Below are 531805 nucleotides of genomic sequence, written 5' to 3'. Positions count from 1 at the left end.
CTGTGTGTTTCAGCTCTCAGGTGTGGAGGACATCATCAAGAACCTGGACAAAGCAGACATCAGGACCAATGAAGGTAAGACTGAGATCAAAAGGTGGGAAACACACATTTATTTTACTGTAACCTGCAGTTCAGGTTTTCTCATGTTTTGGATGGGAAGTTTTGTTTCCTTCTGTAGTTTTGTTGTTTCTTTCATCAGTTTTTATATTGTAATTTTAAGGCTCAGATTAGAATTAAAGCAACACACACGTTCACCTCTGGACCCTGACAAGAGGATCAACACGTCCCTAAAAAGATTCAAACTTATGTTTCTTCATTAAAGTCAAAGTTTTAAAGAGATTACAGAGAAACATAATGAAACGTAGAAAATGCAAGTTTACTAAGTTTTTCTTTTTTCACTTTAACTTTTTTGTTTATTTTTTAAATTTTGAAACATTTGAATGTGATTGTCTGAAACTTTCATTGTGCCAAAAACCAACACAGACTTCAGCTAAACAAAGACAACAAAACTCAAGAAGGACAAACAAGCACAGATGCAGTAATTTTGTCCAGACAAGTTGATTAATTTGGTTAAAAATGTAAATTAGCAGCAGCAGCAGGACAAACAGACATTTAGCGTCTGTCTGTCTGCAGGGTTGTGGTCTGGTTGACAAATGGATGTTTGTTCTCCTCTGAGCTGCTTCACCTGTGCAGGTTGTGACTGTTTTCTGTTGTTTTCTGCTCCACAGAGAAGAACATGACTGTCATCATCGCGGTTGTTGTGGTGGTTCTCGCTCTCGTCCTCATCGCTGCTGCTGTTGTTGTATTCGTGGTTCGCAAAAAGAAGGAAGGTGAGAGACCCGAACAGAATGATTGTCTCTTTTGTCTCTGGTTTGATTTCAGACTTTGAGTTGATGCTTTCATCCAAAGTGAAGCAAACTTTGATTTGCCAGCACATGGAGATGAGTTTGAAACAGCAGTAAAGTGTGTGAGGCTCAGGCTCACAGTGTCAGTATGATACGAGCACAGAAGACAAACTCAGCTTTTCTTTTTGCCTTCATCTTGAAGAGGAGTCGCAGTGAGCTGCTCAGGATCAGAAACACGTGTTCAGGTTTACACTGTGGAGCTGCTTTTGGATCCTACAGTGAATATAATATGATGACGTTAGAGAGACGAGATCGGAGGAGGAGTCGCATGAAAACACAAACGCAGAGATTTATTTATCAGTCTGAGTGAGCACAAACTGTGAGAAGTAAAATGACTCGTCTTTGCTTTGCCTTTCAGCCAAATGTCCTCCATCTGACAACAGCTCTGAGCTCTCTGAGAAACTGAATCCTCAGCCCTGAATAACAAACACAGCAGCTGAACACAGTGAGTGGCTTCATATGAGACATGAACACAAACTGTGTGTCAAAGAACCTTCTGGATTGTTTCTGTAGTCAAACTTCTGTGACGCTTTGTGAAGAAAATCTTGCAGCTGATTGGACAAAGAAACTCTTAAGTGTTATGAAATTCAAATTATTATTAAATGTTAACTCTTAAATTAGTGAATCCTGAATATTTTAGATAAAACGATTCTTTAAATGTGTGGCTTTGTTTAACTGAACTCAAACGTGCAGTAAATTATTTTACTCTGTTTAATGTGATGTTTTTCTCTTGTTTCTTTAGGTTTACGGATAAAATTTGCACTGGATCAGCGAACGTCACCACAACATCCTCATCCGTAAACTGGAAATTCACTGTTCAGCCATCATCATACCTGATCGAACCAATCAGGGCTCAGAGTCTTGTAGTCGATGCTTATGGATTAGAGAAAACAAATTTGAAAAATGAGTTGACAGACATTATCACACATAAGTGGTGACATTAAATTATTCTGATAAGTTGAAACGTCACTCAATCTAATGAGGATCAATCAGATTTTGTTTGTACCCACAGAGAAGTAAAACACGACGTTCAGCACAGTGAAAGCATCACAGCATCACAGCTCTCTTCATACAGAAGTGATTCAAGGATTTGTGTGTTCATCTATAAAGAAATCTGTCTTAGATTAAAGCTTCAGGTGTTGGGTTTAAATAAATTAATTATGATTCTACAAATGTAAATACACGCACACACATCATTTAATCTCTTGAAAAAGTACATCATGATAAACATAACATGAAATCACATCAACAGTTTGCTTGTATGTTTCTTTAAAAGTGATTCAATTCAGGCTGAAGCAAATAACTTATATTTCTGAGGTATTTCTGAATTAATCAGCGTGTTGTTTTTTTGTTTGTTTTATATCTATTTTATGATCATTTTAATTTTAGTTGATAGAAAATATTTTCTTCTGTTTGAGATGTTTCTTCGTACCTTTTAAAGATGAGAAGAAGTCAAATTTTAATGCACAAAACTGTTTCTTGTGTTGGTGGATGATAATCAAAGAGTTGCATTGCTGTTTCATTCGTTTTTTACTGTCATTTTGCTTTTCAATAAATTCCCCAATACTCCAAAGTTTTGTGTCTTTGTGTGATTCCAGTTTGTGCTCACAGATGTGCCAAAGTGCCAACAGTTATGTGATTATTAGTCATCAGTCTGACCTGCAGACAGCAAACTGTGTGTTAAATTATGTGTACAAACGTTATTCTTTAAACGTTATTGAAGGGCACATTCTTTAAACTCACTGATGACATTTTTGTGAAACAGTTTGCATTATCGTGTGGTTTGCTGCTGTCTCTCAAGTCTTAAAGACAAATTGAAAAATGTTCCTCATTGAAGGCTTGTGAATGAAAAATAAGAAAATATGTAAAGCTACTGGTTCATTTATTTTTGCATTTCTCATGTATTTGTTTGTTTTTCCTTCTCTCACGGTATGATAGAGATGTCTACAGTTCCTGCACATGTTCAGTCTCAGTGTGGTGATTTGGTTTTCCTCTCAACAACCTGCTGCACTGAAATCTGCCTGGCAACTGATGATGTCACTGTCATGAAATTCTCCAGTTCTGTTAGTGTGTATCCAACTCTTCATTATCCAGCACGATGTTTAGATGTTAGAGACACACTTACTGTCCAGCCTGTTGTTACTGTGGATCAGATAACAGTTTGTGTATAATTTGTAAGTCAAGTGTTTTAATTTGGTTTTCAGTTTATTCTTAAAGTCACAGAAGTTCGACCTCTTCGAACCAACTGACAGATCTTCACAGAACTGACGGACTTACCTGCCTCCACCATGAAGACCCAACACCTCCGTGTGTGAAACCTGTGTGGCTGAGATCTGCATGGAAACAGCTGACATCACAGCTGGAGTTTCATTTTCACCGTGTGACAAAACTTTGTGTTGTCGTTGCTTTGCTAACCTGTACGATATTTTAAACAATTACATACAGAATAAACCACACAGATACAAGCACAGTTTATATGAAGAGCTGTAACCAAGTCTCTCAGTATTAATATGACACATTAGTGAGATGTCACTGATGCGTCTTACTGATGCATCTGGAGAGATTTGGCTCAGCGAGTATGTTGAGAGTCACAAACCAAATGAACAAATAAATCAAATTCTTCCTGTTTTCCGTGACTTTCACTGTCATGAATTTTGTGCCTGACACTTCATATCACAAAGCAACTCACTGCATCAGTTCAGGTTAATCAGTACAGGACGCAGCAGCGAGAGGAACAACAGTCTTTATTTCAGATCACCACACTGAACTGTCGGGCTGCCAACATCACACAACACAAAGAATCTTAACAATTTAATGACAACAGTTTTTTCCTGGGACTGAGAGTCAGGAATGGATTTCTGAATTCAGATGTCAGCTGTTTTAAATATACTTTTGAGAAAATATATTGTAATAGTGACACCGTTTCAAACAGAAACTGATTCAGAGGGCTGAGGTCGATCTGTAGGCTCAGAACATCCCCTTCCTGTAGCGGTGGATTAACTCTGACACGTCCTCCTGACACACCTTAATCCAGCCGTCCTCCCGCATGTGGTACACTGGACAGACACACAAACATGAAGACTAAATTGACAATTTGTCCTCCTCACGATCTCATGGTTTTACACATTTCAGGATCACACAGCATTCAGTCTGCCATGTTGAGTGTTTATTTGATAACATGAACAAATTTCCCCGACTGGACATGAAGCTCGCTGTGGTTTGACCCTTTGGCCAGTTTCTTATTTTACTGTAGTTTATAAATACATGCAGTACTTTGACATCATGTTATTTTGTCTGACAGTCTTTGTTTATTTCAGCTGTCGTTTAGTGTGTGTGGTTTGGGCTTGTGAAAGATGTGTGTGTGGATGTGTGTGTTCTGTTGATGCTGATGGTTTAGTGTTGATTGGAAAACACTGAAAACAAGATGGTCCATCTCAAAGAGTTGATCCTCAAATTAAAGCTATAATGAATCATTTCGGCTGAACTCATAAGCCATTAGAGGATCACAAAGAGCTTATAATTGACTCTGAGCAGGACACGAGTCTCTGAAACAAATTTCAGGGATAATTCATCCAAAAGCTGAGATATTTCACTAAAAAAACTAAATGTTAGCCTCTTGTCAGGAGATCAAAGAAATCAACAGAGGCCGTCTTACAGGAACTCTGAACGTCTGCGCAAGACTTTATGATCAGCTTGTCCAACAACCACACTGTGAGTGATTAGTCACGTCTTAAACAGAGACACAAGATGTACTTCTAAAGCAGCGTTTCAGATCATTCTCAGTGGATACGCACTGTTGACCACTCCCCCAGAGTAGGCGTCCCTGTGTGTGGCATGGGTGATGCCTCGACGGCCCAGTTCGTACGCCTCCTCCACCGTCATGTCCTCCCGGTAACCGCTGTCCACCACACCGTAGGCGTAGCCGTTACCACAGCCGGTGGAGAACATGCGGCCAGACAGGCGCGTCCCGTTATCGTCCACGTAGTACAGACCAGGACCCTGTAGAGACCACAGTCATTACTGCTTTACACAGGCCTGTTTAGGAATCCAACAGCACCTCCAAATGCAGAAGTGACAAACACAACGTTCATGAGCTGATCCAGCAGTGATTTGTGCACTTACAGAAATTATACTTCAATGTGTAAGTTATGAGACAGAAGTCAGCTGGTGGTTTCTGAGACCACACGGTACCTTTCATCTGCCGTGCTGTCATGAAGTCAATGCTGAAGTTTTATATGCTTGTTCCACAACATTTTAAAAAATCTTTTCCCTGTTTTGATTGGCTGACTGGTTGCAACATAATGTTCTGTTCTGTTTAACCGATGGACGTGTTTCTGTGTTCAGTCTTCGAGTGGTGCAGCCTGCAGGACTGAGCTCACCTCTTTGTCCCACCCACAGATCATGCTCCCCATTGACAGGCCCATGCCCCTGTAGCCCAGCATCATGTTCGACAGCAGCTTGGAGGCAGCAGCCACAGAGATCCTGTGGTTGTTCCTCAGCCTGTACAACCTGGACCAAATAACAATAAAAGAAGGTACCAATCAGCTTATCAATCTGCTGTGCATTCAGTCCAGGTTGGCCTTAACCTGAGGTCTTCCAACAGTGACAAAAGACGCTGATGATTCTTACACGGGTGAAAACAGGACAAACTAAACCAGAAAGCTCTGATTGATCAGGTGTTTCTCAACTGCGTTTCTGACAGTCGAAACAGGGATCAAGTAACATGTTTAAGCATTTTAACTTAGCATGCCTTCAAATGCAATACACCACTGGATCTGCAGATCACATGGGAAAGTTAAATGACTGACAGACAAAGAAACCCACATTCAACACACTGCATGACAGACCTGCACTCTTTGGCCAGGAGTCTCTCCCAGTACTGACAGTCTGCAGCGCTGCCCGACATGGTGCCCAGCAGGTAGGGGTTGATCTCTATGACCTTGTTGACAGCGTTGGATGCTGCAGGGCCCGGACACAAGTGGGAAAAGGAGGCGTTTAGTGACATGAATTACAGGTTGAAGCATCTGTAAGGGGGGCCTAGAGGCCTAGAGGCCTAGAGGTTGGAGAAGCAGCTTGTGACCAGAGGGTCGCCGGTTCAAGTCCCCGGACTGGCAGGAAAAAAAATTGGGTGTGGTGATTAATTTATTAGTGGTGGGAGTGATTAATTAACCCCCCACATTAGCCGGCAGATGTGCCCTTGAGCAAGGTACATAACCCCCCCAAATTGCTCCCCAGACACCTGACATGGCAGATCACTGCTCCTGTGTGTTTCACTGCATGTTGCATGTGTGTGCTCAATCAGTGATGGGTCAAATGCAGAGAAGAATATTAGTGTATGTAAAAATATACTGACATTAAATGTTTGAAGTTTTTTTCTATAAGGCAGGCACCTTTTAGTTCACAGTCGTAAAGGTTTATATTTCAGATCTCCATACTTTGCATGACCCCAGAGTTTGATATGATGTACAGGGTATTGATGATGGGTCATTATGAGTGACCAGGTCATGTCTCTGACTCCTTCTCTGTTTAAGAGCAGCTAACAGGCCTCAGGTTTTGTGGATCCCCAGGGCCTTTTCCAAACTTTTCCAGGTCTGGAAGAGATGTACACGTTCCATACCTTTCGAGACATGCGTACTTACCTAAGTACCGTCCGGCTGAGGCTCTGGAGTCCACAGCCACGATGACTCCATGTCTGAACTTGAAGGCCAAGGTGGTCGTGCCGTGTTCCATCTCTATGCACACACCTCCGTCATGGTTACAGGATCTGAGAAACCTCGAGGGCTGTGCAAGAGAACATGAGAGTGAAATATCCATCATAACCCAATATTCTTTGACAATAACTGCTGAAAGTTAATGTAAGTTCATGATATGATATTTCATTACACGCGAGCACTGAAAACCACAGACGCGTAAAATAACCTGATCCGCACGGCGTCTGACGCTTCGCGTTGGCATCAGGTTTACCGGACAGGATTCAGTTTATTAAAAAGCTCACGATACTCACGTCTACACCCAGAGGGACAGCAAATTCTTGAGTTTTAGTGCCGAAACTGAAGTGGTTGGTTCGGTCGGCGAGATGCGTCCGACCTGCTGGAAGAATCTGCCCGCGGAGTTCAGAATAAGACTTAAAACCACTAACGTCGAGCAGAGCCATGTCAGAGTGGACAAAACTAGATATTAATGTTCTGTAGTTTAGGTTATAAAGTCTAAAATGACGAGGTGATTGGCAACGCAGGGATCCCAAAGATCATTTCCTTGTGCGTGACAAAGAATTCGAAAGTGAAACAACCTAACAAACTGTTCTGTATTTACAGAAAAACAAGCCGGAATAAGAAACGGAGGACCCGCAACTATTAATTTAGCCAACCCCGACTGCTTTCTCATAAACAAAACACTTATTTTTTGAGAAATTATCCAAAAAATTAAGTTATATTCTCAAATAAAAAAGATGGTTTGAAATCACATGAACCAATAGGAGAGCAGCATGTTTGACTCGTCATCAGTCTCTAAGCGGAAGTGCAACTCTCAGGTTTGCAGGTGTGTGTTTTCATAGTTCGCAGTTAGAAAAACACACTCTGAAATGCATTGAGGTTAACGACATGTTAGCAGCTATGTAGTGTGATGTTTAGTGTGTAGTTATAACATACAGCAGCCTGCAGGCCTTGTTTTAACTCAGTCTGTTATCATAAGCACACGGCTGCTGCTCAGGGCTGAAACATTTTCATTCAGTCAGAAATTACAAATCATGAATAGAAATTAGACAACATGAGTCAACATGAATTTTATCCAGTGATTTTTATTTATTATCCCATATTGTGAAAACATGTTGCAGTCTATTCCACATCACTGTGAGGCGTAGCAGCAGAGCAGAAACCATCCAACAGCCATCAGATCAATGACAGGTAATGAAGTTATGGACTCTTTTTCACTGCTAAATGTTGTGCCGTGGTTGTGCCGTGGTTGTGGTGTGGTTGTGCGCCGTGGCTCAGGCTGTATCCATCTGCTGCACGTTCTCCTCTACAACCTCCACCTTTAACGGCACTACTTTCTCTGTCAGAACTGGTGTTGTGCCCGGGCGATATTTGTATTTCATTTTCCTGTGAGAGATGAAGAGACGGATGGATGGATGGATGGATTAAAGTGATAAGTTACTCATTAATTAAAAAGCTAAAGGCTTAGGTCACAATTCATCACTTAAAAAAGTTAATTCATAATCACACGGACGACAGATGAAAGATTCACTGCTCACTGAGAAGGAAATCTGATTTGCACACGTGGTTCAACACAAAAACTCAACAAAGTCCCCTCAAATAAAATCTCTTCTTATAAGAATCTGTGGAGAGAGCAGGTGTGAAATGAGGTCATACTGGCCCACCTGCTGTCTCTGTACTCGGACTCCTGGTAGGGTCTGATGTAGTCCACTCCTTGTCTGGTGACGACACAGATATCGATGTTGTTGCCTGAGCCGAGGTCGCTCATGATGCCCGCGTGGATGGCAACACGCACCAGCTCCTTCGCTTCCTCCAGCTGAAAGAGTGAAGAGGCGTCAGGGAAGAGAAGGACGAAAACATGAAGGACAACACAGACGCCTTCGTCAGTTTTAAAATCCACCTTTCAGCTTCTTGATTTACCAACAGACACGACTCAACGGGGAGGAGGATGATGGTTTACTCAGCTGTGCCACAATTTAAATAAAGATGCCCAAAAGTAAGTGAAATACTTTTGTGATTGAGTCTAAATCGACTAATCACAATATGAGATAAATCCCAACATATAACAACCTAACAGCTGGTGGCAGGGTGACGCACCTCCATGTCAGGTTTGAACCTGTCCTCTAGAATCCCAAGAGCCGCCAGATCACCAGATCCTGCACAGACACAAATCGAAGTCGATCTCAAAGTCAGTAAAATGCAGCAAATTAAAACGGATAACCCAATCTGCTGGAATTTAACTTGTGGAATGGAAAAGTCAAGCAATTTCATATGAAACAGAAAGAAGAAAATCACAGAAACTCAAAGTCCACCAACAAAGAGTCTAAGAAAAAGATTTTAAAGTGACAGTACCGGCTCACGTACCCATTGCAAGGTAAGGCACCTTGGTTACGCTCCCGTATGGCCCCACTGTGTACAGGTGGCTCCCAGAACAATCTACTCCCCCCAGTATGAGGTTGGCCCCGATCTGGCCGTGATACCTGAGGGCCACAGAGATCGAAGCACAGGAAGCCTGGTGAACAACTCATTTCTCTCATGTTCACCTCATTAACACGTCTACACGCGTGCAGCACAGACCTGTACAGCATGTCCTGTAGTATGTTGACGGCCATGACGACACGCGGGTTCCTCCCGCTGTTCAGGGAGAAGATGGTCAGGTTGGAGGAGAGAAGCTCTGTGGTCTTCTCTGTGTCTGCTGCCGTACCTGCACCGCAACAACTGGACAGAGAGAAGAGAGGAGGAATGAGCGAAAGAAGAGATGAGGGAAGAGAAGAAGGAGAGAAACTGGGAAAGATCACTGCAGGCCATTCTGAGGGGTGCAGAGCAGCATGGGTAAAGGAGACTGACTTTAAAATGTGCACTGAACCAAACACCTGAGGGAGTCATAACGCTGAGAGTATCTGGAGGCAGATTTCTCCCATCGTGCTGTGTTCAGTGTACAACACTTACTATATATTTGGAGCAATGTAATGGATCTTAGCACACATCTTGTCAGCCACCACTTCACTGGAGGTCGCTCTTGTGTCGGCGCCCAGCACCACCCCATCCTGCACCAGCACAGACGAATTGGGATACTAGTGACCAACTTTATTATGCACATTACATTGACTGACATGCATTACAACAACAGCTCCATGTTATCCTAATATAAGCCCCATATGTGACCCGGTGGAGCTGCCCAGTTCACTGACAGCTCAGTTCATGGGCGAGTCTCGTGTGGAACTGTGTGCAACTGCATGAATGACTGACATACTGTGTTGCTGAGAGACATAAGACACAAACACGCCACCCCTGGAGAGTTTATGTTATTATCAATTCAACGTACTGTGGAAGTGCAGGTGATTATAACATGCATTTCTTTGTCTCATTACTTATGTATTCTGTGAAACTACAATAAATTTGAATCTCCTCTGAAAGAAACCTTTAGTTCATTGAAACTCCTGCTCATGAAATTGATGAGTTGCTGCTAAAAAAGCAACAGTTTACAACAAGAAACACCAAATACTCTGAACGTGTTTTTATCACGTCCATGTTGGTTTACTGTTTGTCTCCTGGACTTCATAACATAATTGGACTGCTGTTTGCAGGACTGAGGACGTGTCTTCACCTCTGCAGAACCACGCAAAATAAGGAACTTTGATTTAAAAGACAACATATTTATATATTCTAAAAAAGATTTTACTTTGTCAGTGGAAAACAATGGGTGCCTGGAAGGTGAATAACCAGTTTGGTCTGCTTCAGACAGCAGTGCAAAGAATCCAACTTAGAGTTCATAGACTGAAATATAAAAAGTCACCGTTTACGTCTTCAGTTTTCACAGCTTTGTATACTCGCCTTGAACACAACTCCTGCTATCGTGGTGCCAGTTTTCAGAGGCTTTGGCGTCTGTGCTCCGTCAAACAGGCCCTCTAACGCAGCATTCCTGGGGTGAAGGGGGGAGGAAGAGTGGGAAACGCAGGGTCAACTGAATGTATGCTTATAATACCCGTGAACACACCATCGCCATATTGTTTCATTGATTTAACTGATAAACAGTAAAAAAGTTACTTTCACTTTTGATCCCGAGGAGGCTCAGTGTAACCGATAGTTTCATCTAATGTTCTGTCTTTATCGACACCGTTCGCTGCTCACAAGATATAAAAGTAAACTCATACCTCGCTGCGTTGTCGAAATTGAAGCCAGCTGCAGGAGTTTGGAGGATATTTGATAGCGCCATACTGGCTGGACTGCGGCTCCTCTGCGCGTCGCGCTGCGCCTGAGGTCGCTGTTCTCAGCCTCGCCGCTCCTTCCTCTCTTTCGATTTCGGACTGAAAATGGAGACGCACTACACGGACTCACAAGTCAAAGGAGTCAGCACAGGGGTGAGTAAATCCGGACCGGTTCACTTCTGCCTTCACCCAACGCGTCCTGCTACAGTGCCGATGCTTATTACGCGTGAAATGATTGATTACGATTGCTCGGAGGAGCAGGTGATGCTTTACCTGAGCAGAAAGCAACACACAGTGAAGTTGGTTACATCGACGCGTAATTCCACGTGGTTTATTATCAGAAGCATCTAAACGTTAGCCCTGACTGAGTTCATCACATTTCCACAAAACACACGACTCGCTACGCTTTCATTTTCTGTTAAGATCCCCTTAAAAAACATTCATTCGCAGGACTCAAAATCCCAGGATTCATAGCAGCGCTCAGTCTGCTTGAATGAACACGGAGCCGTGAGAGCGAAGTGTCTGTGATGCTGGTTAACACAGTGTTGTATTTCTGTCATACAGGGCTAAGTACACTTGTGACATGATGGTGAATGAACTCTCCCCCCTCTCCCCCCTCTCCTTCTCCCCCTTCCTCTCTCCTCCATCAGACCACCATCCTGGCCGCCACTTTTGATGGAGGGGTCGTGATTGGGTCTGATTCCAGGGCTTCTATGGGAGGGTGAGGATGTTGACACGACACAGAAACAAAACTCCACACATAAGAAGTTTTTCTGTGTGGCTCGTTAAGCTTTGGCTGAATGTGACTGTGCAGAATTACAAATCTGATCTGCTTTACTTGAGCATTTTGGTTTCATTCTACTTCACGCTTATACTCAGCAGTTTAGTGGGCGACGTTTCACTCTTTGTTTTACATAATTTATTTGACAACTTCTTACAAGTTAAGATTTTACATACAAAAATATAATGTGTTCATAAAACATACAACATATAAACCAGATAAAATGAGCTCCAGCATAACACATAACTCATTTTTTCATATTGAAAACTTTTAGGTTTGAAACTCTGCTGATGTCACTTATTTTTACTTATGCAACCGTATCACAGGTTTTAGATAAGATAAGATAAGATAATCCTTTATTAGTCCCATAACTGGGAAATGACAGTGTTACAGCAGCAAACAGGATATAGAGGGTGCAAAGCATGCAGGGATAAGGGAAGGAAGAGCATTCAAAAAAGAATAAATACACAGGAAACGAGTACCTGCAGCTGTACACAGTACAGAAAAGAAAAAGACTATTTACACTAGAGTCCCTCGGTTATGGTTAGTTTTACTTTAGAGAGTGTTGTGTGATATCAGACTGAAAGGTGAGCAGAGCACAGCTGCATTGCTGGACTTCTTTCCTTACTGGCCCGATGAGAACACCTCTACAGCCTCTCTTATACCTGCTCCAAGTGTGTATGTAGTCGGCCTGAGGGGTCTCTCCTTCGTCCATCCTCTCTTTGTCTCCGTCTTCAGAGAATATGTGTCCTGTAAGACCATCAACAAGGTGATTCAGGTTCACGACCGGATCTTCTGCTGCATGGCTGGATCACTGGCAGACGCACAGGCCGTCACAAAGGCTGCAAAGTTCCACCTGTCCTTCCACAGGTACCGCACACACACACATGCACATGAAAACATTTGCACAGGTATGCACAAATACAGATAAAGCCTGTTTTCACATCACATTTCACATTGAAATAATGCTCCAACTGTCTCACACAATAATCCAGAAAATCCAAGAAATTCAAAGTATTTTCTGTTTCAGCACAAACCTTAAAATTTGACTCTTAATGATCACTAATCTGCAGCATCCAGATGGAGACTCCACCTCTGGTGATATCAGCAGCGTCGGTGCTGAAAGAACTGTGTTACAAAAACAAAGAGGAGCTGCAGGCCGGCTTCATCACAGCAGGCTGGGACAGGAAGAAAGGACCACAGGTAGGACGAACATCAGGGAAGCAGTGATGAGGACAGCACACGGTGATGCACACGGCTGCTGGGCTGATGTTCTCCATCCTCCTGCAGGTGTACGTCGTGTCTCTGGGCGGCATGTTGATCAGTCAGCCTGTTACCATCGGGGGCTCGGGCAGCACTTTCATCTACGGCTACGTGGACGCCAAATACAAACCCAACATGAGCAGAGACGAATGCTTACAGTTTGCCACGAACGGTACTCTTGTGTTACTCCACTTGTGTACCCAAACAGAATTAAGTTTGTACCTGTTTTGTCGGGAAGTTTATGTCAGGATTTGAGGCGTTTTTATGAAAATATGTTATGAGTGAACGGTGCAACAGAAGTGGGGATTCTTGCCCCGCAGCTGTTTAATGGTTATGTAATAATTAAAATATATATATAAAATAAGAGACTTACATAAAAATCAAAAGTTTTCAGCCACATCTCACAGTCTTCAGCACATACAGAGTTTGCTCAGTTGTCATGGAGCAAACCTGATGAGACCAAAGTATGGAAATTTAACCCAGAATGAGAGGTTGGGTTAAGCTCAGACTTACAGAAGGTTTATGTTCTTACATGCTCAGTGTTCAAGGATCTGCAGATCTTGCACGAATTACAATTAACATAAAGAGTTAACTGAAATCAATTGTTAGTTGCAGACAGGATGAGCTGTATGAATATTACAAACTGCATGTGTTGACCTAAATTTCTCCCGCTGCTTGTTCCTGTCTGTCTGCCTGTCCCGTCTCCTCCTTCCTGTGCAGCTCTTGCTCTGGCTATGGGCAGAGACAACGTCAGCGGGGGCGTGGCTCACCTGGTGGTAATCACGGAAAAGGGGGTGGAGCATGTGGTGGTACCTGGTGACAAGCTGCCCAAGTTCCACGATGAGTGACACCTGTGAAGAACCAATGAAATTTAGATTTATTTTTTTCCATGATGGAGTAATTGTTTGTTGTCCCTCAGCCACAATTTCACTGATGATTTCCTGTCAGACTGCTTCTCAGCCATGAAAAAATAATAATAAAACACATCAGGCTAGTTTATACAAAACGATCATCATTCCACTATTAAAAACAGAATAACTTCATCATAAAATAGGATTTTTCTCTGTCTTTTTTAATGTGTGGAAACACATTTTGGAGAGAGTGCAGTGCAGTGGGTGATGACCTGATTGAGAATGATTGAAATGTTAAACATAATAAAAATGTCTTCCCTCACAGTTGTTACTCTCATTTATTTGACTTCTGCGCCTCCATTGCTGTTGTTCCATGATTTAAGGTTAACATTTAGTGTGCAAATACAGAATGTATAGCACTTAACGTTAACCCACGCTGTACTAAACGAGCTGTGCGTGTGTTCGGTTCACGGCTCGTTGCAGAGGAGGGACAATTTAACTTTCAATTTCGATTCAGTTGAGGAAAACATGGAGTCCGTCTGAGGACTGATTGTAGAATCAGTTTTGGTAAACAGTAACAGGTAACAGTTTTAGAGCTCTGTAGTCGGTCTCCGACAGCCAGAAAACAACATTAAAGCGGGACTGAACGTTTCGGTTTGCGTCGGGTGTCCCCTTCACTTCCCTGTTGGACAGACTGCGTCGTTGTTCTGATCGGAGTCTCTGCAGTGCGTCGACATGTTGGAAGAACCGGGACCTGCGTGGTTGTCTGAGGAGGTGAAAACCGGAGTAAGTATGAGGTTTTTATCACCTCAGAGAGTCTTGGTGGCCTGTTGATGTGCATCTTGGTCCTGGTCGTGGCCCAATGCGGGATTACGTGTGTGTAGACTGAATTAGAAATCAGCCCATTTATTGATTTTACTCTGTTTGCAGACCACCATCATCGCCATCGAGTTTGATGGAGGGGTCGTGCTGGGGTCCGACTCCCGAGTGTCTGCAGGGTAAGTCAGCGCGCGCGTCATGTCTGCGCGCACGTGTTTGCACGCACTGCGTCCAGTTTTGACTGCAAGACACAGTCTTTAATAAGACACCAAAACTCCCCTTTAGCTCGCCCTTTCTAACTGTACACCTTTGTTCCTTTGCATGCTGTGTGTCCTCCTCGTCCTCGTCTTCATCACCCTGTCCACTCCACAATCACATGCTCTGCCTCTTCATCCGTCCATCCAGGGAGTCCGTGGTGAACCGGGTGATGAACAAGCTGTCTCCACTCCATGACAGGATCTACTGCGCTCTGTCAGGCTCTGCAGCAGACGCTCAGACCATCGCTGAGATGGTCAACTACCAGCTGGATGTTCACAGGTGAATGTGGGCCAGCGACTGACTGGACAGACAGACTGACAGACAGCTGACAACATGAGGGAGGACTTTTTCACACCTGTATTTAATTATGATGAAATGACAAGCCACCGTCTCCTGAACCAATTACTAAGATTTGTTTTTCATTCTTGGCAAATAAATCAGCAAATCACGTGCATGTAAATAATAGATCTGAATAATCTGAGTATCAGAAGGTAAATATAAAGCGTGTCAACATGTTATGGTGTCCTTAAACTTTGATATTTCTAGACATCTCAGTTGCCACCACAGACAACCACACATAACCTAGCAAGTCTTTTTTGATTTCTTCAGCTAAGAGTGTGACTACAAAATACACACCTGTTACATTCTGCTAGCTTGAATATTTACATCAGACAGAAAGGAGTTAGTTTTTGACATAGTGTGTGTGTATACTGTCAAACATGTCAGTGTTAACACACTGCAGTCTGTCACCTCAGTGTCGGCTCAGTTTGCACCTGAAGCCAACTGCACTGCACTCTTCCTCAAATCATTATAAAACCTCTTAATGTCCTTCCGTTTTAAGGAAATTACATGTTTGGCTTGTTACAGACCGAATTGAATTAGTGTTTCTCACATTTACTAGAAAATCTTCAGGGTGTAATAAACGTGTTTTATCTGTTTCTTCTCACATCAGTATGGAGATAGGCGAGGACCCTCAGGTTCGCTCAGCCGCCACTCTGGTCAGGAACATCTCGTACAAGTACAAGGAGGAGCTGTCAGCACATCTCATCGTGGCCGGCTGGGACAGAAGAGAAGGAGGACAGGTCAGTAAAGGCTGCAGTCTGAGCGGAAGAGAACCAAGCTGCAAAACACAAACGTTAAAAATCAACGTTTCTGTGACTTCTGTTCTGCTGGACGCTTTGAGCAAAAGGTCTTAACCAGCCGACACACTTGACGTCATGACATTACGATCTGTCTTGTCCACACCTCCAGGTGTTTGCAACCCTGAATGGCCTCCTGACAAGACAACCTTTTGCAGTCGGTGGCTCAGGCAGTTCTTATGTGTATGGGTTTGTTGATGCCGAGTATCGCAGAGCAATGAACAAACAGGAGTGCCAGCAGTTTGTCGTCAACAGTAAGTTTATTTTCCACAGAAAACTTTGGCTTTTTTGTCAGTCAGTGTGTTGGATGGTGAAACAGAAAACACACATTTATTAGTTCATTTTGTGTTGTAAAAACTACAACCTCTCCTCACCTGTCTCACCCCCTTCTGCCACCTGTCGTTCTCTCTCCTGTAGCTCTTTCTCTGGCGATGTCCCGCGATGGCTCCAGTGGTGGCGTCGCCTATCTTGTCACCATTGATGAACACAGCACAGAGGAGAAAGTCATTCTGGGAAATGACTTACCCACCTTCTATGATCAGTGATCAATGTGTACTTTTTCATCTCTGGTCTGCCAAAACACTGTTGTGCAGGATGCAGTTAGGCATTTGTTTCAATCACAATAGCTAATAAATATTGGACAAGAACACTTTTACTCTTAATTGTAATAAATGGAAATAAAACATTGCATTTCTCTATAATTTCCCAAACTATTTCAAGTGTAAGAAAAAGGTAAAAGCTGCTGGCAGGGATGCCAGGGATGATGGTGGATATTTTGTGAGCTCCGTTCTGTGACCCGGTTCAGGACAGGGTGCATACAAGTTGTCACCGTGCTTATCAAATGTGCTGTTTCTCATGTAACTGGGTCACCTGAGGCCACTTCCTGTTAAAGTTGGTTCACTCAGGTCTGCTGTTTAAATGACCACGAGTGGCAGTGGTGGTGAATAAATGTACTTTCATTTGTCAAAGCCAGCAGAGCCACTGATATTCTTCCAGAAACACTTGAACACTCGGTGCATGAGCAGTGGCCTGTCGGGTATTCAGCCTGAAACACAAATCGCCACAAAGTGAAAGTCAGACGTTGCAGGATTATATCACCATTTGTCATCCCAGTGACAAAACGAGATTAAGATGGCTGCCTCAACGTGATTTAGACCAGACACACTCACAATTAGAGCCACACACGCTTTAAAGTCTAATGTGTGAAAATTAAATTCAAATAAAAGACCATCGTTGAGAGGTTTACTCACTGATTTTTTATTTACAATGTTTTGTTCTAAGGAAGGAGTCTACCTGAGACACTGGGTTTCGTCTGGGTTAATGATGGTGGTTAATTAGGGATAATTCAATGAATTAATCAATAATTAACGTGCATAACCACGGTAATTATTCCTGTAACCGGTCTTGTCCTGCTTTAAATTTACCATTTGCCCTCTGTACTTGGGTTTAAGGGAAACCCCTTCTGCACTGCCAGTAAAACGAAACCGAAAGTATAAGTTTTAGTACCGCGGCACAGTCGGTCATACGAGGACAACCGTGAGCGGAAAATGGCAGGCAACACAGCAACAACAATCCACAAAGTCGTTGCTTTGGCTTCAGCCGTTTGCGTCGACCTTTGCTTGTTTTACGCATCGGCTTTGGCAGCGACTCGCAGCGTCTTCGGGCACCTGGCGGCTCTTTGGGTCTCCGCGGCTCTTCGCTGTTTGGCGCTAACTGTGGTCACTCTGTTCAGCCTTGGAGACGTCAAGCCGCTGCTGATTCGATTCATTACGGTGCACAGCGTGCTGCCCGCCGTGTTTGAGACCGGCACCAAAGTGCTGTATCATGAGGAGACCCCGTGTGGCCTTTTGGCGGACCTCCGCTGCTGGCTGATGTGCACCGGAGCGTCGCTGGCTGCTGCGCTGTTCTGGGAAATCACCATCCCGGACACCGACGGTGCTGCCGCCGGTGAAGAGACGCAGCAGAAAGCCAGAAAGCTGTTCATGAGAGTCCTGTACATGTACAAACCCTACTATCGCCTGCTGCTCGGGGGGCTCGTGTTCCTGACGCTGGCTGTCGTCTGTAAGTACAGCTGAGGATGATGATGATGATGATGATGATGATGATGAGAGAGAGCAAAATGGGCCAAAGTGGCATTATTATCATGTGTTTTTGAGTGCCTTGTGGGATTAGAAACAGTAGCCTAGGAAGAGCTGGTGTTTATTTGCTCTTGGGACACTCAGTATTCCAGTGATGATGATGATGATCTAATGTTGATGTGTATGGCTGATGTATCTGCAGGTGAGATGTTCATCCCCTTCTACACTGGGAGAATCATTGACATCCTTGGCAGTCAGTACCAGGCGAATGAGTTCATATCTGCAGTCCTCTTCATGGGCCTGTACTCTGTGGGAAGGTATGGGACAACGCACACACATGCACACACACACACACACTGGTCCATGTCTGTGGCTCATGCATGTCACTGACCTTCTCTTTGGTTTGATTAGCTCTGTGTGTGCAGGCTGCAGAGGGGGTCTCCTGCTTTGTGCCATCAGTGTGTTCACATGCAGAGTGAAAGTCATGCTGTTTGGGGCTTTGACCAAGCAGGAAGTTGGATTCTTTGAGACTATAAAAACAGGTAAGGCACTTATGATATATGAATAATATTTCAGCACACATAAAGGCTACAACATGTTGGATCACTACATAAAAACAATATGGGACATTTCAAGATGACTAGACACATAACACAACACAATTAAAGACAGAGGACAGACCAGAGCGGCACACAAGATCATTGCTAATCATTTTCTGTGTAGGTGAGATTACATCCAGGTTGTCAAAAGACACCACCTTGATGGGAAGAACAGTGTGCCTGAATGTCAATGTGCTGCTGAGGACCTTCATCAAGACTCTGGGCATGATCTACTTTATGATGAATCTGTCATGGAAGCTGACGTTCCTCGTGTTGCTGGAGACACCTGTCACTGGGCTCATTCAGAACATCTACGACACACACTACCAGGTAAAAGCTGGTTAATAAGAGAAGCTGAAGAGGTGTTTATAACATCCATTACAAAGAAACTATCCCGAGGCATTTTAACTGATCAGAAGTCCTTTATTTTCAATCCGCCCTCAGAGGCTGTCCCTCGCAGTGCAGGACTCCATGGCTCTGGCCAGTGAGGTGGCGAATGAGGCAGTGTCCGGTATTCGTGTGATACGGAGCTTTAACACAGAAAAACACGAGGCCCGTCGCTATGACGACCGCTTGATGGCCATTCACAAACTCAAGACCCAGCGAGACACAGTCAGGGCTGTTTACCTGCTCGCACGCAGGGTGAGCAATGTGGAATTTCTTTTATTAAACTGTGAAGCATCATTGCAGATCACCTCATTTCATTTTGTTCCTGTGTGTGTGTGTGTGTGTGTGTGTGTCTACAGTTGACAGGGTTGGGCATGCAGGTCTTCATGTTGTACTACGGCAGGCTGTTCATCCAGAGGGGACAGATGACGACTGGCAAACTGGTTTCCTTCATCCTCTACCAGTCAGACCTTGGAGACAGCATCAGGGTATCCCATAACGCTCTGTGGCTCATTGTCAGTCGTAACTTTTAACGGTGGGCTCAGCCATTTCTGTCAAACTGTGACTGTGAATATGAACAGTCTTTCTGCTGAATGGCTCACCCCACCTTTAAGTTAGTTAACAGCGAGCAGATAGGGAAAACAAACTGTATTTATAAACCATATTTCTTACACAAGAGAAAAGTCTCCATCATTTTTAGTATTAAGCAGTTAAAAAAGACACTTCGCAAACTTCTTTCTTTGTCTCATAGCCTGTGTAACCAGACATACTGTGTCCGTCCTACACACTCCTAAAGTAGATGCTTGTATTTAACAAACTGCAAATCTGACTCATTTTAAATGTAAACGCGTGCTATAAAGTGATCAGTTTTATGACTTCCTCCAGACTCTCACGTACATCTTCAGCGACATGCTGAACTCAGTGGGGGCTGCTGGGAAAGTGTTTGAGTACCTGGACAGGAAACCTCAGGTCAGCACCGACGGGAAGCTCAAACCTGATCAGCTGACAGGACACATCGACTTCCGCCGTCTGAACTTTGCCTATCCTCTGTACCCCAACAAAATAGTGCTGCAGGTGAGGCCTGACCGGCAGGTGGCCAATCGGGCGCTCTTTGACAATCATGAAATCAATAGTAGAAAAAAAACAAGATGACTAAGATGAGGTCACAATTTCTGGATACTGTAGAGAGACACAAAGTCAAAATCAGTCTGAGAGATTAAGATTTTAGACCTGTGACTGACAGCTGTTGTTTTCTCCTTGCTTCAGGACTTTTCTTTGGAGCTGAAGTCCGGTCAGATGACGGCACTGGTGGGTCCGTCTGGACAAGGAAAAAGCACCTGTGTGAGTCTGCTGGAGCGCTTCTATGAGCCGCAGGATGGAGAAATCCTACTGGACAATGAACCGCTGAAATCCTACGACCACCGTTTCCTCCACCAGAAGGTGCCTGACATGCACACCGTTCTTTGTAGAGAGCTCCTGTAGTCGAGAACTTCTGTCTTCAACAACATTATATATATAAAACATTCAACAATCTTGCAGCAAGAGAAATGATAACAGCTCTTTAGATGATGCTGCATGTTTAGTAATGGGCCTGATGATTGGCCTCGTCTCCTTCTAGCTCACTGCTGAGCCGAAGGGACATTTTCAGATTTTGCTGGTGCTCTTACAAAATACTGAGGAAACAAAATGCTGAAAAACATGTCAGTTCTGAGACTGACGGATCCAAAATAATCTGAGTGTGAATTTTGTGTGTGTTCAACAGATTGCAGTGGTGAACCAGGAACCTGTGCTCTTCTCGGGCTCCATCAGAGATAACATCGCCTACGGGCTTCCTGACTGCTCACTGGATGAGGTCCAAGAAGCAGCACGTAAAGCCAACGCCCACAGCTTCATCATGCAGTTGGACAAAGGCTACGATGCAGGTAAACTTTTCTAAGATGGAAGAAAAGGACGAAAATAACATCTGCAGAGCAAGATTGTGATTCATTTATCTGAAACATTTATGCAGATTCAGTTTGTGCCAGTGGGGGCAAGTGCTGACCCTGCCTCTGTTGTATGAGTTTTCAAATCCTCATGTAGTTTACACCTTGAACCCCAATCTGTTATGACTTTATCATGTGGTCCACTTCTCAGAGGTGGGTGAGGGTGGCAGCCAGTTGTCCAAGAGCGAGAGGCAGCGGATCTGCATCGCTCGAGCTCTGGTCAGACAGCCTCAGGTCCTCATTCTGGATGAAATCACCAGCTCTCTGGACGCTGAGTCTGAAAGGAAGGTATGTACTTCTAACACAGTGGGCCAGAAGCACCAAGGTTTGTATTTCAGACAAGTCATGAGAAATGTGTAGATGAAGACTTGAAGACACTTAATCTATGAGTGTTTGTCTGCTCGTGTTCACTGGTGGCCCTGCAGCAGATGGTCAGTTCGGATTAAAAACACGCTGGCAGTATTTAATAGAGGAAGGGCTCCATTAGTGTAACAATGAGCTCGCACATAATTGCTCAGTTTGTCAATAAGAACTGCCGTAATAAAAGCCAAGAACCGTTTTGTCTAAATTAAATATTCATACATATTTTTAGAGCTCAAAGCTCTAAAAGAATAAAACACATAAACTCAAAATACATCTGAACAGATTCATGTGCAGTGCTCCCCTTCAGTGTGTTTACTGTGTCCACAGAGCTTTGTTTAGATGTTGACATTGACACTGGGAGATGCAGGTCTTAATGTAAAAGGGAAAATAACTGAATTTTTAATGTGACCCAGTCCAATCATATTCATCCTCAGTGAATGTGTTGTGCACTTTGAACACTGCACTTTGAATGTTTCCTGTTGCAACCGTTAGCTCTCCTTCCACCAACAATAGAGCTAGCTGGTGGACTGTGAGGAAGAAGATAATAAAGATTTCTGTCCCTGACTGCACAGGTTCAACAGGCCCTGGCTGGTTGTCCCAACCAGACGCTGCTGGTGGTCGCTCACAGGCTGAAGACCATCGAGAGGGCGGATCAGATCGTCGTGGTCGGTGACGGCCGAGTTCAGGAGCGAGGAACTCACCAGGAATTGATGGACAGCCGAGGCAGCTACTACAGACTGAGAGAGAAGCTCTTCGCTGAGGGAAGCTCAGCACGGACACAAACTGACGCTTCGTCCTGATGTGCACCGTGACAGAACTGTTCTGTGTGACTGTGATGCATGACAGCAGGCCCAACAGCAGCCAACACGACAGGATATATGAGAGAACAAGCTGGAGTTTATGTAAATATTTTGTGCAAATAGTGAAAATGAAAAAATGTTGATCAATTTGTATGTTTTTTCAGAAATGTCTGCATTTCTAAACATGGTCTAATAAGCACCTTCACGACGATAAAAGTATACATCTGTTCTTATTTATTTTGCAGTTTGTTGAAATTAATGTTGACACTGTAAATTAATCAAATTAAATTTCTAAGTGATGTTTAGGATGGATATTTCACCAATGTATTATTTTTCTGTTTCATGTCGTGGTGTTTTCTAAAGATGAATAAAGGTACCATAAAATGTAAGATTTCAGGCTGGTCAAAGGTTTTTTCATGTTCCAAATAAAACACAAATCAGAGTCAGTGGCTGCCACAACATCAGTAAAACATATCTGAAAGGACTGTATTATCTTAAGTCATAAAATCTAATAAAACAAAAGAACAAAGGTTTGATCCAACATTTGTGCAGATTTGTTTCACACCAAATAAAAAAGTCAATTAGATGGTCTGGAGGGAAAGTATTTTGTAAATGCCACCACTAAGGATGAAGTGATAACAGAATGAAAGAGGAGAGAGAAAACACCACTTGAAATGATATTAAATCAAGTATTTATGAGCATGGAAATCACAAATTTGTTAAGTAGTCTTCTGAGGGTTTTGTAATCACATATTGTCACCTGTTACGTCTGTTGTATTTCTACTTTTAAAAGATTTTGCAGTGCAGAACGTTTGAGACGGAGTTTTATTGCTTGAGCTGACTTTGGAAAGTCCCCAACAATCTGTGTGGTTTATGTTGTTATTGCTTGGGCCGTGAGGTTTTTTGAAAGCTTCCCTGGTTGTATGACATAATCACCAAAGGTGGAGTAAAATGATACGCAGTTTGTCAAAACACCAACCCCCTCTATCGACAACGAGGTAACATGTCAGGTAAAGTCAGGTATGCCATGTCAGGCAACATGTCACCATTTTGTCAGGATGTCTGAGCCATCGCAAAATGGCAACTGTCACGCACCTCTCACAGGTCGGGCGGTTGTTTCTCCAGGATTTTAAATTAATTTGTAAAGCCTGATGAACTCAGATTCTATTTTAAATTCAGCACAGGAATACCAGAGCTGGAGACTTAAAATCTGAAGTGTGAACTGCTCTGAGAGCACACGTACAGCACAAGAGTGATTTATAGAAATGTGGATGTATGACATGCAGACATAAACTGCAGGAGACTGTCTAAGGATGTTACACAACAGCTGATTGTGTGTACAGCACTGTAACTGTGAATTTACAGGAGGCAGAGCGGGTGAAAGCAAGCAATAGCTTATTTGGTAAGAGTCTGAACCTGCTGTGGCTGGGAGGAAACAGAAACAACAGAATATAAGACTGAGTGGTGCATCAGATGATCTGATGTTAATGTAGAGAACAGTGGCAGTCATTCTAATGCAATGCAACATAACTTTTCCTTAGAAGGCCGATGATATTGCACTCTACACGTTGCTATTATTATGCTGAACTCTGAATGTTAACTGAATGCTCCCCTGGGGGGTCCACACTGGCCTGGTGTTGTTGTTGCTTATGGAGACACAGTTTACAGCTGGCACAGTGACTCATCAGTACGACTTGGCTGCTTCCCATTAGCGATTATGTGCCGGCTGCGGGTTACAAAGGCACGAGCGCAAAGTCTTTGCAAAGAAGCTGCCGCCATCTTGGGGTGAGACCATAAGCAAACCTAAGCACAAAATGGCCGACGAAAGGCAAGTAAAAGATGAAATGGCGACAGTAGCTATCCTGCGTGTGTGGCTTTGGGTGTGCGCATGTGCTGAGAGGCTTTTGCCTAACCAGGCCTGCACCATACGCCTTCCACACTGCCAGGCTGGAAAGTCCCTTCTCTTCTTTCTTTCACTTTCTTCTTTGTGTTGTGCACTCATCGGCTGTTTGACTCAGCCAAAGTGCAGCCAAGCCTGTGTGACCGAAGCTTCTGACATTTTCGGTATGCAGCTTGGATTGTTTTCTTTTTGTCCAGCAGTTGTCACGGTGATCAATTTGATATGACACAACAGATCTGCATGTCAACCAAATGTTTCTTAATGTAATACCTACATTAATGTTTAGGCATTTCTCAATTCATCGTCTGGTTTTGAGTGACAAGCGGCTGTTAATGGAGATACATTGACTTTAGTACAGTATTACAGGATATTACAGGATGTCATTTTCTTTTCCCACCAAACCTCACAGGAATACTTCAGATCAGGTTTTATTGGTAGCAAACAGCCTGCTATCCTGCAATACAACATTACAATTAAATGTATAGAAGTATTACCAACAAAATGTACTTGAACTTAGTTAAAAGTAGAGTAAAAGTAAAATAAAAGTAGTTTGTCATGTGACTGTTATGTTACTCCGTAGGACATTGTTATGTAATTAATTCTGATGCATTAATATGTAATTAGAATTTGACTGCTAGTTGATCTGTTTTAGTTTAGGTAGTTTAACCATCTCAAATCTGTAACAATATTTTGTATTTTGTAAAATGATGTATAGATTTTTATGCCAAATCTTAATCTGTAAACTACTGGTGCAGATATTTACTGCAGGTCTGCTATCCTTCAGCTGCTTCATTCAACAAGTCACAAAAACATCCTCCATTAATTAGGTCAGGTGAGCAACACAATCAAAATAATAACCTTTAAAAAATGTTGAGCCTAATGTGGATTTTGGGTTGTATTTTCTGCCTCTGAAACACTTTGGCTTGGAATAACATTCAACGACCACAAAGACGAACTAAACAGCAAATTAAAAGTGAAACATTTCAGGAACAAAAGGAGTCACCTGACGGATCAGCTCGCTTCTCTTCTTCTCCTCTTCAAACCAAAAGCAATAAAAGAACCGAAGCACATAAAAGCACAACAGAAATGACACCAATGTAGCTTCTCTTCCACACGTCATCTCATTTGGTTTCACATCTGTTTGACAAAGGGGCTTTGAACAGAAATACAAAAGAATATATTAGAATAGAACAGACAGGGCAAAATACTACAAAGTCTGATTATAGACGATGGAGAGTAAAGCGATTCGGCTATGTCACATACATGTGTGACATAGCTGAATCATGATCAATCATAATCTGGATATAATGTTTTTCTTGAAGGAAAACGTAACCACACATCTTCTCTATGCAGTCATTTATTAACTGAAGCAGTGAAAGTGTCTGAATTGTTCCGAGGTCAGGTGAAGCCCCGCTGTCTTTGAGTGAATCCCCTAACGTCCCCTGGGCTTACAGTAGTTTGTCAGTTTGAAAAACACCCGATCAAACACCACATGATGTGAACCAAAGTCACACAGAAACGCTGATCTGAAGTCTGTTTTTGACCTGAAGGAGCTAAACTGGGCGAACAGAAACTGATCCTCAGTCAGCTAACAAACAAAACCCATCACACTGTAGAGCAGTGCCACAGCGCCCCGATAAGGTGCTTTTCTACCAGCCTACCAAACCATGTGATTTCTTGGAAAATGTTGGCCTGGCACAATGATAAGGGGACTCCCAGCATGAAGTGGAATCATTGCACTCGTCTGCCACCTAGTGAGCAACGTAGACAGAAGTGCAAATGAAACTCAGGCACAAACCACAGTGGTTTAAGAAAAGCCATCAGTGGGGCCATTGTCATGTAATACTGCTTTCATGCGGCAGCTATCGTGGTGTGTGCAGATCCACAGGAAACCATATGTTTGTAAGTACATCTGAAGCCACATCAGTGGTGCCAAAGAGACAAATTGGTCTCAGTGAAGGATCAATATTGTTTGCAGAAGGTTTAAAACCGGGACAGGAAACTAGCAGGATGAGGGGCCTGAAGCGGATGAATGCCAGTTACAGGTCTTGAAATGGATCATTTAAGAGTGCTTCAGAGGTTTAAGCTGAGACCAGGACAGTCACATGGCCAAGATATCAGGGCTCCACTGCAGTTTGGCAGGAGGATGACATCACACAGCACACACAAGTTTTTACTTCAGGCAATTTCACCGCACCACCAGGCAGCCATGTGATTTCCTGTAACTCCTCAGTTTGGACAACCAGCAGCTCTAGGCTGGGTTAACATGTGATGCAAATGGTAGATCTCGAGTGCCCCCAAGTGGGGTACGACGAGAAATGAAATAAGATGTGCTGATAGTATTAAAAAACACAACATAACACAACAACATAAGAGTGCAGTGCTTTCATAAAAACATATCTGCCTCTTCAAACATGCTGCATTCTGCAGATTTACTCTGACAAACTTTATTACAAGCTCATTTTTGCCAAGGAAAGCGTCGTTCAAACTCACTTGTATCATAAATGCCAGCCAGTCGGCCAAAATACTGAAGCCATCTTCTCCTGTTCACATGAGGGCCCTTAAGCAACACACTGAACTGTTTTACATGCTGTTATGTGTGTGTGTGTGTGAGTGTGTGTGAGTTAACAAGAGGCAAACTGTAAAGCACTTTGGGTAAACATGGCATACACATGAAGTCCATATAATGTATAAATGCAAATGAAATGATGCATCAGACAGCTAAACTATGTTTATTTCAGGTAATGTGTGGAACTCATATAATCAGGTATTTAACTTAAATGCTGGAACAAGCAGATGCACAATACTACATTTTGGTATTGTCAAAATTTTGGTATTGCGTCATGTGACCTATCTGGTGCGGTTTTGTTGTGTAAATTGTCTTCCCATTTCAAACATGTTTTGCCTGTCCTTGTTCTCTGTGTAAATAAAGTATTCTATTAAATTCAGAAGCTAATAAGTCAGCAGTCTGATTTAATCAGATAAAGTTGGCATCTTCCAAAGTTACGGTAATACAACATAATAGAATGTTGCAGTATTTCATATGGAAATGACATTCATCATTTTTTATTACACTTTATATAATTTTGAGCTGTAATTGGGCTGAGGGTAAGATGTCATGGTTTAATTAATTTTGAAGTGGTCACATAATAACAATAACCCGTTCAACTAATGAAGCCTTAATTTAAAAAAGCACCGCTGTAAGACTGCGATAGTTTGTTCAGTATTTGACAGAATTAAACTCTGAGGTCGTGTCAAACTGTGGCCTACAGGCAGGCTTTCAGCCATTCAGGCATGTTGGACGACATGACTCAACTGACAATAAAACTACAAGCGTGTTTACCGTAAAACATCAGCTGGTTTCTTACTGACCACTAGGTGGAGACATCACACAACATATCTCAGTAACCTGAACTGTAGTAACCTGGAGCGGTCAGCAGATGGCGCATTAAAACAGTCACAGACGAGTATTCTTACAGGAGCCTGTTGTGCTGTGGGTTGAAGTTAGCCCCAGTCTACCTGGGCAGATGTTCTCTCCTCATGCTGTTACTAATTAGGACTAATCCCCAGTCACAAGATCATCCTTAATTAAAAGCAATCTTATCTCCAGGACACGGTTTCAGATAATCTCTTTTCCCTGAAGCCGGGTTTGACAATGTCTGCCAAGTCCTGATCCAATCAGCAGCTAAGACAGTGTGGTTAGTGCACCTGGCTCATATTTTGTCCCACTGACTTTTATTCCAAACAAAGACAACTGCATCGGGTACAGTGACTAAGTTCATCCAGGCTAACACTGACTTGTAATTTAATTTAATTTTATATTATTAAGGGAAGTACAGAAGTAAAATCTCAAATCACCATGAAACACAACATATCAAATACAAAATCTTCTCAGTTATGCTGAGGACAGTTATGCATTTATATTAAAACTTTAACTATCATTCAATATATATACTTAATTTATTTTCATTCAGCTTTTATTTCTGACATGTTTGAGGCATTTTAAACTGTGCACAATAAGTACATGACTTTGAATAAAAGATCTTTGAGCTTAAATTCTAAAGTTATTCTTCTTTTTTGTAATGTTAATTTTCTAACCCTGACAACACTCATAGTGGAAAGCAAAGGGAGAACTTGTTTCTCTCCTGAGCATGTGACAACAAACACTTTGAATCTTTGAAGTGAATGGACTGAATTAAAAGTGAAGCTTTAGTTCAGAAGGATTTGTGGAAAGATCTGATTTCTCTTCTGTTTCAAGTGATTAAACAAACAAAAAAATAAATAAAAATCCAGACCTTAAAGGAAGTCAGTGGCTTTCCTTAAATTTAATGTAAAAAAGAAAAGATTGCTGAATTTATCTGTATATTGAGAAAATATGAAGCTGTTTTGTTTCAAATGTTTACAAAAGGAAATGAGGTTAATACGTGTAAAGAGCAGTTTCTCACTATCATTATCTTTGCTCTGGCGTCTTTCCAGCTGTAGGAAAGACTAAAGCAGAACCAGTTACAGCAGCTGGAGGCTCTGAAAGTCCTTCTCCTCCAGTGTTGTTTTGCACATCACTCTGTGAAAGAGATAAACAGGCGTGGAGGGGAGGCACAACGCGATGACGAGGCAGACTTTCACACCTGAGCCCGGCTGTTTGTCTCACACACACACACACACACACACACACACAGAAGATTCTCCTGCTCTCCCGTCACTGTCTTGCCCTCACTTGTGTCTTTCTTTCTTTTGATGCCGTTGTGGATGTTGTTGGAATAATATTTGAGCATACGTCTTACACATGCAGTATTTTGACCCAAACAGTAAACAACAACAGTACAGGTACAACTCCTCTAACGAAATGTAAGGCTCGGAGACATATGTTACTGAGGAGATTACACATGTGAGATTAGGAAGCGTGTTAATCTTAATCTCGTTTCATGTCAGTGATCATCTTTGTTGATTTTTATCTGCCTTTTCAGCAGTTCCTTTCCTGTCGTCGGTCGTCGAAGGCTGCTGTCCAAACGCAGACATGCTAGAAATGTCCATACACACATGAAACGTTGGTCAAAGGATGGATAACTTTTTCATTTCTCAGACTTTCTCTCTCTCTCTCACCACCAGCCTTCTGGTCCACATCCATTCAGATGGAAATCACTCACCTTGTAGTCTCTGCTTCCTTTTCTCAGAGAATAATGAAGAGTCCCTGCTCAGGTTCACACATTTACAACTCATTTTGCATGACTGCATAATTAAACGGCTGCTGTTTTCACAGACTTGAACGGCCACCTTCTCGGAGCTGCGCTGCCCGTGAGCTTCACTTCATCTCTACTCTTTATCTCAACATCGCCTGAAGAAAAGCATCCGTTTGAAATGAAATAAATAATATGATGCATTGCAGGCCTTTTCTGGCAAATTCACTGTGTCTTGCAGTAACATGAAAAGAGTCAACCTCATCAATCCATGTTATACGTCAGACAGAAACAGCTCAAAGTGAATCTGTTCTTGTCTTGGGGGGAATCATTATTAGGCTCCTTGTGGGACGTAATTTTCAATTCTTGATTTCTGGCACAACACAGGAAGTGGACACCGTCTTGCATGCAATGATGTCCACTTTATAAAAGAAGGCAATTTGTTGTCCAACCTCTTCTTAAACACAAACACCAAAGTACCCTATTATTATCTATTTCCATGTTGTTATACAATAAAAAGGCATCTAATAAAGTAACCATTGCAAACTGATATTATGAGACGTCACGTGTAATAAATGCACAGTTCTACTTATTTGGTCCCTCGGGCTGCTCCTGCCACAAAGGCACTCAAGCTGTTGTGATGATCATGATCAACAAATACAGTTTATGTATATAACTGCTCTAAATGGAGACACTTTCAGAAAAGTAAGAGCTTTTTGGGAAAAGGCTCAAGCAAAAGAATAGGAAGCAGAGACATTTGCGGTAACAGCAGAACAACAGGTGTGTGTTTGAATACAGGCTTTGTAAAGCAAACAACAACACATCGGGATGCAAATAAAAATAATGCAGAGCTGATGCGAATAGCACTGCTGGTAAACAGCAGTAAATGTGGTGAATGTGTGTGGGAATGTGAAGTCAAGCTGGTAACAATGCAACAGCACCACTGAAAGGGAAAAGTACGAGCTGTCGTTAGCTGCTCCTCCCCAGCAGGGCAGCAGTATTGATCCACTGATACTCCTGTGGCTGTCATGCTGTGAATGAGAGCCTCTGGTTCATCATATCCATACAAACATTTTCAACCTCTGCAGTGTCAAAACTAGCCTTGTGATTTGTGTTTCTTCCTATCAAACTTGACCTTTCTCCTGTTTGTCACACCCGCCTTGTATCTGAGGTGGAGCTAAAGCTCAACATACTGAAACAACTGTCCCTCTGGTGTATGCAGTACATACAGATTCTTCATCATTTTCCCACACACTGATACACTGGAGTCTCTATCCTGCAAATTGTTTTCATATGCAGAGTTCTCCTCCGTCTGAAAACTGCTGCCTGCATCGGTTGTCGAAGGGATTGTTGTTGCTCAGGAAGGCTTGCCAGCAGTAGGGAGAGAAAGTGGACTGAGGCAGGGTCCAGCATTTACAGAGCTGTGCAAGCACGATAACCACACAAAATCAGAAGCACTAAGAATACTTTTTTTTTTTTCTTCCTGTAAGCAATTTGGGATGGATGTGGTTTGGCTGCCAGTACCAAATCAGGATACCGTAGACTAGTAAATCATTGGCAACCTGTGACTCAGGACTGAGGTGCTGTGAGGGAGAGAACTTCCTCTGTAACCATTTTTGTCTGATTGTCATTATGTGACAAGCTGATGCAGCCAAGTGTTGAAAATAAAGGACACACAGGAAGAGAGAGAGAGAGAATGTGAAAGAGAAAGATCACTGCTGATGAGTCAGAGGAGGCTGATTCTGATGTAATCCACCAGCTCCTCCCTCCTCCCGGTTATCCCCTGCCAACACGGCTCTTTCTGGATATTTATTTTGGAACTCGTTCCCCCCACCAAATATACAAACACAACACAGCATATGGGGGATTTTATATAGTCACAGGGTTGGCACCCCCATGCTTTTGTTTTCCATGCCAAAGCTTTCAGTCATCCCTTTTTGGGAGGAAAGACAAATCCCCTTCATGCTTTTATTATATAGTTCTTCATATGTTCAGCAGGTGAGAGGAGTGATGAAAGAAATTGCTCAAACAGAACAGTGAAATGTGCATTTTTGTATTTCATAATTAAACATCATAATACATCATAGAAATACACCTAAGCAGACCTGGGCAGTATGGCTGAAACCAACCTTGTAAACCTCATGGTCGGCAACAATCGCGCATGGCAAATGCTTAATCATGTGTGGTATACTCAAAAAGGGGGAAAAAAGTGCCCTTTCATTTTAAATCAGTATACTGGGGATTGCAAAAGAAAACAGGATCAGACATCTAATGGTAACTTTGGTCATTTATCATTTGATTTATGCAGTTTGGGTCTCAATCTGCATACTGCAGAATATCTGTGGGGCGAGCTGTTCAGCCATCAGTCACATTTCCAGGCTGAGCTGTTAGCAGACGGGTGAAATATTTAAGAATTTAAGAGTATTGGCAGTCACATTTAAGACACTGAATGAGATCACTTTCTGAGATTATATTCACATAAATTTCTTCAAATCTTTAATTAGCCTAATTAAAAGCAGGAATAAAACACGAAAGAACAATATCCAAAATTGCTGGTTTTAAATACACTTTGCAGAGGAGTTATACACTTTTCTTCAAAAATCTGATTTTACTGCCTTTTGTCAGCTGTTCTTGTTTTGCTCCTTGGCTTTTGTATGTTCACCAATGTCCCTATTTGTGTTTCTGAAAATCCTCTTAAATTCAAAAGCACAACTCTCGGTGCCTAAACGTTTCTCTCCTTCCTCCTGCTTTAATGTGAAAAGGAACTCTTGTCAATTTGCCTGCATCTGAATCCCACCTCCTTTCCAAAAACCTGCGAAATCGCCGCAGTTGGCGTGTGAAGGAAAACCAAACTGGTCTTAGGTCAGTCTCTAGAATCCTCATTGGCAAAGCGTGTTCATGGCAGAGACGCATGCGCAATGCTTCGTGTTGCAACACAGACGGGGACCGACACTAACAGTCATCTGCAGAAAAAACAGACATTTCTAACCCTTTTGAGCCTAACTTGGGAGCTACGCGTGGGCTGTGAAGGATTATTGCGACCATAAAAGGATTACCCTGGAGGAAGTTTGGGAAATAGCGTAATCATTAGCCTAGTGCTAAAAATCATGTTCATCACGTGGTCAAATATGACCAATCGGAGCGAGCCAAAGCCAACGGAAAGTATGCTCTTTGTTCGGATATTTTGCCAACTTTAATCTCAATTTGAGCCTTATATTCTGTATAAGTCACAGGACGTGGAATGGATTGGACGCTTTTGCGAGAAAGGATATGCTGTGGATGCGTTTTATTGCAGTTTCGGGGAATGCCACGTGTTCAACTTTTGATAAACAGCACGCTCAGGCTTATTTCATCACATGACCCCCCTCCCCCACCCAGTGCGGGGCATGGGGAAGAAGGCGGACATGTTTGAGGGAAATGTGTTGGTTAAAAAGTATCGAGGTGGAAGACAAGAAGATTATTTGAAGAAAGGTTTCGCATTACTTGGGATTTACTTGTCAACATTTCCATTTATTTTAAGTTCAAGGTTTTTTATCATACTTTGAAAGTATTTGTTTTTTATTAATTTAATTTTAACCCATTTAAATGTATACTTTGTGATTTTATATCGTTAACTTATCAAAACTTCAGTAATATTTCGTTTCGTGAGGATTTACTTTTATTTTCCATCGTTTATTTGAGTGACATTGTAGGGAATTTGTAACCTTGGTGTGGGGGATGGGCGCATGGGGTTAGGTAACCATTTTGTGTAGTTGTCGACTATTTGAATTGTCGGTCCCTTTTAGAGATAAGATTCCTCGTAGGTATTTACTCAATTGGTAATTTTTGGTACTGTATGTTTTTAAAAACAGTTTTAGCCTAATCTTTTGAGAACTCTCAAAGGTCAGGCGTGGTACTTGCATTTTCAAAGCCACGTAAGAGCTTTTTTGGGTGATTTACTACAGTTTTGTTGTAACGGTAATGTATATGCCAGAGTGAATTCTCTAAGGAGTTTGGTTGGGAAAGAGCATCTGTTAGTTTGATCAAATATCGTTTGAGGTCATTGAGGAAAACTGCTGTGTCATTCAGGGCTATGTGGTTATTCTTGAACGCTGTTAGGTGTGGTCGTTTTTTTTGTTTCGTTAAATTAATAGGACTCACAGCTTCGCTGTTACACATTCAATAGGAATGCTACGTTTGGATTTGATCCTAAGAACACTTGGGAGTTTGTGAGCCATGGAGGCCTTGTTTGGCTGTTGTTCATAAGGGGTGGCCTTAATTTGCAGCTGATGGACACTGTTGCTTTTCCTGGTTTTTGTAAACGAAATGTGTGTTGTTTTTCTATTTATTGTTTACGTTTTATGTTTCTTATTGCGAATAAGTGTATTATAATACTCGATGTCACGGTACTTAAAGATGGCGGATGTGCGCCTCTTTGGAAAGACAGAAATGCGGATATTCTAACAACTAGAGAGCCTGTGGGGAGAGGCTGCTGGGGGACACGCGTGACCCGGTGGAACAACCAATAGGCATCTTGGTATTTGCTCTGGAAGCCCGCGTTTCAACCGTATTGACCAATCCTCATCTTCGCTTTGCACACGTTGACGTAATGTAATGTGATAAGGGGAAGGACGACAACGGTGCCTCAGAATTTTGTACAGGGTAATATGGAGGAACCAGTTACAGACCGCACTTCTGTAACACTCAATAGGCTGGACCAATAGTATTGTGCAATTCAATTGATGGACAGCAAAAAATTGCGAATAGGTTGGGCCGAAAGATTTGCAGTGAGCCCACAGTAACAAGGGGTGTGGTGACTTAGACAGACATCGTAAGCAGCGAATAGAAACTTCGAGGGCGTGGGCAAGTTGAGGCAGTTCATCCAATAGGCTCGATGGTTGGTCTTTAAAAGACCGGGTATAGTCGCATCGTCGCCATTTCAACGAAGCAGACGGAAGGTGTTCACCGTGGCGGTCAGCGGAGAAAACTGACGAACAGAGACGGATCCAGGTCTGAGTCTAGCTAATAAACAGAATCCGGATCCATCCTGATGGATATGGCTGTGAACCCGCTTCTTGACAGGTATCCACCGGTAAAATTGACTCTCAACTTTGCATCAGACGGAATATTATAAACATTTCTCGTGATTTTTTTTTTTCAAAATACGGTTGCTGGCAGCCTGTGTTTGCCGTAATACGTGTGGAGGAGAGAAATGGACACTGAATGTGCCGCAGGAAGAAGTTTGTCGCAGTGTTGAAGGGATTAGAAACGAAATTCATGTTGAGGAAATAAAATTTGTTTATCGGTTGTAACTGTTATAAGAAGCTGCGACTGTTGTTCGCACTACGCCGGCGCCATCTTCGGAGTGATACTGCCGTTGGCCGCTCTCAGCAGCTTGGCAGTTGCTGCTAGCATTGCTAGCATTAGCTTCACAGAGTCAAATTTTCTCATGTAAGCCAGTGGTTCGACACACTGTTTGTTACCCAAATTGGCGCCCCTTGTTTGTACAGTGTTAATTTGTGCTCTTGTCCAAATGGCTACGCACAAGGCACATTAACAAAGCTCCTAGCTTTTATTAACGTTATCGTCTGGCGCTCGAGCAGGCAACGATTAGTTGATTGGTGTTAAAATCGTTGTAGATTACGCTTAATGGACAAAAGAGTGCAGTTGCACCGGCAGTGGTGTTTGTCTCGTCAGGTTGTTATTGTAGCCATGTGACAGTCAAAAGGGTGTTGTGATCACCGGTACGACGGCATCGTAACGTTAACGCACGGGCTAACGCAGCCATCCATGCGTGTTGGGTGTTTCGTGGTTGCCTGGTTACATCGCTCAATGTCACTCAACCTAAGATCGATGATAACTTTGTAGTAACTGTAGTACGTTACAATCATCAGTATTGTTGTGTTGTTTTTTTTTTCTTTCCAAGGTATGAGTGCGCTTTTTACTCATTTGTTAATCCTATTTATAGCCGACATGTTTTTGTTTAGTGTTGTTATGTTATGTATATGATTACTTCCTTATTTGATAATAAAGTACACTAACTGTCAAATGTGTTTCCAAAAGTTGTATCATTCAACATGGATTGATTTAACATAAGCTATTTGCTAATATTTATTTATGTTTGTAGCCTCACAAAAGTGCATTTGCAGCTAAGGTTACCCTTCACTGTGTAGTTTTGTTCAATATGCAGGAGTAGGTTGGACTAGTTTAAACATTCTGTGTGTAAGCACACCTGCCCCATGAGTCCTGCCATTTATGATGTGCCTAACTCATCTGTAGCTGCAAGACCACTGAAAACCTCTTAATGTGTGGACAAAGCTGTCAGTGTAACCATTTTTAGGGGATACACAGCAGTGACAATGCAAATAAATGGACAACAGATGTTAGTTTCCAGCAGATGACCCCAAAAGCCCCAGCATGCTCTTGCATTCAGTTTTTGTTTTTAGTGTCAGTAGGCCAGCAGAGATAGGACATGGTGAGTTCATTCTGATAAAGATTGGCCCTGGCATGACATCAGCAGTTTCCAGTGTTATAAGGGTTATGACTGGGGGCTATATCAAATTTAGTATATGTAGTATTGCAGAAATTCTAGTATTACAAGTCATTGGGGTGTGGTATTTTGATACATACTGAGAGTTAAATTGTATCTTCTTTTTGCTTTGTTTAACAGCAGCACTAAGCTCACAGTGGTGTGTCTCTGTATCCTAGGAAGTATAGCACACCGATCTCGTATGTGACTTCCTATACATGGCTTGATGACTGTCCCACTTGTTTAACGATTGAACCAACCCATCAGTCACTGCCACAGGTTCACTACGTTTGTAAAGTTACGTTTTGTATTTACACACAAGGTGTCGCCAACAGAATAACATTCGGCTCCATGTAAAAGAATGGCATGTCAGTTCAGCCTCTGTTTTGCAAAGACAGCCTTCCTCTGTATCAAGAGAGGTGTTTTAATTCATGTGTTTACCCCTTACTTGTTTTTATTAGCATTGTTACGGGGGTGTTATGGTACTCCCTTCTGCTAGTGTGGACACTTCAGCATATGGAACATTTTTAAAGGCCAACTGGCCCTGACTCATTCTGTATGAACCAGTCTTGCTATCCGGATGGAAACTACCTATTAACTTGACAAGTTGCAATGGCAACAGAGCCTCAGTTCTGCTGATAATGTGACAAGTGGAAGAGTACAGCACTGCAGGGTGTTTACTGTAGAGATCATTAGCGTGGCACTGTGGCAGATAGTAAAACTGTTTCAAACAATGCGATGTAAATGTCTGTGGGTAGTTCAGTTGGAAAACTCTAGAATAGAGCAGCGATTACAGTGACATGTTAGCTGAAACTCCACCCATAACCATTTGGGAGACTTTTTTTCTGCAGGGAGATGTGGGTGGAGTTTCTGTCTGTGTAATGGGTGAGATTGACACTGAGAAGAGGAAGTGGTAGCCATGCTTGTTGTCCTGGAACCAGGACTGCTGATTTGGCAGGAGCATATTCCAAGTGAGACTCATGGAGGCTTGCTGAGTAATGGTTAGAATCTGTTACTGACTACATGCCCCGGGAAAGGGATTTACTCTATGCTATGTGCTTGTGAGTGTGCAGTGGGGTAATCAGGATTAACTGAGTGTGTTAGAATAAAATACAGTGTATGTCAACAAAAGAACATAACAGGACGACACAATAAGACAATTAGTAAATTAATAGTCAAGTTTTGTTTAATATTGCTGATAGTTATGTATGCATATTCCAAAATCGATGAGTTGTTGCAAATACTGTTCTTGCAAATACATCTTCATTGGAGTTGTTTCCAGTACAGGCAGTGTGCCTTCACGTCATTATTTACAGTACAATTTATATCAAACTAATAGGCTGTTAATGTCAACAATTTGATGATTTTATTGAGATGAAGAGCAAACCTTATTCAGCATGGGACATTAGTAAATATTTGTTTTCTTATTGTATGGAAGAAAACCTACTTAACAGTTGGTCTTTGGTCTTTGAACTGCTCTCTACAGCTCCCATGTCGGGGTTGAGGCTGGCATAATGGGAGTCACAACGATGGACCAGGGTTCTGGCACAGCTGGAAAACGCATCCGAAAACCTTCACTGCTCTATGAGGGATTTGAGAGTCCTGGGATGCCCCCTGTCAATCAGATGGCCCATTTGGGACCCCCACAGCCGCCGGTGAAAGACCCCAGCCGACAGGGGAGGATGACCAACCAACTTCAGTTCTTACAGAAAGTCCTGCTCAAGTCTTTGTGGAGGCACCATTTTGCCTGGCCTTTCCATGAACCTGTAGATGCAGTCAAGCTCAGTCTGCCTGTAAGTTTGAGCGTTTCTTATGGGAAGGAACATTTTTACTTTTAAAACCTCGCTTCACTACAAAATGCTGCATAAACATAATTTAAAGAATTTCCCTTTGGGGATAAATAAAGAAATTCTGATTCTGATAACTTAAATAATGTGGTCAGAGTCAGTGGGGAAGATGGAAGCTATATCCGACTAACAACAGGTTTTCATTATACACTTCTTGTTAGATTAACCATTTCCAGACACTGTTGAAAAAAAGTCATCTACAACCCAGTTATTCACCATCACTGTAAGCTGTACTGTTAGCCCAGCTTCAGGTGATAGTAGAGCTAATCATACTATTTGTTTTCCCTTAGCTAAGTCACCATTTTGTCTTTTGAGATCTTTTCCAGTTGTGTTGTCTTTGGTGTGTCAGAAAGTAACTTTAGGATGTAGTGGTCACTGTTGAGTCCTGACAGCGTCTCTGTCTCCTTCCAGGACTACCATAAGATCATCAAAACTCCCATGGACATGGGCACTATCAAGAAGAGACTAGAACATAACTACTACCGCAGTGCCAGCGAGTGCATGCAGGACTTCAACACCATGTTCACCAACTGCTACATTTATAACAAGGTAAGACATTGTGTGTGCCTGAGGGTAGTGTAGGCCTGAGACTTCCTCACTGGATGTTGTTTCATGCCGTTTGGGGAAACTTAACATTTTCACATTTTATATTATTGTGTGTAGCACAGTATGTTTTTGACTTGGACCATAAAAAAGTAAAATCAAATTTCCTCTTCCGTAGCCCACAGATGACATAGTTCTGATGGCTCAGTCTCTGGAGAAGGCATTCCTGCAGAAAGTGGCTCAGATGCCCCAGGAGGAGCTAGAGCTTCCTCCTCCCCCTCCACGGAGCAAACCAGGCAAGCCTGGCAGAAAAGGCAGAGGTAAGGCTAGTAGAAGTGTGTGGTGTCCAACCATCACATATACATCTTTTTATTTCTGCATATTTCAACTTCATGAGAACTGTGTTTTCTGAATGTGCTTTAATACTGTTCTCGTGTCCTCACCTTCTCTCCCAGTCTCTGGAGGTGTGACGACAGCTCATCAGGTCCCAGCTGTCTCCCAGTCAGTGTACTCGCCTCCCACCCCGGAAACCCCTGACTCCATCCTCTCCACCCCACCACAGACTCTTTTGACCAAGAGCCTGCCCCCTTCCCTTCCACATGAGCAAAGCATCCCCACCATTACCAGTCTGCCTCCCACACAGCCCACAGCAAAGGTAACATTTGACACTTTGTTAGTCTGCAGTCAGAATTCAACACAGGTTTGAATAGAGTTAACGACCGCCGAACAGCATTCCTCCAAGACTCACCCTTTTCTCGTTATCTTTTTCTCAACCGCAGAAAAAAGGTGTAAAGAGGAAAGCTGACACCACCACCCCCACCACTGTAGCCATGCCCATCATGAGCACCATGGGCGTCAGCGGCATCAGCCTGGGGTTGGGCAGTGGGCACAATTCCCCGCTCACCCTCACCTCTCTGGGAGTGGACCACAACTCCAGCCTGGGGATGAGCCAAGGCCTCGTCCAAGGCATGGGGATGGGCATGGGGATGGGCTGTGGACCAGTGATGATGGGTACTAAAACAGCTGGAGGGGCCAGAAGAGGAGTGAGTGGACGACCCATCAAACCCCCCAAGAAGGATTTACCAGACTCCATGGTTCCACCGCCAGTGCGTCGCAGTAAGCTTAACCCCCAGCTGCGCTACTGCAATGGGGTCCTGAAAGAGCTGCTGTCAAAGAAGCATGCGGCATACGCCTGGCCCTTCTACAAGCCTGTCGATGCCTCGTCTCTCGGTCTTCACGACTACCACGACATCATTAAGCAGCCCATGGACCTCAGCACCATCAAGGTACTTTTCCAGGAATACACAGGCAGCTGTGAACATTTGAGAGAGCAGAGGAGCTTGGTGTTTGCTGTTCTTTAATGCAGTATTTGGCTGAAATCTCTTGTTCACTCTTGTCTTCAGCGTAAGATGGACAGCAGAGAGTATCACGACTCGCAGCAGTTCTCTGCTGATGTTAGACTGATGTTCTCAAACTGCTACAAGTACAACCCCCCTGATCATGATGTGGTGGCAATGGCCAGAAAACTTCAGGTAATGTACTCGTTCCAGTACAATTTGTGATTATTATAGAGATAAAGCTAATTCATGAACATAATTCAGTTCTTCTAGCTTCTCTTTACCCCACTGTCATGTCAGATCATCAGTGGTTTCTGGTGAACGAGTTCACTTACGTGCCGTTTTGTTTTTTCAGGATGTCTTTGAATTTTGCTTTGCTAAGATGCCAGATGAACCGCCAGCACCCCCCAGCTCCTCATCTTCCTCCTCCTCCTCTTCATCATCATCCGAGAGTGAGCTCAGCAGTGAAAGTGAGGAGAGTGAGAGCAGTCCCAGCTCAGACTCCGAGGAGGAGCGAGCAAACCGGCTCGCAGAGCTGCAGGAGCAGGTTAGATGAGATTGAAGATGTTTAATGTGGTGTAGCTTTGCTGTGTCCGTTCCACTCTTTTGACTAATCTGTCTTTTCTCTGTCACTCCAGCTGAAAGCTGTGCACGAGCAGCTCACTGCACTCTCACAGGGGCCCATTGTCAAACCCAAGAAGAAGAAAGAGAAGAAGGACAAGAAGAAGAAGAAAAAGGTGGAAAAAGAGAAGCATCGGAGGATAGAAGAAGAGCCCCCACTTGTTAAACCGGCCAAGGCCCCCAAAATCACCAAGACTCCAAAAACCAAGAGCAACCGAGCACCCGGGTGTCCTGTGGTGCCGATTAAGAAGGCACCGAGCAAGAAAAACAACAAGAGCAAGTGAGTACTGACACCTACTGGACATTGTTGGAATTGAAAGTATGAGCTTGGTGTTGTGTTTGCTGGGGACTCGGAAATTTAGCTAAGAAGTCCCAAAAAAATTAAGATTTCTCGAAAAATAATATGTGTCATTTAAAATAAGTTTAAATGAATGAATAATGAATAAATGAAAAAAAAATCAGTTTCAATTTTATAACAGTCTCTTCATCCATCTGCTCTCTGGTCTTCCATCAGATCCAAAAAGGCCGGCATGACGTTTAGCGTGCCTCCAACGGTGCACGATCCCATAGTGAGTCACTTTGACTCTGATGAGGAGGAAGAGACGGCGCCCATGTCCTACGATGAGAAACGCCAGCTCAGCCTGGACATCAACAAGCTGCCCGGTGAGAAGCTGGGCCGCGTCGTTTACATCATCCAGTCCCGCGAGCCCTCGCTTCGCGACACCAACCCGGAAGAGATCGAGATAGACTTCGAGACGCTGAAGCCATCGACGCTGCGGGAGCTTGAGAGATACGTCATGACGTGTCTGAGGAAGAAACCTCGAAAGCCATACGGTTCGTAAAATCATGAACTCCTTTCTGTTTTTGGTCCACAATCCAGGAGAGCTCGTTTTGAGCCTGTTTTTGCTCACTGTTTGGTTCAAAAACTAGTAATTCTTCAAATGTAAAACAGAATGTAAGGACATAAACTTGTAGTTTGGGGGCCAACAGCTGACCAGTAGCTGTAGCCTAACAGCCTAACTTCTACTCCATTATCCGTTATCTGTACTAGTACTGAACCCCCATCTCATTGGTGCTGTTACTTTTCCTTTTGCATGTAGCAAGTAAAAACAACGTGGCTGGCAAGTCCCGGGAAGAACTCGCTCTGGAGAAACAAATGGAGCTGGAGAGAAGGCTGATGGACGTCAGCGGTCAACTCAACTCTGGAAAAAAGCCTCCAAAGACCAAACGTAAGTCCGCCTACTGCTGCCTTAAAGTTTGTCACTTCATCCATGTCCACCCTGTGGTCTTAAATTATGTGCGTTTTCTTTTCTCCAGCAGAGAAACCTGCAACGGAGCAGCACACCCAGCCGTCACGTCTCAGTGCCAGCAGCTCCTCCTCGGACTCGTCTTCGTCCTCCTCTTCCTCCTCATCCTCAGACACAAGTGACTCGGACTCTGGCTGAGAGGGTTACCATATGAAAGGCTCATGTGAGGAACCCCGGGCGTTTGGCTTCCCACTGAGTGAACTGAACTGCAGTTGAGCTGCTGACGATGGAGCCGCAGGACGGATCAGACGAGACCAGCACCAGGCAGAACCGGTCTGACTTGACAAGCGTCAAACCAACAAAGACAGAAAGAGAGAGATGGGTCTTTCCCTGCGCTCAGCTCAGTCATCCAAACCCGTCCTGAACACAGACAGGCTGAGGACGGACAGATGGAGAGCAGGACACTCGGCATGAGGACGTTCTCTGGAGAACCGGCCTTGTTGGGCCGAGCGAGGGATGTTCCATCTCCTGCATTAAAAAGAGAGAAGAGCGAAGCATGTGTTGGAGGGATAAGGGTGCTACAGCCAGAATCTGTCTTATTTCTGGAGATAATTTCCCTTCTTCCTGTGCTCTCTGTCTTTATGCTGTATAGATAAGGTGTACAGTTATATAAATATCTATTTTTCTTTTATAAAGAAGCATTTTATGGAGCTAATTTATTCCCTCATTCTGGGAAAGACGAACTGGTGTGGGCGGAGACGTGTTTTAGTTTTTGTTTAGATTTTTTTTTTTCCTTGAGTGACAGAAGGTATTGGGAAAACATGTGAGAGTGTGTGTGTGTGTGTGTGTGTGTGTGTATGTGTGTATGAATGAATGCGTCACGTGTGTGTGTGTGTGTGTGTGTGTGGGATCCGGCACCACAAGTGCAGCCTGGTGAAGTTCCTCATAGTTTTGACGCAGGCGTTGAAAATCAGTCTGCACGCAGAAGCACCTTTGGTTCAGTACAAAACAGATTGCATGCAATACAGAGGAGCTGACAGACACCTGCATACTCATGTACTACTTTACTGCATCATTGTGTACTCATGTACTTGTTTGAAAGGGTCGGCCACTGTACAGAAATGTTACACGTCAGTTTATGCATAAATATTTCTGTTCCCATGTGTGCTGTCTTTTTTCCCTCATCTGTTTCTCTGTAAACATGTTTTTTTTCTTCTTCTTGTGACCAATCTGCTAATAAATTGTGAGGACGTGTCTTGTCCGCTCACCTGTGCCCGAATAACATCCTGGTTCTTTTTTCTTTTGGTGTTTGGGTCTTTGCTTTAAGACACAAAACATCTGGGTAAACCTTTTAAAGTGGAAGGTTCTGCTGGTTCTTACATTTAAATATTAAATATATTTAAGTGTAAGTGAAGCTCTCTTGTTTTTTCTCCCATCACTTAAAAACACCATCGTGTCACAAAAGCAAAACTGCTTTGTCTTTTAAAAACAATTTGGCCTTTTGAGATGTGCGGCAGCTGATGGTTTTATTTTGTTTTAGCTGAGATTTGTTGCAGAGTAGGTTAACTTATTTTTGTGATTAAAAACATTAGTTAACACCAGGTTTCTTCCTCTTGGGGTTGTGGATGCTGAAACTTCATTCGGCCTGTTTGGCTGGTGGAAAACATGAAAATGGCTTTTTAAAATGTTGAATCCAGCAGCCCGTTAAACAGGACGAAAACAAAGATGGTTTCATGTTGTGGGTGATGATGCACTGTTTGTTTGGTGGTACTGCTAAACAAGTTTGTGATTTAGTTAAAGGTGTGTTTTATTTTTGTTCTTTTTAAAAATTGCCTGTTGTTACTTCAGGTTGGAGTATTGTATGTTCTGAAATTATTTATTTAGAAGGAATTTGAATGGAAAAGTTTTTTCATAATACTGAAACTAATCAAACGCTTTTAAGGCAAAGTCTATGAGATATGCACAGATTTAACTTGTCAGGATTGTAGGAGTGTACATATTTTACAGTCTCAACCTCAGCATGTTTTTGTTTCTTCTTCAGTGACTTAGTCGAGCTTTTTTCAGTCCAAATTTTTTTGTGTTTTTTTTTCTTTTTCTTTTTGCCAGGCTTCTGTTCAAAAACAAAATACTCCAGAGTTGTCAGTCTTACTCTAAAAGCCTCTCTGTACTTGACTCCATCGTTTCATCTGAACATCTGTACATAAATAAACTGAGACGTTCACTTTTCACTGACTGGGGGAGATTTTCTTTACAGATGATGCGATTTTAGGGCCCTGCATCGCAAAAGATAAATAAGGAGTCTCTTATTTTGAAATAATAAACTCCGCGCACACACGTCACCAGTTTGAACTGAATTGTGCAGGTGCTGCATGTGTAATATGACTTCTGTCTGCACAACTTTCAGCACAGCGTGTCATGTCTCGTATCACATTAATTTGCAGCATTTTCATCACACTTTCCATAAACTCCTCCTGCAGGTGTAACGCGGAGTTGGGCGGAAGCTTAGCCGCGGATGCTAGTAGCATAGCTCCAACATACATAAAGTTGCTGGACGTTTATTCACAGGTGAGGACCATATAAAGCCAGGCCTCACAGCGTATTCTGTAACACTCGATAAAATAATAAAAAACAATAAAACGTTCGTGGCCTGTAGTCTTCACCGGCGTCCACATTACTGAAGTTGAGGAAATCAAAAAAGAGAGATGCAAGAGTGCAGTACTAAGCGGTAAAACAAAGGGAGGCGCCACCTTGTGGCGTAGACTGGTATTGCTCGGTGTGATTCTCTGGCTGTTACACAGGACAAAACTGAAAATCAGATGAAGGAAATTCAGAAGTTACTAAGCAACTGGTTCAGTTTTTGGCAGACACAGCAGAGCCCCTTCAGTTCGCTTCTGTGCTGCAGAAAAATAGCAGCAACTCGGCCAAATTTCTGCTCCATGTAACTCATGAATGAAAGGACTGTAGAAATACAAAATAAAATGAAGAAAATTATAAATGAAAGCTAAAGTTCAAAAACCCCTGTCATTATGACAGATTTGATTATGTTAAATATCGAACATTTATGGGAAAAAAATTTAAAAAACAACTTTTATTAGTAGTAAATTTAATGAGCAGCAAAATTTACATAGCAATGCATTCAGTGTTCAATTACATTTATTTACTATTTTAATTTTATATTCAGCGTCAGTCGGTGTAGCCAAGTTTTGTTGAAGTGTATTTTTGACGATATGTATGTATATATAATAACGCACAAAACGGCCGAGCTTGAAAATTTAGTAACTTCCGGTAGGCACTTTCAAAATCAAAACTTTTACGGCGTCTATGACATGAGAAATTTGTTGAAGTATATTTTTACTGCTCCTTCAAGGCTAATAAGCTAAGTTTTAGGTTAGGCTTTTGCTATTGGCTGTTGCCTCGGGTGGTGCTCATTAACCAAACAGACAGTAAAGTACATATCTAAGTACACAGTACCTGTCTTTCTGGCGTCTAAGATGCATTCAGGAACACACATACTGTTCGTGGTCACTTGTCACACTCTAGCGGACAAACAGAAAACTACTACAACACGGTTTAGCCAGAAACATCATGGCGGCTCCCACAAGGCTCGTGTCAAGGTTGACGCTGGTCACTGGTAAGTTTTTATTTTACTATGTATCATTCAGTGTTTATAGTTACATAAATACGGAAACCGACGGGATGTTGCCACCTCCTTTTTCAGAATATTTTCGTTAACGTTTGTCGTCTATTTGTCGCTTTTCCCTCTTAAGCCAACTAGCTAACGCTAAGTAGCCTACAGCTGATAAACGCTAACTCCTCAGCGAACTTGTGCGTGTTTGGCAAATTAAGGGCAAATTAAGTTGGGCTCATGTTTTCCTGTTAATTCAAGACTACTTGGCGAGCAAGTTAAATCGTAACGCTGACATTCACAGAGGAGGACATTAAGTCATAAAGTCAGCAGGCTGACTAACGTTACGAGGACTCATGTAACATTTATTTGAAATGCAACGATTATCTTTGTTATCCATCGACATTTCGACCTTTCTGTGGTTTAATCGTCTTGCTGATTTTTTTAATATGTGCAATGTCCCAGAGTCCAGATCTGTACAGGTTTTATTTTATACAACTAACAACGCCGAAATGTTCACTTTACGGTCATTAAACAGAGAAATGCTGCAGCCAGTGACCGTCAGGATGTAACATGATTAATCAGTTGCAGAAATAGTTGGTAACTAAAATCACTTCAGTTGGTAACTAAAATCACTTCAGCTCTGAAATTTCCAGCACCAAACTGTGGAGGCTAATGTTATTTGGGATAGAAAAGATTCTTTCACTTGAGTGTTGATTTGCAGTCGAGTACAAACACACAAAACAGATCAGCATAGTGAAAATAATAAATGTTGGATATGCAGGACTTAACAAGAAGAACGACTGAAGCCAAGAGACGTGTTTGCATCCTGGAGTTAGAAGCCATAGAGGGACTCTGGAGGGGGTCTGCCTCTGGACCCAGGAACCCTCTGAGATTCATGAGACAGTCTGCAGTGTGTTGGTGGACACCTGCTCAGGTGTCTGTCTGACTGCTCTCTCCCCAGGAGGAGGCAGCGGGATCGGACGGGCCGTGTGTCAGCGCTTCGCCTCTGAGGGCGCCTCTGTGGTGGTCGCTGACATCAGCGAGGAGATGGCCAACGAGACCCTGGGGAACCTGCAGACCGACCTCAGAGGACAGGCTCACATGGCGGCTGTGGTGGACGTGTCGTCCAAAGAGAGCGTCAAGAAGCTGGTCACAAGCATACAGGTGTGTGTCGGAGACAGGTTTTCAGAGAGGTTTGCTCTGCAGGGACCTTCTTCCTCTCCGTCTGTCCTCTGTTGACAGCGTGTGTCCTCCTCCTCTCCCTCTGCAGACTCGGTACTTTCAGCCTCCCTCGGTGTGTGTGAACGCAGCAGGCATCACGCAGGACGACTTCCTGCTCAACATGGAGGAGGATCAGTTTGACAGAGTCATCCAGGTGAACCTGAAGGTACGCAGCCGTCACACCTGAGGCCTGCAGCACCGAGACACTTCAGTGGGACAGTTTGCTTAATTCTGCAGAGATTTTAAAATGTTTTTAAATGATTCACACCCTCATTTATCTTGATTTTTTGCTGTCTTTGAGTATGAACCAAACTGCAGCTGAATCCTGACTGTAAATCTTTAACAAAATAAAAGTCACATTAGCTTACAGATGAAACCTTCCTGTCACATCACATCAAGCTGACAGCCCTGCGTCAGTCTGCGTCTCTCATCAAGTCATTTTTCTTCCTGCGTGTCTTCCAGGGTTCGTTCTTGGTCACTCAGGCTGTCGCTCAGGCCCTGGCGGCCTGTGGAGCGTCCAAAGGCTCCATCATTACTGTGGGCAGCATTGTGGGAAAGGTGAGTTACCTGCAGGCCAGGCAGGCGCGTCTTGCTCTGTGGTGTCAGCTGGTCTTTCAGTTCCCTGAGGAGCTTCTTCAGGCCAGACGAGCCAAATAAAAGGACTCAAATCCAATAAGAGATGGAAATACAGTGAAATACTCTGGTAATTTAAAATGTGTTGCAAAATAAATTGTAAAGGAAAGTATTTTTTTATTTTGCTGATCAACATTTTTCAAAGCACAAGACACTTACATGAATTCATCAGGAGCGAGTCTGTTGTTCGGTTTTCTGTGGAAGCACCTGCTGGTTTTGACCTTGACTGACAGCACTGTTTCTTTGTGTCCGTGTGGTTTATGTTTGCAGGTGGGAAACATCGGACAGGTGAATTACGCCGCCTCTAAAGCTGGAGTGGAGGGTTTAACCAGGACTGCTGCCAAAGAGCTCAGCCGGTGAGAGCAGCTGACGAGATGTAAAGTGTGCAGAATAAAAACAAAGCAAATTCGGCCTTTCATTCTGCTGTCCTCCAGCTTCGGGATCAGGTGTAACTGTGTGCTGCCAGGGTTCATATCCACTCCGATGACAGATAAAGTCCCAGAAAAGGTTATTAGTAAGGTACGACACAATTAAAGCCAAGATAAAATGTTATTTTTTTAATTCTCCCAAGCTACAGTTAAACCATTTTTTTGTTTGTATTTTACATTGAAATTCAGTCACTCTTACCTGCTCGTGAATTTTTTAATGAAACTTTGTCCAGCTTAAATGAGCTGCCGTTACTTTGGAGTGCCTTTAGCGCCTTCAGCGTGACTAAATATCACCTGGTGTGTTTTTGGGATGATGTGGGATTTGGTTGAACTGACCCTTTATGAAAACCTTCACTCAGGTTAAATGTTGTCTTGTTTCAGATGAAGTCCCTGGTGCCGCTGGGCAGGATGGGCGAGCCTGCAGGTCAGTTGAGGTGCATGTTTAATTTCCACTGCAGATCCTCACGCCGACTGAAATAAGTCTGGAATGTTATTTGAACGGGCAGCACGGTGGTTCGAATCCCGGTCTGGGCCCTTCTATGTGGATGTTGCATGTTCTCCCTGTGCCTGCGTGGGTTTTCTCCAGGTTCTCTGGCTTCCTCCCACATTACCAAAAACATCCATCCATCCATTTTCTATACCGCTTATCCGTCAGGGTCGCGGGGAAGCTGGAGCCTATCCCAGCTGACTACGGGCGAGAGGCGGGGTACACCCTGGACTGGACACCTGTCAATCACAGGGCCAACACACAAAGACAGACAACCACACACTCTCACACTCACACCTAGGGGCAATTTAGAGTAGCCAATTAACCTAATGTGCATGTTTTTGGTATTGTGGGAGGAAGCCGGAGAACCCGGAGAAAACCCACGCAGGCACAGAGAGAACAGACCGGGATTCGAATCTGGAACCCTCTTGCTATGAGGCGACAGTGCTAACCACTGCACCACTGTGCCACCCCAAAAACATGCACATTAGGTTAATTGGCTACTCTAAATTGCCCCTAGGTGTGAGTGTGAGAGTGTGTGGTTGTTTGTCTTTGTGTGTTGGCCCTGTGATTGACAGGTGTCCAGTCCAGGGTGAACCCCGCCTCTTGCCTGTAGTCAGCTGGGATAGGCTCCAGCTCCCCCGCGACCCTGACGGACAAGCGGTATAGAAAATGGATGGATGTTATTTGAACGTTATAAAAAACACTCCTTCCTCTCTTCTTTACGCCGCTGATCCTTGTTGTGTCCCTTCGGTTCTTGTCCTGTCGGGTAGAGTTCAGGGGAGACGATGTGGGCTGAGTCTAATGTGTCTCTGATGCACTCAAGACCTTCATCACTCTTGTTCTTCTCTTTCTGTCCTCTTGCTGTGAACCTCCAGAAGTGGCTGACGTCTGCGCCTTCCTGGCTTCAGACGACTCTCGATACGTCACGGGAGCCAGCGTTGAAGTGACGGGTACAGTGTGATGCGCTTCTCTGACACTTTTTTCTGCTGCTTGTAAAAGTGACACACGTCCTCGAGCTAAACGTTCGATGTTTTAATATCCTACATTTTAAATGTTAAACCTAACTTCTGGGTCCTTCTTTTTGACAGGTGGGCTTTTCATTGGCTAACACAGCTGTCTGTCATGCTGATGACGACCAATGGGAGATCAGTTCCTCCACAGTTAATTTAGCTGCTGAAATGATTCTACATTTATCAGCTCTTTAGTCACGATTATTGTTGATTGTACTTTATAAATCAGATTGTAAACATGTACTGTTTAAAACCACTTTTTGTGCCAATAAACGCCAGTTTGTAATATTTATCTACAAAAGGTTGTATTTTATTTTGAAAGCTTAAACTTTAAACTGTTTTGCTTAACCGTTCAGATGTCTGTAAAGCTCACCTTGTTTGGAATTGCCCTCATTAGATACATAAACCTTTTTGGGATTCACGTTGACACTGTCTCACCACTGGAGCCTCCATGTGGTTATTGGTTCGCTGGCGGCCTTTTCAGTTCCACAGGAAGTTGGCTTGTTGGAAGTTAAATATCTGAAGAGGATTTGGACGACTGAACTCCTCATCTTCAGATCATGCAGATGAGCCCTGAACACACCGAGCCACTAAGCTTGCCTGCCTTTTGCCACGTCTGACAAACCTTTCAATCATTTCCGGGCTTTTAAGCTCAGTTTCGAAGTGAAAAGGGTGTAACAAATCATGCAGGCTCTGCTCAGATTTCATGGTCTCACTTTGTTGCTGCCGATGCTTCTTTATAAAACTCAAATCAGATTTTAATATCCTGACAACAGAATTAACCATATGTGACAATTTTACAACTACTGTAAAAAGGAAAACTAGCATCTAACTGGTACCTCTTGTTTAAGGTTCGGAAGTAATTTAACATAACAGAACTTGTGGTGCACAAAGTCCGCGCTGGTTCTGGTTGACTTTGACTCCTTTAAACGCCTGCGTTAAATGGATGAGAATTCAGCTGAATGAACACTACGTGACCACAAGATGGCGCTGTTTGCCGTGTAGCGGCAATAAGCAAATGTTTGCCTCTCAGATGAACACATGACAACATACAAACAATAAGAAATAACTGAAAGACGGATACATGAAACTAAACTGTTCAGGTTTAATCGTAAAACAACTTGTTCCGAGACAAGAATTAATCTGTAACGTGTCCAATCGAATCAATTACGTCCTGCGCACAAATCAACAGAGCAAACAGAGCAGAAACACTTCGTTCATCATAACATGTTTAACTTACGGGCGATAAAAACAGAACTTTGTCCTGAACAGGCAAAATCCGCAGCCACACACTCGTGTTTAACTCCAAAACCGACACAAAACATCTTCACAAATCCACTTCGCTAGCATGCGGGCAATGAGACGGCTGAAGCTAGCAAGCTAACAGCTAACACCGCCGGTGCTCCCGTCTAAGTGAGCTAACACCGCCGGTGCTCCCGTCTAAGTGAGCTAACACCGCCGGTGCTCCCGTCTAAGTGAGCTAACACCGCCGGTGCTCCCGTCTAAGTGACCGGGCAGATACAACAAGTTGCACCTTTGGTTCCTGCTGTCACAACGTCAGGCTTATCGAGAAGATCAGTTACTAAGTGATGGAAACCAATTACCAAAATACCAGCAAATTTAAAACAGACTTCCCGGCTCGGTAGAAGCAGTAGTCTTTTAAAAAAAGAAGCAGGATTCACGAAGGAAACAATATCGTCTGCGTTTATATTGAATTGAAACAAACATACAAGAACATAAGAGGTGCGTACTGTTTGTCTTTTCCCAAGGTGACAAACAAAAACCCTACAGCCAACAAACTTCCTGTAGAAATGAGAAACAGGCAAAGAGAGCTAACTGATGACAGGGATTAGGAAGAAAAACAAGAGTCAAGCAGCTCTTTTTAAAAAGATTATATATTACAGAAACAAGAATTTAAAAAATTACTTACACACATTATAAAATAACACCTTTTTTCTCTTTTCAGCACCATATTTTTATGTTGAATTGTTCATCTTCAACACAATGAAAACAGACAAATATTTGAGGTCATTCTCTCTGGAGAATCTCAAGGTCAGATTTCTTTTAGGTTTTGGTCATCCCGCCCCCATTTCCTTGCTAAATAGAAATGTTTTAACAAATAAAAAACAAACAAATAAAACAAAACCCGAGCATGATATCCCCCCTTAGCCACCCACAGTCCCCCCTCACAGCCTTTCTCCTGCCCGCCGTGGTCTCACACTGAAATGTAAAAGATCAGCGACTGTGTGTCAGTGACTCACTGAAGTGAGCTTCCATGATGCGTTTCAGAGCCCCGTGAAGCAGCAACCCGAGCCAGAAACCAGCGCTCGCCAACTCAAACAACAGCAACGACAAGGACATATGACAGAACTGGAGAGTCACCATTTAATCATTACAGTGGAGGCAAAATTTAACAGCACAGTACAGTCGATGAAAACACTAAAAAAAAGGGGTATTACAATAAAATATGGCCACAGATCGTTTGGTTTCTACAAAAGGAGTTTGGACAGGGTGTGAACAGAAGCACCATAACTCAGGCTGGCAGCGAGTTGCACTTGACCTTCAAGCATCAGCTATAGGAAATAAATACAAATGAAATATACCACATTTGACTGGAATATTTGGTGGTCGTTGTTTTTTTTTAATCTCAAAGCACCCTGTTTGTTTTAAATAAATACAATAGAATATCACTATCTCTGTACAAATGGAATGTAATGCACATTTTTCCCAGTAAAAAAGCTTCATGAAATTGTAAAAGAGACTAAAGAAAATGCAGGACTCAAAGTAAATACTATAACTTTTATGCTTTGGTATAATTAGCACCTTGCCACACAGTTTTCTTTCAGTAAAGAATGCATTTTATTCAACGCTGAGAAAAGAAGGAGGGAACTTTGAATCTCATATACACATTTAAACCCTGATGATGTTCTGTGTGTTCTGGATGGAAAAGAATCGGCAACACAAAAGCGACATGACAAATACTGGACTGGTGTGTGTGTGTGTGCTGGTGACCCTGGTTTAAACTGGTTTAAACAAGACGAATCAGCCCTCGACATGCAAGCACAATCGCATCACACTTCAGCACAGATTACAAAAAACAACGGCTTCCAAATTCACTCTCGCTGGTGTCCAACGCTAACAAAATGAACCACCCAAAGAGGGTTTGTGCTGCTGTCAGGGCTGAAGGTCCCACTGGACTCCATTAACCTCACAGCATCGACACCACAGAGGCTTCTCAACCATCACTTTGAGCTGTGAATCACATTTTCAGACAGTTTAAACAACACTGCAGGATGTCGCGAACAGGAAATCACAGAAACACACCATCGCTGTCACCTGGTGAGCTCCCCCTTTTCAAATTCAGGGTGGAAGCTGGTGGCTTTTTAATTCTTTGGTTCCTTTTGATGTAAGAGCTCAGAGTTACTGTGTGTTTTTCACTGTGAGCAACACGACTGACGAGTCACTTGAGCGTTCATTCATTTCCTACAGGACCAGACGACAAACGGACCAAAGCTTCCACAGCTCGACGTTCGGCCCTCACAGTTTGGGGTCTACAGATGTGATTTTGGTTCTCCAACGTGTTGATTCACAAGCTTTCAACTTCTCATTTGACTGACTGACTGACTGACTGACTGGACAACAAAGTCCAAAGCTGTGATTCAAAACACACACGAGTTAACTGATGAAACTGTGTGAAACATCTCGCGTGCGGGCAGCTCGAGTGACCGTCAGCCATGATGCTTACGGCGTAACAACATGGAAACAACGTCTGAGTGTGACCCTTTAAGAGAGGAGGAAGGGGGGGAGGTAGAGCAGGTGAGATGAGTGGAAAACGAGGGAGACAGCGGGGAGGAGAGAGGGGTGAGAGGGGGATCGGAGACCGAGGGGGGGGGGTCGAGTCGCCGGCTTGCTCTCGTTGTCAGGCCGACCCCTTTGGCTGCTGGTACAGAAAACAGTTTTATTTTCTGAAGAACGCTCTCTCCTGGTTTTTCTTCCTGTCTCGCGGTTTGTGCGCCTGAACGCCGGCCTCCTCTCCGCGAGCTGTTTGTTTTTTTGTTTTTGTTTTTGTTTTTAATTTCTCTCCTCTTTTTGTTGACGTCCATTATTTGTTGGGAGGTTGTTGCATTCCCGAGGCAGGTACTTGAGTGTGTGTTTGTCTCACAACAGCATCTGCGTGTGTAAGTGTGTGTGTGTGTGTCTGTGGGTTTGTGTGTGTAAGTGTGTGTGTTTCATATCATTTACAAGTTAATTTACAAATTACTGGGCATGTGTGTTTGATATTTAAGTGTGTCTCTAAGTGCGTGTGTGTGTGTGTGTGTGTGTGTGTGTGTGTGTGTTTTTAGCCTTGGAAACACACAGGTCCCACTTCAAAGCCAAACTGCTGGTTGCTCTCCCCAAAGTCTGACACCTTGATATCCAGCAGAGGAAGATGCTCCACCTGCGGCGTGTTGATCTCCAGGACTGTCCTGTCAAAGCCCTTACGATACTGCAGACACACACACACACAGAGCGAGACGTGTGAGAAATCAGAAACAAAATGAGTGTGTGTCATAATTCTTGCTAAAAACTCAGCGACTTGTGCGTGGACTCACAGAGCAGCCGTCGACCAGGGCTTTGATGTAAGGGTTGGTCTCGTAGCTCAGCTCCTCCTCGTTGGCGGCCCTGAGGTGCAGCGCCCTGTCGTAGCTGTTCTTGGCGCTCCGGTCGGCCCAGGCCACCGAGCGGTGGCAGTGGTAGGTGAGGTTCTGGCGGGCCTGGACGCTCAGGAGACGCAGGAAGCCCAGCTGGACCACGCCGATGGGCTCGCCGTTAGTGTCCACGTAGGAGAACTGGGTGGAGGAGGAGTGTGAAGACGAGGTGACGGGATGGGATTTGGAGGAAGAGTAAAATCATGAGGAGCGAAAGGGCGGGATGCACATAAAGAGGACGAGATGATGACAAAACTAAAGCTAAACATAAACTAAAAACTGTGACGTGAGACGTTTTTGTGAGTCCTCAGAGGACTACTAACCTTACTACCCGTGGCAAAGTGACTGTACCAGGATCCTGGGGTCTCTTTGTTCCAGGAGCTCATCTTCACCTGCCAGCAGAATCGTTCACATCGCGTATTACAGTCAACACATTTAGTCTCAAATGTTATGTCAAATAAGTAAATACAGACATAAAACATCTTGTGTCAAGAAAATGACTTTTTGACTCTTTTTACACCAACCTGGACAAAGTCGTTCTTAACTGTTATGGCACTGAGATCTTATTAGTTTGATTAGAAATGTGAGAAAATAATCTCTGCATTTGGGATATTAGTTTCTAAAAATGTGAACAATCAGAGACTGCAGACCTTTGCCAACAATGATTGGTGCTGCCACCTTTTTACACAACCAAATGCATCGTCCTATGGGATTTATATTCATGGATGTCTTGCGTGCACACAGGAAGTCAGTGTTGAGGGATTTTGTTTAACAGGATTTAAGGAGATTTGTCAGTGAGTTGGTGGACTGACCGTGTTGATGCTCTTGCTGGGGTACAGACACGTCTCTGCTCCGTTAGTGAAATTACAGAAGACCTTGAAGGAGTCTCTGGAGCAGCCCTGGTTGGGGTCAATCCAGTACTCTCCTGCAGAGGGCGACAGAGAGACAAAACAAGGTAGGAAAAAACCAAAACATAAAACCTGTGGGACTCTGCTCGTGCTTTACAAAGACACGTCTGTGGTTTCATTTTCTTTTATTTAAACACTTCAGTTATCACAGTCGTTATATTGGCGAGGGGATGTGTTTAGTTTGCACAGATCAGTTACTGCATTTCGTTGCATTGTACTTGTACACGAGTAATGACAATAAAGTTGAATCTAATCTAATTTCATTAAAGAAATGCATTGTTCAGCATCATCCACATGCTGAGACGACAAGGATGACAGCAACATCTGGACCAGGACCCGGCAGAGGGCTCATGACCCTGAGCAGCAGGCACGTTAATTTTTGGGTTAATTTCCTCACCGTCTTTGAGGTCTGGCTGGCTGAGGTGCAGGTCTTGGCAGGTGCGGGCGGGGCTGTCTTGGGTGCCCAGAGGGAAACGCATGGTCTCGATCTCCTGTCGAAGTGAGTTGAGAGAGCCGAAGATTTCTTCCATGCCTTCACTGCCCATCAGGAACTCAGTGCCGGCGGCGTCGGATGCAGGCATGTCAGGGTCGCTCTCGGGGAGCAGCTGGCTGGCGTCGATGGAGCGTTTGGACTTGGGACTCCTCTGGATGGGCAGGGGCTGAATGACCTCGCCCGGTGGACCCTGGCAAGCACATTTGGATCAGTTAACTGACAATCACCAGTGAGGTGCATAGAGTGAGCAGAGAAAGATGAGATACTTACAGGAGGCCCAGGAAGTCCTTGTACACCCTTTTCTCCCTTTGGACCAGCTCCTCCCTAATCGCAGCAGGGAAAGATTCAAGAAGCATTACTGGGTCAGATCCGAGTGAAAGCCTTTTTCATGAACAATTTCATTTGGTTTTTAGTGGTTCAAACACTCTCAAAGTGTACTCACAGAAGAACCCTTAGCTCCTTTGATACCTTGAGGACCCTGTAAGAGACATGAGGCTTTAGTTTAAAGATGGCGTCCATCCTTCAGCTGCTGTCACTAATTTCTGAGGTGCTCAGAAATTGGCAAACTGAGCCAAGAGGAAGAAGAAAGTGAGATGGTGTGCTGATAAGGTACTCACAGGCAGACCAGGAGGACCAGCAGGGCCAAGGGGTCCGGTGCCTCCAGACATTCCCTTTAAGAAAACACAAAACACGTTTAACGTGAGAACAGTTCTCACACATCCTGGTTGAGCGGTCTCTCTCCAGCACATGTGAAAGAGCTCAGTCTTACAGTCTCTCCTTTTGAGCCAGGGGATCCCTGAGGCCCGGGCAGACCTCTGTCTCCCTTCTCTCCCTGCTCTCCTGGGGGTCCAATGAGACCGATAAGACCTGGGTGTCCCTTCTCTCCCTTGGCACCGGGGTCTCCACGCAGACCAGGCAAACCAGCAGGTCCCTGCCGGGTTAGAAGAAGCAAAAGGAGAGGAGGACGACAGTGAGGAGGTGCAGGAGGAGACATGGACCATGAAAAACAGAAGGTGGAAGAGAGGAGAGGAGAACATATGAGGACTAGAAGAAAAGGAAAAAACTGTGCAGCACACAGCAGATGTATAACTGAAACTCAAAGGCAGTGTGGTCTTACGATAGGTCCAGGTGGTCCTTTCTGTCCTGCAGCTCCTGGAGATCCTTGCTCACCCTGAAACACAGTTAGAAACACATTCAGCAGGAGGTGGTCGTCCAACACGCCACACAACAAATCACATAAATAAATCTCATGTCACTCATCTTTACTGACCACTGATCCCGGGAGTCCTCTGAGACCTTCTGTTCCTGGTTTTCCTGGGGGACCCTGAGGGCCCACAGGGCCAGTTTTTCCTGGAGGGCCGACAGCACCTGGGTCTCCCTGTGAGGGATAACGATGAGAATCATGATTAAAAATGTTTTTAACAGTCATGTAGCAGTACGAATTGTGCCATTTGCTTGCTTAACATTCTCAGTTTTCCAAAGTTTTTCAGAATAAAAGTATGGATCATTAGGCTTAACATTATCTATGCACAACCACAGGGAGTTGAAAAATGTACCGACGAGCTCTGGACTCACCTTAGTTCCCTTCTCCCCCTGACGTCCCTCTGGTCCTCTGGTTCCGGCGGGGCCCTGGCAGATAACAGCACATTAACAAACACAAAATATAATATATCCTGTAATTTCATCAAGTCTATAGCATGAAAGACAGTCACTAGATTATGTCATTGACCCGTACATCCGATGAAGCTCACTCTCTGACACTGAAGAATTTATTTGTTATTGGAGTCTGGCTGGTCCTGCACTTCTCCTTATGACTGGATGACTTAGTGAAACCGGTTTTATGCTACGACCTCTAACCTTTATTTACCTTTAGCTCTTGTCCACTGCTTCACAACACAAAAATCGCATTAGCCAGTGAAATTGGAGAAGAGAAACAGAAAGGATGCATGATTCATGACTGCCACCATGCTGTCGATGTTCAGGAATAAGACCCCCTGATATGACCAAGTGCCTGTCCAATGAGGACGGAGACCTTACCCTCTTTCCTAGGGGGCCAGGAGGTCCGTTCTCTCCAGGAGGTCCAGGGGAGCCCTGCAGTAAGAGGACAAGGGAGAAGACTGAGGACACGGCAGTATTTTTCTAACACTTCACATATCTGCATTGTTGCATCTTTTGACTTACAGATTCTCCTGGTTCGCCATCTTCTCCTCTCTCTCCCTTGGCGCCATCTTGACCCTGAAGCAAAGCAGATCAGGGCTAGTGGCAGTTCAAGGCAACATTTGAAAAGCTGACAGTGAAGTGCTGGCAGGGACCTCCAACACGGCTTTGAAATCTGACACAATACATGACTGATATGGTGTCTAAAAATGGATACTCACTCTGGGTCCAACCTCACCAGGGGGACCAGGATCACCAGGGAAACCAACAGGACCCTGAAGTTGGTGACAGAAAAAAAATCATCTTAATCATCGTAATTCATGGCAATAAATATAAGAGAAATGCTTGTGAGCGTTGCATTTCGGGTGTCATACAGGGTTTCCTTTGGGTCCATCATCTCCAGGTCCTCCTCGTCCTCCAGGAGGTCCAGAAGTTCCAGGTTGTCCAGCCTCTCCCTTCTCTCCACGCTCTCCACGAGGACCCTGTTAACACGAGTGCAGATTTAACTCATGGATGTTGTGAAGCGGTCAGCAAAGGAAACCTGCAAGGTGTTCGGGTCAGGCGCTCACCTTCTTTCCGGGCTCCCCTCCGATTCCAGGTGGTCCGGGCTCCCCGGGCTCTCCCTGTGGAGAAGATCAGTATCGCTTTTAGTCCCCAAGTTAAAGGTAAGATTAATTCTGTCAAGTTTGTGAGAGAAATATTGCTTCAATCTCTGCACCTTCTCTCCAAGAGGTCCAGGATTACCCAAACCACCGGGAGGACCTTGAGGACCCTAAAAAACACAACAAAACAATTCAAACAAACTTTTCAAATTCATGGTTATTATCAGCAAATGCTGTAAAAATTAATTTTCCTTTTTACTCACCTACCTGACAATAACTTGTTAAATCACACTTTCAGCCTATTAAATGTCTCTCGATAGAATCTTTTTGAACAACATTCCTAACAAACAAACCGCAGCAGTGTGGTGACATGAAACCACTGACAGTCAGAGCGGGAACAGCACAGTAACTGCTCTACAACAGCTCCCGTAGATGACATATCGTCGCTTTATAAATAAGAGCTGTGAACACTCACGTCAGCACCGTTGGGTCCAGCAGGGCCACGAGGTCCTGGAGGGCCTGGAGGACCCTGGAAACACAAAGAGGCTCACACTTTAATCAGTACTTATGGTTCGATTATGATAAAATCAGTCACTTATGCAGTCATGACGATTAATATTTCTGAAGCTCACCAGAGGTCCAACGTCTCCCGTCTCTCCCTTCTCACCTGGTGGTCCTGGCAACCCCTGCAGGTCGGAGGTGAAGAATTTAAGTTTAACTCAGCAACTCAGCACACGAGCGTGACTAAAAACATCATCTAAATATTTGTATCGAAGTATAAAATAGAAATTTAATAAAAATTTGAGCGGATTTGCCTCTCAAGTAGTTTTTATTTTACCTGCAGTCCGATGGGTCCCGGGGCTCCTGGGAATCCTCTGGTTCCTTCATCACCTTTAGCTCCAAAAGGCCCCTGCTGACCTCTCGGTCCGAGCTCTCCATCAGCACCCTGCACCACAGAGGACCAGAAACCAGAAACCAAAGTCAGGAGAGAAAAGAAGATGGCTGATAACACTGACCTCATTTAACTGAATGTTTTCAACAGTGACTGAATAACCACGACCACAATTGTTAGAATAACAATATAACAAAATTTAAATTTACAGTCCTTGTTACTTAAGTATAACACAACACAACAACAGCTTTCCTGTGAAAATTCTCAGCCTGTTAGTCATTTTAGATTCTGGCTGGAATGAACAAAGTGAGTTTGAGTGTGTCTGAGACGCCACCTGGAAACTCAACTAGAACCAAGTTCACACAGTCAGGAACAAGTTCAACCAAACAGAGGTGAAAACTGTCTCATTTCGTCTTCAGAGAGTGAAAGTTTGCACTTACAGCAGCACCAGGTTGACCAACGGGACCCATTGGCCCAGGAGGACCAGGAGGACCCTACCAGCAAAAAGAAAAGACGAGGACACAAACAAGGAGCAAAACAAGAAAACATCAGTGATGAACAGAGAAACGGCATCGTGGGACAGTTTTAAGTGACGTGAGCTGAGGCGAGTTAGCGTCACCCACTTGCTCTCCTTTGGCTCCTTTGCCTCCCTTCTGACCGTGTTCTCCAACCTCTCCCTGCATTGACAAACAAACATCACGTTAAGGCGAATTAACTTCAAGACGAAGCTCTGAAAAGGATAATGAGACACTTAAAAGGACATGTCGGTATGAGGACTGTTGCTTAGTGCTACTGGCCTTGTCTCCGTCCTCTCCAGGCACTCCGGCTGGGCCAGCAGGGCCAGGCAGACCCACAGGACCCTGCACGCCATCGCGACCTGCCGGGCCAATCGGGCCTTTCTCACCCTTGACAGGATAAAAAAAACAAGATTAGAATCAATAGCTCTTCTTTGTCTCCATGGACATTATCGTTAGACACTTCAGGGACTAAATTCTCCTCAACACTCACAGGAACTCCCTTCTCTCCAGCAGGTCCAGGAGGCCCCTGAGGACCTGGTCTGCCAGGGGGTCCAACAGGCCCAGCAGTACCAGATTGTCCCCTCTCACCAGGAGACCCCTAGAAAGGCACAATACCATAGACAGCACGGATTACAGCAGATTCATTCAGACCCACAATATGAATTCCAGCCAATAACAAATACAAATGATGTATTTAGAACTTAAGGCCTTTGTTAAACTGAGACGGCTAACTAGACGAGACTACTAGTACTACTTTTTCCTCAATCTTAAGCTGGAATTTGGTTTGAAAATGAACTTTTCATATTGTTTGAGACATACAGCAGGTCCAGGAGGTCCGGCAGGTCCTTCACTTCCCTTCAGTCCTCCACCACCCTGAAAGAAAAGGCAAGAAGGGATTAGCTGGTTGATTTTTCCACCTCACCTCTGCTTTACACATTCATGCCGAGGTAAACATACTGCTGTCAGTATAAGATCAAAAACAACTGGCAGCTCGATCTGTGCAGTATTTCTTTTGGTTATACTCACAGGGGTTCCAGGCAGTCCTCTCTCACCAGGGAAGCCTCTCAGTCCTGGGGGTCCGTCTTTACCAGGGCCTCCAGGGGGTCCAGGGTCTCCTTTGGTACCCTCCTTTCCTGAGGGACCAGAAAGTCCCTGCTCTCCAGGTGGACCTGGAGGGCCGGGGTGGCCGCGCTCGCCCATGGGGCCGGTCTCTCCTGATGGGCCCTGGGAGGAGGGAGACGGACAGGAAATAAAGCGCAAATGCAAAGAAGGTGAGAATGGAGTGATGGGGAAACAATAATGAAAGATAAGGAGGTTGTGTTGTGAAAAATGATGTGATGTGCTGCATCAATAATGAGAAAACTCTGCACCAGGATCTGGAAAACTCACTTGAGGTCCAACGACTCCAGGAGGCCCAGGTGGACCCATTTTACCTTGGAACCCCTGGAGGAGAGAGATTCAGTGAACACAAAATAAACAAACCTTCTTCAGCCTCGTTTCTACTGTTAAGATGCATCACAATGTGTGTAATGAATGACTCAGCTGTTTGCATTACATTCGTCACAATCCGAACAAATCATCACAACTTACAACTTCTCCTCTCTGTCCAGGGTGTCCTGGCAGTCCATCCTTTCCTGGTGGTCCCTGTGAGGATCATATATGAATTAAGAAAGCTGTGCCTACAAGCAAGAGGGTCCATGAAAGCCAAGACTGCGCTGGATTAAAGCACCAAAATTTACAATCTACAATTACAAGTTTGTGAAAAACTGGTATGGAAGCATTTTCTTACAGGAGGTCCCTTTGGTCCGGGGAAACCATTGGCTCCCTGAGGTCCGGGCAATCCCTGTTGAGACAAGATAATGTGATATAATAAGAACATATAAGAATACCCAAAGGACACATTCAGTGTCTTGAAAGTCAGCTCTGACAATGTGCCACCCAGCAGGACTTGTACACGAAGCACTCACCCTCTCTCCAGGTGGACCAGAAGGGCCGTCGCTTCCTGAAGTTCCCTAAAGGGCAGCACAGCACATTTCAATAAATCCAGTTTCACAAACTTTTGTTCTTTAATATAATATAATGAATTGTTTGCTGAAGTATTTTGTCTGAACTGAGAAAACGCTGTGTCATGCCTTTATTTAAACTGCTGGATGTCAAATTCAAAATGTGAGCTTGTTTGAGTTCCTCAGCTTCGAAGTTTCTTTTCCATCAGTGTGAATGTGTAATAATCAATACGTAGGTGATCATCAGTAATCGTCCTAACAGCACACGTGTGGACGCACTTCGTCCATAAGCTTTGGCTAAATTCCCTGTGTGGACAAACCTTCGCTCCTGGTTTCCCAGTGGCCCCTCTCGGTCCTCTCTGTCCTCTGGGGCCCTGATGGACACAAACAGTGAACGTAATCAGTGAAAAGCCCTCATCAGTCGCAGACTCTGCAACAGGAATGCTATTTGATGTTAAACTGATCATTTAAAGGAAGTCGTATGAAATCATCACTGCTGGGTGATGAATGGGCGTTTAAAGGTGCAGCAAAGCACATGTGTGACCACACCCAAACACACCCAGCAGTGACACCTGTCGCAGGTCAACCCGACTGTGAGCAAACAAAAAAGTGACAGTTTTTTGTCCGTTTGTGCTCAACAGCTTTCACAAACTGACTGGAAGAATCAGTGACTGAATGTGAAACGGTACCGTTGGTCCTCTTTGTCCTCTTGGTCCTGATTTGCCTGTAAGACCCTGAAAAACAAACAAACAAATCAGTCAGAAAGAAATTAACTAATTAACTGTTCTTTATTGACTAAATCACTGACTGTGAAACAATCTACAGGATCCAACAGTCTGGCTTTTCTGTGTGTGAATAATATTCAAAAACATCTTTTGACAAAGTCGATCTCACGTGATCACGGCTCTGATCACTAATCGTTTAAAGCCTTGAGGAGCTGAAGTGAGCCGTCCACTCACCCTTGTTCCCTTCTCGCCGTTTGCACCAGGGAATCCTGGGAATCCGAGAGATCCCTAAAAAGCAAATCATCACCTCAGCATCAGCAGTGTTTCTCACCAAACTCAGGCCAGGATGAACAAATGAGGCAGCGATGACGTGTTCTCTTACCTTGGGTCCTTGTCTTCCAGGATATCCAGGAAGTCCAGGTACACCAAGTTTACCCTGAAATCACACGACAACATTGCTAATCGTCATTAAACAGGTCATAACATCCGTAATTATGTTTAAATATTATTAGCTTGTTACAATTCATATTGTGATGATGATTTGTTTAAACTCTGAAACACATGCCAGAGGATGAAGAGCAAGTGAGAACAGTTAACATGAACATCTCATAAAATTAAAGGCAAAATATCTTGCAAAAACTCTACCCCAGAAATTTCTGGATAAAAACAAACACAAAAATACAACAGAAAATTAGAATGTTTGTGTGAAAATTAAAACAATTCAAATATACCTGGAATATAATTTTAAAATATTATGATTCCACTACAAATGTTTAAATGTCATTTTCCATTCAAGTGCATATACATGTATAACCACAAGAGGGCAGCACAACACACTGTCAAACAGGAAGCATTACTCTAAGAAAATGGGAAACAGCTCATTAAATTTGTGTGAATGTGTGAATTATATGGAAAAGCTTGAAATCCTGCGTCAGCTGACTTTCACTGTGATGAGTAACACACAAATCTGAAAATGATACCAGAATATCAGTAACCAGCTCATGCTACTAAGAGCCAATCATGTCGCGTTGATCTGATTAAACAGGATGTACCTTCTCTCCAACAAGTCCAATTGGTCCAACCTCACCAGGGGGTCCGACACGACCTTTAGGCCCCTCTGGACCATCCTCTCCTCTGGGTCCTGATACTCCAATCTCACCCTGTGAGGAGGACACAAGGCGAAAGGACCAATCAGTGCATCAATACGAACAGATCAATAACTCAGAGAACATACGATTGAGAGGATTATTGAAGTGATCTTACCCTCTCTCCCTTGACACCAAAATCTCCCTTAATTCCAGGGAAACCATCTTCACCCTAGAAACAAAAACAACATCTTTATTTTATTTTAAATCCTTTTAGACTGAGGCCTGTTTTTGTTCATTTTGCTGGTGGGAGCTGTTACTGACTGAACTGAAAATGAACACGTTTTCACCAAGTGGTTTAAGAGACAGTGTTTCCTGAGTCATGTAAAATTTGGAAATATCAAAACTGTAAAAAAATCACTCACCTTCTCTCCCTTGTGGCCCTTCAGTCCGCGAATTCCCTGACCTCCCTGCAATCAAAGATGACACACACACACATTGATGTGCTGAGGATTTTTTATCTATTGAGTCTTGCGTTAGTCAGAAAATGGCCTCACAATCAATAAACTGACTTCTAAAGGCCGACTGTACTGACCTTGATGCCACGAGGGCCAGGATAGCCAATAGCTCCCTGGGGACCGCTGGGACCCTGGACAGGGTCAAAGAAAGAAGGACGAGTTTACAACACACACTCAGTAACTTACAGTTAAGTTTCTCTTGTTAGGAGTCACATTTAATTGGTGGAGTGAGATGGAGGTGCTGTGGGGGGCTGAGGGGGGCTGACACCCACCTGGTTTCCTTTGGTGCCAGAAGGCCCCTCCTTTCCTGGGTGACCCTGAGAAAGGAAGACAGAGAGTTTAAGAACATCCAGTGTTGGGTGGACTCAACTTAATTCAGTTTTAATGGTAAAAAAAAGAAAATAATTAAGAGACAAACATACAGGAGGACCGTCTGCTCCAGGCATTCCTGGCAGTCCTGGTTTTCCTGTGGGACCCTGATGGGGAAGACAAAGTGGTGATGAGTGAGAGTCCACAGGCTGCTGGTAATACACCTCAAACTTATGGCTGACTGCCATAAGAAGAATAACTTATGTTAAAAACTGTGTGACTACTGAGCTGACACGCACTTTTTGACCAACACAAACACATGAATCACACGGATGAAGTAAATCTCTGCTAAATGCTTTCAATCCTGCTTTTTATACAAGAAATAAAACAAACTGAGGATGCATCTACATGTCCTCTTCATTTATTTAATGAGTAAAATCAACAAGTTTATCCAGGCCTGAATCTGTGCTTTGAATGCAGAGGAACTTTTTCTTACTTTCTCTCCTGGGGGTCCAAGAGCTCCCTGAGGTCCTGGCATTCCCTGAAATAAATAAAAACAACATATTTTCAACGTACAGAATGAGTATACACTCTCAACATCACTCTTTGCATTTGCTTTCGTTCTGCAGCACACAATCACTGAGTGAGAGTTAATGTTCGTGACACCGGCCACCTGTCCGCCGTCTCACCTGAGTACCCGGGATTCCCTGCTGACCTGGAGGTCCTGGCTCTCCTTGGGGACCCTTAGAGACAGAAACAGGAGATAACGTGATGTTGAATGCAAAGCAAACGGCAGAACAGATGAGGAAGATCATATCATAGACTTTTGGGCTACTTAGTGACACTCACCAAGTTTCCTTTGGGCCCGTGAGGTCCGTCATTTCCTCGCACACCCTGAGGAGAAAGAGAGGATGAACAGATGAATGGAATTCTGAACAAAACTGATGTCCACCCTTCACACAGTGAATAACAACTCAAAACTAATCATTTATTCACTGAGGTGAAGGCTGCTCACTACTCACTACATATTATATAATATTTGGATTTGTGTGAACGAGCAGGCACTGCAGCTTAAAGGGGAGTTCCACCAATATTGCACACAAATATCTTGAGGGAAAACAGTTGTATAAAGCCCTTTGGGGCCACAGGTGGCGCTCTGGTTGGGTGTGTGGGTGAAAAGTTTGAAAATGAAAAGATGTGGGGGTGAAGAGCCAGAAACACCTGAGCTAACCACACCTGTGCAGCATGCTTCTCACTTCTGCTTGAGGCTACTAGCATAACACATGCGAATCTCTGACTGAACTGCTGGTGCATTATGGGTAATACAGGTGACACTGAGAGTCAGGCAGCGTTACAGTGCAGCACTAAACCAGCACAGTCCTTTTTGAGGCAAAACAACTGGAGTACATATAAACATACGAGTGTCAAATGGATGCATGGAACTTGGCTGCCTGAATCCTGGTCTTGGTTTTGTTTTGAGGTGACTGTGGGAGTATTACACGTTCAATTTTAGACGACTGGATCTCTCCGTCTTTATATCAAGTCACAGGGTGTTGTCTCAGGAGGTGCTGTGGGCGTTCAGTGTGGTCACGGAGGGACAAAACAACGCAGCCACAATAACAGCAGCACAATGTGTTGTGAAGTTGTGTTTACTCACAGGAGGTCCAGGGATTCCAGGAGGACCTTTAGGTCCGAGCAAACCACGAGGTCCCTACACACACACACACACACACACACACACACAAGCCAAGATCAGTAAGTAACTGTACAGGTATATCTAATAAAGTGGCTACTTGAGTGCGTGTTGTATTGTTTTATTAACTAAATCAAATCTAGTAAGTCACTCACAACTTTTGCAACCGAATGTTTAGTTTACATCCTGAACATCCTGTTAATACACCTGTGTGCTAACAACACCTGTCTGCATGTCCTGCCTCACCATCACTGCACTACAGCGCAGTGATGGTGAGAGCAGTGCAACAGGTGCACACACAGGTGTATGTCAGGGATGTCGTTCATGACAGACATGAGGTGGGTGGCGGGGTGTAAGTGACACAGGAACAGAGAAGAAGAAGAGATTTAAAATCAGCTGCGTTGTCATGGAAACACTCACTGGTTCACCTGGGAGTCCCCTGGGTCCAACGTCTCCGTCGTCTCCCTGCAGAGACACACAGAGAGAAACAGCAAGGATGGAAAGATGCTGACTATTGGCAGTAAAGGAAGCGACACAGTGATGGATGTCTTGACTAGCGTCTGGAATTATTTCATATTCTCTTCTCAGGTCTTCGTACCCTCTCTCCGTCCTCCCCTTGAGATCCTGGGGGTCCCATGATTCCTGTGTCACCCTGGGGGGGAGAAAGGAAAAGAGAGGAGTGAGGGACCAGAAAAAACTACTTGAACTACTAAAGTTCTTGTGCGTATTCAAAATCAATGCATGTTTGTGCTGCCACTGTGTGAAGTGTCCGCAACATTTTGATCGTGATTGTGCTTTTTGTCTCACCCTGTGTCCTTTGTCACCGGGCAAACCAGGAAGTCCGTCAAAGCCACGGTCGCCCTGAGAGGGACACACAGATAAGGTATTGTCTTTTTACTGCATTCAAGTCCAAGTAAAAGCTGCCAAACACAAGAATGGAACTACAAGCATCTCAAGACTTCAGAGGAGACATCACAGTTCAGGTCTGTTTGAAATGCATATAAGGTGAGCTGTTGTCTGCCAGGTTCAGCTACAAACAGCAGATACCCATAAGCCAACAGAGTTTATTTTGACACAAGTTTTCATGAAGGGGAGAGGATACCTTGGGTCCCGACTCTCCTGGCATTCCCCGGGCACCATCAGCTCCAGCACGGCCCTGTTAGGACACAAGCAGAGGACGAGCATGTTTTAAAGTGTCACTGAATATGAGACAACACTCATGTGCTGTCTGGACCAAACCAGCCATAAACAAATGAAAAGGCGGTCAAAAGATAAGCCAACTGTTATTTTATACTCACTCTTCTTCCTGCTTTGCCTGGAGGTCCCATCACACCCTGGGCTCCCCTGATGCCCTGAAAAATCAATTAGATGTCTGTGAATAACGTGATAAGTTATGTAATGATGTGAGTTCAGTTCTGACTGTATTATTAAATACATCACATAGTTTGAAAAAGTACTGAAATGATTTGATTTTGATTTGAGGTCAGAGTTCAGGTATGACCCACAAAATGTCTTTACCTGAGGGCCGGGGTCTCCGTGCTCTCCCTTCAGACCAGGACTTCCTGGATTTCCCTGAAACAGACAGAATGATCATCACCATCATCACCCAAACTAGCTGTCCTTTTGCTTCCCTCAACAAACAAAAGCTTAAAGGATTATTATAAGAACAAAATCAACAACTCTTGAACATGTAAGAGTCCAAATCACAGATAGCCTACCAGGGGTCCAGGGCGTCCAGTGAATCCCATTGGTCCAGGAGGTCCTTTCAGAGCCATCTGGAGACAACAACGTCACAAAATCAGTGATGATGGAGGCACACGGCTGCTTGTGTTGCTTGTGATGTTGGTGTAGTAAAAAAATCTGTGTGTCCTTTTTGTTGTGTGTCATATGTTGCTCAACATTCTGTTCTAATGTCAGAAAAGATGCAAAGAAAGGCTCATGTACACCAAATCATACATGTTACTATACATCAACGACACAAGTCAGTCATGATGTTGGTAAACGTCGAGACTCCATGTGATCCTAAGACAAACAGGTAGAAATGTGAAGTAAAAGTGATGACTGACTCTGGCCTGAGACAAGATGGCCGCCGCCTGGGCTTCCTGTGCAGAAACTACTGGACCCTTATCGCCTCCACTCTGACCAAAACGGAACTGCCAAGAGAAAAGAAACAAGTATTCAGACGGTGCCTAATGAACGACAGGCCACTGTAGCATCAACTGAACACGTTACTGAACTAATAAAAACACACCAACAAACAAATCAAAAACACGGTGGCAGGTTTATTGTTTGTAGATGCGATCAGTGAGGAACCTCCAACTCAAAAGTGTTAAAGAGAGCATCCATTTCTAATAAAGCATCAAACGTTAAGGGTGACTCACAGGCAGCATGACTGAGGTTCCAGGAGGTCCTGGGATGCCATCAGCTCCAGGAAGACCAGGCTTACCAGGGGGGCCCTGCAGGACGGACAGACAGATGGCTGAGCTGGCAGGTTCAAGCAGAGTGAACTCAAAGGACATCTGCAATGACCAATAATGTCCCTGCAAAGCTGCACCTGTGGGGATGAAGTGAAACACTCACCCTCTCACCAGGGTCACCGACAGAGCCAGGAGGTCCAGAGGAGCCAGGGGGGCCAGTAGGACCCTGAAGGAAGAGGAAGGTAACATCAGATTACAGACTCAGTGAGCTCTTCATTGTCCCAGTCAGGTGCAGTTTGATTACTGCATCAGAACATCCCAAACATGACGTTCAATAAATGATGTTACTAATCAGTGCAACAGAGAGGTGTGACGGGCTGTAAATTAGTTAGAGGTAAATAAAATCGTTGTTTACTCACAGCAGGTCCCTCAGGTCCTGGGGGCCCTTCAATCAGCATGCCCTGCAAAAGCCAAAATAAAGTCAAAAATGATATGCAGGAAGACAAAACGTGAGAAAATGAGTTTCCTCAAACTGATGTGATAAATCTACCCTGACTTTGGATTCAGTACATGAACGATGAAAAGCTGCCTTCAGCACAGAACAGTGACATTATGACTAGAAAGTTGCTGACACAAACCCCTGGAGCTTCTGGAAAATGTGATACGGGGAAGCTTTCCCGCTCTGTCACGGAGCAGGCAACTTTCATTTAAATACACCTGCTCAGGTAAAGCTGCTTAAAGACAATCAGCAACTCACAGGCTCCAGGACAGCAGGTTCTCCTTTCTCCCCTTTCTGGCCTCTGACAGCAGCCTGAGGAAAACACACATGTAGCCAACAAGACAGCGTAGTCAGTATGGAGGTACTCACACACACACACACAGTGAAGAAAACACACACACTCGGCCTGTGACAGACCGCTGGGCTTTGGCTGGATGCATTCAGACAACAGGATGCACACTCACACAAAGACACCCACGTTGGTTTATATCAGACACTTCTACAGAGCGATAAAATGGAAACCTGTTTTGCTTGTGATTAAGTACTGATGTTTCAGTGGCCCTCCAAACTGTCGGTCCATTACGCGGGTACAGAGGACCCTCTGGGCTTAGCGGCACTAACTGAAGTCATACACTGACATAAAGGGCATTCAGAAATGAAAAGATGCACCAGTTTGGTTGCTGCTGCACTTTCAAATGCCTCTTTATGCAGTGTGTGTTGTACTCCAAGTTACTGCACGTTGCTTCTTACCACAGTAACAGCTACTGTTCCTGGGTTCCTCAGTTGCTCATTAATAAAACCCATTTCAACCACTGATGTGGGGTCCTTACAGTATTTGAAGTGATTTCAAATACAGGTTTCTCTTTGACTGAATGAGCTTGCGTGGCATAAAACTTATCACCCTAAACTAAAGCAGGTGTTAATAGCCAGTACCTAAAATGAATCTAAAGAGTGACGTTTCATTTTTAAGGTCAATTCTGAAAGGTTAACTGTGGTCAAAGTAGCAGCATTTGTGTTACACATCTGTGTTAAAGTGAAGGTAACTCCATCCCAGTCTTCCAGGCAGTGTTTTCTACAATCCCACGTGTGTTCAAAGCTGCCACCACAAACAAGAAGGTCACAAGCTCCCCAAGTGATAAAAACAAACACCCCAAAATAACTGACGTCCCTCCATAATGACCTTTGAGAGGCGGCACAGCAAGCTCAATCAAGTCATTTGAGAAGACACTGAAAACAATTTGATTAAGACGAGCACTCAGAGTTGGTTGAAACTGATTTCTTTTTGCCTGTGAAGCAAAGCGACTTACGCCTCCCTCGTCTGTCACAGCGGACAGGGCAGGGCCCATGTTGGCATCGACCTCTCCAGTCTCATGTAATGGCTCACTGTAGTCCCTGTAGGAATAGTCGTATTCCTTAAGGCCCACGTCCCCAGTCACATACTCCTCAGTGAAGACCTCCTCGCCCTCACCGCCTGCCTTGGTGGCATCTACCTCCTCTCCCACCAGCACTGGCTCCACCTGGGGCTGGATTGGGTTTATCAGAGCCACGATGGGATAGACGGAGAGGAAGAGTGAAGCAAAGGAAAGTAAAGATACAAGAGAAAGAAGGAACAGTGAAAGGAGAAGAGAGAGGTATGTGCGATGGGGGAAATGTTAGTTAAGAGAAAGAGAAATATGGAATGAAACAACAGGGTGGGGGGGGTGTATATTGAAAGAAGTGAGTCTTACCTCGTGGAAATAAACACTGACATGGACAGAAAACAAAAACAGCTGGCAGACTGTGAGGACTCTATTAGTCCATCAGGAGGGGTTTTTCTTTAGGTGAACTGTGGATTAGCAGGTTCATCCTGTTCAGCTTATAACAGTACGTGTTTCCACTAAAGCGTATCCCCATCAGTTCCCGTGTGATGACCTGTAACCAAATGACGTCTCCTGCCATCGTCTAAATATATTAACTGACACTGTAAGCTTGGGACAAAATGAGAGAAGACAAGACTTTTGATATCAAAGTCACGCTTCTATTGTCTCTAAACACACAGAACTGATACGAAGCACTTTGTGGAAACAAGCTGCTGCTATGTGCTGTGCTATGCAAAGCAGAAACTATGCTATTTTCTATTTTACTTACCATGTGAGTTTTAAAAACATATGAATCCAGTGGGATTATGTTGTACCGTTATATTAAAAATCAGTCACTGAAAAAGCAAATACACATGAAGCTCTACCATACAATTTGTGAATTATGAACACATGTTCCTAAAATATACTTGACACATTCCTCATCGAAACAGAGAACAACAAAAATATTTTTAGCATCAAAATCAGAAAACAAAGTCAACAAAGGCAGCTAATACAGATAAATTGTAATGACGACACTATGGATTACTGAGACATGAGAAATAGATCAGAATGACGAGAATCTCATTCTCTGATTCTGATAGTTTGGGGCTGTACATTAAGCCACAGCACAACTGCTGTATTCTTTAGTTCTGTTAGATTTTTCTCTCAGACAAGAATGCATTATATTCACCTTCCCTCGGTTAAAATTGTATATCAAATATTCCTGTGTAGATCCCTTTTTCACAAGACTTTTGCTCTTATGTCAAGATCACAATCTGATCAATCAAGGACCTTGAGATGAGAACAAAAAAATGAATCTTGTTGTTAGGGAAAAGGGGAGCCACATAAAAATGTCTGATGATACGAGCAGATAAATATGGTGCATTCTCTTTGCAAAAAGCGTTTCTTTTATGTCTTGTCACGTGGCGTCGGCGCCAACAAAACATCGACGTGTGGTTAGAGGAAGAAAGAAACAGAGCTGTGACTACTTGGTTAAACTACAAAGACTGGGCTCACCACCACACAGGTGTTACGCTGTCTCCTTCCTTTGGTGATGGGAGTCTGCTGTCTAACCCGTAACTTTTGAGCAAAAATCAAGCAAATCTATTTCGAGATCTAAAGTTGAATTCAAATGTGTGTTGTCTTTGAGGCTAATCTATTCCATTGGTCCTCTTTGACTGATCCTCTTGATCTGTGTCATTGATCGGTGTGCAGTTTTCTTTTTACCTGTAAAGGGGTCTCTTCTTGTCCAATCACCTCACCGTCTGGCACTGGGACCTCCTCATAGTAATAGTCAGTCTCTGTAGGGGTGTGGCCAGCCTCGGAATATTCAGTGTCTACATCCTGATTGGTCAAGTTGACAGGAATTGGGGGAGCAGGGAGGAGGTAAGCAGATTTGATCGGAAGAGCGTCGGTTAGTTCAAAGTCTGCTTGTAAGTGATGATGAGTTAAGAGAAGAAAATGGAACAATGTCATAAAATTGTGGTTGCCAAAGGCAAAGGAAATTTTATTGGCAACTCTAATTTTAAAAAAGAGATTTCAGCTAGTTTCAGAATCTCAGTAACTATAAATGTTGCCATATGCAAGATTTAGGGAGTCATTGAGACTACTTTGCTGAAATTTCTTTTTATTGTCTTGTCAAACAATTTTTTTGCTTTTTCAAGCTCACAAAGCCAAGACTCATGAAAGGGTTAAGTCTGCTCTTACTGGAAGCAGGACTCAGAGTGTCTATCCATCCCTGAAACTGAAAACATCACGACTTGATGCTTTGGGATGTCTAGTGCCACCCAAGACCAGAAAACAGAGAGACAACCCCAATCAACAGCCTCACAGAAACATAACTCAGCTACATCAACATAACGGTCATGAAATTTCCCGAACACATTAGTGTCCGTGAACCTCGTGAACGTCTCGTGAACGTCTCTACTTTGAAGCACGTCAGCTTCACAGTGGACTTTACATTGCGTTAAAATGAAATGTCTAATGTCGAATGTCTAATGAAAGCACACTTAAACTTAGCTTTTTAGTTTCTGTGAGGCTGCTTCATTCATATTTGATACAAAATAAATCCACAGACAGGGAAACAGGTGTCAGAGAGAAAACACAGGTACTTAAAGGACAAAAGAGAGAAAGAATATCGGGGTGACAGGGGAGTTTTGTTGTGTGGTTCGTGTACAGAATGTGATAGTATTTGTGTTTTCTCAGGTTTAGTTTTGTGTGCCATAGCAACCCATGCTCATTCATTTGACCGGTACGTTAATGGTGCCCCTCGAAAAGAAAGAGAGTGCTGGAGTGTATTCAGGTTCTGAGATCCAGTTTCAGCAGCTTGAGGGCAGGAGTATGAAGTAAAGTAAAGAACAATGAAACTGTACGATTAGCCATGCTGCAATGTGCACCGCTGTATCATATCATATGGAGAAGTTGGGGTGATCATGAAGATCATATGATATATGAACAGGGGCGAAGGCGCTCAGTGTGGTATGAACCGACTTCCAGTCTGAAGACCAGACTGACCACCATCAAGGATTTACCTCAAAATTTTACTGCCACTCGTCTGCTGAGCGATTAAACTATTCATGAAGGAGAATCAAAAACTGTAAAACATTTGTTGCAGACCCTGGATGGTGGAAAGACCTGACAGCCAGTTGGGACAGACGGGACATACCACTCTGGCCTTTCCGACCCGAACATGGGCCCTCCTGTTGTACCTGTTGATAACCGTTGGTAATTTTCTTCGCTGGCAGGGCAGTTCCACTCAGCGCAGTCTTGCCAAAGGGTGGGAAAGGTTTGTGATGGGATTTGATATTAATGTCCACCACTGTCTTGGATTTCGTGGGTCGGGGTGGAGTGGGCCGCACAGGGGAAGATGTTGAAGATGCTTTCTTCAGGATGGAAACATTTTCGACGACATTTTTCACGACTTTGCTCACTGTTGATTTGACCAGAGGGATTTTGGTGACCACAGTTTTGACTTTGGTGACTTGTATTTTCTCTGCTGCAGCTTTGGTGGCCACAGCCTTTGCCGCTTTTGTAGGTTCAGGTTTTGATGCTTTTGTGGGTTTAGGTGCCTTGGCAGCTTCTACTTTGGCAGCTGCTTTAGCTGCAGTGACCACAGTCTTTTCTACTTTAACAACTTTGTCAGTCTTTGATTTTGTAGTGGTTTCAATTCTCGCCTGATTTGCAGCTCCATTAGTGATGACTTTCTTTTCTACCACAGTAATAACTTTGCCATTGCCATTAGCCTTAGCTTCACCATTGACTTTATTCTCAGCTTTGCCGTTAACTTTGACTTTAACCTCTTTAATCTCAATGGTGGTTTTGCTATTTCCATTGGCTTTCTTCTCTGCTGAAGTTTTGCCATTTCCATTGACCTTAGACACAATAGTGACTTGTCCAGCTCCACTGATTTTCTTCTCAACTACAACCTTGCCGTTGCCATTTCCATTCACTTTGGCCTGAGCTGTAGGCTTGGCATCAGCTTTGCCATTGCCATTTGTTTTTGTCACAACTACTTTCCCATTGCCATTGTTGTTGGCTTTCTTCTGTGCAGCTGAATTACCGTTGCCGTTCTTAGCTGAGGAAACTGTGAGCTTAGACTTAGCTGCTGCTGTCGGTTTGATCTTAGACAAAAAGATCTCGACTGCAGTGGGCTTGGCTTTGGATAGCTTGACTGTGGAAGATTTTGCTGCTTTGGTGGGAAGAGGCGGCTTCACTACAAGTTTGTATGACCCAGTCTTGGCTGGCTTAGCTGGTGTGGGTTTTGCTTTGACATGGGTAGATTTAGTGGGGGTTGATTTTCCATTGACGGCCTTCTTCTAATATCCGTGATTATTGTTTGGTTGAGATGTTTGGTATGTAAAAGTGCATATTGACAAAGACAGGGAGATAAAGTGGAGGAAGACAGTGATAATGGAAGGGTTGGGAGGGGGATGAAAAACACAAACAAGGGATGGACAGAAGGAGAGAGAAAGACAAGAGTGGATGTTTTGAGAAACAATGACATAAAGATGGCCAAGGCTTGGATGATTTACTGAGACTGTACAGGCATTACTGGATACAGCAGAGGATTAATGCACCATGCTTTAAAACAGTAAAAATATCAGTACATAAACAACTTCAAAATCCACATTTTCAGAAATTTTATATTAAGTGATTTTATTTTATTTTATTTTTGCTGGTCTCTCCAGTAATGCCATTCCCAATATTAAATGACAAAGCAGCATCTTTGTACTAATATTAACTGGAGCCTGTGGTTTGGCAGAGGCACTGAGGGTACTGGTCAGGTAAAGCTGGTGCTGAACACACACACTGTACAGACACACACACACACACATACACACACACACATACTCATCACTGATGCACTGAACTGCTGTGCTCACACACAGAGAAGGTTACTGCTGTTAAAGCCATGCAAAAGAAGGAGCACGAATGCCAGGCCAGCATACAAAAGCATGTTAGTCACATTAAACCACAAAATGCAAACAACAGGACATAATTAATTCTGACTTCTCATGCTGCTATAGTGAAAATACATGCAACTTAACACTGTAAATAAACTGACAAAGTTTCACCCAAATATAGTGTGAAGGGACAAACAGGCCGTCATCGCGAATACAAATTCCTCATATATGCAACACAGAACACAAACAGACCTAAAGGAGACAGACTGTGGCATACATGTGAGTCATGTATGGCATACAAAGGTCAGAGGTACAACCACGGATGCAAATATCAAGAAAAAAATTCATGTGCATTGATATTCCCATGTTAACAGGAAAACAAACTGGTATGAAGACTGATGAAGTGCAGTAGGTGCATGCGGTGACATCCTCCAAGACAAATAAGAAATCATGCAAGTAACAAGACAATACAGACGCATGCCCTGGTCACACAGTGCTGCAAATCAAATCAATTGTGAAACCGAATGGGTGGGGTTTATCACAAACGACTGTGCAAGGAGTGGCAGAAAACGAAAACACTCACAGGAACGCATTTGAAAGTTAGTTTAATTATGATATTCTGTGATTAGAAACTTGTCTGTCTTGACTGTTTTGATCGAGATGAGTTTAAGAAAAGGTGTTTCCTGTGCCAACTCGTCTTTTGCACATGCTCAGTTTGTTATCAGAGACAAAGCAACAACAGTCATCATGTAGTCCGTTAGTTTGATGGTCAGCAGATCCATAAATCAGTAATAATATTGCTTTCAGAGGGCTACAGTCACAGGCTGTTTACCTTGTGATAAAACTTTCATGTTTGTCCTTACACAGTGTATTATGTCCTGAGAACACGAACCACATGAACCTGCTCTCTTTAAATTCTCAAAAGGTCCTCACTCTATTTCGGTTCAGTTTTTGCTTGAACAGGATGTGTGAAGAAGGTAAATCGTGCATGTGTGAATAACAACACAGCTGCAGCTACACCACCCTAGTGCCCCCACTTGGTCACCTCTGAACACACACGCACACGTGCACACACACACACACACACACATATATATATGACAACATGTATGTGACATGAGGACAAAACAAAAAAGAAAAAATAATGACACGAAGCAAAGGTCTTCCTGTGTGACGGAGATGGTGTGAGTCGATGTAAAAGAAAAAGTGAAATGTGAATTAAACAAAGGAGTATGGTGGTACGGAGTGATGAGGGATGAGAGAGGCATATAGGAAATGTAAACATTTTAGAAAATGTAAATTTAATGGACGCTCATATATTCGGCGAGCTAAACCTAGATTATGAATTCAGCCATTTCTGCTTTAATACCTCTCTCTCTCATTCTCCTTCCCTTCCACAAACCCTGCTTGTGTTTCCCGTCTCTCTCGCACCCTCTTTACCTGTCGGCTGGGGGCCCCAGGTTGGGCAGAGGGGGACGCAGAGGAGGAGGGGACGCCTGTTGTTTCCTCATAATAATAGGGGTATTCATGGTCATCCTGCTCCTCATCAAAGTACTGAGAGAGGTGGGGGGGGAGTGGATTGGCAGAGGGGAGGAAGGTGCATGAAAGCAAGAGGAATGCATGACGAGGGGGTGGAGTGGATTTCCAAAGGGAGGCGAACACGGGTCACAGAGGACACGGAGGGATAAACAAAAGGTGAGGAAGAAAACGGGTGAATGTGGGGTGACGCAGCAAGAGGGGAAAGACAGCGAGAGACAGCAGAGGAGATAAAAACAAAACGCAAATGTTTTATTTTTGCATTCATCAGAAGGAGTCTGCGTCGCTGGTTAAATGATATCAATGCTGACAAATCAAAACACAGACGACCTTGATGAATGAGAAAACAGCGAAAAAATAAAATCAATAAAGCAACGGGTGAAGCCAATGAATAAAACCGCAGTGATTTCTATTCATTCAGAAAGCAGTCATTTCAACAGCATCAACATGACAGGGTTTGGGACGCAAAGTGTTGGAGCTCCGCACAGTGACTGACACAATGTGTACCGACTGATCCGACATGCAGGCTTATAAAACACACGTCATGTACTTTGGATGGATGAATGCAGATGAAAATCACTCACTACTTAGGCTCTGTGACGCAGCTGGTGTCGAGGAGCCGTCAGCTCCCAAATGTCAGGGTAAGAAAAACAATGAGGGAGAGCTTGCAAAGCTTAGAATGAACCAGTCTCAGTAAGCAAAGAGGCTCCACCTTAAGCCATCTTCATGCCAGATCCTTTCATCTCTCTGTAATTTAACCATAGAACCAATCAGAATTGGACTTTATCTTCTGAACAAGTTCTCTTTCTTTCGATCCACGGGGAAAAAAGCGGGTAAAGACGCCGATGTTGCCTTGTATCATCCTCTTTCCCCTACCTTTCTGTGTTCCACTGCAGCAGAGCAGAAAGAAGTGACAACTAATCCACTGCTGTGACAAGTGAAGCTCACGTTTGTCCAACACAAAGGGGATGAAACGACGGAAATGTGCCCACTCTCAGACGTGTGCTTATGGAAAAGGTACGACAACGCCTCTGCTTTGCTACACAGACCGAGCAGGTGAGGAGGAAAGTGGATGGATACAGACTGCTGCTGATGATGACGAGGATGAGGATGCGCGAGGAAGACAGAAGGGAAGAGCAGCACTTTGATGACTTTATCAGATGACCCAAACTGAACCCGAGGGCTGTCCTCATGTACTGCAGCTTTCCTAACACCAATCACATTTCAACACACTGATTTTCTTCAGCCTTTGCATTTTTTTTTAATTTCATAGGAAGAAGGTGAAGCAAACGTGGAAAGAAGGTGCCAAACTTCAGGCAGAATAAATTTTTAAGGACCTTTTTTGCAGTGCACATGACCACATCTTTTAGAAAAGCAAAGCCGGGAATTTGGCATTCTCATATTGAACCTTTAAGGATCGTGGCTGCCTTGTATGTCTCGTTCATTTCTGTGTGTGATGTCAGGGTGTTTCTGATTCATTTCAAGGAAAAACAACAGCTGCAAAAAGAAATCTTGGACTAATCAGATCCAGTGAATATCTTAATAGTTTTCTCCCTTGAAGTAAATCGTCTTACAGAAAGGAAAACAAAGTCCACGGGTTCAGTTTGGGCCTGCTTTATCGGAGCCACAGATGAGCCTTATGAACGAGTGGTATGAACACAGTGCTGACAGTGTGGGGTTAGACGCTCAGTAATGGATGACACTCAGAAGTCTCCTAAGTGCTGAACGATTTGTGTGTGTGCATTTACTTTGTGTGAGTAACTGAGACGTCATCCTGCAGGTAGCCTTTCTACGAAGTGAGTGAGTGAAATATAAAGGCTGGTTCCTGGACCCTGTGTGACGGTTTTCTGAGAAAGTGTTGGATTAAAGTTTGATTTCATACACGTGTGCATGAACTCGTGTTGCTCTGGTGTTACTCACGTATGTGTTGGGGTCCTGAGCCTGGGTCTTGGGCAGTGGGGAGTCACAGTCAGGGCTGTAGTGTTCACAGAAGTCATAGGCAGCCTGGGGATTGGAGGCGATCAGCAGTTGCTGGATGTCTCCCTGTGAAAAAGAGAAAAGCAGATTTATTTATTATTACTGCGACAGCAGATGTCACCCACAGTCATCAGCCAATCACTGCACAGTTTGCTTATCAGGGCCCTCACCTGGAAAACCTCCTCATCGAGCAGACGAGCTCCGAACACCGTGATGCCGTTGGTGTCGACCTCTGCGTTGTTGCCGCGGGGCAGAGGACGCGTCATCTTCTTCTTGCAGTCCAGCAGCAGAGTCACGTTCTTCTTTGAAACGGAGAAAGCGATGCGGTGCCACCTAGAGACAAAAAGGAGGAACCGAAGGCGAATAAATGTGCGCTGTGACCGAAAGGCCCGCTTAAAAAGGACATTAAACAAATCACATTTATTCCAGTCAACACTGACACACACACTAAGCACAACCACTCATCAACTGTGTCATCTCAGCCAGTCACAAACTGGTCGTTGCTGGTTACTGACTTGCCATCAGCCAGGTTGACGCCTCTGAACAGTGGGTAGTCCTCAGGGGCTGGCTTGCCGTTCTGGTCCTCGTACAGGAAAACAGGGGAGCGTCCCATTTCAATGCCCAGCTGCTGGATGCCCTGCTCGCTGTAGATCGAGAGGAGGAAGGCCTGGAGTCCAGCCTGAGCCTTGACCAGAGCCATGATGGAGAAGTTCTCTGGGAATCGACCTAATGACGAGGGAATGGATGAACGGATGGAGTGAGGCAATGAAATAACAAAAGGCTTATGTCATGAACACAGCTAAGAAAGAAAGGGCGAAAGGAGTGTAGACTGAGCTGGCAGGAAGGAGAGGAAGCAAAAGAAATCAAAAGCAAAGGGAATACGTTTCAAGCAGGACAGACGAACAAGTGGCAGCTTGGGGAAGCAACAGACAAGAATGGAGATGAAATTGTGAAAATAACACCAATGATGAGCTTTAATTGATTGAAATCTTGTGTCAGGCTCAAGTGATTACAGAATATCAGAATATATCCCACATGTGAAGTTGACACAGATAACGAGGAGACGTAATAACAGGCGGGCAGAGCTGCAGAAGGAAGACTAAACCCCAGAAAATGAGTCGAAAATCAGCTTCAACTTTTGAGGATTCCTTTATAACCACATAAGTGCTGCTTTCTCTTTTCTCTCCTCACTCCAGGGTGTCAGACGGTATACTAAAGTTAATTTGTTATGGCTCTCCCACACAGTTTAAATGAGCTCCTGCACTGCAACACATAATTATACTTTATTTCCACGAGCAATCCAGCATAAGACATGAGAGCCTCACTTCACTCCACAGGCTGAAATACATGCACACGTACAGCAACCTGTGGCTCTGATTATGGCTTTCTGCACACTGGAAATCACTGCAAATATGTTAAATGTGAGGCTCATCCTGAAGAGTGTGGTAGTACTGCTGTACTGCACAGGAATGCAGGTTCATTTCTTCAGATTTTTGTTTTCTCTCTCCTGAACAAACTGTCTATAAAACACACAACATAAAACTTAACGCAGCACATTTACACTCACCCAGGAGGTAATAAGTATCAGACTGTGCAGTCTGAAAATACATCTACATTTTGTATTGATATCAACGTACTAAAATACAAATTTGAGACGTGCTGCTTATACTCGGGAAACACTGATGTTGATGATCACAGAACGTGGCAGCCAGCGCTTACATTTCAGTAATGTAAGCAAACAAAACGTACGTACACATTTATACTGTACATCTTGTACCACCTGCTTTGGCCATGTTGAACCTGATCAGGTTGTGCCAAGCCAGTGAAGCAACATTTGAATTCACAGAAAAAGAGAAAACAAAAATGAGAAACAACCAAATGAAAGCTGCGGTTGTTCAATCAGTTGCTTTGCTGTAAAAGAGTCCTGTAAGGCCAAATCGCTCAGACTTTGGTTAAAATGATTATTAAGTGAGTGAGAAAATAACCCTGATGCTGTCAGAGCCACCTCACTTCTCTTAGAAATCCTCCAACATTATGAAAGTGCACTAACACATCACCAGATGGTGGTAAGTTTACTCCAGACTTCTGCAGGGTGGGGGCCTACCTGAGAAGAGCTGCTTGGTGGGGGCGGAGATCTGGGCCTTCTTGGTGATGCGGTAAGCATGGTCGGGGCTGCTGGAGCGGCGGGACGTGCAGAAGCCGGGGACTTTCTTCACGCCTTCGGGGAGAGAGGGAACCTGCAGAGCCCGCAACACGTCCACTGGGTCTGAGGAAGACCAGCAAGGAGAAAATAAAAACGTCAGTACATTTTTGTAACACGGCAGCTCAATTCAATAAGCAAACAAATGAAATGTCAGCGCTGAAACTCTAATTCCCAGCCGTCCTCTAATGATGGCTCAGTAAGTGACACACCCTCATCAGTAATCCACCTCGTCTGTGATGCTGCACAACAGAAACCAAAGACACAACACCTGACGGAGTCTGCTTTCTCCGGGCAGAGCTTCACTCTCTTTGCTTTTCACTTGTCACTTTGTGTGGATGTACTGGCACACATTCAGCCAATCTGCGATCTACACTGATGGAAATAAATGCTTGTTGCAGCTCTACTTTCTGAGTTACAGACAAAAAGAAGATTATTTATTAATTACACTGCAGCAGGTGTTTTCTCTGACAGGTTCTGAGGTGGCCCATCGTCCCACAGGCTGTACAGAAAAGACTCTAAAGGTCAGGGTCCTTAAAAGCTGCACAGAGGACTGTTTTATGTTTGACTGCAGCCACCCTTTGCAGCTGCACAGACCTCAGTCTGCCCAGAGGATAAAAAAATCATATCGAAAGTAATCTGAAATGTTCTTGCAGCACTACTGAGGACATGCACACTGGCTACCACTGTACATTTAGGTAAAATGTAAGAAAGGAAGCTCTGTGTCGACACAGCACAAAATGGGCCACAGTCCAAGCCACATATATGAAGGAGTGCGGTGCAGGTACAGTAAAGCTCAGTGTGAATCGCAGTGGAGACTGTGGCCTCCGTTCTGCTCACATTTATCAGGCAGCTCAAACAAGTGGCTGTTGATGCGATAGTGCTGAGTCAAGTGAATATTTGAGGATACACAAGCATTTCACAGTTTCACCTGACGCACACACACACACACACACACTCCAGATGTACAGTATGCCCCCTAACAAAACACAAACCCTGCACCAACCAGCCTCACATCCTGTCTCCACTTTCACACACTGAGGCCAACCAGTCTGCCTCTGCACCTTCAGCCTGCACTGTGGTTTCTCACGTTGCTCAGAGGCACTGCGTCAGCCTGCAGAGCACGGCTCCGACTTCAGGAGCTCAGGGTTCGATTCTCCTTATGGCCACCCATGCAACAATAAATACTGCACAGTTACACAACTGATGAAAGCAACCACATTTCTTATGTTGAAACTGGAGGTGGATGTGGAAAGTGGAGATATCACAGAGGCGGAAAGAAAGCATAAGTCACAGTCACACTGTATGCATGTTTCTATTTTGGAGAAAAGTGCTTCCTGCTGCTCATTACTCAACCTTTCCTCCACGTCCTCTGAAGTTTTACACTTTGGATGCAAACATCCTGAACAAACAGGTAATTTTAACCATAATTTATTATTAGTTTGACATGTCAGCACTCAATTCAGTTGGCTAAATCTTGTATGCGCATCTTTAATCTCCCACATTTATTGACTTGTACTGTCCCATTACAGAAACAGCAGTCTGGTAAATGCGGTGAACAGGAGAATGAATTCCTGCCGCATGCTGTTTACTCCTACAGGAACACTATCTGAGGCAGAGGTCAAAGGTTAGGCCCAGTCTTACTGTATGTTACTGTACACATATCGTACTTGCTAATGGACTGTAATGGATCTACAAAACTGAAATTTCTCCCAAGGTACCGACGCTGTCGAATTCAGGATTGAATGACAAAACTGAAGGCTGTCATACAGAATATTTGGCAGTCTGAAAACCAAAATCAAAAGTAATTATAAAATCTTTGAAGACAGACAGACCGTCCTGATGGACATTTTCCTGAACCCAGTTATCGTCCTTTCCTGTGTTTGAGGTCCACCAAAGGTTGAAGTTAGTGTTCAGGGCCAATTAAATGTGCCTGCAGCCGCCCCTCTTCGGCATTTCTCACAGTAAACTTAAGGTGGCAGTGATGCATTGCCCGTGTAAAAACTAGATAAGCACTGAGCCCTCCTGTCGCTGAGGTCACACGTTTGTTTTCACTTCTCACTCAACGGCCGCATTAACAAACTGTAATTTCCAGGTGCTTAAAACCTCATCCCAGCGTGTTTGAAAAGCACTGCTAACTGTGTGACCTGCTGGTCACTTCAGGACATAAGCTCCACTTCTCTCTAACGCTAGTGTGTCGGCAATACGCCAGGCAAAGCGACTGTTTGACCGTAACTCTGCATTATAAAGCCATCTTAACGTTTAGCTACTTACGATGCTTTTCCTTGACCTCTGATGTGAACTTTCTTTGTGCTCTTCTTGCAGTCACACTGATGCCATCAGTGCTGCTGGTGTTTAGGTGACACCCAGAGTCTCACCCAGTTAACAGTGAGCCCAACAGCCCCGCAGATGGTAATATTTATTCAGACAGAGCAAATGGTGCGTTAATATTGCCTCTGGGTGTCTAGACCGCAGTCCATAAACGTCACTCCACACCAGGGAGAGAAAGGGGAAGGGGGGGGGAGAAGGATGTATCAGCAAGAGTTAGATTGAGTTGTACTGTGATGCTACATTAACCATCCACAACAGACGCTTCCCTCAAGCCAGCTGTGTGAGGGCGGAAATGAACAGAAGGGAGATTAGTTAGTCAAAGTGGAAACAAGAGGAGGATAAAAAGAGAGAGAGGGAAGACGCAGTTCATAGCATTTTTCCAGAAGCCAATATGTTGACTGCACAGATTTTCATTGGCAGTTTTTAGTGCACATACAGTTGATATTATTAGCTTCAGTTTCCAGACTTTCAAAACTTTCCAGCACCTGAGAGGAATTTTCGTCAAGACTTTTGCAGATCTGTGCAGGAATGCTGGGAATGAGAAAGAGGCAGAGGGAGGAAAAGAGGGAGGGCAATGAGAGGATGAAGGAGGCAGTGAGAGGTTCAGGCAGAGGTGGACTCTGTGTGTGTGTGTGTGTGTGTGTGTGTGTGTGTGTGTGTGTGTGTGTTTTGGGGGGTCAGGCAGTGACAGTAGACAGCGTGGTCCTGTCATGGCAGGATACTGGATCAGATTGCAGCCCGAGCTCCCCCAGTACACCCAGTACAATGTGTCGCTCTGTTCCCTGCCGCCTGCCCAGCTCACATCTGCAGCCGGGGCCCTTCCTGCCTGGAGGACCACAATCACGACGAAAACACACCCACAGAAATAACACACAGGGCCACAGAGGTGCACACTCACACAGCCTGGCCAGGGAAAACTGCCTCACGAGATGAGGGGGGGCAAATATGAAACTGGACAGGGTAGGAAAACAGAAAGCCAGGAGGCACAAACTCCCTCTCTTTGCTTTCTTTCTTCTCCTTCGGCCTTTCTTAACCACAAGCGCTCACAGATGGCTGCAGCTCTTTAATGTGAACTCGAGCCAACTACACTGCTGTCATTAAGGCAGGAAACAGGCCTCCCAGGCACGTGAGGGCAGTTACAGCCAGCGCTGCAGGATTACAGTAGGCTGTACAGTTATTCCTACTGACAGCCACGCTGGCCACTTTCTGACACTGATAGCTACATGAACACAGACTCTTAATGACTACAACTCTTCTACCCGAGTCAGTCTAATACTGGTGAGAGTCTTGTATAATCCTACTGGTCTTTATTTAAGGTTTTATATTTTGACAGCCCAAACTGAACTTTTTCAGTAACACAGACTGAGCAGCACAGACAGTCTGTTGTCATTCTGATCAGCCCAGGTGTAAAATGTAACACTGAAACTGACATGCTGATCAGTGTGTAACAGAGCAACAGTCCTGTCACTGTTGCACTCCACAGCCACACATCCACCACTCATTACATCCTGATGGAAAACGTATGTGATGCCCAAGTTGGCAGGCTGCTCAAACTGCAATGTCTCTCAGCGGTTTGTACTGCTGTAGTTCCCCTCAGCCGCCACTAGATGGAGCTAAAACAGGCTTAATGAACTTTGTGATGGGCTCCACTGTTCACAGTACAGTGTGATTAAGAGCTGGAGCCACACGATGCTACACACACACGCACAGGAGAGAGTGTGTGAGACAGCGTTAGCATAAACAATGCTAATGCTTGTTTTACAGGTAACTATTAAGCAGAGTCTGTACAATCTGTCAGCTAACAGGGTAAACGACTTGACTAACAGAACACACACACACACCACATCTGCTGGACACACAGATTAGACCCTGCGTGCACACATCAGAACCAAAGGCCGAGGACTCCAATGGGGATGACATACAATTATCATATTCCACTCACATCCCATCTGTCCATCCCTTTTCTGTACCCACTTGTGCTCCTGCTTCTCAGCTGGAACATGAGTGTGCTGCATGCAGACACGCAGTCAGCCGTCAGCCCTCTGAGTCCTGGTCCCGCAACCACAGCAGACAGTGTGAGGTGACAGCTGTGTGATCCTCAGTTCACTTCAGAGCAAAACCTGCATTTCCTCTCCTGTGTTTTCTGCCCTCGAAGCTCCGTGCAGCAGTTTCTGTGTGTGTGTGCGTGTGTGTGTGTGCGTGCACTTTCCTCTTTTGATACAGCTGTGCCAAATACCAGACACACACTCCAGCTGACATGTTGACCCCTCACCTCCCACCTTTACACAACGACCACATTGCTAGACATACAGAGCAGGAGGGGTGTGAAATACTGGCCACAGATTAACACACACACACACACAGATGTGAGAAAAAAATGAACATATAATGCAAAAAATAAATATAAAACTAAATTCCAAACTAAAATCCTAAATCGCCAGCTGGGTCTTCATCCACCCGGCTGACCACGAGGAAAAGCCTGAAGGCCTGCGAGCTGCGGCAGGTTATAATTTTCAACATGCTGCTCTATAGTTATGATTTATTTATAATGCCTTGTGTATACAGACAGAAAATCCATTATGAGCACCCATGCTGTAAAAAGGGGGTTATTAGACTTTACATTGTTTATACGGTTTGAAATGAGGGTTTGGTTTGTTAGTGGGACGTTAATTATCACGCAGATGTCACATGATGTGACGGCGTCTGGCTGGCTGCTCCAACAGGGGAAAAGACCCATACAGAACCGTCCCGACGGTAACACCAGAGGACTCAAAACAAAGATGAGCAGGTTTACACAGAACTTTAAGGATTTGTAGAACAAGAAGATAAATAATTTTGGAAGCACAAAAACGTGAGTCTCGACGACGGCAGCAGATCAGCGACAGGAGACACAAGCTGCAAACAGTCTCTTCCTGAACAAATAAGGCACACAGGGGCTTATCAGTTTCTGAATGTTTAAGAGCCCGTCTGCAGACCTCTGATGGTTACAACATGTTTAGGACGAAGTAGATTTAGAAATGCTGGCGAGTTCATTTCAGTTGAAAAACTCAAACATTCATTTCTGAATAAAATCTAACAACATTTCTGTCGTCCCCACATCACGCTGCAGAGCGAGTTTGTTTCACTGCGCTGTGAAAGCTTTCAGAGAGGACACAACTGAAGGGGTGAAGTAGGACTTCAGTAATCTCAGGGTGAAACGAGTATATAAACACAAAAGGTGATACGATGAGTGCAAATATTTTAGCAACACCGACTGATTATATCCAGATGCATTTCCTGAACTGGACTGCAAACCTTCACCGTGTGGTCTCACAGCTGCCACTAACAAGACAGCCTGAGCTTTTTCAAATCATGTGATTTTATCTTTTTACACCTGCTCCTATCAGCAACACTTTAACACATCAGTGTTGATGAATCCCACAGTCGGTGTGGTTTAACCGTCACTACAGGCCAGCGCCAACATTCACTGTATCGCAGCCTTATGTGGTTTGGTCATTCCCTCCATTGAGGAGCTGCTGCCAACACATGTCCAAGTCCTCTACGGTCCCCTGTGTGCCATTACGTGGTCTGTGCCAGTCTGTGTGCGCTGCCCTCATGCTGCCAACGTGTATCGTGCTGCAGTCTCGTGTGGTTTCAGGGCCGGTGGCCACAGTCTTAGTTTGGATCTGAGGGTGGATACTGACACCACAAGGTCCTGACCAGGAGACAGCCAGCGGTTCACTGTAAAACACTATCACATGGGACAGACAGCCAGCAAGGGAACAAATTAGACATCAGCCTTGTAGGCTCACTCATGTGTCAGCTCTGACTGCACTCAGCCGACAAAAGCTCACAGTCCACGACTTTAAAGAAGAGCGCTTGTTTTACGCTAAACTATTTCACTGTAACTTCACTTGCGTTCAGCTGATATTACATTTTACTGCTGACCATACAGTTGATTTAAAACTGCAAAATTGCGTGAAACTGGACCATTTTAACAGCCGATGGTGATAATATTCTCAAAAAAGGTTTCTGGTATGTTTTATAAACCCTAAAGGTGTTGATCCTCGGTCTACACGTCACCGACCTGTTGGCCTAATCCTAACAGTGAAACAAACTTACATTTGTAGCAGCGGGAGGTACTGACAATATATTTATGTTTAATCAGTCACAGTGATTTGTGATACCTGAATACCTACAACATTCACAGAGTCGAGCAAGAGGGGACTAGTCAGGCTTATACTAAAGACCAGAGTAACAGCAGTGAAACAGCGCTGCATTATAATTATCGGCACTGTTCCTAGCAACACGCCATGTCAATGTGGAAATCCCCGCGTCAGGAATAGATTCTGGGGATCTTTATAGGTGGAAAAACAAGCAAGAGGAGATGGTGGATAAATCGCAGATGCTAATTATCACAAGTATTTTGTTTTTTTTTAATGCTGCCGACGCAAATTCATTTATGCAATTGGTAGATTTTGTAGATTCGTCTGAATGTTAATAAGGCGCTTAGTCAGGTCAGCATTACTCATCTCGCAGGACGCAATGATTTTACACTTTTCCTCTTTAGCCATACGTTATCTCCACAGGGCGTTTCTCGCCTTCCTCCCAGTGCATGCTGGGATAGACTCCAATCCACTCGTGTGCCTAATCAGATATAATCGTGTTTGCAGAAAGAATAAAGGAATCTTGTATGCTACTTATACTATTAGATAACTGGGGATTACTGCATTAGGCCACTTCAGATAGTGCCAGGGGGGCTGTGAAATTACAGGGAGAGTCAAGTGCTTTCCTTTCTGGCACGTTTCATATACTTTAAACCCTACGCTGTCTGTTCATCCCAGTCAGAAAACAACCAGCTTACACCAGCATTTAAAACTATTTTCAAATGGCTGGATGGCTGGAAAGAAAGAAAGGGAGGGCAGAAAGAAATGTACATTAACATTACATGTAAAAACATACAGCTGGTCTCCACACCCTCCTACACTGACTTCCTAGAAGCAGCAAAATAACAGTGACTAGGAATAGCATCCAATGCAGACAGTCTGTCATTATAAAGTTGGCACGCTCTCCTGCCATCGTCGTACATCTTCTGTTGAAACAGAACGCCTTGGAGGAATGATGCTTAACTATCCACACACACAAACCACAACATCATCCGCCATCGAGCCGAGGAAGGAGAAAACTGTCTTCCTCTCACTACGTTCCTTCAAGTCTGCAGCGCTAACGTGGTTTTGTCTGAGAAAGGCTTTTCCAAGTTCACAGTCTGAGGACATGCCATGGCTTAGAACTGAGGCCTCAGAAGCTTTAATGTGCATCTCATGCTGATTTCTTTGACTTCTGTGTGTTTTTCAGCCACAGTCTGGCTTTCATCTGTCCATGCAAATGATGTGATTTTGTGTCTGTGGCTACTGAGAGACTGATGGTGTTGGGGAAGCAAACAGTCAGCTTTTCAGGGACAAAAAGACACCTGAGCATCTCAACAATCCTGATTAGTGGCTCTGAGAAGGAGAGAGGCGCTGAACATGAAAAGGAAATCCTTCACTAGTTTAAGAGATGTAAAGTTCTGTTCAAACTCATCGATTTGAAAACCATTTGTAAACTGAGCCTAAATCTGTAACAGTGTTAGCTGTGCCACTGTTAACAGCCTGTAAGCTGGTGGACATTTGTAACATGTTAACACTTTGAGAAGAGGAGCGTTTTTGCCCTGAATTGGGTGTCTCAGTCAGCCTGTCCTCCTGGGTTGGGTTCCACTACCAGCACAGCAGTCTTACATGCCACATAGTTTAGCTTATGGTTTAGCTATGGTGAGTTTGTCAGTCTTCAATGCAGAATGAAAGTAAGGTCAGCCTGCAAGACTCAGCTCAGGGCAAAGAAAGTGTCATCAGCTTCTGACAGCCTGTGTGCTTCAGTTCAACCAAAGGAGTCATTCTGATGGCTGCTGTTAAACATGTGCAACACACAGAGCTGAAACAACAACTACAAAAATATGAGAAAAGAGAGCAGGAGAGAGTTTGGATGCGGATCCATGGAGTCAGGAGGGCTCATGGGAAAATGATGACAAAGCAGAGGAAAATCGGAGTCAGATCAGAAAGTCAAACCTGACAGACTTAGTCACACGTGATCAACAGAAGCCTGAAATACCACACACTTCCAGCCACAGCAATGGACTGTCAAAACCCTGCTGTGCCACAACATACAGGAGCTCTATTCACCACCAGAGAGAGAGAGAGAGAGAGAGAGAGAGAGAGAGAGAGAGTGTGTGTGTGTGTGTGTGTGTGTGTGTGTGTGAGAGAGAGCGCGCGCAGGGTTAAGTTATGTTTAGCCAAGGCTGAGACAGACTGCCCTTTGAGGAGCTCTCTGCTTTGAAATGAGGCTGAGGAACATCCATGTCAAGAAAATATTGCCTTCTGATTTTCTCCTCCTCTGAACAAAACTCGGCTTTCATGCCTTTCTGGGCCCGCTGCACTCTGGGTAATGACTGTGCCTCATCCGTCCCTCCTCCCTTTTTTTCCTAGTGTTCATTCTCCCAGGGAAAAGAGAAAGATTCTGACCACTTTCTTCTCTAAATCGGTCTTTCACAGCTTGGGTGGGGCGCTGTTATAGTTTACACTCAACATCTGCGCTGCTGCACCACACTGCGCGCACAGGAACGCGCGCACAGACGCACCGTGCGCGCAGTGGCTCCGCGCGTCTGGCCAACGATGCGCAAATCCGGTGTGAGCGCGCAAGGGAAGCTGCACGCACGCGCACGTAGGTGACCAGGCGCGCGCTTACAGGTGAAAGGAATGTTTAGTTTGCGTCACTCTGACATTATCACAAGGTCAGAAGACTTAAGTTTTTCTTTCTACAAGCAAACGAACACCTCCGTGCGCACAGCCTGCCCGAGGTGCCGCACACAGAGGCACATTCACGCACTGCATACATTTCCACACCCCGAACTGGGAAAAAAACATCCATAGCTTACAGACGCATATGCACAAACAGAAGCGTACAGAGCGCACACAGACACTGAGACACTGAACGCTTTCACTCCCAAACCCCTGCGACCGAGGTGCTCCGCCGCATAATAACCTATTCATAAAAAGCAAAAATGTCTCAGGCTTCCGCCTCCAAAATACACACGGGAGACGACGGGAAGGTGCAATCGCCTCTCGCAATCTGAAATTGGAAACCGGGCCAAAGAATACACTGGAGGAGGGCAATTTATGTTACAAAAGCCCTCTTGGTCAGCAAGCTGTCCCCGCAAGTTATCCAAACGAAGAATAAAGAGCCTTTGAGCCATCTGTCAGCTGAAACTTCTCAAGTCATTTCTCCAGAAACGTTTAAGTAAACTAAACCTGGTTTGGTGTTTCTGTTCAAAGTGTGCACGATATGTGCCTCAGACCAAGAAGTCAAACCTCGCATCTATTTTGATATCAATCAACAATATCAGAAGATAAAAGAAAAATGCTTCCCAGGCTGTACTGTAGCGGAACGACAGCCCCACGTGCATCATTCACCTCAAAGGTGAACTGAAACCTCCCAAAATATCACATTCACACACCACAGCTGAAAGTCGTGCTGCTGCACTTTGTTCAAATGATTTTTATCTTCATTATTGTTCATTCTTTTCGTGGCCTGCCGCGTGCCATTCCGCATCAAAGGTCTTCAGTCAGATTTGAACTGATGTGGACTCAGGTGAATCAATGGATTCTCTGTGTCAAAAATAACTCAAGACGACTAGCGGCGTGTCGGGGAGCTGCAGCGCACGCACGTCGCTCCTATCAGGCGAGCTGATCTGCAGCCGTGGAGACTGAGGGGACAGGACGGGAGACACACGACTTTACAACAATGTAAACCTGGAAGTTAAACAGCCGCCGACTGGGGGACATGTCCCAGATCTTCTAAACCCTGACGTCTGAACGCTTCTTCTCAATACGCATTTCTTTATTACTGCTAAAACTAACACAAACACAGCTCGGTGCTCCACACTGGGATAAAAACTTTAACACCCTTCACAGCTTTTCCGGGCTTCAACATCCTGCAGCCCTGATGCTGAAACCCCTCCTCCCCGGACGGGCAGTGATGGACAGCCTGGCGCACAGGCTGAGCTGGTAAACACAGTGTGTGTCCACAGGCCAGTTTGCTCACAGGCTAACATTCAGTTTAGTGCAGAAAAAAAACACATTTTGGAAAACTGAACGTTCAAACGACGAACCTCTGACTGCAGCAGCTCTTTGCACCGTCAGAGCCCGTGGCCCCCTGCGGGTGGGGGCCGCACAAGTGCCTAAAATGAGTGCCGTCTTGTCAGGACTGCTTGGGTTCTTAGCAGTGAAATTACACATAAAGAAGGAAAATAACAGAAAGTCAACATCAGATGAAGCGTTCAAAGTGACAAAAAGCAACTGAGAGCGGAAATAAGAGCAGCGCTGGGTGAGAAGACACCTGACAGCAGGCTGCGACAGAGGAAAGACTTTCAGAGAAGCACAACTAAAACTTTATTCACAACATTATAACGCGTCTGTGTGTTTTCTGCAGCAAAGGGCGATTAAAATGTCATGGGGATTTTAGTTTCCCGATGAGGAAAAGATTTTTAACAGAATCACAAATAAAGTGAAAACCCGCACTCGTGTCGTTCTCTTCTTCGTCTGTTTAAAGTGATGGACTTTGACAGACGCAGCATCTAAAATCTCCATGAGCAGTAACTCAATTCACTTAATACTGTTTTCCAACTAACTTCTGTCAACTTCAAGGCCTTTAAGAACCAGGAAGAAAACTCAAGTCGTCCTGGTGCTGCTTGAGGAGTTCGACTGTGCACAGAGCAGATATAAAACCTCCTCTAGATGTGCACATAGCGATGCCACCTGAAACACTTTCACACATTTGGATACCTTTGTGTGATTACTTTTCGGTCACTGCTGAGCACATTTCTGGAGGAAAATGTTAAGAAGGACGTTAGGTGCGTAAGTGTCCTCATAATGGCTGAGGTGCACACTCATTACGCACAGTGAATCCCAGTAGACAGAGTGAGAATGAACACATGTGGAAACAAAAAGAAAAACACTAAAAGTGGATAAATAATTAGAGCAGGTCTCTTTAAAACGCACAGTGAATAAGAGTCAGCATCTTACCTGCCCGAACCACGGTCGTTTGGCACACGGCGAGCGCCACGGTTACCAAGGCGAAGGATGAGAAGTCCATGCGCCATGGTCTCCGTTTCTTCCGGAAGGGACAAGCTCCAGTATCCATAGTGTTGCAGTAGTTCGCCGGCCTGGTTGAGCTGTAAATGTAGGATGTGGTGGAAGTTATCCTCTCACAGAAAGCCAGCCGACGTGAGGGACCCGACTGAACCTTCTGCGAGGCAACAGACAGAAAGGCACGCCTCTGGAGACGTCTCTACCTCTCGCCCGGAGACGTTCCTTAATGAGTTACCAATGTCTGTCTCTCTTAATGCACAAAACCTAAACACTAAAGGGGGTTTGGGGTGAATAAATATCTTTTATTTTAACGTTTAACCCCTTAGTGCTGAAGCCCCATTGAGTGAGACTGGGTACGAGTACCCAAAGTGGAGAGAGCAGCAGAGAGAGACCTGGAATCACGCTCTCTTTCTCTCCCTTCTCCCTCTTTCCCTCTCCCCTTCTTTACTTGCACACTTACTCCCACGAAGAGTGAGAGCGTGTGTATGTGTGTGTGGATGGAGAGAGCGAGAGAGAGAGAGAGAGAGAGAGAGAGAGAGAATGGCAGAGAGAGGGTGTGCGTAAACGCGCCCTCAGCTCACGCAGATCTACGTGTACGGAGACGCGTCTGAGCGCGCGGACTGAACGTTTTTGATGATAGCTTTACACAAATATGTTAGCCCACATACACAACAATGGCGCCTCTCGTTTTAACTGTGAGTTAGTGGTTGAATGTTGCTTACTGGACTCACGGCAGTCAGTCAGGACCTTTTTCTGGTCTGTCTCTGATTCTCTCTAAAACGTATTGACAAGGGCAGGCAGGGTATTTTACTTTACTTTTTCCACTTCCCACTTTCTCGTCTTTGTTTCTGTGGCATGAAAATTCTCGCTTTACAAACCAAGAAGAGCCGCTCAGGTAAAACAAACGGCTGCACGACCACACGCACCGCGTTAATCCAGCAGAGGGGACCGAGCTCCCGGACAGCCAATCAGACTTCTGTCCGCTCTACTCACCACGCCCCTTTCACTCGGTCCATGGAACTCTCCTCTCGTTCTGATTGGTCAGTCCCACGTGGCCTTGTTTTGCAGCATCAGCTCAGGTGAGCAGACAGAAGAGAGAAAGAGAAAGAGGGGGAGTGAAGGGAAGGTAAACAGACACGAGGAGAAATCATCTGTAAACAACTCGCGTGGTGCGTAATGAACTTGTGCCCCCGAGTCCAAGTCAACTTCTGCAAGTCATCTGTAGCTCCGATTGTCTCACAGTTTGGATGCAGTTCTACCAGGCAAAACGAGTTGTTAGAAGAGTCTGTGGTCACACGTGACTGTGTTCTGTGATGGTCAAACAGTTTGGGCTCGAGCCTACAACTGATCCAAACAATTAGCGACAAAATGTATTTTCATAACATTTTTAAGTCTGAATGTTCTCATGACAACAATCACCAAGTGCATGAACACATAGTGGGAATATGATCCCTACTGTCAGCAGTCTGAGGGAGTCAGAGAGAACATGTGAGATAAATGAACATATTTTACCCGTCAAAGTAGAAAATGGCCAACAGTCTTCGTCTCTACGCTGCATGACAACACGATGAAGTCGGCTTCAACAGCATCACAAACTGCAATCTCAGAGAAGACAGAAACAGAACATCACAAGCTTCACAGGAGAGGAATTCACTGTATTCCTGCTGTAAAAAACACTTTGTGACTTTCCACCATCTCACTGGTGCTTTTGTCACACCTGTAAGAGAATACCTGACAGCCCATAACAACACGTGTGTGAACCGAAATGTGTATTCAGTCTGTGTTGTTTCTTACTTATTTAGGTTGCAGTAACTGGCACACGAGTGTGGATCCATTCACATTATTTACCTGTTGACTCGCGTGGCAGACAAAGAAGGTGAGTTGGGCTGTGATATTCTCTCTTGACGGTCATGTTGCATCTTGCTTTAATTGTTGCCCAAAAACGACTGTTTGTCAGTATTTTTATTTTAAACAAACAGAATAAAACACTTCTGGACCTCAGTATGAATACGTCACAGTTAGAAGCACATTTATCTGTTTTTGTCGTTACCACATTCTTTGCCAAGTAAAGTTTAGTTTGAGAAGATCTCAAATCACTGGCACATAAGCTTCAAACCAGCGTTGGCAGTAATCTCACAGAGACATTCCTTTCATAACTTCAAAGTGACTTTCATATCCCTACCTGTCATAAACACTCAGCAGCATCTTCCCTGTGCCCAGCCGTCTGCCTCGTAAACCTTCCTGCAGTCGCACAGGCCGTGTTTAGTCACTTTCTTTGACTGCAGAAAGCAGTAATTAACTGTAATTATCCCTTGATGCTCTATACCACTCACTCCTTCTCACTCCCTGATTCTCTGAGGGGACAAGGAGGGGCGTGTGTTTGCATTCTGTGGGGTTTCCATGATAAACTCTCCTCGCTATCGTTCAGTCTTTGAGCAAAACAGTTAACGCTCAGTGGTTTCCTTTTGCCTTACATTAAATAAAACAAAACACCACGTTCTAATGGCAGATACGCGATTACTTCTGGAATACTTTAGAGCGGAAAGCAACAAACTCTGATTTTTTTTCCCCCAACACGACAAGGTAGCAAAATGCAAAACAACTCCATAAAAATAAAGGAATTATTTTACCTACTTTGGTGATCCCTGGTTTGGATTTTAAAACGACTTGCATAACATTTCTGAAAAATGAAAAAAAAAAAAAACAGACTTGCAACATGATCATCTAAACGTACAGTCATGTGTGTCGTGGGTCACACACTTAACTTATTCTGTAGAAATGAAACGAAAAGCAAGTAACGTTCCTTTTGCAACCTGTCGAACGTCTCTTTTAACTTATCCTCACCTGCAGGGGTTCACAGGTTTTAGTGTCCTGCCCAACATGAGGACTGAAGGACTGCAACAGGACACACAACCCTCACAGGGATCAGATTTTTCTATGTCGTGCTGCTGTCTCCAAACACAAGGCGATCATCACAACAACCTCGTCAATCACAACATCAAAACTAAAATTTCAAAGGTTGAAAGTAAATTTAATAAATGAGAACTGTGGTTAAAAAAAAATACAATTTTGAATATCTGAAATAATCGCTTGACTCTAACAGCGTTTTATCCAAGCACATTACATGTTAAATTCCTTTCAAATGCATCAAGAGATCATCAGTGCGGCACAGTAAACCCACGAGGAGAAAACCCAGAAGAAGACCTCACTTTGCAGTGTAGGTATGAGGTAAACTATGGCAGCAGACTAAACAGAAACATGCTACAAGTTTACGTTAAACTAAACATTTGTGTCACTGAAGCTGTGAAATAAAAGTGGATGTTGTTCAAATTTCTGAGTGAACCCCGGGAATAAACGTCTTCTGGAAACCCAAATCCCGACAAAAAGTAAAGACTCCCGCTTAAGCGAGAAGGCCGTGTTTTAGCTTCACTTCAGCTGTGGCGTTCTGTCTTTGGGTCTGCATTCAGGTCTGCCAAAAGAAGAAAACTGTACTGCCTTGTCATAAGAAACTACAGGGGCGAGCTTTGATGTTACGTCGAATGAGAAGGAGCGGCCGCCGTGTGATCTTCCCCTGAAACCATCAACCAGGCTGCCGCATCCAGCAATTATCCATTAGGAATCATAAGGAAAGCAGGGCCGTTTTTAGGCCTATACATGACATATATATATAGCATTTGTTCTGACATGTAAAGAAAAAACCCACAAAATATTTCTTTGATGGAATTGAAAAAATATATCAGAGCAGTTAATGTTAACAACATGAAGCCAGAGTTTGTGATTTACCTGCATGTGTAGCTGGGCCTTATTTTCACTCTGCTGTTGTTTTCACTGCTGTGTTTTTCATACTAAATCAAAAAGTGCAGGAAACGCTCTGCGGCAGCTCTGGGTTTTTATTTTGGCTTCCCAGACACAGTGGATCGAGTGTTTTTAGACTGTTTGGTTCTGGCCTCTTTGGGTTCTGAAAGCAGATGCCACAAGTGGTAAAAAGAGACACCCCAAGAGACATCTGTGGTATGTGTTTGTGCTAGACTTTGCATGTGCATATGTACAATATTTATCCACTTTGACTCCAGGACTCATATTCAAGGCATTTCATCACAGACACGACAGAAAGTTGCGCTCTTGTCTGTTGTTTGTTTGTTAATTAGATGAAGGTCAAAGATAAATATTGTGGATTATAATCACCTCTTAGTTTCCGTTCGCTGTCTGGGCGTATGTGTGTGTGTTTGTGTTCAGGTTTATGGACCCATTTCACATATCAATCTGATCCAGCTATTTCAGGATTCATTTATGAGAATTAATTTTTAATTTCAAAGTGATGATGTAAATCTATCCACACATTCGTGTTTCAGGTTTTGAATCATTTTATTTTGGTTGCATTTTCTAAATTCTTGTATCCTATCTTAATGGATTTATCCTTGTTTTACTTTTATTGAACCGCAGTAATAAAGTTCACTTTTGTTGTTAAATTGGACCACAGAATAAAAATCAAAAAGCAGGTGTGGTGAATCTTTCTGCTTCTAGGACTTGATGGCGTTTAAAGTGTTTTTATGTAGAGGAGAACAATACTTTTCATGTCCGCGAGGGTCCAAGTGGTGAACGAGCAGGCCCCGAGCAGGTCCTCATCAGGTCCTCAGCGGGTCCTGAGCAGGTCCTCAGTAGGTCCTCATCAGGTTCTCAGCAGGTCCTCAGCGGGCCCCGAGCAGGTCCTCAGTAGGTCCTCATCAGGTCCTCAGCAGGTCCTCATCAGGTCCTCAGCGGGCCCCGAGCAGGTCCTCAGCAGGTTCTCAGGCCTGCTTCTATTAGCTTTTGCTGCCATTTTGTGACCCTGTAGGTGATGGGACCTGATGAAGATTCAGTCTGGAAGAGGTCTGGAGAGAGCCAGAGGAAATACAGAAACACAGACAGCAGAAACTGGTTAATAAAGACGTACCGTAATGCTCTTAGAGACAGTGCAGCTGTGGTTCTGCTTCGTTTTTCTCTGCAGCTCTACATGTTTTTACAAAGTCAGTAAAGCCAGACCCTGGAACCGTGATGGGAGAAAGAGTGTTTGTTGGACATTTTAAACACAGATCATCACAGAACAGAGCTGCTGAGTAGTTTAGTGTGAACTACAGGGCGACAGTGAGGCTTGTATCCACAGACATTCAGTCACCTACAAATGTTGCCTGGGTGGCGTCAGATGCTGCCTGGCCTTGTAACATGCCTTTAATGGCACAATGGATAGCTGATTTAGATCCCGGCTATCTGTAATTCTACTTGCCAAGTAAAATTAAAGAAGCTGTATATTAAAGGGACAGTTCAGGTTTTTTGATGTGGGATAGTATGAGGTACTTATCCATGGCCCCTGTATTACTTACACTAGGATGGTGGTTGGCATGTCATCAGTTTGGAGGAGCAGCAGGAGAACAGGCAGGGGAGCTGACAGATGTGCTGCTGTGGACGGGGTCATAGTTAATGTATTTTCACTGTGTTATCATGCTGTTTCCAATGGGAAACGTTTGCCTTTATATCCATCTGCACTCTCTTCAAAGCCACACGACTTCTTTGACCGAAACAGCTTCGGTTTCTCGTCAGAAAACTTTTTGTCTATCGTGGTGATAATATTTGAAATAAAAGCGTACACGTGAACTGATTTTTTTCTGAGGTAGGCCTTTTTAGGTGGCTAAAATACATTTAGCTGTGGGAGCACCAGCCGGCATCCACTGTAGCCAACACACCGGCAGACAAGAACCTCATAAAAGCCCACATCAAGAAAACTGCACTATCCATTTAAATCTGACACGAACAGTTTTACATGGAAGGATGTTAGAATTTAAAAGTGCACGTACATTCATGCACAGATTTAGATTTTGTTGTGATAGCATCTTCTCTGGTGCAGTTTTAGCATCCAGTCTGTCTCATCCGGTGCTTCCACACCCTGAACCAAATGTAGCATAAAGCAACCCTGCTTTAGCAACAGCACAGAACACACAATTTGCTGAACATCCACATTATGGAGGTGCCACAAATTCCACAGCACAAGAATTGCATGTATGTCCCCATCAGCAGCATGACTTCATCATCCTGACACGGACTCATGGCACATCACAGGGACTGATTTATCAAGAGCTGAGGCTGCTAAAACGTTACGACTGGTTAAAACACCCTGACACCAAAAGGCAGGTGTCTCCACTTCACTGGTCCAGAACAAATTTGTGCATCAGGTGTGTGAACCCTTCCATTACACAATTAAGTTCCAATGTCAAGCTTACTTGAATTAATAAAGCCTTATAATTTGCTGGGCAGTAATTTAAGGGTTACAAGAACCATGAGACCACAAGGTTTCCCTAAAGGGAAGCTCCATCAGACGTGGCCACCCACCATTTCTGACACTCCATCGACTCAGATGGCACTGGAATCTGAACTGTGTGTAATGTCAAAGTGCTTCTTGTATCCAGCTGATAGAACTGCCTGGTGTGGCAACATCTGGGTCAACACTTCAAGAGATGGACGAGACGGAGACAAGGGCGTCTGCAGGAGGACAGCGAGAGATGGCATCAGCTCCGAGAGACGGACTCAGCAAGTGCCTTGTGGGCAGCTCTCTCTGTGCGCTATTTCCAAAAGGAGAACCTTGTAATTACAATAAAGCGGCCATATTATATTGCTGACTTCCTTGAAAAGTCTGTATTTTACTGGGCAGGGCTGCAAACGCACACACACACCCTGCTAGCCACAAAACACAGAAATAGATCAGAGTGGGGGCTCGCCTGGGAGGAAACGGGAATGGACTGATACCCTCAGCGCTAACAGCTGGGTCAAAGAGAGTGTGTGTCCGTGTGTGTGATGAATACACACTCTGCTCGGCCTGGTGAAGCTGCTGGAGGTGTGCGGAGTCAGGTAGAAAAGGGAACTTATACAGAGAATGGGTCAGTGATTTTGAATCTGGCCACCGAACACACCCAGCTAACCACATACCTCGAAATAGGCAGCAGAGAGGGAGGAGGAGGAGGAGGAGGAGGAGGACAAGGGGTGACGAAGGGGCAGAGCAAGGGAGGGGGGAGGTACAGCAAGGGTACACCTAAGTGGGTGTGTTTTTCTAGGTGGGGTGAGTGTTCCCGAGCTCTGAAGTTTGCATGCCAACTGGTGTATAACAGTGTGTGGCTGTGAGAGAGAGTTTACATATGAGCACACAGTATATTTTGCCAAAGTGTGCGAGTCTTTTGAAACCTGATGAACTGAACTGAAGTTAGAAAATGTGTGTGTGTGTGTGTGTGTGTGTGTGTGTGTTCCCGTCCCTCTCATTCTCAGTATTTCTCTTGCGTACGTGTTTAATTGTGGCTTCCAACTCTCAGTTCTTTTCTGGGGATTCTGAGGGCAGCTTCCTTATCATTTTCTGTTAAATATAGCAATAGGTGAACTCAACTGTCGCTCAATTTAGCACAATTACTCACTGTTAGAAGGTAATTTGCCCAGATGGCGCATAATGGCTTCACTAATAAAAGGCAATTAGAAGGACTGGGGATATTACATGAACCCAAAAGAGAAAAATATGCAATGCTGAGCCAAGTAGATGATTTCAGCTTATATGTGACGAGCGAGTTTCATGTACAGTACGTTAATTTGTCAAAATCGTAAATTCATCGCACTAAAAGCCACACTGTGCAACACAGAAGCAGCAGTACTAAAGATCCATATCAAACAAACACTGAAATACAGCAAATTGTAAGAAGTGCGCCCACAAGAACTGGCAAGTCATTATTTTTCTCATAAATGTTAAGCCTGAAATAACCTCATCTAAATCTGCATCTAAATACCAAAAATCCCTCAAATGAAGATGAAGGAGAGAGATAGGACTCGAAGGAAGGTTTGAGGAAACTGCTGCGTGGGAGGGACGTCAGAGCCGTGGAAAGATACAGGCAGGAAAAATCACAGGAATGAAAAGAGAGAGAGAGGGGGAGGGAAGGGGGGAGGAGAGGTGAGTAGAGAGCTGGTGGTGGTAGGGGGCACACAGGCATGCAGAGGGTGAGAGGGAATGAATGAGGGCCATTGATAAAGAAGGAGAGAGGACAGAGGTGAGGAAAGGTGGGGTGGAGTGGGGGGGAGCAAAAGGGAGGGAGGAAGGATCAAACAGTATTTACACATGGAGATTCCAGAAAGAAACTGAGGCGGGGAGGGAAAAGGTGGATGCATGGAGGTGGATGCGTCGCTCTCTGCACTGACCCACTGACAAAAAGACAGGGTGGGACCTCGGCGTCTCTGACACAGCAACATATTTGTCAAAGTCGCAGGTTTTTCCACTAATGAAGTCACCTAAACAGAGAGGGCCAAAGTGCAGTTTGCAGAAAGAAAAGCTTGAATCCATGGTTATATCATATTTTTGTGTATGTTTCTCTTCTTTTACTGTACATTCTGATGACACAGCTGGAGCGTGTGATGTGGTCCCTCATGTTGGGACTCTGTGATCCAGCATCTGCTGACTCTACAGCTTTCAGCTCTCCTGATGCACCATAACCTAACTTTTACATTAATGACACATGTTGTTGGGCTAATTACAACAAATCTCCAATCATCAAGCTGAATTGAACATCTTGGTCAGATCAATCCATAAAAACTAAAAAAAAATCAAAATCAATAATAAAAACGCAAAAACTAGCCCAATCTGAAACATTTCCAGTGTTTCAACTTCCTACAGCCATTTGTATGTGAAAACAACAATGTAGAAACCAAAGCTTAAATCAGTCACGAAGAACTCAGTGAGGTTTGACTCTTCCCCATTACAAGCTGTGGTTGTATGTAAAAATAACTTGTATTGTTTGGGTGAAGAAAGTGCTCCTCAGCGACTCAGCTCAGGGAGAGCCCGTTTTAGAAAGAGAAGCCTGACTGAAAACAAGCCTGTCTTGTGGAGTTTCTGCATGAAAGGGATGAAAGAGGAGAAGCAGCAAATATGTGAAGCATTAAAAGCATTCGGCTGGTTGACTGGTGAAAGGACGGAGGGCAGCGAAGCCCGGCTGGGTCCCAGACTAGTCAGCTGGACACTGCGAAGGTCGACGCAAAGGTCAGGTGGGTCGTTTTGCCGTCAGAGTGACACCTTACGATACCTGGCCCAGCTGATCAGTACAAAGAGTCTGAGCAGCAACCGGGAGCTCAGAGGCCTTTTTCACACCAGCTGCTCAACTGGGCTCTTCCATTCTGAGGTGACCCGAGGTATTAGTACTGCATTTGTCCTTCGATCATGAAGCACTGGCTATAAAACAACATCACAGATAAGGAGAAGCATTTCATTCCAAAATGAGATGCCCTCAGTCAGGAGGAGGAGGAGGAGGAGGAGGACGGGGTGGTGGGAGCTGCAGCAGCATGTGGCGGGAGGGTGACAGGACTGTTAAAGTGTCACATTATAATGGATCTGTGTATAATGGACCTGATGCAAGCATCAATACTCCACCTGAAAGGACAAAACGCTCCATTTAAATTTATTCTAGCACCTTTACAAAGAGGAAAGTATTTTAATCTGACCAATAGTCTACATAATAAACTATAACCTGTTTTATACCACTTCAGATTTAACATTCATTGGGTATAACTTGAGCTGAACTGGAACAGAGTGGGTTGGGTACAGAAAAATAAAGGTGGGAAATCAACTACATATCTATCAATACATGAACCACACAGTTTGGGTCTCAAAATCTCCATGTCAGAACAGAATTTACATACAGTTTATATGTTCAGAGTGGTGGCTGTGGTTGATTTTGTGTTGTGTTATTGTCTACCTTCAGCCCTTTGAGTCTTCTTCTCCACCGCGACATCAGCCGGAACAGGAAGAAGTTCAGCACACTTCGCTCATGCAAACACAAAGAAAACAGGCCTACAACACAACACATCGCCTTCCTTACAGTATCGCAGTATGTTGCAATATTCTGAATCGTAACCGTTGTATGACACGTATCGTATCGCCAGATTCTCGCCTACACACACTTCCAAAGCAAAGCATTCGTTTCTGATTGGCTTGCAGGTCAAACCCTCATCTCACAACACCCCAAACTGAGGCCTGCCAAAGAGTTTTAACTGCCATCAGTTATGTTACTCTCGCATGCCACAATACCAATAACAATAATGTTTCTTTATGCTACGTTGCCATTTAGCCCTCACTGATGAAACATCATCTGGTAAGCGGTCGCGTCATGGGAATGAAAATGCACTCAGAAAATAAAGAATTTGGTGTAGGAGAGCTTCACTTTGTTCAGACCGAATGACTTGATGCTGTTCTGTTGCACGCATAGCTCACTAAGCTGAGCTCCACGCAGTCTGTTCTGTGGCAAGAAAGTTAACTCAAGACATATTTAAAAGCCACACTCTCTGGGCTGATTTGTCCTGAACTGAAACTGCTAAAAACTGCTTCCACAGATCAGGTAAGTCTCAGTCCCGGTCTCACAGACCCCGCTGACAGAGGGACTCCTCAGCCGGCCGAGGTCAATGAGGAATGCACCAGGGGAGAGGGAGGGAATGTACCACAGGGGTGTTGAGGAAGGGGGTAGGGTGGCAGCGGAGGAAACACAGAGGGGGGAAACAGAGGGGTCTTTTGTGAGACAGGAAGCTGCTTAGACCAGGGCTCTCTCTCTCTCTCTGGGTACAGTAGTGGAGCAGAGAGAACCCTGGGATACGAGAAAGATGTGACTGAGAGGATGAAGACGCAGTTCACCGAGGGAGTGAAGCACATGAAGAAGAGCCCTGGGAGGTGGTAGAACGTGGGCTGAGTGAGGGGAACAAGACACAAGATGGAAGATATGAACAAACACGGTGCAGAAGTGCAAAGGGTTAGACCGAGTGCCAGGAAGTTAACATTGGACGTGTTTTTCCTACAGACACTGTTAGATGACGTGTTGTGTTTGAGCGTTTGGAAATTTATCCCAGTAGAACTACTGCTGCAACAACCCTGTTAAAGACTTCAGTGAAATAAGGCAAACAGTAACAACTTCAGAAATACAGTCAAACCACACAAACATCTGCAATAAAACAAAGTCAAGTCACAAAGCTTCACTTTTCATTACCTATGTACACTATAGTGTTGTGGGTAGGTTGAACTTAACCTGCTGGATAAACTCAGTGATGTGGACTGGATTTTAAATGAAATTTGGATCAGTTGTGTGACTATGCCGTGGTGTTCATCATCAAATCATGAAAATGTGGCCTTTTTACGTGCACATTTTAACGCTAACTCGCAGAGTGGGGCACCTTAAACCCAGCAGGTCCACCGAGGGCTTTCGTCTGTTTAACGTGACCGATACGGTTATGGAAGTGGGCATGTGGCTGGAAAGCTGCCAGTGTAATCCCAGCACTCACGGTGGAAAAAGAAAGTGCAAGATCAGCGACTGCCATCAAAAACACAACTGAGGTGCCCTTGAGCAAGGTCCCGAACCGCCAGCTGCAGCCGCTCAGCGACCAACAAGTGTGAGTGCGGCTGCACTGGGCAGCTTCCATGTGTGAATGTGTTGAACTGTGTCTGCGTGAACTGGACGATGCTGAGACCTCCCTGGACAAGTTAGAGAGAAATATGAAGAAGTAAGAAACATAAAACAGACGGTTTCTGCGGGTTTCAACAAGTTAAATCAAAGGCTTCTAAGAGCATTATGAATACAATTTAAGACTGATTTCACAAACAATGAAAACCATTCAAGAGCAACGGAGAAGATCCAAGAGATGAAAGTGGAAGGAGTGAGGGTGGAGGAGGATGGGAACTGAATCGGGACAAAAGCACAAAAGATCAAAGGAAACATAAATGATTGATTTCCAAAACAAGAGGCTGAGCATGCAGCCCTACAGTATTTGTACACAGACACAGCAGCCGCTTAATGAGGTCAGGGAAAACCAGCAATGAAAACAATCCGAGCTGTTATGGCCTTGAGTTCATTCCAGTCTGTCTGTCCTCTGACAAGCCATCAAAGAGCTTTTCATCTCAGCCTTCAGCTCAGTCCCATCCGGGCCATTACTGCACCATCAAAACACGCCAAGGCGGCGGGATAAATAACTGTGATGCTGCAGGATGAAAATACTACCCTCCCTCTTCCTTTTTCTGTCTTCTTCCGCCCCCCTCTTCCTCTCCATCTAACGGTTTCCCCTCACAGACAGATTTCAGGCCTATCACGTTCGCTCCTGGCTCACAGACAGAAACTCGTTAATCCTCCGACACACAGTCCTGCCCAGTCGCTCTTGTCAGGACAGTGGAATTAAGAGGCGGCACTTGGAAATCCCTCCAGTTAAAATACTTCTCACCTTCTGTGTGCACAGCTCGTGCACTAAAGATACAAGATTAAATTCAGTACTTGTTGATCTTCAGACCTTCTCTTGATTAAATGTGAACATTCTGAGAAACCATGAAACCAGAAACACCATGCAGACTTTCTGAATGGAGAACTGCTCACACGTTTCAGCTCAACAGGCTCTTCTGTAAGTCTTCCAGACTTGTGTCACCACAACTTGTCCACACGGTTCACAGTGTAATACTATGGAGATTCTTCATCTCTTTGGTGTTTGGGTGTCACCACACTGCCGGTGCCAGACTCCGCCTAACTCTTCAAAAAATGCGCAAAGAGGTGGAGCGCAGACTTGTTGGATGGTCTGTTAGTGTGATTAACTGCAGGGCAAGCCAAAAGGCAACATGGCCGACAGGTCGAGAGCAGTGAGTTGAATTAGCTGAGATGACGCCTCGCTGACCGCTGTGGTAACGCACTTCATTATGCGTAACTTTAAGGGTACAGTTGTCGTGAAGGGTGAATTTAGCTTTAGGAAGCAAACCATTTTTGTACTAATGTGTAAACATGTTTATTGGGTATTTGAACATGGGGGTCTATGAGAAATGACTCGCTTTTGGAGCCAGCCTTACGTGGCCATTTGATGAACTGCATTTTTTGGCATTTCTGCACTGCCTTAATTTTTCAGGCCCAGAATCTGCTGCTTGGCTTTCATATTTGGAGCAACATGCAGCCTTCACCACAATGCAGGTACATTTTAGATGTTCTGGAACTGACTTCATGTCCAGCTGCGAGAGCCACCACGATGATGTTTTTCTGAGGGATCCTCTCTGTCTGACATATTTTATCTGGCATGAAAGCAAGACCAACCGCCCTAAAATGCAGAATTATATACTTTATGTGGGACCCATTCTCAGTTTCACCCAGATTTAGCTCTGCTCAGGAGGCCCTCTCAGTCATCTAAGTGTATGCTGGCTCAGAGCTGGTCTGTGTATACCCAAAGCCCAGCATGTCATTACAGCTGAAAGAACACGGGGACCGTGGCTGACCAGTAATTTGGCTTTGCTAAATGTTGTCACTAGTCATTCCAAAGTTTCTTACCATCCCGACAGTCTGGACTTTGCAGAGACAACAAGCTGCACAACAGAGTGGGCAGTTTGCTTGTGTATCGCATTAAACAAGTTTAATAAATCATAGAGTCGTGAAGTTTGCACAAATCTGATTCTACACTAACAACTGTTTTCATTATTTACTGTGACGCGACAGACATGACACTTTGATCCGATATGCATGTAAACATGGATATGTTGTCTTTAATTTATTGCAATTAACACGCAGAGTTGCTGACAGTGGATGGTTTTAATCAGCAAGCTAAATGTTTTTTTACTTAAATTGTCTCTGACTGCATCTTTAATTCAGCTTATGTTAGCAGACGTTGTTTACAACTCATTATGTCTTTATAAAGCATTAAAAATATGTTTTGCCGGTCAAAAATTGCAGCTGCAGCACGAAAGGAGAAAAATTTGAAAAATGGACTTTTAAAACTGATTTGTTTGGGGTCAGGTTTAAACGTACAGTCGAGGAAATTTATGCTCAGAAGTTCAGTAATTATTGCACTGCGTGAGAACAGAAAATAACGGTGAGCAGCAAACACACCTGACATCTTATGCTGTTGTTTGGTGTTTGCCCTGAGCACACAGGCTCAATACAGCTCTGTCTTCCTCAGGTGTGTGTGCTTGTGTGTGGGGGGGGTGCATATGCTGGCAATGTGTGGGGTATTTCTACCACACAGGATCCATCAAAGCGCTGCTGGCAAGTGGCTTCAAACACGACTCGTTCATCTGGTGCACAGCAATAACATTCCCCTGGAGAAAAAAAAAAGACATTTGTGAAGCAGAAATTAGGAGGGATTTAACCCTCGGTATAAAAGGTGTCTTTCTGCAGTGCTCAGGGAGGAGGGAGGGACAAACAGGAGGGCAGGGAGAGGAAGGGTTAGAGCCCGAAGGAGACATGGGAGAGAGGAGGGCAGGAAAGACATTCAGAGAGATTTACAGGCGGGATGGAGGGAGTCGAACTGAGAGAGGATGGAAAGCAAAGGAGAAAGGGGTTACAGACAAACCTGTGATGAGGGAAACATAGAGGCAGGAAATGAAAGATGTAGAGGTAGAAAGATGAGGGGAAAAAAAAGAGGGGACGCAAGCTGGCAAGATGGTGAAGAGCCTGAGAAAGGCTAAGAGGCATGACATGGTGCTCAAAACAAACCACAAGGTGGCCCACATAAAAAAAGAAGCTGTAAGCTAAAATTAACTGGTTAGATTTTAAATCACTAAATGCCACACCGCTGCATTTAATTATCCTGCGCTCAGTATTAAAAACAAAAACAACTTTATGTGGAGTAATAACATCTTTGAGCTGGTGGAAATCTTATTCTGAAATGCAACATTTTCTTCACTGAGCTAAATTACACACTCATCATAGAACTTACTGTCTAGCACCTCAAGCTGTGAAGTTATAGATCTTCCCTAAAAGGGATGCTGATGACAAGCCGGCAATGTGCTGAACAGAAAACTCTTTGTGCCTGCTCCTCCTGCTGGCAGCTGCTGGTACGACGGGAGCAACTTCCACAGTGGCACACTTGGCTCAGACATCTGCAACATGGAAAGGATGCTTAACCTCCAGCTCATTTGTCTTAGTCTACTTATTCAAGTCAGGGTAACCACACTGGTTTTATAGACTATTTACCACTGCTCTGCACTAGTGTACTGGAGAAATAGTTCTCAAGATCCAAACTCAGTAGATTTGGCCTGCTGAGTGAAAGACAAAAATAAAAAGAGGTCAAAGGAGTCTGGGGGACCCATTACTAAGCCAAAATCACATCAACCACAGAGGAAAAACATAAAAATATTGTTCTATGTTTGCATGAGGTTTGTACCCAAACTGGATCTAGGAAAATCATACAGGGATAGTTTAAAGCCAGAAATGTTGACATAAATTGCCAATGACTCGCTGCTTGGCATTTTTAAACTTACCAAAAACAGGCCGACTGTCAATTTTGTGGCCTAAAACCAACGTTCAATAAATGTTGGTGTACAATGAAAGCTGCATAGATCACAAGGGATCTGAGCATCTGTCATTACTGTCTGTAAAACGGCCTGCGTGAACACGTCGAGGGTCTGCCTGAGTGTACAGAACTGCAGTTAAATACTTTAAATATTCTGGCTTAGCTGATTTCTAAAAACCAGCTTGAAGAGCTTTAAATATGGCATGAAATAAATCTGAGTTAACAGACTTTAAGTGACAGTGATTTAAAGAATTCTTTTGGAACTTAAGTCCTGCACACCAACGCGGGCCTTGATTGGCGAACTTAACAGAGAAAAGGCTTCATCGTCTGGCTCCTGTGAAGAGCTCTGGACCGTGATCTGGACAGACCGTCAGAGACGAGGGAGGAGACAATCTGAAGCAGGAGGAGGGAGGAGAGACGGAGAAATACAGAGCGCAGCCACAGCCTACATGGCTACACAGGTACAAACTCATGTCCACATTCCAAACTTTCTTAACTTTTAAATATGTGGCAGGGGGAACAGAGCCTCCACTACAGGGAGAAATGCACCTATGCTGGTGAAATGCTGCTTCCTTATTGGCCAAAGGTGGAGCTGGGAGGCATTACAGGACAATTTCACCACCCAGCAGCCCCAGTCGAGGGACGAGGAGGGCGTAGGCGGAGCAACAGGAGACCGCGGTCGTTGAAACTTGGACAGGACAAGAGGTTGGTGCTCCCTCTAGAGGCTGTCAGATGGAAATGCGGTGGCAGTGGCCACCCGGGGCCCTGGGGTCCTGCTGGACTGAGGAGCGTCCCATCACTTCCTCCAGGACACAGTGGTGGCCGAGTTCCAACAGTGAGCGGGTGTTTCCTGTGGAGCCTGAATGAAATGAATGCACTGTGGTAATTTCAAACCAATACAAAAAAAGTGTTAAATACTGTAATTAATTTTCATTTACAATTTGCAATATTTCAAACTATTTGGACAGCAACAATTTTGTTTAATGACAAAGTGCTTTGCGGTGTTTCAAAAGTGCGTTTTGCTCAGTAATAAATGAAAAACACTTTATGTACAGTATTAAAACCTTTACTCAGACATGATACAACAAACAGAAACAAGATTCAGAATTAATGACTGAAAAAATTATTCATATTTTTTTTTCTTCTTTCAATCCCCGAAGCACACAATAGTCAATCAGCTCCACATGTACGATGGAACAGGATACAAACAGGACAAAGAACAGACACAAGAGAAGGAGAGAAAAATTAAAATCAAGAGTGACAGATTCCATTCTGATTTTACAGTTCTTGTATTTGTTTAATACTTTGTAATAAACAAAAGATGAAGAGCACAGTCGAAGAAGATGGAGACAGGAAACCAGACAAAGAAACAACGTGTGAATTTCTTTATGGTGAAGAGTAAACAATTAAGGAAGATTCTAGATCTAGTGGAAAATAGATTTTCTGTTTTTCTTCTCGATCGACAGATGAACACCTGATCAGAGTTCTTCAAGTCCCTGCCCTTCTCTCTCCGACTGACCCTTCACGATTCCTCCAATCTCAGAACACCAACAACCATCTCCTCCTGACAGAGAGCAAATCATTCTGAATTGATTCCTCCTGTCAAGTTCGCTCAATGTAACCACATCCTGCTCAGAGGCGTCTCCTGCAAACCAGACCTGTGGATTCTGGTGGCCTTTGCGCTGTGCATCTACGATTAGAGCCACAGTTTCTCCCTCATGATCTGAAGTGGACTCTGATGGGTTTGTCTTATTGCTGGTAGTACTAAGCTACAGCCACGTGTGACTCCAACACAGTAAAAACACAACAGGTTGCAGGGGACCCAGTTGCAGAAAAAACCCAACAAAATGCAAGTGAAGAAGAGCAGGTCCAGGGCCAGGCTAGCCCTGTTAAATCATTCCTTATTTGCATTTCACTCATATTCATTTTCCCTGTGTTTTAAACCAAAGCAGATGTTTTCAGGCTGGGGGAACCCCATAAAAAGCACCAATGCACAGCCTGAGCACCCAGAGGGGACCACACACTGGTCTACTTCTCCTGGGACCAGTCCTCCCCTCCACACACGAGCTGTCATGCTGTTCCTATTAGGGCCCCTCTTTAGTATGCACTACACAGGCCAAGGTTAGCGCACACTCTTTAGTGTGCCACACAATAATCACAACATACATGAAAATTAAGCACAGGGGACTGAGTGGCCCTGCATTTAAAACGGCCACATCCGCATACAGCTTGGCAGTGATAAATAAACCAGTGAGGGTGGTGGTTTCAAGGCTGCATAGCACACACTGCCTCATTGATCATAATGGGATGGGCCTTGGCTCCAGGGGGCCTGTGTCAATAGGCTAAAACACCACCCTGACATCTTAGCTATATACGATGATCAATTCTTCAGTCACAGCCTGTGATCTATTTCAAACAAAAGCATATTTATTCTATGTCCTTACTTTCAAAAAAGCGAGTAATTTCAAAATGTAACAAAAGTGGCGACAACAATACTGCTACACAGTCAAAAGGTCACAGCATGCGTCTGCCTTGAGTGCACACGGTCGCAACGACAAACATCTGTGGGCAGTGCGGTGCGATCCAGCAGATCGCCGCTGCTCTGCCGTCAAGTAAAGTAAGCAAAGAGGGACACACAGCACCGAATCCCTTCCTTACAGCTCTCCAATGCTTATTCCACGAGAAGCTTCACATCCTTTTCAAACAGTCCAAAAATCGTAGGTTTATTTTACAAGTCCATTCCAACGCAAAGCCCAGTAATTTTCAGCCCACGCAGGCGAGTATGAATAAGCATCTGTTAAGTTTAAAGTAAAGCAGTGGAGACAGGGCAAAGTGAGGGAAGGGAGGAGGCTGGGGTGTGTTGATGAAGCATCAGCTCAACAAGCCAGTTTATCACCCCTCCGGCCGGGTTCCTCTTTTCCTCTCTGCATCCTCTCATTATTTTGTATATGTATATCAATTTAACAGCACATCACAGCCAAAGCTATAGGATCTGCCAGTCAAAAGGCGTAGCTGCAGACAGATTCCACACACATGTGCATAAAAGCATACACATGTGGCCACATGTACCCTATAACAAATACAAAAAAAACAACAACCGACATACCCAACCACCAGCTCTCGCTAAATCAGTCAGCAAAGCTTAAAGTGGCTTAGCATACAGAAGCTCCACTGACTGCATAGCTCTTTTCATTTGTTTACTGTATCTGCTTATCATCCTCTAAATGACCTAAGCTCATGTCAAAATGCAAAGAAATACAGAAATGACAGCAAAAATCTGATTCTTTGCTGTTATATAAAGGATGGGAATTCTAATTGATTTCAATGCCAATTAACATTACGGTAACTTATGTAACAGACTAAGCTAAAACTGACAAATGCCAGAAACACTGATACCACGGCAACTGATACCGTAATATTAATACATATGTTACATATTTTGATTTTTCCACAAATCATCAGCTAATACTGGCGTGTGTGACTGGTATTTTTTAATTATTATTAAACTTGTCTGGTTGTGTAATCATTCCCATCCCCAGCAATGAACACGATGCCGTGATAGCAGGCTTTAACATTCAAGGAAGGAGGAAGCTCCAAAAGCAAAATCCTGCAGATAAAGTTGCCGAGATGTCGGCCTAACACAGGATGGGATCATTCACAAAAGCCCTAAAGTCAGTCTACTCTTTGAGGGACAAAGGGAGAAAAGCACTTATTTTGAGTTGCACTCACAAACTTCATTCCAGTCCCAAACTGTTTCAGGAAAGCTGAGCTCTAATCCAGTTCAAAGATCTCAAAGCCCAGTGGCCACAAAATCCGTTTCACTCAAGTCTCCAAACTCTGGTAGTATTAGCTCATCTGAACCAACTCACTGTCACATACTGCAGCATATTGAATTCAAGAATGCTGGCAGATGTTGGTGCTGGTCACCACTTTGTCCACCTTCTCCAACAGAGATGCTGCGCACGAGGGGCTGACTTTTCTCTGCATGTACGAAACGAATGGATCTCTGGAGGCCACTTTGTCGAGTTGGCCATCTGTACGCATGGATGGAGAAAAACTGAAACAACACCTAACTCTTAGGATTAGACCAACTTACTGACATGTTAAACAAAACCACCTGTCTTACAGGCCATCGAACTGCCAGCCTCCAAGTCCACATCACATGGGGGAGGCCCAGGATCCACTCTGAAAAGTATTCGGACTATCTGCAGGGCAGGAAGCTCACTGACTCATTCTGGTCTAAGTAGCTGGTGGAGCCCAAAAGTTAACAGCTGCTTTCATTGTGTCCACCAGCCTAACTGCTTTCTAACATACAAAAGACACAGGCTGAGTCCAGCAGGGCACAGCCACAGCCCATAGCTGGGAGTCTGTGGTTACGCTGGGGGTCATAAAATACCAAAAAGAAACAACCCTAAGATGGAAATCTACATTTCAAGCAGACCTGTTCAAGAGTGGAAAATGGCTTTCTGATTTGTCTGTGTACTTGCATACTGTGTTTGCATTGATGAAAATGTGCACGTCTTAAACTAAAAGACCATGTTAGTTGTTTAGCACCTGGTAGAGGACAGCTGTACCTCTTCCCTGTAGAATGATACTGCAAAATGCACGTTTCTAATTTCTATTAAATTTGGCGACTCGCGTAGAGGCTAAATATACCTCTGAACGCCAACACTCGTTTAAATAATTTACCAACTAAAATGGTCAGAAATCTTAATGTGTACCCCAGTATTGCTCACCTTTGAGCATGTTGTAGACGGCTTAGTTTGCTGTATATCTCCTGATCACGCGTTAGCTGCATTTGACTTTTCACTGCAACTTTCAGATTCAGTTGCCCACAAATTTCAATCACAGTAAATGTCAAGTGCTTTTGTCAATGAAATCCAGCCAATCAATTGCCAAGAACAACAAGAATCATTGGCAGCAGTTGGTGCAAAAGCAGCAGTGAGGTGTGGTTTGGCCCTGGGCTCGGTAACAATTTCACGGTGATGGCTAATGTTGAATCCACAGAAAAATAATAGAGCTTTAAAATTTGTTTTTCGGAGCCACATATTTCACGTTCACTTGAGTGTGAACAGGCCTTTGTTTCTGCATGACTCTCATGGTGTTGATTTTTTTTTTAATTATTTACATCTACTGTACAAAAGAGGCAAGCATTGAGTCAATACACACTGAATAAAGTTTCCAAAGCAGCAGGTAGTAAGTGTAGGATTTCCATGATGCAACACTAACTTATTTCATTATTGCATTATAATTTTTAATTCAGACACGGGTGCATTGTTTCCCGGTCTATATTTTATCCACAGGGATCTAAAAGTATCGCAGATAACGATAAAGTTGATACTGACTGACTATCAATTAAATCTTGGATTACTGACTTTGTCAAACTATTTGAGCCATTTATTTATTTATTTTGCTGGTTTTTTTTCTTTTTTTGTTTTGCACCTTGTTTTACAGCAGGGACAGAGTGCAGCATCTTCAGTACAAAACACTGAATCATCTTGCACAAGGACACTCCAATAGCTGCTGGGTTGAGAGGTCTAACGTCAAACTCTTTTATTAACTCAATAGTCTCACTGCACAGTAGGACACACATCTCAGACAGAGGCTGACCAATTATATGCAGAGTTGTTCAAAGAATTTCAACTCAAAGAACAGCGATTTGTTCTTCTCCTCCAGACTTTTGAGACTTTTGGAATAAAAGTGTCCTAAAAATAACAGATGGACACTTTCAGCCTTTCAACTGGCGGTTAGAGCTAATGCCCAAACCTGCTTGTCATATGTACATGCCAATCATTCAGCAAGTTCTATAACAAATCATCATCAGACATGAAAATGATGCAATAATGAGAAAACCCTACACATAGTACCTTCAAGGTCATCTTAGGTCTCTGAGAACAGATGGTCATTTCTAGGAAACAGGAACATTTACACAGTTACAACTCACAAAAGTGCATAAATGACCACCAGCAAAGGGAGGGTTTGGGGTAACGGGAGCTAAAAGGCTAACAAATACAATTTTGTATTGCGTGAAGCCGTACTTCCTGTGAGCCTCAAGCTGTTTAAAATGCCAACCAACTGCCAAAATAGAGAAAAGGATAAAATCAAAACTAGGAAAAAAAAATTCAAGTCATTCTTCTTGTCTTACAAAGCCCGCTGTGCGCATCAGGGTGGGAGGGACAAAGTTTCAACAAAGTGCTCCCACCCCCCTTTTCCTGGATTTCAATGCCTTGGAAAAAGCTCTCATTTCATGAGTACAGTACTTCAAAATAGAAACTCAAACAAGTTTCAGCATGAATATTCAAAAAAAAAAAAAAAAAAAAAAAAAAAAAAAACAAAGCATAAAATATCAATGTTTACGAGACTTGATGAACTCACTGGGAGGGGGTGTCTGTTTGTCCATCATAGGACAATCCTGACCAATAAGAAGTGATTTTGTTTGATGGTGGACAGCTGATTGAAATGCTACGCACCTGAATTTAAGCTAAAATCATACATGAATAACTAACCGGCTAGTGATGGATATAATATACAGAGGTGCAGCTAGCAGTGTAACTAAGTAATCCAAGTAAAAACAGGGGAAGGATACCAGTTACGCAGAAGCAAAAACCCACTGTGAGATGAAGTTGTGAAATTGAAGGCTAACGTAAAATTAAGACGTTTACTGTACAGTATTTGTGATGAAAAGGGGATATATTCCTTGAGTTGTAAACCCCTATGGTGGAAAACTGAATATGGGAAAATATGGTGAAAATGTGTGTGTGTGTGTGTGTGTGCGTGTGTCCATTAGCATACGGTTAATTCAGAGCCATATTTTCTGTGTATTAGTTGCGCTGTATGTCAAGTCATGTATGCAAGTTAAAATCTGCATGTGCATGTGTCAAGATAATTAGGTCAGTGACAGGGACTGTGTGTGTGTGTGTGTGTGTGTGTGTGTGTGTGTGTAGCCGGTACATTAAAACCAGCAGGTGCTGCAGTTAAGTGAGGCCCAACAAGAGGAGCCAACGACCCAAGGCGGGGGTGACGTGTCGGTAATCCTGGCGTACATCAGATCCTGACTGGACCGAACCTGGCTCCTCTAGGTCAGCTGGTGAGGCGCTTCAAGCATCTCCATCAGGAAGGTGTCAATGGGCGTGTCACCAATCAGTTTAAAGAAGAACAGGTGCTCCAGGCACTTTAGACCAATGGAGCGCAGTGCTGGCAGCCGGAGGAGGAGCTTTGCAAACCTGGACGGTGGAGGTAAACACGAGAAGGACAGCAGAGTGAGAAATGAACACGGATCTATCAATCACCTCAAGTGAAAACAGAAATGTATAAGACGTATGAAGCAAGAAAAATATGTGAAAATACAAACTGTAGCCAGGGGACGTTTCGGGGAATGTATAAATTTAAGCTAAAAGAGGAGAACTTATTGCAGCAGGTTGTGGAGTCAAGTGGGATGAGATACAACAGAAAAAGCTCTCCTAAACGTCACAAGATCCAGCAGTATCGAGCTGGTGAGTTCCGTTATGTCACACTTTGTCCTGCATTTATTCCTCAAAATAAGACAACATAATGAAAGGGACATTTAAATCGGTGTGGATATGTCTTGCCAGATGAACGGCAGTATTGTTTTTTACTTCTTTTGTCAAGCTTTGTTCACGAAAATGGTTGCAGCCTACCTGCCCTGCTGATCGGGGTATTTCTGCTTGCAGTAGGACTCCAGAGACGCGTACACCCTCTCTCTCAGGAGCTCCACTTCACTCGGGTTGGACAAACCCTTGGCATCTTCAGGTGAAATCAGACAACACATTCATTATCTCTGCGTGTCAGTGAAACAAAATTTACGTTTCCTATTTCAAACTTCTTTCAGTCTTCCATAAACATATTCGTCCACTTTCATTCTGTGTTCCCAGTAACATCTGCTATACGATTTTCAACCTTCCACCTGCCTCTGTACCTGGGTTGAAGAGGATGATGGCTCGAAGACAGCCAAGCTCTGTCTTATCCATCTGCATGTCTCTCATCTTACTGACAAGCTCTGTCAAAACCCTGCAGGGAGGAGAAGGGACGAGAGATGAGGAGGGGAGAGCAGGGGAGGGGAGAGGAGGGGAGGGGAGAGAAGAGGAGGGGAGGGTGAGAAAAGGAGAGGAGAGGAGGGGAGGAGAGGAGAGGAGAGGAGAGGAGAGGAGGGGAGGGGAGAGATGAGCAGAGAAGAGGAGAGGAGCGGGGAGGAGAGGTGGAGGGTGAGAAAAGGAGAGGAGAGGAGAGAAGAAGAGAGGAGAGGAGAGGAGCAAGGGAATGAGGAGAGAGGAGAGGAGGGGAGAAAAGAAGGGAGATGAGGAAAGCAGGGGAGGAGAGGAGAGGAGGGGAGGAGAGGAGAAGAGGGGAGGGGAGAGATGAGAAGAGGAGGGGAGAGGAGGAAAGAGGAGAGGAGAGAAAGGTGAGAAAAGGAGAGGAGAGGAGAGGAGAGGAGAGGAGAGAATAGGGGAGATGAGGAGAGCAGGGGAGGAGAGGAGAGAGGAGAGAAGAGGAGGGGAGAATGCAGGGGGAAATCACAAGACAGAAGAAAAAGGCCAGATTATGAGAAAAAAGAAGCAAAGAATAGGAAGAGAGAAAAAGTTAAGAAGAGTGGAAAAGTGATAAAAACAAGAGAAAGAAGGGATAAGAGAGTAAGAACAACAGAGAGTGACCAGACTCAGTAATTACATTGTTATTATGGTTTCTTGTCAGTGTCATGGATTTAGGTTCAAACTACTGAATGAATGGCTGAACTGCTGGTTCTGCAGGGCAGAGGGGACAAAAAAAGAAAAACTGGTTAAAACCTGCCAAAGTGGCAAACTGCTGCCACCAAATGGTGATAAGTGCTGGCTGTGGCTGATTGTAGGTTTTGTTTTTCCTACTTAATAATTCAGTTGTTAAATCTGCTAAACGTTGAGTCTGCCGTGGCTGGAGACGTTACAGTTTCCTGGTTATAGTTTCAGATTTCCCACTCGTTGTCTTGCCCTCAACTGGCAGCTCGAGGGAGGTTGGAACATACGGCAGCTGGGGTGGCTAAACACACACTCACGTTTGAGACGCATGTTCTCACAGAGAAAAAGTATTGACTCTTGGTCATATCTAATGCCTTTTAGGTTGGGCCACAGGTTTGGTGAAAATCCTCAATTTTAAAACTGAAGCCTTTTTACTTGAGATGTGTTGGGTTAAGGACCAAAACGAGGGTGCGATGATGATTTTGGGTGCTATTCTTTATACTGAATGTCGTATCCTTATTCATAAAAATGCTTCACAAATCTTAACCTACAGAAATATGATAAGTGACCTGTCATTCAAGAACGATGCATGCAACCCCGTGGAGACAACAAAAAAGCACAGTAATGCACAATGTCAGCTTAGATTTAATTATGTAACAGATTCAATAAATTAAGTTGAGAAACTTATTGTTGGTGGAGGACCCAGAGTGTTTGTCATTAACGTTATTAAACAGGCTCCTCCCACAACAGAAGGAGCATCACTGAGGAGGGCCAACAACACTTTGAAAAGGCTCAACAGTAAATCAGGCCATCCAAAAACAAACAGTGTAAAAGAGTGTTGTGAACTGCAGTAAAACAGTATTCCTTCAGGCATCCTCATCTGCTGTACTGCTTCTGGTCATCATTAAAACCACTTCCCCGTGTAGTTCACCGAGTGATCGGGTCAAACGAGGGTCACTGACCGCCTGGCTACTGCAAAGCTGCACAAATCATCAACCTTTTAGCTTTGGTTCTTTTTGCTGCCTAAAGAGGAGGGGTTTAAGAAAAGTGTTTGTGTAGTGGCGTAATTACCTGTCAAATATGGCCCCAACCTCAGCATTGTGCGCCCTGTGTATTCAATCACAATGTGTTATTACAATATCATTACACAGTTACACTTTTATAGCAGAATTCTGACTGTTTTCCGAGTCCCGTACGGCTGTACAGACAGTCAGTGCTTACATATGATTTACAAAATATTTTCTGATACGTTTAAAGCTGTTGTTTAATAGTGTGAATGGGATTTGTTGACATTTTTTTGTATCTGTTTTATTTTGCACCCAGACATTAGTCTAATACATTCACATGTGTTAAAATAAGGGGGGTTTCTAAATTCTATGAGCCAAAGGAATAACAGCAGAAAGCCATTATTATACATAAAACTGATACAAGTGAAAAACTGTGAGCCCTCAACCTTTAACAGGTGCTCCTCACTAAACTTTAACGCGTCATGAAAAGTACATTAAAGTCCAACTGAAATTAAACTGCACGTTTTGACTGCTAAAGCAAACACATCTGCTCTGTAAAATATTTGCTTTGCGTTCTGGTTAGAGAAAAAAGCATCAGAAATCAACAGAGAAAAATTATATATCATGTACTGTATATTCTTTTGGTGTCACGGTGGCGTCCCCAGATTCTGCATCAATCTGAGGTACCTTTAAGGTATCGGGCTACCTGGATGGAGCCTTGATTTCAATACAGCCAGTCAAACAGTGTTTAATGCAGAAATGTCAGTGCTCTTTCACAGGCAAAGCAGACAGCCACACAAAGCCAGACTGCAGCCTGCACACAACACAAGAGCCACTTTGAACCTCAGCTTTTCCTCCTTCTCATCTAACTTATGAGCACACTTAATCTAACATGAGCACACATCTTGTTTAAGGAGCGACCAAACAAACATTAACCCGGAGAAAAGTGGGTTGCTGACGTCAGTTTGCAAGCCGGAGAGCTAATTAGCCACTCAGCTGCAGCACATTAAAGGGCATGGAAACGTTTCTGCAAAGGGCACTTGTGTCCAGTTAGATTCTGCTGTGGGTCTCCCTGCCCTGTTCAATACCACTAACAGCACACTGTCTGCCCATAACATGTCGGGCTGAAGTCTGAGATCTCATTTAGTTTGTCTGTCATTTCCCACAATGCAGCATCAACGCTCTGACCACCAGCCGCTGTCAAGCAATCAAAAAAAATATTTCCACAAGTATATTTATTGTATTTATTAAAAATAAGGTATTGACAATAGATTTAAGCACAACACAAAACATATGACTGAATGACTGAATGTGATTTCAGTTGGACTTTAAGCAGGTTTCACTGGCCTGAGCCTGGTTTGGGGAAAAAAAGGCTTGAAGTGCAAAATACATCATTTAAGAAAACAAATTAACACGACCAAAAACAAACTAACAAAACAGAAAATACATTTCATAATCAGAATCAGAATTCCTTTATTTATCCCCGAGGGGAAACTCTTTAAAATACAGCAAATCCCGTCATTCTCGTACTGACTGGATCAGACGTATGGAGACAAAAAGGCAAGCTATGCTGTTTCCTTTTCTGTGCGCACCTGTTACAGGTTGTCACACTTCGTTCACTCGAGGTTTTGAGCATTTCAAAAGACATAACAGTAGGCAGCATCCCCTTCCAGTTAGCTGACTTCTCCGATATTTTGTGCTCTCATTTTGTCCGTTTGTGTTGCGAAACGTCATGTTTTCCTGTTGTGCAGTTATGTTTTCGGCCACAGTTGTTGTGTTTTTCTTGCTTTATTCTGTGAAAGTTTGTTGTGTTTTGCACTTCAGGTCCAATCTAGTAAGAAGTCCAGCTTAAGTGATGCGTGACCAAGAACTCAAACTGTGATATTTTGTTATTTACATCCTTCAAACAGATGCTGGTGCAAAGCTGAAACAAAAGCCTGCTGCTAGAAGGGAGCAGTGCTAAGAGAAAATTAAGAAGATGAAAATGATGGAGCCATTTCCCATGAGCTCAGTTAGCTTGCTTTAGAACTGACTGGATTCCTAGGCGAGATCCATTTCTATCCTTTATACCTAAAAATTGTTCAATTAACAGTGACCTGACACGTTCTGATACGGTTGGGTTGCATAGAAGTCGCTGAAATATTCGATTAGAAGATTGGCAATGATTGTGTTATGTCTGCTAGTCCTGTGCATTTGGACTGAATGATCAATAACGTTTATGTAAAGATTGTAATTATTTTACGACTGCGAGACAACAAAGGTCTTTATGTCGAGATGAGATAACAAAATAGCTATTCTGTGGTCAGAAGAAAATATAACACCAAAATTTATACCTATGGCCTCTATAAAGTTAAAAAGAATATAAAGAATTTTAAATTTTAATTAACAATGTGCACACAGAAAAAAGGCTCACATATATAAACACATTTGTGATTGTTATTATCAATGCAGCCTTGAATATGTTGAAAATCTGATTGTAAGAACGTGCTTATCAAAACTATCAAATTTGGGTATTGTGTATTTTGAACACGTACTGAAAAAGTACTGAAGTATTCTGACAGCCTTAAACCTACGACTTTAACGTATTTTGAAGTATCCTATCATATATTCACATGTTAGTATTGTACATTAGCCAGCCATTATCACGTCATGAAATGCTGAAGTAAGTGCCACTGAGTGTGTGTGCGCATGCATGTCTATGGGTAAGCATTAGTCGCCAGCCTCCCCGGCATGCTCTGTCACCCTACTGGCAGGACTAAAGGAGCAAAGTCTCTCAGCCAATCACAGCCAGCGCAGAACACAGCAGCTGCAGTCAACCAAAGATGAAGACACCGCTTCTTAAATTCTTACCCACAGCTAAACCAGAATGAAATGTCTGCTTAGAATACAAAAAACAGTGAGTGTGAAACCATCAGGGCCACTTAAATTCAAGAGGATAAATGAAAGCAAGTCTTCTTTCTTTCTTAATCTTGCTTTCAGGACTGATATGGATTTACCAAGTGAATTCAAGAGGGGACTCTAGATTTTACCTGGTTAATCAGAGAAGGTCTATTTTAGGCTAAGAGTAGGAGGTCCTAAGACTGTGGCAGTCTTAGCAGATCTATTCTAAGAGGGGATCCTACACAGTTTGGATTTCACACTGGAACAGAAAGGCCTGTGAAACAGGACTCAACTCACATAATGCTAAAGCCCTTCAGTGCGAAAACAATATTTTTCATGGCCTGTCCAGTTGGGTCAGCCACACAAACTTCTGAATACTGCAGTTAATGCGGTGTGTCTGTGAGTGATGCTGTCTGTGCATACGTGCGACTGTGTATTACCTGTCAAAGATGGCTCCAACACCCGCACTGTGAGCGCTGTTCCTGTGGACATGCAGGCCGGTTGCCAGTAAAATCCCGTCCTTCACCGAGATGGAGCGATGGGAGAACGACGCGATCAGGAGCTCATTCCAGCCTGTTGGTGTTAGTTAGTGTCTCAGCATTTCTAGTGAATCGAAAAGTTTAAATGTTATACTAAAACTGATACTGTGTTCTTTCTCTTACCTGCACGTAGCAGGATGACCTGGTCGTCCAGGGGAAGCTCAGAGAAGTGAGGGATCCTCTTGGCCCACTCCACCAGGGTGAAGAGCTGCTTATCTGCTGCCTGACAGATGTTGGTGACAGGGTCGTTGGGCTGAAGAAAGCAGATTTGCAGGATTATTTCATCAAATGCCTTGACTAAGAGACAACATGTTATATTTCATTTACTCATACCAACAGCTAAATCTGCAGCCGTTGAACAAATATAAACAGTTGTTAATAATTTTGAATGTTACACAAAGCACCATAAAGGAACCCAGCTTGTGGCTAATTTCCACTGTGCGGCCTACTCACAGAGCTGCCGCCTGAACTTCCATCTGCGTGAAGCTCCGTCTTCTGCTCCACAGCCATCTCTGCCTCCAAAATCTTCTCCACTGGCATCTCCTCGTTCACCGCGCTGGTCGATTCGACATCGCTCTCTCGTTCCTTGTTCCTCTGCCGCTCCTCTTGGACAGCTGCAGGACGGGGTGTTGGGGTGGACAGGAGGGAGCACAGAAAAACAAAACATGAAGGACAAGACAGGGGAGGAAGGGGAGAGAGGAGAAGGTGTCGGGTGAGAAGGATGGATGAAACAGGGCCAATAAGAAAGGACAAAGCAGCAGAGAAGGTGGAAGAGCAAAAGAATAGACCAGCATGGAGAAGCACAGGGTTTTGGCAGGCAGGCAAAGGTAGAGAACATGACATAATTACAGACAACAAGAACACAGCAAAAGAAAAGAATGAAAGGTAGTGCAAAGAAATGGCAGACGGGTATGCCACCAGGCGACAGAATGGATAAAGTGAGAGGAGCAGAATCAGTGATTGGCAGGAAATGTGTGGACAGTGAAAAAGAGAAATGACAGAAAAAGATTTTTGTGGAAAGAGATTGGTGCACAATAAAGAAGCAAAAAGAACAGGGAAAGATACAAGAGCACAGAAAGAGCAAATAAACATGAAAGATGTGCGTAAGAGTGAGGCAGAAAAAAAACACACAGATATGTACAATTCATAAATTCAAAGTCTCTCATACTGTCTTTCATCCTTCCTTCAGGCTCTCTAGCAAAGCAGAAACAGACTGTATAAATCATACACAACATAAAGTATGACTGATCCTATTAACTAATAGTTTTTAAGTAACATTCAGGAGGAAATTACAGTGAATTGTAACAGTGGTATGCTGAAAGGACACATTTTGTCTGGATTTCATTTTTCATTGTCAGGAAATCCTTTGCTGCAGTAACAAGGTTTCCATTAATCCCTTGCCCAGACAACTATGTCTTGCTCTCATAAAGTTCAAGAAATGAGGTTATTGCACAAAGGCAACAGCAGGCAGGTTTATTTGACTGCATGTGAATCCAATGAACACAACTGTACAATCACACTGCATTTTCCCTTTTGTTGAGGCTTTCGAGAAGCTGTCATGTAACAATATATGGATGTGTACTAAGGCTAACGGCACATATGTGAAAACCGACAAGGGAATAAACCCGATTCTGATGACGCGTTGTTTTATCATCTTCAGGTGAACTGTGTGAGCTTTTTTATACACAACACTCCAATTTCAGGGGTCTAAAAGTAACTGGACAAATTGAACAGACAGCATTAAGGCCATTATATTTAATATTTTCTTGTAAATCCTTTGCAGTCAAAGACTGTCGCCCAAAGACACAAGTAATCACAGACTGAAGTTCTGTGACTGGCTTGGTCCGTCACTAACATCCCACCGTATGGCCCCCACGGCTGCTTTGGTTGCATATTTAGATCTACTGACTTGCTCTATTGTCGTAAAATTGGGAGGATCTGCAGAAAAAAGGCTAAAAGTTCAACACTGTTCACCAAAAATGAATGTGAACACCCTTAAACTGTCATGATGATAATCTACTTGATAATACAGCTGATCTGCATTATTCACTCTCTGCATTTGATGCAGAAGAATGAAAAGGTGTCCCAGTGGCTGGTGACAAAAAGCAGCCACTTTGGAAGCCAAGATTGGTTTGGAAGACCTCAGTGGGAAACTGAAGGAACATCTACACTTCTTCTAAGACAAGCATGAGAACATTGTTAAAGGCATATTTCACAGGATATGTCAGCTGCTTTTCAAGAACACACCAGTAAGCGTTTCCCAACAAAGATGGTTCATTTTAATTTGTTCATCTCATTCTTATCTTCAAACAGCTACTGACCCAATATGTCGCTTTACGTTTCTCCAGAAACGTCCTAAACATAGCAAGATAATAGGAAAGGGTGTAGGGTGCCTGCAGATCCAGAGACTGCCACACACTTTTAGTCTGTCGCAGTGATGACTGCGATAAATTATTCTCATATTAGTCTCTACACTGTTTTTGGTTTTTTTTGCATTTTTTTTTTTTTTTAGAAAAAGTACAAGGAAATGAGTATTCCTGAACAGATGTGGACCTGCTCTGCAGTAAATTATGGAAAAACATTTTAAAGTAGCTCCTTCTCACAGATATGCAAAGTGATAACTCTCTGCTCCTCTCCCATTCACACAGACACAGACACACACCCCTCCCTCCCTCTTCTCCTTACATCTGTCGTTCATCTTGGCCACTACAGAAGGAGGGAGGGGGGGGAGAGAGAGAACGAGAGGAAACAAAAGAGGAAGAGAGGGGGAAAGGGGGTTAGTGTTTACAAGGCTTACCCACCCCATCTCCCCCTCTACCACACTGTACTCGTTCTTTCTATCCCCCATTGTACAAATATCACTGAAGCTCTCTTAGCGGAAAAGCACAGGAAAAATGAACACTGATACCATCATGTAGTGACGCATTTACTACTAACTGTAAAACAGGTATGAGATCTTATTCAAATGAGGCTCAGGATTTATTGTTTAGGGCACACTGTAGCAGAAAGCAGCTTGGATCTTCCTTTGATGAGGAGCTCATGAATGCAGTGATCAGCATCGTAACAACGGTGACCACACGCCTCGGCAACTTTAACATAAACTGAGCCATGATTAAACTATGATAAAAGCATGTAAGGTAAGAAAGCACAGACTGCGGTACAGTCGGCTCTTACCTACACTGTTCAACTCTAAGACAGCAGCAGAAAATCTCAGACTGGATCTGACATGTTTTTCAGTGTTAACACACTTGGATTGTATCCGAATACAGATCTGCAGCAGTTTGTAAACATGTCAAATTAAGTATAAAAATGAGCTGCATGAGCTAATCAGCTGTATGAATAACGGACTGTGAAATATGATAATGGATGATGAAATTATGGACTGGTTAACTCAGGCAATTCCGTGATAGTGACAGGAGTTTTGAATTTTCATTTGGGCTGAACCAGAAAAAAAACAACTTCTTTTGAGGTTTTCAAAAGAAGCCTTCGAAATGTCAGTCATCATTTTTTAAATGGAAAGAAAAACAAAATTCCACAAACAAAATCTCATTTTGAATATCATCTTAAATTAAGAGCTGAGATGAGTAGCGGTGGCTCCTTTAAAGAACAGGGCAGTCTGTGATGTGTGTGGTTAAGCGACAGAGAATGAGTGGCAAAGCACTGCCAGTGATTCATTCCTGGCAATTAATGGTACAGACAACACAAACTTCACGGGCGATAAACGGCCATAACTGTGGGTATTAGTGAGGTTTGCAGGCCCTCGTGGGGGTGAGAGTCTGTTTTTCTCATGCAGGCATGATAGCGGAGGTGAACAGAGTGGACGTGGAGGAAAAAGTAAGCAGCGAGTTGTCAGTTTAGCAGCAACTGCACAGTGCAGATTACATCTTGTCAGTAAGTAACATCTGCTGCTTCTCAACACCAAAGTCATGTTTCTGTGTGTTGTTTTCCAGTTGCTGGAAAGGTGAAGGATGTACACTCGACGAAGTGCAGGAGGCTGTTGTTAGACCTTCCTGTTACCATCACAGTGTGACCCCTCATGTATGCAGCAAGCAGGAGAGCAAAAAGATGTGATGGATGTGAAAAGGTTGAAAAGACTGGGAGAATAAATACCAACAAATATAAACTGAAGCAGGTTATTTTTTTAATATGCGAGGAAATGGATTTTTTTAAATAAACTGTGACTTTAAGATTCCATGATGCTCTTGAGTTATTGGAAATGTTATCTATGATAATGCTAAACAAAAAAGAAAAAGAAAAAAGTTGAGCAGCAGTCAACTGGTGATTTGCGATTTAAATGTAAATGTTAAAAACAAGGCCTCAAATATGTGGTACAGCCGTCAATTTAATGTTACACTACAAGTAGTAAGTTGATACTTCCAGACTATGAGTTCACAAGGACTTCCTCATAGACAGGATTGCACAGCCTACAAAAAGCGCTGAACGCTCTTGTACTTTTTCACAGTTCATTGGTTTATAACACTGAATCCCTGCAGATGCTCTGAAGATTTTCAGTACTGATCAAAAGCATAAAAAAACCTTAAATGTATGCAAAGGTATGCAGTATTTAGTTGTGCCTTCCAGTTTTGGCCAAAAGAAGGCTGCAACGTCTCACACACATCTGGAGCGACCTTTGGAAAGAGAGAGTCTTAATGATGTGTCGAGCTTTAAAATGTTAAGTTTGAACGAGGCAGCTGTGGAGCTGGGAAACAGCCAGCGTGTTTGTGGGAGCTCGTCAGCCAGAGGAGAAGTTGAACTTCAGTTAATATGAGAAATGAGCTCTTTACTAGTTACAGCCCAACACACCAAATATGCCACTTTTAAAGGAGACGAATATCTTCCTGCTCCCGCAACACAGAACTAAGCTGATCAATGGGTTTCATCACCGATGAGTCTTACTTCTGCTGGGTGCTCTTGAAAAACAGATCTGGAGCGGACATCTTGTGATTTGTGTTTCTCCAAGGCTTAGTCAATAAATATTCTATCCTTAACAAACATACCACAGCAAGTTTCAATTCTACTTGGTAATGGGTTATTTCAGGTGATACCATAAAGGTGTTGAGCACCGACACCCAGCCCTTGGTATCGGTCTGATACTGTGCTTGTGCAGTTGTGCCCGTAATCCGTAACATTAAACTCCTGCACGTTGAGCTGAGCAGCAGTTTGGGAATGTTTTAAAATAAGCAATGATGACTGTAAACTAAACTTCTGTTAAACTATCAAGACTCCAGCAAGGCGTACAGACCTGGTCAAACAGCATGTACTGCATGATGCAGTCTCTCATCGTGCAGATGAGGGCTCTGGGAATATCTGGGTCTGAAAATGAGCTCCATGACAATCTCGGCACGCAGCAGTGGTGTTTAACTTTAACCTAACGAATTTATTATGTTCAGTGATGGTGAAAATACTTATATTGGCACTTGGTGCAGTAGAGGAGGCTGAGTACCAGCCAAGTGCAGGGTGTGCTGAAGCGCCCCTGCTCGCTCACCTTCTCTTTTCATGCCCATGGCCAGGCACTTCTGGTAGCGGCAGTACTGGCAGCGGTTCCTCTGTCTCTTATCCACCATACAGTCTTTGTTGTCCCGACAGGTGTAGGTCAGGTCTTTGCGCACTGTCCGCTTGAAGAAGCCTTTACAGCCCTCACAGCTGTAGACACCATAGTGTTTACCTGCAGGCCGTGGGAAGAAAAAAGGAAACCAGCCAAAGAATAAGACAAAAGGGGCACGATTTGTTTCAAGTCTGACATTTTAAAGGCTCTCAGAGCCTCTGAATCATTTACACTGAAAATTAAAATTGTATTGAAGGTGTCTTGTCACCAGAGGATCTGTCTCCACAGATGGAACAAAGGCGTTTCTGGGAGAGCATCGGCCCTGGGCTGTGGGACGACAGCTGCTTCAAGCCCAACGGAGGTTTCACATCATCGGAGCTGCTCACTGCATGGAGCCCTGACATAGACACTGTTGAGTTGATCTGAAAGAAGAAGAAGATGAACACAAATGAAGGCAAGGAATTTTTTGTTTTTTAGGTGAATTTCTTGATTCTCTTTCAACTTCTGTAAGAGTGCTGAGAGCATGATTAGCACCATCACCAAGCCCATACAGCTGTACAGGTTCTTTGCCCTAAAAATATTTAAAATTGAGAAAAGAAAACACAGCAAAGAAAGGAAATATGAATCTAAGACACCCCAGGAACAATAATATACGTTCAAATAATATCCCTTAAGTACAACAGTCTTGTCAACTTGCCTGCGGACTGCTAATTGGGCCGTATCCCACTGACGGTGTGCCAGGCAGGCACGGTGAGCCTAGTGAGGAACTGATGACGGAAAAGGGAGAACCAATGCTACTGATGGGGCTGTTGACCCCGGTGGTGGTGATGGGAGGCAGGGAGGTCATGGAAGCTGCGGCTGAGGGAACCAACGGAGGTGAGCGTTGTCCCGATGGAGGGGAGGACACAGACGAACTGTCTGGGCTGCGGGAATCTGATGAGAGACAGCACAAAGGAGTATATGCAAACAGATAAAGGTACCATTAATAAATAATAATGCAGTACAAAACAGGCAAAGCTTATTAACAGAGGCAATACAAGCTGCTGTTTTTACCAAGTGGGACCATTTTAAAATGGTGATGACTTTATGAACTCTCCATCATCCTTCCACATTGAGATGTCACTGTGTATTAAATAAATACAGAACTGTGGTGTTGCACATTATCAAGGAGGTGGGGTTTCTAAATGTACTACAGTATGTGTTGTGTACTGCCATACACCTGTCACTCTGAAAAGAGACAGTGACCAGACACGGCAGAGAATACATTTCAGGACATCAAAACTATACTGAAATTCACTTTGCTTTAGAGAATTTGTGGTGTGGTAATCTGAGCGTCTGATCATTTCAAATGCTTGTATGTTATACATGAGCTGTAACGTGTTTTACAGAGCTCCAGTACGCTGTCATGTCATGAAGCATTTGTCTCATCATAACCCAAGTCTTTCACAGGCCTGAATTTACAACAGCCATGACAAAAGTCTCAGCCTCATTTTTAAAGTTGTAACTAACATACATGTTAGTTTCCAGATGCAGTGTTTGTCAGACTCTCACGTCGTCGCACTGCTGTTAACAAAGTGCGTGGAGTTATTTTCTCACCTCTGCTGTCTCCCATGATGGTGGCTGGTGCTGAGGGGGCTGGCTGGCAGCTACTCACCGACGTGCTTCCGTCTCAAACAGCCCGCTATCAAACTCTAGACCGCGGACTGAGGCCCGGGCCGGAGCTGTTTTGGGAAACCAAAAACGGGTCTGAAATTCCAACACAAGAAAAGAGGTCCGCATAAGAACATAGTGTGGCACATATAATGCCCATTTGATCGTGCAAATGTAAAACAACGAGCATCACTCAGGCTATGACAAGGTTTAAAGCTGTATGTATGCGTGTTAATAGAAATGTGTATGTATTTGATGTATTTTGGGAATTTTATGTAACACTACAGCAGGACGCAGGAGGCTGCCAGCTGCTTAGCTGATGCCAGGACGGTCTCGTCTTGCTACAGTTCAGGGCCAAGACTCGAGCGTGGTTAATCAATAAGAAATATTATACTGATACCAAATACTGGCGATGTTATCTTGGTTCCACGCAGCTGGGAAAGCGTCCCATTCCACTATATAGATAAAGCCCAGACAGATGGCAACAAACCACTGTTCTTGCTAGCATCTGTTAGCCATCGCGTAGCTCGTAAATTAGCTAGCGAACACTAAAATGTCTGTGCCTGTCGTAAAGCGGAGCAGCTTCTGTAACCCACCATTCTTAAATATAAATAAAATCGCCATTTCATGTCCCAACAAGACGTTTAAAGCAAACAGTCATTTCACGCTACATTTTGTTCAAATCCCACTATGTCTGGCGTTAAGTTGGCAAAACAAGCTAAGCGCTAAGCTAACTACGTTTAGCCACCTCACTTAGCTAGCAAGCTAGTTAGCCGGAATGCATCGCAGGAGAGCTTTAGAACAAAACCAAAATTGTTCGGCAGCAGTTGTTCATTCCCCTAATCATAACTCAGCGCTATGCTGCAAATGTATATTAAGTGCAAATAAATGCGGATTACTGACGGTTTAGCGGCACAGCTTCTTCGCATGAAAGATGTGGCGACTAGGCCCCGTGTGTGTCTGTTTCTCCCCCCACTTTGCCTCGTAGTCAACCCTCCCTCCCCCTGCAAGGATGAAAACATGATCATGGTGGAGGATTTGGCTTAGTGCTCCCTTGCAATTGAACATTGGCTCAGAGTCGCTGCAAAACACTGCAGCCCGACTTCTTCAGGCAGGAGGAGGATTGTGTGGTCATGTTGCGCCTCACATGTCACGGAGTGAGAGAGACACATCCAGTGCAGGAGGTCAAGAGGTCAAGACAAGTTCAGCTCAGTGTGGCAGTTGCTGAAGAGGTTATTGGCGGCCACCGGCTCTTTGTGAACCTGCTGCGCTGCCAAACCAGCCAGTCGTGCAAATATTTTTGGATGTTTGGAGGAACGCAGACATGTTTAGTCCAGACTCCTTTGTGACTGACAAGGTTTTATTTTATTTGTTATTTTATTATACTTTTTTAATCCAAAGCTGGGGAATTCTTTCTCTGCATTTGAGCCATCACTGATTGAAACACACACACATGCAACATGCAGTGAAACACACAGGAGCAGTGGGCTGCCATGTCAGGTGTGGGGCAAACTGGGGGTTAAGTGCCTTGCTCAAGGGCACATCAGCCAGTCAGTCTGTCTGTTGTTAGGAATATAGAAATTTACATTGGCCTTGCAACTTAAAGCAAGGACAAAAACAGTGTTTTGTCTTATGTCCAGGAGAAGTCACTGTGATCATTATTACTGATGTATATATACATTACATATATTGTGGCAATATACATATATATGTTTACATCGGTATATAAATTCAGTCTGATTATTTCCAGTCCAACGGTCAGATCTTTTCTATTACACTGTTTTGTTTCTCACAGCATCTCCCTGAAAGTGTCTACACTTTAGACAAGAAAAACAAAAACAGGCAGTGAAGCATAAAATATTCAGCTGACCAGAAAATCACATTCATATTCACTGTTTGCTGTGAGAGAAATTATAAAATAAAAGATAAGTGTCCCTTATAACCCTGTTTATCTAAAACAGTTATATAATTATTGCCATTATTCTGCTGCTTTGCTGCTCTGGTCCTGGGGTACGCAAAAGTAAATAATGTGTGTGCTACGTTGAGTCAAGTGTTAAAATCCATATGGATTTGCTTCACTTGGTTGACACAGTGACAGTGTTGTGTGTGACACACAGCGGAGTGTATTGGAATATGAGAGAAGCTACGCTCTCCATGTTTCAGTCTTAAACAAGATCTCAGACAGCCAACTCCTGAAACAACACACACAAAGTACAAAACGCTGTGGTAAGTCATTCTTCAGGCCAACATTATGAAATTTCTCACGTGAGTTTGTTCTCGGAGCTTATTAGAACAGAAGGACAAGCCAGTTTCACTCTGAGGGGACGACGATGACGATGATGATGATGATGATGGTGATGATGATGGCAGTGCTTTGAGAGGCTGGTAAATGATGCCAGGTCCTCTGTAGGGTGTCCAGCCATAACAAACCAAATGGCTCTTTATTTTTCACTTGTCCTTTATTTCATGCCACATGATCAACACGTGTTTGTTCTTCCACATGATTATGGATTCTGAAACCATGTAAAAAATACAAAGTAAATACATGATGCATGTCAAATGATAGCTGCTAGCATATGAGCTAACCCCAGGACACAGATCAGGTAAGGAGTTAAATACTGTCATACTGCCATCTACTGGCAGAGAGGGGGAACATCAGCTTGAACTCCCATCACTGTGTTCACTCAAGCGATGGCAGCAACCAGAAATATCAGTGCTAACAGTAACAGCTCTGCACACTCAGTAATTATTTAGGTTAAATTGTATTACGAACTGACTTACACCAAACAATGCAATTATAATCATAATCAAACAAACAAATAAAAAAAATGTTACTTTACGTTTAGGCTAGTGGTGGTTTTGATCGCTTTATCACCCTCTAGTGGCACAAAATGGCCTTACACATCAAATACTGACATTTTTGTTTGTTTAGTATATATGCACAACTTTATCTGCATAACCACGTATGATTTATAAAAGATATTTATGTTCCCACTACTTCTACTAATAAACTTTTGTATAGACTTATTATTATTATTATTATTATTATTATTATTATTATTCTAGGCAGCCATTATTGTCTATTTATTTCCCTACAGAATAAAAGAATTCTGGCAGAGTCAGGTAATCAATCACATCCACTTTTATTTTTATTTTGTCAAAGTTACATTATTCTTGAAGGTGACTCATATGTCCATTAACAAACAGGCAAAACAATGAATACTTACTGAGTAAAAGCTGAAACTTACAGGTTGAATTAATAACTGTATCAGTTAAAATAAACCATTGATGCATTTATGTCCTCAGAACCTTTCAGGAATAAGTTTTACTTATTTGCTCAAAGAAGACTTAAATGTCTTGTTAAAAATAGAGCAGGATTCACATGTTTCAGCTTTTTCATTTTTAACAATCCAAAACTGGTTTTGAAAGTTTACTTTTATTACTTGAATTCTGAATTATTTCTTACCTGTTATATGACAATATTAGTGAGGACACACACACACACATTACAGCGTGATAAGCACAGGAGACACATAAAAGCCTGCATCAGTGAATTCAGTGTCTGATTTAAAATTTCATTTCACCTTTGCCTTTGTTTTCTTCCTCGTGTGTCTCAGTATCTGGACAGTGACACTCCTGATGTATGATGTAAAATATGATGTGTTGTGCATCCGTGTCAAACTATCCGCCTTATTTTTCTTGTCCTTCTCAAACTTTTGGGGGAGCAGAATAACTGTAAACGTTGTGTGAACCTAAAATATTTAATATTGTCATTAAACATTCTTTCTTTACTTTTTTTAGTTGGGGATCAATTTCCTGCTGCAGTGTGTAAAATAAATACATAAATAAAAAAAAGAATGGATTTATTTAAAGAAAGCGATACGAGTCTTAATTTGTTAATCACCCAAAATAAACATAAACATCTGCGAGTTAAACCTGAAAGGCCTCACACTCAGTGTTTCAATTCAAATCCGCTGTGCTGGAATACGGAGACAAAGCCATGCAAATATGTCACTGTCCAAATATTTTAACCTGCAGTGTGTGTGCGTGTGTGTGCGTGTGTGTGTGTGTGTGTGAGGGATTAGCCTCAGTGTGTGTCCACCAGTGATTAGCCTGGTCAGTGGGCCTGTTGTGCATTCACTCAGGCCATTAGCATATTAATGCAGCTTCGCTCTTGATCTCCCCCCTCACACCCTCCCTCTCCCTCGCTCTCCCTCGCTCTCCCTCGCTCTTTCTCTTTCTCTATACGTGTTTCCCAGACTGAGTTGTCGCTTCCTGCAGCTTCAATCTATAAATATCACCAATTTACGCCACTCGTGCTGTGAAGCAGCGGACTATTTCGCCACACAAATGTGAAGCAGCCTGGTTGTCTTTTCCCTCCAAAAAATGCCCCCCCCCCCCGTCCTCTGTCAGATGTTTGCCTTCTTCTTCTTCATCCCACTCACCGTCTCACTCCCTCTCTCTCCACCTCATTCAAATCCTTTACTTTCTCCCATCCATTTTCCCTTTTCTTTTCTCCAAGTCTGGCCCCCTGAACTTTGTCAAACACAGCAAAAAACACACAGAGGCAAATTCACAGGAGCAAACACAGAGAGGGTAAGTGCACACACACACACACACACACACACACACACACACACACACACCTCCCTCCCCACATTCACTCTCCTTTTCTGTCACTCTGACCCCTTCCCACTGAAATTTAGCAAGACCCTCTCTAGACGCCGGAGCTGAAGTGCGAACCGGACACATTCAACTGTACTTAACATGGTGAGAGCTATTCAGCCCTTTCTGCTCCACAGACAGGCTCTAACCCCCTGATCTGCAGTGCCGGGCTTGTATGAGTCCTGGGCTTTGCACCTGAACAGGAGAAATGTAGAAATAAATGGCACTGGAAGCATTTTTTTTCTTTTTCTGTCCCAAGCATCAAATCCGTCTCAAAACCTGTTGAAACTCACAACTTCCCTTAGGTGTGTGTGAGAGAGAGTTTACATTATATTTTGCATTTTGGAAACTGATTGATTTGCCGTGACATATGTGAAGGGTTCTGCTTCGGAATTTGACAAAGAGGAATTTGTGTTGTATGAATTGCCAAATGAATTAATTGACTTCCTCTTCACTTCACATTTGGCTGCTGTCCACCTGCTGTCTCTGGTGCCATTACTTTTCAAACCAGCAATGATATTAATTATTCACCACCTTGGCCTGGAAAAGTAAAATTCCACTAAGATTTTCACTGCCCACCCGAGTTGACCCGAGGAGCAGAAATGTTAATTTCATATTTCTCTTTTCTGTTGAAACTAAAACAAAATTGAAGAGGAACCTTTTACAGGCCCGACTTGAAATTATTCTGATTTTGTTTGGAAAAAAGTTAAGCTGACCTCGAGAAATGTGGAGAGAGATTCGTACAGGCCTTACATTTACATAAACACACACTCTGCCTTATTCAGTGTCTCCTTTCAGCGTGTCCCGCTCCTCCACCCACAAAGCCGCAGAGTTTTATCCCGTCCATGGCGCTCGGTCCCTTGCTGATTGTCAGAGGTCAGGGGCGTGATGTCCATCCACAACTCCTGGTTTCACAAAGGCAGACGCAAGAATTGCGTTTGGACAATCAGCTCCGGGCCTCCGTCAGGTCATCCATACCTTCACATACTCACACACACTTGGATGGTCGGGTGGATGTCTGTGGTTCGCCAGCCGGAGGTCTGGCTTCAAATCAGAGAGCGAATGGTGCAGTTCCATCCAACTATCCTCCTTGTTTCATAATAGTGTTTGACCCCCACCCAGCCTGCCTCAGGTCAGCGTCTGTGGACGGACGAGAAGGGAAGGACGGTCAGACCAGAACGGAGGAATGAGCGGGAAGACTGGGAGAAGAGAAAAGAGAAAAGAGAAAGAGAGAGAGAGGGAGAAAGCTCTAACTCATGCTTGTCCTCTGTGTGGGTGACACCATGATGAACGGAGGGGTCACCACCCGGGGGCAGGCCCGTCCAAAAGAAGCCGGCGATGTGACCCCGTACAAAAGAAGAAGTGGGTCCCCCCAACGGTCACACGGATCAAAGAAGACAAAAGGCTGAGATGATAACTCAGCACAGCGGTAGAGCGCATTATTATGAGACGCATGAGCAGCAGCGGTAGTAAATTTAACTGAGTTGGAGGTAGGAGGGTGTAGAGGGTGGGTGGGGACAAGGGGGTGTGTGTGGGGGGGTGAAAACTAAAAAAGTAAAGCTCTGACTTGCTCTAATCTGATTTGCCGTACGCAACATTTTATCTTTATCTGATTCGCTCCGTGAGGTGTTTTCTCTTTCTGTGGGAGCCCGTCTTTATCCAAATGATGTGGTCTTTGGTGAGGCCTGGTCTATTCATGGGAACCCCATGTGCTGTGTGCCCACCATTGAGGTGCAGAGCAGCATGGCCACAAAGGATGGCAGCGTTTCAGAGAGTCCTTTCCGTCACTTAAAGTCTCTGTTCAGAACAAAGTTTAAATCACGGAGAATCCACCGCATGGCCTAAAAAGTCAAAAGAAAAACCTCTAAATTTATTCTAATAATCAGTAAACTGGAAAACATTTGACTTTGCTTCTCTTCAGACTCTCTAAAGTAAATTTTTCTCTGTCACGAATGTCAATTGGGTAAAACTTTTTTTCCCACTAACAGATGAAACTTTGCAGTAAAGTTAGCTAGCCCTCTTTAGTGCACGTACTGTAAGCATGTGTATCTTGTATTATTATCCATTTCAAACTAACATGACAAGCTCCATTTTCCTGACAGAAACTCCATAGCAGATTCCTTTTCACCTCAACAGGCTGTGATCATGCTGCTCTTCAAAGGGGCCTACAGGCCTGAACTTGGTTCTGCTACAACGCAGGCTACTGGACCCCGTCTCAAAAAGACTTGTCCTGTTGAAAAGTGAAAAAAAGTGTAACATCTACATTTACATCAGTTAACATGAGCTCAAAGCAAAAAAAAGAAAAAGACAAGAAAGAAAAAGGAGAAAAAGACAAGGAGACAAAAGCGCAGTAGTGCCGAGTGTTTGGACCCTTTGGGGCCTAAAAATCTGTACCAAGAATTACTGCAAAAAACCACGTGACAAAGTCCCTCTGAGCCACAGAGGATTCATCCTTACATGTGCGACAGTCATCCTCGCCTCTCAGTCTTCCTCCCTCAGTTGTGGGTCAAGTTTTTGGCTGCATCGATGTCGACGTCTGGCCGCACTTGTCCTACTTCTCCATCTTTCTCTCACTCCGCCTCTGCCGCCTCTGATCCTGCGTCCTTCTCCCTCTCCTTCTTCAACCCTTTCTGTCCGGCCCTCCCTCCGCCTTTACATTTCCTTCACCCTCTCCCTCTCTCTCTCTCTCTCTCTCCCTCGATTTCCCCGCCCTCTCTCCCTCTCTCTCTCTCTCTTTCTCTCATTCCCTGTCTCTCTCGCTCTCTTCCTCTCCTCATTTCATGCAGCGCTGGGGTTACCTAAGAGACTGGGCCTCAATGGAGAAAATCTCCTTTGGTACAATGAACTGGGCGAGCGGCAGAGGGGAGGGGGGGCAGAGAAAAGGGGGGGGGTAGGATGAGGAGGTGTTGGACACAGGGGGGTGGGGTGGGGTGGAGGGGCTGTGAAACCAGAGGGAAAGATAGTGGGATGCAGATGCATGCAGGGATGGAAGGGGGACACGAAATCCCAAAAATTGAATAAGTGGCTTCGCTTGTGTGATTTCGCCTCAATGGTCAGTCTTTTGGCGGTTTCTCGTGGTAGCCCCCCACCTGCTCCCCAGTCAGCCCAGTTGGTCTAATTAAAACATACACACGCGCGCACACACACACACACACACACAGACTCGAGGAACTTAACGCTAAACATTTCATGAAACCCCAGTAAACCTCAAGAAGATAAAACGGTCTTTTTAATCACTGATGGAAAGTTTCACACCATTTTTTTATTGCACAACTGCTTGAGTTGAATCCTGATCACCATGAGATGGGAGACCTCGATGGTGTCAGTGGTCGCCATTTTGTTTGTTTACGTGTTTGTTTTCTCTCTGCGGGGAGTGCGAGATGAGACCCGGAGGATCAGAGCTCCCTTTACAAAGACAAGTGTGTTTCGACACTTCCTCTGCACGGTGCAGACCCCATTCAGCTCAAGTAATTACACTATCCCCCCTTTAATCTATTCACAGGGTCTGTGTGAGAGGTGTTCCCCACAGAAGGGCACAAAACACACGCAACCTTGTTTAGAGGTTAGTTACTGATTAGCACCAAAACTGCTGCAGTTCATTTTCCTGCTGCACCTTATTGAGCTCCTCAGCGATGCTATTCAGTTCGCCGCTTGTCTCCAAGTTAGCAAACAGATCCCCCGCTGCTCAGCTCTGTGTCTTTACAACTGTCCCCCCAGCCCCTTTTCTCATCAGAGGATGTGTGAAAACAATAGGGCTAATAAAAGAAGCAGAGAGATAATTACAACACGGCGATGAAGTTAGTGCTCCTACGCCCCCGAACCATAAATACCAGCGGTGTGAAATGGGATATGTGGGTGACTTTGGGATGTCTTTTTATGCGCTTTTCTGTTTCAATAACAGCAACTTATTCTTATTCCCATGTATGTCCTGTGTACATGCCAGGGTGAATCTGGGATCTCTGTGTTAATGACTCTATCAGGCCTTGATACCCAGAGGCCCCCGCTGAGGAAGTGGATCCAAGGGGACTGGGGTGTTACAACGTGGCACAGGAGGTGTCAAAGTCGGGATGGGGCACTGTGTATGTGTGTGTGTGTATGTCCAGCTATGCCTATGTGTGTGAGACAAGGAAATGGGGGGGGGGGGGTCAGGGCAGATTGTCCATGGTGCTCACCCCTCCGGGCGGGGCTGAATGAAGTTATTGCCAGGCCCCTGTCCATCTGTTACCGTGGCAGCAGCAGTGACCAAGGTGTTGCCATGGCGAGGTGGACACAAAAAGGCGTGGCGTGGGAACGGGTCCAGGGGTCAGGAGTGAGGGTCAGGGGGTCAAGGGCCACAGCCAGCTGGACAGCACACAAGAGGAGGCCTGGGTGAGAAAAGAAGGAGGGAAGGTTTGGTTTTCTTCAGCCTTTCTTCTCCGGGGTTTTGCTCGGGAGGGAGACGTCCGACAAGTGGACACCACTGGACGTTAACATTGACACTGGGGCGGTGAGATGAAAAAGGGATGGGGGGGTTGTTGAGGGTGAAGGGGAGTGACAAGGGGCTGTGGGGTTCACAGAATGGGGCCCCCACAAAGTCCAGGCTTTGGGTGGTGGGGGCTCGTCTGCATTAGACCCTCATACCTAAACGAGTCTAATCGCGCGTAGCATTTGACAGCCAATTGACTGGTCAATGTGCACGCAAATGCGACCATTGAGAGGATGTGGACGGCCGCATGTGCGTGTGCGTCCGTCTGTGTGGCCGCGGCCTGCAGTTTAGGCCGATAAGTGATACCCAGAGGAAACAAAAGGCCGTTGGACAACATTTCACTCTGGTCGTTTTGAGCTCAAAACTGCTCACACACAATAAGACAAAGCGAAAGCAGCCGATGAATGAACGTTTCGCTCAGCATGGGAAAACGTTTTCTAACTCTTAGCGCACCTTGCGTCTCCATCAATAACTTCTCTGTCGTGCATGTTGTTTGATGTTGATATTTGATTATTGTGGAGTTTGACAAACTGATTAAAGTTGGTCAGTATCACATTAAGGTCAGTTCTTCTGTCAGTTAAACCACAACCTGCTGGAGTTTGTTCTACACACCAAACTACTGACATTCAAACTCACACTTTCTGTTTGAACTGCTAACATCATCCTCTTAGCTCATACTTTTGTTGAAGTTTTTACATGGAGGTGTCAGAAATTTAACGATGAGTTGATTCTGGAGGGAATCAACACTGAATCGAATTCTCCAGTTAAGAACAAATATTAAAGTGCAGATGGATGAAAGTCCAGTTCAAAATGTGAAAAGACAGAAACGGAGAGGATGAGGTTGTTTTGTCACTTAAGCGACATGCATTCACAGACTTATGACAGTATTTAACTTTCCACTGTGGCATTCGTGAACACTAATGAACCTTTTCTCCTCAGTATCACAAGTTTGACTCGGACGGTGAAGACGATTACCTTCCTGGGTCCACTGACTGAATCTTTAATGAGGTGCCAAGCTGTAAAGATAAACAAAAGTTCAAGATCTGACTTCATACTTAACAGTGGTGTCTCTAGCCACTACATTTTCAAAAAGACGAGCCTCCTTGAAGAAAGGCCTGATGAAGTTGTGATGTGAGTTTTGTATGATCTGAAACAACACGATCTGCTGAACTACGGCTGAATCCAGTGCAGTTTGACCTGAACTCCTCAGAAGCCAGCAGAGTCCACTGACGTCTGCTTATTGTACTTATTTACCGTTTTATTCCTGTGAGACTTTCCAGCCGTACATATAAACTAAATCCCACGATCGAACACAGATTTAAAGATCTAAAGGTGAAGCTTCACCACCGACAGGTCAAACGGCTAAAGCTGTGCTGAACGACGGCAGCAGCGACGAGCGAGTGATTAAAATGTCCACCTGCGCTGTGGAAAACTGAGAAAGACGGCAAACCTCGAGCCACATCAGTGGATAACACGTTATGACAACGTGGATAAGAAGTCGCTTACAATGCAATTACACACACAGGAACACACACACAGACACACACATGCAGACTAAACACACAGGGCCCCCTTGGACTTTAATAGTTGCTGGGATGAAGGGAGTGGAGGATCCATACTCCTCCACAGCCCACAGTAATAGGATTAGGAGCAGCCTCAGGACGACATGGCAGGCCAAGTCCAACGCTCCGTTTGACACCTTTTGTCCACGAGCCCTGAGACGCAGATCACAGCAATAGGATGAGGGACAAAAGCTTTTGAACATTGTGTTGTAGCTACAAATATACCCTGATGGGAGAACGCTGGGCCCACGGCAGAGTTTGACAACTCAATCAGTTTTTAAGATGGTTCGATGGTTCGAGTCAGTAAAATGTTGTCTCGTCCCTTAACCGGCGAAGACAAAACCCTGTGTTTACCTTTAGAATTTTATATTTATATGATTATAAGATTTCACTGAAAAAGGTAACGTTATGACACAGCAGGTGCCAAGTAACTTTTCACAAGTCAGTTTAAGACTTTGACATGTTATATTGAGCATACTGATACGTGTAAAGTTTTTAATTCACTTGCACAAAATGTGTTCTTAAGTTTCTCTTAACTTTTTCTGATTTACATAAAATTAAGAACAAAATCTTAGTTAAATCCCTGTGCCTGAACTGATTTGCCACTAATCGTTACAGTAATAAACTATCATTTCAGCTTTTGGTTTTGGCAGGCGCCGATCTTTTCTTCTTTTCTTCTCCCTCTTTGTTAGTCTGATGGCTTGTGTTGCTCTTTACTACCTGAGCCCAATCTGTTTATTCCAAATAAGCCAGAAACATAAACAGCATCACTTCCTGAGCACCTGAGGATTTTTTCAAGGAAAGTAAAAAGACAACATAATTATTAGCTGTCTGTAAGTTGCAGCACAAGTGTGTGATGTTATCTGTTGAAAAGTAGGAACTAATGTGAAAGGTTTTATACTCCATCTCTTTACTAACAACAGTTTGGTTTTCACCTTTTATTTTCCTCAGGAGACAAGTTAGGATTTCCTTTACAAAACAAATGCTTTTGGTTTTGAACATCAACGCAAAGCTGGAGCAGTTGGGTCTGAGATGGAAAACAGCACTAAGAAGTGCTGAGAGTCTGTCTTACTCGGCAGATATTCCTCAGACACCAGGAGTTTCTATCGTGAATTATGTCTTCAAATCATTTTAAGTCAAATGAAGTCAGTTTAGGATTTAATTAAGAACCATTTTGGGATTAAACCCTTGTACGCTCATAGTCATAAACATGCCTGCCTACAGATGACAAAACTTGAATTTAATTGCATGTTAATTTATCTTTAATTGATATTCGGGTGGTTGTGCTGCACTGAGAGCAGGCAGCAGCTCGTCCTCGGTTTTTATTGACATTCCCAACGATGTCCTCACATCCCGTGCCACGGCGAGGTGACACAGAGATTCTCTGTCCTCTCCCTTCCCACTGCACTCTGGGAGAGCAACCAAAAGCAGTTTTACGACCAAGAGCTGCCGACGCTCACTTCCTGCCAAGAATCAGAAAGACGAGGTTCAAAGTGATCGGCGGCACACATACCAACACACACGTGCGATGGGGAACACACACGTCTGAGGGTTCAGTCCTGAATGCGTTCAGACTGTCAGACTTCATGCTTCAACCTGAACTGCTGGACATTTTTGAGTGTGAAAAAATCCTTAAGCTTAACTCCCATTTGTAACCTACACACCTGTGAGGAAGCCTGCTAAAATGAGGGTTTGGTCAGGAGCAGCCAAGGACCAAACGAGAAAAACACATGCAAATACACCCAATACAACCAAATACAAGAACGCACTGCAAGAGCAACACGAGACGTTACAGAAATGTGCAGAAACGTTAGCAGAAGACACTCGTGCTGACTGGGACTTGGACCTGCTTGCTGCAGTCACATGATGTCAGTCTACAACATGTCCACACACAAACGTTGCACTGAGACTTTCACTGAGGTGGAGGATGTGAGATCTTCTGCCATCACTGCACACAGAACGGCAGCATGACGATGACGGCCGTGAGTGTTTGTGAGCGACTGAAACACAGAAACTTAATCACTGAAGACACAAACGTGTTGCCTCAGTGCATCTTCATCTGATCTCACCACTGTGACCCACACCTACTGTGTGATGAACCCTCTCAGATGTCTCTTTTTGTTGAGCCTGGTTGTCATACTGAGCCAGTGAGTGACACTGCGGTGGTTGCTGGGAGATTCGTGTTGCACCTGCAAAACTTTGATTGTCTCTGGTGGATTACGTGCGATGCACAGAGTGACGCTGGCTTGTAGGACGTATCTGAGCACTCAGTACTGACATGAGGCTGCATGGACCGGGTCTGGGTCTCACTCCTGTTTCTGATGAGCACAGGTGTGGCATGTTCAGACTGATTAGAAAACACCTGATTTGAAATGGAGGCGACCATTGCAGTTCTCCTTTGTAACCACAGCCATTTAATGCACGTTAGAAAAGAGTGACTTTGCTGCCTTTCTTTGCTTATCCTTTATCCTTTATATTACTTTTAGATGATATTTGTTGATTCAAATGAAATAAATCAAACCTTGTCAGTCCTCCCTGATTTTCTTTTCTTTTCCCACTGTGAAGCTCATACCTTCTTGGCATCACCTCAGCTCTGAGTGAGCCTCAAAGCAGAGGGAAAGGTTAGCAGTGGAGATGTCCGTTGAACAGTAAATGTCCAGCTTAGATTACAGTTTGTCCACAGCTCAGCTCAATTCTGCCTACGTTCAGAGGACCTGGTGCAAAAAGAAGATTCAGGTCCAACTGGACTCAGAAGTGGAAAAATGACTAAAATGCTTTGTAGACATCATTGACATCTTTTACTGTCATCAGACGGGCTCCAGACCAGACCAGAACCAGAACACGGAGCCCACTGCATAGACGTGAGCCTTGCTTTTATGCATAGAAGTTTTTAAAGTTATATTAAATGGTTACATGATTACATTACACTGCATTTTGAGCTATTATTACAGGTTATTTGAACACTATCATGCAGTATCACTTCATGACTCGAGAGCTGCCAGCTAGAACTCAGCCTACAGGTTTCTGTAAGAACAATAAAAGTGGATAAATGAGTTTATTTAGCTGACTTTGAAAAATCTTTTGAAGGTATTTTGAGGTTGTGTTCACATGTGAAAACATTTTCAGATAAGTACTTCGTTAACCCTCACATACACTTTATTACAGCCAGTAATGTGAACATTTTTAGATGTTTTATGTCCAAGACAGAATGGGAATAACTTACATAACAAAAAATTAAACTTGAAGTATAAAAGCATTTCCACCAGCATGTGCACTGGGCATCACGTCACAGCTTTGCTTTGTGTGTGGTAAGGCTCAACATGTTGCTTTAAACTTCTCGACATGCTCACTCTCTTTTCCCAGAGCTGAAAGAGCTTCTGATGAATCAATAAGAGCCAAGAAAAAAAGGAGGGAAACGATCTGAGTGGCAGAGATGTCTGAATAAGAGCCGGCGGACAGAACTGATTACAATGGAAAAGCAACGGAGAAAGGAAAGCCAAAGTCATGTCTTCTCAAAACAGTCTGCATGTGTGTGTGTGTGTGAGAAAGTATGAAAAAAAGAGCGGTGCATGTGATTATCGGACAGGGGCCGGACAGGGGCCGGGCAGGGGCCAGGCAGGGGCCAGGCAGGGGCCAGGCAGGGCAGCCTGCAGACAGACGCAGAGAAAAGGACATTTACCTTGAACTCCAATCGTCCCGTCTGTGGGGCGGGGTCAGGTATTGTAGCTGGGTCTGACAGGGTCAGGAGGGGACAAGAGGGGGAGACAGGGTGAGGCGGGCGGGGAACAGGGACTGAGGCCGCCCCTGAGGTCGTGGGGTGTTGCCCCCCATGTGGGGGCCAGAAAATGAGGGGGCAGTTGGGGGAGGGAGGGAAGGTATTGGCAGATTTTCATGGGCTGCAGATGCTCAATATGCAGATGTCTAATCGAATTGTGCGACGATGAATTGGTTCCCCATCCTGATTTGCATCAGGACAATCCCTGGCAGTGGCTCAGGGGTCAGCGGAGTTCCCCCGGACAAAATGAGCAGCCGGCTGCAGACGGCGCTGAGAACGTGTGAACTTGAAGTAGACTTTATTCAATGACAGGGATACTGATTGATTCAGATTTCTGTCTGTCTGTCTGGGAGTGCCTGACATCTGTCATTCCAGTGAAGAAGTCGTTTCTCAAAGTCTAAAATGGAAAAAACATTATTGTTTTTTGGTGTTTTGGCCTGCACTTTGGAGCCACTAACAGGTTCAGCATTTCGCTCCAAAAACCTGAACAGGACACTCGTGTTCTGTCACCTTTGCTGTGTTGACTGACATTATTTACAAATAAATAATTCACCTCACAGTATAAAAGCACAATAAACTGCTTCGAAGCTCAGACCTCAACTGACGAATCTACCAGAGCGAGTGTAAACTTTCAGATTCAGGTCTTTCACACCAACTTGAACCAACACTTGAAAGCCAGGACAGAGCAAACATGATCTTAAAGACGATCTTTGGCAGTGGGAGTTTTTGTCTTCAATGCCCTGTTATCTATTTAATTAACAATTTAATCTGTAGTGGATTATAACAATCAGCTGCAGTCCACAGATTAAGATGCAGATAAAATGGAACATAACTTGATGTCCACCAGCGTCACGAAAAGGTGTGCAGTTCAGGATTCAGATTCAGTTGGATATGGAGAATGTGTAGCGGTGCACATCCAGCACAAAACCTGAATTCTTTGGTCTACGTTCTGATCGACGCGTTACAAAAACAGGCGTCGATCCGACCAAAAAGCTGCCAGCGTGAATGAAGATGCTGGAAAACCTCAGTCAGAAAAGAGGAGCCCGTAAAGAAGAAGCTTCTTCATCATGAAGCGAATGAACTTTTGTCTGAGGCTGAGACAGGCCTCCTTTTCATTTAGTCAGTGTTCAAGTTTGCTTTTTCTCCTCAGTATTTTTATTTTTACCTGAATCTGTCAGCAGGTTTAATTCATCTCGTCTCTCTCAGCGCTTAACAGTCACTATGTTGTAGTTCAGTTTAACTGCAATCCATAAACCAGACACTGAAGACTTAAACGTATCATATGTAGCATTTTCACATTAAAATGTTCTAAAACCGACTTAACCTTCATTGCATTTTGTTGGGTATTTTAGTTTGTACCCAGAGAATTCTATTCCACATAATGCCTTTCATCTGGTCACCTGCTGCTAACTCCCAGGGGAGTCAGGTGAGGAAGGAAGTCGACCAGCACGTTTAAACTTAAGGTGAATAAAACTCTAAAATATTATTGTCTGAGTCACATCAGATAGATTTACACCATCAGTTGTGCTTGTTTGACAGTAAGGACAACAACTCCCATGATCCCACACTGCTTACGTCTCACTGAGAGACCCCAATCAGCAGAAATGACCCGCTGTGCCTTTAAGAGGAAACTGAAAGGTCTTGCTGCCTCTCACAGTACTTTTTCAATAAATTGATAACATTATCATATTATCAACAGTTATACGGGGTGTTACAGTTTAATATTACTTTAAACCTTTTAAATTGTACAGAGTGAAAATCGTCTGGCAGCTTGTCGTCTCTGTGGTGACAGCTGAGGGATTTCAGACGCTTGTTGCCCTCTAGTGGTCACATCGGGAAAGACAGTCTGAGCCCCAAGGTGCAGCACTGAACCACTGAACAGATCGAAGGTTGTGGTGGACATATTTAACCTCACACATTCATCTTTGTATGTCACTGTAATTGTCATTTCTTACTGTTTTTCTTTTAATTTAGTATCTGCTGTGGGAACAACATGTGGTGACACTCCAGCTTTTCAGGCTGAGGGCAAGAAGGCAAATGAGGGCTGTGAGTGAAACATCCTCATGTTTATCTGTTAAATTTGCAACCTCCTGTCTCCCAGTTGTTGTTGCTGTGATCCTCCATATTTGGTTTTGTCCACCACTGCTGATGACTGATGAAGAATGATGTAGCAGCGATGTGAGCATGCTCAGTGGAAGAATAAAACCACACAGACTCTGATTGGACTGTTCACACACATATCCATCAGGACAACATATCAAAGTGGCCCAATTCAGAATTGAAAAGATCAGATGTCGTGCGACTTGTGCTGCTCACACAGGTCCGAGTCGTCCAGTTGTTATCAGATGTGCGATACAACTAAAAAAAACGTGTTATGAGGATTCTGGTGTTGATTGTGCCAAAGGAGGCCCTTAAATCTAAAACAAATAACACTGAGCAGTCATTTCTGTCAGCAGCCAGCAGTCTGTTGTATCAATTCAGATGAAATTGCTTCCTCCAGAACTTTAAATAAAAACACATTTTGGGTGTTGGTCCATAATACAGCTGTGACTGAAGTCACAGATGAGTGTGTGAACAAAAGGAGATGAATGTTTGAAAGTTGAGGACTTTATTGAAAAACAAAACATCAGTACAAAAACAGTAAACTTGATGCTGACACTCATTTGTAGAGATACAAAATGGTAATAACGGACAGGATGTGTCAAAATGAATCATCTCACATACTTTTGTTCATCTTACTCTACGTTTTCCTAGTAGTGTTTATATACCTTCAGGTGTTTAAGGCAGATCCTTGATCATCTAGGATTATTTTCAGTGTTTGACCAGTACCCTACTTGTGTATCTAATCACTTTATCCTACTTTTATACTTTTCACCTTTCTTGGTCGGGAATACTGCAAGTGTAATGTCTGTAAGAATAAGAATTTCCCTTCAGGCATAAATAAAGGAATTCTGATTCTGATTCTGTCCACCACCTTCACCTCCCGACAGTCATCACATTATCATGACATAAAAGCTGCGAGTCTTAAAATGTTAGCTGCACGAAATGTTTCAAGTTTGAAACACGTTTGATGAAAGCACCAACTCAAAGACTAAACTCAAAGTCCTGACGTCTTTATATTCTTCATCTCCTCCTCCAGTAAACGATCAATCCAGCTGCAGCGATGGCAGCAGGAACAAACACAGCAGCAAAGATGAAGATGATCATGTGACTTGACCCCTCAGCTTAAATGTGTTTCTGTAACCCAAACCCTAAAAAATACCCAAGAAACTTGTTTTGTAGTTTTCTTCAGTTTATCAAAAAACAGTTGATCTGAAAATTGGCCAAAACGTACAGCAGTTTGATTACACTGTCTAATTGGTTTATTATCAATACTTTTTTGGAAAACATTAATTTCCAGCTGCAGTGGAAGCAAACAGCTAAAACGCTCCACAAACCACAGACATTCACTTCAGTCTCCTCTAATCTCAGTCTTACCCCAGTTGGTCCTGATGTCTGCTTTGTCCAGTTTGGTGACGATGCTTAAAACCTCTGGATCAAGTGTGTGTTTTTTAAGGAGAGGTTTGACTACAGCTACTTTAAAGGACTGGGGTACATAGCCTGTTATCAGGGACAGATTGATCAGGTCTAATAGACAGGTGCTAAGTAAGGGTAAAGCTTCTTTGAGAAGGTTAGTAGGGATGGGGTCTAAGAGGCATGTTGTTGGCTTGGATGAATATACGAGTGAGTATAGCTGATGGGGATCAATAGGTGAGTCAAGATGATTATCTGTTTCTACTGTTGGTTCTAAGACACTAGTGTTTGATGTTAGATCAGTATCAGCTGAGGTCAGTAGGTGCTGAATTTTGTCTCTAATGTTTAAGATCTTGTCGTTAAAAAAGGTTATAAAGTCATTGCTGCTGAGGGTCACACGGATACAAGGCTCGATAGCACTGTGGCTCTCTGTCAGCCTGGCTACAGTGCTGAAGAGAAACCTGGGATTATGCTTGTTATCCTCAATTAATTTTGACTAATAGGCTGTTCTGGCAGTCCGTAGGGCCTTCCTATATAATCTAAGATTGTCTTGCCAGATTGAGCGAGATTCAGTAAGTTTGGAGGAACACCATTTCCTCTCAAGTTTTTGCACATTTTGCTTTAATTTGCGAACCTGTGTATTATACCAGGGTGCAAGTCTCTTTTGCTTTGAGTTTCTTTTTTAGCGGAGCAACAGAGTCTAAAGTCGTCCTTAGTAAACTTGCAGCACTGACCACCAAATGGTCGATTTAAGAGGGTTTATTGTATTGTTCACTCATATGGGGACATGATACTGAAGTTAAAGACAATAGAACTGTTTCTTTAAATTTAGCCACAGCATTATCAGACAGGTATCTAGTGTAGGAGGTTTTTCTTGGTGGTATGAAGTCAAATAGTATAAACTCAAAAGTTATTAAACAATGGTCAGACAGAAGAGGATTTTGTTCAGAGACAGTTAAATGTTCTACATCTATACCATATGTCAGAACAAGGTCAAGAGTGTGATTGAAGCAGCGAGTGGGTTCATGTACACACTGACAGAAGCCAATTGAATCTAAGAGAGAGATAAATGCTGCGCGAAGGCTATCATTACTATCATCCACGTGGATGTTGAAATTACCCATAATAATAACTTTATTAGTTTTAAGGACCAGACTCGATAGGAACTCTGGAAATTCCAGTAAAAATTCAGAGTATGGGCCAGGAGCGCGGTACACTACAACAATAAAAATTCTTTGTACTGTTTTCCAGGTAGGGTGTGAGAGAGTAAGAATAAGGCTTTCAAATGAATGGTAGTTGACTTTGGGCTTTGGACTAAACGATAGGTTTGGGTCAAAAATGGCGGCAACTCCACCTCCTCGGCCGGTGTCTCGAGGAATGTGAGTATTAATATGACTTTGGGGAGTGGATTCCTTTAAACTGGTATATTCTTCTGGCTGAAGCCAGGTTTCAGTTAAACAGAATAAATCTATATTATTGTCCAAGATTAACTCATTCACTAGTACAGCTTTAGATGAGAGAGATCTAATATTTAACAGTCCACATTTAATTCTCCTTTTTGTTGTAGCTGTGGAGGTGTTGGTGTTGATCTTTATTAGATTTTTATGTATAACTCCTCTTTTTGAATTTGGTTCAATTAATTTAAGTGGTCGGGGGACGGACACAGTCTCTATGGGATATTGGGTGGGTAACTGTAATGGAAGCGCAGAGAGGCGTGTAGGACTGCAACTCTGCCTGCTGGTCTCAACTCTGGGTTGTCAGGGTTTTGGTTTAATCAGAAAGTCAGTCAGATTTCTAGATATGAGAGCTGCTCCATCCAAAGTGGGATGAACGCCGTCTCTCCTGATGAGACCAGGTCTTCCCCAAAATGTCTGCCAATTATCTATATTGTTTGCTGGACACCACCTCGACAGCCAGCGATTGAATGATGACATGCGGCTAAACATATCATCACTGGTCAGATTGGGTAGGGGTCCAGAGAAAACTACGGAGTCCGACATAGTTTTTGCGAATGTACAAACTGATTCTACATTAATTTTAGTGACCTCCGACTGGCGCAGTCGAGTGTCATTACCGCCGACATGTATTACTATTTTACTGTATTTACGCTTATCCTTAGTCAGCAGTTTTAGATAGGATTCAACGTCGCCCGCTCTGGCCCCAGGAATGCATTTGACTATGGTCGCTGGTGTCGCTAACTTCACGTTTCTGACTACAGAGCTGCCAATCACCAGAGTTGGTTTCTCAGCGGGTGTGTCGCTGAGTGGGGAGAACTTGTTGGAAACGTGAAGAGGTTGGGGGTGAACCGTGGGCTTGTGCTTAGGACTATGCTTCCTCCGTACAGTCACCCAGCCTCCCTGGTTTCCCGGCTGCTCTGGAACTACCGGGGGCAGGCTACGAGCTACACTAGATTGGTCCGCACTGGCTAATGGGGGCTGACTAACAACAGTAGCTAAAGACTTTGTTTCCATGGTGCGGAGCCGTGCTTCTAATTCACTAAGCCTCGCCTCCAGCGCTACAAGTAAACTACATTTATTACATTTACCACTTTCACTAAAGGAGGCAGAGGAATAACTAAACATTTGACACACCAAGCAGGAGAGAGCAGGAGAGAGAGAGGGAGACAGAGAAGCCATTGCTAATGAACAGGCTAAGCTAGCTTAGCGGAATTTAACAAATGCTAATCGATTATAAGATTAGCGTCAAATTACTAAAGTGGGTGATGAAGTCTATGACTAGAACAGACGTTCAAGGTAACAGTATGAAATTACTCGCTACAGCGAATAGTACAACAACTTAAGTGATCTTTAATTAAAGCGCAGACGGAGCTGCTTGTAACACCAGTAACACACAACAACAGGAAATGACGTATTGACGTATCGTATGACGCTTACCGCAACAGGAAGTCCAGGTTCAGACAAGCTAAACAAGTAGCTTGTCTGAACCTTGAAATATCCAGCATTCACTCATTTAAGTGTTAATACTTAATAATAATTGAAGTCCAGTTTGTTTTTCATTTGATTCAACACCAGTTTAATAAACTGCTGTCACTGTTTTACTAAAGCTTGGACTGAAAAATCTAAAAATCACCTGCAGGTGAAAGCTTTTCTTCACAAAGCGTCACAGAAGTTTGACTACAGAAACAATCCAGAAGGTTCTTTGACACACAGTTTGTGTTCATGTCTCATATGAAGCCACTCACTGTGTTCAGCTGCTGTGTTTGTTATTCAGGGCTGAGGATTCAGTCTCTCAGAGAGCTCACAGCTGTTGTCAGATGGAGGACATTTGGCTGAAAGGCAAAGCAAAGATGAGTCATTTTACTTGAAAATCAATGAAATCAAACCAGAGACAAAAGAGACAATCATTCTGTTCGGGTCTCTCACCTTCCTTCTTTTTGCGAACCACGAATACAACAGCAGCAGCAGCGATGAGGACGAGAGCGAGAACCACCACAACAACCGCGATGATGACAGTCATGTTCTTCTCTGTGGAGCAGAAAACAACAGAAAACAGTCACAACCTGCACAGGTGAAGCAGCTCAGAGGAGAACAAACATCCATTTGTCAACCAGACCACAACCCTGCAGACAGACAGACGCTAAATGTCTGTTTGTCCTGCTGCTGCTGCTGCTAATTTACATTTTTAATCAAATTAATCTACTTGTCTGGACAAAATTACTGCATCTGTGCTCGTTTGTCCTTCTTGAGTTTTGTTGTCTTTGTTTAGCTGAAGTCTGTGTTGGTTTTTGGCACAACGAAATCACAATCACATTCAAATTCTTTAAGAATTTTAACAGTAAACAAAAGAAATGAAAGTAAAAAAAAAAAAGATAAGCATTAAAAACTGTATACAAAATGAAAACAAAAAACTTAACTTGCATTTTCTAAGTTTCATTACGTTTGTCTGTAATCTCTTTAAAACTTTGACTTTAATGAAGAAACATAAGTTTGAATCTTTTTAGGGACGTGTTGATCCTCTTGTCAGGGTCCAGAGGTGAACGTGTGTGTTGCTTTAATTCTAATCTGAGCCTTAAAATTACAATATAAAAACTGATGAAAGAAACAACAAAACTACAGAAGGAAACAAAACTTCCCACCCAACACATGAGAAAACCTGAACTGCAGGTTACAGTAAAATAAATGTGTGTTTCCCACCTTTTGATCTCAGTCTTACCTTCATTGGTCCTGATGTCTGCTTTGTCCAGTTTGGTGACGATGTCCTCCTCCACACCTGAGAGCTGAAACACACAGGTGTACCTGCTCCAGTCTTCAGGTGTGACTGATGAAAGCTTCAGCTCAGCACTCATCTGGAAGGTTCCATCGTGGTTGGGGAGGATCTCTCCGAGCTCCACGTCCTCATGAAGCTCCACTCCATCTTTCCTCCAGCTGAGTGTGGCTCTCTCAGGGTAGAAACCTGTAGCGTGGCAGCTGACTGGAGAGGAGGGAGTCTTCTGGAGGAGAGACACTGAGGGACGCTCTGGACAGGCAGAGACAAAGACAGTTTATAGGTTCTTTATTAGGATCTACTGGAGATCAATATTATCACTCCTGTTTGATGTATTTTGAATATTTCAGCAACACATGCTGTGTATACATGTATGCAGTGCAAATAAAGATCACTGAAGTGTAACTGAGAAAAGAAGGGAGGGACAGAGGGGACAAACAGGTGAACAGAGGTGAGGGGGTGAGACAGACTAGAAAGGGAGGAGGAGGACAGTGAGAGACAGACAGAGTGAGAGACAGAGACAGAAAGTGAGACAGACTGAAACACAGCAGAGAGAACATGAAAGAGAGACGTGTGGACACTGAGACAAAGTGAGTCTCTGTATGTTGGTTCATATTTATCAGAATCAGAATCAGAATTGACTTTATTGCCATGTAAGTGAAGAGGTTTCACATTACTAGGAATTTGTCTTGGTGATTGGTGCATACATAGAATGTAATGAGTAACATATAATAGAAGAATAAAATAAAATAGAATAGAATAAGGTGAAACAAAATAAAATAAGTAAAATAAATATGGTTCTGGAGGTAGTACAAAAGTGAGGTAGTACAGAGTGGAAGTAGTGCAAGTAGGTGAGGTAAACAGTGCAAATGAACAGCAGGTGGATAATGACATGAGCAGAAATCAGTGCCTGTAATGAAGTAACTAAAGTGCAGAGCAGCATGTTGGTCAGCTGGTGTTCAACAGTCCAACAGCACAGGGGAAGAAACGTGAGGTTGGCGTGAGGTTTAGGTCCGAATGGACGGTAACCTCCTGCCTGAAGGGAGTTTTTCAAAGAGTCCATGTCCAGGGTGAGAAGGGTCAGCTGTGATCCGACCTGCACGCCTCAGAGTCCTGGAGGTGTACAGGTCTCTGAGAGGTGGAAGGCTGCAGTCGATCACCTTCTCAGCGGAGAGCACAGCACGCTGCAGTCTGAGCTTGTCCCTGGCAGTGGCCCCAGCGTACCACACGGTGATGGAGGAGGTGAGGATGGACTCAATGATGGCCGTGTAGAACTGAACCATCATCTTGGTTGGCACCTTGAGTTTCCTCAGCTGTCGCAGGAAGAACATCCTCTGCTGGGCCCTTTTGATGAGGGAGCTGATGGTCAGCTCCCACTTGAGGTCCCGGTGATGGTGGTACCCAGGAAGTGGAAGGAGTCCACCATGGAGATGGGGGTGTCTGTCAGGGTGAGGGGGAGAGATGGAGCTGGCACTTTCCAAAAGTCAATGATCATCTCCACCGTCTTCTGGGCGTTCAGCTCCAGATTGTTGTTGCCGCACCAGGACACCAGATGGTCCACCTCCCTCCTGTAGGCAGACTCATCCCCGTCCGAGATGAGACCGATGAGGGTGGTGTCGTCTGCAAACTTAATCAGCTTGACGGACTGGTGGCCGGAGGTGCAGCAGTTGGTGTAGATGGAGAAGAGCAGAGGGGAAAGTACACAGCCTTGGGGGGTACCGGTGCTGATGGTGCGGGTGTCCGAGACATTCTTCCCCAGCCTCACATGCTGTTTCCTGTCTGTCAGGAAGTCAGTGATCCACCGGCAGATGGGGTCACGTTCAGCAGGGACAGCTTGTCCTGGAGGAGAGCTGGGCGGATCGTATTGAAGGCAGAGCTGAAGTCCACAAACAAGATCCTAATGTAGGTTCTCGGGGAGTCCAGATGCCGCAGGATGAAGTGTACAGTCAGGTTCATTGCATCGTCTACAGACCTGTTGGCTCTGTAGGCAAACTGCAGGGGGTCCAGGAGGGAGGTTGTGATGGACTTGAGGTGGGACAGAACCAGGCGCTCAAATGACTTCATGACTATTATTTAAATGTTACTGCTGGTGAGAAACAGAAGACAGACATGAAGACTGTTGTATCCATTAAACTCCCTCAGGTCATGTGATCCTACCTGTTGTCAGCAGAGAGCTCCTCCCATAGTCCACATACTTCTTCAGCCAGTCACGACAAATCTGGGTGAGGTAGTTCTTATACAACGCTGACTGAGCTTTGTCGTTATCCAACTTGTGTTTGGTGATGACAGCTTGTGGTTTAGGAGCGATCCAAGTCAGCGTCTGCAGGTCAAATGCTATGAAGTCTTCTCCATCATAACCATCTTGAAAATAACCGTTGACCTCATTGGTCTCATCGTTCCACTCACAGCCGCACATCTGCTGGAAAATGTGGACACCTGAGAGACAGAGACAGAGACTACAGTGAAGCAGAGTGAGCTCACAGCCCAGTCATCCATCATCAGCTGATATCACATCTTCACCACAGAGACACACTGATCCACACACACCAACACAGAGGATCTACAGCACCTGCTGTGATTGGCTCCATGAGAGACACTCACAGCCAATCAGCATCTGGACACAGTGGACGTCTTACAGAGAGACAGAGACTGCTGGGAAACAGACTGAGATCCTAACACAGTTCATGTCCTCTTTGTTTTAACCACAGAGACACACTGAGTCCACTGAGACCAACAGTTTGTCTCCACTGACTCCTGACTAGCAGACACAGATTAAACCTGGTCCTGGACTGGACATTACACCCATTGAGACCCTGCAGCCAGTGGATCAGTCCAACAACATCCGCTTCCTGTGACAAACTACAGACTGGACTGTCCTGAAGCTGCTCTACAAGCTTCCACTGAAGGACACTTTCAGACCATCAGGACCTTCATGGAGACTGGGAGGCAGTCTGAGTGTCCTGATTGGTCCATCCATCAGTCAGTCATGTGACACAACCAGCAGCTGTTTTCCAGCTGCAGATGTTGGCTTGATGCTGCTGATGGGACGGACCAACTCACTGTGGGCAGCTCGCCACAGTTAATCTGATCTAATCTAGTGGAGATGAAGTGTTGATCATCTCTGCTGGTTATTATGGGATGGACAGAAACACTGAATCAGTGCAGCACAGCAGCAGCCAAGTGGTCTCAGTGTCAGTCATGTTTCTGTGGAGTCTGACTGAGTTTCAGCCAAGAAAAGTCCACAGATGAAGAGTGTGTGTGTGTGTGTGTGTGTGTGTGTGTGTGTGTGTGTGTGTGTGTGTGTGTGTGTGTGTGTGTGTGAGGTAACATCTGTTTAAGAAAATACAGGATGAAAATGTTAACAAAATTTTATCAGCAGAAAGTGAAACAGAAACAAACCTCCAGTTTGGTTGAAGCGCTGCTTCAGAGTTTCGATGTTGGCTTTGAAGGCCTGCTGTTGACCAACTAACTTCCCAGTGTTTCTGTCCAGGTACTGTGGATCATCTGCTGTGACTTTCTTCATCCAGTCCTGTTTGGGTTCTTCTCTCCTGGTGTTGCTGTCATAGTGAACCATCTCAACATCATCAACCAACCCAACAGTCACAAACTCTGGGAAGTTTGGGAGTCCAGAGGACGCAGTGTAGAAATACTTCAGAGAGTGAGTCACTGTGAGAAAAAGTTTGTGTCATGATTCCAGTTTTTACATCACAGTTTGATAAATCACACTATAAAGTTATTTTACTGCACACAGAATCAAAGAGAAGTGCAGCACATTCAAGACATCCTAATAATCTCTGCTGTTCAGTCAGCAAATGCAAACATTTACACATAAACATTTTGCTCCATAAACTCTTTACTTTCAGGATTTTGTGTTTATTCAGAAACAACATTTTAAACGAGTCAAATATTGGCTTCATGCAGTTACGTCTCTTATGGTCTCTACTTTATACTTTGAACTGTGACCAAATTAAACTGTGAACTCTTTGAGTTTGTTGAAGCTAAAACTTCTCTTTGTTCTCTTTTCTGTTGCTGTTGTCAATTTATGATATTCAAGTCATCACTGACTTCATTTTCAATATTTGGGAGTGTTTTGGTGACTCTGACACACACTGAGCAGCACATTTCACAGGCAGAAAATAAACTCGTTAGTGCCCTCTGGTGGACAAACTGAGTAATGAGACGCTGTTTCTGAACAGTTTGGTGTTACAGACACCAACATGTCTGTGATCAGCTAACATCTACAGACAAATCTGTGGCTGATTTATCATCCACAGATTAATAACTGGAATAACTGCAAGTGTGATGTGATCAGACCCAAACATCAAACTGCTACATTAAAGAAGATGTTTAGTCCAGGGTCAAAAACCGGACAGGAAGCATCACTGCAGACCCGTCACACCCTGCACACAAACTGTTTGACCTGCTTCCCTCTGGTAGGCGTTACAGAGCTCTGTATGCCAACACTACCAGACACAAAAACAGTTTCTTCCTCCAGACTCCCTGATCCACCTGCCATTGCATGAACCATCACACTGTTTGCACTACATGTACATATATTTATATTGTTTTTTTCTTCTTCTTGTAGATACTTTATTTTTATTATTATTATTTGTTATTTTGTATGGTGCACAGGAGAGAGAATAAATCCAGAGTCAAATTCCTGTATGGTCACACGTACTCGGCAAATAAAGCTGATTCTGATTCTGATTTATTTCTGCATGTGGAGTCAGATTGTGTCATTCTCTTGTTAATGGATTAAATATTGTTAAATATTACATGGTTTAATCTTTCATGATAATCACGATAAATCAGGAATCTAATCTAATTTAATATTAGCCCACCATGTATTTTTCACAGTTTTTTTTTATATCTTTTTATAATTTCTTGTATTTTTGCACTGTCTTGTCCTGTTACATTTTCCCACGGGAATCAATAAAATCTTATCTTATCTCTCTCCCTCTTGTTTTTTTAATAAAAATATGCTGTTCAAACAGTACGAGGATATGAACTTCATCTTTATGTTCAGTGTTCATGGATGATGTCCCGTGTTGACATTGTTTACTGTCAACATTTCAGATTAAATGAGTGATAAAATGATAAATGATAAATTTTGGAAACTGTGAAAATGTCAATATTAATAAAATGTTAATATTTCGATATATTCTAAACTTTATTACTTTATTACAGCATTAACTTTTTAAGTAAAACAGTAACTTAAAGACTGAAAATGGCGCTCGTACTTGCATTTTACGTTTCTTTTGGCGGTAAATTTATCGCTTGGCCGACACTGTTCACCGTTAAGGTTAAGACTGCGGTTTGGTTAGTTTTTAAAACATTTCTATCATCTGTAAGTCCTGGAACTGAACGTCAAAGTCAACCAAGCGAACCTTCAGTACGTGTAAACAAAGTGTAGGAAGTTACAGGAGGAAACGAAGCGTTTTGTCTTTAACGGTCAAACAGTTAAAGTGAACTCACCTGCAGCCACATGTAGACCTGCACCCAGGAGGACCAGGAGGACCCATTTGTTCATACTAAGACATTAACAGACTTCTTGTTAAATTCCCATTTTCATTCTTATTTACTCTTCTTATTATTTATTCCGTTACGGATGCACTTTGCTTCTTTGTCGAACACGACTCGAGGACTGAAACTGCTGAATGAAGTGAGGAACCAACGTGCATATCGATCTGAACCAATGAAGGGGGGGTTGGCGTGTTGCAACCAACTTGAAAGGTGCATATCGCCACCTGCTGTACTGGAGTGTGTAACGCAGGATGACTTGTTCTTTAGGTTACAATCTAAATTAACACAGTTAACCAAAGAGACAGCCAAACTAGGAAAAAAAGAAATAAATAAAAACAATCATATCCTTTTCCACAGTCCTGTTACTTTTAAAAAGTTTAAGAGAGCCTTACAGCAGTCTCTCATTTCATCGCTTTTGCCTAAGATCCCTTTCAAACTCCATGGGCGTTGTAATTCATATATTCTGTTTTTAAGATCCTTTCTTTCCCTTTCATACTTTTTACATTTGCTCAACATCTTCACTGACCTTGCATTCTTCACGTTTGTCCGTCACACATTTACCCATCAAGCTGAGAGTTGCTTTCAATCCTGTGCGTCCTAATCGTAGCCTTGATATCCTGACCTGCTCTCTTCTGCATTTCCCTTTAAAATCTGTAGCTGCTGAGTCTGAGCAAATCACTGCTCGCTCTGGTCTCACCTCTTCTATCCACTGTAAGCCAAGAATTATGGCAGTGAGCTCTGCTGTGAACACAGATACTTTATTATTCAGTCTTTTGCATATTGATATGTCAAATTCTGGTATGAACACTGCTGCTCCTACATGCTCGCTTTCCAGCTCTTTCGATCCATCTGTATAAATCAGAGTATATTTATGAAAATGATTCCTTAAATATTCTTTTACCAGCTGTCCAATGTTCTCCATCCCTTTTTCCATCCAGAGAATTCAGCTGGAACGTCAGCGTGTCACTTGTAACTGGGTAAAACTGCTGAAAACGTGACGTTCTTCCGTCAGCTAACATAACGTGTATAAAACCCTTCCGGAGCAGCTGTGTCAGAGTCAGTCTGTAGCAGAGGAGCCTCAACTCAAGGACTCAAGGAGCTTTATTGTCATTTCACACATGGAGACACATGAGCTGGAACGAAATTAGTTTCCCTGGTCCCGGTAGAAGCCCAATAACCAATACTGACTCCTATAAATATAAAACAGCACTATATAAATATAAGAACTACGGGAATAAAAACATGTAAACCATGTCAGGGATGACAACAATATTTACAGCAGTATTGTGCAAACGAAAAAGAGGAGTGCAAAGTTCTTGTGCAAGATGGCTGCATTGTGCAATGTTCTGTGGGTGGGTGTCAGGAAGGAGTGTGTGTGTGTGTGTGTGTGTGTGTGTGTGTGGTGGGGATGGGGAAGCAGCAGGGGGCTACAGAGGTCCTCCAGAGTTCAACAGTCTCACAGCTTCAAATCCACTGTGGGCCAAATCTTAAAAAATGCTGAAAGTCGAGGGCCCGACTGGTTCAGTGTTTATTGAAAACAAACTGAAATGACTTTATTGATTGAACCTGAATTCTGCACAGAAGTTATTTCCTATAGAACAACATCAATCATGAAATAAATGTAAACTTGATGCATTCATTTCTTATGGCTCTTTATGCAGTGTTTCCACAGTAATTTTACGTTAACACATTTTCTTCTGATCCCCAAAGCTCCTCTGTTACGCACAGACAGAGGGCCTTTGATTGACGCGCTGAGCAGTGCATTGTGGGACTTGCAGTTCTAATGGTGTGGACAACGTACCGGCTGGCCAGGTCTAATAATAATTAGAAATTATCATGTGGGCCAAAGGTAATCCACTGCGGGCCGGTCCTGGCTCGCGGGCCTTGAGTTTGACACACATGGTCTGGAGGGAAACGAGACGCACCGAGTCCTCATTGCTTCTCTTTTACCTGTGTGGTGTCTGCAGGTCAGCATGGCGAGAGAGGGGTCTTAGGTTCAGGGGTCTTAGGTTCAGGGGTCTTAGGTTCAAGGGTCTATGCGACATGGGAAGAAGGTCCATTTCCCCCTCTTTCTGAAGCAACATAACCTTGAGGTCATTGATGATTCACAGACGTTTTATCTCTTATTCACGTAAACAACCAACCGATATGAGCAGAAGGTTGGAGATGATTCGGCAGTGGAATTCTATTGGCCTGGATCCACTCACGTGCATGTAACTGATGCTGGGTTGCTTTGTAATAAACCTTTTTATGCAAGCAAGACGGTGTCAGCGGAGATCTGTTTCAGCACCTTCACATCATCCAACACCAGCATCAGCACCACCATCCACGTCCAGCATACAACACCTGCTTTACACAGGAAACATATTTGTGACTGCAGCCTCCATCGCTGGGACCCATAAGAAAGATCTAACAAACTTCCATGACTTTGTCCAGAGACAGATTCACTTTGCTTCTTCCTCAAGGCCACATTCCCATTGACTGCTGAGCCAGTGGGAATTCAGCCTGAGCAACACGTCACTTATAATTCTGTAAAAGTGACCCACTGAGGTTATTTATGAAAGTCAAAGTAAAATCAGCTCATCTTTAAGAAGACAGTGAGACATGTGGGGCTTTATTTTACTGTTTTATTTTGTTTACATACAAAATTTAACTTTTAATCACTCAGTAGTGTGTGTCTGTGCACATTCAGTTTAACATTCAATCATGTAACAAAAGCTTAACATAGAAAAGTGCTGTGAATTTATTCAAAATCACATTATGTACTAATTAATAAACTTGGCTCAAACACCTCATTTTATACCAACCTGTTAAATAAAAATGAACATCCAAAGCCCTTTGCCCCGTAAATACTTTATATACACTCAAACTGCCCCTGAAGAATAAAGAATAAAAAGAATAAAGCTTTAACATTACATGAGGAAGAGTGATGATGTAATGAGAATAAAGTTAGTTTATCATAAGAAAAAGGTTGTGTGGAGAATTGGACTGGGATGATGGCATAACACGGGCCTGAGTGTCCATATTTACTCAACAGACACTAAATATTTGATAGGAAAAACTTTTTTCTCCTAAATTTTCCACTTAATTCTTAAAAATTTTAATCTTTGTCCTCAGAATGTTGTAATATTTTCCTCACAATATTTCAATTTCATTCTCAGTAATGAAAAATATTAATTTAAATGGACTTGATTCTGATGATTCTGATTCTTTATTAGGGCTGCTGCTAAAGATTATTTTCATTATTGATTAATCTCTCAATCAGTTCATTGTTTTTGTCTGTAAACAGAAGGAAATAGTGAAATATATTCATTTCAGTTTCTAAGACGTCAAGGTGAGATGTTTAAATTCCTCAACAGTTCAACAAACAAAGATAATTCATTTAAAATGATATAAAAGATATTGATTTGGTGTTCTTATGTATCTTGAGTCAACTCTCACTGCAGATTTCTACAGACTGTCTGTTCTCTTCATCATCATCATCTTCATCAGCAGTGGACTCTTCCTTCTTTGTGCTTCTGATCTGCAGAAATTCATGATGCTGTGAAAAAGAAAAATGAAACAGGATCCGTTTTGACGTGTATTCAACAGGAAACAGAACACTGACAACACACTTCATGTTTTATCATTTTGTCTGGAAACCAACACACACTAACACACTCACAACCAACGGAGAGACGGACGTTTTCATCACAAACCCTGATTTGGTCTGAATGAGGCCCAAAGCAGATGGAACAAAGACATGAGTTACCTGTGACCAGTGGTGTGTCGCTGCCTACACTACTGATAGAAGAACCAGTAGAAGAAGTCTCTGACTCTGAAGGAAACAAAATACAAAACAGTTTGAACAATGCAGACAGACAGACAAACAGACAGACAGATCAATAAACAGACAGCCAGACAAACCTGATGTTCTCGTCAATCTTTCTCGAGCAGACGTGTCGACTGGAGTCTTCTTGTCTACAAAAACAGGACAAACGAATGAACACGAGGCAACACGAGTTCAGCCACACCAGCTGATCTTCTCTGGGTTGACTTCCTGATACTGAAAGCTTTGAGCCGTGACTTTCTCTGATTCTCCGGTGATGAATTTGGGCAGCTCGTCAGCACTAAAGCTGACCTGGTAAACCACCTGGCAGAGCTGCTACATGACCAGACGCTGCAGGTGAGAGACTAAACCAGCAGAGGACTCTGAGGTCCTGAGCCCGACACCCACACTGCTGCCTGCTTTACACTTTGTTCAGTTAAGCATAAAACCCTGATCAGCTCAAAATATTAAATATTAAATAGAGTAAAAACATGTTGTACTTACTAGGCTGACTCCATTGTGCTGAAAAAAGAAAAGACAGATTGTTTCAGCTGTCAAAGCTACCAATGCAAGATACTGATCCTCTCTGACTCACATAAACTGGTTTAAAACCACTTCAGTCTTCCTGTTTACATTTCAATTGATCATTTTATCAGTTCTCTCTTATGTTACGATGGAACTGGAAAAGTAGCTTTGAGTTTTACACTTCTGGCTTCAAGCACCTGAAGTTTCATTTCGCAGTCTGGATAAGCATCGACTCAGAGACTGAAAATCAAAGGAGAGCTGAAAACATCAAGTTCAGAAATCTTTGGTTCTCTTACTGTTCCTCATTTTGTAAGCCACAACTCCAATGGCAGCGATGAGGACGAGAAGAAGAACGACCACAGAAACGATGATGATGATGATGATGCTGATGCTGAGTGTCGTGTCAGTGAGCTTCACTGCATAAGAACAAAGCAAAAAGAAAAGAAAATCACACAACGTGCAGATGAAGGACAGCAAATGACTTTGGATTTTATCTTAAAAATGTGTCGGATATACAAGAATCTCTCGTTGATTTCTTTCAACTGCTGGAATGATAATTAAAATTTTAAATTTATGATAAAGTGGTTTATTTAATTTTGTTTTTGAAAACAGCAATGAAAAAACAACTCGAAACCAACTTTGTTCAGAACTAATAAAACTGAGGTCGTCTTGAGTTTAGCAAAGCAGAAACTATGAAATAAAATCTTGTTCTGCTCCACTCGAGTGACAAAGTTTCTTTTACAAAATGTTACCAAAGAGTGAAAAGAATAATTTCACAGCACAGAGCTTCAAGTCCTGCTGTTGGAGATCAGCAAACCAGTCTAACACGGTCAGTATAGTGGTGTTAGAAACAGAAACGGAGGAGTTTTACACCAGAGAACATCACAAACAGCAGCTGATGTTATAATGAGAATCAAACTGAACAGCAGCCTGTTGGAGAGAGAGAATCTTACTAACAACAACTGAACTGGATGACTTATTAATAAACTGGTGCTTTGTTAGTATTGATTACACAGGACAAATCACATCTGGGTTTACCTTCATTGGTCCTGATGTCTGCTTTGTCCAGTTTGGTGACGATCTCCTCCTTCACACCTGAGAGCTGAAACACACAGGTGTACCTGCTCCAGTCTTCAGGTGTGACTGATGAAAGCTTCAGCTCAGCACTCATCTGGAAGGTTCCATCGTGGTTGGGGAGGATCTCTCCGAGCTCCACGTCCTCATGAAGCTCCTCTCCATCTTTCCTCCAGCTGAGTGTGGCTCTCTCAGGGTAGAAACCTGTAGCGTGGCAGCTGACTGGAGAGGAGGGAGTCTTCTGGAGGAGAGACACTGAGGGAAGATCTGCAGAGAGAGAAAGTGTGACCCTAAAGGTCGATCAACAGTAGGAGTGGTGAAATTCATCCACCATAAATAAGCAAGTACACACAACAGTAAGACTACAAACTTACAGTCTAACATTTGCATGCTAATATTTAAAAAATACAGCCGAGGCTGATGTGAATGTGGTGCGTTTTGCAGGTATAAACACCAGTAATCTGTATCATAATGGCACCAGATTAAATATTATGAACAATATAAATAATATAAAATTCAATCACAGTGTCAGAGTTCAGTGGAAATATTTCTATTTGCAAACACTGAAACTGTGCAAGTTTACTTCATTTATACTGTCTGTGCACTGGTTTATACAGTCTCAGTGTTTTGACAGAAGAAGCACGTAATATCAGACTGATCAGAGTGACAACACAGTGACAGTTCAGTCTGAGCAGGTTATATGAACATTATTGTGTCCATTAAACCACATCAGGTCATGTGACTCTACCTGTTCTCAGCAGAGAGCTGTTGCCATAAGCCAAATACGTCTTCAACCACTGAGGGCACATCTGAGTGAGGCGTATCTCAATGTTTTTTATTCTTGCTTTATCAGCATCCCAGCTCAGTTTGATGATGACAGCTTGTGGTTTTAGAGCGACCCACGTCAACGTCTTCAGGTCAAATGATATCAAGTCTTCTCCATCATGAGCAAACTGGTCAAATCCATTAATCTCTCCAGTCTCATCATCCCACTCACAGCCACTCATGACCTGTAAAACATGGACACCTGAGAGAGAGAGTATAAACATGTTAATTAACATGAATATCATGAAGTTCACAGTCAGCCATTTTATTACTCGCAGACCTTTTTATTATTGTTATTATCCATCCTCCAACTTCTGACTTATGTTTGGCTGAGATCAGTGGACACACTGCATGGATTTCATGAAGAGCTTTGCTTGTTTCTTTATCTTCATGTCATAACTTAAATCACAGCTTAACATATCAATTTATTCTGCTTGTTATGCTGTGTAAACATTACTTAACCAGAACTGGTGATTAATCAATGCTCTTTGTGCCCCTTATTGTAAAGTGGAAAACATGGATCCCTTAAGCAGCACTTCATAAATGCATAAAGCTTCAGAACAGCATTACTGAACCATAATTAACCCTTTAACAATGGTGTGCTTTCTGCACAGCTGGACACAAAGGAGACTGAATGTAACTTTAAAATACATTTTTAAACATATTGTTGCAACAAAAAGTGAAATCTATCACACAGAAACACTTTACCTCCACTTTGGTTGAAGCGCTGCGTCAACGTATGAAACGTGGCTTTAAAGAAGTTGGGCATATTTATCAAACAGTCCTGGTTGTACATCTCAAAATGGTGAGGATCAATTTGGAATAACTGTTTCATCCAGTCCTGTTTTGCTTCTGGTGTCGTTCTGTCGGAGTCACAGGAAGCCATCAGAACATCATCAACAGAACCGACGGCCACAAACTCCGGGAAGTTTGGGAGTCCAGAAGACACAGTGTAGAAATACTTCAGGGAGTGTTTGACTGCAGGACGAACAGGTTTATACATTCAGTATGAATATAAAATGAATATAACACATACAAATAAAATATACAGACATAAACATGACGTATTCAATAGGATTCAGTGAAAGTAAAGTGCGTCCCTGAGGCAGGCAGGATGAAAATTCAAAGAGCTTAACGTAAATATTTAAAGGGTTTTGTTACCTGCTGATGAAACGTGACATAAGAGAAGAAACAAAAATAAATGTTTCATCTTGTCTCGATGAAAACGTGTGGGTAAAGGACCGAGTAGGTCGAGAGGACTGAAGGTGGGAGCCGCAGTAACTACTGACAGAGTTTCCAACCTTACAAATTGATAATTTCTATTTCTATTCTCTGCAAGTCCTGTGATTAATCATCACGTACTCTGTACAGGTGAGCCGATGACTCCGACGCCACGGTTTGTTTCAGTCCGCCGCAGCTCGTATCAGGTAACAAGCACCACGTCACTGATGACGTTCATCAGACACAAGAGGATCGTTTTAGTCTTCATGTTTTTCAGACAATAAAAGCCTGAGAAGAGTCAGTTGTTTGGTGCTTTTGTTTTGATGTTTCCTGGTTGTGTTTATGTTCTCTGAATGTTTGAGACGTGTTGCCTCATCTGTTACCAGTACAAATTCACTTTAACTGACACATTTTTTATTATGCGTGTGTTTTCTCCACAGTGTGTTCATTTTGTGTGTGTGTTTCCTTGTTCTAACTTGTGTCTCTTTCCTTTTCCATCTGTGTGTGCTGCTGTTAGATAAGAACAAATAGTTTAAACACGAGCCAAAAGTGTTTCAGGTGTGGTGACATTTTTTGGCCCTGATGTTGCTTCACTTTCTGAACCTGACGACACTGATGACCAGTTTGTTCCATAGACATCATGATGGAGGGACTGTGGTGTGAACTCTGACTCTGTGCACACTTTTTAGCACTTTGTAATATCCACTGTATGTGAGATTTCACCAAAGCTGCCTTCAAGATGCTGCCTGATGATGGGAAAACTGAATGCTTGTGTGTTCTGCTTTTATTTGTTCCTTTTTTTTACTTTCGTTTCATTTTTGTCTTTACATTCTGTGGAATTGAGTCATTTTCTGAGTTCTGATGTATTTCCAACACAATGTGTTGTCTGCACAAACTGCAGAAGTTTTGGCCAAACGTCCCATGTGAGTCAGACTCCTCATCACAGGAACAAACCTGCCTTGAACTTCGTCTTGTGTCTTTCACTGTAGGAGTAATTTCCAAAAAACAAGTTAAAAAAAGTCGTCTTGTGGCTGACGCGTGTTCCAGGATCCAAAAAAGAAATCTTGCACTTGAATCACGTTTTGCATTTTTATTTAACAAACTAAACATATACACAAAATAAATTCCACTGCAAATATATTACTATGGGTACCAAATGATCTGACTCGTGCACACACACGTCTAAAAGCTGACAGGACAGAACACGACGCGACACGGTCAGAGAACCATGAGACTCCTCGCTCCTCAGGCACCCATGTGCTTAAAGGGGCAGCACCTATTTTACAGTGTTTCACAATTATTAAAACACATTTTTTGAAACCTCCTGTCCTTTTCTCAGAATTCTAAACACAAAACTTTTTTCTCAAACTACATTCACAAAACCTCTGATTCTTTTTGCAAAACACACATCATCACCTAAAAGTAGCTTTACATGTGCTCAAAACCGAACAATGTTATCAGATCTTGCACAAATCGGACAAAATAGAAAAACTTCTGAGCAGTCATTAAACACCACACCAAAAAAAAAAAAAAAAAAAAAAAAGAAGACACAGTGGTCAAATGAAATGAAATGTTTGTTGGTCACAATAAAGTATAGCAGATGCATTTTGTATCTCCAAAAGTAAAGACAAAAAAGATTTCACAACTCAGTGGATTTAAACATTTACATTTAGCATATGTTGCATTCAAACATAAACTGTAGTATAATAGGTAAAAACATCACCCTGAAATTGACAAATACAAATGAAAGTGTACAGCCTATAATGTACTGTAAAAGGTTAAAAAAAACCCCCAAACAAACAAGAAAAGGTCAATCGACGATCATTGAGCTTCATTGAGCATCATCCTGTCTTTGGGCTGGGTCAGGCCACAGCACTTCATCCACATCACACTCTATATTTGCCCTTGCCAGGCAACAGGAGAAAAAAACCCCCTAGTGTGCCGTACCCAGTCCTGACACATCTCCTCGCCAATGTCATCACAGGCTAGTTCCATGGCCTCGAGAAGATTAAGCCTGGTGTAGGGCTGTCGCTCGTACACCTTCCATCTCCAAGTGAAGAAAAACTCCTCTGTTGCATTGAGAAAGGGAGAGTACAGTGGCAAGTATAGGTTAATGAAATTCTGATTCATATTGAACTGTTTTCTGACAGCACGGTGAAAACTAAAACTAACATTGTCCCAAACTATAACATAAATAGGTCGCTCAATCATCTCCTGTTCCTGCTGTTCACTTACAGACAACATATTTCTAAGACCACCAAGAAAGGTGAGACGGTGCAGGGTGTTATATGGCCCCAGAGTGGCATGATGGTGAAGAACACCCCGGTTGCTTATAGCAGCACACAGTGTTACATTACCACCACGCTGGCCAGGGACTTCAACAGTGGCTCGTTGGCTCGTTACTTTAAATTTCCGATGATAAAAGTACAGTACAGTAAAGTAGACTGTACCTGTTCACATGTCTGAATCTTCAGATTATGGTGGACACAGAGAATCGGCTGATGTTTGGCTGGACTCTTTGGCCTGCCTCCCTCGTGGTCATGCCATGCACCAGTACATGGTCTATGACTGTAGCCCGAATTTCATCAGAAATTGGCACTCTTCCTCTTCCTCTTTCTCTCCCTCTTCTTCCTCTTCCTCTACCTCCTCTTACATGCACTCGTCCTCTGTGTCTCTGTCTCCCATTGCTGTCATGAACTTGCAGGACCAACCTGCTTGCACTCCAAACTGGCTTATATTGGTTGTCATGTTGTCATGACATGATGAGAAATAAGTGTGATCAATTTTGAATCGTTGTGTTCAATGAATGACACGTTTTATTTGTGTTCATATTTTGCCACTTGTTGTTACTGTTATGCGTCACAAGTGCATCACAGATCTGGCCTGCATTCACTTTCCTGCCTTGAACTTCGTCTTGTCTTTCACTTTCCTGACTTGTTCCTGTCAGAGTTCACATTTGTTGTTGTCTTTGAGTGGAAAGTTACTGAGACACACAAGTTTACTTGGTGTGAAATGTCTATAATATTTTGTAATATGTTGAACTCCTGTGTGAGCTCCTTTAGTCCGTCTGTGTGTGAGGTGTGCAAAGTGCTCAGGATGTGACAAAAACAAACAAACAAACAAAAACATCCTGCATAAGAAAAGCCTTGTTGTGTTCTTCTTGGATTTTTGGTGATGTACATGTGATTTTGATTGATTCATATATTATTATCATTTATTTTAATCCTTTATTCAAACAGATCTTTTTTCTGTTCCTGCCTGCTCTTGTCTGCCAGCCAAAGTCCAACACACAAGCTGACACATCAGGCAGCAGCTGCAAAGGAAAAAGAAATATTATCACTGTGCCTTTGAATAATCTGTTTTCACTCCTGGAATTAAAACCTGCTCGTGTTTTGGTTGAGTTTTCCTTTTGCTTCATACATTAGACGTGGGGAGTCCTGCTGTGCATTGAGCCTTGTAGGATTATTAACACTCAGGTAACATTCATAACACTGCAAAAGAACAACTGATGTGTACCAAAGGAAGGTGAGCCTTTTTATGAAAGAGCAGCATTAAATCCATCCATCAAATCATATAAATCACAACTATTCATTCAGTTACGTAACAGCAAGCAAATATTCGTCTCATTTAGTTTGTCGTGTTGTACAGTGTGATACGTGTCACATGAGGGAACTCAGTGAGGACGACTGACAATCAGGTCTTGGATTCAGGATCTCAGAGGCCTCAGAGTCTTCATCAGGAGCTGTGAGGTCAGAAACAAACTGAAACTGCATCAAGTCCACTTTAACAAACAGTAAATCCAAAAAACAGTCCAGAAAAAGACTTTTAATCTACAGTGGAAAGTTTGTGTCAGATCAGCAGACAAACTAAAGATTAATGAACTCAAAACTCAAAACGAGGAGCAGGTTGTCTGGATTGATTTCTCGCTCTGCCACAAGGTGGAGCCACAATGTTGTCCACATTAACTTTTCTCCCTGAAGTAAAAACTGACAGCTAAACCAGGCAGCTGTGAACAGCATAAACACACACAGGATCTGTTTCAATCTGAAGGCCTGTCAACACAACAAACATTAAACCACACGCAAAGTAACACTTTGTAGGGTCTAAAAAGCTTACAGACTAAGTAAGAGTGTGACCATGCAACAAACTGAGAAACGAAATATAAAAAGTACAAGCACACCGACTGCAGTAACATCAGTACAGGCTGGACACACGTAAAGCTAAAACTGCAGACTCTCAAATGTCCTCAAGTGAGATTAATTAGCGTAACCAGGAAATAATAACCACATTCAGAGGCAATGAAATATGTGTAAAACCATATTAATTAGTGACTCATAATACTCACAGTTCAACGGATGCACAGAAGTACCAAACAAATGTAGTAACACCAGTTTTCAGGGTTTAATTATCTTAATGACTCTAAGAGGGGAGAGTGGAACATACCACTCTCAGACAGGGAGGGGGAATTATCTAAGTGGTGTTGGCCTTTTTAACAAACAGGAAGCCTTCTGTCACCTGACAGGTTCTTTGACTTCACATCTCAGTGTTAAATATAAACACACTTGGATTAAAAATAACAAACTCAAAGTCCATTTAGGCTCAAGTAATAACAGTTTTGATCCACAGTAACATCACTGAAGTCCTCCTCCAATCTTCACTGAAGCCTGTCAAGACAGATCAATACATGAAGAATTAGATCAGTGATCAGGTACTGATTAGAGTTCATACTGGACATTATTAACATTCATTATGTCAGTGAATTAATCTGTTTCCATCAGTGCTGGAAAGTAAATGATGACATTGACTCAAACACTGTGCTGAGCAGCAGTTCTTAGAGAAATGTACGTCACCAGAGTAGTTTAAGCCAGATGTTCCCAGCAGACTCTCACTGTTGGTTTAGGTCTGGCAGGTCTATTCAGCTTCCTCCCCCACCACCTTATCCAACTCACTGGTCCAGTCTTCCACGATCAGGACGACTAACGTATTGTTCGCCTTGGATCTGAGTTTCAAGTAATGGACGGATTCTCCTTTCCAGCACCCTGGCGTAGACTTTCCCAGGGAGGTTTGTGATCCCTCTATAGCTGGAGCACACCCTCTTTTCAAAAAGGGGGGCCACCACCCCAGTTTGCAACTCTACTTGTACAGCCCCTGTTGACCGCGCAATGTTGCAGAGGTGTGTCAACCTTGACAGCCCCACAACATCCAGAGCTTTAAGGTACTCTGGACAAATCTCATGCAACCCCTGGGGCACCGCCACTGTGGAGTTGTTTAACTACCTCAGTTGTTTCCTCCAAGGAATGCATGTCAGTGGAATTAAAGAGATCCTCGAAGTATTCCTTCCACTGCCTGACAACATCCTCAGTCGAAGTCAGCAGCACTGTTCCGTGACTGCCCGAGCCTGTAGCCAGTACAGGACAGGGTCCTCAGCCAGACGTTCCCAGCAGACCCTCACCATTGGTTTAGGTCTGCCAGGTCTAGTCGGCTTCCTACCCCGTCGCCTGATCCAACTCACGGTTGGTAGTGATCAGTTGACAGCTCCACTCCTCTCTTCACCCGAGTGTCCAGAACATATGGCCGTACACCTGCTGATACATTACAAAGTCGATTTATCGACCTGCGATCTAGGGTGTCCTGGTGCCGGGTGCAATTGTGCACACCCTTATGTTCAAACATGGTGCCAGTTATGGCCAAACTGTGACTGGCACAGAAATCCAATAACTGAACACCCCTCGGATTCAGATCAGGCCCAGTCATACCCCCTCTCAGGTCATACTGTTGTTGCCCACGTGGAATTCCCAGTCAGGGTTTCTTCCAGCACCCATCCCAGGGACCAAAAAGGGTGGGTACTCTGAACTGTCATTTGGTGCATAAGCACAAACAACAGTCATGACCGGTTCCCTGACCTGAAGACCCCAACATACAGGCAGTGGAGTGATAAGTAAGTCAGATACTGACTACAAAGCAATGCGTTGTCTGCAATAATGGGTAAAAAGTAGTGTAACATGCTAACACTACTGAAAATTTGGTAATGAAACGTAATTCCCTTTTCAATTCGGCGTAACATTAGCCTACTTTCCCCAGGGACAGATTTGACAGCGACACCGCCTTGTCAGCTGCAGCTAGTCAAGGGCTCTCATTCCACATGGTACATGACAGAGGCTGGTAGAATGAAGAGCACAAGAAGCAGCAAAAAGCAGCCAACGATAACTTTTGAGGGATGGAGGTATTCGACTTACTTCAAACTCGTTGAAACTAAGTGGAGGAATGTGAGTGAAGGTGTACACTGTGCTCTGGCCAGAAACATTTGTCAACTCAACTGCCAACCTCACCAAGCATTTGAAAGGAAAACATGCTAACATGAAGCTTGTAGCTCAAGATCCCCAGGGAAATTATATGTCAAGTCCAAGCCCAAATAAGGAGCGAAAACTTTTCACCAGGTAATTAAACTAGAGTTGGCCAAACTTGTGTCAATCATTGTTGGAAAAATGTTGCCCATCAATGATGAGGTATAATCACACATTTTGTGCTGATGTGGAACAGGTTGCCTGCCACCTGATCCATAGACATAACTCAAACCTATGTCTGACATCCTCTTTTCTATCTGCCATCATACTGTGAAGAAGTGCCAGCATATTCAGTTAACATAGCCTTTTTTAATTCTGAGGTTAGTCATGCTTTCAGTTGTGCTTAATGTTATTTTGGCTAAAATGTCTTTGGCTCCAAGCTGTATTTTGCCATTTTATTTTATCTACACAAGCCATCAACATCAAGCCATTTTGAAGTTATTCTTTTTCCTGTCGGACTTAGATGAGGCATGTTTTATTTTGAGACATATGAGCCATTTTATGGTTTTCATCATGTTGTTCCTAAGCAGCCTATTGATACGATTTGCACCAGCTTTACACCAATTTAAGGGAAAGCCTGTTTAATAAAACAGTATAAAGTTATTAAAAAAAGCCCTTATGTATTTTGTGTTCACCTATATGGCCATAAGATGTATCGAGGCTATGTTATTTGATATTGTTTCATAAGGCTTTACTGGTGGTGTTGAAGCCTATAACAGCCCAGTATTTTCTTGTCAAATGCTCTGTTTGCGGCATTAAAAACATTAATAAAGAGCACAAGAGAAACACCTGTTACATCCTCCATAAGACACAGTAACCAAGTAAAGTAACCAATTACTTTTTAAAGTAGTAACGAGCAATGAGGAAACACTACTGTTTAAAAGTAACTTCCCCAACACTGGATACTGACAAAAAACAAATATTGTGCATCCATACCTACAGTGTATACTTACACTAACATACAGAACATCTGCTGAGGACCTCTGAGCTCCTCTGAACATCAGCCAGCTCAACCAATCCAACAGTGGAGTAACGATGGCTTCACTCACCAGTTCTGTTCCTTCTCCACATGAGGAGTCCACAGATGCAGAGTGTCAGCAGCAGAAGTCCTACAACAACTCCAACAACTGCACCAGTAGGAAACTCTGAGGGAGGAACTGGAACCAACACAGAACATTCACACTTTGTCTCCACCACTGGAAGGAACAAACAACAAATGATCTCAGTCTTACCTTCATTGGTCCTGATGTCTGCTTTGTCCAGTTTGGTGACGATCTCCTCCTTCACACCTGAGAGCTGAAACACACAGGTGTACCTGCTCCAGTCCTCAGGTGTGACTGATGAAAGATTCAGCTCAGCACTCATCTGGAAGGTTCCATCGTGGTTGGGGAGGATCTCTCCGAGCTCCACGTCCTCATGAAGCTCCTCTCCATCTTTCCTCCAGCTGAGTGTGGCTCTCTCAGGGTAGAAACCTGTAGCGTGGCAGCTGACTGGAGAGGAGGGAGTCTTCTGGAGGAGAGACACTGAGGGAAGATCTGCAGAGAGAGAAAGTGTGACAAAGAGAAGGAAAGAGACAACAAAGAGAGAAGGAGTGAGAGAGGGAGAGGGGGCAGAGAAACATAAAAGAAAGAGTGGAAAAGAAAGGAAAAAAATAGGAAAAAAGATGAATAAATTCACTTTAAAGCCTTCATCTGCAGATACGATGACATGCTGATATTATCGTGCATCCCTATGAGATAACAGTGGCTGAATAACCCTAAAGGTCCATCAACAGTAGGAGTGGTGAAATTCATCCACCATAAATAAGCAAGTACACACAACAGTAAGACTAAAAACTTACAGTCTAACATTTGCATGCTAATATTTAAAAAATACAGCCGAGGCTGATGTGAATGTGGTGCGTTTTGCAGGTATAAACACCAGTAATCTGTGTCATAATGGCACCAGATTAAATATTATGAACAATATAAATAATATAAAATTCAATCACAGTGTCAGAGTTCAGTGGAAATATTTCTATTTGCAAACACTGAAACTGTGCAAGTTTACTTCATTTATACTGTCTGTGCACTGGTTTATACAGTCTCAGTGTTTTGACAGAAGAAGCACGTAATATCAGACTGATCAGAGTGACAACACAGTGACAGTTCAGTCTGAGCAGGTTATATGAACATTATTGTGTCCATTAAACCACATCAGGTCATGTGACTCTACCTGTTCTCAGCAGAGAGCTCTCGCCATAAGCCAAAAACGTCTTCAACCACTGAGGGTAAATCTGAGTGAGGCGTATCTCAATGTTTTTTATTCTTGCTTTGTCGGCATCCCAGTTCAGTTTGATGCTGACAGCCTGTGGTTTTGGTGTGATCCATGTCAACGTCTTCAGGTCAAATGATATCAAATCTACTCCATCATAACCGTACTGTACAAGTCCATCAATCTCTCCAGTCTCATCATCCCACTCACAGCCACTCATGACCTGTAAAACATGGACACCTGAGAGAGAGAGTATAAACATGTTAATTAACATGAATATCATGAAGTTCACAGTCAGCCATTTTATTACTCGCAGACCTTTTTATTATTGTTATTATCCATCCTCCAACTTCTGACTTATGTTTGGCTGAGATCAGTGGACACACTGCATGGATTTCATGAAGAGCTTTGCTTGTTTATTTATCTTCATGTCATAACTTAAATCACAGCTTAACATATCAATTTATTCTGCTTGTTATGCTGTGTAAACATTACTTAACCAGAACTGGTGATTAATCAATGCTCTTTGTGCCCCTTATTGTAAAGTGGAAAACATGGATCCCTTAAGCAGCACTTCATAAATGCATAAGGCTTCAGAACAGCATTACTGAACCATAATTAACCCTTTAACAATGGTGTACTATTGTTTGTGCATACTGTTCCAACAAAAAGTGAAATCTATCACACAGAAACACTCTACCTCAACTTTATTTTGCACTACATTACACTGTTTACTGTTGTATATATACTTTTTATATATTGGCTTGTATATATATTTTACATATGCCACTTTTGTTTAGCTTGTTGTGTGTATTGCTGCTGCTGCACTGCAATTTCCCAGCCTGGGATCAATAAAGTATATCTATCTGTCTATCCATCTATCTTTACCTCCACTCTGGTTGAAGCGCTGCGTCAACGTATGAATCGTGGCTTTAAAGAAGTTGGGCAGAATTTTCAAACACTGTTGGTTGTACAACTCAAATTGCTGAAGATCGGATTGCAACTGCTTTTCCACACAGTCCTGTTTGGCTTCTGGTGTCTTTTTGTCGGAGTCGCAGGAACCCAAAAGAACATCATCAACAGAACCGACGGCCACAAACTCCGGGATGTTTGGGAGTCCAGAAGACACAGTGTAGAAATACTTCAGGGAGTGTTTGACTGCAGGACGAACAGGTTTATACATTCAGTATGAATATAAAATGAATATAACACATACAAATAAAATATACAGACATAAACATGACGTATTCAATAGGATTCAGTGAAAGTAAAGTGCGTCCCTGAGGCAGGCAGGATGAAAATTCAAAGAGCTTAACGTAAATATTTAAAGGGTTTTGTTACCTGCTGATGAAACGTGACATAAGAGAAGAAACAAAAATAAATGTTTCATCTTGTCTCGATGAAAACGTGTGGGTAAAGGACCGAGTAGGTCGAGAGGACTGAAGGTGGGAGCCGCAGTAACTACTGACAGAGTTTCCAACCTTCAACTTTAAGATCAGTGTTTTGTCACGTTTTATAAACAATCTTCTTCTTCATTTCTACATTTATCATTTCTATTTGTCTTCTCTGCAAGTCCTGTGATTAATCATCAAAGACAATCAAACGCACCTTCAGTTCGTGTGTGCAGAGCGGACTGAGTTATATGAGGAAACGACGCGTTTTGTCTTTTAACATCAAACTTAAAATAAAGTGAACTGACCTGCCACCGCCACATGTAGACCTGTTCCCAGGAGGGCCACGAAGACCAGGGTCTTCATTTTCACACTACGATGCACTTACACGTTATTTTTTTAATCCGGTGACAGGCTCATTTTGCTTCTTTGTCGAACACGACAGGTGAAGTGAGGACTTCAGGTGCGCGTCCGTCTGAGCCAATGAGAACTCAGCTCGAGCCCAACGTCGCGCATACCTCGGTAAAACAGACCCATTGCGGTTATAAATCGGAAACGAAAGCAGAATCAGCTCGTCTCCAGATGGTTGATGGTCTGCATTTCTCACTAGATTTGTATTGTGTTGACCAATTAAACCACAGGTGTGCCGTACATTTATCATAATTCTCATTATGAGCTAATATGAATAAACATAGCAGAAACACCCCATATTGTACCAACCTGTTGAATAAAAATGCAACAAACGTTTACACTAAACAACACAAAAGACAGAAATGTTGCTTTGACTTCAGACAAACACACAGGAAACTGTGTGGAAACCAAATGGTCAGCAGTTTCCACAGTTTCCCAACATGTCATCAAAGTATTTACAAACCTTCAAAATAAATCTGAGACTGATAATGTGAACAAGTCATCCTGAATGTGCTGAGCATGAGACATGTGGAGGGAGATTTCTTCACACACATTTCTGTTTACAGCCATCATCTTCATCAGCAGCACACTCTTCCCTCCTTGTACAACTTCAGTCCTGCAAGAAATGATGATGCTGTGAATAACTTGAATAAAATAGGATCCATTTGGACAAATATTCAATAGAAAACAGCACAATGACAACATACTTCATGTTTCATCTCATCAGCTTCATAGATGTTTATTCTGAATCTGATGTGTGTAACATGTCAGCCTCCTTTAATGTCACACTGTTTGATAGTTTAGCAAAGTGAATTTTGGTTTTCTTTGTGCATAAGAGATGAAGACTGAGATAATACATGTACTCCTATGATCTTAGAAGGCTTTACAACACACACATTTCCCTGTCTTACCTTGAGCTGCTGTGGTCTTCATGCTGATCCAACATGTCCAATGAGTTAAAAGACTTTTATGCTCGTTTTGACAGGGACAACACTGAAACGGCCACCAACACCAGACTCTCAGCAGACCACCAGCCCCTCACCCTCACCTCCACAGACGTCTGCGCCGCACTGAGTAGGACCAACGCACACACGGCTGCCGGCCCAGACGGCATCGCTGGTCGTGTGCTAAAAGCATGCGCGGAGCAGCTCGCCGGGGTCTTTACGGACATCTTCAACCTGTCCCTTGCCCAAGCAGCTGTGCCAACATGCCTCAAAACCACCTCCATTGTACAAGTCTCAAAACACTCCAGCCCAACATGCCTGAATGACTACCGCCCAGTTGCACTCACACCCATTGTCATGAAGTGCTTCGAGCGGCTAGTTCTGTCACACCTGAAGAGCTACCTCCCACCCACACTGGACCCACATCAGTTTGCCTACCGCAGCAATAGGAGTACAGAGGATGCAATTTCCACAGCACTGCACTCTGTGCTCACACACCTGGACAATAACAACACATATGCACGGATGCTGTTGGTGGACTTCAGCTCAGCATTCAACGCTGTCAGACCGTCCAAGTTAATCAACAAACTTGGAGATCGGAGCATCAACACCTCCCTCTGCTACTGGATCAGAGACTTCTTGACCAACAGACCTCAGCATGTTAGGTCAGGCAACATCTGTTCCTCCACCATCACACTCAACACAGGTGTACCACAGGGCTGTGTGCTGAGCCCATTCCTCTTTTCCCTCTTCACCCATGACTGTAGGCCTGCACATGGATCCAATTCCATCATCAAATTTGCTGATGACGCCACAGTTATTGGCCTCATCACCAACGGCGATGAGACAGCCTACAGGGAGGAGGTACAGCACCTGGCCACATGGTGTGCAGACAACAACCTGCTCCTTAACACCAGCAAGACAAAGGAGCTCATTGTGGACTTCAGGAGGGAGAGAGGAGGCACGCATGCCCCCATACACATCAACGGGATGACGGTTGAACATGTCTCCAGCTTCAAGTTCCTGGGGACCTGCATCTCAGAGGACCTGACCTGGACCACCAACACCTCCAGCTTTGTGAAGAAGGTTCACCAGCACCTCTTTTTCCTGAGGACACTGAAGAAACACCATCTGTCTTCAGCCATCCTGGTGAACTTTTACCGCTGTGCAATTGAAAGTATCCTGACCAGCTGTGTCACAGTATGGTATGGGAACTGCTCGGCTGGAGACCGCAAGGCGCTACAGCGAGTGGTGAAAACCGCCCAGCGCGTCACAGGGACTCCACTTCCAGCCCTTGAAGACATCCAGAGGAAACGCTGTCTGCGTCGAGCTCGCAACATCCTCAAGGACTGTGTTATAGTTTCCGCCTACACTGGATGCACATTAAAGCACATATCCATCTGTATAGGATGTTCATAGTACTTAAAAACCCTGTATATTATGACAACTACCTGTATATCATGTTTATAGTATATCTGTAGCATAGACACCTGTACATACCCTGTACATACTGTAAATTACTGTATACCTGGCACTTACTGCTTATTGCACTTCTGGTTAGATGCCAAACTGCGTTTCGTTGCATTGTACTTGTACATGTGTAATGACAATAAAGTTGAATCTAATCTAATCTAATCTAATTAATGAAAACACAGCGCTGTTCAGCTTCTGGACTTCACCTCCTCCGGACCAGGTCAGGTGTGCAGCACCAGTTACCATGGTGATCTAACCAGGTTCAACATCCCGTGCTAACACATTAATCTGGTTTCATGGTGAAACCCTCGGGATGAATCTCCTGTTTCATTTCATATAAAAGCAGCAAGACCATCCAGCAAAGATGAATGTCGCCATTTTGTAATTAGTGCGGCCTTAAGATTGTTCTGAAGCCAATCTGAAATGTTTTAAGGTTTCATGGGGAAGGTTTGAGACTGGCCCGTAGTTAATGATCACACATGGATCTACAACACTGCAGGTCATCTGTAGTCAGTGACAGTGAGATAACAGCACACTGAAGAAAGTGTCAGGTGTGCCGCCATGACGAGACATCAAACTGCTGCTAACATTCACATGACTGCAACTACAGTCACAGGTGAACATGTGGACTTAAGGAAAGAGACAAACATTTGAAAGTTGTGGACTTTATTGAAAAGTGAACTACAAATGAAAAGAGCAACACATTCAATTTTCTCATCCATTTATGCTCATCAATACTCAGTAACAAGTTGGACACTTTGTGCCAAACGTTGGCTGTGCGTTGCCATGGAAGCCCAGTATTCATGTTAATGATGTTTTGAACACAACACCAACCTGACGTGTCCTCAAGCTGCCTTTAAGTCCTTCACTCACCAGAGCAAACAGCAGACGCTCTGTGGTCTTATATCTACATTGTATCTGCTCAGGCTAAACTACACTGACTGACTTGATAGGAAACTTCATGTGAAAGCTTTGACTCGCTCAGTCCAACCACCATCACCGTCTATCAGGTTCAACCAGCCTCACCAACAGCCTCCAGTTGGCGACTCAGGTGGTTTGACAACATAAAGATAAAGATTTTACAACTGATTTTAAAGATCAAATAGAAATGGATAAAGTGACATAAAACTATGACTTCTATCATTTACGCATTAGGCAAATGAATTATAAGTACTATGACACTTTCATTGCAGGAAGTCATCTTTCAGTCTCTTTTACTTCTGTGAAGCTGCATAATGTGATACAAGTCACATGCAGGAACTCATCCAGTGCGTTTGTCAACAGGTCTTGGATAGACAGCTGATGCCAACAGGCTCGATAAGCTCATCAGGAGAGCTGGCTCTGTCCTGGGAGTGGAACTGCAGTCTCTGGCAGAGGTGTCTGAGCAGAGGATGCTGAGGAAACTGCTCAACATCCTCAACAACAAGTCACACCCCCTGCAGGCCACGCTGGAATCCTACCGCAGCACCTTCAGTCGTAGACTGAGACCACCGAGGTGCTCCACAGAACGCCACAGGAAGTCCTTCCTCCCTGTGGCTATCAGACTCTTCAACTCATCCCCTTTCTCCACATAGGACAAAACAATTTATCCTGCACTACAATTAACACTTTAAGATTGTATCCGCACCTTATCTGCCATTATCTATATCTCATGTATATACGCTGTTATTTTTATTGTACTCTGTTATTTCGTTTTATATATTATTATATTTTGTGGGGAAATTACTTTCTACTTTTGTAGGCTTCTTTGTGTTGCAACCCTGGCACAACAACTTCCTGTGGGATCAATAAAGTTCTTATGTTATCTCATTCAGGTTCTCAGAGGCCTCAGAGTCGTCGTCAGGAGCTGTGAGGTCAGAAACAAACTGTGTTTCAGCAAAACAGTCTTGACAAAGTTCATCTGCACAATAATGTGAAACCCTTTTCAATCTACAGCATAAAGTTTGTGTCAGATCAGTTGAAACAGAAGAAAAGTACGTTTTACTCACCAGGTGGAGGTTGGGCTGAAATTAACAAAAGACAAACAAACGTCAGAAACAAACTGTGAAACTGCATCAAGTCCACTTTTATAAACAGGAAGTTTGTCTTTTAATCTACAGCATAAAGTTTGTGTCAGATTAGCAGACACAAAGTAAAGATTGATGAACTGAAAAATGAACAAACAATAAACATCTCATCTATTAATGAATGACACAAATTTTCACAAAAGCAAACTTACTCTCTGCTGGTCTGAATCCTGAAACACAGATGAGAGGTTACAGAGTTAAAAGTTCAATCTGAATTTAAGAAAGAAAACAAAAACCACAGACTTGTGCTTTGAGTATAAAGGCAGAACTGCAGCTTTAACATGTTATTCATATAAAATCTTTAAAATCCTTAAAGACTTTAAACTGAAATATCAGCATCAGATGAACATCTCAATAAGAGCTGACATGATAATAATATTTTAACTCCTCCACAGCAGAGCCGATCAGCATATCAGATACTGACAAACACCAAATGCTGCGCATCCATACCTACAGTGTGTACTTATACTAACACATACAGAACATCTGCTGAGGACCTCTGAGCTCCTCTGAACATCAGCCAGCTCAACCAATCCAACAGTGGAGTAACGATGGCTTCACTCACCAGTTCTGTTCCTTCTCCACATGAGGAGTCCACAGATGCAGAGTGTCAGCAGCAGAAGTCCTACAACAACTCCAACAACTGCACCAGTAGGAAACTCTGAGGGAGGAACTGGAACCAACACAGAACATTCACACTTTGTCTCCACCACTGGAAGGAACAAACAACAAATGATCTCAGTCTTACCCCAGTTGGTCCTGATGTCTGCTTTGTCCAGTTTGGTGACGATCTCCTCCTTCACACCTGAGAGCTGAAACACACAGGTGTACCTGCTCCAGTCCTCAGGTGTGACTGATGAAAGATTCAGCTCAGCACTCATCTGGAAGGTTCCATCGTGGTTGGGGAGGATCTCTCCGAGCTCCAAGTCCTCATGAAGCTCCTCTCCATCTTTCCTCCAGCTGAGTGTGGCTCTCTCAGGGTAGAAACCTGTAGCGTGGCAGCTGACTGGAGAGGAGGGAGTCTTCTGGAGGAGAGACACTGAGGGAAGATCTGCAGAGAGAGAAAGTGTGACAAAGAGAAGGAAAGAGACAACAAAGAGAGAAGGAGTGAGAGAGGGAGAGGGGGCAGAGAAACATAAAAGAAAGAGTGAAAAAGAAAACAGGAGAAAAGATGAATAAATTCACTTTAAAGCCTTCATCTGCAGATACGATGACATGCTGATATTATCGTGCATCCCTATGAGATAACAGTGGCTGAATAACCCTAAAGGTCCATCAACAGTAGGAGTGGTGAAATTCATCCACCATAAATAAGCAAGTACACACAACAGTAAGACTACAAACTTACAGTCTAACATTTGCATGCTAATATTTAAAAAAATACAGCCGAGGCTGATGTGAATGTGGTGCGTTTTGCAGGTATAAACACCAGTAATCTGTGTCATAAACTGAAGTATTGGATAAACAGAAATGTTGAGCTGATGATGGCACCAGATGAAAGTTTTTACAGTTCACTCTCTGAGTATCTAACTTCATGGCAATCCGTTCCATTGGTGCAAAGAGTTTCAGTCTGGACCAGAATTTGGACTCAGACAGAAGGGAACGACACAACCACTAAAGAAACTTTCTCCAGTCAGATAAGATCTGACAGCTTTTACACTTTACAGCAAATTCAATCACAGTGTCAGAGTTCAGTGGAAATATTTCTATTTGCAAACACTGAAACTGTGCAAGTTTACTTCATTTATACTGTCTGTGCACTGGTTTATACAGTCTCAGTGTTTTGACAGAAGAAGCACGTAATATCAGACTGATCAGAGTGACAACACAGTGACAGTTCAGTCTGAGCAGGTTATATGAACATTATTGTGTCCATTAAACCACATCAGGTCATGTGACTCTACCTGTTCTCAGCAGAGAGCTGTTGCCATAAGCCAAATACGTCTTCAACCACTGAGGGTAAATCTGAGTGAGGTCATTCTCAATGCGTTTTGTTCTTGCTTTGTCAGCATCCCAGCTCAGTTTGATGATGACAGCTTGCGGTTTTAGAGCGACCCATGTCAACGTCTTCAGGTCAAATGATATCAAGTCTTCTCCATCATAACCGTACTGGTCAAATCCATTAACTTCTCCAGTCTCATCATCCCACTCACAGCCTTCCATCCTCTGTAAAACATGGACACCTGAGAGAGAGACAGAAACCAATGAGACCAGTGATGAACAGATGAAAACTCCAGTGGAAAGACGATCTTTAAAATCCTGTTCACTGCATGATGCTGTTCTCTCTTCTCTATCTTTGAATGATCAAACCCAACTTCTACTTCACAAGCTACAAGCTACAACAGTATCCGTCGATCCGGAGCGGAGCTGGACGGGCCTGAACCGCCTTCCAGTGATGCTCGTTCCTGTGTGCCTGAGTATAAACATGTTAATTAACATGAATATCATGAGGTTCACAGTCAGCCATTTTATTACTCGCAGACCTTTTTATTATTGTTATTATCCATCCTCCAACTTCTGACTTATGTTTGGCTGAGATCAGTGGACACACTGCATGGATTTCATGAAGAGCTTTGCTTGTTTATTTATCTTCATGTCATAACTTAAATCACAGCTTAACATATCAATTTATTCTGCTTGTTATGCTGTGTAAACATTACTTAACCAGAACTGGTGATTAATCAATGCTCTTTGTGCCCCTTATTGTAAAGTGGAAAACATGGATCCCTTAAGCAGCACTTCATAAATGCATAAGGCTTCAGAACAGCATTACTGAACCATAATTAACCCTTTAACAATGCTGTGCTTTCTGCACAGCTGGACACAAAGGAGACTGAATGTAACTTTAAAATAATTCTGTTATTCCTTTTCTTTTGTTTCTGGAAATGCAGAAACACAAACATAACATGTCCACATACTGCAGGCTGAGTCTACTGAATAACTGCCACTATAAACATTATTATTATTATTACTGACAACTGTTAACTAAGTGTTAGTTAATGCTTATCATTAAACTAACAAATGTTAATTAGTGTACCCTCATTGTAAAATGTTATTAGCGTGTCAAACTGTTCACTGGGGCTTCATAAAACATAAGAAATTCACACACAAATCCAAACTAAAGAACCAAAAACAAAGCTGAAAATTTGAGTGCATCCATCCATTTTCTTCCACTTTGTCCGTCAGGGTCGCGGGGGGCTGGAGCCAATCACAGCTGACTATGGGCAAGAGGACTGGTCCTCAGGTCCACCCTGGACTGGTCAGTCAATAGGACTGACACACAGACGACCACACACGCTCACACGTAGGGACGTTGTAGCCAGTTAACCTCTTGTGCATGTTGTTGGGACTGCGGGAGGAAGCCGGAGTACCGGGACAAAACCCACGCAGGGACAGGGAGGCTACAATGCTAACCACTGCACCACTGTGCCGCCCTGTTTGACTGCATACAGTTTAGTTTAGAATTTGATGATATACATTTTACCTCCACTTTGGTTGAAGCGCCGCGTCAACGTATGAATCGTGGCTTTAAAGGAGTTGGGCAGAATTATCAAACACTGTTGGTGGTACCACTCAAACTGCTGAGGATCATTTTGGAAAAACTTTTTCATCCAGTCCTGTTTGGCTTCTGGTGTCTTTTTGTTGGAGTCGCAGGAACCCGCCAGAACATCATCAACAGAACCGACGCCCACAAACTCCGGGAAGTTTGAGATGTTTGGGAGTCCAGAAGACGCAGTGTAGAAAAACTTCAGGGAGTGTTTGACTGCAGGACGAACAGGTTTATACATTCAGTATGAATATAAAATGAATATAACACATACAAATAAAATATACAGACATAAACATGACGTATTCAATAGGATTCAGTGAAAGTAAAGTGCGTCCCTGAGGCAGGCAGGATGAAAATTCAAAGAGCTTAACGTAAATATTTAAAGGGTTTTGTTACCTGCTGATGAAACGTGACATAAGAGAAGAAACAAAAATAAATGTTTCATCTTGTTTTGGTGAAGATGTGTGAGTAAAAGTTCAGCTGGTTTGTCTTCTGTAATTTTTTTTTTTATTCTTTAAGCCGGAAGTTAGCGGTGTTTCCGGATATCGCGCTCCAAAGAGGACAAAAGTCCAGCCAAGAATACGAGAAGAACCGAAGACACACGACAGAGACCGAGTTGTGTGTAGTGTGCGACATAAACCGAGTTAGACACACAAAAACCCACAAACTGCATTTACAGACCTGCTTTAGACGGATAATATGAACTGAATTGAAACAAAAACAAATAAATAAATAAAATAATTATAATAATTAAAAATAATTAAAAGCAAAACTCTTACTGACTAAAAATTTTTGAAGTAGACCTTCATCACGTCACAAAGTAGAGTCTGACTTTCACTATTAAAGATAATCTATAATCAACATTCAATATAGAGTCATTTGTTTTGTTTTCTACTTTGAATAGGACGTCATATACAACAAAATTATGAGCTCATATTTAAATTCACTTTTATTCTGACGTTGTGGCTCAGGGGTCCTCAACCCCCGGGTCGCGGCCCGCTACCAGTCCATGGGTCATTTGGTACCGGGTCGCACAGAAAGAATAAGTAACTTACATTATTTCTGTTTTATTAATTATCTGATTCTGAACGATAAATGAAAAGTAACAGAAAAAATGACAGTTCGTCCCTTGCTTACTTCTTTTATAAATAGAAGATACCACATGGTGTCAGCAGTGCTATGCTGCTGACACAGAAGGCACGGAACGGTCCACATCAACGAGAAAGAAAGGAGTGAAATTTGGTGGAGGATAACATGTGAAGTAACGATGAGAGTGAAGATGTGCAGAGGAGGGTAGGAGTTAGCATGTCGGCTGGCACACTTACTGCTACGTTTAACATCCAGCCACCTGAGCCTTTCAGTTTCTCCAAGCAGCTCGAATGGACAAAGTGGATCCGGAGATTCAAGAGATTTCGACAAGCGAGCAACTTGTCTGCAAGCTCCAAAGAGAATCAGGTTAACACTTTAATATATTGTACGGCGGATGAAGCGGATGATGTTTTGAGAGGGTTAAAGCTCAGCGAGGATGATCAAAAAAAACACCCGAAGGTGGAAGACGGCTTCCACAATTTCTTTGTAGTAAGAAAGAACGTTGTCTGTGAACGTGCGCGATTTAACTTGCATAAACAAGAAGCTAATGAGACTGTTGATGCATTCGTCACCGCTTACATGCATTAGCAGAGCGTTGTAATTATGGACCATTGCATGATGAACTGATCAGAGACAGGATCGTGGTGGGGCTTGCAGACACAAAACTTTCCAAATGCATGCAGATGGAGAAAGATCTGGATTTGGAAGAAGCTACCGATATGGCAAGACAGTTGTGGATCAGCGGTTAGGGTGTCGGACCCGTAACCGGTGGATCGCTGGTTCGATTCCCCGTCCCGGTGTCCATGGCTGAGGTACCCTTGAGCAAGGTACCTAACCCCCACTGCTCCCCGGGCGCTGCACGCGGTCGCCCACTGCCCCGGGTTTGCTGTGTGTGTGTGCACGTCACTTGGGTGGGTTAAATGCAGAGAACAAATTTCGTTGGAGTGAGTTCCCTCCAATGACAAAATATGTCACTTTAATCTTTTTAAACAAAAAAAAAAAAAATTTTTCGGACAATCAGGTCTGCAGAAAAAATCATCGGGGCCGACCTGCCCTCCATCCAGGACTTATACCAGTCCAGGGTCAAAAAACGGGCAGGAAGCATCACTGCAGACCCCTCACACCCTGCACACAAACTGTTTGATCTGCTTCCCTCTGGTAGGCGTTACAGAGCTCTGTATGCCAAGACCACCAGACACAAAAACAGTTTCTTCCCCCAGGCTGTCTCCCTGATCTCCCCATAAACCACCTGCCATTGTGTGAACCATCACACTGTTTGCACTACCTCATTCCACTGGTTGCACTACATGTATATATATATATATATATTTTTTTTTTTCTTCTTGTAAATATTTTATTCTTCTTTTTATTATTATTATTGCTTTTTTGTATTTTGTATGGTGCACAGGACAGAGAAAAATCCGGAGTCAAATTCCTTGTATGGTCACACATACTTGGCAAATAAAGCTGATTCTGATTCTGATTCTGATTCTGAAAAGATATAAAGACAACAGAACACTTTTAGTGTTCAAGGATTCAAGGAACTTTATTGTCATACCAGCTCACATTCACATGTTTATGGTACGAAATTAGGACTCAGGTCCCGGGAGCAGTAAGTGGACTGTAAAATATAAAAATATAAAAATATAAAAACATAAAAATATAAAGTACGACTGAAGCCAGTAGTGTAATGCAGATGGATGCAAGCTATGTAGACAGTCTGGTAAAGAAAAGACAGAAAAATGAAAAGCACAGATACACTAATCAAAAAAACAAAACAAAACAGTGGAGCAAAGCCACGCCAGCGTATGCAAAACAAAGGTAAAGACACTCGTAGCTCACAGTGCTACAAATCTGGAGGGCCTTCTCACCCCAAACACGAATGTCCTGCTAATGATGCAAAGTGCCTCACCTGTGGAAAAAAACGTCCCTATCAGCGCGTCTGTAGGACAGTGGCGGTCCTAGCCTGAATGGTGTCCGGGGCGAACAGCCCGTGTGGTGCCCCCGCCCCCCACCAACCCAAAGAGAATGTCGGAATAGAGAGAGATAAGATAATTAGAGATAAAGTAAAACAAACTAAACATTAAACAACCAATTTAAAGTGCACAACCAAAAATATATAAATATTTATATAATAATATATTAATATATTAAGAAAATACACATTTCACATCACAAGCATAGAAAAGCACAACAAAGAAATAAGAATAATTGAATATAAATAACAACAATAAAAATACAAGTCAAAATACACAAATCCTTCACACACACAGAACTAAAACCTGACCCTTCTGGTGACAACATCTCCCATTAGGGAAAAGAAATCTGATGCCACCTAACTTGGCCCTCTGCGTACCAACTCGGTCCTGATGCTGTCTGTCAGAGGTGATGGCCAGTCTGCAGGGTCTGTTGAAAGAGGCTCTTCTCCAGTGGAAGATGAACTTTGTGGGGGTTCAGGCATTTCTGTAGAACAGCACATTTGATTTGGCACATTATTCAAAGCACACAGCAGTGGAACAAAACATGGTTTTAAGAAATAGCAAAACTGGATTAATCACAACTAACAGGAAAAAATGTGTACAGGCAGGTAAAATTCACAGATAAAACACACTGCTACTTCTATCTTCACACACACACAAACATACACACACACAAATGACAGCAAAGCACCATCCACCTATAGGCTCCTGCTGAGGAGAAGCAGCAGCAAACTCCTCATGGCCTTCCTGAGACATGGCAGGAGATGCCATAGAAGCCATAGCAGCCGTAGAGGTGGATGGGATCTCCTGATCCTCTGCTCCAGATGAGGCCTCTGTTGCTGGAGACTCATCCTGGGCAGGAGGCTCCAAAATATTTTAGCAGTGCTGCTGGAAGTGCATTAATGTAAACATGCATGAAAGGCACACTTAAATACATTAGCTATCACTTAATGTTATTACGCCTATTACATGCTATTAACCTACAGATTAACCACCGGGGAGAAATGCTTCACTGCCCAAATTCTATTAACGTTATACTGAGACAGAAAATATAGAGTGAAATGTGGGCAACGTCCGTCTTTTTAAGGCTAAATACAGTACGCAGCGATAACCAAATGGTCACAAAGCAATGACAGCAAAGGAGCTGATGGCTTAAGTGTAGACACAGTTATTGGTATGTATGTTAACTCAGATAATGTTCAGGTTAACTATAACCAGCACACAAAACAGCAAACAAGCTAATGACCGCTAAACAATTAACGTTAGCTCCTTTTCATAACGTAATTACAGTCGTACGCTGCAGAGGGAACATTAGCTACATACCTTTGTCTTTGGACCGCTTCTCCTCTTCTTCTTTCCTTTTCTTTCTCAAATAAGCACCTCTGGCCTTTTTATACCCATTATGATTATTACCTGAATCGGAGTCGCCTCGGGAGTCAACAGGTTACACTGATGCCAATGGCCTCTGACGTGACGGACAGCAGGGGTCAAGACTAAACCAACACATTGGTGGTGTACAGATTGTACAGATACATTTTTGTATAGTGAGGCTGTATTATTGGCCTTCGCACAACCCTAACAGTCGAAAAACAAGACTGTATGGAATTTGAAATGGGCCTACAGCAGGCAACTGGTGTTATGAATGAAATTTACTTTATTAAATATAAATTTATGGACATCCTCCTTATTCCAGTGGTGTGACCTCAGTGAGTGACCCTACCTCCACCCCCACCCCCATCTTGCAGAGTTGCAGACAGAAACAAACAGACAGAAGGGAACTACACAACCACTAAAGAAACTTTCTCCAGTCAGATAAGATCTGACAGGTTTTCTAATTTAATGCAAACTCAATCACACTGTCAGAGTTCAGTGGAGCTCCAGGACTTTTATCTTGAAACACTGAAACAGTTTCTAAATTTACTTCACTCATGCAAACTCTGGCTTTTACAGTCTCAGTTTTGATTTAAATTTACTTTAGAGCCAGAGCAGGTTATATGAATATTATTGTGTCCATGAAACCACATCAGTGTCACAAACGGACGTCGAACAAACTTCGATGCAGAGTTTGACAAGGCTGAGGTCTGAGCAAAAAGGTTTTTTAAAGAGGCAAAAACTCAAAGAAAGCACACTTGCTGTGGCACAGGATCTAAGAAAACTGTGGCAAAAAACTCCTGGCAATACATGGCAAGACAAAAGATTTCTTGGCAAGAACACACAGACAAACACTCTGACAAAGGTGACTGGGAAGGACTAAATAGACAAGACAACGAGACACAGGTGACACACATTAGGAGGGAGAAAGCAATCAGGAAAACCAAAAGCAAAGCTACATGAAAACAGGACACACAGGGGAAGTGACGCTTTCAAAATAAAACAGGACATGACAAAAACCTTGAACATAAAACATGGAAACACATGACAAGACAAGCATGAAACATGGCACATGTTTGTTTTATCTTTGGAAAGTGTGCTTGAGTTTAAAATAAATAGATAAAATCTGTTATTATTAATAACACGAGGACACCTGAGAGAAGGACAGAAACAAAGAGACAAACAGATGAAACCTGCAGAGCAAAGAGGATCTGACAAATCCTGTTCACTGCATGATGTGGTGCTGTTCTCTCAGTCCTGTCGTGTGTTCGTGATTCAACAGCAGACACTCAGTGCACTTTTTTCTCTTTGACTGATCAAACCCAACTTCTGCTTCAACACCAGCTGTTGTTCATTAAATTCAGATTTACACCCTCATGGTGTTACGCCTCCGTGCATCAGTCAAGTTACACTTTCCATCCGTGTCTGCAGTGACTGACAGGGAGCTTCGTCACAGGTGACGTTCACCTGAAGCTCAGTTTCACCAACACCAGTGGATGTGACAAAAACAAACAAACAAACAAAAACATCCTGCATAAGAAAAGCCTTGTTGTGTTCTTCTTGGATTTTTGGTGATGTACATGTGATTTTGATTGATTCATATATTATTATCATTTATTTTAATCCTTTATTCAAAGAGATCTTTTTTCTGTTCCTGCCTGCTCTTGTCTGCCAGCTAAAGTCCAACACACAAGCTGACACATCAGGCAGCAGCTGCAAAGGAAAAAGAAATATTATCACTGTTCCTTTGAATAATCTGTTTTCACTCCTGGAATTAAAACCTGCTCGTGTTTTGGTTGAGTTTTCCTTTTGCTTCATACATTAGACGTGGGGAGTCCTGCTGTGCATTGAGCCTTGTAGGATTATTAACACTCAGGTAACATTCATAACACTGCAAAAGAACAACTGATGTGTACCAAAGGAAGGTGAGCCTTTTTATGAAAGTGCAGCATTAAATCCATCCATCAAATCATATAAATCACAACTATTCATTCAGTTACGTAACAGCAAGCAAATTTTCGTCTCATTTAGTTTGTCGTGTTGTACAGTGTGATACGTGTCACATGAGGGAACTCAGTGAGGACGACCGACAATCAGGTCTTGGATTCAGGTTCTCAGAGGCCTCAGAGTCTTCATCAGGAGCTGTGAGGTCAGAAACAAACTGTGAAACTGCATCAAGTCCACTTTAACAAACAGTAAATCCAAAAAACAGTCCAGAAAAAGACTTTTAATCTACAGTGGAAAGTTTGTGTCAGATCAGCAGACACAAACCAAAGATTAATGAACTCAAAACTGAATAAACATCTCATCTTTTAGTTTGTGAAGCACCGTAAGTCATATCTGTGTTAACAGGCCTGATGCAAAACACAACCTGTCACACACAGACACACACTTTAAGGGCTTGGAGTGAGTTTGTCTCCCATAACTGGACTTGGTCAGAATCATCAGAGACAAATGACAGCCTCACAATATAAACTCAATGAGACATCGTCCTTGTTTTTCTTTAATGTCCAATAAGGTGCAGAAACAGTAGAAAAAGCTGGACAGCAACATCAGTTCTCACCACTGAAGTGATCGATCACATCACTAACAGTCCAATAAAGTTTATTGACAGGTGGCTTGAAAAGGTGCACAGGACTGCCTCTGCTGGTTGTTTAGGCCTGTAGGTGTGTGTTTGTGTGTGTGGTTTCTGAAACCAGAACAATACAACACGATAAGAAACATAACACAAACTTTCAGCTCGGTCATCATATTGAACCAAACGATGAGCAGGTTGTCTGGATTGATTTCTCGCTCTGCCACAAGGTGGAGCCACAATGTTGTCCACATTAACTTTTCTCCCTGAAGTAAAAACTGACAGCTAAACCAGGCAGCTGTGAACAGCATAAACACACACAGGATCTGTTTCAATCTGAAGGCCTGTCAACACAACAAACATTAAACTACACGCAAAGTAACACTTTGTAGGGTCTAAAAAGCTTACAGACTAAGTAAGAGTGTGACCATGCAACAAACTGAGAAACGAAATATAAAAAGTACAAGTACACCGACTGCAGTAACATCAGTACAGGCTGGACACACGTAAAGCTAAAACTGCAGACTCTCAATTGTCCTCAAGTGAGATTAATTAGCGTAACCAGGAAATAATAACCACATTCAGAGGCAATGAAATATGTGTAAAATTATATTAATTAGTGACTCATAATACTCACAGTTCAGCGGATGCACAGAAGAACCAAACAAATGTAGTAACACCAGTTTTCAGGGTTTAATTATCTTAATGACTCTAAGAGGGGAGAGTGGAACATACCACTCTCAGACAGGGAGGGGGAATTATCTAAGTGGTGTTGGCCTTTTTAACAAACAGGAAGCCTTCTGTCACCTGACAGGTTCTTTGACTTCATATCTCAGTGTTAAATATAAACACACTTGGATTAAAAATAACAAACTCAAAGTCGGTTTAGGCTCAAGTAATAACAGTTTTGATCCACAGTAACATCACTGAAGTCCTCCAATCTTCACTGAAGCCTGTCAAGACAGATCAATACATGAAGAATTAGATAACTGATCAGGTACTGATTAGAGTTCATACTGGACATAATTAACATTCATTATGTCAGTGAATTAATCTGTTTCCATCAGTGCTGGAAAATAAATGATGACATTGACTCAAACACTGTGCTGAGCAGCAGTTTTTAGAGAAATGTACGTCACCAGAGTAGTTTAATGTTAATCTCTTTCATACTGTTATAACACGAGGTTTCAGAGGGGAAAAGTGTGCTGTTTACTTCATTATGTGTAAACTACAGGTACTTCACAGATTAAAATTCTACTTTAAAGACATAACTGACCCAAAAAGTCAAAATATCCTAAATTTTCTGTATTTCTCACAAAGACGCAGAGTTTAAAGGTATAATTTGCAGGAACTTCCAGAAGACAACAACGTTAAAGACTCATACAATAATAATCCCTCTAATCACCTTAAACGCCCTCTGGAAGTGTGTGTGTCTGTGCAGAAACTCTCTGCCTGCATTTTCTTATTTTCTCAATATTTGTGCTGTGTGCAGGATGTTTCTGAGCTGCAACGATTCAGAAGAAAGATTCTGTGAGGACTGGACGACCTGGAAATGAGACTCAGCAGTAAACTAACTTTCTGCTGAGTCACTTCATGGTGTGTTTACAAACAACAACCAACAACTGCTGCATCATATGTCTTCAGATAATTAACTTGACGTTTTTATTCTTTAATACTCTGAAGGCCCCAAAGTGAGGAACCACTGGACCAAAATCTGACCGACTAAACCCTGTGATATTATGTCAAACAATGACGTACTCACTGTGATCAGGCAGGAGCTGAATTTTTATCTGATTATGAGTCTGAAGCTGAAAGCAGAAAATTAAGTTAAAGAAGTTCATTTAACATGACAGAATGAAATATATGAGAGACAGGAATGAAAATGAATGACTGAACAAAAATATTTGATTTTTCATTAAAGGGAAACTTACTTTCTGCTGGTCTGAAACCTGAAACAGATGAGAGGTCACAGTATTAAAAGTTCAATCTGAATTCATGCAAAGACACAAAAGAAAACAAAAGGCCAAAGACTTCTGCTCTGAATATAAAGTCAGGACTACAGCTTTAACATGTTATTATTTAATGTTATTCATATAAAATCTGAAAGTCATTTGTCTCGTGTTGTCTCGTCTTCCTCTGCTTATCTGAATCCAGGTGGGGGCAGCAGCCTCTGCAGGGAAGTCCAGACTGTCCTCTCCCCAGCCGCCTCCACCAGCTCGTCTGGGGGGATACCAAGGGTCCAAAAAGGACCAAAAAGGGTGGGTACTCTGAACTGTCATTTGGTGCATCAGCACAAACAACAGTTATGACCCATTCCCCGACCTGAAGACCCCAACAAACAGGCAGAGAGCTGTGAGGCTATCAGTAAGCCCACTCCTGCCCTCCACCTCTCACCCAAGGCAACTTCTGAGAAGAGAAGAGTCCAACCCCTCTCAAGGAGACTGGTTCCAGAGTCCAGGCTGTACTTAGAGGTGAGCCGGTCTCTCTCAAGGTCTCACACAAGCTCAGGCTCTGTCCCAACCAGTGAGGTGATATTCCATGTCCCAACAGCAAGCTTCACCAACCAGGTGTATCCACTGACAATAACAAAATACTGTGCATCCATACCTACAGTGTGTACTTATACTAACACATACAGAACATCTGCTGAGGACCTCTGAGCTCCTCTGAACATCAGCCAGCTCAACTAAACCAACAGTGGAGCAATGATGGCTTCACTCACCAGTTCTGTTCCTTCTCCACATGAGGAGTCCACAGATGCAGAGTGTCAGCAGCAGAAGTCCTACAACAACTCCAACAACTGCACCAGTAGGAAACTCTGAGGGAGGAACTGGAACCTCAGTCTTATTCCAGTTGGCCCTGATGTCTGCTTTGTCCAGTTTGGTGACGATCTCCTCCTTCACACCTGAGAGCTGAAACACACAGGTGTACCTGCTCCAGTCTTCAGGTGTGACTGATGAAAGATTCAGCTCAGCACTCATCTGGAAGGTTCCATCGTGGTTGGGGAGGATCTCTCCGAGCTCCACGTCCTCATGAAGCTCCTCTCCATCTTTCCTCCAGCTGAGTGTGGCTCTCTCAGGGTAGAAACCTGTAGCGTGGCAGCTGACTGGAGAGGAGGGAGTCTTCTGGAGGAAAGACACTGAGGGAAGATCTGACGAAAGAAGGATGGAGAGGAGGCAGAGAAATAAACAAGAAAGAGTGAAAAAGAAAGGAAAACAGGAAAAAAGATGAATAAATTCACTTTAAAGCCTTCATCTGCAGATACGATGACATCCTGATATTATCGTGCATCCCTATGAGATAACAGTGGCTGAATAACCCTAAAGGTCCATCAACAGTAGGAGTGGTGAAATTCATCCACCATAAATAAGCAAGTACACACAACAGTAAGACTACAAACTTACAGTCTAACATTTGCATGCTAATATTTAAAAAATACAGCCGAGGCTGATGTGAATGTGGTGCGTTTTGCAGGTATAAACACCAGTAATCTGTGTCATAAACTGAAGTATTGGATAAACAGAAATGTTGAGCTGATGATGGCACCAGATTAAATATTATGAACAATATAAATAATATAAAATTCAATCACAGTGTCAGAGTTCAGTGGAAATATTTCTATTTGCAATCACTGAAACTGTGCAAGTTTACTTCATTTATACTGTCTGTGCACTGGTTTATACAGTCTCAGTGTTTTGACAGAAGAAGCACATAATATCAGACTGATCAGAGTGACAACACAGTGACAGTTCAGTCTGAGCAGGTTATATGAACATTATTGTGTCCATTAAACCACATCAGGTCATGTGACTCTACCTGTTCTCAGCAGAGAGCTCTTGCCATAAGCCAAACACGTCTTCAACCACTGAGGGCACATCTGAGTGAGGTACATCTCATTGCTTTTTATTGCTGCTTTGTCAGCATCCCAGTTCAGTTTGATGCTGACAGCTTGTGGTTTTAGAGCGACCCACGTCAACGTCTTCAGGTCAAATGATATGAAGTCTTCTCCATCATAACCATACTGGTCAAATCCATTAATCTCTCCAGTCTCATCATCCCACTCACAGCCACTCATATCCTGCAAAACATGAACACCTGAGAGAGAGAGTATAAACATGTTAATTAACATGAATATCATGAAGTTCACAGTCAGCCATTTTATTACTCGCAGACCTTTTTATTATTGTTATTATCCATCCTCCAACTTCTGACTTATGTTTGGCTGAGATCAGTGGACACACTGCATATTTTTTTTTGAACATAGATTAACAAAAAAAGAAAAAGAAGAAGAAAAACAATGAAACAAGACTTAACACTTATTTATCTTCAAAAGGAGTGGGAAGAAGCCAAAGCTTACTCAATCTCACCCCTTCTCCCTAATTACTTCAATATATACTATAATAATTTACAGAATAGCGATATATATATATCTATATATATATATATATATACATAGATATCTATATATATCTATATATATACACACACACATATATACATCAATACCTTCATCATACAATAATGAATAATTTATAAGCATGCATACATACACAGATACACACACACATATGTATATGTATATATATATAATGTATGTAGACATACATTAACACATGCACATACATACCACAATACAGAGAAGAAATAAATAAAGAAATAAATAGATTAACTTAACAAGTACAGCCATATTTCTTGAGAACACCTAATTGTTAAAGCCCTTCTTCCAGCCTGTGGCTGTCGTCGGTTGCCTGGGTGGCATGAGTGGTATTTCCAATGTGTGGATTGGTATGGTTGTTTCATTTGTTTGTTGTGAGCATGGGTTTCATGGTGCGCAGTGTTTTTTTTTTGTGTTGTGTTGGGGTGGAGCCTTCTGTTCCGTTTCCTGGGGGACGTGATTTGGGGACGTACAGGAGGGGGATGTCTTGAGGAGCGGCGGTAGTCCAGTTTTCGTCTACCAGGACCAAAGAAGAAATGTTATGAAGAATGGTGGGCCTTTGTGTGCAACGAACCTAGCTCCTTTGGTGACAAGCTGCCAGCGAGGTGGGCTTGTGTCTCTCGGTGTTGTGGAGCTACGTGGTCGTCTTCTAGGTTGTTGATATTGACTTTGTTTTGTCTGATATGATTCATATGGATTTGTTTGTTGTTTGTTGTTGTCAGTTTTCACGGGACGAAGCTGAATAAAGTACGCCCTGTAGTTTAAAAGAAAACTCCGTTTCCTCGTGTTACTGTGGGAGCTACAGTAAAAACTCGATGTCAAGACCCAAGGCGTGTGGAGAAGCAAGCGGCAAGTCATTGCCATCGCATCGCATTCCTCAGCGCTTCTTCTGAGATGAGACGCACGAGAGCTACTTTGCAGTCCACAGTACGGTGCAGGTGCCATTGTTTTGCTAGCGTAGGCTCAACATTTTGAACGGACATTTCAGAGACTTCGGTTTGAGCTCTATAGGAACTCATTTGAATGGTGTTTGCCTACAACAAGAGACTCTTGGTTTGGATTTCAATTTAAATGTGACCGTGTTCATATCTAGGTCAATCTGTGTTTTCTTTGTTGGCTAATAACTCTTGGTTTGATGATGGTCCATTTAGGCTTAGGCAAGTTCAATACCATAATGGCAGGTTGTAGCCATTATGCATGATCATATGCATGTGTGTGACTAACATAACAGTTATTTCAAATGCTCTTTTAAATAGAGAATGTTTATAGTTGAATAAGCTTAATGTAAAGTTTACTCTTATTTAGTTTAAACTATAATTACTAAAACCTGACTAGGTAAGCTGAATTTATGATAATATTTTTTTTGTTTTAGTTCCAATCTTTTGACAACCTAACTTTAAGTTAACAAGGTGTTACTTTTGATAAATATTGCAGTCCTGTTGCATTTAAGCAGAAAGTGAGACATAAAACGGGAATAACTTACTTCCTTTCCCTAACTTAAAGGTAATTTGAATTCATTAAGAGAGAGACGGTCCATTAAAATGTCGGAGGCAGGTAGTCTAGTTGAGAATGACAGAGAAAGTGTAAAACAGACCGTACAGACACCCACCAAAGAAGATGCTGGCAAGGAACAAGATGAAATATTAGACGAGTCAGAGCATTCATGTGTGATTAAAATTGCGGCATCCAGTCTCAACTGCTCACAAGAAGTACCGCAAGGCCGAAGAGTCCGTAAGTTGACAGAGAAGGGCCAAGAACTGCAGGAAGAGCAAATAAAAAGACTGGAACGCAGGTTCAATTCGAACTATGAAAAGTGGAAGGCACTCGTTAAAGATGCCAAACAATCTTCTAAGACCTGTAATTCGAAAGCTATGCTACAGGAACATGCAGCTAAGATAAGAAAAGCCTCAACTGAGTTGGAGCAGATTTATGAAGACATACGTCGTGTTCAAACACCACACCAAGACATGCGTCGTAGAATAGACACTTGTGAAGAAGTAACCAAGGAAATCGTTGAAGCTGCAAATGGCTGTCTAGCTAGCAATGAGCAAGAAGATTTCAAAAGTGCAAGGTCTCTAAAGCTAAGGCCTGATACACAGAGCATCATCTCTAGTCACTCAAGATCTGTGCATCGCTCCCTCGTTAGTTCAGCAATTAGCTCAAGATCCTCAAGCCTGTCATCACTGAAGAGACAAGATGCAGCAGCCGAAGCTGCTGCTAATGAAGCTACGCTAGAAGTCCTTCACGAGCAAGAGCAGCATTTTAAAGAATTGCAAAGACTTGAAGCTGAAGATAAGAGACTTCAAGCAGAACAAGAGGCTGCTGCTGCTCAGTTACGTGTGAAACAAGAAGTTGAAAATGAGAAGAGAAGGCAGATGTTAGAAGCCAAGCGCAGAGAGATAGAACGATTGGAGACAGTCAAGAAACTAAAGGCTGCCAAGGCACGGCAGGAAGTGTATGCACAGAGTATATGCTCAGACGAAGAGATAAGAGAGCTTCTGCACGGCTGTGGTTCTGTGAGAGCAAAGAAAGAAGCTACAACCCAGAATGCTACAACCCAGCATCATTCAGACACTCCACAAGCTGTAACCCACTCCACAAACTGCAATGTCAAGCAAGAAGACGAGACCACTGCTCTAATAAGAGCGCTTGCAGAATCAGTAGCGGCAAATCGACTCCCTGTACCTGAGCCAGTAGTATTCCTTGGTGATCCTCTTCGGTATAATGACTGGAAAATCTCATTTCAAACTCTCATTGATAGGAAGAACATACCAGGTGAAGAGAAGATCTACTATTTGCGAAAGTACATTGGTGGGCCTGCTAAGAAAGCAGTTGAGAGCTTCTTTATGCTAGGTACAGAGGCAGCTTACCTTTCTGCATGGACCATCTTAGAAGAAAGATACGGAAATCCATTCCTTATTGCCAAGGCTTTCAGAGACCGGCTAGCTACATGGCCTAAACTAAATCCCAAGAATAGCCTGGAGCTACAAGAATTTGTGGACTTTCTGCGAAGCTGTGAAGCAGCCATGTCACAGATCAAAGGGCTTGATGTGCTCAATGACTGCAATGAAAATCAGAAGTTGCTCACCAAACTTCCAGACTGGTTGACCTCAAGATGGAATAGAAAGGTAATGCAAGTGGAGGAAGAAAGCCAAACATTCCCAACTTTCAGCCAATTTGTAGCATTTCTAACACGTGAAGCCAAGATTGCATGCAACCCTGTGACTTCTTTACATGCTCTAAAACCAAGTGACGGTGAGAGGACCAGAGTCCAGAGAAACAGAAGCCCTGGGAGAAAGGCATTAGCCACCAATTCGGATGAGAAAGCTGTCCCAGCCAGCTGTATCCTCTGTGAAAAGGCCAACCACAGTTTAGACAATTGTCGTAAATTCATGGAAAGAGAGGTTTCTGAACGACATAAGTTTATACAAGAAAATAGATTGTGCTTTGGTTGCTTGAAACCAGGGCATCGCTCAAAGGAATGTGAAAAGAGAAAGACCTGTGAAAAATGTAACAAAAGGCACCCCACGTGTCTTCATGAAAATCGTAGCAGTGATGCACGGCCCTCGTCAAGAGGTGGCACCGTAATGGTAGAGAGAGAAGACAGCAACCAGGATAAAGCAGACAGTGCATCAAGCAGAGCAACGTCAAACAGAATTATGCAAAGTGTCAGGGGCACTCATACCTCCACAGTGATACCAGTGTGGGTGTCAACAGCTCATGAACCAGATCACGAGGTTCTTGTATATGCACTTCTCGACACACAAAGTGATACGACATTCATTCTTAAAGAAACTGCTGAAGCCCTTCATGCTAAGAGTGAGGCAGTCCAGCTAAAGCTGTCAACAATGGCTTCAAAGGACACTAGAATATCATGTCAAAAACTAACGGGTCTACAAGTGAGGGGGTTCCACTCAAACAAAACAATTCCCCTACCAGCAACATACTCCAGAGACTTCATCCCAGGAAACCGAGATCATATCCCTACACCGAAAACTGCAAAAGCTTGGCCTCACCTTGAACACCTATCGGATGAAATTGCTCCCCTGCAAAGTTGTGATATTGGCCTGCTTATTGGATATAATTGTCCACAGGCTCTTGTTCCAAGACAGGTAGTGTCAGGAAGAGAACACCAACCCTTTGCAATAAAGACCGATTTAGGTTGGAGTGTGATTGGCTATGGTGACCCTCATGTCGACTGTGGAGATTTGATTGGAGCTAGTCATCATGTCATTGTGAAGCAGGTGACGCCATGCCAACCCTTGTCGGATCTCGCATGCGAAGTTCATTTTGCCCACAGAACGCAAATCAAAGAAGTTGTGTCACCTTCAGAGATCATGAACATTCTTGAATCTGACTTTATTGAGAGAACCACAGAGGATGGGCAAATATCTCAAGAAGATCTCAGATTTCTGGCCAAGATGACGGATGGCATCAGATTAAAGACTGATGGGCATTATGAAATGCCACTACCATTCAAGCTAGAAAGACCTAACTTACCTGACAATAAGTCCTGTGCCATGCATCGTCTGAGGTGTCTGGAAAGAAAACTGAAAAGGAATCAGCAGTACTACAAGGATTACACAACTTTCATGAATGAGACAATTGAGAGTGGCGATGCAGAAAAGATCATGGAGCAAGACCTGTGCAAAACCCCAGTTTGGTACATCCCACACCATGGGGTGTACCATCCACAGAAGCCGGGTAAGATACGTGTTGTTTTTGATTGTGCTGCAAAGTTTCAACAGACTTCTCTGAACGACCATCTTTTGACTGGTCCTGACTTGACCAATACATTAGTGGGAGTACTGTGCCGTTTCCGCAAAGGACCGGTGGCACTTATGTGTGACATTGAACGCATGTTCCACCAGTTTCATGTAAAGAAAGAAGACCAAGACTATTTGAGATTTCTCTGGTGGGATGGTGGCAACCTGGAGGCACAGCCTTCCATCTACCGCATGAAAGTTCATCTGTTTGGCGCAGCATCCTCACCAGGCTGTGCCAACTTTGGACTTAAGCACATTGCTGCCAGGGGACGCAGTTTGGTCAGTGATGATACTGTCAAGTTCATTCAGAGGAACTTTTATGTCGACGACGGTTTAACGAGCACAGAAACAAAGGACCAGGCAATCCAATTAGTCAAGGAAGCAAGAGACCTCTGCAATATGGGAAAACTCCATCTCCACAAGTTTGTCTCAAACTGCAAGGACGTACTGGACACAATCCCTGAAAAGGAACGTGCAGAAGGCACCAAAGACCTGAATCTTGCATTTGGAGGGCCTCAAGTAGAGCGAGACCTTGGGGTTCAGTGGTGCGTGGCTTCTGATCAATTCCAATTCAAGGTTGCTGTGAAAGACAATCCGCTTACCAGAAGAGGGGTCTTGTCCACAGTTGCCTCACTGTATGACCCACTTGGCTTTGTGGCCCCGTACATCTTGATAGGAAAACAGATCCTGCAGCAAATGTGTCGAGGCAAGCTTGATTGGGATGACGCCTTACCCGAAGACCTCAAGCCGTTGTGGGAATCCTGGCTAATGGACTTAAAACATTTGGCAGACATATCGATCTCAAGGTGCTATACTCCCAAAGGTTTCACTGTCAAGCATTATGAGCTCCATCATTTCTCGGACGCCAGTACATCAGGCTATGGAGTGTGCTCATATCTTAGAGCAGTGAGCACAACAGGAAAGGTTCACTGCTCTTTGGTCATGGCGAAGGCAAGAGTTGCACCTACCAAGGTCACTACTATACCAAGACTGGAGTTTTCAGCAGCAGTCACAGCTGTTCGCATCAGTGACTTGCTGAAAAAGGAACTTGAAATTGACTCCCTACATGAATTTTTTTGGACTGATTCTAAGGTAGTCATAGGATATATCAACAATGACGCCAGAAGGTTTCATGTCTTTGTGGCTAACCGGGTGCAGCGCATCAAACAAAGCACAGAACCTGATCAATGGCGATATGTGGCTTCTGAAGACAACCCTGCGGACTATGCATCTAGGGGTCTCGCAGCACAGCAACTTAAGGTCTCCAACTGGTTCACAGGCCCAGCATTTTTGTGGCAGAAAGAGCTGCCTGCTGAAGATGCCATGGTGGGAGAAATTTCAAGTGCTGATCCTGAAGTCAAAGAGGCTTATGTTCATGACATTCAAGTCCACGAAGATGTTCCACTTCTGGATCGTATGCACAAGTTCTCAGACTGGTCAAGACTAGTCAGGGCTGTAGCTAGACTGACACGCAGAGTAAAGCAAGCCAAGGGACTACAGCGAAAGTCAAGTGAATCCACAACTTTGGAGGAAAGAAGAGAAGCAGAATCAATGCTTATAAGGATGGTACAAAAAGATAGCTTTGCTCAAGAAATGCAGCACTTGAGACATGGCAACGGTGAGCGCACTGAAGTAATGAACAAGCTGCAGAAACTGAGTCCATTTCTGGACAAGGAAGGTGTCCTCAGAGTAGGTGGGCGCTTGACTCATGCAGCCCTCCATCCACATGTGAAGCATCCCGCGATCCTTCCTCGAGACAGCTACTTGTCATCACTCTTTATAAAACATTATCACGAGAGAGTGTACCATCAAGGACGTGCTTTGACTATGAACGAGCTCCGTGCTAATGGGATATGGATCCTTGGGTGCAGCAAGTCTGTGTCATCATACATCTACAAGTGCACCAGATGCAGGAAATTAAGAAGGTCCCCAGAACAACAAAAAATGGCAGATCTTCCTGTTGAGCGCACAGAAGAGGCCCCTCCCTTCACCTATTGTGGGATGGATTGTTTCGGGCCATTTTATGTCAGGGAAGGAAGAAAAGAGCTCAAGCGCTATGGACTTCTACTTACCTGTATGGCTTCTAGAGCAGTGCACATTGAAATGCTCGATGATCTGTCTACTGACTCCTTCATTAATGCACTTCGTGCTGCCATTTCTATTCGCGGGCCAATTCGTCAGTTAAGATGTGATCAGGGTACAAACTTTGTTGGTGCCAGGAGAGAGTTTGCTGAGGCATTAACTGAAATGAAAGAAGAGAAGTTCAAAGCAGAAGGATGCGAGTTTATCATGAATACACCAGCTTCAAGTCATATGGGCGGAGTTTGGGAAAGGCAAATCCGCACCATCAGAAGTGTCTTAACATCAATCCTGGAGCAGTCATCCAAACAACTTGACTGTTCTTCTCTTAGGACATTTTTGTATGAAGTCATGGCTGTGATCAACAGTAGGCCTTTAACCACTGATTACCTCTGTGATGCTTCTTGCCCCGAGCCCCTGACACCTAATCACATTTTGACCATGAAGTCTACAGTAATCGCTCCACCTCCTGGACGATTTGTTAGAGAGGATCTTTATCTTCGTAAAAGATGGCGTCGGGTTCAGTTCCTGGCCAACAGTTTCTGGTTGCGATGGAAGAGAGAATATCTCTTGAATCTTCAGCATCGACAGAAGTGGACCAAGGAACAAAGAAACGCAAAGGTTAACGACATTGTTCTTCTGCTGGATGACATGACCCCACGGAGTCAATGGAAGTTGGCCAAAGTCACTGAAGTGCTACCAGGAAAGGATGAAAGAGTGAGAAAGGTAAAGCTCTTGGTCAGTGATCCTACTCTTGATTCCAAGGGTAGACGTACTTCCAAACATACTTACCTTGAACGCCCTGTCCAGAAGACTGTTACACTACTGGAAGCAGATTAAAGGCCTGAGTTTACACTTTCATCCTGTCATTATAAGTTTATAAGCTGTAGTTGAATCTTAAAGTTAGTAAATAAAGGGTTATAAATAAGTTCATCACAAGTTCATATAGCTTCACATTAGGAATAAAGAAATTAAAATAAAATCACAGAAGATTTTGGTGGGAGTGTGGCTGTCGTCGGTTGCCTGGGTGGCATGAGTGGTATTTCCAATGTGTGGATTGGTATGGTTTTTTCATTTGTTTGTTGTGAGCATGGGTTTCATGGTGCGCAGTGGTTTTTTTTGTGTTGTGTTGGGGTGGAGCCTTCTGTTCCGTTTCCTGGGGGACGTGATTTGGGGACGTACAGGAGGGGGATGTCTTGAGGAGCGGCGGTAGTCCAGTTTTCGTCTACCAGGACCAAAGAAGAAATGTTATGAAGAATGGTGGGCCTTTGTGTGCAACGAACCTAGCTCCTTTGGTGACAAGCTGCCAGCGAGGTGGGCTTGTGTCTCTCGGTGTTGTGGAGCTACGTGGTCGTCTTCTAGGTTGTTGATATTGACTTTGTTTTGTCTGATATGATTCATATGGATTTGTTTGTTGTTTGTTGTTGTCAGTTTTCACGGGACGAAGCTGAATAAAGTACGCCCTGTAGTTTAAAAGAAAACTCCGTTTCCTCGTGTTACTGTGGGAGCTACACAGCCTATACCCTGTGAGAACCACGTTTGTACCTCTTCTTAAACTGGGTCATGCTTGGACATTGCTTTAACTCCACACCCAATCTGTTCCACAACCTCATCCATTATTACCCCAAGAAATTTGTTATTATGTACTTTTTCGATAGTCACCCCATCTACTTGTATTTGTACTTGTGTATTTTTGTTGCAGTTACTGAATAACATGAATTTTGGTTTTACCTCGGTTTAATGATAATTTGTTCCTGTCAAACCACCTTTTCAGTTTGCACATTTCAATAGTGACCCTCCCCAGATGTTCTTGTAAATCCCCCCCAGAACAAAAAATACTAGTATCATCTGCAAATAATACAAGTTTTAAAACATTTGACACTTTACATATGTCATTTATGTAAAGTATAAACAGCTTCGGACCTAATACTGACCCCTGGGGGACACCACAAACAATGTCCAAGCATGACGAGGAATATTCCCCCAACTTCACAAACTGTTTTCTGTTGCTTAAATAACTTTTCACCCACTGCAAAACTAAACCCCTGATCCCATACTGTTCAAGTTTATCGATTAATATTTTATGATTGATTGTATCAAATGCTTTTGTGAGGTCTATGAATATTCCTACTGAATGCAGTTTTTGATCCAAAGCGTTAGTGATCTCCTCAATTGATTCTATCAGTGCCAGTGATGTTGAACTATTGGCTCTAAATCCATATTGACTATCAGAAAGTAATTTATGTTTTTTTATGAATTTGTCTAATCTGTTATTGAATAATTTTTCTACAATTTTGGAAAACTGTGGGAGTAGGGAAACAGGCCTGTAATTTGTGAAGTCATGTCTATCCCCAGTTTTATACAGAGGCACAACTTTTCTATTCTAACACTAACTCTTCTATTTTCTTTGCTATTTTCATTTTGTTCGGAAATTTACCAGTTTGGAATGATAAATTACAGGTGTATGTTAATGGTTTTGAAATCCCCTCAATGACCCTTTTAACAACTTTCATGTCGATTTCATTTGAATCAGTAGATACTTTGTTTTTACATTTATTTACAATATCTACTATTTCTTTTTCTTCTACTGCTGTGAGGAACATTGAACTGGGATTTCTCATTATGAGGTTATCATCCCAATCAGGAATTTTTCCCGCCAAGTTTGGTCCAACATTTACAAAAAAAATTGTTAAAGCTGTTGACCACATGATACATATTGTCATTTTTAATATTGTTCTAATAAAATACTGTGAGTAACTCTGTTGTTTAGCGTCTTTTTTTATTAATACTATTTAATGTCCCATATTTACTATTGTTTTTGTTATTGTATAATATTTTACTATAGTATACCTTCCTACATTCCCTGATAATATTAGTTAACTTATTTTTATATTTTTTTATACTTATTTTCTGCCTCTTTAGTCCTTTGTTTTATAAATTCTCTGTATAGTGCATTTTTCTTTTTACAGGCATTTCGGAATCCTTTTGTGAGCCATGGTTGGTCTTTACATTTTTGTTTCTCATAGCGTTGTTTCGATTGGACAATGTTGATCATATAATGATGTAAATATACTTAAAAAGGTTTTGTATGCACTATCGATGTCACTTTCATCGTATACCTTTCCCAATTTTGTGCCAGTAATTCATTCTTTAATGTGTTCATAGTTTCCTCTGTCCTTACCCGTCTGTATTTCACTTTTTTCTCCGGCTGTTTTTTCTGGTGATTACTGTCATAAACTGTGAAAACTGGTAGGTGATCACTGATGCCATTAATTAATAGTCCGCTCACTGTATTATTCTCAATATCATTGGTGAATATGTTGTCGATTAAAGTAGCACAATGTGACGTAATTCTACTAGGTTTAGTGATTTTGGGGTATAAACCCATACTGTACATCATATAAATCCATCAATAATTTTATGGTTATTTGGATTGAGCAGGTCAATATTTAAGTCACCACAAATAAAAACAACTTTTTGATTCGTTTTTGAAAACATTTCCCCAGTCCAGTCCTTAAATGCCCCTTATTGTAAAGTGGAAAACATGGATCCCTTAAGCAGCACTTCATAAATGCATAAGGCTTCAGAACAGCATTACTGAACCATAATTAACCCTTTAACAATGGTGTGCTTTCTGCACAGCTGGACACAAAGGAGACTGAATGTAAGTTGAATGTTATTCCTTTTCTTTTGTTTCTCTCGCTATGAGGCTACAATGCTAACCACTGCACCACTGTGCCGCCCTGTTTGACTGCATACAGTTTAGTTTAGAATTTGATGATATATACTTTACCTCCACTTTGGTTGAAGCGCTGCGTCAACGTATGAATCGTGGCTTTAAAGAAGTTGGGCTGAGTTATCAAACACGCTTGGTTGTATAACTCAAATAGCTGAGGATCATTTTGGAATAACTTTTTCATCCAGTCCTGTTTGACTTCTGTTGTCTTTTTGTCGGAGTCACAGGAAAGAATCACAACATCATCAACAAAACCGACGCCAACAAACTCCGGGATGTTTGGGAGTCCAGAAGACGCAGTCATGAAAAACTTCAGGGAGTGTTTGACTGCAGGACGAACAAGTTTATACATTCAGTATGAATATAAAATGAATATAACACATACAAATAAAATATACAGACATAAACATGACGTATTCAATAGGATTCAGTGAAAGTAAAGTGCGTCCCTGAGGCAGGCAGGATGAAAATTCAAAGAGCTTAACGTAAATATTTAAAGGGTTTTGTTACCTGCTGATGAAACGTGACATAAGAGAAGAAACAAAAATAAATGTTTCATCTTGTCTCGATGAAAACGTGTGGGTAAAGGACCGAGTAGGTCGAGAGGACTGAAGGTGGGAGCCGCAGTAACTACTGACAGAGTTTCCAACCTTCAACTTTAAGATCAGTGTTTTGTCACGTTTTATAAACAATCTTCTTCTTCATTTCTACATTTATCATTTCTATTTGTCTTCTCTGCAAGTCCTGTGATTAATCATCAAAGACAATCAAACGCACCTTCAGTTCGTGTGTGCAGAGCGGACTGAGTTATATGAGGAAACGACGCGTTTTGTCTTTTAACATCAAACTTAAAATAAAGTGAACTGACCTGCCACCGCCACATGTAGACCTGTTCCCAGGAGGACCACGAAGACCAGGGTCTTCATTTTCACACTACGATGAACTTACACTTTATTTTTAATCCAGTCAAGGACTCACTTTGTTTCTTTGTCGAACAAGACAGGTGAAGTGAGGACTTCAGGTGCGCGTCGATGTGAGCCAATGAGAATTCAGCTCGAGTCCAACGTCACTTATACATCGGTAAAACAGACCCATTGCGGTTATTAATCGGAAACGAAAGCAGAATCAGCTCGTCTCCAGATGGTTGATGGTCTGCATTTCTCACTAGATTTGTATTGTGTTGACCAATTAAGCCACAGGTGTGTCGTACATTTATCACAATTCTCATTATGAGCTAATATGAACAAAAATAGCAGAAACACCCCATATTGTACCAACCTGTTGAATAAAAATGCAACAAACGTTTACACTAAACAACACAAAAGACAGAAATGTTGCTTTGACTTCAGACAAACACACAGGAAACTGTGTGGAAACCAAATGGTCAGCAGTTTCCACAGTTTCCCAACATGTCATCAAAGTATTTACAAACCTTCAAAATAAATCTGAGACTGATAATGTGAACAAGTCATCCTGAATGTGCTGAGCATGAGACATGTGGAGGGAGATTTCTTCACACACATTTCTGTTTACAGCCATCATCTTCATCAGCAGCACACTCTTCCCTCCTTGTACAACTTCAGTCCTGCAAGAAATGATGATGCTGTGAATAACTTGAATAAAATAGGATCCATTTGGACAAATATTCAATAGAAAACAGCACAATGACAACATACTTCATGCTTCATCTCATCAGCTTCATAGATGTTTATTCTGAATCTGATGTGTGTAACATGTCAGCCTCCTTTAATGTCACACTGTTTGATAGTTTAGCAAAGTGAATTTTGATTTTCTTTGTGCATAAGAGATGAAGACTGAGATAATACATGTACTCCTATGATCTTAGAAGGCTTTACAACACACACATTTCCCTGTCTTACCTTGAGCTGCTGTGGTCTTCATGCTGATCCAACATGTTGTGATTCAGAGGTGTTGACCATAACAGTCAGACTTAACAAATGAAACACTGACAGGGTTAACACACACACATGATAATATTGGATAAACAATCTGACGTCAGGCCTTGTGGATCTTTTCACAGCTCACCTGAGTTAGACACACAACAAGCCACAAAGTGGATTTACTGACACCTGCTTTGGACGGATGATATGAGCTAAATGAGACTTTTTATGGGATGTTGTTGCGGTCAGCAGTGGTGACGTTTGGCCCTGAGTTTCTGCTGTCATGTTGTGTGAAGTCAGTGATAACTGATGTTATGGGGAAAAGGCTTTTGTGCATCTCGTGCTGTAATTACAGGCTTTGGTCTCGTCATGGACTGTATGATATTTGTTTGGGTGGGGAGCGGGACGAATCTCCGGTTTCATATTCAATAAAAGGGGCAAAACAGTAGCAGAAATGACCTGCTGCGGCTTTAAGAGGAAACTGAAAGGTTGAAAGATTTGATTACAAACTGCCACACAGATGGAAGTTTCAGCAGTTTTCAGGGTGTTACAGTTTAATGTTTCTCTTCACTTTTTAAACAGGAGTCTTAACTTAAAGTAACTTAACTTAAACTTAAAGTTGGAGACTCCAGAAGAACCAGTTATAAAATACTTCAGGGAGTGTTTGACTGCAGGACAAACATTCAAAGTAAACATAAAACATGTAAATAAAATGTGTTTAGTCAGGGATCACACAGAAGAGGTCTGCTTTATCAAAGTCCTGCTGTGCATTGAGCCTTGTAGGATTATTAACACTCAGGTAACATTCATAACACTGCAAACAGTCACAGTTCAGTGTGTGGACTCACAAAAAGGAGCCAAACTTTTGAGAACAGGAGATTTTAATGAAAAGGCAAACAGCAGCACTAAAAGAAAACAACACATTTGATTCTGACATTCATTTATGGTCGTCAGTGCATTCATTTAAAATGTGTCTTTACCTTTTGACAAACCTTGGCATGAGATAAAGACATGCGGGTAACAGACTAAACAAGTTTAACTGGTTTGTCCTCATTTTTTCAGCCGTGGAGGAAACTGGCAGTGATTCTGGTTCCGGCGCAACAAAGGGGACAAAATCCAATCTGTTTGAAAGGGATACAAATGGCCGTCCTTTAACAGATGGCCTGCTGTCCATGTCAGCTGGCAGACTCCTTATTCTCCCTGGCTCCCAAGCTGACCCTGCTGATCCTAACATCTGCACTGATGTGTGATGTTCATACTGTGGATCACGTCAATTTATGATATGCTCAGGTTTCCCAGAGGCTGGAGCACAACAATATTCAATCAGGTCTGAGCAGATAATCTTTACACTTTTCTCTCTAACCTTTCTTCCCTCTGTCAAAAGCTTTTATTGTATTTTTATCTAATTTTAGCAAAAATGGTATCAAAATGGTATTAAAAAGTTGCCATTTCATGCAATGTGAGTCGTCCACATGCAGCAGTTCATCTTCATATCATTAAGATCACCAAGTCCACAGCACAAAAGGCAGTAAAAATACACATATATTCATGTACGTGTACAGCAGAGGAATCACAGACTCAAAGAGCACTGAGGACTTTAATGAAAAGCAAAAGTACAAAAGGAATGAAATCAATTCAGTTTGACGTTCATCTCCTTCACCCAACACAAAAAGTCATTTTGAACTTTGCTGTACAACTTCTGAGAAAACATCAGCAGCAGATTTTACAAGATTGTGCTGAGAAGCTTCAAACACAAACCTTCAAGGACCTCAGCTGAAATTCAAACATGATCATGTTTAAACATTATTAGTATTTCAAACATTAAAAACTATTGAAAATGTAAAAGAAAGAAAAACAAACAGTAACAGACGGCTCATTAATTCACACACACCTTTATTACATATGTACATAAGTAAACAATAATTTACAGAATATACATAACAACAATACTTCAGTACTGCTGAAAACAAAATGAGGTCTTTTTCCAGTTTTATTCACACAACTGGAACATTTTCTACTGATGCTGATATTCTGCTGTTTGCTGATAACCAGATGGGAATATTTGTCAAATTAGTTACATACAAACCAAGACAATTCAGCAGTGTGATACAAAACCCCACGAGTCCACTTCCTGTCCTGCTCAGCCTGAGCTGAACAGGACTGCAGTCAAACCCAGTGTGCAGTGGACGACAGGTGGAGGACATTTTATCACCAGGACCAACACAGACAGACAACCGCAGTCTGGATTGTTGCAGCGCAAAGTTTATCCAAAAACCAAATGAGACCAAAAGAAAAACTAAATAATTCACCATAAACGTTTGGAGAGTTCAGCCACACATTTACAGAATCATTTAGATCTGAAATATCCAGCACTCACTCATTTAAGTGTTAATATTTAATAATAATTGAAGTCCAGTTTGTTTTTCATTTGCTTCAACACCAGTTTAATAAACTGCTGTCACTGTTTTACTAAAGCTTGGACTGAAAAATCTAAAAATCACCTGCAGGTGAAAGATTTTCTTCACAAAGCGTCACAGAAGTTTGACTGCAGAAACAATCCAGAAGGTTCTTTGACACACAGTTTGTGTTCATGTCTCATATGAAGCCACTCACTGTGTTCAGCTGCTGTGTTTGTTATTCAGGCTGATGGTTCAGTGTCTCAGAGAGCTCATAGCTGTCAGATGGAGGACATTTGGCTGAAAGGCAAAGCAAAGACGAGTCATTTTACTTGAAAATCAATGAAATCAAACCAGAGACAAAAGAGACAATCATTCTGTTCGGGTATCTCACCTTCCTTCTTTTTGCAAACCAGGAACCACACAGCAACAGCAGCAGCGATGAGGACGAGAGCGAGAACCACCACAACAACCGCGATGATGACAGTCGTGTTAATGGGCTCCTCTGTTGAGCTGAAGTCTGTTGGTTTTTGGCACAATGAAAGCTTCAGACAATCACATTCAAATGTTTCAAAAAGGTAAAGTGAAAAAAGATAAACTTAGTAAACTTGCATTTTCTACGTTTCATTATGTTTCTCTGTAATCTCTTTAAAACTTTGACTTTAATGAAGAAACATAAGTTTGAATCTTTTTAGGGACGTGTTGATCCTCTTGTCAGGGTCCAGAGGTGAACGTGTGTGTTGCTTTAATTCTAATCTGAGCCTTAAAATTACAATATAAAAACTGATGAAAGAAACAACAAAACTACAGAAGGAAACAAAACTTCCCATCCAACACATGAGAAAACCTGAACTGCAGGTTACAGTAAAATAAATGTGTGTTTCCCACCTTTTGATCTCAGTCTTACCTTCATTGGTCCTGATGTCTGCTTTGTCCAGTTTGGTGACGATCTTCTCCTTCACACCTGAGAGCTGAAACACACAGGTGTACCTGCTCCAGTCTTCAGGTGTGACTGATGAAAGCTTCAGCTCAGCACTCATCTGGAAGGTTCCATCGTGGTTGGGGAGGATCTCTCCGAGCTCCACGTCCTCATGAAGCTCCTCTCCATCTTTCCTCCAGCTGAGTGTGGCTCTCTCAGGGTAGAAACCTGTAGCGTGGCAGCTGACTGGAGAGGAGGGAGTCTTCTGGAGGAGAGACACTGAGGGAAGATCTGCAGAGAGAGAAAGTGTGACAAAGAGAAGGAAAGAGACAACAAAGAGAGAAGGAGTGAGAGAGGGAGAGGGGGCAGAGAAACATAAAATTAAATAAAATTTGGACTCAGACAGAAGGGAACGACACAACCACTAAAGAAACTTTCTCCAGTCAGATAAGATCTGACAGCTTTTACACTTTACAGCAAATTCAATCACAGTGTCAGAGTTCAGTGGAAATATTTCTATTTGCAAACACTGAAACTGTGCAAGTTTACTTCATTTATACTGTCTGTGCACTGGTTTATACAGTCTCAGTGTTTTGACAGAAGAAGCACGTAATATCAGACTGATCAGAGTGACAACACAGTGACAGTTCAGTCTGAGCAGGTTATATGAACATTATTGTGTCCATTAAACCACATCAGGTCATGTGACTCTACCTGTTCTCAGCAGAGAGCTGTTGCCATAAGTCAAATACGTCTTCAACCACTGAGGGTAATTCTGAGTGAGGTCATTCTCAAGGCGTTTTATTCTTGCTTTATCAGCATCCCAGTTCAGTTTGATGCTGACAGCTTGTGGTTTTAGAGCGACCCATGTCAACGTCTTCAGGTCAAATGATATCAAGTCTTCTCCATCATAACCGTACTGGTCAAATCCATTAACTTCTCCAGTCTCATCATCCCACTCACAGCCACTCATGACCTGTAAAACATGGACACCTGAGAGAGAGAGTATAAACATGTTAATTAACATGAATATCATGAAGTTCACAGTCAGCCATTTTATTACTCGCAGACCTTTTTATTATTGTTATTATCCATCCTCCAACTTCTGACTTATGTTTGGCTGAGATCAGTGGACACACTGCATGGATTTCATGAAGAGCTTTGCTTGTTTATTTATCTTCATGTCATAACTTAAATCACAGCTTAACATATCAATTTATTCTGCTTGTTATGCTGTGTAAACATTACTTAACCAGAACTGGTGATTAATCAATGCTCTTTGTGCCCCTTATTGTAAAGTGGAAAACATGGATCCCTTAAAGTTTAAGGGATCCATGTTTTCCATATGGGCGAACTGGGCACTTTGCAGGGGGCGGCATGTGAAGACCTCCGCCCCGCCCACCGAAAAATAAGATAAAAAATACTTAAATAATTAATTAATAATTGGCGCCCCCTGGCGTTGTAATTACGCTCCCCGAGAGCGCCGCTGCAGTCACTGCAACTCTGCAAGAGGGAGGTGGAGGTAGGGTCACTCACCGAGGTCAAACCACTGGAATAAGGAGGAGGGGGAACGGGGATCCTCCTAATTGTTCCACAGTTATGGAATCAAAAAACACTCAAGGTAAATTTCATTCATAACACCAGTTGCCTACTGTAGGCCTGTTTCAAATTCCATACACTCTTGTTTATCGTCTGTGGGTTGTGTGAAGGCCAATAATACAGTCTTACTATTCAAAATGAGTCTGTTGGTTTAGTCTTGACCCCTGCTGTCCGTCACGTCAGAGGCCATTGGCATCAGCGTAACCTGTTGATTCCCGAGGCGACTCCGGTTCAGGTAATAATCATAATGGGTATAAAAAGGCCAAAGCTATCGGGTGCTTATTTCAGAAAGAAAAGGAAAGAAGAAGAGGAGAAACGGTCCAAAAACAAAGGTATGTAGCTAATGTTCCCTCTGTAGCGTACGACTGTAATTACGTTATGAAAAGGGGCTAACGTTAATTGTTTAGCGGTCATTAGCTTGTTTGCTGTTTTGTGTGCTGGTTATAGTTAACCTGAACATTATCTGAGTTAACATACATACATACCAATAACTGTGTCTACACTTAAGCCATCAGCTCCTTTGCTGTCATTGCTTTGTGACCATTTGGTTATCGCTGCGTACTGTATTTGGCGGTCGGGATTTTCCGTGCAGTAAGCTAGCCTTAAAAAGACGGACGTTGCCCACATTTCGTCCATTATTTTCTGTCTCAGTATAACGTTAAGAGAGTTTGGGCAGTGAAGCATTTCTCCTCGTTGGTTAATCTGTAGGTTAATAGCATGTAATAGGCGTAATGACCTTAAGTGATAGCTAATGTATTTAAATGTGCCGTTCATGCATGTTTACAGTGATGCACTTTTCCAGCAACACTGCTAAAATATTTTGGAGCCTCCTGCCCAGGATGAGTCTCCAGCAACAGAGGCCTCATCTGTAGCAGAGGATCAGGAGATCCCATCCACCTCTACGGCTGCTATGGCTTCTATGGCATCTCCTGCCATGTCTCAGGAAGGCCATGAGGAGTTTGCTGCTGCTTCTCCTCAGCAGGAGCCTATAGGTGGATGGTGCTTTGCTGTCATTTGTGTGTGTGTGTGTTTGTGTGTGTGTGAAGATAGTAGTAGCAGTGTGTTTTATCTGTGAATTTTACCTGCCTGTACACATTTTTTCCTGTTAGTTGTGATTAATCCAGTTTTGCTATTTCTTAAAACCATGTTTTGTTCCACTGCTGTGTGCTTTGAATAATGTGCCAAATCAAATGTGCTGTTCTACAGAAATGCCTGAACCCCCACAAAGTTCATCTTCCACTGGAGAAGAGCCTCTTTCAACAGACCCTGCAGACTGGCCATCACCTCTGACAGACAGCATCAGGACCGAGTTGGTACGCAGAGGGCCAAGTTAGGTGGCATCAGAGTTCTTTTTTCCTAATGGGAGATGTTGTCACCAGAAGGGTCAGGTTTTAGTTCTGTGTGTGTGAAGGATTTGTGTATTTTGACTTGTATTTTTATTGTTGTTATTTATATTCAATTATTCTTATTTCTTTGTCGTGCTTTTCTATGCTTGTGATATGAAATGTGTATTTTCTTTCAATTCAATTCAGCTTTATTTATAAAGCACTTTAAAAACAATATATATCTTGCATATATTTATGGTTTTGCACTTTAAATTGGTTGTTTAATGTTTAGTTTGTTTTATTGTATTTCTATCTTAATAAAGTTTATACATATACTTTTCACCCAATGTTCTCTTTGGGTTGGTGGGGGCGTGACCGCAGGGGCTGTTCGCCCAGGGCGCCATTCAGGCTAGGACCGCCACTGATCCCTTAAGCAGCACTTCATAAATGCATAAGGCTTCAGAACAGCATTACTGAACCATAATTAACCCTTTAACAATGGTGTGCTTTCTGCACAGCTGGACACAAAGGAGACTGAATGTAACTTTAAAATAATTCTGTTACTCCTTCTGTTTTGTTTCTCTCGCTATGAGGCTACAATGCTAACCACTGCACCACTGTGCTGCCCTGTTTGACTGCATACAGTTTAGTTTAGAATTTGATGATATATACTTTACCTCCACTTTGGTTGAAGCGCTGCGTCAATGTATGAATCGTGGCTTTAAAGAAGTTGGGCAGAGTTACCAAACACACTTGGTTGTAGAACTCAAAATACTGAGGATTGTTGAGGAATAACTTTATCACCCAGTCCTGTCTGGCAACTAGGCTCTTTCTGTCGGAGTCACAGGAACCCACCACAACATCATCCAGAAAACCGACGGCAACAAACTCCGGGATGTTTGGGAGTCCAGAAGACGCAGTGTAGAAATACTTCAGGGAGTGTTTGACTGCAGGACGAACAGGTTTATACATTCAGTATGAATATAAAATGAATATAACACATACAAATAAAATATACAGACATAAACATGACGTATTCAATAGGATTCAGTGAAAGTAAAGTGCGTCCCTGAGGCAGGCAGGATGAAAATTCAAAGAGCTTAACGTAAATATTTAAAGGGTTTTGTTACCTGCTGATGAAACGTGACATAAGAGAAGAAACAAAAATAAATGTTTCATCTTGTCTCGATGAAAACGTGTGGGTAAAGGACCGAGTAGGTCGAGAGGACTGAAGGTGGGAGCCGCAGTAACTACTGACAGAGTTTCCAACCTTCAACTTTAAGATCAGTGTTTTGTCACGTTTTATAAACAATCTTCTTCTTCATTTCTACATTTATCATTTCTATTTGTCTTCTCTGCAAGTCCTGTGATTAATCATCAAAGACAATCAAACGCACCTTCAGTTCGTGTGTGCAGAGCGGACTGAGTTATATGAGGAAACGACGCGTTTTGTCTTTTAACATCAAACTTAAAATAAAGTGAACTGACCTGCCACCGCCACATGTAGACCTGTTCCCAGGAGGACCACGAAGACCAGGGTCTTCATTTTCACACTACGATGGACTTACACGTTATTTTTTTAATCCGGTGACAGGCTCATTTTGCTTCTTTGTCGAACACGACAGGTGAAGTGAGGACTTCAGGTGCGCGTCCGTCTGAGCCAATGAGAATTCAGCTCGAGCCCAACGTCACGCATACCTCGATAAAACAGACCCATTGCGGTTATTAATCGGAAACGAAAGCAGAATCAGCTCGTCTCCAGATGGTTGTTGGTCTGCATTTCTCACTAGATCTGTATTGTGTTGACCAGTTAAACCACAGGTGTGCCGTACATTTATCATAATTCTCATTATGAGCTAATATGAATAAAAATAGCAGAAACACCCCATATTGTACCAACCTGTTGAATAAAAATGCAACAAACGTTTACACTAAACAACACAAAAGACAGAAATGTTGCTTTGACTTCAGACAAACACACAGGAAACTGTGTGGAAACCAAATGGTCAGCAGTTTCCACAGTTTCCCAACATGTCATCAAAGTATTTACAAACCTTCAAAATAAATCTGAGACTGTGAACAAGTCATCCTGAATGTGCTGAGCAGGAGACATGTGAACACAAAGTTGTTTGAGGCTCCGAGCAACAAATTACAATTCAGAGCAAGTTGTAAACGGCTTCAGCAGCAAAACCGTCAGCAGGTCTGACCTCTGGGTGATGTGATGCTGCATCTGCCAAACTGAGTGCAGCTTTAAGTTACAGCAGCACGACGCGACAGAAACAAGTTTTCAGATGGAGCCGTGATCTCGTTCTGACTCAAACATTATTGACTTTTGTAGACGGATATCAGGACATCCTGTGGACGAGGCAGAGACAGGAGACGTGAGGATGAGGGAGGTAAGATCTGACTGTAGTTGGTGATAAACAAGCCAGCTGGCAAACATAACATCACAAACAAGCAGGAGGGAAGCGTGAGGTTTAAAACTGGGGAACAAACATGAATTTGTCCATTTTTCAATTCAACAGCAATTTTCTTTTGAATGAAATTTCTTATTACTTCAGTGACTTTATTTGCTTTTGTTTTGGACATCATAGATACCAAGGATCCTCCTCTTCCTGTAGTTCCCATCTGCTTCTTGCTCTGACACTAACATGTTCTCGTAGGAAGACATCATACTCGGACATGGACACCATCCACAGGAAAACACAGAGTCGTCTGTATTTCCTGAGGAGACTGGGGTCCTTTAACATCTGCAAAACACTGCTGCTGATGTTCTACCAAACTGTGGTGGCCAGAGTCCTCTTCTATGCTGTGGTGTGCTGGAGAGGCAGCATCAAGAAGAGGGACGCAACACGGCTGGACAGACTGGTGCGGAGGCCAGGACCTGTGGTGGGCACAGAGCTGGACTCTGTAGTGTCAGTAGCAGAAGAACGGACCCTGGATATGATCCTGTCCATACTGGACCACGTCTCCCACCCTCTGCACAGGACTCAGATCAGTCAGAGGAGTGTGTTCAGCACCAGGCTGCTGTCTCTGACCTGCTCCACATCTCTGGGTACTCGGGGCTCACAATCCCAGCGTCAGTCTGTGTCTGAGTCACATCAGGCGTAAAAATCACATTTATTTATTGGATATTTATTCCACTATGCACCTTATACTGTTTGGCACAATTAACCTGCACTTTATAACTCATTTCTGAGTAGCAATCTGTTTACATATGTTTACACTGTGGCTCTTTAGTCTCTTGTTTTATACACACAGTCAATCTGATCGACCTGCTTTCTCTGCACTCTGTTGTACTTTATGTAGCAGATGTTAGTTTATTTAGTATATTTAATCTATTTCTCCTAATAACAGTTAGGCCTTGTTTGGTTGTTTGTTTGCTTACTTTTGACTAACCTACACTGCTGTTATGGGCTACTGGATACTTGAATTTCCCTCAGGATCAATAAAGTATCTATCTGTCTATCTGTCTACTTGCTCAGCAACAATGTGAACTCAAGAAAGTTGCCATGATTGACAGCCATGTTCTCAAAGTCCTGTGCAGCTTCATGGCTGCGCCCTCTGCAGCTCAGCCCACATTTAGCAATAACTTTCACTGCATCAGTCACATGTTCCATGACCTGCCTCCTCTTTCTGATTGGATGAACAAACACCTGCTCATCAGTCAGAAGGTTATGGATGTCTGCTTTGCTGGCTCTGAGAAAAAAGGCTTCTGCACTGTCACTGTCTGAGAGACAGTGTGGTCATTACAGAGGTATTACAGTGTTATGTGTTGACAAGAGAATTGTGTTGAATTCATGATTTTAGTTTTTCTTTAAAAAAATGATTTCATGTTTGTGCTTTTGTGATGTACTTTTAAAAAACTGTGCCTTTTCTGTATTAAGAGTTGGTTGTGTGTGGGTCACATAGAGGTCATGACCAGAGGATTATGGGTAAAGTGCCAACAGAGATGAAAACCTGTTTCGGACTCATGACGGTTCAAAGAAAGATGGACTCTTCATTAGGTTTACGGCGCTAATGTTGTCACTGTGTTTATCAGAGACAGAGTTTAAGAAAATAAAATGTGGAAAAGAACCAGAAAGCTTTGACTGAAGTCACAGATGAGTGTGTGGACAAAAGGAGCTGAATGCTTGAAATTTGAGGACTTTATTGAAAAGCAAAACATCAGCACAAAAATCAATAAAACAAAAAGAATTGATTTGATTTGATTTTGTGTTGATCAATGAACAGTAAAGTGGACATAACATCAACACTGTTTCTTCACATTCTGTTAATAATGTTAGATACATTTTTGAGCAGTAAGTAAGTAGTTCAACCAGCCACACTACAAAAACATGATGATTAAATCAGCCAGCAGGTTGGAAAAAATAAACTTAAATAATCTTAAACATCCACACCACTAAAGTGCAACACACACGTAAATGCAGCAGTAACATTAATCCAAAAACATCAGAAATAAAACACGACTGAACATTTTATTGCATGAAGAGAACTTCTTAGGTTTCTCAATTTAAATACTTTTTACTGGCAGTGTTTAAATAGCTTAAGGTTTTGTGTGCAGTACTTTTACTTGTTTGGAGTATTTTCAGTGTTGTACAACATGGATGAAAGCATCAACTCAAAGACTAAACTCAAAGTCCTGACATCTTCATATTCCTCTCCTGCTCCTCCTCCAGTAAACGATCAATCCAGCTGCAGCGATGGCAGCAGGAACAAACACAGCAGCAAAGATGAAGACGATCATGTGACTGGACTCCTCAGCTGGGAAGAAAAGTCAGTACAGACAAAGCAGGTGAGAACAGGTGATATCATCCATCCAAAGATTTATTCTTACTCACTTGTGGGTGTTATGATCTGCTGTCTCTAAGTCACTGGCTTTTCTGTTTTTCCCCTGAACGCCTCATCCTTCAGACCATTATCACCTCAATCAGCCTCACCTTGATGACCCTGCCTGTTTCTGTGTTTGCCTCCTGCCTTCTCCTCTGGTAAAGTAGACTGGTTTTTTCCCTTCATTTTTGAAGAAGGAGTTTTTTGTTGTGAACTTTTGCTGAAGAGATTTAAGTTATTTTGAAAGAATAATATTATATATAATTATAATATATAGAATAATATTTTTGTTATTGATCCTTTTAGTAGACTCCTCTGACTTGCCCCATTCCCTGGTGGATGTTTTACTGCCTCAGCAACACTTCCTTCATCTGATTAATAAAGGTTTTTTGCTCCTTACTGACTTTGTCCTGTGTGTTGCATTTGGGTCCATTAACTCCCTGGTTTCAGTGGGTTTGTCTGTATGATCTTAAATGTGTTTCTGTAACCCAAACCCTAAAACAAAACAGAAACTTTAAAAAATCAAAGTTTTCATCAGATCATCAAAGTGCAGTTGATCTGACAATTGATCCTGACGTCATAAACGTACAGCGGTTTGATTACACTAATTGGTTTATAATCATTACTTCTTATTAAAAGATGAATTTCTAGCTGCAGTGGAAGCAAACAGCTAAAACGCTCCACAAACCACAGACATTCACTTCAGTCTCCTCTAATCTCAGTCTTACCCCAGTTGGTCCTGATGTCTGCTTTGTCCAGTTTGGTGACGATCTTCTCCTTCACACCTGAGAACTGAAACACACAGGTGTACCTGCTCCAGTCTTCAGGTGTGACTGATGAAAGCTTCAGCTCAGCACTCATCTGGAAGGTTCCATCGTGGTTGGGGAGGATCTCTCCGAGCTCCACGTCCTCATGAAGCTCCTCTCCATCTTTCCTCCAGCTGAGTGTGGCTCTCTCAGGGTAGAAACCTGTAGCGTGGCAGCTGACTGGAGAGGAGGGAGTCTTCTGGAGGAGAGACACTGAGGGAAGATCTGCAGAGAGAGAAAGTGTGACAAAGAGAAGGAAAGAGACAACAAAGAGAGAAGGAGTGAGAGAGGGAGGGGGGCAGAGAGGCATGATAAAGGGTGAACAAGACAGATTATAATGGCAAAAAACCATGAATTAAGTCAACTGGAAAAATCAAGACAAGAAAATTCTTCAGTGTTGTGTGCAAACAGACAGAAGGGAACAACACAACCACTAAAGAAACTTTCTCCAGTCAGATAAGATCTGACAGTTTTTACATCTTTTTTTTTTTTGTTATTAAAGTTTTTATTTATTTATCCACACATAAACAATCAAACTCAAAAACTAACATTGACACCAATAACAGACAGTATATCCAGCATACGACCACATATACAAAGGCCTCCTGTACATCAACATTTCCCTTTCTTTCAAGACCACCAGGATATACGTTCATCAGCACCATGTCTACAGTTTTCCCCTTACAGTTTTTACAGTTTTCCCTATGCCCTGCCTACAAAAAAAAAAAAAAACGTTCCCAAGCCCTCTTAAAATGTTCCTCTTCGTTATTAATTCTAGCCAACATGCATTCTTATGATGCAGCTTCTGACATCATTTCCATCCATTTTTTAACGTCTGGGGCAACTATACTCTTCCATACTCTAAGAATTGTTCGAGCAGCTGTGACCATCCCCACTTTTAAAACCCCTCGTTCATATTTAGATATGTTTGGCATTTCGGTTTGGTCCCCTAACAAACACAGTCTCGGTGATACAGGTACTGCCACAACCAACCATATACTCACATGTTCCAGTACTTTCTCCCAGAACGGGTACACCAACTTACATCCCCAAATCACATGTAAAAACGTCCCTGTTTCACTCTGACATTTCCAACACAAATTATTTCCCAATAAGCCCATTCTATGTAGTTTTGAAGGGGTAAAATAAAATCTATGAATTATCTTGTACTGAATAAATTTCCCCTTCGCCTCTCTTATGTGTTTCCCTGTATTTGATAAAACATTTAACCAGTCAGTTTTTACATCTTAAAGCAAAGTAGTCAATCACAGAGTCAGTGTTCATTGGACCTGTTTCTGTTCTGAAGCTGTAAATTTACTTCTCTCATGCTAACTGTGTGCTGGCTTTTACACTCTCAGTTTTGATAGAAATTAACCTCACAGCACCTAAAAATGTCATTCATTCATCAACCAAACCCGGAGTGATAAACTCAATTCAGTCTGAGCAGGTTATATGAACATTATTGTGTCCATTAAACCACATCAGGTCATGTGACTCTACCTGTTCTCAGCAGAGAGCTGTTGCCATAAGCCACATACATCTTCAGCCACTGAGGGAACAGCTTTGTGAGGTATATCTCAATGGTTTTTAATCTTGCTTTGTCAGCATCCCAGCTCAGTTTGGTGTTGACAGCCTGTGGTGTTAGAGCGACCCACGTCAACGTCTTCAGGTCAAATGATATGAAGTCTTCTCCATCATAACCGTACTTTATAAAATCATTCATCTCTCCAGTCTCATCATCCCACTCACAGCCACTCAATCTCTGTAAAACATGGACACCTGAGAGAAAGAGACACTGTGATTAACAATGATGAATCCATGAAACATCCACTGGAAAGATGATCTTGAAAATATTTTCAATTTGATCATGCAGACTGTTGAGAATATGATCTCTTTTTCCAAGAGAGAACTGAGAACAAAAAAATCAAAACATGTAGAGGACCACAATCAGCAAGCACAGATCAGTTTGCACCTCGTTCCATTTAAAAGGTGCATCATACCTGATTTGAGATCAAATTCAAACAACGCCTCGTAAGTCATGCTGCCCATGATGGTGTCCTTGTTTTGATAATGAACCCGTCATTTAATGACATATTTAACATACAATCTTTTACCTGAATGCTGTCAGGAGGCTAATTGTTTATCAGCTGTTTGTCCATCACAGTGCACGTGTGCATTCAGGTGCAGACCAACCTGCTCTCATTCTGTGCAGATTTGCTGCATTACTGCACAACCATGTTTGCATTGCAGCTAACAAATTTTACTGTTGCACACCAGGTTACCACAGTATTATATGTTTTTCTGAAATTTTATATTATGCTATTGCCATATTTTAGCTGCTCTATGCTAAATATGTGTAAATATGTGTTCCAATGACCTGATGTTTCTTTGGGTCTTTATATTTTTGTACATATTTTATCAGTGTTGAATGGAACCTGACATTCATTCTTGTGCAGTAAATTCTCAGGACATCTGGACTTGTTCGGGTTCTTGAAGACGTTTCGCCTCTCATCCAAGAAGCTTCTTCAGTTCTTCAGAACTTCTTCAAGAACTGAAGAAGCTTCTTGGACCCTAACAAGTTCAGATGCCCTAAGAATTTACTAACCAGACCATGACCTGGATGACCGAGAACCTTCACAACATTCATTCTTCACTGTAACTGTTTTATGTACGACAATAAAGAACATGAACTGGTGGATTACTTTACTAAACTAAGATGCAAAACATTTTAGCAGTAAAAAGTGAAAAACATCACACAGAAATACTTTACCTCCACTTTGGTTGAATTGCTGCGTCAAATTATAAATCTTGACTTTAAAGGAGTTGAGCAGAATTTCTGAACACTGTTGGTTGTAAAACTCAGATTGCTGAGTATTGTTTTTGAATATTTCTTTCATCCAGTCCTGTTTTATGTCCAGTATCTTTTGGTCAGCATCGCAGGAAAACAACAGAACATCATCAAGAACTGCAGCTGCCACAAAGTCCGGCAAGTTTGGGACTCCAGAAGTTGCAGTTACAAAATACTTCAGGGAGTGTTTGACTGCAGGACAAACAAGGTTTATACATTCAGTATGAATATAAAATGAAAATAAATTATACAAATAAATTATACAAATATAAACATGATGTTAGAAAAGAGATGAGACTTTATTGACTGCATGATTCAATAGAAGTTTAGGAGCATGAAATCAAATTAGTTAGTGTGAAATTGAGACGGGTAAGAGTGAAATTAAAAAAGCTTAAAGTGAACATATAAAATATGTTGTTACCTGGTGATGAAATGTGACAAAAGAGAATCAACAGCAGTAAGGGTCTCATCTTATTTCCATGAAGACGTATGAGTGAAGGACCGAGCGGCTTCAGCTATTTTGACTTCTGTGTAATTTTATTGATTCCTTGTGGAGGAAGTTGGCAGTGTTTACGGTTATGACGCACCAAAAGGGACAAAAGCCAAGTAAGGAATGCAGAAGGAAACAGCGACAGGTGACAGAGCCCGTGTTGTGCATTGGGCAGCTGAACTGGGTGTTTACCCAAATTCCCCCACGGATCAGTAAAGTATTTCTGATTCTGATTCTGATTCTGATAGCACGATACTTTGCGTGAGTTATACACACATCAAGCCACAAACTGTTTCACTGAGATCTGGTTTTCATGGATCATCTGTTGCATTGTTATTTTATAATCGTTGTTGTCGCGGTGTTTAGTCTTAATGTCTAAATAAGACACAAACAAGCTGCACTCACACTGGCACTAAGTCTGAGACAAATGACTGGAAATGTAATCCAGCTGACAAACTGACTGACTACAAAAAGGTAGAGTCTGTCTGACTCTCACTGTTAAAGATGATCAACAATTGACATTCAGTATACGTGCTTTTATTCCCTTCATTTTAAACATTGCATCTTACACAATGAATTTCAACATCTACAATTTTTAAATTAACCGTACTCTCACCTTGTGGCTCATATATTTATATTAACATAATTTTAGTAAATTCAAATCACCCTTACTTATCTTTATTGTTATAGACATATGAGTTATGTTACATAACTCTAAGATACAGAGTTGAACACGTGAGACGTGAGGCAGCAGCTACAAAGGAAAAAGAAATATTATTACTGAGCCTTTGAATAATCTGTTTTCAGTCCAGGAATTAAAACCTGCTTCTGTTGTTATCATCATGTGACTTTCACCAAAGTTTGACTCACGGGGTTTAAAATCTTCTGTTTCAGAAATGGTTGTGACACTGACCTCATCTGTGTTATTACACAGCAGAGGAGAGTTTAGTCAGGGATCACACAGAAGAGGTCTGGTTTGTCAGTCCTGCTGTGCATCGAGCCTTCTAGTGTTATTAATGCCTAACGTTCCTTTGTCAGCAAACATTTCATCCTGGCTAAAAAAAGCTTCTCAGGTTCTGGAATTTACAGACGCAATCTGTGCTGTCCAACCATGATAAACCAGCTGAACTCGTATCTTTAAAATTTAAGATTCTCAGTCATCCACTTCAAAGTCAGGTTTTCCGTTTCCAGGTGCCTAATGGAAAACTTCAGCCTTGAGATGAACTCGATGCTGCTTATCTCGCACTGATTGATGACCTCATTCTGAGATCAGCAGGAACGTCTTTTGTCGGCATCACAAGGCTTTTCCAGCAAGGAGGCTCTAGACATTTTCCTATCCAATATCCAGTTAAACTGGACAGTTTTGGACACAGAAACTTTCTTCATGTTTGTTGGGGGTTCCTAAGCAGTTTCGTGTTCCACCTGTGGTAATCTCGGTCACGCTGAGTCCCTCTGCCCTCAGTTTGCTTTTCAGTGCCTCTTCAAAACCTCTCTATGACTGACAGTTGTTGCAGAAAGGTTGAGTTGTGCAGTAACATGCCCATATGCAACAAAAAAGTGTGTACTTACCCAGGCTGCATCTTCCTTCACATCTGCAGTCTCTGTAAGGGTGCCCATCTGAGGTCAGTGTGCCCAGGCTGGGTAATCCCTCACTCATTCTTTCATATGAGTTCAAAAAAACATATTGAATGTGAAATGAACTTCATCCTGTCCACTCTGTTAAATATCATAAAATTAAAATGAAAAAATGGTTGTAACTTGGATGTCTCCACACTGTTTGTCACTGACTTTGTTGAGATTCACCATAAGTTTCAGAGCTGCAGTGAATCGCAGAGGCCGTTTCATCGTCAGGATATCAGGAGTTAATAACGTTAGCATGTTGTGCTAGAGGAAAATGCACTTTATATCCACCTGTAATTTTATCAGACGACTAGCAAGGTGTACGTATGAATGGAGCTGCATGCGCTTCTTTTGCATAGCCTCAGAGCAAACTGAGTGTAACACAGCTAAAGCAAAACAATCACTAATTTATTTAGGATGCAGCCCAGGCAGCATCTGGCCGCCTGGTAAACTGTAAGTGCAGATGAGGTTTCTGGACTGGAAAGATCAGCCATTAGCAGTTCGCTCCCAAGCTGCTGTGTGATTAGTATCATCAGTGTCGTTTTTCCCTCTTCTGTAACAAGAGGACTATTGCTCCCAGCTTGTGTTGAGGTGGGGATTTTTAACCTAACACAGACGTAGAGTGAAGCTGTCCAGAGTCGAAGCACGCTGCTACCCGAACCCCCAAGGTGAAGGTGAAGGTTAAGAAGCCTTTTGGATGAGGGGTGAAATGTATTTAACAACCTAAACCTTCTTGCACTTTAGCTCCATGACCCGCCTGACTGAGAACCTACACAGACGTACGTCCAGGATGAAACAACAAAGATCCAGCAGAACATCAGGAAGGTGGCCCTCAAACTTGACATCTTAAGTCAGTACCTCAGGCAGCAGAAACCTGAAGATGATGATGAGGAGGAGGATGAACCATCATGGAGGGACGAGCCCTCGCACAGCATGCACCATCGACAAATAGTGACTGATTTGATTAAGTCCTATCAATAGCTGGAAAATGCTGCATTGAAGGACAGCAAAGAAGCGCTAATCATGTCTGCACAAGAACGAGTATGAGATCAATAGAGGCTGGAGTCTATCAAACCTGGCAGGTTAACCACAGAACAAACAAGGTTCACACATTCAGTATGGATATAAAATGTACAAGCAAAATATGCAAATATAAATACGATGTACTGAGTGTAATTCAATTAAAGGTGAAGTTGAAACTAAATTATTGTGTTAATTTGGCCGGAACGAGCAAAATCCAAACGTCTCAAAGTGCACAGACCTGTTGACAACGTGATGTTATGGAGCGAGTTCAGCTGGTTTGGCTCATTTTATTCCTCGCTGGGGAAGTTGGTGTTTCTGCTTATGACACAGCAGAAGTAAACAATGTAGAAGGAAATGGTGACACAAGAGAAACCAAGTTGTCAGCACTTTAATTGACATTTAGTGCACAGTGCTGTGGGAGAGAAACTGGATTATACACACAACAAGCCACGTTACTTTGCCTTTTAGTCTGTTTATAAAGTTCACTCAGTGGCTTAACTTTCTTTTCTAACATAACTCTGTGGAAGGCACAGGATTTATTTGACGCATCAGACGTGAGGCAGCAGCTGCAAAGGAAAAAGAAATAATCTGTTTTCAGTCCTGTGATTAAAACCTGCTTGTGTTTTTGGTTGAGTTTTCCTTTTGCTTCACACATCAGAGGTGGGGATTGTGTTGAAAGATGAGAAAGTTATCATCGTGTGACTTTCACTTTGACACTTTGATTAATGGAGTTTAAAATCTTTTGGTTCAGAAATGGTTGTGACACTGACTCTCACTGCCTGACATCATCTGTGTTATTCCACACCACAGGAGAGTCAGGGATCACACAGAAGACCAAAGTCCTGCTGTGCATCGAGCCTTCTGGTGTTATTAACACTCAGGTAACATTCATAACACTGCAGACAGTCACAGGTGATTATGTGGACTGAGGAAAACAGCCAGACTTTTGAGAGCAGGACACTTTAACGAAAAGCAAAACAGCACTAAAAGAACGAACAGCACATTTGATATTCTCACATTTATTTGTTCATCTTCATCAGTGAGCAGTAAAACATATCATGAACATTCTGAAGGAGGCTTATTAAAGTGATAGAAAAATATAAATAATAACTTTGTAGGAGGGTATTTTTACTCTCATCTAGTTTGTCGTGTGGTACAGTGTGAGACGAGTCACATGAGAGCTGAACTCAGTGAGGGCGACTGACAATCAGGTTGCAGGATTCAGTCTCTCAGAGAGCTCAGCGTCGTCACCAGGAGCTGGAAGATCAGAAACAAACTGTGTGAAACTCAAATCCACTTTCATAAACAGCAAACACAGGACAACAGTCATCTGTTCAAAAGCTCATCTGCACAATAATGTGAAGCGTTTGTTGTCCCACATCATCACGGTGTCATCATGTCATCCTGACTCACAGGCTCTGAGCCTTGCAGCGTTTACTGCTGGCTGCTTCAAACTGCTGAGTGCAGGAAACTGAGGCTTAAAATCTGAAGCATCAACTCAAAGGCTAAAATCAAAGTACTGAAAATGTCAGCATTTTTCTCTCTCACCTTTCCTCCTTTTGTAAACGATGAATCCAGTGGCAACGATGAGGAGGAGGAGAGCAAAAACCCCCACTGAGGAGATTGTGGGGATGGACTCCTCACTAGACTCCTCTGCTGAACAAAACAAGAAACCCAAGGCATCAAACTCCTGCTGCCTGTCAGATAATGGCCATGCCAATAAAGCATAATGCACGTTTCTGCCATTTTGATCATTTCAACAATATAATCACGCTACTTTCTGTTCTTCTACACACAAAAAGTGCTAACAGAGTGCAGCGGCTGCATCTGAAGTAACTTTGGTGCTCAAAATGACTGACTTTATCACAACCATGGATCTATTAAGAGAAAATGTGGACACAGCATTATGTGAGGCCTGCTCACTGGTATCAACATGTAGCTTTTCCATTTTGTGGCCCACAGATCGAGTTCACCCGAGTCGCCAACTTCAGATTTTGCCCTCAGCTAATTTAAATGATGATAAAAACATTCAATCGTGCAACTCTTCTTCTAGACTTTTGGATGTTACTGGACAATATGGGCCGATTTCTGCAGATTTCCACGGAGCTTGTGTGCTGTCACCACTTCCACATAGTAAGCTTATGGGAAAAAGTCTTTTTGGGCCACTGTGCATCACATGATGTTGTCATTACAGCATTTGGCCACCATGTTAAACTGGCTTGGTTGCTTAGTCATAACACAATGAAGAGAAAGTGAAATTTGAACACAAAGGTAAAGTTCTCTTCAGTTTGACAAAGTAGGAAAAATGTGATTAAAACATATTTTGTGGGTTCAAGTTGGCCTTGTTCTTAATCTGAGCTGAGGAAAGAGTGGACAGCAGCACAAACCTCATTTGTGAGCGAACACAATGTGGTCTGCACAATTTCTATGGCTTTAAGAAAGTGACCTTCTGATAATCACTTTACGCTCACGTGATTGTGGTGCGAGTAATGTGCACTTATTTTAATTAAATAATTATTATTATTTTTATGAAAATTATTATTATTACAACTTCTTTGATGAATTCTGAACTGAATGGGAACCACAGACATTCAGTGTCCTCAAATTCTTACCCCAGTTGGTCCTGATGTCTGCTTTGTCCAGTTTGGTGACGATGTCCTCCTTCACACCTGAGAGCTGAAACACACAGGTGTACCTGCTCCAGTCTTCAGGTGTGACTGATGAAAGCTTCAGCTCAGCACTCATCTGGAAGGTTCCATCGTGGTTGGGGAGGATCTCTCCGAGCTCCACGTCCTCATGAAGCTCCTCTCCATCTTTCCTCCAGCTGAGTGTGGCTCTCTCAGGGTAGAAACCTGTAGCGTGGCAGCTGACTGGAGAGGAGGGAGTCTTCTGGAGGAGAGACACTGAGGGAAGATCTGCAGAGAGAGAAAGTGTGACAAAGAGAAGGAAAGAGACAACAAAGAGAGAAGGAGTGAGAGAGGGAGAGGGGGCAGAGAAACATAAAAGAAAGAGTGAAAAAGAAAGGAAAAGAAAACAGGAAAAAGAGCCATTACAGACTGTGTTACACATCATAGTTGTATGTTCAGTGAGCTTCATTGTTGGTTCATGTTAATGAACAACTGGGATAAGATTTTAGGGTTTTTCACCTGATTGGTGCACATATTGAGTCTCTTCTGTAGTGGAATTAACAGCTTATTATAATGCCTGCTGTTATTGAGATGACCCTGTGATGCAGACATGCAGTGCTTTTCAAAATGTTCAAATTTACTGGGCAAAATAATAAAACTTCTCGCCAACAGTTGGCTCCACTTACACGTGATCTTACCCATCTGTCGGCAGAAATGTTCATTTGAGACTGAGACTGACATTTCATTTTAAAGCCTTTATTGGCTGACTAAGTGACATGCGTGGCTGGTCAACCCAAGGGGAGGTCAGTCAGCAGTAGGTGTTGTGAAATACACTGCAAAGTAAGTAAGTACACACAACAATAAGGCTAAGAGTCTACAGCCATGACAGCAGCAGTGAGGCTTTGCTGAGCTACAGCTGTGCTTTAAGGGAAATGCGAATGTCAGCATGATATTAACAGTAATACTAAACATGCTGATGTTCGACAGGCAAAATAGCAGCTAATTAACTTAAATTACAGGTGAATCTCACATGAATGTCCCGCATTTTGCAGGTATAAAACCCAATAATCTGTAACATAAACTTAAGTATTGGATAAACCTTGACCTGATGGTGGCACCACATGAAAGTTTTTATGGAGCCAAATCAAATCAGCCTGCAGGGATGATTTCACATCAGTCTGAGTAGGACATTTGAACGTTACTGTGTCCATGAACCCACATCAGGTCATGTGACTCTACCTGTTCTCAGCAGAGAGCTGTTGCCATGGGCCACATACACCTTCAGCCACTGAGGGAACATCTGAGTGAAGTACATCTCAATGGTTTTTAATCTTGCTTTCTCAGCATCCCATCTCAGTTTGGTGATGACAGCTTGTGGTTTTGAAGCGATGAATGTCAGTGTCTTCAGGTCAAATAATAGAAAGTCTTCTCCGTCGTATCCGTACTGCATAAAAGCATTAACCTCTCCAGTCTGATCATCCCACTCACAACCACTTATCCTCTGTAAAACATGGACACCTGAGAGAGAGACAGACAGACAGACAGACAGACAGACAGAGACACGGGCTGTGATGAAAGGTGATCCTGAAAATGCTGTGAATTGTGCGATGCACTGAGGACGAAAGAGTCGGATGGTCGGGTCTTCTACCATCTCAGATGTTCCCAGGACCGGACCCTTCTGGACAGAGACCACCGATGTTGGACCTGGAACATGTCTGGGGGCCACAGCCTCCAGTGCCCCGATCACCATTGGCCCCACTGTTGCTTAAACTGAGTAAAATTTTACTCCCCACATTTTGCTATTTTCTGGTGTTCCTTCTTCTCGATGTTGCTGTCGGTTGGGATCACTACATCCATCACCACTGCCCTCTTCTGCTGTTTGTCGACCACCACAATGTTACTCGGTTACGGTGTTCAATGTACGCTGTTCCTGCCATCGTCTTACACCCTGATGTTATGTGCAGAATCAGGGGCCTCAGGGGCCTGCACCTGGGGTCCTGTCTGGTATGGTAGACCTCAGCCTCAGCTGATCTTGTACAAAGTTCCTGTTCTTGTGCTGCCATGATTAGCGCTTCTGTGCTGTCCTTTAGTCCAGCTTTCTCTTTTGCCATTGGTCAGCTTTCTTGATATTAGAAACTTATTTCCATGCGTCCGTGGTACATGCCGTGCAAAGGCTTGTCCATCATTAGACTCGCAAGCATATTAGCATTAGCACATTAACATCACACAGTTCACGCAAGCAATAAAGTACACATAAGCAATAAAGTACAATTACTGTGTATGCCTGCCGAACCACATGTGGATTTATTTATTTATTTTAATTTACTTTATTAATCCCAAACTGGGAAATTACTTCTCTGCATTTAACCCATCACCAACTGAAACACACACACACACACAACATGCAGTGAGACACACAGGAGCAGTGGGCTGCAACAAGCGCCTGAGGAGCAAATTGGGGGTTAAGTGCCTTGCTCAAGGGCACATCAGCCGGCTAATGGGGGAGTGGGGACATTCACTCCATCACACTCAAATTCTCCCTGCCCGTCCAGTGGGGGAATCAAACCGACGACCTTGAGATTACCAGCCGCTTCTCCAACCTCTAGGCCACAGATTAGGGCTGTTTTCACAGCACATGTCCATGCCAGTTGACCCATAAGGCCCCGGTCGTAACTCAATGCCGGTCACATGACCTTTGCACTTTTCATCAAAATAAAACTTTCAAAAAATACAGAAACAATTACAGGCACTTGTCCCTTTAAAAGTAATGTACATTTTTAACCAAGAGTCCTATTAATTACAGCGCAACTTATTTATGTTCCAGTTTTCACATTTTACTGTTACATGCCTGGTGACCACATTATTATATTTTATCTGCAATTTTGTTTCATATTATGTACTATTGATATATTTAGCTCCACTATTTTAAATATGTGTAAGATTCTCATTTGATTTGTTCCAGTGACGTGATGTTTCTTTATATTTTCATACATATTTTATCAGTGTTGAACGGAGCCTGACATTCACTCTTCACTCTAACTGTTTAATGTACGACAGTAAAGAACTGCAGCTGTTGGATTACTTTACTAAACTAAGATGCAAAACCTTTTAGCAGTAAAAAGTGAAAAACATCACACAGAAATACTTTACCTCCACTTTGGTTGAAGCGTCGAGCCAAACCGTAAATCGTGACTTTGAAGAGGTTCGGCTGAAATTCCGAACACTGTTGGATGTACCACTCAAAGTGCTCAGGATTGTTTCTGAATACTTCTTTCGACCAGTCCAGTTTAACGGCTGGTATTTTGTTGTTGCTGTCGCAGGACAACATCAGAACATCATCAACAACTGCAGCGCCCACGAACTCTGGCAAGTTTGGGACTCCAGAAGATCCAATTATGAAATACTTCAGGGAGTGTTTGACTGCAGGACGAACATTCAGAGGAACAATAACGTGAATAGAAAGCATATTTAAAATATAAATACGATGTGCTCAGTAGGATTTATTGAAAGCTGGAGTAAAAGTGAATCTAAATCAACTTATCTCTCAGGTGTGGAGGAGCAAAACATTTAAAAGGTGTTTTTACCTGCTGATGAAACGTGACATAAGAGAAGAAACAAAAATAACTTCGTCATCTTGTTGTTGGACCGAACAAGTTGAAGCTGCTTTGTTGTTCCTTGTGGAAAAAGCAGCAGACGAGTGAAGAACGAGATGAAACGAAGATCCACGACAGAGACCGAGTTGTGTGGGAGCGGCTGAGTGGGCGTTTAGAGCGCGAGACCGTGGGACACAAACTGAGAGACACACAACAAGCCACAAAGTGGATTTACTGACACCTGCTTTGGACGGATGATATGAGCTAAATGAGACTTTTTATGGGATGTTGTTGCGGTCAGCAGTGGTGACGTTTGGCCCTGAGTTTCTGCTGTCATGTTGTGTGAAGTCAGTGATAACTGATGTTATGGGGAAAAGAATCTCCGGTTTCATATTCAATAAAAGGGGCAAAACAGTAGCAGAAATGACCATAAAGCTTGAAAGATTTGATTACAAACTGCCACACAGATGGAAGTTTCAGCAGTTTTCAGGGTGTTACAGTTTAATGTTACTCTTCACTTTTTAAACAGGACTTAACGCTGCTGACCTGAGCTGCCACAGAGAACAGACCAATGCTGTTATAGCACGTGAACAGTGGAAATGAGGACACACCTGTGAAAATCGTCTGGCAGCTTGTTGTCTCTGTGGTGACAGCTGAGGGATTTCAGGCGCTTGTTGCCCTCTAGTGGTCACATCGGGAAAGACAGTCTGAGCCCCAAGGTGCAGCACTGAACCACTGAAGCCACTTTGGTCTGCCTGCTGTTGTTAAACTCTTCTTTCCTCATTCTTTCCTGACTTGTTACACAGCTAAAAACAAATGAAAACTATGTGACTGATTATATCAAAGGTGACCTTTAAATCTAAAACAAATGAAACTGATCAGTCGGTTCTGTCTGCAGCCAACAGTCGGTCATATCAATTCTGATGAAATCACTTCAATAAAAAGACATTTTGGATGTTGCTTCATGATATGGAAAAGAACCAGAAAGCTTTGACTGAAGTCACAGATGAGTGTGTGGACAAAAGGAGCTGAATGCTTGGAAGCTGAGGACTTTAATCAAGTCCACTTTTTTAATCAAGAATAGATTTGATTTGGACATTTGTGTTGATCAGTGAGCAGTAAAGTGGACATAACATCAACACCGTTTCTTCACATTCTGTTAATAATGTATTAATGTTAGATACATTTTTAAAATTTTACCTTAAAAACAAAATTCTGGCCATATCTTATTGCACCTTTAAGCTCAACCTAACATGTCTTTACATCCTTCTAAATGATTTGTTTCCCTTTTTCCCTAACAAAACAACATGGTTTCATCAGTCACTATGGAATCATTTTGAGCAGTAAAACATGATGATTAAATCAGCCAGCAGGTCGGAAAAATAAGCTTAAATAATCTTAAACATCCACACCACTAAAGTGCGACACACACGTAAATGCAGCAGTAACATTAATCCAAAAACATCAGAAATAAAACACGACTGAACATTTTACTGCATGAAGAGAACTTCTTAGGTTTCTTAATTTAAATACTTTTTACTGGTAGTGTTTAAATAGCTTAAGGTTTTGTGTGCAGTACTTTTACTTGTTTGGAGTATTTTCAGTGTTGTACTGACTGAAGTATCTGATTCCTGTTTCACCACCTTCAACACTTCATCATCATGTCATCATGACTTAAAGGCTTCGAGTGAAACTGATGCACATTTGGATTTTACAACATGGATGAAAGCAACAACTCAAGGACTAAACTCAAAGTCCTGACATCTTCATATTCCTCTCCTCCTCCTCCTCCTCCTCCAGTAAACGATCAATCCAACTGCAGCCATGGCAGCAGGAACAAACACAGCAGCAAAGATGAAGACGATCATGTGACTGGACTCCTCAGCTGGGAAGAAAAGTCAGTACAGACAAAGCAGGTGAGAACAGGTGATATCATCCATCCAAAGATTTATTCTGACTCACTTGTGGGTTTGTTTGTATGATCTTAAATGTGTTTCTGTAACCCAAACCCTAAAAAGTTCAGCAAAGTACAGTTGATCTGATCTCTTGATTACACTGTCTCATTGGTTTATTATCAATACTTTTTTTGGAAAACATTAATTTCCAGCTGCAGTGGAAGCAAACAGCTAAAACGCTCCACAAACCACAGACATTCACTTCAGTCTCCTCTAATCTCAGTCTGACCCCAGTTGGTCCTGATGTCTGCTTTGTCCAGTTTGGTGACGATGCTTAAAACCTCTGGATCAAGTGTGTGTTTTTAAGGAGAGGTTTGACTACAGCTACTTTAAAGGACTGGGGTACATAGCCTGTTATCAGGGACAGACTGATCAGGTCTAACAGACAGGTGCTAAGTAAGGGTAAAGCTTCTTTGAGAAGGTTAGTAGGGATGGGGTCTAAGAGGCATGTTGTTGGCTTGGATGAATATACGAGTGAGTATAGCTGATGGGGATCAATAGGTGAGAAGCAGTCAAGATGATTATCTGTTTCTACTGTTGGTTCTAAGACACTAGTGTTTGATGTTACATCAGTACCATCAGAACCTCTGTATTATACCAGGGTGCAAGTTTCTTTTGCTTTATGAGTTTCTTTCTTAGCGGAGCAACAGAGTCTAAAGTCGTCCTTAGTAAACTTGCAGCACTGTTCACGAAATGGTCGATTTGAGAGGGATTATTGTATTGTTCACTCGTATGGGGACATGATACTGAAGTTAATGACAATAGAACTGTTTCTTTAAATTTAGCCACAGCACTATCAGACAGGTATCTAGTGTAGGAGGTTTTTCTTGGTGGTATGAAGTCAAATAGTATAAACTCAAAAGTTATTAAACAATGGTCAGACAGAAGAGGATTTTGTTCAGAGACAGTTAAATGTTCTACATCAATGCCATATGTCAGAACAAGGTCAAGAGTGTGATTGAAGCAGTGAGTGGGTTCATGTACACACTGACAGAAGCCGATTGAATCTAAGAGAGAGATAAATGCTGTGCGAAGGCTATCATTACTATCATCCACGTGGATGTTGAAATCACCCATAATAATAACTTTATTAGTTTTACTGACCAGACTCGATAGGAATTCTGGAAATTCCAGTAAAAATTCAGAGTATGGGCCAGGAGCGCGGTACACTACAACAATAAAAATTGGTTGTATTGTTTTCCAGGTAGGGTGTGAGAGAGTAAGAATAAGGCTTTCGAATGAATGGTGGTTGACTTTGGGCTTTGGACTAAACGATAGGTTTGGGTCAAAAATGGTGGCAACTCCACCTCCTCGGCCGGTGTCTCGAGGAATCTGAGTATTAATATGACTTTGGGGAGTGGATTCATTTAAGCTGACATATTCTTCTGGTCGAAGCCAGGTTTCAGTTAAACAGAATAAATCTATATTATTGTCCAAGATTAACTCATTCACTAGTACAGCTTTAGATGAGAGAGATCTAATATTTAACAGTCCACATTTAATTCTCCTATTTGTTGTAGCTGTGGAGGTGTTGGTGTTGATCTTTATTAGATTTGTATGTATAACTCCTCTTTTTGAATTTGGTTCAATTAATTTAAGTGGTCGGGGGACAGACACAGTCTCTATGGGATATTGGGTGGGTAACTGTAATGGAAGCGCAGAGAGGCGTGTAGGACTGCAACTCTGCCTCCTGGTCTCAACTCTGGGTTGTCAGGGTTTTGGTTTAATCAGAAAGTCAGTCAGATTTCTACATATGAGAGCTTCTCCATCCAAAGTGGGATGAATCCCTCTCCTAATGAGACCAGGTCTTCCCCAAAAGGTCTGCCAATTATCTACAAAGCCCACATTGTTTGCTGGACACCACCTCGACAGCCAGCGACTGAATGATGACATGCGGCTAAACATCACTGGTCAGATTGGGTAGGGGTCCAGAGAAAACTACGGAGTCCGACATAGTTTTTGCGAATGTACAAACTGATTCAACATTAATTTTAGTGACCTCAGACTGGCGCAGTCGGGTGTCATTACCGCCGACATGTATTACTATTTTACCAGTTTAATAAACTGCTGTCACTGTTTTACTAAAGCTTGGACTGAAAAATCTAAAAATCACCTGCAGGTGAAAGATTTTCTTCACAAAGCGTCACAGAAAGTTCTTTGACACACAGTTTGTGTTCATGTCTCATATGAAGCCACTCACTGTGTTCAGCTGCTGTGTTTGTTATTCAGGGCTGAGGATTCAGTCTCTCAGAGAGCTCAGAGCTGTTGTCAGATGGAGGACATTTGGCTGAAAGGCAAAGCAAAGACGAGTCATTTTACTTCTCTCAGTTTGTGCTCACTCAGACTGATAAATAAATCTCTGCGTTTGTGTTTTCATGCGACTCCTCCTCCGATCTCGTCTCTCTAACGTCATCATATTATATTCACTGTAGGATCCAAAAGCAGCTCCACAGTGTAAACCTGAACACGTGTTTCTGATCCTGAGCAGCTCACTGCGACTCCTCTTCAAGATGAAGGCAAAAAGAAAAGCTGAGTTTGTCTTCTGTGCTCGTATCATACTGACACTGTGAGCCTGAGCCTCACACACTTTACTGCTGTTTCAAACTCATCTCCATGTGCTGGCAAATCAAAGTTTGCTTCACTTTGGATAAAAGCATCAACTCAAAGTCTGAAATCAAACCAGAGACAAAAGAGACAATCATTCTGTTCGGGTCTCTCACCTTCCTTCTTTTTGCAAACCAGGAACCATACAGCAACAGCAGCAGCGATGAGGATGAGAGCGAGAACCACCACAACAACCGCGATGATGACAGTCATGTTCTTCTCTGTGGAGCAGAAAACAACAGAAAACAGTCACAACCTGCACAGGTGAAGCAGCTCAGAGGAGAACAAACATCCATTTGTCAACCAGACCACAACCCTGCAGACAGACAGACACTAAATGTCTGTTTGTCCTGCTGCTGCTGCTAATTTACATTTTTAACCAAATTAATCAACTTGTCGGGACAAAATTACTGCATCTGTGCTTGTTTGTCCTTCTTGAGTTTTGTTGACTTTGTTTAGCTGAAGTCTGTGTTGGTTTTTGGCACAACGAAAACTTCAGACAATCACATTCAAATTCTTTAAGAATTTTAACAGTAAACAAAAGAAATTAAAGTTAAACAAAAGATAAACATGCTTAAAAACTGCATACAGAAATGAAAACAAACAACTTAACTTGCATTTTCTAAGTTTCACTATGTTTCTCTGTAATCTCTTTAAAACTTTGACTTTAATGAAGAAACATAAGTTTGAATCTTTTTAGGGACGTGTTGATCCTCTTGTCAGGGTCCAGAGGTGAACGTGTGTGTTGCTTTAAATCTAATCTGAGCCTTAAAATTACAATATAAAAACTGATGAAAGAAACAACAAAACTACAGAAGGAAACAAAACTTCCCATCCAACACATGAGAAAACCTGAACTGCAGGTTACAGTAAAATAAATGTGTGTTTCCCACCTTTTGATCTCAGTCTTACCTTCATTGGTCCTGATGTCTGCTTTGTCCAGTTTGGTGACGATCTCCTCCTTCACACCTGAGAGCTGAAACACACAGGTGTACCTGCTCCAGTCTTCAGGTGTGACTGATGAAAGCTTCAGCTCAGCACTCATCTGGAAGGTTCCATCGTGGTTGGGGAGGATCTCTCCGAGCTCCACGTCCTCATGAAGCTCCTCTCCATCTTTCCTCCAGCTGAGTGTGGCTCTCTCAGGGTAGAAACCTGTAGCGTGGCAGCTGACTGGAGAGGAGGGAGTCTTCTGGAGGAGAGACACTGAGGGAAGATCTGCAGAGAGAGAAAGTGTGACAAAGAGAAGGAAAGAGACAACAAAGAGAGAAGGAAACTTTCTCCAGTCAGCTATGATCTGACAGCTTTTACACTTTACAGCAAATTCAGTCACAGTGTCAGAGTTCAGTGGAAATATTTCTATTTGCAAACACTGAAACTGTGCAAGTTTACTTCATTTATACTGTCTGTGCACTGGTTTATACAGTCTCAGTGTTTTGACAGAAGAAGCACGTAATATCAGACTGATCAGAGTGACAACACAGTGACAGTTCAGTCTGAGCAGGTTATATGAACATTATTGTGTCCATTAAACCACATCAGGTCATGTGACTCTACCTGTTCTCAGCAGAGAGCTGTTGCCATAAGCCAAATACGTCTTCAACCTCTGAGGGTAAATCTCAGTGAGGCGTATCTCATTGTTTATTGTTCTTGCTTTGTCAGCATCCCAGCTCAGTTTGGTGCTGAAAGCCTGTGGTGTTGGAGCGACCCACGTCAACGTCTTCAGGTCAAATGATATCAAGTCTTCTCCATCATAACCGTACTGGTCAAATCCATTAACTTCTCCAGTCTCATCATCCCACTCACAGCCACTCATCCTCTGCAAAACATGGACACCTGAGAGAGAGAGTATAAACATGTTAATTAACATGAATATCATGAAGTTCACAGTCAGCCATTTTATTACTCGCAGACCTTTTTATTATTGTTATTATCCATCCTCCAACTTCTGACTTATGTTTGGCTGAGATCAGTGGACACACTGCATGGATTTCATGAAGAGCTTTGCTTGTTTATTTATCTTCATGTCATAACTTAAATCACAGCTTAACATATCAATTTATTCTGCTTGTTATGCTGTGTAAACATTACTTAACCAGAACTGGTGATTAATCAATGCTCTTTGTGCCCCTTATTGTAAAGTGGAAAACATGGATCCCTTAAGCAGCACTTCATAAATGCATAAGGCTTCAGAACAGCATTACTGAACCATAATTAACCCTTTAACAATGGTGTGCTTTCTGCACAGCTGGACACAAAGGAGACTGAATGTAACTTGAATGTTATTCCTTTTCTTTTGTTTCTCTCGCTATGAGGCTACAATGCTAACCACTGCACCACTGTGCCGCCCTGTTTGACTGCACAGTTTAGTTTAGAATTTGATGACATGTTTTCTCCTTCTCAGCAGTAACTGTTACAGATTACACGTGTTTCCTCAACATTGTCACTGGGCTTTATGAGCTGTTTATCCATCACTGTGTACTTATTGATTTAGATGCAGACCAACCTGCTCTCATTATGTGCAGATTTACTACATTATTGTACAACCTGTTTACATTTTACTGTTACACACCTGGTTACCACAGGATTATATTTTATCTTAAATAAATACTATTGCTATATTGTAGCTGCTCTGTGCTAAATATGTCAAAGATTCTAATTTGGTATCGTTCCTCTGACGTCATGTTTCTTTGGGCCTTTATATTTTTAAACATCTTTTTGCAATAAAAAGTGAAATCTATCACACAGAAACATTTTACCTCCACTTTGGTTGAAGCGCTGCGTCAACGTATGAATCGTGGCTTTAAAGTAGTTGGGCAGAGTTATCGAACACGCTTGGTTGTAGAACTCAAACTGCTGAAGATCATTTTGGAATAACTTTTTCGACCAGTCCTGTTTGGCTTCTGGTGTCTTTTTGTTGGAGTCGCAGGAACCCGCCAGAACATCATCGACAAAACCGACGCCAACAAACTCCGGGAAGTTTGGCAGGCCAGAAGACGCAATGTAGAAATACTTCAGGGAGTGTTTGACTGCAGGACGAACAGGTTTATACATTCAGTATGAATATAAAATGAATATAACACATACAAATAAAATATACAGACATAAACATGACGTATTCAATAGGATTCAGTGAAAGTAAAGTGCGTCCCTGAGGCAGGCAGGATGAAAATTCAAAGAGCTTAACGTAAATATTTAAAGGGTTTTGTTACCTGCTGATGAAACGTGACATAAGAGAAGAAACAAAAATAAATGTTTCATCTTGTCTCGATGAAAACGTGTGGGTAAAGGACCGAGTAGGTCGAGAGGACTGAAGGTGGGAGCCGCAGTAACTACTGACAGAGTTTCCAACCTTCAACTTTAAGATCAGTGTTTTCTCACGTTTTATAAACAATCTTCTTCTTCATTTCTACATTTATCATTTCTATTTGTCTTCTCTGCAAGTCCTGTGATTAATCATCAAAGACAATCAAACGCACCTTCAGTTCGTGTGTGCAGAGCGGACTGAGTTATATGAGGAAACGACGCGTTTTGTCTTTTAACATCAAACTTAAAATAAAGTGAACTGACCTGCCACCGCCACATGTAGACCTGTTCCCAGGAGGACCACGAAGACCAGGGTCTTCATTTTGCAGATTTTCCAGGGTGAAATGTTTTGACCCACAGACAACCTCGCTTTGCTGCTTCGTCGAGAGCGAAAGATGAAGTGAGGACTTCAGGGGCGCGTCCGTGTGAGCCAATGAGAATTCAGCTCGAGCCCAACGTCACTTATAACTCGGTAAAACAGACCCATTGAGGTTACTAAACGAAAGTGAAAGTCAAAACGGAATTGTGATGGTCTGAATATCTCATTAAATTTGTTGTAAGGTTTTTTTTTTCAAACAAATAAAGTCTCTGGCCAAATGTGTGTGTGTGTGTGTTTGCGTGTGTGTGTGACGATTGTTTTGACCAGTCAAAGCACAGGTGTGACATGAAAGATGAAAGATGAAAGTGACATATTTTGTCATTGACATACATTTATTATAAATCGCATTATGAGCTAATATGAATAAAAATAGCAGAAACACCCCATATTGTACCAACCTGTTGAATAAAAATGCAACAAACGTTTACACTAAACAACACAAAAGACAGAAATGTTGCTTTGACTTCAGACAAACACACAGGAAACTGTGTGGAAACCAAATGGTCAGCAGTTTCCACAGTTTCCCAACATGTCATCAAAGTATTTACAAACCTTCCAAATAAATCTGAGACTGATAATGTGAACAAGTCATCCTGAATGTGCTGAGCATGAGACATGTGGAGGGAGATTTCTTCACACACATTTCTGTTTACAGCCATCATCTTCATCAGCAGCACACTCTTCCCTCCTTGTACAACTTCAGTCCTGCAAGAAATGATGATGCTGTGAATAACTTGAATAAAATAGGATCCATTTGGACAAATATTCAATAGAAAACAGCACAATGACAACATACTTCATGTTTCATCTCATCAGCTTCATAGATGTTTATTCTGAATCTGATGTGTGTAACATGTCAGCCTCCTTTAATGTCACACTGTTTGATAGTTTAGCAAAGTGAATTTTGATTTTCTTTGTGCATAAGAGATGAAGACTGAGATAATACATGTACTCCTATGATCTTAGAAGGCTTTACAACACACACATTTCCCTGTCTTACCTTGAGCTGCTGTGGTCTTCATGCTGATCCAACATGTCCAATGAGTTAATGACTTTTATGCTCGTTTTGACAGGGACAACACTGAAACGGCCACCAACACCAGACTCTCAGCAGACCACCAGCCCCTCACCCTCACCTCCACAGACATCTGCGCTGCACTGAGTAGGACCAACGCACACACAGCTGCCGGCCCAGACGGCATCGCTGGTCGTGTGCTAAAAGCATGCGCGGAGCAGCTCGCCGGGGTCTTTACGGACATCTTCAACCTGTCCCTTGCCCAAGCAGCTGTGGCAACATGCCTCAAAACCACCTCCATTGTACCAGTCCCAAAACACTCCAGCCCAACATGCCTGAATGACTACCGCCCAGTTGCACTCACACCCATTGTCATGAAGTGCTTCGAGCGGCTAGTTCTGTCACACCTGAAGAGCTACCTCCCACCCACACTGGACCCACATCAGTTTGCCTACCGCAGCAATAGGAGTACAGAGGATGCAATTTCCACAGCACTGCACTCTGTGCTCACACACCTGGACAATAACAACACATGAGCACGGATGCTGTTGATGGACTTCAGCTCAGCATTCAACGCCGTCAGACCGTCCAAGTTAATCAACAAACTTGGAGATCAGGGCATCAACACCTCCCTCTGCTACTGGATCAGAGACTTCTTGACCAACAGACCTCAGCATGTTAGGTCAGGCAACATCTGTTCCTCCACCATCACACTCAACACAGGCGTACCACAGGGCTGTGTGCTGAGCCCATTCCTCTTTTCCCTCTTCACCCATGACTGTAGGCCTGCACATGGATCCAATTCCATCATCAAATTTGCTGATGACACCACAGTTATTGGCCTCATCACCAACGGCGATGAGACAGCCTACAGGGAGGAGGTACAGCACCTGGCCACATGGTGTGCAGACAACAACCTGCTCCTTAACACCAGCAAGACAAAGGAGCTCATTGTGGACTTCAGGAGGGAGAGAGGAGGCACGCATACCCCATACACATCAACGGGATGACGGCTGAACATGTCTCCAGCTTCAAGTTCCTGGGGACCTACATCTCAGAGGACCTGACCTGGACCACCAACACCTCCAGCTTTGTGAAAAAGGTTCACCAGCACCTCTTTTTCCTGAGGACACTGAAGAAACACCATCTGTCTTCAGCCATCCTGGTGAACTTTTACCGCTGTGCAATTGAAAGTATCCTGACCAGCTGTGTCACAGTATGGTATGGGAACTGCTCGGTTGCAGACCGCAAGGCGCTACAGCGAGTGGTGAAAACCGCCCAACGCATCACAGGGACTCCACTTCCAGGCCTTGAAGACATCCAGAGGAAACGCTGTCTGCGTCGAGCTCGCAGCATCCTCAAGGACTCCTCCCACCCTGCTCGTGGTCTGTTTGCACTCTTGCCGTCTGGCAGGCGCTTCAGGAGCCTCAAGACCAGGACCAGCAGGCTGAGCAACAGCTTCTTCCCCAGGGCTGTCTCCTTACTGAACTCAGCCCCCCACTAACACCCTCACCCTACACCACACTCCACTACACCACCCTATCCTAACTGAGTACTGAGTGTTGCACTAGTTCCTCTACCTCACTGTTAATATAGTTAGCCTACTGCCTATCGCTGTACACACCATATTGTCAATGCACTAGTGATTTATAGCTTAATATAACATCTGTAAATATCAGTTGTAAATTGTGTTACAGTTTCCGCCTACACTGGATGCACATTAAAGCACATATCCATCTGTATAGTATGTTCATAGTACTTAGAAACCCTGTATATTATGACAACTACCTGTATATCATGTTTATAGTATATCTGTAGCATAGACACCTGTACATACCCTGTACATACTGTAAATTACTGTATACCTGGCACTTACTGCTTATTGCACTTCTGGTTAGATGCCAAACTGCGTTTCGTTGCATTGTACTTGTACATGTGTAATGACAATAAAGTTGAATCTAATCTAATCTAATTAGTGAAAACACAGCGCTGTTCAGCTTCTGGACTTCACCTCCTCCGGACCAGGTCAGGTGTGCAGCACCAGTTACCATGGTGATCTAACCAGGTTCAACATCCCGTGCTAACCCATTAATCTGGTTTCATGGTGAAACCCTCGGGATGAATCTCCTGTTTCATTTCATATAAAAGCAGCAAGACCATCCAGCAAAGATGAACGTCGCCATTTTGTAATTAGTGCGGCCTTAAGATTGTTCTGAAGCCAATCTGAAATGTTTTAAGGTTTCATGGGGAAGGTTTGAGACTGGCCCGTAGTTAATGATCACACATGGATCTACAACACTGCAGGTCATCTGTAGTCAGTGACAGTGAGATAACAGCACACTGAAGAAAGTGTCAGGTGTGCCGCCATGACGAGACATCAAACTGCTGCTAACATTCACATGACTGCAACTACAGTCACAGGTGAACATGTGGACTTAAGGAAAGAGACAAACATTTGAAAGTTGTGGACTTTATTGAAAAGTGAAGTACAAATGAAAAGAGCAACACATTCAATTTTCTCATCCATTTATGCTCATCAATACTCAGTAACAAGTTGGACACTTTGTGCCAAACGTTGGCTGTGCGTTGCCATGGAAGCCCAGTATTCATGTTAATGATGTTTTGAACACAACACCAACCTGACGTGTCCTCAAGCTGCCTTTAAGTCCTTCACTCACCAGAGCAAACAGCAGACGCTCTGTGGTCTTATATCTACATTGTATCTGCTCAGGCTAAACTACACTGACTGACTTGATAGGAAACTTCATGTGAAAGCTTTGACTCGCTCAGTCCAACCACCATCACCGTCTATCAGGTTCAACCAGCCTCACCAACAGCCTCCAGTTGGCGACTCAGGTGGTTTGACAACATAAAGATTCATGAAAATGTTGGACACAGTTTTTACAACTGATTTTAAATGTCAAATAGAAATGGATAAAGTGACATAAAACTATGACTTGTATCATTTACGCATTAGGCAAATGAATTATAAGTACTATGACACTTTCATTGCAGGAAGTCATCTTTCAGTCTCTTTTACTTCTGTGAAGCTGCATAATGTGATACAAGTCACATGCAGGAACTCATCCAGTGCGTTTGTCAGTCAGGTCTTGGATTCAGGTTCTCAGAGGCCTCAGAGTCGTCGTCAGGAGCTGTGTGGTCAGAAACAAACTGTGAAACTGCATCAAGTCCACTTTTATAAACAGGAAAAACAGGAAACAAACTAGAACAAGTTTGTCTTTTAATCTACAGCATAAAGTTTGTGTCAGATTAGCAGACACAAAGTAAAGATTGATGAACTGAAAAATGAACAAACAATAAACATCTCATCTATTAATGAATGACACGAATTTTCACAAAAGCAAACTTACTCTCTGCTGGTCTGAATCCTGAAACACAGATGAGAGGTTACAGAGTTAAAAGTTCAATCTGAATTTAAGAAAGAAAACAAAAACCACAGACTTGTGCTTTGAGTATAAAGGCAGAACTGCAGCTTTAACATGTTATTCATATAAAATCCTTAAAGACTTTAAACTGAAATATCAGCATCAGATGAACATCTCAATAAGAGCAGACATGATAATAATATTTTAACTCCTCCACAGCAGAGCCGATCAGCATATCAGATACTGACAAACACCAAATACTGCGCATCCATACCTACAGTGTGTACTTATACTAATGTACGGGGGGTAATAAGTCCTTTATTTATTTTGATTCCACTTGCCAGTGAGTTGTCATTATTTTCTGTATATTGTATTGGTTATATAGTTCCCCTACGGGACAGTGTAATTTAGCTCCACCTAGAGAGCCCCTGTAGACCTGGTAAGGGTGACCCACTCTTGTCTCCAGTCTACTACATGCTGTCCACGTGGTAAGTCAGGGTCGAATGAGCTCTGCCGGACTTTAACTTTATTGTTTTACTGTTAAAAGTTCACATTCTGGTATTGTGGCTTGATAGACGTTATCAGGAGCAAAACTCTAATCACTGCTAGCTTAAATGTAGCAGCAGAGCCGCCCTGTGGTACTGTGACAGATGCTAATTTTGGTTTAATATTTCAGTGTGCTTTTCACTGCGGCTCTCATTAGCACTCTGGCTGTGAGACGCTGTCTTCCTGTGTTCCAGGTACATATTAATAAATGGCGAGCTGAGCCGAGAAGAAGCTTTCTTTGATTGACAACGCAGAAGACAGTACACACTAACACATACAGAACATCTGCTGAGGACCTCTGAGCTCCTCTGAACATCAGCCAGCTCAACCAAACCAACAGTGGAGTAACGATGGCTTCACTCACCAGTTCTGTTCCTTCTCCACATGAGGAGTCCACAGATGCAGAGTGTCAGCAGCAGAAGTCCTACAACAACTCCAACAACTGCACCAGTAGGAAACTCTGAGGGAGGAACTGGAACCAACACAGAACATTCACACTTTGTCTCCACCACTGGAAGGAACAAACAGAAAATGATCTCAGTCTTACCCCAGTTGGTCCTGATGTCTGCTTTGTCCAGTTTGGTGACGATCCCCTCCTTCACACCTGAGAGCTGAAACACACAGGTGTACCTGCTCCAGTCTTCAGGTGTGACTGATGAAAGCTTCAGCTCAGCACTCATCTGGAAGGTTCCATCGTGGTTGGGGAGGATCTCTCCGAGCTCCACGTCCTCATGAAGCTCCTCTTCATCTTTCCTCCAGCTGAGTGCGGCTCTCTCAGGGTAGAAACCTGTAGCGTGGCAGCTGACTGGAGAGGAGGGAGTCTTCTGGAGGAAAGACACTGAGGGAAGATCTGCAGAGAGAGAAAGTGTGACAAAGAGAAGGAAAGAGACAACAAAGAGAGAAGGAGTGAGAGAGGGAGAGGGGGCAGAGAAACATAAAAGAAAATAAAATTTGGACTCAGACAGAAGGGAACGACACAACCACTAAAGAAACTTTCTCCAGTCAGATAAGATCTGACAGCTTTTACACTTTACAGCAAATTCAATCACAGTGTCAGAGTTCAGTGGAAATATTTCTATTTGCAAACACTGAAACTGTGCAAGTTTACTTCATTTATACTGTCTGTGCACTGGTTTATACAGTCTCAGTGTTTTGACAGAAGAAGCACGTAATATCAGACTGATCGGAGTGACAACACAGTGACAGTTCAGTCTGAGCAGGTTATATGAACATTATTGTGTCCATTAAACCACATCAGGTCATGTGACTCTACCTGTTCTCAGCAGAGAGCTGTTGCCATAAGCCAAAAATGTCTTCAACCACTGAGGGTAAATCTGAGTGAGGCGTATCTCAATGTATTTTATTCTTGCTTTGTCAGCATCCCAGTTCAGTTTGATGCTGACAGCTTGTGGTTTTAGAGCGTCCCATGTCAACGACTTCAGGTCAAATGACATGAAGTCTTCTCCATCATAACCGTACTGGTTAAATCCATTAATCTCTCCAGTCTCATCATCCCACTCACAGCCAGTTGTGAGCTGTAAAACATGGACACCTGAGAGAGAGAGTATAAACATGTTAATTAACATGAATATCATGAAGTTCACAGTCAGCCATTTTATTACTCGCAGACCTTTTTATTATTGTTATTATCCATCCTCCAACTTCTGACTTATGTTTGGCTGAGATCAGTGGACACACTGCATGGATTTCATGAAGAGCTTTGCTTGTTTATTTATCTTCATGTCATAACTTAAATCACAGCTTAACATATCAATTTATTCTGCTTGTTATGCTGTGTAAACATTACTTAACCAGAACTGGTGATTAATCAATGCTCTTTGTGCCCCTTATTGTAAAGTGGAAAACATGGATCCCTTAAGCAGCACTTCATAAATGCATAAGGCTTCAGAACAGCATTACTGAACCATAATTAACCCTTTAACAATGGTGTGCTTTCTGCACAGCTGGACACAAAGGAGACTGAATGTAACTTTAAAATAATTCTGTTATTCCTTTTCTTTTGTTTCTGGAAATGCAGAAACACAAACATAACATGTCCACATAGTGCAGGCTGAGTCTACTGAATAACTGCTACTATAAATATTATTATTATTATTACTGACAACTGTTAACTAACTGTTAGTTAATGCTTATCATTATTCTAACAAATGTTAATTATTGTACCCTCATTGTAAAATGTTATTAGCGTGTCAAACTGTTCACTGGGGCTTCATAAAACATAAGAAATTCACACACAAATCCAAATTAAAGAACCAAAAACAAAGCTGAAAATTTGAGTGCATCCATCCATTTTCTTCCACTTTGTCCGTCAGGGTCGCGGGGGGCTGGAGCCAATCACAGCTGACTATGGGCAAGAGGACTGGTCCTCAGGCCCACCCTGGACTGGTCAGTCAATAGGACTGACACACAGACGACCACACACGCTCACACGTAGGGACGTTGTAGCCAGTTAACCTCTTGTGCATGTTGTTGGGACTGCGGGAGGAAGCCGGAGTACCGGGACAAAACCCACGCAGGGACAGGGAGGCTACAATGCTAACCACTGCACCACTGTGCCGCCCTGTTTGACTGCATACAGTTTAGTTTAGAATTTGATGACATGTTTTCTCCTTCTCAGCAGTAACTGTTACAGATTACATGTGTTTCCTCAACATTGTCACTGGGCTTTATGAGCTGTTTATCCATCACTGTGTACTTATTGATTTAGATGCAGACCAACCTGCTCTCATTATGTGCAGATTTACTACATTATTGTACAACCTGTTTACATTTTACTGTTACACACCTGGTTACCACAGGATTATATTTTATCTTAAATAAATACTGTTGTTATATTGTAGCTGCTCTGTGCTAAATATGTCAAAGATTACAATTTGATTTCGTTCCTCTGACGTCATGTTTCTTTATATTGTTAAACATTTTGTTGCAATGAAAAGTGAAAACTATCACACAGAAACACTTTACCTCCACTTTGGTTGAAGCGCTGCGTCAACGTATGAATCGTGGCTTTAAAGAAGTTGGGATATGTTATCGAACACATTCGGTTGTACACCTCAAACTGCTGAGGATTGTTCTGGAATAACTTTTCCACCCAGTCCTGTTTGGCTTCTGGTGTCGTTTTGTCGGAGTCGCAGGAATCCACCACAACATCATCAACAAAACCGACGCCCACAAACTCCGGGAAGTTCGGGAGTCCAGAAGACACAGTGTAGAAATACTTCAGGGAGTGTTTGACTGCAGGACGAACAGGTTTATACATTCAGTATGAATATAAAATGAATATAACACATACAAATAAAATATACAGACATAAACATGACGTATTCAATAGGATTCAGTGAAAGTAAAGTGCGTCCCTGAGGCAGGCAGGATGAAAATTCAAAGAGCTTAACGTAAATATTTAAAGGGTTTTGTTACCTGCTGATGAAACGTGACATAAGAGAAGAAACAAAAATAAGCGTCTCATCTTGTTTTGGTGAAGATGTGTGAGTTAAAGTTCAGCTGGTTTGTCTTCTGGAAGTTCCGGAAGTTAGCGGTGTTTCCGGTTATCGCGCTCCAAAGAGGACAAAAGTCCAGCCAAGAATACGAGAAGAACCGAAGACACACAACAGAGACCGAGTTGTGTGTAGTGTGCGACATAAACCGAGTTAGCCACACAAAAACCCACAAACTGCATTTACAGACCTGCTTTAGACGGATAATATGAACTGAATTGAAACAAAAATAAATAAAATAATAATAATAATTAAAAATAATAAAAAGCAAAACTCTTACTGACTAAAAATGTTTGAAGTAGACCTTCATCATGTCACAAAGTAGAGTCTGACTTTCACTATTAAAGATAATCTATAATCAACATTCAATATAGAGTCATTTGTTTTGTTTTCTACTTTGAATAGGACGTCATATACAACAAAATTATGAGCTCATATTTAAATTCACTTTTATTCTGACGTTGTGGCTCAGGGGTCCTCAACCCCCGGGCCGCGGCCCGCTACCAGTCCGTGGGTCATTTGGTACCGGGTCGCACAGAAAGAATAAGTAACTTACATTATTTCCGTTTTATTCATTATCTGAGTCAAATAGAAGATATCACATGGTGTCAGCAGTGCTATGCTGCTGACACAAAAGGCACGGAACGGTCCACATCGACGAGAAAGAAAGGAGTGAAATTTGGTGGAGGATAACATGTGAAGTAACGATGAGAGTGAAGATGTGCAGAGGAGGGTAGGAGTTAGCATGTCGGCTGGCGCACTTACTGCTACGTTTAACATCCAGCCACCTGAGCCTTTCAGTTTCTCCAAGCAGCTCGAATGGACAAAGTGGATCCGGAGATTCAAGAGATTTCGACAAGCGAGCAACTTGTCTGCAAGCTCCAAAGAGAATCAGGTTAACACTTTAATATATTGTATGGCGGATGATGTTTTGAGAGGGTTAAAGCTCAGCGAGGATGATCAAAAAAAACACCCGAAGGTGGAAGACGGCTTCCACAATTTCTTTGTAGTGAGAAAGAACGTTGTCTGTGAACGTGCGCAATTTAACTTGCATAAACAAGAAGCTAATGAGACTGTTGATGCATTCGTCACCGCTTACATGCATTAGCAGAGCGTTGTAATTATGGACCATTGCATGATGAACTGATCAGAGACAGGATCGTGGTGGGGCTTGCAGACACAAAACTTTCCAAACGCTTGCAGATGGAGAAAGATCTGGATTTGGAAGAAGCTATCGATATGGCAAGACAGTCGGAAAAGATATAAAGACAACAGAACACTTTTAGGATTCAAGGATTCAAGGAACTTTATTGTCATACCAGCTCACATTCACATGTTTATGGTACGAAATTTGGACTCAGGTCCCGGGAGCAGTAAGTGGACTGTAAAATATAAAAATATAAAAACATAAAAATATAAAGTACGACCGAAGCCAGTAGTGTAATGCAGATGGATGCAAGCTACGTAGACAGACTGGTAAAGAAAAGACAGAAAAATGAAAAGCACAGATACACTAATCAAAAAAACAAAACAAAACAGTGGAGCAAAGCCACGCCAGCGTATGCAAAACAAAGGTAAAGACACTCGTAGCTCACAGTGCTACAAATCTGGAGGGCCTTCTCACCCCAAACACGAATGTCCTGCTAATGATGCAAAGTGCCTCGTCTGTGGGAAAAAAACGTCCCTATCAGCGCGTCTGTAGGACAGTGGCGGTCCTAGCCTGAATGGTGTCCGGGGCGAACAGCCCGTGTGGTGCCCCCGCCCCCCACCAACCCAAAGAGAATGTCGGAATAGAGAGAGATAAGATAATTAGAGATAAAGTAAAACAAACTAAACATTAAACAACCAATTTAAAGTGCACAACCAAAAATATATAAATATTTATATAATAATATATTAATATATGCAAGAAAATACACATTTCACATCACAAGCATAGAAAAGCACAACAAAGAAATAAGAATAATTGAATATAAATAACAACAATAAAAATACAAGTCAAAATACACAAATCCTTCACACACACAGAACTAAAACCTGACCCTTCTGGTGACAACATCTCCCATTAGGAAAAAAGAAATCTGATGCCACCTAACTTGGCCCTCTGCGTACCAACTCGGTCCTGATGCTGTCTGTCAGAGGTGATGGCCAGTCTGCAGGGTCTGTTGAAAGAGGCTCTTCTCCAGTGGAAGATGAACTTTGTGGGGGTTCAGGCATTTCTGTAGAACAGCACATTTGATTTGGCACATTATTCAAAGCACACAGCAGTGGAACAAAACATGGTTTTAAGAAATAGCAAAACTGGATTAATCACAACTAACAGGAAAAGAAATGTGTACAGGCAGGTAAAATCCACAGATAAAACACACTGCTACTTCTATCTTCACACACACACACACACACACACACACACACACACACACACACAAATGAGAGCAAAGCACCATCCACCTATAGGCTCCTGCTGAGGAGAAGCAGCAGCAAACTCCTCATGGCCTTCCTGAGACATGGCAGGAGATGCCATAGAAGCCATAGCAGCCGTAGAGGTGGATGGGATCTCCTGATCCTCTGCTCCAGATGAGGCCTCTGTTGCTGGAGACTCATCCTGGGCAGGAGGCTCCAAAATATTTTAGCAGTGCTGCTGGAAGTGCATTAATGTAAACATGCATGAACGGCACACTTAAATACATTAGCTATCACTTAATGTTATTACGCCTATTACATGCTATTAACCTACAGATTAACCAACGGGGAGAAATGCTTCACTGCCCAAACTCTATTAACGTTATACTGAGACAGAAAATAATGGACGAAATGTGGGCAACGTCCGTCTTTTTAAGGCTAGCTTACTGCACGGAAAATCCCGACGGCCAAATACAGTACGCAGCGATAACCAAATGGTCACAAAGCAATGACAGCAAAGGTGCTGATGGCTTAAGTGTAGACACAGTTATTGGTATGTATGAATGTTAACTCAGATAATGTTCAGGTTAACTATAACCAGCACACAAAACAGCAAACAAGCTAATGACCGCTAAACAATTAACGTTAGCCCCTTTTCATAACGTAATTACAGTCGTACGCTGCAGAGGGAACATTAGCTACATACCTTTGTTTTTGGACCGCTTCTCCTCTTCTTCTTTCCTTTTCTTTCTCAAATAAGCACCTCTGGCCTTCTTATACCCATTATGATTATTACCTGAATCGGAGTCGCCTCGGGAGTCAACAGGTTACGCTGATGCCAATGGCCTCTGACGTGACGGACAGCAGGGGTCAAGACTAAACCAACACATTGGTGGTGTACAGATTGTACAGACACATTTTTGTATAGTGAGGCTGTATTATTGGCCTTCGTACAACCCTAACAGTCGAAAAACAAGAGTGTATGGAATTTGAAATGGGCCTACAGCAGGCAACTGGTGTTATGAATGAAATTTACTTTATTAAATATAAATTTATGGACATCCTCCTTATTCCAGTGGTGTGACCTCAGTGAGTGACCCTTCCTCCACCCCCACCCCCATCCCCATCTTGCAGAGTTGCAGACAGAAACAAACAGACAGAAGGGAACTACACAACCACTAAAGAAACTTTCTCCAGTCAGATAAGATCTGACAGGTTTTCTAATTTAATGCAAACTCAATCACACTGTCAGAGTTCAGTGGAGCTCCAGGACTTTTACCTTCAAACACTGAAACTGTTTCTAAATTTACTTCACTCATACAAACTCTGGCTTTTACAGTCTCAGTTTTGATTTAAATTTACTTTAGAGCCAGAGCAGGTTATATGAATATTATTGTGTCCATGAAACCACATCAGTGTCACAAACGGACGTCGAACAAACTTCGATGCAGAGTTTGACAAGGCTGAGGTCTGAGCAAAAAGGTTTTTTAAAGAGGCGAAAACTCAAAGAAAGCACACTTGCTGTAGCACAGGATCTAAGAAAACTGTGGCAAAAAAACTCCTGGCAATACATGGCAAGACAAAAGATTTCTTGGCAAGAACACACAGACAAACACTCTGATAAGGTGACTGGGAAGGACTAAATAGACAAGACAACGAGACACAGGTGACACACATTAGGAGGGAGAAAGCAATCAGGAAAACCAAAAGCAAAGCTACATGAAAACAGGACACACAGGGGAAGAGACGCTTTCAAAATAAAACAGGACATGACAAAAACCTTGAACATAAAACATGGAAACACATGACAAGACAAGCATGAAACATGGCACATGTTTGTTTTATCTTTGGAAAGTGTGCTTGAGTTTAAAATAAATAAAATAAATTAATAAAATCTGTTATAATTAATAACACGAGGACACCTGAGAGAGGGACAGAAACAAAGAGACAAACAGATGAAATCTGCAGAGCAAAGAGGATCTGACAAATCCTGTTCACTGCATGATGTGGTGCTGTTCTCTCAGTCCTGTCGTGTGTTCGTGATTCAACAGCAGACACTCAGTGCACTTTTTTCTCTTTGATGGATCAAACCCAACTTCTGCTTCAACACCAGCTGTTGTTCATTAAATTCAGATTTACACCCTCATGGTGTTACGCCTCCGTGCATCAGTCAAGTTACACTTTCCATCCGTGTCTGCAGTGACTGACAGGGAGCTTCGTCACAGGTGACATTCACCTGAAGCTCAGTTTCACCAACACCAGTGAGTTTGGGGTGCAGTGCAAAGCAGTTCAAACCGGTTCAGTATGTGACCACATGTGAAACCTGGTCACAGTCTGCTCTTCAGTTCCTGACTTCTGCTGTTGAATGATGGACAGAAAACATCATGTTGTCACAGTGAAGTTGACCTTTGACCTTTGGCAGTGAAAATGTCATCATGTTTTGTGAGGTCACAGTGAGCTTTTGTCACCAAACTCTAATCAGGTCATCATCATGTCCAAGTGGACGGGTGTGCCACACCTTAATACAACAGCAGACCACAACAGACCATCTGAAGACACAATCGCCTGTCGCAGTCAGTGCTGACAGGGAAACATGAGAGAGAAGCCACAAAATGCCCCACATGAGACACCTGGATCAGTCGAGCAGCTCACCTGCTTTGTGCTGAGGGAGGTGAGAGTGTTTCTGTACTCTGTACAGGTGAGCCGATGACTCCGACGCCACGGTTTGTTTCAGTCCGCCGCAGCTCGTATCAGGTAACAAGCACCACGTCACTGATGACGTTCATCAGACACAAGAGGATCGTTTTAGTCTTCATGTTTTTCAGACAATAAAAACCTGAGAAGGGTCAGTTGTTTGGTGCTTTTGTTTTGATGTTTCCTGGTTGTGTTTATGTTCTCTGAATGTTTGAGACGTGTTGCCTCATCTGTTACCAGTACAAATTCACTTTAACTGCCACATTTTTTATTATGCGTGTGTTTTCTCCACAGTGTGTTCATTTTGTGTGTGTGTTTCCTTATTCTAACTTGTGTCTCCTCCCTTTTCCATCTGTGTGTGCTGCGGTTAGATAAGAACAAATAGTTTAAATACGAGCCAAAAGTGTTTCGGGTGTGGTGACATTTTTTGGCCCTGATGTTGCTTCACTTTCTGAACCTGACGACACTGATGACCAGTTTGTTCCATAGACATCATGATGGAGGGACTGTGGTGTGAACTCTGACTCTGTGCACACTTTTTAGCACTTTGTAATATCCACTGTATGTGAGATTTCACCAAAGCTGCCTTCAAGATGCTGCCTGATGATGGGAGAACTGAATGCTTGTGTGTTCTGCTTTTATTTGTTCCTTTTTTTACTTTCGTTCCATTTTTGTCTTTACATTCTGTGGAATTGAGTCATTTTCTGAGTTCTGATGTATTTCCAACACAATGTGTTGTCTGCACAAACTGCAGAAGTTTTGGCTGGACGTCCCATGTGAGTCAGACTCCTCATCACAGGAACAAACCTGCCTTGAACTTCGTCTTGTGTCTTTCACTTTCCTGACTTGTTCCTGTCCGAGTTCACATTTGTTGTTGTCTTTGAGTGGAAAGTTACTGAGACACACAAGTTTACTTGGTGTGAAATGTCTATAATATTTTGTAATTGTATTTTGTTTCAAGAATTTCCCTCCAGGGATTAATAAAGGAATTCTGATTCTGATTCTGATTAATATGTTGAACTCGTGTGTGAGCTCCTGTAGTCCGTCTGTGTGTGAGGTGTGCAAAGTGCTCAGGATGTGACAAAAACAAACAAACAAACAAAAACATCCTGCATAAGAAAAGCCTTGTTGTGTTCTTCTTGGATTTTTGGTGATGTACATGTGATTTTGATTGATTCATATTTTATTATCATTTATTTTAATCCTTTATTCAAAGAGATCTTTTTTCTGTTCCTGCCTGCTCTTGTCTGCCAGCTAAAGTCCAACACACAAGCTGACACATCAGGCAGCAGCTGCAAAGGAAAAAGAAATATTATCACTGTGCCTTTGAATAATCTGTTTTCACTCCTGGAATTAAAACCTGCTCGTGTTTTGGTTGAGTTTTCCTTTTGCTTCATACATTAGACGTGGGGAGTCCTGCTGTGCATTGAGCCTTGTAGGATTATTAACACTCAGGTAACATTCATAACACTGCAAAAGAACAACTGATGTGTACCAAAGGAAGGTGAACCTTTTTATGAAAGTGCAGCATTAAATCCATCCATCAAATCATATAAATCACAACTATTCATTCAGTTACGTAACAGCAAGCAAATTTTCGTCTCATTTAGTTTGTCGTGTTGTACAGTGTGATACGTGTCACATGAGGGAACTCAGTGAGGACGACCGACAATCAGGTCTTGGATTCAGGTTCTCAGAGGCCTCAGAGTCTTCATCAGGAGCTGTGAGGTCAGAAACAAACTGAAACTGCATCAAGTCCACTTTAACAAACAGTAAATCCAAAAAACAGTCCAGAAAAAGACTTTTAATCTACAGTGGAAAGTTTGTGTCAGATCAGCAGACACAAACTAAAGATTAATGAACTCAAAACTCAAAACGATGAGCAGGTTGTCTGGATTGATTTCTCGCTCTGCCACAAGGTGGAGCCACAATGTTGTCCACATTAACTTTTCTCCCTGAAGTAAAAACTGACAGCTAAACCAGGCAGCATAAACACACACAGGATCTGTTTCAATCTGAAGGCCTGTCAACACAACAAACAAACTACACGCAAAGTAACACTTTGTAGGGTCTAAAAAGCTTACAGACAGAACAGTGTGACCACGCAACAAACTGAGAAACGAAATATAAAAAGTACAAGCACACCGACTGCAGTAACATCAGTACAGGCTGGACACACGTAAAGCTAAAACTGCAGACTCTCAATTGTCCTCAAGTGAGATTAATTAGCGTAACCAGGAAATAATAACCACATTCAGAGGCAATGAAATATGTGTAAAATTATATTAATTAGTGACTCATAATACTCACAGTTCAACGGATGCACAGAAGAACCAAACAAATGTAGTAACACCAGTTTTCAGGGTTTAATTATCTTAATGACTCTAAGAGGGGAGAGTGGAACATACCACTCTCAGACAGGGAGGGGGAATTATCTAAGTGGTGTTGGCCTTTTTAACAAACAGGAAGCCTTCTGTCACCTGACAGGTTCTTTGACTTCACATCTCAGTGTTACATATAAACACACTTGGATTAAAAATAACAAACTCAAAGTCCATTTAGGCTCAAGTAATAACAGTTTTGATCCACAGTAACATCACTGAAGTCCTCCTCCAATCTTCACTGAAGCCTGTCAAGACAGATCAATACATGAAGAATTAGATAACTGATCAGGTACTGATTAGAGTTCATACTGGACATTATTAACATTCATTATGTCAGTGAATTAATCTGTTTCCATCAGTGCTGGAAAGTAAATGATGACATTGACTCAAACACTGTGCTGAGCAGCAGTTCTTAGAGAAATGTACGTCACCAGAGTAGTTTAAGCCAGATGTTCCCAGCAGACTCTCACTGTTGGTTTAGGTCTGGCAGGTCTATTCAGCTTCCTCCCCCACCACCTTATCCAACTCACTGGTCCAGTCTTCCACGATCAGGACGACTAACGTATTGTTCGCCTTGGATCTGAGTTTCAAGTAATGGACGGATTCTCCTTTCCAGCACCCTGGCGTAGACATTCCCAGGGAGGTTTGTGATCCCTCTATAGCTGGAGCACACCCTCTTTTCAAAAAGGGGGACCACCACCCCAGTTTGCAACTCTACTTGTACAGCCCCTGTTGACCGCGCAATGTTGCAGAGGTGTGTCAACCTTGACAGCCCCACAACATCCAGAGCCTTAAGGTACTCTGGACAAATCTCATGCAACCCCTGGGGCACCGCCACTGTGGAGTTGTTTAACTACCTCAGTTGTTTCCTCCAAGGAATGCATGTCAGTGGAATTAAAGAGATCCTCGAAGTATTCCTTCCACTGCCTGACAACATCCTCAGTCGAAGTCAGCAGCACTGTTCCGTGACTGCCCGAGCCTGTAGCCAGTACAGGACAGGGTCCTCAGCCAGACGTTCCCAGCAGACCCTCACCATTGGTTTAGGTCTGCCAGGTCTAGTCGGCTTCCTACCCCGTCGCCTGATCCAACTCACGGTTGGTAGTGATCAGTTGACAGCTCCACTCCTCTCTTCACCCGAGTGTCCAGAACATATGGCCGTACACCTGCTGATACATTACAAAGTCGATTTATCGACCTGCGATCTAGGGTGTCCTGGTGCCGGGTGCAATTGTGCACACCCTTATGTTCAAACATGGTGCCAGTTATGGCCAAACTGTGACTGGCACAGAAATCCAATAACTGAACACCCCTCGGATTCAGATCAGGCAGGCCGTTCCCAGTCATACCCCCTCTCAGGTCATACTGTTGTTGCCCACGTGGAATTCCCAGTCAGGGTTTCTTCCAGCACCCATCCCAGGGACCAAAAAGGGTGGGTACTCTGAACTGTCATTTGGTGCATAAGCACAAACAACAGTCATGACCGGGTCCCCGACCTGAAGACCCCAACATGCAGGCAGTGGAGTGATAAGTAAGTCAGATACTGACTACAAAGTAATGCGTTGTCTGCAATAATGGGTAAAAAGTAGTGTAACACGCTAACACTACTGAAAATTTGGTAATGAAACGTAATTCCCTTTTCAATTCGGCGTAACATTAGCCTACTTTCCCCAGGGACAGATTTGACAGCGACACCGCCTTGTCAGCTGCACGCTTGCGCAATAGTCAAGGGCTCTCATTCCACATGGTACATGACAGAGGCTGGTAGAATGAAGAGCACAAGAAGCAGCAAAAAGCAGCCAACGATAACTTTTGAGGGATGGAGGTATTCGACTTACTTCAAACTCGTTGAAACTAAGTGGAGGAATGTGAGTGAAGGTGTACACTGTGCTCTGGCCAGAAACATTTGTCAACTCAACTGCCAACCTCACCAAGCATTTGAAAGGAAAACATGCTAACATGAAGCTTGTAGCTCAAGATCCCCAGGGAAATTATATGTCAAGTCCAAGCCCAAATAAGCAGCGAAAACTTTTCACCAGGTAATTAAACTAGAGTTGGCCAAACTTGTGTCAATCATTGTTGGAAAAATGTTGCCCATCAATGATGAGGTATAATCACACATTTTGTGCTGATGTGGAACAGGTTGCCTGCCACCTGATCCATAGACATAACTCAAACCTATGTCTGACATCCTCTTTTCTATCTGCCATCATACTGTGAAGAAGTGCCAGCATATTCAGTTAACATAGCCTTTTTTAATTCTGAGGTTAGTCATGCTTTCAGTTGTGCTTAATGTTATTTTGGCTAAAGTGTCTTTGGCTCCAAGCTGTATTTTGCCATTTTATTTTATCTACACAAGCCATCAACATCAAGCCATTTTGAAGTTATTCTTTTTCCTGTCGGACTTAGATGAGGCATGTTTTATTTTGAGACATATTAAACCATTTTATGGTTTTCATCATGTTGTTCCTAAGCAGCCTATTGATACGATTTGCACCAGCTTTACACCAATTTAAGGGAAAGCCTGTTTAATAAAACAGTATAAAGTTATTAAAAAAAGCCCTTATGTATTTTGTGTTCACCTATATGGCCATAAGATGTATCGAGGCTATGTTATTTGATATTGTTTCATAAGGCTTTACTGGTGGTGTTGAAGCCTATAACAGCCCAGTATTTTCTTGTCAAATGCTCTGTTTGCGGCATTAAAAACATTAATAAAGAGCACAAGAGAAACACCTGTTACATCCTCCATAAGACACAGTAACCAAGTAAAGTAACCAATTACTTTTTAAAGTAGTAACGAGCAATGAGGAAACACTACTTTTTAAAAGTAACTTCCCCAACACTGGATACTGACAAAAAACAAATATTGTGCATCCATACCTACAGTGTGTACTTATACTAACATACAGAACATCTGCTGAGGACCTCTGAGCTCCTCTGAACATCAGCCAGCTCAACCAATCCAACAGTGGAGTAACGATGGCTTCACTCACCAGTTCTGTTCCTTCTCCACATGAGGAGTCCACAGATGCAGAGTGTCAGCAGAAGTCCTACAACAACTCCAACAACTGCACCAGTAGGAAACTCTGAGGGAGGAACTGGAACCAACACAGAACATTCACACTTTGTCTCCACCACTGGAAGGAACAAACAACAAATGATCTCAGTCTTACCTTCATTGGTCCTGATGTCTGCTTTGTCCAGTTTGGTGACGATCTCCTCCTTCACACCTGAGAGCTCAAACACACAGGTGTACCTACTCCAGTCTTCAGGTGTGACTGATGAAAGCTTCAGCTCAGCACTCATCTGGAAGGTTCCATCGTGGTTGGGGAGGATCTCTCCGAGCTCCACGTCCTCATGAAGCTCCTCTCCATCTTTCCTCCAGCTGAGTGTGGCTCTCTCAGGGTAGAAACCTGTAGCGTGGCAGCTGACTGGAGAGGAGGGAGTCTTCTGGAGGAGAGACACTGAGGGAAGATCTGCAGAGAGAGAAAGTGTGACAAAGAGAAGGAAAGAGACAACAAAGAGAGAAGGAGTGAGAGAGGGAGAGGGGGCAGAGAAACATAAAAGAAAGAGTGGAAAAGAAAGGAAAAGAAAACAGGAAAAAAGATGAATAAATTCACTTTAAAGCCTTCATCTGCAGATACGATGACATCCTGATATTATCGTGCATCCCTATGAGATAACAGTGGCTGAATAACCCTAAAGGTCCATCAACAGTAGGAGTGGTGAAATTCATCCACCATAAATAAGCAAGTACACACAACAGTAAGACTACAAACTTACAGTCTAACATTTGCATGCTAATATTTAAAAAATACAGCCGAGGCTGATGTGAATGTGGTGCGTTTTGCAGGTATAAACACCAGTAATCTGTGTCATAATGGCACCAGATTAAATATTATGAACAATATAAATAATATAAAATTCAATCACAGTGTCAGAGTTCAGTGGAAATATTTCTATTTGCAAACACTGAAACTGTGCAAGTTTACTTCATTTATACTGTCTGTGCACTGGTTTATACAGTCTCAGTGTTTTGACAGAAGAAGCACGTAATATCAGACTGATCAGAGTGACAACACAGTGACAGTTCAGTCTGAGCAGGTTATATGAACATTATTGTGTCCATTAAACCACATCAGGTCATGTGACTCTACCTGTTCTCAGCAGAGAGCTGTTGCCATAAGCCAAATATGTCTTCAACCACTGAGGGTAAATCTGAGTGAGGCGTATCTCAATGTTTTTTATTCTTGCTTTGTCGGCATCCCAGTTCAGTTTGATGCTGACAGCTTGTGGTTTTGGTGTGATCCATGTCAACGTCTTCAGGTCAAATGATATCAAATCTTCTCCATCATAACCGTACTGTACAAGTCCATCAATCTCTCCAGTCTCATCATCCCACTCACAGCCACTCATGACCTGCAAAACATGGACACCTGAGAGAGAGAGTATAAACATGTTAATTAACATGAATATCACGAAGTTCACAGTCAGCCATTTTATTACTCGCAGACCTTTTTATTATTGTTATTATCCATCCTCCAACTTCTGACTTATGTTTGGCTGAGATCAGTGGACACACTGCATGGATTTCATGAAGAGCTTTGCTTGTTTATTTATCTTCATGTCATAACTTAAATCACAGCTTAACATATCAATTTATTCTGCTTGTTATGCTGTGTAAACATTACTTAACCAGAACTGGTGATTAATCAATGCTCTTTGTGCCCCTTATTGTAAAGTGGAAAACATGGATCCCTTAAGCAGCACTTCATAAATGCATAAGGCTTCAGAACAGCATTACTGAACCATAATTAACCCTTTAACAATGGTGTACTATTGTTTGTGCATACTGTTCCAACAAAAAGTGAAATCTATCACACAGAAACACTCTACCTCAACTTTATTTTGCACTACATTACACTGTTTACTGTTGTATATATACTTTTTATATATTGGCTTGTATATATATTTTACATATGCCACTTTTTATTTTGCTATTTTTAACTTTTGTTTAGCTTGTTGTGTGTATTGCTGCTGCTGCACTGCAATTTCCCAGCCTGGGATCAATAAAGTATATCTATCTGTCTATCCATCTATCTTTACCTCCACTCTGGTTGAAGCGCTGCGTCAACGTATGAATCGTGGCTTTAAAGAAGTTGGGCAGAATTTTCAAACACTGTTGGTTGTACAACTCAAATTGCTGAAGATCGGATTGCAACTGCTTTTCCACACAGTCCTGTTTGGCTTCTGGTGTCTTTTTGTCGGAGTCGCAGGAACCCAAAAGAACATCATCAACAGAACCGACGCCAACAAACTCCGGGATGTTTGGGAGTCCAGAAGACACAGTGTAGAAATACTTCAGGGAGTGTTTGACTGCAGGACGAACAGGTTTATACATTCAGTATGAATATAAAATGAATATAACACATACAAATAAAATATACAGACATAAACATGACGTATTCAATAGGATTCAGTGAAAGTAAAGTGCGTCCCTGAGGCAGGCAGGATGAAAATTCAAAGAGCTTAACGTAAATATTTAAAGGGTTTTGTTACCTGCTGATGAAACGTGACATAAGAGAAGAAACAAAAATAAATGTTTCATCTTGTCTCGATGAAAACGTGTGGGTAAAGGACCGAGTAGGTCGAGAGGACTGAAGGTGGGAGCCGCAGTAACTACTGACAGAGTTTCCAACCTTCAACTTTAAGATCAGTGTTTTGTCACGTTTTATAAACAATCTTCTTCTTCATTTCTACATTTATCATTGTTGAGATATGTTCATTGTGTCCTCAGCTGTGTGTGTCATGTACTGTTCTGTACTATGTATATATATGTTCATGCCACAGGGAGGCGCTAAGGTGCGTGTTATAGAGAGCGCATCTGCGTCGTTATGTTGTTGTTCCGGTTGATTTACTGCAGCTGTACAAGAGAATGAACTGTCTGACCGTGAGACTGATGTGTCCGCAGTTTAGCAATAAACGTGCCAAGAACGACTAAAGATGATTCATCTCCACCGTTCAATGCAACGTTAGCTGTAATAACAGCATACCACAACTTAACAATCATTTCTATTTGTCTTCTCTGCAAGTCCTGTGATTAATCATCAAAGACAATCAAACGCACCTTCAGTTCGTGTGTGCAGAGCGGACTGAGTTATATGAGGAAACGACGCGTTTTGTCTTTTAACATCAAACTTAAAATAAAGTGAATTGACCTGCCACCGCCACATGTGGACCTGTTCCCAGGAGGACCACGAAGACCAGGGTCTCCATTTTGCAGATTTTCTAAAGTGAAATGTTTTGACCCACAGACAGCCTCGCTTTGCTGCTTCGTCGAGAGCGAAAGATGAAGTGAGGACTTCAGGGGCGCGTCCGTGTGAGCCAATGAGAATTCAGCTCGAGCCCAACGTCACTTATAACTTGGTAAAACAGACCCATTGCGGTTATTAATCATAATTCTCATTATGAGCTAATATGAATAAAAATAGCAGAAACACCCCATATTGTACCAACCTGTTGAATAAAAATGCAACAAACGTCCAGAGGAAACGCTGTCTGCGTCGAGCTCGCAGCATCCTCAAGGACTGTGTTATAGTTTCCGCCTACACTGGATGCACATTAAAGCACATATCCATCTGTATAGGATGTTCATAGTACTTAGAAACCCTGTATATTATGACAACTACCTGTATACCATGTTTATAGTATATCTGTAGCATAGACACCTGTACATACCCTGTACATACTGTAAATTACTGTATACCTGGCACTTACTGCTTATTGCACTTCTGGTTAGATGCCAAACTGCCTTTCGTTGCATTGTACTTGTACATGTGTAATGACAATAAAGTTGAATCTAATCTAATATATTTTTACATACACACACTGAATTTGTCTTTTGCATTTGACCCATCCTTAGTTGAACACACATGCAACACCCGGCAAATTACATGCAGTGAAACACACACAGGAGCAGTGGACTTCATCAAGCGCCCGGGGAGCAAATTGGGGGTTAAGTGCCTTGCTCAAGGGCACATCAGCCGGCTAATGGAGGGGGGAACATTTGTCGCATTAATCACTCCACCACACCCAAATTTCTCCTCCCCGTCCGGTGGGGGAATCGAACCGAAGCAGCTTCTCCAACCTCCAGGCCACGGCTGCCCCAGAGGGCCCCTGGATAAAGGAAAGTGACACTTCAACATCTGTGTTTAAAGACGCTCCAGCTTCTGTCACCGAAGAACCAGCTTTCAAATACTTTGTCCTTCTCAGAGCTGAGGTTTAATGTACAGCTCTGTTTTTTATGTTAGATAGTTATGTTTATTATGTTACAGCAAGGATGAAATTCAGTCCAACTTTGTTTCTAATTGTCTTGCATTAATGACAGAAACTCAACCAATTCCCTGACACATCTTTTGACAAAGGTCCATATCTATATATCCAAACTAAATCAGTCAAAGTCAAAGACTGAAACCTTTCTTTGAATGCTTAACATGAATGCTGGTAACAAATAAATTAATACACCTTTCATTTTGGAAAATTATACAATATATGTCTTTTTGTGGTTTTGTTTTGTTTTGTTTTGTTCAATTAAAAAGCTGTAAATTTCGATTTAATATGTATGTAATATTATTTTCATTATTGTCAGGGTTCCGTTTCAGACATGTCGAATTATGGTTGCTAAGCAACAGATAGCTTGGTTGGGGGAGGGGCTTCCCGAGCGCTTGTGTGTATGTGTTGCTTTGAAACTGTCGTGATGTCACAGATGAAAGCCAATGTGATTCCTTTGATTCAAAGCCAACTTGCTGTCTGAGCAAGGCTATAAATAAGCCCGTATCGAGCCTTTGCATCAGTTCCGATTTTTCAGAACACGTTCATTGCGTTCCCAGCAGACAAACACAGCGACTACAGTCAACGCCATGTTTTCATCAAAGAGGAAAGACAGGATGGATCTGACCCTTCCACTGACCACAAAGGAGAGTCTTCTCCCGCCCGTTCAGCTCTGCCTGGACAAGCTGACGGAGGCTCAGTGGGTCAAGCTGCAATCAGGGTCGACTGACAAGGCAACAGAAGATAACATAGCTAACGTGTTTGTGGATATAATTGACATCATATCCACAAACATTTATGAGGCCATCAAAAAGAACCTATCAGAGGGGCGTCCTGGATTTGTTGCATCACAGAACAGCATCAACATATCCAACAAGCAAGTCCAGGACTCCCTGGGTGATGTTGTTTCCCAAACTATTGGGGCAGCGATGGGTTTTCCAGAGGACTTCCACTGCATTTCCACAGTGGAGATCACCAGCCTCATGTCCAAGGAAATTAAGGAAAGGGTGAACTCAGAGCTCTCCGATAGCAGCGGAAATAGTGGAAGCAGCAAGACCTCCAACTCTCAGTCTTCCAAAAAGAGAGTGAAGAAAATTGTTAAGCACATGGTGAAAGTGCTTCAAAGATTTGCGGCAAAGATGTCATGCACGTCCAAGAAAGGTCAGCAGAGTCAAAAAACGGAAGCCGCTGAACCCAAGACACCCGAGGCAACACTGACAGAGGAGCCGGTTGAAAGTGAGGTGTCATTTTTGACCCCCGTAACTCCTTTGCATGAGGATGGACCAGAAGACTTTCCTTCTGGAGGACGCTTCTCTGAAATCAAGAAAGCCATCGAGGAGATCCTGGATGAGCAGTTAAATTACATCAGTGGCATCAACACCGAAGACATTTCAGAGGAAGAACGTCGGCAGTTTGTGTCCAGCACTGCCCAGGATACAGAGAAGGCAGCCTCTGAAATTTTGAAAGACATAATTGAAGAATTCCAGTTAGACGGCACACCAAGGAGGGTGTCTGAATCTGAGACCAAGACATCTTTCTGGAAGAAAGTGGACAATAAAATCAAGGCCTTTTTTGTCTACAGATTTGCCAAGGAGACAATGCTTACATTTGTAGCAAGACTGAGGAGAAAATTGAACTCCCCGGAAACTGGAGAGAAAGTAGTGCCGCAACTACTTGATGGGTTGGAATATGTTTTGGAGAACATGATGCCATCAGAGGAAAACCAGGACACAAAAGAGGCCAAAGATCAGGTGTGCCTCTACAAACACATTGCTGTTGGTATTTCCAGTGGCCAACACAAACTCAGCGTCAAGCATCTGGGTGAGATGGTGTACCACCATCTAAAACCCACAGGAAAGAAGCTACAAGTCATGGGCGAGATTCGGACGGAAGTGGACATGTTCATGAAAATGATGTGGAACTGGCTGAACCAGCAGGTACAAGAGCATGAGAGAAAGAAGGACCGTGCAAGTGCTGCTCTGAGCAAGATCAAGAGAGTGGTGGGAAATCTGCCAGCACTCACAAAGCGTCCCTGGATAAAGGAAAGTGACACTTCAACATCTGTGTTTAAAGGCGCATCAGCTTCTGTCACCGAAGAACCAGCTGTCAGTGATAACCTACCAGCTTCTGTCACTGAAGAACCAGCTGTCAGTGAAAAGGTATCAGCTGCGGTCACTGAAGAATCAGCTGCCCTTGATAAATCAGATGAAGCTTCAAGAGGGACCACAGTACGCTCAGTTGAAAGGTGGGAAAAAATGTGCCTTTTCTTGGTGACAGGACTGGTTAACCAAATTCTAGGTGCAGACGTGTGGAGTCATCTGTCCCAAGATGTCATCAACACCGTCATTGTGACACTAAAAAAGATGTTCTCTGCAGAGATGGCAGGCTCCGTCCTTCTAGACATAAAAGGCCACGACATTAAAAAGATCGTCAAGGCGGTGCAGAAGGACTTGTGCAAGAAGTTGGGCACCAAAACAACGGTCCAAATGCACCTGCTGTTAAAGGAAGAGTTTATTTACAAAGAAATAGTTGATTCTCTGAAAAAATATCTGATGAAACAACAAAAGAAGAGCTGCTGTGAAGGGTTCTTTCGAACTCTTTACAGGGTCATGGCTAAGCCATACAACACCTGCTTCTGAAGTCACACCAAAGAGCAGCCTAATCATCGGTGGTCTCAGAGCAGGTGGATAGAACAGGCCTTTTCCACAGCAGACATTTTGGACGGAAAAGCACACATGTAAGGTACTTAGGTGGAACATTCCATTTCTAGGTTTCTGCTTTTGTACTTGCTGACAAGTCAAAATGTCTGCTGTGAAAAATGTCTATTGGGACCTGAGATCCCGTCTCATGTCCAGGTGCAAACTCTGTGCTATCAGCTTCATTTCAACTGGTAGCACAAAGCGCTCAACCTGGATATGACGCAGGACATCACGTCTCAGGGCTGCACAGGTGCCTCAGTGTAAAACACTGTGGCCTCGCAGCAACGAGGTCAGCGCTCGATTCCGGGCCCTGACCTCCTTGCTGCGAGAAGGTACGACTACGGGTTTCCTCCGAGTGCTTCGGTTTCTTCCCATATTCAAATTAATTGGATATAAAAAATGAAATGAAACGAGAATTATTCGATTGAATAAAAATTGAGATCAATTCCAGTTAGACGGCACACCAAAGAGGCAGTCTGAATCGGAGACCAAGACATCTTTCTGGAAGAAAGTGGGCATAAAATCAAGACCTTTCTTCTCTGCAGATTTGCCAAGGAGACAATGCTTACATTTGTAGCAAGACCGAGGAGAAAATTTAACTCCTCGGCAACTGGAGAAAAAGTAGTGCCGCAGCTACTTGGTGGGTGGGAATACGTTTTGGAGAACATGATGCCATCAGAAGAAAACCAGGACACAAAAGAGGCCATAGATCAGGTGTGCCTCTACAAACACGTTGCCGCTGGTATTTCCAGTGGCCAACACAAACTCAGCGTCAAGCATCTGGGTGAGATGGTGTACCACCATCTAAAACCCACAGGAAAGAAGCTACAAGTCATGGGCGAGATTCGGACGGAAGTGGACATGTTCATGAAAATGATGTGGAAGTGGCTGAACCAGCAGGTACAAGAGCATGAGAGAAAGAAGGACCGTGCAAGTGCCGCTCTGAGGAAGATCGTGATTTAAAGAATGTCCCATCGGGGATAAATAAAGGAATTCTGATTCTGAGAGAGTGGTGGGAAATCTACCAGCACTCACATAGGACCCTGGATAAAGGAAAGTGACACTTCAACATCTGTGTTTAAAGACGCTTCCAGATATAAAAGACCACATCATTGAAAAGATCAAGGCGCTGCAGAAGGACTTGTGCAAGAAGATGAGCACCAAAACAATACGACTAATACGACTGCGGGTTTACTCCGAGTGCTTCGGTTTCTTCCCACATTTAAATTAGTCGGATAAACAAATGAAATGAAATGAAAAGTATTTTATTCAGTAAAAGTGTAGCAAATAGAAATAAATATATAAATAAAAAGTATATAAAAGTGAATTATATTTCTATTTTAAAATGTGTGAGTTTCCGTAGTGTAGTGGTTATCACGTTCGCCTCACACGCGAAAGGTCCCCGGTTCGAATCCGGGCGGAAACAGTATTCTTCCGTCTCACCAGACGGGCAGGAAAAATTTGGGTGTGGTGGAGTGATTAATGCGAAAAAATGCCTCCCCCCCCCTCCTTTAGCCGGCTGATGTGCCCTTGAGCAAGGCACTTAACCCCCCAATATGCTCCCCGGGCGCTTGATGCTGCCCACTGCTCCTGTGTGTGTTTCACTGCATGTAATTTGCTGGGTGTTGCATGTGTGTGTTCAACTAAGGATGGGTCAAATGCAGTAATCAAATTCAGTGTGTGTATGTAAAAATATATATACTGTCAATAAAAAGCTGATTCTTCTTCTTCTTTTCTCATGATTTCTTGCATGGATGCAGATGACTCCAGACTCTTCTAACTGGGATCATGATGAATAAAAAAAACAAAACTCGTGATTGTCAGTGCTGTGAATGAAGATTTGTTTGGTCAAGTTTTAACTGACTGGTGACTTCAGCTAAGTGAGATAAGTTTTCATTTTTTCAAATACTGTCGGTGAATGTAAAATACTGTATAATGCTTCGTTGTCCATGCAGTAGGTCTCGTCTGTGTTTTCTACCAGCTGGTGGACTGACAGTGTGGCGTTGTGCGGCTCGACAACCGTGTCTGATACCTGAAGACAAACAACAGCAACAGTTGTGGCTGCATTCAAACAACTAAAAGAGAAAGAAAACACTGCTACTTTACACTTTGTCACCATAAGGAAGCTGTTAATGCTTCACATTGATGACAAGTTACCTGAAATGTGGTGGTACATGAACACTTTGATGTTATTATTATTTCATTGTACGCTATGGGACAGCATTTCATGTGTTACCTTAGGAGAGGGCACCACACTGAAGGTGTTCATGATGCGGTCGGGGTATTCCTCTCTGATCTTGCTGATGAGCAGGGTGCCCATGCCTGAACCGGTTCCTCCTCCCAGGGAGCGTGTGAGCTGGAATCCCTGCAGACACTCGCAGCTCTTGGCCTCTTTTCTCACCACATCCAGGACCGAATCCACCAGCTCTGTCCTCTCTGTGTAGTGACCTTTGGCCCAGTTGTTTCCTGCTCCACTTTGACCTGGGGAATATAAAAAAAATTGTGAAAAAAAAAACAAACTATCATTTCTTCCCTGTCATTCGCTCAACAACCAGAAGACTTCAGTCACTGGTTTTGCATGCACAAAATATTCCGTTTTTTGTCCTTAAAGACAATAAAACTCGGTGTGTTGAGATGGTGTACCACCATCTAAAACCCACAGGAAAGAAGCTCCACCTCATGGGCGAGATTTGGACGGAAGTGGACATCCATCCATCCATCCATCCATTTTCTATACCGCTTATCCGTCAGAGTCGCGGGGGAGCTGGAGCCTATCCCAGCTGACTACAGGCGAGAGGCGGGTTACACCCTGGACCGTGCAAGTGTCGCTCTGAGGAAGATCGAGAGAGTGGTGGGAAATCTGCCAGCACTCACAGAGAAGAAGAATCAGCTTTTCTTGGCAATATATATATATATATGTATATACTTATATATACTCATATATATATATATACTCATATATATTTGAAGGCTCACCAGCGTCTCTTTTTCCTGAGGACACTGAAGAAACACCATCTGTCTTCAGCCATGCTGGTGAACTTTTACCGCTGTGCAATTGAAAGTATCCTGACCAGCTGTGTCACAGTATGGTATGGGAACTGCTCGGTTGCAGACCGCAAGGCGCTACAGCGAGTGGTGAAAACCGCCCAGCGCGTCACAGGGACTCCACTTCCAGGCCTTGAAGACATCCAGAGGAAACGCTGTCTGCGTCGAGCTCGCAGCATCCTCAAGGACTGTGTTATAGTTTCTGCCTACACTGGATGCACATTAAAGCACATATCCATCTGTATAGTATGTTCATAGTACTTAGAAACCCTGTATATTATGACAACTACCTGTATATCATGTTTATAGTATATCTGTAGCATAGACACCTGTACATACCCTGTACATACTGTAAATTACTGTATACCTGGCACTTACTGCTTATTGCACTTCTGGTTAGATGCCAAACTGCCTTTCGTTGCATTGTACTTGTACATGTGTAATGACAATAAAGCTGAATCTAATCTAATCTAATTAGTGAAAACACAGCGCTGTTCAGCTTCTGGACTTCACCTCCTCCGGACCAGGTCAGGTGTGCAGCACCAGTTACCATGGTGATCTAACCAGGTTCAACATCCCGTGCTAACACATTAATCTGGTTTCATGGTGAAACCCTCGGGATGAATCTCCTGTTTCATTTCATATAAAAGCAGCAAGACCATCCAGCAAAGATGAATGTCCCCATTTTGTAATTAGTGCGGCCTTAAGATTGTTCTGAAGCCAATCTGAAATGTTTTAAGGTTTCATGGGGAAGGTTTGAGACTGGCCCGTAGTTAATGATCACACATGGATCTACAACACTGCAGGTCATCTGTAGTCAGTGACAGTGAGATAACAGCACACTGAAGAAAGTGTCAGGTGTGCCGCCATGACGAGACATCAAACTGCTGACATTCACATGACTGCAACTACAGTCACAGGTGAACATGTGGACTTAAGGAAAGAGACAAACATTTGAAAGTTGTGGACTTTATTGAAAAGTGAAGTACAAATGAAAAGAGCAACACATTCAATTTTCTCATCCATTTATGCTCATCAATACTCAGTAACAAGTTGGACACTTTGTGCCAAACGTTGGCTGTGCGTTGCCATGGAAGCCCAGTATTCATGTTAGTGATGTTTTGAACACAACACCAACCTGACGTGTCCTCAAGCTGCCTTTAAGTCCTTCACTCACCAGAGCAAACAGCAGACGCTCTGTAGTCTTATATCTACATTGTATCTGCTCAGGCTAAACTACACTGACTGACTTGACAGGAAACTTCATGTGAAAGCTTTGTCTCGCTCAGTCCAACCACCATCACCGTCTATCAGGTTCAACCAGCCTCACCAACAGCCTCCAGTTGGCGACTCAGGTGGTTTGACAACATAAAGATTCATGAAAACGTTGGACACAGTTTTTACAACTGATTTTAAATGTCAAATAGAAATGGATAAAGTGACATAAAACTATGACTTGTATCATTTACGCATTAGGCAAATGAATTATAAGTACTATGACACTTTCATTGCAGGAAGTCATCTTTCAGTCTCTTTTACTTCTGCGAAGCTGCATAATGTGATACAAGTCACATGCAGGAACTCATCCAGTACGTTTGTCAACAGGTCTTGGATAGACAGCTGATGCCAACAGGCTCGATAAGCTCATCAGGAGAGCTGGCTCTGTCCTGGGAGTGGAACTGCAGTCTCTGGCAGAGGTGTCTGAGCAGAGGATGCTGAGGAAACTGCTCAACATCCTCAACAACAAGTCACACCCCCTGCAGGCCACACTGGAATCCTACCACAGCACCTTCAGTCGTAGACTGAGACCACCGAGGTGCTCCACAGAACGCCACAGGAAGTCCTTCCTCCCTGTGGCTATCAGACTCTTCAACTCATCCCCTTTCTCCACATAGGACAAAACAATTTATCCTGCACTACAATTAACACTTTAAGATTGTATCCGCACCTTATCTGCCATTATCTATATCTCATGTATATACTCTGTTATTTTTATTGTACTCTGGTGGTAGTCTATTGTACTATATTATTGTATTTTGTGGGGAAATTACTTTCTACTTTTGTAGGCTTCTTTGCATTGCAACCCTGGCACAACAATTTCCTGCGGGATCAATAAAGTTCTTATATCTGTGGAGATTCTCAGTCATCCAGGTCATATTACGCAAAGAGTTAAAGCAAGGCGTCTGGACTGTGTAGATAGGCTTGAAGACGTTTTGCTGCTAATCCAAGTAGCTTCATCAGTTCTGAAAACTGACTGGTGAGGAACCAATATATACCCCTCAGTGGGAGTGACTAAGTGAAACTAACTACAACAAAGGATCTGATGGTCCTGCAGATTAGTCTATGTAGTTGGACGGACAATGAATGGCCCCTGTGTCTAACGACTGGCTATCTGGTTCTAACGACTGGCTAATGGCTGTGAGAACGTTAATGAGTTCGGGTATGACCGATTAACGACCTATTGTTGTTATGGCTTTCATGTGAATTGGGGTGAAACTTCCTAGGTATGGATGGGCATCTTTTTACCATCTGTGTGGCTTCTGAGGTGGGGATGCACGTAAACAAAGAGGTGACATCAAAAGAGACCATGGTGTCCTCTGGGTCCATGAAGATTTCCTTGACTTTGCTCACAAAATCCTGGGAGTTGTGGATGTGATGAGGAATGTGTCCCACTAGTGGCGCCAAGATGTTGGCCAGGTGTTTGGCCACCTTGTATGTGACCGAGTTGGTGCTGCTGACACTTGGGTCTGAGGCGGGACTCCTTCTTTGTGTATCTTTGGGAGTCCATACAAACGTGGAGTGGCCTCTCTGGGGTAGAGCTGGAAGTAGAGCTTGCAGTTGATTATTTGATCTTTCTCCAGTTTTTGTAGATAACTAATTAGCTATTGTTTGCATTTGCTGGTGGGATCTCTCCTCAGCTTCTCATATGTGGCTGTGTCGCTGAGGAGGGCGGCGACTTTGGAGTGGTGGTCCTGTGTGTTGAGGATGACCGTGCATTTTCCTTTGTCTGCAGATAAGATCATGATGTCCTGGTCTTTCTGCAACGACATTAATGCTTTGCGTTCCTCTGTGGAAATATTGGATGGGGGTACCTTGGCACTGGAGAGGGTGGTTGTGACCTTCATCCAGAGTTGTTCAGCTTCAGTCTCAGTCAGGTTGTTGTTTTTGATGGCCGACTCAGTGGCTGTTATGAGTTCCACTAAGATAACATAAAGTTCTTATGTTATCTCATTCAGGTTCTCAGAGGCCTCAGAGTCGTCGTCAGGAGCTGTGAGGTCAAAAACAAACTGTGTTTCAGCAAAACAGTCTTGACAAAGTTCATCTGCACAATAATGTGAAACTCTTTTCAATCTACAGCATAAAGTTTGTGTCAGATCAGTTGAAACAGAAGAAAAGTACGTTTTACTCACCAGGTGGAGGTTGGGCTGAAATTAACAAAAGACAAACAAATGTCAGAAACAAACTGTGAAACTGCATCAAGTCCACTTTTATAAACAGGAAAAACAGGAAACAAACTAGAACAAGTTTGTCTTTTAATCTACAGCATAAAGTTTGTGTCAGATTAGCAGACACAAAGTAAAGAAAAATGGACAAACAATAAACATCTCATCTATTAATGAATGACATGAATTTTCACAAAAGCAAACTTACTCTCTGCTGGTCTGAATCCTGAAACACAGATGAGAGGTTACAGAGTTAAAAGTTCAATCTGAATTTAAGAAAGAAAACAAAAACCACAGACTTGTGCTTTGAGTATAAAGGCAGAACTGCAGCTTTAACATGTTATTCATATAAAATCTTTAAAATCCTTAAAGACTTAAAGACTGAAATATCAGCATCAGATGAACATCTCAATAAGAGCAGACATGATAAGAATATTTTAACTCCTCCACAGCAGAGCCGATCAGCATATCAGATACTGACAAACACCAAATGCTGCGCATCCATACCTACAGTGTGTACTTATACTAACACATACAGAACATCTGCTGAGGACCTCTGAGCTCCTCTGAACATCAGCCAGCTCAACCAATCCAACAGTGGAGTAACGATGGCTTCACTCACCAGTTCTGTTCCTTCTCCACATGAGGAGTCCACAGATGCAGAGTGTCAGCAGCAGAAGTCCTACAACAACTCCAACAACTGCACCAGTAGGAAACTCTGAGGGAGGAACTGGAACCAAGACAGAACATTCACACTTTGTCTCCACCACTGGAAGGAACAAACAAAAAATGACCTCAGTCTTACCCCAGTTGGTCCTGATGTCTGCTTTGTCCAGTTTGGTGACGATCTCCTCCTTCACACCTGAGAGCTGAAACACACAGGTGTACCTGCTCCTGTCCTCAGGTGTGACTGATGAAAGCTTCAGCTCAGCACTCATCTGGAAGGTTCCATCGTGGTTGGGGAGGATCTCTCCGAGCTCCACGTCCTCATGAAGCTCCTCTCCATCTTTCCTCCAGCTGAGTGTGGCTCTCTCAGGGTAGAAACCTGTAGCGTGGCAGCTGACTGGAGAGGAGGGAGTCTTCTGGAGGAGAGACACTGAGGGAAGATCTGCAGAGAGAGAAAGTGTGACAAAGAGAAGGAAAGAGACAACAAAGAGAGAAGGAGTGAGAGAGGGAGAGGGGGCAGAGAAACATAAAAGAAAGAGTGGAAAAGAAAGGAAGAGAAAACAGGAAAAAAGATGAATAAATTCACTTTAAAGCCTTCATCTGCAGATACGATGACATGCTGATATTATCGTGCATCCCTATGAGATAACAGTGGCTGAATAACCCTAAAGGTCCATCAACAGTAGGAGTGGTGAAATTCATCCACCATAAATAAGCAAGTACACACAACAGTAAGACTACAAACTTACAGTCTAACATTTGCATGCTAATATTTAAAAAATACAGCCGAGGCTGATGTGAATGTGGTGCGTTTTGCAGGTATAAACACCAGTAATCTGTATCATAATGGCACCAGATTAAATATTATGAACAATATAAATAATATAAAATTCAATCACAGTGTCAGAGTTCAGTGGAAATATTTCTATTTGCAAACACTGAAACTGTGCAAGTTTACTTCATTTATACTGTCTGTGCACTGGTTTATACAGTCTCAGTGTTTTGACAGAAGAAGCACGTAATATCAGACTGATCAGAGTGACAACACAGTGACAGTTCAGTCTGAGCAGGTTATATGAACATTATTGTGTCCATTAAACCACATCAGGTCATGTGACTCTACCTGTTCTCAGCAGAGAGCTCTCGCCATAAGCCAAATACATCCTCAGTCGCTCAGGGAAAATCTGAGTGAAGAATATCTCCATGTATTTTATTTCTGTTTTGTCAGCATCCCAACTCAGTTTGGTGCTGAAAGCCTGTGGTTTTGGTGTGATCCATGTCAACGTCTTCAGGTCAAATGATATGAAGTCTTCTCCATCATAACCGTAATGTCTAAAACCGTTAACTTCTCCAGTCTCATCATCCCACTCACAGCCTTCCATCCTCTGTAAAACATGGACACCTGAGAGAGAGAGTATAAACATGTTAATTAACATGAATACCATGAAGTTCACAGTCAGCCATTTTATTACTCGCAGACCTTTTTATTATTGTTATTATCCATCCTCCAACTTCTGACTTATGTTTGGCTGAGATCAGTGGACACACTGCATGGATTTCATGAAGAGCTTTGCTTGTTTATTTATCTTCATGTCATAACTTAAATCACAGCTTAACATATCAATTTATTCTGCTTGTTATGCTGTGTAAACATTACTTAACCAGAACTGGTGATTAATCAATGCTCTTTGTGCCCCTTATTGTAAAGTGGAAAACATGGATCCCTTAAGCAGCACTTCATAAATGCATAAGGCTTCAGAACAGCATTACTGAACCTTAATTAACCCTTTAACAATGGTGTGCTTTCTGCACAGCTGGACACAAAGGAGACTGAATGTAACTTTAAAACACATTTTTAAACATATTGTTGCAACAAAAAGTGAAATCTATCACACAGAAACACTTTACCTCCACTTTGATTGAAGCGCTGCGTCAACGTATGAATCGTGGCTTTCAAGAAGTTGGGCATATTTATCAAACATTCCTGGTTGTACATCTCAAAATGGTAAGGATCGATTTGGAATAACTTTTTCATCCAGTCCTGTTTGGCTTCTGGTGTCTTTTTGTTGGAGTCGCAGGAACCCAAAAGAACATCATCAACAGAACCGACGGCCACAAACTCCGGGAAGTTTGGGAGTCCAGAAGACGCAATGTAGAAATACTTCAGGGAGTGTTTGACTGCAGGACGAACAGGTTTATACATTCAGTATGAATATAACATGAATATAACACATACAAATAAAATATACAGACATAAACATGACGTATTCAATAGGATTCAGTGAAAGTAAAGTGCGTCCCTGAGGCAGGCAGGATGAAAATTCAAAGAGCTTAACGTAAATATTTAAAGGGTTTTGTTACCTGCTGATGAAACGTGACATAAGAGAAGAAACAAAAATAAATGTTTCATCTTGTCTCGATGAAAACGTGTGGGTAAAGGACCGAGTAGGTCGAGAGGACTGAAGGTGGGAGCCGCAGTAACTACTGACAGAGTTTCCAACCTTCAACTTTAAGATCAGTGTTTTGTCACGTTTTATAAACAATCTTCTTCTTCATTTCTACATTTATCATTGTTGAGATATGTTCATTGTGTCCTCAGCTGTGTGTGTAATGTACTGTTCTGTACTATGTATATATATGTTCATGCCACAGGGAGGCGCTAAGGTGCGTGTTATAGAGAGCGCATCTGCGTCGTTATGTTGTTGTTCCGGTTGATTTACTGCAGCTGTACAAGAGAATGAACTGTCTGACCGTGAGACTGATGTGTCCGCAGTTTCGCAATAAACGTGCCAAGAACGACTAAAGATGATTCATCTCCACCGTTCAATGCAACGTTAGCTGTAATAACAGCATACCACAACTTAACAATCATTTCTATTTGTCTTCTCTGCAAGTCCTGTGATTAATCATCAAAGACAATCAAACGCACCTTCAGTTCGTGTGTGCAGAGCGGACTGAGTTATATGAGGAAACGACGCGTTTTGTCTTTTAACATCAAACTTAAAATAAAGTGAACTGACCTGCCACCGCCACATGTAGACCTGTTCCCAGGAGGACCACGAAGACCAGGGTCTCCATTTTGCAGATTTTCTAAAGTGAAATGTTTTGACCCACAGACAGCCTCGCTTTGCTGCTTCGCTGAGAACGAAAGACAAAGTGAGCCAATGAGAATTCAGCTCGATCGTCAACGTCACTTATAACTCTGTAAAACAGACCCAATGAGGCGATGAAACGAAAGTGAAAGTTAAAACGGAATTTTGATGGTCTGAATATCTCATTAAAATTGTTGTCAGTCGTGTTTGTTTTTTAAATGAATAAAGTCTGTGTGTGTGTGTGTGTGCGATTGTATTGACCAATTAAACCACAGGTGTGCCGTACATTTATTATAAATCACATTATGAGCTAATAAAAATAAAAATAGCAGAAACACCCCATATTGTACCAACCTGTTTAATAAAAATGCAACAAACGTTTACACTAAACAACACAAAAGACAGAAATGTTGCTTTGACTTCAGAGAAAACAAAATGAAACTGATCAGTCGGTTCTGTCTGCAGCCAACAGTCGGTCATGTCAATTCTGATGAAATCACTTCAATAAAAAGACATTTTGGATGTTGCTTCATGATATGGAAAAGAACCAGAAAGCTTTGACAGAAGTCACAGATGAGTGTGTGGACAAAAGGAGCTGAATGCTTGGAAGCTGAGGACTTTATTGAAATCAAGAAGAACAGATTTGATTTGGACATTTGTGTTGATCAGTGAACAGTAAAGTGGACATAACATCAACACCGTTTCTTCACATTCTGTTAATAATGTTAGATACATTTTTAAAATTTTAGCTTTAAAGCAAAATTCTGGCCATATCTTATTGCACCTTTAATCCCAACCTAACATGTTCTTTACATCCTTCTAAATGATTTGTTTCCCTTTTTCCCTAACAAAACAACATGGGTTCATCAGTCACTATAGAATATATTTTGAGCAGTAAAACATGATGATTAAACCAGCCAGCAGGTCAGAAAAATAAACTTAAATAATCTTAAACATCCACACCACTAAAGTGCGACACACACGTAAATGCAGCAGTAACATTAATCCAAAAACATCAGAAATAAAACACGACTGAAATTTTACTGCATGAAGAGAACTTCTTAGGTTTCTTAATTTAAATACTTTTTACTGGTGTTTATATAACTTAAGGTTTTGTGTGCAGTACTTTTACTTGTGAAACTGATGCACATTTGGATTTTACACCATGGATGAAAACATCAACTCAAGGACTAAACTCAAAGTCCTGACATCTTCATATTCCTCTCCTCCTCCTCCTACAGTAAACGATCAATCCAGCTGCAGCGATGGCAGCAGGAACAAACACAGCAGCAAAGATGGAGACGATCATGTGACTGGACTCCTCAGCTGGGAAGAAAAGTCAGTACAGACAAAGCAGGTGAGAACAGGTGATATCATCCATCCAAAGATTTATTCTGACTCACTTGTGGGTTTGTTTGTATGATCTTAAATGTGTTTCTGTAACCCAAACCCTAAATAAAATCTGACAATTGATCCTGATGCCATAAACGTACAGCAGTTTGATTACACTGTCTAACTGGTTTATTATCATTACTTTTTATGAAAAGATGAATTTCCAGCTGCAGTGGAAGCAAACAGCTAAAACGCTCCACAAACCACAGACATTCACTTCAGTCTCCTCTAATCTCAGTCTTACCCCAGTTGGTCCTGATGTCTGCTTTGTCCAGTTTGGTGACGATCTCCTGCTTCACACCTGAGAGCTGAAACACACAGGTGTACCTGCTCCAGTCCTCAGGTGTGACTGATGAAAGCTTCAGCTCAGCACTCATCTGGAAGGTTCCATCGTGGTTGGGGAGGATCTCTCCGAGCTCCACGTCCTCATGAAGCTCCTCTCCATCTTTCCTCCAGCTGAGTGTGGCTCTCTCAGGGTAGAAACCTGTAGCGTGGCAGCTGACTGGAGAGGAGGGAGTCTTCTGGAGGAGAGACACTGAGGGACGCTCTGGACAGGCAGAGAGAGAAGCAAATCTATACAACAGGTATACGCTAAGACATGACGATGGTATGTGTTTGTCATGTAGAACGGTTTATCAGGTCAGGGTCTCCACCTGTTCTCTGCAAAAAGCTCTTCCCATACTCCACATACTTCTTTAGCCAGTCAGGGCATTTTTGGATGTAGTAGTTTTTATTGTATTCTAACCGAGCTTTGTCAGTATCCCATCTGAGTTTGGTCATTACAGCCTGTGGCGTTGGAGCGGTCCATGTCAGCGTCTCCAGGTCCAGTGCTATAAAGTCTTCTCCGTCATAACCGTACTGATTAAAACCAATAACCTCTCCAGTCTCATCATCCCACTCACAGCCGTTCATCCTCTGTAAAATGTGGACACCTGAGACAGAAAGAGAGAGAAGAGTCACATCCCAGCACCCATAGGAGCCATTTACCTCAGGAGATGCACATTTTAGTCTTACTGTTGGACTTAGTTTTGAAGCCTGAGGGTGGGTACCAACAGTTCATAAACTGGAATAAAACTTGGGTCACTGGTTGGATACATTGTCTTTCAGAAGGCCATGTTATCAAAACCCATAATTTAGCACAATCTAAGCTGAGTCTTGAGTGACTTTGTCCTGAGAAACAACGGTCACTGTGGTCACTCTGGAAATGTTATCCTCAGACTAAGCACAAAAGTGAACTAGTTAAGACGTACCAAATATTTATTTTGTATTTTTACTGTATATGTGTATGTTTTGTAACAACAGGAGGTAAGTCTTTGTTAACTGGCCCATCCATCAAGTACATCGTGTCATTAAGAATATAAATTTACTGTACCTCCACTTTGGTTCAGTCGTTGTTTCAAGCTGTCTATGTTGGCTCTGAAGACCTGCTGATTACCAGAACACTTAAGCGCGTACCACTCCAGGTGTTGTGGGTCATGCTTTAGTAATTTCCTCATCCAGTCCTGTTTGGGTTTGGCTGTCTTGATGTTGCTGTCGCAGTAGCCCACCTGAACGTCATCAACCGTCGCAGCACCCACAAACTCTGGAAAGTTTGGGACTCCAGAAGTTGCAGTCAGAAAATATTTCAGGGAGTGTTTGACTGCAGGACAAAGATGGATTTTCAGTTGCATTGGTGAAGAATATGTCACTGTATAAACTCATTCCCATCACCAATAGTTTAAGTTGTGACTTTGTGCATTGAGCGACATCTGATGTAGACCTTTACTGGCCAGTTTACAATAATTTAGAAAATTTATAAGCTACAGCACACACCTCGTGACTGGAGTCTTATTTGAGCTCATGTATTTAAGGCAGAAATTTGTTCTTTATCCATTGTGTACTGATATAATTATTCTTAGGAAAACTAGTCAATGTGCTGCATATAATATCTTATATATATATAGGTATATATATATATATACATATAGGTATATATATAATTATGTGATTGATTTATAACATATCAAAATATAAACAATAATAATGGGTAAAAATACCTCCAGGCTTCCGTCTCCTAGCAACAGTCAAGGCTGGTTTCCTCAACTCAAATGTTTTCTCAACCTCCATTACAACATCAACACCACCTTTAAGTCACCTAAGCTAAAGCCTGTGTGCTGTGATAAACTGCCTCGTCGACAACATTAGACCCAGCATTAATAATAATCTTAGTTACATGTCAGTGTCAAATGAACACATGCAGACTAATGACATTATTGCAAGTTCAGTGCGGCTTGAAAAAGTGAAAGTGAAACTACTGCGTCTCGCTGCACGGGATTGTGGTCAAATCAGACGAGTTACAGCAGCAAAAGTCACAAGAAGTAACAGTGAAACGAGCTGAAGGCGCATTAGTCTGCACTGGACCAACTTTGTCAACTTACCTGTAAATGCAACGGGACAAAAGAGCAGCAACACAAATAAGTTCCTCATCTTACTTTGACAAATAAGCCCCGAGCTCTGCAGTCGGAGTCAGCTGGCGTGAGGTTTGCTGTTGATATCCTGCAGACTGCGGGGCGTGTCCATCCGAGCCATGAGGAAAGCTGTGTGGCCAATGTAATGAACAGCTTTGCCAAAGTCAAGTCAAGTCAAGAGGTTTTTATTGTCAGTTCAGCTGTTTACAGTGACGGTGATCAGTGAAACGAGACAGCCTTCCTCCAGGGATCAGGTGCTACAGGAGAATTTAAATACGACTACAACACTGTACACAGTGCAAGCCGACACAAGACTATACATACTGCACAAAGACAATAGATACAAGGAGCAGCACCCATCAGGACGTGGTCCTGCTATGTACTTCTTTTGCCTACTGTATCTGAATTTGAATCTCAGACTAATCACTTTGATCGAATTAAACATAAATGTGTCCATGTTTGGAGAACAGCGTGACGTCTTTCCTGTCTCTTTCAAACTAGTGGAGGAGTAGAACATCTACCTAAGTACAAATTAAAGGTACTTGTACTTTTCTTGAGTATTTCCATTTTGTGTCACTTTATACTCCTACTCAACTACACCTCTGAGGCATGAAAGGGGTTCTGTCTGAGCAGGTGTCAGGAGAGGACAGAACCGTCTGCCGTGTCTTTGTCCCCAAATCAACCTCAGGATTTTCCCCAACAAACTGTAGTCCATGTGCACTGTAGGCTCCAGCCTGAAGCAGAGAGCTGAACAATGAGTGTGAGGACAGTCCGTCTCTGACAGCCTCCAGGGCAAACTCAGTGTGGGCTGCTTGCAGCTTGTGTGTTAAAGTAGCCATCCTGTGGTGAGGATGAGGCACCGCAGGACTACACTGCTGATCATCTGATTGTTTTTCATGCAGTTCATTTCTGATGTCGAGGAGTCTGCAGCCAGAGCGTTAATTTAAAGCAATTTCACTGGGACTAATTAGTAGGTGTCCATCATCAGGACGTAATGGATAAACTGTAGCAAATCAGAATAAAGTATTCACTCAGATCGTGGTGTAGGGTGTTGTATGTGTCCAGTCAAACACAACACACACATTTATGCAGCAGTGATATTAATCCAAAAAATATCAGATGTGATTGTAAAAGGAGCTTTTACTTAAAGATACTTTCACTTATGTAAAGTTTTGAAGACTTGTGGTGGAGTGTTTTTCTTCCATCACCGGAGAAGGCCATCGACTGATTCCATAAAGTCATCAAACAGTTTAAATATGAAAATCTATAGGCTTTTACATTACAGGTAACTCACAACAAAAGCATCTTTTTCATCCAGGTAATGACGCGTAGTAAAACAGTTTTTTATTTGCACTTATACTGATTTTTCTACAGTTCTACCATATGTATTTATACAAATTGTTATTGCTCCACACCGACAGTTTTAACTACATAATACACGTTTATTTTCTTTATTGGCAGTGGCAGTTGCAGTTTCCGTTGTGACAGACATACGGATCAACATCCTGCTCTCTCCCAGGATGCTCCATCATTTCTACCTATGGTCATAAGTCAAAATACTTGATTAATCTCGCGATATTTCTATTAAGACCTCCTTATCCCTGCCGTGTCTTCTTTACATTTTTGAAAATCACAATTTTACGGTATTTATGTCTGAGAATGTTTCTAGAAATATTCAAAAGTGTGTCTACATACGATTATAAATGCCTTATGAAATAAAACACACTTCAGCACTTCGAAGGAGAGAAGACGAGGGAGCAGCGAAGGAGGCACAGCCGGAATGGAATGCGTACCCGCGAGATTTCGCTGAGTTTACTTGAGTAAATGCCACGTCTTACCAGTAGCATCAACGTAGATAGAAATATTAGCACTTTCCTAAATTTACTGCGCGCAGGATAGAAAGTGTTCCAGCGGCCCGACAGGCAGTGATATCTGACACAACCCGGTAAGAATGATCTTATTGTTTGTTACTTTATGCTACAGTAATGTTGCTCCTGCTGCAGCAACATGTTAGCAAGTTGGTTCTTAGCTAGCTAGCCGGCTAGCGGGCTTTCTCTACAGCTCAGGGAAACCGGCGTTCAGTGGCCATTGTTTGATAACCGGGGCTTTTACTGTTTACTGTGAGATTAAAGCTCACACTTTTCAAGACTAAGAGATTATCCGCTTTACATCCACATCCCATATGTGAAGCCGCTGGCAAATAAACAAACAAACACAAGTCAAGCGTAAATCAGACCCCATGGGGTTAAGTACACACAAGCAGACTTTGTGTTGTATGACCGGTTGAAGTTATTGTTGCAGTGTACGCGGTATTACAACAGTTTCACACGAGGACAAGGCCAAAGCCAATGAATGAATGACTGACTGTAGCATAGCGTGACCCGAGTGAAGCACAGGACAGCCGGATGTGCTGCACAGCCACCGTATCCTCCTGGGACAGATGTGGTACTGAGTGTATCTTTGTCTGTACGAAACAGCCACTAACTCAGCATTTTAACGTGACTATAGCACAACAAACATCCAAAACATGTTTTATTTGCTGATGCCTAACGTGTTACGGAAGGCCTGAAGTCCTGCAATCGCGTCTGTGTGCCTCAGGAAGAAAGATGGATGACAGGATAGTTTAAAACAAGGCCAACATTTTAATAATCAGCTTCATTTGTTCTCTGTCTTACTTTTCTCTCTGCCAAAGGGGATAATATGGGCTGCGTACGTCTGCTGGCACTGACAGTGGTCACATCTGCAGTACTCCTGTTAGTCTCCCGCTCAGCCATCGCTCATAGCCATTCCCATGGCGACCACGGCCACCATCACCATGGCCACCATCACCACGGCCACCATCACCACGGCCACTCCCACGGAGAAGACGATCACTCTCACGGCTCTCAGGTGAAGATGTTCCACGGAGCGAGCAAGTGGAGCGCCGAGGCCAACCTGCCTCCACAGGAAGAGGAGCACCACGGACACGCCCACGATCACGGACACGCACACTCACACGACCACGGACACGCACACTCACACGATCATGGACACGCACATGCCCATGATCATGGACATGCTCATCAGGAGGATGTCGTTCGTGTCCACAAGGAGGACAGTGGACACGGACACTCACACGGAGGGGAGAGGGTGAAGAGGGAGGCGGAGAAGCGGGACGTGGTGGAGCTCTGGATGCAGGTGTGGTCATCGATTAGTGGGGAGTGGGAACAGTGGGTTGCCTGATTGAAATGTGGTCAGCTGTAACTACATTAGAGTTGGGAGGGAGAATCTCAGTATTTTATCTTCCCACAGCAGCTAGAAGGGCTTCCAGGTGTGTTCGCGCTCGATAAGACTGTAGTGAGCAGCCTTCACGTTTAACTGTATGAATGTTTGTTTCCTGCCGTTCGGATTGTCACGCTAAATGAATTCTCCACCTCCAGGCTTCAGCCTCGTGTTTTACAGGCACAGTTCAGAGCAGAATTGTTTTCCAGGAATGTCAGACTGTTCCTGTCACGGCTTTGCAGGCGCCGTCCTTTAGTGAAGTTAACACTTTAGTTTGTAGTGTTGTTTCTTTATCGTATTCTGCTGTGTTCACGTTGTTTTGTCCAGCTGCACACCTTGCAGTCTAACGTAATGCAGTGTGATTGTTCTCCGTCACCCTGCTGTGTGTCGAACTTGTGTGTTGGACTGTAAGTGCTTTCAGTGACTCACTGTCAGTCACTCTTATCCTCCTCCATAAGCCTCTCAGAAACATGTGCATGTCATCGTTTTATTGCTGAGTCAGTAGCGCTGGTCACAAACAGTATCAGATCCAAACGTATTTGCGTTCACAAATCCAAACTCGTAATACGTGTTTTTGAGCGTAGATTCGCCTTCACGCAGATCGCTGTGCCTTTCTTTACTTCCTGTTTCCCCCTCATGCTGTACTGTTTCTGATCCAGACTTCCCTCCATCCTTGTCCGCAGGCTATCGGAGCGACGCTGCTCATCAGTGCGGCTCCTTTCCTCATCCTGTTTCTGATCCCGGTCCAGTCCAACAGCGACCAGCACCAGAACCTGCTCAAGGTGCTGCTCAGCTTCGCCTCAGGTGGGCTGCTGGGTGACGCCTTCCTCCACCTCATTCCCCACGCTCTGGGTAGGTAGTCCACCAATAGAAGCCTGTTTCTTCTCGTTGTCTCTCTGCTGTGATGACTTTTTCCCCCTCATGGCTCACATTAATTTTGCTCACTTTTTAATACAATAATTCTTAATTTATTGTTCTTCTAAATACAGTAAAACATAGCATTTATGTTTGATGAAAGCTCAGAGGTTTCACAGCCTCCGCATTGTGCTGTGACAGTGTGAGGTCACTTAGTGCCGCTGTGTGTTCTCGTGGTGATTATCATGTACGTAATGACGCCTCACATTGAGCTCTCTGGCTCGTGAGTAGCCACATCCGCTTGAATAATACAGATACAAACAATCAAAAAATAGGATTTAACGACATCGACCAACGTCATAGCGGCAGCAGCAGGATCTTCAGTTTGTCCTTTTTGTTGCTTTACTGTTTGTTTCGTGTTTGTTTGCACAGAGCCCCACTCCCACCATGGAGAAGATCACGGACACTCGCACGAAAGCGAAGAGTCACATGACCACGGTCACTCCCACGGTACGCAGTAACGGCCTTTCCTCTTGTTGTCGACAGGAGAAATGCAAAAGCTGCAGAAATCAGCCAGTGTCTGTCTCACACGTGGTGATGTTGCACACCTTTCGGCTGTGCACTGTGATCAACAGGTGTGACTTCAGCGGCCGTGTCAAACAATGTCCTCTCTGTCCTCTACCTGCACAGGAGCTGCCCACGGTCACATGATGTCGGTGGGCCTGTGGGTCCTCGGTGGGATCATCGCCTTCCTGGTTGTGGAGAAATTTGTGCGCCTGCTGAAGGGAGGCCACGGCCACGGACATTCCCACGGCCACGCACACGGTACGCCAGGGAGAACATTTTCACTGTCGGAACCAAAGTGTTCTTACAGTCCCTGAAGCTACAGATGAGCATTCAGTGGGTGTTAATCTGCAGCTGTTTTCATATCACAAATCTACAGTACGCCCAAAGACGCTGATGAATTTTAAAATCTGGCAGCCTCTGCAGTCGCTACTCGTGATCTCAGTAAGTCATCTGCGTCAAATCTGAACTTTTTTCAGATGCCGCCAAGGAAAAGGACAGTGATGGAGAAGAAGAAAAGGAAAAGAAGAAGAAAGAGGGGAAAGGAAGCAAAGATGAGAAGGTGCCAAAGAAAGGGGAGAAGAAGAGCACAGGTGAACAAAGTGTTGATTGTCAGTCCTCCTCTGATTGAAAACGAATGTGGCTGAAGTCAACAGCTCCCTCTGTTGGTCAGTTACTGAACTGCAGCCTGGTCACACGTCAGGTTATGCTGTATTTTATTAAGGCAGCTGCTTGTGTTAAGCTCTTAAACAGTGATGGACAGTATATATAGATAGTCAAACTGATGAATGATGTATGATTTTAATAGAAACCTGGTAGAAAGTTGTTATATTAAAGAATGAGTTTTTGCACATCTGAATTATCAGCAGCATTTCAGTGACTGTGCTGAAATGTGTTGTTGTAAATTGTTGTAAACTCCTCCGTGTACTTGCAGTTTGACACCTCGGTGGTGCTGCAACATGATAACTCATATGTGCCTGAGATCTCAGTTTGGAGTTTAGACCAGAATGCGGCATGTGTAAATTACGTGACAGTTTTATTCAGTGAACGTGGAAGCGGTGTTGGGCGTAGACTCACGTTGTAGGATTTTATAAGGTCAGTAACAGTCGTTTCTGTTAGCACCTTGCTGATCGAGTCCTTCACATGCCTGTCGTGACTGAAGTTCACTGTTGTGCTGTGGGCTGAAATGTGCAGTCGTTTTGGCTTGACTTGAGCGAGTCTCATCAGCACAGGCTTGTCCAGTGTCCCAGATGGAGGCTGGTTAAAAACTCTGTGTTTAATGCCTTTAATTCTCCGTTCTGTCCGCCGACGCAGACATCAAGGTGTCAGGATACCTGAACCTGGCAGCCGACTTCACACATAATTTTACCGACGGCCTGGCAATCGGAGCGTCGTTCCTGGTTGGTCCGACAGTTGGGGCCGTCACCACCCTCACCATTCTGCTGCACGAGGTCCCACATGAGATCGGAGACTTTGCCATCCTCGTCCAGTCCGGCTGCACCAAAAGAAAGGTGGCTGACTACTCGGTCTTGGGTTTATAAGAGTCAAATATAAAATAAACCATCCTAGCAATGTTTAGTGGCGAGTGTGTTGAGTAACTGACTTTAAGCCTGTAGTAATCGTCTTCCTCTTTCCCATCAGGCCATGTGTCTACAGCTGCTGACGGCCCTGGGAGCTCTGGCCGGCACAGCTTGCTCCCTATTGGCCGAGGGCGTGGGCGCCGCGGCGACCGCCTGGATCCTGCCGTTCACCGCCGGCGGTTTTGTTTACATCGCGACAGTGACCGTGCTCCCGGAACTGCTGGCGGGACGCTCCAGTTTCGGCCAGTCTCTGATGGAGATCCTGGCCATGCTGTTCGGGGTCGGCATGATGGTGCTGATCGCTGAGTACGAGTGAGATGCAGCAGAGCGGACACAAGCTCCTTACAGAGTGAGACAGGGAGGGAAAAAGGTCAACGGTTGAGAAAATGTTGGTTTTAAGTTCAGGGGGTGTGTTTTCTTGATTTTTATTGGTTGGGACAAACGCCACCCGCTGAAGGAAAACGGGTGATTTCTGTTGTCATGTGTATTCTAGCAGTTTATGGTCACATTCCTGTTTTGTGTTAACGTTTCTTTTTCGGCTTCCTGAAAAACTGTTCAGCAGGAGAGACTGAGAGCTGGAGGGAAACCACCTGCTGGTGAAATTTTTTGAGGACCGAGGGCCTCCGTCTCTGGAGCCGGTCGGTCCCAGAATTCACTCACCACTTTCACTACACGGCTCGTTCAGCGACGGTTTGACTGCGGCGTAAACTGACAGCCAGTCACCTCCAAAAGTGGCTTAAGGATGATTCATTTTCGAGCCATAAAACCAAACTGTCGTCATTTTTGCAAGTGGCTGGTCCTTAAAACACAAACCTTTGCGGGTTGGATTATGTAAAGAGCAGAGACGGTGACATTCGGGCTCGCTTGAACGCGTTCAGCGTCTGAATGTTGATATTTTTTACATTCCAGAAAATAAAAGTTAATGTTGTGACTTCTAGAGTTGCGCTCAGAATGATGTTATATTTACTCTCAGATTATTAAAACTGTTTTTGGAAGGTTGTTTTAACCATAAACACACAGCACACACTCGCACCCAACTGATAAAATGTGTTGAAATAAAGATCATAAGTTTCAGTGATGGATGCTTTCCAGCATATTCTCTCATTAAAGGCACATTCCTTAAGAGCTCATATGAGCCTGTAAATGGCTGAAGTTCAAGTGGAAACCAACCGACTTGGTTACATCTGCTGTGAACAGACGTGACCACAAGAGGGCGCAACAAGTCAGTCAGTTTGTGTTTGAGGGCCTTAACTGTCCCTGTGAAAGATGTGACTGCACAGTTGGAGCTCCTGACAGCATTTCAGCTGATAGCTTCATGCTCACACCCACTCGGACATCAGTCAGAAAGTTAGAAAATATATTTAAAACAAGAAGAGGATGAGGAAATGGATGGATACTTTATTGATCCCGAGGGAAATTCAAGCGTCCAGTGGCACATTACAGCAGTGTAGGTTAGTCAAAAAGGAAACAAACAAACAAACAAGGCCTAACTGTTAGTAGGAAATAGACAAAACATAATACTAAAACAGCTAAACTAACTACACTAAATAAATACATGCTACATAAAGTGTAGTAGAGTGCAAATAAAGCAGGTTGACCTGATTGACTTTGTGTGTTAAAACTGTTAAAACCTACAGTGTAAACAGATGTAAACACGTTGCTACACAAACAAAGTTATAAATGTGGTTAATCTTGCAAAACATATAAGATAAGGTGCGTAATGGAATAAATGTTCTCAGATTTTCCGCCTGATGTGACTCAGACTGTAATAAGCAACAAGTAGAGAAAAGTCGAGAAAATGAGCCAAAATTGGCAGATTTTTTAAATGTTTCTTGTTATGGCGAGCCGTCATCACATGGTCCACGTTTATACGTTCAGCTCAGTCAAAGCTTTACGGGTTTAATGTCGAGCTGCAACGATTAGTCAAACGAAAGAAGACGACTTGCCAAGTAGTTTGATGATCGACTAATCGTTTCAGTCAAGACGCTTGCTGTTCGCGTCTTTGGGTTTTGGACTGTTGGCTGGACAACAAAACTCAACCTGAAGACGTCACTTTGGACTTTGGGAAACTGACGGCAACTTTGTACATTTTATAGGCTGAACGATTAATCATGAAAATAATCAGCAGATTAAAAAACAACCATTAGTTGCAGCCTTAGCTAAAAGAAGAGAAGTTTTTCACGATTAAAAAATAAACAATAATTTGAGAAAAGGCAGAAAATAAACTACATTTTGTGTTCATGTTTCTCATACATCCCATGTTGATAAGCTTCTCGTGAGCTCTTGGATCAGAAACAGTCTGCTAACCAGGGGGGCCCTGCACGCCCTAAAGAAGGTGGAGGCGACAACAGCAGTGTTTCACCTGTTGGCACAAAAACACAAAAGAGCAGAATTATGTGAGTGGTTTTGTGGTTTCTTTTGTTCATCCTCCCCCTTTGATGCGATTTATTTCCTGGTCCTTCCAGAGGCGAGACTGGTTTGAAGGTGTGGACTCGAGAAGTCGAGTATTTCTGTGGAAGCTCACAAATTCAGACGAGGAAAATGTTGGGCGTTCCTGTAAGTGACACATCAGTTACTCCCACAGCTCAACAATAAAATGATGCGTGCATGATTTTAATAACATTCATGACACAAATATTTTCATTTAGCCTCCTCTCTAAAATCCAAAATGTCACATGCCTTCCTTTTGTGACAAACTGAAAAGATTCTGTTGCTGATTGTGTTCTCGCACCAAACAACTTCACTGATCTGTTTGGTTTTAAAATGATAAAATCTCCCACCACATGGCTTTAAAATGGAGCTCACACACACACACACACACACACACACACGCACGCACACGTTCAAAATCACCCGACTCTAACTAGCGATTGTTTTTATGATACATTAATTTTCTGTTTATTGTCTCCCTTAAAATGACTTTAACATTCATCCAAATTGTTTTCTGTCAGTCGACTTCAGCTACATTTAATCTTGGAAGTTAAATTTATAACAAATTAATGTGTAGCCATTATCTGCAGTATGTCACATAGTTTTACTGCAGTGCACGTACGCAGTTATGAAGTGTTGCTGTTGCGGCACATCAAAGCAGCGCTGACATGTGACCATAACGTGTGACCATAACGTGTGAGTGAAACACGGCAGCAGTGCTTTAATCCAGTCTTTCAGTTTTAAGCATCTTTCATCTCTCTGCCACGTCCTCCATGCAAATACTTGACTTTTTACTCCACTATGTTTGTGTGACACTTGTAGTTACTTATCACTTCCTGTCCAGTGAAAAGCACGGGTCTCCACATGGGTTCATGATGGCCATGCTGTTCGGGAAGAACCGGAATCGCTTTACTTTAACTTTGCCTTAACTTTTCATCATGAAACTTACAGCAGTTTTGGTGCATTTCACTGGAGGACAAACAGACTCTCTGGATAAACAAGATTCTGCTTGTTTGACAAGGTTTAATTCGGATCATAACATTTCGGAGGTTAGCAGTCAAGCTGGAAGCTGAGCTTAAAATGTAGTAAAATAAAAGCCAGCACATCTTCAGCAGAATTCCTGCCACATTAGTTCTGTTAGCTGGAACCTGGCGTTGGAGGTCTTTCCCGCTGAATCACTACATTAAGGAAGAATAAAAACATGTTTTTGCAGTTTGTCGGGTGGTTTGACCGCCTGTGCCTCAGTTAGAGAAACTGTTGAACAGTTTGTAGAGCCTGTAATCGTTCTGTCCGTCTGCTCTCTGCAGGAAACCAAAGTTCAGCTTCTCCATCTTTAATCCTGTCAACGAGTTTGCTCGCATCCTCTGTGGCTTGTGGTCTTTTCAACAAAAATGACCCAACGTGTCCTTTCATTGCCTGAAAGGATTCGTTTGAGCGTTTTAAGGTTTAAGGTCAGGGACTCGTCGTGACTACAGCTGGTTTAACACAGGATTTAGGGTTCTGTTGGTTTGGTCGACTGAAATGACCTGAAACTGCATGCTGTCCCAGTAATTTGAGGAGGTTATTATTAATTAGTTAAGAAACTGAAACTTAATTCATTTTTGCATTTAAAAAAAAAAAATAACTTTAGTTAACTGACTTTTTTTTTAAAGTGGTTATTTTATTTCACTTTAAGACTGTTGTTTTTCTGCCACAGAGTTGAGTTATTGAAACTCATTCAGAAGTTCTGCATGCGGTGTGGGTGACTCAAACTTTTCTTCATGTCATTATCGTGTTGTTGTTGTTTTTACACTGCGGAGCGACTGATTCGTGCTCAGTAAAACACACCCTGCAGTCCTCTGCACACCAGCCGCCGCCATCAGCTGTGCAGACTGAAGGGCACAGAGAAAAGTCACTAATGTCATTTTATTAGATGCAGCAGCATCAAATTTGTAAAAGAAAAAAAAACGACCAAAATCTTCACACCAACAGGAAACACCTTCTAACAGTCACAAGACACGCGTTGCAAGTAGTAAAAATATTCCAAATAAACAAAACACAAGCAAATTAAGAAACACAGTCATCGATTTGACAGACTTGTGGACTTGACAAAAAGGACTGCAAATACAGAAGACACAAGAAAATACAGAAATGCTCCAAGTTGCACACAGACAGAAGTTTAATGCACACTGATGAACATTAGCGCACGATGTTATGTACCAGCATCGACTCTGACGCGTATCACAGGCTGAAGTTACGCACAACAACACTGCAGCTCACATCACGCCATTCGACATGTTTAAAAACGATTTGTGTGTTGCAATTGACATGCGAAGCAATCAAGTATGAGGCGTGACTTGGAATACGACTTGGATCCACAACAACGCACAACTCTTCCTTGTGTGAGAAAACTCAGCAGTGAAGAATGAGTGGTGGTTTTCAAAACTGAGACCACATTTCCTCATAAGCTCCTGGTGCAAAGACGAAACTCAGGTGTTACAGTCTCCCTGAGGTTTACAAGGCAAACGTTACCTGAATCAAAATAAACAAGCAAGAATTCAAAAGAACTTTAGTAAAAACTGGAGAAGAAAAACCGAGAAAACAGAAGAAAGACAGAAAAAGTGTTGGTCGCAGGTCTAATTAAAGCAAAGTAATGTGAGGAGAGAAAGAGCTCAGCTGTGGTTATGAACTACCACTGAATGTGTCACGTAAAGACAAAATGTGTTTTTCAGTTCTTTTATTCCACTCAGTATTTAATTGCAGGGTCTCAGTCTCAGTGTTCGCAGCTTTCCCAACTCGGCAGGTCTTCCAGGTGAACTGCTTTGTTATGAACTTAACAAACTGACTGCAGTTAAACTGTATAATCTCATACGTATGGTGTCTCTCTTACTGTATTCTGTCTTCATATTTTCAGTGAGAAAAACCTTCACGACTTCACGCGTTAACATGTTTTGTGAGGACTTCGAGCGAAGTGCTGCAACTTGTTTTGTGGTTTGTGATATTCTTTCAAAGGTCCTCATTGTGTTCTTCCACGGAACCAGAAAGGTTCTGGGTTTTTATTTTGCTAAGTACGGAACTTTTGTCCTCCACTTAGATTGTTTGTTTGTCTCTTGCTTGTCGTCTTCAGGAGACAACCACCAACATGCACGTCCACAGAGGCACATTTATCGATTGATCAAAGCAGATTGCTGAGATTTAAACGTGATGCCAGGTGTTGCCAAACCATTTTGTTCCACCTGTTTCTCTGTAAAGCTGCCAAACCATGTTGTTATTGATTCTGCAATGAAACCCAAAATATCAAACTTTTTAGAAGACAGACACAGAAGACTTAGACTTGACAACAACAACAAAAAGAAAAACTTAACACCAATGATGTTACACCACACATGGGACTTGAGCCTTATGACTTGAAAATAGTCGATAGCTTCACCCAAACCCGAAGATTAAAAAGTATGTTGTTTCAAAAGTGGATCAGTAGGCCATCAGTCTGTGATGTCACTTCACTTCCTTGATAAAACAAATGTTAACACGTGAGCTCAGCTGTCAATCTGCAAGCCAGCTGGTGTTGTACAATGTTAATTAAGTTGGGTGTGTTGAACAGGAAGAAGAAGGAATGACAAGCAATAAATCACAACAAACCACCACCGACTTCAAAAATCGTCAAGATGTTTCCTTCCTGAGAATCAGGCCAGTCACACTCACACGCTTCACTGGAAGTCGATAACAATCTCTGCATGGGTGTGACTAAAGCTTTATGCATCATCATGCCATCGTTATACTTTTAGGCTCTTTTTACTGTCACTGATTGATTTCTGTTCGTTAATTAAACGTGTGGCATCGACACAGAAAGCACAAGGAAATCCGAAAAACTTTTCCCTCCTGAGAATCAGAGTTTTTCTCATTGACCAGAATACCCTGAACAAGACAAAAAGTCCCACACAGGATCCAAACCAAAAGCGTCTTCTCTTTGATTTCAAGTTTAATCCTGTTCTCCATTTAGGTTTGCTTTCATTATCAAGTCTGAGAACTCAACAAGACTGATATTTAAAATATTTAGCAAAAAGCTTTTCCTTTTTGTTTTGCTGTTGTTTATGTTGTCTGTTCTTGTTGTTGCTATTTCAATCTAAAAGCAAATAACTGAAGCGTTTCATTCAGGCCTTTGCTAAATGATCTCTGAGGAGTTTGTCTTTATGAGACCTCGCTGCAGGCTAAGAGAAAGTCTGACATGAATGACATGGAGGAGGATTACACCTGTGACAACAAGCCATTTGTGTCGTCTGTCAATAACTTTTGACAGACAGCAGGAGTTATATATTCCCACAGGGCTTGTAGACGCTGAATCACATTCAAAACAAAAGTGCGTTTCTGTAGAAAACCATGACCACATGAACAGAGCTGGAACTGGTGGTTGAGGCGATGCTCCCTTCATTCCTGTGGCCTTTTGTCAGTAAAAACTTCCCGGTGCAGAGCGGCGGACTCTGGTTGGCCTGGTGTGCACAGGTGGGTTCCTGCAGAGAGTCCTGCTCTCGGCGAAACACTCCTGAAGTAAAAAAGGTTTCACACAAAAAAAACCTGTCAGATCAGCATCAGTTGTCCTTAGGACTCAGCTGCTTGCCATCAATTTAAATTATGTTTTCAGGATTGACCTACTAATTGGTAAGACTTTTGCAGTTTTGTTTTACTTTCACATGTTTGTGTGACAAAACGGTAGAACACATTAAAGAGCTTTTAAAGAATATCACAAACCACAAAACAAGTTGCACAACATACCACAATGCACAGCACAGAGGACATAAAGTGTATTTGTGTTTGAAAATAGAAATGCACTGAATGGTAAAAGACCTCTGACAAGCCTGCGAAAAGACGCAATCTTATTATCATGTGTCCAAATCAATAACTGGAAAGTTATTCAACAGGCCTTTCAGAGGCAGGAGAGTACGAAGGAACTTTGTGCTTAACTTTGTAAGTTACTGATAACGATGTGATGTGTCATGTTCCTGAGAAGAGTTTTAAAAAGGGAAACAAATGCTGCAGTTTCAGCTGATCTTATCTGAACTGTTTACAGAAACACATCTATTTTAAAAAGACAGGAAGCTTCAGAGGGGATAATTTATTTAATCAATTTCTCATTCTGTTGTCACAAACATTCAAAGATGTCAGTGCTGAAAGTAAACATTCAAACAGCTTGAACGGTAAACAACAGCTCTGATGAATGACTGAGTTATAATCCTCTGACACCTGGATTCTGTGGGCTGTGATCCTATCAGCTTCTGTCAGACCCGATTGTCTCTCCACCAGGACGAATCAGCAACAGAAGTTTTTGTGTTTGTTTTTCTGAGTTTTTTAAGGTGTACTTGGTGTGAATTCAGTTTCTCACAGCTTGTCAAGTTTCCATCGACATTTGGTGAAAATTTTCAGAAAAACAGAAAGTGACAACGCAAACTAACACACATTTTCATCCAACGCAGTTAAAATTACAGCAGCTGCCGGGGCCAGTTCTCCTCTGAGGTGTCTTTCAAGCTCCCGAGAGGATGAATCCTTTCTGAGCGCCGTTTGTTTTTCCTCAGTCGTATCAGACCCAGTTTCCACTCCTCAGCAAGAGATATTACAGTGTATTGTCGTGTAACTGTTCACCGCGAGGCAAAGTCGAGCTCTTCAGAACCATTTCAGCTCTCCCTGAGCTTTGAACTCCATCAAAACAAGTTTGTATTTTAAGACCCACAGCTGTGAAATGATTCTTTCATATGAGGGAGAGTAATGAGCACTGCAGCCTGTAAGGGAGGTTACATTTACTGTTCTCAGCCAGGTTTATTTTTTACAGAACGATTACTGCTGCACGGAGACTCTCAGGTTCGTTATTAGGACAGTGCAGTTCAGTCCTATTTGCATAATTAGCACCAGCACACCTGAACCCATCACTCAGGCCACGGACTCTGCTACACGTGCCTCACGTCTCCTTCCTGGCTCTGCATTGGTGGGGATGTTGTCCCCACCTCGGTCAGACCTGTAGTCGCCACCACGACACACACACACACACGTACGCACCTAATGTTGCATCTTGGGTGGTTGTCCAACAACAATAAATCACTGTATGCGTGGAATGTTACCTGAGCTGTGTTTTCTGATCGCCTGATTTGATTGCTACCTGTTCTAACTCACCTGCTGCTTTGATGAGGTCACAGCAACAAGCCATCGTGATGACTCATGCCGGCGTCTACCTTTTAAAGACAGATGTTCCACCTGAAGGCTCCATTTGCGACGATCACCATGGAGGAAGAGAGAGAGATGCCAAAGTAAGTGTAGACACGTTAATATTAAATATATTTTTTACTTTCCAGTGATAGAAATTTACAGCTAAAAATACATGTAATTGTAATTGAAGTGAAAATGTCAAATATTAGTAAGCCTTTTTATTTTGTAATTGTGCAGTTTTTCTGTAGATAGATAGACAGATAGAAACTTTTTTGATCCCGAGGGAAATTTTATGTGAAGTATACAATTTGAATTAGTTATGCACTCATAAAGCAGAAAATAATTGTTTAGCTCCTCAGGTTTTCATATTTATTTTTTATAAGCCGCATATAAAGACATGGTAATTTATTAATTAATTTAAGATAAGATAATAATAAATCATTTCAAACATGCTGTAATGCAGTCATGGGCAGATCTAATGATAAATGTAACAATTATAAACCTACAATTTATTTAAAAAAATTATTATTACATACAAATTATTATTTCAGTGTCTTCTATAAAAACACAATATTAGAACTGTGTTATTTAATATTTTATGATTACTGGTGTGGAAATTAACATTTTTATGAGTTAACCAATATATATGATGTTTCAGAATACATTATTATGATTTATTTGTTACGGTATATTTATTGTGTGTCTGCGTCCTACCTCATCAGATTTCTACGTAGTTTTTTTAGTCTTCCTTCTTCACACTTTGTCCTTTTGGTGTTTGTCTTCAGGAGGCCGTGGGACAGCGTTCGAGAGGTCCCCACCATTGAAGATGAACAGACGCCATGGAAGATGATCAAACTATTAAAGATCCTGACTCTGTGTGTCATCGGTGTGATGGTGTTTGGATTGGCGCTATGTAGCAAGGTTTGTTATTTTTATACTTTTTCTTTTTTTTAACTTACATGACAATAACTCCTTGAATACAGCCAGACTCTGGAGAAGTGAACCTTGAGCTTGTCATGTCATTGCATAAAGTCTCCACACTCTACTCTGTTGGCCCATTCTAGATAAATTATTATCACATCAAAGTATATTTTGCTCCACTCATGTTATCTTTGCTAGAGTATAAATGTAATTCTGATACGGTAACCCCACTCAGAAGGAGTAACATTAAGTTAGAGACAGTTGCTGTCTCGGGAACAGTGCTGGTCCAACGCTGCACTCATGTCAGCTAACTGATCAAATGATAATTCTTTCTCTTTTTTAAACTCCAGGCTTCCTTCCTCCTCCTCATCACCTTGTCCAACGAGGGCACAAAGTCCCTCCCGGATGACCAGAAACCCGTCGCTCTGCTGTGTATCGGATGCGCTCTCATCACTTCAAGTGTTCTCCTACTTCTCAAAAGCATATGGAAGGCGTGTTACAAAACATCAAAAATACCAAGCAAAACAACTGCTGCGCTGGTAAGACAAAAGTCAACATTATTAACTTTATGTCGTCTTTGACTGATGCCAAAAACTGGCAGGCGTCTTGACTCTTTCTTTGCCGTGCCTCTTCCTCAGGTTCTCTTCTTTGAGCTCATGGTGTCTCTGGGTGCAGCGATCCTCACGATCGTGGCAATGCCACACTTGGACATTGTGACCAACATAACGATACTGAACGCTGTGGCCATCCTCTCTGCGCTCCTGCAGGTGGTCGCTCAGTGCACTGCCAAAGAAAGGAACCGCTTCCTGGTGCCATCCATCACCGCCTTCATCCTCATTTTGATCGGTTACGTGCTGTTCCTCTTCCTATACATCATGAAGGATCCCACTGATACCAAAATGTTAATTTGGGTGGGTCTGGCAGTTGGTGGGTCCTTCTTGGTGTCTTTCAACTGGTGGGAGAGCTACTTCAGACTGATCAGCAAGAACAGCAATTCTGTCTTCCTCAAGAACCTGTGCAAAGACATCAAACAGTGCCAAAACATATTGCACATCTTGTCCAGTCTGCTCAGGATCGCAGTGACCGCCTGTGTGCTCGGAGCCTTCGTCCCTCTGACCGAACTGGACTGGGACGTAGTGACCGCCATCCCGAGTCGTCAGACAAGAATTATAGTCATCATCATTGGGGTCCAGCTGGTCTCCTCTGCCCTCTGCCACTGGTTTGCAGTGGTAGCCTGCAAGATGCACGTCGTGCGGCGATGCTTCATCCTGCCTTTGTACCTGGCCTCTCTGGCTGTTGTGGTTCTCTTCATCGTCCCTGTCATCGTTTACTATCAGGACTACAGAATAAGTCTGAACGGGACAGCAAGCATCAACTTCACAGGCTACTGCAATGTGGTGGTGGATGGAAGAGACCAAAACTTGAACGGCAGTGTGTTCCCACATCTGGTGTTGGATGTTACACACACTCTGTGTTTCCTGGACATGTCCAAGATAACCGACATTGGCATACTGACAGGTACGTAGAAAAAGTTGTAAGCTGTTGTAAAATTTGGTGTGAGAAACAAAGTAGGACGAGAGTGGTTTGGGGCCACCACACCCTGTTCTGAATGCATGTAAGCCCCAGAGCTCAGGCATGAGTCTTTAAAGAAAAAAAATAACATCACAAAATTGAATCGTTTTCTGATAAAAAAAATCCCAAAAATCTTCACACAGTAGAGATTAAGGTACTATGCAGTATCTACAGTTGGGATTGTCATGTTGTCAACCTTCCTTCAGGTTCAGCAGTGGCCTGGTACCTCGGTCTCGTGTTGGCCACCCTCCATCTGTGGTACCTCAATGTGCATCGCATCCAGAGAACCCAAGACCTGTTCATTCGGAGGCTGTATGAAGGAACCTTCATCGAGCAGTCGCTGCTCCTCAACACCCGATTTGATATCCAGACCACAGGGAAGGGGAAGAAGTAAGTGTGTGTGTGTGTGTGTCACACATCACCTAAAGCAAGGTTGTTGATTCAAAGCGCTTTTAGGAATGTTTCTCAAAGTTGCAAAATCTTGTCATGTCAAGGTCCAGGACAATTGATACGGCAATGGTGTATCTGTGTGCGACAATGTGGCATGAGACCTACGATGAGATGATGAACATCATCATCTCAATATTCAGGTGAGTTACAGACTTTTTCTTTTTTTGCAGGCAAATTGTATATTATCTTGCAATTTCTCTGATGCTCTGTTGGTTTCCTCATGTGAATTATTCTTCTCGATCACAGGAAGTTCTAAACATGCAATGCAGTTGAGGAAAATATAAAGGAAATAGTTACGAGAACAGAGTGTGAAGGGAATTTCCCTCTGACCATTCAGTCAGTTAATTTCATAAACTGTCTAACTTTTATTAACAGTCCAGACGGTATTAGTAGTGTATTATTAACAACCCAAATATGTACTCTGGAGTAGAAAATTTTCTCATGGTCCCTCTACATGTTTTTTAAAAACTGCAGACTGGACAAGTACAGACCAAAGACAAATACAAAGTCAAACGATTTCACCTTTGAAGCCCATATCTACTTTGATGACGCATTCGTACCCGTTGAGGGGAGTGACGTGTATCACCTCAACGAATACGCAACAAACCTTGTGGAAATCCTCGCTGAAGTTTATGGGTAAGAATCATGTTTATAGTTACCGTAACAGATTACCATGAAGCCAATTTCTGACCTGACAGTAGCATTTGGCAAAATTACTATCAAAGTGTTCTCTCATTCTTTGTCATCAGCATTTTCACAAGCATCGATGATAAGTTCTTCAAAAAAACGCAGCAGATCCCTGATCAGAAGATCTTAAAGACGCCATACGGAGGTCGTCTTGTGGTCACCATGCCTCATGGGAACAATATTGTTGTTCACTTCAAGAACAAAGACTTCATCCGCCACAAAAAGAGATGGTCTCAGGTATGAAAACAATGACTTTTGGACCCCAGAAGGTAGATATGGTAGATATGATATAGATAGTGCTTGAATCCTGGAGAAATATGAGTTTTGTTACTCATTCATTTTTAATTTTCCAGATCATGTACCTTTACTATCTTCTGGGCTGGAAACTCATGACCAAATATTACATACGCCGGCAGAAGGGAGACAGCGAGAAGGAGCTGCAAGAAGAGGCCAAGGTGAGATAAGAGAAACACAAGATGCTCTTGATGAGCTTGGACACACTTCCTCAGAATTGATAAATGAAAATGTCACCGCAACAAACTGTAACTGTGCCTCCAGAGGGAGAAGCAAAACACCTACCTACTGGCTCTAGACGGAGACACAGACTTCCAGCCAGCCGCTGTGATGCTGCTCATCGATCGTCTGAAAATGTACCCACGTGTCGGGGCAGCATGTGGCAGGATTCACCCCACTGGATCAGGTTGGCAACATTAAACATCTGCCCACTCAGAAATGGCTCAGAGATGATGAAAGAGTTAGCATGGTACAGATATTTGTGTTTAGGTTCACAGTATCCCTGTGTCCCCCCCCGCAGGTCCTGCTGTGTGGTTCCAGAAGTTTGAGTACGCCGTCAGTCACTGGCTCCAGAAGACGGCAGAGCACGTGTTCGGCAGTGTGCTCTGCAGTCCCGGCTGCTTCAGTCTGTTCAGGGCAGAGGCGCTGATGGATGACAACGTGATGAAGAGATACTCCACCAAGTCCATGGAGGCGAGCCACTACATTCAGTACGACCAAGGTAACAGACAGACTTCTTGTTTCGCACTCGGTCTCGGTGATAGCGTTCTCTTCCTTCTTCTCTCATGTGCAAAAACATCTCATGTTCCCTGCAGGCGAGGACCGCTGGCTGTGTACTCTGCTGCTGAAGCAGGGATGGAGAGTGGAGTACAACGCGGCGTCTGATGCTTACACTAACGCACCTGAGGAGTTCAAAGAACTCTACAATCAGGTGAGTGCTGCAGCTGCTCAGAATCTTTCCGCTAATATTATGAAGGCCATGAAATACCAACAAAGATTTGCAAATCTGATATATTTGCTTCCTATATTCAGAATGTGCATATCAGAATCATCTATAAATGTGGATCTCATTGCTTTGAAGTTGGCACTGAGCCATGTTCACTTGAGTCATAATAAAGATTATTTCCCACCTTCAGCGTCGGCGATGGGGACCATCCACAATGGCCAACGTGGTGGATCTGCTGGGCTCCAGCAACATAATTTCCAAGAGGAACCCATCCATGTCCAAACTCTTCATGTTCTACCAGCTGTTTTCCCTCACTTCAGCCATCCTGGCCCCCGCAACCATCTGCCTTTTGCTCGCAGGTTAGTGTCTTCAGTTTCTCTTGACATTATGCTCAATATGTGAAACGTTCAGTCCTGTAAATGTGTCTCCTCTACTGTGGCCTCCAGGTAGTTTCACCTTCCTCACAGACATGAATCCCAGTGGTGCTCTGGTCTTGGCTGTGATACCTCCAGCCATCTATCTGGGACTTTGCTTCAAGCTCAAGTCGGACACTCAGATCACAATCGCAGCGATCTTGAGTGTCATATATGCATTTCTCATGCTGGTGGTGACGATCGCTATCATCGGTGAGTTTTATATTTAAAGTTTATACAGTTGCATGTGCTTTATAAGCTTTATTTGGACTTGTCAAAAAATCTTGTCAGAAGATCTGTTTAAAGCTACTTTAATCCTAACTTTTTTTTTAATCTCACTTCAGGCTCAATGGTGAAGGACCGAACGATCCTGACACCCAGCAGCATCTTTGTCGTCGCCATGGCCATCATTTACATCATCACTGCCATAATGCATCCTCAGGAAATTCAGCTAGTTTTCCATGGCTTTCTCTACATCCTCTGCATCCCCAGTGCCTATCTGCTACTCACCATTTACTCCATGACCAACATGAACAACGTGTCCTGGGGCACCCGAGAGTCGAAACCTGCCGCTGGAGCTGCCACACCAGCAGCCACCACCCCGCAGACAAAGGCCCAGAAAGGTAGGTACCAGGTTGAGGCTTAAAAGAGTTCATGTCATGCCACTCAAAGTGCAACACTGAAGCTGATCTTTACCCTTGCAGCCAAAAGCTCCTTCCACCAACTCTGCTCTTGGTGGAAATGTTGTAAAAAATCGAGCCAGGGATCTACAGAGGAACAGCTCAGTGTCCGCCAGGAGAACCTGATCCCACAGCAGCCTGAACTCCAGCCCCAAAACACTATTGTTGAGGATGCAAGGATCCAGGAGGAGCAACAGAGGTAAATTATTAAGATGGAAAAATCTATGGAAACTTAATGTGTCATTATTCCAATCTTATAATTTTTCTGATTGTGTTTCAGGCAAGTCGAGCCTGTGTTGCTCCTTCCTCCAGGTTGGGTGACACAATTAAAGAATGCGTCCACTGACATGCAGCTGCAGGAGGACTCACTTGACCAGGTGTGTATTTCTGTTTTAATCAGATAAGCATGATTCTCTCTGTGTGAATCACATTCTTACTGCTCCAGTTCAACAAAACAATACTCGCCATGTTCAGTTTCCATTACATGACACTGAAGCATTTGCAGTAGATAGGTTTTCACACTTTCCTCTGTAAAACATGAGCAAATACCGACAGCCCTCATTTTATGATTATTACAAACAGGAAACACATTTAAAGGATAGTTAACCTGTGTTTCTGTTCAGGCGGAGGGGGACTTCTGGAAAGAACTTATAGAGAAGTACCTGCAACCTCTGCCCGACAACAAAGAGAAACAGAAAAAGATTGCCAGTGACCTGCGACAGCTGAGAAACAAGGTGGGTGCTGTGAACTGATCGATATCTGACAAGAAAACCACAGCGCAGTGAATCTCACCAATCCCTCTCACTGCACGCAGATAAACTTCGCCTTCTTCATCTTGAACGGCATGTGGCTGGTGGCGACATTCACCCTCCAGATCTTCGGGCCTCCTTCCCCATCACGTCCCCAAGGTCGACCTCAACCTTCAGTCGACCGGAGAAGTCATAACTATCGATCCCATTGGCTTCATGTTCATTCTGGGATTCGCTCTGTCGGTATAATCCAGTTCTTTGCCATGTTTTACCACAGGTGACCACTTCCATCAAACTACTTTTCTCTTCCAACAAAAATTTGATTTTAAAGATACTCAAATATCTGTTACCCTTTTCTTAAATATAAAATCTAATTTTCTTGTTCTGTGTTCATCCAGAGTCTACACCCTGGCACATTACGTGGCCTTTCTGGAAACGGAGCCCAAAGAGAACAGACCCGAACCAGAGAGACCCCAACAGTCAGCCACGACGGTATTTACTCTGACTCTTGTTACAACTACACCTGCTGTTTCTACTACTGTTGTTGCTGCTTTTATTACACCTGCAGCTACTACTAGTCTACAGTTACTATTAGAACAACTTGCAGCAGCGTACCAAAACTACTGAAAATAACAATTTGTACTAAATAACATGAAAACATTTTTCGAGCTTTTGTGTACTCAAAATGTCTTAAAACAAGGCTTGCAAATAAGGCAGAAGCACTTCAATGAATTCTTCTAAATTATGAAAAATGCATATTGCTGGAGAGAGGTCAGCTATGGAATAAAGTCTACGCTGTACAACCGTCACGATAAAGACCTCCTGCCTTCTTTGCAGATTGTTGTACTTTAGTTTTTCCTACAAAATTCAATACATTGAAAAGCAGTGAAGCCGTCACTTTTAACGGGAAACTTCCTGCGTGTTGATGCTCATAATCGCACCGCAGTTTAAGCAAAATTCTCCACGCAGAACATCTTGAGTAGGACTGAAGTCACTTTGAATATTAAGACTGCACGAGATGATGATTGAAGTGCCCTGCAAATACTTTCCCATGATTACTGTAATTAATTACTGTAATTACGAGTTCAGTCACCTGCCGGCAGTGTTCCAGGTGCCGTGGCCTTTGTGTGCATTGACATTCCTGTAATCTTGTCCCCAGACTGACTCTGTTTCTGAAGCCGACTCCACCTCCATGTCCAGCTTCCCGGACGAGTCTGAACCCGAAGACAGTGAGGACGAGTTTTACTCACACTTGTACTACAGGCGGCATGATGGAGGGACTATGGTGTGAACGCGGACTCTGTGCACCAGCATCACTTTTAAGCACTTTGAAATATTCAACATGAGATTTAAGAGGTTGCCATAAACGCCTTTATTGTGTGGATTATTGATGCTTACATGTTTACATTTAGTTCAGTGTGATTTATTTATTTATGGAAACAAGTGATGTCAGTGAAGTTTAGAAACTGCATAAAAACAATGTGAAATCTAACAGAAATTAATTAAGGTGTTTTAAATAAGGGAATCTAAGTGAAAGACATGAGCTACACTGTGTGAGATGAAGTGCATGAACTATTCTTTTACATGCTGCTGTGTTATTTATATCTCTTTATGCAATAGTTCAGTTAGTGATGATCCTGTTTTGTGTTGTGTTGTATTGTGTTCTCGTTTCTTAATAAAGCACTTTAATTCAATTCAATTCAGTTTATTTATATAGCGCCAATTCACAACAAAAGTTATCTCATGACACTTTCCAATTTGAGCAGGTCCAGACCAAACTCTTTCATTAAATTGTAAATAGATAGAGCCCAACATTCCCTTGAGCAAGCACTTGGCACAGTGGCGAGGAAAAACTGCCTTTTAGAAGGCAGAAACCTCGAAGCAGACCCCGGCTCAAGATGGGCGGCCATCTGCCTTGACGGTTGGGTTGAGAGAGAGAGAGAGAGACACAGACAGGGAGGAGAGAGAGGGAGAGGGGGGTGGGCCGTGAGAGAAGGAGCAGACAAGCAGAGATGCATAGCAGCAGTAATAATACTAGAAATACTGGAACTGTAGAAAACGATAATGAAGTATACAGGAGGTACTACGGTGATTATGATAGCAGTATTAGTAACAGTAATAATGGTAGTAGCTGTACAGAATAGTAACAGAATTAAATAGATTAGGACTAAACAGTAGTGATGTAGTGTAAGTTTCGAGCAGGACCGCAGCAGATCCACGAGAACCTGAGAGACGAGAAAGCACAGGACTCCAGGAAAGAAGTTGAGTTAGTAATATGCATTAATGGGACATGAATGTGTGCAGAAGGAGAGGGAGAGGAAGAAAGAGCTCAGTGCGTCATGGGAGGGCCCCCGGCAGTCTAAGCCTATAGCAGCATAACTAGGGGCCGGCCTAGGCCAGCCCTAACTATAAGCTTTATCAAAGAGGAAAGTTTTTAGTCTACTCTTAAATATAGAGAGGGTGTCCACCTCCCGGACCGAAACCGGAAGATGGTTCCATAGTAGAGGAGCTTGATACTAAAGGCTCTGGTTCCCGATCTACTTTTGAGGACTCTAAGAACCACAAGTATCTCTGCGTTTTGGGAACGCAAAGTTCTGGTGGGATAATAGGGTACTATTAACTCTTTAAGATAGGATGGTGCTTATTTTTAACAAATGAAATGCTGTTCACCTTATTGTAGTGTAAACTACAATGTGATATTAGATGAATAATTATGTTTCTGTATTTGACAAAAAAAAAAAGAGAGAATCAGATCAGGAACACATCACGTCATACTGTGTGGCTGGTAAAGTGCGGTGAAGCAAGTCCTGATGCTGTGGAGTCAAGTTGGTGGTTCCTCTGCGTTTAAGGCCTCTGAGGGCTCGACACACACTCGGTCTAACTCTGTGTGACCTGCACGAGTGGGTGATTCTGGTTAAAATTAGACAGCTTTCAGGTCACACCTCATGACACACATTATCTGTGAGTATCTGAAAATACCAAAGAACAAAGTCTGCCACGGGAGCACAGGTGGAGCACCCGTAGGCTGGGTGCAGGTGGCTACACACCCACAGTGGGTGTGTGTGCTCAGGCCACAGCACGTATAATTAAAATATAATAGTAGTCTCTGAATTATAAATGCGTTTGTGATAAAAATAAATAAATAAATATATTTCACCTGTACAGTCTTGTCTCATTTTTGTGAATTGGATTAAAAGTGTCGTATGCAGTTAATGCTCGTCATATTTAATCAAGTTTTGTCAAATATATGTCATATAAATATATGTCAATAAATATTTGTCAAATACGGAATGTAATTATTGTTCTTGTCACGTCTTGTGTTTAAGTTTTGCTTTGTCTTTTGTTTGTAGTCCATGTGCCATGTGTCATCGTCTTGTCATGTGTTTCCATGTGTTATGTTCCAGGTTTTTGTCATGTCCTGTTTTATTTTGAAAGCGTCACTTCCCTTATGTGTCTGTTTCATGTAGCTTTGCTTTGGTTTATCCTGATTGCTTTCTCCTCCCTTAATGTGTTTCACCTGTCTCTCGTTATGTTGTCTATTTAGTCCTCGTCTTCCCCGTCGTTCTTTGTCAGGTTGTTGTTTTGTCTCCATGTTTTAAGCCAGGGTTTTGCTACAGCTTTTTGTAGTTTTTTGTTGATCCTTTGCCATAGAAGTGTGTGCCTGTTTAGAGCTCTTTGGTTTAAATAAACGAATATTATTTTGGACTTCCTGTCTGCCCTTTGTGACTCTGCATCGGGGTTCAGCTCACTGCGGCTGCGACGCTCCTTTTTAACAGATCTCATCTCATCACACAAACTGCGTTACAACAACGTGAACAGCATTTCATTTGTGTGCAGCACAGGAACACTTAAGAATAAAAAAAAGACGCATTTGACCACTTCATCATAAAGTGCTTTATTTAGAAACGAGAACACAAAAAACTCAACACAAAACAGGATCTAACTCATCACCAACTGAACTTATTGCATAACGAGATAAAATCAACACAGCAGTAACATTAGCATACAGCTAATGCTCGCATATTTAATCGATGTCATTTTAAAGGGTGACTCCGTTAAATGCTTGTTGTCTCACGTGTCTTGCGTGCACGTGCTGTTCATTTTAGTATACTGTCTTTTATCAATTAGCACAGCTGAAACTGACTTTGTGTTCACCAGCCAGTGGGACAAGCAAACAAAAACTTTCATGCTGCGTGTGATTTTGACTCTTAGTAATTTGTTTTTGATAGAATAAAATTAAAGCTGTGTACACTTAAAGGGGTTATTGTTATGGTTTTGGCCTCTAATGATTAAAAATGAGTGAAAGAAACGAGTGGAAAAAAACAGAAACTTTCAGTCTTAAATAACCTTTGTGGCCATTTGAGTATAGATTTCCTGGTTTAAGAAGCGCACTTGAATGCGTCATGAAGGACACTAATGACCTCAGAGACTCTCAGCACACCTTTTCATGACCCATCCAGCTTTTTTATTGGACAAACAAATATTTTCAGCCTGACGATAGCAATAAACGTGTCAATGTTTACGTGTCAGCCGTTTAATCACCAGCACTACAGGAAAAGTCTCGTGATCATCAAACACAGGGGAAATTTCTTCTGGGTATCAAGAGTTTCAGGACCAGCTGTTTTTCCTGTAAAGCCAAAAGGAAATCTAGATGACCCAGTTATAAGAACATCTGTTTGCAAAGTGAAACTGTGATGTCAGAAGGAAGTTAAACTCACAACTGGTTTTATTTACTGACTGCAGTAAATACAAGATTCTTCAGAATTTAAAGGAGTGTTTTCAGAGATGATGTCGATTTGGCAGCTTTGCCTCTCCGGTCATGTTTGGTCTTTGAACTTGACTGATAAATAAATGAAATAATGCACATGCAGTCAATGTATTCATGTGTTTCCCTTGCAGGAAACCTTTTGGAATGTGTTTCCTGTAAGCAGCAGGGACTTTTACTCAGGACTGAAGGAAACAAACAAACAAAGGGGTGGGGACGACCTATTTTCTGTTTCCTCATTGATCTGACATTAATTTAGCTCAAAAAATCATTAGTGAGCAATGCCTTCAGCACAAATTCTGATGGCACATTCCAATGAGGGAAAGAAAGAAGAAGAAGAAGATTTATGATATGCGTCACAGGTAGCTGACACCTCATGAGCTTATATGTTGAAATTAGACAGAAGATGATGGGCGACAAAGTCCCAGAATTCTCACAGGTCACGGAAGGTGGAAGGACTTGACTGGCCCACACAGAGTCCTGACCTCAACCCCATCCGACACCTTCGGGATGAACTGGATCTGCGAGCCAGGCCTTTGTATGTAAACACGTGAAAAGAGGCACCCGCTCTGGTTCGGCTCTTAAACACACAGAGGGACAGCGAAGGCATCACGCGCTACGATAATCACCTGCACACTTACTCCCTCTAAGCCAAATGGACTGATGTTCACCAACGCCATCTTGTGGTTGTGGTGAGCCACTGATTCAGCACACAGTCTCAGTGAGATGGTCTTTCAGAAAAAACAGAAAAAGAGCAAGTTTTCCTTCAGTTTAAAAGAATAGGATCAGAATTCTTGTTTTAGGTAAAACAAAAACAAAAATTTTTGACTTTGATATTTTATTAGCTTTTTCACTTCAACATGAAAACCTACAAAAAAGGAAACTATGAAATGTTTTTCTGTTCTTGTATCTTGTGAGTGCGAGTCTCACAAACAAAAACAGGATCAGTTACTGCAGTATCACTACTGCTGTGCTGCTATGACTTCTGCTGGCATTTCTACTGCTTCTGCTACTGCTGTCAATACTTTTTGCCAAGCGATGCGTGAGCTTCCCTTTAAGTTCTGTCCTGTTCTGGACTGAAGACCAGATTTTAGGTTCTTGTTGTCCATTTTTAATTTTGCACACCTTCATCACTCATCACTGACTCTGAGTGCTCCTTAGAGTCTCATAGCGTGACCCAGGAGGGTTTTGGACTGATCTCAGTGCTGTCTGGTTTAGTTTGATTTATTCACCATGACAATCTATTAACAAACGTAAAATCTAAAAATAAACACACCACACCAGACTCACCAGGCCCTGGTGCTTTTTTACACCTGCATCAGAACAACAGCACCACCCTGCTAATTAGCTAGACTGGAAGATTTGTTGCCAGTCATTAATTAATCTGAATCATCTGAATTCCTTGTGGGTCAAAGATGACGACAGCAACGACTTCACGTTCCAGCGTCTGCTAGGCTGAACCCGCGACCGGAGGACTCTGGTGTGAAAGAGGAACCGAAACACACTGAAACAAACCGCTGTGTGTCATGTGTGACACTTGAAAGTGCTTTCAGTCCTTTGTGTGCTACAGAGAATGAAATCAGCTGGCAGGCATTAAATCAAGTCCTGCTAGTGATGAGACAGATTTTACACTTTAAATCTCAGGGTTTTTATTTATTTTTTACTGCTTTACTGTTTGTTGCATGTTATGTTAATGTGTTTATATCCCTTGTTGTCATTAAAACATTTTGTGATGAACTTGGATCTTGTCTTGACTGTATTTAAATTCCCCTCAGTGTCAGTCCTTTCCAGAATGTGATAGTAATTCTAATCAACTAATTATAATATGACATCTAATATAAGGTCAATATGTTGAGACAGAATCAATCATGTCTTTGAAAGTGTAAGTGTGTTACATAACCTGAACCCACACAAATAATTCCCTTTAACATTCCCACAACAAAAATCTGAAGCTAATTCTGAATAAAATAATTATTGGAAAAATATTATACATAATAATATGCATTTATGAATTGTTTAGAATTGAAAACTTTGTTCTCCACATGTTAACATAATTTAAAACAAACATCTGACAGATGTTTATCCTATCTTTATTAAGTTTATCCTATTTTTTTATACTCTGCACTTTTCTCCTTTCTTGGTCGGGAATACTGCATGTGCAATTGTCTGTAAAAACAAGAATTTCCCTCCAGGGATTAATAAAGGAATTCTGATTCTGATTCTGAATTTGATACGTGTTTTACAACCAGGAAACAAAAACTACAAAAGTCACGTCAGTTAAGCCGCATTTGAAAGATAATCTGAATTATTCTGGTGTTAAATCGCATTTCAGTGACCTGCACAGCTTCAGTGCAGGCTGTCTGTAGTTTATTTAGTTTATTTAAGGTGAGAATTGTCGTGTATGGAAACTGTCATCACATGCAGAGATCACAGTGAGCATCAGACCTTCTGATCACTGACGCTCGACTTGCAGATGTTAAGCAAACGCAGCCACGCTTCTCTTGAATTGTCATTTCTTAATATGTGGCAACTGGTCCATTTACAGAAAGAAAAAGGTCACATCCTCTTTTCTTTTCTTTTTTATTTTATTCCCGTCTTTATCGTCTCATGGCTCAACTTTTCAGAAGAGGAAGTAGAACCAAAACTTGGATGCAGACATTATCAGATGCTAGAGAGATTAGCAATGTAATCAATAATAATAACAATAACCACAATAATAACTTTATCTGTATTGCACCCTTCGTGCAAGGATGCAGCCCAGAGCACTTGACAGGATCTGATAAAAAATAAACAATAAGTTAAAACAAGCAAACACAGCAAAACAAAAAGAGAAAAAACCAAAAACCAGCAGCAAAGTAAAAGTCTGATCGTTAGCCCTGATGCAGCAGTTGTGCCAAATTGAAAGCCAACTTTTTGAAAACTTTTTGAAAATGAAAGTCTTTTGAACGTAACATGTTTTTTATTGGTGACTGCAGATTTTTCTGCTTGTTTTTGTTTCACGTTTCTCTGCAGTCTTACAGCAGTTTTTACAATATTGTGTGTAAATTTACAAGAGCCCTGTGAGTTCACAGCCATAATATTCAATGTGATGCTGCTGAATTACTGCAGAAGCTACACCATGAATAATCTGAGCCTGTTTCAGCTTAAAAATATAAGTTCAACTGCTGCTTCAATATCAGAGATAATTTTACTCAGGTTGAATGATTTATTTTAAGTCTCCAAATTGTTAAGTTCAATTAACTTGGGGTATTAAGTAGAATCCACAACTGTTCAGTCACACGAGCTGGAAACAAACTGATTTCCTCAACAAAATAAAAACTTTTCTCTTTTCAACGAAAGTTTGCTGTACTGCTTCAAGATCAGGTTTTAAAATCCATCTCCATGTGTCCTATAAAGTCATAAAACTCTTCTGTGCTGCGGTTACAGTCACACTCTCAGATGGCGAAACTCTGAGGAGCACTTTAGAAAATAAAACCAAGCAGCAGATTACTCAAAATGTTACTGTGCAGTCTTGATTCATCTTCCTGTTGGTGTGACCCCTGAACAACAGTGACTGAAGTCCTTTCTGACTTTCCTTTAATAGTCTCACTTCCCTTCGTCCTTCCTGTCCCTCATGAGCTCAGATATTTACAACGAACTCTTTATGTATATACATAACACAAATTTATGTGCAAACTTTGTTGTTCTTCCCCACTTACAGTCTGACAATGAAATAATATTTGCATTGATCGAAGCTAAAAAGGAGGATTCTGTCAGTGCTTAAAGGAACAAGTAAAGAGCAAATGTGAGAGCAGATCAGATCAGTGATAAGATTTCTTCCCGAACAGATTTCAGTTGGATTTATGTGAGGTTTCGCTTTTCGAGTGGCATCAAACTCACACATCTGTGATCATACAATTCAGCAGTTTGTTTGTTTGATTTCATGCCGTTTCACGGTCTGATTGCTAACAAACCAAGATCAGCCTTTCGTGGCAATTTTTGTCCTGCATCTGTTATTGTCTTCACATGGACCCCAACAAACCCAACTTTGAGGAGATGCGATCCTGGTTTTAACGGTTCAAAGCAAGCCAGGCATGGAAACACTGTTAGGATAGTGTGTTTGTGTTGACTGCTCTGTTACCTCTTGTTGTATACCAAATATAGTCTGTATGATGTCTGAGTGTTTTCATATCAGTTCGCCTCTCTTTTAACAAAACCGGAGAATGAAGGTGAAGGTGAAGGTGGAGGCTAACAGTTCTCTACAGTTCTTTAACGCTCTATTTGCCCAGTTTTGAGCTGTCCAGTCATGGTATGTGATGGATTTGCTCTAAATCTCACACAGCTAAAGACACACTAACTTCCACTTCACGGTGACTTTGGTGGGTTTAAATATGTGAAACTCTGTGAGAGGCTCAGACTTTAGCTACATCCACTGCTGTCTGACCCCCTGCCACCACAACAGTGCTGTGCCCAGAGCTGTCATCCGGCAAGCGATCATTGGACTGGGTCGTCTGTCCGTCGCCGTCGTCTGCCAGAGCTCGTCTGTACACCTCCGCCAAACTCTGCCTGAACCGCCCCCTCAAGTTCAGCCCCATGCAGAAGTACAAGAGCGGGTTCACGCAGCTGTTAAAGTACGCAATGCCCGACGCCACGGGGTGCCAGAACTTTACCACAACGTTCTTACTGTCCACCATCTTCACCAGTAGGAGGAAGTGGTACGGCGCCCAGCACAGGAAGAATGCAATGACTAATGATGCTAATATGCGAAGGGGTCGGGTCTTCCCTGAGAAGCGGGTTCGTCGGATGCCAATCCCGGCCAGGATGTAACAGATGAGGATGACCATGAAAGGCAGCATGAAACCACACAGGAAGCGGATGGAGTAGAGAGCCAGTTTAGCGCTGTTGTCCCCCTGTGCCGCCTCCTTCACATCCACAGAGCACTTAGTCAGGTTGTTCTTCCCTATGTAGACTTGGCGGTAGACAAAGTACGGGCAGCTGAAGATGATCGCAATGATCCAGACGCAGGCCGCCACCACCCTCGCAGCCAGCATAGTGCGTCGTCGCTTGGTGAAGACGGGCTGCCAGACGCAGAGGACCCGGTCCAAACTGATGACAGCCAACAGAAACACAGAGCAGAACATGTTGGCGTATTTGAAGAAGCCGTTGAACTTGCAGAGGAAGACGCCGAAGGGCCAGTGGTTGAAGAAGAACTTCTTAGTGAGTGAAAAGACTCGTGTGAAGCAGAAGATCAGGTCCGCTATCGCCAGATTCACCAGCCACACGTTGGTAACCGTTGGCTTAGGAGAAAATAGACAAGAACAGAAAAAGAAAAGGAGATCAGACAGAACAGGAAATGGAACAAAACAGACAAAAAGATGCGAGGGGAATTTTTAGTATTTAACATTCCCCTCTCATCACGTAAACAGGAACAATTAAAACAGTAAGAAAACAAAACCAAAAGTGCATCCATCATTTCTCTTAAAGCCTATTGAGCTTCATAATCTGTCAAACTTTGGACGCCTCATGAATGGTGAAGCAGTAGCTGTGGCTTTGATAAGATCTCAAGAGCTTCAAGATTGCTGTCTTTTATTAGCTTACTTTTGTGCCACAGCTTACAAAATATCTGCTCAAACGTAGTCTTGCCGCAGGTCTTCAGATACCACCGCTTTGTCATGTGCCGCTTAACACAAACCTTATCACCTTTCACAATAAGGTTTGCTTGCCAGTCCAGACCCTAAAGTGTACCTTCTGTCTACAAAACTAGACTTGCTGAGGTTGGTATCCAGAATACAGAAATATTTCGCCATTTTTACATTTTGAATATCACTTTAATAAAAAAGAAAAAAAAAGTTTGTTCGAACTTTTTGTGGGCTTCACCTCCTTCCTTGTGTATCACATGTATGGGCCTATTCAGGAAGAGGTAAAGTTCACAATGGTTTGTATAGCTGTTCAGTAATGTCCTATGAAAGTCCTCACTCCTTCACTGTACCTTGAGCTTGAATCCGGCCACAAAGATGACCACGGAGTTCCCCGTGATGCCGAGAACAACTGTCAGTGTGTAGAAGACGATAGAGATTTTGTCCATGATGGCATCGGCATCCATAGTCGTTGCCAGGTCATTTTTGGGGTTGTGAGGAAGCAGCGAGTTATTGTAAGACATTGTGTGGCTGAAAAACAGAGAAAACAATAAAAACTAACATTACTCAGCTTACTTTGGTGTATCGCAAGAAAACAGTTTGAGAGCAGTTTTATTTACCGTATTTTCCGCACTATAAGGCGCACCTAAAAGCCTTAAATTTTCTCAAAAGCCGACAGTGCGCCTTATAATCCGATGCGCCTTATCTATGGATCAATATTGGTCAATCGTGGCTACCGTAGTCAGGGGGCGTGGCCGAAGTAACAGATTTAAGCGCACTGTGGATAAAACGAGAGCAGTACGGTGAATGTTCGCACCACAGGGAATGAGAAGTCGTCCTTCACTGTAGTTCTCGCTTGCCAGGCTAATGGCCAGAAACTACCACCCATGGTTATTTTCAAGAGGAAGACCTTGCCAAAAGACTTTCCAGCCGGCATCATTATCAAGGCTAACTCGAAGGGATGGATGGACGAAGAAGAGATGAGTGAGTGGCTGAGAGAAATTTACGACGTTAACGACGTTAACGAGCCGGGCATGTTGGATGCCGTATTCGCCCAGCTGTTCAATTCGGACACTGAAGAAGAAGAATTCGAGGGATTCGTGGATGAGGAATGAACTGATAAAGTGAGCTTTACGTGTTTCTTTTGTGTGTTCATAACTGAACAAGGTTGGTCATATTGTGAATATGGACAGTAACGTTTGAGCAACATTGAGTTATTGTTAAATGGTTATTGCTTTGCACTATTTCGAGAGTTACTATATTGTTATTGCACTTACGTCTGAGTTACCGTAACGGTATCAGACTCTTTTACGTGTTTACTGAATCGAGGAAAAGTTCCCGTCCACTACGTGATAAAAATGTTGCACTACCTGTTATACCGTGCTGTTGTTAAAAGATAAACTGTGTTGCGAAAATACTACACCGCTGACATTACCTCGGGAAAAATAACACAGCTGTTTATTCATTTTGGGAGTGAACGGGGTTGTTATATTGTTATTACTTTGCACTATATAGAGAGTTACTATATTGTTATTGCACTTACGTTTGAGTTACTGTAACGGTATCAGACTCTTTTACGTGTTTACTGAATCGAGGAAAAGTTCCCGTCCACTACGTGATAAAAATGTTGCACTACCTGTTATACCGTGCTGTTGTTAAAAGATAAACTGTGTCGCGAAAATACTACGTCGCTGACATTACATCGGGAAAAATAATAACACAGCTGTTTATTCATTTTGGGAGTGAACGGAGTTGTCAGAACGCTGGTTTGTATTCTATTAATAAAGTTTGACTGACTTATCTGACTGTTTTGTTGACATTCCCTTTAGCGCAGCTCCATCTAGTGGACGCAAAACGCAACCCGAACCACTGCTGTAGCTTCTATCCTATGCGCCTTATAATGCGGTGCGCCTTATATATGAAAACAGTTTTAAAATAGGCCATTCATTGAAGGTGCGCCTTATAATCCGGTGCGCCTTATAGTGCGGAAAATACGGTATATCTGCAGAGCCTAAAAATGGCAAAATATTTGATTATTTGTGTGCACAATTTAGTCATTTGGCCCCAGTAGGCACAAATTAACAAAAGAGAAGCAATGTTTTTTTTCATGAATAACGTGAATCAAGGCCAAATATAATGTGTTTACAGTCAATAGGGATTACTTCCTGTTTTACTTCCAGAACAACACTGCAGCCAAGTGGTCTCAGTGAAGCATGATGTCCCAATAAAAGAACAAACTAAAAACGAAACTCGGCTGCCTGACAGCTGAGATGAAGGAAAAAACAACATCAGAGGAAAAACAACATAAGAGAGTCAAAAGTGGGTCTCAGTCTCTCTTTGAGTAAATGTGTCTGATCACAAGCCTCAATGTTCATATGATGCTATGAAAATAGACATTATGAATGAACACGTGTGCATGTGTGTGTGGACAAGTCAGGTGTACCAAGCTGAGTCACTTCAGTGTCTGACTGAGTGTGTGTGTGTGTGTGTGTGTGTGTGTGTGTGTGTTATTTCATGTTCACTCCTGCAACCGGCAATCTAAATGAGACTGACAATAGATCAAAAGATTAATATCAGTTTGACTGCATGACTTATGTTATGCAGTGTTTTGTTTTCATTAAAGTATGCAGTGTTATTATTATTATTGATATGTTCAAATAAGGTGAAATTGCCTTGTCAAGTGTTGTTTCTGTGGCCAAGAGTGAATTTATTTACTGAAATTTGCAAGGTAGTTATTCATGTTTCTCTAAAAGTATATAAAAAAAACAAACTGCAAGCTACGGTCCAAAATAGTCAAACATAATCATAAACATTACAAATTGCTCGTACTAGTCCTGGCCCCAATGTTATGGTGTTCTGTTTCTTAGCCAAAACATCTGGATCGCCCACTTGTGGTTGGCTCCAGTACAGATAAAAATTAAATTCCTGCCCCCTTCATGTTAGCAAAGGGGACACTGACCAAACTAAAGAAGAAGCCTACCCCAGGATGAAAGACACATCCGACGTTTCTGCACAGAACTCATTTTATTTCATCTGCTTTCAAGCCTTTATTCGACCAGGAAGTCCCATTGAGATTGAAATCTCTTTTACAAGAAATACTTAGGTGTGGATGCCAAGATAGCAGCCACACCTAACATGCCAGCACCACAAAACAAAAACAAAAACAAAAACAAAAACATCCATTTTAAGTAGCACTGAAAGAAGACAATCACATGTCTCCTTCAACATGTTTCTTACTATTCTCCTAAATTTGTTAAGGGATACAAATCTAATTTTACATCTTTTTGCAGTTTGTTCCATGGCTAAGGTGCATAGTGCAAAAATGCTGTTTTCCTCAAATTTGTCAAAAGTTAAAAAGCAATCATGTGGAGAAGCGTAGTTCATAACTCCCAAAGCTAGTACAGAGAAAGGTGCAGAGGCATGTTGAAAGACTTCCCAGAATGGCTTTATAGATAGAAATACAACAATGCTGTTGTCTGTGAATAGCCGGTGATGTCCAACCAACCAAATTATAGAAACTAAAGAGACTTCGCATTTGTAATAGAACATAAAGCTGCATGGTACACTGAATCAAGGCTTTGCAAAAAGGAAGTGGCTGCATGCATATATGTCATCAGTTACTGGCAGAGGAGTAATGTCCACAAATTTTTCTTGGAACTGAAAGTAAAACATGATTTATTTTCCAAAGAAAAAGAAGAAAAAAACAACCTTTCACTTTCCTAATTATGTTAGTAATATTTAGGCTAATTGAAAGTTTGTCATTTATGCATATACCCAAATACTTGAATGATGGCACTCTTGCAATGGATTTACCATCAGAAGTTAAAATGCTAAATGTCTTTTGAGTATAGACCATAAACTTTGTTGTTTTTTTCAGCGTTTAAAACTAATTTTAAACTCAGCAGAATTTAATGACTGGAATGCAATCTGAAGTTCATTCATTGCCTGTTCTATCTGTGGAGTGTGTAAATGAGAGTGTCATCTGCATAGAACTGTGTGGACGTGAAAAACAGATCAACAGAGTGAATTTTAGTTCACACCGAGATCAGCGGCCACAGACCCGAGATGTATCAGATCTAGTGACACATGTATGTGGACATTTCACACGAAAACATCAGTCTGTTGTGCACAAGACTAACGCAGTGAAGCGGTTGCAGAGAGGAAAGCTTGAGTTGACCAAACGAGATAAAGATCGACTCTGTTCAGGGAGGCTGAAAAAGTGATATTTCAAAAGATAAATGTGACCTTGGTAAATACAGCCAGGCTTGATAACAAGAAAAAGAAAGCAAAAAGTTTTCTGCAAAGGGAAGACTGCTGTCCTCAAAAAGGGAAATGAAGAAGAAAGAAACTGTGCAGCTTTCCTCAGCCTCAAAAGAAGACAGAAAATATGTAACATCACCTGCTGGCATAGCAGCTGAGGTCATTAAAGGCAGCTCTAATGAGCCCAAGAAATCATGTGACCAAAAGAATATAGAAATTATGTGACATATGAAATAAAATGATGATATGTCTAACAAAATAAGCCTCCCACATAAGAGCAAATAAATAACACATAACAGAGCTGAAGGAAACAAGAACATTTTGACCACTTGTTGTCATCATGTTGTTGTGTAATCAGTTATGTTTGGTTTCATCAGCAAAGGAAATAAACTGGTTTTGCAGAAAAACACACATGCATGCAAAGAGAAAGCACTACAGAGCAACTTTAAGTAAAAGTACAGAATATAATATACACCGTTACAAGTAAAACTTTGAAAAAGTGTAGAATTATTATTATCAAAATCATCATTATGCAGCTTGATATGATCTCACGGCTCAGCCAGATGCACGTTGGCCTCAAAACCTTTTTAGCATACCAGTTTAAACAGAAAAATTGGTTTGGTTTGGTGCTGTGGCCTAAAGCAGGTCCACCTAAAAACCTTCCTACTGCATATTTTTATTCAAAACTTTGTTGGTATTGAAATGCAAACCCTTTGCTTTCACACCGCAGAGAACTGAACATTCAACCACAAGCTTGAATTCTCCAAGAAGGTCATCTGACTCAGCTGTCATTTCCTTTACCTTCGATTAGCTGCAGATGAACTTTCTGTAAGCTGTGAGTGAGCTCGACTCAGTTTGTGTATCATCACTCCTGCTGGTTCGGAAACATTTTACTCACCAGCAGCTTTATTCCTGAGACAGATGTCTGACATATTCTGTCCAAACCATTTATTCAGAGGTGAAAGTGAACAGAGAATGCAACAAAAAGTTCATTATAACAATCCACTGTGTAAAATAACTGTATGTTGAATACTTTTTCAAATAAGTCGGTTAAAACTTTGTGTGTGATTGTTGAATTGATGTGACAGGATGTTTTATTAGTCCATTTTATTAATGTGGCCACCTACACTGGCTGTCCTAAATGGTATGCGGCCGTCACTAATGTTGTTAGTTCTACCTGTGGTTTTCCTGTTTTGACAAGTCAAAAGGTCGATTCAGACTTGTGCCAACTTGACTTTTACATAAAAGCGACCAGAGGGGTTAATTTTCCATCAGATGAACGTCTGGGGGATGCTCATCTAAATACCACAGAAGGGATAACGCTTCATTCAAGAGCAGTTTTAGCTCCCGCTTCTGCAACCACAGCAACCGCGGTGTGACCGATTGGTCAAACCTCGCACAGGAAACTGCACTGCAGTAGGAACGAAGGGGGTTTAAAGCTACAATAACTGAAAATCTGAAAGCAGGTCAACTTTGTCACCATTTGGCAACAAGACAACAAAGAGTGAAAAAAATAAGGAAAATTGGTTCACGTTGAAAAAAAATCTACAAAATTATGATTTCAATGACCTGATGAAATTTCAGTATCAGAATTTCAGTAAAACGGTCCAAAACAACAGCAGCTTCAGTCTTTGTGCTGACAGAAAGAGCAGACCGAGTCGAACCAGTCCTGTTCCAGGTCAGAACACATTAACCAGGCGTACTGTGCAGGATGTGGAAAGAAAGTTATTTGATTGCTGAGTGTCATTTCCAGGCGGTTCCACCAACCCAAAACGACTCGACCGTCCACTGATCCCCAGACTCAACACTCAACTCCAACACAGAAAACCAACGAGAAGATCAGAAAACACAGGCCGAGGTTCAGCAGAGAGGGATTGTTCTTGTATTTGTACTTTTTTCACATCGTTTGTCAAGAAAATCCTGCAGAGTGTGGTTTTAATGCGTCCATGTAAAAAACTGGGCTGAATGTCGGCTGGTAAGTCAAAGCTCCTCATGACTTCACTGCCAAGCGGCTGATCACTACACGATGAACATGCAGCTACACAGATGACAGATGATTAGCGCTTACTGGTTCATCGAAAAATAACTGCGTTTATCCAAACCACAGGACTGCTGCGACATTTTAAGGCACAAGGATGAAATACGAGAGAAAACAAGCAAAAAACACTAAAGCGTGAAATTCTGAAAATGTCCACATTTCTTACCTGCAGATGTTGAACTGAACACAACTCTGAAGTCAGCTGCTTGAATCTCAGTTGTCAGAGGCAGAACTCAGCTTCATAAGCCCTGTGTGTGTGTGTGTGTGTGTGTGTGTGTCAGTGCTACTTCAAGAGGTTTTTCACACACACACAGACCCTTCCTCTTTCTTTCTTGTGTCATGTGTGTCTGTCTGTGTCTTCCTGTCTGTGAGCTTCTCTTTTTCTAACACAACCACAGTCACTTTGTCCTTTTTTTAACACACACACACACACACACACACACACACACACACATTAATACACAGCTATATAAACACACAGAGTGCATGTGTTAGTCAGATGGAGTCTCGTCAGCCAATCAGATTCCTCCTAAGAGGAACGTCGACCTTGTGTTAGGACAGCATCTCTTCACACCATCCTCATTTACTCCACATGTTGTCTACTTGAACTGATTTTCACCAAAAAAAAAAAAATAATAATACAAAAAATCACCCATTTTTTGCCCATGAAGATTTTTGATGTTTATTTAAAAGGTCAAAGTTAATTGAACTTGACTGCAACCTCATTTTGTTGTATTGAGTTTATGACAAACTCAGACAAGCTGCAAATGCAACTCATTCCTATCAAGTAATAATCATAAAAACAAATAAATGGCTGGAAGTGTTTTCAGACTGTACTTTTCAACCAATAATCAGCTCTTTGTATTATTCAGCATCAATGAAATGAAATGGAAATGTTCTAGATGTTCCTTTGAAAAATAACACTTTAAAAATGTAAAAGAACGAGCCCCACAGAACACAGTGTGAAGAGAAAACAACAGGAGCCGCCGTGTTGTTCCCCTCCACATCTGTTAAGCACTTCGCTTTGTTTTGTTTCTTCTTTCAAGTCAAGTCCTTCTTTCACTGGCCCCTCAGCCAGTCGAGTGAGCAGAACTGAAATCACTGAAATATCCCCTAAATCAGAAATCAGATTTCATTTGAACAAGAAACCTTTAGTTCTTCATGTTCTTTTTCATTTCCCTTTACCAGCATGAAGACGCAGCAGTTCGTGTCAGATACAAAATGAAACTGTTTGTAAGAAACAGAAAGAAAGAAAGAAAGAATCGCTGCCATCCCTCTGTAGATCAGGTATTCACTGTGTCCAAGAGGAACATCTGACAAAAGGCAGAAGAGTCGGAGGGGAACGTGATTTAACAGAATGTTCTGGACTGGGCCTCACCTGCGTCCTCTCCTCACCTGATGAAAGGAAGTCCTTCATCAAAATCGTCATGAGATTGAAACCAGCAGTCTGTGTGTTTGTGTGTGTTTGTGTGGTGTCTGATTCTCCTGCTTATGCTGCCCCCTGGTGGCAGAAAGAGAAGTTGTCTCTTTGTGATTCGGCACTTTTTGAAAACTTGTTAAATCTTTTTCAGTGTGCAGAGAAAACAAATGTGCAGCTTTGCATCTTTACAGATTAACGGAATTACACTTACAGAGCTTAGATCTACCTCACCTCCACTGAAGTATCTGCCTCGGAAACCTGAGGGTTCTGTGTCTCGGGTTAGTGTCAGGGCCAGCAGAGAAGGCCTTGCTGGCCCTGACGGCCCACCACTGCTAGCTGCCATAACCACAGCTGCTGGAGCGGCCACACGGGCTTTGGCAAGAGGAAGAACAGAATATGAGCCACAGGTTGAGCATCATAACAGACATCTCAGAACATGGCTGTCTGTGACTGTCTATGGCTGTCTATGGCTGTCTGTGGCTGTCTGTGGCTGTCTGTGGCAGTGTAGCTGAAGGACACTTGGAAAATCTGCTTTGATGTTCCTTTGGATGAGCCAACACTTTGACAACATCATCACAGGATTGCAAAAATCTCACAGCTTTGACACAGACAGACACTCCATCACTTCCTCTTTCACACACACACTCAGAAATCTGCTTCGGATGAACCGCTCGTGATCATTTGGCAGGTAGTGATGCAGTGTATGAATGTGTGTATGAACATGTGTGTGTGTGTGTGTTTAAAATGACAGAACAGCATTTATATCAGTTAAAACTGAGAACTGAGATTCTCCAGATTTCAGTTTAGCTGTGACATCTTCTTACTGCTAAACTTTAACGATGATGTGCTTGAACACGAACATGAACTTTCCGTTTTGCATCTCGCTCTTCAAAATGTTCTCGTGTGACTTTTATTTTTTATTTCTTGAAGTGTTTGTTGGCTGTGGGGCAAAAGCAGAGGAGCCGATTGGTCTTTGAGCTGTACTGTCTGACTAAATTAACTGCCATTCTTTCACACGTTTACCTGTTAGTGATCTGATTCTCTAATTTTCTGTCTCTCTCTCTCTCTTGTTGTCGTTGTTTGTTTGTTTAAACGTCCAGTTAGTCATCTTGGATGCAAACTTTAAACTTCGAGATGGGTGTTGGTCTGGCGGCAGTCGCTTTGCTCATCGCTCTGATGCAAGGTCGGTAGTTCCCTTGTTGCTCATGTAACAGATTTTGAAGAGCTGGAGCTTCTTTTTTGTTTGTTCGTTTCCAAATGAAAGCTTTGCTCCTCGTCTGACAGTTAAGCTAATACGCAAAGGAGAAACACTTCTGTGCCTTTGCTTCGTCGCCTCACCTGGATGAATCTGTGCTTGCGTGTTTGCCTCTCCAGGGGTCTTTTGTGCGACCTGGGATGTGATGCTGCCCCAAAGCATCATGGGTATCAGTGGCTCCTGTGTCACAGTCGCATGTCGTTTCGAGGTCCCCAGTAATTATCAAAGGAACATCTGCACAGACGGTGCAGTTTGGAACAAAGGAAGCCTGACCGGACCTTCTGTCTTCAATGCACGCAGTCCCAGCAGTAACGCCATCAAAGTAGGTCGTCTGTCTCTTCGTTTTCATCATCTGGTGATGCAAAACGCATCATTTAAAGAATCAGAATCAGAATTCCTTTATTTACCCCCGAAGGGAAATTCTTTGAAGAATGCAAAGCCGCTGTTTGTAGCTGTTTGGTGAGTCCTGGTATGAAGAAAAACAAAACAGGGACACTGGAGCTTTACAAATGGATAGAAATGTAAAAAGTATAAGACCTGATGAGACAATCAGACATGTTAAAGAACAGAACCAGAACTTTGTGTCCCAGTAGCCCCCTGTGAGCCCAGGGACCCCTGAGCCAAGTCGGGGCCCTGTGGATTTTGGACTAACTGCTCTCAAAACTCTTTTAGGGGCGAATAGTCGGGGACATAGCGAGGAAGAACTGCACCACGATGTTCCACGACCTCCAAGAGAACAACAGCGACTTGTACTTCTTCAGGCTGGACTGTATGGAGACCTTTAAGTTCACTTTCGCTGAAGGGGTCAGAATCGTCATTCAGCCAGGTACGAATGGATGAGGTGACCAAAGGCAGACGTTGTCCTCGTGTTTCAACCTTAACCGTTCCCTAAACGTTGGGGGTGGGTTGTCTGAATGTTTGGTGGCAGGCCCGTCTCCTCCCCTGCTGAGCTCTGTGAGTCAGGCGCCTGAGGGGGCTCAGGTGAGTCTGCGGTGCTCAGTCCCAGCTCCCTGCTCCGTCCTGCCCCCCTCCATCACCTGGCTGCCCCGAGACTCCTCCAGGCAGGAGAAGACTCAGATACACCAGGTGATGCATCACGTCAGAATTTATGTGAAGTATTTGTAATTTACTAAATTTACCCAAATTCATATTAAGTTGTTAAAATGAGCTTCACTGCTGTTTTGTGTGAGTCGTGATGTTAATATGATGTCAATCAAGCACCACAATCTACATAACTCCTAAGTTTATTTTCACATCTTTTATATGTTTTTGGGTTGTAGTACATTTACCTCTGATGCAGTACTTCTACAGTGGGGTATCACAAAGAATCGGAGTACTTCTTGCTTCACTGTTCTTTTACAGCATCTGAATTATCATCCCTTTTTAGATCTAAGATTATTTCGATTTTCACAGTTTAACAGATTGTGACACTCAGTTAGGACGTACTGTGTTTTAGTTCACATTTCAGCTTTATTTTGTTGTTTGTTTGTTTGTTTGTTTTGGTTTCTTCTTTCTCCTTTTGCAAAATCAGGATGAGAACCAACAGATGATCATGACGTCCTCGCTGACCTTCAACGCCTCAGCCGACCATCACAACCAGAACATCACCTGCTCAGTGTCCTACCCGCTGACAAAAGGGGGCAGCACGCAGCCGTCTGCAGCCACTCAGACGCTCAGCGTCCTGTGTGAGACACTCAGTGTTTCTCTGCATTGATACGAGCCACGCAGAGGCGGGGAGAGCCCCACAGCGCCCCCTGCTGACAGCCCTGACACCAGATGAAACAATATTCTTCAGAATATCCTTAAGAGAAAAAAGAAGAAGAGAGAGTTTATGTAAAATGCGACATACACACTGATGCTTTAATATTAAGAATCTAACAATGTAAGACAGAGTAATAGTACATCAGTGACGATGTATTACACACGCTTTTACCTTTGACACTTTAAGTACATTTACAGATAATACTCATGTACTTTTACTTAAGTGGATGTACAGGACGGTTACTTCACCAAGAGCTTTTGTACTTTCACTTCAGTTAGTGTTCTGAAAATCATTACTGGTGATGAGATGATTCAGAAAATAACAAAGACGTACAAAGAACAGTTTATTTCCTTTAAAACGGACACATTTCTCATCAGAAAAATCAGTCTTAGGTTTACACACACATTAAACAAAAGGTAACCCTGAAAAGTTGCTTATTTTGCATCAGAAGTTAAAATATTTTGGTTGTTTTATCTGTGAACAACTGAATGATAAGCAGATATTAAGAACTGATTCTCTCCTTCCCTGCCTCTCGCACTGACTGATTTATTGCCTGTCACACGAGTGTGTTAGACACAGCAGAGCATTTTTGACTTGTTTCAGCATGAAATTCGTCTGAGTGACTGAGGGGGATTTTCTTCTTTCTCTGCTCAGACGGAAGCTTCTCTCTAACCAGTCAGTGTTTGAAGAGCTGAACTTGTTGTAACTGGTGTTGAAGGAAGTACGAACACCTCAAGTGTACTCAAGTACACACGACACAAAGTGCTATTGTTACTGCAGGCAGTGCAGTCTGTCCCCTTGAGTCTACATTCATATTCAAGTCATATAAACCTACAATAATACATCATCATTTATTCGTTGATTGTGATTTATATTACTAATTGCATATCATTGAATACGTGTAGTGGAGTGAAAAGAACAATACCTGCCTCTGAACTGTCGTGGAGTAGAAGGAAAATGGAGCTGAAATGCTGAAAATGCATAAACTGATGTAAAATACTTAAAAATTACACTAAACTCCAGTACTTAAGAGGATTTCAAGACTTGGTGCTTACCTGATTTCACCGTCCGGTTTCCCGCAGACGCTCCCAGATTCACGGTGGCAACGCTCAGCACTTCTGGTCCTGTTCCCGAGGGGCACAGTGTGATCTTTACCTGTTCGAGTGATGCCAACCCCCCTGTGAGCGTCTACACCTGGTACAGAGCCTATGATGGAAAGGTAACACAGAACCTACTGTGCTGTGCTTGGTTTTTTGATTATTTTATTCACTCAGTGTGTCCCTGACTTCGACCCAATCCCACAACTTTGGAAAGGACTGGAATATATTAATCTCATGTTGGATTAACACCAAACACAGTGTAAATAGTGAACTGAGTTTGCATTCTATCTAATGGCCAGCAGGGGGCGACTTCACTGATTTCAAACAGAAGTCTGATTGTATGTGAGTTTATGAGCAAATGAGCCAACGTCCCACTTGATGACTTGATGTATGACCTCAATGAACAGCAAACGCTTTCCTGATGAGTTTATGGCCTCAGTCTCCAGTTTCAAGTCTTCTTTACTACAGCATGATGTTCATTTTGTACGTGATGCACCCATTCAGAGTCAAACAGACCACGACCTTGTGACAAGTCTCGGCCAGGTCCATCAGATAGAGGATAGAGGCTTAGCAATGCTTGTCCTTCCCATCCATCTTGTTGTCCAAATGCGGTTGCTTCTGGCTCCAAAAAACCCCACAGTCAAACTGGAGGCTTCAGAACAGCAGCACACAAACCAGTGGGTGACGTCACAGTGGGTTTCCACTGGATCAGCATGTCCACAGAAGCTTCTTTTGTTCTTTATTTCTCCCTAAAAACTGGCCTCACTTTACTTTAACCTGAGCATTTATCTCCTCTCCTCATCACAGCTGATTAAAAAGGGCGAAGGAGAAACGCTGGTCCTAACGGTCCGTCAGACGGACAGCGGGGTGTATCTGTGCGAGGCTCAGACAAAGAGGGGCTCTCAGAGGTCCAGACCAGTGTCCCTGGAGGTCAATGCCACGACAGGTAAACCTCTAACACAAATGAGCCGTTTGCTCCTGACTCCAATGCGCCGTCACGGCAGAATTACTCCGGTCCTCTGGAACTGCACTGCAAGTCACGACTTATGATTCAGAAGCAGTCAGCAAATACATTTCACTGGATAACGAGTCACCGCCTGCTGATGTTAGGATCCATCTGAGACAAAGTGAATGTAAACAAGGAGGGAAACTACAGTAAAATCCAGCACAACAAGCCACAGAGTCTGTCCTCCTGAGAGCGTTTTTGGTTTAGAGACGAGATGTGACAAGTTGTGACCTAAAGCTGTAAAGTGAACTTTAAGAGCGGAAAGGTAGCATAAAGGTGGAGTGAGATGAGTGGAGTCAAGTGGAGTCACAGATCTTACTTAACGGTGATTAATGATGAGATGATGGTGAGGGGCTGAGGGGCTGCTTAACGACTCAGCATTATGCTTCGCCAGATGTTAAAGTAATTATTAATGAATGAGTCTGAGCTGCTCAGGAGCTGGTTCAGAGTTGATCAGAACCACCACTGATCGATTCACTGCTATAGGATCAATTCCTAATGATTCATTCATCTCCCAGTTTGGTCTCTTGTAACTCATCATTATTTTATTAATTATTGGGGAGATGCTTCATGAGAATTCATCGATTGTCAAGCAATTCCTGATTCCTTCCTCGCTTTTCTTATTTAACTAATCATTAACTAATTATTAGCAATGCTGTAAAATTTGAGTCAGTCATTTATTAACTGTTAACTTGCAGTTCATCTTTGGCATCTCCTTAAAATTTTGTGTACGTTTAAGTTTAATCAGTTTAGAAGTGAAGGAGGGTCAGATGAAGGGAAGTGAGGCAAAGTAAAGCTAGAAAGGAAAGTGGAGCAAAGCGACAAACTGAAAACGTCCACAAGAGACGGAACTCATTTTGAAACCCTCATAAGAATTAATGGACCACAACATAACATACTGGTGATGAGTTATTAAACTGGGCAGACGTACAGAATTTTTATTCGCTGGAAAGAGGAAGGCATTCTGGGAAATTACAGAAATGAAAGCTGAAGAAAAGCAAATGCAGTTTTTTTTAAGAAACTTGAGAAAGTCATTTTAATAATCCAACTGTGTGAGGTCACGTTTGACTTCTGTTTTCCAGGCAGCGGCGATTCACTCGTGCTGATTCCCTACATTATATGTGGAGTGGTGTTGGTCCTCTACTTCCTGACGGTTGTTGTTGACGTGTACAAATACAAAAGGTAAGAATGTGGTCATCCTGACGCTCTCGTTTCCCTCCTCAGTATCTGCTCTGCAGGTGAAAGTGTTGTTTCAGAGGCAACATGTTGCATTCAGGGAAAGTCTGGATTTTCCTAATGTGATGCCAAGATTGTTTGGTTTAATTATTAGTCACGGTTCTTGAAAATGCTGGTGCAATTTATCTACATGGCGGTGCTGGCAATGAATATTTTTCCAAGTAGTTCTGGGTGACATTCTTCATGTGTTTGTTTTTCTTTCTTTTTCTCCTGCCAAGTCTTTCCAGGAGGCTGAAGGTAAGAGGAATTTTTCACTTCAAACAGAGGAATTGACTGACGAGTCAATGTGTGAAATGATCCCCCATACAGCACACATACAGCAGATCAGATAAGGAGCTTTGACATCCTTGGCACGTCACTGTCTGGTCTCGTCTCACAGACATCCTCATCCTCGCTGTTTCGCCGAAGCAGGAAGTCGGGCTGACTAATCTTTAAACATATGATATTTCAGTTTTCATGAGTCTCTACTCGACAGGAAATGTAAACACGCATGACGAAACCACAACCCCGTATCCCAGAAGGGATGTTTACGCACAACAAATAACGTAACAGCTAATAACGTAACGTCACTGCTGCCTGGATGACTAGGTTCAGAGAAGACTTTTATTTAGACGGTTGGCGTGCAAAGTGCAGGACTCCCACACCATTTGTTGGGTGAAGGCCGTGAGAGGCAGCTGAAAATGCTTTGGGCTCAGACTGTTTCGTCACGTTCAAATACTGAATAATATCACAGAATAAAGTCGCTGATTACAGACACATAAACGTGTGAGAAACGTTTCAGTGTTGGAGTCTGTTTACCTGAAGGCGTCTTTCACTAATAATAAAGAGGACCCCAGCAATCCTGTACTTCACTCATTGCATCATTGCAGCTGTAAATCATTGATGTGACCTGACGTAATCTCAGTTTACTTTCCTTTTGCTTCCTCTTTCTGACATTCTTGGCTTGTAATATTTCTCTCTCACATCCTTAAAGACAGAACATGTCCATGTCCATCCACTGCAGTTAACCTTCACTTTGAGAAAAGGTCCAACTAATTGTGTACAACTTTGAAAGAATTCATATCCGCGTCTGTCAGTCGGCTTCAGTTCCCAAACGACTTCAACTGTGTTTGGTTTCGTGAATGTGAAGGAGGGGTTCAGCGTCTTCAAGTGTGTGTGAGTGCTCAGTCTTGGGTTAATAAATAAATGCCTTTGTTTTCTATTTGTAATTTTTCAGAAGATTGAGGTGAAGGGGGAGCACACCTACACCGCTCTGAGGACCCGCAGCGTCACCTCTGACTATGACCAACTCCAGGTATCTCCTAAGGTTATGAGTAACTGCATCTCCCACCTGTGTGACAATCAGAAACACAACATTAACTAACTGTTGTCCTACTGTGCACGTTACGTTTGAAAAGTAGGTTAAATTTTACGGATGGATGAAAAGGAAGCAGGAAGAAGAGGGTGATGTCTTTCATGTTCGGGCTTGTTGGAACATGTTTGAACATGCAGGAGAAGATCAGGTGACGACGAACGGCAGGAGCTTCGGGGTTACTGTGGGGCAGGATGTGACATGACAGGAGAGTTAATGAATGGCAGGGAGGACAAGGCAAACGTGAGGCCAGGAATTGGCTGACGTTTGTGTGATTCCATCCACCTGTTTTGGACATTTTCAATGGAGAAAAATTCTGAAAAATATACAGTGAAAGTCCAAATGTGTTTATGCTTGGCTGACGTGGGCATGTGGGTTTAGTGAAAATGTGACAAAATACAGTGAAATTGAAAGAACTGCTATATTTCTACATAGACTGAAGTATCCACACACACCTCCTCATGGGACTGTGTTCCAGGTTTCTGCTTGGCCCCTCATCTGTGGATATTCTCATTTATGCAGGTCAAAGCTATCTCAAGGAGACTGAATCTAACACAATTGGATTTGGTTAAATGTCACTTCCCATCCAAGAGTCTTCAAGAGGCCTCTCATCCAAGTCATGTTCATCAAGACTGGCCCAGTCTAGCCCATGCAAAGCTCCATAAAGACCTGAATATCACAATACTTGGGCCGAGTCTTTCTATAACACCAAGACCCATTTTGTATCCATCAAACTTTTGGTTTTTCTTTGGTTCACTGCGGTAGTCTAAAGTGTGTGTGTGTTTTCATGTGTGTGTGTCTTGTTTTTTTTCCCATCAGCCTCGGCAGCCTAAACCGATGGTTCCTCCTGAGGTTCCCAGCTACGAGAACCTGCGAAAATCGCCCTGCGAGCCGGTTCCGAAGCTCGGCTGCAGCCAAAGCGGAGCTGAAGGATTGTGTTGAAGCGTTGGTCAAAGTGCTCCAAACGTTCTGTGTTACGGCTTCAAATCTAAATATTTCTCCAATTCATTTCTGGCAATGTCAAGTGTGAGGCCATGTCCTTCTTGTGTTTATTTAAATCTTTATTAATAGAATAGCCCACACGTTTCCTGTTATTTATCACCGTATGTTTGCAAAAATACATTTTATAAAAATAAAGTGTGAATAAGCTGCTTAGCATTCCTTCGTGCTGAGTTTCTGCCAGTGAGTTTATGATGGCAGTAAGTGAAGAATAAAGACTCCTTTACCCTTTATGACTCCACAGCTTTCTCTCCTCACATTAATTCACTTTCATTTTTGGGCAGCTGCCTCTGCACCACACACTCACTGCTGACGCCACTTCTGACCTGTTCATTTCCACCGAAACACAAAATCCTTTGATCTGCAGAGTTACGCACGGCTTTGTGTGATTTACTGGCGCATGTAAACACACACAGCCTTGTGATACTTTGACTTTTCAGCTTGTCAGCAACTCTCCACCAATCAGCAGGAGCTATGCTGATGGTTCGCCAAGATGCCTGAGTTCTGAGTTATTACTCAGTTGTGATACTGATGTTGGATCATAAACATGTACATTTGTAGTTCGATATGAAGGTTCGACTGCCTTTCCTAGAGGCCAGCAGACTACAGGAGTGTCATGTTTTACTCGTCACGTCTTAATGCTTCTTCGTCATCTGTGAAAACGTCAGATTTCCATGCAGTCAGAGAACATGAAAGTTTGCACCACAGGATGAAGAAAGCTGTGCGTTTTCGAGCTGACGGGCAGACGGAAAACATAACATATGTCCGTCTTGGATGGAAAAAAATCACAGCTGCACAACATCACCGTCCATATATGATGATACAAACCTCCTGGAACCTGGAATGGGAGTGAGATCAGAGTTATGCCGGAGGTCTCAGACAGACCCACCAAACTCCCACATCCTCGAGGGATCCTACAGGAAGCACTGACACGCCGGTTACTTCAGTCTTCGCTTTGATTTCACGCTTCAGCTATTGTCAATGGAGAGATCTGTCTGTGGTCTGGCCGCCAAGCCAAATTCCTGCCTAATGTGATGGTTTAAATTGGTGGCAGTTTAGTCTGCAGAGTGTTTGATCCCTAAAAATAGTCCATCTGTGACAGAGCGTCTCAAAATGTGTCTTTTAACGCCTGCGCTGGCTCGCATCATCTCACGCTTTTATTTTCCCAAGCATGCTCTGTTGTTGCCAGTACTGAGTGTTATTAAAGCACCTTCGGCCAGTTCTTCAAACTTTCTGCCTGCTTTCTGTAAGCCCCAAAGAAAAAAAAGAAAAATCTGCACCCGTCAGTCATTTGCATGCTGCCTCCCCCACTTGTCCCATTCACTGCTGCATTCCTCACATTCCTCCATTCAACGGAGGCCAGAAAAGAGAGGGAGAGACAGACAGAGAGAGGAGCAGATCAAAAGTAAAAGATATCCGGAACGTGGGTGGCTGGGGAAATGATTAGTGGGGCCGTGAAAACCGCTATTGAGAACGTACCCCACATGGGTGTCTGTGATGACAAAAGGAGGCAGGACGAGTCAGCATTGCAGCCGTTATGACGTGCTTCCCTCTGTTTCCGTGCATCACTTTCACTGGCACAAAGTTCAGCAGTTCAGCAGTTCAACGTTCGACCATATGCAGGATTGGGTTTGAATGTGTCAGGATGCAGGCCTCGTGTGCGAAATGTTCTTTATCGTGGTGGTCGGACTCTTGTTATCACAAACATTTCGTAAGAAGCAGGAAACCAGTAGCTTCTTGGAAACTGCAGCGTCACCCTTCAGATTCAGTGTTAACCTTCTCAGCTTTGACACAAGCCCAGTGAAGTGTGTGTGTATGTGTATGTGTGTGTGTGTGTGTGTGTGAGGTACCGATGCTGCGTTTACTAACGGCCCAGTTTTTTAGCTGACGCTCTCACCCCAGAGGCACTTGAACCAAGTGAGTCAGGACTGACTTTCTTAAAAGTTGAACCTGCTCACACTGTATCACGTCTCCAAAAATTTCCATTCATACAAATGATGTGCAGTGATGAAACAGTTGGAAGAGTAAGGCTGCCGGCAATGTGGTTTCCATCAAAAGGACCCGTTCACATTAAATGCTGCTGTGAACTGTTGACTGTGAATATGAACTGTTAATGTGTTTAGTTGGCCGACAACATCCACACCTGGCAGCTAAACCATGTTCAGCATGTTTCTGTTTCTGTTCATGGAGTTCAAAGTGCTTGGCTGCCGTCAGAGAAAGATTTATTTTGTGTGTGTTGGTTAATTAGTGTAAAAGTCAACAGCACTGAAGCATGAGGCAATTGGGGCATTCAACATTTAAAGGGACAGTTCATCCCAAATTCAAAGCTCTCATGTGTAAGGCTATTCATCCATCAGCGACGTCTGTCTTCTCTTGAACATGATGGAACTACATGACACTACATTCACTTGTAGAAAAGAACATTTGAAAAACCCAGCAGCAACGTCTCTTTCCAAAAGTCGTGACCCGGTTACTCAAGCATATCCAGAAGGATCAGAAGGAGACGTGCGTCTGCTCGTAGACGAGGCGCTCATCCTCCTCGGCTGACGGCTAAAGTTAGCCAGCCTCTTTAGCTTAGTTAGCTGCTAGCCTCCTGTTCATGAGCGCGTTTCCTTCTGCTCACTGAGCCACAACAAAGTGGCGGTTAACACCAATCAGCAATTCACAACACACCTCCATGTTTTTATGTGCGTTTCAAATTCTTACATAAAAAATATGGAAACTCAACAGTAAGTTCTCAGACGGGACATGAACGCTCGTCTCCCGTCCGGAAAGTCCGATGTTCGTCTGACCCACCAATCCAACCTCCTCCACACGTGGACGTTCTCGCTGTTTGTACGAAGTCACACTGACATTCGCTCCAAAAAGCATGTCCTGAATTGACTTAAGATATTACTTATTCACACACCATTTGGTGACAGCAGCCATGTAGAATTCACTGCTGGACACAACCTGCTTGTGACTGGTTTTCTGGGACAATCACACTGTAGGAAAGACTGGAAATCACACACGATCTGACAAAGAAATTAGAGGGGAAATACTGCAGGATTTCATCATAAGAATTGTTTCCGAAATGCTTCAAACATTGACACCGATGATGACCTGAGGTTCAGGAAGTGAAACCCTGAAATCGATGCTATGAGAGCAGCAGGAGTGAACCGTGTCGTGACTGGACGGCTTAACAAGACGTCGTCCTCGTGTTTGGTACAAGACGCTGACTACAGCAGCTCAGGCTACAGCTTCAGAGGTGGATGGGAAAGCGTGAGTCTTCGTCCTACAGAGATGACTTTCACTGAGGGGAACTGACGTGATCCCAAACATGCATCACACAAAAATCCTTTAAGAGTAAAATCTAAACTCTGCAGAATTTCACAACTGTTTATGACGTTTCCTTTTTTCTGGTTTTGGCAAGCACATCGCTGGGCCAGGAAGTTATAAAATTCAAAAATCACTGCTCTACCAAACTCCAGAAATTCCACAAAAGCAAACATGCAGTAAAAAAAGGGAAGCGAGTGACATGTTTTCAAACCACCAAATTTCCTTCTCGTTCAGGCTCAGTTTTGGTTGTTCAGGTTGCTTTTATTAACTTTACTGCTGGCAGGAAGCCTGGCTGGGAGCTGCCCAGCGTGACCACAGACCACTTGTAAACTGGTGTAACAGCTGGGGTTCAGGAGGCCAGTCATCGCGGCTGAGCGCAGTGACAGGAGGAAGGGGATCTTTGTTTACTTCACTTCATCCTCTTTCATGTGTTCATTATTAACGGATCATCCTGTTGGGATGTCTTCAGTCTGTTTGGGTGTTTAATGTTTTCCTTCCAGTTTCTGAAAAACACACACATATGCAGAAATTTGAGTGCTCAAAACTTTCTTTATCATGTGCTAAATGTCCTCTCATCACTTTTCTTCTTCTTGAGTCTTTCTTCTTTGGCGTTGAGCTCAGTGTGACGTGTGAACAGGAAACAGAAAACTAAATGATGAACCAAATCTTGGAAGGGAAAACAGTAAGGCTGCAGAGGCAGGGAGGGGGAGGGGAAGGAGAATTTAGCTGAATTTGGTGTTTTATCTCTCTGATTAGTCTGTTGTGTTTTATTATAATTGTCTTCATTCAGAAAAACACCTCAGCAAACAAAGAAATGCGAGGCTTTATCAGACGGGGGGGAGGGAGGGGAGGGGGGTGGTGGCTGTCCAGCGTGGGCTGATGACTCAGGTGATGTGTCATACTCAATGCTATAAAAGGGAACTTTTACATTTTGTCCACACACAAACACACACACGTACAGTACACACACTCATTGGACTGGAGAAGGAGGTTTGTTTACTGCAGCGGGAGCAGAAAAGATGAAACGTGAGTTTGTTTATGATACTTTAAGAGCGAAGACGTGTGTGTGTGTCTGTGTGTGTGTGTGTGTGTGGAGGAGGAGGAGGAGGAGGAGGGGGCTTCACTGCACGTGCTCTTCACTTTTACTTGTAGCCTGAGTGAGTTTGAGAGGAAGCCTGTGAGTGAGAAAATGAATGAATGAATGAATGAATGAATGAATGACTGAATGAATGAGGGAGCTGAGTGACATTTGTGTTATATGTAATTCAAACTGTTCAAATGGAATAGAGCTGAATTTTACAAATGAGGCGCCGTGTGGTGGCAGGGTTGGCTGTGATTGGCTGATCCTGTGTGTGTGTGTGTGTGTGTGTGTGTGTTTGTGTGTGCGTGGGTTTGTGTGTGTGTGTTAGGGGTTTCCCCATGTAGTTTGAATTAGTAAGCCATAAAACTCTCAGACATGTTGCAGTTAAGCAGTGCTTGCATATTTACAGATAAATAAGTGTGTCATTGCAGCTTTGTTGTGGTCAGTTTTTTTAATTAAAACTAAAAGTTAACATTGACGTGAGCATGGAAGCCTGAAGGTGCCAGGGACCTGGACTTCCTTGTTCCAGCCTGGAAACCGGTGGCTGTGTATGTAAACAAGGTTTTGTAAATGAAAGAGAAGCTGGAGCCAGTTGAGGTCAGCGGGCAGCGAAGGTTTTTCTCTGTCTTTTCCGTGAAGATGGTGTCATCACGGGGCTGATCTGGGAAGTCAAACGTTAAGTGATCATGAAGGAAACCTGAAACAATCGCAGACGCTGTTAAAAACCGAGCGACTGTTCATCTGAGGGGGCTGAAATGCACGAGTCAGGTGGGCGGGCGGTGATGTCATCATCCCACATCATCAGAGCACTTACTGTAATGTAATCTGCACATTCACTGTAAGGAAGGATCAGGTGTCGAGACGTGGAGTCAGGACTGAGGCCAGTTTGTCATAGTGGAACCGTAAGCCACCCGGCAACACGTGAAACTGCAATACAATAGTAATGATTATGTTTGCGTTGGTGTATAATCACCTGAAACTGAGAATTGTTGTGTGTTTGTAACCTTAAAAGAACCTTTTATATCTAAAGAGGAAGAGGGTCCTGTGGTGGACTCCACCGTGTTTCTACAGTAGCCCAGAACAGACAAACCAGTCACTGTCTCTGCAGGGGACTTCTTGTGTTTGCACCACGGGGACGGGTGAGATGAGGGGTGTTTAGTCGGATGCAGTCTGCAGCCTCAGATGCCACGCAATCCTACAGACTGCACCTTTAATGACCAGCTGTTTGGTCAACCTCCTCAACTTGCAGGTTCCTAAACCTTTAAATGAGTGGAGAGGACAGCGTGAGCTGCCGCCACAGTTAGCATTCGCACGCCACCTTATTAGAAAACACATCTCACAAACTAAATCAGCCGTGAAAACTGTTGCCAACGGTTACGGTCGTCTTTGAACAGTTGGCGACGTCGACAGGAAACTGCTGCATTTTTATGAGATGGTAATTTCATGTGGAGTTATGTAAAATTATATGTAACTGGTGTATTTGCCAACATGCCAAAACATGACTGCGTTAACCCAATGTGATGATTCACAGATGGTTTTTGTTAGCACATTAAAGAAAACTTTTGGCTACGCAGGAGCAGCAGAAACACTGACATGTCATCACCTCACAGAGCGGTTAAGACAAACCTGTTAGCCTACAGCTGCCTTCCTCAGACATCCGCTGCCACTTTAGTGTTTCTGACCACTCGCTGACACCTCTCACATCGCACATCGTCTGATTCTTTCAGCCAGGAGCAGAAACATGGGATGAAAACCGACAGATTCACCCTAAAAGCACATTAAACCCGTGCGTCCTCACCAGCGTGTTTAAAAGCCCAGCATTACGCTTGTGGTTTGCCAGTTCCTTGACAGTTAACAGCTCTTGGTTGGTTTTGTTTTTGGAGGAAGCTGGCTGACAGGGCATGTGCAGGGCACTTCCTGCCAAACTGGAGGCTCTAGAAAGTAGGCCAAAAGGTCCGACTGACGACGTGAGGACTCGCGTCGGACAGGAAGCGCAGCACAGGGGGACGAACCGGAGTGGAAACCGTTGACGTGAGCGAGGCGCTGCGTGCGTGTGTGCATGTTTGGTGCGTGAGTGAGCGCGTGCTGACGACACGACCTGCCGAGTCCATCAAAGGCGGCCGGTTCACTTCTGAAGCAGCTCTGCTCTGAGCTGTAATGCTGTCGCAGCTGTTTGCTCTGCCAAACGCATGACTGTACGCTGCTCCGCCGGGGGATGTTTTTCTAGCGTGACACAGGGATTTTGCTGATGTCTTTCTTCTTCTGTAATTTTCCAATAGCCTGATGAAATGCTGGTGAAAGCTCACATAAAGTCTGTTACTGGATGTGGAGAGACTGTGATGCAATAAGTGTTATTTAATTTGGCAGCAAGCTGGAAGCGAACATCTGTTTGTTGTCATTCAGGGCTCTGAATGTGCTCAGTGTTTGAACGTTTCTCCGCTTCCAGAAATCATCTCACTGCTGCAGTCGAAGCGCAGGTTCTCACGTGATCAGGTGAAGTCCAGGAGAAGCGAAAGGTCTCACGTCCAGGTGTTACCTCACCTGAGCTCACGCTGTCAGGCAGACCAGACTGTTGTGGGCTGGAAGTCTAAACTCACACTGAGACAGTTATGATACACTATTTTATTTTTCTGACATTTCACATCTTGGAATAAGAGTCACATACTTTCACTGAGTGCAGCTGTTCATGTTTCCTGTTTCCCATTACTGAGACAAGAAAAAATCTTCTAAAAAGAGGGAGTGTGGACTCTGGACTGTGTAGGTTGTGTAAACACATCAATGGCCTTTAAACATATTTAGATTCTGTAATTACCTCTTTGTACATTCATTTCAATTGTTAGCTGTTGTGTTTGTTAAAATGTCTCAACAAACAAATGTAACTTAGAACCTAACTTTAAACTTAAATAACCAAGCGATAAATAAAAGCAAGTTAAGTTCAAGGTTTCAGCCAGTCAAAGAAACACCAGAAGAGCAAACTTTGTCCCTATAGAAGAAAAAATAAACTAAAACAAAGAAAAGCTCAAGGGGAAGGTGAAGCTGAAACAATGAGGGGTTGTTGCATAGAAGCAAAATAAATCTCAAGACTTGAGTCATTTGCTAAACTTTGTGGCTCGTGTTACGTCTAATCTCCAAAGTCTCCAGGAGCCGGACTGCCGTCCCCTCACGGTGACCTCTGGCCTGAGGAAAACACCAAGTGGCACCTGCTGTGGGCGTGTGAATGTCAATGATAGTAAAAGTGTTTAGACGGCAGCGTGTCAGACACTCAGAGCAAAGTGGATGTTTTCTCTGTAAAGAGCGCAGCCTGAGGCGTCTGCCGGCTGATGTCACCGCGCCGATGAGCGTGAGTCAGAGGCCTCGGCCAGCTCGCCGTCCTTTTCCAACAGGAGGCCCGGAGCAGGCTGGGAAAAAAAGAAAAACCCACAGCATACCTCTCATTCCTTCACCCTGACCTAACACTAACACACAGCTCACTTCTTTGTCGCTCTGGGTTATGGGATTTTTGAAGTTGCATAAGGCTGTAGATAAATTGAAAAATAATCTTGATTGAAGTGTTATTTGTTTGAACGGAGATCATTGTTGACTGAAGAAAACCGAAGAGGCAAAGACAAAACAAACCACAGAGGCTTTGGGGGAGGATTATTCACTGGCTGATTGATTGAAGGAGTTCTGGATTAAAAGACAATGACAGCTTTATGATTCTTTTACATGCATTTCATTAACACAAGAGGCCCTCTCATTCGAGGCAGGCTGGCTTGTGGATCACCTTTCAACAGCACCTACAACAGTTTCTTTCTCTGACTGAACCCAAATTAAAACAAGTCTTCATACCGAAGCATCAGCACAGGATGTAAGTGACAGCATTCGGCGTTTGGCTCATTTTCTGTCTCCGTAATGCATTTTTTCAAATCTCTAAACTAATACAACAGAGCTGCACTTATTAAAATGTTTTCTGTCAGTGAACGGTGATGAACCCGTACAGAGTTACCACCAGAGTCTTAAGTTCTCAGCAGCTCTATGGTGCTTTCAAGCGTCATTCAGCTTATTGTGTTGCTTTTACAGCCCACAGCTTCTGCTTCATTAACCTCATTCAAGCAGCAGCAACAGGAACGTTTATTCAGTGAAAAAGCTCTAAAAATACCCTGTGAACCAGGAGGGAGGGAGGGAGGGTCCCGTCCAAAACAACGTGGACCTGCTCGCTAAGAGCTGGTGGAAGAATATTACCTCCAAAGATGAGCACTTTCCACGTGGAGCAAAGCGGATCACACATGAACGCGTGGGGTTCACATGTGAAAATGTGTCCTGCGTCGCGGGACCACAAGACGTCTTTTACCAGGAAAACATAAACGCCAGTCTTCAACGGGAACAGAATACACAAAAAGTAGTCGCACAGCTCATGTTTAGACGCACGCAGACAGCAAATCACTGACCTATTAACCTTGTGTGTACATTTCTCAGAAACAAAAGTCATCAGCATGCAGAAATCTGTTTCCTCCCCTCACATTCGCACACGTTCAGCCGCTGAACAGCAAATCAGAGTCTGACCTGTTTTTGGTCTCCTTCTGTCACACCTTCCATCTCAGATCTGAACCGCCGCTTTACTTTGGATCTGTGACGGTGAATTCAGCTCTGCATGACATCTCATTTATTTAGTTTGCTATGATTATGCACAGACTGAGACGTTCACAAGAGCAGAAGACGAGTGCCGCTGCATTAGTCAAGTTTAGTTGGGGAATGAAAACATGTTTCCTTGCTGCCTTGTGGTTTTCTTGCTGATTCACACACACACCAGGTCTGACTTGCTGCAGCCCAGAGACACACACACATGCATCATGCTCTTTGATTTGTCCCACAACAAAAAAAAACATGTTAGAGCTATGGTGGCCAGAAGAGCTCAAAACACTGCAGCCACTGCAGTTAGAGAAATCACAGACTAAATACAGAAACACTCAGTCTTTCATTTTCTTTTGTCTTTTCAGTAATCCACGACTTCACCCCTTGTCTCCTCCACCTGCTGCTGTTGGCCGAGCTGTTTGTCCACTCGTCCTCTCGTCCCACCGGCAGTCCGTCCCTCTGTGGCATGTTCAGATCCATGATCCCTCAGGTGGAGAGGCTGATGATCTTAACCAAAAAGCTGCATGGCTTGGTAAGATTTTACGCCTGCGTGTACACAACGCCACGATGGCTGAAGAGGACTGACTGTAGAAGTAAACTGAAAATGTTTTCACAGGCAGCAACTTTAGCCACCGTGAGGCAAAGAAATCAGCGTTTGAATATCAGTTTTATTAGGATTATTTCTATACACACAACACAAAGCAATCAGACAGACGGATAAACATGAGAAACCAAACAAAGAGTCTCTTTATTAATCTGAATTACTGATTTAAGGTGTTTTTAAAGCAAACTTGACTTCTTCTGTGTTTCCAACAGACAGATGAGGAACTCACAAACTTTAATGACGTGGAAGACAGACTGAATAATCTTCCTCACATTCAACACAATGCTGGATTTTTCAGCTCACGCAAGGTGAAGTTTCAGGATTGGAGATATTCATTTCAGAACTGCAGTAGTATGCACAGTATATTTATTTCCATCTCTCTCTCTCTCTGTCCCCTCAGGTGAACAAATCTCTCTCGGAGCTCTATGTGTTCACTCAGTCCTTCAGTCTGCACGTTGACTGGTTGAAAACAGCCAAAGAAAACATCAGTTTGCCCTCCCAGTCAGCAGAGGACGCCAGCACTCACTTCCGACAGCTTTCCAACCTTCTCACTGCAGCTCTTCAACAGGTGAGCAGACCGGTGTGGTTCGGTTCATTTACATCCATTGTTTGGAAGACAAGTTCACCCCAAGATAAAAACCACACATCCAATGTGGATCATCATGTGGTTCAGTTCACTTCATAGTAAGAAGAATAAAAGAAGGATTTTGTGGAAGTGTTTTATAAATGAGCTCTGACGTGACACTTCCTGTTATCCAGGAGTGAAATCCCCATTCAGTTCAGGTGGAGCGAATTAGTCCATTCAGCGGTTAAAGAACCATATTTGATTTGATTTCCGACTCCTGAATCTCGTCTGTTTTTCGTGTCTCCAGATCAGTGAAGAGGTTCCTCAGCCGCCGCCGCCTCCCGCCCTTCCTGTCATCTCAACCGCCTTTGACGTGCTCCAGTTCTCCGTCGAGATCTCTGGACAGTTGCAAGTCTTTTGCAACTGGTCGAAAAGAGTGTTACGTCATCTGCAGAAACTATCCAGCTGCCCTAGACATTAAACCTCTGCCTTCAGCACATAAGCAGCTGAATAATGTTTTCCCACAAGCCCACTGTTCACTTAAATCATTTTTACCCAGGAAGGCTTTCCAGCCACGCGAGCAGCATGAGCTGAGGGATGCTAATTAGCTAACTGGTAATCGGTCGGTCCGCTGCTTTGGTGCAGACTGAAATATCTCAGACACTCATGGTGGCCCAGGGATGCACCGCAATGACTTTGACGATCCCCTGACTTTTCCTGCAGCGCCACCCACTGGTCAAAGTTTTATTCTGACAAATGTTTCAACACATAGCGGTTCGTTAGGCACAGAATTTGTCACAACAGGCGTTCAAGTTGGTGAATTTTTGGGTGAAATGCCATGAAATTTGGTGCAGACATTGACATTCCTCTAAGATTTATTTCAAAATTCAAAATTCCAATTAGGTCAAGTAGCCTAAACACAAGCTGTCCGAGCTGCTGGCTGCTAACGCGTGGTGACGTGCGGGTTCATCAGCTCATTTGTGTTGCTCGCCACGCGAACATCAGCTCAGCCGTAAAACAGAATGTAAGGTGACCGCATGTGTTTGATGTATTTTATATTTATGTATGTTTTGCATGTAGCTTTTCGGTGCACTGTGCAGAGGTCCTCCCACCTGTTGCCTTCACTCCCTTTCAGACTGTTTACATTCAGTGCCTGCTGTGTGTTGACTCAATGAGCTCAACGACAAGCAAATGTTGTGGAACAATTTCTATTTTTGTAGTGTTTTTGTTTTGTTTTGTTTTTTACTTATTTAGGATGATATTTATGAGCTTTTTATAATGTTTTGTATAGTGTGAGATGCAGGCATCTCTGTTTTTAATGTTATGTATTATTTAATAATAATAATAAAATAATAATGATAATAATAATAATAATAAGGTAATGTCGCCATGACTTTTACAATGCTATTTATACATTTTGTAGGTTTTACTTTTGTATGTTTAACATGAAGTCATTAATAAAGTGTTGAGAACAGATCTGACTGCCGACTGCTTAATATCAACACCGAATCAATGATCTTAAAAGCTGAAAAACTGATTGAAGTCAACCTTTTTCTTTTTTTAAAATCTAGTTAAACGACAGACTTGGTTGGTGTTATGGTTGTATGTGTTTCTTGTGCTGTTTGTCCTCTCCAGCTCTGCCCAGGTGTGCTGCATCCTGATTGCTCAATGAGGTGCACCTGGGAGGAAAGTGTTAAAAAGCCCCTGAGCCTGCAGAGACGCTTCAGCAGTGGAAGCAGACTGCTGGTGTCTTTGTTTGTCTTTGTGTCAGTGAGTCCTGTGGCTTTGGACATTCGAAAGTGTCTGTGGTTGTTTTGGGTCAGTGTCAGCTGGAATCTGACTTGACAGCAAGACTGTTAAGATGCAGACAACTGCAGCCACTTTGCTAAGATGCCAAGCCAACAAAGATTTGTGGGGCAAAAGCAACACAAGAAACTCAAACATTGTTTGAACAAACCACCAAATGGTGGCTTCGGTTCTCAGTCGTTTAGCCCTCACAGCTAAACCAGAGGACACACATCATGAACAGATTAATGCACGAACATTTCAGGGCTTGTAAACGGTTGATTTGTTGCTTTGTGATTTCCTTTCTGTTGAAATTAGAAGTAAATGAAGTTAGCCACTCAAAACCAAACGTTCCCCTCTTTATTTTATTTTTTTTTCTTGTTAGTTTGGGGTTCTAGTTGGAACTGGAATTAAATTCAATAAAACTAACAAAGTTAAAATGAAACTAGAGAAAATGCAGACTTCCGCAGACAATTCTGCATATATGAAGAATCTCCAATAATAAAAGAATGGTGAATGTAGTTTTTATTTGGGTTTAACAGAGCAGTAAAAGCCAGCACACCTCCCTGACTTTGTCTCTGTCATATATTTAGTCCCAAATTACAGGAGATTATTAAGACCTGACGCTTTCTCATCTCTTACTTTTGGCATGAAAAAGCAGCTGACCTGATGACAGGAACACAGCAGCTCTGACAGACGCCACAGGATCATTAAAACGCCACATCTCGTGGAAAAGTTAAAAGTGTCCGCGTGCATGACACACATGGGAGCTCGCAGACCGCGACCGTTCAGCCGTGAATGACACAAAGTTACACCCGGTGACTTGCATAATGTCGGCGTGTTGACATGTGACCTCGGGTGGATGATCTCACGCACAGACCGACTCGGCCTGTAACCCGACGCCAGGCCTCCGGTCAGCGCTGTGCTGTTTGGACTGCGGCCGAGCGCTGCAGCCCCCAGAGGGTTCTGGGTTTTAGATGAAAATCCTTTAGCTGGATAGAGAGGAATACGTGTTTTGTGTGCACAGAGTGAGAGCGACAGGCGATAATTCGCTGACTGACGGATCACAACAGCTTTGTGTCGTCTGGACGTCACGAGAGGAAACGACACGCTTCCCGCGTTTTCCCTCTGCAAAGAGGACCTGATACAACAATAAACCTGTTAAAAACAACAGCAGATTGTAGTTTTATAAAACTGCATACTGAGGTTCATTATTTTAGCTCCTCAATAAATCATAAATTATTTGATGTTGTTCCTCCTGTTGCCAGACCACCCAGCAGCTCAGTAGGTGTATTTGTTTGGAGAACGAATGAGTGAATCTGTGCCACACAGAGCAAATGTATGTCATTTACATGCAACAAAACCACATTTACTCATCAACTTCCTGAACAATCTTTCACTTCTGTCATTCCTGGAGGAACGACGTGCTTCAGCCACTTCAGCCACTTCCCCAAAATGATATGTGTTTGGGGTCAAGTAACAAAACCCAGAAAAAAACCTGACTTTAACTCAAGCTGTCGCTGTTCCTTTCCTGCTTCCTTTTAATCACGACCACAGTCTTTCCACGGCCTCAACAAAGTTCTTATTACTGCAGACAGAACCACAAAGCTCTGCTGACCTTAACGAAGCAGAGTCGTCACTTTAAGCCAAACCACAGCACTCATTTGAACTCAAACCCTGAACCTGAATCAGTGATCTAACCAAGCTGTGCTACTGAAGCCTGATTGTGCTGTTCAGTCCAAACACACACACACACACACACATGTCTGTTCGTACTCAACATGTGCAGAAACCCTGACCTAAACATGCCCTCACACTCATGGAATAAAACTCAAACCGGTCTTCATAAAGATAGAAGTACACACACACACACACACAAGCATGCAGCACATGCAGTCAAAGTAGGAAGGAAGACATTGATGCAGAACTGAGAGATGTAAAATAGGAAGAACACACACTTTCTCTCCTTCACTCTCTCTCTCTCACACACACACACACACACACACACACACACACACACACATACACGGGTGACACTCGACAGGGGGAGGAGTGGTGGTGAGGACGGATCACTTTGGGATAAAAGTTGCAGCAGCAGACGTGAAATCCTCCATCGAGCTCGTCGCTGCTGCAGAGTGTGGCGTTCGGCGCTGAAGGTGGAGAGAAGACGGAGCAGGTGGGGATCCGAGAGGTGTTTCCTGACAGGTGCACCTGCTGAGTGAAGATCAGGACGGAAACTTACATTTACGACAGAGTCTGGAACTGAACTGAACCACAGCTGCAAAATGACAGTAAGTCGAACCCGATTCCCCCACACAAAGACCAGCTTGACTTTTCATACACTAAAGGGTCAGTCCGCTCAGTTTGAGAGCAGGTTCTGAGACGTGTTTCAACTGCTTTCTAATGATAGCATGATGATAATAATCCCAAATAAAACTGTCTGCTGTTATATGTGTACTTTGGATGAACTGACCCTTTAAATAACACTTATTTATCAGATAGAATCAGGTAGAATCTCATGTATGTGGAGTGTAATCAATATTTACATCTTTTTTAATATTTGTTTAAATTCAGGAATTGTGTCTGATGTGGGATTCGACTTGAAGTGCACTGTGATGCACATTTTAAAATACATTTGTTTAAGTGAAATCTTTACGCAAATGACAGAAATTTGAGGTATTTTGTTGGAACATTTTTTAACATTTATTTTACCACTGCAGTCCTGATGGGCTTTTGGCAGCCTGTAAAGTTCAGATTAAATCAAAGTAATTCCTCCCAAAGATAATTTTTGGCATATTGATTACACACAGGTTTTTGCATTGACATTTGCATTAACAGGTTTATTTCTGGATGTGTGCCAGTGCTGACGGAAGTGTGTGTGTCCCAATACACTCTTCATTTTCTCTCTTACACACACACACACACACACACACACACACACACACACACACACAGAACATCCTGTCATTCATCACACTAGTGTTTGTGGTCCACAGATCCATTTCCATGTAGAGGACATCATCGGGACATTTATCCCTCACACACACACACACACACACACTCACACCTTGTCTTACGTAACGCTCAGCCCACAGTCCCAGCTGTTGGACTCGCTCTGTGCTGGCTCAAACTGGTGTCACCTCCTCTTACACTCGTCTAAACCCGAGCAGCTCCGAGCGCGTCGGCTATGCTGCTCACTGAATACCCCCTAAAGACCTGCTGGTCCGCGCCGGGCGCCCGCCGGACGCCATTGCGCACACCATCAGCACAATCTGAATGTTTAACACAGATCTGAGCTGGAATCTGGTACAGATGACAGGCACAGGTACAGGTGCTCACCTGTACGGCATTTATTGCCAAATTTACGTGTACATCGAGTAGTCATTTGACGGCTGTAGGTCTTAAAAATATTTGTTTCAGACTGACACGAACGGCTCAGTGATTAGAGAACCACACAAACACAAACACTCTGAGCTTTAGAGTTCAGCTTCCTCTGAGACCAACAGGTTTTTGTATTGGATCTCATGAAAATAAATTTTACTTCCAAATTAGTCAAACTCTGCATTGAAAACACTCCATGATTGTATGTTTTACATGTTAACTTTTATATTTTAAGCTGAAAAATCTGCACATTTGATGATAAAATCTTTGAGTCCTGGTGTTTTTTGATGTGTGAATGAATGAAGAGTCAGCAGGAATTCACAGTATCTGTAAACCGCACGTTTGCGGCTCTGAGTCGTTCTCTAATGAGCTGTAATGAGCTGCCTCATGCCTGCGTGTACGGTGACACCAAATCCCAGCCAGAGCCCGAGGGGGCCAGCTGTGGTGGAAACAGCAGCGTTCCAGCAGACAAAACAAAAATCACTGTGTGTGTGTGTGTGTGTGTGTGTGTGTGTGTGGTGGGGGTCATGAGGCTATTAACAGACATGTTTATACCCGAGGATCAGCGTTACCAGCATCGCCACGCTGACGATCATCACAGCAACAGTTGTGTCACATTCCACAGAGCTACAAGAAGTTTCACTCTGAAAAGAAGCACTCGAACCACTCGGATGTTGTTTTTATTCATCTTACACGCAGCAGAAACATTCATAGTTATTGAATGATTGTCTGGTGTTTATCTTATTATGGCACCAGCTCACCAAACTCGGTCTTGGACGTAATATCAGAACTGTCTTTTGTTCGCATCCAGCTGATGATCTTAATTGTGTGTATGGGTGCAGGCTGCCACAAAGCTTCTGGATGAGATGTGCCATCTGACGGCTCAGTCTCTGACCTCAATGGACACGTCGGAGCACTTCAAGGTCCTGAAGCTCCTGGGAGAAGGCTCGTACGGCCAAGTCATGCTGGCCGTGCACAGGAAGAGAGGTGAGGAGGTGGACGTTGACGCTTTATTGTCTCGACGCACCACACGTAAAAAGAGCTGCGGGGTCACGTATCCTTCCCTCCTTCGTCCTCCAGGCACTCCGATGGCTCTGAAGTTCTTCCCTCGTGAGTCCACCTCTCTTTTCTCTTTCCTGAGGGAGTATAACCTCTCTCTGTCCTTCTGTACTCACCCGTCCCTGACCAGAGCCCTGGGAATCGCCTACTCCACACCTTCACACTACGTCTTCGCCCAGCAGGCAGGCCTGTTTGGCGACCTCTTCGATGTCATCTTGCCTGAGGTACGCATTTAATGCAACAGAGTAAGTGAGAGAAAGGATACCAGAGGAGACCCAGCCCTTCTCTTCAGGTTCCTTTTTCTCTTAAATACATTTTCTTCCCATCACAGTGTGTCTCACACATCTGTCTCCTTCATCATCCATCAGGTGGGTATGGAGGAGGACTGCTGTCAGCGGGTGGTGTCCCAGCTGTGCGGCGCTCTGTCCCACCTGCACTCTCTTGGTTTTGTCCACAGAGACGTCAAACCGGAGAACGTCTTCCTGTGTGACTCGGCCTGCCGTTGGGTCAAACTGGGAGACTTTGGCATGGTCAGTATGAAACGTATCTGGTAACGTTCTGTCCTCCAAAAACAACGACATTAAGTCATCTGCTCTTTACGCTGAAGTGACCCTGTTGGTTGTAGTAATAATGACAGGGGCCAGAGAGGAAGTCAGTCCACATAGGGAGAGGGTTGTGGTGGGTGGAAGTATTTATTGGAGATATTTGCTGACTTTTTTTATGTTTCTTTGTTTTATAAAATTGACATATAAGTTAATACTCTCCACCAGGTGAAGGCCAGGGGCACCAGGGTCCCGGAGGTCTGGTACAGCTCTCCTTATTGCACCCCTGAGGCCGAGATCGCTCGCGAAAACGAGGACAGCTGGGGTCGTGTGAATGACGCCGTCATGGGGGACGGAGAGAAGAAAAAGAAGTCGAGAGTTTGGGTGTCTGTGGAGCCCAGCACCGACAGCTGGGCGCTGGGGATCCTGACCTACGCCATGCTCACCGGTGGTCATCCATGGGCCGAAACAGCCAGCGACTGCCACGCATACCTGAAATATCAGGAATGGTTTGACAGGACAAAAGGCCCTGACGACGAGCTGGACGTGTGGGCGGCGCCACGGGGCGAGAGCTCACAGGACGCGGTCGATTTGATTGGGGCAGAACTCGGAAAGAAAGGCTGCGCACCCACAGCTCCCCAGTTTGCATGTTTCACACCTCTGGCCTGCTCCTTCTTCCAGTCGCTCCTCGACCCGAGGCCCCAGCTTCGAGGACGACCGGAGGACGGGCTGAGTTTCCTCGGAGGAGACTGGGTGATGGAGAAGGAGAGGGTCCGACTGGAGGAGGTGAGGAAGAAGAGCAGAGGGAAAGGAGCCATCAGGAACATGAAGGAGATGGAGGGGAGAGGAGAGCGATAAGGCAACAATGTGTTTTATCAAGGATATGCGATGATTAGGTTTGATTTATTAAGCCTGACTATTACCATTCTTGGTTATAGTTTGACAAACTTATTTCGTGTGTTGTTGTCGTGATTACTGTATGTGACTTTAAACTGAGTATCTTTAAAATTGGGACTGCTGATCAGACAAAACAAAACATTTGAAGACCCACAGTACACTTTAAACTGCGAGAGGGAATTCAAATGAAGCTGAGGGTTTGAGAGCTGCAGTTGGAAGGTGGTGATGGGGGAAAATCATTTCCCACATCCTCCTCAAGCAGCGAGGGAGGCTGCTGTGAAAAAGTCCCCTTTGTAAAATGAAAACAGCAGGCTTTATGGGAACTCTGGTTTTAATTCTGAGAAATAGTTGGACTGTGGCGGGCCAGTCATGGTCTCGTTTAAGCTTTGGAAATCAATTAATTCCTACTCTTAATCCTTTTTGATGGGTGAAACAGATTTACCGTAATTTCGGGACTATAAGACGCTACTTTTTTCACACGCTTTGAACCCTTGAACAATGATGCGGCTAATTTATGGATTTTTACGCGCTAACGAGCTGCATGTTGCCAATACATTTAGCCTCGTCACATCAGAACAATCAAAGAGAGACTGAGAAAGTGTGTGACAAAGTAATTCAGTTCAATTCCAACACTGAAGAAGACGCTTTTAGTGGTTTTAGTGCGCAGGAGGAAGATGAAGATGCTGTTACTGTGTTACAGGCACTGGCTTATATTCAGGCGCGTTCAAAGTCCAGAAATTACCGTATTTGTATTTTAGCATGTTAGCACTTAAACTGAAGCTGTTCGCTCTCGCTGCAGCACTTTATAAACTCTTTTTATTTTGTATAATAAATGTACACTGTCAAATATATGAAATATAATGCTGTAAATTCAGTATTACATAATATCTTTCATGTACTGCTGACATACATAAAGTATTAAGATATACATATTACAGATATTTGCAGTTCATAAAATATATTCATTTTCAATAAAAGTGTTTATTGAATAACATAAAATGGTTTGATAGCACGATGAATCATTTCATGACTTCACTTTGCATCATAAAGACTAAAATCAGCCCGAGCTCTGCAAATAAACTGATTTTTGAACTGATTTTTAATTATGTTGACCTTACAAAACGATCTGGCTTGCACATATCTCAGTAATGTCTTTGTAAGATTATACTCCAATGCAGATAGATCACACACACACACATGAACAAGCGTGCACAGACACACACAGCGAAGACCATCTGCAGAGCTTCGCCAGATGTTTTCAAAAATAGATCCACGGTCGTAAATTTGACACTACAGCCTTTCAGCACCATGTATGTGCCGGCGGCCCACAGCTCTGACCCGCCAGCCTCGCAGTCCGGCCAAGTCACACACTGTTTCTCATGCCAGTGCAGCTGGACACACACACAGACAGCGAACATGGATCTCTGACACTGACTGCCCTTTGAAAGACGTTGATTCACTGGTCACACAAACAGGCGGGCATTCAGAGCAAAAAATAGCATTTAAAAGCAACTGGGGGCTGCAGAGAAGATTAGAGGGCAGGAAATCCAGTTTGTTGACTTTGAAAGTTTCGCAATGCAAAAACTGTTTTATCTGCTGAATTACTTGCCGACGCTGCACTTTACCACCCGAAACAAGATAGCTGTGTGCAATGTCTTTGGGGTACTTTTCTTTGCCCCGGTGTGTGAATTATGCAAAATTCAAACCCAGGTGTCAGGCATAAGCCTGCACACACTATATAGACAAAAGTATCCAGACACACCTCTTTATGAGGCTGTTTCTCAGGGTTTGGACTCGGCCCCTGACTTCTAGTGAAGGGAAATCTTAATGCTTCAGCACACCAAGACATTTTGGACAATGCTATGCTTCCAACTTTGTGGCAACAGTTTGTTGAAGGCCCTTTTCTATTCCAGCATGACTGTGCCCCAGTGCACAAAGCAAAGCTCCATAAAGACATGGTTGGATGAGTTTGGTGTGGAAGAACTTGACTGGCCCACACAGAGCCCTGACCTCAACCCCATCCAACACCTTTGGGATGAACTGGAACGGAGATTGTGAGCCAGGCCTTTTGGTCCAACATCAGTGTGTGACCTCACAAATGCTCTACTGCATGAATGGGCACAAATTCCCACAGAAACACTCCAACATGTTGTGGAAAGCCTTCACAGAAGAGTGGAAGCTGTTAGAGCTGCAAAGCTGTCTGTGTGTTTAGACGTCATTAAAGTCCCTGCTGGTGTGATGGTCAGCTGTCCCAGTACTTTTGTCTACATTGTACATCCAGATATGCCAGTTATCTGTGGTTAAACTATACAAATCATGAATGTCAGGGTCATAATGAATGAAAAATCCTCTGTGTAAAGTACTGCTGGAACAGAGTTGCCACTTTGCAGTCTCTTTGAAACCCTCTTCTTATATTTAGATATTTAACTGCATGCTTGCTAGGTTATCATGCAGATTTGTTTGCTCACAGTCATATTAATGGACTCCATTTCCCATGCTGCGATGGTGGCAGGGCTGGCTACTGTATAATCTGTTTGCCAGATAACATTTGATCTTTGACACATCTATGGAAAAGGCAGAGTCTGCAGAGTTACTGGACGATGAGGTCAGAAGGAGAGAAAGTTAGCAGCGACAGACCGCAGAGCGCTGAGCTGCTGCCAGGTCTAATAAAAACCACAGGAGTTGTAAATAACAAGCCGAGGTGAAAACAAAAACAAAAAAAAAACTGCAGTAGGATACATCTATTCGGCCTATGTAAGGGTGTAAAAGCCGCTTGTGCCCTCTGATCACCTTAAAATAGAAATATGACACTTTAAGCCAGCGGTGACATAGAGTGACAAGTCTTACTGAATTTTCCAGGTTGTGGTCCAGGAAACCCCACTTAAAATCCCACCGATCATCGCTGGTCAAACATTGGCTGGATAAGAGGCGAGACCATGCTGTCTTTGATGCTGGAAATAAAAAAAGCAGATTTAAATAATCTTTGCATTCCCAGAAATGCACTGAGGGTGAGAGCTGTGACCTGCTGAGGCATGAGGGTGACTTTAATTAAATACAGCAAATATGAGGAAAGATGAAGCCCGGTTTACCCGATCCGCTCTTCATCATCTTCACATCACATGCACTGATACAGATCATGTTCAACCAAATGCAGCCTTGTAAATCCATTTTTAGTCACTGCCATATCTTGGATTCACATGGACGTGTGCTTGTGAAACCCTTTCCATGTCAGCTGGATAAACTCAGACATGCAGCACTTGGTCTCAAAGCTGAAAACAAGGCTTTAGTTCCTGAGAAGTTGGCATTTTGTAGATACAGTTTGCCCACACATGTATGGACACACATACAACCAAGCTGGCAATAATTTACCCTCACACACACTGACTCACCGCCCACAAGCCCCTGTGACAAACACACACACACACACCGTAGAGGTTCAGGTTTCACTGAAAACTTCATAGAAAAAACTGACTCTAACTTTGACCTTTGACCTCTCCCTCCCCACTCGGCCTCCTGCTTATCGTCTCAAACTGTCTCTGCTGGTTTGAGCAAACAACCAAGTCCTGATGCTAGTAGAAAGTGGCAGAGCTGAGATGAAGAGATCATCTGTGAGGAGGAACAAGTCAAGTTACGTCCCAAACCTTCCTCAGCCAAAACTCATGAATTAGCAAGCTTGTTAAAGGGAGACAGTTTGACTGCCGGATCGCATTTGGGGAGCAGGTCCGAGGGGGGACGCTGGACTCTTCCCATCCAGACTCCTGTCCTGACATTTCACCTGATATGTTGCATTATCGCTATGCGTCTGAAGTATGTCAGAGTTGTGTAACAGTGAGTGTGTGTGTTTGTTTGTTTGTTTAGCCAAAGTGTCGGTGAGAAAGTGAGAGAAGAAAGGCTAGACGACAGACCATCTGGCAGAGGATTTTATTAAGAAGTCAACATTATGAGTGTGACAGGCTGCAGTTTTATTGGACAGACAGGGCAAATCCCTGTTTGCCTGGGTTCAGGACTTTCACTAATGTTAGAATCTATGTTACTGGTCCTGCTGACAGGTAAAAAGAGGCTCACTGTAGAGGTGTTGTCACGCATCAAACCAAGGACTGAAATACCCTCAAACACATTTTGAGGACTGCTTTCAAAATCTCTGTACATGTCTGAAACAGACGATCTGAAAGGTGCTCAGAAGTTAAAAAGTAAGACGGGTTTCAACCGTCCTGGCCTGACTGAGCCCTGCTGAGATCAGTAAATTAGCATCAGGGATTCTGCGACGAAAAGCCACCATCTGGCTCAAAACCTCTACAGTTTTGTTTACCTCCTGACCTGAAGGGAACGTGGAGTTGTGCTGGCGCTGCAGCCTCACAGCAGCACGGGAACACTCACGGGTAGCTGATTTGGACCTGAAGGGGACAAACAGTTCTCCTGTATTGGGTACATGTCGTTTTCTGACCGTGACACCGTCTCTGGGCGCCTGCTCCGAAGTCTTCGCATCGCAGCCTTTGGCCAAATGAAAAATTTATTTGTCTATTTATTTTATCGAGCGCTGACGTTGGTATGCAGCTTTGAAAGTGATGCCAAGCTGAGATTAGACTGCCTGCCAGAGGGTTCAGACAGACAGACGGACAGACAGCCTCTGTGATAAAACCACAGTCCTGAATTTGCAGATGGCAGAGAAATTTTCATCATTCATTAGCGCCATCATCAGGTCAAAATTTTAATGTGTCCAGAGCTTCAGTTTGTGACCGAATTCCTGCAAAACAAATGACACATCAGCCTGATGCTAAGTAGCAAATGTTGGCAGGCTAACGTGCTAAACTGGGATGGTCTGAATAACATCAGCATGTTAACATTGTTAGTGTGATTGTGTTGGCATGCTGGAGTTAGCATTTAGCTTAAAGCGCTGCTGTTCTTAAGCAAAGCTTCGTGGACCCAACAGCAGTGCTGCAGACTGTCCATTCAAACCGAAAACAAAGGAGACAGCAGAAATTAAAAACCACAAGCAGGTATTAAATTTTTTAAAAATCCCTGTTTTATCCATGAGGTTTTTGTGAGGGGAGCTGAGTTTGTACTGAGTTACATGTTGGGCCTTCAAATCTGATCTCTAATTACACTAACAATGACATACGGGAAAGTTTTCTGGAAAGGGAAACAAAATCTTCAGGAAGCACACGGAGGTGTCAAGCGTGTGCAAAGTCCTGAATGCCTCCGTAATGTGTGTTTGGATCCGACGCAGACCCGACTGAGTCCTTCTGCCACGTGTGGTGCTGTTTTAGAGACATTGGTGTGGGTTACAGAGCAGGACGTGACCCAGATCAGTGGAGCAGTGCTAATCTCACACACACACACTAAAGTTCACTGCAGCACATTTAGACAACACACAAATCTCACTAATCTCACCTGAACAAACACGCATCCACAGAAGAGTCCGACCACACGTGATCAGACGTGTTCTGCGGCGTCACGCTTTTGGTCGGGACAAAATGGCCTCCGAGCTGAAGAGAGGCGACAACAAAACCAGAGGAAGATAAATGGAGTTCCTAATGAAGTTCAGGAGAGGCCAGTGAGACCTGAACCTGCCGCTGGTTTCCTCTTCTCGCCCTCCGTCTGTCCGTCCAGCTGTCTGTCGCTCTCTCTTTCAGTCTGTCAGCAGGGCTAAAATGTCCTGACCTCACACGACGTGTCTCACTTCGACTGTGGCTGCGTCTGGTTTTTACCCAACTAACCCTAACCGACAGCCTTGTATTAGCACGACGGCTGTGGAGGAAATATTTAAACCCTTTATTTACGTAAAAGAAACAATAACACAATGTAAAAATAAATACGTAGATAAAACACATGATTTTACTTGAGCAAAAATAATGTGACGACGAAGCCAATCTAAATAAATAAAAAAATAAATTGCAAACTGGTCAGGGGAGCCCCTAAAGGCCCTTAAGGGTCCCTGGACCTCGTGGCATTAGATGGCTCCCCGCACCAGAGTTTTGGCACCACCTTCAGGACTGTTAACAGAATGGAAACAACTCTGATTGTAACTGTAAGAAATATCATTTCTGCCACAGCAGTGTGAACAGTTTGAACGTGAATTCATCCCTGATCACTCTTTGCTGTTTTTGCAACCATTTGTATTAAAAATAAGAACAACACACATCCTTTGAAAGGATTTATTGCCTCTTTCTCATGAAACTGGTCACAAATCAAAAGTGTTAGTCCTGTGGTTTTACATCCAGAGTGGAATGAGTGAGAAATGAAATACATTATAATATTTAAGCCAGCAATATGTAAACACAACACACATATCATATATATCAATCGGCTCCATTTCTTAATGCCAATCAAATACAGTGCATGAGATTAACCTTAAACCTTAACGAGATAACCTTAAAAATCTCTGCAAAGAAAGCTGATCACAATCGATGACATTCATCAGAGGAAGTAAGACAATCATTTTGTTTGTCCCACCTTCAGACTTGTGTCTTCACATCAACACGGGTCTCATTTTACAGTCTGAAAGAAGCCACATGGGGATGACAGTTTCAGGAAGGTTCTTTCCTTTACGCAGAACGTTGTTTAGTGTTAAGTAAATTAAAGGAACTGTTCGACATTTTGGGAAAATAAATAAACAAGACACAATGTGTTGGCTAGTGAGACCTAGAGGTGCTGGCAGGCACACTGTGTTCAGAACCAGATTAGCTGTTTTTATGCTAAGCTAAGCTACCCAGCTGCTGGCTCCAGTTTCAGATTGAATGCACAGACATGAGAGTGGTATCCATCTTCAGACGCTCAGAGAGAAAGCAAAAAAAAAGTGTATTTCCCTAAAACGTTAAAATAGTCCTTTAGCTTCCAAATTATTTCCTCAGATAGTCTGAACCTGCCGTCAAAGCTCCCGGTTTCAGCCTCATGTCGGACAGGTTCATCATACGGAACCCGTGCTGTAAATTCCTGCACTGTTTGTTGTGATATATCTAATTCTTAGCTTATTTAATTCTTTTAAAAACAAAGCAGTAAAAGTATGTAAAATGTAGGTAACCGACAGTAATGAATACATGTCTGGATTTGGCTGTTGATAGAACAAAACAAGCCTGCTGAAAATGAAGCATAAACACAAATATGTAAATTGTAAACATAAATTTATAGATTAAATACAGCAGAGAGGAATGTTAACGTTCCCCGTATGTTTCAGTGGATACGTCTTGAAATGTTTTACCTGCTGTGTCTCATCCCACTTTAAGTGAGCTCAGTGATTTCATAAAGTCTCTAAATACTGTACAGAGGATAACTCCTGATTCCTGTGGAGAAGATTTGGATCCTGGACAAAGTGATTTTCATGTCCCGTAAAGCAAAGCTCATCCAAACATTTTGAGGTTGCATCTTTAAACTCAGTTGTTTTAAAGAAACTAATTCAGAGACGTGTGGACGAGGCCTCGATTCACAGTGTGAGGGTGTGGGAGTCATTTCATCTCCCTGTTCAGCCCAAGGATTCTGCTTTTCTTGGTGAAAAACTAAAACTCTTGCAAACGAGGTAATACTGTTATGTGTCTGGAACTATTATTTCTGTCATATTTATATTTAATAAGTCAGAGAAACTGCTGCTGCGACTCGAAAACGATTCAGGAAAAAGATGAAATCTCCATTTCGGTGGAAACGGAGTAAAACAGAAAGGCTTATGAACAAAAACAAGATTTAAGTGGCAACTTGAGGATGTTTGATTTAGTTAACGCAGCCCTCACTCTTCAGCTTAACACTGCAGCTCTTTGCACATCGTTCTCAGCAGGTTACAGAAAGCTCTCGTGCCTTTTGTTGAGATGCAGTGCTCTGCAGTGCCTGCAGGGGGAGCTGCTGCAGAGACAAAAACCTTCTACTGGGAGGCGATGCAGACATTTAAGAGGAGCTCAGGACATCACACGTAGCCCTTAAGTGTTATAGGTAATGGCTTTAACACATTAATGCTTCATTTCCTGCCAAGATTATCTGAAAGAACTTTGATTCTTTCTGAACGAAATGATGCCATGAGTTGTTTCTACAGCTCTGTGATGTTTCACGTCTCTGCTTTGGGATCAGTGTGAGGGAGTTAATCTCAGTGTGACGCACAGGAAGCTACAGACACAGATGCAGGTGAGATGGAAATCACGATCGACGTCACGGCCGACGTCTCAAAACTGGATCCAGTTTCCCGTGTCCTGTGGTCGCGACGGTGGTGGAACGGAGCTGAAAACACATACGGTGGTAATGTGCGGGCGTCCATATACTTTTGGCCAAACAAGTGTATATTACAAGAAAAAAGTGGCCTACCTTGCAGGAGCAGAGAAGTCTCCCCACAGATCTGAACCGGGGTTTGAGTGAACCACTGTGTTAGAGTTACTGCTGTCGAGCTCCAGCAGGCAGCCTGCCACACACCGAAACACACATTTCACTTCACACAGCCTCAAGCTCTAATACGTCTATGACTCATTCAACCAACCAATTACCACAGAGTTTAAGGAAACGGGTTAATCCTGGCGGTTAAAGCTGCACAGTTCTGCAGGTCTTACCTGCTCTGTTCACGACTGATGTGAACTACTGACACACAAAAACATGAGCTACACTACAGACACAGTCAGTGCACTGACAGGGCCACCAACCTGTCGCTGTGCCGCCCGTCTGAGGGACTATGTTGTGATTGGATGAGCCTGATGAAGTGGGCGGGGCTATCTTGCCTCCGGGTGGTGGTGGGAGAAGTCCAAACCCTCCTGAGCCCTGTGGGCGGGGCTTATCCCTCTTTTTACCTTGCTAGAGACAGGAAAACATCTCAGATGCTCATGAAGGACTTAGGAGTTTACGTGCTGAGTTTCACCCATCAGTTTCTATGCATAATATTTATTTTAATCTGTGTCAACATACACTTTAATTACATGTTTACGGTTATTTTTATGTCTTTGCACTTTATCCCGTGTTTTTGTTTCACTGCTGCAAAACCAAATACCTTTGGGGGACAAATGAAGTGGCTGAGTGAGTGAGAAAACTTGTGATTACACTTTTATTTAAAGAGTACAAATGTGGTACTGAACAGAAAACTGGCAGCTAAATGTAAATTCTGACTTGACTGACTTGTGAACCACAAATTGTCCTCAGGGCTTCAGACCTGCAGTTACACTTGAGCTCCATTCTGAGTTACAGGCAGCTGGAACTCATTTTGAAGCCTGCTAAATGAGGTGACATTTCTGATTTATTATGACCATTTGCAGGCTAATTCAGTTACAAAGCCACTGACTAAATGATAATTACTCTCTATACTCGCCAACAGTCTCATTCTACTTTTTAAATGTTTCGAAAATGCAGTAGAAAAGCTGGACATTTTGATGTTTGACAAACTGATTTTCACCCCTATGTTGAGTGTGATGGTCTGTCCCTCTTTAAAGCCCAAGTCCAGTTTCGGTCCTGAATCTCCCAGCTGAGCGCTTTTACTGATTTCATTCTCCTGTTTCACCCATCTGCAGGGAGGCCGAGACGCACATCAGCACAGACACAGAAATAAAACCATGCACGTCAGCACCTTTCAGAAAAACTACAGCATGCGGTTTTCTCAGAGACGGCGTTTTGTTTTCAGTCACCATTTTACACTTACTTGAAATGGTCCTGCAAAGCGACGTTGAAATCAAAAGCGTCCCCCCGGTCTCCGAAGCCAACACCTATGAAAGCGCTGCGACCTGTGATGAACAACAGCCAACGTGAAGTTCTTCAAATCCACACGCTTAAGGGGGGATTTAGGGCCTTCAAACAGACATGCTTAATAGATGGTTTGGAGTTGTGGAGACCAAAATATTAATTTGCAGTCATTTTCACGCTCACCGTTGTCATCCTGTATCCGCAGAACAAAGTATCGGCTGGAGTCGCTCACCGTTTCCACTGCAATGCCGGGATACTCCTTAACTGGTGCCTGGGCAAACAGCTCCCCTGCAGGACAGGAGGGGAAACAAATGCAGGCAGAGTAAAAGACGTGCAAATAAAGTGAATCATTCAGCAATCCAGTTTCTGTCCTCATTGAAGCTGGAGTCTGTTTGGGATACACTTTGGACAGGTCACCAAGGCATCACCGAGCTAACGCTGGGCTGGGAAAGCAGCAGCCGGCAGCTCTGATGCTGTAACATCATGCTGAGGGTCATGTGACAAGAGTTTTAAAGAATATAAACACACTGAAGTCCTACCTGAGACCTTGTCCTCCAGTTTGATATACGCCACTTTGCCCTTCGCTGTGATCCTCATTCGACCAGACCAGTCTGGAGTATCCAGCTTCCAGTCCGCTGCCCTGTACGCAAACAGGGCTTTACCACAAAACTTAACTCATAAAAGCTGATATATTTACTGTACGTCACACTGATATTCATGTATCAGCTATCTGTTTGACAAAGAATCTGTTGTGATTTCAATAACCAGTGTGGTCAGTTAACAGATGTGATCACCCAAGACAAGCCAAAGCCAAAGCTATTGATTTGTCAAGTGGCAGAGCTTGTTTTTCTCAAGAAACTATGACTTTACTAAAAAAAATAACTTTTTACTAAATTATTACTACACAACTGTCCAAAGGAGAACTGATCTCTTAAACCAGTGACTCCTAACCTTTGTCATTTGTTCTTTAGGGGTTGGAAACCACTAACTAACTACACGACACAAGATTGTTTATTAATGTACATGAATATAAAGCAGATAAACATTCACAGTTAGACACTTCAGCTCTTTTCAGGCCACAGTCTTTAAGCCTGCCGACGGTGTTTACATGCTGTCGCAAATGCATGTGAATGTTTACCGCCGGGCAGACGCGAAGTTTTAATCTGTGATCAGAAGCGCAAACTGTCCAGGCGGTTAAGATGTTTCTCAGCTGAACGGCTTCACTGTGTAAAGAGCACATCCAAGCTGTCACATAAGCCAGGAGTGGGAAGGTGCTGGCACATCGCCGGTATCGACCCGGCATGATGACAAATACCCCCGTCACACCTCATGACAGCTCAGCAGCACGGAACAACAAAGCGACAGAGAAAACCAGCCTTTACATTCAGCTGTGGCTTTAAAACTGGAAGCGTCCCTTCACCTCCGGCCGGCCAAAAACATAACATAAAGCCAGTGTGCCCTTTATCCGAGGTCTGAACGCACGTACAGGCAGCGAGCAGTGAAAGTGAAATGCCCACACCGAGCGACTCCCAACACCGTTAAACCATATTTCACAGCGCCGTTAACGAGTCACGGATATTTATTTACCTGTACGAGCGGTTTGAGGCTCGCGGCGGGATGCGATAAACGTTGACATCGGGCTTCACGCACAGGATCGACTCGTACTCGCCCTCAGCCGCCATCTTGAATCTACTGTTATTGAAGTGGGAGTTGTGGTTGTGACTCATTTATTCAGTTCTTTTTTGAGGGGGGGTTGTGTGTGTGTGTGTGTGTGTGTGTGTGTGTGTGTGTGTGTGTGTGTGTGTGTGTGTGTGTGTGTGGATTGCGACGCTAGCCGAAGCTCACTCCTTTTCCTTTGCCGTGTATTATAAATGCTACTTTATTATAATGAAGCTCCTATTTTTTTAAAACGTCCCTGTAATTAATTTTTTTTTTCAGTTAAGAAATGAAATACGCAGAATTGGTTTACAGAATGTGCATTTAATTCTGAAGAAGAATAATAAATAAGGGGGCGTGGACTTGCAGGTGCTGAAAACTGCGGAAGCGGAAACCGTCGCGTCGTGTCGTCTCCTCGAAGATTCCTGACCATCGGCTCGGGGTTAGTGCTTTATTTTTGCTGCAGATGCACAAATTGCGGTCGCATAGTAACACACGACCAGTCGGTGTTATTCTGAACCAAATGCAGCGTCTGTTTCACGAAATATAACACTTCCTTTGATCGCTAAAGTTGTACATTTAAGATGGTTGTTGCTGGTTTAGCACCGTTGCTCGACCGTTAGCCATATTGACGGCTGCTAGTCGTCTTCAGTCGCTGTCCGCGGTCCTGAAAACACGATGCGTGGCTCCTGACAGATACGTTACGAGCAATCACGTCGACATACAGTTGATATGACTCAGACTAGTCCTTTATGTGCAATGTAAGGAGGTTTTGTCTTGGATTTCCCCACATCAGCCTCAGGATGCTGGCAGCTAACTAGCTTGTAGCCTAGCCAGATAGCTAACCTAGCTAGAAGACTTGTGTCTGGTGTGTCTGTCGCAGTGATTAACGTTATAATAATGTGACGTTAGCTGTCACACACGGCAGGTGTAGGCACGTCTCATGTCCGGCTTTGCAGTGACGCATTCATAATTGTCTGCTCTCCATAGTCAAACAATGCCAACCCATGCCTCAGCTTTTTTTATATTGACTGCTGGTTTCTCCCTGCAGCTGCGGGATCTGGTCTCTGACATCTCGAGACGAGCCAATGCAGTCAGGGGGGAGAGAAAGCAGCAGGATGTACGCTCACTGAACCAGCAGCTGCACTCAGGCAACATAAAGTCTTTCAGGCACCACAGTAAGAGTTTACAAACGGTATGGGAGTGTTTCTGGTGTCTGATATTTCGTTTAATCGATTCTTCCCCTGCAGGTGTCTGTAAACATTCATCATTGTTAATAAATTTTCTTTGAATTAGATTGTGGAGGTTTGACTCCCCATCCCCAGACAGCATGACGTCCTCTATGCTCCGCCGACAGCTGAAGAACCTGGTCCAGAACTACTCTGAGGCTGAGGTCAAGGTAAGAGAAACTGAATCAAGGAGTGAAGAACTTTGTGAACTCTGGAAAATAAAGTAAATGTCTCTGTAAGTGTGGCTCAGGATGTATTTAAAAATGATTTTTGGGACATTTTTGCTTTTATGAGATAGAACACAGTAGAGAAATGAAAGGAAAAGAGGGAAGATAGATGGGGGACATCCAACTCCGGTCCCTGGCTATACGCAATCCTGAAACACACTTTAAACCTTTAGGCCTCTAACACATCCAACAACTCTTCTCTTAAATCCTATAATGACAGGTTTTAAAATGTGGAATGTTTTCAAAATGCTGATCAGATGGAACACGATTAGTGATTACCTGGCAGAACATAATACTTATCGTTTTTATTGATACAATGAACCGAGTTAATGGCAAAGAAGAGTTGCTACACTGCAACAGGTGTCACATTTTTCAGCTGTGAGTCTTTTTGTCACAAGCTGGCATCTCTGACCTTTGGACTGCTGCCTCCTTACATTTCCTGCACACTGATGTTTCCTTCTTTGCTTGTTTTGCAGGTGAGGGAGGCGACATCTAATGACCCATGGGGTCCATCCAGCTCGCAGATGGCTGACATCTCTGATCTGACCTACAACGTCGTGGCCTGCAACGAGATCATGACGATGCTCTGGAAACGCCTGAAAGATGACAAGAACTGGAGACACATCCACAAGGTAACATTAGCAATTCACAACAAGTCTCCCACTTTGTGTTCAGACTGGTTAATTAATTTGCCTTTGTAAAATAAGGAATATGTCAATAGAAACTATAACTGATTACGAACATGAGCATAAAGAGAAGAGAAATTAAGAATTGATTGAAGAGTTGCTCAGCTGTGGTCAGGGAGGATCACGTCTAAGGTGAAGGATGCTGAATTGACAAGGTCCAGTAAGTAATATGAGCCCAGTATGAGTCTGCTGTGTGATGTGGACCTTTTTAATAAGCACCATGTTTCAGCTAAATTCCTCTGATATAGAATTAAGCAGCAGTTTTAAGCTATTCTGGCTCAGATCAAAAGTATTACCATAAAACCATTACACATTTTTTGTCTCACATTTTGATTTGTTGTCATGCTTTTTTCATGCCAGTCGCTGACGCTGCTGGAGTACCTGTTAAAGACCGGAGATGATCGCGTGCTTCTCAAAATGAAAGACAACATCTACATTGTCAAAGCTCTCACAGAGTATCGCTTTGTGGAAAAGGATGGCAAAGATCAGGTGATACACACTTCCTGATGATGTCCACAGCTCGCAGTCCTTAAGTGTAACGATTAAAAGGTTGCATGCGGTGCATTAATTCACTAAGGAAGGAAGAAAATGTATTCAGTTTAGATTTTATCCTGTTTTGAGACGTTTACCATTTGGGGTTTGTTTCACGTTACGTTTGTCAGACTTGGTTAGTATTTTTCTCTAATGCTCGGAGTCAATTCAGTGTTTAATGTAAGCATGTCCCTCCCAGGGTGCAAATGTGAGAGAGAAGGCAAAGGTTGTCCTTGTACTTATGGAGGATGATGACAAACTAAAAGCAGAGAGAGACTTTGCGGTCAAGACTAGAGAGAAGACGTCAAAAAGCTCTGCAGGTGAGACCTTCTGTCCCAAAGTATCACTGCTAAAAGCCCATTGTTTCAACTGTTTCAGCATAATTTCTTTCTTTGTTTTCATCCAGCCTCATCCACCGACACCGTCAAAGATCCCACCTACAAGCCGTGCTATGTTCCTGGGGCCACAGGGCTTCCATCCTTAGACAACATTCCCTCAGTCGCTGACTTGACTGCTTCTTTCGCTGCCCGCAAAGAGGAGCGTCTTCGACAGGAAACTGAGAAGAAAGAAGCGGAGCGGAGGGTAAGTGCAGAGCAAGTACAACACTCAGCCACAGCAAGTGGCTACAGTAGCATCAACACTGTGCCACTCCTGCTCACTCTTGCATCGTTTTCAAATCGTATAATGGTCTACCAAAAACTGATGTGTAGAGGGGATGTGGGGATACTCATAATTACCAGATATCAATTGCATCTGATATGTGGAGTTGAATTGATTTGTTCAGTCATGTGTAAACAGGAGGGATTTACTTACCCTACTAATTACATGTTTAGTAAGTGTTTGTGTTTACATTTCATATTGTAATATACTGATAGGCCAAGATGAGTGAAGAGGAGCTGAAATGGGAGGATGCAGGCAAAGGCAATAACATTAAAGAAGCTGTCTGGGGCCAAGATGAAGCAGAGGAGGAGGATGGGAAACAAGATGCATGGGGAGCTCCTAAACAACCTAAAGAGGCCACAGATCCATGGGGCACACCTGCAGGACCTGACACAGCTGACACACCAGCTAGCAGCGACCCATGGGGGGCTCCGAGTAAAAGTGATGAAGATCCATTTGTTGCTCCAAAGAATGGAGAAGATCCTTTTGCAGCGCCAAAAGATGAGCCAGATCCATTTAGTGCGTCAAAGGATGACCCTTTCAGTGCACCCAAAGACAAAGAAGATCCGTTTGCTTCTCCGAAAGACAAACCGGATCCCTTCAGTTCGTCCAACAATGATACATTCAACGCTCCACAAGATGATCCGTTCAACGCTCCACAAGATGATCCGTTCAGCGCTCCAAAAGATGATCCGTTCAATGCTCCAAAAGACGATCCGTTCAGCGCTTCAAAAGACGATCCGTTCAGCGCTCCAAAAGACGATCCCTTCAATGCTCCAAAAGACGATCCGTTCAATGCTCCAAAAGACGATCCCTTCAGCACTTCAAAAGACGATCCGTTCAATGCTCCAAAAGATGATCCGTTCAACGCTCCAAAAGACGACCCTTTTAACACCACAAAGGATGATCCTTTTAACACCCCAAAAGATGACCCATTCAGTACCCAAAAAGATGATCCTTTCACTGCACCAGCATCAACACCCCCTAAAGAGGACCCATTTGCAGCACCATCATCATCTAAAGATGACCCCTTCAGTGCTACCACAACACCACCTAAAGAAGGTCCGTCCTCTGCACCAACTAAACCTGCCCAGGATGACCCTTTCGCTGCACCAACAACACCCCCTAAAGAGGACCCTTTCACAGTGCTATCCAGCCCAACAAAAGATGATGCCTCAGATCCCTTCAATGCCCCTCCTGTGAGCTCTCCGCAGAGCAGTGCAGATGCATGGGGAGCCTCTGCTAGCTCTCCACCTGCCAGTGGGTCAGATCCCTGGGGGGCCCCATCTGCTCCAAATGAGACAAAGGGCGGAGATCCCTGGGGGGACGGGACAAAGGCCTCCTCACCCATCGATACTTCTGATGGTTTTGGGGATGCATCCAAACCAGACAATGACCCATGGGGGGCCCCAGGTAAGGAAAAACAAATCAGTGCTTGAGCATGAAGATTCATTTTTGGAACTTGGAACACATTCATCTTTTGAAATATTCCAAATGTCTCCAAAAGTTTACGTAGAAGCTTTTCAGCTTATCAGAAAATTTAAAACGCTAAGCAGAAGTACTCACTGTGGAGTAAAGTAGCTTAAGAATGAGGAGAACATATAAAGCAACACTTCAGCCTTCCGTTTGTCACAACCATTCAAAATCAACACATCTGGAGATACGTGGTTTCCACTAGATGGGAATTGAATGAACAACTGTAATCTGAAGGGTAATTTTGACTGCGTGACTGAAGTTTCTTAACTGCTAAAGAAGGCTGTGTGGTGGAAAAGGATAACAATGATTTAGGTCACATCACACATATCAAACTTCTGCTGTTTTGTCCTGATGGAGCTTGCATGCTGTGTTTCCCCATATAGCCACAGCTCCCGCTAACACAGATGATGCTTGGGGTTCACCTGCTCCTCCCTCAGACTCCTCCCCATCTAGTGACCCCTTTGGAGATGGAGCATCTAAGAAAGGTGATCCCTGGGGAGCACCGAGCAATGGGACAGGTAAGCTGCCTTACAATTCAGACTCTGTCTGAACTCACATTTCTGCATTTCATCCATTATTCATAACCATGAAGCCTCACTGTCTCCAATAAAATGCTCTGCTCTTATTAAATCAACTAAATCTTTGCTCTCAGTCTGCAACAAACAAATTCTGCTTGTCTTTAATAGAAGTTAATGCCAGCTGGATCATGTGCCTGCATTTGTGTTTGTGTACATTTATGTGTGAATGTGCCCTTTTCTTGTCCACCACATTTCATGGTCATTTGCATGTGTAACCATATTCCTCCATTAAACCTCCATCTTCCCATCACTCAGCAATCGGCTAACAATCATGATTAATTAACCTTCTCTTCCGCTTTACTCTCTTTTCCTCCCTGACCTGCCCCTAAAGAAAACACCTTTTAGAGTAGAATTGGACCTTTATTTTATTGCAGGAAGACGAACGGCGCAGGAAAAGGAGACATATAGAAAGACTGCTTCGTTTCTTGGCTCTGCGGGGGCGTCGCTTGTAGACTTGGATGACCTATTTTCTTCTAACCCCAAGCCCAAACAGCGCCCCCTCGGCAACACACTCGCCGCCCAGACACAAGCCATTGGTAAGGGCAGAAACAGTGCTTCCCTCTGGGTGAGAAATGCCATTTTTGACAAAGGATTCATGTGGAATTATTTGTGGTGCGCTTGAGTCAGATGGATGCTTGATCAACTGGAAAATCACTGGCAAAAGTAAGCCCTGGTGATGTTTCAAAGACATTCCCTTGGTGTTCAGCTGAAGTCTTCAGAGACAGAGACAGAGACAGAGAGGGGGCTGGGGACAGTATGTCTCATTAATAAATATTTATCAATAGGTTTATATGGAAAAGCTTGTCGTGGTCATGTGTTTGCCTAACCACACCTTCTCTGTGTTCTCGTTGTAGTGTATAGACGTTGTGTGTGTGTGTGTGTGTGTGTGTGTGCGTGTGTGTGTGTGAGCATAGTGAAATTTAGTGCATATTAACCAGCAGATATTTGACTCTTCTCACTCCTCTCTCTGCTTCGCTGGAATACTTCAAACTGTATATCCCCCCCAACCTTCCCCTCATTCCTCCATCCTCCTGTTACTGCTCTTTATTTCCCAGATGCTTTTAAAGCCAGGGACATGCCATCTGGCCCTGTGGTCAGATCAGGGGCTGTTGCAGGGTTGTCCCCTCCTGAACCCCCATGCTGCCGTCCTTTTGGCTCCACCCTCGGTACCTTCTTTAATGCACCTCCTTACACCTTTGGAGCTGTCAGTCTTTCCAGTGAAACTCCCCTATTTCAGCTACCGTCCCATACTGTGGTGGCACCTCCTCCTGGTTCAAATATGCTTCATGCTGGTCAGGTGGCCCCTGTGTGTTCAGGAACTGGAATGGTACCCTCTATCATGAAACCCCTCTGTGGAGGATTGGAAATGGGGCAGTCTGGATCTGTGCCAGGGAATCCCTTGATAGACCCTCTTTTAGTGGGACCTGGAATGGTCCAGTCCAGTTTCTCTGGAGGAAATCGCCAAGCAGGACCATCTCACTTGGGAGGATCCACTTCACAGGACGGGGGTGGAATCCTCTTCCAACCACTTTTGTCCTCAGGCAGCGAGTTGGGCAAGACGTTGAACAAAAACAACCCATTCCTCTTCTGACAAGTCGACATGTTCTTGTCTGTTAAAAACCAACCAAAAACCACTCTGGGTAGTTTTACATGTTGTAGCCTCCTAAGTCTGTCAGGGCTTTTGGATTGTTTTCTGATTTACCTTCCAGGCAGCCATTAGTTTCAGATACTTTCATTATGTTATGGAGTTTCTGTCATCATTTTTACCAGCCTGACAATAGTACTGAATGGTCCTGAATGACATGTCAGAATATCCTTGACTGCAAAGAACCACTTCCAAAACTCTTCATAAAGGTTATGCAAGTGATGTCACAATAGATGGAGGTCAGCATGTCTAAAAGTCAGTGGCAACGTGGTTAACGTTTCTGAACTGCTGCAATGTTAGCGCACAGCTCGAATTTGTGCGAAAACAAAAAAAACAGGATATCAGGCCACATGTCAGTCACAAATGGTTCTTTGTTAAGCTGTTCAGTCCAGCTACCTTCAGGTGGTTTTACACATGGCCTCCCCTTCTAAAAGCAGCCATGTTGGCAGGTGTTTTCAGAGTCCCTGCTCACCACTAAACTAACATGCTCTGAAATCCTTACTTTGACCTTGATGGACTGAAGTCAGTGGCAGCCTAGAAGGTAAAAAAAAAAAACCAAAACAAAACAAAAAAGCAGCATAAAGCAGTGGACAAATGGACAGTACTTACATGTATACAACAACTCAGGCTAAAACATGCAAAACCACTTTAACTAAAGCTCGTCAGCTTAGACTCACCCACCCCCTGACATCTGCACATGTCCAGTTAGTATAATAGGCATGGTCTCAATGTATGCAGCGTAATATATTATCAGTGTATTATTTGAAATGAACCGGTCCTGTTCTTCTTCATGCACAAGTCTAAGACGCAGAGAGCAGCAGGTGTGAGTGTCCATGTGGAAGTACTGAAGCATTAGTGTGTGTGTGTTGTGTGATTCTGTGAAAACATGGACAGAACTGCTGTGGGAAAGACATCACTGTAGGATCTCATGAAGTGTGTGTGTGTGTGTGTTTGTACAAGGCCGAGTGTGTGTGCAGTATATATTGTGCTGTTGTAAATAGTGGAAAGTAATCACAGATAAACCTTGAAATATACAGTATATCAGAGTGTTACAATCACAAGTAACTATTTATTGATTAAGTTATTGATTAATTTATTGCTTGATTATTTATTGATGCAACGATGCAGCAGTGGCCTCCAACAAAGACAAGTTGAGGTCAACTTCCCTTACAGTGACGTCATCAGACAGGCCCGCCTCATGGGATTGATCACGTGATGTGAACTCGATTGGCTTTCTGATCTAATCTGATCCGGCCGTTCAGACGCTGCGTTATCAATCAACTCAGACACCACTGGTGGCTTTCTCATCCCTCTTTAGCTTCGTAGTCATCCTGGTTTCCTTGTGTAGTTTGTTGTACCTGCTAGACAAGAAGCAGAAATGTGTTGTTGTTGATGTTTAGCTACAGAGTTGGCTAAATAAAAACCGAATTTGAGCATATCAACCTCGTTAAAGTGCATGCTGTCTGAGTGTGTGTATGTGTGTGCGTCTGCCTGTCGTGTGTGTGGTGTGGGAGAGGAAAGAAATATTTCATCACATATTTGCTGCAGTTCTTCATGCAGCTCTACAGACAGCTGCTGTTTGTGGCTGAAGGTGCATAGCAGGATTGATCACAGTGTGTGAGATGTGAAAAGAGCTGAGGGAATGGAAGGCAGCCTGAAAACAGACGGGACTGACGGGACTCCTGAGAGGTCACACAGTTTGGAAATGTTAGTATTCTTTGTGTTTCATGGGCTTGTACACATCTTCTGTGTATTTTTGTCTCCTTAAAATGTGAACACAAGTGGACCGAAAGGAAGTGTCGCATCAGGGAGCTGCAAGAGGGAAAGACGGAGACGAAAAACTAGTCTATAACACCATTATTATTACTACCATTATTTTCTGAAATTTGATTTTGTATGAAATGAATTTATTTTGCTGTGTATTTAAATCTAAAGCTGTGTTGTAAACTGTGACAGTATGCAGTACATTTGAGAAATTAAAAGAAACGTTAGTAAGTGAAACGCTTTCTGTTGTCCCTGTTTCTGGTCAGCACTGTGGAGAGTTCAGCACATCTGGATATTTAGAGTAGATTTTCTTCATTCTCAGTTCATTTATTAAGCTTGTTCTTTTTGGAGGATTTCTTTGCACTCAGCGTTTTCTCATAATCCGTGAAGAACTTGCGTGTTGTTACCACAAGAGGGCCTTGAATCCACACGTTCACACAGGATATTCAGCATGAAAAGATGAAAATATTTACACATTTATTGCTAATTGATTTTTCATGTAGGGAGTTTATGTGATTTTTTATCCACTTAACTGAGTTTTTTTTGGTGTAAAATTTTATATTGTTTTATACTGTATGTCTTAAAACATGTTTTGAGATGATATTCAACTCTCATTTGCAGTTTAATTAACCATTTTATTTATTCATCTCTTGATTAATCCAGCAGAGTGAGTGAGTGGAGTCGGTTAATGCCAGAAGAAGAAGTGCAGGATTGACTGCTGGGATGGGAGAGCTTAGTGTCCAGAAACAGAAGGGGGGATATCGAGGATTTGTCAGTTAGTTAACTTGTGTCACATTAGGACATGATGGTCACAATCCTGACGTAAAATAACACAAACTGAATTCTTAAAAATAAAACCACCACAATGCTTTCACGTGCAGTTTTTTAAGTAAAAGTGCTGAAAGTTTGACAAGGCGTAAAAAGAAGCTGAAGTTTTAGCGAGTTCGAGGAAAAACAGGAAAAAGAACTGTCAAAAGTCAAATTAGGCAGCACTACATTAAGTTTGCTCGAAGATGGAAAAGACCCACAGCGGGAGGCCTGCCTGTGATACAATCAACTTCAAAAGTTTTTCTACCTGACAGGTAAATAACCTGATCTTTATCAAAGCAAGCAACAAAACAATTCACCTGAGGCAAAGACAAACCAGTAAGGTTCACTCAAACTGTTCCACATGTGGTCTTCCTCACTGGCTTTCCAACCACACACTCAAAGCGGTGACTGTAAAGCGATGGGATTGTCTAAAGCCAGCAGCTGTGTCCCCTCCACAGCTGCACTGGTTTGTGTTAAGAAGGGTCGAAGTTTAGGGAGCAGCAGGGACCACGAGACCACGAGACCACAGCGCTGTCACACATCCCGGTCTAAGCTGTTCCATACCATACTGTCAAATTAATCACCATAGGACCAGAGGTCAGGAGGGTCGGAGTGAGAGGAGGAGGAGGAGAGATGAAGAAAACAAGAGGGGGGGGGGGGCTGTAGGGATGGACAGAGACAGTATAGGGAGCAAAAGGGAGGGAAAGGAACAGATGGACTTGTGGGGATTAGAGGGAAATCTGGGTGGGTTTCTGACAGAAACTCACCCAAGACGGAGGAGGGAGTGACGAGGGAGAACACAGGAAAGGTGAAGAAAACCGAATCTCTGCTCGAGGAGAAGTGAAGGAAGCACAGGGAAGGTGAGTCAAATTTTTACTTCTTCTTCTTTGTCCATCATTGAAAGTTGACCATCAACAGTAGCTGGATTTCTTCCAGCCACACACACGATGGAGGAGATTTTAGCTCATCGTGATGAGATGATGCACAGGAAGTCATTAACAGAGCATTCTGCCTTTATTGTTGGTGAAGAATGACAATGACATGAAGTCAACATGGCTTTTACTCATCAAGATTCCTTCTGAAATCACTAGAAAATAATGCTGCTGTATGCTGGATCTGTTAATCCGTGAGCCTCAGCTGTTGATAACCTGGACAGGTGTGTGACGGATCGAACGATTAGATGGATGGTGGCGGATGTCAAGCAGGAGATGGTGTTTGGAAAGAAGTCATGTAGTCATGTATACTATTTGTGGAGAGGAACAGCCCGAAAAAGCCTTTATTTTCACGTTATTTTTCAGACTCTGAAGAGCAGAGGGCAGCTGACAGCACAGTGTGCACGAGAAGCAGTCAGACTGTGTGGAATAAGATGGTTTTTACTGCTGCTTAACAGAGAAACAGAAGTAAACTATACTTCTATATTGTGTACACGTTGTGTGTATTTTTCCTGATCTCCAGTGGTTTAACTTCCCACCTCGCAGCAGTGTTGTGCCGATTGAGCCTCAAAGCACGAAACGGCTTAAAAACTTTGCACTGCTTTCGTTCCTTTGGTTGTGTGCTGTTAGAACTGAAGACAAAAGGTCCAAGACGAGATGAAAGTGAGATCTACTGCCACGTTTACTGGAAGCTGCTGGTTTAAGTGGATCCTTAAATACTTGCTGAACTTTGACCTATCACACTCACCTGAATCCAAATAAACTTCAGGAAATGCAGGACGGAGAAACTCAAACCAGGGACACTGCAGTGTGTGGTCATGTCTTACATCTTGTATAGGGTGGAGGTTGTGGTGTGAGCAGCAGCTTCAGTGCTGTCTTCGTCCACACAGGACATGTTCAGGCACACTGCTGATTGTAGGTCAGCCGCCCAGCACACAATTACTCTAAATGCCGCAGACTGAATAGAAACAGTGGACGAAGCCACCGTGACCCCACGTCGGTCAGTGGACTGCTGTCAAGACGCCTCCTGTTTGTCTCCAACAAGTTGCGTTTATATACAATTCATTTACAATAGTAAATACGTTTAGAAGGGAAATGCAAACCAAGTTTATTTGTCTGTAAATAGAAACAGAATCTCAAACTGAAATTCATGATTGGAAGCCAAAACACTCCCCAAACTTCAGTGCTGTAAAAATGCTTTGTTTTAGATTAAAATATTCATATTCAAGTTTTATTGATTTAGGACAATGTTAGCAACACAGACTACACACAATACACAACACACAGTGATGGCACAACAGTACGACTTGAACAAAGAGTTCTGTGGTAGACGTGACTCAACTGCTCCCAACAACTCTTAATCCAGATGCTTGCCTCTGTCTCTTGTCTTTACTTTTAGGTGGTCGTCCGTACAAAGACAGAGATGAGAGTCAGTGGGCATTAATCTCATCCACCTAACCCTGCAAGATTAACACAGATTAGCAGGTCCAGAGGTAGGCCTCAGATAAAGGACTAATCGCCCCTTTGCGAGCTCAATCCTCTCCCAGAGAGGTGGGGAACAGGTTGAGGAACGGGATGTGCCCTGAGAGCGGGACTGATTAGTTTCAAAATCCGCATGATAAGATTTAGACGTTTATCTTCGCCCAAGAGGGAAGCAGCAGAATCAGAAGAACCGAGAAGGAAACGAGACGTGATGGCGGTGGAGACATGGGACAGTGCGGCAGCTCGGTGAGAGGAAATGCGGTGAGCCAAACGCCCTGCTTGGCTCGTGCTGTGACCACAAGAAGAAAGGAAGTTTGAATCTGATGAACTACTTTTTTTTCTGCAGAGGAGTCCAACCTCTGGCCTGCACATCTGTCTCCTGTCTTACTCACTGAAAGTGATTAAATCCCTCATCTTTCTCCACTCTGCTGTCCTCTGACCTCCGCCCGCTGACTGGTCTCCTTCCTCGAACCCCTCCCTCCCTCCTGCATCTCTCCACCCAGCCCTCTTTTCAGATTCCCCTCTGGCCTTTGTTCCACTTCTCATACATCCCTAATCCCTGCTCTCTCTCTCTCGCTTTCTTCCATTCTACCATCCTCCATGAATCAATCACCACAGCAACCCGCCACACCCAACTCAGCGGATTCCCATCTGGACTTTTCACCGTGGTGTCACGGAAACCTCCTGGCTCCTATGATCCTCATCCTGATTGGTCAACAGAACCCGTCGGGCTGTTGGTGCCACTTTTGAATCAGGTTGAAGCACGCTCTTTGGTCATAACTGGTCTCATTTCTCTCTGGGTTTCTTTGAGTCGACAAGCAGCCATGCTGGAGAACATGTCCAGACGCAATCGTTCCCTGCTGTCCCTTTCCCTCACCTCATTGGCCCTAACGCTGTCCGTCTCGGCTTTCTGCACCTCCTATTGGTGTGAGGGAACACACAAAGTGGTGAAGCCTCTCTGCCTGTCACCCGTCAAGATGAAGAACTGCGGCCAGAACAACAGCCAGCCGTACACCACAGGTGAGGGTGAAGGACAACACCAACAAAAATGTTTTCCGTTTCAGTATGGCTGCCCCAGTACTGACAAAATCAAAGAGGTATTGATTTGCAAGCCTAAAATTCCATAGTAAAACTGGGTTAAAGTTAATAAAAAGGTGAAAGACTGGTAGACATCTTGATTATAAACAACCTTTGTTTCAACACCATTTCAGTGGTCACATTTAAGCATGTAATAAGCAAAACTGGTCACAGAACACAACAGTGTTATGCAGAGCTGGAAGAAGTTTTAGCATCAAAACATACCAAAAGTACAATAAGAAAAAGTATCTATTATGCAGAATGGCATATTACAGAATAATTTATATCGCATCACTGGATCATATGCACAACTATACTTAACAACAAACATGGTTATTGTTAGTGCTAGCGTCTGTCAAGCTAACACATTAGCATTGGGAAATTTTTGCTGCATTGCCATTCTTAGGCAGACAAATACCTAGGCAGACAGGCAGGTAGAGAGACAGGTATGTAGGCAGACAGGCAGGTAGAGAGACAGGTACGTAGGCAGACAGGTACGTGGGCAGACTGGCAGGTAGGCAGACAGGTACGTGGGCAGACTGGCAGGTAGGTAGGCGTATGTATCCCACAGACTATGAGTATTTTGACTGATATCTTGATTGACTGATTTGTTTTTGGATTTGAATGATGATTTAAAAACATTCACCAAAAATAACAAATCAAGAAATTGCTACTCATCAATTAAGAGTGAAGAAGTATCCCCGTATCACATGCAGGGAAAAGTAATTATGATCACCCTTTAAAATGTGTTATTAGGTTACAGTCACATTGTGAATCATTATATGATTGTGATTGTGAGGTCTGTTATTTTCAGTGTTTGATTTTGCAGAATTTCAAAAGCGTTCAGATTACATTACATTTTTGTAATTCAGTGGATTATATTACTAATTAAATGTAATGAAAACAAGTAAAGTAATCGAACCCAAATCTGGTCCCACGCATGTCCGTATCCACCATGAAAAGGTGTTGCCACCTCAGTTCTGTCTGGGGACATGCAACCAACATGATAAAATAATCCCTCACTGATCCTTTCAGCATCATGATAATTATGAAAGTGGCAGAGTAACTACATGAATATTTCCAAAAATGCTTCTTGTTAAATACTAGTGCAGGATTTTTTTATACAATATTTTTCTTTCACCCCATATTCAAGTATTTTACACTTGACTTGACTGGCAGAGATTCACGTAATCCCGGCTTTGTTGCTAATCTCGGAACTTTGTATCCGCGGCTGCATGTTATCTCGATTCACTCACCCGCTGTCTCATCTTGAAGCACTAAGCCTGTTTGTTTCCACGTCGAATTCAATTTTCACGACGTAGAAAATGACAGATTACCCAAAGAGCTGTGTTTCAGGGACGGCTTGCATTACACGATTTATGTCAGCGATTTTTCACCTCGCTGGCTTCAGAAGAGGATCACAAGCCTCAACACTCATCTTAGATTTCCTTCACTTTCCCTTAAATTTTCTCCTCCCCATCATTTTCAACTCCACCTCCTCTTTCTTTTTCTGTCTCTCTTTTACTCCTCATTCTTACCCTCTCTCGTCTGTTTTTGTCCCTCCACATATGTTTTAATCCCCTCCTCCACCTCCTCGTTTTGCTCCCTTCCTCTTTATTTCTCTGCTCAGTTTTCTCTCTGTTTCACTTTTCTGTGTCCCATCCTTCTCCACCCAGAGGCCCCCACCCCGGACCCGAGGAACCCGGTGTCCAACGTGACGCTCTCTCCTCTGCAGAAGGAGGAGCTGGCCAGGATAAAGAGGAAGCAGCTGGCCAACGCCGTCCACTACATCTGGGAGACGGGCGAAGACAAGTACATGCTGCGTTACTTCCACACCGGCTTCTGGCTGTCCTGTGAGAAGCACAACGAAGGTTGGTGATGGGAACAAAAACATGGACGATGACGGGGATCCAGCAGTTAAAGACATCTTGTTTAAAGTGAACTGTGGCTCTTACATCAAAGTACTATTCAATAAAAAATTCAAAAATCAATCAATTCAAATATTGAAGATTCAATGCAATTTATTTGAAGACAGAAATGTATTACTTTAATCCAGTCTACATAACTCAGATGAGCTGCTTGAGCCGAATGTCAGGATGTTCGTACATGAACTCTGTTGTGACTGTTGTCCCAGGTAATGATCAGGAAGAAAAGTGTCGCAGTTTCATCGAACTGACTCCAGGAGAGACACAAGGTTGGTACAACACAACAGCAAATGAAACTGTGAAAAATTCACTGCTCACTCTCTGCATGTTTTCTATTCGCCCTCGTGCCTCCAGGTGTCCTCTGGCTTTCGGTCATCAGTGAGTTCATGTACATCGGTCTTCTGGCCATGGGCTTCCTGCTGATGTGTGTGGAAGCGATTTGTCTCTGTGCCAAGAGGGAGATGAACGCCCTCAAGATCAACGCCTTTGCTGCCATGTGCACGGTCCTCTCAGGTGGGGCACACAGTTGGCACAAAATGTTGGTAAAACTCTTTTAGCAATTATTACTTACACACTGGCAATCCCAAATATCAACAAGGGAAAGGGATGTTTGAATCATGTGTGGGCACATGGGTATTCACTTGTTTGTAGTAAAGTGATGATAGACGGTGGTGACTTTCTGTCTTTTCGTCCTCTGCCAGGTATGATGGGGATGGTAGCCCACATGATGTACACCACAGTGTTTCAGATGACTGTGAGCATCGGGCCCAAAGACTGGAGACCACAGACGTGGGACTATGGATGGTCTTTTGCGTAAGTGTGCTTCAATTTATAGAGTCCAAAGTGGAGAAAGCTTCGAGCACAGTTCTGAGACAATGGTGCATCTTTCAAATAAGCTGTGGCCATCCTGTTACCTACTGAGCTATCGGCTAACATTAGCACATTAGTTCATTATGTTCATTTGTTAGTTTGCCTGCATGATCAAATCTCTTCTTCCTCTACGTGCCAGCATGGCGTGGCTGTCGTTCAGCTGCTGCATGGCAGCCGCCGTGGCCACCCTCAACTCCTACACCAAGACCATCATCGAAATGAAGCACCGGGCCCGGGTGAGGCTGGAGGAGATCCGCGCTGCTGCCCGCGCCCCCTCCTATGAGGAGGTCGTCCGCGCTGGTGGTGGAGGTGTTTACTCTGTCAGTCAGCTGATTCAGCTTGGCCAACAGGGGGCGCTCATGGACCCTCTGTGGCCCAGAGGAGTGGGACCAGCTGTCGGACATTTGGCGTGTGGCGCTGGGGGAGCTCTTCTTGTTGGCGGGGGAAGTATTGGAGTTGGAGGGATGGGTGCTGTGGGCATGGGAATGGGAGGAGTTGGAATGGGAGGAATAGGAGCAGGAGCAGTTGGTGTTGGAGGAAATGGAGTTGGAATGGGAATGGGAGCAGCAGGAGGAGTTGGGGGAATCGGCATAGGAGGGAGTGGAAATGTAATAGGAGGATTGGGAATGGGAGCAGCAGGAGGAGTTGGGGGAATCGGCATAGGAGGGAGTGGAAATGTAATAGGAGGATTGGGAATGGGAGCAGCAGGAGGAGTTGGGGGAATGGGTTTTGGGACAGTGGGAACACTGGGCGGAGTGGGAGGAGCTGGAGTGGGAGGGGGGAGGCTGGTAGACCATCACGGTGTGGTTATCGTGGAGGGATGTGGCACTGAGGGATGTGAAGACTGTGAACGGGAGATGGACGAGATAGATTACACTCTGCAGGAGGAGAGAGAGGACTCACTCTGCTGAGACTTTGGAGGTCGGAGAACAAACATCTTAGCAGGATTGACTCTACTCTTCGTATTTGATCCGATGCATTCCAGGACCTGAACACATACCTTCAAAAACCTCTACTGTTTTTTTTGTATATGCCGTTTCCAGCAGCAATTGTAGCATCTCTATGCTGTTTTCAAGCTGTGTCATTTGCCTGCTTGGGGACAGAAAGATGCACAGCTCCAACACAGTGTTGGTTTACCACGGTGTTACAGCTAAAAGGTTAGCAGAGAATCACCTTCTTCCACCTCCAGCAGACACAAAACATTCATCATCATCCCACTGCAGTCGTGTTTCTGGCCATCAGATGAGTGTAAGTCCAACAATCAGCGTCCTTTTAGCTCTGCTTTGGCTTCCACCAACAGAAAGACCTTCTGGTTCTCGTTGATTCTGGTCTCTATCAGTTATGTTTAACATGCATAACATAACATGAACTGTTAATGACTGTTTTTTTGCTAGCATTTGGATTGACCTGGAGGCTGAATGCTGAAAAAATGATTGCTTCTTTTTCAGTGAAGCTGTAATCCTATAATATTTTTTAGTTATGTTAAAAGGACAATAATGTGGCGATGTCAGTGTGTGTCTACTATGATTTTATATTCTGTTGAAATCCTGCCAATACTCTGCTTGCATTACTATTACTGGCATTTTCTTTTGTTACGAAGTTGTTATATGACATCAAATTTTGCAACAAACAGATCAAAAATTACCAAAAATTTAAAAATAAACTTCAGTCGTCTTTACTTGTGTAAATTCAGTCTTTCAGCGACTCGTTCTGAGAGGACGCTTTCAAATGAAAATTCAAAACTCACTGAGAGATGATAACAATACGACTGTGGCACTGACTGTGGCATGTGGTGATGTCTTTATGAATGGAAAGACCAGCGTTTGCTCCAGTGAGGTGACATCTTATCGTGTTCTCATCACTTTGTGTTGACTTTTGGGCTACTGATATCATCTTAGTCATTGCAGTGGCAAAATAAAATTGCAATATGTAGGCTGTCTAAAAAAACCTTAAGACACGTCAGTACTTATGAAAGGCTTAACACCTGGTCTTCATGGGACCATGTATTTTCTCTGTATTTATGTTCATCTACAAAGGAAAGAAAAGGAACAAAGTGAGAATCAAAGATTACAGTTACAGAGAGATTTAAGGCAGATGCTTTCAACTGCTGGACAGAAGATTATGTCAATAATCTCCCCAGTCAGGGGAATAAGAGAGAGAGAGAGACATAATAAAGGCAGTGAAGCAGAGATAAACAGGGCTGTCGGGTCAGCGTGGAAAGTAATTAAAAATGTAAATTAAGAAGTTGAATTATACAACAGTTTATGTAAGATGAGCGTCTCACATCATTCGTCACTGAGGTGATTTAGTTTGCAGATTTTTACTCAAAATCCACCCAACACGTGATGTGAAGGGTTAATTCATTTTTCAATTCATTCAGTAATTCAGATCTGTGTGTAGCAGCTCACGCATGATAAACAGGATGTTGCAGGGTTTTATTTTGCCATAAAGTTAGCTTCTCTAATTTGGAAGGAGACTGACTTCCTCTTCGTGAAACAAGTAAAACATGCTTTAAAATTCAGTTAACCTCAAAATGAAATAAGCAGCATGTGCAGATGTCTCCCAGGAAGTGCAGCAAGACAGAACGCCGGGTCTTCTCATTGTGAAGCAATATTAATCTTTAATTCAGAGACTACTGTCTGTGTTTGTCTTGTGTAACTTGAGATCATGAAACAGGCCAACTGTCACCATCTGGAGACTCTGGGAGGAACAAAGGGCTTGGCTTTTATTTTTTAGAACCACAGACCTTCCCAAAAATTAAAAGATTTTAGTTTTGGATGAAATGAAATGAGCGCTCCTGGTTCAACTCATTTTACCCGGTTCCCAAGGGCGTCCTGGTTCCTCTGGATAATCCACAGACTGTAAATTGCTCCCAGTCAGAGCTGTGGGGTATGTGGATTATCCTGTGGACAACAGTTTTTAAATGTAATTCCCTCTTTTGTTCACCAGTGATGTTGCAGACAATTAGAGATTAACCTGCGTCTTATGCTGTAAAAACAGGTCAACAAGTGGGTTAAAGCACATAAAGTCCCACCTGTGAAAAGGCTTACTGCTACTTTAAGGAGCAGAAGGAGTTACTGTACGTCAGCATACTTCATTCATGTTTTACTGTAAATGTGACACAATATTCCACAATCCCAGATCTTATTAGCAACATGACTGACCGAAAAAGAAGAAAAAAGAAGACTCCTGACACACTGATTTCTCTTACAATTTCATGGTTTTGATTTATTGAATTTGTAGTAAAGGGAAATCCAGGACCAACACTTAGTTTTACACGTTGTTGTACTTGAACAAATCTATTCTCCAGTATGGACCACTTAGCTAGAACATCAAATATGTAGGATCGTGTCACATGGATGCATTAAACACTGGAAGACACAACAACAGGAGCCCAGGTACAATCACACCTTTCTGCACTTAGATGTTGATTGAGATTTTTAAAAACATCGCAGGGTAAAATGAGAAACTGCATCATCAGCACTGGCAGCCTGGTAGAGAATAAAACTATGTAACGATACTTGAACTAATGCATGTTACATGTTAACAAATGTGTGCTTGAGTAGCTAAAACACGCCTTCATATTTTTTAAAATTAAATACTGTTAGTTTCAGAAATACTGAATAAATAAGTAAGAGCTTGGTCTAGACCTGCTTTACTTGGAAAGAGTTATGAGATAACTACTGTTGTGATTTGAAGTGAATTGAATTGCTTCATCTATTACAACTTCACTGAGGAAGCTAAACAGTTCCCAAACTTTCTCGGCACAGTTTTTTATTGATTATCAGCCGTGACGGGAAGAAACTGATAAGAAAGGATCCATGTTCAATTTTGGGAAAATAAAGTTCAGCATGAAAGAAATATCGGTTGCTTATTTTTCCTACATAAATCATAGGAATCAGCTTAGTTCCATGTCATAGTTTTCTTCTGGTCATCCACACCCTCACCACCCAATCCCCCCCCGCCCCACACACCCCATTCGCAGGGAATCTGGGAACAGGTTTTTGACTCTTATTTTATGGCCTGTATGGTAAAGAAAACTTTTCAGAGAGCACATGTATATCCTTGATAAGTATTATAAAAACTCTGGAAGTGATTCTGTGTCATTACTTGATTTTGAGCGATGGGGCTTGATCGTCACACCTGCTTTGTGTTCACATTTTGCGAAGGTGCCATCAGGTGTCACTGGATCAGCAGAGTGAAGGGTTTAAATTGAAAAGACAGGACTGGAGCGAGAGATGGAAACAATCTGTGGAGGAGTTACTTCGAAGGCTGATACTGAATCAAACGAAGAGCGTCCTCGTTGTCTAGCACTCCCTGGATAAACTCTCCTTCTGCCACTCGGTCTGCAAGAAGAAAAGGAAACGACGAAGAAAAAGTTTAGTTCAGGTAATTGAATTTAAAATAAATTTAAAACACTTCTTAAAGGTTCCAGGGGTAAAAGAGATGGGAGAGTATTGGTTCTTTTGCAGTCTTTAATCGTACCATAATGCAACATAGTGACTTCCTGGGTTGTATTTCATGTGGTATTTCTCTGCACTAATGCACATCCTTGCACAGTTTTAATGCGGGGCTGTTTTCAGTCTGAATGTGTGCCAAAGATTTTGAAAAGGCAGATGCTTTGTCAGTGGCCACGTCAGGGTACCAAGCACACAGGATTGGGTGCCAACATTTGACTTTACAACTGAGAGGATGGAAAATGCATTTCATGTTTTCAGATTTACTTTTGGTTGGTTATGGCAAAACTACAAGTCGCAGTTTATTTTTTTTGTTTGATTGTTTTTTCTTCAAATTTACCTGGTCGACAGTACCAACTTGATGCTTCTGAAAATGAAATGAACTGCTTATAGTTGATTTCTCAGCTCAATATTACGTAGGCTACACTGTTATTCATCCATCCCATTTACAGGTGGTTATGCAGTCATCTAGCAAAGATCAAGCTATATTTATTCATTCGTGCTTCCATTAACATTGTTATGTCTCACCATTCTCGCCCTTGTCAAAGTACTTCCAGAGTTTATCTGCCCTTTTCTCAGCTGTGTTTTCACTTTCAGGCAGTTGAGCCACTTCATCTTTGGGAATCAGCTTGAAAATCGCCTGTTTGGAAAAATAGAACGAAACAGAAGACACAGAGCAGTCACAGAGAGAGAAGCATTGGATGTTGCATTTGGGTAGTGATGATCCTGGATTCTTGTCTCATCATTAACCCTTTATGACTGTCGATGACTTTTATATGACTTGATCAACAGATTAGGTCATTATCTGAAGCATTTTACATGACAACAAAGACATTAAATAATCTCATCACATATGGAAAAAGAACTAGGGGGGATTGCTGGTGCTTTGAAAACTGAAACTACTAGTTCATATTTCACTCTGATTTAAAGCCTTAAAGACACAATTACGGAAAGAAATGTTTTTATTTGGACATACTTCAATAAGACTGAAGAAGGATTTGGCTTTTTTCCTTAAATCTTATTTATCAACATCTCTTAATGAGAGCCTTTTCTGGCTATTTTGCAATTCAAAATAAAGATGCAGATATATTTAGAAAAAGAAAAAAACAAATTCAGAGAAGCACATGTAAATTGGTTATGTTTAAGTAGCTAAAAACGATGGCATTAACTGTGTGTTATATGAAATTTTTCTGACGCTTGAAAAGATTTTAAGATGGAAAAATGCAGATGTTTGATTTTGAAAGATGTATCATTCAGTGTATTGTTAAGTTCTGCAAAATGTTGACCTAGAAACCAATAAGTGATCAAGTATGTGACAATCCCAAAGTCAAGTATGCAGATGATACTGTTGTTCATACTTGACTTTGATTCTCCTGATGCACATTTTCCCAACAAGTGGTCATCATAATTTACTGAAAATAGTTCAGATAAATCACTGAGCACCCCAAAATTCTCTCTGGAGGTTTAGCACTTTATTCATTTTAAACTATATATCACATGAGATGTGGCTTTTAATGCTGCAGTTAAATTTGGGGATTGAAATGGGAAATGTGTGTGTAAAAACAGTGACACGTCCAAATAACGCAACATTTTGCTAAGATTACACACCTGATCAATACATACTCCTGTGATGTGATGTGTGCCTTTTATAATCATCTGTACATATTGTAGAAATGATCTCCTTCAGAGTTCTCTCGTCAATTACAGTGAGCTTCCATTCCCTCATGCCTTTTATTATCTAACCTCTGATTCAATCATCCATCCAACTTTTCAATGCCTTAACCTACCAACACACTTCACCATCCAGTCAATCAAATTTTTAAAGTCTCCATTCTAAATGTGTACAGAGGAACCCAAATTCACTTACAAACAGTTCACTCACTGGCAAGTTCTGCAAGACCTGCAAATGTCTGACAGTTGTCTAACAGATACAATTTCTTTGCAGATGATATTGTTGTCTGTGTTTCTTTTGCACCCTGCTAATGCCTACTTGCAAGTTGCCAAACTCAGTTGTTCCTTCACACAATTCCTGAACAATTGGAAGTCATACAGTTAGCAAACTACAAGAAGTAGTTTCTCCAAAACTCACCGTGCAGATTTCCTTGACCTCTGATTTGGTAATGTATCCGTTCTTGTCCACATCAAAGAGCGAGAATGCCCACTCGAGTTTCCTGGTAGTCTTCCCTGTTGATGTCATGTGGAGAGCAATGATGTACTCCTTGAAGTCCAGTGTTCCGTCGTCGTTTGTGTCGAAAGAGCGGAAGACGTGCTGGGCGTATGTTTGGGCATCACTGTCTGGGAAGAACTTGCTGTAGATAGCCTGAAACTCCTCTTTCGTGATACGCCCTGTTGGACACTGCTTCTTGAAGTTTTCGTACCACTGGACGATCTCAGTCTCTGAGAACTTGGTGTTGAGTTTCAAATCCTCCAAGATCTCCTTGGACACTGCGCCGCTCTTGGTGTTTCCCATTGCTGGTGGTTCTGGTGATGTTTTCAAACTATGTCAAGTTGTAAATCTGTGGCCCTTGAGCTCTTCAAGGGCAGATGATGCAAAGCCTAGACCTAGGGAGATGCCTCCTCTACTCTGTCAAAGTAGTAAACAGAAGTCTACTCCTGAGGTATGTCTGCAGAATCCCTCCTGATCCTGGTGCCGGCCTACAATTCAGCCCAGAGAGGCCTATGCTGTGAAAAGAGCAGAAGCTGCTTGGTAATCTCATTAAGCCAATCAGTTATCAGTAATACCAGCAAGAGGTGTCACGGACAAGGTTCAACTGAGTTCAAGGCTGAAGTGCTTATTTTTTTAAGTGTGGTGTGGTGTCTGAGTCAGTTTCAGAAATTCTCTACCCCTTTGCTATTTTAAAATAAGCAGCGAACTGTTTTGTAGTGGACACAAGAAGGAGAGGACACTGCAGTAAAGGTGGTTACTCTTACATCAACGTCCTCTTGTACATATTTACAGTAGATGGTACTGAGGTTGTCAGAAATATAAGTATAGATAATTTTCATATTTTTGTACATGTTTAAAACAATATGATATCTTCATTTTATGGTATCAAAAGTACCCAAGCTATATGTATAAAAAATAAAGATCTACAATCAGATTTTCTGCCCAAGGCTGCATAGTTTTTAACAGTATTCCTAATGTGTTGACATTTCTTCAGTGACTCTTTTTGTACCAGCACCAGACTATTCTTTGTTCAACCACAATCAATCCTGCTTTCTTCGCACGGATCAAGTGTGGTTGAGCACTTTAAGCTTTGTGATTTCTTGCTTGATCTCTAACCTAGAATCAACTCACCCACCTTTTTCCCTGGGTTGGTTGCTTAAATTGCAGTGAGGTAAAATGTTGCTTTTCATCAACTTTAACTTTTTATGGTTTTGCAAGGGTTTGATTTTCAGCAACGGTCCAGTCGAAATGGACATCTTATAACTTCACAGGTCTAACTGCTTCTATAGGTGTCCACATGACTCAGTCAGTCTTCAGCTCAGGTGACAGTTAAGAATAACTCAAGATATTCTTTGTCCCGCTAACAAAACCACTTCAGTGCATTTAAAGTTCAACTCTGTGGACATCCTCCAGAACCAGGGCAAAATTATTTCTTTTTCTGAGGAGCAAGTGAAGCACTCTTGTGACCATAAATAAATTAACACACGGTTCAGTCATTGTCCCTCCAAGTACCATACTTTGGCATAAATGAAAACTGATGAATTCCATTGTTTAAATAAAGAACATTTAATAAATTAAAAGTGACCATCAGGTGATTAAGATTATGGAGTCATTTTAGTCTTTTCTTCAGCATGGCATCTATTCAGTCAAAAGTTCCACATGGCATGTGGCTGTGGATGGAGAGCAGAACAAGTATTGAAGGTGATGATGCAAGCATTTACACTCCAAAAAACAACAAACATGAATCTGACAAATGAAAGATGAATGCTCCCAATAGCATTAGTCAAAAGGTCATTCATAACATTCAGTTTCTCGAGGCTGAAGAATGATGATATTTGGAGTTGTTAATGTTGCGCAGCTCTGTTTGTTTCCTACCTGTCTGACCAGCTGAGGAGTCCAGGACAAGCAGTGATGCCGTCTCTGTGAGCAGCAGAGGAAATCAGCCTCCAGCCTCTCAGATAAGTCAATTAAACTGAATCTCTCTGAGGCGGAGCCACAGCAGCACCCATGTGAACACCTGAGCTTTCTGAGCTGCTGTCCTTCTTTTTTTTTATTCATGTTGTCAAGTGGTCAAGTCACATCTATTTATAAGGTGTTTTTCACAAACAGGTTTGCAGGAGGTTTGCTTCACAGAGCGATCAGGACAACAGATACGCCAAAAAAGAAGAAGGACATCGATTTCAGCTCAATGGGACAATCAGGCCTTTGGTTCATACATCATGCATTTAAGAAGATGAAAAGAAAAGAAAAGAAAAGATCAAATAAACACCAGTAAACCAACATGTAAAGCAGTTTGTGGATTTGGTCGTGTATCTGTTTGTCCTGTGGCCGTGCGGAGACATGCAGTTAGAGTGTTTTGTTGAGAGTGTTTTTGTGTAGGGTGTTTTTCCCTTATGTAGAGCCCAGAGACACTAGAAACCTTTCAGTGTAATTATATATATTTTAATAGAGAGGGAGAATAAAAATCTAACCCAACATCCTGTATCTGTCATTGAAATAAACCCAGTGTTGTACACTCTTAGACCAACTCTGCACTGTATATGTAAATGAGATGGATAAAATACGTCAGCCTACAGTATAATGTAGAGTCCAGCATGCAGTCCCGTGTACTACCAAACACCACAAACTACGACTTCAAATATGACAACAGAAAGGACACAAAGGCAGCAGTTATTTCATCAGTGTTGTACTGGATTGCAGTTCAGTAAACATGGTTTCAATTTTTATGATCACTCACATCACTCAAAGTCTATTTCCAAATGATATAACCAAAGACGGCTTTTTAACCAGCTCATGAAAGCTTCCACGGAAAGTATACGATATAGACAAAAGTATTGGGAGGGGGCTGTTCCTGAGGGTTTGGGCTCGGCCCCTGACTTCCAGTGAAGGGAAATCTTAATGCTTCAGCACACCAAGACATTTTGGACAATGCTATGCTTCCAACTTTGTGGCAACAGTTTGTTGAAGGCCCTTTTCTATTCCAGCATGAAATATTATAGATTTTACTTGACTGATCTTTATCTTAGACTTTATTCTGAAATGGGACATTTATGCATAATGATTACATTTGCATCATCACAGTCAAATCTTCACAAATCCAAAATATTAGACGTCACAATGAGAGCCAATAATCACCTCTTTGTCTCCGAAAAAAAGTAATAAAATTAATTAATTTTTTTTTTACTTATAACAGAGTATACTTGTGCACAGAGGTTTTGCTCATTTTACTTAAATTAAAGCTCAGAGTTTGTCTTCCATCACTGGATGTATTGCCTGATTACGGGTTTTAGCCGCTGTAAAAATAAACCTGATCAAGTGATGTGACAAAGTAAAAGTGAGTCCGTTCCAAAACTAAGTTGGGCTGTCACGAAGGCAAAAGACTTAAAGAGTTTAAATCCAGTGAGAGGCGGCGAGAGGCTCGGCGGTGTACAGCAGGGGGATGTTGTTTGGGCTTAACTGACTGAGTGTTGACTGCAGATCCACCATCTGCTCTGATGTCCACCAGACTACACAGAAAACATCCAGTGCAGAACAGAAGCGTCACAGGTGTTTCTACCTGAGTGACGCCCAGTGGGAAGGCAGGAAGAATAAAATGTCTGAAGTCTTCAGGGCTCGGAGGTCTCGCTGAGGGAGTGGTAGCACCACTTCTACCCTCAGTCTGCCTCTGTGGTCCTCCCTGTCCTTACCTTCCCTCATCAGACCACTTTTCCAGTCCAGTACCTGCACCCTGAACCCTGAAACCAGGAACTTCCTGCCAAACTCACCTTCTGTTTGATCCATGGACTGATGATCGTCTCTCTTTTCTCCCTCGTAATAAGTTAGTCTGTTCAGACTGCCTTCCAGGTTTACTGTGATTCAGTCCTTGAACTGTGCCAGTACACCTCTGTGGTCTGCGTTCGGCTCAGTTTGTTGTTACGATTTGACACGATGATAAGCTGCTTGTTCTTTTAGAAAGGTAAAAATATATTTCTGTTGATTTTTGGCTTTGATCTAAACTTCAGAGAACACATTCTTTTGAAGAGACCCATACACATCAGATACCCACACGTCAAAACTTAACTTTCTAAACTTTTCACTTTTTCTCATTTGCCCTGAGAGGGAAAACTAACAAGAAGTACAAATGAATTGTGTGTTAGCAAGCTATGTAACATTACTGTCAAAAGCCTTGTGTTTAAAGTGCACAAAGAAATCAAACCTTATAGTTAAACAAATGCAAATGATGCTGGAAAACTGTTCAACTGCTCAAACTTTCAGATGAACCAAAAGACAAATTAAAAAAGCTGAATTTTATTTTCTACTTTATTGTCTTATCTTCTGTTTGTGTCACTGATTTCTGATTTATTGTTATGATGGTGTAACACTTTCCATCATGTTGTATTATCACGATTTTTTTTTTATTTCTTACATTCCTGTCCCATAGTTATTTTTTCAGTTAGTTTGTTTTTCTAAGTTTTCCGTTCAGTGTACACGACTGTAAAGCTTTAGAAGCTTTTGCATTGTTAAGTTGCTGAGCCAACACGAGGCAAAGCTGCAGCTGAACTCTGGCTGCTGTGGGTGGAGGTGGAAGCTGTTAGATAATATCAAGCAGCACCACCAGCAGCAGCCGACTCCGAGCGGGTCTGCTGTGTGTGCATCCAGCCTGATGAAGATGACACAACCACCAGCAGAGCCTTCACACCCGTGGCCTCCGCGGCCACATCCATCCTTTGTCGCGGGAGCAGCATATAGAGCAGCATCTCGCTAAGCTCTCCTGGCACACCTCTGATCTCCCTCCTGTTTTAAATACAACAGTTTAATTCCTCTGCTTACGCGCTGAGGCCTAACTTCAGCATCCCTTCCTCCCCTTTTTGGCGCCGTCAGCCTCGGCTCCACAGGTGATTTGGATTTTGCCATCTGGCTGCGGAGGCTTTGGAGAGCTCGGCCAGAGGACTTGCAAAACCAATGTCACCTTTTAAGTCAAATGGCTTCTTAAAGTGAGACGATGCAGATTTTAAATGAAGAGAAAGAACACAGTCTTCCCCAAACGGATGAAAAGTTGAACTTTGACTGCCGCCTTTGGTCAGACGGCCATCACAGAGACAGTTAAGCGATGACTGTTACACTGCATTTTAGTCAGTTTACTGGCTCGTTTTGTATTTTGTATTTGTATTTTTAAAAATGGTCTCGGCTACAGTTCATCAGACTTTCATTAAATGTCTGTTTTCTTCCATTTTATTGTCACAAAACTTTGGTGCAGCCTTTACTAACAAAAGCAGCTTGACCTCGTGATGGGTGAAAAGATTTGGTGTTGTTCACTGACTCGTTCACCACCTGACGAAGCTCAGACTGAACTGAAATACTGACTGATTCTAAAATACTGTTCTATAAGGGAGTCCTGCCTCATTAAGTACAGCATGTTTATTCTGGCAAAACTGAATACTTTGTACTACTTCCTGCTTCAAAGGAGGGACAAGGTTTGAGTGACTGTCAGGGCTCAGCTTCACGCCGTACGTTCAGTAAATGTATCAGCGTCTGAGACTCGGTGAGTTAGCGTACTCTGGACGATCGCTCAAAACCGACTGAGAAATGAACGGATCTCTACAGGAAGTTATTCAGTTCAGTTAGTTCACCTGAAAGATACCAAATGATCATGAGCGACACACAAGTTTGACCGTTCAGTGCCTTAAGATGCAACTTCGTCACCTACCAAAAGGTTTTATTTCCTTGCCAAAAGTTTCAGTGTTTACTCATGTTGATCCTCCCGTCTTCTTTTAGAACAGGGATTTTCCCTTCAGACTACAAACACTAAGGAGTCTGGATTTATTGGATTAGGAGTTTTTGTCCCTTGGCTCTGGAGACGAACCTCTCCCTGCCTCCGCCTCACCTTTATCCCACAGCCCGGTTTAGACCGAGTTCTAAGACAGGGAATCCTTTGATTGAAAGGAGAGGGGAGGGGGGATTAAAATGGAGGAACAGAAGGAGATGGAGAAAGAGAGAAGCAGTGAAGGTGGTGATTTTAGGTGGCGTAAGGAGGATTTGGCAAAGCAGACTCGATACGGGGAATGGAAAATCGGTGGTTACCAGAACGCAGCTGATTATCAAAGCTCTTTGGCTTGGCCTTGATGAATCTATTCTCAGGTGAGGAAGATTTAATCTAGACACCCTGATGTGCAGCATGGCTCCCCATGTGGCTGCTGATGGAGGGGAGCAGAGGGAGGCCAGACCTGCAGTCCCCACAAGATTTAAGAAAATGAACAAAAAGACTTTTTGGAGGCACCCGAACAGCATCAAAGGTGCTACTTTACTTGCATTTCTTCAGATGCTTATATTTTTGCTTCAGACATCAAATGTAGACAAAGAGACACTTCAGTCTCAAACATTCTCAAATGCCATTTCAAAACTGTTCATGTGCCCCCTTAAAGCTGCATCTGATGATGTTTCTGGCCACTTGGGGGCAGCAAAACGAGCTGAAATGCTGTGCTGAACTGAGGGAGACCAAAGCGTCTGCTGATGATTTCGCACCACGCAGTGTCATTTAAGCCATCACCAGTGAAGTAGAGACCACTCTTTTCTAATTACTCTCACTGCTGGAGGGACGCAAAAAAGTGAAAGTAACACCACAGGATGGAAATAATAACACAAATAACAGTCCTGCACTCAGGTTTGCTTCAGTAAAGGTACATAAATATTGGCAAACAAAAGATAAAGTGGCCCCTTTCTGATCATTAGTGATGCATTAGTGTGTTTCAGCACATTTCTATACTGCTGAGGAGTTTAATTCATGCGAATACATCATTTATCAGTTGATTTATATTTTGGGTCAATATTGTGAATCTGTAAAGTAACCCAAAACCTTTTGTAGCTTTTGTTGAGGGAAATGTGAGCATTTTAAGTTATATTAAACGTTCTGACAAGATGTCAGTGTTTTCCTGCTGGACTCGATGCAGGCTTCATTGGTGTAAAACCTTCTGATCATCACAAGTCATACACAACATTTAAGACTTGAGACTCGTCTGAGGTCAGCGGCCTGACTTCACCTGCACCTAAGTGTCCTCATAATCCCCTTATTAGCTGTGCATGGAGAGTCTGCAGGGGAACACGTCGATCCACGATGAGTTCATTCAGCGCCAAGCGGAGGGGGTTTGCCCGCCGAGGGTCACAGAGCTGTGGGGGACCGCTGACGACACCAGAGTCCAGAGTCCGGAGTCTTTGTCTAAATAAGCTGAAAGACAGAGTTGTGTTCGCTGTAGTCCACATTCAGCCCACTTGGTTGACCACATGGTGGGAGCTTTAACATATCAGGCCGACTCGGGTAAAGTCAGGTGAGCAGTCAGATCCGGGACACCGAGTCAGACTGAGGCTTAGTGGAGATCAGATCTGATAAGTGAACCTGACAGATGTGAAACAGAAGTAAACTGAGGGGCAACACACTCAAACAAACCTGATGTCCGTTTTTATTGGTTCATCAGGCTTTAAAGAAGGTCTCTGACTGGCAGCTCACACAATTTCATCACAAATTTAAACTTGAAATCTGAAACCATTTAGGTCTTGATTTCGTGTGGATGCTTTATTCCATATATGATAAAACTGAAGATATTTTCTAACTGCTAATGATTATGAAACACTTGTATGTTTTTACTTTGTTTGTGATTTAGCTCTCGTTTTAAAAGGAATTAAAATCTAAATTTCTTTCCAGAACCTACAGAGGTTTTGCAGTGCAGCTTTTTAAGGATTTGTTGAATGGTCTTTTTCTGTTTGTTTTACAGTCACTGTGGTGTATCTGATGTCTTGTTTTATGGATTAACTGGTCTGTTAAAGTTACTGCAGAGCAGCAGGTTACCATAATCCCACAGCGAGTTATCCATTGCTCCGCACTCAGGGTTTTCAGCAGAGGTGAGAGGTCAATCAGATTAACTGAGACGCGTCGGATGGAAATTTCCTTCTTGGTGGCGATGAAGTTCACTAATCAGCCTAAAATCTCTGATACTGTACTTTCTACTGCCCCCTGGTGGACGAGAGACACCTTTTCTCCTGACATTCATAATAAAATATCTTTCTTGTACAGACCACAGATGGCTGCTGATGTTGTTGGAGTTGTTCGTGGTCGCCACTAGAGGTCACTACAGGTAATAATTACTCCTTTAACTCTGAAATAACTAATAATTAGGGCGGCACGGTGGTGCAGTGGTTAGCACTGTTGCCTCATAGCAAGAGGGTTCCAGGTTCGAATCCCGGTCTGGGCCCTTCTATGTGGAGTTTGCATGTTCTCCCTGTGCCTGCGTGGGTTTTCTCCGGGTTCTCCGGCTTCCTCCCACATTAGGTTAATTGGCTGCTCTACATTGCCCCTAGATGTGAGTGTGTGAGTGTGTGAGTGTGTGAGTGTGTGTGTGTGTGTGAGTGTGTGTGAGTGTGAGAGTGTGTGGTCGTCTGTCTTTGTGTGTCGGCCCTGCGATTGACTGGTGACCAGTCCAGAGTGAACCCTGCCTCTCACCTGTAGTCAGCTGGGTCAGCTCTGTGACCCTGATGGATAAGCAGGATGGATGGATGACTAATTATTGATCCCAGCAAGAAGAAACCAGAGAGAAATTCAAATATTATAAGAAGAGTGAATATAATATAATAACTATGTTGTAAAACAGTTGTCTTGTTGAATTTAGGGGAACTAAAACAGTTTTTTTTATCTTATTGTTTCCTAATGTTTTCTGTCTTCTTGTTGTTTCATTGTTTAAGTTGTTCCAATGCATCTTTTCAGCACATGCACTGATATAACTGAGTGAAGCACATGATGTGAATGAATGCATAAATGTGAGGTATAAACATAACATATACACATTACAGTATAACAGGTGTGCCATATCCCTGAATTCTTACTCGTGTTGATTAACACATTATCGTTTTTAATTAAATTGTATAAGCGTCTGCTTGTAAAGTTGCACTTGATGGTGAATGGAGAATCTTGTTGAGAATGTAAGAAAAAGACTTGATGTATAAACCATCTTTTATTGAAATCCAACATGAGACCACTGCTTTAGTTCATCTAAAACACTGTAAAAAATAAAAAATAAAACACTAATCGTAATGAAACATCAACAGGACGACTACGTAACAGAACAGCAATTATAACAGAAATGATTCATGCTGCCAACTGTTCAGTGTATTTCAGCAGCAGAAGTGACACTAAGAGGTCAAGTCGGTGTGTGTGTGTCTCGTGTTAATACTGACAAACGGAGGCAGCGGCACACTTTCACAATGGCCTCCGGACGCCTTCCGGGAGCCTTCCGGGCGCCTTCCGGGCCGGCTCAGCGGTGGCTCCTGTATGTGCGGATCTTGCGGCTGAGGTTGCGAGCCAGCCGGTCGACGGCGCTGCTGATGTGTCCCAGCTCCTTCTTGGGCGTGAGGCCATCGATGTTCCCGCTGTACCACAGCACCCACCCAGCCAGAGACATCAGGACCAACAGGGCCCCTGCGTGGAGAGCAGACAGCAGCGTGACGCCACCCGCACTGTTTCATCACAAGTCAACCAAAGTCCACGACTGCTGCAAAGACGTGTTTAATCCTACTGCTTCTGGCCTTGTTTCTTATTTTACTTCACACATCATAAAATCTGCTCTCATCTGCTTCCTCTTTCATATCATCCCGACACTCAGACTGGGACGGGGATTTCATACCAGTATAGACCAGTAAGTCTCCAAAGTCCTGTCCTCCGACCTCCAGCGGGGCGAAGACCCCCACCAGCAGAGCGGCTCCTCCCAGCAAGTCCATCAACACGGCGAAGGCCAGAGCCAGTTTGCAGTGGGAGAGACCTTCACACAGGGCCATCGCCAACCAGGACCTGCAGGCACACAGAAGACTCAGGCTGGCATCAGCTCATCAGGACGTGAACACGAGTCGATGTGATGCTGACAGTACGATTTTATCAGCTCAGTCTATGAAATGTGCCTCATCCTGACTGAAACGGGCGCCGACACGCGTCTTCAGTGTGTGTTGTTATTGGGTTGTTACGACTCGTGAGTGAAAGTAAAACAGGATTTTAGTCCAGAAGCTGGTCGAGCTGAAGCTCATTTGGAACCTTTTTGTATAAGGATTGGATGGATTCATCTGTTTTACCAATCAAATGTTTCCCCAAGCAACACGTTCACAAATTTTATCCAACTAACAGTACCAACCTCAAAAGTATTAAAAATAAATGAAGCCTCCGTTCACTCACTCATTCATAACTTAAAAAAAATGTTACTTAAAAGAACACGCAGCAGATCTCCGCGTTTAAGGAGCTGAAACGTTTTTACATTAAAAAGAAAAAAAGTATTACAAATGTGTACTGAAGTCCAGTACTTCAGTACTTACTTCCACCAGACTTTTAGATGCTTTTCTGTTGCTTTCTGACCGTTCAGCTTGATGGAGACTCGCTGCAGAGACGCGCTTCAGACTTCCGGACAGGTGAGCCTCTTCCTGACCAACACCTTTAAAAAATCAGACAAGACATTTTACATTTACTTGCGTTAGTTCCTGGCGTCTCTCTGAAGCTTTTCTTCACTTCCGCGTTTACCTTCTTCGCCGTTCCCAACCCACCTGGGCACCGCCCTCAGGTGTGACACGTTTCCGGTCGGAGTTTTTTTGGCCTCGTTCCAATACTTTCCGACCTTCCAATCCACCCCACGAGGAACAGGTAGAAACACCTGTGTCAAAGCTAAACAGACGTGACGCGCGTAACGCTGGCGCGGAACGCAGCGATGTGTTTGGACGGACTGCGTTGTTGTGCGCATGTGCCAAACGAACCAAACCTGCGCGCGGTGCACCTGTTGAGGCCACTTATAATCAGGTAATTGCTGCTGCTGAGGATGTGGTATCCCGGCTGTACGGCGGCAGGTGTGCGTCGTTCCCGGCTGTATTACAGGAGTATAACTGAACACAGAAGAACCGAAGACAAATAATAACAAGTTCGTCCGAATCATCTGAGTTATTACTCATCAGTAGCGGCGAGCTCGTGGAGTCTTCAGTCATGAATCCTGCGAGCAACAGAGACGATACGAGCCCTCCAGGTAACCACCTTTGAATGGCGTATCCACCTTTTTGTGCAGCAAACTCACCAAAGGATTCCGTGCGTTTAAATGCGGTTTCAGTGCGATAGTTGGCGCTTGTGGTGTTTGTTTGCACTCTGAGTGTCTTTAAGTTGATTTCATTTTGTCATTCGGCGGTAGCTGCAGCTCATCATGTGAAGAGATAAGAAGGTCGTGAAGCTCACCAAATCACTTCCTGCTTGTAAAGCGCCTCTGAACAGTCGGTATTATTATTGATAGGTTAATCGATTCGAGGCTTTGATTTTAAGTCCTGATGTCTTTCGTACACTGAACGCATCTTGCTCTCTGTGTTATGACTGTTTTACTGATGTCCTCCTTTGTTGATTTATTTCCATTTATTTTGGTAAATTGTCTGCTTAACGTGAACACAAATACTATAAATGATAACTTTATTATTAGTTATTATCAGAGCTGAAACAGTCAACAGTAATTGACTGACTGTTTTAGAAACAATGCTTAACAGTCTCTGGTCCAGTTTGTTTTAAATCATTACAAACTGAATATCTGTGAGTTCTGGACTGTTAAAGGAGAAAAGAATCCGTTTGAAGACATCTGCTCGAGCTCTGTGGAATCGTGATGGACATTTTAGGATATTTTATATGGAATCAATATGGGAAATATCCTTAACTTGCTTTGCAGCGTCTTCACTCCATTTTCTCTTGTTTCTGTTGTGTGTTATCAGAGCACTACATGCAGCAGAGCTCTTCATCGTCCTCATCAGCAGCAGCAGGAGGAGGAGGAGGAGGAGGATCTGGATCTGGTTTGTATCTGGATGCCTACGAGGTTTCTTTTCCCCTGGAGGAGACTATCGAGAGGCCTCCTGCATACCACCTGAACCAGGGTCAGCAGATGATGGACGGTATGAAACATCTACTACACATGACCGCTGCTGTTACGATCCCTAATCAGTTTCATAGGGTGGTCAGAACATCACAGTCTGTAGCCACTTCCTCCACACCCAGTTTGGATTCAGGTCTTCTGGCCTCCTCCTCCTCTTCTACCTTCTCCTCTCTTCAATTTGTTTCTCCCCTCGTCCTCGTCTCTCCTTTTCTTCTCTGTCCTCCCCTCTTCTGTCCTCCTGCAGAGCCTGTGGTGCAGGAGCCTCCTCATCCTCAGTACAGCCCCTTCATCCTGGTCTCTAACCTGCGCGCTCACCTGTACGTCGCTCTGGAGAAGAACGCCTGGCTGCAGAAGCGCATCGAGGAGCTGGAGGAGGAACGCAACTTCCTGCGCTGTCAGCTGGACCGTTTCATCGTCAGCATGAGGAGTCCGGAGGGTGAGGCGTCGGGGGGGATAAACGTCTGACATATTCCACTGTTGGTTTGTTCGGGTTTAACTACGAGGAAATTTTTGTTTAAAAATCATGAAAAATCATCATAAAAACACATGAAACATGCACATGAGAAGACTGGATTCTGTGGGGAAAAATATGTGCTGTGCTGAAAAATATTCAGAACCTTTATTTAAATTAACAAAACTTCATACCAGTATCAAAGCAGTACTGTATTTAAACTGAAATGATCTTTTTAATTTTATTGTGTATTAACCTTTTAACAGAGTGGTGTGGAGACTCCCAGCGCGGCGTGAAGGTCCAGCCTGCCAGCTCTCCCTCCCCTCCCTCCCCTATGACCACCAGGTCTGGAATGACCCTGAAGCGCCTGCAGGGACCAGGACCCCGGACCCGCCGCAGCGCCGCCATCCCTGGTGAGGAAGTGATATTTGACACACAAGTGAAATCATTGTCATTGTGGAAGTGTTGACGATATGTGATCCAGTGTTCATCTCTTAACGGCTGCAGTCAAGCAGGAGTTTCATCTGGAGGAGGATAAATACTACACGGAGGACGAGTACGTGGAGGAAGAGGAGGAGGAGGAGGAGGAAGACGAGGACTCGTCGCAGGAGAAGGGCTCAAAGAGGAAGGGCCGAGGGCGAGCCAACGGAGAGCCCAGGATGAAGATGAGGAGGATCTTCAGGATCACCCACGGGAGGGAGAGACAGAGAGGTGAGGGTCAGAGGACGTGGCAGAACAACATCGCGTTCGGCGTGAAGTGAATTCTCCAGTAAAAAGTGAACGTCTCGGTGTCATCGTCCTTCTGCTCTCTTTCCTCGTGCCCAGTTAAGGACCCAGACGGGGTTTTGATTCGTTATAAGAAGATCCTGACCACCTACCAGCGGGTGAGGAGCATGTCCCGAGCCTTCCAGATCCATGGAGTCGACCGGAACACCATGGCCTCCACCTCCCCCATCGCCGAGCTGCTGCTGGTGGCTCCAGAGAAGGTCTGAGCATTACGACTGTGATCATTTTACAGCCAGCAGAGGAAGTTGTTGTTGTTGTTGTTGTTGACCACCAGGTGGCAGTAGAGACATCTAACACTTCAGGATCATGGGTCATGTTAACAACCTGGTCTCCTGCAGGTCGCTGAGGTCGGGGAGTTTGAGGCATCAAAGGAGAAGCTTTTGGATTACGCTCGGCGTTGCTACAAGACGATGGACGACCAGACGCACGCCAAGGTCCAGACCATGAAGAAGACTCACAAGCTGCTGCCGATCTCCTATAGGTTCAGAAACTGAGTGACAGGAAGCTCGGGTTGATGGAAGGTTCCTACACCAAACACGTAGGTTTTCTCTTGTTTTTCCAGCATTTTTTTCAACTTTTATTTGAAGCAGATATAAGAAATGTGAGTATTAAAAGATACATTAGAGGACTGACTTAGTTCAAATATGATTTTGGCCAACAAACTACCTCATTTATTGAAAACTTTGATTGTTTGTTTATGGTGCTGCTGTTGGTTGGCAGGATGTTTTCTTTTCTGCTTTTCAGTTGTATTGATGGGGATTTTCATTGCTGATTGAAGTCTCACGTTTTGCTTTATGTCAGGAATTAACTGCTGCTATACATTTGGTATATTCAGTATATTTAATTTGTGTAGAATGTTTTTCTTTTTGAATATGTACAGACTTCAGGTGGTGTTCACTGAAAGGACGTTGTGTATCAAACGCAACAGAAATATTTATAGTATTTTGTAGTTTATTATTTGTTAAAATATGTACATTTAATATATACATGATTGAAAAAGAGCATTTGTTTCATCACATATCTCATGTATATTTGTATGTGTGTATGTTATTTATTTTTTTGTCATTCAAAGGTTTGAAATGTCATTGCATACAACAAAGTAAAATACTTTAAATGTGTGATTGTAACTTTTTTTTTTTACAATTAGGACAGTTAATGGAAAAAAGAAAGTAGGAATTCATATTTTTACGTGCTGGGCTTTACAGCTTGAGCCATTTTGTGTATAAAAGCTCAGCTGACTGCAAAATTATCCATTGAAATTCAGTTCAATCGATAAAAATCTATGGAAAAACTAAAACTGACAGATTTTACTAAAAATATTCTATTTCTAATAGTAACGACTGGTGTGTACTACCATGAGTTGCCATGTTCTTTGTAGTGGCTTGCTGACTACAACGCCCTCCAGTGGACAAATGAAGTAACGCACAGATTCGCCACTGAGCTACATCACTGCTGTGATACAGTAAAATGGTAGCTGACAGGATCAATAAAGCCTGATCCTGTAATTGCAGTGGATTCAGATTCATAACAGCATCGATACACTGTGATCTACAAACGAAAGTCAGGTCGACTCAGTTTTATTTATAAAATCACAATCTGCACAGTGTGTGACACACTGTTCTTTGACCCTTGATTTAAGTGAGGGAAAACTACCTAAAAACAGCTTTAAACAGGCGAAAAAATGAAAGAAACCTTTGGAAAAGGAGGGATCCCCTCAAATTTAATATAAATGTATTATAGATCACAAAGTCTGTAATTCAGGGACGCATGGAGAGCAGGAGGTGCAGTAATCACAGAGGGCAAAGGGGAGGGTCAGCAGTCAGTGTCAGCACTGAGGAACCTTTAAAGCTGATCAATGACCGATCGTTTTCATCTATCACAGTCACATCCACCTGGGAGCCCGAGCACACAGGCCCGCTTTAAAGATGTGAGCCTCTTGAATCATAATGAGGGTCAGTGACTGCAGGTTCAGAACCAAAAGAGTCAATTATGAGACTTATTTCCTGAAGGAATTCCATTATGTCTCAATGTGGACGTGATAGCAGGATGAGAGGCTGTCAGGTGTTACATCACGAGTTAAAGGAGCCTTAAAAACTACTGAAAGATCACTTCTCAGGCATTTGTTCGTAACAGTTTTAAGGAATTCTGGTTTATTATCAGATGTAAGCACATAAGATTTAAATAAAAAGAGTCTGAATTCAAGAGTTCATTAAAAAAAACAGCAAAGTGTGTTTGCTGTTGGACTGTCTGGGAAAAAACACCTGCAAACAATTCATGACTACAGAGGTCCTCATTTCCTCAAAAACAGACCTCCTGTTCTCTCTTGTCCAGTCATGTTTTCAGTTAAATCATCCTAGATTTTATATGAAGAACTGCCTGTTCTGTGCTGCAATGGAAATATCTTTCAAAGGACATAAAGCTTCACAAAGGCTTGAAAAAACAATCAGTGAATTGAAGATCAGCCCCCTATTGTTATTTTAATTTTTCCTCCTGTTTTTCAGTGGTCTTTCTCATTGTTATTGTTAGGAATACAGTGTCGAAGAAATAATGGAAGAGAACTGATAACGTCCTCCAAAAAACATTTGCTTTAATTAATAAACAAACCTTGGAGTTATTTCGCTGTTAAGAGAGAGCAGAGGTGAACTCAATTTCCCATAACTCCCTGCGACCAACAAAAAGAAGAGGTGTGTAGTGGAGGAATCCGTAAAACCAAACTCGATTTACCCTTTCACCTTTTCAAGCTGTCCAATCATATCGGGAGTTATCCAGGAAGTAGTAAAACCAGCGTTTCTTTATGGACAGCGGGTTTCAGCGAATGGGAGTAAGGGAGCGGCAACAGAGAACCAATCACAATCGAGGTAGGCGGGGCTTCTGTCCAACAGGGCATCGGAGGAGGAGGTGTTCCTGGTAGCCATCTTGGATGTGCGGAGTGATTGTTTAGCGAGAAGAATTGACAAATGTTTTTAGAAAAATCGCCTTTACACTGAATTTTTGAAGATTTACCGGAGCGGGGCAACAGAGGAAAGAAATCGGAACTCGGAAAAATTCAGGTAAATTGGTTGCAGACCCAAAAGTGATGAATTTATGTGCTTCCTCCCCCCTCTCCCTCTCCCTCTCTCTCTTTGCCTCTCTCCCTTTCCAAATTGTGTCTCCCACATCAAATAGCACAACCGGTTTGAAGCTGCAGCTTTCTGGGGTGACAACAGACCAACTTGTAGTCTGTGTGTTAGCATGAAACGGAAAAGCCCAACTTCTTCTGCAGAGCCGCGGTGCGTAACTCGAGGACGGAGTTTGTTTTGAAGTGTGTGTGCTCGGATGTTGGTGCCCACAGGCTGCTGCTGGCACTAATGATGTCCGCATTGTTTATAAACATCTCGGGATAGCAAATGTTTGCGCCTCGGTCCGAAAACACAGCATGGGTGTTTGGTTTAGCTAGTCCCGCGACAGGTCTAGCTATTAGAATTGACTGTAAAATGCTCGACAAACACAGTGAAAGTGTCTTCAGTTGGTCCAAACTCCAGTGGTCCGTGTGAATGTGAGTTTACAGGACAGCGGGGGCCTTAGTCCAGATGTGTGCACCTGTCTGGAAAAGTAATGCTGGAGCTATTTTAGACTGCTAGTCTGTTGAAGTCGCGTTTACCAGCATAAGATGTAGTTAGAAAACTGCAGCCTGCAGGTGAGCTCTGTGTCGGGCTTTGTTCAAGTCAGATTCCGATCCACGTTGTTAGCCTCAGTTTAAGGTAGTTTGTTAATTTACCCTTGAAATAATATATTTAAACAGAGGTAATGTTTATTCAGGACCGGTGGATAAAATCACGCTAAACATCAGCCAAACCATAAATAATCAAGAAAAAAAACCCACAAAATATCTAACGTATATGGGTGCAGTCCAAAAGTACTTAAGGACAAGGTTTTAAAAAGGCTAAATAATTACAGATAGTGTGACTTTTATTCTTTTACTGTATATCTCAGTGATATCAATCACAGGTGTGGGAGATATGAGTGTTGCTACAGTGGAGGTGTGACAGGACGATGAAGGAGGGCAGATGACACGAACCACAGTCCCTGGCTGGAGGCGAACCAGAGACATGTCTGTTAGCAGGACTTTAGACACGTGGAAGGAAAAGTTGAGCTGTCCTTCAGAAAATTCACACGTTTAAATGCTACACAGCAAAAGGATTCGAGGGCCATGATGTCTGAGAAAGAAAAACACTCCAAATATTAGTTTTAATCCTCTGAACTTTCTGGCAGATGCCCCTTAAGACCCCAGCTGAGGCTGATCCAGGCCTGCCAGCACAACTCGGTGACAATGTGATGTGCCTGTGATACTGCGGTCTTTAAAAACAATCACTGAGGTGTAGAGGAAGCACCTTAAACAACATTTCCTTCCTTCTCATGATGGTAGATTGATCTCTATCTCGCTTTTGGCCTCTACAATTAAGCCAGACTGCATATCGAACGTCGCTGCTTTTTTGTTAACTACTCTGATGTGTCCCGATCGATGAATATTGAGTTGGAATCTGGTGGTGAATGTCTGCTGTAATCTTGCTGTTTTAGCCTTTTATCAGATAGTGATAATATGAAAATACATGGGTTCTTACGTTCTACATACATTATACATTCATATGTTCTTATACATAATGTGTTGGTGCCACTTGTTAAAGGGAAAAGTGTTGATACTGTTTAAACTACTGAAAAATAACACTGCGTTGGTAATAACTACTTTTGTTGGATGATATATTTTCCCAGAAATATTTGCAATAATGTTATTGTCAGTTTAAGCCGCTGATATCATGATAACATGATGGTATAATCATGGAAGTTTCAAAGAACTATGAAGTTTTTCGTTCCTAGTATAATTTACATTTAAATTGGAATGTGAAAATAGTACAAAAATATCCTAAATTAATAAAACTACACAACCGAGACAATAAATAAAATCTCTCTGCTTCTGCTGATAAAACTTGCACTTAGATGAATTTTAAATATTTGGCACAAGTTAGAGTCATTCATTCCTTAGCAGGAATTATAATCCAGATTTGCCACTTTTCATTGGTTCACATCCAAAGTCTTGTGTGCATATTGACAAACCAATAAGATGAAGTCGCATACCATAAGATAAAGATATGCACGCTAAGTCCATAACGTGAGTATCATGACAGCCCTGATCAGTGCCAAAATGTAACTGTCGTATCAGCAGTAATATGGGGATAATCAAACGATAATCAAAATCGATATGCACAGCGAAGTAAACTCGTGGACCTGGGCAATCAAATTTACAGGTGAATTGTCTGCTTCAGGTGAGGACTGTTTACCTGCACAGGCAGCCTGCAGCTTTGATGTAGCTGCATGAAGGAACAGAGGAACAGATGCTTTTTATTCTGATTCACACTCTGGTGAGGCTGTTATTAAGACTGGGGTAGTTGAATTTATATTTAGCTTGAAGCAGACACTGGTTAAATGTGACTGAGTTATAAAGCACAGTAAGAAAGCCTGCAGACTCTTAAGCGTTGATGCCATGTGCTGGAAGTCTGCTTGCGAAGTATTCAAATAATTCATGAAAATCGAAAGTCCACTTAAAGCACGGCTGTCATGTGTCTGCTCAGCTGATTGTAATCTGCTCTGTTAAGATCATCAGGTAACAACATCACCAACCACCGATGTCAGTATCATAACACTGTTTTGTACCAAAGCAGTTGAACACCATCATGTGCAGATGTGGTATTTCCTGCAGCTACACCAGCGTTTGATAGCACTACAGGATTTATCAAGCGTGAACATCAACTGTTATCGTCGGGTTTTGGTGTCAACTGCTGCAAATCAGCTGTGTGGGCAGAGTGGAAATGCACGTGATCACAACTCAGCTGAAGTGTGTTGTACCGAGGAAGCAGAAATGAGGCCAAGATCAAACTTGTTTTCTAAGGCTGTTATAAAACATTGGACAGGGTTCATATGAAGTCTTGAAAGTTGGGAAAATTATGAATTTTAACTGTGATGTTTCTGCTTTCGTTTACGTGGGTAGATTTAGTTTGAAATGAAACAAAAAGAGAGGATGTTTGTTTTAGTTGCTGTGGGGACGTTTTGGAGCTTAATGCCCAAAGCTCAGCTGCAGAGCTGCTCTTCTGGATCAGGTTCTTGCCCAAAGACACTCCAGCAAGCGGCTTGTGATCGAAGGGTCGCCGGTTCGATTCCCCCACCGGACGGGCAGGAAAAATTTGGGTGCGATGGAGTGATTAATGTGAAAAATGTTCCCCATCTATTAGCCGGCCGATGTGCCCTTGAGCAAGGCACTTAACCCCCAGTTTGCTCCCCGGGCACCTGACAGTGGCAGCCCACTGCTCCTGTGTGTGTTTCACTGCATGTAATTTGCCAGGTGTTGCATGTGTGTGTTCAACTAAAGATGGGATAAATGCAGAAGACGAATTCAGTGTGTGTATGTAAAAATATATATACTGTCAATAAAGCTGACTCTCTCTTCTCTCTCTTTCTCCCTGTGTGTCCCCAGTCCCTTCTCTGTCATTTCTTTTTTTTATCGTTCTTGTGGATGTTTAAACCATATCCTTTTTCCCTAACTGTTTGTGTTTTCACATTCTTACTGTGATCATCTGTCTGGGGACTACAGATGAGAATAATGCTTCCACCAGTGTTTCTTAATGGGCGTTGTTCCTGTTGAAATCAACCACTAAAACACATAAACATTGTTCTTTGTCTCTGTTTCCTGCAGCGAAAGAAGGCATGAAGACATCATCCTAGTCGTCAGTCATGGCCGATAAAAGGAAACTTCAAGGTGAGATTGTGAGATTGGTGTGTGTTTGTGCCTTTAAGCAGCAGGGTTTGTTGTGGTCTGATCAGGTGCCAGGTGCGTGAGGTTTACTACAAGTTAAAATACAGGCGGCATCACAGTCACAGAAGAGCATTTCGAAGTTTATGTTGCTGTAACTGGAAAGTACCTAAACTAATCACATCTTTGTGCAAAAACTCCGCCCATCTGTCACTCTGTGCAGGTTAAAACAAATGTTAAACATTGATGACAGCTGAGGTGTGATCACACCTTGTGCTGCTGGGTTTGGCTTTATGAACAACGCGCTGTGGTTCATGCTGCTTGGTTCAAAGAGAAGCAGGGCTTGAAAAGAAAATTCACATGCGCTCACAACAAGGTTGTGTTTACTTACTCTGAGTTGTGTAAGCTGTCATCCTGCCAGATTTTTGGCTGCAGCCAGAGTTGAAAATAAATGTGGTTTTGCTTCCTGCAGCCTGAGCTCAGACATGGTTGACCTACCTGAGCCACTTTTTACCTTGTCTGGTGTTTGCTGTGAGTAGGAACACACTTCAGGAAGCTGAACAGGAGCATCGATCCATCGATTGGCTGATTTTGATATGTGCTGAGATCCGATGTCAGTATCTGTCTCCGTCTGCAGCCACGTCACGGTGGATCTCCCTGTGAACGTGGTGTGTGTGCGGGTCATTGGATCGGATTAAATTAATTCCCTTAACAAAACTAATGTTTATTTTTGTTGTCGGTTAACCAGATGGTTATTTTCTTGGTCAGCTGTTTGGTTTATGAAACATTAGGACGCAGTGACAATGCCAGTCACAAATATCCCACAATCGAGATCTCACAAAGATTCCAAAATCACCGGATGACTTTTTTCTCCTTTGTGCAACAGTTCGACACCAGATGATATTCAGTTCACTCTCATCTAAGTAGTGCTGCTGCTAAGTCTGAAGGTTTCTGTGTGGTTGAATGTGACGCTGCCTCTTTGTGGACAAGGTGACACGATGTCCATGTGTGTTGGCGGACGTCTGTGCAAAAGACCGCTTTCACCGACGCCAGAGTTGTTTCAGGCTTCAGCAACGGCTGATGTTCGAAGTGTTCAGGTCAGCCCTGCTGGCGAGGACAGTCAGGATCTGGCTCCTCTGACGCTGTTCTCAGAGCTTTTATTATTAAAGTTTAAACAGGCGACCGTAGCCGTGAAGCCACTGGTGACTGATGTGTGGAACCGTTCACAGCTGTCCGATGATAGCGCATCCAAAGCTGGACACTCACCACAACAAGCTTTGTAACCCGACCCAGACCTTTGTGTGAGGACAGAAAACCTCGAGGCTCTGCTGTCCCACAGAAACTTTGCCCAGAGTCCTTCACTTTGATGTTATTTTCAGTTGAGGTTTGTCACTGCAGGCTGAAAACGCAGATTTTGACAGGACTGATGATCATCCGCCAGCTTCGCTCATCCCTTCACGTGCTGAGCCGCTGTCGGATTAAAAACAAAACACACCACGCACACATGCCACACACATCTCCGAAAACGTCTTCCTGAAGAAGAGGAAGAAGAGATCAAATGCGAGCACCAACTCGGCTCTGTCAAATTGTAATGTATTATTACAGAGGAGGTAGACTTTCATCTAAAAATAACACACCAGCAGCAGTATCTTAACATCAAGGCTGTTTAAGGTCAAACTTGAACTGGAGTTTGTTCACCAACTCAGTCAGAGCTGCGTTCTGTTCTCAGCCGCGGCGACTGCTGCATCTTCCCTCGTCGGTCCTCGTTTCTCCGTCAGCGACCCACAGCTGATCACATAAGGATCAGAACAGTATTAAGACGACAACACAAGTGCTGAGAGCTGGAGCATCTTGAAACAGCAACTCTGATGTTCTGCAAATTCTCAGACTGTCATCTCAGAGAAAAAAATCTCTAATTTTATCTTCCATGTTTCCCAAAGTGTCCCCAGTCCTCCCTGTCTCTCCTGTCGTCCTTCAGTCTCCCCCCTTCATGTCTTCCATCCCTCCTTTTCCTTTTCTCCTGTGCAGTTTGGGACCTTTCCATAAAAACACCAACAGTCGACGAGTTATGGTCATTTAGGTCAAATGTTGATATCATGAGTTCAAATACAGTATTAATGTAAGGTCTGTATATTTCATTTGTTTTTTTTATTTCATCTCTCATTATTGTTTTCAGTTAGTTTCCAGAGTGTGTTTTTGCTTATTTCATTTCAGTTTTTATTGTTTAAAATTTTTTAGCTTTTAGTGAAGTTTTTCTTAGTTTACATATTTGTTTTATTTATTTTTTTATTGTAATATCGGGGGATGTTTGTCAGGGAAGTTAGGATTTTTCTGTGATTGAGTTTATCAGGTCTGATGTGTATACGCATATTTTTCTCTTGTTATCCTCCATGTCCCGTCAAATGTGCACAAACGTATGCCTGCTGTTGATTGATTGTGATATGAAAAAGGGAACCAAAACAGTTTCTGTACCAAAGCCGTCAGCTCTGCGGCATGTTGAAGAGAACAGATACAAGTCTCGATATCGCACAGACCATAAATGATGAAAAGAGTCCAACATGAGCTTTTTCCTGTTTGCTTTTAACAGCCAGCAACTAATCTGTGTCACATGAGGAGGGAGGCATAAATCTGGGATGTGTTGTTGATAACGTGGTTGCGTTTTCCTCATCAGTCCTCCTTGTCCTCCTCTTCCTCCTCTGTTCTCTGGGTCCAGTTTCAACATTTTGGGACTTGTGTGGTAACATGTGAGGACTGTTGGTAGTGTTGAGGACACTTTTGGCTATTGTTTGATACAATAAACTCTACCTTTTGTGAAGGTTGTGATTTTTGTGCACAGAGCAGGTGTGTGTTGTTATGTCACCTCATACAGGCATTACGCACCGTTCTGCAATATGCATATAACATGAGATGTCTGACACAATTTGTGTACGCCCCATTGACACGTTTGTTGTTTTTGTGTGTGGTACAAAATGGCATCAGTCCAGCAGGCTATAAAGCAGGTTTACTGCGTTGTCTGAATCACTGTGCTGCCTGTAACCTTCAAAAAGGCGTGTTCTGGAGTTTACTCCAGATAATCTGCGTCTTTAAACTGGCCCTGCGAGTTTGGACGCGTTTATATTTCACTTCACTATCAAACGCGATTAGTGTTGTTTCCTTGTTTCGCTGATCCTTCCCGCTGCTCTCTTCTTCTGCAGGTGAAATAGATCGATGTCTGAAAAAAGTAGCGGAGGGAGTGGAGCAGTTTGAAGACATCTGGCAAAAGGTAAGCAAGGATCATCACTGGGGCTGCGACAAATGTTTGTTTTTGTTATCAGTTCAGAGCTTATTGTTTAGATTGTTAGAAAACAGTCAAAAATGCTCAAACCGTAACATTTGAATGTGAGACGCGGCAGGATCTTGTTTCTAATCCATAAATTAGGTTGTATTGGATAAGTGCAGAGACTTGTGTGCTTGCCGATAACCCAGTCCAGCATTTTAAGTCGAATCAGAGCTGAGTCCTGATTGGGGGATAAAAGCCGACAAAATCCTGTTAGATTTGGGTCATGGATGGTACATTTATCTGTCCTGGCAGCCACTTTGGCCGACAGAAGACCAAGATTTAGAGCAGTGAAGGACATCAGTGAGAAGGAAATGTTTTTGTCCTTTCAAACTGCACAGTTTGCTTTGCTGCATTGGCTTCACTTCTTGTCCTAAATGCCTCTGAAGTTAATTTTTGTCATGAGGCTGAGACGAGGGCTTCTGCCATCATAACCGTTTAAAAAACATCTACCATCTACCACAGCAGATCGTACAAAACTCATCATCCAGATAACAAAGCGAGCAAATACAGCACTTATTAAAACAGTGCAGGGACACAGTCGATCTGCTGATAAAGAGGCAGAAAATTGTTCTCAGTTGCCCTTTTTTCTTCATTATGTCTGGTATTTATTGTGTTTCTGTGGTTGTGTTTGTGGGAGCTTTAGACGGATCACTGCAGGCCCATCAGACCCTCTGCGGGCTTGATTTACCCTACAAAAGTTTGTCATTTGTCTTGTGCTTTTCGTTGCCCACTTAATAGCATTAGCTTCAGTGTGGCAGCAAAGATAATTTCCCCACAGAGAGACAGAGTTCCTCGAAAACAAGGCTGATTATTGACAGGCTGGTGAAACGTTTCACCGACTGTCATGTGCTGCGCGTCAGTTGAATTTTGACGTCTTTTCAAAACGGGGACGTGCACTCCATTGTTTTGGACCCCAGCTTTGTTTGACCTCGTGTTTCTTTTCTTTTTCTCCACAGCTTCACAATGCAGCCAACGCGAACCAGAAGGAGAAATATGAAGCAGACCTCAAAAAAGAGATTAAAAAGCTACAGGTAAACATGGAGAGGCGGTTCAACTGTGGTTTCCCCTTGAAGAGTTGGTGGGGTTTAAATTCGCTCAGGGTTTCCCCAAAAGTGACCAACAAGAGCATATGAGCTTTGATGGGAGCCTCACAGCATGTAAACCTGCAGTCTTTCTTTTCATGCTCCAGTGCAGCAAGATTTCTTACCTGTAAATATCAGCCTAACTTCACCTTGTTTTTAACAGGCCACTCTGGCTGCTGTGTTCTGTATGACTGATGAAACGTTTAGTCTGCAAAATGTGGGGAAATAATGAAAGATTAAAATTTCCCACAAGGTGTCGTCTTCAGATGGCTTTTTTCCCTTTTTGTGAGTCTAAGAAACAGAAACCAGGGACTGATTGGAGTGATGCTCTTCAAATTCCAGCTGGTTGACTAATCAATTAAACAGTTAATTGGTTTCAGCTCCAGATTGCTCATCTCCGAGACCCACAGCGTGAGTCAGTCCACCTGCAGTCTGGCTGATCTCATGAAAATCTTACTGTGCTCTGTGTGACCTCACACCAGGGTTAGCGTATTCAGTTTCTAGCTAAGATATCCCAACGCGGATTACCTGTTAATGTCAGGTGTAAATGGGATCTAATTTCTAGCCAATCAGTAAGCGAGAGTGAAACAGTCAGGGTCGACTTGTTGAGGTCTGCTGTCATTTCATTTTGAGCCCTGAAACTGGATGAGAGGACAGTGAGTTTTTGCTGATCTGAAATTGTTTAACTTGCCGACACACAGAGCTGTGTGTGTGTGTGTGTGTGTGTGTGTGTATTAAATATTGTCATGGTCAGCCAGCGTGTTACCATGAGGACCACACTCCAAGCCAAGCCTGTTTGCTGCGTGTAGACACTAAGCTCACCATCCATCCATGACTGCTGAAGACGAGTCTCTGCATGTCTTCACTGATGTATCTGTATCTCTCTCTCTCCCTCTCCCTCCCTCCCTCCCCCAATCGGTTTCTCTCCTTCTTCTGGTCCCTCAGCGTCTTCGAGACCAGATCAAGACGTGGGTGGCATCCAACGAGATCAAAGACAAAAGGCAGCTAGTAGAGAACCGCAAACTCATAGAAACGGTGAGTAGGATCTGTGCAGAGGGAAAGGTGGGACACGTCACGGTCATGATAACACGCCCTGCAGGACCTGCGTTTGCTCTGGACGATTGTGTGTGTTTTGAAATCTGGAAAGTCTTGAAAAGTCTTAACAAAAAAAAAAAGCATGTGTTTGGAGAACATCAGGTCTGTCACATGTGGGCATGTAGCTCAGTAACACAGGATTATCAGATTACCTAAATTTATTAACTGACATATTTGACAGGAAGGGATTAGTTTTAATGAGTCACCCGATGTTAACACTCAGAATACTCTTGTTTTTGATTGTATTCACTTTTATCTTCCATGTTCCTGAAACATCAAATCTTTTTAGTTTTGACGTTCAGTTTGACCAGGAGTCAGTGAAACATTCTGTTTGGCTGCAGTCTGCTCATCACAGCTTTCAAATGAATAACGTTTTTTTATATCTTTTGTATTTTGACATGATTTTTTTAACAGAGTGGCCAAAGCTACAACAGAAAATAATTACTACTGTATTGGTAATCATTCTGTTATTGTACAATAAAGTGTGTGAATGTGCTGAAAGGAAGTGATGCGTTTGGGGCAGTAGCTCCTCTGGCTGTTGTCATTACAAGTTATCCTCATCTACAGAAACTCAAATTTCACCAACTGGAAAGTTTAAGTACAGAAAAGGGCAAATAATTTCTCAGATTAGCCCTTTAAACCAAGAACGGCATCCAGCTCGTTTCGACGTCCTCCATAGAGAGCTGGGAACGACGGGAGCCGCTCCGACACCCGACACCTGTTCTGCGGCGAAGCCACACGGGGCTTTGATGAGGGTTATTGAGAGGGACTGAATGTGAGCCACCTGTCCGCTCAATGAGCCACGAGAGCGACTCGCCAGCTCCCCTCTGATCCTGATGAGTTGGTTTTTATGCCAAAGCTGCTCTTCAGGACTTCCTGTGGTTCTGTCGGTTGACCTGAAATTACAGTTTTGTGTTTGGTCACAAGAGTCCTGCAGGAAGCTGTCTTGACCAAAAAAAAGAAAGAAAGCCACATGATGTTGACACAGAGATGCAGGACGTGACTAAGATGAATTCCTATAGTAAAATGAATACAGGCTGGAAGCTCTAATCACTGCTGTGGTTTTGATTACAACAAACCCTCCCCCGGCTCTAATGGCTCCTCCAGTGCAAAGCATCCTTTTACTGCTGCTGAGTCGTCCTTTTTTACAGATAAGATCTCATTGGAGTAAAACACAGTTAGCATCAAATGATCTGCGATGATTGCAGCAAGTTGTTTCTGCTCGTAGAAAATAAATGAGCTGTAAATAAGTGGCTGGGGGCTTGATTTTATAGTATAGTGTGATCCACATGCGTCAACAAGTACAGATTTTTATTCTCGCTTGTCTTTCTGTCTCTGCTTGCAGCAAATGGAGCGGTTCAAAATAGTGGAACGAGAAACCAAGACGAAAGCGTACTCTAAAGAAGGGTTGGGTCTGGCCCAGAAGGTGGACCCGGCCCAAAAGGAGAAGGAGGAGGTCGGCACGTGGCTAACGGTGAGTTTCATCAGGTCGGCTGTGGGTTTGGTGACAGCAGCGGGAACGTTTTTCAGTATTGGCCAAGTCTGCTCATTTGAAACGACAGACGTTGATGTGCAGAAAAGCCAGTCCAGGTGAGACCTCTGTCCTTGGCTCCGGTGAGGAGAGAGAAGCAGAATAAACTTTACAAAGCGGGAACGACCCAAATGCGAACACGAACTTGGCAAAGCGGTGGTTTGGGTGCCGCTCTAACGTGTTGTTTATATCCTCACAAACAAGAAACTGATTTGAGTCAGACGAGACGTCTCTCATGAGGGAGTTTGATGCTTTTTGAACAAAACCTGGAACTGAAAGTGATGAAAAAGTGGAACCAAAACCAAAATTTAGACAAAACCTCTTTGTAGCTTTCTCAAAAACAAAGACTGAAAACCTCATTAACCCGATGTGTTTTGTCTCCGTGAAGAGTTTTCTTATATTTATACCACAGTGAGATACTGAGGTAAAACATAATGTGATGAAAGAGTCTGGACTTGATTAGTGGTCGTTCTCTCATCGTAATGTGAACATCATGTGTCCAAACGTCAACCTGACTGTTATGTTGATTAGCCATTTAAGTTGTGTATCTAGAAAAAAATACCAAATATTTTCTGTTTCCGTCTTCTCGAATGTGACAAGTTTTTCAGACTGTAGGTTAACGACGGGTAATTGGACTTAATTTTGCCCGCATCACATGATAAGCTGCAGCGTGTGTTCATTTCCTGTCATTTTTCTCTCATTTGGTCTACAACAGTGCTTCTCAATTATTTTCTGTTGCGCCCCCCCCAGCAAGTAGAAAACAATTCGCGCCCCCCCCCCCCCCCCCACTCTCCGCCGCGACTATAAATAATAGTAATAATAATATGTAATAATATTTCATAATATGTAATAATAGGATGCTAACAATTCTGAAAAATCTCCAGCGGCTTATCAGCATGATTGGGATGTAATGTCTTCAAGTGGGGCCTTAATTTATTTGGCTTCATGCTGTCCGCTGCCAGCATTTTTAGACACAGTAAACACACCGGTCTGTCGTCTCCCACTGTAGTCACAGTGAAGCCAAGCGCTACATATGCTTCGTCATATTTCCTCGTCTTAGCTTTCGGGTGAGTTACTTTTGTCTCATTATCTTCGTCTCTCTCCGCCTTTCTTTTCATCCCTGTTAAAAATTTCTTCATGTTGTCTCTTAAGGGTTCGCTTACTGCACTTCATATCGCCTGCTCGGTGCAAAAAAGCCGCTACACCATAGAGCTAATACTCCCTGCGCACACTCTGACAATGAGAGCGCCACTGCCAACTACTGTAGGGGATGTGCAATTACACTTTATTCTAGTACGGCAAAAAAAGCATGTTCCCCAGGGTCACACGCGCCCCCCCTGGCATCGCACCGCGCCCCCCCAGGGGGGCGCGCCCCACTATTTGAGAAGCACTGGTCTACAACATGATGACATTTTCCACATTACAAAGTCAGTGGTGATGTTTTCCAATTGCTCGTTTTGTCCTGAAGAGTTTAGTCTGACAGAAGATAAAGAAAAGCAGCAAATGTGAACACTTTAATCAGTTGATATAAACTCCTTTACTTTTTTTCTTCCTGTCTCTCGTCCAGAATACGATAGACACGCTGAACATGCAGGTGGACCAGTTTGAGAGCGAAGTGGAGTCGCTTTCAGTCCAGACCAGGAAAAAGAAAGGAGACAAGGAGGTCAGTGTGTTCTCATCTCTGATCCATTCATTCATTTCTGCTCTTCTGTGCTGTCTGCTGCTGTTTATAGCTGGCACAGATCGCCCGGCCAGCTGGCCGTCAGCCTCGCAGCCCTCCTCTCTCCTCTTTCATCTGCCGCTCGGCTCTCTGGTGGAGGGTCAGATAGTCTGTCCTCCATTTATCCTGACGAAGATAGCCTTGCTGACCACTTCCTTTCACTTTCTCTCTCACCCCCTTCCACTTCACATCCTCTCCAGGGGCCTCGCTTGTAGAAGCAGCTCTTTGATTTCATCCGTGATGACCGGACGGTCGGTTCAGAGAGCAAGCAGGTCCTGCATAAGTCAGGAAACTGTCTTTTCTTATGTGACCAATATGAAAATATTTGTCACATAAGAATATTTGGCATCGAGATGACTTTCTGTGTATTTGGCTTGCGGTTGTTCTAAGGACCTTTTACAAATGAGACCCAGAGGGGTTTATTTTAGTCCGAAGCTTGTGCCGCTAGCTTAGCTGGCCAAAAGCGTGGGACTTTGTTTCTCTGCGGAGGTTTTCAAGTCTCGGCCCTGATTGGTTCCCTTTGAGGATGATAAACAGAACATATTTGCATGCAGGAATGGACAGTAGAGACTTCATGCTAGCTGTACTCGAGGTACCTTTAGGACGTTTTACAAACTATCAGCTCTGATAGCGGCTGACTTTTTATATGCATGAGCTTCACGACAATCCCACAATGCACTGCGTTTTATTCATGCAGAACATAAGTTGCGCAGCTCTGCAGCTGACAGTGAAAAAGCAAACTGATGATCGGTGAGTGTGTGAAATGTGAATTCACTTAATCACAATTATTATTATCACGTTAACGATGACCGAGTGCGAATCAACTCTTTATGCCGTGAGGTTGAAACTAGTTTCCCGTTTTCTGATGTTTCTGAGAACAAGAGTTTGTGATTCTGAGTTTCTGATGTAGAAAAATGCAGCAGTGACTGCAGTAAACACTAATAATGTGATCCATTTTTCTATTTTGTAGCATAAAATAAACTGATTCCGTTCCCTGAAAAGTGTATCATAATATTTTTGGCTGGTGAGATTGTTTTATTTTACCAGAGGGTGAATCAAATATTTAAATTTTAGATGAGCTTCAAAGGCTTTTGGCCAACAGTTAAAAAGAGAGCAACACAGTTTTGCACAACAACATGTTTTATAAATGAGAGAGTTTCTGGACTCTTGCTGCTCTGAGGTGTTTTGGCTCGCAGTGTGATTTTTATTTTTTTTGGTTCAGTTTCTGATGTGTCTACTTTGAAACAACATTTGTTCAGGCTGAAGGAAAGCCTGATGTGTTTCTCAGATCACAGCTTTACAGACTGTCCGCACTGATCAGATCCGATGTGTCTGTGGATGAAGGATTCCTTGGCTCAGGCTGGATAAAAACAATCTAATAACAATAATTTAATAAGTTCCACTCTGCTGATGCAGCCCAGCAGCAGCGGGACGACGTGCATCCGACATGTCCCGCCTGCGTGTTTCAACAGCCGTAATGATTACGATCGTATCAGTTCAGACATACGCGTGAGCTTCATTTGTGTCCTCAGACGTTTAGTTTTGTCCACATAAGCCAGGGAACACATCTCGGACCTGAAATACAGCGATAAGAAAAACAAAAAATACATAATTATATGAGAATGTGCATGATGAAATATTGAAGTGAGAAGTGTTGCTGTGCATTATGACCCATAAAGCTGTAAAGTGCACACACACACCTCCGGCGCTCATGCTGCTGCTTTTTCTTCGTTTTGTTTTAAAATGTCTTTTCCTTTGTGAATAATTCATTAAAATGTTTACCTTTTGCATTGCATTAAGGTGGAGTTTTATCCCCGTCATGCTAAACATAAACGTGTAAACGTATAAAGAATCGGAGTCAACATGCAGACCAACATGAGATGATAAAATTTCAAACTCGTGACTTTCTTTTGCTGCTGGCTGCTTCTTAATCCACTTTCCTAACCAATAAAATAAAAAGTCGAAAGTGTCTCCCCTCATCTTTTTCCCTTTGTGACTCCGTTCTCGTTGTGCAGAAGCAGGACCGGATCGAGGAGTTGAAGAAGTTCATCGAGAAGCATCGGTACCACATCCGCATGCTGGAGACCATACTGAGGATGCTGGACAACGACTCCGTGCAGGTGGAAGCCATCCGGAAGATCAAGGTTAGCTCGTGCCTGCTTTAAACCAAGTCTGCGCTGTGATTAGTTTTATTTAATTGTTAACGTTCCTGTGAACGTACAGCAGTTTGTTTCATATTTTACTCCACACCTTTTAGGATTTTGTTCAGACGATTCACAGTTAGATAACAGCACCGTGACGTTTGTGACAAAAGTGAAAGTACTCTGTGGATTGTATTATTATTATTGATGCTTTAATATATTAATTCCTGTCATGTTGGAGCTGGTGAACCTAATTTAAGATATTTGACAGACTGCTGTGTAGCTTGTGAATCTCCCCCGGGATCAATGAAATCGTATCTTTGCCTCACAATAGTACAGGACTTGAGTGAACGTACCCGGTTTGTTTCCCCCGCTGGACTGAGTCCCGTTTGTCCTTTGTGATGTCACATGTGATTGTGTTGTTCTTTTCCCCGTAAAGGATGACGTGGAGTATTATCTGGACTCGTCGCAGGACCCAGACTTTGAGGAGAATGAGTTCCTGTACGACGACCTGGACCTGGAAGACATCCGTAAGTCGAGAAAGAGCTGAGCTTAGATTCTCAGATCTCGTTCATAAGGAACAGACAGGAAGTCAGCTGGTCAGGAGTCTGTTTCAGTGACGCGTCGACCCTCAGACGCTGTTTCCCCCCTCACCGTCACTGAACTCGTCTCCCTCTGCGTCTCCCTGCAGCTCAGACGCTGGTCGCCACCTCCCCACCGGGACACTCGCACTTGGAGGACGAGATCTTCCAGCACTCCAGCAGCACACCCACCTCCACCACCTCATCTTCACCCATCCCCCCATCGCCTGCCACTTGCACTACGGTAAAAGAAACAAAACAAACTTGATTCCAAAACTGCCTTAAACTTCCTCTTTTTTTTAGTTTCAATTTGATGTCAGCAGAAGTGAGTATAAATCAGTTAACTTTGGCGTCATGAGGTTTTCCTTTCGATTACCATAAATAAGTAATAATGTAATTCAGTAATTCGGACCCGACTGGTTTCTCATCAGGTTGTCTTGCTTCGATCTGAAAAGTGGAAATGCCTCAAAAAAAGGCAGATTAATAAAGAAACTGCTTTTCCACCAAAAACAATCTGTCAGGTTATTATCTCTTTGATAATGTTGGTAATTCCTGAAAATTAAGCCTATTGTTGCACTCGCTTCCAGTCAAGTCAGGTCAATATCTAAAACATAAATGTGAGATAATTGCCTTTGTATCTGCTATTGTAGTGCCCTGCCATCTGCTCTTATTGTTCTGCTCTGTTGTCATTATATCATCTGTTCTTCCTCTCCACCCACACGCCGTTTGTAGTGAGAGCGGTTATTATAGGTCTGATGTGTCTGAATAGAAGGCGTGGTTTTGTTAAACGCTGCTGACACGAAGTTACACTCAAGCGTGAAAAAGGAGACGTAAAGGATGGGGTGTCAGGCGCAGGGAACCCTGGGAAACGCTGATTGTTTAACTTTTAATTATCGGAGTAAAGTTTGAGCCGTTGTAGAAATGAGAGCTGGTTGACAAAACTTTAAGCCTTGTCGAGCTGGAAGAAGTTGGGGTTGAGTCCCAGAACGAAAAAACAAATTCTTTGGAAAAATTTTTACTCACAGTGAATTTGGCTTCTGTTGGTTTTGTTTCTCCTTGTTTTCCGCCCACAGTCTTGTGTTGCAGCCTTTAAGGCATGATGACTTTTAACTTGCTCTTCATTTGTGCTCGTCAGGAGAACTCAGAAGACGACAAGAAGAGGGGACGATCAACGGACAGCGAAGTCAGTCAGGTGAGCGTAAAGCCGCTGAGAACGAGCGATCGTCTCAACATCGTGGCAGCTACATGTCGATCAGCGAAGAGACAAATCTGATCGCCGTTTTGCTGTCGTTTGTTATCAAAAACAGACGATCACTTGCTGGTTCCAGCTTCTAAAGTGAGCTTTTCTTAGTTTCATATTTCTGTGATCTTTAGACTGAGTAAGTTTTGTGAAGCCGTCACCCTGATGTGTCAGAGAGCAGCGAAACATTTATGCTCTGTTATGTGTTACTAATTTTGATTTAAATTCATGTATTTTGTCTTTGAATGTCCAAGTCTTGTGTTGACGTGTTTGTTTAGTTTTTCTTTCACTTTTGTGGAATTCTGAATAAAATCAAATCGAAAGCCATTCATTAGAAAAACTGTTTAACCCTCATGTCTCCTGTAGAAAAACAACAGGTTGTCAGCACATCCAACCAGCTGTTGACAGACTTTTTCATGTCGTCTTTTCCAGTCGCCCGTGAAGAACGGAAACCCGTCTTCCTCGTTATCCTCTTCCTCCTCCTCCTCCTCTTCCTCTTCCTCTTCCTCCTCCTCCTCCTCTTCCTCCTCCGTCTCGGGACTGACCTCATCCTCACTGGTCTCTATGGCGACCATCACTGGGGGGGGAAGCGGCGGCTCTGTGAGCAACAGTCATCACGGCACCTCGGGAGGTCTCCTCTCCAATACTTCGGCTGGCAGCTACAGCAACGCCACCCAGCAGCAGCCGCACCCGCCCGCACAGCAGCAGCAGGCCAAAAACTCAGTGAGCTCCTCCTCATTGGCTCCCAACTCCAACTCCATCACCTCGACCAATAGCCACCTGCCCTCCTCCACGTCTTCTCCCCCCAACGCCAGCACACAGGGGCTCTTGACTTCAAACACTCAGCCCCAGGTTCTGTCAGGGCCTCCGCCAACCTCCAACAGCCTTGGCCTCAGCCTGGGCCTCTCGCTGGGGAAAGGCGGCATGTCCAGCTCCATCACCACCAGCCCGATGTCCGGGAGCCTGGGCCTGTCAGGGATGCCGGCACCCCTGGGCACCATGGCCAGCCTCCTGTCCGGCTCCACCCCAGCACCTTATGCTCAGGCAGCTGCATCGGGGACGGTCGGCTCTGGCCTGCCAGGCTCTATGGGCGGAGTCATCACCACGACGACCAACAGCGCACTGGGCTCCATCGGCAGCGGAAGCATCACGGTCGGCGGGCCGACGTCCTCAGCGGGAGGCCTGCTGGGCTCATCGCCAGGAGTGACCAGCATCGGCTCCGGGATTCTGGGCTTGAGTTCGGTTCAGTCGGGGTTGCAGGGGTCCTCCCTGGTGTCACTCAGTCCAGTAGGAGGTTTAGCGCCGGGCAGCGGAGTGGGAGTCATCGGGAGCAACGGAGGCAGCTCGGGGTCAGCAGGGAGCGGTGTGGTGGGAGGAAACTCGTCGCTCTCCGTCAGGCCGCCGAGCCAACAGAAGCAGAATGGTAGCACTAGTGAGTATCTGATGTCTGTAAAAGGGCCAGCAACGGCGAGCGGCATTGAAAAATGTTATTTTAGAAGAATTCTGAAAACAAACAACTAACCTGCAAACAAAATGTGAGAGTTTCAGCAATACTGCATCTTTGTTTACATTGCTTCTAATTAACACTTTCTTGTTGTTCTTTTAAGAATTATGCTAAGTTACAGTTTGACAGCTTTAATGTAAGTTAAAGCTTCTTCGAGGTGGATTTCTGAAATCTGCTGATACCCATGAATTAGTCTGGTCCATCTGTAAGGATAAAAACTGCGCTGATGAATCAACATTCGTTTATTTGGACTCCCTTTCTTCTGTTTGTCCTTTTGGCGTCACAGGTTACAGTGCCGTGGTAGCAGACAGCACGTCCGACTCCACCCTCAACAGTGCCAGCCAATCACAAAGCAGCCAACCTTCATCTTTGACCTCCACAGCCAATCAGCCGTGAGTACGATGATCTGTGTTTCTGTCTTTGAGGCGCTAGTTGGACTTCAGCGTCTTCATTTCAATTGGACCTTTTTTGGAGACGGATCAGTTTTTCAAACAATAACTTAGTGTGGTCCTTCTTATCAAACTGATTCATTAGGACTGGCTTAAAAACTTGCCGGTATGTAAATGAATCGTAGTGAACTTGTACAGATTGTTTGAAGTTTTTCCTCATTGTCTTCCTCTGTCCCCAGTAAGGACACTGGTCCCAGTCTGCTGGGCTCTTTGAGCTTGTCGTCCAGCTCCCCGTCGCCGGCCTTCTACAGCGAGGCCAAAACGGTGAGCGGCGGCGGCCTGCTGAACGGGCCGCTGTCCTACTCGCAGGCCTCCGACGTCATCAAGGTGAGGATGTAAGGAGACGCTCAGGCCCCGTTGGCCCCCGATACGACCATGTGATCTGCATTAACACGTCTCTCGCCATTCTGCAGCTGAGGCTGGTTGTGATGTCTTTGTTTCCTCTTTTTAATGTGAGATGTTGTAGACACAGTGTGGTGTTTACAGGTTACTCGCTTAATAAAGAGAACTTAATATCCTAAATCTCCACAGACTGTTAATTTGCAGGCAGACACACTCGAAACTGTTTACGCTTCCACTATGATTTCATTAATGCTGCCAACACTGAATTCCAGGCGGTGATCATCATGGTCTCATTGTGACTGTTTTGTAGTGGAAATATGAAAGTTGCAGCGACAGGAAGTGAAAGTGCTATTAGCTTGAATTGCACAACAGATTCCTCTGGATCTGAACATTGTTGGAAACACAATTCCAAATAGTTGAGTTGTTTTGAGCAGCTGTGATGGTTTAACTCGTGCAGATCGAGTTGGACAGACATGATTTTGTCCAAGTTAATTTGCAGCTATTGTCATGTTAGACCCTACATGTCCAAAAGTATGTGGACAAAGGAGTCACACTCGATGTTCCAGGTCCACATCTCCTTGAAATCCTCCCTCCGCTGTCTGAAACTGCAGGAGGGATGGGAGCAAACAAACAAAAATCGAAGCCAAAGTGATTTCCATGACAACATTATCGCCGGTGCGGGAACTGGAGTTCCTCTGTAGGGGCAGGTACGATAACCGTGTGCACACGTCTGCTGGAATCTGTTTTCCCATGAGTCTCTCTGTCTGTCCTCATCAGCCCCAGGAGCCTCTGAGCAGCCTGAAGTCCATGGCCGAGCGAGCAGCACTCAGCTCAGGGATGGAGGGAGACGTGCCCTCCCTGCACCTAACCCCAGGTAACACACACGCGCACACACACACACACACCTTGATAAAAGGAGATAGAGGGGTTGCCACAGAGCAGAAATAGAAAAGCTGTAGTTTAATGGAACAAAATGTCATCTCACCTCCCACTCTCGGCCTCCTCTGAACAAAAACCGCTGATGATATTATCAGCCCTGACTCAACTTCTCTCTCTGTTTGCCTCTGACTCCAAATCCCGAATGTACATCCTGTACATCCTCTCTCACCGCTCGGCTGCATCCCTCACCATCACTCTGTCGTCTCTCCCTGTTGCTGTTTCTCTGCCGCACTTTGACTCGGTGTCTCTCTCTGCAGACATCTTCCCCAGCAGCACCACGGCCCCCTCGGGCCCCCCGTCTGCGCCTCAGCCCTCGCTGTCAGAGGTCAGCATCCCCCCGTCGTTGGGGGTCTGCCCGCTGGGGCCGGTCCCCCTGTCCAAAGACCAGCTCTACCAACAGGCCATGGAGGAGGCGGCGTGGACGCACATGCCCCACCCGTCCGACTCGGAGAGGATCAGGTGCAGTGAAATGTCGACATTTTACCTTTTTCCACCACACACTCTGATAAACCTTCATTTATTGTGCCACACAGATGGAACAATCAGTGGTGCAAGATGAACTGAGATGTTTTCCTGAAGTGAGAACGGATCATTTTCAGGTTACGAGTAACATAACAGAGGGGTTAATCGGCACAGTATGCTTAAAGCATCTTACCTTAAAAGGCTGAGGTGAAATTTAGATTAAACTCTCTTTTGTCTTCTCGTTTGTCTCTTCCCCTTTTGTTAATGAGAGCTTCTTTTTGTTCCACGTAATCATACAGAAAATCTAGTTAGCAGTCAGTTCAAAGCCAGTCTTCTGTTTGTTAATCTGTGAAAGTAAGTAAAGATTAAACAGGACAAAAGATCTAAACCAGGCACTCTAAAAAAGAAAAAACAAACAACGCTTGTATTCGATTGTTGGATTTCCGGCGTTGCCAGTTTGCTTTTAGATTTAGAAAAACTTGTTCGGGCTTCAGCAGCTTTTCTTCGTCATCTCACTTAAATCAAAGATCCACAGAGCTAATCAGCTGCTGCACACCGTAATTTAATACAAAGCACTGGCACATTAGCAGTGTAGAGTAATGTAGCATACCTACACACACACACACACACAGCAGGCACAATTAGAGAACAGATTATACTGGTTTTACAGTGAAGTCTGCCCACACAGGAACAATTGACATTTAAATCCAAACACTCAAACCCTCTTGTCCCACAGTACCTGTTGTGTTCTACAGTCAGAGGAGAGGGACACACACACACACGCACACACACACACACACACACACACACACACACACACACACACACACACACACACACACACACAGAGCCTGTAGGACTTTCTTCTTCGTCTCTGTTTAAAGCACGATTGTAACCTCAACAGTAGAGTGAAACAAACACACGACAGGAAACTCTGCGTCTCTTAATAACCTTAATAACTAGAATTCATTTACAACACACACACACCCACAATGTTATTGTGTGTCACGTATAGTAAATTCCACCTTGTTTGATTTGAATCATATTTACATGAGGAGTGTGTTAGTCAGACACTAACTCACCACAAGTGTCTTCAGTCTCAAACTGTTAGTGGGACATGATGAGTATTTCTGGTACTCACTGACCTGGCTAACATTGAAGCAGCCTGATGGAAACAGAAAGGACAATGTGGGTTTGTTACTGATCTAAAAATACACACTTTGGATGGAAAAGTAAATCTGGGCAGAGTGGACAGATTTTCCCACTTTTCCGACCACCGGGGAGGTGACTCTGTCAGTCGATGTGACTAATGGATTCGTTAATTGGTCCACGAAAGAGGTTCATCACACGTGCAGCTTCGGTTTCTTTGGATGAGCAAACTGTTCTGTTACACGCTGACGTTTGCGGCCCACACGTGACAGCATTTAATGTTAAGGTTTCTCAGTATGTTAAGCGTCGTTTTAGATTTATTGACACTGGAAGGAGGCCTTCTCACTATGTGTTCGAGGTTTCAGTCTCGAGTCTGACGTCTCGAGTCCGACCGGCGCTGAAGGTTAAAGGGGTTAAGTCAGGTGGTGCAGGAGGTGTGCAGTTAGAAGCATACGGTCTCCTCATCTCTGCGGTTTGAAGCCAGATCGGCTGCAACTGGCGTAACACACACACACATCTGTCCAAATGTCCAAACTGTCAGCGGTTGAGTTGCATTGTGGGTAAAGCAGGTGTCAGGTTTTGGCGAGGAAGAATGTGTGGAGTTAAGAAGACAGTATTTGACTCTGCTGGATGGATTTTGTATTTCAACACTCCATAATGTCCAAAGATGGACGACGCGTCTCCATTTCCTCCAACTGTACAAAAAATGAACCTAAAACACTCTGAATATGAGCTCTGCTGTCTGGCGCTCATGATGTCATTTGGAGCCAGAGTCTGTGCAGAACCTGAATGGCTTCCATTGGTGAATTGTGTGCTGCCTTCTGTCTTGTGTCCGTCTAACACTCCCTCTGTGTGGGTACGACAGGCAGTACCTGATGAGGAACCCGTGTCCCACCCTGCCTTTCCACCACCAGATGCCGCCGCCCCACTCCGACACTGTAGAGTTCTACCAGAGGCTTTCCACAGAAACGCTCTTCTTCATCTTCTACTACCTGGAGGTGAGCTCCAGATCGTGATGTCTTTGTTCTGCTGACCTTTTTTTGAAATCTTTTGTTCAACACTCCCTTCCTGTCCTTCTTCTCCTGTGCAGGGCACTAAGGCCCAGTATCTGGCAGCCAAAGCCCTGAAGAAGCAGTCGTGGAGGTTCCACACAAAGTACATGATGTGGTTTCAGAGGCACGAAGAACCCAAGACCATTACTGATGAGTTCGAGCAGGTCGGCGTCACCTAAGATCACTGAAATCCAATACCACTGTTTCTTCACGTTTCAGCCTTTCAACTACAAATTCCTCACATGTGACGATAAAAAAAACCAAAAAAATCAAAAACTTTTTTTTTTTTAATCTGCAATACGACAGTCCTGAAGTTTGCTTAAACACAGAATTAAGATAAAATTTATTTGGCCGAGCGAGTTCTGGCTTTAGATGTTCTCTCCAGGAGTTCAGAAGCTTTTCATGCTGAAGCTCGTCTGCTGCTGAAGGTCCAGCATGTTTCCGTGCCTTTAACACAAAGCATGCTGGGAGTGGCTCCATAGAGATTTTCCGAGCGCAGGTTTAGTTGTCAGGCAGCCAGTTCATCTGTCACTCCTGCTTTGTCTTTAAATAAGGCTTTTTGCATTGAATTGTTCTTTTGCAGGGAACCTACATTTACTTTGACTATGAGAAATGGGGCCAGCGGAAAAAGGAAGGCTTCACGTTTGAGTACCGGTACCTAGAAGACCGAGACCTCCAGTGACCTGCTGCGAGACACAAGGACAGACAGACGGACGGACAGCCGAGGACGCGAGAGACGGACAGACGGACGGGCAACAAGCAAAAGAAGAAGGGTGGTCCACCTGCTGACATTCCTGGATTTGATCTCAGCTCGTTGGGGTTAAGGAGACGTTTGGGCTTGAGGGGGCCAAGCGGATTTGAAAAGACGCTTCTGAAAACCCTCCCTCACCCCTTACCCTCCCACCCCCGCCTCATCATCCTCACCCTGACAGTGATTACTCCTCTCACCCTGTCATCCCTCCTCTTCCTCCTCCTCGTCCTCTTCTTCATCAGGCTTTTTATTTCCTTCTTTTCACTCCTGAAATGAAATCTTCTTTTAAAGCAAGACTTCGGTTTGATTTGGCAGATAAGACACAAAACTCACTCTCGGCATTGAGACGATCATGTGCTTCCCCAGCCCCCTCCCCCTCCGCTCCTGTTATGTTGGCTTTAAAAGATTTTGCTTATATTAGAAGAACCAAAGATGATTGGTTAGTCCTGCGGGACAGGCTCGGTCCCCTTTTCTCAAAATACTTAAGGAAAACCTGAAGAGGCAGCAAGTGTAGAATCTGCAAACGCTAAATCTGAGCTGCGTCTCCCACATTTGTTCACGATGCAGCAGCAGGCCAGGAATCAGCTGCAACATCTGAGTTTAGCTTTGTAAAACCAAGACAAACTGACTCCAGTTCAGTGAGAAGCTTCGCCACACAGAACACGTAGCCCAGACAAATCTGAGCCACTAAGAACCAGTGAGGTCAGCGTAAAGCTGATGCAGCCACGAGCAACAGTCCTGCGAGAAATCCAGACTTCAAGAAGGTTAAAATGTTCAAACTGTTTTTGAGAGTTCAGTTCACCACCAAAACTGCAGCCAAAAATGATCCTGCTGCTTTCTTTAACACTTCCAACAAAAACATCATAACCTTCATGAAGGTTTATTGCAAGCTTGTTGGCCAGGTGTACCAAATAAAGCGACCAGTGCTACCAAAGGTTATCTTAACGTTCCCTCCGACGCCGTTCACACGATCAGTTTACATGGAGGAATACAAAACCAGGCAGCGAAACGCACATCAGATCTCCTCACGAGCAAGAAACGGCAGCTCAGCTGCCAGTGAACCTGCCTGACCTCACTGCCGTAACACCGACGGCGGTCGCAGGTGGCGCCTCAGGCCTCCCTCGCACTTACCTGTCTTTCAGAGGTCCTGAAGTGCTGAAAGCCGCTGGTTCATTTTGTGAATCCGCCAGCCGCTTGTGGCCTAAAAATATCCTGCCCTGCCCACTCTCATCCCGCCACGGCGGAGGAGTGTGACGGCGCAGCCCGTGAGGTGTTGGTAGTAACGGCCTTATTTACCTGGTGGGCAGAGTTACATCACAGTTTGTCTTGGAAAGGGATCATCACTTGGGAAAATCAGAGTATACTTCAAGTTCTTTGTTTGGCCTTAAAGGTTCAGTTCACCCAAATTACACACACACAAACATACTTTCCTCATTCTTCTCTTATGGTGTCTGCTCATACGTTTTGGTTTTATTTGCTGATGTTTTGAGGTGTTTGACATTTCTGCCTCCAACACAATGGAGGTAAATGGAATTTTATTTGTACTATTTGTATTTTTATAACCCACAGGTTTCGGTTTTGAAGCCTTTTTCACTGGATCTACTTTAACATGAAAAATGTTCCCGATGATGTCTGTGAATCATGTTGCTGTTAGATTCTTTAAAAGTCATTCTTCAAACTGAACTTCGTTTGCCTCCACTGTGTTGATGCGACTGGCATACGAAGAGTTCCCCCAAACGCCCCCGACGGGAAGGCAGCCAGCTGAGTGCAGCTCTGTGGATGGCTCGCTTTGGATCCACAAGTCCACAAGACATTATTTTGTATGTCAATTCAGAGTCAAAAATGGAGCGAGTGATTGTTGTCTTGCTAAACGAGTCGGATGAGAAAATCACGGTCACTGCGATGCTCCAGCCGGCAGCCTGTTAGCTTAGCTTAGCATAAAATGTGGAAACAGGGAACCAGCTAGCCCGACTCTCTCCGACAGGTAACAAAATTAGCTTCAGGGATTAGCACGTTGTTGTACTGTTAGACTGTAGAAACCGTACAGGTTTGACGGAGGTGATGTCCCAGACTAATTCTTGGTTGGTTGTCTGGTAACCTCATGTCCAAAACTTGTCCCACGCATAAATTGATTTTTTAACTCTTTTATTCTATCCCGATAGATTTCCAATCTTTATGCTAAGCTAAGCTAACTAGGTGTTGGCTGTAGATTCACATTTAGGGCGAGAGGAAAATCTGTTTAAATCTGTTGTACCTCAAAGCTGGACAAATAAAACCGAAGAGACGAGCACGAGCAGACATCACAGGAAGCGAGAAAATGTCTTTTTGGTGAACTCATCATTAAATGCATAAAACACTGTGGGTGTTGGATGCTACCAGCAGCTGGATGGACAGTTTGTTAGTCTCCCACCAGCCTCCCTCCCTCCCTCCTCTCTCTTCCTCCTCCTCCTCCTCCTCTTCTCTCTTTGTGCTGAAGAGCACAAACTGAGCAACACCAGCACTGCTGCCCACATCTCCTCTGTCCTCCAGCTCTCTGCTCCATGTTTACACACTGAAGGGTTCGAATGAGCCGACTGGGCCCACAGTAAACACACACACACGCGCACACACACACACACACACGCGCGCACACACACACTTGCTGCCTGGTTCTTACTACCAACATGTCGTGGTTTTAGCTTTTCCCGCAGCCTGCATCCTGAGCTCTGCCGCCAACACGAAGCAGCTTAGTTTTTTTCCTTTCATTTGTTTGTTTTTATAACCCGAACACTTTCTGTTCACTTTCCTCTTCCTGCCACCTCCTCCCCTCCTCTCTTCATGTCAGGTAGAAATTTCCTTTATTTCTCAGGAAGTATTTGATAGATCATTATATGAGGAAATGTATCCGCCAGCAGCTCCCGTCGCCACAGCACAACACAACTAAATAATCTTCCTCGACAGATTCGTACCAAAATTCATTTTTACCAGTCATGTGGGCAGCTCGCGAGCGTTTTATCCTCTCTTTACCTGCCAGTGGCCCTTTCCATTTCACAAAGGCTTTTTTAAAATATTGTCCTCCAATGTTTGGAGCAGCGCCTGGAAGAGAGACCATCTTTATATTTTGTATTTGTTGGATTAATTGTAGTAGATTGTATTTTTTTTCTTGTTTCAAAGATGGGGAAAGCATTTTAAAACCCTGAGGAGAAGTGAGTAACTTGTCAACGCGAGTGCAGGGTGTTTTTATAGCCAAACAGACAGACAGCTCGACACGTATTCACCCGACTGACTGACTGAGTCCTGCTTTTAACCTTTTGTTTACGTTTTATTTTTGACAAGAGGAAGGGATGAGAGGTCAATCCGAGAGCCAAAATGTGAAAGTCTCTCTGCCCCCTTGACGAAAGTGTTGTAAAGACTCGCATTCTTCAAACCTCTCCTTTTTTTTTTATAATTTTTTTTGTTTGTTTGTTTGTTTGTCGTTGTTGTCGTCAGACAGCATGGAATAATGACACTTGCAAAGTGGCGCTGAAAAAGTAAATAATGACATAACCATGAATAAAGGATTGTAAAATATTAATAAAAGAATTACTTTTCAGAAAACTGTGGCCGTGTGGTGCTTTGTGATCGAACCGCTCAGGTGTTCCTGACAGGTGAACCTGAAACCCCCAGCCGTCGCTCTCCTGCTCAACAGCGTGGACGTTACAGGCAGGGGGTTGGCTGGGGCTGCAGGAAGTGCTTCTGTATGGAACGATAAAGCTTTAATGAAGCCACCGCTTGTCGGGTTCTCAGGGAAAACCATTAGCCCGAGGTCTGCTGGGATCCCAGGCTGCCGTTCAGGTTCTTCTGCTGTCCGTTTCTGCAGAGGTGCAAAGTAGCTGTGAACGTCCATTAGTGTTATTTAGATGTGCTTGAATATTGTGCAAGTGAAATGTCACTTTTTTCACTTTTTCCATAAGAACACATGATAACTTTATGAATTATTCACCTGCACCTGCTACAGCATTAAAGCCCCATGTAATGAATTAGTAATGTGACACTCATTTTTTACTTATTGTTTTCTTTATAAAATTCAGGCCCCCATTTCCAATAAACGTTTACATAATTAAAGCAGAAGTAAGGAGTATTCAGGCCTTTTACTTCAACAAAAGTAAAAGTACACATTTCACACTTTATAATACTTTAGACTCTTATTGTGTTCATGTGTACCAATGAAATGTGCTTTAACTGAATCTATAGTAATATATATGATAACTTATCATATCATCATGATAACTTTTCATTGCCAATCCGAATCTGCAAAGTTGCAGAAATATTAAAGTACCTCAAAATTGTACTCAAACTCGGTACTTGAGTAAATGTGCTCAAATCCACTTCATTTAGTATTTCAAAACCACCAAAGAAACACGCTTGTTTAAGTAAATTTTGACTCACTGATTGATTGATTAATCAATTATCAAAATACTGAGTATTTAAAGTTCTTATCTTTTTTTGTCAAACTACTAGAATAGATTAATTGGCTAAATGTTTGAGGAAAACCATATAAAGTTTTGTTTTGGGGTGAACTGTCCCTTTAAAATGACATCTCAGACAGGAAACACCAATAAGTTTATAAATAAATAACCATTGCACTTTACTGTAACCTGCTAACTTAGCATTTGTAGTCAGCAAGTTAATGTTTAATAAATGGTTTACAGCACACCTTAACGCAGAGCAGGTGTGAATGTTTGTTAATGCAGTTAGACAATAAGGTAAAATGCAATAATGATGACGACTTCAGATGCTTAGAACTGCATTACGGTGTGTCATGAACGCACCTGTGGACGCACACACATCACATGATGTCACTGTTCACACCGTTACGCACCGTTCACACCTGCCACGAACGCACAGCAGCTTCCTCTGCCTCCCACTGAGCAGCTCCTTCTCTTCACGGCTACCAGGTGTTAGCTGAAGGGTTGCTAAAGGGCACCTCGGTGGTATGTGTTGCCTCGAACACACACTCACACACACACACACACACACCGCCTTCATCATCCCTCCCCTCACCCCTCTGGCTACCACCGCCCCACTTACCGACACCCCGGCTGCTTTCATGTGCGTGCGCCCGAGCGACGCTTGTTTACTCCTCGCTCAGTTTTACCTCGTGTAAACCGCGGAGCGACATATGGAGATGTGCCGCCATATGGCCGTGTTGTTCTGCTGTTTGGCAGTGTGACGGCTGCAGAGACTCCCGCTCTCCCTCTTTTTCTTGGATGACTGGCTGCATGTAGGCCACATCATAATAACACGACTTAACCCGGGCCATCGCCTGCAGATGTTTTTCTTTTTTCTTTTCTTTTTTTTGGGGGGAGGGGGGGGGTGATAAGTGTGTATATGTGTGTATATGTGTGTGTGTGTGTGTAAGAAGACGACATGCAGTAAGTTTGTTTATGTGTGTTTGACTGAGCTGCTGTATGCAGCCACACGTCGCTTAACTAATCGTTTTGAAGTCGTAGCGTCATAACGACATCCAGACTTCAGTCTCCAGCATCAGTCAACATCCAGCGATGCGTTTGTGTTTCTATAAGACTGGTAAACGTCCTCGTCTTCCAAACTCCGCCAAGACCGCGCTGACATCACCAGAGTTATTGATTCCTGCTCACCAGAGGACGAATCCCACTCTCGTGGCTCCCTGACCTTCCTCCTGCTGCCACCACAGCTGAGATGACCGGACGAAACGTTGGCTTTGTGCATTTCTGCAAACCACAAACGTGTGGTTTCAACACGTCTGCGGTTCTGCAGAACGTTTACTCTGGCGACTGTGTTGGCCACCATCAGGTCGACATTGCGTTGGAGCGAAACCTCTTGACATCTGTTGCCAGGGTATTTGTTGCTGACGTTCATGGTTATCAACCCTTTAATCCTTTGAAACGTTGTACCTTCTGAGCTTCAACATATTTGCGTTGTGTTTAGGAGCACGTTGACGTTCGGTCCCTGAGTGCGGACTCACAGAGCTGCTCGGTTGTCCCCACACATCATGTATGTCGTGTTCGATGAGCTCACGAAACAATTTCCTGTCAACTTTTGTCGTACTGGCCATAAGGTCAGTGTGTTCAGAACAGCAGCTATGGCAGCTCAGGTTTAAAAGCCTGGTGGATAAATTTTGAAACATTCCAGGAAAAAGAAAAAAGAAGGTTTTGTTCTTAGAAGTGACTCAGTTTATTTGCTGCTCTTGAGGAAAATGTGTCCCAAAAACATAAAACTTTGACAAAGCTTGTGTGGAAAACGGAGCAGCATTTCGGTTTCACACATGCTGACATTTTGGAGATGTGGGGCTTTCAATGGGCTGCAGCACTGGAACCTTTGCATGTGATTTGTACATGCCTGCGTGTGTGTGTGTGTGTGTGTGTGTGTGTGCGCGCGTCCATGTGTTTGCTCATGTGCATGAGTGACGCACTCTCTGCTGGCCAGAGGACACTTTGACTCATCCCTGTCTGTTGACTGTACTGAGGTCTGGCAGGTCCACCACTGAGAGCAGCTCTGCGCCGACTGCAGCGCCAAACGCACCCCCTTCACCCCCTCCTGCCCTGGAGGAAGTGATGTAAAGGCTGAAGACGATGGGGAAAAGAGGAGAAAACAAGAGGAAACAAATATCTCATTTTCTTCCTCCTTCCTTTTACGCCTTATAAAGCTCATGGACAAACGGACTCGGACATTCAGTCCAACCTGCTCTGCGTCTGCAAACGGGAAAACAGGCGATCACACATTGTCATGAAAGCCACATGCTCCAAATGTCCCAATTTTTGAGAACGTTTCTCTCAGGCTCCATAGCCTGCCTACCTTACAGCGTGCTAGCGCTCAAGCGGTCGCCATCTTTGCTTTGACCTACATTCTGCCGTCTTGATGCTTATCCGTTCATACATGTTTCGGGATGAGGCTTGGAGGTGCTGGTGCTCGGACAGACATCAGAAAAAGGCCCTGAGAAAGTTTCCCGGCTATCGCAGAACTGAACCGCCGCAGGCTCTGCTCAGCTGCTTGCTGTGAACGCTCCCCGAGCATCCTCTCTGAGAGACGTTACACAAAGTCTTAACGCAGCCTGAGCTTCGCAAGGCGGCGCAGTCCAGTGGAGACGGAGGTGGGACAGAAGTGCCACGCGGGTCTGGAGTCAGTCTGCGCTCTCCGATCTCTCGGTCTCTGGACTCTGATTGGAGGCCTGCAGGGCAAACTAAACTATGACTCAGTGAGAACATCACATCAGAGCAGGACGGCAGAGGAGAGAGACAAGCTGTCCCACGGTCCTCAGTCCTCTGACGCCCGAGCAGGACCAAACACAACTCATTTACTGTCTCGATTAATCCTGCAAACGCGTCCATCTGGTTTGTTCTATTTTGAGCATAAAAGAGATCCACCTGCTCAGACAAAATGAAAAGGTAAAAAAAAACACAAACAAACAAAAAGAAAGAAAAACAGCAGGTTGAGTCATCTGAAGACCTTGTTTTGTTTTGACGGTTTTGAAAAACATCTAATAAACTCCTCAAGGTTTTAATAGTGGATACAAATTGTTAGCAAATTAAAGGTTTTCTTTTGCTGTATGGGAGAAACAGAATTATGAAAGAGGGTGTCCATTTTATTTATCTCAATTTCCCCAGGAAGATTTGACTAATAAACAAATGTACAAAGATACTGTTTCTCAGGGTTTGGACTCGGCCCCTGACTTCCAGTGAAGGGAAATCTTAATGCTTCAGCACACCAAGACATTTTGGACAATGCTATGCTTCCAACTTTGTGGCAACAGTTTGTTGAAGGCCCTTTTCTATTCCAGCATGACTGTGCCCCAGTGCACAAAGCAAAGCTCCATAAAGACATGGTTGGATGAGTTTGGTGTGGAAGAACTTGACTGGCCCACACAGAGCCCTGACCTCAACCCCATCCAACACCTTTGGGATGAACTGGAACGGAGATTGTGAGCCAGGCCTTTTGGTCCAACATCAGTGTGTGACCTCACAAATGCTCTACTGCATGAATGGGCACAAATTCCCACAGAAACACTCCAACATGTTGTGGAAAGCCTTCACAGAAGAGTGGAAGCTGTTAGAGCTGCAAAGTGTTTTGAATGAGATCTCATTAAAGTGCCTGTTGGTGTGAAGATCAGGTGGCCCAATACTTTTGTCTATGTACTGTATATCCAATATCAACACCAATAACTCAATTCTAAAGACCTAAAGATATAAAGATTTTTCCTACCCAGATTTGCACACTCTTCAGGTACAACTGACCACGACTCAAGTTACATCACTGGAGGCAGATTCTCAGATTCCTCTGGGAGCGAGAAGGTGAACAAAAGTATTTCCCATAAAATTTGCACAACTACTTTTTCTAGTCTTCTCATCTGGATTTTCCATAAACTCGATCAGGATGTTGTTATCAACCTCGTAATAACCTGCTGAGAAAGGCCAGTCCGCCTTAAACCAGAGATTTGGTAAAAACTCCTTGGTAAACATAGAATTTCAGCTCTTGCTCAGCCAACAAAATGTCTGATATGTGCCTCACACTGTCTGCATCACATCCTCGTGTCGGCAGACGACGGCGCTCTTTCTCCCACACTCACCGACAGCAGCCATGTTGAGAGCAGAAATCCTCCGGGGGAATATTTCCTGGCTTCCTGTCCAGAGGAGAGAGTGGGGGAGGCGGCGGCGGTGGGGGTCGGGAGAGGCCAGAGACGACAAATCAGGTGTCCACTAACGCCGTGTGGTCGGCCGCGTGAGAGCCGAGAGTCTGACCTTCCTCCTCTAATCAGAACAGTGGAGTCCCTCCTCATCCTCTGCTGACGGTCGCACTGAATCCCCAAGGGGATCATTAAAGGTTCATTTCTTCGAGAAGCACCTCACATCACGCTGCCCCCTCTGAATCATATCTGCTCGGCCATATCTGCCTCCTCCACATGCTCTAATTTTGCTCTTGAAAAAAATAAAAAATTCTCTCTCGGCTCTTTTTTCTGCCTCTTTTTCAGCTTCCTGTTGTTGCATTTTCCTCCAGAGCTCACAGAAACGTCTTTTCCAACCTCACTTCGGTAGTGATGATGATCCACAAACTGAAGCTCACCCCGTTGCTGTGTTTTCTATAAAACTCTAAGCTCTCCGACAAGCTGAACACACTGATAAATAAATGTGCTCAGCGCTGAATAATTTGACGACCTGCTCGAACGCCGAGCGTTTTGTGGTGATGACACTGAGAACCCGAGCATCGTTTTTACCCTCTAAGGTGGCCTAATGGATTAAGTGTACGTTTCTGTCTGACAGCCGAGTCGTTTCATCCCCTCTGGGAGGCAAACTGACTCCAAATGTTTTGGGCTCAGCTGACCTCTAAAGATTTTGTGTTTCTAAGTTTAATGTTTCCAGCCACATTGCGGTTTGTTTCGATGCGATCGACGGATGAAAAGAGATTCCCTTTAAAGGATGTGACCAGTGAACGCCTCGGCATTAGCTATTCATGAATTCCATAAATGATTAATGCTGTCAATTGAAACCAAATCTGTCGAGGTGGTTTTCAAGCGAATGTTTTAAACAGCGAGACGTGAAGCTGAACACACACACACACACACACTCACACACTGAAACCCCACACATGTTGGATTCGGTGTGCAGCACAGGACTGATCTCCAGCAGTGCATCGATTGGAAGTTTAGTGAAGGTATTGATCTATTGATTCTTCAAGCTTTTGTTATGAAAATTCACGGCAGGAAAGATAAACACCATCGCTGCAGTCCTGTCAGAATACCCCTGCCTTGTATTTTTACTGCGTGCTGTCATACGTGCATCGTGCAGTGAAGGGTCACCAGAGCTGCCTTTGGTGAGGGAACAGCTGGGTGGATGTGTGCCAACTTCTTCTGGCTGTTTCCACCAACATGTAGCTTCTCCATCTGCGGTTCCTCCACAGTGTTTGTGCTGAACTCGGGTCAGAGCCGCTCTTTCCACTTAAACCTACAGACTTGGAGTAAAATATCCATCACAGCTTATGATAGTCATGCTAAGACTCACAAGCATTCAGGTTAACAGCAGCAGCCACCGAGGACACTGAGGTCGTGTCTTTTTCTGTCCTCTTTGGGGGGATGTGGAGGTTTATATTCGATTCTATAACTCTGGAGAAAATGATGCGAGCAAGTAGCCTCCTCAGATAATAATTCTTAACTGCATTAACTTGTATTGTCAAAAACGATTAAATGATTCTCAGAAAGTGAAATTCTCCCAGCTGATCATTCTGATAAAATGAGTTGCATGTAAATTAGCACTCGGCAGTATCACAGTGCTTCCTTGCTACATTCTTGGCTGGACTCATTCAACTGCAAAAGAAGCTCTGGGATACATTATGCCTTTAAATAAAGAATTCATTTGCATGAATAAATAAAATGCTCAAAGTGAATCCACTTCCCTGTTCGCCACAGAGGAACCTTTGTGGTATAATAAAGAGGACAACCTCACAGAGGGTGAGCACCGACTGTCATGATGCAACACAAAGTCACGCCATCAAAATGCTGGAAAATATGTGATGATTGGGTGCATTAGATTCTCAGACAATAAATGTGATTTATTTCATTTATATTAGAGGGCTTTGGCCTCTAATTAGACCAGCACTTGTCCAATCAAGTACTGGATGCTAAAGAGGCTGGAAGGCTGACAGACGCTGGCATAAAACACTCTGCTTTATTTACTGCCTGCTGACCTGTGAGGTCCCTCATTTGATCCGTTGTTTTCCACTGACGAGCTTGTGTGCACGTTACCAAACCAACAGGCCTTCTGCTGCTAACATGTGACCACTCAGCGTGTCTTTGGTTCAGGATTTTACATCTATTTCCTGGCCATTTTCCATCAAATGAACCAAAATGGAGCAAACGTCTGAAATAATCCTTGCTGGTTACGCTTGTGGTTAACGTGTCGTCCAAACCGTCGCTAACGTCGCTTTTGCGGGCTGAAGATGATGCCTGCCCGTAGCTTTTGCATGAGGACTACCTTTGCATTGCCAAGCAACATAAGCCAGGGCTTGAAGCAGCGTGCTGGAGAGATTTGCATATTATTTTTTCTCTCTTGTTGTTGAAGTAAACAGTGAGTGATGGAGGCAAAATGCCTGAGCTACAGAGGCTGGGCCAAGAGCAGGGAACAAGCCTCTGCTAATTTCCTGGCAAAATTCATAATTAACACATCAGATGTACAGGCTGTGGTTGTCAAGGTAACTGATGACACCGCATTATCGCTTGGTGCTTCTGCATCCTCCATCCTCCCTCCTTCCTCCCATTCATCAAGCAGCCATTGAACAGCTCCAAGCAGGGAGGAAGGGGAGGGCAACCCCACCTAAACTCATATTAAACTCCTTTTTATTCACAGAAGAGAGTTCATGAGATTAATACCAGACCTTTTATTAGTCTGGTATTAATCTTGTGAATTCAATTACCATAATGGATGATTACACATTACAATGGGGAGTGGCAGGCCTGGGAAACCAAAATGATAAAATAAACCACACTCGTAAGTTGTAGTGATTAAAAAAAAAACAATAAATAAATAAAAAATGGACATGTTTTTTCAATTACCTCTGCTTCCTAGTCATGCAGATAGTCGTGGGTTACAATACAAAGGAGGTGAATGAAATTTAATTTGCGGTGGTCGCAGCAAATTACATGTGAACTTTGACCAGCACCGCGCCACAAACAGTGTCCCCTGTAAGAATCCGCTTTTCACAGCAGCTCTTTCTGTAGTAGAAAGTAGTTCCGATGAATTCTGGGCTCATCCAAAGAAAGCAGGACGTTATTCCTATAAAGGCTGTGCTGTTGAGTGTGGTGAGCAACACAAACATGTCATTCTCATGTGCTGTAATGGGTGAGCGGATAGCATATGAGATATTCCAACAAATGGAAAACCTCACTTGAAAAGCTTATGCTAGGCTGTTGGATGCTAACAGTTTATATACCATTAGCCAGCTGTTAGTTGTTAGCTACCTGATGTTAAACTTGTCTGATAGCTCCGTTACTAAATGCAGTCTCCCTCGCATGCTAAATAGCTAGAAGGCTGGTAGAAAAAAGATCACAAGGGCGATGCTAAAACCAAGATTATACACAAGGACCGGCCGAAGCTTGCGAAATTAGCATTTTAGCTGTGCAGCCGAACAACCAAACGTTAGCATAGACTGCAAGTGCTGTGAAAGCAAATGGGTTTGGTGTCTGATTAACGACAACAATAACATAAAAAATGTATCTTCAGGTAAATGTAAACAAACATTTGACTCAATGTCATGTTTCTGTACAGTAATAATGCTCCTTGCTAACACGGATGACTAATCATCTCCGGTCAGCGCATTAATATGTAGCTACATTAAGGGCCAGCGCATTAATATTTACATTAACTGTAAGCAGGCACAGGCGCGCGTGTATCGGGAATTTACCAACGGGTTTCGAACCCGACTCAGCCAATCAGAGCTGGTGATTAAAACTATCCTCTCCCCGATTGGTTGGTCATTTCCAGTACTTGAGGAATGCAATCGTGAACAAGTGCCGTATTGTCCAATCAATGAGTTGGCGGCGGATCACAGCGGACCTGTGAGAGAGCAGTTTCTCGTGGAGAGGCAGAGGGAGGAACGCCAGCGTCGTACGTGGAGCCTGTGAGCATCGCGGCGAGAGCGTCCAGCCATTCACCGCAGAGACCACACTGAACTAACGTGACCAGACACTCACAGATGAATTTGAACGCGTCCTCTCGCTGATTTTATACGCTTTCGTTGTGTTCATTTTTTTGTACTGGAGGGGAAAAACGGAGAGCGAGGCTTCACTGCGGCTGTTCAGTTTCCACTTCCAGACCTGGGAATTACAATGAAAAATGTAGGTGACACGTTTTCTTTAACAGTCCAGGAATCACATTAGGATCCCAGCGAAGACGGCGAAGAAGAAAGCAGGTAAAACGATGACCGGATCCCACTGAGCGCTGCTTGTGTAGGAGACGTAATGTGAATTGAAGTGGCTTGTCGTGTATTTAACCCTGCGTAACTTCAACGCCGCTAACATCTGGAGGAAACGCGCTCTGTGACAGTTTACATCACAACGCCTTCAGTCCGCTTCAGCTTTTTCATGTCAGATTGTGTTAACTTAAAGGTGTCGATGATGCCACATTTTCACTGCAAGGGCGCATGTGTGGCACTGCGATGTTTGCGCTTTATTGTTGAGCCTCCATTGATTTATTGAGGGGGAAAAAAAAATCAGTTATCTGCACCGCATTTTAGCTCCATTCATTTGAGGCACTGCTTTCTTCTCCGTTTCTTCAAAGGGGGAAAATGAAAATGGTGACGGGTGCCGCATCTACAGGATCAGCATCCTCAGCGTGGAGCCCCCGGCTGACAGAAAACAGGTATTTGGCTGCCTTCATTTTGTCGGTGTTGTGGCGCTGCAGTGTGTTAGACAGACGAACAGGTTTTTTTATCATGAGGCTGTTGTCTCTCTGTCTGTCCGCTGCCATGCACACACACACACACACACACACACACACAAACACACACGATACAGTAACGCCTCGGCACAATACAACAAAACCCTCCCATTTTGTGCCTCGCTGTGATGCCCTGAATGCAGCAGCAGCTTCCTCGTGTGGACTCACCTTGCAGCTTAGAGAAAAGGAATAAATGTGTGCTTTTGAATGCATGTGTGATGAGAGAGTTTGTGTGTGTTACATTAGAGTCAGGATGAAAAAGAAACACACACACTCTCGCGCGCACACACACGAGTGCCATGACTGACTCCAACATGAGCGTAATTGCCTCATGAATCCTAATGCATCATGCTAATGCAGGAACACTGCAAACTAACTGCTCCCCTCTGCACTGCTGCCTGTTGGGCTCACAGGTGGTGTTAGCCTTACCTAACTTACTGTGTGTGTGTCTGTGTGTGTGTTTGGGCATGCATGTGTGTAGGAGTGTGTGTAGGTGCGTGTTTGTGGATGATATCACCTTGCATATGGTTGCAGGGCCATGGATGTGGTTTTTAACCAGGATTGTTGGAGCTGCACACACCTACACCTGCCTCACCGGGTTACTAAAGTGAGGGTACATTAGAGAAGTGCTTCCCGTCCTCCAGAACTGACACGCTTCGAGTGGGCCTGTTTGGCCACATGAAAAATCTTGTGTGATGATGACGATGCTTCACTTGCAGCAAAGTGACTAAGCGAAACTTGACGAGTGACGTTTAGATTCAGCCCGGAACATTTTAAGTCTGGAAAAAAGCTCCTGGCACCACATCTGCATGTATAAAATGTGTGTTATTTGATTGCTGCGTTACTGTAAGTAAACGATGATAATGCAGGATCTGAAGCTTGCTAGCAGCCAGTGTTTAGGTGATCAAAGCAGGAGTCCACAAATGATCATTTTCTTTATTGATTCATCTGATTAGTTTGGAGTGGTGACATGTGAGGAATGGAGGAAGATGGCCTCACAGTTTGAGCCTGAAGTGAAGTCCTCACACTGGAGCAAACCCAGATGTTCAGTGTGTCCTGTGAAAAGGAGAGGCTGACGTGAAGAAGCAGTAAACAGTTTACTCATAATCAACACAACTTGCTGTTAATTTATATTTTGATGGATCAAAAAGGTTGTTTTCGTAATTAATTAAACTTTTGATTATTTTTGCAGTTAATCAGTTCATTGTGTATAAAGTGTCAGAAAAAGTGAAAAATTTCCATCACAATTTCCTTGAGCCCAAGTCTTGCTTATTACAAATGTAAAAATATTAAATTCATTATGAGATTAAACTAAGCAGAAATGCGCAAAATGATTATTTTCATTATTGATTATTGAAGCAGTTATGCTTCTGATTAATTGTTTCGTTGGTAGGATGTCCAGCATTTCTGAAAAATTGTCATCCCAGCTTGCCAGAGCTCAAGTCTTTTAATTTTCAGCAGCAAAAAAGCAGCAGATCCTCACATTCGAGGAGGATAAATTTGGATAAATGACTTAATCGATTGCCAGGATTACTGTTGATTGAATTTCCTCATCAAGTTGTTAACTAATCAAATAAATCCTCATGTCGCCTCCTTGAAATCAAAGCGCAGAAGCTTCTCCTGAGCGCAGCTCGTTCACGCCAGCGCTTTAACATGAACGTGAGGGTAAACATCCTGTGCAGAGGAGGAGGAGTGAGCGCTCTGTCGATCCACAGCAGACTGCAGTGCAGCCACAGGACGCGCTGTGTGTGTGTGTGTGTGTGTGTGCGTGTGCGTGTGTGTGTGAGTAAAGGACATCACCGCGTTTATACATCCGTATGCCCCTGCAGCTGAATGATCGCACTTTGAAGCTGTTTGCATGCCCGTGTGCGCCCACCTTTGAGTGATATCAACAAGTTCACGCCCACTCTCTGGGGGCTGTTGAAAGGCATTCTGGGAAACGCAGGGAACCACTGACTGAAGTGGAAGCGGCCGAGGAAGGAGTGGGCACAGCAGGTGGATGACTTCACAGGTGGATGATGTAACAGTGTCAGAGCATCAGAGGTCGGTGCTTCAGATTCCAGCCAAGTGTCAGGCACTGTGGTGTTTCCTCTGGGCCATGTTTACCCCAGCTGACAGGTTTCAAAGGCAGCGCGGTGGATGATTTGAAGCCACTGTCCCTTGTAGCGCGATGGCCGACTTGGCGGTTGCCGGGCCCGGTGCGTTCATCCCCCCCGTGCGGCGGAGGAGGTGGATTGTCTGCAGCTCCGCCATCCATCATGGTTGTTTTTCTATGAGTCAGCGGTGATTAATCTGATAGGTGGCGGACAGGCTTTCAGTGTCCACCGGAGAACGAGCTGGAAATGGGCGGCGTACATACACAAACGGGCTTGACTGCACCCCCGGGCGTCGGAGAGTCTCAGGTGCTGACGTCACCGGTGGGGACGTGGGTACAAATGGCTGACGGGATTGTCAGCACGCAGCAAACCTTCAGGACCGAGCGGCGTTGTGCTTGTACTGTACGGTGACTCGTCTTGGCGGACCTCCTCCGCTGATGTGCCGGGTCTCGTTACGGGTGTTGTGATTCAACACCTGCTTTCTGTTAGACGGAGTGTTTCTTTAAACATTGATGTGATATGTCCAACATTAGCTATTCCAAACTAAGTGCCTTTTTTTTTAAGAGTTAAATGTCTGATTGTGGAGTGGCCCATTTTGTCATCTAGCAGACGTTTTAATTGAAAGTTTCACTTTGGAAGGTGACACGTGGCTGACCTGGTTGGGCTCGGTGCTGGCTGTTCCCGAGTCAGTGGGGAGTGTGGACGGTTCCACTGGAGCACATTCAGAGTGCGCATGGCAGCACCGGAAGCCTTTTAAAGGCCGTCACAGGCAAAGTAGAACACGTCTATTGTTCACACTTTGAGGATTTTGGGGTTTGGAAATGAAGTGACTCTGGTCTTGTTTGTATTTTTAGATGACCTCACTACTGAATGGAAAACCGAGTTTTTATTTTCAGATCCCTCGCAGTTGCAAAGTGTGTGCACCTTGTTTTAATCTGACACTTTGCTCTCTGTGATTTTCTCCACTGAAATAAATCCTGATAAGGCGGTGGTGGTTTGACAATAGAATCTCCTATTGATGGACATTTACTCACATTGCAAACAAAGTGTCTGAGTCAAGATCTCTTCATAATTAAACTGAGAATGACGGCAAGAGCTCGTGATGTCCTGGTCTGGTTTTCATTTTCCCATCTGAGTCCTGAATATTGACTATCTGCTGATAACAAGTCGATTGATTCGATTGATTATGTATCTGACACGTAGAAGTAAGAGCTGCAGCCTGCTGAATGGAAGCTCTGGGACAAATAAATTAAATTTCTAAGCTGAAATTAATGAACGTGTTTCCTGAAACGGAACAGAAAGACGATGTCTCACTCTGTAGGAGTCATGACTGACAGCTGAGTGCTGCTCCTGATTGAATCAGTGATTGCTTACTTAACCCTGACAGTCACATTGCCTGGCACACACAGTGTGGCCTCTGAATGACGTTCATGTAAGAACTTAATCTGGTGTCTTCCCACAACAGTTCTTGTCTGTTTTTTTTTCCTTGGGAACACACTTGGCAGCAGCGATTGTTGTTACAAAGATTGTTTGTTGACTTGTTTTGTCGATTCGGCTTGCCAGTGTCACCGCTTGCTTCGGCAGAGCGCAGCAGCCACCAAGTATGACTGTTCAAACTGAAGTTATTTACCGAGCGGTTAGTCACAGCACTCGGGTCTGGAGCTGCCGGACGACTGGCGCCGGCCGCCAGAGCTGAAGAGGCTCCTCGCTGGGCCGACACCTTCCAGTTGGCTGTGAGGGAGGCGCAGCTCTGTGGGTGGTCCATGTGACGCCCCCACCACAGTCATATCACCCACCTTCAACAGATGGGGTAGCGTGGCAACATCCCACCCCGTCCACGTACATGACAGCGAAACATTATGTTTAATTTACGGCGTCTGAAGCTGTCGCTGAGAAAAATGACACCACTGTTTCCGTGGAAGTGGAATAATTAACGCTTAGATCAGATTGACTAATTATACAGTCGATAATCTTCTGAAAGAAATATTCAAAGTGGTTTCACAGGCCGGCAGCGTCGGGACTAACGCGGCAAAGTGTCCTCGTTTACAGTAGCTGTCACTTTCTGCTTCACAGTTACCATGAGAGCATATGGTGTAATCAACAGAGAAAACGATGCAACCATTTACAAGATTTACGCGCGACACTTTGCACGCGTCCCGTCAGTATTGATTAAACCTTCGACTGATCGATCAGACATTTCACACACAAAGTTACCTTATAGCAGATGGAAGTTTACAGGATGTCGGACAGGTTGTCTCAAACCAGACTGTCACAGCTCACATTGTGGGAGGAACCTGCCGTCACTCAGGTGTGAGGTCACTTCCTGCTCCAGCTCCTCCATGTTGAACAAGTCCACCTGGACTTCCTGTGTTTGTGAGGCTTCGTTGGACCAGTTTTTTTAAACAGAGTAAGTAGAGTTTTATCTCGCATGCTGTGGATTTAAGCACAATCAGCTCCTGGATGCTCGGGTTACAAAGACTGAAATATCCAGCCGTGACCTTCAGTCCTGGTGATTTATTTAGCACGAGGAGAGACATTTTAAAAGTGATTTGGAAATGAAGGGACCTACTCGGTCTCTGCCATCTTCTCTCTTTTCCCTCCTCCTTAAACAACATTCACGCAGGTAGAAAATCATCAGGTGCTACTTTGTGTTTGTCGGGTGGGAACAGGCTGTCAGGAGGAAGCAGCGTCAGCTGGTGGGCTGACCGTAAAGATTAAAGGAAAGTTCCTCGGGTTAAACGCGCCATAATCGGTGTGTGATGCTGTGTGCAGCGACAGCAGTGGAGCTGACTTTGTGGCTTATAAAAACTGAAACTTTTTAAAATAATTTTTCCTTTGCTGCACTTCACAACACCCCGAACGCTGCGAGTAAGTCTCTTGATGTTAGCTAATGGCCTTTAAATGGTGTCTGTCTTCAGGAAGTGGGGCAGGATGTTATGCTGGGATGGATTTTGGAAAGTAGGCCAGTTGGACGGGAGCAACAGAAAAGCAGTCGTGCTCTTGTGCACAATCATCAGATCCTTCAAACAAATGAAACGGGGCTGTGAAGGAGCCAAGTTCACACCTGTCGCAGGTTGTTACGCGTGTTGCTGCCGTTAAAGCGTTGCAGGTTTTACGACGGGAACGAGACAGTCTGAGAAAAGATGCGACATCTGATCCGAATGTACAGCCAAGGCGGCTTTAAAATGGTCGTCCTCAGTGAGGGGGGTGTTGGCTTTCTCAGGACCCAGGGTGGTGTCACAGGGATCTGGGATCAGAATCTGTGCTGAGGTTTAGAGCTGCGTCAGAAGATCACAGTTTACGTCCAGCTTCTCCGCCGCGAGCGTCTTCTGCTGTAGTAATTTGCTTACTGTTTGCTTTTGGCCTCTTAGCTGGACATCTGATGAAGTCGCTTTGACGACTTGGAAATTGTGTTTCAAACAAAACAAAACTTTGGAACAAAGCTGAGACGATCAGGTGATTATTCTTCTGAAGTAATTTATTACACAGAAGTGGCAAAGATGCACTCGCTCCCGTCTTTCAGCTGTGAGGATTTCTGATTTTTCTGTTTTATTTTAGATTTAGTGTCTTTGACTTTTGTGCCGTCTCTTCAGGAAAAAATCAATCAGAATCAGTACTACTTTATTGATCCCTGGGGGAAATTGGGTTTGTTACAGTTGTTCCAACCAGAATAAGAATCATAATACAAATAGAAATAAGAATATATCTAGAAAATAAACATAAATATGAAGTCACGACTCCTACATAAATACAAGCACTGTTGGGACTTTATCAGAACATTCAAAACTTTTATATATTGCATAATCTTAGTTTCAACCCCAGCAGCTGCTTCAGCAGCAGCAGTTGAGCTTTGATTTCCACTTTAAATTCATATTACTCACTCTTACTGTACTTCTGCTCATTTGTAACTCGAGCCTGACTGAGAATTCATTTATGGGGCTAATGTGGATATTAAGGAGTAAAAAAATTAGATTTTATCATCCATACTTCTTTTGAGCTTGAGATGGGCCAAAGCATCAGATGATATCGTTCTGTCTCTAATTCTGTTTCCTCTTAGTGTTGATAAGATGGAAGTGTTGGAAGTTTTGACTCGAAGAAGCACAAACACCCCCAATCTGAGTGAATGACTCGTCTCAGTGCGCCTGCTGTGCAGCGACGGTTCAGCCCACCAAACAGCAGATTACTCACCTCTGGCTGAAACAAATCATTACAACATTATGTGGTGTCCCTCCGATCACAGTTAATGGATGCATGGGCCTTCTGTAATACTCCCCAGTCCACAGCATCGTCAGAAAACTAGGCTGCATTAATGGATTTTTATTTTTAAAGCAGTTTTATTCGGCGGCAGCATCAGTGTGTCAGGACCAAGGGCAGTGCACTGACCTTTACAGACAGAGTTCACCGCAGTGACGGCTCTGCCAGCCTCGCCTCAGTCCAGGAAACCAGAGCCATACTGCTGCTGCTGCTGCTGCATGCCCTTACGCACTGGCACATTTCCCAGCATGCTTCAGAGAGAGAGGGGAGGGGTGAGCGCAGATGAGAAGAGGGTTGAGAATGGGGTTAAAGAGGGAAAGATGGGAGGAAAAGAGGAATGAGAGTGAGGCGGATAGTGAAGACGGAAGGAGGCGGAGGAGGAAGATGTAGAATGAGGAAGAGATGGAGAGTAGGTTCATATAAACACACACACACACACACACACTGAGATGTGACAGCTGAGCGACGGCGTCGATATGGACGCCAGCCAGCGGGACTGACTGACGCACTTTGTGTTACAGAAAGACACACAGGACACAAACAAAAGGTGTGCGTGAGAATCACAGGAACAAATGCCTTTTTTTTCTTTCTTTCTTTCTCTCTTTTCAATGCTGCAGTGCTATTCTGAGAGAGACGCTGAAGCCCACGCGCTGCCAGGGAGGGAGGGGAGTGAATGGATGGAGGGATGGAGTCAGGACCGAAAGTGTGTGTGTGTGTGTGTGTGTGTGTGTGTGTGTGTGTTATGGGGGGTCTGCTGCACTAACTCACTGTCAGGGGGCTTCTGTGTCTTTCAAGCTCATGTGCTCCTGCAAGCCAAAGTGAGGCAGTGAGACAGATCCACAGGCTCATATACTGTGAGCATGGAGACATGGACACTATAGAGACAAAAGTATCCAGACACACCTCTTTATGTTTCTCAATGTTTGGGCTTGGCCCCTGACTTCCAGTGAACGGAAATCTGAATGCTTCAGCACACCAAGACATTTTGGAAAATGCTATGCTTCCAACTTTGTGGCAACAGTTTGTTGAAGGCCCTTTTCTATTCCAGCATGACTGTGCCCCAGTGCACAAAGCAAAGCTCCATAAAGACATGGTTGGATGAGTTTGGTGTGGAAGAACTTGACTGGCCCACACAGAGCCCTGACCTCAACCCCATCCAACACCTTTGGGATGAACTGGAACGGAGATTGTGAGCCAGGCCTTTTGGTCCAACATCAGTGTGTGACCTCACAAATGCTCTGCTGCATGAATGGGCACAAATTCCCACAGAAACACTCCAACATGTTGTGGAAAGCCTTCACAGAAGAGTGGAAGCTGTTAGAGCTGCAAAGCTGTCTGTGTGTTTACAATGAGACGTCATTAAAGTCCCTGTTGGTGTGAAGGTCAGGTGTCCCGATAATTTTGTCTGTATAGCATATGTTTCTCCGGCATCAATACATAATACTAAATGAAATGTATGTATAATCAATTTTATATGAAATACAGAGAAGTGTGTTGTACTGTAATGCATTACATTGATTGTTTTCGTTATTGATCAGCCTGTCACTTCCTCACATTAATCATTTGGTCCATGAAACATCAGATGGTAGTAAAAACACACTTGTGTTTGAATTCAAATAAATTTAATTTAAATATGATTTAAAACAATGAAAAGTGGCACATAACAGTTAAATCTGATGGGCTGTAAACAGTGAATGTTGGACATTTTTACTTCATACTTAATAGATTAAACATTTCAGTACTGAATTCTTTGTAAAACGGCAGATTGTTTTGCAATTTAAACAATCCTGCATCCTACAGACGTGAAGACAGACCTACAGACAGATGTCTCTCTCACTGCACAAAATACCAACAGCGTTCACGCCACCTGAGTCGCCGTGCGACCAGGTCTCGTCTCCTCCGTATGTGCTTTCTGAACTGTAGGTTGTCAGGTTGCCTCCAAATGAAGCTCGACATGGCGGAGAGTCGGCAGACTGGCACCACAGCGCTGAGCGTTTGAATCACTCAGGGAAGCATTACTCATACGTTTAGGTTTTGTAACACACGGCGCTCAAAATAACCACATTTTGAAGTCAGTGTTCTCTGGGATTACTGCAGTTTGTATAAATTACTGAAGATCAGAGCAGGTTCAGAGTGTGCTGCTAATGGACGCTAAAGTCCCGTGAACGAGTGCACAAAGAGTTCTGCCAAAAAAAGTCAAAAGAAATGGTGGATGATGGTGAAACAGGTCCAGGAAGAGGTCTAACAACGGAAAATGTTTAATTAATGCTGAAACAGTTGATTGATTAGTCTGTTTTGATAGGTGATTAATCTCTGTACTTAAACGTTAATATTAACTGGTTTTCCTTGTCCTTAAAGGATTAAAGTGATGCATAATTAATGATGTCACCTGAGCTCGCTCAACTTGATCCCTCAGTCGCGGTTGTGGAGAATTTTATTTTATTTTTTAATGCAAATATCGCACAAATAATACGACCCACTCAGCAGTTAATTGTACAAACAGACCGTGTGGGAGGTCTGTGCTCCACCTACTGGCCCATTTTTGGATTAGCCGGGTGGAGTCACAGGGACTATTTCCAACTGTAACTGCAAGAACGTATACGATGAAGCATCCATACGTCGCACATGGCGGATGCTGTGGAAAAGGGGCAGATCTGTAGTATGTAGAGCACCGCCGTGTTCGGGCAGATGCTGCTGGCAGGAAGGCGGACCAGCAGGCTTACGGGCATCCATACATGTGTGCAGCAGAGAGGGAGGAGTGCAGGCTCACAGACATGCTGGACAGACACGGTCCTGTCCTGCTCGGACATGATGAAGGTCTTAATCCTGTCCCGGTGTGTGTTATTGGCTTCTTTAACAACTCTCCTTTACGTTTAATAAACTGCTCTTTCCATCTGTCTGTCATCTGGCAAATTAGGAAATTCGTGTAAAGTAGCAGCATGTACGAAATGTTTCATAAACAGGGCCTGCAGTAGTTTTAGTGCGATGTGAACACATCACTGCACTTTCTCACAGGAAGTCTGACCCACATGCGCACACTCCTACATTAATGCAGAATAACAAGCAGGAAAATCCTTTGATAAACACGGACATAATGAAACGAAAATCCCATCGCTCTGCCTGAACGGCGTTATCTTCAGTGTTAACTCACTGTGTGCCAGGATGGACACAGAAAATTAAACCAGCCAACTGCTGCACACTTCCTGTTTTAACAAGACAGCATCAGATTAAGGGAGAAGAATGCACTCAAGCTGCTGATGTTGCTGCAGCTGTAAATATATTCAGAAATTCATCGTTTCAAGTGTGCACTTCAGTGTGGTGTTCATTCAGAGGTTGTATTAGCTCTGTGTACTTTTATTGGCTCTGCTGGCTGTTCAGTTTGTGTTAAATTCGTGTGAGTCACATTAGGTCCTATGTTTTCTGAAACCAGCAGACACACAAGCCAACACGAGACACCAGAGTGTGTGTCTGCCTTCCGTCTGCACACACCGGCAATCAGCTTGCTTCTGTTCATGTTGTTTTTATTTTTATTGAATGGATGCCCTTATTGCCTCGAAAGCCAGTGGAAGTTCAGCTGTTTGTCAGCAGGGGCTTCTTAATTATGACATCTGAGGAAGCGGGTCGGAAAAGCCCCCGGAGGGAGGAGATACGCTGATGTGAAGCCAGGCTGTCAGGGCAGCAGAGCGCCCAGAACTTTCCAGCAGAGAAGACCGCGGCTATTTAGGTTACTGTGATTCAGGAAACAGTTCCCGTCAGCTCCTCAACCCTGGAATCAGAACATCCTGCTCTGGCGTATTTTTCTCCTCCACTTCCACTGATCTGCTTTCTGTTTCTGTTGTCTGCTACTTAATAATTCTTTTAATGTTTTTTGAACTCCCATTCGCTGTCTTGTTTCATCATGTTTTGTCTTTGGAGCCGCGGCTGCAGGTGATGATGTCGCATTTTTGTTTGCTGTGGAAGGAACCACGCAGAGCCACGTGGGTCAGGTTGCTTATCATCGCAGGTGATCTTTAGACCTGCATCCCAGTCATTTAAAGGTTTCTCACGGCTGTTTTCGTAATCCCAGTTTTCCTCGAGTGGCATCATCAACCCCTCGTGTCTCACGGTGAAGATCTGCCTCTGCTGTCGCGTTATAATGCATTTCAGCAACACGTTTGAGTGTCAGCAGGAGTTGAATGCATTGAAATTATCAGCCTGCCACACACATACGGAGCTCAAAGTTTGGCTGACACCAGATCTGCTTACTAAGGGTAATATCACGGCTGACGGAGATCTGACAGACAGGAAAACAGTCCATCAATGTGATGATTTGTCCAGTTGTGGTGATCGTGGATGCATTGTTAAACTAATATAACACGATATTGTTGTGAACCATACGATGTGGCACAACTCCAGTACTGAGCTTGTGAGATTTTTCCCTGACAGCAGTGTTATGCTGGGCCCTTCCTGTTCCTGTAGCTGCAGGCCTCATTCTGTAATCAGAACACACACACACACACACACACACATCTGTGGTCTCTTTCCTCTGTCCTTCTGTCAGATGACTCCATATGGCAGCTGTCATGTCGCCTGCTCTCTTTTTATCAAAGTCAGACCACGGCTGCTCCCATCTCCTCTGTCACTTGATGTTTTATATATACAAGTCTGTGTGTGTGTGTGTGTGTGTCTGTGTGTGTGTGTGTGTTGCAGGAACTCTATGTGCTGTACATCCCTCAGTAAAGCAGAATTTCAGGTTTAATCAAGCGTTAAAGAAGCCGCACTGAAAGGTGCTCAGGGCATAAAATTACCTCCAGTCCTGAATCACAGCATCCTTAATAACCAACTTCCTGTAAAAAGTTCCCTTGTGCTTAAATTAAATTCTGGTTTTGTGTGTGTGTGTGTGCGTATGTGACCTGACTGGACCTAATGTCCAAGTACACGCTGAACGGTTGTCCTCATTCACCTGTTTGGTTTCCTGTGGAGGAGAACCGAGCAGCCGCAGTGAAACATGAATGAGCGATGTGCACTTTTAAATTATAAATCAGGCACAGGAAGCAGTTTAGATACAACAAAATACACAAGAAAGAAGTATTCCCCAGCTCCTTACACACACTCTGCCTGCTGTGCTCTTGTCTTGCAGTGTGAACCTGTGACAGAAACGAAGACCTGAAGGAGCAGAGGAAAGGTGGACCACATGGAGGCTTTCAGGAGGATTTTCTCAGCTGCTTTCAAGGCCGAGGCTCCTCGCTAACTTGTCGCGCTGCTTTTCCACCCACTATTTTTACTTACTCGTTGTTGTCGGGACAGAAGTCGCAGACCTCTTCCCTTCTCGTCTTCTGTGTTTGTTCGAAGCCAGACCAAAACCAGGTGCCAAACTGACTGTGTCAAGAGAAGAAGCAAAAAAAGAAAAAAATCTCCCAAACCAACCATCACCAGATCGTCATACGCACAGTTTATTTAACCGTTTAGCTCCTTAAACCTGATTCAGTAGAGTCCAGCTTTATTTCTCTTCCGTCATCCCACATTAAAACATCCTGCGTCCCGTTCAGATCCTATTTACTCTCAACACATTCCTCTCAGCACACTGAAGAGATGTTTTAGAAGACTGTCAAACTTAAATCCATCGTCTTCGGTCTGCATGGTTGCTGCTCTTGGCGCTGAGGAGAGGTTTTTCGTACGAGGACTACGATCAGTGCATTATTGGTTCAAAGTGCTTTATAAACAGATCCTCCAGCTGATGCTTTCCTAGTAGTTGACAGAAGAGGCGCGTGGTAAGCAGCGATAACTCGTCGCCGCGCTCTGACGCCGTCTGAATACTTTAAGGCTTCGGCGGGATGGCGTTTGACTGACAGGCAACGCAAGCCTCGTCTAACCCGGTAACTACAGGCACCGCCGCCGCCGCTGCTATCTCAAAGGCTTGGAGATACGCCGCCGTCTCAGTCTGCGCTGTGAAACACTGTTGACACTTTGCCTCCTTTTATCTGCTTCTTCCAGTCGCTTAAATGAGAGAGGCCTCTCGCTCTTTGTCGTCTTCGGTTTCTTCCGCACGTGGCGCTTGATCACGTCACGCTGAACAGCCCGCCAGCCCCCCTTTATCAAGTCCCAGTGACCTCTTCAACTTTTTTGCATTCTTCCTTTTATTCTACGAGAAACATGCAACTGAAACCCTTTCACTGTATTTTCTGTGGAAGGAGATCGAGTTTGTAAAAGAGCATAAGCTGAAGCCATAGTGAACACCAGCCATACAAATACCTTTTACATGTACAAGAACACCTCACGATGTTTCAGACGTCTTCGGCAAAGTGATCCTCGACCGCACGAGTGCGCACACACTCGTTCAGGGAGTCGCTGAAAAGGTTTCATACGTTTGGATGAGCGGACAGATTGGCGGGTTGGGATCGCACGCCGTACTGAATCAGCGAGCGGACAGCGCGGCCGTGAACCTCGTGGAGCTCCCGTCGTCGTCCCGTGTCCCTCCGTGTTGACGGATGAATCCGGACATTTTCATGTCTGTTCTGTGGGCAGAACCTCGCTGCCCTGCTAGAACCGGGCCCAAGCCCTCCTTCGTCCTCTTCTGTTGGGCCAAACTAAATTCAGAGCAGAGACACTCGCACAAGGGTATCGAACGCACATAGATCCTCCTTTTTTAAAAAAATCTTTTTCTTTCTGTGATTTTGCCAGCAGTTTCTTGCTATCTCACACTCTTTGTGAATGCCTTGACGTGCTCATTTACTGAACTCATCTCTGTCCTCTAGTAGCTGCTGGAGGAACCTTTCTTAAACATTTGATGCTGCTTTATGCTTTAACTTAGCAGTACTTTATTAGTCAAACTGTTGATACACACACACACACACTGTTATTTCAAGGCTACTTACCTTTACCTTTGTTTGATAGGAAGAGCTTTTTTATTGGCAAAGGGTGAGCAAGATGTCGAAGGACTAGAAAATAAAGTAACAGCTTGTGCCAAATTCAGACTTGACTTCCTCTCAGCTCGTTCTCTGAAGCTGCCAGCACTGTTGTTTACAGACACACACGGCTCCGATATTTGATTTGATTTGAAGAAACAGAACTTTTCCATGTATGATTTTACACATCAGTTATCCACACAGGACAACAGAAGTGCCAAACCCAAACAAGACCACTTCAGCATCTGTTACAGCTCATCAAACGCGAACAGTAAAGTTTACATACAACACTAAATGTTTACAGACCACATTTTTCATTGCAGTTTCTCACGCGAATCGCAACGGACGACCAGAAAACTCTTCAGCAGGAGATATAAGACTCTTATTCTGGAGGAGTCGTTATATTGAAAGAGTTTACACTCATTTTGTTTACAGAAAATGTGAAAAATGACTGCCAGAATTTTGGCCAGTGGACTGTAAAAAGACGCTTTGTCAAACGACAAACCAAAATTAAATATCGACACCTGCTGCCAGAAAGCAAACGGCATTATTCTGTGTTTCTGATCGGTTAAAGCTTGCTTTTAAATGATTTCAGAACGACAGCCATCTCACAGGCAGTTCGTATAGGGCCTAAAAACTCTGAAAGACCTCAATGTTTACAAAAGCTGCTTATGGGAAGGATTTTAACATGGAGAGAAATGTTTACATGAAGAAGAAAGAGTGAAATGCCAAACACCTTCACGACACATTGCTTGAACAAAGTGAACCCCAAGAGAAACCCTTCGCTCCTGCGCACAAGCTGTTAAACAACAAAAACTCTGTGATAAAACAATGAAACCGACAATTTCAAGAGGGACGTTTTCCTTGTCCCTTGCGCTCCTGCTCTCCTCCTGCCTGGCTGTTGCCACGCTAACCATCACCACGCAGCGACGGGCTCTTGATGGCGATGCCAGGACTCTGAGCGCCGGCAGTAGTTCCGCCACACCTGGTAAAAGGAGCACCACCTTGTTCCTCCTGACTGGCTACAAGCCACCGCTGCCGCCGCTGCCCGCCGGACCCAAAGTGGCGCCGAAAGCAGCTGAAGTGGAGGATGGAGGCGATCCGCCAGTGGTGGCCGAGCTCCCTCCAAAGCCCCTCCCTCAGACCATGTTGCCAAGGAACGTGACGGCCGACGCCCTGAAGCCTCCGCTCGGTGCGGCGCAGGTGGCTCCGCCTCCCAGACAGCTGGTGGATGTGGACGTGTGCAGGTACAGCCAGAACAAAACTATTTCCTGTGGTGTTTTTTGTGAGGTGATTGTTTTCAGCTCTATGTGTCAAAATGAAAAGGCAGACGGAAATCGGATTAAGTAGGCAATGACCCTGTGGTTAAAGCTTCTCTTTTTATTTAGAATTTTTCATACTTAAGACTGACTAAATATAAAAGCTGTACATGATGGAGAGCTTACAGTAGAAATAACGAGTGAAAACCAGTTTTAAACAGGTCCACTCCCTGAACACAAACTGGTTCGTTAAGCTAAGTCAAGCTTCGGGCCTCCTTTATGTTTCTGTTTAACGTGTCGATCGCACTGGATGCCATGAAAACGAGGTGCATCATGATTCTTTTCCTCCCGCAGCTCTGATCTCGAGCTCGCTGAAGCACTGAGAGGCGTCTTGCTGTTGCTAGGCAACATGTAATCAGCTCCAAATCAGTTGTGTGCTGGCGAGCTCCACAGCACGCAGGCGGTCCAACGCAGCAGAACACTGAACACAGACATAAAGCTTCTGTCTGCAGGGCGGCAGCACAGCTCCACTGAGCTCTCCTCCACTGATGGTGCTGCTGGTCGGCTCTTCCAGTTGGAGAAATGCTCACGGTGATGTAGAGTGTTGACCTGCTCAGAGGGCTCCTCCAACAACACAAGACGTGCTGCGTGAATGAAGCACAAGGTCGTCGCCTCGACCTCGTAGCATCGGCGTGACTGATGCTGTCATGAGTCACGAATGCATTCCCGCTTGTGCCAGTCACACTTAAAATAAATCCTTCCAAGGTCCTGCTGAGTGCTTTATGGAGGCATAACTGTGCTCCGGTGATGCAGAATTCATCAAGGTCACATAGTAATGGGCTTGAATCAAAAATGGCCATGAAAAAAATGTGCATTTGTTGAAGAGGACTGACATTGGATAAATGAGGCAGAATGTCTGCTAAAAGAAGCTGCTGGAGATGCTTTTACCCTGATAGTCATGAGGTGTCCGGTAACTCCGGCCAGGTTTCAGGAGCATAGAAGAGTCCTGAATGGGACGAGCGGCAGGGAAACACTCTGTCACGGGTGACAAATGTCTTCATTACCGACTGTGTGCCACAGGGGTTACTACGACGTCATGGGGCACTTCGACAGCACGTTCAACTGCTCCAAGGGCAGCTACATCTACTGCTGCGGCACCTGCCACTACCGGTTCTGCTGCGAGCACCAGAGGAACCGGCTGGACCAGGAGTCCTGCAACAACTACAAGTCCCCCGACTGGGCCGACCCGCAGGTGCCCGTCACCGTGCCTGTGGGCAACAAGCCCGATCCGGACTTTGAGACGCTGCAGCAGCAGAACAGCAGGTCAGAGTCAAACCGCCTGAGGAAATAGAGAATATTTTATCTTGTAATCTGTCTTCAAATAATGATAAGCTTTTTCTCTGCACACGCTCATTTGTTTCTGTTACTTGTTTAAATTGCCGCTTGATTTCAAACGTGCGATGGTGATCTTCCCGGACACGCAGTACGGGCTATGTGATCGGAGGAGTGATCTCATTCACGCTGGTGGTGGCTGTGGGCGTCAGGATCGCCTTCAGCAAGGTGGCTCGCCGACCTCGCAACAGGGACATCAACATGCCCAGGTGAGAGCGCCGAACAGGTCTGTCAGAGAACAGCAGTGCACAAAGGTGAGACTGCAGAACGTCAGACAGGACCAGATCCCGGATACGAAGCTGACCGGGAAACCATAACCTTTTGATAAATATTAGTTAGCAGTTAGCTTAGCTGAGCAAAGCTTCCCTTCGAGATCACGTGATGTTCCTAATAAAGATCCTGTACTGAGTTTCACCATTGCAGCAAAATCTTGTTGTGTGTGCATGTCTCAGATGAGCCAGAAGAAAATCTGTGAAGTTTAGATCAGACTTTTAGATCCACCAGTTGGTGTGAATTAAGAGAATAAAAGACTGACGTTGGGTTTAGGAGCTGCCTGAGTATTTTTTTCCTCCACATTCATATTGGTCTTCTTCTGTCGGCTCTCCTCACCTCCTGTCTTTCTGTCTCTGTCTGACCTTTTGTCTTTCTCTTTACCCTCTCCTTTTTCCCTCCTGCTCTCATCTCTCCATCCACCCACTGCTGTGTCAGATCACTGGTGGATATCTTGCGTCACCAGTCGAGCCCGGTGCAGCAGGGAGAGAGGAACAACACCACAGTGTTGACCACCACCACCTCAGACGGACGGACGTCCAAAAACCTCTACACCCCCATCCTGCAGAGCAAAGACAACCGCAGTAAGTGACTGAGTGATAAAAACACGCCGTATTAATGACATAATGACAAGCTGGGGAGGAAAACATGAAACTCCTGTTGCATTCAGGTGAAATGAACGTTTGAATCCAGCCAACTCGTCTCGTCCTCGGTGACGTGGATGGTAATTTCCACTTTTGTTCTGGATGTCAGTAACACACGTCACACTTCAGGTGGGAGACGTTAGTTTGACTGAGCAGCCGCCAGACGCTGCTGCTTAGGCACGTGAAAGGATAACAAAGGATCATCTTTGTATAAAAATGAAGCTAATCCTAGTTTTATGTTGTGGACTCACCTTTGTATTCTGTGTGTTTACCTCTGAATCTAACAATATATTTGCTGTGCTGCGTCTACAACAATAATGTAAACAGATCAGTTTTAGGTTTTAGTTTTCAGGTGCAGCACATCACGTGAGGGTTGGGGTGAACTGCCCCTTTAACAGGACTTTGGCACTTCTTCTGAGGTGAAATTGTAGGTTTGTCAGTGGCTGCAAATCAGTCTTTTTTATTTTCACATCCTCAGATAAACTGCTTTGGAGTCAGAAGGATGTGAGGCGTCTTCCTGCTCTGAGTGCTGGACATCAGTGTTTTCCTGTCCTGTAACGATTCACTGCAGTGTTAAACAGAAAACTAACGCACACGTTTCTCTCCTCGCTGCTGTCTCTCACCTCTCACACAACAGACTCCCTCTGCCTTCAGTCTCTCCACGATTGTGCTGAGTCAGGAACTAAAGTGCACATGAACACATCCTATAAATTTACATTTGCTGGATACTGTTTAATACTGGAGCTCCCGTAGTTATGACAGAGTCCATATTTTATTACTGTGGATCAACTTCAACTTGATCAAATTGACTTTGTGCACATCATACCTGACAGTAGAAAGTGGATTGCGTGGTGTCCAGTGCTGTGCTGGGTTGTTGAAGACACAAAAAGACAGTGTAGTGCTGTATTTTTTGTTTGAAATCATCGTGGAAATATGTGCCAGTGAGTTAAAATGATCAAAGAAAAGAACAAAGACAGCCAGTTCCTGGAGGGACTGTCTCTTCCTCTCCTGTCTCGATCTTTCTGTCCCTCTCTCTCTCTCTCTATTGACACAAATGCTTACTCGACACATGGCTCTGTGTCTCTGGAGTGGTTGTCCATCAGTTTGTCGGCTCTGCTCTCTTCGCAGCTGGGAACTTGCACCACCATTTTAACCAGCAGGGGTCTGCTTCCAGCCCCAAACGCTCTGCTACCATCGGTAAGCCTCGTGGTCAGCAGCACAGTCGAGCACAGGCGGCGATGAGCCGCCGGCCGGATTCCCGGCCTCACTGCCACGCTGTCTGTCTGTCTTGTTGTTGGTATGACGGCCTGCTGTCCTGCGCTCTTACAGCGGCTGTGCCATTCTCAACGCCGCTGTGTTGAGAGTGACACAGCTTTCATAAGAGCGCGAGCTGAAAGTTGTCTGGCCTGCCCTTTGCTTAATGCAAGCCTGTGTGCCCCCCCCCTCCCCCGTCCGCCACTCTCACCCACCACCACCACAAGCCTGCTTCCAACTGTGCTTCTTTCTGTGTAGCCGTGATGTGCAACTCTGCTTACAGCTGATTACCGGAGGTCTTGGCTTAAGCGAGGTCACTGCACTTACCTGAGTGTGTTTTCCCAGGCTTTGCACTAAGAAAACAACACCAAAAAAGCAACGCTAGCACGAGTGATTGATGTCCTCCAGAAACTTTGGATTTAAATAGTATTTCTGGTATAAGTCTAATTGGTGTTTCTAGCTTGGCTGCCACAGAGTGCTGGATAAGGCTGCTGTTGAAATATCATCATCAAAGTCAAAGTCTAAAGGTTCCCAAACTGCACCAAAGGGATCAGCCCTTCGGACCTGATGGGACCAAGTGCAGTGCAAACCCGATGGACATTTAAAGAGACATGTAGGACAGGCGGGTAATTTGCCACAAAGTTCTTTGTAAATAAATCAAATCCAGTGTTCATATGACACGTTCCTCATTTCATGGGGATGGAACGGACGAGTTTGATTTTCACTGAACTTCCCAAGTTGTTTCTGTGCCAGTTATTCCAAGCCATTACACCCACTTGTGTCCCTCGGGGACTGAATTACACAACACGGCAACAGTAAAGAAGAAACCCAAGTTAGAGTGCAGATTAAACTAAAAGTTAGGTTTAAATTGTGCCTTTTATGTGCTGTAAACAAAGACTGTCACTTGTTCAATGGCAAAATCACTTAAAATCACAACTTACAGTACATATCAACACACTAGTAATTAAGTTTTACTGTAGTTGCTTAATTTGTTATGTATTAGATCCATAATTATGTCAGAAGCACGACTTTTGCTTCTGTGTACGCTGAATGGTTTTGCTTTTAATGAGATGCAGCGGTGAGATTTGAGAGTTTAGTTTTGTCCTCACTCTTCCTGTGTGAGATAAGGTCAGCGGCCTCCTGGGAGGATACGAGAACCGAACACTTCAGCCACCTGAAGTCAGATACTCTGCACACGGCTTTCCACGCCAGCCTTATCAAACCTCTCTGTCAGACATGGCAGCTGTGCCAAAAAAACAATCAATGACCAAGCAGATTCTGTATGATGGCACGAGAAAACGTCACATTTAGCTCCATACGCGGTGCTTTCATGTCCGACAGCCTTCCTCGTGCTTGGTTCTTGCTTTCTAAACCCTGTGATCTCAGAGCTGGTGTTGCTTTTTCCCCCACCGTGCGTCTGATGTGCACAGTGCAGCAGTCGGTGTGGTGTGTGTTCCCCGGGTGATGCTTAACAGAGACATCATTGGCCATTATTACCCATTACTGTCAATGGTCAATGACCAGATATGTCCAGCAGTAATCTTAACAAGATCGCAGCCCATAACCATTACCACCCTGAATGGACCCGGCATCGATTGTGTGTGTCTCGAAGACAGGAAACGGCACCAAATGGCCAATTTTCCAGAGTTACGTAATCTGTCACCGCTGCTTTATATTTCTGCATTCTCACATTTTGTGTGTGTCTGCTGCTGACACCCGGCGGGTAGTAAAAGTTTCTCCTGTCCTCGTTTGATAAACACCTCAGCTCGCTGCTCGGCGGTTCCACTGATGGGCGGCATGCGTTTTGTTTCGATTTCAGAGGAACCTTTTGGACGTGAGCTCGGTGTCCCTGTTTCAGTGTGCAGAGCCCACACATGTTAGGTCACAGCCGAGTGCTCCTACATGTTGGGCCATAAAAAGTGCTGTCTGTTTGCTGTTTGGAAATATGAATGTACTCGCATACTGTATGATGTAACTGATATGAGTATACATGTTGCAAAAGCCTGCCCCTCCCCCACGCTGCTGATCTTACATAAGACGAATCATTTTTTATGTGTATCGATCCATGTGCTTCGCACTTTGCATAAATGTGTCTGTGTGAGAGTGTGTGAGAGAATGTGTGTGTGCGTGTGTGTGTATCCCCCCCTTCCTCCAATGCTGTCAGTGTATTTCTGTGTATTTACATGTGGCTGATATGTTTGTGTTAGAGCCTCAGATGAACAGGACAGAGTTGTATTTATAGATGGTCGCCATGGAGCTCAGAGACACTTCCTTTGTTTACTGATCATTAACTAGCTAGTATCTTCTTCTCTCATCTTCCTTTTTGTCCATCTCCATTTCTTTTTATTTGTTTTTCCTTTTTTCTGCCTCTTTATTCCCCTTTTCCCTTTATTTTATATCTCTTTCCTCCCCCTCCTCCCTCTTTCATTCTTTCATACTTATTTTTGATCTCATCGCCACACTAATTTTCTGTCCTCTCCTCCATCTCTCTTTCCTCCCTCATTCACCTCTCTGCTCCTCATTTTCTTCTCCCTCCGTCCAATCTGTCTGTCTCTCCAGAGCGCGGGCCTCGTATGAACAACACCCCGCAGCTGTCCTCCGGCCCCACCCTTCTGTCAGGTAGCGGCAAAGGTCCCGGCGGCGGCGGAGTTGGCGGCGGTGGCATCATGGGCGGGGGCATGAGACACAACAGCAGCCACCCTTCCTTCTCACACTCCTTCCACAACCTGGCGCAGCTGCCGCCGTCCTACGAGTTGGCCATGAAACCTGAGATCAGCCGCTACAGCTCCCTGAAGAGGCTGGGTGAGCCGCGGGGGAGACCGAGGGATCTGGATGGGGTTGAAAAAAGGGAAACACAGGGGAGGGGAAAGGGAAGAGAGCGAGGAGTGGGACTTATTGATTATCTGGGATCCTCTGTGGGCTTTCAGGTGACACAACAAACTAGTTAGCAGCCATATTGTTCTTGTGTGTGAACATGGAACAGCAGCGGTAGGCCAGCGTGTTGCAAAGCTTGTGCCAAGCGGGTTGTGTTAACGCTAACGTTTTGCCTGCGCTGACCAATAACACATACAACGTCCACTTCACCAGTCGCTGTCTCTGCCAGCCAGCTACGAGCCAGTTAATCTGAAGGAAGCCGTCCCACTCCCACCACATGACTCTTTCCAGGCACGTCGGCCTCCGTGCTCCCGGTTTGTTCGGCTTTCTCACAGCCGATTCTCAAGCGAACCTCCATTGTGATGGCGGACGGGCGGACGCGGCCGCCGGGAGACTCGTAACTCAGCTGCGAAGCCAAATAAAACATGAACGTGTAAACTGTTTCTGCTAAACAGTCATAGCAGTAAAGTAAACAAACCGAAACAGAGAAGGGGGGGAAATGAAGGGATTGGAGCAGACTGAGAGAATTAAGAGAGTGGAAAGGACTGCAGGGAGATGGGTGAGAAGAAGAAAGGCAAGGCTGGGAATGAAGGCAAGAATGGAAAAGATGAGGAGTGACAGCAGCAGAGAAAGGCAAGACATGTCGAAAAGGAGAGGAAGAAGGCAGGGACAGAGAGAAGGAGGATTGGAGGAAACTGAAAAGAGAGGAGAAAGGAAAGAAAAGAGTCTCAGTGTAGAGAAGGAGGTTGGTTGGCCAAAGAGAAAGATCACGGTGGGGGGAGCAGGAAGAACAAGAACGAGAGATATCGTGGCAGAAAGAGATGCGGAGAGGTCGCCTGAGCTGAGGGAGGAGAAGAGAAGAAAGGATTGGAGGGAACGAGAGATGTGGAGATAGGGGGAGGGGCGTTGGCTGCTGGTCTGCAGGGGCCTGGCTGCCTTCGACGGGGAAAAAAACACGTTTGAGAGGCAGTGTCTGGCAACCTCCCCCCGCCCCCTCTCTCTCTCTCTGTCAGTCCTTACCTCTCTCGCCCCGCGAAAGGCTGAGGACTGCAGGGGGAGGGGAGTCGCCTCTGCGGGCCGAGTGATGGATGGTTGCTACATGGGGGATCGAGTGTGTGTGTGTGTGTGTGTCTTTTTCATACGTGGAAGTGGAAGCAGTAAAGACGTGAAAGTCCAGATGAGGCTCTCTATTATTAATTCGATTCAGTCAAAAGGAGAAAACACTCCAGCAGAATCGGCTTCCACTCATTACACATCAGACCTTCGGAAGTCACCCACTTCCCTTCATCTTCCTGCTCTCGTCACAGAAACAGCATCTCTGTCGCAGTATGTCGCCGCCGTCCTCGAGCTTTTTATGGTTCAGGCATCAAAACCGTGTCGCGGTTTAGAGAAAAGCTCCTCCTCCTTCATTCACCTTTTTCCCCTCACAAAGGTGCGGCATAGCAATGCTTTTCCAAAAGCATGACTGCATGCTGCCTTCTCTTGTAGGATCTTAGCGTGGCTCCAAACTTCTCATTATGTGGCAGCTCTGCACTTCCCAGAGTTCACCTACGATTCAAAGAGTGTTGGGCTGAAACGAGCAGGGCCGGGCAGTTAATGCCGACAGACGCAGATACGTGCGTCCACACGTAAATAATAAAAATGCCAGGCTTTTCAAAATAAAAGCAACATAGTTGTATTGCTTGCACAGCATAAATACTTGTTCATTTGTGTTAATGACTGATCCCGCGAGCCAGACAGGGATGCCCAAAGGACCGTAAAATGCAGGTCTGGTCTTGAGGGTCTCTGCAGGTAGTGCAGATTTCTCCCTCTGCTCCGTCACTGCACCTGTAACCTCTTCAGGGCAGAGTAATCACAAAGTTTGTCAAGTCGAGAAGGATCCTCAACAGGATCCTTAATGATGATGAATAAAGGCACCGGCTGCTTCGCCTGAAGTGCGTATTGAATGGTCATCGGTCAAGTTGTTAAAACCTTGCCATTTGACAGGTTGTGTCTAACGGTTTCTGTTGCGTTTCAAAACAGTCGCACCCATTTCACATGAGAACGGACTTGAGACTGTCCAGAATTATGTGCTGCTGTAGCACTTGGGACAGTTTAATCGCATCTCAACCCAAGCACATTTTATCCCCAACACCACTGCAGACTTACTGTGGTGACGGGGAGCACTTACGCCATTGTGCGTATGATAGTTCAGGGGGTTTGGATTCGACCCTGTTTACCCGGTTTTTCACTTCTTTTGGACCGGTTGATTTTATTTACCAGAGCAGCCGGCACTGATCACTTCAGCAGAAACATGTAAAAGCCACCAGCGGGCAGACTCAGGCTGAATCACTGCTGCACTGAATCAATCAGCAACATCAAAAACAAAGCCTACCTGTCGGATTATTAAATGAAAAAAACACACCCTGAATGTCAGTTTTGGTGGAACGCCCCTTCAAAAGGAAACCACAGTGTTGTCACTGTGACACAAAGAGAGATGGACTCTCTCGCCTCTCGCCAGCCATTGTGTGAAACCTGGCCCTTTTGATGTAGCTCCCCATACGGCGCTGCAGAAAGGACACTGATAAAGGCTTCTTTGTCTGCGTTCGGCAGCCAGGGAGAAACCTCGAGATAATTTGGCCTTCCAGGAAGGCCAAAGTAAACAGAGGGAGGGGGGGACCAAAAGGAGGAAAAGAGATGGTGGCAAAAAAACAGAAACCAAAAGGAAGAACGAAGGGGAGCAGTGTGGAGAAGAAGACACCAGAGGAGTAATTGAGGAGACAAAGGAACACAGAGAAGGAGAGGAGGCAGGAGGGAAGAGAGCTGACAGAGAGAGAAGAAGAGGCGAGAGGGGAGGAAGAGGTGGCTGGTTAAAGGTCAGCTTTAAATTGGCTCTTGGGGAGCTGCTTCCATGGAAATGCTTTGAAGATTAAAGCGGTCTCAGGCTGCAGAGCAGAAAGCACACAAACGCTGTATTTCACTATTAATGAACCTCAGTAACTGTTCCATCCACGTCGCGTCTCCTTCCTCCTTCGTCTCTTCACTCTGCGTCCCTCTGTCTTTTATTCGCGACCCGATTTGTTCCGCTCTCATCGCTGTTTTAAACGTCCTTACCTGTCGATCTCCCTTCTGCCACACTCTCTCTTTCACCTCGGGCTTCTCTTTTAATGCCTCGTGCGATATGCAGTGTTTGTATGTTTTGTCTCCTTTTCCTTTCATTTCTCTTTTTGAAATTCATTCCTGCCATTTCTGCCTTCACTTCTGCTCCTCCTCCGACTCCTTCACCTTCATCTCACCTGTCGTCGGGCATCTTTCTTGTGCCACCTCATTGGTCTCTTTTATTTATCTCTCTACTTTTTCTCTTTTCTGTCTTTCCCATTTTTTTTCTCTACTTTTGTCTGTCGAGGTTCAGTCTTGACCTTTCGAGAAAACAGTCTAACTACAGGGTTCAGTCGTGGAATCACAGATTCTGAGTCAGATTTTATCTTTTTATTTAACTTAATTTTATCTGTTTTTTTCCAATAACTTCAACATGAATGAGAAGCCTTTAAATGGCCAATACTGTCAAAGAGCACTGTGTTATTCAACAGAATCATTTATCTACATATTTATTCCTCTCTGTGCTTTTCGCTGAACCAGAGAAAGAACTTGACGAGTACTCCAGCTACTACAGCTCCAAACGTCGCTCCACCAACGCTCCGCCCTCCTTCCACTCCTCACAGCACCACCTGCCCTGGGGAGGCGAGTACACGCTGGGATCCAGGGGAACGCTGCCCCTCCACGGCTCCCGGCCTCACATCCACATCCCCGCCTCCACCCCGAACCCGTACCCGCTACCCGCCCAGACGCAGTACACCAGCTCCGCCTTCGACAGGCCGCCGCGCCGCGTCCGCTCCCAGGACCAGCTGCTCGCGCTCGGGGAGGGCAACACGCTGTCCCGCCTGTCCAAGAACCAGCAACACCAGTACTACAAAGCCATGATGAGCTCCAGCAGGGGCTCCAACTCACAGACGCTTCGCAGGTAAGATGAGAGAGGAGGGGGGGAGGAGGAAAGAGGTGTGACAAGAGGAAGGAAATGAAATGCTTCAGAGAAAGCGAGAAAAGTTGAAAGGCGACAGGAGACCATAATGATGTCAGATGTTATGAGAAGATGGAGAGGTGGAGAACTGGGAATCGGAGGGTGTTTAATTAATGTCAAGAGCAGAACAGTTTCATTAAGATTTTAAACATTTGTCAAGGTGAGGGTACATCCTGTTAAACTGAACAAGACAAATTTAAAACCTTTTCTGTCTCATATGACTTTTCCTTTTTTCAAATTTCTCAAATAAGTTGAGCTCAGTAGTTATGACTAACCACAGTGTGTTTGAAATTCTTAGAAACAGAATTTTATACAGCGATAACATGATTTGTTCATAGTCATGATGTTCTTCCACTAAAAACTAATAAAAAATAATATTGAATTATTGCCTTAAAAGCCAAATATGACATTATTCAGTCGGGACCCAGGACATTTAATGAGCTCAATTCAGTATCAGAGGGGATAAACAAGTCTCTGGTTCCAGGTCCCATGAGAGGCTTCTGGTCTCGCCTGACCGTCTGGAGGACCAGCTGTTGGCGATGGGTCTGATGGTCGGAGGAGGCGACAGAGGAGCGGTGCCCACCATGGGCCGGCTCAGCCACCACCAGAAGGCCCAGTCACAGCAGAACATCTGCGTCACGCCATCCATGGACCGTCACCACATGATCAAGATGAACTCCCACCCGACGCCAGGCCACGACCACGAGCGCACCTCTGCCGCCGTGCCTGGGATGGGCCTGCAAGGCGGCTGGGACATGGGGACAGTCACCGGTCACCCCAACACCCGACGGATGGCTTTTGCCAGCAAGAGGCAGAACACCATCGAACAGCTGCACTTCATCCCCGGAGGAGGAGGAGGAGGAGGAGTGCAGGGACTGCGGACTGGGAGTAAGAACGAGGTGACGGTGTGAGAGGATGAGGGAGGAAAAGAGAGAGGAAGAGCAGAGAGGAGAAGGCTGTAGCTTGTAAAGAAGAGGCAGACAGTGGAAAGAGAGGTGGCGAGGGGACTGAGTGGGCAGATAAAGCAGAGAGATGAGCAGGAAAGGGAAAAAAAATCGAGGAAGAGGTTTGATCTCAGCTGGCTGCCTCACAGGGCTTCAATCTGCCCTGAGAAACGAGCAGCAAACAGCCCCCCTCCCCTTCATAAAGCAGAAAGTGGTGGAGACAACAGTAATCTCATAGTGAGTATAGCCAATTGATTTTCTCCTGGCCACCTTGTGTACTGAAAAAGAGAATATTCAGCCATGCTTTTTAAAGGGAAGGCAGAAATGTCCACTTAAAAAGAGCAAAAAATACCACAGGAGTGCAGTGTAAAGGCTGCTGGGTATTCGCTGAGACTTTTATTGAAGGATACCCACTGAGTCAAAGTTGTTGAATCGTCCTTGAGTTTTATTGCACTGTCCTCTGAATCCTCGACAGCTCTGACAGATTCATCTGTCTTTGATGGAGAGCGTTGAGGCAGAGACAGATGGGTTTGCTTGTCTTTGTATTTAGAAAAAGTATTTAAAACCAAACAAGTTGCTTTTGTATGAAATTAGCCTGATAATAATAATCGTATTAACATACTGAGCCCTGTAAGAGTTTGTGTATACTTGGTTTAAAACATATTTATCCTTTAGCCGGCCAGTTTGTAGAGTAAAGGCTGGACATATGACCATTTCTTTTTTAGTTGTGATTGGACTGCAATGAAAGTAAAACTTTCTCAGCAAACAATTCTAGCCAAGTACAAGTAGCTGTCACTTGATTGCATTTATTGCTCAATTTCCTCCTGAAAAAGATAAAATATAAAGCCATTTTGTGAAAAAAAATGAAACAAACACGAACAGAAAAACAAAACCAACATCGACACAAACTGCTGCTATAAAGGCCCAGTCACATCAGTGTACAACTGGTTTAAATTTGGGCTAAATCAATACATTTCAACAAAATTGCTGCAGTCCCTGGATGAGCTTTTGGGGGGTTTTGGCCAACTGAGACAATTCACCGATCTTGTGTAGAATTCTGAGAGCAAAATGCCAGAGCGAAGACAACAGTCCAGAAGAAGCTGTGGGAGATATTCTGACCGACTGGCGCTAGCTCGTTCCCTGCTTGCTAGCTCGTTAGCTCCAGCAGTTCACCCTGCGAGCAGTCACTTGCTATTCTGCAGATTATTTTGCTGTCATTTTCTGGAGTGACTGGGCCTTCAGAGAAAAATCCACTTTGCAGTATGATTTCAGCTAACTTAATGCCTTTGTACAGTGAACTCTAATGGGTGTTTATCATCTATGAAACATTGTGCTGTGACCCTTTGCGTAATAATTAGCAAAAAGAAAAAAAAAAGAAAAAGTTTTGGAATTAGACCAACCTCATGCAGACTCTGTATGGGTCAGACTGACCCCGACCGACCAAACATCCCTCAACCACTGTTGTAGACTTCTCATTGTGAGTTTGTAGAGAGTCGAGGGTTTCGTTTTGCCACCGAATGGCGTTCAGCTGACCCCTCGTGTTTCTACGGCGCCACATGTTACCTGCAAGTTCAGCTGCTCACCTCATGCGAAGGGAAGGGAAGGGAAGGGAGGCGGGTGGGGCAGACGGGCTCGAGGCAGGGGACAATGGACACTTCACACCAAGGGCTAAACCGAATTATCTTTGTGTGTCTGTGCTCTGTACAGTGTCTGCTTCTCATTTCCATTAGCTCTGTGTCGGTGTCGGGGAGGCATGCTCGTGCATATGTTCACTGGTTTATTTTTAACTTCTTGTGTAGACAGAAAAATTTAAACTTGCAAGGAAATTCTGCAAAGGAACTGTTGTGCAACATGTGAACCCACACGACCATGATAACTGTTGGTGGCCGTGATGATGTCATAGTTTTTCTGGCTGTGGATTTAAGGGACTCGTTGGGCCTCGTTTGAGGTTTTCAGCATCTCCTCTGAGTTGCATTTTGATAAAAACAGACCTGATTGACGACTGAGCGAAGCTTCCTGCCAGCCATTTTTAGTCTTTTACTACGATACACGTGCTCATGACCATACGTGTAAAGACTCCCCCTCGATCAGACTATGACCGCTCTTATCAGTAATCAACTTTTTCTTTTCTTTTGTCTCTTTTACTCTTTTACATGTATTTATTTTTTTAATCGCTGTGAATTTTAATGTATAATCCTGGATTTTCAATATTGAAACTCTCTAGTGGAATTTAAAAAAAAAAAAAATAGAAAAAAGAAATACATTTGTGATTTCTCGAGAACAAAAAGAGCTGATGCAATCGACGAGAAAAGACGAACCGCATGACCACATTGGGAGCCGGTTTTGATGATGTCATAGTGCTGACTTATGATGTCACGGCGTGTATGTGTGTAAATGTACATACGTCAGATTTCATTTGTGTGCCCGTGTGTGTTTAACTCTCTCAGTGTCTCCTTCTTCTTCTTCTTCTACTTCTTCTTGGGAATGCTGAACCTCATTTTTGACCAAACTTTTGGGTCGTGTCTTCAGCACACAAAGATGAGTTTAAAGAGCCGAGTCGCGGTTTTTACGTGTTCATATCAAGCTGTAATGACATTTAAATGGCCTGAAAACGGCCAGAAAAAGGGGACACTCATCAATCACAGCTTTCCTTGTCGAGCTGCGTTCACCAAAGCGAGGACTTTTCCAACATTTGAAAATGTAAATTACAGAAGGCTCGTGCTGTGTCAGATTTTGGTTTCGAACATGAGTGAAACAAACGAGTCGTTTATGATGCCACTCGGTTATCGAGTTTGTCGCTGCCCTCCGACTTGAATATGTGCCTGCAAAAGGCAATTCCTTCTCATTTGTGCTCATTTTAACAGAACTTTAAGGGCGCTAAAGTTAAACTCACAGTATGCTGGCCGTTTTACAACACACATGAAGGGGAAAAACAAGATGCGTTCAAGCGTTTCTCGGCGACAGCAGTTGCTGCTTTAGTGGGCCGTGGTGGAGAATGTATCGTGACTTGCCTTCAGCCGACAGGACTGGAAAGGCTCTGTGGTTTTTACAATGAGAACATCTCATTAACTTTTAAACGAGAAAGAGGCAAAAAAAAAAGGAGGGAGACGGGGGAGGTGTAAATGACACGTGAAAATTCAGTTGTACTTTAAATGTCTCATTTCTCCTCATACCTTCCAAGGTCTGATGCAGATGTTGTAATCCATGTTCAGTTAATTGCTCCCCTGATAAAACTGTGTGCCTGTTGTGTGTATGCGGCTGTGTGTGTGTGTGTGTGTGTGTGTATTTGAGTGTGTTAACCACTGGGAGGATGGAGGTGGAGGGGGGGTGTGGGCATATTTGTATTCTCAAAGCTACTCTGCATACCTCAAATTGTATGATACATTTATTTATTACATCCCCTTATATGTCGATTTCCAAGAATATCCAAACAAAGGTCTCACAGATGTGCAACCCTTTTGTTATTGGTGATCAATTCTTGCGTTTGTAGAAACCTACTGTTTAATTGATAATAACAATAAAAAAATCCCACTAAACCTTGTCTGTGTGCTATGTGATGACGCTTGAGTCTTTCTGTGTGTGTTTTTAGTTGACAGGCTCATGTTACCGGCAGACGGTTGTCAATACTCGTACTGCCGTTCAGGACTTGAAGTGTCCATCAGATCCTCACTGAAAGGGAATCTGAGTTTAGGAAAACAAAGGCTGTGTGTGTGAATCATGTTTTTATGTTCCTGCTGTGTTTACACACACACACACACACACACACACACACACCGGGGGCAATCTGAGGCTGCACACAGGGGAGTTACACCTCTCCACTCCCCTCAGTTTAGCACAAATTATTAAATTCATCACAGTCGTTAAATTAAGAACAGGAGGAAATTGCAGGAGGGGGGAAAGACAGACCGTTAAGCCTGGTCCAGACTCTCTGCTGTCTACTTATAAGCTCAGTGACCCTTTTGACCCACTTGGACAATTAGTTTTATATCTTATTTTAAATGCTTTTACGCATTGTAGGCTGTTCTATGATATTGAGTACCTGTGATATGTGGAGAGCAGGAGTACAAGACCAAGCCGATTAAAGCGAGGCTGAACCAGAGGGATACGCAGGACTGCATCCCAACCAATCAACCAATCAATCAGTGCTTTGATGTGTGAGGGCCAGCGGACATTTCCAAACCTCGGCAAGGCACACCAACAGTCCCGGGACGAACAGCCAGCTGTCCAGTCTGTGCCATCACACAACCTTAGACCTTTATGGAGACTGTATTTATTCTGTAGTGTGTGTGCAGAATGTGATCCAGTGTTTTCACAATGGAATAAAAAAACAACAGGTTTATTACGCCAACGCACAATTAGTTTCCTCTGATTTTCACTATTTTTGTCTCAACCACACACACACACAAACACACACACACACTTTCTAATGTTATGCAGCATGCGCCGTAATGATGTCAGTAATTGACTCATTAACATTTCACACACTTAGCGCGAAAACACACACTCGCACATACAAACAGCCGCACGGGAGCCTTTAATGACACGGTGTCAGTGGTAGCTTTTTTTTGTTGTTGTTTTGTTTTGTTTAATGGTGTGCAAACACCGGGGCGCGCGCACGTGCACGCGCGTCCGCACGCCGTACACTGTCTTTATTCATTCATGAGCGGCGTGCGGGACAGAAACCATATTTTGCAAACGGAGGGGCAGAGGTGGATGTGAGCGGAGCAGCGGCGGCGGCGGTGTGGTCGCGGCCGGACAGACCAACCTGTGCCTGGCTCTACCCGGAACCATTATGCAGACAGGAAACTACCATTTTAACGCTAGCAGCATCGGAGGAGCCGTCGTCTACGGAGGGGGACACCGAAAACTGACAAGGGCGGAAAACAGCCAAGCGTGGAGAAAAGAAGGAAAAGCACGACGGAAACAAAACAAAGGCGCCGTTTGGGTGCAGGCGAGCGGTGAGCCGATCGAGCATTAGGACAGTGGCGTCAGACAATGGACATATCGGACCAGGCCAGCGGAAATAGTTTTTGTTAGCGAGTGAAAAGCAGCCCTCCTGGGCCGATGGAGAGCCAGGCCTTTCACAGTGTTTTTCCATGGATGAAGAAAAAGGCCCCGCTGACAGGCAGTAGGGACCCCGCTCTCACGGCTCACTCCCCTCTCGATGTTTTCACACTTTTACTCCAGTGTTTATAAGCTTTTTTTGCACCCGGCCATCGTATGCTACAAGGTAAAAAAACAAAAACAAAAGCCGTTCCCAGCAGTAGTATGTTGGCTAATTTGCTAGCTGCCAGGCTAAGCGTAGCTAATAGCTCCGCTAAGCTGCTATCAAATGCTAGCGCAATGCTATGCAACTGGGATACCCTCATTATGCCAGTTTGGTTGTTACTTTATGTTCAATAACAGCGTTAAACATATTTCAGCTGGATTCAACACACCCCATGTCTGCGGGTGTTTGCAATACGACACAAAGCATGCGAGTTTACGACCATTAGTGCAACATTTTGGTATTTAGTTAACGTTAGCTAGCCGAGTGAGTGTGGATGCTAGGAGAGGCTGGGAGTGAGCGGTAACTGAAATCTGTATGTCTCTAACCTGCTCGGCCATCGGTACATCTCTTTCAGACTGTCCACCTGAGGTCACCGGCTCTCGGCGGAGAAACCGACCACTCCCCGCCTCACACACACAGCAGCCGGGAGCTCCAGACCTGCGGATCAGCCGGTAAGACGGGAACAAAAAAACGCTATCGCACTCCTTCAAATTGCCACACCGTTAATTACGTCGCTTCAGTTTGCCGCTTGCGTTGTCCTGCTAAGTTGCGCGACACAGTCAACATTAAAGGTGTGTCAGATTTGGCTGAGGGAAGCACATGTCGTTTTAAACTCCGATGCACACGTCTGAGCAGTCATTGCATGTGGTTTGCGAAGGCAGCAGCTCAGGCTCCCTGATGACACCTTCAGTGACTGTGGGGGGGAAAGTTTTCCAGCACGACGCACCATTTTTCTTCTGATCTGAACAAGTTGCTAATAGTAACACCAACCAAGAATCTAAATTGGGATACTCAAAAGTTTTGTTGCAGCTGTAGGAGTATCAACTGATGAGAGCGCTCACAAGTCAGTCATGTAACTGTCAGTAATGAAACATACAGTGTACTGTATACAGTGTACTGTATGCGTGTACCAGCAGATACTGCAGAGTAACTTTATAAAGCTCAGCCTCAGAGCTTCTCAGCTGATGTGGGCTCATTTAAAACACATTCAGGCTCACAGGTCATTTCTGTAGCCACAACACTGGAGTACAGAACATGTATAAATGTGTATTATTATTATAGTTGTTGTTATTACACTATAATCCAGTGCTCCTGTGCTGTGCTCATGAGGGTATAAATCAGCAGTATGTCATCCTTCATTTCACCTCAGACTGGGAGTTGAGGGCGAGAGTAGAAACCCCGCTGTGCTCAGGAAAGCTGTGATTTGACAAGCTGTGCAGTTTTTTTCACCATGTTGGGTAAGAGTGACACATTTCCTCTCAGAGAAAGATATTTTATAAGCTCACGTCTCTGACAGTGAGCACTTGATTTACTGATGTGGACTGTTAAGCCCCACTGCTCATACAGATAGCCCTGGTGCATATATAATCGGTGCTCATCAAAGGGTTTAAGGTGGTTTTACCCCAAAATGTTTTCTCCCTAATGTTTTAAATTCCCTCATCAATGTAGTTACATTGGATTTTTTTTTTTGTTTATTTTGCAAGAGTATGAGGTTGTTTATCCATCTAATAGAGGAAGCATTATGTAAGGGAGAGCAATAAGAAACACAGGTGGGTTTAAGTCAAAACCGGTTTGAAGTGCCTCAGTAGGACCACAAAGAGGTGCCAGAACGGACTCAGACTCTGTATTACACTGCATGTCAAACTGACGCCTCTCTTGCACCGCTCTCACATCAGTTTCACTTAAGAATCTGATTTTTACAATCATTTTATTCTGATTTATTTGCTGTGATGTGCTTGTTATGTGTGCTTGAGTACACATAACAAGATGTGCTTGAGGAGTAGAAAGTATTTTTGTAGTAGAAAGTTTTGGTTGTAGTTGCTCTCACAGGAGAGAACTGACACTTTTATTTAAGCCCTTTTTTAAAGTACTATCTCATGTAAGTGTTTACAGTATGTGTAAAGAAGCAAAGTACTATTATGGTACGATAAATCAAAGGTGGTGTGATCTGAACTGAGCTAAGGGTTACAGTGTGATGAGTGTTTATTCCAGTCAGCAGCTTTAATGCATTAATTGGTTTCTTTCCTTTGGTTTAAAAGCTGTCAGTAGTTTATCTGACTTGATGGGTGTTGTTGACTTTTTGAGTCGTCCCAGTGAGTCAAACTGAGCATAATTTAGATTGAATTAAGTAGTTGAACTGTTTGTTTTGTGGTTTCAGTTTGGAGAGTGTGATTTTTTTTTTATTATTTATTTCTTTGTAAATGTTGATAAAATGTTTGTTTTGTCAGTTTCAGTTTGCATTGGACTGATTCCCAGAATTATCTCGACAAACAGCTTCTGTAAGTAGTAAATGTACTTAAAGAAGGCTGAGGATGGCGAACAGAAGCGTCTTCCTTCTCTGTCAACATTTGTTTGCTTGTCTTTGAGGCTCTTCAGCGTTGTCACAGTTTTCTCCTTATCTCGGGACCTTAACGCTTTTTCGCAGGCCGACACACAGGTTTCAGTGTTGTTCAGAAGGAAATCGACATTAGTGACTTTAGTGATTTCTTTGGTACTTTAATGTCAGCCCGTGTTGACCTCAGTGTCGGTCTGCTAAGCTTCAGACCGTACGCAGATGTGACGGCACATGCGAGGATGTTTGGCTTCTCCAGCTTGTGTCTCGGGGGACTCGTCCATGCCGGGCGCTCTGGGGAAAGCCAGAGGAAGGTCGTAATGAAGAGCAGAATAAACCTTTAAAAAGATAGGATCATTTTGTTTCTGCGATCGCTGTGTCTGTCAGGAAGAAGACGCAGCAGGTTGGTACCTGCGGCAGTAATGAAGAAGTGTCAGTTCTTATTGTAAATCAGGTGCCTTCGTGCTCAGATTAAGATTTTGGTGTTTTCAGAAGTCACTTTATCTTTGCAGACCAAGTCTCTGTGCTTTAAAGAATGAAGGACCAGCGATGTGAGTGGGCTGAGTTCTCATTATTAATATCATATGTACTCTCAAGCCAGGTGCATGTTGGTTAACTTGTTGTTGTAATGTTTTCTGATTGGGAATCAGTTGCAAAGTAGCTGAATTAAGTCAAACCGGGGTTTTCCTGGCACCAGACGTGTGTGTGTGTGTGTGTGTGTGCACGTGCGTGTGACAGAGCTGATGGGCAGCCATGTTATCCTGTAGGAGCTGGACAGGAATTATGTGGCATTTTGAGCCACTGGTCTCCCTTTGCACCAAAATGTCAGCTTCATAATTGGAAACCAGAGGATGAAAGTTGAATTTGCAAATCTTTTTTTCTTTTGCTTTTTATTTTTTTTGCCGTTTTAGATTTTTCTCATCAGTTCTGTGCCAAGTAAATCCTTTTTTTTACAAAACGCTTGTGTGGTTTGACCAGTGACATGAACACACAGTCAGATATACACACAGTCTGTGTTGTTGCACAGCTCGCCCATAGAGAAGATTTTACACATTTACAGGTTGAAGCTGGCTGATGTGTTTACATGTGGTGTCCGTGGTTATGCTTTATTTTGTATGGGGAAATGCATTGCATGCTTGTGTTTAATTTGGAAAATGATTCACAGTTAATCACTTATCAGCAAAGTGGGCAGCTAATCTTTTCTTTCTGTCGTCGTGGCAGAAGAATCAAATCTTTGAATTTGCAATGTGAAGTAATACAACATCACCAAAAACTACGGGGTGCAGGAACACCAGATGCCTGAAGAGGAAGTGAACATTATGTGCTCATAGGAAAAATGAGCAGCTCTCTGACCATTAAATGTCAGCTGAAATGACGAGCGCTGCGTGTGAACTCTGTGTGGCAGATAAACTGTTGTTGATCTGCGTCATATCAAGTCTCTGACACTGTTGTCTCTCTTCTCTGTTGTCTCTTGTCAGGCTGTCCAAAGAACTCCATGGGACAGACGGGGCAGTGAAGCAATAGTTCATCCTCCACTGAAGTAACGGACACACTCCACTTCATGGGACTTGCTGACCTTGTTTTAGAAATCAGCATATGGTTATGGAACACTTCAGAGAACACTACAGACTGTTTTTTTTTTTTTTTTAGTATAATTTAGATTATTGCCTATTTATGACCCCTTTTCTAAGATCTCACAGAAGCACTTGAAGGCTTCGCAGAGTAAAAGAGTTATTAGGATTACAGTGGCTTGTTGGAAGCTTGGGGTAGAAGTCACACCAAGGACTACCTCTGAAAATCACATCTTATCAGTGTGACAAGGGCTCACTGCTGTTTTCAGCAATTATTGTCATTGCCACAGCTGGATTGGGAGATGTTCCAATTCAGCAAGTACCCCATGGACATTTTAGAGATGCTAAGTGGACACCAAGCCCACCAGTTCAAAGGCCTTGGACTAGAACGACAACTGAGCCACCAACAACAAGTCCAACTGCAGCATCAGCAGCAGCTCCAGCAGCAGCACCAGCCCTCCGGCGACACCTCTGGAAGCCTCTTGTCCGGCCTCGGACTGGGATCCCTCCAGAGTTCTCGGAGTAATGCCTTTGCCGACTCCTCATCGTTATTCGCCAAAATGAGTGCCCCTCCCCCACCCATCTCCCACCAGAGCCAATCGTCCTCTTCGTCTCACAGCTCCAGGAAGTCCAGTAAGATGAGCAGCAGTAGCAGCAGCGGTAGCGGGAGCTCCTCGTCGGGCTACCCCCAGTTTCTGCGGCCTTTTCACCCGGCCGAGGCTGCGCTGGCTCAGGAGCAACTCCACACCGGGATGGGACGTTTTGACTTTGGCGGGAGCAGCAGTGGAGGAAGTGCAGGGGTCATCGGCGGGGTCGTCACACCTGCGCCTCCGCCTCCCCCGCTGCATCCAGGTCTCTCTGTCCCCCAGCCTTCCCCTGGCCCCCCCTCTTCTTCACCCTCTCCCTCCACCTCTTCTTCAGCCTCCAACAATCCCTCTGGCAGCACTGCAGTCCCCTTAGTCGGCCAGTCCGACCCCCGCAGCCTCCACCAGCAGTTCAGCTGCATGCTCGCTGCCAACCAGTACTTCCTGTCTGGCGTCCCCACCAACAGCAGCCTGGAGCAGTTCCTTGTCCAGCAAGGCACTCACAACCACTTGGGCCTGGGTCTGGGCCAAGGAGCCGCTGATTCAAACTCGGCCCTGGCCCCTCCCCCTGCCCTGCACTCCTCCCACAGCCACAGCCACACAGCTCCTCAGCCTCAGCAGCAGCAGCAACAGCTGACCCCTCATGCCTTATCTCATCCACACAGCCACACTCACCACCCGCACCCTCTCCACCCGGCCCCCCAGCCTGCCCCACTGGGTGGCTTTGATTTCCAAAGCATTCCAGTCCTTTCCTCTAACCAAATAGCATCACTAATGCAGCAAGAGGCCGGCCTTCCCCTCCCCCTCCCCCTGCACCTGTCCCTGTCTAAAGACGACACAGGAAAGACGGGAGACAGCACGTCTTCATCAACTTCAAGTGGAGGAAGCAGGAGAAAGAAAGCAATGGCGGGCTACCTGCCGCAGAGGAAAGCAGACAGTAGTGGCCACAGTCACAGCAGCCACAGCCACAGCAGCAGCAGTGTTAGTAACTGCCATAACAGCAGCTCAAGTGGGCACAGTCAGAGCTCCTCATCAGGCCTGGTGGGAGGAGGTTCTGGGATAAGTGGCATCGGAAGTGAGCCTCAACATTCCTCTCTCCTCTCGTCGTCATCGCAGCAGTCATCCTCCACCGTCTCCTCCTCTTCGTCGGCCCCCCCTTCCTCTAATTCCACCTCTGTCCTTGTAGCCAATGGCAACCAACAGTTGTCCAAATCTCAAGAAAGCCACAGTAATAGTTCAACTGGCCAGCCCGAACCAGAGCCTCTTTACCACTGTGGTGAATGTGGTAAAACCTTCACCCACCTCTCCAGCCTTCGAAGGCATCTCCGCAGCCACGGCTTGACACCAGAAAGCCAAAGCAGGAAGTCGGACTGCAACTCCCCCAGCCCAGAGAGGATATTCTGCTGTGGTGAGTGTGGGAAGAGATTTAAAAAGAGAGGGCACCTCATTCAGCATAGCGTGACACACTCAGAAAACCGGCCTTTTGTCTGCAACATCTGCCAAAAGTCCTTCAACCGCCGAGAGTCGCTTACAAGACACGAGAAGATTCATGACGAGAAGCCTTTCCGCTGCCCAGCTTGCGGCCGTTGCTTCCGTGAGAGCACCTCCCTTCTCAATCATGCTGCTTCAGGTGCCTGTGGCAAACCTCCTCGGAGTTCAAAAAATCGGACCAGCTCAGGAAGGAGCGGATCATCGAACGCGAGCAGCAGTAAAATGGGAAGCAGTGGAGACAGGGTAGGAATTTCAAATGATGGGGCAGCAATGGCTAATGACAAGTATGCAACAGATTATTCCAGAAATCGTTACCAGAACCAGTCGTCCTACAGCAGTGGGGTTGATGACTACAGACGACCACAGTCCTCATCTCTGTACACCTCAGAGAGCACGCTAGCCAGTGAAATGACGAGCCAAACCCTCCGCAAGGCCCCTTTAGCTCCAACTCTACATCCCCACCCTCAGAGCCAGCAACATCACCACCACCACCAACCGCAGCAGCAGCAGCAGCAGCAACAGCCACAACAGCAACCACAACAACAACAACAACAACAACAACAACAACAACAGCCCCACCTCCCCCTTTCCTCCCTATTGGATGATTCGGAGGATGAGGTCACCAGCAGTGCGATGTCGGCCATCGCTGCTGCAGCCGCAGCCTCCTGTGATATAAACACAGAAAGCCGGGAAGGAGAGAGGAGGGATATCATCGGAGGCCTGCTGGGGGGGCTGGGGTTTAACATGGGCGGCCCTTCATCCACATCCGGTCTCAACGGTTCCACCATGCCTTTGACCCACCCGAGCCACCTCCACACGAAGCCCAGGAGGCCGAGGAAGCCCAGAGAGAAAAGGGACCCGAGCACCATAGTCCGGAGAAGGAGGAGCCCCGCTCCTCCAGGAGACGGGTCAGAAAGGCCGTACTGCTGTCAGCTTTGTGGCAAACGCTTCAGAAGGGCAGAGACCCTGCGGCGGCACAACCGCGTCCACACGGGGGAGAAGCCTCACGCCTGCGACGTCTGTGGCAAAATGTTTCGGGAGCCTTTCCACCTCACCAAGCATCTGACCGTGCACTCCGGTCAAAAGAACTACAAATGCAATCTGTGTGGGAAGATGTTTGCCTATGCACAGAGCCTAGTGAGACATGGGAAGCTGCACAGGAGGGGGGAGATAGACAACCAGGGGAGGAGGATAAAGGGTGCTGCTGCTGCTGCCGCCATCAGTCAGGTCACCAACTCGGGAAACTCTGATTACTTCTCTTCCTGCTCCCAAGGAGAAAAGTCTCCGACGCATGGCACCCCCTCCCAGAGGCTTTATACCTGCACAGTGTGCTGGAAATCTTTCCGCCACTATTTCCACCTGACGGCACATCAGCAGACTGTTCACGGTGGCGGAGTAGGCCTGGAAAAGTCCTTTCGATGTGAAGTGTGCGGCAAAGCCTTTGCCTACTCCAACAGTTTAGTACGTCACAAGCTGTCGCAGCATGGCATCGACCGCAACGGCCAGCGTGTCAGCCAGTCCCAGCCCTCCGGGTACTCGCCGCTCTTCTATGATTCTGGATCAGGGTCAAACTATGCCGGGTCGTCTCACATGCATCACGGGACCACTGGGCAGCAACAGCAGCAGCAACAGCAACAACAGCAGCAGCAGCAGCAACAACAGCAACAGCAACAACAACAGCAACAGCTGCAACACCCTTTTCACTACCGCTCAAAAAACTTCCAAAAGCGACATGGACTGACAAGAAAGCACCGAAAGAAAAAAAGGCGAGTGGTGATCCACAGCATCATGAGAGACGGGAAGCTGGTGGGCGTTCCTCTGAGTAAAGACACCCGCAAGAAGCTGCTGATTCTGAGGAAAAAGAGGGGCAAACTACAAGCACAGCTCAACAAGAAAAAGATGCTGGCCCAGCTGAGGATAAAGGGCGGAGTGATGAGAGTCAAGTCGTGGTGCGGAGGTGCAGTCAGAGTCTCTGGGCTCACCTCGGTGGACGTCCCCATCAAGCGATTCCCCTGCCCTATCTGTCCCAGCACCACATACGCCAAGCAAGGTTCTCTGCTGGTCCACTACGCCATCAGACACCCACCCAGAAACTCAGGCCGTCACGCCCGTCTGCGGTGCCAGGTGTGTGGAAGACGCACCAGCTCACTACGCAAAGCCTTGAAACACAGGGGCCAGCATCTGAAACAGGCCGCGTTCCAGTGCCGCAAATGTCGACACCGTTTCTGGAACCCCAGGCTCCTGGCCCGCCACAGGTTCTCCTGTCGGGGAACGACCGCTGGCATTGTGGGCGGACACTGGGGACTGATGAAGCAGTCACATGACCAGTCAGATAGTGACCATTCGCCAGTCCAGCTAACGGTCAGTCCAGTTCTGGTCCAGCCTGAGAGATCAACAGTTCTGACTGAGTACAGTCAGTAAAAATAATAATAAAAAAAAATAAAAAATAAAAAAACAGTTTTCTAGACTAGATTGTTTTTATGTTTATTTTTTTTAAATAATCCGAGAAGCAAGCGAGAGCTAGCAAGTTTTTAACAAAAAAAAGACGGGAGAATGCGGAGGGTTTAGTGTAACTACTTTAATACCCCCTGACGCCTCCCAGTCCCAACAGCCGAGGTGGTCGATAAATTAGTGTGGACTTCAGAAGGCCCGACATCTGAACCAGCCTCCGTGTGTCCCCCTTCCCCTAAGGTGAAGGAGCCACGTGACAGTTATAGTAGCACCTGTTTGACAAATCCATTAATCCAGCGTCTTTTCCATCACCGTTTTTCTTTTAAATGTTCCCTTTCTAACAGCGTTTCTGCATACATTGGATTGGACGCCTGTTGTAGAAGTGAGGTACCTTGTAGTACCGCTTTATTTTTTCAGATGGTTTTCACATTATTCACAGTTAAAAGTATAGTCCGTGTCTCTTGTTCTCTATGTGTTCATTTGTTACCCTCGTGGAGAATCTCTCACTTTTTGTTTTTTGTAACGAGATGCGCATCTGCCCTCAAGATAAATTAATCTTACAAGTAAATCTGTACCTGGCAGTCTAAGAGTTTTTTTCCTACATCAGTAAAGGATCCTATGCGTCACAAAAGGGCCGTACCAGCTGTGGGCTAAGGTGACTAAAAAGGAAAAAAAAAACTTTAAATAAAGGAGGACAAAACAAAATGGTTGTGGTCATGTTTTTAAATGTACACTACTTTTGTCTTTGTTTAAGGAGGCGTGGACGGAGAGCGAGGACGACTCAAACTGTTAATGTGTTCAGGATTTGAAAAGGACAACAGAAATAACCGGAGTGTACTGTACAATTCGTATTATATTTTATTATATATTGATTATTTGCTGTTTTTTACTCCAAGTATCATTTCTTTTATTATTGTTGGTATTATATGGGTGGGAGGGAACGAGTTGGGGACTATCTTTGTAAAACAGCGGGATGAATATATGTATCAATGTGATATTTCCCCCCCTCCCTGTGCCCCTTTGAACCCAATCCCTCGATGCCACAGTTATGCCCAATTTTTGTAACAAAAGCGTGTACACATAGTTCATTACTTAGGTTCTGTCCAGACGTGTTTTTTCTTTTTTTTCTGTAAAACTAAAACATGTAATATTATTACTAAATTACTATCCTTTTTCTTTGCCTAAAAGTGAGTTGTTGAAAACCCTCAAATCAAATAAAAAAAGTCTGAAACTTTACATCCACAGGTGTGTTTAGTGTGTTTAGAAGCTGACTTTTCTTTAGTTCATTTCTGTCCTGCTGCTTTTATTTAAGATCATCTGCTTCTGAAGCTTCTGCCTGCAGCTCCATGCAGTGGAGTTATGGTGCTCGAAAACACTGAAAAAAGGACTTTCTCAAAATGTTTTTCAAAAAATGTCCGAAATATTCAGGATGTCTCACTTTTGACTGTTCTATCCTAATTTCTTTATAGATATTTTATCCATATATTACTGGTTATGCTGCTGAATCTGGATGTAACGCATTGTGACTTGTTGTTATTGGTATAGTGCAGTATTTCTAGAAGTTTTGTATTGGCAATGGGAAGTATAAAGTACTAGAAAATGAAAAGCTGAAAGCACGGGTACCTGAGTAAATGTTTGTAACTTTTAGTTGGTTAAGCTGATGCTTTAGTTTGTGTTGTGCTGAAGTCGGTGTGAGGTTCTGGGATCAGATATCGACTTGAAGCCACTCGGTGAGGCCGTCTCTGTGAGGATCCAACACTTAACGCGCTCCAAATGTGCTGCCAGCAGCTGATGTGAACTCTGCTCGCTTTGCTTTGTGAAAAGAGCAGCTCAGCCACAGCTTCCATCCCCTCAGAGCTTGTTTCACATAATTAAATCCGCTGTGTGTATTTTTATCCACCCTTTCCCTCCTACAGGGATGCTGAAGCGGTTCGTCTCTCTGACACACGCAGCCCGCCGCCCCCACGCACACGCCGAGGGAGCAGCGCATGCATCAGCGACAGGAGGTCAGGTGTTGTGCACCTGCAGCATGAGGGTCAGGTGAGCTGAGAAAGCCTTCCTGTGTACCCAGCAGCAGCTGCTCCTCACGTTTGACTGGGCGGGTCTCGGACGCTCCGACACGTGTTTCACAAGTGCTCAACTTCATATTATACTATACTGTAGTATAGTATAATGGTATTAAGGTACTTTTATTTGTATGTTTCCATTTTATTGTTTATTTGCACGTTGGCTCCACTCCGTCTCAGAGGGGCACATTGTAGTTTTGGTTACTTTTCGGAAGTGTTAGTGAAGATTTTGGGCTAAAATGTGCAGTATTTTCCTCAAAAAGGCAGTGCAAGTAGTTGAAAAAGGAAGCTCAGTAAGTACAGTAAGTGGAGGGCTTTAGTATGTACTCAGCCACATTCCATCACTGGTTTTCAGATTAAAGTCCCTCCTCCTGAAAACCATTTGTTTCCACATGCATTGACTGCTGTAGATGCAACCAGCCAACAGGATGTAAAGTAGTTCGAATGAGTTCAACCGTAAACATCAACACATTAATGCAGCAGTAATATATATTTTACTGAACTGAGTACTTTTACTTTGCATACTTAAGGTGCATTTTAATATTTTTACCTCAGAAAGCTTTTGAACACAGGATTTCCAGTTGACTGCTGCTACTTTTACTTCAGTGACAGAACTGAATGCTTCATCCACAGCTGCTGTGGCTGTTTTGTTGTGGTGTTTGGTGGCGTTGGTGCCTTACTGACAAACGGCCACTAGATGGAGCCATTCAATACACTTTAAAATCCTGACTGCTTCCCAGGAACCAGAGGAAAATGAGTTGAATTCACAACAACTCATAAAACTCAAATCACACATTAGTGGCAGGAAGTTGTTGTTCTTCACTTTGCCAGATGCATGCCAGCACACACACACAGACACACACAGACACACACAGACACACACACACACACACACACACACTCCTGCTTGCATACTGCATGTGTGTTAGACATGGATTATTTTGGTCTCTTACTACTAGCACATTCCCGTCGTGTTTGACAGCACTCTGTCAACAGATAGGACTTCCAGGCTTTTCCAGGTCCTTCCAGGAACTGTTGTTCCCAGAGTGCAGCTGCTGTCTGATTCATGAATCAGTCTGTTTAGTGTAAATAGGAAACGCATGATGTGGTGTCTTCATGAATGATTTAGTCTGCTGTTATTGAAGTTACAGAATTGCCAGGTTAGCTTTCACTGGACGTACCAGTGCATGATTGACAAAACCGGGCGAAAGTCACAGCAAACATCACCAAAGAGCAAAATCTAACCTTATGGGAAAGTCAGCCAACTCTGACATGTTTGTTTATCCATTCTAACAGGGACAGGACATGTCAATAAACACTGCTTTAAATATGCTACAGGCACCCGTGGTATTTTTATTTTTATTTTTATTTTTCACCAAATGGATCTTTGCCGTCTGTATTCCTGGACAGCTGTTAGGTCAATGCTGACAGACTGTGGAGCTGAGGTTAGCGAAATGCGACAAACGAATGCAGTGTAGAATAATAATGAAGAAATATTTGTAATGACAAACAAAAACAAATGTGACACTAATTATTAGAGGTACAAACTAATTAAAGGGAAATAGTATTAATATTGATGTGCAGGTCCGTTTAATCCAACATTATTCTGCATTAGCGGGTGAGTTAAACATACAACACAATATGAAAGGGCCCACAAGAACGAGTCCTAACGTCTCCAAGGACGACATGAGTCCAACATGTACCGTCCTCACAGGATTTCCTGAACTTTACAAATATAGTCAGTGTTTTTATTTTATCCTTATTTGGTTGTTTCAAAGTTTATTTAACGTATTCTAAATATTTTATATCTGTTTTCCTTTGGTTGTAGTTTATCACAAAGTAATAAATGCGGTGTTTTCTGTATCCCTCAGAAGTGAAAACACTAATCCACACCATCAGCCAGCCGGCCTGTCACGCGGCAGTGGCATGGGGAAACCTGTGGGCGGAGACTGTGACCTAATTTTGGCCAATAGGAGGCCGGGAGAGGTAGCGAATGACCTAGTTTCAGCCAATCGCGACGCGGCAGAGTCGCCGGTAGGCAACAGTCGGCGCGTGCCGGAGCCATGTGCTTCTGTGGTGCTGAGAGCGCGAGAGGCAGACAGGGACATGAAGAGGGAGGAAAAACAGGCGAATCATGAACCTGCCGAGCGTTTTTACGGGATTAAACACAGTCCGAGCACTTTAAGTGTACGGCTTGTTTTCTTTCTCTGCGCCACGTTTGTATAAACACACGGTTATAAATAGCTCGTGCTGCTGTCAAATCACAGCACGGGGTTTGTGTCTCTAAAACGCCTGACGTGTTGACATTTTTTGGTGTGACTGCCTGTACGTTCACGTGAACACCTGATGTTTGCTTTGTTTGCGCTCCTTACTCTGCCGTCTCATATGCTGTCACGTTGTGGCTAAACATTTTCAGTTATCAGATTTCCCCCCACACTGGTCAGATCAGACAGAGGAGCGGGAAACCAACGTGGACACAGTTAACATCCTGGCGTCGCGGGAACGTACATCTCAGTTTAGTTTGACTAGCAGTCGGCGGCCATCGCTGTTGTTTTGGCCTCGCTGTTTAAATGACAGCGTGAGAGAAGAAGAGAAGGGGCGGGGTGCGTTCACGGTCCATCCAGGAAGGAGTTCAGGCTGTGTGGGCGTGGCTTAGCGCGCAGCAGTCCAAGCAGTCGTCAGCCATTGGACCAAATTGCTGGGAGGTTGTGTGTTATATGAAAATATGTTGCGTTCAAGTTCTAGGAGGAAAAATAAACAAAAGCGATACGTGAGTAATAGTTTACCACTGATTTCTTTTTTTCATGTTAACTCGGCTTACTCATCCATCTTAGGTTGATAGAACCAAAGTATTTTATGCTGTGAATGCTTTGGTGTATTGGAGTTGTTTTGTTTTTTTTTAAATAGTCTTATTACAATTAATACGACCTATTCAGTCTTCAGCGTAGTTGCTGATCAATTTCCTGCTGATAGACTAATCAGCCGACTGATAGTTACAGCTTTAGTCAGTATGTCAATCTGTTTTATTTATCTCCGTGTTAAATTAATGAAGTTGTCATGTCGGTTAAATTAGAGGAGGCGCGGCGGATCATATTTCCAAGCTTTCCAAGCGCACCTGAACGCACACCAGTGGATGTGAGCGAAGGGAGGGCGTCACCGGGGGCGTGGCCGGTGTATGCAAACGATCCACGCCCCCAAGCGCCTTTCCCCCGTGAGCGGTGACGTCACACGAGCAGCCCGTGTTGGTTCCAGCTGACTGGGAGAGCGAGAGAGAGAGAATCAGAAAGAGAGAGAGAGGGAGGGAGAGAGAGAGAGAGAGGGAGGAAAATAAGAGCCATCAGTCCCATTTATCTGACTCTCATATTCTGGATATTATTATTTTTTGGGGGGGATCTCTTTATTTCCTTCATCTTACATTTGTCGCTCATATTTAAGCACCAGTTTGGTTGGCGGGTTTATTTTTTCCTCTCCTGGAGACTTCTCGTCTCGAATCCACTGTTTATAATCCTCTTTCTTCACTCGCTGCACGGGACGACGGACATCCGCATTTATATCTGCTTTCATTTACTTCCCCTCCGGAATAAAAATCCTCCGATCGATCGACCCAAGCAGCCGACCGACGGACCGGACGCGACCGTGAGCCACCGTTTTATCTCCGCGAACTCAAAGGGGACTTCACTCCTGCGCCTCATTCAATTTGTCTTCCTGTGTGTGTTTATTAGTGCGGAGTTTGAGTTTGTTTAAAGGTGGGGGGGAAAGGGGGCGACGGCAGCTCCCGAAGGCTCAGCCAGTCTGAGAGGATGAATTAGTCTCGGTCAACATGGAGCCATTTGGGAGATAAGTCCCCCCCTCTTTCACTTCGTTTCTCTGCACGTTCCTCTTCATGGGACGGGCGGAAAAGCTGGACGTCAGGTGGAGATATTGAGCGCACGCACGCGTCCACCTGTCCGCGCACCTTTTGACGGCGCGCCTTTCAATTAGTGTGGCAAATTGGATTATTTTGATCTTGAACTTAAAGTCTGCAGGTTGCTCTTCTCCGCCACCGCCTCCTCCTCCCCCCGCGCCTCCCCTCACCTCCCCCCCTCCTCCTGCCTAGAAGTTATGTCAAGGCCTCTCACTCAGCTCCTACCGCCGGATCTCCCTGCCGGGGCCACCAGCCCCCAGTTTGGGGCCAGCAACCCGGCTGGAAGTGGCCCTCAAGGTGGACACCTGACCTCCATGACCAACCTGAAGTCCCTGCTCCAGCTGCCAATCAAGGCCGACCAGAGAGGCATCAAGGACTGCTGCGAGATGAAAGGTGAGTGTGCGCACGTGTGAGCGCGCGCGTGTTTGCGTGAGAGAAAGGGGGTCCAATAGGAAAGAAACTTCTTAAAGGGACAGGATGGAAAATACCACAGCCAACAAGTCCACGCAGCGTGTGCAGCGTCATTAATAAAAACACTTTAAATAGCTTTAAGTAAACACTCTTATGTTTTCTGCTGTTGTGTAAGGACGCCTGCATGTGCTGGGAGGTTTGTTAGATTACAGCAGACCAGCAGTAACACACACACTTTACAACAAATACGCCCACATGCACAAACATTATGGGAGTATTTTAATCACAGAATATGAAATGCAGATGAAAATATTCAGCAGCTTATTTCTGAATTAAAAACAAAAAGAGCAGACATTGTCAATGTGATGATTTTCTGCTTTTCTTTCTCAGCTGTGACATTAAGCTTAATGTATTTGTGTTGTTGAAACTTGAACACATCAGCATGTGCTCTGGGAAGTTATGTTTGTGAAAATCAATTAATCACCAAAGTGATCATTTGTTGGTGGCCTGACATGAAAAACAAGCAGTGAGTGTTCGTGTCAGAGCGTCTACTCTTAGCAGAAATATCCCAGGTATATCACAGTGATTATTCATCGTGTGTGTGTGTGTGTGTGTGTGTGTGCATGTGACTGAGTGGGTAGGTGTGATTGTAAAAGACAGAGGCCCTGCTTATCTAACACACACACACTCACACACACACTCACATGCACACTCTGTTTTCACTCCAGCCTTCCTCCTTCTGGCTCGCTGGATTTATTATTTTTTTTTCTAATATTAATCGTTTCCTTTTAGCATTTGGTGGTGAAATGAAATGATCAGTCGCAGGAGGAGGAGGAGGAGGAGGAGGAGGAGGATGAGGATGAGGAGGGAAGAAGTAGAGGATCTTAAAAAAAGAAACACAATCTGGAGTGGATGCCATCAAAAATGCAGCCAAAGCAGAAGCAGCAGCAGTCGTTTGTGTTGAATCGGATTCTCTTGTCTGTTTAAATAAAGGTTAGCGAGTGGGATTGAATTATTTCCCATCCACCAGCTGCCATGACAAATATTAACCAGGCTGCCTGTCCTTCCTCTCTCGCTGTGTGGATGTCACACAAACACGCTGCTTTTGTTGGGCATGTGAGGGCTCACACTCGTTCCCTTGAGGATTACTCTCACTTTAACTCTCTAACCTTTATTAAAACCTTAGTAGTCACAGTGAGGACATGCCAAAACAGACTCGGCCCTCACAAAGACAGAAAGCTGAACGCACACACACACACAGAAAGAAAAACAAAGCAACCACATTGTCCAACCGCTGGTTGGCGACCCCTGCTGGCCTCATCTTGTAACTCCTTTCTCTAGAGTTTTGTTTTTTGTTCCCTTTGCATGAGGAGGAGGAGGAGGAGGAGGAGGAGGAGATGATGGTGAGCACAGCTGACAGGCTCATGGGCCTCGGCTGGCTTCATTGTCATGTCTCCTGACGATGTGCGATGCGTTCAGGGGTGTAGAAAAGATGTTTAGGCTGTGATGTTTTGGCTTTGACGATGCTTCACCATGCAGAGTTCCTCCGAGTTCGCCCTCCTGCCTTTTCCCTGACTGGCTGTGTTCGACGCCTTCACAAACACCCACTCCATCTAGCACATCTCTCTGCCGTCTCTATGCCTGTCGTCCTCTCACGCGTCTTTGAGTTTTTCCTCTCACTCTTCCCTGTCTCGCTCTCTCCTTCGGTCCCTCGGCTGATTTGCATTTTCCCAGTCTTTGTCTCATCTCGTACAGTATGCACTCTCATCTCTCGGTCTCTCTTCCTGCCATCCCCCCCCCCCCCCCCGGCTCTTCTTTTCTTTTCTCCTCCTGCTGCTCTTAAAGGGATTTCCCCATTTGTTCTGAAGCCCCTTTCATATTGTCATTTTGCTCTCCTTTCTTTTCCTCGGCTCTTGCAGGTGTCAGGAGATATTTTGTTATGTCAAACTTGTGTGCAGGATTTACTCGTTTGTGCACTGGAACGAATAGTGCACACACATTAGCAGCTAAAACTGTCAGATCACTTTATTTGTGCTCCTGAGCTGCTGTCACATCCCTGCAGCAGGAGGAACTGAAGTCACAGGTTGTTGTGGCTACCGTTAGCAGAAGGCTAGCAGCTGCGTTGTGGTCCTGAGGCACACGCAAACACTGAATTCGTTCCTTCCTGTAAAAATTGTAGAAATTCCCTGCGCTGTCGACACGAGTTGTTTTAGTTGAGATGCTCCACGGCGGGGCCGACTTTGGCTGCCATCTGCACCAGAATGCAGCCTTATGCAGAGCTCTGGAAACTCATCAGGCCACAGACGAATGTGGTTTTCATTTGATTTCCTGTGTTATCCTTTAATCGTAATTTTTCAAGAGTTTAACCGTATTGTTCAACATTTTGTGCGAGCGATGGTTTCTTGTCAGCTTTATTTCTACATTTATTTATGTGTAATCATGTACGCGTCTTTACAAAGTGAACTCTGCGGATCGTTAATACCTCTGTTTTGTATCTCCTTCACTCTTTCAGCAGACCATTGGGTTTGTAAAAGAACAGAGTGAGTTAAAGAAAGAGGAAGGCAGATGATGAGGATGATGATTGGACTGGATTGTGGGGGACGTGAATATGATGGCCTTGACTCTCTGCTCCTCCCTCCATCTCTTCATCATGTTGTAATCTCTCTCGTCTTTATGTTCTTTAATCCCTTTAAATTTAAATTTCCGGCCTTCCTGATGCTCTTCCTCAGTCTCTCTGGCTTGTTCCTTCTTTCTCATTACTCTCTCTGTTATCCCAGCCCAGTTAAATATGCTCTTTTATTACTATTTTATTGGGTTTTATTATTCAGTGTGCCATTTATTCAATATGCACTTTTGCAGGGATAATTCTTTAGAATAATGTTATCAAAGGATTAGGGTATGAAACAATCCCTCTTGTTCTTTCCATGCAGTACAGTTAAATGTGCTTCCTGGTTTACTTGTAGGGTATTCATGTATTTTTTTTCTGGTGATGGATTATTGATGCCTGAGGTTGGTATCTATCTTTCCATCAGACCCCCTCGCTCTCTGGGAGGTCAGAGTGCAGGGTCAGTCAAGTCAACTTTATTTATAGATGCCTTTTAATGATTGAAACTAAGTGCTTTGCAGAAAGCAAAGGACACAAAGCGCCAGACAGAAGCACAAACTTCAGCCGGTGTTTGTCAAACAACAACAAAGCCTCTGGAGGAGTTTGTTAATTGCTTGACAGTCTTTTGAAATAATTTTCTCAAAATGTTTTACATGATATTCAGAGCTGCAGACACAATTGAACTGCAGCTTTGATTTGCAGCAGAGTTCTCATCAGCTGTCAGCACATAAATACAAGGACACTTCAGTGATTTTGGCCAAACAAAGTGATCCAAAAGTCATCAAATTTCAGCCCAAATGAGTTCTTTTTTGAGATTTTTAAAATAAATAAATAAAAAAACATGTTCAAGACAAGAATCAGAACTTATGGAACCAAATGCCCACCTTGTGCCTTAAATAAATTGTCCTTTTGTTGATTATTCATTTTTCTGTGGTTACTGTTTTGGAGTCTTTTTTTTTTAAATATCAAAAATCACTCTTTACTCATCCTGTAGGCTGAGATGAAAAAAAAATAAATAATTTTGATGACTCAATCCTGAGCTCAACAGTGGTGACATAAATTCATTCAATCAAATGATGTTTGGGATGACAAGCTAACCCTGCCTGCCATGTAACAGCGCTGGTGAATGTTAGCAAGTTGGCAGCTAGCAAACCAATATAAGTAATGATGTGTTTAGGGGGGCCAGTTGGCAAAAACAAACAAGAAAGGCCTGGATGTTGTGATGCGCTCACGTGTCACCAGTGTGTGTCCAATCAGAGATCAGATATCTTAAAGCACTCCATCCAAGCGCACTGAAATGTTTCCCAGTAGGCTGAAGACGAGTATTCAGAGAAGTATTTGTATTGTCATGCAGTGTTTTCCAACATGGACATAAAGTGTGCTTGAATAAAAGACAAAAGTCATTAGTTTGAAAAGTGCTTTGTGCAGGCTTTCATTCAAACATCAATAAATCATCATCACAGTTTAATTACAGTAAACAAGTGAGACCACAGCGAATGAGACTATCAGCCTCTGCTTTGCAGTTGCAGTCAATCTGCAGGACCGTCTGCTGGATCTCTTATCTTTCCTTTTGCCCTTTAACACAAACACGGGGAAAGGGAGGAGGAAAGCGCTGAATGACCCACTGTGGTTAGAAGGAGCTTTTTCAAAAGGCAGTGCGAGCTCTTTTAGTGTAAAGTGGAACAATCTAACAGACATGGTGTCCTTCCTTCTCTCCAGACAAAGACAAGCCCCTAGACTCCGATGAAGACTCGCTGGGTGTCAATGCTGGAGGGCCCGGTGGGGTGGGAGGAGCCCTCGGGTCCAGCGCATTGCGGCCCAACTCCCAGTCGGCCTTCCTGGGCCCGCTGCTGTGGGAGAGGACCCTGCCGTGTGATGGAGGCCTGTTCCAACTCCAGTACATGGACCTGGAGGAGTTCTTGACCGAGAACGGGATGGGCATGCATAGCAATGGGCCAAGCTCCACCAGCGCCCAGATCCCCTCCCAGGTAAATCTGATAGAGACCAAAAGGAGCAGTTAAAAGTGCTGTGTGAACTTTTCAGGTGGTTGTTAAGTGAACTGCAGATGATGCTATCCGCTGAACACAGTGTTAGCTAGCTAGCAAGTCATCAGCATCAGCAAGCAAGCTAATTTGACATTCACCCGCTAAAACCACAGTTTCACATTAGATTCTACATGACTCACAGCTTTTATTTTGGACTTTGTGTGGTGGTCGTTTGTTTACATTGATGGTCTCCATTTATCAGCTAACGTTAGCTAACTTTAGACCCTGTTGGTGCTGTAGGGGACCGGAAGAGGAACAAGGCACTCCGAGTTTCCCGGAAAAATGAGTCCACAGGCAGTTGTAGGCTGGGAGAAGGTCTCCTTTTCAAAGTTCACTTGAGTAAATTGAGTAAACTTTCCACCACGTTTCTCCTTTAATTGTGAAAAGTGAAAATAGCGCGCCTGTGCGACCATGGAATGGCATTGTCACACTGTCTCCATGAACCTCCATTTTAATTGAAAAAGTTGAAAGAGCACAAACAACATGCCCATCATTTTAAAACAAAGAACCATTGTCTGCTTTTGGCATGTGTTCTTTTTAAAATGGGAGCTAGAGGCACAAAGTTTGGGTACCCAACACCTGAATTTAATTTTGGTGAGCTGGATGAACCTACGGGGCTTAATGAGCAGAGATTTAAGGCTCCCTCTCTCCTCCCAGAGCTCCCAGTCAGCGGTGCCCAACCAGAGCTCCCAGTGTCCACCAACCTCCCCTCCGCCCTGCTCCTCCTCGTCCTCCTCCATGTCCTCTTCATCCTCCTCTTCCTCGCTGCTTGGTCTGGAGACCGTGCAGCCACAGCCGCCGCCGCCGCCGCCACCGCCACCTCAACAGCAGCAGCAGCAAGGCATGATGGGAGGACCTGAGTGTCTACATGGTGAGTGAATGTCAACAACAGTGATTTTGCCAGGTGGTTTCATTCCAGTTTGATTGAATTTTCGACAATACATCTCAACCATTTAGCTAAATAAAACCCCTTTTTAGAAAGCTTTTCTTAGTGTAGCCTCTGAGAGGGCGACAGCGAGATTAAAAGTGACATCTGCACGTGAGAAGGCAGCGTTCCTGCACCAGCTAATGCATTTAGACATGTATGAAGCAAGTCTTAATGCAATCTGGCGCTAATGAGGACACAGACTTATGATACGTTACATTAACTAACCCAGTTTAACCGCTGGACTCCAACAATAACCAGAGTCGGGTCTTCTCTAATTATATCTCTGATAAATGGCTGACACTCTGTTCTGCGGCCCTCCTCGGCTCTAACAGCCTGATTTTATCTGTTATATATTCATAATTTATTGTTTCCTCTCTCTCTGCTGCTTTTGATGTGAACCAGAACTGCCAGAACATCAGAGCTTTTCTGTCTGTCTTCTTTTATTTTTCTCTCTCTCTTGGAGATTTCACAAGTCTGACAACTTCCAATTCTAATTGAAACCACGAAGCCCATTCTTTACAATGCTGACGGTCCTGTTTTTTTGTTTTTAATCCATTCAATGAATCATCACAGCTAATTTCATGATGATTTATTGATGACAGATTGCCAGACGTCTTTGTAAATGTTCAGTGGTTGTATAGACATTTAAGGGACGGATGAGACAATGACTGATGGAGTATGTAAAGCACCATTTGGATTCAGACAAGGAGACAAAACTTTTTGTATCAGTTATTTTTGTGTTGTGAATTTATTCACGCCACTGAAGCCTCACTAACTGAAACACAAAGAAAAAGACTGTTCAGTCATATTTTAAGTAGCTGTGATGCTACTTTAATCCAGGGATGTGGCTTGGACACGCCTCTGAACAGGTGGATTTAGAGATACGTGTCGCCACCCGTCTTACAGGGAACAGGCTACATGATCTCTGGCTTGGTCTGTTTTTGTTCCCTGACTTTACTCTTTAAGGCAGAGCAACAGGTTTACTGTGCCAACTCATCACCAGGGCTGTGGAGAAGTGCTTGATTAAGGATAAACTTTGGGAAGTGTCTGTAGACATGAAGTGAACTCAGTACCGACTTCATTACTTTCTCAGCCACTTGGGGGCGTTGCGGTAAGATGCACACATAACACTAACATTATATTGGTAATTGACATTAACGGAGATATGGAGCAACATAAGCATGAATCTGAGTTGTGTTTTTGCCCACTCAAGCGAGTGTAAGCCCAGTTTGGTCTCAGCTAACTCCTCTTTAGCTGCTAAATGCTCCACTGTGCTCATCAGCTCGCACTGAAGTGCGCCTTCAGCCAGCCAGCAGTGGGTTTGGAGCTTTTACACTGAAAACTGTTTCCTGATGCTGCTTGAAACTCCACAAGTGAGAGCATAAAGAGTAAACAAAAACAATACTGTTTCAGAAAAACCAAAACAAACGAGCTGAAAGATGCTAAAACGGCTGCAGAGTGGGCAGTTCTTCTATGTGGGCTCGGCTCCATGAGTGACATCTTTCTCACTCCTGATTGTCATGTGGTCCATTTTTGATGTTGATTAGTGCGGATTCGAGCCCAAGCGGCTAGCTGGGATGAGGCTCTAGGAGAAGCTACTCCCCCACTCTGACTGATGTTAGCCTAACAGGTGCTGAGATTTTAAGCTCTTGATCCAAGCGAGGGGTCTTTCTTCTGTGTTTTGTGTGTAAACGTCAGCCTGTTCGATGTCCAGTTCTTACGGCGTGAGTGAGACCAGCATCACTTCATGCTTGGACCGAAACTTTCCAGCAGCTGCTTCTCTCTCCTTTTGTTGTTTGACATGTTGTTTAGAAATGTTGCCAGACTGGCTGGACGGTAAAAATCCACAGACTGTTTTCATTATGCAGTGATAATCATCTCTGCACTTCATATTTTTGTACGTTTTGTACTCAAACTCAACAATCCTTTTCACAGCTCACGGTTTTTCACATAATTTGCATACCTTTAGTACAGTAAGTATCACAGTAAGTGTTTGTGTGGAGCTACAGGCAGAGAGAAGGAGAGATAAAGTGCCCAGCGGGATCCAATTCTGAGAAATCTGACTGGAACATTGTGTTTGTCTTTTATATCTGAGTCATAAACAGTAAGAGAGAGATGCTCCACGGTCGAAAAGAACGGCAGAGTCGCTTGAAGAAAAAACCAAATCAGAAAAACACAGTCGGAAAATGAAAGCGAGATGGAAGAGAGATGAAGCACGCAGGATTGAGCTGCTGTAGAGGAGCGAATACCACTGGATACTTCTGCAAGGCTCTGAGTGTGTGTGTGTGTGTGTGTGTGTTCATGTCTGCCTGAGTGCCTCTGCAAGTGTCTATGAATACACACTATCAGTGTCTGTCTGCGTGCACGCCTTTACACGTGCACAGCGCGCTGAACTTCCAACATGCATATGAGAGCGTCCTCTTTATTTCTGCATTTGCATGCAACTGTTTGGGCTTTAATGTGAATACGCTCTCATGTTTGTGTGTGTGTGTGTGTGTGTGTGTGTGTGTGTGTGCGCTCGCTCTTTATTCTGAATTATAAACACGTGACTGGGTTGAGCATGATGCATCCAGCCAGAAATCCCTCAGGTCGTTGTGGAGCTGAAGTGTTACGACAGAGCTGCAGAGAGAGAAAATCAGCCAGAGATGGAAAATAGACTGGATTTAATCATCTGATCCACATGCACGTTTGGTTTCATTTTTAATTCTGGGCTAAGTCGCTTTGATAACATTTTTTTAATCTATTTGTTCCTTATAATTCAATATATCAGAAATATTTACATCTGTGGTCTGTAGTTTAGCAGACAAAAGTGGAGACCGTCGGACGGACGCTGCATGGATAAACCTGCTGCTAAAGCAGCTGTGGTTCATAACTGTATGAACTAGATATAAATACTCTCCCCAAAATGATGTTGTTTCTTTTCGTTTCTCTTTATGTCACAAACGAGACTAAAAGTGAGCAGCCTGTCAGTGAACCAAACAGCACTTTGACTGTCATTCACTGGCAAACCTCTGAACACGATGAACTCAGCTTATCATTTTCACTGACACCTGATTTTCAGTGAAAGATATGTGGACTGTAATCGGTCCCGATTGGTTTAAACCAATGTCACCAATTCCACACTTCCAGAAGCGCACTCGTCCAGTCTGGTGAGTGAAGTACGTTTGTGTTGATGCGGCAGTTCGTAAAGGATAACTTTTGTCCAATCGGTCCAATCGTCCGCAGTCTGATTTTGCTAGCGAACACTGAGGACGCTCTTTAAGCAAGCAGACGCCCACCGAGCGGCAGCCGGTGAGGTGGGACTTCTGTGACAGAAGTAGAGGAAAGCTGTTCAGCACAATTCATTAGAGGTTAAAGAAAGACCAGCATGACTCTTACTCAGATCTGTTCACATGATGGCCATTTGTATTTATTATATTTGCCCCTGATGGGCAGTCCTGTTACTTGAAGTCCAGATCAGCTGTTATCAGGCTGCAGCTTTAACACTTCCAGGTCAGTTAACTCAGTCAGAAACCTTCGTAATCAAAAAACAGCCCTTTAAACCTCAGATTCCCGTGAGCCTGCGTGAACTTGGTGACCTGCGATGTGTTCGCAAAGAAGCATCTGCCGCACAAATTTTCCACAGCTACTACGAAGGAAGTCCTTAATGGTAATCACGAATTACTGCAAGTAAAATCTGTGTGAATAAAGTTTGGCTCATGATGGAACAAGTCACCTGGAGTGAAACGCGAAATGTGAACATGCACCCAGATCTGATCGGTGACTCCTTCGCCCAGAGGCTGATCTTTCCACCAAATGTCATGGGAATCTGTTCAGCTTTTAATTCACGCTGACAGGGTGACACGTGGAAAGACTGACAGTGAAAGCAGAAGTGGTGAAGCTTCAGTGGGAACTACAGAGAAAAAGAAACAAGCTGGTAGTGGAATATGGCTTCCACGTGAACGTGAACCTAAACAGGCAAGCAAACACAGAGTTTACACATGACAGCACGGCAGAAATGAGTTTCCAACTGACGTTTGCATTTGATTTGCATTTACTGTCAGATATCTGTGACCGCTGTGATCAGCCACAATTACTACCTTTAAATGGACTTCAGCACCCAGAAATGTCAACATGAACAACACGTATCCACTTCCTCCCCCCAGCAGGAATGAAGCCAAAATATCCTGGATACGAGTGCTGTCGTCTTTCTCTGGTGACATCATTTGGAGCCAGAGTCTGTGCAGTAGTGATGGAGTTCCTGCGCAAACGCCAGTCAAACCCAATCGGGAGCAGCTGTCATGACGATGGTTTCTCCCATGACGAGCAGCTGTAAAACTAAAGCCACCTTAGCTGAACTTCCTGTTAGGTTCTAATTAGCTTTTACTAACATGATAGCGAGTGCCAAACATAAAAATTAGACAAACAATCTAAGCACTGATTAGACCGCCCTCGGCCTCAGGAACGTCGCATACGACTTCCCCAGAGCTGTTTCACCTCAAACAGAAACCAGAGACCAGAGTCTAGACCAGAACAATCCCAGATAAACTCTCTAGGAATCATCAACCAGTGAGACGAGTTACACAGCAGAGAGATTAATTCCAACATAAAGGCGTTGTTTATTCAGATCTGACTGTGCTGGCTGAACACTGACTGAAATGATCTGCCGTCTCTTTAAGAGAGGATGGAGCAGGATGAAGATACGCTGAGGCAGTCAGTGATTTAACATTCGAGGCCGGGATTAATCCCAGCCAGGGAAGGGTTAAACAAGACACTGACTCTGCACTCTGTAACACTGCACAGAGAGAGAGGGGGAGAGGGAGAGGGGGAGGGAGAGGGAGAGAGCAACGCTGGAGGGGGAGAGCCAGTCAAGAGTGTTCGCTTTGCATGTTTTGAAATCTCTCTCTCCCTCTCCCCGTCTCTCACACGCTCGGGCCATGTGCGGCCGCCACGTCACGTGCCGCTGCAGAAAGCATCAGAGGGAGGGAGGGGGGAGGGAGGGGGAGGGAGGGAGGGAGGGGGGAGAGAGAGAGAGAGAGGAAACAGCGGAGATTACAGAGAGAATAAACACTCAGGACGAAGCTAGAGAGAAAAAGGAGATGTCAGAGTGAACAGTGAGCTAGCGAGAGGAAAGAGAGAAATTTAATTGGATTTCAAAGCAGATCTTTGTGTATAGCAGCATGTGTACTGTTAACAAAAGACATAATACTTCTGATTACTGCCTAATAACATTTATTTTGTGTATTTACCATGACGGCATGTCCAAAAATCAACACATCCCGATTAGAGCTGCCATGACTGAACGATTAATCGATCCAGTTAGATGAATAGTTTCAGTCATTTTGAAAGAGAAATGTCAAACATCTGCTGGCTTCTGCTTCTTAAATGTCAGGATATGCTGCTTTTCTTTGTCATTTCTGACAGTAAATGAACAGTCTTTGGCTTTTGGAAACAAAAGAGGCAATCTGAAGACGTCACATTGGGCTCTCGGAAATTGCTTCGAGGATTTTTTTCACATTCAACTACATTTAATTGATCAGTTGTGAACATAATGGGCAGAATAATCAACAATGAAGATAACTGTCAGTGGCAGCCCTAGTCCTCATACTGCTCATACCTGCCAATCACTGCCCAGCTAACAGACAGGACCAGGAACAGACCAGGCGTGTAGCTCGTCTTTATGGTTCCTCCTCTGCCACATGACAGACTGCGAACCATTTGGGTGCCGAATTCAACAACTGAACCACAAACTAGATGTGGTTCAGCCTCGCCTCTCATGAGTGCATTTTGATCAGATGCTCTTTTTTAAAGAAATGAGTCATGTGACCTTTTTTTGCTTTCATCTGTCACCTTCTGTGTCACCTCCTGTAGTTAAAAGCAGGACATACCGGTGGAACGTGGCACGCATCAACTTGCAGGGATACGCCGCCGTGCTTTTCCCCAGCAGCAACGTGCATTAGCTCTGCAAAGGAAAAGGCTATTTTTGTCCTTTCTCACCCATTCTCATCTGGTCACCCGAGTGTCGTCATCCTGCAAGACATGCAAGCTCTGGTACATCACGTTGTAACATGAATAGATTCACAATATGGTGGGCAGTTTTGTCCGACTGCCTTTCAGACTCAGTGAGCTGTACCTCAAACTGGCCCTCCGTGGTCGTATGTCGTCGTCTCACTGGAACCCGATAAGGCAGTTCGCCACGAGTCCCCTCACAGTGCTAGTTCTGGTCTGAACACCTGAACATGGTAGACCACTCCCTCCAGTTTGGGGCGAGCCGCTGCCCCGAGTGAAGGAGTTTAGGTATCTCAGGGTCTTGATCGTGAGTGGTGGGGAAAAGGAGTGCGAGATGGACAGGAGGTTTGGCTTCGGAGTCAGCAGTTGTTTGGGTGTTGTTGGGTGAACCGGATCACTGAGGGGAGCAGAGCCCTGAGGGAAAGCTCTCGTTTGACCTGTGATCAGGAGCTCTGGGTAGAAACTGAGAGAATGAGCTTGCAGATCCAAGCAGCTGGAGCTAGCTGGTTAAGGTTAGCGAGATATCATGATTAAACCTCCTGACTAAGAGGTCTTGTGGTGCGGTCAAGTCGCTTGTCGCTAACACCTGATGGCATTTAAGACATCTGAACAAATGATCAGTCCTGCACGGGTTCACTGGGCTCAGGCCCAAAGTGGTCCCTGAACCAGATCTTCTGTTTGACTCAGTTATCATTTTTTGGCAGAAAGTCAGAGAGTTCAGTCACAAGTGGGGACATCCTGTGGAGCTTTTTTTCCTACAGTCTTCTTACGTGTCTCGTCATGTCATGTGACCAGGTCCCTTAATCTGATCTGATTTAGAGAGACGAGAAAGAGGGAGGATGTCATTACTGGCTCCACACTGTGGTGACATAACTCCCCGTCAGTGTGTTGACATTAGGAACAAGACTCCCGGGGTGTGTCACCTGGACTCAATTGTTTTTGGTGTGTGTGTGTTCTTGCACACTCATGTGGGGGTGCACGTGCCTGACTGTGTGTTGTTTGTGTGTGCGGGGAGGCGAGTCCATGCCTGCCTGGGTGTGTACATGGATGTCCATGTGTATTCAGTGTCTCACTGTGTAACCATGAGATCACACTGAGACTTAAACCAGATGTTAAAGATGCTGCAAAGTGAGTTAGAAAATATTTGACGTGATCATGTGACAGGAATTAACAGCTCTGGTACTAAAGTACTTTTATTACTGCAAATGCCACCATTATTACAATTGTCTGTAATGTTTTTGGTGAAATTTAATCCATAGGATTTGACTGCACGTCCCACAATCCTACGAATTAAAGGTCTTCACTCACATTCTGATCCTAACTGAAATCTTTCCCCAACTTTGACTGAAGCGGTTTTGCCGCCTGTACTTAACCACAGACAGGAATCAAACCCTGCGGTGATACTACATCACATTGTTAGTACTGCTGCTGCTGCCAATGCTACTACTGTTGTCAGTACTACTGCTCACTAATACTGCAGTATGTCCTGTAGCATGTGAGTGAGCTCTCGCATTTTCGTAAGTGAGCATTGTGAGAGAAAATTGAAAACTGATTACTGTTGGGACAAACCAAGCTGTTTGAAGACATATAATTTTAAACATAACGAACCGATCAATCTCTAATGAAAATCAGTGTTAGCTGCAGCCCTGAAGAAGTGTTTATACTTCATGTTGTTGGTACTGAGAGGAAAGGCACCCAGTTGGTCCTGCGGGGAGGACTGAATGTGTTTAAGGTTGGAGGAAGAGGCTAAACATGGCAACAGACAGTCACGGCGGTGTTTACGTTACAGGGAGGGGAGCCCTCTTTATGTAACACACTTCCTATATCACATTCCTCGTACGTATTGTGTTCCCGCTGACTGTTTTCTGCCTCCGTTTGGCACAAACAGCTGCTGGCAGAGCTCTCAGTTCATCTCCATGTCGTCCACTCAGAAACAAACTGCACAGGAAATGAAACGCTCCGACTGTTTATCTGATCACTACTGCTGATGGCTGTACTAATACTCAGACGACTACTACTGCTGCTATTATGTAATACTGCAATCTAATACTGACTAATGATGCTGATCCCGACCTGTCAGTGTTTTGCACACTGAATCCTCTTTGTTAGTCACGCTGTTCAGCTTCTTCTCAGATTTTCTTTACATATTTACTATTTAACATGTGTACTTTTACATGTATGTATGTATGTCTCATGACTACTCATGACCACAGTACTTGTTTTGTCTTTCACTGTATTCAGTGTGACTCTCATGCACTAAAATACCAAGATAACGACTACTTCTATTTCTGGTGGCAGTACTATGATTACTGATACCAAAGCTGCTGATTGTGTACTTCATGTTACTGCTTTTAATATAATTAAAAGTATAAATAATTCATATTGCTGTTTAGTACTCAGTACTGCTGTCAGTAATATTTCCAGAACGGAACTAGCACTACTCTTAGTACTTGTTACTGCTTCTGCTGATGTTATTACTGCTGCCAAGGCTACCAATACTACAACTACTTGAGCTTATACTCCTGCTCACTGATATGCCTGCTATTACTGTCAGTAGATGTACCAGAGCCACAAGGCTATAGCTGCTACTACTGCTACAATCAGTACTAATACAACTGCTTTCAGTGAAATACTGCTGTACTTTCCTGTTACCAGAACTGTTGTTGTTTTTATTAGGTGATAGCCCATATTACTGTTAGCACCATTAGCCCTGCTAGCACCGTTAGCCCTGTTAGCATCGTTAGCACTGTTAGCACGGCTAGCGCCATTTCTGTGACAGCTGAATGATATTTTCACATTCACATTAAAGCTGCTTGTGTTGGTAATCGCAACCTAAATGTATTGAAGTACTAATATTTGATGTTAACTTACTGAAGGTGGAAGTACAAACGACTTTAAAACCTCTGAACAAAACACCTATCAAAAGAGAGGTTAATTGTTACCACCATTCTTGTATAATTACCGTTGTCTCAATAATTGCTTTGTTTCCCTTTATTAAACAAGGGAACTGCTGGAACAGGAAATGACTTAAACACTCAGTCCTGCTTCAGGAGTTTGAATAAAGATGGAGAGCAGCTGAGGATGATGATAATTATTAGTCTTTTGTTTTGCTAGCTTTGCACACTTGACTTTTCGGGTTCCTACATTTCCCAAAATGCCTTTCTGTGAGCCCTCAGGAAGCAGGTACTTGGTGCGTTCAGCTGATGGCTTAATGTGTAGGTGGTGATCAGGTGAAAGTATAGCTAGAACAAGCGAGCGATTAGTCAAGAGGACGAGTTGCTCACCTGACTCTCAAACATCAGCTCTTCTATTTTCTGCCTCAGTGGGCGTCTGTGCCCACAGCAGCTGATGGTTTGTGAACGCTGGAACAAGAGAAAAGCTGTTTGATTCTGAAGAACAGAAACCAAACCCAAACACTTCTCTTATTTTTAATATTTTCCTCTATCAAACACTTTTAGACCTTGACAAGACTTTTAAAAAGTTTCCCAAAGATTACTGGAAAAGTTTTGAAGTTCGTAGCACCCAACTTCATCAGTATGCCTCCGTTGGCTCCATCGGAAGATCAACTCTTCACATCCTGAGGCGAATCCTGTGATGGGGATTTTAGATGATAGAGCAGCCAATTTAAAATGAAGGATTTCGACCAGCATTTTTTGACTCGGCGGGAATATGAATAAGAAACAAAGCCTCTGATTCGAAACTGTAAAGCCCTTGGATGTCACCAAACAAGACCTTCAGAGACCTTGAAAAGTCAAAGTTTTTGTCTGAACTTTTGTGGCGCAGTTCCAGAAACACTGGATGGAAATAAATATCACACCAGCAAAACACTGTGAGCATTAGCTGCTTTAATCCAAAGAGGTTGTTATATACAACTGGACTGAGGGAGAGAGACTGACAGGCCGAAAGAGACAGAAACACGTAATCTCAGCTAAATTAATGAAAGCAGAGAGAGAATCCGAGAGTCAGCGGCTGCTTCGTCCAAATGGCTCCTTCGCACAGACAGGAAATGAAGCCAGGCGAAGCCACGCTTGGCGGCTGTTTACCCGGCAGCAGCGGGAGCCGTGTTCTTGGATCAGTTTCAACTTTTTGCCCAAAATGGTTGTTATTAGGACGGGGCTTTGTGCAGACTTATCCAGGATCAGCCCCGTCCAGCTGCCAGAGAGTCAGATCAGACCGGCAGCAGTTCATCTGACGGAGTCGCTGCTCCACAGTCAAACAGATGGGCCAGAGGATGTATGGACGGATAAAGAGGGGGATATATGGTGCACTGCATCATGGGAGACTCCTGATGATTTTATAAATATGTGCATTAACGTGTGTACGGTGCTGTACTGTAGTTCTGAATTTTTTTGATTCATAAAATGCAACCGCAAATTATCCGATCATCGGTCCATAATGCAAAGATGCTCAGTCTCCAACTTTATAAGGAGAGAAAAGCAGCAAATCCTCACCTGGTGAAGCTGGAAATGTGCAAATGTTGCTTGACAAATGACTTAAAGGTGCATTAGCAGATTTTTAGGCCTTTGGGGCAGCAGAGACTGCCTTTGTTTGGTGTTTCACTCACTTTTAGCTCCGCTTCTGGTCTCCACCAGCTCTTCAGCTGCTAAATGATGCACTGTGTTCAGCAGCCTCTCGCTGACTGCGTCCACTGGCTGTTTGGTGAGCAGAGAGTGGAGTTTTAAGAGCTGCTGAGGGCGCTGATAGTGAAGCCAAAACAGTGAGCTGAGAGATGCCAAAATGCTCCATAGAGCTGAGAGGACCTGCAGAGAAAACACGTCTTACAGCACCTGAAATCAAACAGTCTGTTAACGGCTGTCAGGATTCAGTTTTGTGAGGAGCTGAGTTTCAGACATGTAACATGCAGGATGGACAGATTATTTTTGGAAAAGAAAAGAAAATGCTGTTGCGTTCCCTGCAACAGGAGAGGCTTGGGTCTTTTATGTTTCTGAAAACTCAAACTCTAACAGCAGTTTGTGCAACGTCTTATTTGAGGAAACAAGCATAAAGAGAAACATGCCGTTCGTGTTCTTAATAATAATAATTTCAAACAGCAACTTTCCCACTGCAGTTTGTTGCACTCAGCGTTTGGTTGAGAAAGGATATTCACAGTTTAGCCCCTATTTATGGAGGTGGTTGCAGAGTTCGGCCATTTAGTTAATCTGTTTAGTAGTAAACAGTGGCATTTAGACACGGGTTGTACCTGACAACAACAACAACAACAACACTGACACGCTGGGAACTGAGGCCTCTTTCAAGGGAAACAGAATCAGGTTTTGGCTCCTCTGCCAACATGTCAGACTCTGCAAGGCGACAGGTTGCTGAGTTGGCTCGGGCCAGTCATCGACTTCCTGTAGTTGTGAGTCCATGTGACTTTTGTTTACACGCCCTGCTTTGATTGCAGCTGGGAGACCAAAAAGTAAGCAAATACACAAAAAAGTCAACTTTTCCACGCTGGCTTGGACAAAGGAAAACCGACTATGAAGGATAATAACTAGAGAGCAGGATGAGGCGTTCGTGTCACACTGGGGTTTCTGTAAATCCAAGCTCTTAGCTGGGGGAAAATCATCCCCATATATCTTGTAGTGGTGGATACAAGCAGGACATGTAGATACATTTTTATGTAGTTTCTCACCAAAGCGCCAAATTAAGTTTCCTTTCCAAAGCAGATCAAAATCACTGACGAGTGATGACTGAGTGAAGCTGATGACTGCATGGAAACAGAGATTTTAACAAAGATTTTATCTCCGAGTTTGAACTGGTAAAATTCACAGAGTTTTTATACTTTGCATTCCTCCCTCTTGTGCAAACACTGCACCCTCAGTGCGCAGTCCAGTGTTTCCAGGTGGATCTCGGGGGGACCACGACCCTCTACCTGCCCTCCCTGCCTGCCGCGGACTCATCAGAGCCCGTGCAGGATTTGGTTGTGGTCTTGTATTTGATATGCGTAATAAAATGAGTGACAGCTCACCGCAGCAGTCAGCTGAGCCGTTCCGACTGACACGTCCAGGTTTACGAAACGCTCCGGCTACACAAAGTCTTCGTGCAGAATTAACATACACATCATTCATGCTGAATCTTTAAAATCCTACGTGAATGAGAAGCATTTTTTTGAGATGGATTTGTTAAAAAGTCAACGTCGTTTCCTTTCATCTCTGCTCTCCCTGCTGCTAAAAATAACTTACATGTCAAATTACACGCTGTAGGCCTCAACATGTCTCTTTTCTGTTCCACTTGCTGAAGTATCTGAAATCTTTCCACTACCGTTTCGGTCAGTATTGGTCACCAGCTCTGCAGTTATTTATAATCTGTGGCTCGGAGCCCGGAGCTCCAAAAAAGCGTCTTAGAAATGCTGCCACAATAGAGTTCAGGCTGTTTCTGGATGGTTGCTCAACTAACACTTGTACTCCAAAGAGGAAACGTTTCATTTCAGGTGTCAGAAATGGAAATTGAATTTCTGAGCTGGTTTTGGCTGAAAATAGACTTGCTGTTCCTGGTTCTGTGGTGGTGCATTCAGAGCAGAAAGGCAGCACTAATGCAGAATAGCTTCAGGGTGGAAGCATCAAGGAGGAGTCTTACATTCACTGCCTCGTTTTACTAGCAGCGTTCAGGAGTAAGTTGAACTGATTTAGCTGATGTTAAACCACAGCATCGTGTTTTTTCACTACCTGGTTTTGTATTGTCTATTTACTTTTATTTCATTTAATCAGAATGATTTTTAATAACGTTATTGCGTGTTGACCACATGTGAAATCCCAGTAAAGCCTGCTGGAATCCATATGGGAGGGGAAAAAACAGCTCTAGCATCATCTGTTTTCGGTGGAGCAATATTGAACCTAAACAGGCTGATTTCATTTCCTTGTTGTGGTTCAGATACGACCACAGTCTTTCTGTATTATAAATGATTTTCCCACACGAAGCACCACTGGGGGTTAAACACAAACCTGATCTTTCCTGCTTGCTGTAAATCCAGCATGATGTGAACCCGCTGCCCTGCTGAGGCTTTTAGCTCAATACAGCCACCTGGTGGCCAGTCAGTATCACTGCGACCCCCCACAGCCAGCAGCTGAATGAAGATGCTGCTTGCTTGAGGAGAGTTAAAGTGTCCACTTGTCATTAAAGATGCAAAAATGCAGGTGGGGTGGACTCTCTCTCCCCCCCGCCCCCCACCACCCCACATGCCTCCCCCATTTTGAATTAAACTTGAACATATTGTCTGCTGTCTATAGGCTAATCCTCTTTATGTTCATCTCATCTCAGTGGGCCTCATTCTTGGCTCGACTGTGCAGCACATGTGACTTCACTCCTGTAGAGGAGTTCACCAAACAGCCTCCAGTGGATATTTACTAAACCCTCCCATGTTCCCGTCCTGCCCAGCCCTCCCTCCCTCCCTCCCTTCCCACACCTGAAATAATACCACAGATAACAATGATGAACAGAGTTGGGAGCTCATGTGGTGACACCAGTAGTCTACCCTTAAAGCGATGCTGATATTAAGAGAATATATTTTCCTTCCACATTTTCTGCTCTATTACAGGAAGGTGTGAATGAATGTTTTGGTGGCATCTCAGTACGCTCGCCGTCACCACATCGCAGACTGTTTGGGTTTGGATCACACGTCGCATCAAATCGAGGAACCCCTGCGGTGATTCACAGCTGTCATCGTTAGCTGTTGGTGGTTGAAGCCCATTCTGTGTTGATGTCCACAGATCAAGTTAGACGTGATCAGATCTCCGTTGCGGATTGTCTCGTCATCATCCTTAGCGTGCCGACCTCTGCTCTCCGGCATGTGACCGACCTCGGTGAGGGCAGATGGGCTCTAATCTGCAGATAAAACTAGACGATGGCGGTTGGACAGCTAAAGGCATAATTAAGCTCTGTTTATTGAACAAATCTTCCAGCAGATTGTAGTTCACTGGAAACGTATAGACGGTTAACCAGTAATTAGCCAGAGCCTCGTCCTGCCTTTTCCTGTTAGGATGATAAGCAGGTAAGGCAACGTGACCGAGGAGATCATGTCCTGGTGTTGTTGTGAGCCTCTCTTGAAAATGTATTACTTGGGCAGCTCCTATTGGTCGTTTCTGAAGCGACACGACAACAAATCACTGCCGTCTGTTCTGCCTTCTACAGGATATGTCGGCCATCTGCATACAGACGCTGTAAAGACACTGACACCAATGAGTTCGGAGAGAGTTTAAATCTTTGGAGCTGCCATCTTTAGCCGATGGGAGCCACTGTGGCCACTTGAGGCACTTGGTTCCTGCGTGGTTTCATCAAAAGCCCGGCGGTCAGCTGAACAGGCACCGCAGTTAACTAACAAGCTAAGTGCTGAAACACAAAATCCAATCAGATTGCGGACTGTCATCCTGTCTCTCTCTCTCTTTGTTCATACCAGGAGGCCAGGCGGTGCCTCAGGACCCGTCGACCTCTTCTACTTGCCCTCCGGGACCTACGACGGGCGCCAACGGCAACAGCGACATCCTGGTGAACTTTGACCCCGACCCGGCGGACCTGGCCTTGTCCAGCGTGCCGGGCCAGGAGGCGTTTGACCCGCGGCGGCACCGCTTCTCCGAGGAGGAGCTGAAACCTCAGCCGATGATCAAGAAGGCCCGCAAGATGCTGGTCCCCAATGAGCAGAAGGTACTACATCTCCCACAATTCTTTGCTGTCTTGCAGACATCAATTCATCCATCAGTTCAGTGGGTTAACTTTTCTGTGCTTTTATAGGTTTCATGGTCTTTTTCAGGCCAACATGTGGATATTATAAAGATATTGACAGGCTAAAAATCTATTAACTTTGTTGTAAAATTATTCTTTATCACCAAGTCTTTTCCATCTGTTTTTGAGTCCTTTAAATCTTACTTTCTTGGAATAAGAGAATGTTTGTTTCCAGCAAGAGAAAATCAAGTTAAATCCACTTTTTTCATAAAATCAAGTTTCATTATTCACACCAACATTAATTTCCATAAAATGAGTGGAATTCTGTTCAAAACAGACAGAAATATTCTGGCAGAAAATAAGGGTTTGCATTCCTTAATGATTAATTTAAAATTAAGATGACATAAAATTCAACATTTGAGATTTCATTACAAAAGAGCCGAGTCGGGTGAGCGACTGTTGTCAGGTTTTCTAGAGATAAAAAACACATTTTGCAGTCAGTTTGTTGCAAAATAGCAGGCGTTCTGATCAATGGCTGGTGCGTTCATGGTTCAGTTCAGAGCAGCTGCAGCCCCTCAGGCGTTTGTAATTTACGGAGAGATGAAGGTGCTCACCTCGTCGCACTCAGTCGTAGCCGGTTTTATAAATCATCTGTGTGCAGGCTTTGGATGGTCTCAGAGCAAAGGTAAAGACGAAGCTCAGATTGCTCTGCGGCTCATTGCAAATGAGATTTTAGATTCAGCGCTTTAATACCAACCCTCCACTGAAGAATTCTAAACAAACCCATTAGTGTTTAAAGACTAATCTCGCAGCGATGATGAGAGCTTTGAGATTAGCGTTCTAAAGTGCAGCAATCGTTTTGCTCATGAGTTTAATGGTAGAATAATGTTAACTTTGCCAGATGTAAACAGGTCCTGCCAAAGGCCCTCTGAGGAAACGCCGCGCAGCATTTGGGCCTGCAGCGGCTCCACGGGCATAAATCTTTCACACAGAGATGTGTGCGAGGTTTTACTTTCGGTTTGGACCTCTGTTTCGCTCTCTGCATCCAAATGTTTAACACAACAATCTCTGTGGCTTCCAGTCTTCCTCTCCTGAGAGCCTCATCTGCCAACAGAACACCACCTCGCAGACTTTTGTGAGGCTGCAGGGTGTTTGTGTCTGCAGAGCTGAGTATTTATTCATGCAGCAGAGCGGCTCAGCAGGGCAGCACTGAGCAGCTGCATTAAGATACAAGCTTCTCGAGCTCGTCTTTCACTCCCGTCCTAAACACTGCAAGAGGCAGATCCCTGAACATCATAAAGTTCAGCACGTAGCACCTTTAACCTGATGAGGCCTGTTCATGCAGACCATTTGCTCTCTCACATGTACGTCAGTGTGTGAGATTTTACTGCCTGTCAACATGGCTGACGGTACTTAAAGCGGTAAAACATGAGGAGATGTTCCAGTACAGGAAAATAACGGATGAGGCAGAGTCTGTCATTTTCGTCTTTCGCTGTTTTATTGCTTATTCTTATACCGTGGCCTCCAGCGACAGGCAAACAGAGGTCACACCAAGAGGAATTCACAATAAATTGTAGAGTTTACAGTGACAAAGCATGAAAATGCATTCACGTGTTGATATTGCATGGCTCTAAAACGACAGCGGCGTGTACTGCTCATCATCGCTGATCCACTTCCTCCTGAATAAATGTGTTGGAGGTCTTGTTTACTGAATGTAACACCTGCTAGCTAATCAGAATTGAGTGTTTTGACATCATTACGCCATTTTGTGGAGTCCAGCAAATCGTTGGGTTTTTCTTGTTGTGTGTTTGTGACTATTGAGCTGTTGCCACCTTTCCTCCTTCTCTTCTTCCTTTCCTGCCATCCTCATCACATAAACTGACCCTTCTCATTTCGCTCTCTCACATTTTTCTTTGCCTCTCTCTCCTACCCCCACTTTCCTCCCCACACACCCCAACATGCTACACCGCCGCCGATGACAGGATGAGAAGTACTGGAGCCGGCGCGTCAAGAACAACGAGGCGGCGAAGCGCTCGCGGGACGCCCGGAGGCTCAAGGAGAACCAGATCTCGGTGCGCGCCGCCTTCCTGGAGCGGGAGAACGCCGCCCTTCGCCAGGAGGTGGCCGACATGAGGAAAGAGCTGGGCCGCTGCAGGAACATCATCAACAAGTACGAGAGCCGACACGGAGACTTGTGAGGCGGAGGAGGAGGAGGAGGAAGAAGAAGAAGAAGAAGAAGATGATGAAGGAGGAAGGGGCGGGAGGGGAGGAGGAAATAAGAAAAGGGTACAAGGCAGCCCAACAACAGCAGCACTTTAGTTGAAGTGGCGGGTGGGGTGGGGGTGGGGAGGCCGACGTAGATGTGCAGTAAGCGCCGCGCGACACCGGGCGCAAACACCAAACGTGTATCGTGTTGTGCTTCAGGATAGCATGACGAGAAAGCACAGCGACGCCATTTATCCCCCCAGTCTGACTCTCTGTGTACCTGCTGCTTCGCTGACCCCACACGGCGTACCGTATCACCTCGTGTCACCTCGGCAGCTTACGTCACCCTCGGTGCTGTGTCTACGGCCGGTGTCGCACGACGTTTGTGCAGGTAGTGCGTTTCCGGCCGCTCTTCCCTCCGGGCCAGTTCAAACAGGGTGCTGAATTCACATTATGCCAGTGAAATCTCACTTTTTAAGCTCAAGGCACGGATTCAAGCCAGGAGAGGTCAGATGTGTCATTTTTTTCTATAAATAAGACAAAAAACGTATATTTTTGAACTGGGTAGGAAGGCAAGACTGGTCCAGCAAAGTGGAGGAGGAGGAGGAGGAGGAGGAGGTGCAGGGTTTTCGTCCATAACGCAAAGAGATTTTGACATAGGATTATTGTATATTTTTCTATTAGCAGAGATAGCCAGGAGGAGGATTTTGGAGATAATCTTTTGTATATTTTCTATACGGGGCGGGGATGGGGCTGCTAGCTGGACAGTCACGGGGCCACACGAAGCGCTTTTCCTCCCAGCTGTTTAACGCTAAACAACAAATAATCTATTTTCGATTTTCTGGAGCTGGTTGGTCGGAGGCGGAGGCGTCACAGAGAATGTATCACGGTTGAATCAGGTATTTCACACGGTGCGAGACGAGGTTAGGTTTCTTAGTAACGATTGTTTTCGATGTGGGGGGGCGGGCGCGTTTGAGGACGACGGTGAAACAAAAACTGTATAGTTTTAAGACATTTTTGTGTTCGTTTGTTTTCTTTGTGGGCTCGTTCAAGCACTTGATTTGTTAATCTTCTCTTTGATTCCGTGTCTGGTTTTGAAATAATGGCAGGGCTTTTATTTTGAAGGCGAAAGAAAGGAGAAAAAGAGAGAGGAGGAAAACAGGAAGCAATTAGCCATCAGAACAGCTGGATGTGAGCAGATGTTTGAAAGTAACTAAGGTGGAGGATTTCGCTGGCAGGTTTGCACTTAGCTTGGTGTCTTGCTCACACACACACACACGCACACACACAGTTTGTTAAAGATAACACAACGTGGTTGCAGTCTTTTTCTCTCTGTTTACTCCTCGATTTGTCCAGGAAGTGCAAAAATGAAATACTAACTGGTTTAGGGTTGATTTGCCCAGATCGAACAGTGACTGAAACCTTCAGCGTGCAGAGAGGACACACACGCACACACACACACACACACACACACACACACACACACACACACTCAAAGCCTCACCCAGGTTTTAACCTTTATTGTTGTTGTTGATGTTGTTATGGACTTCTATGGTGCTGATCTGATCTGATCCTTCACCTAACGCGTGCACACACACACACACACACACACACACACACACACACAAAAGAACACTTCCACTATCTCAAACACAGTACTAACTGCCTATACCCTTTCTTTGTCTTTTATTCCTTCGTTTTATTTTATTTTTCCTTTCATTAGTTGCATATTGTATCGATGAATCGTATAGAGATTTACACACAAACACTTGTCTATACCTCTCCTTCAAACTTTACCCAATGAGAAACGAGAAATGCACCCTACTGCTACTGTACCATACAACTGTACTATTGAATATTAAACTATTCTCTCACTAGATATATATATGTATATGATATATGCTTGAATTATGTGATTATAGTTGTAATAATTGAATATATTACAGAGAAACCCTTCTGAATCATTTTGTCAGTTTTCTCTCAGGTGTTTTTGTCTGAGGTATAAAACACATATATTAAAAAAAACACAAAAAGTCTTTGATTCGATCACAGAATTTGTGCTTTGTTTTGTTTAGTTTCTTGGGGGGGTTGAGCGAGTCGCCGGGTTGTGTTTTATTTTTCCTGTTGCAAAGCTTTTCAGAGCTGTTGGCTCTTACTGTTCCGATTCAGTTCTAACCCAGTTTATTGCTAACTCACCAGGGGACCCAGAACGTTTGGGCTCAGACCAGCTGGCCGTTCACTAAACCCCACTTCGAGGTTAGTTACCTGCTCGTCAAGCTTCGCCATCGCAGTGATGGCGGCTTATGGCCGATCCACGGCGGGCTCTGCAGCACTTCTGATGAGTTTCCCTTGACAGAAATTATGTCACTCAACGCTTTCCTTTCCAGTTTTGTTCTGTCTCAGTGTGACTGAGTCGTGTTACTGACGTCGCCGTCGAGACTCCAGTTTCTGGCCTTCGTTCAGTCCTCTGATGTTTGATGAACCAAAAGCTCAACGGGAGGAAATCAGCTGTGCTTGTATTGATCCATTGGTAAACAAATAAATGAAGTTGGCTAATGACATGCTAACTCTTGGCCTCGTAGACTACTACTACTGCTACTGCTAGTAGTAGACTACCTCGTCTACTAGTTGGCCTAGTAGAAGGTTACTTTTTTTTTATCTAGTTGGCCAGCGCGTATTATGGATTCCACTGCTTGTCTTGCTTTTCTTTATTTCTGTTTGGTGGCCTTTGTTGATTGTGTAAAACTCACATTCCTTAAGCGTCAGCGTGTCCTTTTACTCAACACTCTGATAAACGCAACACTAAATTCGTGGTTTAATCTGAACATCGGGCTAAGCCAATCAGAGGTCTTTCCAGCGGAGCGGCCGAGTCCGTAATGACACAGTTAGTCACTTTAATCCGTTCCTTAGACGTTGCCTGCTGCATCCAGATCCAGCCCAGGTGTTGGACAGTCACGGTTTGGGGCTTTTAGTGAACGGTCCGTTTGGAGCTGTCTTCATGTGGTACCTAACTCTTATCCAAAACAGATCAAAACTTTGTGCTACCTGCTCTGCAGTTGCTAGTGTTACGAATGCTGTTGGTGTTAATACTCTTATAATTTTTTGTTTTCAGTCATTTTATGCAACAGTTCGTTTTCTTCTTCAGCGGAAGGTTTGATTCTCACATGAATCCCCCTTCTGATTTCCCATGAGGCTGTTTGCCGTCAGCACCGTCCACAGAGACTGAAGTGAACCCTCGGTGTATTGTGGGAGCTGTAGTTCTATCCTTGATGTCTATATATAGAGAGATTTTATCTTTTTTCTCGTCTTTTTCCGTTTTTGTTTTTTTGCAACATGCTTCACCTTGATACACAGACACAAACTTTTGAATTTAAATCCCTGGAAGAAAAGTCTCAGAGCTTTTTAAGATTCCGTCTGTTGATGGAAGAGGAAAAGCCATGTGTCTTTGTTTCTTTTTGATACCTGGGATTTTGGGATTTCTTCACAGACGTTTCGGAAACTTTTTGACAGTGCTATTTTTCTATGTAACTGTGTTGTTGAGCGTGTTACAACCTTTTCTGGCGGGCGTTTGAGGCCCGCTCTTCACGTGGTGGTGGCGGCGACACTTCCTGCTGTGTGATAAAGCAGCCTTGCGGGTAACGGTGACAACAATAATGATAATAATAATGATGACAAAACAATAATGTACACAGCCATGTTATTTCTCCTTCAGTTTTGTGGATTTTCAGCTAACTTCTCCATGTTGTGACTGACTGTTATGAACTGCAAGTCGCATGTGCTCAACACCTCCCCGACTCCTCACGGTATTGTGTGCTGTCCACAGGGATGATGGCATATGTGGTCTGGCCCCCCTCCCCCCCTTCCCAAACACCAATAAAGGCTTATCCTTACTCACCGACGGAGCTTTTCTGGTGTCTTGCTGTGTGATCTGAGAGTACAAACCAGAGGTCAACCACCACACTGTCGAGGCTCAGGGCAGAAACACGATTCACGTAAGTACGGGGACACGCTTCAAGCTGCGTGCCACCTGAAAACCGGGACGAAGTGCAAACGCACGCTGCATTCGCCATAGCACGAAGCAACAAGACAAAGGCGAACGCTTCCGTTTGGGTTGACTTCAGCGCAGAGCAGCCGCGGCTGCCGGGTTGTGGCTAAACGCGTCTGTACGATGACCTGAAACTTTGTTCCTGTTTAGTCCCTCCAGTGCCGCACACTTTCTTCCACCGACGCCATGTTTGTTTACTGCTGCCGTCACAGAAAGGTTCTCATTGATGAGTGAAGTCACCAGGATGTGCGTTTGTGACAGCTGGGCCTTGAACGGATCATGTTTCTGCCCTGACCTGGGAGGTGCTGTTAGCTCACACCAGAAGGCGCTAGATTCTTCTAATGTGTGTTTTCTGGTGGTTTAAAGAAGCTTCTTTAGAAAGCCGTTAAAGCTAAAAGAAAAGGCCAATAAAACATCAGGTTCGTCTTGTCAACAAATTCCACAAAACCAAATACTCATTGAGCAGCAAGCGTGTAATAATACATCACTGAAAACAATCTTCATGGCTTCTCTGTTTACCCAGCTGTTTTAGAAACCTTCCGAAGAGATGAAAGCTTATATCTGTGAGCGTATTTTAATGATTTACAGCTTGGGTTTGGAGCTGAGAGCTGCAGACTTCGCTGGAACGTTTGAAAGCCCTGAGAGAAGGACAACAAGCTGATACTTTTGGTCTTTTCATAGATTTTGTTGACAGGATGATGTGGAACCTGATCCTTTAACAGCTGTGTTTCGCTTGGTTGGTGTCTTAATTTGGTATCTCGTCCAATCACAGTCAGCCACCATGGCTGCCACTTGTTTGTCCCTCCTCAGCTCCACCCAGGCTGCACACTGTGGCCTAAAAACTGGATTTCCTGCTGCCGGCAGTGATGGATCCAAATCCTCCGGGTGTGAGGTAAGACGGCCCGTTTGTTAGATAAGATGTGGTTACCTTATTTTCTGTCAAGTACCGGAGCATTTCCAGCATCGGTTACATTATTTGTAGCACCTCACTGTAGTATTTTCTCTCATGTTATTATTGTGCCCCCTTCTGACCGCATGTGTGAATAATAAAAGCTGCACTCGAGAAGTGCAACAGCAGACCGTTGGGAGGCACTCGGACCCTTCTGACAGCCTTTCTGTTCAGACATCACAGCCACACACACAGACTGTGCGTGTGTGTGTGTGTGCGTGTGCATTGTTTCCATGTGCATGTGCAGTGAGTTACATGTGTGTGTTTCCTAACTGAACACGTGTGTCTGTGAGGTTGTGTGTGTTTCCATGACTACTGCTATGAAGTGTCGATCCCCTGGACAGATGAGACAGTGAAAGCCCTCGACCTCAGTTATGTAACACACACACACACACACACACACACCACCCTGGTCTGTGTGACCCTGTGTGTGTGTGGGAGTGGATCCCCTCACCACCTGCATGTGGTGGGTTGTTTCAGCTGTTGGGTGAAGTTTGCGTCACCAGCACCCCCCCGTCACGCTGCAGACCATCTGCCCAAGCTGGTGCTGATTCTCTGAGCCAAGGCGTGCTGCATCGGTGTGCCGAGCCGTGCCGAGCCGTGCCGAGGCCTGGAACCCTGCTGCTGAATTTATTTACAGTCAGATGCAGCTCCTTTCAGTTCAGTGAAAGTACTAATGCCACGGTGTGAAAATCCACTACAGACAGAAGTCCTGCAACGTCCTGCATTCAGGAGCTGACTCTGGTAACGTATCCAAGTATAATCAGCCACATTTACTTACAGCATCAATAGTAAAAGTACTCACAGTGCAGTAAAACGTGAGTTGGCTTACAGATGTGCACTCAGATGATACGACCCTCAGTTAGCCAACAGTGGCCAACAGGCAGCAGTTCAGCCGACAGGAAGTTACGGGGAAACTGATGAACCTGAGAGGAGAAGATTATGATGATAGTAAGAGAGTGTGTGTGTGTGTGTGTGTGTGAATTGGGTGAAAGGTGAGTTAAATGTTCCACCTTGCGTCTCAATGGGAACCAGATGGCCAATCTTCCTCACAAATGACACACACACACACACACACACTTTTTTTTGTCTTTTTTTAAACCTCTGTGTGCCTTCCTCCATTTTGGCTAGTTATTTCAATGTAACTCAAGTGTTATTTTGATTAACCTTCCCTGTCAGGCTGGAACTCTGTCACATTCATTCTTCAGGCTCATTAGAATAATCACAATATATTTAGCGGGACCGAAACAATGAACAGGCCTCAAAAAGGATGTAATTACAAACTGAGCATCAAAATCACTTAAAGTCATTAATAAACTCATTTAATTAAGATTAAGTGAGTTTCTCTTCTCCCGCCTCCTTCACACTCTGCTGTCATCCCTTTAGTCTTCTTGGTTGCCCGGACAACCTGTGTGTGTGTGTGTGTGTGTGTGTGTGTGTGTGTGTGTGTGTTTCTCAAATTCTAAGAAATATTTTCCACCAGTTTCCACTCACTTTACCACCATGGAAGAGTCTCTTCATCGGTGTGAATGTACATTGAATTGCTGCGGGGGGGCTGCAGTGCCCCCTGGTGGCTGCCACAAAATTCAGTGGTTGAAATAAGACGAGACTTATAATTAGGTACAAACAGAAGCAAAGTGTGATAAGAAGTATCAGGAGCATTGACTCATTGTGTTTTTTGGGGTTTTTTTGTTTGTTTTTAACAATAAATTGGATGTGTAAGATCTTGGCTCCCTTAGAAGAACATTACTAAGAACCTGCATCAGATAAACCAGTGATTAAACTAGACAGGCTCACATTCAGGAGCAGTAATAATTTCACAGATTCAATCATGAATGAAGCTAATTAAAGCACATCCTAAAGTGGCAACTGTAAACTGGAGTCTAATTGGTATCTTTTATTTCATAATCATGCAGTGATTTCAGTTGAGTTCCAGTATTTTACAGAGAAACCCTTTAAAAAAAAAAGTGCAAAGGCTTGAGATAATTTGCTCCACTCATCTTCAGACCTGAAGCAAAGTTAATACATGCAGTATCATGTATTGACCACTTGGGGCAGCGGAACAACCTGGGACGTCAACACAGGCAAACATGTGGACACAAAGCAACATTAGCTTCTACTTGGAGTCTTGTTTTTCTCTACCTGACGATATCAACTCTCCTTTTTGCTCTGTTTTGGTCTGAACCAACTCCTGGGAAAAATATGTGACTCTTTACACTTAAACACTTAAGTTTTACCACAGGTTCCCTCTGCTCATTTCTACTGAGGAGAATGATGATTCTCCACAGATCAAAACTGAAGGGAAGACTGAAAACTTCTAACACAGAATGAATTTAAATAGCATAAAGGAGGCTTTTTGGAACTTGATTTTGTGAAACATGGAGAAACTTAACACAGATTTAAGTTCTTCTGTTGATGAGTCTTGCCTTTAAGCGACGTTCAAGGTCTTGTTTTATGATGGCCTGACAGACTAAGCTGTAATGTTTTAGGTGGCTGAAATTAAATTGAGATTAAGCAGACATTATTGTTTTGTTCTGGTTTTGTCAAGGCAAGAAAACCAGAGGAGGCACTTTAAAAGGCACATTCAAGGCCACCATTTAATTTCCAAAATTGGTTCAGGCCTTATTTTACTCTCCTGAAATACACAAACTTTGTGAGGCTGCTGTCTGGGGCCACTTCAACCTTTGGCAAACACGTCTGTTTTTCTGTCTAACACAGAGAGGCTCCTGAATAATTAATGGATTATCAAAAATACCATCCTGTGTGTGTGTGTGTGTGTGTGTGCGTGTGCACGTGTGCGTGCGCCTGTGTGAACAGCAGGTCAGATCGAGGTTTAACTGTCACATCTGTTGCCGAGTCGCTCCCAGTCTCACTTTGAGGACGTCACTCTGAATGTCTCTCTGAGGCTCCGTTTGCCCTCAAAAACCTTCAGCGGCGGCTCCACCTGATCCCAACCAGCTGTCAATCACAAACCACCTCCTCTGACCCGCTGAGGTGTGTGAGTGTGTGGACGTGTCTTACTTATGTTGTGGGGACATAAGTCTGTTTACACAGTCACACTGTGAGGACTTGTGTCTTTCGGGGGACAAAATGCAGTAAACTAGGGGTTCCCAAGGACCCTAAACTAACACAAATGAATCCACAGGTCTGATAAAATGTTTGTTTTAGACATTTTAGGACAGAAAATGTATGAAACCCAGGACTGAAATGGTCATACATTGTGTCTTACAGATGGACACCTGGGGGTCCCCACACCCCACTTTGAAGACCGGCGACATAAATCATCAAATCATTGGTTCTGGTTTAAGCTACAGGTGCAGAGGAAATGACCGGCAGCTTAATCGGTAAGTCGGCTGACACAAATTTAAATGGAAACTATTTCAATAACTTTTTCACAAACATGAGGATCTGCTGCTTTTCCTTTGAATTGTTTTAATTTCTTTTGAATAAGTTTGAGGCTTGGACTGCTTGTTGTGGAAGAACCTCAACTCCATCGAACTCCTTTTGGGTGAATTAGGACCAAACCAACATCTCAGGTGTGCAGGGCCGCCTTAACTCCTGTGTCCTTTAACAGTGTGAGCTGTGGGGGAGAAAGAAAGGACCTGAAACGCTAAATGAGCACAGACATTATAGCATCAGCTCATCTCCAACACACACACACACACCTGAGAGCTGTGGAGTTTTGGAGTGTGTGTGACAGTGAAGCAGGCAGTGAAATGTCAGCAGCGGCATACTGATGAGACAATCAGGCGGGATGATCTAATTGTCTCCAGGCTGCTGCTGTTGAGGTTCTGTGGGGTCCCTATTGGACAGAAATGCATTGTGGGACCTCGAGCGCGGTGCTTTCACTGCCGCAGGTTTCCACATCAACATCTCACTGATGAGTGGGTGACATAATGTGTGTGTGTGTGTGTTCTCGCTCACATTATGAACACGGTTACATAAAATTCTCAGAACTCGTCTTTATCGCTCAGTGATTGTTTTTTAAAGATAATTCTGAACAAAACTGTTTGCACGTATAAACACTCCAGCAGCACAGCCGTGGGCGCGTCTTTTGAGCACAGGCTAATGCACTCTCAGCAGTCACATGACAGCGTGACATCTGAACAGTGAAAGACACCGAGACGCGAGGTACCTCAGCTCCATGCACGGCAGGCCGTTTGGACAATAATTTCACTTGTGTTTTGCCTCTAAAATGCGTTTGACTAACGCGTGAGCAGCTTTTCTGCTGCTGCACTCGGCGTTCAGCATCATCTTCACGAGCGCCGCTGAGGAAGCTCGTGATGACGTGTGGGAGCTCCTCAGCTGCTTTGGGAAGCTCTTACAGAAACTGAAGGCTGTTTGTAGAAATGCTGTTACCTTCTGGGTCCCTGGTGTGTACAGTGTTATCATAACTGATAGAAACAGAGGCCAGCACTGCCCCCATTCAGTGAAAACACAGTCGGAGGTGTAATAAACTGAAATTCTGAAGATTTAAGTGAGCTCAGATGTTAATGACATGAACAGTCTGTCAGGGTGAAATCGTTAAAGCAGCTCGGCTTCCCGTTGATTTCAGTCCGGTTGTTCTCATCTCCACTCATGGTGATGTGGCCTGCTGACATTTCATGGTTCCTCTAGAGGAAGAGTTAACAGAAAGGTGAAGCGTGATTAATGAGGAGATGGACGGGGGGAGCAGCAGAGGGTGGTGGAGGTGGTGGTGGTGGTGGGTGAATCTGAAACAGCAGGACGGTGGTGCGGATGTGATCGCTGCGGTTTCCTGAGCAGCCTGAAGGAAACTCACATGTTTTTGTTTGCTTTTTGCTTTGAACACTTCTAGTCTCTTCTAGGATGCAACTGAAATTTGATTCCAGGACAGCACTGACATATCCGTCTGTAAGAACATGTCTGTACCTGTACCTACTGACATGCATGGGGGGGTGAAATCCGCTGCAGTCCGACTGTGTTGTTCAGCAGAGTCTTAATACGTGAAAGTTCAAACAGTCTCAGCAGGGGAGGGGAGTTTTGTCAGGAAGCCGTCTTTGAGTCACGACTCCATTAAACAGGTTCTTACGGTGGCCCCGAGGGTCAAAACACAACAACATTTCACAAACAGAAAGCACCACATTTCTCTCTGCTTTATCTGTTGTGTCAGCGTAACTGCCAGCTACACTTCACTTTGCACCTCAGACACGCCATGTGCTGAGTTCAGAGCCCCAGCATAACGTGTGGAAGAGATGAGGCGAGTTCCAACTGAGAACTGATCTCTAAATCCAGTTGTGATCTCCACTCAGTAGCTTTACCTTCAGATAAGCTCATGATTACTGTGACAGTCTCCTGTCTGTGTAACTGAGCAGCTGAGGTTATGGATGAGACCTGACATTTCCTGATTTTGATGTGCGTTAAAGTTAATGACTGTGACGTAAATACTTTTCCATCTGTCTGTGACCAAGCGGCGGTCGATCATCATTCCCTGTTTCCCATCGCGTTCGGGATATCAAATACCCAACAGAACCAAAGGGACACAGACAAAGTCGTCTCCTGGTACCAAAAGTCTCCTGCGTGTTCTGTCCCCCCCAAATGCTGCATGTGCGTGTGTCGTAGGATTCTGCACTGCACAGACCTGATCCTCTGAACCGATCTGGATCCCGAGCAGGTCGGTCTCACAGCACAGGCTAACACAGGTGGTTTAACTTTAGCTCAAAAGTGTGTCGGCTTTCAAGTCAGAGAAATCCTGCGGTTAAGCTGAAAGCTCACTCTTTAATCTAGCGGTGCAGAAGGCCGCCAGGCTTCAGGTATCGATCAAAAACCCCTTCGATCCGCATGTTGCCATGTTGTGGTTATAAAATATTTCTTATGCTGGCTTTAAATATCGAGAAACGAGCTCAGGAAGAGATGAGGCTTCCATTTCCCATGGAGGCTTCACCCACAGCAAACCACAAAAAGAAAAGAATCCACCGCAGCTCATTAGGGCCTCAGCCAGGAGGGGCACACACACACACACACACAGTGGATCGAACACACCCATACACACACTCTCAGACGTTCAATAGCTCCTATACGCTCCGTCCTCATGACCTCAGACAAATCAGTTGTCTTCGTCTCTCCTGCTCTCTGACGTTTGCCCCGAGCCTCATAACAACGTTGACTCGGTTTGACTCGGAGACCAGTAACGATGTGACCGAGCGATCACTTGTGTGCTGCTGGGAGGCTTCGCTCTGCTTGATTTGTCCTCATTAGGTGCACTGCTGAAATGTAGAGGCTGAGAACGTTCCAGATATACAGGGAATATTGCCAATATCGGCTGTCAACAAGAATTATTCTTCACGGGAAAATGGATAAATCAGGCACAGCTAAGAACGTGTGTGCAAATAACCAGCAGAGAGTTCTTTCATTAGCTTCAGTTTCCTCTATTAGAGACTATTAAATTAAGGCTCATTTAAGCTATATGCTGTGTAATTAAATATAACAGAGTCCCGATGCTGTGGAAATTCATCTCAACACACAATTCAGGAAGCAATAAACACTTTAAGGAATGTTCACTTGATAAAACTGACATAAAGATGTAAATGGCTGACGCCTGCTGTCCAGGTCAGTGTCGGCTCTATTGATTTTAAGTTCTGTATTTCTAAATATTAAGCCCAGCACTGAAAGAAAAGCCTTTTAAAAAGACTTGAAGAGGCATATTGATTCCCCTGGCATGTAAACAGAAGGTTGTATTTTCAGCAGCCACAAGTTCAAAGTGATCGAGCGGCTGTTTTTGTCGACTGGAACCTTTAAACACAACATATTTAATTAAATATTATTTAAACTTGCATTCATTGATTTTTTTTGGGGGGGGGAGAAACGCAGCTTTGTCATAAAATCACCCAACAGTAGAACAGCTCTTTCATTTGGAGTCCAGTATTCACAGCTGAAAAGCAAAAGAAGAAGAGTTCGACCAATCAGAGAGCCGGAGATGATCGACTGACGAACGTGTGATGTCTTACTAAGAGACTGCAAAGTGGTGCAAAAGCAACTGAGCTAAATTACACCACTGTGGTCAAATCAAAGTATTTGGTGACCATTTAAATGCTGGTGTGTCCTGTCCACATCAGCACAGGGACGAGCAGCGTGGTCCATCAGTCCTTTACTCTGTGTGATCAGCAGATGAATGTGTTCAACGAGTCTCCCTCCCAGAGGCTGTAAACTCCACTGTGATGACAAATGGACGCCTGTTGAGGGACTCGGCACATCAATATTAGTCCGTTTACCACAACTGTACACTTTCGGTTCGAGCTGACCAGTTTCAGAGCAGCTGCCCGGGAAAACAATTTAACACCAAGTGGATTATCCCGCTTAAATAAAGTGAAAGTGAATGTGGCTTGTGGGGAAGCTGCGGACAGCGAGGGAGTTCGAGTCTAATTGGTCCGCAGGGAGCAGCCAGAGGGCGCTACATGTGGAAAAAGACACCTTTAACTGAGTTTCAGGACACAGAGGAGCTTCGACTGTCGTTGAAACATTCACCTGCTTCAGCGGGTTTAAAGGGACTCAGCTGCCTTCTGATGTTTTTATGAGGTAAAAAGTTCCAAAATGTCTCTTAACAGAAAGAGAGAAGCAAAACAATTTTAGTTTTCTTGTTTTGTATCTAAGCCACTCCTTGCACCAGTTGTCTGAGGTTAGCTTGTTGTGACTTCACTGTAGGACCAGCTGTGCTACATTTACTCATCTGAGCTGTAATCCCTCTCAGTGAGTTCACTGACTTTTTGAAGCGGGTCTCAAAGGCAGCAGCTGTCTGTGCGTCATTCACTTTCCTGTCATTTCACTTTGTGATCAGTTGTGTCATTTCGCTGATCACAAATTTGCTTGGTGAGGTTCACCACTGAACCAGTTAACCCCCCCTTTGTGTGTCTAACTCTTCCTGAGGTGCTTGTTTTGCATGTGGATCCCCATGTGTGGCCTCCAGCGTATGATTGGGTTCACCTTTGGAGGCTCCACCCCCTCCAGGCTGCGATTGGAGCGGCACCAAGTCTCATCCTCCAATCCTGAGGCGGAATTTTGGCAGAGACGTTCCAGGCCAGTTTTGGCTGAAGGTTCCAGCTCACCTTGAGTTCTCCTGTGTGTGTTTCTCGCGATGATTCGAAGATGTTCTGTTGACTAGAAGAGGCGTTTGTTTTGCGTTTGTTTTGCTTTCTGAGGTTTTTCAAACCCCAGCAGCGAGCCCCTCTTCACTTTAAATCAGGCAGTGATTAGGCTCATGAACCCCACACAGAAACGCAGTAAAATGAATGTTTCCTCTCTGGAGAACAAAGAAAGCAAAGCGTGTGATTCCACCATGAAAACGTCTCCATCCAGGGGTCCTCGGCAGGAAAAAGCAAAGTTTGCAAACTGCCGCTCTGCCACAGGCTGACTGCATTTATTTCTTACGCTGTTTGATAGATTTTCAAATTACGCTGGTGACTTAGGAATAAAGCGGTGATGTCAAGTGTGAAGAGGCTCAGCGATCCGCAGTTACTGTAAGTGTTCCTCCGCTAATGACTGTTTATGGAAGGCTGCCTGCGTGAATGAATGTTAATGACTTTCTGAGAAAAGCTTTTTTGAAGAAGATGCTTTTGCCTCCTACAAGCACAAGGGCTCTCTCACAAGAGCCCAGCTCGGCTTTTCCTCACACACACACACACATGCACACACACACACACACACACACACACACACGCACACACACACACACGTATATCAGGAGTACATGCATGTGTGTATCGTACATATGGTACGTAACACGTTCACATGTGTACATTTCCCTCATAGTCACAGATAACACGAGTATATACACACACACGTGCCTTCCTCTGGCACACACACACACACACACACACACACACACAGATGCTGAGTGTTCTCCATCCTCATTTGCCTGGTGAACCGCATCTCAGCGTGTACCGTGTTGTTTCTTTGGTTCACACACTTGCGCACACTAATTAAGGTTGTGTTGCCTCTGAGAGAGTCGCTGGCCTCTGCGGCTAATTACTGCGCCGTCACTGGAGCAGCGATATGAGCGAGGAGCCTTGCAGGTCGAGACTTTGCTGTTGCTAAAGACCTCAAAACCTAATTTACTCATCGACCTCAGTGTGCGGGGAGATAACATTCGATAGCCAAAAATGTCACGTTAGCACGCTGAGACCAAAAGAGAATTTGTTTGCCGGATGTGCTTTGTTTAATTGTTTTTGGCTTTCATGAGCTAAAGGGATTGGAAAGAAGCATGTGAGCCTTCAAGGCAGCGAGAGGAAATCGGCTGATAGCAGCGTTATGCCAACCGATTCTGTGACTATAAAGCAACATTATGGTTTCAGTATTTTGTCTTAAAAATGCAGGAAGAAGTCTGCTGAGGTTTATTTCATTATGAAACATCCAACCAGCCTGCTGACGTTGAACTGAAAGGCATTTTGCACACACCTGATAAAACATTCATCATTAAACCAGTTCACCTTCACATTCCGCATCAATTCTGAAAATCAAAGTTTGTTTGTGTTTCTTGCCTCAGCTTGGATTTGCACCTCTGACTGACTTGTTCTCCATAGCAACAGCCGCTCACAGAAACTCATGGAAAACAGAGAAAATAATCTGCTCTGCTCTTAGTGTTTGCATGTTTTACATTTTCCGCTGCTTTCTGACTGTGGTTGGTGGTGCAGTTATGTGATCAGCGTGTTTTGTCAGCCTCTTCCAGGTGAAAACACACAGCGGACCCTCAGCCAGTCACATGCTCACTTTTCCAAGAGCTGAAAGGGCTGAAGGTTTTCCAGGGAAAAGAGGCCACTTTACATCAGTTACATCACACACACACACACACACACACACACACACACACACACACACACACACACACACACACACACACACACGGGCCCCTCTGTTACATCACAGCTTTTTCATCTCACGCTCTCTGGCTTCACGTGACCTTTGACCAGACATTCCTGGTCCTTATTACTTGTATTTTCTCTCTTCCTTCCTTGGTTTGCTTCTTCCTTTCCTGCTGTTCCTCATTTCCTTCCACCTTCCTTCCTCGTCCTTTGCCTCTCTCCCCTCTTTACCTTCTCTCCAAGCCTTCCTAACCTCCTTCCTAACCTCTCATCCTTCTTTCTTCCTGTTTCCACTCACTCCTTCACTCCTTCTGATTTGTCTTATCCAGCTCTTCTTCACTCTCCTCCCTTCCCGTCCTTCCTCACCTCCCTCCCTCCATTGGAATTCATCATCCTCGCTCTGCTCTCTAAAAGGTGACTGGCTGTTTCTCTGTGCAAGCTTGCCGATTGGATGTTGTCATGGAAACGGCTGCCAGGGTGGGGTGTTGGCGTGGGGGCAGCTCTCGTCCTGCAGAGGTGGAGGAGGTGATGCTCTGGTTATGCATGAGCACGTTTGTGTGTGTGTGCGTGTGTGTGAGGGCCTGAGTGCACAGACGTGTTTGTACTTGGTGAGCATGTAAAACTTTGCTGTGCTTGACATGTGTGTGTGTGTGTGCGTGTGTGTGTGTGCGCTGCAGAGTTGTTTTTGGGCCACACAGGTGTGTGCGTGACAGCAGCAGCCTGCTCACACATCAGTATTCATGCGTGTCAGTGACGGTGCAGCACAATGTTGAATTTGCACAGAATCTTTCTGCGTGCCTACGAGTGTGTGTGTGTGTGTGTGTGTGTGTGTGTGTGTGGCATTAGCTAAAGGAAAGATGAGCTTACACACACTTAAGCTCCCTCTCCACATCAGGAAGCAGCTCAGCTGGAGCTGAGTGTGTGTGTGCGTGTGTGTGTGTGTGTGTGTCCTCAGCTGCCAAAGGAGGAATGAGGTGACAATCTGAGGAAAAACAAGGATGGACAGAAAATGCAAATGTAGCTGAGAATGGATTGTAAAGAATTAAAGCGAGCATGACAGCACAGCTCATGCTCTCCACTGGATTAGACGCAACATTTAAGTGAAGCACAACAACAACAACAACAACAACAAAAACAACATCCTTAATCCTTAAAGCGAGAAGCCGTCTGCACTGAACAAATGAAAAACACTCATCTGAGCAGTTTTCTTTTTGTAATGCATTTTGAGAACATGTTGCAATATTAATCACACTGAAACTCAATAAAGTGGAAGTGCTATGAATGATAATTCCCATATTTTTAAGAGTGGAACAGGAAAGGCTGGAGGTAAATGAGTGAACCGACCCTCCAAACGCTGAAGCCAATGTGTGAAATATTTAGATTAACTTTATTGTTCCCCTGAGGTAACAGCAGGTCTGAGCTGCGGCGAAGATGACAGAAAAATAAAGCAGGAATAGGATTTGATGTTGTAATCCTCTCGATCCTCTTGTTTCTGCCTCCATTTCAGCTGCTTGTGGCCGACTCTGTGAGGAGGAGGTGAGGAGCCACATGTGGTGAGGCAGGTCACCTGTGTTCACCTGCTGTGGTTAACGGTGTTTCTATGAGCATCGTCTGAGTAACTCAAGTCTGTACACGTGATGAAGGAAAGCTGGCTGAAGTCTGTTCATTCACTTCTTCTGTAATTATTTCTCTCGTCCTCGTGTTCAAAATCTTTGATCTGAAGCTCAGCTCTAATTTTGTTCTGTAGTAAGTTTTCTAATAAATCATAAAGATGATTTGATGAGTTTGGTGTGGAAGAACTTGACTGGCCCACACAGAGCCCTGACCTCAACCCCATCCAACACCTTTGGGATGAACTGGAACGGAGATTGTGAGCCAGGCCTTTTGGTCCAACATCAGTGTGTGACCTCACAAATGCTCTACTGCATGAATGGGCACAAATTCCCACAGAAACACTCCAACATGTTGTGGAAAGCCTTCACAGAAGAGTGGAAGCTGTTAGAGCTGGTTAGCTCAGGTGTCCCAATTCTTGTTTCTATTCTATTCTATGTTTCTTGTGTTCTTACACAGAAATGTAGGAAGGAGATTTGGTCTGTTTTAGGGGAAGAACATGCAGGAACAGTAACATGTTCCTGGATTAGGATGAACTGACCTTCTAATGACTAGAATTTAAGTTTCCTGAATATTTGAGGATTTTCTTGAGAAAATCCAACACAATTCGTCTTTGTCTGCTCTCAAAATTATTCAGATTTTACTGTTTTGCTTTTTTCCATCCTTATCCTTGACTTGGTATTAGATGGAAGAGACGGAGACCAAACATAATTAACTGGGGTCTCCTCACAGTTGGACATGCCCAGAAAGGAAGGTCATCTTAATGAGATGTCCAGACTCATTTCATCACGAACGAGGACCAACTCTAATCCAGGTCCTGATTTTCATTCCAGCTGCTTCCCACCTGACAGCAAACTGTCGAGGTCACAGTTTGATGAAGCTACGATTTTAGTGGTCGCCGAACTGCAGACCCACAAATGCAACAGGTGATACAATGCAGTCCAAGTGAAAGTTGTTGACTTATTGATGAGAATAGCGACACATAGCAGCAGGCCTGGCGTCTCATACTTCCAAAGCATCGTCAAAGACACCCCGAGGGACACTTGTAAGCTTTCTCTAGTCCACAAATCACATGTGGCGGGATTTCAGAACCAGCATCAGTTCCACACCTCCATGAAGCCATGTTGCTCCACATGAGTCTGACGTTTGATGGTCGCTTGGCGCCTGCTCCCCTGCGAGTACGCAGGATTCAAATATTTACGGAGATCATGTGTTCTTTTTTTGGAAAGTCTTGGTTACTCACAGCCTCCACTTTAGCCAACTAACAGCCAGTTAATGAATGCACCAAAGGCCACCAGAAAACAGTATCACATAGTGGGGAGTTGTGTGCATGCTTCATTAACTTGCTGTGTTTAGTGTCAGTCTGGTCTGTGAGCATCTAAATTTAGTTTGTGGAAGGAAAAAAAACACGTTTTAAACCAAGCCTCAGTAAACCCTTTCAACTCCTCCTCCTCCTCCTCCTCCTCGTGTTGTTTCGTCTCCATGGGAAAACAAAGAGCGATTAGAGGGAGGAGATGTTTCACATCCTGTTCGGTCTCAGCGGCGCAGGCGCCATCATCACCACCATCATCGTTATTATGAGCAGCAGCGGCGTAGCGCGAGGCTGCTGGGCTCTAATTGGCTGCTCGGCTACATGAGGTTAGCCTCATTTACAGGCCTTGTTATTTAGCCAAGTGTGTGTGTGAGTGTGTGCTGTGTGTGTGTAATGTCACCAAGGTGAAGGTGTAACAAAGTTAGAAAGATTGCCAGACGGCCATCGTGACTCCTGAGAAGCTAATGGGTTGACTCACACTTCCAGACCTTTTCTGAGAGAAAATGTGCAAGAAAGATGGACCTGAAAATGTGATGCGTTCAGTCAAACCAGTTCACACGCCTCATTACGCTGCTCACCTGATTCACCTGATTTGTGCTTCAGCTTACAGTGAGTGCTGTGCAGCGTGCAGTGTTTGCCTCAACGTCGGTGCCTGCAGGATCCAAAAGAGCTCAGCTTTTCGAGACAAAGACGGACCTGTGAGCTCCACCAGCTGGGAGGCTTGAGAAACAGCGTAGGATGTCTCTTTGTTGTTTTTCTCATCTTTAGAAACAGGATTAGTTTGTTTTAGCAGGCAGCCAAAGAGGAAGTGATTGAGTTGGCAACCAAAAGAAACTCAGTCATAAACAAGAAGCTGCACACATCTCTGCTGAAGGGGTTGCAGTTGGTGTTGGGTTGGGTGTGTTTGTGTGATACCATTATGTTATTAATTCCTGTGTGATCACTGAATGTTGATAAAACTCTTTCAGAACTGTTCAACTTAAGTTCTCGGTCTGGCAAAGACATTTTGGGATTTTGGTAAAATATGGCGGCTGTGGCTGACTGTTCCTGCTGGATGGTTGGAAGACTTGGTGACTCGGTGTGTGTGTGTGTGTGTGTTCTTGTTGTGCTTCGTTCAGAGCCGATTATGGTAATAGAACCATCATGGGATTTGGAATGTGGAGAGAGGATACATTGGCTGCGAGCTGAGCTGCATTGCTGCTGCCTTCTGAGGGATTTACGGGTCTGTATGCTTTCAGGGAGAAGGCAGGAGGTGTGTGTGTGTGTGTGTGTGTGTGTGTGTGTGTGTGTGTGTGTGTGTGTGTGTGTGTGTGTGCGCGCGCGTGTGTGTGTGTGTTTGTGTGAACCCACTCTCAGCTTTCACTCCATCTTACAGCCACTTTCCTTTTGTTTCCTCCTGTCCTTTGAGGGCTTCCTTCTTGCGTCCCCCTCCATGATTTTCCCATTTCCTCTCATTCGCTCTCCACTGGCGATGACTCCTCGTTCTTTCATCGTGCCGCCTCCTCGGCCTTCGTCTCACACCTCCACTCGTCCCTCCCCCCTCGGGGATCCGTCACTCCACTCTGCTTACATCTGTCCAGTGCAGGACTTCAGATGTGGATTTCAGTGCAGAGCGGTGGGGGTGTGGAGGAGGAGGAGGAGGAAGATGACGGTGGAGATGCCGGGAGTGATGGAGGCCGGTAGAATTAGCCTGGTGCCAGATGAGAGGCCATAGCTGCCATATGTCACACATGTGTTTCTGGAGCTCATTAACCATGATAACCAGGACAGTTCTTCTCTGTGTTTCTATTCTCTCTCTACAAGAACTGACATCTGTGTCAGTGCTGCTTCCCCGTCCCCTCGTCGTCCTCCTCACGCTGACACTTGTTATGCCTCAATCAAATTAATGTACTGCATAATGATACGGCATTTCCAGAAGTCAACTCTGACGACCTTTCCTGAGTACCTGGAAAACCGTCATGGCAGAAGTCGCTTTGTTAATACGTGGGTGTGTTTTTACTCCTGCTGTGGTCTTCTCCTCTCTTTATCTCCATCCATCCTTGTTTTCCTCCCGTTCTCGCTGTTGCTGCATTTCTGTTTTCCATTCGTGGCTTTTTCTATTTCACTTTCTCTTCTTCATGACTCAGAAGGAGGATCGGTTCCCTTTCGCTCTGCTGTCCCTCCTCCTTTCCATTTTCATTACATGTTGCCTTCTTCGCTCTTCATGCTTTACCACAAATCAGAAAGTAATCTCTTATCGCACATGAAGCTGCCTTCCACAACGCCACACTCTCATCACTGCTCAGCTGCACTCGGCTGAAATGAAGAGCAGATAGCTGACAAACGAGTCAGAGATGAAACATCTTTTTCCAGTCTTCCTCACAAGGTTCTGAGGGGACAAGGGCGGACAAGGGAGGACAAGGGAGGACAAGGGGGATGTTAGATAACTAAAACTGCCACTTGGTGTTTTTACATATTGGTTTGTGTGTGAGTGGGCGGATTTCTTTGCCTCTGGATGGCACCTGGATGGCTGTTTACAGTGTTTATGCTAAGCTAACTGGTTGAAGGTTGTAGCCTTGTAGTAAACAGATACAACACGTATTTAACTCACAGAATCAATAAAACATGAAACAGTCTGGATGGTGTAAACTGCCTTCCCGTTCTGGTTGTTGCTGCAGGCTTTTCATGTGATGCTGCCTCGTGTTTTAAACGAGTGTTTTGTTATTATCACAATTAAACTGCCTTCATATTGTGGCACTTTTGTTTTGAAGAGTCGTTATGATTCGTTTGTGACGATTTGGTTTGATGGCTGATTTGATTGCTCCGCGAGGTCCTCCACACAACATCTCCATCGATCTACATCGTCCTTCTGACGCTCCGTCAGCGCAGTCTGTGCTGTGTATTGCTTCTGCAGCAACCATCATAATTTCCCAGACCTCTCTTTGCATAAATTCTGTCTCTCCCATTCGCGTGCTAATGCACAGCATCAGCCTGAGTCATAATTGTGCTCATTTAAGCCTTTCAGAATCTAAGCTGCCTGCCACCCCTCCATCACCGGCTCTTCTGTCTCCAGCCTGGTGAAATATTCTACATGTGGACAATTGGGAACATTTTAGCATGCAAATGATCCCCCTTCCTCCTCTGTTTCACAACCTCCTGCTTACCTTCCCTTATTTGCATTGCTAACTGTGGCTGAACGACTGTGTGATGAGCCTGTCAGTGAGGTTGTCATTTCAAAGCCATTAGCCCGCCGCTAATGTGCTGATTGAAAGGGAGATGAAGGCGCCGCGGCCTCCCTCCTGTCCTCTGGTGATGTGGTGACGTCCGTCTCTCCACTCGTCTTTCTGTTGCCTTCAAATGCAAAATTTAGTTACTTTAGCTTCTTAAGAAAACTGAGATAGAGATAGATAAATACTTTATTGATCCTGAGGGAAATTCAAGAGGTTTGAGGTACAAATTTGTACCCCCTGAGCATAAATGCTTCTTTAAACACTTTAAACCTATCATCATGTAAGCACTACATGAAGTGCAATAATAAAGTAAAACGATAAGGCTTTGCAATATTTTGACAGAGAATATTAGGAAATAATGCAGGGCCTTTAGTGTACTTTAGTGGTTTTCAGTTAATGAAATTATGAAACCCAATTAACAAAGAGTGAACATGAGACTATTTAGCTACGCCACCAGGTCGCGCTGTCCTCCTCCTCCTCCATTGTGGTTTAATTTGCTCTCCTCTGTGGTCCTCCTTGACTCCTCCACCTTCTGTCTGTCAGCACCAAACAACAACCTCCGCCTGTGTCTCCTTATCTCCGTCCACTTCTGTCTCTTTTAGATTAGATTAGATTAGATTCAACTTTATTGTCATTACACATGTACAAGTACAATGCAACGAGACGCAGTTTGGCATCTAACCAGAAGCGCAATAAGCAGTAAGTGCCAGGTATACAGTAATTTACAGTATGTACAGGGTATGTACAGGTGTCTATGCTACAGATATACTATAAACATGATATACAGGTAGTTGTCATAATATACAGGGTTTCTAAGTACTATGAACATCCTATACAGATGGATATGTGCTTTAATGTGCATCCAGTGTAGGCGGAAACTATAACACAATTTACAAATGATATTTACAGATGTTAAATTAACTATAAATCACTAGTGCAATGGACAATATGGTGTGTACAGCGATAGGCAGTAGGCTAACTATATTAACAGTGAGGTAGAGGAACTAGTGCAACACTCAGTACGTAGTACTCAGTTAGGATAGGGTGGTGTAGTGGAGTGTGGTGTAGGGTGAGGGTGTTAGTGGGGGGCTGAGTTCAGTAAGGAGACAGCCCTGGGGAAGAAGCTGTTGCTCAGCCTGCTGGTCCTGGTCTTGAGGCTCCTGAAGCGCATGCCAGACGGCAAGAGTGCAAACAGACCACGAGCAGGGTGGGAGGAGTCCTTGAGGATGCTGCGAGCTCGACGCAGACAGCGTTTCCTCTGGGTGTCTTCAAGGCCTGGAAGTGGAGTCCCTGTGATGCGTTGGGCGGTTTTCACCACTCGCTGTAGCGCCTTGCGGTCTGCAACCGAGCAGTTCCCATACCATACTGTGACACAGCTGGTCAGGATACTTTCAATTGCACAGCGGTAAAAGTTCACCAGGATGGCTGAAGACAGATGGTGTTTCTTCAGTGTCCTCAGGAAAAAGAGACGCTGGTGAGCCTTCAAATATATATGAGTATATATAAGTATATACATATATATATATATATATATATATATATATTGCCAAGAAAAGCTGATTCTTCTTCTCTGTGAGTGCTGGCAGATTTCCCACCACTCTCTCGATCTTCCTCAGAGCGACACTTGCACGGTCCAGGGTGTAACCCGCCTCTCGCCTGTGGTCAGCTGGGATAGGCTCCAGCTCCCCCGCGACCCTGACGGATAAGCGGTATAGAAAATGGATGGATGGATGGATGTCCACTTCCGTCCAAATCTCGCCCATGACGTGGAGCTTCTTTCCCGTGGGTTTTAGATGATGATACACCATCTCAACACGCCGAGTTTTATTGTCTTTAAGGACAAAAAACTGAATATTTTGTGCATGCAAAACCAGTGACTGAAGTCTTCTGGTTGTTGAGCGAATGACAGGGAAGAAATGATAGGTTGTTTTTTTTTTCACAATTTCTTTTAGATTCCCCAGGTCAAAGTGGAGCAGGAAACAACTGGGCCAAAGGTCACTACACAGAGAGGACAGAGCTGGTGGATTCGGTCCTGGATGTGGTGAGAAAAGAGGCCGAGAGCTGCGAGTGTCTGCAGGGATTCCAGCTCACACGCTCCCTGGGAGGAGGAACCGGTTCAGGCATGGGCACCCTGCTCATCAGCAAGATCAGAGAGGAATACCCCGACCGCATCATGAACACCTTCAGTGTGGTGCCCTCTCCTAAGGTAACACATGAAATGCTGTCCCATAGCGTACAATGAAATAATAATAACATCAAAGTGTTCATGTACCACCGCATTTCAGGTAACTTGTCATCAATGTGAAGCATTAACAGCTTCCTTATGGTGACAAAGTGTAAAGTAGCAGTGTTTTCTTTCTCTTTTAGTTGTTTGAATGCAGCCACAACTGTTGCTGTTGTTTGTCTTCAGGTATCAGACACGGTTGTCGAGCCGCACAATGCCACACTGTCAGTCCACCAGCTGGTAGAAAACACAGACGAGACCTACTGCATGGACAACGAAGCATTATACAGTATTTTACATTCACCGACAGTATTTGAAAAAATGAAAACTTATCTCACTTAGCTGAAGTCACCAGTCAGTTAAAACTTGACCAAACAAATCTTCATTCACAGCACTGACAATCACGAGTTTTGTTTTTTTTATTCATCATGATCCCAGTTAGAAGAGTCTGGAGTCATCTGCATCCATGCAAGAAATCATGAGAAAAGAAGAAGAAGAAGAATCAGAAGAAGAATCAGCTTTTTATTGACAGTATATATATTTTTACATACACACACTGAATTCGTCTTCTGTATTTATCCCATCCTTAGTTGAACACACACCTGCAACACCCGGCAAATTACATGCAGTGAAACACACACAGGAGCAGTGGGCAGCATCAAGCGCCCGGGGAGCATATTGGGGGGTTAAGTGCCTTGCTCAAGGGCACATCAGCCGGCTAAAGGGGGGGGGGGGGGCATTTTTTCGCATTAATCACTCCACCACACCCAAATTTTTCCTGCCCGTCTGGTGGGACGGAAGAATACTGTTTCCGCCCGGGTTCGAACCGGGGACCTTTCGCGTGTGAGGCGAACGTGATAACCACTACACTACGGAAACTCACACATTTTAAAATAGAAATATAATTCACTTTTATATACTTTTTATTTATATATTTATTTCTATTTGCTACACTTTTACTGAATAAAATACTTTTCATTTCATTTCATTTGTTTATCCGACTAATTTAAATGTGGGAAGAAACCGAAGCACTCGGAGTAAACCCGCAGTCGTATTAGTCGTATTGTTTTGGTGCTCATCTTCTTGCACAAGTCCTTCTGCAGTGCCTTGATCTTTTCAATGATGTGGCCTTTTATATCTGGAAGCGTCTTTAAACACAGATGTTGAAGTGTCACTTTCCTTTATCCAGGGTCCTATGTGAGTGCTGGTAGATTTCCCACCACTCTCTCAGAATCAGAATTCCTTTATTTATCCCCGATGGGAAATTCTTTAAATCACGATCTTCCTCAGAGCAGCACTTGCATGGTCCTTCTTTCTCTCATGTTCTTGTACCTGCTGGTTCAGCCACTTCCACATCATTTTCATGAACATGTCCACTTCTGTCCGAATCTCTCCCATGACGTGGAGCTTCTTTCCTGTGGGTCAGACTGCCTCTTTGGTGTGCCGTCTAACTGGAATTGATCTCAATTTTTATTCAATCGAATAATTCTCGTTTCATTTCATTTTTTATATCCAATTAATTTGAATATGGGAAGAAACCGAAGCACTCGGAGGAAACCCGTAGTCGTACCTCCTCGCAGCAACGAGGTCAGGGCCCGGAATCGAGCGCTGACCTCGTTGCTGCGAGGCCACAGTGTTTTACACTGAGGCACCTGTGCAGCCCTGAGACGTGATGTCCTGCGTCATATCCAGGTTGAGCGCTTTGTGCTACCAGTTGAAATGAAGCTGATAGCACAGAGTTTGCACCTGGACATGAGACGGGATCTCAGGTCCCAATAGACATTTTTCACAGCAGACATTTTGACTGTGTGTGCTTTTCACTCCAAAATGTCTGCTGTGAAAAAGGCCTGTTCTATCCACCTGCTCTGAGACCACCGATGATTAGGCTGCTCTTTGGTGTGACTTCAGAAGCAGGTGTTGTATGGCTTAGCCATGACCCTGTAAAGAGTTCGAAAGAACCCTTCACAGCAGCTCTTCTTTTGTTGTTTCATCAGATGTTTTTTCAGAGAATCAACTATTTCTTTGTAAATAAACTCTTCCTTTAACAGCAGGTGCATTTGGACCGTTGTTTTGGTGCCCATCTTCTTGCACAAGTCCTCCTGCACCGCCTTGACGATCTTTTTAATGTCGTGGCCTTTTAAGTCTAGAAGGACGGAGCCTGTCATCTCTGCAGAGAACATCTTTTTTAGTGTCACAATGACGGTGTTGATGACATCTTGGGACAGATGACTCCTCACGTCTGCACTTAGAATCTGGTTAACCAGTCCTGTCACCAAGAAAAGGCACATTTTTTCCCGCCTTTCAACTGAGCGTACTGTGGTCCCTCTTGAAGCTTCATCAGATTTATCAAGGGCAGCTGATTCTTCAGTGACCGAAGCTGATACCTTTTCACTGACAGCTGGTTCTTCAGTGACAGAAGCTGATACCTTTTCACTGACAGCTGGTTCTTCAGTGACAGAAGCTGATGCGCCTTTAAACACAGATGTTGAAGTGTCACTTTCCTTTATCCAGGGACGCTCTGTGAGTGCTGGCAGATATCCCACCACTCTCTTGATCTTGCTCAGAGCAGCACTTGCACGGTCCTTCTTTCTCTCATGCTCTTGTACCTGCTGGTTCAGCCAGTTCCACATCATTTTCATGAACATGTCCACTTCCGTCCGAATCTCGCCCATGACTTGTAGCTTCTTTCCTGTGGGTTTTAGATGGTGGTACACCATCTCACCCAGATGCTTGACGCTGAGTTTGTGTTGGCCACTGGAAATACCAGCGGCAATGTGTTTGTAGAGGCACACCTGATCTTTGGCCTCTTTTGTGTCCTGGTTTTCTTCTGATGGCATCATGTTCTCCAAAACGTATTCCAACCCATCAAGTAGCTGCGGCACTGCTTTCTCTCCAGTTTCCGGGGAGTTCAGTTTTCTCCTCAGTCTTGCTACAAATGTAAGCATTGTCTCCTTGGCAAATCTGTAGACAAAAAAGGCCTTGATTTTATTGTCCACTTTCTTCCAGAAAGATGTCTTGGTCTCAGATTCAGACACCCTCCTTGGTGTGCCGTCTAACTGGAATTCTTCAATTATGTCTTTCAAAATTTCAGAGGCTGCCTTCTCTGTATCCTGGGCAGTGCTGGACACAAACTGCCGACGTTCTTCCTCTGAAATGTCTTCGGTGTTGATGCCACTGATGTAATTTAACTGCTCATCCAGGATCTCCTCGATGGCTTTCTTGATTTCAGAGAAGCGTCCTCCAGAAGGAAAGTCTTCTGGTCCATCCTCATGCAAAGGAGTTACGGGGGTCAAAAATGACACCTCACTTTCAACCGGCTCCTCTGTCAGTGTTGCCTCGGGTGTCTTGGGTTCAGCGGCTTCCGTTTTTGGACTCTGCTGACCTTTCTTGGACGTGCATGACATCTTTGCTGCAAATTTTTGAAGCACTTTCACCATGTGCTTAACAATTTTCTTCACTCTCTTTTTGGAAGACTGAGAGTTGGAGGTCTTGCTGCTTCCACTTTTTCCGCTGCTATCGGAGAGCTCTGAGTTCACCCTTTCCTTAATTTCCTTGGACATGAGGCTGGTGATCTCCACTGTGGAAATGCAGTGGAAGTCCTCTGGAAAACCCATCGCTGCCCCAATAGTTTGGGAAACAACATCACCCAGGGAGTCCTGGACTTGCTTGTTGGATATGTTGATGCTGTTCTGTGATGCAACAAATCCAGGACGCCCCTCTGATAGGTTCTTTTTGATGGCCTCATAAATGTTTGTGGATATGATGTCAATTATATCCACAAACACGTTAGCTATGTTATCTTCTGTTGCCTTGTCAGTCGACCCTGATTGCAGCTTGACCCACTGAGCCTCCGTCAGCTTGTCCAGGCAGAGCTGAACGGGCGGGAGAAGACTCTCCTTTGTGGTCAGTGGAAGGGTCAGATCCATCCTGTCTTTCCTCTTTGATGAAAACATGGCGTTGACTGTAGTCGCTGTGTTTGTCTGCTGGGAACGCAATGAACGTGTTCTGAAAAATCGGAACTGATGCAAAGGCTCGATACGGGCTTATTTATAGCCTTACTCAGACAGCAAGTTGGCTTTGAATCAAAGGAATCACATTGGCTTTCATCTGTGACATCACGACAGTTTCAAAGCAACACATACACACAAGCGATCGGGAAGCCCCTCCCCCAACCAAGCTATCTGTTGCTTAGCAACCATAATTCGACATGTCTGAAACGGAACCCTGACAATAATGAAAATAATATTACATACATATTAAATCGAAATTTACAGCTTTTTAATTGAACAAAACAAAACAAAACAAAACCACAGAAAGACATATTGTATAATTTTCCAAAATGAAAGGTGTATTAATTTATTTGTTACCAGCGTTCATGTTAAGCAATCAAAGAAAGGTTTCAGTCTTTGACTTTGACTGATTTAGTTTGGATATATAGATATGGACCTTTGTCAAAAGATGTGTCAGGGAATTGGTTGAGTTTCTGTCATTAATGCAAGACAATTAGAAACAAAGTTGGACTGAATTTCATCCTTGCTGTAACATAATAAACATAACTATCTAACATAAAAAACAGAGCTGTACATTAAACCTCACCCGGTGACCGTCCGATCACAAGCCACTTTTCCAAACTCTAAGCCACGGCTGCCCCCAGAATACTGTTTCCGCCCGGATTCGAACCGGGGACCTTTCGCGTGTGAGGCGAACGTGATAACCACTACACTACGGAAACTCATACTTTTTAAAATAGAAATATAATTCACTTTTATATACTTTTTATTTATATATTTATTTCTATTTGCTACATTTTTATTCAATAAAATACTTTTCATTTCATTTCATTTGTTTATCTGACTAATTTAAATGTGGGAAGAAACCGAAGCACTCGGAGGAAACCCGCAGTCGTATTAGTCGTATTGTTTTGGTGCTCATCTTCTTGCACAAGTCCTTCTGCACCGCCTTGATTTTTTCAATGATGTGACCTTTTATATCTGGAAGCGTCTTTAAACACAGATGTTGAAGTGTCACTTTCCTTTATCCAGGGTCCTATGTGAGTGCTGGTAGATTTCCCACCACTCTCTCAGAATCAGAATTCCTTTATTTATCCCCGATGGGAAATTCTTTAAATCACGATCTTCCTCAGAGCAGCACTTGCACGGTCCTTCTTTCTCTCATGCTCTTGTACCTGCTGGTTCAGCCACTTCCACATCATTTTCATGAACATGTCCACTTCTGTCCGAATCTCTCCCATGACGTGGAGCTTCTTTCCTGTGGGTTTTAGATGGTGGTACACCATCTCACCCAGATGCTTGACGCTGAGTTTGTGTTGGCCACTGGACATACCAGCGGCAACGTGTTTGTAGAGGCACACCTGATCTATGGCCTCTTTTGTGTCCTGGTTTTCTTCTGACGGCATCATGTTCTCCAAAACGTATTCCCACCCGCCAAGTAGCTGCGGCACTACTTTTTCTCCAGTTGCCGAGGAGTTAAATTTTCTCCTCGGTCTTGCTACAAATGTAAGCATTGTCTCCTTGGCAAATCTGCAGAGAAAAAAGGTCTTGATTTTATGCCCACTTTCTTCCAGAAAGATGTCTTGGTCTCTGATTCAGACTGCCTCTTTGGTGTGCCGTCTTACTGGAATTGATCTCAATTTTTATTCAATCGAATAATTCTCGTTTCATTTCATTTTTTATATCCATTTGATTTGAATATGGGAAGAAACCGAAGCACTCGGAGGAAACCCGTAGTCGTACCTCCTCGCAGCAAGGAGGTCAGGGCCCGGAATCGAGCGCTGACCTCTTTGCTGCGAGGCCACAGTGTTTTACACTGAGGCACCTGTGCAGCCCTGAGACGTGATGTCCTGCGTCATATCCAGGTTGAGCGCTTTGTGCTACGAGTTGAAATGAAGCTGATAGCACAGAGTTTGCACCTGGACATGAGACGGGATCTCAGGTCCCAATAGACATTTTTCACAGCAGACATTTTGACTATGTGTGCTTTTCACTCCAAAATGTCTGCTGTGAAAAAGGCCTGTTCTATCCACCTGCTCTGAGACCACCGATGATTAGGCTGCTCTTTGGTGTGACTTCAGAAGCAGGTGTTGTATGGCTTAGCCATGACCCTGTAAAGAGTTCGAAAGAACCCTTCACAGCAGCTCTTCTTTTGTTGTTTCATCAGATGTTTTTTCAGAGAATCAACTATTTCTTTGTAAATAAACTCTTCCTTTAACAGCAGGAGCATTTGGACCGTTGTTTTGGTGCCCATCTTCTTGCACAAGTCCTCCTGCACCGCCTTGACGATCTTTTTAATGTCGTGGCCTTTTAAGTCTAGAAGGACGGAGCCTGCCATCTCTGCAGAGAACATCTTTTTTAGTGTCACAATGACGGTGTTGATGACATCTTGGGACAGATGACTCCTCACGTCTGCACTTAGAATCTGGTTAACCAGTCCTGTCACCAAGAAAAGGCACATTTTTTCCCGCCTTTCAACTGAGCGTACTGTGGTCCCTCTTGAAGCTTCATCAGATTTATCAAGGGCAGCTGATTCTTCAGTGACCAAAGCTGATACCTTTTCACTGACAGCTGGTTCTTCAGTGACAGAAGCTGGTAGGTTATCACTGACAGCTGGTTCTTCGGTGACAGAAGCTGATGCGCCTTTAAACACAGATGTTGAAGTGTCACTTTCCTTTATCCAGGGACGCTTTGTGAGTGCTGGCAGATATCCCACCACTCTCTTGATCTTGCTCAGAGCAGCACTTGCACGGTCCTTCTTTCTCTCATGCTCTTGTACCTGCTGGTTCAGCCAGTTCCACATCATTTTCATGAACATGTCCACTTCCGTCCGAATCTCTCCCATGACTTGTAGCTTCTTTCCTGTGGGTTTTAGATGGTGGTACACCATCTCACCCAGATGCTTGACGCTGAGTTTGTGTTGGCCACTGGAAATACCAGCGGCAATGTGTTTGTAGAGGCACACCTGATCTTTGGCCTCTTTTGTGTCCTGATTTTCTTCTGATGGCATCATGTTCTCCAAAACGTATTCCAACCCATCAAGTAGTTGCAGCACTGCTTTCTCTCCAGTTTCCGGGGAGTTCAGTTTTCTCCTCAGTCTTGCTACAAATTTAAGCATTGTCTCCTTGGCAAATCTGTAGACAAAAAAGGCCTTGATTTTATTGTCCACTTTCTTCCAGAAAGATGTCTTGGTCTCAGATTCAGACACCCTCCTTGGTGTGCCGTCTAACTGGAATTCTTCAATTATGTCTTTCAAAATTTCAGAGGCTGCCTTCTCTGTATCCTGGGCAGTGCTGGACACAAACTGCCGACGTTCTTCCTCTGAAATGTCTTCGGTGTTGATGCCACTGATGTAATTTAACTGCTCATCCAGGATCTCCTCGATGGCTTTCTTGGTTTCAGAGAAGCGTCCTCCAGAAGGAAAGTCTTCTGGTCCATCCTCATGCAAAGGAGTTACGGGGGTCAAAAATGACACCTCACTTTCAACCGGCTCCTCTGTCAGTGTTGCCTCGGGTGTCTTGGGTTCAGCGGCTTCCGTTTTTTGACTCTGCTGACCTTTCTTGGACGTGCATGACATCTTTGCCGCAAATTTTTGAAGCACTTTCACCATGTGCTTAACAATTTTCTTCACTCTCTTTTTGGAAGACTGAGAGTTGGAGGTCTTGCTGCTTCCACTTTTTCCGCTGCTATCGGAGAGCTCTGAGTTCACCCTTTCCTTAATTTCCTTGGACATGAGGCTGGTGATCTCCACTGTGGAAATGCAGTGGAAGTCCTCTGGAAAACCCATCGCTGCCCCAATAGTTTGGGAAACAACATCACCCAGGGAGTCCTGGACTTGCTTGTTGGATATGTTGATGCTGTTCTGTGATGCAACAAATCCAGGACGCCCCTCTGATAGGGTCTTTTTGATGGCCTCATAAATGTTTGTGGATATGATGTCAATTATATCCACAAACACGTTAGCTATGTTATCTTCTGTTGCCTTGTCAGTCGACCCTGATTGCAGCTTGACCCACTGAGCCTCCGTCAGCTTGTTCAGGCAGAGCTGAACGGGCGGGAGAAGACTCTCCTTTGTGGTCAGTGGAAGGGTCAGATCCATCCTGTCTTTCCTCTTTGATGAAAACATGGCGTTGACTGTAGTCGCTGTGTTTGTCTGCTGGGAACGCAATGAACGTGTTCTGAAAAATCGGAACTGATGCAAAGGCTCGATACGGGCTTATTTATAGCCTTGCTCAGACAGCAAGTTGGCTTTGAATCAAAGGAATCACATTGGCTTTCATCTGTGACATCACGACAGTTTCAAAGCAACACATACACACAAGCGATCGGGAAGCCCCTCCCCCAACCAAGCTATCTGTTGCTTAGCAACCATAATTCGACATGTCTGAAACGGAACCCTGACAATAATGAAAATAATATTACATACATATTAAATCGAAATTTACAGCTTTTTAATTGAACAAAACAAAACAAAACAAAACCACAAAAAGACATATATTGTATAATTTTCCAAAATGAAAGGTGTATTAATTTATTTGTTACCAGCGTTCATGTTAAGCAATCAAAGAAAGGTTTCAGTCTTTGACTTTGACTGATTTAGTTTGGATATATAGATATGGACCTTTGTCAAAAGATGTGTCAGGGAATTGGTTGAGTTTCTGTCATTAATGCAAGACAATTAGAAACAAAGTTGGACTGAATTTCATCCTTGCTGTAACATAATAAACATAACTATCTAACATAAAAAACAGAGCTGTACATTAAACCTCAGCTGTGAGAAGGACAAAGTATTTAAAAGCTGGTTCTTCGGTGACAGAAGCTGGAGCGTCTTTAAACACAGATGTTGAAGTGTCACTTTCCTTTATCCAGGGGCCCTCTGGGGCAACCGTGGCCTACAGGTTGGAGAAGCGGCTTCGGTTCGATCCCCCCCCCCCCACCAGTTTGGCATCTAACCAGAAGTGCAATAAGCAGTAAGTGCCAGGTATACAGTAATTTACAGTATGTACAGGGTATGTACAGGTGTCTATGCTACAGATATACTATAAACATGATATACAGGTAGTTGTCATAATATACAGGGTTTCTAAGTGCTATGAACATACTATACAGATGGATATGTGCTTTAATGTGCATCCAGTGTAGGCGGAAACTGTAACACAATTTACAAATTATATTTACAGATGTTAAATTAACTATAAATCACTAGTGCAATGGACAATATGGTGTATACAGCGATACGCAGTAGGCTAACTATATTAACAGTGAGGTGGAGGAACTAGTGCAACACTCAGTACGTAGTACTCAGTTAGGATAGGGTGGTGTAGTGGAGTGTGGTGTAGGATGAGGGTGTTAGTCGGGGGCTGAGTTCAGTAAGGAGACAGCCCTGGGGAAGAAGCTGTTGCTCAGCCTGCTGGTCCTGGTCTTGAGGCTCCTGAAGCCCCTGCCAGACGGCAAGAGTGCAAACAGACCACGAGCAGGGTGGGAGGAGTCCTTGAGGATGCTGCGAGCTCGACGCAGACAGCGTTTCCTCTGGATGTCTTCAAGGGCTGGAAGTGGAGTCCCTGTGACGCGCTGGGCGGTTTTCACCACTCGCTGTAGCGCCTTGCGGTCTGCAACCGAGCAGTTCCCATACCATACTGTGACACAGCTGGTCAGGATACTTTCAGTTGCACAGCGGTAAAAGTTCACCTGCATGGCTGAAGACAGATGGTGCTTCTTCAGTGTCCTCAGGAAAAAGAGGTGCTGGTGAACCTTCTTCACAAAGCTGGAGGTGTTGGTGGTCCAAGTCAGGTCCTCTGAGATGTAGGTCCCCAGGAACTTGAAGCTGGAGACATGTTCAGCCGTCATCCCTTTGATGTGTATGGGGTATGCGTGCCTCCTCTCTCCCTCCTGAAGTCCACAATGAGCTCCTTTGTCTTGCTGATGTTAAGGAGCAGGTTGTTGTCTGCACACCATGTGGCCAGGTGCTGTACCTCCTCCCTGTAGGCTGTCTCACCGCCGTTGGTGATGAGGCCAATAACTGTGGTGTCATCAGCAAATTTGATGATGGAATTGGATCCATGTGCAGGCCTACAGTCATGGGTGAAGAGGGAAAAGAGGAATGGGCTCAGCACACAGCCCTGTGGTACGCCTGTGTTGAGTGTGATGGTGGAGGAACAGATGTTGCCTGACCTAACATGCTGCGGTCTGTTGGTCAAGAAGTCTCTGATCCACCCTTATTTCCTGCATGGCTGCAGACGACA

General features: G+C 43.6%; 39 protein-coding genes, 3 long non-coding RNA genes and 3 other non-coding genes across 102 annotated transcripts in view; 21 read left to right on the top strand and 24 right to left on the bottom strand.

The window, feature by feature from the left end:
* LOC124075222 (major histocompatibility complex class I-related gene protein-like) overlaps positions 1-2477 on the top strand; it is a 7804-nt gene extending 5327 nt beyond the window's left edge. The window contains exons 4-7 of the mRNA XM_046418729.1: positions 1-74; positions 728-829; positions 1263-1349; positions 1647-2477. The exon at positions 1-74 is cut by the window's left edge and continues 226 nt beyond it. Coding sequence (XP_046274685.1) covers positions 1-74; positions 728-829; positions 1263-1324 — 238 coding nt within the window. The 3' untranslated portion in view covers positions 1325-1349; positions 1647-2477. The remainder of the gene's footprint in view (positions 75-727; positions 830-1262; positions 1350-1646) is intronic.
* Positions 2478-3631: 1154 nt separating this feature from the next.
* On the bottom strand, positions 3632-7207 carry psmb8a (proteasome 20S subunit beta 8A). Its single transcript, XM_046418735.1, has 6 exons — positions 6909-7207; positions 6544-6685; positions 5752-5863; positions 5284-5413; positions 4699-4903; positions 3632-3960 (listed from the first exon to the last, which is right to left on the bottom strand). Exons 1-6 carry the CDS (start codon positions 7056-7058, stop codon positions 3872-3874), a joined length of 828 nt encoding a protein of 275 aa, XP_046274691.1. The 5' UTR covers positions 7059-7207; the 3' UTR covers positions 3632-3871.
* Positions 7208-7680: 473 nt separating this feature from the next.
* On the bottom strand, positions 7681-10909 carry psmb13a (proteasome 20S subunit beta 13a). Its single transcript, XM_046418734.1, has 8 exons — positions 10770-10909; positions 10450-10537; positions 9565-9662; positions 9193-9333; positions 8980-9095; positions 8713-8771; positions 8280-8431; positions 7681-8001 (listed from the first exon to the last, which is right to left on the bottom strand). The coding sequence occupies exons 1-8, from the start codon at positions 10829-10831 to the stop codon at positions 7890-7892; spliced, it is 828 nt and encodes a 275-aa protein (XP_046274690.1). The 5' UTR covers positions 10832-10909; the 3' UTR covers positions 7681-7889.
* On the top strand, positions 10838-14042 carry psmb12 (proteasome 20S subunit beta 12). The gene is made up of 6 exons (XM_046418736.1): positions 10838-10976; positions 11474-11544; positions 12343-12474; positions 12678-12807; positions 12895-13039; positions 13588-14042. The coding sequence occupies exons 1-6, from the start codon at positions 10929-10931 to the stop codon at positions 13713-13715; spliced, it is 654 nt and encodes a 217-aa protein (XP_046274692.1). The 5' UTR covers positions 10838-10928; the 3' UTR covers positions 13716-14042.
* A 185-nt stretch (positions 14043-14227) lies between these two features.
* psmb9a (proteasome 20S subunit beta 9a) lies at positions 14228-16622 on the top strand. Its single transcript, XM_046418737.1, has 6 exons — positions 14228-14504; positions 14649-14716; positions 14943-15074; positions 15748-15877; positions 16047-16188; positions 16352-16622. Exons 1-6 carry the CDS (start codon positions 14454-14456, stop codon positions 16477-16479), a joined length of 651 nt encoding a protein of 216 aa, XP_046274693.1. The 5' UTR covers positions 14228-14453; the 3' UTR covers positions 16480-16622.
* Positions 16623-17395: 773 nt separating this feature from the next.
* Positions 17396-22532, top strand: tap2a (transporter associated with antigen processing, subunit type a). The gene is made up of 11 exons (XM_046418725.1): positions 17396-17995; positions 18215-18329; positions 18424-18554; positions 18736-18941; positions 19056-19253; positions 19358-19486; positions 19884-20072; positions 20265-20438; positions 20761-20920; positions 21132-21268; positions 21916-22532. The coding sequence occupies exons 1-11, from the start codon at positions 17482-17484 to the stop codon at positions 22141-22143; spliced, it is 2181 nt and encodes a 726-aa protein (XP_046274681.1). The 5' UTR covers positions 17396-17481; the 3' UTR covers positions 22144-22532.
* A 9585-nt stretch (positions 22533-32117) lies between these two features.
* brd2a (bromodomain containing 2a) lies at positions 32118-42599 on the top strand. Of its 2 annotated transcripts, none has more exons than XM_046417357.1 (12): positions 32118-34278; positions 37212-37518; positions 37984-38121; positions 38294-38435; positions 38571-38770; positions 38895-39401; positions 39519-39647; positions 39808-39999; positions 40091-40353; positions 40588-40907; positions 41174-41302; positions 41394-42599. In XM_046417357.1, the coding sequence occupies exons 1-12, from the start codon at positions 34247-34249 to the stop codon at positions 41516-41518; spliced, it is 2484 nt and encodes an 827-aa protein (XP_046273313.1). In that variant the 5' UTR covers positions 32118-34246; the 3' UTR covers positions 41519-42599. The 2 variants fall into 2 exon arrangements, with proteins under 2 accessions (XP_046273313.1, XP_046273312.1); XM_046417356.1 differs by having other exon boundaries at positions 32120-34278; positions 41391-42599.
* A 2195-nt stretch (positions 42600-44794) lies between these two features.
* On the top strand, positions 44795-49031 carry hsd17b8 (hydroxysteroid (17-beta) dehydrogenase 8). Of its 2 annotated transcripts, none has more exons than XM_046417365.1 (9): positions 44795-44951; positions 45910-46112; positions 46219-46335; positions 46632-46727; positions 47073-47158; positions 47237-47321; positions 47612-47654; positions 48596-48670; positions 48809-49031. In XM_046417365.1, exons 1-9 carry the CDS (start codon positions 44906-44908, stop codon positions 48826-48828), a joined length of 771 nt encoding a protein of 256 aa, XP_046273321.1. In that variant the 5' UTR covers positions 44795-44905; the 3' UTR covers positions 48829-49031. The 2 variants fall into 2 exon arrangements, with proteins under 2 accessions (XP_046273321.1, XP_046273322.1); XM_046417366.1 differs by lacking the exon at positions 44795-44951 and adding an exon at positions 45187-45258.
* Positions 49032-49811: 780 nt separating this feature from the next.
* col11a2 (collagen, type XI, alpha 2) lies at positions 49812-107891 on the bottom strand. Of its 4 annotated transcripts, XM_046417353.1 has the most exons (71): positions 107518-107891; positions 106650-107361; positions 106393-106555; positions 101430-105772; positions 98044-98193; positions 92674-96551; positions 91615-91763; positions 80096-80257; positions 78507-78717; positions 78162-78324; positions 77935-78057; positions 72784-73890; positions 71303-71419; positions 69545-69760; positions 68496-68549; positions 68158-68199; positions 67902-67964; positions 67703-67777; positions 67388-67474; positions 67040-67096; positions 66840-66893; positions 66620-66673; positions 66424-66477; positions 66129-66182; positions 65920-65973; positions 65742-65786; positions 65286-65339; positions 64478-64522; positions 64318-64371; positions 64125-64169; positions 63742-63795; positions 63592-63636; positions 63397-63450; positions 63227-63271; positions 62980-63033; positions 62769-62876; positions 62099-62152; positions 61951-62004; positions 61681-61725; positions 61312-61365; positions 60956-61000; positions 60778-60831; positions 60579-60632; positions 60378-60431; positions 60015-60212; positions 59808-59861; positions 59479-59586; positions 59268-59375; positions 59094-59147; positions 58911-58964; positions 58417-58524; positions 58211-58264; positions 58054-58107; positions 57695-57748; positions 57546-57599; positions 57351-57458; positions 57198-57251; positions 57001-57054; positions 56857-56910; positions 56395-56448; positions 56090-56197; positions 55937-55990; positions 55589-55750; positions 55437-55490; positions 55262-55297; positions 55090-55143; positions 54724-55009; positions 54231-54343; positions 53742-53810; positions 53323-53559; positions 49812-53216 (listed from the first exon to the last, which is right to left on the bottom strand). In XM_046417353.1, exons 6-71 carry the CDS (start codon positions 92694-92696, stop codon positions 53070-53072), a joined length of 6480 nt encoding a protein of 2159 aa, XP_046273309.1. In that variant the 5' UTR covers positions 92697-96551; positions 98044-98193; positions 101430-105772; positions 106393-106555; positions 106650-107361; positions 107518-107891; the 3' UTR covers positions 49812-53069. The 4 variants fall into 4 exon arrangements, with proteins under 4 accessions (XP_046273309.1, XP_046273310.1, XP_046273311.1 ...); XM_046417354.1 differs by lacking the exon at positions 72784-73890 and adding an exon at positions 75919-76032 and having other exon boundaries at positions 106650-107891; XM_046417355.1 differs by lacking the exon at positions 72784-73890 and having other exon boundaries at positions 106650-107891.
* LOC124074430 lies at positions 92743-96634 on the top strand. Its single transcript, XR_006845850.1, has 3 exons — positions 92743-92849; positions 93483-93556; positions 96515-96634. It is a non-coding gene; the product is annotated as an uncharacterized LOC124074430 (long non-coding RNA).
* A 127-nt stretch (positions 107892-108018) lies between the features above and the next one.
* rxrba (retinoid x receptor, beta a) lies at positions 108019-128478 on the bottom strand. Of its 6 annotated transcripts, none has more exons than XM_046417359.1 (13): positions 128222-128478; positions 127265-127414; positions 126366-126601; positions 125937-126090; positions 125609-125788; positions 122809-122829; positions 120577-120737; positions 120247-120376; positions 120025-120157; positions 116769-116804; positions 114905-114996; positions 114627-114732; positions 108019-114191 (listed from the first exon to the last, which is right to left on the bottom strand). In XM_046417359.1, the coding sequence occupies exons 2-13, from the start codon at positions 127278-127280 to the stop codon at positions 114044-114046; spliced, it is 1413 nt and encodes a 470-aa protein (XP_046273315.1). In that variant the 5' UTR covers positions 127281-127414; positions 128222-128478; the 3' UTR covers positions 108019-114043. The 6 variants fall into 6 exon arrangements, with proteins under 6 accessions (XP_046273315.1, XP_046273317.1, XP_046273316.1 ...); XM_046417361.1 differs by having other exon boundaries at positions 127265-127389; XM_046417360.1 differs by lacking the exon at positions 128222-128478 and adding an exon at positions 127719-128181.
* Positions 128479-148085: 19607 nt separating this feature from the next.
* LOC124074666 (class I histocompatibility antigen, F10 alpha chain-like) lies at positions 148086-155207 on the bottom strand. Its single transcript, XM_046417830.1, has 6 exons — positions 154998-155207; positions 152922-153188; positions 151680-151958; positions 149472-149774; positions 148682-148783; positions 148086-148587 (listed from the first exon to the last, which is right to left on the bottom strand). The coding sequence occupies exons 1-6, from the start codon at positions 155050-155052 to the stop codon at positions 148526-148528; spliced, it is 1068 nt and encodes a 355-aa protein (XP_046273786.1). The 5' UTR covers positions 155053-155207; the 3' UTR covers positions 148086-148525.
* LOC124074657 (major histocompatibility complex class I-related gene protein-like) lies at positions 148697-172966 on the bottom strand. Of its 7 annotated transcripts, XM_046417794.1 has the most exons (10): positions 172577-172760; positions 162439-162578; positions 161986-162255; positions 161201-161479; positions 160417-160719; positions 159675-159794; positions 159358-159375; positions 158952-159005; positions 158797-158862; positions 156557-158586 (listed from the first exon to the last, which is right to left on the bottom strand). In XM_046417794.1, the coding sequence occupies exons 2-10, from the start codon at positions 162485-162487 to the stop codon at positions 158579-158581; spliced, it is 1167 nt and encodes a 388-aa protein (XP_046273750.1). In that variant the 5' UTR covers positions 162488-162578; positions 172577-172760; the 3' UTR covers positions 156557-158578. The 7 variants fall into 7 exon arrangements, with proteins under 7 accessions (XP_046273751.1, XP_046273752.1, XP_046273750.1 ...); XM_046417793.1 differs by lacking the exons at positions 161986-162255; positions 162439-162578; positions 172577-172760 and adding exons at positions 171984-172253; positions 172795-172946; XM_046417792.1 differs by lacking the exons at positions 162439-162578; positions 172577-172760 and adding an exon at positions 172795-172927.
* On the bottom strand, positions 165798-204058 carry LOC124074659 (major histocompatibility complex class I-related gene protein-like). Of its 13 annotated transcripts, none has more exons than XM_046417805.1 (9): positions 203829-204058; positions 203018-203287; positions 191761-192039; positions 178129-178431; positions 177946-178053; positions 177533-177550; positions 177303-177317; positions 177130-177160; positions 165798-166209 (listed from the first exon to the last, which is right to left on the bottom strand). In XM_046417805.1, exons 1-9 carry the CDS (start codon positions 203884-203886, stop codon positions 166158-166160), a joined length of 1134 nt encoding a protein of 377 aa, XP_046273761.1. In that variant the 5' UTR covers positions 203887-204058; the 3' UTR covers positions 165798-166157. The 13 variants fall into 13 exon arrangements, with proteins under 13 accessions (XP_046273761.1, XP_046273762.1, XP_046273763.1 ...); XM_046417806.1 differs by lacking the exons at positions 191761-192039; positions 203018-203287 and adding exons at positions 179285-179563; positions 180865-181143 and having other exon boundaries at positions 165813-166209; positions 177946-178041; positions 203829-204015; XM_046417807.1 differs by lacking the exons at positions 191761-192039; positions 203018-203287; positions 203829-204058 and adding exons at positions 179285-179563; positions 180865-181143; positions 181327-181484 and having other exon boundaries at positions 165813-166209; positions 177946-178041.
* A 1882-nt stretch (positions 204059-205940) lies between these two features.
* Positions 205941-225477, top strand: LOC124074672. 2 transcript variants are annotated; one of them, XR_006845892.1, is made up of 5 exons: positions 205941-206188; positions 207674-207746; positions 214413-214418; positions 224995-225003; positions 225335-225477. It is a non-coding gene; the product is annotated as an uncharacterized LOC124074672 (long non-coding RNA). The 2 variants fall into 2 exon arrangements; XR_006845891.1 differs by lacking the exon at positions 205941-206188 and having other exon boundaries at positions 207547-207746; positions 225335-225458.
* Positions 206445-212748, bottom strand: LOC124074662 (major histocompatibility complex class I-related gene protein-like). 2 transcript variants are annotated; one of them, XM_046417823.1, is made up of 6 exons: positions 212589-212748; positions 211778-212047; positions 208891-209169; positions 208165-208467; positions 207652-207777; positions 206445-207557 (listed from the first exon to the last, which is right to left on the bottom strand). In XM_046417823.1, the coding sequence occupies exons 1-6, from the start codon at positions 212644-212646 to the stop codon at positions 207496-207498; spliced, it is 1098 nt and encodes a 365-aa protein (XP_046273779.1). In that variant the 5' UTR covers positions 212647-212748; the 3' UTR covers positions 206445-207495. The 2 variants fall into 2 exon arrangements, with proteins under 2 accessions (XP_046273779.1, XP_046273780.1); XM_046417824.1 differs by having other exon boundaries at positions 212231-212692.
* On the bottom strand, positions 215234-221746 carry LOC124074668 (major histocompatibility complex class I-related gene protein-like). Of its 2 annotated transcripts, none has more exons than XM_046417833.1 (5): positions 221644-221746; positions 219507-219776; positions 218237-218515; positions 216659-216961; positions 215234-215864 (listed from the first exon to the last, which is right to left on the bottom strand). In XM_046417833.1, the coding sequence occupies exons 1-5, from the start codon at positions 221729-221731 to the stop codon at positions 215752-215754; spliced, it is 1053 nt and encodes a 350-aa protein (XP_046273789.1). In that variant the 5' UTR covers positions 221732-221746; the 3' UTR covers positions 215234-215751. The 2 variants fall into 2 exon arrangements, with proteins under 2 accessions (XP_046273789.1, XP_046273790.1); XM_046417834.1 differs by lacking the exon at positions 221644-221746 and adding an exon at positions 220006-220069.
* On the bottom strand, positions 223828-229058 carry LOC124074667 (major histocompatibility complex class I-related gene protein-like). Of its 2 annotated transcripts, none has more exons than XM_046417831.1 (6): positions 228929-229058; positions 228495-228764; positions 226584-226862; positions 225330-225632; positions 224266-224373; positions 223828-223974 (listed from the first exon to the last, which is right to left on the bottom strand). In XM_046417831.1, exons 1-6 carry the CDS (start codon positions 228975-228977, stop codon positions 223925-223927), a joined length of 1059 nt encoding a protein of 352 aa, XP_046273787.1. In that variant the 5' UTR covers positions 228978-229058; the 3' UTR covers positions 223828-223924. The 2 variants fall into 2 exon arrangements, with proteins under 2 accessions (XP_046273787.1, XP_046273788.1); XM_046417832.1 differs by having other exon boundaries at positions 224266-224370.
* A 918-nt stretch (positions 229059-229976) lies between these two features.
* On the bottom strand, positions 229977-237213 carry LOC124074664 (major histocompatibility complex class I-related gene protein-like). 3 transcript variants are annotated; one of them, XM_046417827.1, is made up of 7 exons: positions 237064-237212; positions 236253-236522; positions 235051-235329; positions 234409-234711; positions 233613-233717; positions 233093-233179; positions 230718-230822 (listed from the first exon to the last, which is right to left on the bottom strand). In XM_046417827.1, exons 1-6 carry the CDS (start codon positions 237119-237121, stop codon positions 233118-233120), a joined length of 1077 nt encoding a protein of 358 aa, XP_046273783.1. In that variant the 5' UTR covers positions 237122-237212; the 3' UTR covers positions 230718-230822; positions 233093-233117. The 3 variants fall into 3 exon arrangements, with proteins under 3 accessions (XP_046273785.1, XP_046273783.1, XP_046273784.1); XM_046417828.1 differs by lacking the exon at positions 237064-237212 and adding an exon at positions 236706-236853; XM_046417829.1 differs by lacking the exons at positions 233093-233179; positions 233613-233717 and having other exon boundaries at positions 229977-230822; positions 237064-237213.
* A 3611-nt stretch (positions 237214-240824) lies between these two features.
* LOC124074663 (major histocompatibility complex class I-related gene protein-like) lies at positions 240825-245717 on the bottom strand. 2 transcript variants are annotated; one of them, XM_046417826.1, is made up of 7 exons: positions 245564-245717; positions 245111-245380; positions 243399-243677; positions 242673-242975; positions 242490-242585; positions 241565-241582; positions 240825-241345 (listed from the first exon to the last, which is right to left on the bottom strand). In XM_046417826.1, the coding sequence occupies exons 1-7, from the start codon at positions 245610-245612 to the stop codon at positions 241293-241295; spliced, it is 1068 nt and encodes a 355-aa protein (XP_046273782.1). In that variant the 5' UTR covers positions 245613-245717; the 3' UTR covers positions 240825-241292. The 2 variants fall into 2 exon arrangements, with proteins under 2 accessions (XP_046273782.1, XP_046273781.1); XM_046417825.1 differs by having other exon boundaries at positions 242490-242597; positions 245564-245716.
* Positions 245718-252227: 6510 nt separating this feature from the next.
* Positions 252228-259497, bottom strand: LOC124074671 (major histocompatibility complex class I-related gene protein-like). 2 transcript variants are annotated; one of them, XM_046417837.1, is made up of 6 exons: positions 259340-259497; positions 258228-258497; positions 257279-257557; positions 256295-256597; positions 256115-256219; positions 252228-253366 (listed from the first exon to the last, which is right to left on the bottom strand). In XM_046417837.1, exons 1-6 carry the CDS (start codon positions 259395-259397, stop codon positions 253302-253304), a joined length of 1080 nt encoding a protein of 359 aa, XP_046273793.1. In that variant the 5' UTR covers positions 259398-259497; the 3' UTR covers positions 252228-253301. The 2 variants fall into 2 exon arrangements, with proteins under 2 accessions (XP_046273793.1, XP_046273792.1); XM_046417836.1 differs by lacking the exon at positions 259340-259497 and adding an exon at positions 258681-258911.
* A 5005-nt stretch (positions 259498-264502) lies between these two features.
* Positions 264503-264575, top strand: trnav-cac. The gene has a single exon. It is a non-coding gene; the product is annotated as a tRNA-Val (tRNA).
* Positions 264576-264793: 218 nt separating this feature from the next.
* On the bottom strand, positions 264794-265798 carry LOC124074905 (tubulin beta chain-like). The gene is made up of 3 exons (XM_046418241.1): positions 265793-265798; positions 265386-265682; positions 264794-265181 (listed from the first exon to the last, which is right to left on the bottom strand). The coding sequence occupies exons 1-3, from the start codon at positions 265796-265798 to the stop codon at positions 265026-265028; spliced, it is 459 nt and encodes a 152-aa protein (XP_046274197.1). The 3' UTR covers positions 264794-265025.
* A 1349-nt stretch (positions 265799-267147) lies between these two features.
* LOC124074660 (major histocompatibility complex class I-related gene protein-like) lies at positions 267148-273473 on the bottom strand. Of its 9 annotated transcripts, none has more exons than XM_046417815.1 (9): positions 273324-273473; positions 272212-272481; positions 271427-271705; positions 270432-270745; positions 270260-270374; positions 269846-269863; positions 269605-269619; positions 269417-269462; positions 267148-268319 (listed from the first exon to the last, which is right to left on the bottom strand). In XM_046417815.1, exons 1-9 carry the CDS (start codon positions 273379-273381, stop codon positions 268316-268318), a joined length of 1119 nt encoding a protein of 372 aa, XP_046273771.1. In that variant the 5' UTR covers positions 273382-273473; the 3' UTR covers positions 267148-268315. The 9 variants fall into 9 exon arrangements, with proteins under 9 accessions (XP_046273771.1, XP_046273769.1, XP_046273773.1 ...); XM_046417813.1 differs by having other exon boundaries at positions 267148-267808; positions 269427-269462; XM_046417817.1 differs by having other exon boundaries at positions 267148-267808; positions 269427-269462; positions 270260-270355; positions 270443-270745.
* Positions 273474-273998: 525 nt separating this feature from the next.
* On the bottom strand, positions 273999-277268 carry LOC124074669 (major histocompatibility complex class I-related gene protein-like). Its single transcript, XM_046417835.1, has 5 exons — positions 277205-277268; positions 276160-276426; positions 275441-275719; positions 275032-275334; positions 273999-274721 (listed from the first exon to the last, which is right to left on the bottom strand). The coding sequence occupies exons 1-5, from the start codon at positions 277251-277253 to the stop codon at positions 274609-274611; spliced, it is 1011 nt and encodes a 336-aa protein (XP_046273791.1). The 5' UTR covers positions 277254-277268; the 3' UTR covers positions 273999-274608.
* A 1595-nt stretch (positions 277269-278863) lies between these two features.
* slc39a7 (solute carrier family 39 member 7) lies at positions 278864-284431 on the top strand. 2 transcript variants are annotated; one of them, XM_046417791.1, is made up of 9 exons: positions 278864-279179; positions 279927-280031; positions 280062-280411; positions 281179-281347; positions 281783-281860; positions 282041-282175; positions 282394-282507; positions 283229-283425; positions 283556-284431. In XM_046417791.1, exons 2-9 carry the CDS (start codon positions 279935-279937, stop codon positions 283808-283810), a joined length of 1395 nt encoding a protein of 464 aa, XP_046273747.1. In that variant the 5' UTR covers positions 278864-279179; positions 279927-279934; the 3' UTR covers positions 283811-284431. The 2 variants fall into 2 exon arrangements, with proteins under 2 accessions (XP_046273747.1, XP_046273746.1); XM_046417790.1 differs by having other exon boundaries at positions 278868-279179; positions 279927-280411.
* A 7479-nt stretch (positions 284432-291910) lies between these two features.
* Positions 291911-300498, top strand: LOC124075058 (chitin synthase chs-2-like). The gene is given in 23 exon segments (XM_046418435.1): positions 291911-292196; positions 292881-293016; positions 293367-293555; positions 293655-294534; positions 294795-294978; positions 295083-295178; positions 295513-295674; positions 295788-295962; positions 296079-296180; positions 296284-296425; positions 296540-296740; positions 296835-296950; positions 297156-297324; positions 297412-297591; positions 297723-298001; positions 298083-298257; positions 298339-298435; positions 298682-298792; positions 298873-298940; positions 298942-299048; positions 299051-299084; positions 299206-299299; positions 299967-300498. Coding segments are annotated over 23 exon segments (3891 nt in total). The 5' UTR covers positions 291911-292134; the 3' UTR covers positions 300099-300498.
* Positions 300499-305803: 5305 nt separating this feature from the next.
* LOC124074983 (C3a anaphylatoxin chemotactic receptor-like) lies at positions 305804-315768 on the bottom strand. The gene is made up of 3 exons (XM_046418360.1): positions 315652-315768; positions 309541-309718; positions 305804-308848 (listed from the first exon to the last, which is right to left on the bottom strand). Exons 2-3 carry the CDS (start codon positions 309709-309711, stop codon positions 307964-307966), a joined length of 1056 nt encoding a protein of 351 aa, XP_046274316.1. The 5' UTR covers positions 309712-309718; positions 315652-315768; the 3' UTR covers positions 305804-307963.
* Positions 315769-317464: 1696 nt separating this feature from the next.
* si:ch211-171h4.5 (sialoadhesin) lies at positions 317465-326139 on the top strand. 2 transcript variants are annotated; one of them, XM_046418330.1, is made up of 12 exons: positions 317465-317593; positions 318006-318088; positions 318280-318482; positions 318833-318986; positions 319089-319246; positions 319692-319845; positions 321005-321141; positions 321830-321968; positions 323111-323210; positions 323492-323501; positions 324481-324558; positions 325435-326139. In XM_046418330.1, exons 2-12 carry the CDS (start codon positions 318019-318021, stop codon positions 325555-325557), a joined length of 1326 nt encoding a protein of 441 aa, XP_046274286.1. In that variant the 5' UTR covers positions 317465-317593; positions 318006-318018; the 3' UTR covers positions 325558-326139. The 2 variants fall into 2 exon arrangements, with proteins under 2 accessions (XP_046274286.1, XP_046274285.1); XM_046418329.1 differs by having other exon boundaries at positions 317466-317593; positions 323483-323501; positions 325435-326136.
* Positions 326140-339614: 13475 nt separating this feature from the next.
* Positions 339615-344342, top strand: si:ch211-171h4.3 (serine/threonine-protein kinase SBK2). 2 transcript variants are annotated; one of them, XM_046418066.1, is made up of 5 exons: positions 339615-339869; positions 341802-341946; positions 342040-342242; positions 342387-342548; positions 342789-344342. In XM_046418066.1, the coding sequence occupies exons 1-5, from the start codon at positions 339864-339866 to the stop codon at positions 343416-343418; spliced, it is 1146 nt and encodes a 381-aa protein (XP_046274022.1). In that variant the 5' UTR covers positions 339615-339863; the 3' UTR covers positions 343419-344342. The 2 variants fall into 2 exon arrangements, with proteins under 2 accessions (XP_046274022.1, XP_046274021.1); XM_046418065.1 differs by having other exon boundaries at positions 339616-339869; positions 341802-342242.
* Positions 343199-348052, bottom strand: LOC124074797. 2 transcript variants are annotated; one of them, XR_006845919.1, is made up of 3 exons: positions 347755-348052; positions 346305-346408; positions 343199-343337 (listed from the first exon to the last, which is right to left on the bottom strand). It is a non-coding gene; the product is annotated as an uncharacterized LOC124074797 (long non-coding RNA). The 2 variants fall into 2 exon arrangements; XR_006845918.1 differs by having other exon boundaries at positions 347767-348047.
* A 1546-nt stretch (positions 348053-349598) lies between these two features.
* necap1 (NECAP endocytosis associated 1) lies at positions 349599-354837 on the bottom strand. The gene is made up of 8 exons (XM_046417504.1): positions 354681-354837; positions 353633-353733; positions 353277-353381; positions 353053-353134; positions 352810-352918; positions 352070-352217; positions 351741-351834; positions 349599-351656 (listed from the first exon to the last, which is right to left on the bottom strand). The coding sequence occupies exons 1-8, from the start codon at positions 354818-354820 to the stop codon at positions 351602-351604; spliced, it is 834 nt and encodes a 277-aa protein (XP_046273460.1). The 5' UTR covers positions 354821-354837; the 3' UTR covers positions 349599-351601.
* Positions 354778-363782, top strand: LOC124074504 (epsin-1-like). Of its 3 annotated transcripts, XM_046417501.1 has the most exons (12): positions 354778-354796; positions 355119-355191; positions 355801-355944; positions 356046-356148; positions 356682-356837; positions 357252-357380; positions 357622-357742; positions 357829-358004; positions 358298-359495; positions 359942-360076; positions 360511-360672; positions 361192-363782. In XM_046417501.1, exons 4-12 carry the CDS (start codon positions 356080-356082, stop codon positions 361725-361727), a joined length of 2682 nt encoding a protein of 893 aa, XP_046273457.1. In that variant the 5' UTR covers positions 354778-354796; positions 355119-355191; positions 355801-355944; positions 356046-356079; the 3' UTR covers positions 361728-363782. The 3 variants fall into 3 exon arrangements, with proteins under 3 accessions (XP_046273457.1, XP_046273458.1, XP_046273459.1); XM_046417502.1 differs by lacking the exon at positions 354778-354796 and having other exon boundaries at positions 355053-355191; positions 355801-355927; XM_046417503.1 differs by lacking the exon at positions 354778-354796 and having other exon boundaries at positions 355057-355191; positions 363342-363782.
* A 1255-nt stretch (positions 363783-365037) lies between these two features.
* On the top strand, positions 365038-372299 carry LOC124075139 (germ cell-specific gene 1-like protein). Its single transcript, XM_046418556.1, has 7 exons — positions 365038-365215; positions 366687-367789; positions 369523-369717; positions 369981-370040; positions 370126-370284; positions 370473-370584; positions 370781-372299. Exons 2-7 carry the CDS (start codon positions 367594-367596, stop codon positions 371550-371552), a joined length of 1494 nt encoding a protein of 497 aa, XP_046274512.1. The 5' UTR covers positions 365038-365215; positions 366687-367593; the 3' UTR covers positions 371553-372299.
* A 2340-nt stretch (positions 372300-374639) lies between these two features.
* LOC124074682 (recoverin-like) lies at positions 374640-377733 on the bottom strand. The gene is made up of 3 exons (XM_046417846.1): positions 377188-377733; positions 375627-375738; positions 374640-374987 (listed from the first exon to the last, which is right to left on the bottom strand). The coding sequence occupies exons 1-3, from the start codon at positions 377566-377568 to the stop codon at positions 374902-374904; spliced, it is 579 nt and encodes a 192-aa protein (XP_046273802.1). The 5' UTR covers positions 377569-377733; the 3' UTR covers positions 374640-374901.
* Positions 377734-386224: 8491 nt separating this feature from the next.
* On the bottom strand, positions 386225-388196 carry LOC124075008. The gene is made up of 4 exons (XM_046418400.1): positions 387791-388196; positions 387629-387704; positions 386913-387076; positions 386225-386707 (listed from the first exon to the last, which is right to left on the bottom strand). The coding sequence occupies exons 1-4, from the start codon at positions 388194-388196 to the stop codon at positions 386544-386546; spliced, it is 810 nt and encodes a 269-aa protein (XP_046274356.1). The 3' UTR covers positions 386225-386543.
* LOC124075007 (coiled-coil domain-containing protein 106-like) lies at positions 388151-391517 on the top strand. Its single transcript, XM_046418399.1, has 7 exons — positions 388151-388283; positions 389005-389181; positions 389407-389598; positions 389880-390026; positions 390121-390324; positions 390439-390599; positions 390738-391517. Exons 1-7 carry the CDS (start codon positions 388244-388246, stop codon positions 390891-390893), a joined length of 1077 nt encoding a protein of 358 aa, XP_046274355.1. The 5' UTR covers positions 388151-388243; the 3' UTR covers positions 390894-391517.
* Positions 391518-393266: 1749 nt separating this feature from the next.
* Positions 393267-416697, top strand: LOC124074571 (CCR4-NOT transcription complex subunit 3-like). 4 transcript variants are annotated; one of them, XM_046417627.1, is made up of 19 exons: positions 393267-393449; positions 397124-397186; positions 400375-400442; positions 401456-401530; positions 402527-402616; positions 404022-404150; positions 405775-405870; positions 407943-408071; positions 408508-408598; positions 408760-408893; positions 409785-409841; positions 410322-411321; positions 411680-411785; positions 412022-412169; positions 412962-413058; positions 413381-413582; positions 415600-415732; positions 415825-415950; positions 416370-416697. In XM_046417627.1, the coding sequence occupies exons 2-19, from the start codon at positions 397162-397164 to the stop codon at positions 416466-416468; spliced, it is 2805 nt and encodes a 934-aa protein (XP_046273583.1). In that variant the 5' UTR covers positions 393267-393449; positions 397124-397161; the 3' UTR covers positions 416469-416697. The 4 variants fall into 4 exon arrangements, with proteins under 4 accessions (XP_046273583.1, XP_046273580.1, XP_046273582.1 ...); XM_046417624.1 differs by having other exon boundaries at positions 411671-411785; XM_046417626.1 differs by lacking the exon at positions 393267-393449 and adding an exon at positions 393520-393668 and having other exon boundaries at positions 411671-411785.
* An 11490-nt stretch (positions 416698-428187) lies between these two features.
* Positions 428188-456312, top strand: LOC124074260 (protein shisa-6-like). Of its 4 annotated transcripts, none has more exons than XM_046416955.1 (9): positions 428188-428322; positions 429800-429880; positions 441428-444439; positions 445532-445774; positions 445936-446052; positions 446552-446697; positions 450571-450813; positions 454504-454885; positions 455427-456312. In XM_046416955.1, the coding sequence occupies exons 3-9, from the start codon at positions 444024-444026 to the stop codon at positions 455851-455853; spliced, it is 1974 nt and encodes a 657-aa protein (XP_046272911.1). In that variant the 5' UTR covers positions 428188-428322; positions 429800-429880; positions 441428-444023; the 3' UTR covers positions 455854-456312. The 4 variants fall into 4 exon arrangements, with proteins under 4 accessions (XP_046272911.1, XP_046272912.1, XP_046272910.1 ...); XM_046416956.1 differs by lacking the exon at positions 428188-428322 and adding an exon at positions 429005-429140; XM_046416954.1 differs by lacking the exon at positions 428188-428322 and adding an exon at positions 429024-429431.
* A 4076-nt stretch (positions 456313-460388) lies between these two features.
* On the top strand, positions 460389-470820 carry LOC124074259. 2 transcript variants are annotated; one of them, XM_046416953.1, is made up of 4 exons: positions 460389-461116; positions 461511-461607; positions 464966-469494; positions 470339-470820. In XM_046416953.1, exons 3-4 carry the CDS (start codon positions 465361-465363, stop codon positions 470375-470377), a joined length of 4173 nt encoding a protein of 1390 aa, XP_046272909.1. In that variant the 5' UTR covers positions 460389-461116; positions 461511-461607; positions 464966-465360; the 3' UTR covers positions 470378-470820. The 2 variants fall into 2 exon arrangements, with proteins under 2 accessions (XP_046272909.1, XP_046272908.1); XM_046416952.1 differs by having other exon boundaries at positions 464966-470820.
* Positions 470821-474546: 3726 nt separating this feature from the next.
* Positions 474547-500445, top strand: dbpa (D site albumin promoter binding protein a). The gene is made up of 5 exons (XM_046417449.1): positions 474547-475947; positions 480290-480558; positions 481273-481486; positions 495924-496168; positions 498169-500445. The coding sequence occupies exons 1-5, from the start codon at positions 475752-475754 to the stop codon at positions 498382-498384; spliced, it is 1140 nt and encodes a 379-aa protein (XP_046273405.1). The 5' UTR covers positions 474547-475751; the 3' UTR covers positions 498385-500445.
* A 17146-nt stretch (positions 500446-517591) lies between these two features.
* On the top strand, positions 517592-522078 carry LOC124074904 (tubulin beta chain-like). Its single transcript, XM_046418240.1, has 3 exons — positions 517592-517799; positions 521282-521535; positions 521740-522078. Exons 1-3 carry the CDS (start codon positions 517592-517594, stop codon positions 521893-521895), a joined length of 618 nt encoding a protein of 205 aa, XP_046274196.1. The 3' UTR covers positions 521896-522078.
* Positions 522079-522352: 274 nt separating this feature from the next.
* On the bottom strand, positions 522353-530034 carry LOC124074927. Its single transcript, XM_046418275.1, has 2 exons — positions 528121-530034; positions 522353-523979 (listed from the first exon to the last, which is right to left on the bottom strand). Exons 1-2 carry the CDS (start codon positions 529687-529689, stop codon positions 523458-523460), a joined length of 2091 nt encoding a protein of 696 aa, XP_046274231.1. The 5' UTR covers positions 529690-530034; the 3' UTR covers positions 522353-523457.
* Positions 522360-522432, bottom strand: trnav-cac. The gene has a single exon. It is a non-coding gene; the product is annotated as a tRNA-Val (tRNA).
* Positions 526213-526285, bottom strand: trnav-cac. The gene has a single exon. It is a non-coding gene; the product is annotated as a tRNA-Val (tRNA).
* Positions 530035-531805: the final 1771 nt, after the last annotated feature.

This window comes from Scatophagus argus, chromosome 17, assembly GCF_020382885.2.
Source record: "Scatophagus argus isolate fScaArg1 chromosome 17, fScaArg1.pri, whole genome shotgun sequence".
NCBI classification, from domain to species: domain Eukaryota; kingdom Metazoa; phylum Chordata; class Actinopteri; family Scatophagidae; genus Scatophagus; species Scatophagus argus.
Note: the sequence above shows the minus strand (reverse complement) of the source record. Positions and strands in the feature narration are given on the sequence as shown.

What these genes read in the sequence shown, in the direction of transcription:
- psmb8a (XM_046418735.1), bottom strand. Translation starts at nt 7,058, where the DNA reads ATGGCTCTGCTCGACGTTAGTGGTTTTAAGTCTTATTCTGAACTCCGC. An exon ending in CTGTCCCTCTGGGTGTAGAC is followed by an intron (nt 6,686 to 6,908) that starts GTGAGTATCGTG and finishes TCTCTTGCACAG; the next exon opens with CCCTCGAGGTTTCTCAGATC. An exon ending in CTCTGGGGGAGTGGTCAACA is followed by an intron (nt 3,961 to 4,698) that starts GTGCGTATCCAC and finishes GTGTCTGTCCAG; the next exon opens with TGTACCACATGCGGGAGGAC.
- psmb13a (XM_046418734.1), bottom strand. Translation starts at nt 10,831, where the DNA reads ATGGCGCTATCAAATATCCTCCAAACTCCTGCAGCTGGCTTCAATTTC. An exon ending in TAGCAGGAGTTGTGTTCAAG is followed by an intron (nt 9,663 to 10,449) that starts GCGAGTATACAA and finishes GTGCTGGTGCAG; the next exon opens with GATGGGGTGGTGCTGGGCGC. An exon ending in CTACAGGACATGCTGTACAG is followed by an intron (nt 9,096 to 9,192) that starts GTCTGTGCTGCA and finishes TGTGGCCCTCAG; the next exon opens with GTATCACGGCCAGATCGGGG.
- psmb12 (XM_046418736.1), top strand. Translation starts at nt 10,929, where the DNA reads ATGGAGACGCACTACACGGACTCACAAGTCAAAGGAGTCAGCACAGGG. An exon ending in TCAAAGGAGTCAGCACAGGG is followed by an intron (nt 10,977 to 11,473) that starts GTGAGTAAATCC and finishes CTCCTCCATCAG; the next exon opens with ACCACCATCCTGGCCGCCAC. An exon ending in TTCCACCTGTCCTTCCACAG is followed by an intron (nt 12,475 to 12,677) that starts GTACCGCACACA and finishes ACTAATCTGCAG; the next exon opens with CATCCAGATGGAGACTCCAC.
- psmb9a (XM_046418737.1), top strand. Translation starts at nt 14,454, where the DNA reads ATGTTGGAAGAACCGGGACCTGCGTGGTTGTCTGAGGAGGTGAAAACC. An exon ending in ACAGAAGAGAAGGAGGACAG is followed by an intron (nt 15,878 to 16,046) that starts GTCAGTAAAGGC and finishes CCACACCTCCAG; the next exon opens with GTGTTTGCAACCCTGAATGG. An exon ending in CCAGCAGTTTGTCGTCAACA is followed by an intron (nt 16,189 to 16,351) that starts GTAAGTTTATTT and finishes TCTCTCCTGTAG; the next exon opens with CTCTTTCTCTGGCGATGTCC.
- tap2a (XM_046418725.1), top strand. Translation starts at nt 17,482, where the DNA reads ATGGCAGGCAACACAGCAACAACAATCCACAAAGTCGTTGCTTTGGCT. An exon ending in CCAACAAAATAGTGCTGCAG is followed by an intron (nt 20,073 to 20,264) that starts GTGAGGCCTGAC and finishes TCCTTGCTTCAG; the next exon opens with GACTTTTCTTTGGAGCTGAA. An exon ending in ACCGTTTCCTCCACCAGAAG is followed by an intron (nt 20,439 to 20,760) that starts GTGCCTGACATG and finishes TGTGTTCAACAG; the next exon opens with ATTGCAGTGGTGAACCAGGA.
- brd2a (XM_046417356.1), top strand. Translation starts at nt 34,247, where the DNA reads ATGGATATGGCTGTGAACCCGCTTCTTGACAG. An exon ending in TGGACCTCAGCACCATCAAG is followed by an intron (nt 39,402 to 39,518) that starts GTACTTTTCCAG and finishes TCTTGTCTTCAG; the next exon opens with CGTAAGATGGACAGCAGAGA. An exon ending in GAAACCTCGAAAGCCATACG is followed by an intron (nt 40,908 to 41,173) that starts GTTCGTAAAATC and finishes TTTTGCATGTAG; the next exon opens with CAAGTAAAAACAACGTGGCT.
- hsd17b8 (XM_046417365.1), top strand. Translation starts at nt 44,906, where the DNA reads ATGGCGGCTCCCACAAGGCTCGTGTCAAGGTTGACGCTGGTCACTG. An exon ending in CAGAAAAGGTTATTAGTAAG is followed by an intron (nt 47,322 to 47,611) that starts GTACGACACAAT and finishes GTCTTGTTTCAG; the next exon opens with ATGAAGTCCCTGGTGCCGCT. An exon ending in CAGGATGGGCGAGCCTGCAG is followed by an intron (nt 47,655 to 48,595) that starts GTCAGTTGAGGT and finishes GTGAACCTCCAG; the next exon opens with AAGTGGCTGACGTCTGCGCC.
- col11a2 (XM_046417352.1), bottom strand. Translation starts at nt 92,696, where the DNA reads ATGGACCGAGTGAAAGGGGCGTG. An exon ending in CTGTGACAGACGAGGGAGGC is followed by an intron (nt 68,550 to 69,544) that starts GTAAGTCGCTTT and finishes TGTTTTCCTCAG; the next exon opens with GCTGCTGTCAGAGGCCAGAA. An exon ending in CCGGTGACAAAGGACACAGG is followed by an intron (nt 65,974 to 66,128) that starts GTGAGACAAAAA and finishes TCTCCCCCCCAG; the next exon opens with GGTGACACAGGAATCATGGG.
- rxrba (XM_046417359.1), bottom strand. An exon ending in GAAGTTCAGGCGGCAGCTCT is followed by an intron (nt 120,377 to 120,576) that starts GTGAGTAGGCCG and finishes TGCTTTCTTCAG; the next exon opens with CCCAACGACCCTGTCACCAA. An exon ending in GTTGGAGCCATCTTTGACAG is followed by an intron (nt 116,805 to 120,024) that starts GTAATACACAGT and finishes TTGAATACACAG; the next exon opens with GGCGCACAATGCTGAGGTTG.
- LOC124074666 (XM_046417830.1), bottom strand. Translation starts at nt 155,052, where the DNA reads ATGAACAAATGGGTCCTCCTGGTCCTCCTGGGTGCAGGTCTACATGTG. An exon ending in GAGCTCTCTGCTGACAACAG is followed by an intron (nt 149,775 to 151,679) that starts GTAGGATCACAT and finishes CTGCCTGTCCAG; the next exon opens with AGCGTCCCTCAGTGTCTCTC. An exon ending in GGTTCGCAAAAAGAAGGAAG is followed by an intron (nt 148,588 to 148,681) that starts GTGAGAGACCCG and finishes TTTGCCTTTCAG; the next exon opens with CCAAATGTCCTCCATCTGAC.
- LOC124074657 (XM_046417793.1), bottom strand. Translation starts at nt 172,852, where the DNA reads ATGAAGACCCTGGTCTTCGTGGCCCTCCTGGGAACAGGTCTACATGTG. An exon ending in GCGCTTCAACCAGAGTGGAG is followed by an intron (nt 161,480 to 171,983) that starts GTAAAGATAGAT and finishes TCTCTCTCTCAG; the next exon opens with GTGTCCATGTTTTACAGGTC. An exon ending in AAGATTGACGAGAACATCAG is followed by an intron (nt 158,863 to 158,951) that starts GTTTGTCTGGCT and finishes TGTTTCCTTCAG; the next exon opens with AGTCAGAGACTTCTTCTACT.
- LOC124074659 (XM_046417799.1), bottom strand. Translation starts at nt 203,886, where the DNA reads ATGAAGACCCTGGTCTTCGTGGTCCTCCTGGGAACAGGTCTACATGTG. An exon ending in TCTACATGTGGCGGTGGCAG is followed by an intron (nt 203,288 to 203,828) that starts GTCAGTTCACTT and finishes TTCGTCCTGCAG; the next exon opens with TCAAACACTCCCTGAAGTTT. An exon ending in GCGCTTCAACCAAAGTGGAG is followed by an intron (nt 192,040 to 203,017) that starts GTAAAGTATATA and finishes TCTCTCTCTCAG; the next exon opens with GTGTTCATGTTTTGCAGGAT.
- LOC124074662 (XM_046417823.1), bottom strand. Translation starts at nt 212,646, where the DNA reads ATGAAGACCCTGGTCTTCGTGGTCCTCCTGGGAACAGGTCTACATGTG. An exon ending in TCTACATGTGGCGGTGGCAG is followed by an intron (nt 212,048 to 212,588) that starts GTCAGTTCACTT and finishes TTCGTCCTGCAG; the next exon opens with TCAAACACTCCCTGAAGTAT. An exon ending in GGTTTGCAAAAAGAAGGAAG is followed by an intron (nt 207,558 to 207,651) that starts GTGAGATACCCG and finishes TTTGCCTTTCAG; the next exon opens with CCAAATGTCCTCCATCTGAC.
- LOC124074668 (XM_046417833.1), bottom strand. Translation starts at nt 221,731, where the DNA reads ATGAGTGAGGGATTACCCAGCCTGGGCACACTGACCTCAGATGGGCAC. An exon ending in TGAAGGAAGATGCAGCCTGG is followed by an intron (nt 219,777 to 221,643) that starts GTAAGTACACAC and finishes TTTGTCCTGCAG; the next exon opens with TCAAACACTCCCTGAAGTAT. An exon ending in CAGCTCTCTGCTGAGAACAG is followed by an intron (nt 216,962 to 218,236) that starts GTAGAGTCACAT and finishes CTCTCTCTGCAG; the next exon opens with ATCTTCCCTCAGTGTCTCTC.
- LOC124074667 (XM_046417831.1), bottom strand. Translation starts at nt 228,977, where the DNA reads ATGACGAAGTTATTTTTGTTTCTTCTCTTATGTCACGTTTCATCAGCA. An exon ending in ATGTCACGTTTCATCAGCAG is followed by an intron (nt 228,765 to 228,928) that starts GTAAAAACACCT and finishes TTCGTCCTGCAG; the next exon opens with TCAAACACTCCCTGAAGTAT. An exon ending in CAGCTCTCTGCTGAGAACAG is followed by an intron (nt 225,633 to 226,583) that starts GTAGAGTCACAT and finishes CTCTCTCTGCAG; the next exon opens with ATCTTCCCTCAGTGTCTCTC.
- LOC124074664 (XM_046417827.1), bottom strand. Translation starts at nt 237,121, where the DNA reads ATGAAGACCCTGGTCTTCGTGGTCCTCCTGGGAACAGGTCTACATGTG. An exon ending in GCGCTTCAACCAAAGTGGAG is followed by an intron (nt 235,330 to 236,252) that starts GTAAAATGTTTC and finishes TCTCTCTCTCAG; the next exon opens with GTGTCCATGTTTTGCAGAGG. An exon ending in GGTTTGCAAAAAGAAGGAAG is followed by an intron (nt 233,180 to 233,612) that starts GTGAGAGACCCG and finishes TTTGCCTTTCAG; the next exon opens with CCAAATGTCCTCCATCTGAC.
- LOC124074663 (XM_046417825.1), bottom strand. Translation starts at nt 245,612, where the DNA reads ATGAGACGCTTATTTTTGTTTCTTCTCTTATGTCACGTTTCATCAGCA. An exon ending in GCGCTTCAACCAAAGTGGAG is followed by an intron (nt 243,678 to 245,110) that starts GTAAAGTGTTTC and finishes TCTCTCTCTCAG; the next exon opens with GTGTCCATGTTTTACAGCTC. An exon ending in AGACATCAGGACCAACTGGG is followed by an intron (nt 242,598 to 242,672) that starts GTAAGACTGAGA and finishes TGTTGGTTCCAG; the next exon opens with TTCCTCCCTCAGAGTTTCCT.
- LOC124074671 (XM_046417837.1), bottom strand. Translation starts at nt 259,397, where the DNA reads ATGGAGACCCTGGTCTTCGTGGTCCTCCTGGGAACAGGTCCACATGTG. An exon ending in TCCACATGTGGCGGTGGCAG is followed by an intron (nt 258,498 to 259,339) that starts GTCAATTCACTT and finishes TTCGTCCTGCAG; the next exon opens with TCAAACACTCCCTGAAGTAT. An exon ending in GCGCTTCAACCAGAGTGGAG is followed by an intron (nt 257,558 to 258,227) that starts GTAAAGATAGAT and finishes TCTCTCTCTCAG; the next exon opens with GTGTCCATGTTTTGCAGGTC.
- LOC124074905 (XM_046418241.1), bottom strand. An exon ending in GTGTGGTGCCCTCTCCTAAG is followed by an intron (nt 265,182 to 265,385) that starts GTAACACATGAA and finishes GTTTGTCTTCAG; the next exon opens with GTATCAGACACGGTTGTCGA.
- LOC124074660 (XM_046417813.1), bottom strand. Translation starts at nt 273,381, where the DNA reads ATGGAGACCCTGGTCTTCGTGGTCCTCCTGGGAACAGGTCTACATGTG. An exon ending in GCGCTTCAATCAAAGTGGAG is followed by an intron (nt 271,706 to 272,211) that starts GTAAAGTGTTTC and finishes TCTCTCTCTCAG; the next exon opens with GTGTCCATGTTTTACAGAGG. An exon ending in TGAGGCCTCTGAGAACCTGA is followed by an intron (nt 267,809 to 269,426) that starts ATGAGATAACAT and finishes CATCAGCTGTCT; the next exon opens with ATCCAAGACCTGTTGACAAA.
- LOC124074669 (XM_046417835.1), bottom strand. Translation starts at nt 277,253, where the DNA reads ATGAGGAACTTATTTGTGTTGCTGCTCTTTTGTCCCGTTGCATTTACA. An exon ending in TTGTCCCGTTGCATTTACAG is followed by an intron (nt 276,427 to 277,204) that starts GTAAGTTGACAA and finishes TTTGTCCTGCAG; the next exon opens with TCAAACACTCCCTGAAATAT. An exon ending in AGACATCAGGACCAACTGGG is followed by an intron (nt 274,722 to 275,031) that starts GTAAGACTGAGA and finishes TTTTCTTCCCAG; the next exon opens with CTGAGGAGTCCAGTCACATG.
- slc39a7 (XM_046417790.1), top strand. Translation starts at nt 279,935, where the DNA reads ATGGGCTGCGTACGTCTGCTGGCACTGACAGTGGTCACATCTGCAGTA. An exon ending in TTCCCACGGCCACGCACACG is followed by an intron (nt 282,176 to 282,393) that starts GTACGCCAGGGA and finishes AACTTTTTTCAG; the next exon opens with ATGCCGCCAAGGAAAAGGAC. An exon ending in AGGGGAGAAGAAGAGCACAG is followed by an intron (nt 282,508 to 283,228) that starts GTGAACAAAGTG and finishes CCGCCGACGCAG; the next exon opens with ACATCAAGGTGTCAGGATAC.
- LOC124074983 (XM_046418360.1), bottom strand. Translation starts at nt 309,711, where the DNA reads ATGTCTTACAATAACTCGCTGCTTCCTCACAACCCCAAAAATGACCTG. An exon ending in TGGCCGGATTCAAGCTCAAG is followed by an intron (nt 308,849 to 309,540) that starts GTACAGTGAAGG and finishes TTTTCTCCTAAG; the next exon opens with CCAACGGTTACCAACGTGTG.
- si:ch211-171h4.5 (XM_046418329.1), top strand. Translation starts at nt 318,019, where the DNA reads ATGCAAACTTTAAACTTCGAGATGGGTGTTGGTCTGGCGGCAGTCGCT. An exon ending in GCTCATCGCTCTGATGCAAG is followed by an intron (nt 318,089 to 318,279) that starts GTCGGTAGTTCC and finishes TTGCCTCTCCAG; the next exon opens with GGGTCTTTTGTGCGACCTGG. An exon ending in AGAAGACTCAGATACACCAG is followed by an intron (nt 319,247 to 319,691) that starts GTGATGCATCAC and finishes TTGCAAAATCAG; the next exon opens with GATGAGAACCAACAGATGAT.
- si:ch211-171h4.3 (XM_046418065.1), top strand. An exon ending in TCGATGTCATCTTGCCTGAG is followed by an intron (nt 342,243 to 342,386) that starts GTACGCATTTAA and finishes ATCATCCATCAG; the next exon opens with GTGGGTATGGAGGAGGACTG. An exon ending in AACTGGGAGACTTTGGCATG is followed by an intron (nt 342,549 to 342,788) that starts GTCAGTATGAAA and finishes ACTCTCCACCAG; the next exon opens with GTGAAGGCCAGGGGCACCAG.
- necap1 (XM_046417504.1), bottom strand. Translation starts at nt 354,820, where the DNA reads ATGAGTCACAACCACAACTCCCACTTCAATAACAGTAGATTCAAGATG. An exon ending in GCGGATACAGGATGACAACG is followed by an intron (nt 353,135 to 353,276) that starts GTGAGCGTGAAA and finishes TGTTCATCACAG; the next exon opens with GTCGCAGCGCTTTCATAGGT. An exon ending in CCATCACACTCAACATAGGG is followed by an intron (nt 352,218 to 352,809) that starts GTGAAAATCAGT and finishes TCCTGTCTCTAG; the next exon opens with CAAGGTAAAAAGAGGGATAA.
- LOC124074504 (XM_046417501.1), top strand. Translation starts at nt 356,080, where the DNA reads ATGACGTCCTCTATGCTCCGCCGACAGCTGAAGAACCTGGTCCAGAAC. An exon ending in AAAAGGATGGCAAAGATCAG is followed by an intron (nt 357,381 to 357,621) that starts GTGATACACACT and finishes TGTCCCTCCCAG; the next exon opens with GGTGCAAATGTGAGAGAGAA. An exon ending in GACGTCAAAAAGCTCTGCAG is followed by an intron (nt 357,743 to 357,828) that starts GTGAGACCTTCT and finishes GTTTTCATCCAG; the next exon opens with CCTCATCCACCGACACCGTC.
- LOC124075139 (XM_046418556.1), top strand. Translation starts at nt 367,594, where the DNA reads ATGCTGGAGAACATGTCCAGACGCAATCGTTCCCTGCTGTCCCTTTCC. An exon ending in CTGTGAGAAGCACAACGAAG is followed by an intron (nt 369,718 to 369,980) that starts GTTGGTGATGGG and finishes CTGTTGTCCCAG; the next exon opens with GTAATGATCAGGAAGAAAAG. An exon ending in GACTCCAGGAGAGACACAAG is followed by an intron (nt 370,041 to 370,125) that starts GTTGGTACAACA and finishes TCGTGCCTCCAG; the next exon opens with GTGTCCTCTGGCTTTCGGTC.
- LOC124074682 (XM_046417846.1), bottom strand. Translation starts at nt 377,568, where the DNA reads ATGGGAAACACCAAGAGCGGCGCAGTGTCCAAGGAGATCTTGGAGGAT. An exon ending in AGGTCAAGGAAATCTGCACG is followed by an intron (nt 375,739 to 377,187) that starts GTGAGTTTTGGA and finishes TTTTCCAAACAG; the next exon opens with GCGATTTTCAAGCTGATTCC. An exon ending in CTTTGACAAGGGCGAGAATG is followed by an intron (nt 374,988 to 375,626) that starts GTGAGACATAAC and finishes TTCTTCTTGCAG; the next exon opens with ACCGAGTGGCAGAAGGAGAG.
- LOC124075008 (XM_046418400.1), bottom strand. Translation starts at nt 388,196, where the DNA reads ATGATTCGGACGAACTTGTTATTATTTGTCTTCGGTTCTTCTGTGTTC. An exon ending in GGTTGGGAACGGCGAAGAAG is followed by an intron (nt 387,705 to 387,790) that starts GTAAACGCGGAA and finishes GATTTTTTAAAG; the next exon opens with GTGTTGGTCAGGAAGAGGCT. An exon ending in AGTCTCCATCAAGCTGAACG is followed by an intron (nt 387,077 to 387,628) that starts GTCAGAAAGCAA and finishes GTGTGCCTGCAG; the next exon opens with GTCCTGGTTGGCGATGGCCC.
- LOC124075007 (XM_046418399.1), top strand. Translation starts at nt 388,244, where the DNA reads ATGAATCCTGCGAGCAACAGAGACGATACGAGCCCTCCAG. An exon ending in CCGCAGCGCCGCCATCCCTG is followed by an intron (nt 390,027 to 390,120) that starts GTGAGGAAGTGA and finishes TAACGGCTGCAG; the next exon opens with TCAAGCAGGAGTTTCATCTG. An exon ending in CGGGAGGGAGAGACAGAGAG is followed by an intron (nt 390,325 to 390,438) that starts GTGAGGGTCAGA and finishes CCTCGTGCCCAG; the next exon opens with TTAAGGACCCAGACGGGGTT.
- LOC124074571 (XM_046417624.1), top strand. Translation starts at nt 397,162, where the DNA reads ATGGCCGATAAAAGGAAACTTCAAG. An exon ending in CGATAAAAGGAAACTTCAAG is followed by an intron (nt 397,187 to 400,374) that starts GTGAGATTGTGA and finishes CTTCTTCTGCAG; the next exon opens with GTGAAATAGATCGATGTCTG. An exon ending in CCTGGACCTGGAAGACATCC is followed by an intron (nt 408,599 to 408,759) that starts GTAAGTCGAGAA and finishes GTCTCCCTGCAG; the next exon opens with CTCAGACGCTGGTCGCCACC.
- LOC124074260 (XM_046416955.1), top strand. Translation starts at nt 444,024, where the DNA reads ATGAAACCGACAATTTCAAGAGGGACGTTTTCCTTGTCCCTTGCGCTC. An exon ending in CTGCAGCAGCAGAACAGCAG is followed by an intron (nt 445,775 to 445,935) that starts GTCAGAGTCAAA and finishes CCGGACACGCAG; the next exon opens with TACGGGCTATGTGATCGGAG. An exon ending in CAGCTCCCTGAAGAGGCTGG is followed by an intron (nt 450,814 to 454,503) that starts GTGAGCCGCGGG and finishes TCGCTGAACCAG; the next exon opens with AGAAAGAACTTGACGAGTAC.
- LOC124074259 (XM_046416952.1), top strand. Translation starts at nt 465,361, where the DNA reads ATGTTCCAATTCAGCAAGTACCCCATGGACATTTTAGAGATGCTAAGT.
- dbpa (XM_046417449.1), top strand. Translation starts at nt 475,752, where the DNA reads ATGTCAAGGCCTCTCACTCAGCTCCTACCGCCGGATCTCCCTGCCGGG. An exon ending in GGACTGCTGCGAGATGAAAG is followed by an intron (nt 475,948 to 480,289) that starts GTGAGTGTGCGC and finishes CCTTCTCTCCAG; the next exon opens with ACAAAGACAAGCCCCTAGAC. An exon ending in TGGTCCCCAATGAGCAGAAG is followed by an intron (nt 496,169 to 498,168) that starts GTACTACATCTC and finishes CGCCGATGACAG; the next exon opens with GATGAGAAGTACTGGAGCCG.
- LOC124074904 (XM_046418240.1), top strand. Translation starts at nt 517,592, where the DNA reads ATGACTCCTCGTTCTTTCATCGTGCCGCCTCCTCGGCCTTCGTCTCAC. An exon ending in GCCGGGAGTGATGGAGGCCG is followed by an intron (nt 517,800 to 521,281) that starts GTAGAATTAGCC and finishes AATTTCTTTTAG; the next exon opens with ATTCCCCAGGTCAAAGTGGA. An exon ending in GTGTGGTGCCCTCTCCTAAG is followed by an intron (nt 521,536 to 521,739) that starts GTAACACATGAA and finishes GTTTGTCTTCAG; the next exon opens with GTATCAGACACGGTTGTCGA.
- LOC124074927 (XM_046418275.1), bottom strand. Translation starts at nt 529,689, where the DNA reads ATGTTTTCATCAAAGAGGAAAGACAGGATGGATCTGACCCTTCCACTG. An exon ending in AACCAGCTGTCAGTGAAAAG is followed by an intron (nt 523,980 to 528,120) that starts GTATCAGCTTTG and finishes GTCAGTGAAAAG; the next exon opens with GTATCAGCTTCTGTCACTGA.